The 576,716-nt window shown below is 39.2% G+C and overlaps 1 protein-coding gene and 2 pseudogenes across 5 annotated transcripts; all 3 read right to left on the bottom strand.

The window, feature by feature from the left end:
• Positions 1-102,046: 102,046 nt before the first annotated feature.
• Positions 102,047-442,783, bottom strand: RFX3 (regulatory factor X3). 5 transcript variants are annotated; one of them, XM_062208338.1, is made up of 18 exons: positions 442,538-442,694; positions 340,499-340,557; positions 305,739-305,863; positions 244,550-244,647; positions 225,004-225,262; positions 187,219-187,293; positions 178,000-178,181; positions 171,229-171,348; positions 157,514-157,635; positions 155,826-155,938; positions 150,932-151,047; positions 150,300-150,454; positions 146,360-146,457; positions 142,785-142,934; positions 135,443-135,651; positions 124,702-124,855; positions 105,411-105,453; positions 102,047-104,221 (listed from the first exon to the last, which is right to left on the bottom strand). In XM_062208338.1, the coding sequence occupies exons 3-18, from the start codon at positions 305,853-305,855 to the stop codon at positions 103,983-103,985; spliced, it is 2,250 nt and encodes a 749-aa protein (XP_062064322.1). In that variant the 5' UTR covers positions 305,856-305,863; positions 340,499-340,557; positions 442,538-442,694; the 3' UTR covers positions 102,047-103,982. The 5 variants fall into 5 exon arrangements, with proteins under 5 accessions (XP_062064322.1, XP_062064317.1, XP_062064319.1 ...); XM_062208333.1 differs by lacking the exon at positions 340,499-340,557 and adding an exon at positions 441,209-441,263 and having other exon boundaries at positions 442,538-442,614; XM_062208335.1 differs by lacking the exon at positions 340,499-340,557 and adding an exon at positions 415,197-415,344 and having other exon boundaries at positions 442,538-442,555.
• Positions 199,539-208,740, bottom strand: LOC133771880 (RNA-binding protein 7-like; annotated as a pseudogene).
• Positions 442,784-527,962: 85,179 nt separating the features above from the next.
• LOC133771309 (small ribosomal subunit protein uS17-like) lies at positions 527,963-528,437 on the bottom strand (annotated as a pseudogene).
• Between the last annotated feature and the right edge of the window lie 48,279 nt (positions 528,438-576,716).

Genomic DNA, 576,716 nt, shown 5'->3' with positions numbered 1-576,716 from the left:
ATGGATTACAATGGCTTCCCCCCTCCCATAACTTCCCTCCCACCTGCAACCCTCCCCTTTCCTGCTCCCTCTCCCCTTCCATTCACATCAAGATTCATTTTCAATTCTCTTTATATACAGAAGATCAATTTAGTATATATTAAGTAAAGATTTCAACAGTTTGCACCCACATAGCAACATAAAGTGAAAAAATACTGTTGGAGTACTAGTTATAGCATTAAATCACAATGTACAGCATATTAAGGACAGTTTGCTGATGGGTACAACTAAGTGTTTTTCAAGTACTTAAATAATCATTTTTGGAAGAACATTATAAACTTCCACAATATAAATTTTATAATATGAAATTCGTAATAGTCATTAGCCTAAATTTATTCAACTAATAAATAAATAGGAAAATGTAACCTGTTCTAAAAGCAAAGTCAGCAAACAGAACACCTAAGATGATCTTAGAAGTATGCGGAAATAGCAGGCAAAGATTTTGAAGAAAATACTTATACAAGCTAGATGACATAAGAAAAACATAAGTGGAATGGATTAAAAGATAGAAAAATTCAGAGACAGGAATTACCAAAGAAGCAAAGGAAATTTAAAAAGAGAAAGTCAAATCTGAAATAAAGAATTCAGAGAATGGACAGAAGACTAGAACAAGATGACAGAAAAAGTGAATATGTAAGTGAATCAAAATTACCCAATATGGGTAAAATACACAAGTTATAAAAAGGAGCACTGGTGACCTCTGGGGGAAATATGCAATGATACACCACATATAGAAACTGAGTCTCAAAAGAGACATCAAATATATGCAAATAAACAGTTGCTGAATGATTCCAAAAATGGCAAAAGACACAATTTTAGATGCAAGAAGCTTACCAAAACCTAAGTAACATGAACACAAAGCAAATCATCCCCAGTTAACATTGTTTTTTAAAAAAAATATTTGAGAGAGAGAGAAAAAAAATAGAGAGAATGATACGGAGCTCCCATCCAAAGGCCAACAATGGCCAGAGCTAGCCAGAGCCAAAGCAAGTGGCCAGGGACTCAACCTAGGACTCTTACATGGATTATAAGAACCCAACTGCTTCTGCCACGACTGCTGCTTCCCATGGTTTGCATTAGCAGAAAGCTTAAGTTGGAAGAAAAACTGGGTATCAGATCTAGGTACTCTGAAATGGGATGCAAGTGTCTTAACTGGCATATTAACTGCTAGGCCAAAATCCATTGACGGCTTACATTTTGAAAAGCAAGATGGCAGGAATAATTCTCTAAACTTTCCTACTGCTAATATCACATAGGAATAGGGCAAAAGTGTCAATTTATTCAAAGGAACAAAACTTTTTATTTCTAAGTATCCAAAGCATCTTAGGATATTTAAGTTTTGGTACTTTATGGCCTTTGATTTTATTCATTCAATTTAAAATACTAATTAAGTAATCTCAAAAGCATCCCAAATTTAGCTAAGTATTTGTTTTTGGGGACTCTCAGAATATGATATGGTTGGATCTCATTTCTCCATGAAATCTTTCTTTTGGGGTATAATGTTTAAATTCTTTAAATTAATATTCTTGGTTTTGGTTATGCATACTAACTTTGAAACAAATATGGGGGCCCTGCTCTGCAGTGCAGATTAAGCCACTGTCTGCAGCACTGGCATCCCATGTGGGCGCCAATGCATCCCATATGAGCACCAGTTCATGTCGTGGCTGCCTACTTCTGATCCAGCTCCATGCTAACGTGCCTGGGTACGCAGCTGAAGAGGGCCCAAGTACTCGGGGCCCTGTACCCATGTGGGAGACCTAGATGATGCTACGGGCTCCTAGCTTTGGATCAGCCCATCTCCACCTGTTGCAGCCATTTGGAGAGTGAACCAGCAGGTGGAAGACCTCACTCTTTTTCTCTGTAACTCCTCCTTTAAAAATAAATATTTTAAAATATGAATTTAAAAATGCACTTTGAAAAATGAAAAGTAGACTTGTTGTAGTTTGAGAACTACTACCTTAATTTTGTGTGGGCACAGCCCCACTGCGGAGGCCTCAGTTCTCCAGTGTATGTGCACTCTGACCTGGTGGTAAGGTGGGCAACAGAAGAATCCAAGATGGCTCAAGAGGAAAAGAGAGACTGATTCTGACCACAGGAAATTAACAGAAGGAAAGCAGAGGAGTTGGAGAGCAGGGTGGTGGACCTCAGGGTCCACATGGCCTCCAAGGAGTAAGAGCCCTCAAACCACCAACCCCAGAGAGCGCACCAGAGGGGCCCTCCGCCACTGGGAAGTCCCTGCCCCCACTCAGTCCCCAACAAACCTCTTCACGGTTTACATCCCAGACCCTCTGGAGAAGGGGAGGGGCTTAGGGAGCCCTACCTTGTCATGTTAGCATCAATAGTCTGCTGTACCTCCCCCCCAAAATACATTAGAACATCCAATTTATATCTATTCATAGAATTTAATTTCGAAAGGGTTGTTTTGAAAGCCAGTTAGGGATTTGTTTGAAATAATTATCGTCAAAATAGGTAATTATTTACTTCTACCAAACTTTTTCTATCAGTATGTGTCAAGTTCTAATCATCTGAGAAACTTACTGGCTTTCCATTTTGAGTTGTTTTGAATAAAGCAGTCCTCTTTATTCAAGTGCTTTTAAAACAGGGAAGCAAAGAAAATTGAAATAGTAACATTTGTATTAAAGTAAAATTTCCAAGTAGCAATTCAAGTTATTAATAATTCCGCCAAAAAGGATTGCAAGCTTTCTTCATATATTTTTACATATGACACATTATGAACACTTTGGAGTTATTTTATGTAGGGATGTAAGAATTGCATGTGGCTCCTTCAGATACAATCCACTGGCATTGTCGTGAACTGGGTAAAGGCAGCAAACTGTATGGGTGCCAGTTCAAGTCCCTGTTGTTCCACTTCCAATCTAGCTCCCTGCTAATTGGCCTGGGAAAGCAGCGGAAAATGGTCCAAGTGCTTGGGCCCTTGTACCCATATGGAAGACGCAGAAGAAGCTCCTGGCTTCTAGCTTCAGCCTGGCCCAGCTTTGGCTGTTGCTGCCATCTATGGAGTGAATCAATGGATAAAAGACCTCTCTCTCTCAAATTAGTAAATAAATCTTTAAAAAAAAAAAAAAAGAACTAATATCATAAGCCTGGGATGACAAACATGGCAACTCGTTTATTTAAATGCAGACAATATTAAGCCATCAGGGCATGGCTTCCCACCTTATGCAATGCAACCTCAGCCTGGTTATATATCCAAATATGCATTACTAATCGGACCTGGCCTGTGTCTGCAGGTCTCAGATGTAGTGGTCCTGTTACTGTAGACAATAAAAAACTTGATAGTCGCATAATTGAATGTTGACGCTCTCATTGGAAGGCTGGGTTCTTAAGGAATTTTTTAAATTCCGAGGCTGAAAATTTTTTGGATGCTAGAGGTAAAATAATGCTTCTAGCTTTAAGAAAACAAAACTGTACAGCACTGAAAACAAAATTCACAAAGAAAATCAAGATGTGAAGACATGGGTGTCATGTATTATTTAGCAACTTATATTTTACTTCATTCCCAAAAGGCTTTGAATCTCCTGAAATAGTCTACTGTGTATGAGTTTTGTTTTTTGGTTCACTTTATTTTGTGTGGTCTTCAATGAAGAAACTCTGAGTGAATACAGTGAAGTCAAGGTATTTACATTCAATTTACCTTCATATAAACCTACAGAATGGAGTAATTAGATGAAAGGATAGAAAGTAAACTCTGACTCCAACTAAAACAGATCAGGGCTAAGAAAATGTGAAAAGCAGTGGCATTATTTGAACCCCTGGGTCCTGCTGAGCCTTAAGAAAGTGTATTCTTAGAATTTTACTGCATTAGTCTGATTTTATTTCAATTTTTGAAGTGTTTATCTACCAACAACAAAATTAGTTGCAAGAGTATGTTGTTATTCTAATAAAAACACATACATAACTTGACCAGATAAAGGGAACTGAGAACAATGGCTGCAGAACAAAATGATGTCTAGTGTGTATGGAGATCACATGTAACGATTTTAATTTCTTTATGTAGCACCCACTGAATTCTTACAATAAACCAGTAAGAAGCTCTTTTCTACAAATAGGGGAATTGGGACAAAAGTCACTGAGAAATTAACTTACCCAGGGTCACAAAATTAGTAACTGGGGACCACTGCCAGCTGACCTCAAGATTTTCAGCTACAGGGGTCACCCTCTTAAGCAATAGGCTACTCTATGTCTCTGCTTTAAGGTGGAATAGCACAGAGACATGCATCCCATAGTTTTCTTTTTTTTTTTTTTCAGTGGGAGGTAAAATAGCAAGGTTTATTAGGGAAGGGACATCCGTAAGGACGGATGGGCACCTCTCCAGACAGAGCCTGAGAGACTGGGGAGAGAGGAGAAGGAGCGAGGTTACATGTTGAGTGGAGAGATTACACCTGACCAGGCCAGGTGCACAGCTCAGCAGAGAGACAGAGTGCTGAGCGCGCAGTCCGGTTGAGGCTGGGGGTTTTTAAGGAGATGGGTCTTGCTTCCCCACCTCTGCTCCTCTTGGAACAAAGGGCTTTTTGAACATCCCATATTTTTCTACCTTTGCTAGAAATGGGCCATCAGCGTCTGTCTCAGAGCTTCCTCTCTGGTTGGAAGCCTGGCTATACAAGCAGACAGACGGTAAGATCCCAGCACACAGAGCCTAGGAGACAAACAGGTCCTCACGGAAAGCAGAGATACATGAGAAATTTATCCGGTAGGTTTTCCTGGGAGGAACACAGGCTAACGTGATGGACAACACCCTCCACACACCCATGAGAAATACCAAAGTAAGATTCACGCAGCTGCTGATTCACAACTTTCAACTGAGACTGAGGATTTCAGAACAAATTGCGAATATATGAAGAAGCTATCTTCCTAGAGCTCAAATAATGCTCCCTAGTAATAACCTGGTATAATCCAAATTAATCCTAGAAGAAGGGATAAACTTATCATTTTGGATATTCTCCTCCTCATTATTTTGCATTATTGAGTTTACAAACTCATGCTTGTGTTACTACTTTAAGGGATTAGGATACCAAGGTTCTGCCCTGAAAATAAAAGGGAGACCTACGTGGTTTTGTTTGTTTGTTTTCTCAATATTTTAAAAAATTTTTATTTAATATAAATTTCCAAAGCACAGCTCATGGATTACATAACTTCCCTCCCACCCACAACCCTCCCAACTCCCGCTCCCTCTCCCATTCACATCAAGATTCATTTTTAATTATCTTTATATACAGAAGATCAATTTAGTATATATTAAGTAAAGATTCCAACAGTTTGCACCCATACCAAAACACAAAGTGTAAAGTACTGTTTGAGTACTAGTTATAGCGTTAATTCACATTGTACAGCACATTTAGGACAGAGATCCTACATGAGGAGTAAGTGCACAGTGACTCCTGTTGTTGACTTAACAATTTGACACTCTTGTTTATGGCATCAGTAATCACCCTAGGCTACGGAAGCCTTTTGAGTTCACCGACTCTGATCATATTTAGACAAGGTCATAGTCAAAGTGGATATTCTCTCCTCCCTTCAGAGAAAGATACCTCCTTCTTTGATGGCCCGTTCTTTCTACTGGGATCTCACTCGCAGGGATCTTTCATTTAGGTTTGTTTTTTTTTTGTTTTGTTTTTTTTTTTGCCAGAGTGTCTTGGCTTTCCATGCCTCAAATACTCTCATGGGCTCTTCAGCCAAATCCAAATGCTTTAAGGGCTGATTCTGAGGCCAGACATGTTTTGATATGGACAGTTGAGGAGCTTAAATAGAATCTCTAACCAAAGAAAAAGTCACTCCACTTTTCACAGAAGGTGGACCCATATGAGCTGATGGAAGACCAGTGGACAGAGTCAACATACTGGAGAAATAACTCTGCATTTGTTCCCAAAGAGGTATAAAGGATGAGGGCCCCTCGAAGTTTTCAAAATAGGGATTATCAATTGTGAGAAATGTAATTTCCCAGTGAGCTAAGATGAATTAGTTACAAATTAACCTCTGGGCATGTCCTTGAGTTGATCTCTTACCAAGTTATTAGATATAAAACAAATGCCATAGAACATCTGTTAAAACTAATTACTCCGGTTGAAGAGTAGTTGATTGTGGGACACAGCCAGTTTCGATAATAATTAGATATCTTGCTGGACCAGCTGTCAGTTGAATTCAATGCTGAAGTGTGGTAATAAAACTATATCACTCATATTTTTTTCTATTTAAAGTAATAAGATCCAAAAACCATTTAACATCATTAAGATCAAGCTACAAATAAAAGACAGGGAAGGCATCGTGGCACAGCGGGTTGAATCACTGCTTGGGATGCCTACATCTCAATCTGACTGTCAGTTCAAGTCCTGGCTGCTCTACATTCTGATACAGCTTCCTGTTGCAGACCCAGTATGTCAGGGGATAATGACTATATTTTCAGGCCCCTGCCACCCACATGGGAGTCCCGTATGGACTTTTGGGATCCTGGCTTCTGCCTAGCCCAGCCCCTGCTTTTAGGAGTGAACTAGTGGATGGAAGTATTCTCTGTCCAAAAAAAAAAAAAAAAAAGGAATAATAAAAGAATTGGCCAAACTCTTCTCAGCTATATAGCATAAATAATTATATAAAGAATTATTATTTTCTGTGTCAGGAAATCCTTCACTACTCACTCTGATTTTTTTTTAGGGGCATGAAGTTTGAAGCTCTGCTTAGACAGCTACAGACAAAGGTTTTCACTGAGACTAAAAAACTGAGCTAATTATTGGGTATAATCAAAAAACTGAGAAAGGAGGCTGGTGCTTTGGCATAATGTGCAAAGCTGCTGCTTGAGATAACAGCATCCCAAAACACAGTGCCATTTTGAGAACCAGCTGCTCCGCTTCTGAGCCAGCTCCCTGCTAATGCACTTGGGAAGACAGTGAAAAATGGCAGGAGACATCAGAAGACACGAATGGAGTTCCCGGATCCCGGCTTTGGTCTAGTCCAGATCTGGCTGCTGCAGCCATCGAGGGAGTGAGTCAACAGATACAAGATCTTTCTGAGTACGTCCATCTGTCTGTCTGTCTCTCTCTCTCTCTGGCACTCTGCCTTTCGAGTAAATAAATAAATCTTTAAAAAGAAGAAATGAGGAAACAGCTATTTTAAAACCTGGAAAATATTATAGAGCTGCTGGCTGGTTTCTCCATGAGGTTTTAAAGACTGTATTAATGATCTACTGTGTGTTAGCTGTAGATAAAGCTCAAATGCTTTTCTTTTCCATTTTCTTTTAATCTTTTATTCCACCATAAGTACACTTAGCATGAGATTTCCCACTTAACAAATTCTAAGAGACCAGTACATTGTTGACTACAGACATAATGTTGTTCACATCTCTAGAGCTTATTTATCTTGCTTGACAAAAGTTGATCCATGCAGTATTTATTTTTTCTCTGCTTTATTTCATTCAGCGTAATGTCTACAAGCTTCATCCACATCTTAGCATATGTCAATTTCCTGCTTTTTAAAGGCTGCTACAGGGCAAGCCATTATATTTACATGCCACGTTTTCGTTACACACCTGTTGGTGGATGTTGAGGTTGTTTTCCTACCCTGCCTATTGTGAATACCAATGCAATGAACACAGGAATGCTAGTACCTCCTTCAGATGCCAACTTCAGTTTTCTGGATATATATATAATTGACGTTACTGAATCATACGATAGCTCTGTTTCTAAATGAGGAATCCTGGTGCTGTTTTCCTTAGTCCTATACCATTTTCTCTTCCTGCCAACAGTGTGCAAGAGTTTCCTTTTATCTGTATTTCACCAACACATACCTGTCTTTTGACTTTTCTGGTAATAGGCACTCTGACAGTTGTGGGGGGATATCTCAGTGGGACTTTAACTTACAATTCCTTGATTATTAGTGCCATTGAGCATTTTTCTTATTCTAGTTGGCTATATGCATGCCTAACATTTTTTTGTGATGGCTGCTGCCTGTGCTTTAGTTCACTATCAAGATCAATGTCATGAAGACTTCCTCTTAGGCTTTTTTTCCTAGGATTTTCAAATGTTCTGGATAAGTCTTTGATCAACTAGGGGTTAGCTTTTGGTAATGGTCTAAGATAGGCGTCCAGCTGCATATTTTTGAGTGGGATATCAAATGTTCCTAATACCATTTGTTTAAAAACTATACTTTCCTCAGGGGCCGGCAGTGTTGCGCGACGAGTTAATGCCCTAGCCTGAAGCACCAGGATCCCATATGGGTACCGGTTCAAATCCCTGCTGCTCCACTTCCCATCCAGCTCTCTGCTATGGCCTGGGAAAGCAGTAGAAGATGGGCCAAGACTTTGGGCCCCTGCACCCACGTGGGGAACCGGAAGAAGCTCCTGGCTCCTGGCTTCAGATCGGCGCAGCTCCAGCTGTTGTAGCCAACTGGGGAGTAAATCAGCAAACCTCCCCCCACCCCTCTGCCTCTCCTCTATCTCTGTAACTCCGACTTTCAAATAAATAATTTTTTTTTTAAAAAACTATACTTTCCTCATATGTATTCTTGGAAATGTTGTCAAAGATTAGTTGAACATAAAGGAGTGAGTTTCTTTTTGGGATTTCTATTGTGTTCCATTGTCCAATATGGCTGCCCCTTGCCAATACTATTTTATTTTGATTACGATAACTTCATTACATATTTTGAAATTAAAACAGCTGAAGCCTCTACCTTTGTTCTTTTTCAGGATGAATTTGTCTGTTCTAGGTCTTTCTGTGGTTCTGTATAAATTTTAAACATTTTTTCTCTTTCTATGGAAAATACCTTTGGAATTTTAATAACGATCACCCTTAATCTGTAGATTACCTTGGCTAGTGTGTGCATTTCAACATTAAGCATTTGAACTCATGAACATCAAGTATATTTCCATTTGTATCATTTAATTTGAATATTTTATAACTTTTAGCATTAAAATCTTTTGCCTTCTTAGTTAAGCTTATTCCTATAGTTATGCTATTCTTTTTGGTGTTGTTGTAAACAGAATAGTCTTCCTAATTTCTTTTTCACGTAGTTCATTGTTAGGGTACAGAACACAACTGATTTGTATGCTGATTTTGTATCCTGAAACTTTACCAAATTCATTTATTAGTCTGAACAGTATTTTAATTGAGTCTTTATGGTTTTCTTTCATACAAATCCATATCATCTGCAGACAGGGACAATTTTACTTCCACTTTCCCTTTGCCTTTTCTTTCTTTTGTCTAATTGCTCTGGCTAGGATTTTTGTTACTAACTTGAATAGAAATGGCGAGAGCAGACATCCTACTTGCTTTAGAAAGCTTTCCGTTTTTCACCATTGAGTATGTTAGTTGTGATCTCTTCACATATGACCTTTATTATCTTGACACAACTTCCTTTTATTCCTAGTTTGCTGAGAGCATCTTTTTTTAAGTCGCCATCTTAACACTTTACTATTACTATACCATGTTTTATCAACTGAGAGAATAACTTTAAAAATACAGCATGCAAGGAAAATAAATTTTAAAATCCTATTGGTTTGTTAATTAGATTGCTAAGAAGAATACCTCCTTTCCTCTTAACTTTTACTTATGGTAAATACTTCATTTTTTTCAACTTTTATTTAATAAATATGAATTTCCAAAGTACAACTTTCGAATTATAGCAGCTTCCCCTCCCAAAACCTCCCTTCCATCTGCAACCATCCCATCTCCCACTCCCTCTCCCATCCCATTCTTCATCATAATTCATTTTCAGTTATCTTTATATACAGAGGGTGCAGTCTGTTGAGAGTATCTTTTTAAATCATGAAAGAGCACTGAATTTTTGCCAAGTTTTTTTTTCTGCATCTAGTGAGAACATCACGTGAATTTTATTCTTAATTCTATATTATAAGACATTAATTATATATGTTGAGTCATCCTTACAATCTAGGAATAAATCCTACTTGGTTATGGTATATGGTCCATTCAATGTCCTGGTGAATTCAGTCTGTCAGTATTTTGTCAAGGAGTTTTCCACATATGTTCATCGATGATATTGCCCTGAAATTTTATTTTCTTGTAATATCTTACCTGGCTTTCCTATGAAGATAGCACTGATCTTATAACATCAGTTTGGCAGTGTTACCTCCTCTTTAATTTTTTAAAGAGCTTAAGGAGCTTTGTTCATTTTTCAATATTTAGAAAAAACTCACCAATGTTTCTTTTCCTTTGTTAGAAGGTTTTTGATTAGTCATTCAGTCTCCATATTAATTATGGAACTGTCCAGACTCCATTTCTTCACAACTGAGTATCAGTGTTTCTACGTCATCCAGCTTGTTGGTGCATGATTGTTCGTGGCAGTCTCCAATTTTCCTTTAAATCTCTACAGCATCCATTTTAACATCTCTGTTTTCATTTCTAATTTGATTTCTTATTTTTTCAGTCAGCTGAGCTAACAGTTTTTCAATGTTATACCTTCAAAAGCCAACTTTCCATGTCATCGTTTTTTTTTTCATTTATTTTTCTATTTTCTATTTCTTTCCATCTGCTAACCTTGAACTTAGTTTTTTTTTTTTTTTTCTTGCACATTGAGGTAGAAAATTAAGCTGTTTATTTGATATCTTTCTCCTTTTTAATGTAGGTGTTTATCTCTAAATAAGAATAAATGAAGCACCTACTTAGAAATGCATGCACTGCATCCCATTCACTTTGGTATGTTGCATTTTTATTACTCTTGAGGTATTATCTAATTTTTTTTATTTCTCCTTTGGACAAAGTAGCTGCTCGGGAGAGGAACACTGTTCAATCTCCAAATATCTGTGGATATTCCAGTTGTCTCTCTTTATTAATTTCTGGTTTTCTTCCTTTGTGGTCAGAAAACATACTTTGTGACTTCAATTTTAAATTTGTTTAAGAATTATTTTGTGAATTTGGGGACCGGCGCTGTGGCGCAGCGGGTTAAAGCCCTGGTCTGAAGCGCAGGCATCCCATATGGGTGCCGGTTTGAGTCCCAGCTGTTCCTCTTCCAATCCAGCTCTCTGCTATGGCCTGGGGAAGCAGTGGAAGATGGTCCAAGTCCTTGGGCCCCTGCACCAATGCGGGAGACCTGGAGGAAGCGCCTGCCTCCTGGCTTCGGATGGGCCCGGCCATCGCGGCCATCTGGGGAGTGGACCAGCAAATGGAAGACCTCTCTCTGTCTCTTCCTCTCTCGGTAACTGTCTTTCAAATAAATAAATCTTTTTTTTTTAAGAAAAAAAAAAGAATTATTTTGTGCACTAACATGTGTTCTACCCTGGAAGACTGGTATGCAATTGAGAAGAATGTGTAATCTACCAGTGTTGGGTAAAATATTGTGTTAGTTTTATTAGGCTATTTATTAGCTCAAAAGGCCAAATGTTATTCATGTCCACTCTTTCCTTATTTGGTCTGAATGTTCTGTCGTTATGGAAAGAGTATTCTAGTTTTCTACTATTCTTTTACCACTGTTGATTTTTCCTTTTAGTTGTATCAATGTTTTCTTTATACATTTAGGTGTTCTAGTATTGGGTATGTATATATTGTATATATTTGTTATGTTTTCTTGACGGATTGGTGTTTAGTCATCATAAAATGTCCTTCTTTGTCTTTTGTGACAGTTTTGACTTAAAGTTATTCTCCATGACATAAAGTAGTCACTCTTTTTCTTTTGAGGTTCATTTACAGAGGATATCTTTCCATCTCTTCACTTTCAATCTATGTGTAACCTTAAATTGAAAGGAAGTTTTATGTAGACAGCATATAGTTGCGCCTTGTTAGGTTTTTATCTATTCATCCATTCCGTATCTTTTGACTGGGGAGTTCATTCACATTTAAAGTAATTACTGATAGTGAAAGATTTACTATTGCCATTCTGTTAGGTTTTTTTTTTCCTGTTAGTCATTCAGTTCTTCTGTTTGTATTTTCTTCTGTTGCTTTTTTAAAATTTTTTCATATTAATAAGACTTGGTTTTTTTTTTCTTCTTAAAGATTTATTTATTTACTTGAAAGAATTACAGAGAGAGGAGGAGATCTTCCATCCACTGGTGCATTCCCCAAATGGCCATAATGGCCAGGGCTGGGCCAGGCTGAAGCCAGGAGCCAGAAGCTTATTCCAGGTCTCTCACATGAGTGGCAGGAGCCCAAGTACTTGGGCCATCTGCTGCTGCTTTCCTGGGCACAGTAGCAGGCAGCTGGATCTGCAGTAGAGCAACCAGGATTTGAACTGGCACACACATGGGATGCCAGTGCTACGGCACTGCAGACAGCGGCTCTATCCTCTATGCTGCAGTGCCGGCCCCTTTTTTTCTTCTTTGTAACTCCTTAAGGTATTTGTGTGTATGATATATAGAATTGATTATCACAACTATCAAAGTACACAATCATGTAACATTTCCCACTAGTCATTTTAAATCACAGAGTGCATGGTTTAGAATCTCAAGATGGGAGAGAAAGGAAGTTAAAACATAAAAAGAGTGAAATGGCAAAAGAGAGTGAAAAGGAAATTTTCTGAACATGACTCCATGAAGACAATCTCTGGACTTGTGCTCTGAATCACCATCTTCCCAAATGAGGTCAGCTCACACCTCACATTGCTCTGTGTATACCTGCTCTCTTTGGCTCACCTGATTTGTTTCTCATGGAAAATTTGTGACTTATGTTTAGAACATTGTTATTATTGGCGACTCCTTAGAAGAGATGAATCACTAGCGACAACAAGCATGGGGATGGTAATATTTGACACAATTCATGACATGTGTGCCATATGCTGTATAGAATATCTTGTCCACAGGGGAAAGAGCTCAGAAAGCCAAATGGTTACGCTTGGATTTTTAGATACTTAATCTATATCAGACTCACTGCGTAGATGAGCTGACTGGTCAGGACACTGACTAGTGATAGGAAGAAATAAAAGACCATGTCATCCAATCACATGAACTGTGCCACTATAAATGACTAATTCTAGGCAAGGCAACTCTCTACATAGCTAGTTTCTTCCTTTAAAATGGGGATACAGCTTGTACTTTCTCCCCTTATTAGAAGAAACTTGTGAGGAGACCACACAAATACTCAATACTGTTACATGAAAATGGAAATCTTCAAATAACTTTGCCTGGTAACAGCCTTTCAAACATAAATTTAGAGATCATTTCTAATGTGGAGAAGCCAGTATAAGCTTATTAACATTGGTAAACCAGATTGAAAATTCCTTCTCATTTAACAGAATATTTACCAAAACTATTTTAGTCCCTACCGACCTGAAATTGGAATTGGAAACATGAAACATGGAAATTCACACATTCTTAAAGATTAATCAGTCAATGGCCACATTAATGAATTCTTCCTCGGTGGATATCATGACAAAAAAGTTCCATGACACATTTTCCATCTTACAATACATGAGTGGATTTATGTGTCTATTTAGCTCGTGTTTATTTAATATTTTGGGATTCTGAAATCAGATCTTTGTTAACAAATAGATTAAAACCTATTTTCTTAAAAAACAGAGTTGTCCACATTAGCAATTAGATACTGAGCATGTTTTATTCCATTATAAAAATCTTCAGTAAGAACCTAGTTCTGTAGAAATAAATACTTCTAGTCCTTTATGTCAAATATAATAACAAAATTTTCTCAGCAAGTGACTAATTAGGAAAACCTTAGTGGATATAACTCTTAACTGCCTATGGTATAATGTTGATTATATAACCATTCTCATAACATGTTAGAAACTCAGACAAACAGAAGATTAGCACATCAGTAAAAATTATCATAAGAGAACTCGAAGATGAAAAAAATACTCATCTCTCTGAGGCACGTTCTCACGATTTAAAAATAGACAAAGGCATTGCTGGCAACTGAATCTTCTCAGTAATTGGAGGAAAAGAAAAAGAAACAATGGTTTTAGTGCAAGCTTATTTTTTTAAAACAAAAAAAAGGTGCAAACACCATGTTCACACAATATAGAAGGCCTGAATTCTCAGTATACAGGACTTCATTATCAGCAATATTATCAGATCACCTATTTATTCTACCAGGTAAATTTTAGAAACATTTTAAGGTAGACTGAGCCGTCAAAAAATTTACCCATATTTTTTATGAAAATTGCATTGGAGATATTTATCAATCTTGAAACTCAAATGTAAACTTCAGTGAAAAGAATTCAGAAGAAAAAACATAAGAATATGAATGATTATCTTCATCTGATGGAATTACAGTCCATTCTAAATTTATTTTCCACACTTTTGTGCTTTTCATATTTTTATTTTACAGTGACTACTATTACAACTAAGGATCACTAACAGATAACAGTACAGTAAATCATAGACTCAACACTGCCTATAATTAAAACATAGAAGTACCCAGTTCATTTCTAGCATGCCTCCAGAACCCAGGTGAAAGTGACAGAGTTCATATGGTTAATGATAGGATGAATTATAGAGGCAGAAAAAATATTACATTAATTTCTTTATAATACTGCATAGGAGAGAAATGTTAAAATGTTTTATCTTCAGTAATAATATAAATGCAGGCTGAAAAACACATTTAAAGATCTTAAGCATAATATATTATGAAAAAAACTAGGATGCCTAATTTTCCAAACATTGAAGAGAAAATACTAATTAACCACAGCATTTATTGATTGTATGCCATGGAGCATTTACTCCTCAGCTCCACTTCCTGACATGGAAATTATTATCCCATGTTATCAGAGTGCAACAAACAAGAAACACCAGCAGGTCTGGGTTCTCAATCCCTGCCTATCTGATTCCAAAACACATTATCTTTTTTTTCTCCTACTTGAAAGGTAGAGCAATACAGACATACACAGACACACAAACACATACACAGAGTAAGAGAGAGAGAGAGACAGAGAGGGAGAAAGACAGAGATCTCTTCCATCCTCTGGTTCATTCCTCAAATACCCACAATAGCCAGGGCTGGACCAGGCTGAAGGCAGGAGCCCGGAATGCTATCTCTGTCTCTCAAATGGATGGTATGGGCCTGAAGACATGGACCATTATCTGTTGTCTCCCAAGATGCACTAGCAGGAAGCTGCATCTGAAGCAGAGCATCACAGACTCAAACACTCACCCCACCCCAGCACTCCAACATGGGATGCAGGTGTCACAAGCTAGGGCCTAACCCACTGCATCACAATGCCAAACCTGCACAAAATATGTTAACCTCCACATATACTCCCATCCACAATACCTCCCCACAATACCCCAAAATGATAATCATGCTACATGAAATTAGATTCTTAGATCTTTTGCTACTACATCAATTCTCTCTCACTGACCAATTATGGCTTGCAGTAAATTTTAATATCAACATGAATAATAATTTTTCCAATGTAAAGCATTATATAGTTCTTCATTTACCCTAATATTTCATAGTTTTTTAGTAAAGTTTTAAGATTTCTTTATGTAGACCCCCTAGACATGTTTTAAGTCTATTCCCAGGGATTTTACATTGATAGCAACAATTTGAATAGGATTTATTCCATTACAGACTTTGATATGTCTTTTCTCTTATGTGGTACTGTTACCTTATTGTATATTAACTTTGAATCTGGTCACCTAGCTACTCTCTCCTAATTCTAATTTTTCAACTGATTCACTTTTTCTAGACAGTCATACTCTTATTTTTGTACTGGTCATTGAATTGGTAAGTAGCTAAAATCAATCCTTGGAGCAAGGACAGTCTCTTCAACAAATGGTGCTGGGAAAACAGATCTCTACATGCAGAGTTATAAAGCAAGACCCTTACCTTACACCTTACACAAAAATCCACTCAAAATGGATCAAAGACCTAAATCTATGACCCGATACCATCAAATTACTAGAAAACATTGGGGAAACCCTGTAAGACACTGGCATAGGCAAAGAGTTCTTGGAAAAGACCCAAGAGGCACAGGCAATTAAAGCCAAAATTGACAAAAGGGATTAGATCAAGCTGAGAAGCTCCTACACTTCAAAAGAAAGACTCAGTGAAGTGAAGAGACAATTCATAGAATGGAAGAACTTATTAGCAAACTATGCAACTCATGAAGGATTAATAACCAGAATATATAAAGAGCTCAAGGAACTCAACAACAAAACAAACAACCCAGTTAAGAAATGGGCAAAGATTTAAACAGGCATTTTTCAAAAGAGGAAATCCAAATGGCCAACAGACACAGGAAAAAACACTCAGGATCAGTAGCCACCAAAAAATGCAAATCAAAACTACAATGAGGTTTCTCCTTACCCCTGTTAGAATGGCTTTCATACAGAAATCAATAAACAACGAACGCTGGCAAGGATTTGGGAACAAGGCACCCTAATCCATTGTTGGTAGGAATGTAAACTGGTACAGCCACTGTGGAAGACAGTATGGAGATACCTCAGAAATCTGACCCAGTTATCCTACTCCTGGGAATTTACCCAAGGGAAATGAAATCAGTGTATGAAAGAGATATCTGTACCCCCATGTTTACTGCGACTCAATTCACAATGGAATCAACCCAAAAGTTCATCAATTGAAGACTGGATAAAGAAATTATAGGATTTGTACAGCATGGAATACTACACAGTGGTACAAAAAAACAATGAAATCCTGTTATTTGTAACAAAATGAATGAGACTGGAAAACACCATACTTAGTGAACTAAGCCAGTCCCAAAGGACAAATACCATATGCTCTCCCTGGTCTATGATAACTAATAGAGCACCTAAAAGGTAATCCATAGAGGTGAAATTGACACTTTGAGATGTGATGACTTTGAACAGCCCTTGTATCAATGGTTGAGGAACAATTTTTTCATATTACTTGTTGAACTCTGTACTTAGTATAGAGTTAATCTGTGTGTATAAAGTTAATAAAAATAGATCTTAGGAAAAAAAAAAAAGAATGGGAATAGGAGAGGGAGGAGGAAGAACGGTGGGAGAGCAGGCACAGTGGGGATGATCATTAGGTTCCTAAAGTTGTTTTTATGAGATGCATGAAGTTTATATACCTTAAATAAAAGGTTTCTGGGGACAAAACAATTTTCCAGAAGAGTTAATGTCAGGGTGGGTGTCTTTATCCTGGAATTGACTCTAAAAGAAAAGCTAGGACTAATTTCCATGGGTCTATTTGTATGGTTTTCCAGGATGATATAGGGCTGCTGCTCTGACACCTCCGGGAAACCCGACCCCAACTCACACATGTTAACTCTACAAGAGCAGAGGACCCAGAGCACTCTGCTCCAGCTTCGGGCCATGCTGGTCGGTCATGCGGTCATGACTGCCCTGCACTGTCCCACAGCTATAGCTTCTCTTATCCCACCAGCAGGAAGCAGGTTCTCGGGTGAAGATAGGCAACTTTAAATATATTAACAGAGAAGCCTGCTCTTCTCAAGATTAACAATAGAGAAGTATACAGGACATCTCTCAGAACAATATCATGCAGTTACTTAGACTAACATTTAAGAAGGCTTTTTTTGTTTTGTTTTGTTTTCTTTTAACAGAAAACTGTTATTCCTTTTTGTAAACCCCTCCTATTCATCGATTTAAAAATACCCTCAGACAGAGGTAGGTGTTTAGCCTTGCAGTTAACATGCCAATGAAGACTCCTCACCCCATATCAGAGCACCAGGGTCAACGCCCAGCTCCAGCACCTGACTCCAGCTTCCTGCTAAGGCAGAGCCCGGGAGGCAGCAGTGATGCCTTAAGTAACTGGGCTCCTGCCACCCATGTGGGAGACCTGGGTGAGTTCACAGCTCCTGGCTTTACCTTGCCCAGTCCTGGCCATTGCATTCATCTGGGGAAGTGAACCAGTGGATGGAAACTTGTTCACTCTCTCACTCTGCCTATCAAATAAATTTTTTTAAAACACTCTTGTATAGGGGGCCGGCGCCGTGGCTCACTTGGTAATCCTCCGCCTTCGGTGCCAGCATCCCATATGGGCGCCGGGTTCTAGTTCTGGTTGCTCCTCTTCCAGTCCAGCTCTCTGCTGTGGCCCGGGAGGGCAGTGGAGGATGGCCCAAGTGCTTGGGCCCCTGCACCCGCATGAGAGACCAGAAGGAAGTACCTGCCTCCTGGTTTCGGATAGGCGTAGCTCTGGCCGTGGTGGCCATTTGGGAGGTGAACCAATGGAAGGAAGACCTTTCTGTCTCTCTTTCTATCTGTCAAATAAATAAATTAAATAAATTAAAAATACTCTTGTATAATTTAGTGTTCTCAAAAACTTCAGAACAACTTGCATATACAGAAAGGAAGAAAGTTACCAAGCAGCCTATTAAAGAAAAAGTGCATGAAGTCACTATACACTGAACAGACCTGCAGCAAGAGGAAGATACTGAGCAGGGCACACAGTTCTGATTTTTATGCCTACCTATAACTGATAAGGATTTAAGGTTGTTTGTAAGAGGGCAACAAGAGGGAAAACTCCCAAGAGATTTCTGTGGAGCGCGCAGGTGGCATATGGCATCAGCCACAGTGCTTTTTGGATGTGCTATTTTACCACATCCCTGGGACTATCAGGCACTCTGAAACTGCCTGGAGTTCTGAGTCAAGGTAATGGTACACACTGAAAACAGAGATTTGCCGTGAAAGCAAACCAGCATCGATACTTGACAGCACTCGAACCCACCTATTTGCTTCCCTTCCTTGCTAGAAAGGCTGACAAACAATACCTGGTGAAGCCTTTTCTCTCACTGCTGTCTGCAAGCACTCACTGAAAGGAATAAAGACATCAAGCTTCTGAGCCGCTTTCAGGCACAACAAAGGAAAGCACTGGAGCATTCTGTCTTGAAGAACCACAACACATAATGGACAGACAGCGGTGGCCACGCGTTCTGTAGTTAAGGGGCCATGGACCACACTACATTTCATCACTGCGTGTGCATGGACATGGTAACAATAAGCCATGAACATGCCAGCCCCAAATCTAAAGCTTTTGACAAATCTAAAGTTTGACAATGGTCAAACTTCACCTGGTGTTCAAGACACCGAGGTGGACCTGAGTGTGAATTAATCCAAGGAAAGCCATTCACTCATCTTATGATTTAAATTAGCACAAAAATCTGATATCAAGGTTGCACGGTGTACTGTAGATGCAGAGTATATCGGAGTATATTTTTGTATCACCTCTAAACAACCACAAAGTAGAAGTTAGCCAAGGAATGTACTACTTGTAGCGATTAGCTTGTGAGACTCCACATACACTTCATTTTCTCAACTATAACTATGGGAAAATGACGATGATGGTGTGTTCCCGGTGAGGTTGTTGTGAGGCTTTGGGAAAATGACCTAAGGGCAGCACTTAGCACCATAGCAATGTGTGAATTTGCAATCACAGCATAAGGACGTACATATAAAGACATACTAGGTTGGGTCATTCTCCTGGGGTATTTCATTACTCTATTTAATGCAGAGAACATTCTAAGCAATCCACTCAAATGTTAGCCAGTACATCTCGAAAGAAACAAAGAGCTAGTCTAAACCCAGCAATCCTGCAAAGCCATTTTTAAATTACCAGCAGCAAATGGTCAAGGGACCTACCCTGGCAAATAAAGGCGATGATAGCAGAACACAGGGCCACTGTAACGAGCACCTTGCCCATTCAGCCAGGATAACCTGCTTAAGATGAATGGAGGTCACAGGAGGAATGCAATTTTTAAAATGCTAATAGGAAAATGGGAAGTGAATGCATGACCATGTCAGAATAGATAGGTTGCATAACATTTCCAAACCCTCAAGCCACATAAAGGGTACTGCTTAGTCAAACAATTCTTAGCAAAGTAGATGTGGGGTGGGTATTTAGTGTGGTAGCGAAGATGCCACTTGGGACACTGGTATTCCACAAATGAGTGCCCAGGTTTGGGCTCCTGCTCAGCTCCTGATTCCTTCTTCCTGGCATTACACAGCCTGAGAGGCAGCAATGATGTCCCAGGTTGTCGTGAACCTGCCACCCACATAGGAGACCCAGACTGAGTTCCAGGGCTCCCAGACTTGGCCTGGCTCAGCCTTAGCTGCTACACACATTTGGGGAGTGAACCAGCACAGGAAAGATTTCTCTTGGCCTGAATCAAAATCTTCTCTTTCTCTCTCTTCCCTCCCTCGCTCCCTCTTCTTTCCTTCCTAACAAAAACAAAACTTTAAAACCTTAAAAAAGAAAAGTCATACATATGCAGTTGTGACTACTATTTTAAAAATTTCATCAAATGACTTGAAATGGCTCTCCTCTGATTATCTCATTATAACAATTTTGGTAATGTAATAAAAACTAACACATCTACCGAGGAGAGGACTGGCCCACTAATTATCCCAGAGAAAGACCAGAAACTCAGTATTGAGTAGGTTGGCGAGTTAGAAATCCTGGCTTTTGTTTGTTGAGACACTGTGCCTGGAGAAAAACACTGAGTGCTGGAAATTCAGTTTCCATAAATAACCTCATTCGCATTTTCATTTCACACTTCTTAAAGATTTATTTACTTGAAAGTCAGAGTTACAGAGAAAAAGAGGAACAGACACAAGTAGATCTTCCATCCACTGGTTCACTCCCCAGATGGCCCCAATAGCCAGGGCTGCACCAGGCTGTAACCAGGAGCTTCTTGTGGGTCTCACACATGGGTGACAGAGGTAGCACTTGGACCCATCTTCTGCTGCTTTGCCAGGCCATTAGCAGGGATCTGGATTGGAAGTGTAGCAGGTGGGACTCGAACTGGCTCCCATATGGGTTGCTGATGTTGCAGGTGGTGGGTGGTCTTACTTGCTGAGCCATGCTTCTGATAACTTTCAGATCAAATGCTTATGTTCCTAGGTCTTCCATGTGGTTCATCTGTTAGTAACCATAATCCAATCCATAGTTGCACTACCAAATCATTCCCTTTTAAAACAAAGCAGTACACTAATTAATACATATGAAGTGTCATAGAATGTAGACTCAAAAAGCTTGTCAGAAAGTCCAGTCTGAATCCCTTTTTATCCAGATGATAAAAAATAATGGCACAGAGAGGTCAAGGCATTTGACCAAAGGTTTAAGCATATTAATTACTAAATGAATCATGACACTATGTGCATCTTGATGTTTTCAATACTAATACTTTTTAAATAGTTTTAAAGCAGGACATTTTCATTATTTTTATTTACTTGAAAGACAGACACACAGAGGTTTATCCACTGGTCACTTCTCAAATGCTCACAATAGCCAGGGGTGGGCCAGGGCGAAGCAATGGTCTCGGAACTCAATCCGAGTCTTGCAATAGGTGACAGGATCCAAGTGCTGGAGCCATCACCAACTGCACCTTAGTAAGAACCTAGAATTAGAAGCAGAGCCGAAACTCAAATTCAGGTACCCCGATAGGAGACAGAGATGTCTTAACTGTTGTGCCAAACACCCACCTTTTCATTATTTTTAAATAAAATCTGCAATCCAGCTCTAACCGATGGAGCAGTCACACCTTCTCAAAGACAGAGCGGAGCTGGCTGACCCGGGTTCTTCTACTTGACCTGCTTTCTCCTTCTATCCTCCCATCAGCTTCACGTTTTATCCCCATTCCCAACTCCTGTCTGGATGACACGCTGGCAATAGAACAGAATTTGAGCAACTTTTCCCATGCAGTCATGGGACTTCCACTGTTTCTGTTGAAACATGGGGGCTCCTTGTCTTTGCCTTCAGTACCTGGCTAGATCCCCCATGATCACTGGATGCACCTTGGACCCTGTGACTCATGACCCTTGTTCCTCGTGCGTTCCTCCTACTCCTGCATGGCACGACTTGATTATATCTTCTTGTGTCTTCCTGGCTCTTTTGGTATAGTGGTGGACAACTCTAAGCAAATCTACTTGATCTTAAAATGTATCAAAGCAAGGCAAAGCAGATTTTTCTGGTTCAAAATACCAAACCTACTTTTTAGTTGGCCCCTTTTTGATTTGTTAGACTCTTGGAATAAAAACAAAAAAAGGAGCACTTTTTCCTGGGGATTCATTTTTTCTGACAGTGATCTGAGCAGACTCCTCCTCCCGAGCATCTGTTAAGCCCAGGTCTCCCGACTGGCGTCTTCCAAGCTAACGCGCATCATGATGTTAGGCTTTGCGACCGGCTTGCAACAGGCTTGCGGCAGTCATGGGACTGAACAACCAGCTCAGGGCATTCAAACAGAAAGCAGCAGGCAGAAAAAGAACATTTTCAATTTTCATTTTCATTTCTTCCTTTACTTTCCACATGTACTACAAGTTCAAAGCATATCTTTCTTTTCTTCCTCATTCTTCAGTGTTTCTCCTTGATATTTGGGAACAGTTTTTGCTGTGTAGGGATTATCCTGGACATTGAAGGGCATTTAGCATCACTGGCCTCAACTAGCTACCACCGGTCCCCATTCACTGTGACAGTCGGAAATTTCCCACATATTTCAAACCCGGCTAGGAGCACGGACCCATCTCTGAATGCCAGTCAGTCCGTCTCAGCACCTCCTCAGTGTTTCCCTTCCTGCTTTTCCCCAAGGGAGGCCAGATGCCTCTGCTCACGTTCCTATAACATCTTCGCATTTCTCTAGCACTGTCCTTACTACAGAACATAGCATTATCCAAAAGTACATCTCTTCCAGTTTCTCTCTTTCTCATCCATGAAGATCTCAATTGTAGGAGTCAGACTTAACACCTGGATCCTAATAACGGTTCAATTAATGTTTGGGGGGAAATGATTATATAAAAGATACATGAAGACTTGGTCTACACAAAGGGGAAAAACCTGAATATGTATGGATACATGCAAAATTTTACAGCTTCTATCTTCTTGAGTCCTCTAAACTATTGGAAACTTTATAATTTTGGAGAAACTTTGTGGAGTTATTTTTCCTTGGAAAAACCTGTTACTGGCTTCTGCCTGCCTTCAAACTTCTTTGCCACCACTATTAAAAGGAAAAAAAATCTAATACCATTACCAGTCACAATCCATTCAAACTGATTAAACTATCCCTATGAAATTTGCATAGTCTAAGTGGTTGCTAAAAGGGAGTTAAAAAGCTTATTTTACCTTAGGATCATTTCAGATACTGACACCAGGACTCAGTGGTAGAAGAGCGAAGCACACTGCTTCGTCAGGGTGCATGAATTTTAGGTGACGCAACTAAAATACAAAGACACAGAGATCACCCCAGGAAGACCCCTTATTCTATGAGGCTTCCGTATGTTTCAACCTTGGCCCATGGGCTATCTAAGGCCCACAGAATCATTTGGTCTGGCCCTGCCAAGGCAACCGCAGTTCTGCAGGCAGAACTCGAAAGTCAATAAATCTATATCAGGCTGGTTTTTAACTCAATAATCTTGTATGGCCTGTGATTGATAGTCTAAGTATCCAAATGCTCCTTGACAGAAAAAGGTTCCCCACCCATCAAACCCTGAGGACGGATGCCATTATTATCTCCATCTTACAAATCAGTAAAGTAAGACTCCCAGAGATTCAAAATCTCCCTAGACACAAAATTTGTAAGTAACAGAGCCAAGATCAAACTGCAGCCCTGAGGGACACACATGCAAGCTCCGGATTACCAACCCAGCCCAACACCTACCATATGTGTAGGGCTAGTTACTCTTCCCACAAGACTAAAGGCACAGAAACACGACCCTGTATATTGCATCACTGTTTCAAAGTCTTCTCCAGAGGAAAAGGTGTAGAGAGGAAAACCTTTCTTAGCCCTACAACATGCAAGTGATGTGCTATACAGTGACCCCTTATATAATGCCACAAAAAGCATGCCTGCATTTTCAAATAAGGAAGTATACATTCCCAGGTAAAGTCACCTGCCAAGTTTTACCTTTCTCTGAGGTCATACAACTATGGAAAATACAAACCAGGCAGTTCTCTCTTGAGATCCAACACTCGTGCTTGAACGTGCATTATCTTTTTGCCTTTCAATAAATCCTACTCTTGGGGGGCAGTATTGTAGTGCAGCGGGTTAAGCCATGCATTGTGCCACCACCATCCCATATCAGAGTGCTGGCTGCTCTACTTCTGATCCAGCTCCCTGCTGATGCTCCTGAGAAAGCAGAAGATGGCTCGAGTACTTAGTCCCCTGCCACCCACAAGAGAGGTCTGGATGGGGTTCCTGGGTCCTGGCTTCAGCTCAGAACAGCCCCAGCCATTATTAACATGTGGGGAATGAACCGCAGATGGAAGATCTCTGTGTCACTCTGCTTTTTAAACAACAAAAAAAAACTTTTAAAAAATAATCTTGTTATGCTGTTCACCTCTTTAAAAAAATTCAAACCACAATATCATACAAGGAAAACCCACTATCCCATACTGCAACCTCTATAATTTTTTAATATAAATAAAGTATGGGAAGAGACTGGGTTTTCCAAAATATATACATTTTGGTTCAGGCAGTATTTACACCAAAACATCAAGTAAAATCACCAATCTTGTTAGGATGCTCCCCCAGGCTGCTAACAGGAACCATATGATAAAAAATTTTCCTAAGTAAAAAAGATGTAGAGACTTTTGCTAAACTTATTTCTGTGTGATTTTTACAGAACTAAGAAAAAAAATCTGTAAGGGGAACTTGCTGACTGATGTTCTTCATCTTCAAACAAATTCAGGTCCATCAGTCAATACTCATGAAGAAACATTTCATGATTGATAATTACAATGAACTATGCAAATAGAGCTACAGTTCTCATCTGACTATGCTTTATTAAAATCTTGTCTAGGGGTTAGCATTGTGGCATAGTGGGTAAAGCCATCATTTGCAATGCTGGCATCCCATATGGGCGCCGGTTCAAGTCCCAGCTGCTCTGATTATGATCCAGCTCCCTGATAATAAGCCTGGGCAAGCAGAAGATGGCCCAAGTGCTTGGACTCCTGCACCCACAAGGGAGACTCAGAAGAAGTTCCTGGCTTTGGCCTGGCCCTGCCCAAAAATAAATCTTTTTTTAAAAATCTAATTAGTAAAGATTAGCAACAATATGTTTTGTACCAATAATTATAAAACCACAGTGGTATTTAGTAGTTAGTACATTTTATTATATTTTCAAGCATCAGACACTCAGGTTATTAAATTAGACATGCTGCCACAGGGAAATCTTAATTAACAATGACAAAAGGAGATAAAGGGAAATACTGCTTCATGACCCAAATATATTTAGAAGATAGTATCTTCTAAGGTTCACTATGCTTGGTGATACTTGTGGAAAACGTGTACACACACACACACACAGAGCAAGTCCCACTTTCACCCAATAATATAAAGCCAGCATTCAATAAAAAAGTAGTTGTAGATGAAATCTTCCCTTTTTTCCTATTTGTGCTTTGGATGCTATTTTAACACAATTGCCATAAAATAATCGTTGAAGGGATATTACAAGTTTTATGTGGTCAACAATGAAATCAATAAAGCCTCTTAAATAATAGCTCCAGTGAAACCAATTATGCATCATTGTTACCTTCACAACTCAACTATGCTTGAAATGAAATCCTTTTATGCCCTTTATATAAGGACGCCTTCGGAATCCTGACTTGGAGAATGTAGGTTTTAGCAAGATTAGCAGGATTTCTGATACTGCAGGTCCGCCTCAACTCCAGGGGCCGAGAGAGGCTGCATGAATATATCTGGGGGCTTGCAATGCATCATTTCCTAGCAGGCACAAAAGTACTATGTACTGAGTCCTTGCGCTCTTAAACAGGGGTTAAGAAACAGGGAAAACAATGCTTTGTACAGAGATTCTCAAATTGTATCAAAATCTCTTAAGTCTCAAATCAGTTTCAGAAGAGAAAATCAGAAAAACAATCCTTAATTTCCCTCTTCTCCCTCCCTTCCAATGTAGAATGTCTTTCCAGGGAACATTACCAACATAAATTTGGGCAAGAGTAAATACGCCGAAGTATTTATACTAACTCACAGAAATCACATACATGTTTGTTTTTTGAGAATAACAGTAATGGCTAATAGTTATCGTAGGGTTACGGGCTAGAAATTGTTCTAAATTCTGTTCAAATGAACTCATTTATTCCTCCTCAGGTGTTAATATGATGATCCTTTTACACATGAAAAAAATGAAAACTGACACACAAAACTATTCAAAGTCTCCTACTTCACAAGTGCTCGAGTCAGGTTTAACCCAGACAGCTTGGTCAGTGTACAACGTGTGTACTGAAGACAAGAGCTGCTCAGCATAGCCCAAAGGATTCTACCTGTGTCCAACTTCTTCAGTACGTTCACCTTGGCTCCTTATATTGCGCCACACCATTTGTATTAACCACTCCATTCTCTCTGTCATCCAGAGTCTTTGCATATACTGTGCACTCTACAAGACCACTCCTGCTTCTCCTATTCACCTTTGGCTCATGTCTCACATTCCCAGAAGTAGTATCCCCAGTCTCCCCAACTACCAATTGCCCTGGTGAGAGGTTCTGCCAACACCATACCATCCTCCTTTGGAGAACATTTGCAGTTGTCTACACAACCATGGGCTCGCCATCAGTTCCCCAGCTCTACAGTGGCAGGAGCTCTGTGTATGCCTGCTCAGGCCCAGAGAGGCTGCCAGTGCCCAGTGCACCTCCTAAGTGTACGTGTGCAGTGGAAAACAGCCTACTGTATTAGCCTCTGAGCAGAGATGGTAATCACTAAGCACTTCCCTGTTGAGGACCAAGTAAGGCAAATGAGATGATAAACAGAGTTCTGGGGGCAAATAAGTCTGTGAGGAGCAAGTAAGCAGGTGCAATACAATTTAAGGCAAAGTACAGAGGAAGGAGAAAGGAAGGCCCAATCCACTCCACACAGGTTGCATTGAAGAAAACTTTCAGAGGCAGAGACCTCAGGCTAAATCCAGAGGAGGCAAACACATCTCTCATAGAGGTTGGAAAGAAAGAGATAAGGCCTTATGTTCAAAGTGATAGACCTTTTAAGAGAAGTAAGTGTTCAAGGGACCACAAATGCCATGGAAATGCAGGCATGTACAGCAAAGCTGGGGGTGAGTGGGAGAGCAGGTGGTTAAGCAACAGTTAGATCACAATGGAAATTTTGGATCTCCCTTCCTTATTAGACAAATGAAAAAATTATTTCAGAACATTAGAGTAATCTCATTAGGAACAATTCAAGTTACAGTTAGGCAAGGACTGGGGTAGGGGCTGACGCTATGGCACTTAAGTAACTTAAGCTCATGACTTCAGTCTGGCCTAGCCATTGCAGCCACTGGGACGTGAACCAATGGATCGAAGATCTCTTTCTCTCTCTGCCTCTGTCACTCTGCTTCTCAAGTAAATAAAATAAATCTTAAAAGAATTGGGATAGACACTAGAAAGGCCACTGCAATTTTCCATCTAGCTCCCTTCACCCTTTCAAGTATCATGAGTAGCAAACTATACTTTGGGGAAGGCTCTTAGGTCATGTATATAGATAGGGCCACCATGTACATGTGTGCAGGTTGTATTCTGCACATGGGTTCCCAGCAAGGAGTTGAATAGAGGCTGATATCCAAGCCATCCCTTTCTGAATCAAATATTTCCTCTATTTGTGGAAGAAGTTATCTTTTAATAATTCATCAGCAGCCTTGAATTTAGAAACCTAAGATACAAGCAAATACAATTGAAGATAAATCTGGAACCATTCAATAGATATGGAAAGAGGAAAGACCACCTTGCTCAGCAATAAACACCATGAAGTGGTCTGTTCATTTGGCAAATGGATTAGAATTCCCTAGGCTGTTTGCCGGCTCCATATCCACATCCAAGCGAAGCCTTACAGCCAACACATGCTGTCCTCTTACACAGAGCTGACTGTCAGGCTTCTCATTGATGAGAAAGATGTGTAAGGAAACGGATTCAACTGGAACGCTTGTGGAAACATGTCCGCTTATAGGGTAGTCAATACACACTGCACAAAAAACTCCTCCCAGCCCAGTACACTCAAAAATCTAGCCTTAAAAAGCAGAGCATAAAAGTCTCACAAAGGATCCTATCTTCAAGAAAAACCAATGCAATAAAAAAGAATCATGAGAAATAATCAGACAACTGAAGCCAGAACAAAGGGCAATAATGCAGTAAACAGAAACAATCATTTTAGAAGTTTTGATATCTACAAAGAGACTAAAAATGATATTGCAACAACTGTTAAGCAAGGGTTCAGCTAGTTGGTGGAGACTGGTATCATATTCACCTTTCAAAATTTCTATGTATTCAAATTATTTTTTTCAACTAAGGCCTAAAGCTACAGTAATCAACACAGTGTGAAAAGATATATCCAGAGTTCAATGCAACATAATAAAAAGCCCAGAAAAACACACACATATGCTGAACTGATCTTTGAAAAGGAGCAAAGGCAACACAATGGGAAAAAAAGATACTTTATTCAGCAAATGGTGACAGAACAGGATATCCATATGCAAAAAAAAAATTTAAATAATATAGACATAGATAGACCTTACGTCCTTCACAAAAATTAATTTAAAACGGATCGCAGGCCTCATAAAATGCAAAGCTGTAAAACTTCTAGAAGGCAACAGAGTAAAAAGTCTAGATTGCCTTTGATTTGGTAATGCCTTTTAAGACACACACCAAAAGTGTTATAAATGAAGAAAAGAACTGATAAGCTAGACTCCATTAAAATCAAATACTTTTATCTATAAAAGACACTGTCAAGAAAATGGAAAAAACAAACTAGAAGAAAATATTTGCAAAAAAAATCTGATAAAGAACTGTTATGCAAAACATACAAAGGACTCCTGAAACTCAATAGAATAAAACTGCCTTAATTTAAAAATGGATGAAAGACCTTAACAGCCACATCACCAAAGATAACCACATGAGAAATAAGCACAGGAAAAGATGTTTAACATCCTGTCATCAGAGAAATACCAACAGAAACAATAAGATATACAAGTATATACCTTTTAGAACAGCCAAAATCCAGCCACTGACAACATCAAATGCTGGTGAGGCTGGCGAGCAGTAGGAAATCTCAAAACCCTCATTTAGAGTACTGGAGATAAAAAATGGTATAACCATGATGGAAGGTAGTTTGGCAGTTTCTTGCAAAACTAAATACATCCTTTCCCTATAATCCAGTAATCACACTCTTTGGTATTTACCTAAAGGAGCTGAGAACACATCCGCACAAAACCCACACATGGGTGTTTATAACAGCTTAATTCATAATTGCCAAAACCGCAAAGAAACCAATCAGCCCTCCAGTGCGTGAATAAACAAACTGCGGTGCAGCAGACAATAGATGATTATTCAGCACTGAGAAGGAATGAGCTATCGAGCTATGAAAAGATGCATACTACTGAACGACAGAAGCCATTCTGAAAAGGGCTCACACGGCATGATTACAACCATATGATATCCTATAACAGGCAAAACCACATAGGCAGTAAGAAATCAGTGGTTGCCATGAGTTAGTGGGGCGGGGGCAGGGGTGGGAGTGGGGAATGCAATGCCTCTGCCAAGCACAGAGGACTTTTAGGGCAGCAAGAGTGACATTACCACGGAAGACACATGTCATTATACATCTGGCCAAATCCATAGAATGTACAAGACCCAGAGCAAAACCTAATACACACACTAATACTTACTAATGTGAACTACAGACTTCGGGGCATAGTGACCCGCCAGTACAGGCTCATTAATTGTAAGAAGTAGTCCACTGTGGTGGGAGATGTTGATAATAGCTGAGGATTTGCAGGGCTGGGAGTAGGGGGTACCTGGGAAGTCTTTACCTTCCACTGAAGTTTGCAGTGAACCTCAAACTGCTCTAAAACTAAAGTCCAGTGATGCAAAAGCTGGCACACAGCAGGATATTGTATTTGTGAAATGAGGACACTATAGACCACTGTAATGGAGGAATGGACAAGGAAGAATTCTGAAACGCAACACGGGGATTATTACCATGAACAGTCCTAAGAACCAAAGGGAAAAAGGTCACCAAGTTCTGAACAAGACTTTGAAAACAATAATAGGAAATTCAGACACGTCATCAACCTTCAGAATATCAAGTATACTACTGCAGAGAACACAAAACAGATTAGCTACTTATATAAAAAAATACTGCATCTGGGAAGAGATTTTAACATAGCACTGGCTACTAGAAGACTATGGAGATATGCACGGAAATGTCTGAGACAAGTCATCCTTAAGCTAGAATTCGACGGTTATTGCAGACAGAAATTAATTTGAAGGGAAGGGGCATTTGGCACAGCAGTGAAGATGCTCCTTGTGGCACCCAAATCCCATATCTGAGGGCTTGGGGTCAAGGTCTGACTCCACTGCTAAAACACACCCTGGGAGGCAGCAGGTGAGGGTCCAAGTGATTCAGTCTCGGCCATCTGCATGGGAGGCCTGGATTGAGTTCCTGACTCCTAGCTTTGCATTTCACTGTCTGCTCTGGGCACTTGAGTGAATGGGCAATGGGGCGTTTGTTCTGTCTCCATCCTCATCTCTCTCTCTGTGCGTCTCTCTGCTTCTCAAATAAATCAAACTTTTTTTGAAAATTAAAGAAATTGGGGCCTGTGCCATGGTTCACTTGGTTAATCCTCCGCCTGCAGCACCAGCATTCCATATGGGTGCCGGTTTTAGCCCCGATTGCTCCTCTTCCAGTCCAGCTCTCTGCTGTGGCCTGGGAGGTCAGTGGAGGATGGCCCAAGTCCTTGGACCCCTGCACCCGCATGGGAGACCAGGGAGACGCACCTGGTTCCTGGCTTCAGATCGGCACAGTGCAGCCGTAGCAGCCATTTGGGAGGTGAACCAACGGAAGGAAGACCTTTCTCTCTGTCTATAACTCTACCTGTCAAATAAATTTAAAAAAAAAAGAAAATTAAAGAAATTAATGTGAATACAAAATAGAGACAGTTTGGGTCGTGCAAGACTCAAAGAATTTACCTCTCATGAATCCAACATAAGACATAGTAGCCCAAGACTGACTTCAGAAATAAAGTTCAGGACAAGTTAAAGAGACACAATGGGTCTTTGACACTGGAGCCATTCTCCTTCATCATCAAGGATCTAGATATTTGCAATCACATTCCTTTTTCTGTAAATCCTAATCAGTACTTGGTAGTGTTTTCAGTCTAATTTCCATAAGCACAATATTATGCTATTTTGTCAAAATGAGAGACAAAACAAAGGAGATTTAAAGATATAAGACAAAATATAAAACATCAACAATGCAAAAAAAAAATCAGTAGGTGAAATTAGCAAAGTTAAAGTAAAAATACTCCAGGGCTGCCACCATTGTGGTGCAGTGGGTTAAGCCTCTACCTGAGGGGCGGACATCCCATATGAGCACTGCTCTGCTTCTGATCCAGCTCCCTGCTAGTTCTCATGGTAATGGAAATGCAGGAGTGGTCCAAGTGCTTGTGCCCTGCCACCCACATGGGAGACCTGAATAGAGTTCCTGGCTCCTTGCTTCAGCCTGGGTCAGCCAGCGGTCCCAGCTATGTGGAGAGTGAACAGGCAGATGGAAGATCTCACTCTGTCTCGCCCTCTCTCTATATAACTTTGCCTTTCAAATAAATAATAAGAATTCTTTAAAAAGACTGCAATTTCTCATCTGTCATAGGAACAGGCAGAACTTTGCACACAGAGACTGAACAACAAAGAAAAGCCTGTTGTTGGAAACCACAGACCCTGAAGGTGCTGAGTGTCAGGCGGCGGCCAGGGCGAGCGTGAAGGGGCAGTTTTTCAGGTGGTGGAGCTTTGAATGCAGTCCGCCTTTTCAATTCCTACTCAAAATGGACATTTTGTAAAACGAGCTTACATAAGGTGGCAATAAATGTTCCTTTTAAAATATTTTCTTTTTTTATATTTTTCATCCCAGGAAGCCACAATACAGTAGCAGGTGTATTTTATATAAATGACCAAAATGTAACAATATATGTATGCCTCACATCTTGATCTCCATCTGTTTCCCTCTTAGAAAAGTAAACAGTCTTGCAGCAGATAATCCTTGCACAAATTATCCTTTCAGTTGGCCTCTGTGTGTGGCATAGTCACTTGAGCCCTGCCTCTCTTACAGTTAGACTGACCTCTTCAGGCGCTGTGATTGGGACACCAGTGTTTTTCCAACACAGGCTCTGCCTCTATATTCTGCCAGCTGACTATGAAATGCACTTGATAGAGGGAAATCTGGCCTTCCTGAGGAGTTCAGGAGTTAACTGTCACTGGAAAAAATAAAAAAGATCTGTGGGAGGAAAAGTCTGTCATGGTTAATGATATGATTTATTGCAATTACAGCAAACTACCCTGATTGTTCAAATTGCGGGCTGTGGGCCTCAGCCAGATTAAATGCCAGGCTTTGCCTAGCACAGGGGAGGTAATCAAATAATTGCCTCTGCTAAACAGCCTTCTTAATTCACACAGCAAACTTTTTAAAGTATGAATTGATACGACATGATTGAGGGCAACGAAATACTAGGATTTTAAATGTCAGATTATGTAACAGAACCAGATTTTTAGGACAAGTTTTTATTCAATGATATTTGATACTTAATTGTTACATAGAGCAAAAGAGTTCACATAACCCAAGATGTAGTTGATATGACCCAGAACATCTGCCATCGGCAAAGCCAAGAAAAGATTCACCCTTTGAGAAATTTGAAGGAAAGAGAAAATTTGCAAACAAAGAAAACCAAAAAGTTTGGACAGAAAAAGAAAAAGCAAAATAACTGTGTTATACATATTCTACTCAGAGTCTTCCTGAATAGAATTAAAAAAGGATGAGGCAGTATATTGAAAGCCTGTCAACAGTCAACAAGTAGCAAGTTCAAGCTAAAACAAAGAAGACAACCCCGTCTCCTGTATTCTGAGAGATGGATGTGATGATGAGAGTCCTCCGTGGCTAAGCAGTTCCGGACATGTTACTTTCAGTCCCAAAATAAAAGGTGCAGAGGATAATAACTACAAAGATAACATGCTAACTTGCTCTCTACATTATCTTGCAGAATGTCTGTTTTAAGATCCACTTTGACATAACGCATTATCATCCCTAGTACATCCAGGCTCAGGCATCTCCAAACAGTGACTGAAGGGCGTAACATGAACAGCAGCTCACAATGAGGGGGCATCAGAAGCACAGAGGCTCTACTGTGTCCTCCCAAGTAGCATGGAATGGAGCCTTGCTCTCAAGCTTAGAAGGGTCTATGTTTCCAGTGTGCCTTGCTGAATTTATTCTCTCCTAAGGAAACAGCACGGACAGAGAGAGCATAAATAACTCACTGATGACTCACCAGAGACATACACAGATGCCACTGACACAAGGAACATTTGAAAATATCTACACGTAAACACATTAACATAAATCAGCTGAGTGACTGAGGAAGTGCAAGATACAGACTAATCCAGATTCCAGAGGAAGATGTTATTAGACAACAGGAAACACTAGAAAAAAAAAACGTGACTTGTCACAGGAAAGGGCAGACATGCCAATGGCCTAGTCTATGTTGGAATCCTGGCCAGGGAACAGGGCTTGACCCTTTCAGAGGTCTTTGCCTAAAGAAGCCCATGACTTCGAAATACAAGGCGGGGTCAGCTGCAAAGCTCAGAGCAAAGATAAGGTTGGAGGGAACAACTGCTGAAATGAACCAAAATCAGAGCCAATGTTTTCCAAAAAGAGTAACAAATGTAACTAAATCACAAAAATCAAATATCAACAAACAAATCAGAGAAAGGAAGCTAGGCAAGATCAGAATCTGTCTCACTCTGGTTTTCGTTACTGTTTTAAATACTTGAGGTTGGGTACTTCACATGGAAAAAAGATTCATTTGGGCTTACAATGCCAGAGGTTAGATCAGGTGACTATATTTGGTGCCACAACTGGAGCTGACCATCACATAGCAGGAACATGTATGAGCAACCACATGGCAAGGGAGGAGGCAACAGACCAGGGAGGGGCCAGATAACAACCCACCGTTGTAAGAACTAATCCACTCCCTTGAGACACTATCCAGTATCTTGAGAAAAACATTCATCCACTCAGGCGGGCAGATCGCCCATGCCCTCAAAGCTTCTTCCAGGCCCCACAACCTCAGTACCATGAAATCGGTGATGATATACTCACCTTACTTTAACACACTGATACTGTCTGACTCTAGAAGGATTATTTCTGTTCCTCTGTGTACTAGCTTATCCGCTACAGCTTTTCTGTCATAGTTATTTTTTCATTCCTGAATTACTGCTAGATAATTTGCTAGGTAAGTACCATCAGTTGTTTAAAAAATGCTACCACTAGGAAGTAACCAGGTTAAATACTGAGATTCTTTGTACACAGGCCCAAGTAGACAGTCTTCTCATACAGAAGTAACTTCACATGTCTAACTTGTGCCTGTAATGAAGTTGCTAACAAGAGGTATGTGTGTTTACTATAGGGACACAGTCCCGAATAAACCAGAGATTCTGAGTTTATGATCCAGAAAGCCATAAGAGAACATGACTCTAAGCCTAGTATCATACATAGAGTTCAAGAGTTGAGGTTACAAGGCAACCAGATGGACTGAATCCAAAAGAGTGACAATCCCTCTAAGGAGAGAATGAAGACACCAACAGTTTCATGCTCAGGAGATTATGGAAGAAAAAGAAGGCAACTTTAAAGGCAAGAAGGAAAATAAAACAACTCAGTAATTTTAGAGACTGCAGGTGCACGAAAATGGCAGTTTGGAATCCCTGGGAGACCCAGACACACGTGGAGTCCTCACGCACCCACCAAACCCTCCCAAGGGCCTCCCCAGGGTGCTCACAAGACAGACGGAAGGGAGGGCAGGAAACCCAGAGTCTCCATCACCTCTCTAACGGCTCGGCTCGGGGAGGCAGAGCTTCCTATGGCTGGAGACGGGCAGGATTACTTGGGGAAGCCCATCTGTGAGTCAACCGCTGTCCCACCTGTACCACAACTTGTACTCCCACGTGGACCAAGTCCTCGGCCCCAAAGGGAAGAACAAGAAGTTTGGTAAACTCAGACCTTGGCCTTCATTCGACAGGTGTAACAACCTGTCTGAGGGAAGAGGAAACTTCCCAGGCCCAAGTTACCAGCTGCTAGGGGAGGAAAAGCTCCAGGCCTCACCCTGCACTAGGCGAGCAGCAGGAAGCCTACTCAACCAAAGTCCTTACATGACAGAAGCCAAGTCTGCTGAGGCTGAGGGAAACCCAGCTATGGAGGGGACTGCCCCATCACGAGGCAGAGCTAGGCTCCTGTGAGGGCAGACAGGGATGGACTAAGTAGAAAGGACCTATTGCCTGCCAATGGAGGAAGGGAAGCAGAGCTTAGAAAGTTCTGCCCTGGCACTCAGGAGGACTCAAAGATTGCCAACACTGCCCGGAACTGAGAAATCAGCTCTCTTCACACCATGCAGATTGAGTATCTCATGCAAAATCCTTGCTTCATATTTTGCAGTTTTTCAGGTTTGGAGATATTTGTGTAGATTTTATTGATGGAAAATCACTTATCTGAAAATCCAAAATCCAAAGTGTTCCTAAATTTAAAAGCTTTGGAGCATGCTGTGGGTGCTCAAAACACCACAGATTTTTATTTTAGGGATGCTCAGTCTGTACTATAAGCACTGCAATGGATAACGAGCAATAATAATACAAAAAAGACGCTCTCTGTGACACAGGCATGTAAAGCAGGATGAAAACCACAAAAAGAAAACCAGTGATCCATTTTAAGCATCAGAAAAACCAGGCCCAGACACAGCCCAGATGTTTGGAACTGTCAGCCAAATGATTTTAAATAACTGTGATTAAAATATTAAATATCCTTACAAAAGACCAGGATAGTCAAAGCAATCCTGAGCAAAAAAAGAAGTCAAGCTGGAGGCATCACAATCTTGAATTCAAAGCACATTACAAAGCTATCTTAATTAAAACAGCACTGCACTGGGAGAAAAATGGACACACAGATCAATGTAATCAAATAAAGAGCCCAGAAGTAAATCCATGTACACACAGCCCACTGATTTTGACAAAAGTGTCCAGACCATATGTTGAAGAAAGGATTATCTATTCAATAAATGGTTCTGGCAAAAGCGGATATGTATGTAGAAGGATGCATCCAGATCCTTATTTCTCACTAATACCAAAAAATCAACTCAAGATGGGTCAAGACCTAAATCAAAGACATGAGACTATGAAGTTGTGGGAAGAAAATATACAGGAAACACTTAAGACATGGGTGTAGGGGATAACTCCTTAGATAAGATTCCCAAAGCATAGGCAACAAAAGCAAAACTAGACCAATGGGATTGCATCAAATTTACAAGCCTCTGCATGGCAAAGGAAAAAATAAACACGATGAAGAGATATACAACAAAATGGGAAAAACTATTTGTAAGCTACTTATCTGGCCAAGTACTAATATCAAGAATATATAAGCAGCACCCCAAAAATTTAAAAGCCAATTCAGTTAAGAAATGGGCAAAGAATCTCTCAAGAGACAGTTTTTTTTATTTAACACCCAAATTTTGGGAACCATATATCTTTTTTCCCCCAAATAAACCTTTTATTTAAGGAATACAGACTTCATGCATTTCATAAGTACAACTTTAGGAATGCAGTGATTCTTCCCTCCATATCTGTCCTCCAGCCATTCTTCCACCCCTCCTCTTCTCCCTCTCCTATTCCCAGTCCCATTCTCCACTAAGATCCATTTTCAATTAACTTTGTACACAGAAAACCAACTCTATACTAAATAAAGAGTTCAACAATTTGCACAGTTAAAAAAAAAAAGCAAAAGCAAAACAAAAAACTGTATCTCAACAGTTGAGAAGAAGGCTGTTCAAAGTCATTGCATCTTGAAGTGGGAAAATTGGATTTCCACGTGCAGAAGCTTGAAGCAAGACCCATACCTATCACCTTACACAAAAATTCACTCAACATGGATTAAAGACTTAAATCTATTATCCGAAACCATCAAATTATTAGAGAGCATTGGAGAAACCCTGCAAGATATAGGCACAGGCAAAGACTTCTTGGAAAATACTCCAGTGGCACAGGCAGTCAAAACCAAAATTAACATTTGGGATTGCATCAAATTGAGAAGTTTCTGTACTTCAAAAGAAACAGTCAGGAAAGTGAAGAGGCAACCGACAGAATGGGAAAAAATATTTGCAAACTATACTACAGATAAAGGATTGATAACCAGAATCCACAAAGAAATCAAGAAAATCCACAACAACAAAACAAACAACCCACTTAAGAGATGGGCCAAGGACCTCAATAGACATTTTTCGAAAGAGGACATCCAAATGGCCAACAGACACATGAAAAAATGTTCAAGATCACTAGCAATCAGATAAATGCAAATCAAAACCACAATGAGGTTTCACCTCACCCCGGTGAGAATGGCTCACATTCAGAAATCTACCAACAACAGATGCTGGAGAGGATGTGGGGAAAAAGGGACACTAACCCACTGTTGGTGGGAATGCAAACTGGTTAAGCCACTATGGAAGTCAGTCTGGAGATTCCTCAGAAACCTGAACATAACCCTACCATACAACCCAGCCATCCCACTCCTTGGAATTTACCCAAAGGAAATTAATTTGGCAAATAAAAAAGCCATCTGCACATTAATGTTTATTGCAGCTCAATTCACAATAGCTAAGACCTGGAACCAACCCAAATGCCCATCAACAGTAGACTGGATAAAGAAATTATGGGACATGTACTCCATAGAATACTATACAGCAGTAAGAAACAACGAAACCCGGTCATTTGCAACAAGATGGAGCAATCTGGAAAACATCATGCTGAGTGAATTAAGCCAGTCCCAAAGAGACAAATATCATTTGTTTTCCCTGATTGGTGACAACTAACTGAGCACCAAAGGGGAAACCTGTTAAGTGAAATGGACACTATAAGAAACAATGAACTGATCAGCTCCTGTCCTGACTTTAGATGTACAATGTAATACTTTATCCTTTTTAGTATTTGTTGTTGTTGTTGTTGTTCTAGTACTAGTGGTTGAACTCTGTAATTAACACACAATTATTCTTAGGTGTTTAAATTTTAACTGAAAAGTGATCCCTGTTAAATTTAAGAGTAGAAAAAGAGAGGGAGGAGATGTACAATTTGGAAGATGCTCAATCTGACTTGCCGCAAATGGTGGAGTTAGAAATGTGCCAGGGGATTCCAACACAATCCCATCAAGGTGGCATGTACCAATGCCATCGCACTAGTCCAAGTGATCAATTTAAGCTCACAATTGATGGCTCTGATAGGTCTAAGAGTCAAAGGGATCACACAAACAAGACAAGCGTCTGCTAATACTAACTGATAGAATCAAAAAGGGAGAGAAAGATCCAACATGGGAAGCGGGATACACAGCAGACTCGTAGAATGGCAGATGTCCTAAGCAACACTCTGGCCTCAGAATCAACCCTCAAGGCATTCGGATCTGGCTGAAGAGACCATGAGAGTATAGTAGGCATGGAAAGCCAAGATATCATGGAAAAAAAAAAAGACCTAAATGAAAGATCTCTGTGAGTGAGATCCCAGTGGAAAGAACGGGGCCATCAAAGAAGGAGGTACCTTTCTCCGAAGGGAGGAGAGAACTTCCACTTTGACTATGACCCTATCGGAATAAGATTAAAGTCAGCGAACTCTAAAGGCTTCCATAGCCATGGCAACTCATGACTAGAGCCTAGGGAGATTACTGACGCCATGAACAGGAGTGTCAAATTGTTGAGTCAGCAACAGGAGTCACTGTGTACTTACACCCCATGTGGGATCTGTCCTTAATGTGTTGTCTAATGTGAAGTGATGCTATAACTAGTACTGAAACAGTATTTTTATACTTTGTGTTTCTGTTTGGGTACAAACTGACGAGGTCTTCACTAATTATATACTGAATTGATCTTCTGTATATAAAGAGAATTGGAAATGAAAAAAAAAACTGGTGTTAAATTGGAAATGGCATAGAAAATTAATTAATTTAAAAAAAAAAAACTATTATGTAGTATCTCTGTCTTTAATGTGCTGTACATTGTTATTTAATGCTATAATTAGTACTCCAATGGTAGTTTTTTCACTTTGTGTTGCTATATGGGCAAACTGTTGAAATCTTTACCTAATATGTACTAAACTGATCTTCTGCATATAAAGAGAATTGAAAATGAATCTTTATGTGAATGGAAGGGGAGAGGGAGCGGGAGGGGGGAGGGTTGCGGGTGGGAGGGAAGTTATGGGAGGGGGGAAGCCATTGTAACCCATAAGCTGTACTTTGGAAATTTATATTCATTAAATAAAAGTTAAAAAAAATAAAAATAAAAATAAAAAAGAAATTTAATTAATTTTAATGAAGCACCCAAGAATGATACATCTTTTGCCAGCACTCATAGTTATAAGCCAACTCGTTAAGGACAGAGGTCCAGCATGGGAAGTTAGTGCACAGTGACTCCTCTTGTTAATTTAACAATTAACACTCTTCTATATGACATCAGTGATCATCCGAGGTTCTTGACGTGAGCTGCCTAGGACATGGAAGCATTTTTTTTTATCTTTTATTTAATGAATATAAATTTCCAAAGTACAGCTTATGGATTACAATGGCTTCCCCTCCCCCCCATAACTTCCCTCCCACCTGCAACCCTCCCCTTTCCCACTCACTCTCCCCTTCCATTCACATCAAGATTCATTTTCAATTCTCTTTATATACAGAAAATCAGTTTAGTATATATAAAGATTTCAACAGTTTGCCCTCACATAGCAACACAAAGTGAAAAAATACTGTTGGAGTACTAGTTATAGCATTAAATAACAGTGTACAGCACATTAATGACAGAGATCCTGCATGATATTTTTTTTAAAAAAATTGATTTTCTATGTAATTTCCAATTTAACACTAAGGTTTTTTTTTTTTCATTTTCAATTATCTTTATATACAGAAGATGGATTCAGTATATACTAAGTAAAGATTTCATCAGTTTGCACCCACACAGACACACAAAGTGTAAAAATACTGTTTCAGTACTAGCTATATCATTACTTCACATTGGACAACCCATTAAGGACAGATCCCACATGGGACGTAAGTACACAGTGACTCTTGATGTTGATTTAACAATTTAACACTCTTGTTTATGGCGTCAGTAATCTCCCTAGGCTCTAGTCATGAGTTGCCGAGGCTATGGAAGCGTTTAGGGTTCGCCGACTTCGATATTATTCCGACAGGGTCATAGTCAAAGTGGAAGTTCTCTCCTCCCTTCAGAGAAAGGTACCTTCTACCTTGATGGCCCCGTTTTTTCCACTGGGATCACACTTGCTGAGATCCTTCATTTAGGTCTTCTTCTTCTTCTTTTTTTTCTTTTCCATGGTATCTTGGCTTTCCATGCCTAAAATACTCTCATAGGCTCTTCAGCCAGACATGGAAGCATTTTTAAATCCACTAACTCCATCAGTATTTAGACAAGGCCATTAACAAAGTCGAAGTTCTCTCCTCCCTTCAGAGAAAAGTATCTCCTTCTTTGAAGACCACTTCTTTCCACTGGGGTCTCACTCACCAACATTCTTCATGTAGGACATTTTTTGCCTCAGCATCTTGGCTTTCCATGCCTGAAATGCTCTCAATAGACAGTTCTTATAGAAGAAATACAAATGGCTAACAAATATATGAAAAAATGCTCAACATCAATAGCCATCAGGGAAACACAAATTGAAACAACAATGAGATAGCACCATACCCTTATCAGAAGACTAGCTATTCTCCAAAAGACAGAAACTAACAAACACTAGTGAGGACAGGGAGAAGGGGGAACTATTGTGCACTACTGGGAGGAATGCAAATTAGTGCAGCCACAGAGGAAAACAGTATGAAGATTTCTTTAAAAACTAGAAATAGACTTGCCAGATGATCCCACAATCTCACTGCTGGCTATATACCCAAAAGATACGAACACACTGCATGAAAGAGGTACCTACACCCTTACATTTATAGAAGCAGTGTTCACAAGGGTGAAAACATGGAATCAACCAAGATGTTCATCATCTGATAAACAGATACAGAAAACGTCACACACACACACACACACACACTGGAATTTTATCAATTTGCATCAAAATGGATACAATTGGAGGACATCATGTTGAGTGAAATAAGCCAGACACAGAAAGACAAATACTGCCTGTTCTTCCTCATATGTGGGAGCTAACTTTTTTAAATCTAAAACAAAAAACACCATTGTGTATCAGTATTGCTGCAAATACATTTTTGTCCAACTTGATTTTATATCACTGTCAAACAAATTATTAAGAATGATACACTAGTTTTAACGATCTGTGATTACTTACACATTTTCTGCATATGAGAAAAACTGACATGTTTTAACTTGATTATTCTCTATAGCCCTTGCACATATTCCTACTGGAGGATTGTCTTTTTACTTTTCACTGGTGGAATTCTTTATTTAGTGCAGCATTAAGCCTTTGGCTACAATGCAAATTAAAAATGAGTTATCTGTGGCACAGCAGGTAAAGCCGCTGCCTGCCATGCCAGCATCCCATATGGATGCCAGTTCGAGTCCTGGCTGCTCCACTTCCAATCCAGCTCTCTGCTATGGCCTGGGAAAGCAGTGGAAGATGGCCCAAGTTCTTGGGCTCCTGAACCCAAGCAGGAGACCTGGAAAAAGCTCCTGGCTTTGGATCAGTTGAGCTCTGGCCATGGAGGCCATTTTGGGAGTGAACCAGTGGATGGAAGTTTCTCTCTCTCTCTCTTTGCCTCTCTTAACTCTGCTTTCAAATAAATAATTTTTGAAAGTTATATCAAAAATTACAAAAACAAAAAAAACAAAAAGTTAAACGTTCTAATGAAAAAGATAGATAATATGCACAACCAGTTGAGAAATTTCAGAAGAGAGGTGGAAACCGTAAAAAGGAACCAATGGGAATGCCAGAAATGAAACATCATACAAATGAAAATAACTCTGAGGGAGTAACAGAAAAGCAAACAGCATTGAAAACAGTCACTGAGTATATAGATCAATTAACTCCAGTTATCACACTGAGTGTAAGGTGGATCTACTGACAGTATCCAAACTGAAGTATAAAGTAAAAAAAAAGTGGAGGCAAAAACAGAACAGAGCAGCTGAGAACAGAGACACAGCAGCTTAACATACACGTAACAGGAGATAAAAAGAAGAGGACATATCTGAAAAGGTAATGGATAAGAATTTTTCAAACTCAACAAGCTCAAAAATTCCATGAAAAATGAATATAGATTTAAAAAAACACTTAAAAACATCATAGAAAAATGGTTAAAAGTCAAAGACAAAATTGAGAAAGCAGGCAGAAGGAGAAAAAAAAGCATTCCACAAGGTGAAACAAAGAATACAGAAGATATATGATCAGAAATTATATGGTTCAGAAGACTTTGAGGAGACATCCTTAAAGTATTAAATATGCAGAAAATAAATATGAACATTTTTAAAAGTGAAAATATATTACGGTTGTTCAGACAATTAAAGACAGATATTTTATTGTCAGCACACCTATAACATCATAGGAATGTTAAAGAAATCTCTAAGAAGAAAGATAATAGCAAACGGAAAACTAGATTGATACAGGGAATGAGGAACACTGGACTTTCTTTTAATGTAAAAATATTTTAGGGCTGTGGCATAGTAGGTTAAGCCTCCACCTGTGGTGCTGGCATCCCATGTGGATGTTGGTTCAAATCCCAGGTGCTCCACTTTCCATCCAGGTCCCTACTAATGGCCTGGGAAAGCAGTAGAATATGGCCCAAATGCTTGGGCCCCTGATCCCACGTGGGAGACCTGGAAGAAGCTCCTGGCTTCAGATCAGCCCAGCTCCGGCCATTGCAGCCATTTGAGGAATGAACCAGTGGATCAAAGATCTCTCCTCTCCCTTTCCCTCTCTCTCTCTCCCTCTCTCTCTCTCTAACTCTGCCTCTCAAATAAATAAAAATCTTTAAATAAAAAATATTTTAAATATCTCTTTAGAAGATAATTACCTGTCTCCACAGCTAGAAAGGAAGCAACCATCCTAATCATTATAAAAAGCCAGACAATGATAAATCAGGAAACAACGGGGTAATCTGCTGCCAGCTGCTAAGCAAAGGTATCTCAACTATAAACCTATGTGATCCCATTAATACCACGATTAACCTTCTTTAGAAAAGTAACCGTTAGCCTCAATTTCTAGCCAATATGCATTTTCCAAGAATTATGCTCCCACCTACAGCAACTGAAAAAGTGAATTAACAAAACATCAATTCAAGAAACTGAACGTATGTCAACAAGGAACTGTGATATGAGACTGAGAAACAAGTGACACGTGCCCCAGGATCCTCGCTCCAGCTCACTTCCCTGAGAGTTTCCGGCGGCGGCTCAGGCAGCAGGAACGTAGGCAGACCTTTGCAAACTCCCCCATTAAGGAAGGCATAGGACAGAGTTCAGAGAGACCAAGGCAGCTGGGGTCAACCAGATTCCAGGAAGTGGAAGATAAGGGAGGAAGGGAAGGAGGAAGAAGGAAAGAACAAACCACAGGATGTGTAAAGTGTTAGCACAGTGGTAACTCAGGTTCACAATGAGGAATCTGGTGTAGGCCAGCGGAAGAAACACCCAACAGGGTTAGATTAACCAGTGGTCAGAGATCACACGTGGCAGCGAAGACCACCTAGTCTCACTGGTCAGATGTGAAAACCTCACGATTCAAGGGACACTGAGAATTCAGCAAGGTCTTGACTCAGCAGTAGGGTATAATCACCCCTCCACTGAAGCCTGTTCTGGTTGTCGCTAACAAACTTTAAAAGCAAAATCCATAAAGATAAAAACTGTTTCTAATCTAACTAAACCCGGAACTAACTCAAGAATATTTATAGGAACACAAAAATATTCAGCCCACAATCTGGAATTCAATTAAAAAAAATAGCAGACATGAAAAGAAGTATGAAAATGTGACCTATAATGAGGATACAAATCAACCAAAACCAACCCAAAACTGATGCAAATGACAGAATGAGCAAAGGCATTAAAATTATTATTACAGTTGCAATCCATATGTTCGAAAGCTCCAGGGTTCATTCAGCAGTTCAGGACTGTCATCAAGAGATTGAGACTCTCTTTATCATTCTGATCTGCCACACTCACAAATCAATTGCCACCCTCAGGCTCACCCTTTACGATGCCAAGTTGACTACTGCAGTTCTAACCCTAACAAATTACACAAGGAACATTCATGCAGGAGGAACAGAGGCAGCAAAAGTCCTTGTAATGGCCTTTCCACCATCGTCACTAAAGAAATTTCTTCCCAGAAACCTTGTCTCCTGTTCTATCTCACTGGTCAAAACTAGGTCATCTGCCAAACCTGGGATAAGTTACTGGCAAAGAAAAATGGGATTTCCGTGCCTGGCTTGCATCAGTCACCATTCATCTCTTGAGGCTGAGTTCCTGTAGCATGATAAAAATTGGGATTATGTCAACAAGAGTTAGGTGTTGGAGCACTGTAAGGAAAGGCTCCTCCATAGTAACTGTCATGCATGCGTCCACATAGGTCCTGCAGGCAAAACCTTGTTCTACAACTAATCTACATGTTGGCAGAATGCCCTCCGATCACTCCACAACACAAGAAGACAGGAGGCTTGGGAGGAGGTGTCTTAAAGCTGTCTGCCACTCAGCCTTAGCAGGCTGTTAGGAGAGTGCACATCCTCTCCAGATGCTGAGGAAGGATGAGGTTCTGTGCTCTGCCCCTCTTGAGATATAGTTGTGCACTATCAAACTGTCCTGATGACATCAAAAATTGGCTACCAAGCAACAGGGCATTTTGCCCTTCATATCGCACTCATCTAACTTCTTTTGTTTGGGTGTCATCCTCTTTTGGTGTGTAGAACGAGGACTTAGAGAGCTGGTGCCTTGAAGCACTCTTCCTTTAACTGTCTCCTAAGTAATAAACTATCTGAAACTACAAGTGCTTTATTGTAACTTACTAGCCAAATCAATCAGGTTCTGGCCTCCACCTCGGCTGTTGTGTGCCTGACAAGAAATACCAACAGTATCTGCCATACTCAGTAAACATCCAACGTAATTCAAGGGCACACACAATAAAATCAACAGACGGGATCCAGTATTCCAGGATCCTGTGAAAAACATCCAAGTGGTATAAACCAGGGGTTGGCAAACTACAGCCCATGGGCCAAAGTCGCTCACAGTCTGATTTCATATGGCCTGTGGGCTAACGTGGTATTTCCAGCTAAAAGTGACTATGAATGCACATACCCCAGAGACTGCATGGGGCCCACTAAGCCTAAAACATTTAATATCTGAAATTTTACAGAAATATTTGATGAACTCTGACCTAAGTCATTAGCTGAGGAACATAATGGGGTACTTCTTCCTTTTATAATTTCAGTTTCTTGTTGAAATTATCCTGGTGTTATGAGTAAGAGAAATGAGCCTGAAGAATTTAAATGATATGTCCAGCTACTGAGTGGTGGAGCCGTTCTGACCTGCTCCAAAGTTCAACCCTCCTTTAAATCTGCAATCAGTCAGTATTTGTTTCATCACTATCTAAATTATTTCCCACAAAATAATTATGTGGGCATTTACAAATTTCCCGGTGGGGGGGAAAATACTTTAAATTTATGATTTAACCAATAATGGTTCTACTAAAGGCAGCATTGGAATAAAAAGAAAGCTTCACAATCAGTCCAATCAAATTGCAGGTATTCGTGATGGATGGTACCACATGCATTACTGTAGGTGTTCATATATTGTGTGCTCTTGATTTCTGACCCTTTCTCCCAAATTAAGTGGTTGAAAATGAGAATCAAGTTCATTTCATATTAGCTAAAATACTTTCAAAAAGAAAAAAGGAAGAAGGTACATGGTCTGCTTGAATACATGTAATTCATTCCTGAAACAAACTAAATATTAGGCATCGACTGAGTGTCAAACATGACAGGTGAGTGTTGATAATCTCACTTTTCTTTGTGTTCATTTATTCATTTGCCTGCTGTCCTACCCTTCTTCCTCCTGCCTCTCCCATTCTTGTTTTTTACTAAGATTTTCAATTAACTGTATACACATAATTTAACTCTATACTAAGTAAAGAGCTCAACAAATAGTATAAAAAAAAAAAAACAAAACAAAACACTATCCCTCAATAGTCGAGACAAGGGCTGTTCAAAGTTATCACATCTCAAAGTGTGAATTTCACTTCTATAAGCTGGATATCGAAATGAAGAATCAAACTAGATCCCTGTTTCTCACCATTTACAAAAAATTGAGATGAGTTAAGTATCTAAATGTAAGACCTCAAGCTATGAAACTAACAGAAGAAAACATGGGGAAGAAGTTTCACGGCATTGGGATAGGCCGGGACATTTTTCAATCGGACTCCAAAAACATAGGACACAAAAGCAAAAACAGCCAAATGAGAATTTTTAATCAATAAAATTTTTGTGAGGCCAGTGCTGTGGTGCAGTGGGTTAAAGCCCTGGCCCACAGTGCCGGCATCCCATGTGGGTGCTGGTTCAAGTCCCCACTACTTCACTTCCAATCCAGCTATGGCCTGGGAAAGCTGCAGAAGATGGCCCCAGTGCTTAAGCCTCTGTACCCACATAAAAGACCTGGAAGAAGCTGTTGGCTCCCGTTTGGATCAGCCCAGCTCTGGCCATTGCAGCCATTTGGGGAGTGAACCAAAGGATGCAAGATATCTCTATCTCGCCCTCTCTCTCTGTAACTCTACCTCTCAAATAATTTTTTTTGACAGGCAGAGTGGACATTGAGAGAGAGAGACAGAGAGAAAGGTCTTCCTTTGCCGTTGGTTCACCCTCCAATGGCCGCCGCGGTAGGCGCGCTGTGGCCTGCACACCGCGCTGATCCGATGGCAGGAGCTAGGTGCTTCTCCTGGTCTCCCATGCGGGTGCAGGGCCCAAGCACTTGGGCCATCCTCCACTGCACTCCCGGGCCACAGCAGAGAGCTGGCCTGGAAGAGGGGCAACCGGGACAGAATCCGGGCCCCGAATGGGACTAGAACTCGGTGTGCCGGCACCGCAAGGTGGAGGATTAGCCTAATGAGCCGCGGCGCCAGCCACAAATAAATACATGTTTTAAAAAATTCTGCAATGGAAACAAGAAAAGAATCAAAAGACTGAAGAATCAAATGATGGCTTGGAGAAAATTTTTGCAAGTCATACATCTGAAAAGAGAGAAATAATCAGGCCGGTGCCGCGGCTCAACAGGCTAATCCTCCGCCTTGCGGCGCCAGCACACCGGGTTCTAGTCCCAGTCGGGGCGCCAGATTCTGTCCCGGTTACCCCTCTTCCAGGCCAGCTCTCTGCTGTGGCCCGGGGGGTGCAGTGGAGGATGGCCCAGGTGCTTGGGCCCTGCACCCCATGGGAGACCAGGAGAAGCACCTGGCTCCTGCCATCGGATCAGCGCAGTGCGCCAGCTGCAGCGCGCCAGCCGTGGCGGCCATTGGAGGGTGAACCAACGGCAAAGGAAGACCTTTCTCTCTGTCTCTCTCTCACTGTCCACTCTGCCTGTCAAAAAAAAAAAATTAAAAAAAAAAAGAGAAAGAAATAATCAGATATATATAAGGAACACAACTCCATAGCAAAAAAATCAAGTAATTCAATTTTAATAGATTCATAGACATTTTCTTCAAAGGAAACCATGCAAATGAACGAGTCAGTACTTGAAAAAAATGCTCAACATCACTAATATCAGCAAAACACAAATCAGTATGACAATGCAATATCACCTCAATCCAGCTAGACTGGCTTTTCTCAGAGAAGAAAAGATAACAAGTGCTGGCAGGAATGTGGGGAAAAGCAAACTCCAGTACAATGTTGGCAAAAGTATAAATAAATACACCCAGGAAAACTAGAAAATGAACTGCCAAGTGATCCAGTACTTCCAATACAAGATCTACGTCCCAGAGAAATGAGATCAGTGTGCTGAAGCAACATCTGCACTCCCAGGTCTGTTGCAGTTCTATTTACAATAAAGAAGAAATAGAAACAACTTCAGTGTCCATCCACTGACCAATGGATAAAGCAAATGTGGGACAGATACACAATGGGATACTAGCCAGACATTAAAAAAGAGAAACTCCTGCATTTGCAACAACTTGGGTGGACTTGGAGGTCACTGCATTAAGTGAAATAAGCTGAGCACAGAGAGACATGTATTACACAATCTCACTCACATGCGGAATCTAGGAAATTTGATCTCATGGAAGTTAACAGTAGGAACTGTCTGGCACCAGAAGTTGCAGAGAGTTGGGGGGGGGGGGGCTGGGAAAATGTTGATTAATAGCTACTATATTGTATTTAGAAAGGAGATAGAAGCTCTAGTGTGCCATGGTGTAGTAAGGTGACTACAGATAATATATTGTGTATTTTATTAAAAAATGAAAGCTGGAAGAAGGAAGGATTTTGAATGTTTTTAACCATAAAGAAAAGACAAATATGAAGAGATGGATATGCTTACCTTGATTTTAACACTGTTCAATATACACATGTATCAGATTATATAATATCCCATAAATACACATTTAATGCATCAGATAAAAGTAAAATAAAAGTCCAAAAATAAAAGAGAAGTAAATATTTATTCATTTACTTGTTTTGTGGGTTAAGCATACCAACCCCTGGGGGCAGCCAGCCCACTCTAAGTGTATATCCTCTGCATGACAGGTAAATTTGTATTGTACAGTCTCAAAATGATGTTTTATGTGGCATCCATTAAGTAATTTTTTGAGACAATTGTAGATTCATATGCAATTCTAGGAAATAATACAGAAAGGACTTGTATATCCTTTAACACAATATCTTTCAAAGAATATTATCTGGAAAACTTATAGTATACCATTACAATCAGAATAGCTTTTTTATTTACTATTTATTCTCCCATTACTATTTTAGTACAAGCACAAATCTAATTAATGACCAGCTCAGGAGGTAAATAAGTACAAAGATCTATTCCTGACTTTCCTAGATGAATGACAGCATACTTATTTTACAAATTTTCTCCACTTCACTTTTTTCCCTGAACAATATATCCTGGAGATAACCTCACATTAGAGTGTGCATGAGAAAGAGTAAGAGAGAATGCTATTTGTAGCGTGCAGTATTTCTCTTTATTGATGCACTATTTATTCAACCACTCATTTATTTATGACATTTATCTATGACACTGGCTCTTCCAGTCTACTATAAGTAGGGATGCAAAGAGTAACTCTGGCCCAAGTCTTCTTAAATTTTTACCACTGTCTCTTTGGGACAGATTCCTAGAAGCAACTGTCTATGTAATATCACTTCACACTCCCTCAGGAGCGTATAGGAGGGCTGCCTCTTCCCATCACTGCCGACAAAGCACACTAGTGAATTCTGAATTATTTCCAAATGTAAATGATGAGAGCAATTTCTCAGTTTAGTTTCAATCTGCATTTCTCTCATTTTGATCAAAGCTGAGCTTTTCACACACTGTATCCATGTGCATCATCTTCTTCTGTGAATTGGCTAGCCCATTTTTCCTGAATTGACAGCCTATTTCCTCTCTACTGCAGCACCTCTTCATATAATAGAAAAATTAACTCTGTCTGTAGTGTAAGGTACAGAGATTTTGTACTGTCACGTCTTACTACCTTTCATAAAGTGTTGTCATGAAAAAGTGTTTAATACAATGAAGTACACTGATATTATCCCTTATAATACCTGAGTTCTGAGTCTACTGAAAATTTTTTTATTCTCATGATATGGAGAAATTAGCCTATTTTTTCTAGTATATATATGGTTTCCATTTTGTAATTAATCTGAGTTTAAACTTGTGTACATATCAGGAATGGATCCAGTTTTTATCATTCCCATGCTAAGCCAATTATCCCAACAACACTTATCTCTTCTAAATTATTTGAACTGCCATCTTTATTGTTATTAAAGTTATATATGTAACTGGACCAATCATGGGTTTTCTACTCCTTCCCATTGGCCTGTTTGTTAATATAAACCCCTTTCAGTTATCAAACTTTGTGATTTGTTAGGCTGTGCTAGTAGGACTGGTCCCCATCTACTCATGTCTCTTGCCTTTCAAATTTTTTTCTGATCTTTGTAAAGGATTTGTCTATCTCTAGGGGAAAAAAAAAGCCTACAAAAACCAAATTGGATTTTGGATTTGTATTAAATTTTACTCATTAAATTAGGGAGAACTGACAGCTTTATGACGTCAAGCCTTCCTAACAAGAATATAGCTATTATCTTAGGGCTATCAGTGTTGTCCAGCAGATTAAGTCACCACTTGCAATGCCAGCATACCGGATGAGTGCCGGTTCACGTCCCAGCCGCTCTACTTCTGACCCTGCTCTCCGCTAATGCTCCTGGGAAAGCAGGGGAAGATGGCCACAGTGCTTGATTCTGGTTCCTCCACCCACAAAGGAAACCACAATGGAGTTTCTGGCTCCTGGCTTCAGCTTGGCCCAGCCCTGGCCGTTACAGCCATTTGGGGAGTAAACCAGTGGATTGAAGCTCACTCACTCTCGCTCACCCTCTCTCCCCCTACCTTTCAAACAAATAAATTTTTAAAAATATACCATTTTTCCTTTTGTATAAGGAGGTTATGTCATCTTTCAGAAAAGCATTCTAATATTTCACACATATGCTTTGGGCATTGCATTTCCATGTACATGTTTTATTATACTTTTTACAATCGTAAGTAGAGTCTTCTCTTCTGCTTATTTTTAAATTGGTTTTTCTCTGTATATGTACATTGGCTACTGATTTTTAAATGTTAATTTTGTAACCTGATCCCAAAAGAATTTCTGTGATTATTTGTAGTTGCCCTTCCATTGATCTTACTGTGTTTCAGATATAAAAAGGGATGATTTTATCCCTCCATTTCTAACATTCTAGTTATTATTTTTATTTGTTTCATTTATTTGAAAGAGTTACAGAGAGAAGTAGAGACAGAGAAAGGTCTTCCATCTGCTGGTTCACTCCCCAGATGGCCGCAACGGCCGTGCCCATCCGAAGCCAGGAGGCAGGAGCTTCCTCTGGGTCTCCCATGTGGGTGCAGGGGCCCAAGGACTTGGACCATCTTCCACTGCTTTCCCAGGCCATAGCAGAGATCGGAAGAGGAGCAGTCGGGACTAGAACCGGCGCCCATATGGGATGCTGGCGCTTCAGGCCATGGCATTAACCCGCTGTTCCACAGTGCCGGCCCCATGTACTAGTTATTATTAACAGCTTTCCTAATTAATTTTAATGGCAAATGCCTTCCATACATGCCACAGAGTAGTGGAAACAGTGAGAATCCTTGTCTTTTTCCTGGTTTCAACAGATCAACTTTTGTCCAAAATTTATACTTAAATAAAATACAAAGAAATTTCTATTGGAATTTTTTATTCCAATAATTGTATTTATTTACATTAATGAAATGATTTTTACAATGCTAATTTTTCAAAATATTATGAATCACTAAATAATACGATGTATGTATCAGCTATATAGCATCGTATGAAGTATACAGTAGAGAATTAAGTGATTCCTGTTACTATTAATTTTTAAGTCTTTTTTTCATTGTGGGAGAGTATGTGTGGGTTTGTGTGTGTGTATATATATATATATATATATATATAAAGAGATGAAACAGATAAAAAACATAAAATTTACCATTTTTATATATATTTTGTGGCACTAAGTATATTCGAGTGGTGTTGGACTTTGTCTAATGTCATTCCTACCATGAAGACCAATCTTTATCCCCCCTTGTTCATTTAAATAATGAATTAAATTACTGTAATTTGTAATATTCTTACAATGAAATCTTATTGGTCATGTTCCATGGGAGTCTGGTTGGTATTTTGTGTATTAAAAAAATCACACCTAAAATTGGTCTAGAAATTTTAATGAAAGTTTTATCAGTCTAGGGGATCAGTGATCAGTATTTTATATGAAATAGATCTGGAAGATGGCCTACAACCTGTTTAGAAATAGTTTAGGTGGTCTTGATATTATCTGATCTCTAATTTCATAGACTTCCCCTGCGATATCTGTTGTTACTAGGGATGTCCTTGCAATATATCCTCCATCTTCTTCTGTAACAATTGTTTCAATGTTTTGCCTCTAAAGGGTTTCATTTTCTAAATTCCATTTTTAATTTTTATTTATATAAAGATAACAGATTTCATGTATTACATAGAAATGATTCTAATTAGATAACCATACCCTTTCCTCCCTCTTTAAAAATCATTTCTGTTATCTGTATTTTTGGTTTTATTTTCTCCAACAAGTACAAAACTCTTTTTTCTTATAACTTTCTTTTGTTTAATATCCAGTTTTCATCAATTCTAATTTGTATACTTTTGCTTTCTTTGCTTTTTCTAGATTAGCTAACCGTTTCTCCTTTATTGATATTCCTCAGAAAACAAGAAGTTGAAAATACACTCAGGTTTTCAGCTTTCTAACTCACTAACTGCTTCTTTCATCTGTAATTCCTTCTTCCTGTTTTCTTTTGATTTGAGGACCATTTTTACAACTTTTGAGAGGAATATTTATACTTTTTATGCTTTTATTGATATGATAATGTGGTGCCATAAACTCCTTTTAATTATTAATTTAGTTATAACCCACAGACTATAATACATTATGTTTTCATTTTCACTATTTTTAAGATAAATTTATTTTTCATATTTCTCATTTGATCCAAGAAATGTTGTATAACTTGTTTACTTTCAAATTTCCTGGGAGCCAGATCTATTTTTAAAATTCTGCTCCTATTTCTACTTTTATGCTATGACAGAAAAGTAGATTTGAGAATAATGATAAAAAAATTTATAAAATGGAAGAATTTTGCAATCTCCAAAGAATAAAAAGGAAATGAAACCAGCAGTGGATTTGCCAAAGGGGAGGAAATAGAATCAAGAGCCCAGGTTCTTGACTAGATCAAAGAACTGTCATGAAAACTTAAAAATTAAAATTATAAATTTTACCATCTCGAATGCCTTATGTCAAAAAACAGCATGAGTGATCAAAGATAACTCATAGAAGAAAAAGGACAGATGCAGCAAGAATTGATCACAGACACTCAGTCTTAAGATCGAGGGAACAATAAGGACAGTGGGAGGAAGTAGAGGCAAGAGGGACTAGGGCAACCTTTCCCTCACTTTCCAGATACAACTGACAGCCCTTATTCCACCCAAGTCACAAAGCATTTCAGAGCCAACCTAACAAAGGCTCTAATTTTAAAAACTGAACACTCAACACTGTCTTGCCGAATCTCTCTATTTTTAAATGGTGACTATAAATTCAGCTATCATTTGAAATTTTTTGTTAAAGGAAAGGTGAAGTCCCTGGGATGAACCAGTAAGATACTGAAGCTTTAGATTTCATAGAGTGTTTCTGGTAGATAACAAATTCTGTAATAACTGATAGAATTAAAAAGGAGAGAATGATCCAACATGGGAAGCGGGAGACACAGCAGACTCATAGAATGGCAGATGTCCTAAACAGCACTCGGGCCTCAGATTCAGCCCTTAAGGCATTTGGAACTGGCTCAAAAGCCTATAAGAGTTTCTCAGGCATGGAAAGCCAAGACACTGTGGCAGAAAAGGACCTACATGAAAGATCTCTGCGAGTGAGATCCCAGTGGAAAGAATAGGCCATCAAAGAAGGAGGTACCTTTCTCTGAAAGGAGGAGAGAACTTCCACTTTGATTATGGCCCTGCCCAAATAAGGTTGGAGTTTGTGAACTCAAGAGGCTTCCATAGCCTTGGCAACTCATGACAAGAGCCTCGGGTGATTACTGACTTCATAAATAAGAGTGTCAATTGTGGCCAGCGCCATGGCTTAACAGGCTAATCCTCCACCTTGCGGCACCGGCACACCGGGTTCTAGTCCCGGTTGGGGTGCCGGATTCTATCCCGGTTGCCCCTCTTCCAGGCCAGCTCTCTGCTATGGCCCGGGAAGGCAGTGGAGGATGGCCCAAGTGCTTGGGCCCTGCACCCACAAGGGAGACCAGGAGAAGCACCTGGCTCCTGGCTTCGGATCAGCGAGATGCGCCATCCGCAGCGGCCATTGGAGGGTGAACCAACGGCAAAAAGGAAGACCTTCCTCTCTGTTTCTCTCTCGCACTATCCACTCTGCCTGTCTAAAAAAAAAAAAAAAAAGTGTCAATTGTTAAATCAACAACAGGAGTCACTGTGTACTTATGCCACATGTAGGCCCTCTGTCCTTAATGTGTTGTACTATGTGAATTAACAGTAAAACTACTACTCAAACAGTACTTTATACTTTGTGTATCTGTGTGGGTGCAAACTGTTGAAATCTTTACTTAGTATATATTAAGTTGATCTTCTGTATATAAGGATAATTGAAAATGAACCTTGATGAAGAATGGGATAGAAGAGGGATTAGGAGATGGGATGGGTATGGGTGGGAGGGAGGTTATGGGGGGAAAAGCTGCTATAATCCAAAAGTTGTACTTTGGAAATTTATATTTATTAAATAAAAGTTAAAAAAAAAAAAAAAAACCTCTTACAATCAGAAAAAAAAAAATTCTGGAGTCTGGCCAAGGTAATGCATAGCTCAGTACCTATTCAAAGTTGAGATCACAGAGGTTGCCCAAGGGCAATAAATTACCAAGGATGAGGGGATGTAAGCAGCACAGCAAAACCGAGAACAGTTACCATGTTCCTTAAAGAAAGAGGTTCAATGGCTTCACTAGGGGTGGTTGTAGAAGGTGGGGACAGTCAATTCTGATCAATTGTAACTGAACTCAGTGCTAAATATGGGGTCATAGTGTAAAGATGCATTACTGACCACACAGATTGTCGGGGAACTTGAAGTAGATCACAGAAACACTATGTACAGAACCATGAGAAATGGCATCCCAAATCCATCCAGTCTACTTGGTAGTGGCCTCAGACACATCTAAGTGTCTTCTAAATATTGAAGTAATAGTAATCGATAGTAATATTAATAGTACTTCTAGTATCCAGAACTTTTTGTACCATAAAATGTTTAGAGGTTTTCCCACACTCAGAAATTCTTCTAAATGTCTTTCTCAAGAGTAAGCATATTTACTATTTCTATATAACCTTGTGTGAACAAATATTTCTTCAATTTTTAATTCTGTGTGGTCAGCCACGGTCATCAGGTGACCTATATCCAATTTGAAAGTTCAGGGGAACACTACGCTACGTTTTTACTCAGGATCAGAGAAATATAATTGACTCCCTATATTACACTGAGACAACACAGCCCGAATTCGGTCATTTCCTATGGCCACTGGAACGAATTACCACAACCGGATGGCAGAAAACAAGGGCAACTCATCTTGTCAAGTGTCAGCAGTAGCACTCCCTCTGGAGCCTCTGACAGGAATTCATGTTTGCGTCTTCCAGCTTCTGGTGGCTCCAGGCATCGCTATACTTGTGGCTGCAGCAGTCCAACCTCATCTGCAAAGCCACCTGCTGCTGCCTCCTCTCCTCTCCTTCATCTCCCTCAGCCCAGCTTTCATAAGGTCACTTGGGATTGGAGTTAGAGTCCACCTGGATGATCTAAGACAAAGCCCTCCTACACAAATTTCTGACTTAACCACCTCTTTTCCTGTATTAGGTAATAATAGCCACTCTTTCACTATTTAAGTTTCTATTCACAGGTCCTAAAGATTAGCACAGACATATATCTTTCTGGACACCATTATCCAACCTACTACATTTTGATTTATAAACTCTATGAAATATGAATATAGAAAAGTTTTATTTCCTTAAGGGACAATCTCCTAGAAGAATGAAAATGAAAAATTATTGGTGCCTACAATATCTTAATGTCTTTTTTTAAAAAAGATTTATTTATTTTTATTTGAAAGTCAGAGTTACACAGAGAGAAGATGCAGAGAGAGAGACAGAGAGAGGTCTTCCATCCGATGATTCACTCGTCAGGTGGCTGCAATGGCCAGAGCTGCGCTGATCCGAAGCCAGGAGCCAGAAGCTTCTTCCGGGTCTCCCATGTGGGTGCAGGGGCCAAAGGACTTGGACCATCTTCTATTCCTATCCCAGGCCATAGCAGAGAGCTGGATCAGAAGAGGAGCACCTGGGACTAGAACCGGTGCCCGTATGAGATGCCGGCACTTCAGGCCAGGGCATTAACCTGCTGCGCCACAGCACCAGCCCTCTTAATATCTTTATTCAGTGATTTTTATAAGACAATAACTAAAGAAAGCACATACTCTGGCCAGCGCCTTGGCTCACTTGGCTAATCCTCCACCTGCGGTGCCAGCACCCCGGGTTCTAGTCCCGGTTGCTCCTCTTCCAGTCCATCTCTCTGCTGTGGCCCGGGAAGGCAGTGGAGGATGGCCCAGGTGTGTGGCCTTATGTAGCAGCCATTTGGGGGGTGAACCAATGGAAAAGGAAGACCTTTCTCTCTGTCTCTCTCTCACTGTCTAACTCTGCCTATATTAAAAAAAAACACATACTCATTTTAAAATAAAAATAAAAAAGTCTTCTCCTGCACAGATCTCCTTGATCATTTTTTCCTACAATCTACATTATTTACTATTAAGTCATTCAATAGTAAGTCATATACATTTTAATATTTTCCCAGATTACAGTGATGACAGTTTTTAATTTATGAAAGTCATTATTCCAAGATAAAACAAAGCACATTATATTTAGTCAATTCTGGAAATTTTTTTTTACTTAAAAAACTCTGATCTGGATTCAATAAATGATAGCTATTTCCGTAAGGCAGAGCTAAAAACCTAACCCAAAAAGTCTTACTTGCCATCTATTTATCAGTGTTGTTCTCATTATCACTTTATTTACTGCCATCTTTACATCAGACTGTAAAGCATTAATAAAGACAGTTAACCGGAGATACTGAATCTCTCCGCCAAACCACGCGAGCGGAACGTTTGGACACATTCACCAGGCCCTACACTGACTTTAGAATGTCACTTCCTCCTCCACCACCATTTCTCACTCCCCACACGCTGGCATACAGGCATCACAGCACAGTATACCAGAAGCTATGGCGCCCGACTCATTTAACACTAGCTCCTTTCTGACAAGAAGGCAACCGGAATAAGAGTCAGGGCAGGTGAAGCCTCCAGTGCCCAGACATCATAGCAATTTTATTTCCTCAAGTTGTCCCTCCTGAGGAACCGGAACATGCAATTGAAATCGAGTTCACTTCTTCCCCGTTTGTGTTCCTATGTCAGGTTTTACTCCTGATTTTATTTATTTATAATAAGAATATAAAACATTAGCATATTCCAAGAGTCAGAGCCATCCAAAAACACAGCTAACAAAATGTCAGCCTTCTCACTCTGGATAATGTCTATCCTTTCCATTCTATTCCCACCTCTCCTTGTAGGTAACCAAGGTCCTTAGTCTCTTCATCCTTCTTTTCTCTTTTTGGTAAGCAGATGGCCCAAGTCCTTCGGCCCCTGCACCGGCATGGGAGACCTGGAAGAAGCTCCTGGCTTCGGATCGGTTCAGCTCCAGTCATTGCTACAATGAGATAGCTTGATCCTTATGTCTTCATATTGTTAGAAGTAACACTTCATGGTAAATTCTTAAAACTGAAATTGACACACCAAAAAAACTACACATATGTAGTTATGGTTTTTCTTTGTATGTATTATTTTAAATTTTTTAAAATAAAGGCAGTGGGGGGGGGGCATACATCTGCTGGCTCACCACCCAAGTGCCCCCCCAACAGCTGGGGCCCTGCCAGCTGAAGTCAGGAGCCAGGTTCTTACTGCCTCCCAGATGCTTTAGCAGGAAGCTGTATGCATCTACTTCCACCCTGGTTCTTTGCATGTTTGGGTCCTACTTCAGCAAAGTGTGAAAGTCAAGTTTTCGGAAAGGAGTCTCATCAGGCAAAGCACCTGCTGCTTCTACCACAGCCGCTGTCATGCAGTTCAGATTTTTTCCTTTCATAGAAATCTTCACAACTTGGAAACAGAAATAAAAAATACTTTTAGAAATATACCCTTGGTTAAAATTGAATTTAGAATAACAAGTCTGAAATGACAAGCATATTTAAAGAGAAACCTTGAGAGGATGGGAAGAGGTTGACCCAAGCACATCTGAGAATGTGAGTAGGAAGGTTGAAGCATATTTTCTGATTCGAAACCATAAAGGCATGAAGAACAAAGAGGCAGGTCAGGTGAAAGGATTATTTAGGTTAGAGTGATGCACATTCTTAAAGTTTCATCGTGAAAATTGAGTTCTGGGTCAGTCTCTTCGCTATGTGGGTTAAAAAGTTCTCCAGAGAGCCTTGATTTTTAACTACAGAAAGTTTATGATGATGGCTGAGTTGTCCTTGATCCTGCTATGACAGCTGAAAGGCTGGTTTAACATGTTTGTTAGGAGAAATTGTGTTTACTTGCTATATGTTTGTTTTAGAAAATCGCATTTGTGAGGATAGTCATTGTAGAAGATTGGGTTCCTTCCCCTAGTTGTGTTATGCATTGCTGCGTTGTGATGAATAGCTTGTGAGCATTTTTCTGTAACTCTTCACACAGCAGTAAGAAGAATTCATTTCATTTACTGGTTCATGCAAAGAGCATTTATTGCACACCTGCTATGAAACAGGCACTGGGGAAATGGCCATGCATTAATTATCTAATGCTGTATAACAGTCACCAACATAGTGCCTTAAAGCAGCTCGTTGATGACCTCACAGTTTCTGTGATCATGAATCGACATGTGGCTTAGCTGGGTCCTCTGTTCCAGGGTCTCTCATGAGGCTGTTATTTGAGTTTCCAGCTATCTCAGATCTCATATCAAGAGTTGAATAGAAAAGGTCCTCTTCTAAGCTCACTTGCGTGGTTCTTGGCTTATTCCATGTATCCAGGCTGATCATTAAGGGCCTCAGTTTCTTGCTGGCTGTTCCATGACGACTTCCTTGGCACGTGGGATTGCCCAGTATGGCAACTTGCTTCATGAAAATCAGAGAAAGAGAACTGGGGAGTGCAGGGGACGGGTGGTGAGTAAGAAGGGCAGGGAGGCAGACAGACAGACTGATGGCAAAACCAACGTCTCAATCTTGGGTAGCCTCATCATGGAAATGATATCCATGACCTTGATGGTATTCTACTGATATAACTAGCCAGTCAACATTTGAGGCGAGGAGATTATGCATAGAGATGAATCCAGAGGGCGACATCTTGGAGACTATCTGAGGTCCCGCCTGCCATCAGTCATGAACTGAACAGAGTCTCCCTTTTAGGGAATCTGCCTTCTCCTGACATTCAGAAAGCAGGCTTTTGTCTGTGCTAGATTTCCTACAGGCCTCTTTGAGAAAAATAAGTTTTGTTCTTCTAACAGATCCTTGCTGAATACCATAGGAAGTCTTTGTTTTTAAATTGGTTATCAGATGTAGCCCTACCCTGAAACCCTCAGGATGTTTGCAGTTCAATTGTAGGACTATAGAATGTATATGAATGTCTGTACAAAAATCTCAGCAGAGCTGCAATGATCAATGAAACAGAAAAGCAGCTCAGGTGTGCTTTGGCTTCTAGTTCTTTACTATGGGGAGTTGAATGGAAGAAGCGCCTATTTCGGAAGAAGATGAACCCTGATGGGGAACTTGGATTTGTCAGTGTCATCTTATTATGACTTCATGTCTTTACGTGAAATGCTTTTATTAAGCCACTCACAGGGGAGACAGACTGAGCTGCTATTTCAAACTCTAGGAATCAGAGTGAAATTTTATAGAGTGAAACAAATTAATACAGGATGGGAGAGGAGAAAGATCGTGAAGAGGAGGGGAAGGAAAAAGAGGAGGAGGAGGATAGAATTAGAGGAAGGAGATGGAGTCCTCACTGGCTTGGTTGTACCTTAGGGGATAAGCAATTGGCATACGATAATGCTATTTTCTATACTTGCTATGTTTTGTGGTTTTAAATATTTACCTAAAATGTATGACACAAACCCTGACATTTACACAGTCATGGGTGAAGAGTTGATATTTTAAAAGGGATGGAAATAGACTCTTTAAGACTTGAGAGAATACTTGGGTCTTGGACTGTAGTTATCAGAAGGTCAAATATTTATGAAAACCCATTGGGTGTCAATAGGAAAGTAGATCTGAATTGTATACATTTCTCTTCATCCAAGTCCAGCGACTGGCACTGTAGTTCTCAAGAGGTGTAATACTGCAAGTTAGTGTGAGCGATCCTGCTGCCCTTGGAACGAGGCTGAGGTCCAGTTTGAGGACTGACCCAGCACATTAGGAGGGAAGAGCAGGGCTGCAATGCAGACCCAGCTGCTGGGGTCTAGAATCTAAGTGCTCGTAATCCTGCTCTGCACCTGCGAAACCAAACGTCCTTGGAATTGCTTCATGAACTGCATGCTGATAAGACTCATTGTTCACTTAGGACATTCAGTTCTTATTTCATATTTTTTCTTCTTCAGAGAAGGAAGTTGTATTGTCCTGTTTCCATAGATGGCAGATCCTTCAGGATCTGAATTATGATGCCTTGAATCTCTGGAATCTCAGATTGGAAGAGCAGAGCACGTGCTCACTACAATGAATATTAACTTTTGAATTTATAAGATAACATTAAGAAACAGGTGGAATACATTTAAAACTTCACCTCATGAGTGCATAAAGACCTTGGGCAGTAGCTCAGTCCTCCCAAAGGCCCAGTTCAACTCCTTCTCCAGCATCTACTCAGAGAATACTGGCAAGGCATTTTCTTGGCCAACCTATATGATATTTATCTGTTGACCCCCAAGGATAGTTATGATTTCTCTTTTTCTTTCTTAAAGATTTATTTATTTTGAAAGTCAAATTTACAGAGAGGAGGGAGGCAGAGATGGAGATCTTCTATGTGCTGGTTCACACCCCAGATAACAGCCAGTGCTGGGCTACTCTGAAGCGAGGAGCCAGGAACTGCATCTGGTATGGGTATCAGGGGCCCAAACTTTTGGATCATCTTCTGCTTTTCCCAGGCAATTAGCAGGGAGCTGTGTCAGAAGTGGGGGCTGCCAGGACACGAATCAGCACCCATATGGGATGCCAGTGTTACAGGCAGTGGTTTTACCCATTATGCCACAATCTTTCATCCACTGGGTCACTTTCCAGATGGCCACAGTGGCCAGGCCGAAGCCAGGACCTCCATCCAGGTCTCCCACATGGGTTCAAACAGTTGGGCTCTCTCCTCTTCTGCTTTTCCCAGGCCATTAGTAGGGAGCTAGAAAGTGGAGCATCTAGGACTTGAAATAGCACTCATATGGGATACCAGTGTCACAGGTGGTATCTTTACCTGCTACACCACAATGCCAGCCCCTCTCTTTAGCTTCCTGGTGTCTGGAATATGTCTTAATAGTTGCTGTATTTCTAGGAAGATAAACAGTAGGATCTAATTTTAAGGAGTACAAGTAATTGGCTCCCAGAACATTTTCCTCTGAAAGTATGAGCCTAGGCTTTATATCAAATTCACTCACCAATGTTACAGTGAGGTAATCTGCCTATAACCTTTCTTATAAGTTAAACATGTTCTTCTTGGCTTTTAGTAGTTAATTTTAGACTCCTGGAGCAAATTCCTCCTAATCAGAATGTGTGTCTGAACTTTAAAATAATATGACAAATGAAGAGAAGCAGTTGGGCTAATTTGTAATATTTATTTCAAAGCATCACTTCGTGTTTTGGAAATAATCTCCCGGTTTTTCCACTCTTCCTTATGCCCTGTTGCCCCAATTCTTTCTTAAAGATGTCACAGTGCTATTTGGTTAGCTCAGTTCTCATGGGGCCAAACATTTAGAATTTGTAGATATCACCCATCTCTTTAAAGGCCCTGAAATTTTTTAAAAATTTTTTTTTAATTTTTAAAAACTTTTTATTTAATAAATATAAATTTCCAAAGTACAGCTTTTGGTTTGCAGTGGCTTTTTTCCCCCATAACCTTCCTCCCACCCACAATCATCCCATCTCCTGCTCCCTCTCCCATCCCATTTGCATCAAGATTCATTTTCAATTCTCTTCATATACAGAAGATCAATTTAGTATATATTAAGATTTCAACTGCTTGCACCCACACAGAAACACTAAGTGTAAAGTACTGTTTGAGTACTAGTTAAACCATTAATTCACATAGTACAGCACATTAAGGACAGAGATCCTACATAAAGAGTAAGGGCACAATGACTCCTGTTGTTGATTTAACAATTGACACTCCTGTTTATGGCATCAATAATCACCCAAGGGTCTTGTCATGGGTTGCCAAGGCTATGGAAGCCTTTTGAGTTTGCCAACTCTGATCTTATTTACACAAGGTCATAGTCAAAGTGGAAGTTCTCTCCTCCTTTCAGAGAAAGGTACCTCCTTTGATGGCCCATTCTTTCTGCTGGGATCTCACAGAGATCTTTCATTTAGGTCTTTTTTTGCCACAATGTCTTGGCTTTCCATGCCTGAAATACTCTCATGGGCTTTTGAGCCAGATCCAAATGCCTTAAGGGCTGATTCTGAGGCCAGAGTGCTGTTTAGGACATCTGCCATTCTATGAGTCTGCTCTGCATCCCACTTCCCATGTTGGATTGTTCTCTCCTTTTTAATTCTGTCAGTTAGCATTAGCAGACACTAGTCTTCTTTATGTGATCCCTTTGACTCTTAATCCTTATCATTATGATCAATTGTGAACTGAAACTGATCACTTTGACTTAGTGAGATGGCATTGGTACATGCCACTTTGATGTGATTGAATTGGAATCCTCTGGCACATTTCTAACTCTACCCCAAATGGTAGAGTTAAAGATTTATTTTATTTATTTGAAAGGCAGAGAAGGCAGAGTTAGAAGGGGTGGGAGAGTTCATTGATTGGATGATTTTTCTGTTCACTGCTTCACTCCTGATGTGGCCACTATGGCTGGGGCTGGGCTGCAAGGGCAGGGGCCCAAGCACTTTGATCATCTTCCACTCCTTTCCCAGGTGCATTGGCAGGGAGTTGGATTGGAAGTGGAACAGCTGGGACTCAAACTGGCATTCATGGGTTGGTTGTACTGCTGTGCCACAATGCTGGCCTCAAGGCCCTGTGATTTCTAACAAGTCAAATTCTTTAGGAAGCCAGAGATGAAACTTAACTGCCTGGAGCTTAGATTCCAACAAACAGAGACTTCATGTTATTTGATACTGTATGGAAGCCACTGAAAAATCCTTTTCAAAAAAGTATTTGCTATTGGCAGGTGGGAAGATTATGATATGTAATAGTAATTTTTAAATTTCTGATAGTTATTCATTTACAATTATTTTTATAATAAATTAATCAATTATGTCTGCATTAGACCACCTTACCAATAATCAAAAAATCTATTATTCTATATGGTTCTTACTATTGATAATTTGACATTAGAGTCATAACAACTCTAATACTGGCTAAGTCTTTGAACACCAGAGTACCCAAGCTTATGAAAAAGTGCTTTTCGCTATTATTAAAATTGATATATTGGTCTATTATGCTATATTATATGTGTGTACATATTGTATGTCCACATGGGGAAATTTTATTAAGAGTTTTATTTTAAATGGCTTATAGATAAGATTGTCCATAAATTTAAGCTGCTAAAATCAATCAAAGATACATTTTAATTTGTGGGACCTGAATCTGTGTATCATATGTTTTAGACTTGTTGGTAGAAAGAAACTAAAAACATTTTAGATGGTTGTGCTTAAGTTTACTGGCTAAACAAACTACACCATGTTAGATATTTAAGAGGTGTTTTCAAATACATGATTCTTAAAATTTATAGAAGGCATTGGACCTTCTGGTAAATGTTTTCTTAAGTTGTTATCTAATGGTTGAAACGGTTTGCTAAGTATTCATGTGATATTGCTATTGTCAGCAAGCGATCTAGGACTTGCTCCCTCATTTCTCTATTCTAAGCCCAACTTGTTCTTTCATTTCTCTATTCTCTTCAAGGTAGGAAACTAATTCTATTATGAAGGAATCTGTAGGATGCACAATTTAATCTTTAGACCTTATAAAAGAGATGGCTAACATTTTTCTGCAATAGCATAGCCAAAATAAGAACTCAAATAATAATCTCATAGCTAGATTCACTTCGCCATCAATGAAGTATACAGTAAGTAGAAAAAACCTCCCTTTCAGACCAAAGGGAAAGAAAGTTTTAAAGTGAGAATATAATTTTCCTCATGGGCATTGTCTACCTTAGAAAAACTACTACAGAACATGCCTGTGACTATAGACTTGTAGTTCAGGCCACCGAAGATTAGAGATGGGAAACGGGCACTCCCTTGACTTGCATCCTCTGGTCTGCTTTAACACAAACCAGGAGGAAAAGAAAGCTCGGCATCAGAAGCAATGGGTGGCAGGCCTATTAATGGCTGATCTGTACAGTGATCTGCCCTCAAGGAGACCCAACAGGCCAGTCCACTGCAGTGGCTTTCAATGTGGTAAGCCTGGGCTTCAGCAGAAGTCAGCTTGTGAAGAGCCCTGGCAGCTCTGCCAAGAGTTGGATCACTGGAAATGGACCTGCCCTGGAGTCGAAGGATGCCCAGGTCAGAGCCACAGATCTTATTGGCTCTAAGCTGAAAAGCCCTTCACTCAGCCCAACTTCCAAAGTGACCACTGCAGCTGAGGGGATGGTCAAGTAGGGTCAGCAACATTGCAGGCAGAACTCTAAATTTCTTGTTAGAGATGCCCCCTGCCTTTACCTGGCCAGCTCTCCTCCCAGGCCAGCCAAGTAATGAAAGTCAACAGAGTGCCTTCCCCTAGGAGGTTCACACCTCCCTTAGGATATACACCATGTGAAGAGATAGATAGGTCTGGGCCTCTGAATTTACAAGGCCTAAAGCCCACCAGATTATTATCAAGCCCCTTCTATCAGGTTCTATTTGCCTCTCAATCAGAAAACTTAATTGTAGCTTAGACAGCACCTTTCTTAGCTCCTCTAATAATGACTCTGTCCTTTGTTCTAGGCCCTGTCTAGTGCACTTGGGCCTCATTCCTTTGTAATCATAACCTCTACTCTACCACCAATGGCTCTACTCCCAACATGTGTGTACTGATGGTCCTCTTCCCCACTTAATGCTGTATAATTGTTCAAACCTGGTAAATGCCACTCTTAGGATCATTGGTTACTATCCTCACTCTGTCTTTTATGACCTTGTCTAAATATGATCAGAGTCGGTGAACTTGGAAGGCTTCCATAGCCTTGGCAACTCATGACGACAGCCTAGGATGGTTACTGGCGCCATAAACTAGAGTGTCAATTTGTTGGGTCAACAACAGGAGCCACTGTGCACTTGCTCCTCATGTGGGATCTCTGTCCTTAATGTGCTGTACATTGTGATTTAATGCTATAACTAGTACTCAAACAGTATGTTTCACTTTGTGTTTCTATGTGGGTGCAAACTGTTGAAATCTTTATACTAAATTGATCTTCTGTATATAAAGAGAATTGAAAATGAATCTTGATGCAAATGGAAGGGGAGAGGGAGCGGGAGGGGGGAGGGTTGCGGGTGGGAGGGAAGTTATTGGGGGGGGAAGCCATTGTAATCCATAAGCTGTACACTGGAAATTTATATTCATTAAATAAAAGTTAAAAAAAAAAAAAAGACTTTCAAAGGGACAAAAAAAAAAAAAAAAAAAAAAAGAAAAAGTGCTTTTCCCCCTGCATTTCTTCATGTGATCCTTCTGGTTGTTTCTTTAAGCTGTCTCCAACATTTATAGAATGAAGCTTTGATTAGAGACACCCATAATGCAATGTTAGCAGAATGACACAAGGGGCATGTGACCGAGGCACTGAGGGCTGACAGAGTAGGGAAGGCCAGGAAGGGCTGTGAATCCCTGTCTATCTTTTTATAATGTTCAGCAAGAAGAAACCAGACCTCGCATGTTCTACCCCGCACATGTCTCCTAGTGGACATGTGTGCACCATGTAACAACTGTTCAACATTCTGCCTTTCCTTCTTGTCTTGCTTCTAAGATACCCAGGCTTCCTATGTCATTCCATGTATAATACTGCACATTAACCCTTCCAAGACAATTAAGCATGTTCGGGGTATGTATTGTGACAGTGGTGGAAAAGCAGTGCTCTCACACCGGGCAGTCACAGAAATATTTTGTGTTGTGACACAATGTTATTACACTTTTTAATTTGCTAGGTGATGGTATAAGTCTCTCAACATAATCTCCCCGAGCCCCCCCCAAAATAAGAATTAAATCTCATGTTCTTAGCATGACAATAAGATAGTATCCAAACTTCAAAAGATAAATATAAAAATAAACACCAAATCCTAAATCTCTTGTATTCTTGCTCTAGTCCTTGTGATGTACAAGGGCAATCCCTGAAAAATTGCATGGAACAGAAAGGAAAGAACTAACAACAGGCCTGAGATCTAAAGCCACTACCATGAACAGAAAGTCTACCTCAAGATTGAAAATACTGAAGGAAAAAAAACTTGATTGGCTGAGTCTGGAAACTGACACCAGGGAGGAACATACAGCTGCATGCAGGGGCAGGTGTTGTAGTTAATTCCCTCCTGGGGCTGCCTGCACCGATGTCAGAGGGCCTGGGCTCAAGTCCTGGATCCTAAGTGATTCTGGTCTCCTGCTCATGCTCCACTAGTTGGGTTCCTGACACCCACATGGGAGACCCAGATGCAGTTTCTGCCTCCTGGCTTCTGCCTTTCCCCAGCCCTGGCTGTTGTGGACATTTGAGATGTGAACCAGTAGATAGGAGATTTCTTTCCCAATAGAAAGTTTAAAAATAATGCATGATTTCAAGATGCAATCTTGGAAAGATAACATTTGAGGAGAGTTTAAAACAGATGCTCTTTTAAGTCTATGTTTTTCCATTTTACTGGAATGGCAGAGGGACAGAGAACGGGATCTGCTATCTAGTGATTCACTCCCTGAATGCGCACAACAGCCAGGGCTGGGCCAAGCTGAAGTTAGGAGCGGGGAACTCAATCTGGGTCTCCCACATTGGCAGCAGGAACCCAAGTACATTAGCTATCACCTGCTTCCTCTCAGAGTGTGCATTAGCAGGAAGCTAGATCAGAATTAGAGTAGCTGGGACTCAAACCAAGCCACTCTAATGGGAGATGCAGGTGTCTTAAGAGAGAATTGAAGTTCCCTGAAAAGACCTGCCCTGGAGAGACAGGTACCCTCTGAGACCCCCATGCTGTAGAGAAATAAAATGAGCCAGAGAGCTCATTTGGAATCCGATTGGCCAAAAGAAAAAAATAATAATAATAATAAATAAAATAATAATAATAATAATAATACCTTTCACTCCAGCCTATTTCTACTCACCTTGCTTAAAAAAAAAAGTATTAGGAAATTTACCACATTTCACCACCATGATGGAAGAACTTCTGAACTAGGAAGTCACCCCAAGCCAGCCCTGTACACAGAAACGCAGAGGTATAAGCAGTCCTGAGTGATGTATAACTGCCATACAAATGCGAAAAAGAGAATCCAACTAATGCATTTGACAAAAATCCTACCCATTAAATCAAACTAAATGAAATATTCCCAAATACGTGTTTTGGGACATGAAAAACAAAGTACTTTGACATAGAAATTTAAAAACCAAGAGCAGAAGTAGATGTAAAGCAAGAAGAACTAAAATAAGTTTATTGTATTCAGGACAAATGGGAGCTTAAATTGTATATGAAATGAAGATTAATTTTAAAATTTCCCAAGGAATCAGTTCAAATGAAATCAAGGACATTAAAGAAAAACAATCAAAATAACAAAAAGGTAAATTTGAAAACAAATAAGATTAAGACAGAAAATGAAATAAAATATACCCAAAAAAAGATCCAACTCTTTGGAGTCTTTCTCAAACACACACACACATACGCATATATATATATATATATATATATATATATATATATATATATATGAAAAATGAATCAGAATCAATATATGAAGCTATTTGAAGGGAGAGAGTGAGAGCAAATGAGAGTGAGCTGCCATTTGCTGATTCACTCCCCAAATACCTGAAATAACCTGGGCTGGGCAGGACGAAGCCAGGAGCTGGGAACTCATTCCAGATCTCACATGGATGGCAGCTACCAACTGCTTGAGGGTAACTGCCGCTTCCCAGGGTGTGCAACAGCGGGAAGCTGGAGTTGGAGTAGAGCTAGGATGTGAACCCAGGCAAAAGGAGCAAAATGCCTTACAAAGTTAAGAGTACTCTGCTGGTTTTAGAGATTCAAAAACAACAACCTGCCTATTCAAAAATTAGACATGAAGTGTTTTCACCATCAGAGCAGTATTGATGTGTCTTTAAATACGCAAGAGGTCAGCAGTTTATTTTCAGGTGCCCTTCTTGAGAATCTACTAAAATTCCATTAAAATGTGAGTGGATGATGTTCAGTAAAAGGACTGACTACTAGAATTTAATTAATTCTACATCTAACACTAAATCCAGTGGCGATGAAGAAGAAAAATGTTACATGATATGATACGTTACATTAATGATTAGAGGAAAATTCATAGCCTGAAACCTTTTTATCAATAAAAATGAAAGAATATGGGCCAGTGCTGTGTAGTAGAAGCCTCAGCCTGTGTCTCCAGCATCCCCTATGGGTGCCAGTTTGAGGCTCCGCTGCTCCACTTCTGATCCAGCTCCCTGCTGATGGCCTGGGGAAGCAGAGGAGGAAGGCCCAAGTGTTTGTGTCCCTGCATCTGCATGGGGACTCAGAAAAAGCTCTTGGATTCAGATCAGTCCAATTCCAGCCATTGCAACTGTTTGGGGAGTGAACCAGCAGATAGACGACTTTGCTCTCTTTCTCTGTCTGCCAATAACTGCCTCGCAAATAAGTAAATCTTAAAAAAAAAACAACAAAACTTGGGTAACAAATTCCTAACTCAAAAAGTGAAAAAAATGTTCAAAAGTAAACCAAAGAAAGGAAAATCATTAAAATTTGATACAATAAGTTAAAATCCTCACGAAGTTTAGATGAAATTAACAATTTTTTGTGTCTGTAAAGCACATTCGATCTATTAAAAACTAATTGAATTTTTTAAACAGAAAACCTACATAGAATGGACAATTTCCTAATTAAATGGATTCTGTTATAAACAGAATAATGAAAAGGCCCATTAACATCAAAGCTGTAGAGATGGTTCTCCGGAGACTATGGCACAAGGAAGCACCAGACCCAGAGAGTTTCACTGGGGATTTTGACCAAAGCTTCTAAGACCAAATAGATCTCACACTGTCTGACTTACTTCATAGTACTACAATTCATTTTGAGAACTAAGTACACTGATGACCACATAGTTATAAAGTTATCAACAATATTTCTTTTAAATGTTCATACAGAGCTATTGAATAAAAACATTGGCAAGCAGAATCCAATGCTACAATTTAAAAAAACCCAATTAACTATGATTAAGTGAGGTTCATTCAGGGAATGCAAGTGTGGTTCATTCTTAGGAAGTCTAGTAAAATAATAAAGCGTGTTGACCAGTTTAAGAATAAAGTCATAGGAATATTGCTAGAAATGATCAGAATTCTTTGGACAATGTTCAACTGAATAGAATATATACATAACTTAAGGCCAATGAGCTTATGGGAAAACATTAGAGACGATTCCATTAAGAGAAGAAACAAGGAGAATAGGCCTACCATCTCTAAGCCAAGGGTTTGTCTCCTATTAAAACCCTACCACACTAGGAAAACCTAATTCCTCTGTTTTATCAGCCAATCTTCAGGGTGAAAACCTAGGAAAGGTAGGAGAGGGGTGCAGGAAAAGCTCCAGGCATTGGGAATGTATCGGGGAAGACAGCCCTAGGAAGAGGAGCAGGGAGAGAGGAGAAGCCAAGTGTCTGTACAATATGTTCCTTTCTCCACTATGTTTCAGATCGCCAGGTTACGGGCAGGCATCTTCTCTGATGGAATAAAGAAGAAGGGATAAGCAGGACTTCTCATCCTCAGGATGTTTCTAATCTGCACTTCTCTAACCGTCATATTTTAAAGTATCTGTAAGTACGTCTTGGGCTCTATTGTACACAATGAGAACTGCGGTCAATAAGACTGTTTCATGTACTGAAATTTTGCTAGGAAAGTAGGTTTTAAGTGTCCTTTCACTCACATATATACACATAGGTAAGCTTAGAAGATGGCAGATAGGTTAGCTGGCCTGACGATAGTAACCATTTCACTATGTATAAACATCAGAATGCCATATTGTACACCTTCAACATACCCAACAGAAATTCATTTTTAAAAATGTTGTGTGGTCCATTAAAACACAAAAAACAATGTCAATAATGTTTTCTTTTCTCGACTTAATAAATAACCTCTGTTTCAAGAAGTAACTCTCAAATTTAGGGGACAATCAATCATAGTCAGAAAAATCTCATGCCTCTTTTCCAGGTAAAATTCCCTGTAAGTATTAATGAGTGTATTGCTCACCCTATTCATCAGTACTGAGTATCTATCTTTCAACTGGTTTATTTCTCAATACCAAAAACAACAAATACAGTAGCACAACTGAATACAACTAATAGTGGTGCAACTATTGAAAATGGGGAAAGAGGAAAATCTTAAAAGGTCTTCGTTTGGCCAGGAAAACAAGCCTTTTCATCTATTTTCACTTTCTTGTCTTTAGACTCAGCCATAAAAGGGCTTTCAATGGTTTCTTCATTTACCATCCATTCCGGTATCATTCCTGCCTGAGAGAGGAAGCAAACTCTTTCTCTTCATGGATACATATCCCACAAGGCTAGAACACAAAACCATGTCTATCTGAAGGTCTCAGCTAGTTGCATTAAATATCTATCTTGGAACGCCATAACAAAATCATCAAGTGTTGTTCTTAGTAGAAGAACAATAAGACAAAGAAGTTACTTCGCAGGATTCTGGCTGTAAAGCACATTTTTTGGCAACTCTTTGGTGCAACAATATCTACAAAGTTGCTGAGATTAAATGGCAGCAATGTCAGATTTGACTATTTGGAAGAGAGACAGCTGTGCCAAAGATGAGTGTAACATTTTTCATTCAGTTTGGGCTGGGCTGTGTTAGCAAGTATCCCCAGTTTGTAGGGCAGGGAATGACAGCTTCCACATTTTCCCTGTTCTGGGCCCCTGTGAGGGAGTTCTGCCAGCCACACATGGAGGCTTCTCTTCAGAATCACAGGATGGGAGCTGGGCATGTTGACATTTAGTGCTAAGGAGCCAGGGAGGCTAACCTTCTGCAACGACTCTCACAGGGAATCATTTCCCAATACAAATATGATACACATCCCACCAAGAATTACTGTACTCGTCACAGTTTTGGCCTCTTCCCAACTCCACTTTCTCTCCCTGTGGCTTTTTGACTCAATGAGCAAAGACAGGAACCTGCCCACCCCAGCCCCTTCCTGTTTTTATTTATTTAGTTTGCTTTTTTGTTTTGTTTTTGATTACTTGGTTTTCAAGCAGTAGGGGGACACATTCAATTCAAGAGGGAAGAATTAGGAAACCCATGGCATTACACATCAAAATCCATGCTATCAGATTTTTTAGAAACTTTGATGGAGAAGACTGCTATTACAGCACCTCCCGAAGTTCTTTGTGGTGTGTTTGAGTGTGTGTATGTGTGCGAGATGTGTTAGCTACCTGGGGGGTCCAACTGTGGCAGCTTAAAAGAAATTCTTTGACACTGCTCCCATAGTGGGGAGGGGGGTGTACATTCTCTCCCCTGGAACTTGGGCTGGCAGTGACTGCCTTGACCAATGGACTATGAGGGGTGATGATGGGTGGGGGTTCCTGATGTTAGGTCACATAAAACAACGCCTGCTGGAAAACTCTGCCTGGGAACCCTGAGTCCCCATGGAAGTCCATGGAAGGAAACAACTAAGCCATGCAGAGGAGGAACTGTAGGCTTCCCATTGACAGTCCTAGTTTCCAGTCATCCCAATTCTATTAGTGAGCTTTCTCCAGGGAAACGGGACCAACAGGATGTGTGTACACATAGGAAGAGATTTACTTCAAGGAATGGGTTCACACAAATCAGAGGCTGGCCAGTGCAAAATCTGCAGGAGACTCAAGGCAAACTCAGAGTCACACCTCAAGACCTAAGGCCATCTGACATCGGATCTCTGCTCAAGGGAGGTTTCTCTGCCCACTCAGGCCTTGAATGGCCTCCGCATTATGCAGGGCAAGTAACTGCTTTATTTAAAGTCCCCAACTCAAATGTTAATCTCATCCAAAAAATCCACTCTTCACATAAACATCAAAATCCATGTAGATCAAATGTCTGGGCATGATGGCCCAGCCACGCACACACACACAGTTAACCATCACGCCAGCTCAGGAGCCAGCCCAGGTGATTGAAGCTCTCTTGGATCCACTGGCTCAGACCAGCTGCCAGCTCAATGCCGTGGAGTGACCTCAGTCAAAACCAGAAGCACCAAGACAATGAACCAGCCAAGCCCTACCTGATTGCAAACCTGGTGAGGACACCATTTTTGGTTACTAAGTCATAAGGCAGCTTGTCATGCTGAGGTTATCAGAACACTAACTCATACAACTCCCCCTCTCTCCTCTAAAGCTTCGGCCACACTGGCCACTCAAGTACACCAAATCCTTCCTTACCTCTGAATATCCCCGAATTCTGTGCCTCCTGGATACTAACCACGTCTTTCATTTCCTGCATCGTGACTATTTTGTATTGGGACCTTACTGACCCTTGAAGGCCTGCCCTCCAAGAGTTCTTTGATTCTTAAAGATGGTAAGCTACTCAGCTGGGAGAGAGCTTTCCCGTACTCACTCACCAGCCCAGAGTCCACACCCCAACCACCTCATTTTTGGGTTCTAACATTCAGCCATTGTCCACCTGCCCTGATCACCCGAGGACCAGGTGCCAGACAATTTAGAGATGGCACCTGCACTCCAGATCCTGCTGAAATCATGTAGATTAGCCAGTCCCATGCCTGCTTAGCAGGCCAAGACTGTTCCTTCCCACGGAAGCCACAATGAAGGCTCCTGCCCAGTTTCCCTTTCACTCCATCTCCTGACCCACTCTGGTGATTCTCCACCTGCACTCCCCACCACAGCAAAGCAGCTCTGTCCTCTTTGGCACTGTAAGCAATGAACTTTACTTTCAATGGCAATTGTCTCTTGATTTGTTGACCTTACTATACTTCAAATTTTCTATTACTATACTACATTTTTTTTTCAGTTGTCTCTTTATTTTTTTATTTTTTTAAACTTTTATTTAATGAATATAAATTTCCAAAGTACAGCTTATGGATTACAATGCCCCCCCCCCATAACTTCCCTCCCACCCACAACCCTCCCCTTTCCCACTCCCTCTCCCCTTCCATTCACATCAAGATTCATTTTCAATTCTCGTTATATACAGATCAATTTAGTATATATTAAGTAAAGATTTCAACAGTTTGCCCCCACATAGTAACACAAAGTGAAAAATACTGTTGGAGTACTAGTTATAGCATTAAATAACAGTGTACAGCACATTAAGGACATTAAGAGATCCTTAATGGGTTTGATACCATCTCTGGCTCCTAATTCCAGCCTCTGGCAAATGGAGACCCTTGTGGGTAGCCATGATGCCTCTAATCATTGGGTCTTTGCCACCCACGTGGAACACTTGGAATGAGTTTTCAGCATCTAGCATCATAACAATCCAGCCCCAGCTGTTTCAGGCAAATGTTGAACAAAAAGGCTGATGGGACACTCTCTCTCTCTGCATCTTACACAGTTATAAAAATTTTAAACCTGGCTTTGCCTGCTCAGAGGTCATCATTAAAAAAATAGGCTGGCACTGTGTGTGGTGGGTTAAGCCACTGACTGCAACACTGACATCCCATAGGGGCGCTGGTTAGATTCCCAACTGCTCCACTTCTGATCCAGCTCCCTAAAAATGGCTTAGGAAAGCATAAGAAGATGACCCAAGTACTTGGGGCCCTGAATTCATGCGGGAGACCCGGATGAAGCTCCTGGATCATGGCTTGAGCCTGGTTCAGCCCTGGCCATTTGTGGAGTGAACCAGCCACTAAAAGATCTCTCACTCTCTGTCCCTCCAACTCTGCCTTTCAAATAATATAAATAAATCTTTAAAATAAATAAGTAAGTACAGATGTTTGGCACAGAGGTTAAGACACCACTTGGGAGCCCTGCATCCCATATCAGAATGCCTGGGTTTGAGTTCCAGCCCTGCCCTACATGCCAGCCTCCTGATCATGTACACCTTGGGAGGCAGTGGTCACAGCTGAGTAGATGAGTCAGAGTCACTGCCACTTATTGAAGACCCAGAGTTCCTGGCCCCTGACTTTGGCTTGGCCCAACCCTGGCTATTGCAGGCATCTGGATAGTGAACCAGTAGATGGAAGATCCCTCCCTCTTCACCCACACCCCCTTTGTGTGTGCGTCTGTGTGTGTGTCTGTGTACCATTCAAATAAATAAAAATATACTCAAATTAATAAAAAATAAAACCTCTTGATTGAAACACTGATTTACTGGGTAAACATTTATCAGTACTTTGGATACACTAGTTATTACGGAAGGCCCCAGGGATAAAAGGATGAATTAAGCATGCTCTCAGGTAGGTTCCTGCAGGACAGGCACTTAAAAATATTTCAGGTAACAGGCAAGAATGAAGATCTTTCTAGAATTCACAAGCCACAGGAAGCTACTTACTGGACCCTTGGTGTGTTCCTTTCATAAAATTGCTGACAATTTTGGAGAACCTGAAATGAGAACTAATTGATTTGTGTTGTTGTGTGCCATTCTCTACAAGTCGAGCTACTGAAATCCGGATTCTAAGAGATTATTCAAATTTTCCAAGTTATTATTTACCAGCTTTAATTGTTTCCTTTGCAACATCTTCACAAAAATAAATCCTAGTCTCAGAACAGCCTAACGTGACTGTTGCTTTGGAAACAAAAGTAGATATAATATTAATGGTAATCACTAACATTTAATGGGCTTCTGATATATGCTAGCCATGTCCAAAACATGGTATATGCGGGATTTTATTTAATCCTCCTAACACAGTATTAGCAATTGTGTTTTACAGAAGAAGAAACTAATGTTTAAATAGGGTGAATAATTCATTAAATGTAGCCAGGATCTGAATCTAGGCAGAGTTGTTCCTGGGTCTACTTATTAAACAAATGAGCTAAGAAACTGCATTATTTCTTAACAGAAATTGCTTGGACCCATTCTTAGAGTCCATTAAAGAAGTTTAGCAGTAGCAGGCATTTAACCTAGCCATTAAGTCACTGGTTAAGACGCCTGGGCCTCACAGTCCAGTACCTGGATTCAAAAAACCAGGTCCAACTCTTGATTCCAGCTTTCTACGAATGCCATCTACATGGAAGACCTCCACTGAGTTCCTGGCTCCTGGCATTAACCCAGTCCAGTCCTGACCACTTCAGGCATTTAGGGAGTAAACCAGAGGATGGAGTTCAGCATTTCTCTGTGTCTCTCAAATAAATTAATCAAATATAAATGAAGTTGGGGGTGGGGGCCAGCACTGTGGCACAGTGGTTTAAAGTCCTGGCCTGAAGTGCTGGCATCCCATATAGGTGCCAGTTTGAGTCCTGGCTGCTCCTCTTCTGATCCAGCTCTCTGCTATGGCCTGGGAAAGCAGTAGAAGATGATCCAAATCCTTGGGCCCCTGCACCCATGTGGGAGACCCTGAGGAAGCTCCTGCCTCCTAGTTTTAGATCGACCCAGCTCTAGCCATTGCGGCCATCTGGGGAGTGAACCAGCAGATGGAAGACCTCTCTCTCTGTCTCTCCCTCTTTAACTCTGTCTTTCATATAAATAAAATAAATCTTAAAAAAAAAAAAAGAAGTTGAGCTGCTCTTCATCCAAGGAGAAACCCCAGCCATTTGAGTACACCACATTTTTTATCTAACAGTTCACTAGAAGTTCTTCCAAAGCTTGCTCTACCTAGCCACTGTCCACAGGGCTCCCACTGGCACACAGTAAAATAAGCTACTTTAGAGGAAGTCTCCAGGATAGCTTGTTGAGAACGTCTGTGAGGGGTCCCACGCTGAACACCTGCATTCAGGCACAGAACACAACTCTGGACAGGAGAGGGCCCTTTCCTTCCTTACCAGTGAAGCTTTCCTGAGGAATTCGGCCAAAATCTTGAGAAAACGCCTGCCTGCCTGCGGCTTGTTTCTTCCATCCCCACTCACCTGGTCTGGACTCTGTTCGCTGCACCAAAGGCTAGCGTATTCCTCTCTGAGTAAGGGTGTCCACACAGCCCAGGAACTGGGTAAACCTTGGGGGAGCTAACAGCTCCAGCCACCTTGCACCTCAGATCATTTTTCTCTAAATATGTGTTTGTGGGAAACATCACCATGGGAATCAGGTAATATGTCAATCTCAATTCTTGTATATGATTGCAGATGTTCAAAAATAATTTACTGTAATAGGTAAACAACACTTTTCTAGCACCTTGGGTTTCAGAATCCCAAGAAAAACATTAAAACCTACTCCCTTGCTTCCGAAGGAGAAAAATCAACAAGTTACTGAGTAAGGCTTTTGGTCCCTTACCAAGCCTCAAGCTTCTAAGACAGCCAAACCACAGTCAGTTTTTTTAAGACTCCCCTAACCTGGCCTATGGTAAAGGGAGAAGACAGATTCCAAGGCATTCTCTCATTCTGCAGCCACCACTTACCAATTTCCTACAACACATCTGACACTGTTCTAATGTGCGGAAAATGAAGCAAGGAACTTGGATCCTACTTTTCGGTGAGGACAGTGCCCCTAAAATGCTCACCAGAGCCCACAGCACAGAACTTGAAACTCTGCACAGTCTTAGAAGTTAGGGTGGGGGAGAAACCACGGAAGCCTTGAGTCATAAAAATCAAAGAGACCTGCTCTGCTCACCACAGCCGCCAGAACGCCGTACCCAGTGAGCTAGAAGCAGGGCGTGAAACCCTCAGAAAACCAAAGATTTTCTGCCCAAATGCATACCACATTTTTGAAGCCAGTATCTACTCGTTCCCATATACCCGCGGAAAGTTTCGCGGTCCCACAAAGGTTTGAAGCTCTCCCTTAACTTGCCCACAGCTCACCCAGCCCGGTACTGAGCTTGACCGTTTCTGTGACGCTTACTTTCTGAACCAAAAGTAATGGCAAATGGGCGTGGCCTTGGCCATGGCAGCCACTAAGAACGCTATACACCTGCTCAGTCCTCCCTAAACTTCACCCCCACGAGACACTTTGAGCTGTGGCTGCAAAGTGGCCTTGAACAGGGAACCAGAAACAACCCGCCAGAAAGTAGAAAGACTCGTGTTCCTGACCCGCTCTGCTCCTAACTTGATTCTCCTCTGGGCCTCACTTTGGGCAGCTCCAACGGAAGACTCAAACCAGTTTCCAGGCCCCTTACCTGCAGCTCCGAAGTTCTCTGAGAGCAATAAAGATATAGCGGGACCGAGTCGGGCGTTTATAGGACCAGAAAGTTATCCCCTCCAGCAAGCTTTCGGGGGATGCACACCTGCTGGGCGGTACTGGAAGTGCGCTAGCCGCACTTTCTTGTACTCAAACGGCGGACGACCAGCAGCATACTCTGCAACGGACACCGTGGCCCCACGCAACGGCGCATGGGGCACACACTTGCTCCCTTATACACCCTCTCAGGGCCAAACACCTGCGCCTTCATCGCTCGCGCCGAGCGCACACACCTGCGCTCTTGCACTAATGCGCCCACACTCCCACATTGCTGTAGCACACCGAGCTAAACACACACGCACCGCACGCCTACACCCGCACTCGCGCGCACGTGGGCCGCAACTTCCGAGCAGGACTCGGTGCGCGTGGGTGGCGCCAGTACTTCACCGTCAGTCACCGTCGCGGTCGCCTCGTCCTGTGCCAAGAGCACCTCCAGCCGCAGAGCCTGCGACTTGGCAGGCGAGAGCTGCCCAGCGCTGAAGAGCTGCTCCTCGGTCACGAAGAGCAGCTGAACGCCGTACTGCAGGCGCGCTGGGACCTGGGCCCGGGCGCAGGGCGAGGCCAAGGTCCCAGCGCTTCGGTGCGGAGCCCCCAGCCGCGCCTCGGCCGCGCGGCTCCCGCCGTGGAACTGCGAGGGGGAGGGGGAGGGACTTGGAAGCGCACGCCGCCTTCCCCCCACTCCCGTGCTAGCTCCGTCTCCGGCCTCTGAGACGCCCGCGGGCTTCTGCACACACCTGCTGCCCGAAGCTTCACCCCGCCAGTCCCCCGGGGCAGCGCCGAGGGACAGGTGCCACCCCACACCACACGGGAGCGCGCTGTCGGGGAGCAGATGGGCCCAGCTACCCCGCGAGGCCGCAGCTCTCAACACCCAAGTTTGGAGAGTGCGCGACGCACCTGAAGGCAGTTGGGGTTTGGAAGCAAAAGGGTGACACCTGCTGTTCGCAGGGCCCGCTCGGCGGGCGTGGGTCAGATCTCTGGGCTTGGTGGACACTTGCTCTGGGGAGGGCTCCGGCGGCTCCTGGCACCCACACTGGGGCAGTGGTCCCTAGTACTGAGTTCCTTCCTCACTGGCTGGTCCCCAGGGCACGGTGGGGAGGAGCGGGGTTGGTAGGGGGTGGCCTTGTGAAAGTGGCTGAGCCCCGAGGAATAGGCTCACGCTCCTCTTCCATTACCTACCTAGAGAGGGAAAGTTTGCTTGCTGCTGTATGGTCATTCAGTTCCCTGGAAGTGGGCGGGGGGGAGCCAGGGGCTCGGGTCTTAGAGCCTGACTACCTAGCTACCTCGCCAGCCTGGCTCCAGCTCCAAAGGACAGAGCTTCCAAACCCAGGTCGGTAGCGATCTGTCTTCCCTTCAGGGGGTTAGAGAAAGGCAGCAGCGTTTGTTCCCCCCAAGAATCCCCACACTTCCCATCCTGAAGCGATTTCTGTATGCCTCTGGTGTGCGACCTCAGAATCCATTCCAGAGAGGAGGCAAGGTCTACACCCGCACTGCGGTTGTGAGAGGTCGATATTCTGACCTAAGCAGGTTGACTTTGGGAGAACACGTGCCTTTAGGGGACCCTGGGTCCACAAGGTTCCAGTTCCCACGGAAACTTTGATGCAATCCAGCATCGTGTTTACCTGCGCCCCCGCCCCCACCCCAGGCCCACATTCTGAGAGGCTCCGGAGTCAGAGGCTCTTCGGAGATGCGGAGCTGTGCAGAGGGCTTGCGGTGTGAAAGACACAGGGTCACCACCTGTCTGTCATCCGGCGTCTGCCTCCAGCCTCCGCAAAGCATTTTCCTGCTCTCCCCATTTCTTCCTACCTTTTCAAAGTCCTCACTTGCTGGCACACGGAGTGCTTTGACGCTACCCAAAGGAGCTCTTGAACTTCTTTATCCTCCCATCCGGAAAACCTGTGCAGCCTTCACGTGGTAGCAGCTGTTACTCTGGAAACTAAAAGGGTTTGGATCAGGACTGATTTATACTAAAATGTGAATGATGGAGGAAGATAACTGATAAAAAAAAAAAGAGATATTGCTTTAGAGGTGCTTTAAGATTTATTTATTTGAAAGTCAGAGTTACACAGAGAGAGGGGAGGCAGAGAGAGAGGTCTTCCATCCACTGGTTCACTCCCCAAATGGCCACAACAGTCAGAGCTGCACTGATCCAAAGCCAGGAACCAGGAGCTTCTTCTGGGTCTTCCAAGCAGATTCAGGGGCCCAAGGACTTGGGCCATCTTCTACTGCTTTCCCAGGCCATAGCAGAGAGTTTGATTGGAAGAGGAGCAGCCAGGACTCGAACTGGCACCTATATGGGATGCCAGCACTGTAGGCGGTGGCTTTACCCGCTATGCCACAGCACCAGCCCCAGCAATATCTTAATATTCCTATCATACTCTCAAGAAGACTGGAGTTATGTTACTTAAGAAAGGCCTGCCATTACTTTCTTTTTTTTTTTTTTTTTTATGTAGGAGACAGAAACCCAACTTAAGCTAATGAGTAAAAATTAAAACATTAAGATTCACCACAGAGGTGTGTGTTTGGCTCAGTAGTTAAGTCAACCACATCCCATATCTTGGTGTCTTGTTCGAGTTCCAGCTCAGCCACTTCAGATCCACCTTCCTGCTAATGTGCACCCCGGGAGGCAGCGAATTGATGGTTCAGATACCTGGCTTCCTGCCACCTTGTTAGGAGATCCAAATCAAGGTCCAGGCTCCTGGCTTCAGCCTGGCCCAACTCTGGCTGTTGCAGGCATTTGGGAATGAACCACTGGATACAAGCAGTGAACGTGGAGCAGCTGGGACTCCAACCGGTGCTCATAGGTGATGCTGGCAGCATAGGCAGAGGCTTCACTCACTGCACGACAGCACCAGCCCCCACAGCATCTTTTTTTTTTTTTTTTAAATCAATTCAGTAAAATGAGAAGAGAGAGCAGCCCCATCCCACAGTGGGATGTTAGTGGAGAGTAGTGATCAGACTCATCCAGTGAGCTCCTGTGTCTTCTCTGCCAGCCTTGGCATGTGCCAGGGGAGGCTGCGCTTTGCCAGTTATCTGCCGAGACGAAATGGAAGTCTTGAGAAAACCAAGCCAAACTCCAGATTCTATTCCCCTCAGAAGAATAAATCCTCCAAGAAGTGAGGGGGAGAACTCAATACATGATTTCCCCAAGAGACTCTCATCACTGACACCTCCAATGTGACCCTCAGTACAGGTAGAGCACCCCTAAACTGAAACCTAAAATCCAAAGTGCTCCAAAATACAAGGCCTTTGAGCATAGACACGATGTCACAAGTAGAAAATTCCGCACCTGACCTCACTTGACACGTTGTAGTCAAAATACAGTTGTACTAAAAAGGATGTATTTTTAAAAATTACCTTCCAGCTCTGTGTACACAAGAGATAAATGAATTTCACGCTCAGACTTGGTTCCCACTCCCAAGATAACTCATTGTGTACCTACAAATATTCCACAGATTCCAACAGAATCTGAAATCCCAAACACCCTGGTCTCAAGTATTTTGGATAAAGGATATACAACCTATACAGTAGAAAAAGTATTGCCTTTTTCATCTACATGATCTGTGGCCAGAGTTGTGAGAGACTGTTTCTGCCATCTACCTTCTATAACACATGAAAAGTACCTCTGATTAATGTCATTGCAAGGCCCTCTGGCAGCAAACCCAGCTCAGCCCAGCTTCACCATCGAAAGGGACAGCATCAGGGATGAAAATGTGGCAGATCCATTAAGACGCCACTTGGGATGCCCACCTTCGAGTGTGTGGGCCCAAGTCCCAGCTGCACTCCTGATTCTTCCTGCCATGGGGAAGGCAGCCAGTGCTCACACAAGTAGTTAAGTTCCTGCCACACATATGGGGGACCTGGCTTGAACTTCTGGCTCCTGATTTTACCCTCATCTGTAGGCATTTGGAGAGTGAACTAGTGCACAGGAGCACTCTCTTGCGCTCTATCTCTGCCTCCCATAGAAAAATAAATAAATATTTAAAATAAGCCAAATGGACATCCTCAGATCAGTGCTGGGTAAAGAGAGAAAGGGAAGGGCCAGATTTGGGGGTGGAGCTGGGTCAGCACCTGCGCCTTTGTCTATCTCCTGCCTTCCACCAGCAGCAGCCCAGTCTGGGAGTGGACTGCACGTCTACAGCTGCACATCCACCTCTGATGAGCCCTGCCTGTATCTGGTGGCAGACCCTGCCTCATGGGCCAGACACTGCTTCAGAGAGATTCAGACAAACCTGCCCCTGCTCGCTTCCCATAATTTCAATGTGTGTTATCTCCAACTACATGGCTGCCACATTAATTATGATGTTCTACAAAAAAATCTGGGCATCGGGCAAATGTTTACACAACATGGTGCTTCTGAGGGCACTCACAAATTAAAAAAAAAAAGACTGTTGTGGCACCGTGAGGCCAGCCTGTGACACCAACATCCCATAGGAGTACCAGTTGGAGTCCTGGCTGCTCCCACTCCCTGCTAATGTGCCTGGGAAACTGATAGAAGATGGCCCAAGTGCTTTAGCCTCTGCCACCCACATTGGAGACCCAGATGGAGTCCTAGGCTCCTGGCTTCAACCTGGTGCAGCCCCAGCCATTGTGGCCATTTGAGGAGTAAACCAGCAGATGGAGGATTCTCTCTCTCTGATTCTCTCACTCTGCCTTTGAAATAAATAAGTAAAACTTTTAACAAATAAAATGTCCCCAAGCATGATGCTACAGTATTCTCTAGTGTTACTAAGCACCAGAAGACCAATGTGTATTATGGCAAAAATACGTGTTAGATAAGCTTCATTCAGATATGAGTTATAGTATTGTTGACCATGACTTTAAAGTTACTGAATCAACAATATAAATCAAATCAAGTGTCTTTAAATAGAAACACATGTAAAACAAGGTTATATCATGACCAATTGATGAAACTGCAACCAGAGACCCCCAGGAACCTAACCTTGACTTTGTCCTAGAAGGAATGTTAGTGGAAACAAAGACCCTTTTTCCAAATAAGGTCACATCTAAACGTTTAGGGGTTAGGATGTGCACTTATTTTGGGGAGACAACCAGTGAACACATTGCAATGAGTCATTGAAAGGACCAGAACCTCCCCTGGGGAGGCACATGCGCTTACAAGATACCACTTGAAAGTTTAGGCCCAGCCTTTGTGTGTAGGACGTGGGGGTACTTCCTATTCCTGGCAGGTGAGATGGACCGCTTGAGAGGAGGGCTGGAGGTGGGATGGGGAGGGCATAGTAGCTAGGCTTCAGTGACTCGTGCCTGCCTGTGACAGAAAAGGCCTGACTACATTGTGAAAGATGGGGAACATCATGGAGAAAGGTAGAAGAATGTTCATCTTCTTTCCTAGAAAAGAAACTACAGGAGTATTTGAAATACTTTGAGAACAAACAGAATCGACGGATAGGTATTTTGGTGCAAAAAAAAAAAAGTTGAAACCCCTGCATATTTTTTGATAACATGCATTTTTATGAACTTTGTTAAGATCCCTCATAGACTATTTCTGCAAACTGCAAACTACTATTTTCCTGGAGAGGCGAGGTAGGGGAGGGTTGGGTGCAAGACTGATCTCTAATTACTGTCTACATGCCGAGATGTGCGTGGACCCAGCAGGTAACACTTTCAAGGAATGATAAATTCAGATCCTTTACCACCACACAGACTTTTTTCGAAAATTGCTCTTTCTGAGAAACATCATGGAGGGACAGACTCTCGCTCCCTACTCACCTAGACAAGGAAACATGCCCCTCTCATTCACCCTGACTTTGTGTCTGCTAAATATCTACAGTAATAAAGATACAATTCAAAATGTGGCTGCAGGTGTACAGAAGGTAAATGACTGTAGATAGTTCAAAATTCAGGTACAGCCAATACTTCGTTTATAAAATAATTGAGGGAGACCAACTGAGTTGTCAACCAAGACATCACTATAAGTAACTGTTGATGGCCCATTGCTCTGTGACCTTTGGCAACTCGAAGCAATCCGAGGAGCCATGGAATGAGAGGCCCTGAGGGTTAAGCTTCCTTCTGTTCATAAATAATCCTCATCTGTGATTACTAATAAAAACAATACTAACTACTAAAGCTAGAGTTTTTATAACAGATACAGTCACAGAAGTTTTAGCAAGGTAAATTAAAATTTGTATATATTTTGTTTGCTATAGTTAGATACGGTTAGAATAAAAAAATCTTTAAATATAAAGGGCTTTGCAACTAGGATAGAATTCTAGGGAGGAGGTACAGTAGGACTAAGATTTGAAGACAAAGAAAATACATGCAATTTCTGACTGCAAAACAAGAACTTGTTCATATACTTTATAACAGATGATAATGAATATCAAATGTATCATTTAGAATCACTGGCTCCATTTAAAATGTAATAAATTTTTATTTTTAAAATTTTACTATTACAAATGCACTGAAAGTGATATTTTTGTGAATATTTAAACTGAAAGCCTTTTAGATGTCAACTGTAAAATGTGCACTTATCAGTGAATTTACAAATCTCCTCTAGGTGTACACAGCAAAAAAAGAAAAAAAGAAAGAAAGGAAAAAGAAAAAACAAAACAGAAAGAGCCAAATAACACTGGTGTCAACAAGCGAAGAAAGAGGCAGGCCAACCCCACTGGAACCTGAGCTGTTTGCCCACCCGCGTGCTCTTCCCCCGGGAACCTGGGGGGCAGAGATGAGCTCAGACAGCACTGCGGGATCTCCTGGGACATGATTCTAGCCTGTATAAGTCAGACCTGGGAAAAGGTATTTCTGGAAGGAAGAGAATGAATCTTAAAGCAAAACCAACTCCCAAGAGAGATGTCAGGTTTTTTTTTTTCTCAAAAGGCTGCAGGTGGATGGCTCAAGTTGGAATTGAAAATGGGGTCTGAGGGTCTTGTAGGGGGTTGGTGGGACCTGCAACGAGGGATGCCAAGGCAGAACTAAACCCAGGGACCATCTCAGAGGGGATGGCCCTCGCCCCCAGCAAAGTCTCATCTGGTGTCCTGTTTCTCTCCTCCCAGGCTGGAGTTTCCAGTTACAGAAGCTCTGTCGGCACAAGGCAGCCTACAGCGTGGTGAGTGGTGAGACAGGCAAAGGGAGAGAAGTGCGGCCTCCCTCACAGCGGGGCCTCTTCTGGCCTCACATCTCCAGGGAGATGTGAATGGGAGCCCCCAGAAGGTTAGGCGTGCAGGGCAACTCAGCTGCCGAGGATTCTGGAAGAGGCAGTGCTGGCCTCCACCCCCGGCCCACTCCATCCTGCCTGGAAGCCCAGGAAGTTACCTGGATTCGTCGAATTTGTAAAAGCCTTTACAGCAACCCCCAATGACCCTATTAGCTTATTGTAATGACCCTATTAGCTTATTGTGATAATTAACAACTCTGGAGCAAGCCCTCCGTGGAGAGGATCCACCATCAGTGCTGTTATTCACTCAAGAAAATATAGAAAAGTGAAAGAGAAAAGCTAAAATAAATCATATTCACACACCTGAGGGCAATAATTACAATAATTTTAGAATAGTTATTGCTAATTGTTTTCTGTTCGCCAATTAATCTTGCCATTAAGTCAGATTTTTTAATGGGAAGAAAAGATAGAGTACTACTCACTTTAGGAGCGGTAGCTCCACAACCTGTGTCCATTTCCCCTGCCAAGAGAAAAAAGACTTGGTTACAAAGGCAAATGAGTTGCAGCTTTTCTGTATTTTTGTTTCTGTTGTTCTGTCATTTATTTATGGTGTGCAATTTATATTGTATTCATGCCCACAGGCATGCTGGCATGTTTTGTAAATCTACCACATAAATAAACAGCAGCTATACTTCCAGATATGTTTGTGTGGGGATGAACACAAACACAAGAAACAGATTGGGGAAAACAAACTGGGAAATGAAGAGGAGTATTTTGGGAAACTAACGTGATTAATATTACCCTGCGAACTCACATTCAAGTTCAGGGTGCGACTCCTGTGCAACACACTTACGGCGTATCATTTCCCTGACACTGGCCTGGAATTCTCCCCACAGAGGTGATGGACTTGCCTAGGATCTATGCATAGGACTCTGTCTTGATCTCCAAGCAGGAATGATATGACCCATCTCTTGTTCTCTCAGCAACTGACCATAAACCAGAATACAGCTGATCACTAGATTTATTAGCAAACACAATAGAAAGAATAAAATAGATAATACTGAAAAATTGCATCAGCATTTATTTTACTAAGGTAGTCATATCCTTTTCAATTTCTTCCTACAGAAAAGATAGTTGCCACACTAGCTAATATCTCCTTCCAGCTCTAACAGTCTATGTAGGATAACTGCAAATATGTATTCATTTCTGTAGCCACATTGACACATTTATAAGTATTATCCAGTAGCAGATTGACTTTTTGCCCAGTATTAACACCAGACTGCGTTCTGAAGAGCAGTTCATATGAATCACGCCTAAGAACTACGGGAGAGACTCAAAATGCAAATTGCCGGGCCTGCCCCTAGCAACGCTTGCCCAGTAGCCACAAACGTTTATTTCTAATTCTGGTTCTAACACCGTCTCAGGTGCTGCCAGCGCTGCTGCTGTGTCTACCAGGGGCCACACTTAGAGCCGCTGAGTGTTGAGCTCAGGAGATGTCAGGCTGTGTGTTGAAAGCTGTCGTAGCCGCTCCAGGCAGCTGATGAACTGCCTGCAGATAATGGGGGGTAACTGCTAAGGGCTGAATGTTCATGTCCCTTCCGAAATTCACACGCTGAAATCTGGCCCCTCCAGGGCAGGGTATTAGGAAGTGGGGCCTTGGGGGTTGTGTCTGGGTCATGAGGATGGAGACCTCCTACACAGGGCTCATGCTTTCACAAACAGGGCCACAGGAAGCTGCCTGGCTCCTTGCAACAAGTGAGAACACCAAGAGAAGAGAAATTGCCATCTCTGTGAACCAGGAAGCACAAAGGGGCTCCAAACGGTTCGTGGAAACCGTTCATTGTCTTTGAATTTCCCCTTCCTATGAGCTCACTGAAGCCACTCGCAGGTCTTCCCCTTGGGCGGAATCTGCCCGGGACTTGATCCTGACCTTCCCAGACTGCAGAGCTGTGAACAAACTTCTGTGGTGTCTGAGCTGCTCCATCCATGGCATTTTATTATAGCTTCTGGAATAAACTAAGATAATAACCCTATCCCTCAGTTAAAGCCTGTAGCGTTTGTGAGTAGTTGGTTTTGTGGCAGATATTTTGAAACTGCTTCTACATCATTTTAAAGCTACAATAATAGCTATGTTTATCTTTGTAGGGACAGGTTGACAGAATAATATTTCCAGAAAGGACGAAGAATAGCATTATCTTAAAGGGTCCTATCGCCATGCTTGTTATCCCACCCATCAGCAATTCCCTTTCACTCACAGCTGCTTGTTATAAAAGCACCCAGGTGTAGGACAAAGAACACTTCAACCACTTCCAGGTTTCCACTTTGTCATCTGCGTGGTGAAGATGGTAACACCTATATTAAAGACTAGCTGGGAAGAGTAAGTGAGCAAAATCCATGAAAACAACTATACTGGCCCAGGGAAATCATTCCCAGGCTGCCTGCAAATGCACCCCCATTCTCTCAGGGTGCTCATCAGAGACCATAACCCCAGACTGGGGAGGGAGTGACCATTGAATTAGCGTATCTTGGAGCCAGTGTTTGGTGCTGTGGTTAGGACACTACTTGGATGGCTGCATCCTGTATAAGAGTGCTTGGGTCTGGCCCCAGCTCTGCTCCTGATTCCAGCTTCCAGCTACCAGCTGGGAGGCAGAGGTGATGTATCAGGTGGTTGGGTCCCTAATACTCACGTGGGAGACCTGGATTGAGTTCCTCATTCCTGGTTCATGGCTTCAGCCTGCCCCCACCTCAGCTGTTGTGTGTATTTGGGGAGTAAACCGAGTGGGAAATTTCTCTCTCTCTTTCTCCTCTCCCCTCCTCCCCTTTCTCATCCTCCTACCCCCAGTCTGTCTTCCTCCATCTCTCAGCCTTTAAAAGAAGTGAACATCTTGTACCTCCACACTATTACAAACCTCAGCATCTGTTTTGTACCACACTGAATCCATAACCCTGGCCCTAGTTCTAGCCACCACAAAATATTTGTTAAATGAATGACAATATTGGAGCCATGGTAAAAACTTAGTAAACATCCACTTAAAAAGGGATACCTAAACAAAATATTTGATTAATGAAATCAAGTGAGACATTAAGGAAAGTTAGGCATTCTTAGTCATTAAGAACTGGACACTAGAACCGCTGCAAGGCCAAGGCCGCAGTAGCAGAGGAACCACCAAGGTCTCTCATTCCTGGCAGCCACACAGTGAAAACGCAAGCCCGGTGGTGGTTAACAGCGGGATGGTTACCTACCAGGAAAAGGCTCAGCCACGCCCTGCGGGGGCCGTCCTCTTTCGTTTAAGAACCTAGTTTGTCTCTGATTTTGTCAAACACACTACCTGTTCTTCCTTGAATTCTGCCTCTTTTTTTTTTTTCCTTCAATCTGCCTCTTAATGGAAAATGTAAATCAGTGATCAGGACAGAATCTTGGAATATACAGGCAGAATGCAAATTTGCAGCTCCATGGCTCCAACAGGTCTGCCACATCTGTCAAATTTCTAATGATGGTCTGGGGGAAAAATTGCTCAATTAGGCTGCAAGAACACTGACATGCACAGGGCACATCCATTTTTACCTTTCCAGGCTCAAAATTAATTTTTGGTATGAGGACATTATTAGCATGACAGTCTTACTGTACAGGTTAAAAATAGGAATTGCATAATAGGCATGGAGCTGAGTTGAGGCAGGCTGCAATGTGCTTTTTCTTGGAAGAAGGAGAAGCAAACAACTCGGTTCCTGAGGCAGAAGTTGCACAAGACGACAAAACAAACACACGCTAATTGCAGACCATAAAAGGAAATCCTACAATCATTTTTATACACACCTCACACACAGCTTTCCTCAGCCTTGCAATCAGAGCTAAACCTGCTGAGCTTGTGTGGTTTGTCAAATCCAGCGTTAGTTTGGGTAACTTTCAAATAAATCCAAATCTTCTGTAGTTTCGCACTAGAGGCCTACACTCCTTCTACCACTAATTTTTATACTTGGGAAAGGATATCAACACTAAGAAAAGAATTCCTAGTACATGCCAAAGAGATACAGTTTTCTGTGTTTAGATATTTCATTTTCAGGGTTTTTTTAAAAGATGTATGTGAAAGGAAGAGTTACAGAAAGAGGAGGGGGAGAGAGGGGGAGAGAGAGAGAGAGAGAGAGAGAGAGAGAGAGAGAGACTCTCCCACTGATTCATTTCCTAATGGTCACAACAGCCTGGGCTGCGCCAAGTCTAAGCCAGGAGCCTGCAGCTCCATCCAGGTCTCCCACATCGGTGCAGGGCCCCAGTACTGGGGCCATCTTCCGCTGCCTTCCCAGGTGCATTAGTAGGCATCTGGATCAGAAGTGGAGCAGCCAGGACTCAAACCAGTGCCCATGTGAAATGCCAGAATCCCAGGCAGTGGGCTAACCCGCTGTGCCACATGGCTGACCCCAGAGTTTTCAGTTTGTTATAGTGCAAAAGACAAGGGTCCGAGTGAGGCGACCTGTGCCAACATCTCAGTTTTACAGGCTGGTACTCGCAGAACCTCCGGGAGCCTCAGGGGTCTCCACTTTACAAAAGGGGGCTAATAATAACAACAATAATAATGCTCAACGCAGAGGGTAATGGCCTGGATTCTCGTCATGTTTATGCATTTAGATCATTTAAAGTTTGCTTCCATCCCCAAACGGGCATGATTCTATAGCGTAAGGTGCAGCCATAGGAATGACCCATAGGAAAGTGTTCAGTGATACTAGGAACCACGCCAAGACTTTTACTAAGGGCGTTTTGCATACCTTCCCCATTGGGAGGGAGACAGCTGCTGACCATGGATAGAAGGCGTAGCGCATGGTCACCTGGGAGCCGAGCCTCCTGCAGTTTGCTGAGCCCGGCTCTGTTAGGTCTTTCAGAACAGGTTATGCTCAGTGCTCCGCATCGACCTGCAGCGCTCCCTGCCAATTATCTTCCCCGGGTACCTGTGAAGAGGGGCTGCGCTCTCCAGCAGTGGCAATCGCTGCTCTTTAAAAATAGAAAACCACTTTGCCTTGTGGAGGCTTGCCACAAGTGGGGGCAGAGAGCCACCTGAAGCCCAGTACCATCAAAGAGTTCCTCCTCCTTCCCGTCTTAAAACAATCGAGGGGTTTTCTTCAAATAAGAAGGAATTGTTTCTCTGACAGTGTGAAATGAGTTGGCCATACATCACATTTATTGGGAGGCCAATTATAATCAAAAGTGGATTACAGCAGCTTTTCTAGTGTCTCCACGAATATTACTAGAATTGAAAGAAGTAATCATCTCTGAGGGTCATTTTCAAAAATCACTTAATCCACAGGCTATAAGACACCAGTTCACACACATACACACACACACAGAATTGTGTATGTATGTTGGAGTAGTCACGACACGGTCACTGTTCATCGGTTTACTTGTGGGGGCAGAAGGAAAGCGGGGAGAGGAGAAAAGAAGAGGAGGGGCTGTGGCGGCAGCCGCCGGCCTGCCCAGATCCCAATATCCCTTTATGCTGATATCGTCCAATCAGATGAAAGGGCGCGTATAGCCTAAGGTCGAAAGTTCATCTGTTTCACCTGGTTCTTCCTAGTTGTTTATGCAGAGTCCATTCTGTTTCATCTGTTTCACCTGGTTGTTTCCGTAGGCCTTGTGGTCGACCGATTGCTGCAAACTATGTAGATGAGGTTCTCACAGGTGGCCAGCCTGCGTTTCCCCACATATATACACTGATGTCCATTCAGTTTGGAAAATGTGAAATAAAAATTTGAAGAATATCTTATTTCATTGTATAGACTCACAAAGGATTTTTTAAATTGCTATTAAAAGGATAGATAACTATTTGTGCCATGCTCTATGATCATGGGTGAGTAAACTGGCAGATCTCTTTGGGGAGACTATCAGATTTCAAAATACCCAGTCCTACCACCCAGCAAGTCTAAAGACGAGCTACACAGCGGCTGGAATCAAATCTTCTAAGAAAGTTAGATTTTTAAGGTCAGAATCTAAGTAAAAATCACAAGTTTACCCTGAATCCTTTCAGTCCACCTCAAAATACAACATACTTTGAGATATATATAATCAACGTGTAAGAAATAGACAAATGTACAGAAATGCACATGTGAAATATAATCATGCAGTATCTGAGAATTGAAAGAGGAGACTGTTGCACAATACCAGTAATAAAGACAAAGCTGAATTTACTGAGGCAGGCATTGGGTGTAGTGGTTGAGACAACTCTTGGGACTCCCAAATCCCATATGGGATGGCCTGGGTTCAAGTCCCAGCTCTGCTCCCAAGTTCGGTTTCCTGCTAATGCAGGCACTGGGAGGCAGTACGTGATGGCTGCAGTACTTGGTCCCTGCCACCCATGTGAAAGACCTGAGTTCTGAGCTCCTTGCTTCAGCTATGGTGGGCATTTGTGGAGTGAACCAGCAGATGAGAGCTCTCTCTCTCTCTCTCTCTCTCTCTCTCTGTGTGTGTGTGTGTGTGCGCGCATTTCAAATAAAAATAAAATAAACAATTTTAAGCTGAATTGATTGTTACAGTGAAAGGGTGCTAAGGCACACTCCTCTGTGGGTTGCTTTGACAGCAGAGGGGTAGCCATCACCTGCAGAAGCCTGGCTTCTCAGCTGAGGATGCCTTGGTTGGTTGCGAGCAAGAGGCGGGACCGCTGCGCAGTTCTGGCTGGCTGACTTGCAGAAGGGCAGGACTGTGTGGCTGGTAAAAGCATGTTGACTCATTTGGTAGTTCTGGTGGCTCCTTATTTCCATGACTACAGAATAATCCATCTTTTCCTAAGTTTGGAGCATTTTTTTCCTCACTAGTTGAGCTCAAATGTCTTTCTTTTAAGATTTTATTTACTTATTTGAGAGGCAGGGCTACAGACAGCGGGAGAGACAGAGAGACCTTTCATCTGCTGGTTCACTCCCCAGATGGCCAGAACGGCTGGAGCTGCGCCCACCCAAAGCCAGGAGCCAGGAGGGTCTTCCAGGTCTCCCATGAGGGTGCAGGGGTCCAAGCACTTGGGCCATCTTCTACTGCTTTCCCAGACCATAAGCAGAGAGCTGGATCGGAAGAGGAACAGCTGGGACACAAACCAGCACCCATGTGGGATGCCAGTGCCACAGGTGGAGTCTTAGCCCACAGTGCTGGCCCCTCAAATGTTTTTTGATACAACAGTGCTTCATAATCACTCAAGTCCTAGAAATGTGTAGACTAGAATATTCACTGCCTAAAGAGTTTGCACACAACATCAGTAAGGTGATTACATAGCTTGGTACGCTCATATTACCTAATGGAATGCGGCTGTGTCGCGTTCAGAAATGGATCAAAGTGTTGACCTCTAGAGGCAGCACCTGGGAGTCCCGGGTCAGGGAGACAGAGGGGAGGAGCTTGGCTATTCCCCGCAGGCTCTTCCAGGCTGTGTGCCCATTCTCAGCTCACCACACTTGTGCTGAGTGGGGCTCATCGTGGCTGCACAGTGGAATCACCTGGGAAACTTTAAAATGGAAACCCTGTGCTGAGGCCCAACCCTAGAGTGAGACCCCGAAGGCTGCCTTCAGGACAGCTATCAGTAAGTGGGCGTAGGCGGCAAATAAGGGGGAGAGCCCTCGCCCGGGCACCACACGCACAGCGACCCGGGGCACTGACACAGTCCTAGGAGCGCAACCCCCTGAAGTAATGCCCCACGTGTAGAGACCACGGGTCCTGGCCTGTGAGAGAAGCTGGGGCTCACGGACAATGCCGAAGAGTCAGCAATCAGAAGGAAGTCAGCCTTCAGAAACAAAACCTCAGCCTGCAGGGTGCCCCTCCCCAGAAACCCCAAACAGAAGCCAAAAAATGGCTTGGAAAACTTAGCATCTCGGACCATCGGCCCAAACCCCTCTCCTCCCACCTCCACCAGCGCTGTTGAATGTTTTAGTCAGAGTTGGGCAAATCTGGATTGCGAATTAGTCAGCTATTTCCATTTCTCCTTAGTTCTTGGGCAGAACTGTGCAGCCTGTAACTCTCCATAGCACACGTTGGCTACCCCACCCCGGCCCCATCCATCCCCAGGGGGCTCTCGGGGGACTCACCCTTTAGAATAGGCTCCGTGTTTGCTTGCTTCTGAAACCGGAAACCTGTTCCCCGCACCCCTGCTCGGCGGCTGCGCAGTTGACGTATTTGCAGGTACGGCTTTCAGCCCCCTCCCAGCCAGTGCCTCGGGGCCCCTCGAGTCCTTCTGCAATCGCCTTTCTCAAATCGTGCCGGCCTGGCGATGCCACTGAGAGGCTCCGAGCTGAACACCGCCAGCCAGGTGTGCCGCGGCAATCGCTACTACAGTGAGAAGAGAACTCATTAATTCGAAATAAAGTGGAGCAGGAACAAAGTTGTGTCGGAATGACTGAAAACTCAGGGGCTCTCGAGCCGATGGTGGGTGAGGAGTGGTTGCAGGAGTGAGAAAAGACTACAGGACCGACCGGGCTACACGACCAGGGGCCCAACGGCCACACCGTTCAAGAAGCTGCAAGGCTAGATTATTCACCCAGGCTGCATGTTTTCCTCTTGGGGTGAATTAAATGGGATTTATTCATTTCTGCTTCACTTTCAACCATTGCACAACTACTCCATAGGCACTGTGAAAAACTAGGAGCTACAGAAAGTGAAATGAAGCAAAGGAAATTCGTAGTCTATGCATCCAGGGACAACCATTGTTAGCATGTTGATAGATACCCTCCAGATATTTTCCTACACACCTACAGATGTTTAAAATTATTTTTAGTCAGCTTTTAATTAAAAAAAAAATTGAGAGCAAGCGACAGACACAGAGACCACTGTCCAGAATCATACAGTATTACAGGCACAAGTTATCATCTGCCACCCATCCTAAGAATCACCGGGAATGCTGCTGTAACAAGAAAACATTGACACGTTTGTGTATTCAGCGTTTGACGTAACAAGGGGAGCCTCAGAAATAGGGACCCAAAGACACGGGCAATGCTGTGTGTTTTTATGTTGAGGTTGTATGAGGAACAGGCAGCTGGGTAGAAACGTGTGAGTTAATGGGAGTACATGGCAAGGCCTGTCTGTCCAGATTTCCTTGGCATCTTTGAGTGGTACACCTTCCTCTTGGGTATCAGGACCCCACTGGAATGCTAATGGATTTTTCAGGAGATGGGAGAGGGAAAACGTCCCAGGTTTTATGGCTTACTATGGTACTAAGCAGATCTAATTTCTATGCCCCATTTTCGGGAAGGGGAATTCAGTTTTCTCCAATTCACACTGTGGGATGAAGTGGGTGGGAGACAGGAGAGCATCAGAAGAACCCTGCTCCGAGCCCTTCTGGTCCCCGGCTCAAGGTGCTCAGTATGCCGAAGCTCCGTGCTTCGTGATACTATGTTCTGGGCCTCAACACATGCAATCCACCATTGTGAGAACAAAAAAACTTCTGTTTCTATTCCTAAAAATCCCTAAAGAGGAAAACCCATCCCCAGCCAGGAACGACTGCTGACTGAGCGGCACACCTTCTGGAACCTAGCGGCCCAGGGCCAGACCCTGGCTTCACCACTCTGAATCTTAGGCAAATTGTTTCTGACTTCCTGAAAGCAGGTATTAGTAACAGAAACTGAGAGGGTTCGTGGGGGTAATTAACATGTGTTTCTAACTACCTGTGGTAAGGACTCCCGGAATGTTGGCTATTAGCTTTACTAGTTAAACCAGAGTCTGTAAGCCCAGAAAAATGACATTCCCCCTCGCATCACCGTGGCAGTCACTGATCAAGCCCCCGCCCCTGGACCGACCAGGGCAATATGGGTTCTGATAAGCATACTCTTAGGTTTCCAAAGAGTTCACTGGTTCCTGGCCAAGCACATGGGTTACCTCATTTCATCTTAACAGCACCCTTATCTTGTGAGTTCTGTTATTATCCTGGTTTTACAGATGATGAAACAAAACTTCATTTTTACGTGTTTTTTTTTTAAAGATTCAGTTATTCTCCTGTTTCTCTTAAATGAGTTTTAAACATTTTAATTTTTATTTGTCAATTTCATCTTATTTGAAAGGCAGTGAGACAGGACAGATGTAGACAGATCTCCTATCTATTGCTTCACTCCCCAAATACCTGTAATAGCTGGCCTAGGCCAGGCTGAACCCAGAAGCAAGGGACTCATCCAGGTTGCTCATGTGTGGTTGGCAGGAACTCAAGTACTTGGCCCATCATCCGCTGCCTCCCGAGCTCATCAGCAGGAGGCTGGGTGGGAAGTGGAGGCAGGATTCCATCCTAAACATTCTGTTACGGGATGGGGGCATCCGATGCAGCAGTTTCGCCTGCTGCACTGCAAAGCCCATCCTCTAAACTGAACTTTAGGAAAATGACTCTGTGGCTACATAGTTAGCAGGTGGCATAGTCGCAGTGGAAGACAGGCAATCCAATCTGATTGGGAAATTCTGAGTCCCTCTTCCATAACTCTATTGTTGGTTTTACCAGTGAGCAGCCCAGTAGGAAGAGTCAAGAATGTGTGTTTTGCCACAACACTCTCCTTGCTTGGCACAGATACACCAGCAATGACTGTTTCAAAAAGCATGAGGCACCTAGAACCGATTAGCATTTGGGATCTCAGTTATGAAAAGGAAATTGAGTTATTGTTTTATAAGTGGGGCGAGGAGGACCATGTCTACAACCTATCCTCTCTGGAGTCCTGGCTCCATAGGCAATAGAAAAGTATGACAAACCCGTACAGACAAGACTCTGAGGAATCAGGCAGCCCCTGGCAAAGCAGGAACCTGCAGTGGGTGGAGGGAGTACTAAGTGCTTATCAGTTTAGTTCTAATGACAACCCAAGCAGCTCTGTCTTGATACTGCTTAACCGATTTTTCCCCCTGCTTTCTATGAACAGAACTGGTGCTGGCTGCCTTTCATCATTAAAGAAAGAAGGATTCCTTTATCTGTTAACATATTCCAGCAAACAGCCCGTTCAGCTCTCCTCACTTACTGTGAGTGTGTCTGCTCTTTTCTGTCATGGCACACTCAGACCAAAATAAAGAATTTCCACTGATAACTTTAAAATCAATTCTTCAGAATCTGTGACTGGATTTTGCCATCTCAACCTTGATGGTCATTTTCACTGTGGCATTGGAAACTGACTATAAAAACTGAGTGGAAATGGTTTTGAAGTTCGAAGGCCTCACCATAGCTTTTTGAGTGCAATAATCCAGGAAGATGATGAAAATACTTGCGTTTTATTGTTTACCACCGATAGAGAACTAAAGCAAAGGCACAAACTGCATAAACAGTCCAGGATTTCCAATCCAGTCTGAATGTCAATTGTAAAGCCTCCCCCACAGTCACCTCAATGCTTGTGTCCTTCAAAGAGGCTGTGACGATCCATGATGGGGCGTTCTCTGTGAACCCCACAGTGTAAACACATACCATTTTCTTTTACTTTTCAAAAAGAAGGGGAAATCTGCATTACTTTTAGACCAAAATGAAGGCAAGATATCTGCTGAACTGAATCAGCTCATGAAGATTTGGTAAATTTTTCTGGTTTCAGGCTGAGTTCAAGTTTTGAAATGTTTACGTCCCAAAGCAGAAGAAAATGATCATAAGAACTGATGGCAGGAAGAATATTATAACCAGGAAGTAAACATACTATTTATAAGCTATTTCAAGAATTTCTGGGGCTGGCACTGTGTCATAATAGGTGAAGCCTCCATCTGCATTGTTGGCATCCCCTATGGGTACCAGTTCACATCCTGGTTGCTCCACTTCCAATCCAGCTTCCTGCTAATGGGCCTGGGAAAGCAGCAGAGGATGGCCCAGGTACTTGCCCCCCTGCACTCACGTGGGAGACCCAGAAGACACTCCTGGTTCCTGGTTTAGGCCCGGCTCAGCTCTAGCCATTGCTGCCATTTGGGGAGTGAACCACAGATGGAAAATCTCTTTCTTTCCTTCTATCTCTGCCTTTCAAATAACTATGAATTCAAATAAATACAGAAGTTCCAAATATTTCACTAGTGTTGATGTCCGTGACATAAAAATGCTCAAATGATGCAGTGTTAGCTGTAATTGTCACCTTTATTTATCAAAACACATTACTTGGATACACTTCTAAGTCACTGGCTTAAATGCTGTATAAGTTTGAATGAATGCAGTGCTTCTGGGAGTAAGAATGTTGGCATTTTAGAAAGCAACTTTCCACCACAAAATCAAGGTACCGTGTTGGAGACTCCGAAAGATATTTTCTGTCTTACATCTTTTTCTTAAAGAAACCCCAAATGAATTGGCTATTCCATATTCTAGGAAAAGGTCCAAAAGATTATGATTCAGGGAGAAAAAGTTAACAATTTCAAATTTGACTGCTGTGGTGGTTACATTACTGAGCATGTTTGTCAATACTCACAGGGCTGTGACAGGGAAGTATGTATTTTCCTGTATGAATTCAAAACAAAAACTGGGCAGGGTATCTTCTTGAGTGTATTAAAACAAATTCTAATAAGCTATTTCAATCTAAGAAAGAAACTTGGTGCCAAATATCAATGAGAAGTGACACAAAACAAGCACATTATGAACATCCAAAAATCTGGCTTTACAATGGAAATGTTGACAGCTTCTGAAATTAAATAGCACTCGATCACTAATTTTCTTTGAGGGTAAGATTTGTACCCTGCTGGGCTTATAAATTTTGTTTTCTCTTTTTGGGCTGTTCATGTGTAAATATTGCCAATTTCATTTGACACAAAAAAGGAAAACAACTTAATTTTGTTTCTGTGCTAATGAGTGACATAGAATACTACCCTCTAGAAGAGGTGGAGTAAGACAAGCCTCCTGGCAGCGATGAGAGTGGGGAAGAACCACGCCATTTCAAATGTATTTGTAACAAGGAAACAAATTTATTGATTTTAAAAGACAAGACACCATTTTGTTTTGAAAAACACAAGAAAGCTAGCCTGAGTTCAAGTCTGAAATATTCAGAAAAATCCTACTAATATCTTTAGTATGTTCCAGTCATTTGTTTAAACAACACACTAAAAGTTAATATATATTTTTATCATTATAAAAGTTCCCCAGTTATTGTACAGTACACAATACAAATCGCCCACAAACTATTATTTAGCTCCTGCCAATTTTGAGAGGACATGATATACTAAAAGATTTAGCATTTCTCACAAAAATCACATCAGGAAATACGTATTTACAAAATCAAATACATTATACAAAAAACCATCACATGTTATTCGGTAAAGATGTTTTTAAATAATTAAAAAGTTTATTCAACTGTAGTCCAAAAACTGGAAAAGAACATTACATTATCTCACACATACAATCTCTACAAAAGTTGCTTACCTCATTTACATAATATATTCAGTCGATTGTAAAGTAAATGTTCAAATATCTCCTAGTGTTACTATGTTTGTGTGCTTGTGGGACTGAATAATGTAATCTGCCACTTACTAAGTGAAATTTAAATGATGGCACTTAAAAAAAAATACAGTATCTTAAAAAAACACAATGAAAGAAGTTTTACCTAGAAGGTACGAAAGCCCTGAGTGATAGTAGAATTACTGATTGGTAAGCACTACAATTAACCTAATTAAAAGTTTACCCCCTCAGGCACAAATCTCCAAGTTTTCTCAAGGCACTCACTTAAAGTTTCTGTAACCAACGCATTGGTCACCACCATAGGTCCAAATTGATGATGGAGATGAGTAGAGAAAAAAATTTGCTTTGGTACAAAAGATGCTTTTTAAACTATTAAATTCAATACCTCCTTTATTGGATCATTGAAAATTATGTTTAGCAGGTCAAAATAAGGCAATTGTTTGATCACAAATACTAATTTATTGAAGGAAAATTTTACTTAGTTATGAACAGTCAATGGGAGTCTAATTGTTTTTCCTTCCCAGAATCAAAATTCTAACACAGATTTGTTGTCTTCTTTATTGAACTACATACACAATTCTTACCAAAGATTTCATTACTCAGGGCTTCCAATCCCAACATCATAATTTATCTTAAAAGCAAAGAAAAGAGGAGGGGTAAAAAGAATCCAATACCAGAACCAAATAAGAGAAGAGACAAAACACATTGTTTAAAAAGACATATTACTAGTTACTTCAAACAAAGGGGGAAAAATCAATCCTAGGCAGTCACTTTGTAAGTGGCTTTTACTATTTAAGTAAAATTGGTAAACTAAACTCAGGTCTACTGGCACATAAAATCACTAGCAGCAATGATCAAGGCATGCAAACTGAGAAGCATTTACAGTAAATCATCATGAAAAATTCAAAAGAAGAGAGTTAAATTAAAACCCTTTGAGTATTGCATGTTACCACATGAGTAATTTGCATGGTTTGACTTCCTAAACTGCCTACAAAGCAACGTTTACGGTATACTCGCACTATGCTACGGATGTCCTTTCAGCAGACATCGGGGTAGATTTCACTCTTACCAGCCCCCAGCGAGGGCAGCGCAAGCACATCTGCAGACAACACTGCTCTCACGGTCCATCGCGCAGGGGACAAAGGCGACCGCGTGCGGGACGGCCTTCCTTTGACCCCCACCAGTGATGGTGTACGCAGACTGACACTGAGAGATAGCAGAAGCAGTAGTCACAGCGTCTTCTGACACATGAGCAGAAAACCAAGTGCTTTGCTCTCCATTCTATCTATATATAAATTTTTCTGACAAAGTATTAAAGTCTGGAGCATAGGTAAAATTATGCCCTGTATGAAATTCCCAAACAATATTTTATGAGCGATCGAACTCCAAATAGTCTAACTGCCCCCTAAGAGTTCAGCTCCCCTTTATCCACTTGAACTCATTTCTTCCTAAGGCTTCACTTACACTTGTACTTTCTAAAGCTAAATAAATGAAATATTCTGTTTTGTTTTGGGAAAAAAAAAAAGAGAAACATAACCCTTTCTTTATCATACCTTGTAAAGGCAATCTAGGTACCTTCAATGTACAGACATCAGTTAGGACACAGGTGCACACACGCCCATGTGTCTGTCCTCCTTTTCTAGAGTCACGATGGGAAAGCTAGAAAAGCTGGTTTCTTCTTTTCTGTAAACAGTACACTTACTTAGATGGCAGTGAGTATTTGGGAATAAATATATCAAGCCCTCTTGAAGAAAAATTAAGTGTTGTATATAAAATGCAAGTGTTCAGCACGGAAACACTTTCTCTTTGTACCCGCCCCCCCCCCCTTAAAAAAAACCAGCATTATTAGACATTTGGATATAGAGTATATTTTACCGGTCTAAGTCTAAATAAATGATCTGAAAGGCTTTTGTCCCCCATTGTATATCTTACAATGCTCAAAGGGTTAATACAAGGCATTACATCAAAGGGGTTTTCTAATACTAGAACTAAGCACTGAATTAATGCTTCTATTCCAGTTTTTTTTCAATCACCAAAGTTGCAGAAATACTAGGATTCCATTCAGTGACTTGTACTAACCATGGACATGGAGGTTGCTCTGATTTTGCCACAAGCCCAATTGTCAACAGCATTGCATGCCAGCACCCTGCATCCCACCCCTCCATGTTCCGGCCTGATTCATACAGATCACAAACACTCGGATTCCAATTTTTGGGAGGCTGCGATTTTCTCACCAAGATTTTGGGGCGGGGGGAGAGGTTACAACCAAGGTAAATTTGTGTATATAACCACTGCCTCAAATTGTACATAAAGGAGATTCGCCCAGTTTTTTACCTTCTACTTGTGTCCACATAGGGAGGACCAACATCACAGTGACACACCTTTTTATTTTCTTACACTAATGTTTCAAGCACAGTATCATTTTAGACATCTCAAATATATCATCTGAAGACTTTTTAAAAATCTGAAAATGCATTTAGCACTTGTAGACAGTGCATCACGTAAAAAGGTTCATGATCACGGTACCCAAACCGCATTCATTCCTGAATGACTGTGACAGCATTCTACAAGAACGTGTTCAGTTTTACTCGTCTACTACAAATCAAAGGCAGTCAATGTTGCACACTACTAATTTTAGGTATGCAGTGTTAAAATCATTTTCTAAAGTTTACATTTTAAAGTACACCACCTAAAGAGAGGTGCATGAACCGTGCTATACAGTACAAGAAAAAGCACAGAAAGAAAAGCAGATTTCTGAAAAGGCAGTAAGACTTATACAGTCAGTCCAAACCTAGTTTGGATGAAAATCCTGGAAAAAAAGTGACCAGCAACTAGCAAATTGATAGCCAAAGAAAAAATTGAAAATTGAGCCCTGTGTTCCAAGAAGATGGTTCACCCATTCCACCCTATTGTTCACTGGTTTCACAAATGCAAATATTTTGGGCATGATTCTCAAAGTATAGGTCAAGGATCAAACTATATCCATGATGCTCAATCCTATCATATGGAAAGAGTTTTCAGAAACTTAAAAATAGCTCAGATACTTTCTTTCCTTCCATTCTTCCTCACAGAAAGTGTAGCACTTGGTTTACACAGATATACTTCATGACTTGTATTTGACTATCATATCAAGAATGATCAAGAAGTCCTTAAAATATATACTTGTATCATGTGTCAATAAATCTACCCTGAGGGTATTAGTGTCTAGTACTATGTAAAAAGTAAATTTGAATAAATGAAAAAATTGGAACTAGAATGTTCAGTAAGTACAATACACAGGACTGCTCCAATTCACTTGAATGTATAAATTATTATATTTTCTAATATATTTCACAATTAAAATTCAAAATTGGTGAAAATATCTGTGTATGCTTGAATGGGTGTATGTGTGAGCATGTCTGACTGTGGACTACAAATAAGTGGAAGTAGCGTAAACCAAAGGTCTTCTTTGTGTATTGGTCAAAACCATCTAGACTTGTCACAAAGAATTAATAGTCCTAAGTATTCATCAGTATTATTGTTAAGTCAGGTTTAAACATAATAATATTTGTTAATCCCTAATCTGGCCTAATTCAGAATAAACCATGAACAACTGGAAGAAATGCTGAATCCTGGAGGGTCCCCAATCCCTAACTCTCGTGAGTCTACATTTGCCTGTCATTACCAGACTCCTAGATGACATACATCCAACATGAAATTAAAGGAGGCAATGATAACAGACACATGTACGGTCATTCAATAAACGAGATGAAACCAGTAAGTACATTTGGTCCAAGACAAATATCACTTAGTTCTGGGGACGGCAGGCAGAGATAAGAAACTGGAAACAATCAGAAAGGAGAGCCAACATGAAGACTGTGTCTAGATTTTTTTGATTTCAATTTTACCTGTAAACATTTCCTAATGCACAATTAAGTAGATGCATGGCCTTTTTCAACTTACTATGTTGTGTGTGTGTGTGTGTGTGTGTGTGATGGCGCACACTTATTAGTCGCCTTTTTGGGAGGGGAAAGGGGGATGTTAATTTAAATGACATTTAGGTACAGGTGATACTAGGATGCCAATGAAGATTGCAAATATATGAGTCAGTTGTATAATACAAAATTTGAATCCACTTAAAAGTTACATCTAAAAGATTTACATTTTACATTAAAAACTTTGTGGATCTTATTTGAGTGGTCTCAGGCAATCAAGCAACAGATAAGCCATTTGGTATTTTTCACTTCACCGATTGGCTCATCTTCTTTCTAACCCCCAGCCCCACCCCCGAACCCCACCCCATCCCACCCCACACAACTGGAAAGGTAAACATCTTGAATTTACTATAGGCCTCATCAATAATCTGTAAATAATTTTGTGCTTTCTTTCTGTCTTTTTGGCTTCATTTTTGCTGCTTTGAGTTTTACAATAATTTCAATGAAAGGATGTGCCTTTGCTGTTGTTGCTGTTAATAATGTGAGTGCTTGGAAGAACCTTGGCTTCTCATGAAAATTAAAAGGGGTGGGTGCACCCTCTCCAGGATCTGACATGACTGTGTCGCAGATTCCTGCCCGACCGGCTCCAAGGTGTGCATGTGGACACCTAAACACACAGACAAAAACGCCTAGACTGAAAAGATGCACTTCGATAAGTACCTGCTCATCTTGTTAGCTTTCTAGAACTGTACCTAGATAAGAATGGTCTAAAACATAGATGAATTTACATAACAAGTTGGTATTAAAACTAGCCTGCTATTTCACACCCTTAAGCAATGTGATCTGTAATCAAGTAATAATCAGCTCTAAGAATAAAAAATAGGCTCATGGTCACTCAAAGAGGGAAACTGATTTTTGTCTTTTTGTTTTCCCTAAATTTCCTTTGAAGAACATGTAACCCGTCCTAACTTCAGGAATCTGAAAATGACAGGCACACTTTGTCAAATGGATTGAAGAGTTACTCACATGAACAAAATAAACCTTACTAAACCTTAGCTTCAGTTCTGTTTTAAGGCACCATGTAATAGCCGAGGTACGATGATCCCTGATGTACATTCTTCAATGGCAATGGTCCATCCAGCCACCTATCCAAATCCTACAGAATTGGGAATCAGTAACAGTGAGGTGTGCCAGTTACACTGCCTTCAGGTTCTGGTTAAAATTTAAATCCATGTACTTTAGAAACCAGGAAATATTTTTGAAGGAAATAACGATATGCAGGTTGCTACATTCCTTGCATTCTATAAATTTTCTTTTATAATAGCAGCATATTGAACTACTATTAGGAAAAATGACCTGGAATAAAAGAAAGTCATCCAAATGGAATGGTTTCCTGTATGTCCAGCTCAGCATAAGTAGCATGTACACTTAAAAAAAAAAAAAAAGTCAAGTCATTTTTTCAGCTTCAGTATCTAACTAACTGCCCCACTTAACAGCAGAATGCATCTGTGCAGTGGTCCCAAATACAGAATCAGTAGTCTTTAACAGAGGAATTGGTATGCAAATAATGGTTAAAATTCAATGTTTAACGGAAGCTTGCATTGTTAACATGGTTTAATAATTATGTACACAAATTATGTACATATTAGCATAATCTCTTGCAATTCTGTCATTTACTCTGAACTGCTAAACGCACAGCTCAATTTTTCTTCAGAGAAAAATAAATGACCTTTCCAACCCTCTAGCACTATTATAAAAATGCTCTGTATTCTTTTTCCATACTCCAAAAAGTTATCAAAATAGTGTCTTACGGTTCTGTCCGACGACAAGCACCTTTCCAAAGCAAATCTGATGCATCTGCTGCCAAATGGGCATGCCTCCAGTGTCAATCAAAGAAATTCATTCTTTTGATATTTCACAGAAGTGCATCTAATTTAAAACTTACACGTAAAATCATACACCAAGACTAACAATCAACAATAAAATATTTTCAGCTACAAAAATGTAAATTACTTTTTAATTATAAGAAAACAAAAAACATTGACATTAAGTGTTGTAAAAATCCTTCTCGACACCTGAAACTAAGGAGGGGGGGGGGGGACTCTTATTATTAAGAGGCAAATAATTTGTTTACGTTAAAAAAAAAAAGACCTGGCAAAATACATACACCCATTCCATTTCACAACTCCATAGAAGGTAATGTTCAGCACAGATAGAATCTGACAACAGTCGACCTTCAGGCTTCTTGAATTTTCCACGTAAGCCCAGTATCAAGAGGGCTAGTGTAAGATGGAGAAATACGCTGGCGTCTTCCTTAGACGGCAGTGTAGGTGTTTCCTGTGGCGCTGCACTGTCTGATAGTCTGCGTACTCGTGACAATGTGCTCGCTGTGGATGGGGTTCAGGAGGCTGGGCTGCACACCGCCCTCGAGAACAGGCTGCATGCAACCCACGGGGAAGGCCTGGCTCAGCTCTGTCTTCTCTCTTTTGGCTTGAGGCTCTGAAGAATCATCCAGTTCTTCATCCATTTCACTTTCTACTTCACTGCCTTCATCTGCACAGACAAGTGACACCAAGACTATTGTTAGCAGAAGACAAACTGGAACACGGCAGTCAACATGCGCCCCAGAAACACCGGAACACACTGTGAGTCAGCTATCTCTTAGCTCTTCTCAGAGGTTACCTCGCGATTCATTGGACTGAAACATGTCTGTGCTTATAACTTTTAAACATTGCAAAGATAATTTATTTTGGCAATCTGTAGTCAACACTGTAAATAGCTCTTTAATAAAGGCCTCTGGAATTTCCTAAAGCCGTTGTGGCCAGTTGGGGAGTGAACCAGCAGATGGAAGACCTCTCTCTCTCTCTGCCTCTCTCTGTAACTCTCTTTCAAATAAAAAATATATATTTTATATTAAATAAAACATAGTTATAATAGAATGTCATTTACTTTTCTCTAGCAACACTAAGTTCATAGAAAATGTTCACACACAGCTGTCTTAGTGTGTTTGGTAGAGAACACCTCTTCAGGAGGTATAATTCTGAAACAGTGGAGAATATATTCCTTTGCTTGTGCTATGCTTTTTCAGTTGGGTAGTGTCTGTGGGCTCTATCTCGAGCTCAAATCCTCCTTGTTCTTTTTATTGTGTGGTCCTGTTGTCGGGAGGTTCTTTGGGAATACATAGCATGTATCCACACCATACTGTACATACATTAGAATAGCAATACTGGTGTCAAAACTTTAGAAGCATGCACGTTACTCTCAACTGTACCACCAGGGAGCTTGCTTATACAGTAAACTTGATTGCCATCTCTGAGGTCTTTTTCCACAGGAAAGCATGCACTGGTGAGGTAAATGGGCTGAAGAATCTTTTCTTTTGCCTGATAGGCCTTGAATAAAAATGTCTGGCCCAATTTTATCTCTTTTCTCCAGGACTCTGGCCATCATCAAAAGTAATTTCTTACTGTAATGAACTTCAGGCAAAAAGTTTTAGAAAAAAAGTTTGTAACTGCACTTAAATTCAATTTTCTGCATTTAATATATTTCACCTAAGGAAGGCACAGGGATACAGAAAAAGGGAGACACAATGCAGGAGTCTCGAAGACATGACTCTTACATTCAGCTGGCATTTGTACACTCTCACAAAATCACACTGCTGCAGATGTACACTCCATTCTTCTCTTGGAGAATATTTGAGTCAAACAGAAGTCATTAAAAATATACCTTTATTTTCCATTCTTACCTTTATCCAGATTTCCAGGAGACACAGCATTTAAATCACCAAACTGTAAAACAACAGTCATTTGTGCAACAGTTATGATCAGGCAGAATAAAATAAGATTCTATCAGTCTGTGGTTAAAAACACCACTTTATGACTTTTTTAAAACTGTAAACTAGTGGCCATTTTTATCTCTAACTACACAGGTGGTATAATTTTCCAATCAAACTTGTCAGATTTGAACAGCTTAAATAATGTCACAATTTAGCTGTCTTTGCAGAAGGCTAACAATTTTCTCTGCTCCATTTTACTTTTTATTGTTTCAACTCAGCAATGAAGCTACAAGGGCCTGGATGACCTGGATGAAGAGGGAGTTGGCAGAATAAATGTGGAAAAGCTGCAACCAAGCAGGACATATTAGCCTTGCTCCCATCCGCCAACACACACACACACACACACACACTCTCTCTCTCTCTCTCTCAATGATTCCACGTGGAGTCTCTGCATCAGAGAAACATGGGCTGGTGGTTCAGATGAACCCTATTTGGGAAGCTTTATATGAGTCAAAATGAGATCATAATAGGAATCTCAAAGTTGAGCATATTTATTTTTATAAAATTTTTATTTTGAGATATGTCTCTTATAATTTGATATTTTTATTTACTAAGCAACTAGGATCCCACTCTAAAAAAGAAAGCAATCTGATCAGCACTAATGCAAACAAAAAAGCTTAAGATAATATGTACCGGCTTAAAAGTTATCTTCCACCTCAGCCCAACAGCTTGATGATAATTTTGCAGTGAGAAAATACATTTTGAGAGTTTCACAATATGGATTACATTAAATAAAAATCTGAATAGCAGGTAACAAAGCCCGTCAGGAAAAGGTGAGGTAAAATGGCAAAACATCCACTTGTGAAATGGTAAATATCACTTTTTTATAAAAAGTGGTAATTTTTTAATAAAAAGTGCTAAGTCATTAATTGAAAATTCAGATTTCTCAACAGGCTTATAGAAAGGATGAGACAGAAATTCTTTTATGACCTTGTCTAAATATGATCAGAGTCGGCAAACTTGGAAGGCTTCCATAGCCTTGGCAACTCATGACGACAGCCTAGGGTGGTTACTGGCGCCATAAACTAGAGTGTCAATTTGTTGGGTCAACAACAGGAGTCACTGTGCACTTGCTCCTCATGTGGGATCTCTGTCCTTAATGTGCTGTACATTGTGATTTAATGCTATAACTAGTACTCAAACAGTATGTTTCACTTTGTGTTTCTATGTGGGTGCAAACTGTTGAAATCTTTATACTAAATTGATCTTCTGTATATAAAGAGAATTGAAAATGAATCTAGATGTGAATGGAAGGGGAGAGGGAGCGGGAGAGGGGAGGGTTGCGGGTGGGAGGGAAGTTATGGGAGGGGGAAGCCATTGTAATCCATAAGCTGTACACTGGAAATTTATATTCATTAAATAAAAGTTAAAAAAAAAGAAAGGATGAGACAGAAATTCTACTTATATTCAGAAGCTTGCTCATAAAGAGTTCTATGATAGGAGCATTTTTTCATCTATAAGGTAGATGAAATAAAACTGATCTTATTTTGTAAACATACACATACTTTTTCCTACCTAAACACATACTGGTCTTCATAGTAGCTACCTTGGGAGTCCATACACTTATTCCAAGGTCCAGAGGTCTGGAATTTCTCTTTGACAATCAGTTTGAAGGTTTAGTTTATGCATCATTCAAGAGAAACCATTTTGTTACTTTTACATCTCATTGTGACTCCAAACAACATTTCAAATTTTATTTACTAAACTTGGTCTTCAGATGATTTCCTCAACTCACCAAAATCAAATTGACCTTTACTACAATTGAGGATACTGAAAATAATATCTCTTTTTATTCATTTTTTCCCCACATTTCAGACACAGGTTAAAAGAGGCATTCCACAACATTTGTGAGTCATGGCAGCATTATTGGACAGATCTGTTGCCTTCCTACCTGACTGTTTTGAAGGGGACAGGGCCTCTCGAATAGGTAAGGCTTAACAAGTTTGTTTGGAAGTCTGTCCCATTACTTTATAGTTACATCTCACTTGTAAAATAATATAAAATCTAAAATATTGAACAGGTGTTTTGAAGTTGTTCCATAGCACATGGGTTAGAATCTTCTATTAGTCTAAATAAAAATCACAGAGCAAATTATGGGATTCTTTGAATTAAATAAGTAATCCAAGCAACAAAAACTCAAAAAAAATTCTTTATCAATTTTTGGTATTATTTGAATATTTTAGAACTATACCCACAGAATATTCAGAGTTGAAGGATCATTTGGAAGTTATTTCTAGTTGATATAAGATAAATACTTACTTATTTTCAATGAATATTTAATAACATTTAAGATACAGCTCTTAAGTAAGTTAGCAACAGTGATGTTAAACATACATTTATCCTTGAATACCCCTTATCTGAAAAGTTTGGGGCCAGAAGTGTATTTTTTCAGATTTTGGAAAATTTACATACTCATGGCCGGCGCCATGGCTTAACAGGCTAATCCTCCGCCTTGTGGCGCCGGCACACTGGGTTCTAGTCCCAGTTGGGGCACCCGAGTCTATCCCGGTTGCCCCTCTTCCAGGCCAGCTCTCTGCTATGGCCCGGGAAGGCAGTGGAGGATGGCCCAAGTGCTTGGGCCCTGCACCCGCATGGGAGACCAGGAGAAGCACCTGGCTCCTGGCTTCGGATCAGCACGATGCGCCGACCGCAGCGGCCATTGGAGGGTGAACCAATGGCAAAAAGGAAGACCTTTCTCTCTCTCTTTCTCACTATCTACTCTGCTTGTCAAAAAAAAAAAAAATTTAAATTTACATACTCATAATGAGATATTTTGGGGATGGGACTCAAATCTAAACATGAAATTAATTAATGTTTCATATATCTCTAACATACAAAGGTTGAAGGTAATTTTATTTAGGATTTTTAATGTGCTTGCCTTTTCACTATGACCCATCACATGTGGTCAGGTGTGGAAGTTTTTACTTATGTTGTCATGCTTATGCTCAAAATGTTTCAAATTTTGGAGAATTTTGGGTACCAGATTTTTAGATTGGAGATATAAATCTATATTCCACTTGCTGTTGAAAATCTGTTTATGACTAAGTTATTATTTCCATTAATAATAAATAATATAACAAAGTGGCTAAGTCAAGCTCTGGACATAGTTGAGAATTTCCTTCAAAAGAAACCTTATTTGGAACTTAACTCCAAAAACCTCCCTAATACAAAGAGTTTCCATAGAAAGTTTCTACTAATCTGAATGAATACACTTGATAACTGAAGATGTTAGAAACAAAAACAACCAAAGTCTCAGTGATGTTACTACCACTAACATAAACACGACTGCATTCCCAGCTCTGAGTTCTCTGCTATCCTCCTTGCTGAACAGCTTGCAAGGGACTTCAGAGACACCACCAGTGAGTGCATGTCAGAGATTCAGAATCAAGTTCTACACATACAGAATACAGAGAGTAAAGGTTTGATATCAAAATGTCCTGTCAGGAAGTAATAAGATGTCAATATCCCAACATAGCCGAAGGCAGTTTTTTTATACATATTTTACATATGAAATATATATATATATATATATATATATATATATATATATAATGTTAAGGGGAAAGCCACTTAAAATCCACAGACTGGGTGAGACTAGGAAAATCAACTCATTCACCTATTTATTCAATAAATATTTTTTATTGAAAGCTTACTACAGCTGGGTACTGTGCCAGCCAGAAGCGGTCAGATCAGCTTGGGAATACTTGCTCTACACAAAGGCGAGTATCATAAGTTGTTTATATTAGGAAGCACAGGTTGTTTAGCAGAAAAATGAGGCAGTCTAGGAAACCTTAGGGAAGGATTTTAGAAGCACAAGGTCAAAGTGTTGAAGGAGAAATCAAGAGTGTGGGTTTATGGCATAAGCAGCAGGTCAGAGCAGCAGGAAGTAGGGAAGACTCAGGTTGGGCAGTCAAAGACAGGACCATGGACAGCAGACAAACGACAAGTTGCCTACATTAGGCCAGTATACACCCGGACAGAAAAGGAAGATGAAACAAAGGATTTGTATGGAAAAAACTGAGGTTCACAAGAAAGTACAGAGTGTACAGTAAAGTTGCGGCTCCAGGAGCTGGAAAAACTTTGCTTTGTGATTCCCCCACTGCATAAAGGGCTGGAGGGGGCGACTCTTCATTGCTGTGCCATCTTCCCATTTGGAAGGCACATCTGCGGTTCAGGAAACGGTAGACTTCCTCTCCAAAGCCTCCTTCTCAATATCACCCCTTGCAGAGGCTCTTCCTGCACCCTATCTCACGTTTCTCCTCCACTACCGCTCCCCGGCACTGCTTCCTGCTCACTTTCTTCAAAGTGCCCACCACAGCCTGCAGGGCTTTGTTTCCTCATCTACTATGTCTCCCCAACCTTCACAGCAAGGGATGGGGACTGCATATATTCCCTTCGTACATGTACCCAGGGCCCCGTAAGAGGCCTGATATATTAAAGGCTGAATAAATACAAGAGTTATTCCATAAGTTTCTGGAAAAACAGATGAAAAGGCAAGATTATTTTGGCTTAAAATATTCTTTAAATCCATGCATAGTTTTTCAGTAATATGAATTTTCCTAGAGCTCTTTGAACGGCCCTCATACTTAGCAATGAATGCCTTTATTTCATCATTCTAGCTTCTTACACACACCAAAAAACAAGTTTGGCAAGGTTGAGCTTTGATCCATTGATGACCAAAAACAACAAACTGACTTATCTCATATGATACAGTAAACACAATAGTGTTAGATATGAGAGTAGATATTCTGACCCCAGTTTAGTCATTAGAGGGAGGATGTGGAGGGAAAGAGAAGGAGATGTATACATGGAGGAGGAATATAAATTAAGGGGTTTAACAGAGCTCTGGCATTAGAAAGCACACGGCCTTCATCATATGCAGGAATTAAAACTTTATCAGCGAGATAGCTAGATAGGGAATGTTCTAAAATAAAAACTAGATTGGACCATGGGCAAAGCACGTCTGCTGTTTTCACAAAGAAAGGCTTCCTATTCCAGCAACCACTTGCTCCAGGTCCTGACTAGGGGTTCTAACAATCAACAAACCGGGACAACAGCAGACTGAGAAAGTCTGTGGTCAAGGCTGTGGTGGGAGTCTGTCAGACCACAAACCCAGATGAGACTAGCAAAGGCCTTGAAATGTAAATGAGTGGTAGGCATAGCCAGGGCAATAATCAGGAGGACCCCAGGGAGACCCTGAATGTCACCTTGACTGGTGACAAAACAACCGAGGAGCAGTTCCTTATAGCGCACTGAGCCCTACTATCCGCCCCTCTGCAGTGGTGCCACGAGAGGAAACTGGCTCCACACAGGGGAATGCAGTCCTAAGGTGCAGTGAAGGGACATTTGGTCATTGGAGTTCGCAGCAGATGATGTCACAGAGAGGAAGGCACAGCTTGTACCATGATATCTGCCCGGTGAAACAATGCAATGAAAGTCAGGGAGCCCAGACGGCAAACTGGGAGGGGCCAACAGGGTGCTAAGAAACTGAGGCTGAGGACAAGCCTGGGGGTGGGGAGTGAAAGGAAAGAGACAGGGATCAGGATGAAGATGTCACCCTAGGGCACTTTCCCTGTTGGAAGAATTTACCCCACCACTGGGGGAAAGGATGAGTAAGTAATCAAAGCAATCACAACTACACTTTTTTATCCGTATCACAGTTCTTTACAAGCATAGCCATCACTTGTTAACTGGTTCAGCAAATCTATCAGAAATTCTCCCTGGGCTGGGCTTAGTAGGCTAGGCCTCCGCTTGCATCACCAGCATCCCACATGGGCACTGGTTCGTGTCCCAGCTGCTCCTCTTCCTATCCAGCTCTCTGATTATGGCCTGGGAGGGCAGTGGGAGATGGCCCAAGAGATTGACCCCCTGCATCCACATGGGAGACCTAGAAGAAGCTCCTGGTTTTGGATCAGCCCAGCTCTGGCCATTGCAACCATTTGGGTAGTGAATCAATAAATGGAAGAACTTTCTGTCTCTCCCTTTCTCTGTAACTCTGCCTTTCAAATAATTAAATAACTAAATTCTTAAAAATACAAAGAAAGAACTTCTCCAACAGCGTTAATTTGGTTGTGTATAAAGAACAAGTTAAAGCACCTCACACTGTGCCTGACACATAGGAAACATTTAACAAGTGACTACTGGTATTGCTGTGATTATTGTTCTTACTCTAATGATCATCTTTTCCCAAGAACGAGAAGGCAGACCTGCAGGAATCATTGTGACTACACTGTCCAGCCCTGGTCTCCCAAAAGGACACCAGAAAAACTGCATGTTACAGAACTGTCCTCTCGGTCAGTCAGGTCAACAGCAGGCCATCTCCCTTGCAGTCTATGCAGATTATAAATTTACAGATAGACACAATGTCGGTGGCTTTCTTTCATTATTTATTTATTGAGATATAAGTCATCAAAGTCTAACAGCTAACTAAGCTTCTACACACACACACACACAAACATATACACACATACAAAAGCTGATGGCAGCAAAATAGGAGAGAGTATGGTGTAGAGGAGGGGTTGACAGACGTCTTCTGGTAAAGAGCCAGATAGTAAATGCCTTGGGCTTTCTGGCCCATAGGTACAGTTGCAGTTATGCACCTCTGCCTCCATAGTGCAAAAGCAGCCACAGGCACTCGGTAAGTGAGTGGTGTGCCTCAGTCCTCATAAAATCAATGTACAAAAACAGGCCATGTGTTCGATTCAGCCCGGGGACTGGGGTTGCAGATCCCTGGCTAAGTGAGGGCTTGGAAGGCCATAGAGTACCTACTTCAGCCCATGAACACTGGAAGGAACAGAACGGTTTATCTCTGAGGAAGATGAAATAGAAGCTGTGGACACATGAGGGCTACAGCGTCACAGGCTTTAAGAGAGGGCATCAACTGAAGACCGTCAGAAGGAAAGAAACAAGGGTCAGCTTTGAAGTCAACTTCAAGAGTAATCTCCACCCACTTTCTCTGGGTGCTGGCATGCATGGATACAGAAATATGCCAAACTTGGTGTTTAATTGTCCAAATGAGTAGGTGAAAAGGGAAGACAGAGAGGAGGTGAGAAAATACTGCATGGAAAGTAGCAAGACAAGAGATCAGGAAAAGGGCTACGTGTGTCACCAATTCAGATGAGACAAGCTTCCTTAAGGGGAAGCCTGCTTCAGTTTGGATGGTAGAGGAAGACGTAAGGAGAGAGCCCAATAGCATAAGAAGGCAAAAGAAACCCGGAGTAGTTCCAGATGAGGATGGTTTTCAAGGAGAAATGGACATCAGTGGAGAAATTACATGAAGTTGTAAGGAAAGGAGAAGAGGTGACAATAAAAACAATATACTATAAGAAGAGTCTACAATGTACAATGAGTAACTGAGCACTCTTCATTCAGAGAAATAAAGCTTTTATACCATAATAGCTTCCTGTTGATACAGGAAATTACAATTTACAGACTAAAAACAACATAAACTTCTTATGTTATAATTCTGGAGGTCCAGAATACCAAAATGGGTCTTACTGGGCTCAAGGTGTTGGCAAAGCTGTGTTTTAAGAAAGAATTCTGGGCTAGTGCCATGGCTCACTTGGTTAATCCTCTGCCTGTGGCACCAGCACCCCATATGGGCACCGGGTTCTAGTCCCAGTTGCTCCTCTTCCAGTCCAGCTCTCTGCTGTGGTCCTGGAGGACAGTGGAGGATGGCCCAAGAGCTTGGGCCCCGCACCCGCATGGGAGACCAGGAGGAAGCAACTGGCTCCTGGCTTCAGATCAGCACAGCGCCAGCCGTAGCGGCCATTTGGGGAGTGAACCAATGGAAGGAAGACCTTTCTCTCTCTCTCTCTCTCACTGTCTGTAACTCTACCTGAAGAAAAAGAAAGAGAGAGAGAGAGAGAAAGAGAGAGAGAGAGATAATTCTATTTCTTCTCTTTTCCAGTTCCCAGCAGTTTCCCACACTCCTTGGTTTGTGGCTCCCTTCTGTGTCCAAAACTGGCAATGTCAGGTGTCTTTCCCACACTGCATCACTCTGACGGGGGCTATCTTGCCTCTCTTCCATTTCTAAGGACCCCTGAGATAGCTTGAGCCCATGTGGATAAACTAAGATAATCTCCCCATGTTAAAATGAACTAATTAAGGTGAAATAATTAGCAACCCTAATTCCATGTATAATCTAACACATTCACAGGTTCCAGGGATTCGGAGAGTACACATCTTTGGAGGCCCATTATACTGCCTACCATGTACACTTAAGTCATTTTTTAAAACACTGTCACAGGGGCCAGCGCTGTGGCATAGTGGGTAAAGCCACTGCCTGCAGTGCCGGCATCCCCTATGGATGCTGGTTCAGGTCCTGGCTGCCCTACTTCTGATCCAGCTCTCTACTACGGCCCGGGAAAGCAGAAGAAGATGGCCCAAGTCCTTGCATCCCTGCACCCATGCGGGAAGACCTGCAGGAAGCTCCTGGCTTCAGATAGGCACAACTCTGGCCATTGCAGCCAACTGGGGAGTGAACCAGAGGATGGAAGACCTTTCTCTCTCTCTCTCTCTCTCTCTCTCTCTCTCTCTATCTCTCTCTTCTCTGCCTCTCCTCTCTCTGTATAACTCTTTCAAATAACTAAGTCTTAAAAAAAAATTAAAACACTTTCACATTTGCCTGGGTGAAACTCTATGACCTTAATTTTTTCCCTACTAATGGAGGAAACACACAAGTGCCTTAAATTGTTTAGAACACAGCAGTTTTTAAATTCATTTTCGTTTCTTTTGTTTTCTTCACTGGGGTGGGATGGGGTGCAGTGGTATTTGGGAACCAACTGCTCTTTTATGTCATCTAGGACATTTGTACTTTATTTTTCAGAGACTTTGAGTTTTATGCACAATATACTTCCTACCAGTCTGCAAGTTGTTATAGCACGCATTTCAAGGTGAAACCACACATGCATTTACAAAGTCCAGGGTCACAGAGCTGAAAGCTGTCGGTGGCACATGAGGAAGTTGTTCTGGAGAAAGGTGCGGAAGTCAAAGCTGAAGAAAGCAAAGGCTGTGTGATGGCAGGGCCAGAAAAGTCCCCAACGCCACATCCAAATGCAGGTCTCTCCAGCACCTCTGAGGCGAAAAGTTCCACACTAAGGAAGGGGATGCACCCTGGGCTTCTGGAAAGTTTCCTCAGGACCAGCCTGAGCCACCAGCTGCTCCATAAACTCCCCCAGGAATTCGGAGAACCTGCATGTGTTAGCACTGCCTGGCAGCTGTGAGCAGACTGATCCTATATGGAAGGCCGAGGCCAGGTGCCAAGGTGCTGGCATACAATGAGGCGCAGGTCATGGTCACAGGCAGAGTATAACACAGAACTCACAAAGCACACGTTGCCATGTTACACTAAGCATTCCTGCTGATCTGGGACCAATAATTAGCATCTGATAAGCAAAACGCGGAAAGCTTTAACTAAAAAGACACTACTTATTTGGCAGGGAGGTGGGGAAGGGGACCTCAGCTATTCTTAGTTCATGGCGGAGACCACTTCTGCCAGCAGTGGTACTTTAGATACGTCTATGCAGGGAAGAAGATGTACGTGTACTTGCAGATGTATCCATTTTGCCCATTTCTGCCAGTGAATCACTTCCTCTGGGAAAGATCTTTGAGCTGTCATAGGGGGGAGGAACAGATGACTACGAAATTCTATAAAGTGTTTTCCATCCTTATTGTTGCGCTAAAATGTCTCTTTGGTACTTACTTCACCTTTTTATGTGTATAAATTCTATTTATAATATTTACATTTTCACAAGTACTTGTAAGACCTTCTAGTCATTTCTACTAGTTAAGAATTATTTCAAGTCTAGCTATGACTGTCTAGTTAGATCTAATTATGTTTATGCATCTTGCCTAATGTTGTCATTTTCTTTTCTAATTGACTTTATTCCCCATTCTATTTTGTTGGTTGTGTTTTTCAAAGCATTGAATTAGTTTGCCTCTGATTATCACTTTGGCTACATACCAGAGAATGCTGTTGGATTCTTTGTAATTCCATGAATCACTTGACTCAACATTCAAATAGTATTTGCATGTTATTTTTCCTGTTGCAATACAATACATATTATTAAAGGCTTCATATGCTTTTTATGTTATCTGTTTTATTAATCTCAAATTCCAAGTTTATTTTTGTATGGACCAAAAAATCATGGTCTAATTGTGCACATTGTTACTTGATTGTCAAGGCAGCATCAATTTTAAAAGTCTATTCCAGAGTAGAAGGCAATCAAAGACAATCCTTTCAGGCCGGCACCATGGCTTAACAGGCTAATCCTCCACCTTGCGGCACCGGCACACCGGGTTCTAGTCCTGGTCGGGGCGCCGGATTCTATCCCGGTTGCCCCTCTTCCAGGCCAGCTCTCTGCTATGGCCCGGGAAGGCAGTGGAGGATGGCCCAAGTCCTTGGGCCCTGCACCCGCGTGGGAGACCAGGAGAAGCACCTGGCTCCTGGCTTCAGATCAGCGAGATGCGCCGGCCGTAGCGGCCATTGGAGGGTGAACCAATGGCAAAAAGGAAGACCTTTCTCTCTGTCTCTCTCTCTCACTATCCACTCTGCCTTTCAAAAAGAAAAAAAAATTAAAAATATTAATTATTTAAAAAGACAATCCTTTGGAGTAGTTATACTTAGCTTCAGAGTTCATATATTTAAGGAAGAGGGAAGAAAATGAACTAAGATCAGGCACCTACTATACACCTGTATGCCTGCCTGGCTATCCACCCAACTGTCTAACTTAATCCTTACCATGGCCCTACAGAGAAATGGTTCTTATGCTTATTTTAAAATAGTTGTTTATTTATTTGAAAGGCAAACTGAGGCAGGAAAGACAGAAAGGGGCAGGGGAGAGCTAGGAGGATCTGCCTTCCTGAAACCTATGTTGCCCTCCCACCCCGAGACTGTACTCTTATCTGAGACTCAGAATTCTCTGCTGAAATGCCATGAGTGCCTTTCCATGCCTGCGCAGGTCTTTTCCCAAAGTTCAGTGTTCAGAGGAAAGAATGGTGAAGCAAGCAAAACTTGAACACTGGGCTGCACTGTCTACAGGCACAACCATACGGATATCTGTAGTCTAAGAAGAGGAGTGATGCAAAAGAGTCGAGACGTGATAGGGGTGGGCGGAGGCTAGGGTCATTGGTTGGCTATGTCTCTATCTCAACATTCTCTGGCATGGAACATGGAGAAATCTGAGAAGTTCTGAATCAAAACCTTGCTTTACAAGTTGTTATCAAGACATAGTTGTTGAGGTAGGTGGATAGAACAGATTTTATTTATAGTTTGATTCATAACTTTTAAAATATTTAGACATATGGTACCCTGGGCTCTGTAAATGCTAGGGTTGTGCCTGGCAACACATGCTTTATGCAAATAAAACTATTAGTGGAAGAGAAAGAACCTTGCTCCTAAACTAAGACTGCCTCCTCTTGAGGCTACTTACATTACCTAACAGGAAGTCATACACTAATTTTTTACATCAGAGGAGTATGTCTTAATTTTGATTAAACCATCTCTCCTTTTTTTGAAATCATTAACTGGAGAGACAATGCAGGTAGGGGTTTGAAAACATGTTCTCTCTGTACCAGGAAAGTCTTTACAACAAACCTGAATTGTGTTTGAAGTGCCTGCACTATCATATAAGGGCCATATTTTGTAGCAAATCGTTCAGTCCCTGAAATGTTACGGCAGTGTATTTTAGTACAATGATGGTATAAAGAAACACATAAAACAATTCTTGCAAATTTAAGAACGTGCCCATTTCAAACAAGGGCTGATTCTTTAACAGCAGGCCAGTAACCACCATGTTCGCCTGTGGCGGAGAGCAAAACTACCATAAAGATAATTACAAAGCCAACAGTGCTATCAGCTAGTCACCAGGTAATGGAGTGCAGTGGAGGCCAGCAGGTGGAGCTGTCATGCCTAATCGACCCAGGGAATGGACACCTCCCGGGCTTTCAGCCGGAGCTATCCAGGGAACAGTCACTCTTGCTAAACAATTCACCTTGTGCTGGGCCCTACTGAAGAGGACTCTGAGCTGAGATTTCTTTCCTGGATGTGGACAGTAGCCACTGAAATGTCTTATGAAATCTTAAACTTTGTTTCTTTTCCCAATTTCAAGCTCTTCAGGGAAACTTCTGTCTTCTAAACACTTAGAAAAACCCAACTTGGTACAGCGGTTTTCTGAAACAGTGACAGGCACACTCTAGGCAGAAGGTGCACTTCTTGGTCTAGGAAGCTTTGTTTTCCTAAGAAATCCATTATATTAATGATTAAATCTGGCGAGAAGTCCTACAAGTTGGCAGTCTGTCCTTCCTTCACGCTCTTGTATTTCCTTCTGTGAATGAGTACTTTTTGAGCACTTGTTGTAGATTGTGTTTACACAATTTTGATCAAAATGCACTCCATTCCCTAAAGAGGATGAACAAGAGGTTACAGTCCTTAGCCAGCAGGGAAGAGAACCAAGTATAGGAGACTAATGAGAAGAGATCCCAGAGGGAAAGGGCATATAGCCCTGGGTTGCTAAGTCAATACATTCTTTCCTCCAGAGTAAGGAAAGAAACGAACAGAACGACAAGCCAAGAAAAGAGAGGAAAAACGGGACAACTTCTACAGAATTCTTCAACTTGGATGATGAGATGTAGAAAAGCAGTCTATGTCACCCTTATTTTCACGTTGTCAGAAACTGTGCTAATACAGAGGAACAGATTTAAAGCTAAAACCAAACTACAAAGTCCAGAAAAATAATTTTGATTTCAGTCTGGTTTGTGAGTGGGTACAGGGAGCTAAAGGGTGCCATTTGTTGTCGTCTTCTGTCAGATTTAGTTTTTTTATTTTATTATTTTTTACAGGCAGAGTGGACAGTGAGAGAGAGAGAGAGAGAGAGAGAGAGAGAAAGGTCTTCCTTTTCCGTTGGTTCACCCTCCAATGGCCGCTGTGGCCGGCGCATTGTGATGATCCGAAGCCAGGAGCCAGGTGCTTCTCCTGGTCTCCCATGTGGGTGCAGGGCCCAAGCACTTGGGCCATCCTCCACTGCACTCGCGGGCCACAGCAGAGAGCTGGCCTGGAAGAGGGGCAACTGGGACAGAATCCGGTGCCCTGACCGGGACTAGAACCTGGTGTGCCAGCGCCACAAGGCGGAGGATTAGCCTAGTGAGCCGCGGCGCCGGCCCAGATTTAGCTTTCCAACTGCAATTTTCCTGGACTAACACCCCATGTAGTTTGCATATTCTCAACATTTTTAACAAAAAGTAGAAGGAGGGAGGGTGGAGGGACTATCAGGAGACCTGATGGCAGAGAAGAAATCCTGAACAAAATGATGAAAGCTTATATCCTAGGCATTGGACTTGCTTATCACAACTGAGAGACAGAACAAATCTGTGTGTGTTAAGGGGAGTTGTACAGTACAGGTAAAAATAAACCAACACAATAAATACTCCCTATTCTGAAACTCTATACAGATAAATTTTCAATAAATGAATAAAATGTGGAGTAGGCCCTTTGGCTATTTGGAGTGAGACAGTCTTGCTTTTTAAAATTACTCTGCTACTTGCTAAGTTTGGATCTGGGGTAACTTCTGACCTCTGTTTTCCTTACTGGTGAAATAAGGATAATGGCATATATTTTACAAGGTTTTAATGAATATTAAATAAGAATATAAAATACCTACTTCAGGGATTATCATAAGGTCTGTCTTCATTTAGAAAAATATTAATACATTCATAAGCTTTATTATAAACAACAATCCACAATATAACCTTGGTAAGTATTCTTTAAATCTGCCAAGCTATTACTGTTTCAACATGGCTTTTATCCTGCAAACTATCTCAACGTGTAATACAATTCATTCCTTTTAAAATGTTCTATTGTAACCAGTCTATTGTTGCACAGGTACATTTTCAGTGTAATTCTAGCATATTCCCTAGCTATACTAGAATAACACTCACTGAAATGTGTTTTTCTTTGGTTTGATTTTATTTTAAGCATGCATGCTTATTTACAATGACTGTACTTCTACAGGATATAACTCTTTCACTTAGCTTTTACCCCAAAATCTTGCCTGCTGAATTGTTACTGCCCTTTTCCAGGTTTTTGGTTTTGAAGATATTCTTTCTTCTATTTTGAGTACATCAGTTTCGATGAACCCAAGGCATTTTACTGTTGATCTTCCTCATGTGTTATTAGATTTTCTTCCCTAAAAGTATTAGTGCAATAGTATCTTTTCTACATTGATATTCACAGTTAAAAAATTCAAATATCTATCTTTTTGGTTTTTATTTTTTATTTCAAAAAATATATGATACAGATGGTTTACTATTTAATAAGTATAATTAAATTATGATAAAATCACAAATATATTTAATAGCTTAGATATCAAAATGTTTTTCAGAGAAAACAATTTTATAAAACAATCAAAATTTTATAGATTCCGTGAATATGTTAATAGGTTATGTATATTTTAATTGGAGGGAGCAAATAAACCACTGGAGATGCTTTATGGAGCTTACTAGTTGGTATTAGTGTAACACACCACTGAAATTTAGAAGCAAACTTAGTGGGGCATGGACGGTGATGTTTCAGGTTGGGGGCTCTAGTACTCGTATACAGCAGTCTTCATTTCAACAATTGAAATGATAAGAGTTACAGTGGATGCAAAAAGGATATTTTGCATGCCTGTATATTTCATTTATATGTAAAACATGTACTAGTCACTTCAGCCTGCTCAAATAATATAAGTAATATTAATTTTAAGGTTTATTTATTACATGATATTAATGAAAAGATATACGAATGGTACTTATATTACTTTAAAAGGAAAGTCCTAGCCAGTGCTGCGGCTCACTTGGCTAATCCTCTGCCTGCAGCGCTGGCACCCCAGGTTCTAGTCCCAGTTGGGGCGCCAGATTCTGTCCCGGTTGCTCCTCTTCCAGGCCAGCTCTCTGCTGTGGCCTGGGAAGGCAGTGGAGGATGGCCCAAGTGCTTGGGCCCTGTACCCGCATGGGAGACCAGGAGAAGCACCTGGCTCCTGGCTTCAGATTGGTGCAGTGGCAGCTGTAGCGGCCATTTGGGGGGTGAACCAACAGAAGGAAGACCTTTCTCTTATCTCTCTCTCTCTCTCACTGTCTAACTCCGCCTGTAAAAAAAAAAAAAAGTCCTTTTCCTTCTTCTAGACCTGTTTAGCTGTCTGACAGCACTGTCAAAGGAAACCTATAAAGGCAAAACAAATGCCTACTTGCAGGTTTGTGTTCATTGACTACTGAAGCAATCCTACTCGGGCCTGTCACAGGTAGTAAGATGGCAGAGCAACAGTTCAGATTTCAGTGCCAGGTTTCTTGGCTCCAAAGCTTGATTTCACAGCTTCTAAGCTTTATGAACTTAGAGAAGTTATTGATGGCTCTGTGTCGCATTTCAACATAGGTAAAACAGGTTTAATAATATCCATTCATATGGTTGTTGTCAGTTATTAAATGTATGTATATATATAAACGTTGAATATATAAATATATATGCATATGACTATATGTAAATATAAACTCTGAATATATATAAATATATGTATATATGTAAATTCAATATTTATCTATATGTGTATATATATATATATATATATACTCAGAACAATGCCTGGCGCACTGACTATGTGGGGTATTAGTTCTACTTGAAATATTAGATTTATTATTCTAATCTAACTCTTCTTCTTGACTGTTTACTTTGTTTACTTTGACAGTACTTATTTGGTCTCCCCAGTGCTTGAGGCTAATATATCTCAGAAAAACTTCCCCTTGGTAGTGCACCCTCCATCTCAGAGAAGACCTGTGCCTGTTTCCCTGTGCCTTGGCTGGTCTGCACCCCTTACCTCCAGGTTATCTTTGTCTGAACTCATGCTTTAGTTCTCACCTCAAACCTCATTTAATTGGTGAGGCCTCCTCTGATTTTTTCAAGTGAGATTAAGTGCTTCATGCCTTAAGCATTCCTGTATCTTCCTGACCTTTTCCTTTATGGCACCAACAGAACTTGTTGCTATGTATTAATTAATGAGTATGCAAACACCCCCCCCCCAAGTGAAAGTTCTTTGAAGGCAGGGTCAAGTCCATTTTGTTCATTTAAAATTATATTCCAAGCATTATAAGTGTTTGGCCTGGAGTAGATATCTCAGAAGCACTTGTTAAATATATAATAAATTAATTTCAGAGATGAAATTCTCCCAAGTACACATGATTTGCCCAAGATGATGCCACTGTAAATGACAGAACCAGAAGTAGAATTCAGTTTTTCTAACATAAAATTCCATATTATTTCTAGGTATTAAATCTTCAATTATACAAATCATACAAAGAATCGTGAAATTAGTGTTGGGTAGGTTCTAAAATGAAACGTGAAAACACAAATTGGAAAGAACAGGACTATCTTAAAGTTGTCTGGAGGAACTGGGTCTCCCTGAGGAGCTGACATTTAAGATATAAAGTAGAAGTTAGAATGGGCAAGGAAAGGTGGGCAGAGAGTTTCAGATACAAAGAACCATTTACACATCCAGTGGTCCAAAGATGACAAAGAGCTGGTGAATAAGAACAGCAAAAAGGTCACTGTGAATGTAACATAAGAAGTAGGAAGTTGGAGAATAAAGTTGATTGAAGAGGCAGGGCCAGAACATCCAACACCTTGTGCACCAAGGGAAGAATATTGTCCCTTAGCTAATGGAAGAAAAAAAAAAAAAAAAAAAAAAAACACTGAAAGGTTTTAAGTGGGGAATAACACAGTCAGTTTTGAACTTTCATAAGACAATATAAACTGCACTGTAAGAAATTCTGGGAAAAGATTCAGTAATTTGTTGGAAACAGGGAGTCAAAGTAGAAGGACCTACTCTGGTGACAACATGATGATCAGGTGTGTAGCATGAGCAGCAGGGAGGAACATGGAGACATCTGCTGAGAGAGATCCAATATGGGATGGATCAAGAGTTTAATTTCATTAACATAATAAACTCTCCATAATTAGTCACAATTATTACTTTTTTAGTGTTTGTTATAACTGATGATTGAAAAGCACTTGTTACAAATGAGGGTGATGGTGATTTTTATGGATTTCAATGGATTTTTGATGTGATATGTTGCTTCCAGGCACTTCTGGATTCGGTGTTTGGAAATGGAAACTGTTTAAGAGAGGGCAACCTTAGTATAACATATAAGGGGGACACGGGAAAATTTTCTTTGTCTTTCTTGGATTTCCTTCTTTTCCCAAGAATCAAGGAATTTTAGATATGATAACATAAACATTGCCAGTAGGTCTATGACAGCCAAAAGGTGTATGAGGCATGAACGCTTCATGGGGAGATCAAACTCATACAATTAGACTTAATTGGCATTCTGGGTTGAACAGTGAGTGAGCACAACTCAAAGGATTTTCCTATAAATTGGGTTAAGAATTGTGTTAGAGCTTTGATCTTACAGTTGGCATCTTAAAACTCATATTTTCATTTAGATTGTTATTCATATGTCTTCATCTCTTGGTATTCTGTCATATTCATTTACATTTTTACATGTAGTACTAAAAAAGAACACCTATTAGGATACTAAGTTGCTAGTATTGATTACATAGCCAATTTTAATTCTGAACCAGTACTGCCTACACAAGCACACAAGGTGAAACTAACCCTTTGTACTGTGTGACTGGCTCTTGTCTGCTGCCTTTGTTCCCTAGAGATGCAAGGGAAGCAAAGGCCAAGCATCTGGATTAGCTGTATGGTGTTAATGAGAATCCCTGTTAAAATTATCCTGTTCATTCTAGCACATGAACTCTGAAGCATAATCTGAAATTGATGGCAACTGTGTTAAAAATATTAAACGGCATGTCCACTTCAGAAGTTCTTAACCCTGGGTTGAGAATTTTACAGTCTCTTAATTACAGGCCAACTGGATATTTTGCAACAACAAATAAAATAGCAAGATAGTGGGACAACTAAACAACCAGGCAGCAGAAGAAATCAAATCTAGAATATCCAAATTGTTTTGGTCACAAGAGGTACTATCTATAATTAAAAAGCTACAATGATTTTTCCTTAATGTCACACATTTGGCAACATTTAAGCACCATCACCAAGGCAGAACATCAGGCAGAGACATATAGATCGGTATACAGCAAAGGAGTTTTGAAGAAAAAGAAATATTTCAACTGACATTCTGAGTAAGTTCAGTATACATTTTACTTATACTCGAAAACTTATGGAGGTTCTTGATATATTTTTTAACATATTTTATTTAAACTTTGATGTTTCCACTTATTAAACTACAGAAAGCATCTAATAATATTTACTTTTACTGTTTTTAAGTCCATATATATAGCTTAATAATGAACATGCCCTTCTTACTGTTTTGGGTCATGTGTGATATTGTCTAACCTGTTATAATCCAGCAGGGTATAAAGTGAGCCCAACACAGCAAAATGATGCAGTGTTAAATCATTTACACATTTGCATCTATTCCTCACTGTATTAGCCAGAATTTCAGCTTTTTGACACTGCTTGAAGACATGACATTTTGACTACTATCCAAGAATTCTGGAGAATTTTTTTATTACGTGGTTAAATGGGTTCAAGCATGGGTTTGAAAGTCACACTGAGTTTGAAAAAAGTCTCCATCATTTATTAGCTATGCAACAATCTCATCTCTCTACAGGGTAAAGCAGAGAATATCTCGAAGAGCTGCAATTATTAAATGCCTTATCACATATTAAGGACTTAGACCTGTGCCTGGCACATACAAACATCCAAAACATGTTACTGTCATCATCATGAGCCTTCTACAATAGAAGCAATCATTTTATTTTAGGGAACTGTGAGAAACAATCTACAAAATACATATTTAACATTTTCCTTTTCATTCCTATCCCTCAGTCTTATCAGAAGCAATACTTTGGCTTATTTCCTACTCAACAGGATTTTTGTCACCTAGTGATTCTCCAGATTTTCTTTTACATAGGGCTCCTCTATAAAATATAGAAACATTCCATGAAGTTTCACAGGAAACAATCTTCAATTTTAAAATTGTTTAAGTATTATATACTGAGGGATTTAAGGACACCTTGCAATACCTCCACAGCCCCACCTGACTCTGAGTCTCACTTGCTATTTTAATTAGTAATAGTTTCAGACTGAAGCTTGACTCAGCTTCTTTTTAAAAAGTTCCAGTAGGCCATGGTGTATCTAGCCTCTCTTACCTCACCCATGACTGCTATGGGTGTCTCTCCCGTTGCCTGAGCAACACGGTGCTCCACCAGGTAGAACATATACTCATCGTAGAGTAGACGGATCAGGTGGAAGGAGCCAAAGCTAGCAGCACTGCGTAAGGTTAAGTCCCGAATAACCATTGAGCTGTTCCAAGACAAAAGACACACAGGCAGACAATTAGTGGCAAGGGTCAGAGTTCAACCTATATTCCCTCTTAAAATATGTTTAAAATGGTGGTCTCTTTCAAAAGGTATCAGGACTACCTATGAACACTAAATTACTCATTAGATTTGCAGAAGGAAGAGACATACATTTACAAATATCTAGGTTGATACTCGGAAGACTTGTTTTGCAACACAGAATTGTAAAATATCAGGCAATTGGAAAAAAAGACTATATTTTGTTTCCTATTTCATTTTCAGCCTTGTTCAAATGCAGGCAACTAATATATGAAATTTTCTATGCTTAATTTGGCTGGTGACAGATCATCACTGCACATTTGAAATTCAGAGGCCCTCGAGTCTGACTCTGGTTCCTTGTTAATTGATTGCTAACCCCCAACAGATTATTTCCCTGAAATTACATTTCTTCTTAGGTGAAAATTAAGGCAACATTTTAGCTTTCTTTGTTATTTCAAGGATAGAATTAATTAATGGATATGAAATGAATTTATGAATGAATAGAACACTACTTAAATACAAGTAACTGTGATTTTAATATACAAAGTAGGAGAAAGTATGCTTCCACTGTTCTTTGTTTATGGCAGCAAGAATGGGGATTACTATAGGTTGATGGCAGAAAACTTCCAATTTGTTGGACCTATTTCTTTCTTTTTTTTTTTTTTTTCAGAGTTCAACTAGTGGTCTTATGTAGAACAAACAGAGCAACAACAACAACAACAAAAATACTAAAAGGAATAAAATAGTAAGTTGTTCCTCAACAGTCTAGACAAGGGCTGATCCTGTCATTGTCTCTCATAGTGTACATTTCACTTAGCAACAACCACAACAACAAACATACTAAAAGGAATAAAATAGTAAGTTGTTCCTTAACAGTCAAGACAAGGGCTGACCATGTCATGGACCTATTTCTAAAGAAAGAAAAAAAAAAAAAAAAAAAAGACAGGTTTGGAGTTACACAGACCAAGGATACCATCGTGTGTGTGTGTGTGTGTGTGTTTGACAGGCAGTGTTAGAGAGAGAGTCAGAGAAAAAGGTCTTCCTTCTGTTGGTTCACCCCCCAAATGGTTGCTACGGCCAACGCGCTGCACTGATCCGAAGCCAGGACCCAGGTGCTTCTCCTGGTCTCCCATGTGGAGGCAGGGGCCCAAGCACTTGGGCCATCCTCCACTGCCTTCCCAGGCCACAGCAGAGAGCTGGCCTGGAAGAGGAGCAACCGGGACAGAATCCGGCGCCCCAACGGGGACTAGAACCCAGGGTACCGGCGCCACAGGCAGAGGATTAGCCTAGTGAGCTGCAGCGCCAGCCCATGTGGTCTTAATAATGACCACATAAAAATGTTTAAGGCTCAAGGATTAGCACGGGGGCCAGGTAAGGTAAAGGGTAGTAGTTATAGGTTACTCAAGTTTCAGTTTCCAAGGTTTCAGTCACCTATTCTCAACTGCAGTCTAAAAATATTAAACTGAAAATTCTAGAAATACATAAATCCTAAGTTTTAAATGGAATGCTGTTCTGAGCAGCTTGATGAAGTCTCATGCTGCCCCGCTCCACCCCCCAGTGCAGCAGGCTGTGAACCATCCCTCTGTCCCGCGTCCTGCAGGCTGTATACACTACCTGACCGTTAAGACTCAGCAGCCATCTTGGTTGATCAACTCCTCCAGATCTTGTGTTCAAGCAGTCTTAATTCTACTTACTAATGGTCTTTAATTGCAAGAGTAGTGATGCTAGCAATTTAGATACCCTGAAGAGCAGCCATAAAGAACTTCAAGTGAAAAGGTGAAACTTCTTGGCTTAAGGGAAGGAAGCAAATTGTGTGCTAAGATTGCCAAGGTGTAGTAAGAACAAACCTTTTATATGTGACATTGTGAAGAAGCAAAAAGAAATTCAAGCTAGTTTTGCAGTCATACCCCAAATAGCAACAGTTATGCTCACAGTGAAAAATAAGTGCTTAAGATGGAGAAAACAGTACACTTTAGGGTTCTGTACTCTGTGGCTTCAAACACCCACTGCGGTTATTGGAGTGAATCTCCTGCAGATAAGCAAGACTACTGTGTAATCTTAAGAAAACTACTCATACCACTGCACTGCCACATAATGATATTTTCATGATCTTAAACAGCATTGCTAGTGAATTATTTCTTAAATATCTTAATATATTCTTTAAGTTTATAACTTGATGAGTCACCAAAATAGATGAATGCCTTCACTTATGTGCCAAAGATATATGACAAAATTCTGCTTATAATTTTATCCACGCCTTTCCTAAAGTTCAGTGACACATTTGTAAAAACAATTTATAAGAAAAAAACAGCTATTTGGGTCCAGCGCTGTGGTGCAGTGGGTTAACGCCCTGGCCTGAAGCACCAGCATCCCAAATGGGCACCGGTTCTAGTCCCAGCTTCTCCTCTTCCGGTTCAGCTCTCTGCTGTGGCTTGGCAAAGCAGTGGAAGATGGCCCAAGTCCTTGGGCCCTGCACCCGAGTAGGGGACTCAGAAGAAGCTCCTGGCTGCTGGGTTCGGATCAGTGCAGCTCCAGCCATTACAGCCACCTGGGGAGTGAACCACCGGACGGAAGACCTCTCTCTCTCTCTCTGCCTCTCCTCTCTCTGCGTAACTCTGACTTTCAAATAAATAAATAAATAAATCTTTAAAAAAACAGCTATTTAATATTTTTTATCTACAGAAAAATATTAAAACGTAGCCCCCGTGCAATAAAAAAACCACAAAAATACAAACATAATAAATGCTATGTGACATTTTACCCCACACTAATACAAACTTGAAGTAATTTTCCATGTATGCAGAAGAATATTTGCTCCTACCTGCATCTGCATTGCTGAAGAAAGCAAGAAAATACTTAATAAGAAGCCTGAAAAAAAAATGGCTAACAAGTATGCAAAAAATATGATTAATCATATCTGGAATTAAAAAAAGCAAAGTCAAGCAAGATACCACATGCTACCTATGGTACCATAAAAGATTAAAATACCTAGTGTGTTCTGGGAATAGAACTTTCCAACTGTCTCATCTCTGTAAGAATACCATCAAGAAACTTTGGTGGAGGGGAATTTGACAATATTTGTAAAAATGTAAAATGTCAAATCCTTTGATCCAGAAATTCCAAATCTAGAAATTTATACATATGTGCAAAGATAGTTTTGGTTGCAGCAATATTTGTATAAGTGAGAAATTAAGTAGAAAAACTAAATATCCACTAGTGAGATGCAAAACAAATTATGGGCCACTTATATATATATATGATTTTATGCAGCTGTTTGTCCTTTTAATTAAAGATTTATTTATTTGAAAAGCCAAATGACAGATAAGGAGAGACAGAGAGCGAGCTTCCCTCTCCTGGTTCACTCCCCAGGTGGTCACAACAGGTATGTCCAGGCCAGGGCAAAAGCAGGAGTCAGGAACTCCAACTGGGTCTCCCACAGGGGTGGCAGGAACCCAACTACTTGGGCCATCTGCTGCCTTTCCAGGCGCATGAGCAAGAATGCTAGATTGAAAGGGGAACAGCCCAAACTAGAACCTGCGCTCTGATACGCGATGGCAGTATTCTAAGCTATGGCTCAACCAGATGTGCCACAACACAGGCCCCTATGAAACAGTTTTTAAAAGTGAGGTAAACATACAAGTTATAACATGGAAAAGTGTACATGATATAATATTAAGCTAAAGAAACAAAATATATGAGTGCATTTATATAAAATCTCTATATAATTAAAAAAATCCCTACCCTTGAGTAAATGGAAATATTTAATAATCTATTAGTACTATTATTTATTTGAAAGGCAGGTGAAGGAGGGAGGGAGAAAGAGAGAGAAAGAGAAAGAAGGGAGAGAGAGAGAGAGAGAGAGGGCAAGAGAGAGGTATTTTCCATTTGCGGTCTCACTACTGAAATGTTTGCAACAGCCAATGCTGGCTGAGCTAAGCCACAGCCAGCTATTTATTAGAACTCCAGCTAGGTCTCCCACATGGGTGGCAGGGACTCAGTACCTGAGCCACCATTTGCTGCCTCAGAGGCCCATTGGCAGGCAGCTGGATAAGAAGCAGAGACAGAAATGGGACTTGACCAAGGATGTGCGTATTCCATGCAGTGGTTTATCACATTGTGCTACAATGCAAATCCTCATTAGTCACTTTATTTTGTTTTTAAGATTTATTTATTTTGAAATTCAGAGTTACAGAGAGGGAGAGACAGAAAGAGATCTTCTGTCTGCTGGTTCACTCCTCAAATGCCCGAAATGTCTAGTGCTGGGTCAAGCCAAATTCAGGTGCTAGGAGATCCATTTGGTTCTCCCACATGGATGGCAGGGGCTCAAACACGTGGGCCCTCTTCTGCTGATTTTCCCAGGCCATTAGCAGGGAGATGAATGGGAAGTGGAGCAGCTGGGACATGAACTGGCACTCATACAAGGATGCTGGCATAACAGAGAGTGACTTTACCTGCTCTGCCATGATGCCGGCCCCACTGTTAGTCTCTTTAAAAGATTCATATACTACTTGTCATATTTATCTGAAGATAAAACTGTATACAAAGGTAATCATTACAGTGTTTTTATAAATTTTATCAGAAAACTGAAAACCATCTAAATGGTAATGAGTAGGTAAATCCTTAAATATATATGGAATACATTTAATGGAGTATTTTGATGTCATTAAAGTTATTTCTGAGGATATTTAATGAGAGGAATCCTTAAGATGTAATATTAATAAAAACTGTTAAGGGAATCTATACATATTACATATTATATATAAAATACATGTAAGATTTCCAAATGTAAGCAAAGTATATACACAATATATAATTATATAATATTATATATACTATATAAAGGAAAGCTAATATTCTATGGTAGACAACTGGATTCCAATTAACACTAAAAGAAAACATTTTACCAGGGATTTTCTCTGGATAGTAAAATTATGAATGAACTAAGTTTATTTCTTGTATAGTTTTTGTATATCACAGGTTTTTCTTCTGTGAGTACACATTAACTTCAGTAAAAAGCACATTTGTTTTAAAAGCTGACATTCATTATAATATAGGAAACCAATCTTGGATCAGTTGCATACCAACAAACCTTTGCAAGAGTAACTATCATAGACATAGAATAAATTCTTTATATATTTACTGACTCATATATTAGGGCTTTCTACTTACCTTAAAATGTAATAATTTTGAATCACATAGATTACTAAGAAGAATGTTCCTAATGAGTAGTTTTCTGATATAATTACTGAAATGCAAAGTCAATTATCGTTTTACTCATTTAATAGATATTTATTGTGTTCCAGGGTCTTGCTCTAGAGTAAGCCATGCAAAAGTTTGTTTAAAAAAAAAAAGGGGGTCGGCGCCGTGGCTCACTAGGCTAATCCTCTGCCTGCGGTGCCGGCACCCCGGGTTCTAGTCCTGGTTGGGGCGCCAGATTCTGTCCCAGTTGCCCCTCTTCCAGTCCAGCTCTCTGCTGTGGCCCGGGAGTGCAGTGGAGGATGGGCCCTGCACCCGCATGGGAGACCAGGAGGAAGCACCTGGCTCCTGGCTTTGGATCGGCACAGTGTGCCGGCCTCAATGCACCAGCTGTAGTGGCCACTTGGGGGGATGAACCAATGGAAAAAAGGAAGACCTGTCTCTCTCTCACTGTCTAACTCTGCCTGTCAAAAAAAAAAAAAAAAAAAAAAAAAAAAGAGCTTAACTGCAGCAAGAAGAACAGTCAGTAAATGCACAAGCAGATTTGAAATACAAAGTCAGGTAGTCACAAATCCCGTGGGTTAGGGTGAGACCGGAGAGTGCCGAGGGCAGGCAGTGTACGTTAGGTATGGGGAAAATCCTGAGGGGTTCACAGCTAGGCAGCCACTGGGCTGAAGCGAGGAAATGAACCTGAGGAACACGTGGTGAAGAACTGTGGTTGCCGATGTATTCAGAGAGCAGCCAGGAGGCCCATGTGGTGGAGCAGAGAGCAGAGAGGGACACGTGACAGGGCCTGGAAGTCACTAGCAGCTGGACTGTGGAGTGCCTTGTATGCCACAAAAAGACCTGTGCAAACACCTGTAAGGTGTTTCGGAAACCTTTGGATGATTAGGCAATCACTGTATTTCAGCATAACATGAATATGCACTAGCAAATTCTATGAGAAATTTTTCTAAAAATCTGTTGGTTTTCAATTATAATAGTTATTTTTTAAAAGTACTGATAAATGTATCACAAAATTATTGTCATATGTTTGGAAAAGAAGCAGTTCAATTGCATTATCAATGCTGTGTGTACTTTATTCACACTGTATTGGACCTCTGCCCTACACACCAAGTATTAAATGACACAATTAACAGTTTAATTGGAACCCTATTGTCCGACTCAGACTTCTGTATGACTGTTGCAAAATTGACTCCACTGAATTTCATGTTGCTAGGTTACCATGAATTCAACTCCTTTTAAAATCAGAGTTGTAAACATCAATTATTTTATAATGGATGAGAAATGCATTTGTGTATTTATCTTTCTAACTTACAGTGTGGAAACTGAAACATACACTAACTCCAAACATACATACTAATGCTCAATCCACCTCTGTACACTGGGGCATGCATCAGATCCTTCCTAAGAAGACTGGTGAAAATATCACCCCTGTGACCCTCACGTGAACTCTGTCTTTGAGCAGTGTTCAGAGTTCAAGGTATTGGTTTCTGGAACATTTATATATTGTCAGGGTACAGGGAAATGTGGTTCTCTTCCCCTCCTTTCCAGGCATGGTACCAAGGCTATACATTTTGTTTTTTACAAATGGGATATTTGGATGACTGTCAGGGTGACCCTGAGGAATGCTCAATGCTCAATGCACAATGCACAACCTGAGAAATGGCCCATATACTTTGCCATTTCTATCTGGGAAAGGCAGTCACTTGCTCTGCCTACTTCCCAGGAAGTCAACATTAGCCATTCAAAAGCCAGGTTCGGCAAGGAGAGACCTGTTTGGCGCAGAGTGTATGTGTGCAGCAGTATACCAACTGCAACCTCCAAGACCCTTTGCCAGTAGATTTCTAGATTTCTGTGCATGTAAATTTATATACAGAACTTTAGAAATTAGGAGATTAACTAGAAGATGAAGGATCTATGAATGTGACTGCTGAATTTACAATGGCACTTATAAACTCATAAATTGTTGGCACTTATGATGCCAAAAACATTTTTAAAATAATGTATTTCTGCTTTTCTGATAGTCTGTGAATGCAGTTTTCAGTACTCAATATGTTCTTATGCCTCAGTGAAAAACCAGCTCATATATTAAAGGGTCTTAAGCCTCTCTGCTATTGACTTGGTCTACCAGCAGGAGGGACACATTTGTCTGAATGCGCCTTTCCTTCTGCGGCCCTGAACTGTACGCCTTTGAGTCTTTTTGAAATGAAAATAATAACCATAATGGTGTCTAATAATAACAAGCCAATTATCCCCAACTCAGGGAGGACAGAGGGCAGGCAAGTGATGATCTACTGGGTTTGTGTATCTGCAGAGAACAAGAAACACAAGTAAGTAATTTTCTCTCCTTTCAAGATACCTGCAACAGATCTCTGCAGAAAGAAGGCTCCAGGGATGTATTTCTAAAATGATACCAACCAAATATAGAAAGAGAAAAACCACAGGAAGCAGTAAGGGCAAGGTTGACATCAACAATGTAAGAAAACAGCGGAAGGGAAAAAGCAAAAGCCTTCCTTTCTCTGATGCAGAGGATGTCTGTGTCTTTGGTCAGACACGTTTTAGGACAGTGTTATTCCTGCTTCTACCCGTCACTCACGGAACACGTATGTCAGGCCATGGTCATTATTTTCTGGGGAAAAAAAACGATGAATAAAATACCAACTTTCAAGTGAATGGGAAAACATCTGAGATCTGCTCTCAAATTAAAATTTTGAACTCCACCATTATTAGCACTGTTACTACAGACACTTTGAGAACACCATGACAATGCTTTCCAAACCTTCCTGAAGTATCAAGGAGCAAATGAAATTTCTCATCAACACCTAGATCGAAACCCAGCACGGACATCACTGTAGACTACCAGCTGGGCAGAGTCAAAGATCTTAGCAGTGAACTTCTCAATTCACGTGAGCTCAAAGAATTAAATAGATGAGAAGCAGAAATATGGAATTACACCAATATAAAAACCAAAACAAAGCAACAGTCAAATAGTGGCAGGCTTTCTTTCACTGCGTGTGACTCTGGGATAAACAATGGAAAGCATTAGGACACAGGGATAATTTAACTCTTAATTAGACAGATGTGGCTTATCTATTACCTTCACTTCATCTTAAGAAATAAAAATCGGATATGTCCTGTGGTCATGACTTTCTCATATTTGCATGGCGGCATGGGTTATAAATTAGGAATTATCTATTCATTTAAATAGCATTGGCTTTTAAGCCCAAGTCAGCGGGGCTTTCTTTCACTAAAGAATCAAAATAAACTCTCACAAGAACAAATGCCAGTGTTAAAAAGTGAACTTCCAGGCTGGCACTGTGGTACAGCAGGTTAAGCTGTTGCTTTTGATGCTGGCATCCCATGTTGCAGTGCCTGCTGCTCTACTTTTGATCCAGCTCTCTGCTAATGCACCTGGGAAACTAGCAGAAGATGGCCCGTGTACCTGCCACCCACAAGAGGGACCCAGGTGGAGTTCCTGGCTGCTGGCCTCAGCTTGGGCCAGACCTGGTTGTTGTAGCCAATAGGGGACAGAATCAGAGAATGGAAGATATCTGTCTTTCAAATAAATGAATAAATAAATACATATATCATTTAAAAAACAGAACTTACATAACTTAGGAAAATAAAATTCCATCAGCCAACTCCAACATGTGTGTTTCTGTGTGCGTATTATCAATGCTGACCTCCACTGCTAATACATGCTGTTTTTAAACCTTGCAGCAGTGTTAAGGTCAATAAATAATTTTTTGACATCATCTATTATATAATCAGAAAGCCTCTCTCTCCTGGATTTCTTCTATGTCTATAAAAACATAAATTCTCTCTATACTATGTTAGTCAAATGGTGATTCACATTATTAATAAGCTATGTTACATTATTGGACGTACATTGGAATCACCAGTATAGTTCTTTGGAAAAACAAAAAAACAACCCACCCCTCTCTCTTCCCCCTCTCTCCATTCCTAGTCATTCCCTTCTGGCCTACCAAGATTCCGATTTCATATTGCTCAGGAAGCAGGAAGGCATTTTTTTTTTTTACATGTACAGTGAGGCTATAAAACAATTGTAATTAATACAATAAAGAAATTAACTAGATGGTTATGTGCACACCTTAGAATGACCTGGAGCACTTCAAAATACAGACTGCTCAGGTTGGGCTGTGGCAGACTGGATAAAACTGCAGCCTGCAATGCTGGCATCTCATATGGGCAATGGTTTGAGACCTGGCTTCTCCACTTCCAATCCAGCTCCCTGCTAATGCACCTGGGAAAGCAGTGAAGGATGGCCCAAGTCCTTGGGCCCCTGCACTCATGTAGGAGACCTTGAAGAAGTTCCTGATTCCTGACTTTTGACAGGCCCAGCTCTGGCCACTACAGCATTTAGAGAATGAACCAGCGGATGGAGGATCTCTCTTTCAGTCTCTCCCTGCCACACCCTAACCCCCCTCCACACACACACTGTAACTCTTTCAAATACATAAATAAATCTTGGCCTGGCGCCACAGCTCACTTGACTAATCCTCCACCTGTGGCGCCGGCACCCCGGGTTCTGGTCCTGGATGGGGTGCCGGGTTCTAGTCCCGGTTGCTCCTCTTCCAGTCCAGCTCTCTGCTGTGGCCCAGGAGTGCAGTGGAGGATGGCCCAGGTCCTTGGGCCCTGCACCCACATGGGAGACCAGGAGGAAGCACCTGGCTCCTGGCTTTGAATCGGCGCAGCGCGCTGGCCACAATACATCAGCCATAGCGGCCATTTGGGGGATGAACCAATGGAAAAGGAAGACCTTTCTCTCTGTCTCTCTCTCTCACTGCCTAACTCTACCTGTCAAAAATAAAATAAAATAAAATAAAATAAATCTTTAAAGAAAAATAGACTTCTATATCTTTACAGATTCTGATTCGTGCAGATTTTGTATGGGGACCCAAGACTGCATTTCCCACACACTTCCAAGTGACAGTGATGCTAGTTGGGTAGAGACCACAATTTGAAGATCAATGAACAACAGAACAAAAGAAACGTGGTCTGAAGACCCCAAGAGAGAAGTCTAAACGACGGAAGCTGCCAGGGTAAGGAGTGTGGCCTCTACAGTACTGCTGAGCATGCTATCCACGCTGGAATCCTAGTTGTTCGCCCTTGAGAACACACAGAGCTTTTAGCAAGAACATTTCCAATTCTAGCCAAGTTTATTTCTATAAATCTCTTGGTTTGTTTCCGTGCTGTCCTAGTCACTGAGCTCGGCTGAAGACAGTTCTAATAAGGAGTCCTCACAAGTTAAAGTCTTCACTTATCTCTTGTCTGAGAGGCACTCTCCTACTGACAGACTAAGAAGAAATCTCAGGAACAGCTAAGACGTTACCTGTAGAAAGACCATTTTAGCAGAAACTGCCGGGCGGCTTTTGGGAAACTGGGCCTTCCTTCGTAGGGTTTCAGGGCTTGCATCATCACATTGTCAAGCCACGCGGCCCACTGCTCCAGAGTGCTCTGCTGCTGTAGCGTCATCTTGAAGTCCGTTTCTAGTCTCTGAACCATGTTGTCATCACATTGACACACCCAGGAAGCCTGCTCCTGGACAGGACACAGACAGCAAAGCAAAGCTCAACTCCACATCTTTTCACGGAATGTCAGCACAAAGAAGAAATGCACAAGTGGGAAATTATAATAAAAGCGTCAAACAGTATAAATGCATTGAGAAAATAAACACCTACCTGTCAGTTGTTAAGGAAAAACCTCTGGTGGTTGTAGGGCTGTACTGCTTCTCTTTGTTTACTCTGGTACATGAGATGTGGTGGGATTAAAAGTATGACCTGGTTTTCTACATTAACTAGACTGTGCAAAAGACTAAAATACGTGATTACTTAACAAAACTAGAAGCCCGAACCTATAGTATGCAGCCTTTCATTTTCTTCAGTTTTCATACTGTCTCCCCCTCCCCCAATCCCCACCCCATGAGGTCAAACTTCCAAATTCACTTGAGAAGATTCCTCAGGTAAGTCAGATGGATAAATAGTCCAATCAGCCAAAAATGATCTCTTAAGATCAGAACAGAAACAAATATTCTGAATGGTACTAGGTAGAAGCATATGCTGTAGGAGTTTATGGATTGGGAACAAAAATCTCAAGGGCTTTCAAGGCAAGGCTATAAATGCAAATTAATTCACAGAACTTAAAACAACAACAACAAAAACTCTTCTGAGAAAATGTAGATTGTTACCTGCCAAGAAATTTGATTCTTGCAATTTTCCTCCTGATTCTGACTGAGGGGTTTCATGGTTAGCAGCTACAATGCAACCTGGTACTTTTTAAAGCTACTCTCCAGTGGTTACCATAAATTTTATAATGGTTCTAGTCCTACAATACATGTGAGGATTAAAAATATATTCTCTAAAGGTCAAAATGCAACTATTTGGCAATATAATATTTGACTGAGAGCCAGAAGATATGGATTATAAACTAGGTCTTGATCAACCAAACTGACCTCATGCAATTAATTCCATCTATGTGGGCCTTAGTTCCCCTAAGCATAACATTTGACAAATAAAAGTTAACAAGAATTTTTAAGATGTGTTTGGATAATTTTGTCAAGATGGGCTTCTCTGGTGATGTGATGTAAAAGTCTTAAGTCTGTCTGTAGAATATTGTGAGTATGTATGTGTTTTTCTGGAAAGAAAAGTATCGACAACTTTTATTCTATATGGCTGTCAGTTCATTCCAATTAACAATTTCAACTGAATAAATCTCAAATCTCCAATCCCGAGTTTCCACATCTCTCCTGATCCTACAGACTTTTATCTATTCAAGGGTCATTTCAACTTGGAGGCACTTCAAATGCAAAATGCCTCGCCCTCAGGTTATCTGATTTCCCCAGGGAAATCTATGGTTCTGTCTGTATCTCAGGGGCTGAGATCCACTAGTCTGGTTTCTTTTGTCTAGCGAATCATAAATTCTTTCAGCTGTTACCAACTAAACATCATTTTCACATATTGTAAGTACATGAAAATGTAATGCTAGAAAAAACTGAGAATACAAGTAAGTCAAAGGAACAAAATATTTAGAATATTTAAAATTGCAACAATAAAGAATGCTATTTGATGTATACAACCCTTCAAGCTCTCACATTCATATAAAAATACATGTATTTATTCATATAAAGTACTTTAAAAAGAACATGTAAAATAGTATAATAAAAAAGTGCATATATTTCAAAATTTTCTTATATCAAAATAAACTTACCTCTTAATTCCACTTTAACACAAACTTTTTGTTTTAACAAACATAACTTCATATGTAATACATGCAACACTATACTTGTTTATATTATTTATCCTTATCCATATGTAAATATTTAACATAAAAGAGAATTATATTATATGAGACTACATACTCTGCTTAAAGATTTTAACTGTTTTTCTATTGAGGCAAATGTGGAGTTGTATCTATTTTCAGTGAATTAATTTGTTTCATTACATTAATATATAATTATATCACCAATTTCATACGGTTAGACATTTGTTGACTCCTACATTTTATTATTATGAATAAAGCTAGAATTAGTAATCTTGTAACTTTATCTTTGCTTACATTCACACTTATTATGATAAATTTATATGAGAAGAATAGCTAAGATCTTTAAATATACACTGTCAAATGACTCCAATATTTTTCATATCAATTTAAGGGTCCCTAAGGACTCCCAGGAGACATTTCTTTTTTCTTTTTTCCTTCTTCTTCTTCTTTTTTTTTTTTTTTTTTAAACTGGCAGAGTTAGACAGTGAGAGAAAGAGACAGAGAAAAAGGTCTTCCTTCCGTTGGTTCACTCCGTCAAATGGCCACTACAGGCGACGCGCTGCGACAATCTGAAGCCAGGAGCTGGGTGCTTCCTCCTGGTCTCCCACGCTGGTGCAGGGCCCAATCATTTGAGCCATCCTCCACTGCCTTCCTGGGCACAGCAGAGAGCTGGACTGGAAGAGGAGCAACCGGGACAGAACCAGTGCCCCCACTGGGACTAGAACCCAGAATACCAGCGCCGCAGGCAGAGGATTAGCCTAGTGAGCCACTGCACCGGCCCCCAGGGGACATTTCTAAGCATCAAGAAAGCAATAGGAAGTAGTTTGTTCTTTCATTAACATCCAAGCATTCATTTTATTTGATAAAAAAACACATGATACTCACCACTTTCACCATTTATTTTTATTTATTTATTTATTTGACAGGCAGAGTGGACAGTGAGAGAGAGACAGAAAGGTCTTCCTTTTGCCGTTGGTCCCTCCAATGGCTGCTGCGGCCAGCGCACTGTGCTGATCTGAAGCCAGGAGCCAGGTGCTTCCTCCTGGTCTCCCATGTGGGTGCAGGGCCCAAGCACTTGGGCCATCCTCCACTGCCTACCTGGGCTACAGCAGAGAGCTGGACTGGAAGAGGAGCAACTGGGACAGAATCTGGCACCCCGACCGGGACTAGAACCCGGTGTGCTGGCACCATAGGCGGAGGATTAGCTTAGTGAGCCGCGGCACCGGCCACTTTCACCATTTTTAAGAACACAGCACACTCTGCTATGCAAGAGATCTCTAGAAGTTCTTCAACTAAAAAAACGGAAACTCTATACCCACAGTAGGGGAGGTTGTTCTGGGTTTGTATATTGATAGCAGGGAGGAAAACCTTACAGGCATCTGTGGAAGAATTTACTTTCATTTCTTACCATAAGTTCAAACTCATTATTTACTTGGATGTTAGATTTTGCCAAGAAACATTTTTTACTTAAAATGTAACTTAGAGAAATAAAACTATGGCACATAGGGGCGGCATTGTGGCTCAGTGGGTTAAGTCTCCGCCTGCAGTGCCGGCATCTCATTTGGGCGCCGGGTTCTAGTCCTGGCTGCCCCTCTTCCAATATATCTCTCTGTTATGGCCCGGGAAAGCAGTAGAAGATGGCCCAGCTGCTTGTGCTCCTGCACCATGTGGGAGAACTGGAAGAAACTCCAGGCTTCTGGCTTCGAATCAGCATAGCTCCAGCCATCACAGCCATCTGGGGAGTGAACCAGCAGATGGAAGACCACTCTCTGTCTCTCCCTCTTACTGTCTGTAACTCAACTTTCAAATAAATAAATACATCTTAAGAAAAAATTATGGCACATTATTTTGGCTTATCAAACTCTAATAAACCTTTTTTTAACTTATATTTGTCAGCATCACCTTTATGTATTCTTATGGAAGGTAATGTTGTAGGGGCTAAACTGAAAATAAACTAATGATAGAGTTCAATGTAAATATTTCCTCATGATAGGAATTTGGTTATTTCAATTTTATAATAAAACCTAAAAATGATCTTTAAAGATGTTCTTAACTTACAAAAAATTATATACAAAATGACAAATAGTCAGGAGCTTTCAAATATGAATGCCTTTTAAATACACAAACAAGTATATACAATAGGCCAGCGCCATGGCTCACTTGGCTAACCCTTTGCTTGCAGCGCTGGCACACTGGGTTCTAGTCTCGGTTGGGGCGCCGGGTACTAGTTCCGGTTGCTCCTCTTCCAGTCCAGCTCTCTGCTGTGGCCCGGGAGGGCAGCAGAGGATGGCCCAAGTGCTTGGGTCTCTGCACTCACATGGGAGAACGGGAGGAAGCACCTGGCTCCTGGCTTCGGATCGGCACAGTGCGGCTATAGTGGCCATTTGGGGGGTGAACCAACGGAAGGAAGACCTTTCTCTCTGTCTCTCTCACTGTCTATAACTCTCTCCCTGTCTCTCTTTCTCACTGTCTAACTCTGCCTGGCAAAAAATTTTTAAAAAATTTTTTAAAAACAAGTATATACAATAGCTAGGTTGTAAGTTCAGGTCACCCAAAGTATTTAGTCAACACTGCAGAAGAACAACAGTACATGTACATGATTGGAGAATGATGTATTTGTAATGCTATCAATTAAAGAGAGCAGAAGACCAACTACACACAAAAGAAAAATTATCTTCTATGCATGAGGAAAAGATTGATTTAGAGAATGAAGTAGTAAGGAGTTTCAAACTCTTAGAGTACTATAATACTGACATTTACATGTAATTTCACTATGTTAAGCTATACTTTCTTTATTCTAAGAACATCAGCCTTATATTTGTCAGTCTTACTAAGATTAATGTTGTAGGGGCAGGCACCATTTCCAGATTAATAGGAGAGGGTGATAAAGATGGAATGGGAAACAGAAGACATTGTGAAAACCTGACAAAACTTGGAACAGAAAAGGAAAAGAAACAAGGATGATTAACTAATGTTAGTGTATAAGGACACTTCAAAAAGTTTGTGGATAAACTGGAATCAGAAGATAAATTTATCTTGGTGCAAAAGAATTTTAAATTCATGCAGTTTGTTCATACTACGCATCCTATTGTCAACTTTTTAAAGACCCCCCCTCAGGACCAGCGGCATGGCTCACTAGGCTAATCCTCCGCCTGCGGCACCAGCACACCAGGTTCTAGTCCCGGTCGGGGTGCCAGATTCTGTCCCGGTTGCCCCTCTTCCAGGCCAGCTCTCTGCTGTGGCCAGGGAGTGCAGTGGAGGATAGCCCAAGTGCTTGGGCCCTGCACCCCATGGGAGACCAGGAGAAGCACCTGGCTCCTGCCTTCGGATCAGCGCGGTGCGCTGGCCGCAGCGACCATTGGAGGGTGAACCAACGGAAGGAAGACCTTTCTCTCTGTCTCTCTCTCTCACTGTACACTCTGCCTGTCAAAAAAAAAAAAAAAAACAACAAAAAAAAAAACCCTCATATATGAAGTGGGACTTCATTATGGTTTTTTTTTTTTTTAAAGATTTATTTATTTCTTTGAAAGGCAGAGTTACAGAGAAGCAGAAGCAGACGCAGAAGCAGAGAGACAGAGAGAGAGAGAGAGAGGTCTTCCATCCATTGGCTCACTCCCCAAATGGCTGCAATGTCCAGAGCTGGACTGATTTGAAGCCAGGAGCCAGGAGCTTCTTCCGGGTCTCCCGTGCAGTTGCAAGAATGCTGGCAATGCAGGAGGAGGAGGCTTTACTTCTATGCCACAATGCTGGCCCTTTATTGTGGTTTTAATTTAACGTGGCTAATGATGTTGAGCAACTCTTCACACGTTTATTTACCATCTGTATATTTTCTTTGGAGAAGCATCTCTTAGATTTTTGTCCATTTTTTAATCAGGTCATCTTTTTATTATTGTGGTATACATGATAGTTCTTTACATATTCTAGACAGAAGTCATTTATAAGATAGATAATTTGAGGCCGCAGCTGTGGTGTAGAAGGTTAAGCTTCCACCTATGGTGCCGACATCCCACATGGTTCAAGCCCCAGCTCCCTGCTGATGGCCTGGGAAAGCAGTGGAAGATGGTCCAACTGCTTGGCCCCTGCACTCACATGGGAGAGCCAGAAGAAGCTCCTGGCTCCTGGCTTTGGATCAGCCCAGCTCTGACTGTTGTGGCCATTTGGGAAGTGGACCAGCAGATGGATGACCTCTCTCTATCTCTCCCTCTCTCTGTCTGGAACTCTGCCTCTCGAATAAATAAATCTTTAAAAGAAATAAAAAATAGATGATTTGCAAAAAAAAAAAATCCTCATATTCTGTGAGTTGTCATTTCACTTTTTTAAATGTTTGTCTTTATTTATTTGAAACACTGAAATAGAGATAGAGAGAGAAAGATACCCCATCTCCTGATTCACTCCCCAAATCCTTGCAGTTAGGGCTGGGCTAGGCTGAAGTGAGGGGCCAGAAACTCAATCAGGATCTCCCCTGTAGGGGTTAGGGACCCAACCACTTGAGTTATTACTGCTGCCTCCCAGGGTATACAGTAGCAGGAAGCTGGAATAAGAAGTGGAGTTGGACCTTAGTTTGGGATTTCAGATATGGGATGTGGGCATGTCAAGGACTTTCTTAAATGCTGCACCAAATGCCTGCCCCCATTTTACTTTCTTAATTCTGTCTTTTGAAGACCAAAAGTTTGAATTTTGTAGTTATGCTTGCTGTATGTATTTTATTGTCGTTGTTGCCTATGCTTCTGGTGAGCAATAGCATTGTTTTATGCAGTAACAATAAGTTTCATTTCTTTAGTAACAGAAAAAAAAGTATTTGCTGGAACTGTATAACAACATCATTAGATCTTTTATTTTTAAAGGTATAAAATTGTAGTGAGTAGTTTGATTATACAGTTAATTTTTTTTCACTTTCAACTATCAAAATAGACAATCTGACTATATCTAGTTCTTTTCAGGTGAATAAATGTTTAATAGAAACCTATAGTAAACTCCGAAATAGAGCTGCTTATACTTCTTGAAAAGCTGGATATTATAAAAACAGAAATATCTCTGTGTTTGTCATGGTAAAAATGACTAAACATGCCAACAACTGTCTAAGATAGGATTCGGTAAGGTGAAGAAAGTTCAGAGTAGTTACGTAACTTGCCCAAAATCCCACTGATAGATGGAGGTATGTAATTTTTGGCCTGATTTCAATGACTGTGATCTTCATTACTCATGAATTATTCAGCAAAGCCAGATAAGATAATAGAACTATAACTCTCAGTAGACTAACTACAAACCACAGGTGCAGAAAAGTCATATTGGAGTAAAACTCCTCTCTTTCAGGACACTGTGATGACAAATGCCTGCATACAGATGAGATGATCCAAGTTAAGAAGCACAAATTGAATATCTTTACTTAGAAATATGTTTCGCAAACAGAGTACCTGGACGTTGGCGAAGTCGACACGGTTGAGGTCGTTGAGCATCTGGTTGATTTGGGACGTGTTCTGAAGCACTGCGCGAGCTGCCTGGGCCAGGTGATTGAGAGACGTGTATCTTCGCAGAGTCTGGGCAAAGGCACTTACAGCGGCAACCTGTGAAGAAACCCAATTAAGCTGGGATTTTTTTTCCTTCCAGTTTAAGAAACCACCATAATCTTCAAACTTTTTACCCTTGCCAAATTTTAAATGCTTCTCTTTGACACTTACTTAAAATTCATTTGGTTCGAGTTTACTTGTAAATTACAGCATTTAAATCTCTTAAACCAAGTATTATTTTTCTTTTGAGTAGGTTGAGGTCAAGATTAAAACAAACTCCCACATTCTTTGACATTTGAGTGCAGCATTAATTAAACCAATCTTGTAAGTAACTACTCATCCATAGCAAGAAATGACTTTGTCTAGGGAAGTAGAAAAAATACTATTTTTCATTTTTTTCACTCTGTTAGAAAGTAGGCAAATAAAAACATTTTTTTTTTAAAATCTGGAAAACAAAAATACACAAACATACCTTTTTAACTGGATTATAAAATACTTTTCAGACTAATACCATTCAGATTCACTCTTACTACCTTTATTTAATAAAAACCTGGGTAATTCTGAGAGGAAATAAGAGCTCATAACCTTTATCAGCAACTATACTGTTAATAAATGTATCAGAGACAAGCAACTCTTTATAATTAATTTGAATTTCTTGAAAGGGACTATTTAGGAAACCTCCATCTGCCCTTCAAAAGCTATTTTTCATTCTTCTCTACCCTGTGCTGTGTTCGTAAAGGCTAAACCAAATTCAGTAATATCTTTTCTTGCCCTCTGGCTTCCAGCCGGGTATGACCAACAACAGGTACTGGTAAGAGATGGTAGGGGAGGAAAGAGACTATTTGTTTCTTGCAACCTCTGCTCTCTCTTTTTGGACAGAGTCTGCTTTCCTGTCTTATGGCCACCACAGCCCTGGAGAAAAAAAGGAAGGGATTTTCTAAAGATAAGGTTTTCACCTCTTAACCTTTCAGACTTAGGGCTGGTTAAGTCTAATTTCAATTGGGGTGCATTAGCATGGGCACCTCTGGAAATCAACTCTTCTTAAAATCTCTTTAGTGTCTTTTTCCCCCACCCCAATCTACCTCTGCTTTGGATGTACCATTTCTTTCCTGCGGGACCCTCCAGGAAATAGTTTATGGTGGAAGACATCAAGGATAATGCAAAAAAGAAAAAGTCTAGATAAATACCTAATTTCATGATTTCATGGAAATCTGTTACATGCACAGTAGATCCAATGATTCCAACATTTTAAAAATGTTAAACACTTACAGGAATGTACTTTTTGCATTAAGTCATCACAGGTATTCCTGAAACAAGTAATTGGACAATGTTTTGGCTGAGTGGTAGTGGACAGCCACAGGGCACAGGGTGCTCCGTCCTGACAGTGAGACCACACCCCTGTAATGTAAAGGCAGGACCCAGAATCTCATCAGTCTCCCTAAGCCCAAGGTGTCCTTGCCTGTCCTTTATCAGAAGGAATTCACTTAACTGTGAAAGTTGTATACCTATGCCAACAAGGTTCTAATCACTGGATTCAACAAGACATATTTTTCCAAGAGATAAAACCCTGTTGGCTAGTATTGTCTGGAGGGGTTTAATAGAATTCCAAGTCCAGGCAGAAAAATTCCAGGTGTGGGGCAGAAAGTAATTAACACTTACATGGAGGACCCTCCAGACCAACTGAGGCTCAGCTGGCCATCATAAATGCCTTAGAGATCAAGCATCACCAATCAATCAGAGGAAGCTCTCTAGCACCACTGACCAACCTGGAACTTAGGGAAGAATTGAACACACACTTCTCAGATCCAAATACAATCTATTAGACCCTTCACCCCTAACTTCTGGGGAGCCCAGGAATTAAGCAATAACTGCCAGGCTGCTTGCTCTGTGCTTTGCAATAAATACCTACTTTATTCCACCACCCTGATGTCAGTGATAGTTTTCTGCATGTTTGTTTGGAGGTCCTATATCAAGACCTCCAACTAGTATGAGGGGTTGTTCTGCAATAGCAGTGAGATGTCTTGGGACTCCATGGAACTCATAGGGGAAGCTCACATAACCTTAGAAGAGTCTTGAGCGCTTTTCCGTTTTTGTGGTTTATATTAATCAAGTACATGCTATTTGCAAGGCACTGGGTTAAGTGCCTCACATATATTACCTTGTTCAGTTCTCAAAACCACCCTACTTGCCCGGAAGTGCAGTGGAGGATGGCCCAAGTCCTTGGGCCCTGCACCCCATGGGAGACCAGGAAAAGCACTTGGCTCCTGCCTTTGGATCAGCACGGTGCGCCGGCCATGGCGGCCATTGGAGGGTGAACCAACGGCAAAAAGGAAGACCTTTCTCTCTGTCTCTCTCTCTCTCACTGTCTACTCTGCCTGTCAAAAAAAACAAAAACAAAAACAAAAAACACCCTACTTTACACATACTCTGTTTTCAAGAGGTTAAGTAGCTTCTCAAGCTTGCATGGAAACTCCACTCAAAGTGTGGGATACAAACCCAGGCATTTTGAACGCTACAGCCACAGAGGCCACACTGGAATACTATTTCTTCTGTCAGGTTAAACTGTCTTAATTGATTGCGTGCTGAGCTGAAAACGGCTGGGTGTCAGAAGGAGCAGAAGAGAAGAAAACACCTGCCATAGCAAATCATCCAAATCAACTCTGGTGGTCAGTGAGATGGTCTATGTGGTTTTGGTATTACTACCTTATTCACTTTGATGACACTGGGAGGGGAAGTGTTTTTAGCTGTTGGACGTATTGTTACGACTACGACTGATTTTGCAAATTAGAAAGGATTCCTCTCACAAGCAGCACTTTTTCTTGTATGTGTATCCACCTTCATGTAATACTCTACAACAGCCCTGCCAAACAGAACTTTCTGCAGTCATGAAAATGCTCTGCATCTGTGCTGCCCAACAGAGCCATCATCAGACAACAAAAAAACTGAGTACTTCCAGCGCAGCTAGTGTGAGCAGCTTCAATTGTCATCTAACTTAATTTTAACTAAAAGTCAAATTTAAATAGTCTTAATATATTGACAGCATGGCCTAGAGCAACAATCACGGCAGGCAAATCAATGAAACACTGCCTTCCTCTGTAAGCTCTACTGAGAGAATATTTTGTAGCAGACTTTAAGGCAATGCAGGAGCTACCTGTTTCCAAAGAGACTTGTCAACTACAAGAATTTCAAACTATTAGCTTTGCCCCTAAGCTGAAATACCAAGTATATTGTTGGAGTTGCATAGTGTGGATATGTCACTGACAAAAAGCCATGAATGTAATTTTGGGTACCAAAATTGAGAATCTGTCCAGTATTGCCACAAAGCAACCTGGCTAGCAGAGGACAGCATGGCAACTAGAACTCCCATTTCTAGCTAAATACTCCACATTCCTCATCATCTCACTGAGCAAGTCTGAGATAATTCTTCATTTGAGGAATTGCTTTCCTAAACACAAAAGGAAAGCCAAAGATATAAAATGTACCTTGGTTTGTATCATTCTCTGTGGAATATTGTTCATGGCATTGGAAAGCCAACCTTCAAGGCTTTTTGCAAAATTTCGAATGGCTTGGGTCAAGGCACCTGAATGTGAAAGAATAAAAGCAGAAGAAAATGGATAACAAAGAATATTAATCTATGCTAGAATAAGGGGAAACATGCATACACAGCATTCAATATTATACTGTCCTCATCAACAAAGCTGTAACATTATTCCTAACTTTTTAAAGCATTCAGGAGTTATACTCTGAGCTTTTTAAAAATTACTTGAAAGCCATTTTGTTCCCCGATACTTATGACACTTTGTTAGGAAATGAAAACATTCAAACATTTTTGTTTACAGCAACATATACCAGTTGTGAATATTTCCTAGCATGGAAAAAATACTCTTTTCATTAACAGATTTTTTTGCTCAAAGGCTAAGTTTTTTTCTTTATAAATTCTTCATCTTGATTATTTTTCAAACTTTTAAACCCATTTTTACATCTTTGGTTAAAAATAAATACAAAGCTTTCTCTGCATCTATTTTAAGCAGAACCTATGAATTGAAGTAGTTATCACTATCTAGTTGAAAAGTGAGGTAAATATTAAAATTCTCTGACTTGAAAATTCTGGATAACTATTTTCCATTTCACTTGGCAGGTAGAGACAAAAAGATCGATGCAAGGAACTTTTCGTCACAGAGGCCAATCTTTTATAATATATTCCTAAAATATTTCATGCCAAACTCTGCACATCAGTTAAAACTTGAACTAGTGAAAGGTCCCATAGCAGAAGACTTTACAGTGGTCATACAATGACTAGAAGCATTTTCAGTTACCAGGGATGACTATGACTACTTTACAAAAAGGGTTTTTCTTACTGAGGTTGTTAAAAGCAATTCAGGCCACAGGATTTTAATTCCTCTGTGCCCAAGGCTCCACAGTGTAAGGAGTAGTTTTAGATATTTGATCAGTGTTGAAGTAACCAAAACACAAAACTAACCTCTGTAGGTTCCTTTACTGTGGTATCAAAACCAGTAAAAATTCTACAATAAGAAACAAAGAAACTGTATTTTTGACCAAGGCTCCAAAGAATATTAACGATAATGATAGTATTAAATTTTTTGGTATTTATTTTGGTGCTCAAATGTATCTGACCTGCTTCTCTATTACTTTATGAAAGCAGGTGTTAGAAATAATTTAGCCTATCAAGTAATTTGCAAAAGATAGAAAATTTACTATTCCATTAACAAAAACATTTAAAAAAAAAGCTATATCTCACTGGTAAAATGATAGAACAGATTGAAATAACCTAAATTTTGAACAGGAAAAGCATTCAAGAAACACAGACTATTAACCATGAGAATCATTTATTTGAAACACTGAATCAGAAATTTCTTGAGAACTAATCTTGAAATCTCCACAGTTTCCTATGTTAGTCAATAAAGAAAAAAAGAAAGAAAAATATCTTTCTGTTATATTATGTACTAGAACCATGAAGGGCAGGCATGAATGGAAATGAAAGAGTGAAAAAATTAATAACCCTTTTGAAACTAGGTAAAATTTTGTTCCAGGTTAAACTTAGGTAATCTGCGTACTCCATTTTTCCTGTAGCTAATATGTAACAATTACTTAATCTGAAAAAAAAAAAAAAAAAAAACCAAGAATCTGTTTATGTATGTTTCTTTTATTAAAAAAATTAATATGAAATTTGTCCTACAAGTTTGATGCAAGGGAAATTATATTAAAAAAAGGTATTTTGCACACTAAATAATCATAAGTTTTTACTTTTTTCTACTAAATGATAATCTAGGTCATCTTTAATTATACTTGTAATTGTACACGTGTTACCAGTTGAGTTCTTATACAATACTTTACACTTAATGTTTTTTCATTCTCAGATAAATGTATTTTAGAATACAGTAGCTTTAAGCTGACTTTAAATTAGTGTGATGTACAGACTTTTTTTGGCTAAAAAAAGAAATTCCATCTGGATAGAAAATGGTAGAGTGAAGTACTAGTAGCCAGGAAAATACGATTTTTAAAAATACAATTAAGTATTCTTTCTCTACAGGGATTCATGTGAGATCAACATTGTGTAGATCAGCTCTGACAACTTTTAAGGGCTCATCCATGGATAGCCTGGAATTTAAAATCTGTTCTAAAGCTGACCTATCTTAACCTGCTCAAGATTAATATTAAAGATGCATACAACCAGAAGACAGCTATCTAAATCATATTTTAAGCTTTGTTTTGTTAAGTCTCACTGTGGAATGGGAATTAAATTTCCAGATGTCCTTGGTTGGGTGGTACATTGATGCATCTGGTAATTTCACAGAAATAAAACTGTTCAGTTGTCTGCTGAAAGTAAAGGCAAATCACTTGACAGAAAAAACTGGTTTTCAAATCAAAATGTACAAAAGACAAAGGTCAAGTGTACTCTGTACTGAAAATTATGCAGTTTGAAGTGAACTAAAATTGATACATGATTTAAATTAGGGAACTGCTATGTTCCCAGGTTAACTTCTGGTGATGCTATTAGAGAAGCAAAATCAGAACTGGTTAATGAATACGGATGCTAACTTGCCTCAAAAAAGAAAGCACTCCCTGACATCCTTTCTTATGTCTCATGAGAGAAACTGCACGCTGGTGGTAAGGTGTCATAGGCTAATGAGCTACCATATGCAACTTCTTCTAACATCTCTGGAGATCATCACTCAGAATACCAGGAGCAAGAGCAAAACAAGGAAAATCAGACTAAGGAACTTAAATCAGCACAGAATTTATATAGTGAAAATTTCGATGGCAACGTCACTTTTAATCAATCCTTAGTCAGGAAACTTGGTACACACAGAGTGCAACACATTAGTAGTTTACATTGTAAGGCAAGGTCAGCTGGACTGTTTTTTACTCATTCCTACATAAATGTATGTGTGTGTGCACTGATATTGTATCTGAGCATCTAATTCATGGTCATGGGGAATATAAGAGAGGATCCATCTTTCACTGTTCTCTATCAAATTCAGAGAAACAAGGAACTATCAGCTTACAAACGGTAACACATTCCCCTTGTAAATCCTTGTTTATATATTTTTAGAAAATTTGACACAAATCATCTTGTGAACAGTGTACTGAAATACATGGTTGCCAATTTCACAGGCCAAAAGATTGCTATCATTTCATTAATATCAGCATAGAGTGATTTTTTTTCTTTAAAAGTCACTAGTGTGTGCTTATGAAAATGTTTGTGTAAAATAGTTTCAACTATTTCCAACAGTATCTGTAAGTTCCAGAAATAATTGCAGAAAACAGCTTTGCTTGCTACAAGGTAGTTAAAAAGAATCATCAGTTAAAATCTAACCTATCTAGGTAATTCCCATTTGCTTCATGGTGTACAATGCTTGTGTAGTTACCTATATTTTTCTCTTGAAATGCCATTTAACCATTATTGTTAAAGGAAACTGCATTTCTAGTCCTTAAAGTTATGTAAGGGACAAAGTAAATGCTTTTATAAAGGTACTCAACTTTCCTGGAAACCAAGATAAATCCATCTCAAATCAAAAGTGACCATGTAAGGGGAAAGCATGGCAATTAAAGATTTCAAATATTTTTGGCTTTTCACAGGGGACTGTGTCCGTGGTAGAATAATTTTTTCATGGCTGACTGGCCTGGGAGTATTCTTGCAATTGGTTTATTCAGGCTGTCAAATCTACAGCTTGACCTTTTTATCAAAAGGAAAATAGAAGACTGGAAAACAGATATTTTTTTCCCCTTTTACAGTTTTGCTCTAGGCTGCTTTCATGCACTATTCTATGTTGCATGTTTTCCTATTTGGCAAATCTAAATGAAATTAGAATCATTCTAGGTTGCAACGTCACCTCCCAAAACTTCCTAAGTGGAATGTATGAGAACAAAAGCATCCATACTTGTCTGCATTTAACTTACTAGGAATAGGTCTAAGGACGTCGGGGATGAGAATCTCCACCAAAGCCTGGTACATCCCATGGTCACAGTTACACATCCATTTCAGGATAGACTCATGTTTGCACAGAGTTATCAGCTTTGCTTTCGGAAGTCGACTTTCTATTTCACTCAGATTGCTGGTGTGAATAAATGTAGCAAATGAATAGATGGCAAATGAGGATAAAAAAGAAAATGGACTTTAAAAATAGTTTATCAAATATTACTGAGGTTATAACTACACCACCACTGCACTGGCGCCTTAGCAGCTGGATATAAATATATTATATATATATATCTACATACATAAAACACTCCCCCATAGCTGCCTATGCACATTAAGGTTTTCTGAAGGTATGAAACGCAGGTATGATAGTAATTCTATGAGGATGAAATAACTCTACCACAATCCCCCACGTCAATAAAAATGGGAGCAATATACGCACACTGAAACCTCAAGAGAGCAATTTGTGGTTTATTTCTAGAACGGCCAAAGCATCAATCAAATCACTAATGTTATCAGGTAAGGTTCACAACTGGTATACATATCTCTAATGTATTAGCTGTGGCATCTACTCAGCCATGAAAATGAATTGGAAAAGCATATTGATTCTGACCTTGGTTCAGTAATGGTAGTGCCGTCAGCTGGAGTCGTGGGAGAATAGCGCCAGAATGTTTGCCACAATTTTTCTATCAGGCTAAACTGGAGATTCACAACAACGTCCAATATTGCCTACAAGACAAAATAATATTCATACTGCCTTACAATGACTTATGGAGATAAGTGAAGAGAGCCTGCTATGACGAGACTTTACCTGGCAAAGGCCTCCTGTGGGCTCATAAGTTAACAATATGGTGAAATGCATTTGCAAATGACACAGGAGGAAATAGAGGCTCACTAAGGAAAAAAAAAAGGGGGGGGGATCACTCCCCAATGAAAGATGAAGCAGGATAACTTGTAGTCCACCCACTATGGTCTCATAGCCCATTCTCACTTTGCTTTTCTCTTCCACTTCCAATGCTTGCTTTCCTCTCTCTCCCTCTCTCTTTCTCTTTCTTCCTTAACCACTGCTTTGTTTTGTCTATGTGGATGCTGCCACTCTACCTATTCTTAGACCCAAAATGGCACAGAGCACAGATTCAATGCCTACCAGTCCTCTCTGGGTTAAATGACTGTGAGCCACCATGGAGTGTAGAAGTGAAGGGTGTGAAGGTGCTTATGTGTGGAAGATGGAGCTGCAGTTGAATTAACTCTAAGGCTTCTAACCACAGGTTGGTTGCAGGGTGTTCCCAGGTAAGCAGAGGCTAGGATAGAAACTATGGAGTTAGCAGGCTTCAGAGGACAGACACACCTCTGGGCAGAAAAAAAGGCATGGCAGGCATCAAGCATTGGTTACACAGGGGATTACATTTGAAATCACAGAATTGATCTTACCTGTGCACACTCCCTTTAGAGAACAGCTTTAAGACGATCCCCTTATCTAACCTTGGGGGCCTCATCAACTCTTACTCCTTAGTTTTATCTTCTAGAACCATATTCCAGGCATATCAAGGGCACTTTTTTTTTATGATGATACTAAAACCTGTCACTTTCCCTATTAACTTCTGATGAGCATATTTAACTTCATCCAGCCATCACAATTAATTTGTAAGTTGGCTTTCAGATAAAAGCAGGCATAAAATCAAAGGCTAACTTTCTTGCGCAAAGAACATATGACTCTGTGATTATTTTGAGTACTAAGAGATAGAAGCACTGTTTCTCTGCCTTTGAAATAAATAATTTTTTAAAAGGGGGTGCATGTTTGGCATGATGATTGGGATACCAGCTGGGACATCCACATCTAACATTTGAGTGCCTGCTCTATTCCTCATTCCAGCTTTCTGCTAATGTCATCTCCGGGAGGCAGTTGGTGATGGCTTAAGTACTGGGGCCCTGCCACCCATGTGGGAGACCTGAACTGAGGCTCCTGGCTTTGGTGTGACACAGCCCTAGATACTGTGGGCATCTGTATAAAACCAGTGGATAAGAGATCTATCTAGCTGTTTCAAATTTTAAAAAAACAAAAAGAGAGAAGTAAAGAGTATAATGTGTTTGTTGTCATTAGCATTGAGGACAGGATAGGTAAACCAGCCTCAACAAGAGCTACTGAATCCACATAAGACAGAGAAAATATAGGCTTATCTGGAGAGTGCATCTGAGTACTTCAGGCCAGAAAAATATATATATATACATATATATATATATATATAAAACTTCATAATGTCACTCTTGTAGTGAATAATGTTAAAAACACTCTAAACATTACTAATATTAAACAACAGTCTGTTTAAGGGTGTGAAATGTTACAAGTCATTGGACAAGGGCAATAGAGGGAAGGGGTCAGATTAATCACCAAAATAAAAATACAAACTGCAAGCCATAGAAGGATGGCACATACAGTTATCCCTCATCCCAGGCAAATCTGGAACCTTGTCAAGAGGCAAATTATTATGGCGTTTTCTTAATTGTGGCATAGGCCCATCCTAAGAGATCACCTCCAAAAGTGGTAAGCAGCTACTAACACCTTCCATAATACCTGCACATCTCAACCTTTGAGTCTGCCAGATGAAAATTATGCTCACCTTAAAAAAAAAAGCAGCAGCAACTTGCATGAAAAATTATGCTTGATCCTTGTATTGCAAAACTAGCACTAGTTGTAAAATAGCTTTGACAAACTTATTTTAAGAATTCCAAATAACAGGCAAAGTAAGTCTATTAATTTTCTCTAAAAACAGATAATAAGGCATGTAAGGAATTTCAATGTATCTTAAATCTGGCATCTCTTCAAATCAAATTATCTCAAATAACTGTTTTAAAAAGGACTTTTTGGAGCTGGTGCTTTGGCATAGCAGGTAAAGCTGCCACCTGCAGTGCCTGGCATCCTACGTGGGTGCCAGTTCAAGTCCCGGCTGTTCCACTTCCCATCCAGCTATCTGCAATGGCCTGGGAAAGCAGTAAAAGATGGCTCAAGTCCTTGGTACCCTGCACTCATGTGGGAGACCTAGAGGAAGTTCCTGGCTCCTGGCTTAAGATTGGCCCAGTTCCAGCCATTGCAGCTATTTGGGGAGTGAACCCACGGATGGAAGATCTCTCTTTGCCTCTGCCTCTCTGTAACTCTGCCTTTCAAATAAATAAATAAATCTGGGGAAAAAAAGGACATTTCACATAAGCCACATTTGAGGCAATTTTACAAATGAATAAAACATACTTTCCATTATTTTCAGATTAAATATATAAGCAAAAACAAATGAAAATAATCCATATTCAACCAGCTTTGGGCAAATGACTTTTTATAGGACTGGATATGTCATTCAGGCTGTATATTTCAATAGTTTGGAAGTTTGATAGAAAATATTATTAGAATTCTTTCTTGTATACGCTGACCCATACAAAGACATCATGGACAGTAGCGGCTCTAAAACAAAAGCAGGTCCTTAATATGCACTGCCATTTCCAACACAGATTACATTTCCCCAGCTCCCCATACAGAACATGTTGATAACTGAAAATTAGTACATTAGAGTATTTCCATCTTATCAATGGCATTTGTTACTTAAAATAATCCTACTGTATACATATACTTAACAATATAAATAATCATGCTCTATATTATATGTCACATACATATGAGAAACTAAAAAATCAAAATTATATTTGCATAGGCTGGTTTGCTTACAGCAATGTTCAGTTGAACACACAGAAATGATAAGCTGTTTATAGAGAATCTGTACACAAATCTTTATTTAGTATGATCATGACAATATATATTGAAATTTTTTAGCTGTACCTATAAGTATAAACCAGAAATTCTCTAATATTGGGAAAAGCACAGTAGTCAAAGGGAAAAGAACACTGAGTGGCTTTCATTTCTCCAGGAAATGTTAGGAACTAGCAGGACCTGAAGAAAAACACTTTTGACACATGCTATGTTAATAAGGAAAGAACTTGCCCTTGGTTGTTAATAATCTAGCACTCTTGACAAGCACTCAGGTTCACTAAAGCAATTCTTAGTTCTGAAGTGGGGAAAAAAATCTGTGAAGGCTATGAGCTGAGACTTCTTAGTGCAGAGCGCATTGTCAGCAGTCAGGAGGACTGCCCAGGAAATCCAACGGATTAGCTTTTACTCCTAAGTAGATCACAAATACCCCTGGAATAAAGCCACTTAAATTCTAAATAGAATCTTCTTTCAAAAGGAGAGGCACTTAAGAAACTCTTATTGTAATCCATTATCCCCTCTCCGCCAGGTGAGCTGCAGGTATATTAACATGCTGGCTTGGAGAGAGCCTACCTCCTAGAGGATGCAGACAATTTCAAAGTAGCATACCAAGAAGGTGAGTTAGAGTAGGGAGAGAAAACATCAAAAGAAACCTGAATTAACAACAAAAATGAAATAACACTAGAGCCTCACATGATTTTCCAAGGAATACCTAATGTGCTTTATTAAACATTTCTAGAAATTATCTGTGACAGAAATACAAATTCATGATGTAGAATTCAAAAGGGTAAAAGGTGCTTGATGAAAAATTAAGACTTGGAACGGCACTGTGGTGCAGCAGGTTAAGCTGCTGCCTGCAGTGTCAGCATCCCATAGAGGCGCCAGTTCCAGTCCCAGCTGCTCCATTTCCAATGCAGCTCCCTGCTACTGAGCCTGAGAAAGCAGTGGAAGATGGTCCAAGTGCTTGGGCCCCTGCATCTCCATGAGAGGACCGGAAGAGGCGCCGGGCTGATGGCATTGATCTGGCCCACCCCTAGCTATTGTGGCCATTTGGGGAGTGAACCACCTGATGGAAGATCTCTTTCTGTCTCTTCCTCCCTCTCTTTCTCTCTAACTCTTCCTTTCAAATAAAAAAATAAATAAATCTTAAAAAAAAAAAAGCATCTGTTGTTAACACTTCTGTGTTCTTCCTTCTGGAGACAGGTGCATACATGCTTTCTTTCACTCAAATGACTGACCATGTGCTACACACAGCATTTTGCATCTTGCTGGTGCTTTTATATTAAATCCTGGAGCTTGTTCTATTTCAATAAATTTAGAGTTGGCTGTTCCTTTTAATGGCTGTATAGTTATCCAATCCATAAACTATACCATATTTTATTTATCCATTTCTTTATTAGACACTGACATTATGATCTTTTGCATTACAAGAAATAATGCAACCAATTCCCCTGTATACTTCTTTCATCTCTCACATGTAAGTATTTCTGTACTAAATAGCTAGAAGAATTGCTTCATCAAAGGATTAATATTAGGATAGGCTTAATAAATGGAGATTAAAATTTATTCTCACTGTGCTGTATTTCTCACCTTGAGACAAGAAAGAAGAAAAATGAATTCATTAGGGCTCATAGAAATGCTCAAAAGAGTTAGTGCTAACTTCCTCTGTCCTGTAGGAATAAGCTTGATTGTTTTGTTTTAACAAGTTGACTGGCAAAAGTTAGCATGTGTTCATACTATGTTTGAAAAGACTTACCTCACAGTGCTCTCGATAAAGACTCTGCAGTGACTTGATATCCTCAAAGGTAGTACCATCTGGCAGGGAAGAGATTTCAACTTCTCCAAACTCTGGAAGGGCTCGAGATGCATCTGTTACCATGACAACATAACAGAAAAAAAGCTACTTCAGATACTGCCAATTACAGATTAATGAGAGAAAATTTAAGAAGACTACATAGAAAAAAAATTAGAGATAAAAGGTCCAAAGAGCAAAAGCTTTTCATATTAATATTTTACAAGCAAAAGTTAGCAACCCCAATACACAAAACAATAGAGGGAATACATTCAAGAAATGTATATAAACAAACTTTTCACTACAGTTCGACTGGAAATAGGGTACCACAGACACCTATTTATGTCTTGAGTTTGCTGATACCATTTTAGTTACTTTTATTATTATTATATCACTTAGCTACATAAAAATAAATATAGCTTGAATATGTTCATACTCCTTATATAACTATAAACCTAAAGGGCTACAGAATACATACAAAGGACACTACAAAAATAACATTAAATTTAACAACAACTAATTTGCTGTGATGTGGATGGCTCTGTTGTCCAGTGACTAAATTCTCTCTTACACCATGAACATGACATTGACTGCCGGCACACAATCTGCTGGGTCTGACAGGCCTACACATCACTTCCTGGTAGCCGCTACTCCCTTAACTCTTCTACATTCAAATGACCATGAAACTTTCCTTCACACAGAGCATAGGGATGAAGGCTTAATTTACCTAGTTAAGGCTCTGTTCTTATTAGCTCTGGATAATCAGTGGACTACACTTTGGTGCCTGCCTTATCCTAAATTCAAACATAAATGTAGAAACTGAAAGTGCACAACAGTATTTAGTTCTAGTTCTCTAGATAATCCAGAATGTTTTTTAAGATTATAAAGGAAATAAAAACAAAACAAATTAAAATTTTTGTTGAAAGCTTAAGTATCCACATGGATACACACGAGGTCTTTAGTTTGGAAAATGATGCCATAATGTTTTAAACTTCAGTAGCTAATTCAACTTGAGTTTTCTTTGACAGAAAATTCTCTCTCTCTCTCTCTCTCTCTCTTGTTGATCTAGTTACAGAAATTATGCACGCTCATCGCTCAAAGAATTTCTAGTTGAATTAAACTGCCATTTTTGCCCCTTTGGCTGTGGCAGAAATATGCACAATGTCCAAGTTATACTTCCTGTGTCCATAAGAAATGTGTGTACCATCTACAAAATCACAAAAATGGGAAATTCTGTGAATTAGGTAAAATAATTAATTACTTCTTTATAATATAATTTTTCCAATCCAAGACTGTGTGTAAGTGCTTCATACACAGGAAATGAGAATTCTTTTTGGCATTTGAAGTTAGTAATACAAGTAAACACAACACAATTTAGCTCACAAAAGCCAATTAATATAAGTCTTGGAAAACAATTTCATAGCTGAGCCTTTAATTCATATGCATTAGAAAGGCCTAAGTAACTTAAGATTTTAAAAATATGCTCCATATTAGAACTATCACATGATGTGAATAGTTTTAGCACCCCCCCCAAAAAAAAAAAAACCTTTCTATGTAATTAACATCTGTAATAACACTGCACTTGGAGAAATGACTATGATTATTTTCTTAAAAATCCTATGGCAACTAAAATGCATTACACCTTAACATACCTAAAAACTGCTGATGATGTTGACTTTGGGCAATTACAGTTTGCTCAACAGATGTGCCTGTCTGTTGACCACTTCCTGTGAAACCATCTGCAACCCCATCCACTTTCTGCATAGGCTTGTACCTAAAAACATTAGATGGGGAAAAAACAAATAAACCAAATTATTCCTTGCTATTTTGCACTACCCAAAACTCCCCAGGCATTCAAATTTTTTTTTCTGTTTTTTTTTTTTTAATGTCTCATGAGAGTTTGAGAATTTTATTTTTTTTCTTGATACTCTCATAAAGTTAGGATGCAGAATTTTCTCAATCAGGAAAAGAGAAAAAAAAAGGAGACACAGAAAAGGGACCCATTTTTGAAAATTCATAAATTTACCAAAGAATGAAAGAATTATAGTATATTTCTAGGGACAGCAGCAGCAAAGATGCCCATAATTACACTTCTAATGTACATTTTGAAAGTTAAGTTTTAATGGCCAATGGATCAGGATAGAAACAACTGAAACACATATAAATCCTATAATATAGTTTTTCACATCTCCTAACACTTCCCATGAACCTCAGTGTAATTGCCTCTCTCGATTATTATCCCCATCTGGAAATACACCAGCTCTAGGAATCACCTTGCAGTGAAATACTTGGGCATGCAAGAATCCATCCACTAATTTAGTTTACCAAAGTGAAAAAAAAAAAAAAAAGGTATCAAAATAGCTAGTTATCCTAGTTATACCAACTTATGTATATCTCATACCTCTAAATAGAGAAAATGTGTTTCAGCACATGGGCAAGAAGTAGGGAATTCTTGGGAGAGAAATAACATACGAAAAAAAGTCTGGGCAACTCTCCTAGGACAAGCAAATGCAAAATAAGTAACCAGCAACTACAACTTCTTATTTTGTTCAGATTGCACTTATTTATCATCGTTTGTGAAACTGGGAAATAACAGAGCAGCATGAAAAAGATTAAAATCTACAATAAGCTTATTACGTAGCAATTCTATCATTGATATTATGGTGTTTGTCCTATTTTCTTCCCTCTTTTCCTATTTCTCATTAGATCTATATATAAAAGATCATAAAATCCTAACCACTTATTGATTCCTACACTGACACCATAATCCAACTGTATTATTAACTGAAGCTATTATTAATTATAATGTCCCTAGTATGTAAACAAGACATTCTCAAAGATGCCTGCATTCTGACAAGAGATGAAATGAACAGGCCTGGTAAAATAACCCACAGGTCAATGCTCAGGTTGCCTTAGAAAACGATTCAATCTTGAACATTATCAATTATAACAGATAACTGAAACTCACAAGAAAATTATTAGCAAGTTCTTTATAATGACATTTACAAATATTTCTATGTAATAATACCTTACAACTACAGAAAAACAAAGATAAAGCCAGAGGATGATGAAGCAAAAAAAGTGGACAACACTCTTCATCATGCTTTTAATTTTAGTAACAGCATTTATCCCCGAAATACTGGTTGCTGTTTTGTAATGATATACAAAAATTTAAGCCTGCTCTTTATATTTAATGGAAAAAAAACTTTTCAGTTGAGGCCATACCAAGAGGCAACAGAAGAGCAAGTACTGGGATGTACTAAAAGTGCCATTTAAGAAAAGTTAAATGTATTTGATTTTGTTTTACCTTACAGAACGAAACAAAAACTTTGGGAGGCAAGTGCTTTGTCTTCTTGTGTAAGGGAGTACTCTGTTCCAGCAGAGTTGAACAATTTTATCCTTACTTCACTTTGGAAAGTTTCTTGTCCTCCTCAATATATTCCAGGTTTCATCTGATTTTAGCTTCCCTTGTTTTCAACTATGAAATTTTACATCACTAATTACATAGCATAAAATTGTTTAACCACGTTCCTTCATTTAAGTCAATGAAGTTTGGATGCATGGACTTCAAACCAAAGCAGTTAAAGGAACTGGGATTACTTACCCTGGAGAAGAGAAAAATGAAAATACTTCCCACAGATTTTTAATCATATTAAGTTTGCATATGGGATTATGAAGTAATGATGAGGCTTTGCCCAGCTACATTTTACTGTGTTTCCTTTGTTGTACACAGCATCTAGAATGCTGTGGGTGCTTACTAGGAAGGAATATGAAGGGCAGGTGGAATTTAATCCAAGAAGAAAATGATACATATTCTTAGAATTTAAACCTTCAGAGGGCAGAAGCTACCGCAGTCTCCCTGCACAAAGTGCAAACCTATACTCCATAAGCAAAATTATCTACTTCCTTAGCAAGTGGAGAAAGCTGTTAGCATCAAATATAGATATTCCTAAAGGAAGAAAATATTATATTTTCTGTAAGAAATCAAAATCAAGATGCAGACATGAACATATTATTGTGCTTACTAATAATGATTTTGAGTGGGAAGCACTAATTAGAGGTATACTATATTATATTTGAGGTAGAAAATTCACCAAGAGCAGCAGGCAGGAAAAAAAAAATGTAGAAAAAGGAAAACTCTTAGATATTGTTGGTGGGAATTTAAGTTAGTGCAGCCACTGTACAAAACAATATGGAGATTTCTTAAAACACTAGAAATGGACCTGCCAAATGATCTAGCAATCCCACTGCTGGGTATATACTCAAAAGACATGATCTCTCTTTATCAAAGAAATATCTGTTCCACCAAGTTTATAGGAGCACTGTTCACAAACAGCCGAAATATGAAACCAACCAAGGTATCCATCATGAGATGAATGGATAAAGAAAACATGGTCTATATAATTGAGTACTATCCAACTATAAAACAAGAGAATGAAATCCTGTCATGGATGGAAATGGAGGACATCATGTCAAATGCAGTAAGCCACATGTTCTTCCTTATTGTGGGAACTAAAATTAATAATTAAAGAAACTCCTCAATTTGAATATAGAATGTTGATTATTAGAGGTAGGGAGGGATAAATGGAACTTGGATTTAAAAAAATGGAGGAAGCTGGGTATGGTTCACTAATTTTGACAAATACACTACCAAGGGATGTCAATGGGGAATTGAGGGAAGGCGTCTATGGGAACTGATATTAACACCTCCCAATTTTGTCTTGTAAATTTAAAATTAGTAATAAAATATTTATATAAAGTATTGGTGAACTAGTAAATCTATAAAAAATTTCAGAAGTTCTGGAGAAATTGTACAAGTCAGTGCTATCCTACAAAGTAGAGATTTAAAAAAAAAGGAGATACTGTATAGTCAGAACTTGAAAACTGTTCTCATTCTAAGAATAAAAGTAAGGGTAGCAAGGTGAAAGACGGGTAATGATGACTCATCTGTATCACTTCTTGGTTGTCCTGGCATTAACCCCTACAAATCGGAAAGTTATCTTGTGCCCCTGACAGAAAAGCCTGAGGAAAAAGTAATGGGTTTGTGCCACAAAGAATGGCATCAGGAATACTGCTTAAGGACCAAACTGATGGTCTGAGTCTGTATATACGAGAGCTTCCACGTAGTGCTAACTTATCCTTTTCTTGCTTTAAGTAACTAGTAATTGCATATCCATAGAGTAGTAGTACCTGGCACTGGGTTGGTGCTTGGAAGGAATCCCCAGAAACCAAAAACACTGCACTGAGAAAGGATAAATGTTCATCCTCCTGATCCTCTGCCTAAAGAAAGCCTCCTATCCCTACCAGTACTGCAGAGGTATGGGTCTTTCCAGAAAAAGAAAGACAGTTTAATAGGAAGTCAAGAATATTCACATTTAAAAATAGACTAAACAAATACCTGTGTCAGCTGATTCTTTTTGGAATAAATGACTCTAGGTAACAGATCCATGGTTTAGGAACCTAACTACCACCTACAATTATCTTTGTAGGCTTCCAAAAAATGCAAATGCCAAGGCTTACCCTAGATCTATCCAATAATATTTTGAAGAATGAGACTTAACCAATTATTTTAATAAATTTCTAATCATAGGAGTACTTCACTATGATATAAATTCTATTTCCTTAAAATATACAGACTAAATTAGAGAAAATTCATTTTTAATAAGCCTTTTCCAATACACTAAATTTAGAAAGTACTATAAATAAATATCTTGAAATGGATGGATGAATGCTCAAACTAACATATTTCATTTTATCATACCAGCAATTTTTCTTAACGTCAGTAAATAAATTCACAACTTATCTATTGAGTATTTACCATGGGTCAGGTAATGTAGGTGCACAGTTTCTAAAAGGTGAGATACCAATGTAATTTTCAAAAAATGCTTTTTATATTTTACTGACTTACATGAAATTCCACATTATTTTAACTCTGCTTGAATTTCAACTGACCTTTTTGCACTGAAACGTAACTTTGAGGTTTTCTACCTCTCTACATTCTTCATTAAATAAGCATCATTAACTCTAAATCATAAAAACTAGGGAAGCTTTCCACTGGAAAAAAAAAAGCAAACAAAACCCTTCCGTGCTGAATCCTTTAAAAAACTAGACTCTTTAGTATTTAAGAGTATTACCCTTCCTTAACTTCCACTTATTTTACAAATTTTTATTTTAGATTAGGTTTTCTTATGGTAGATTCTTGGTGCTCCTGAATTGTGTGTGCTCTGGGAAAGACCTGCACAGCATCAAGCGAAGAAACAGTTCTTTTAGTTTCAAAATTAGTAAGAAGCAAATGATAATTTTAACAGCTTGCAACTCCATGGGCAATCAGAGCTAAAGTTGTTAATGATTAAGAAATGAAAGAAACTCTAATGCTTTAATAGCTGAGTGTACACATGAAACCTGTCACTAATACAGAAAACTTGGAAAATTATTAGGAATCTTACCCTGTGGTGTTAGTCATAGCTGGTATTTAGGATTTGGGCAGTTGTAACTCTCCTGTAAAAGTAATATCCTATCAATAATCCCACAGGCACAGATACTAAAACAATCCAATGGAAGGCAAAGAATGGTATATATTTACCTTCACATTCAACTGACAATACCTAGTGGAAGGAGTCAAACATTTGGATAAGGCTCTTCAAATCAGCTGAAAAATGCACATGTAAAATGCAAAATCTAAACTGCACAGCTAAATAGAATAATTATTATGTTTGTAATCCCAGAAACTACACAATCATTTAATTAGCCTGAATGAAGCAAGACGTTGAGTTCAAAATCAGGGTGAAGGCTACTAACTTAACAATCCTCTTTGGAAAAATTATCCCAGAAAGTCTTTAGATGACTTGGTGCCTGAAAAGAATCAAGTGATAGAAACACAGATGGACCCGAAGGAAATGGTGAATGTGAAGAGTTCCATTCTTAAGAACAGCAACTCACTCTTTGACTATCACACAGCATTTAATACATTCAAATGCCTTCCAAACATCAACCCCCAGGGTTAATTGATAAGTATTCTGTATTTTTCCCCTTACTGCTGGTGGCTCTCTGAATATTTATCTCTTCATTAGTGCTCACTTAAAATTGAGTAAACAAAGGACAAAAATTAAACTCAAATACTAGTTGCAGCTGAGAAAGGAGGAAGTTGAAGGTGTTGGCTAAATTGAGAGCTACAAATTGAATCACTTGATCAAAATTTACACAGTACTTACAATGTGCTCTGTGCTCTACTAAGTGCTGCAGATGCAAACATGAAAGAGGCATACATGATTCCCTGATCTCATGAATTTCTTGTCTTAGAAGTGATTTTTGCTTGAATAAATAGAACTGTTATATTTTTGCTACAAATATGCATGATATTTTATGTACAGTTGGCCCTCTGCATTAAACAGATTTAAGAGGGACATCCCTCCCTACCTTCTTTTAGTTGAAGAATGACAATCTGGTTCCACCAGATGCTAGCACACCAACAAAAATTTTTTTTAAAAAAGGCATTTGAAGCTTTTTCTAGGAAAAAATAGTGAGGTTCATGCATGCCACAATTTTAAGTGAGCCTCAGTTTCCTTATCAGTAAATAATAATTTCCAAGTGAGATCACCCATGTATGAGGATGTCTTCAAAAAGTTCATGGAAGTGCTCATTATTCTTTAATTCAATTTTTCCATTAACTTCTTAAAGTGTCCTCAGAAAGTGCTTGCTAAAGAAATCTGCAATGCTCAATAAATAATTACAAGGAGGAAAAGTGATAATTGTCATTACCATGCATTACACACATTACTAGTTTTATCATGAGTGAGCTGTGATTATTTATGATCTTCATGTCTTCAAAGGGAAATATGTTCATTACATCAGGGCATAGTGCAATGGCATAGTGAACATTAAAGATCTCAGTGCCCAGATTCCTTATTTGTCTCCAAAAGCCAAGTGCACAGGCACCTGATCACCTTTTCACTAGACTCCTGTTACTCTCAGCGGTACCTGAGGGACCCACCAGCACTAGATGTACGGCTCTGTAATGACCCCAGAGAAGGTACAGTCTAGGAAAGGAATGAAAACTATTAACAACAATCAAAGTTGGAAACCACTAGCCCAAAGAAGGCAAAAACAGCCAAACCTCCAAAACACCAGAATATTCCTAAAGATTTTTCTCTAGTGTCCACAGTCTAATAATAACAACCATAGTAATTATTATCTAACACTTCAATGTTTCTAATTATTAAAAAAAATTGGGGGGCTGCCACTGTGGCATAGCAAGTAAAGCTGCCACCTGCAGTGCCGACATCCCAAATGGGTGCCAGTTCAAGTCCTGGCTGCTCCACTTCCAATCCAGCTCTCTGTAATGGCCTAGGAAAGCAGCAGAAGATTGCCTGCAATTGCATGGGAGACCTGGAAGAAGCTCCAGGCTCTTGGCTTCAGATCAGCCCAGCTTCGGACATTGTGGCCATTTGTGGAGCAAACAAGAGGATGAGAGACCTCTCTCTCTTTCTGCCTCTGCCTCTCTGTAACTCTGCCTTTCAAATAATAAATAAATAAATATTTTAAAAATATTTTCAGGTCAGGAATTTGGCATAGTTTCTTAAGTCGCTTCTTGGGATGTCCACATTTAACATGGAAGTGCCTTGTTTAAGTTCCAGTTGCTCAACTTCTGATGTAGCTTCTTGCTAATGTGCCCCTGGGAGGCAGTGGATGACAGCTCAAGTACTTGGGTCCCTCCCAACCACAAGGGAGACACAGGTAAAGTTCTGGCCTCCTGATTTTGGCATGGCCCAGCCAGAGCTGTTGTAGAAATTTGGGGGATAAAGCAGCAGATGGAAGATCTCTGTCATTCTATGTCTCTCTGTCTTTCTAATAAACTGAGAACAAATTAAACACACACACACAGACACACACTTGTAAGGTACTTCATGAGAGACCTTGCTTGTCCTTAAAAAACAAAATCAAAGCCTTTTACACATGTTTTCCATTTAAACTTGAAAACAATTTGGGAAATAGTCAACTAATAATTTCCATTTTGCAGATGAAAAGGCTGAGGCTCAATGAGGTCAAGGCACAGACTCTGCGCAAGTACTAAAGCAGGCTGTGCTCAAATTCCTATTTTCCAATTCTGAACTCGGGATTCTTTCACTAGCTTGTGAACTCTTTATTAAGAAAGGTCTTCTAATAACAAAGGTTCTTAGAGTTCATGCCTTGCTACTTATGAACATACATATTTTCAGGTTTGCCTACCATAAAACAAAAATAGCCTTCCTATTCTGACCCTCCTTTCCCTTCCCTTGATGCCCACAAAGATTCTTTCACAGAATCTAGTTCCTGTGAGGAGATCATGCAAATAGGCAGAAAATGGAACATTCCTCCATTTAATTGAAACATACTCATTAAAATGTAATTTTTCCCTTTATTTCGTTTGCAAAAATGTTATTGTCTCTGAGGATAGAATTTTAGACTAAAGACAAAAATGGGTGATACATGATTGTGCATAAGTTAGCTTCAGTTTTCTCCTGGTAGGCAGCAAGTGATGGCTCAAGTATTTGGGTCCTGCCACTGAAGTGGGAGACCCAGGTTGAGTTCCAGGGTCCTGGTTATGGCCTGGCCCACTTCTGGTTGATGCTGGCATTTGGGTGGCACTAGTAAGTAGATTGAAGATCTGTCTGTCTCTGTCTTTCTGCATTTCAAACAAAATGAAAATGAATTTTCAAAAAGATTTTTTAAAAAGAAGATGGAAGATAAGTCCTAAGTGTCCTTCTGGCTTTCACATTCTATGATCCTGTGATATTTCTGCAAGACATGACATGACATATTCTGTACGTAATTGACAGCTGATATGTATCAGTATTTATTTCAGAAATAATAAATGCAGTTTAATATTTTCAGAATGGCTACTGGGACCAAACACAGCCAAGCACACTGTCAAAAACATCTGGCTCTATTCCATTACTTTTGCTACTGGGATTTGGAAGAACAACTAAAATATATGTGCCAACACTTTCCATGTACTTATTTTAAATATTAAAAATAAGTTGTAGCAAACATTTTTAATTAATTTGTCAAGCTGTAAACTACTGATCTCCCATTTGCTCTTTAATAACTGATTTGTGGTTTAAAATAGGGTTAAGCATATTAGTCCATATGTGAAATTTCCTTGAAAAGAGAATATTACTTCATTTAAGTACAAATATTCCTTCAATATGAAATATGTTCAAAAGTAGACACCCAAAACAAACAAACAAAAAACCAATAAAATAATTATAACTTCTCCAGCTTTCTTACCCAGGCTATTTGACCTCTTTTTGACTGACCATAATGCCATCAGCCTGTGAAACAGTTATAACACTGTGTTAGACTACAGTCCAGCCATGAGAGTGACACTCAGCACCCACAGGCTTGTAGGCACAGGTCTGGCTGTCCCTCAATGGGATAGCCATTCATTGCTGTACTGAATAACCTAGAAATAAAGAAAAGACTGTGTCTGTCTACTTATATTTCCTGTTGCCAGCTGTCATAGCCCATGATTGCCTCAGAATCAAGTGAGGGCTAATCTGCTCCTTTATTGTAGGTAAATGGCTTTGGATGGCTTCATCTTTTCAATTAAGTGAAATGACAGGTTCTCTGATAGGTGCTTTTCCATTAGAAGCCATTTCCATTTATTTCTAGACTCATAGCTATGCTCCATATGGTAATGTTACCGGGAATCTAATTTGTAGATAAGTGGAAATTTCCTTTACTGCCTTGTCATATTTTCAAATAAAAAACCTTACACAAAGGAACATAAGAAATTGCAAATCTATATAAAACAATAATCACTATAGATCCTGCAACTAATATAAGTCCAAATTTATCACACATATTTATACAATGACCACTAAAGCTTAAATTCAATTGACAAAATAATTAGTGCCTATTCTTGAATTTTTTTCACTGTGAGAAATGGTAAAACATGTAAAGTTACACTATGGAACATGCACACACAGAGGTGGCATAATACAAACTTTGAGGTATTTAAACAATCCAATAATCCTGAAATAAAATCTTTTAAGTCCTTCACAGGTTACTTGCATTTCAACAGAATAACAGTCTCTTCTTTGTGTATATTCAAGTAGAATCATTTGAGTTCTGAAATCATCTTCTAATTTTTGAAGCATAAAATAAATGACATATTGAGTTCTTTTTCCATCATTTTTAGCACCTGACCAGGATCCTTATATTTGTACTTATGGAAAGAAAGTTTCTCTCCTAATCCAAGTGGTTTGTCCTGATGTGGCAACTGGCTTCAGGTTAGGCTTATCAGTGCAGTCAGTGGAAAGACTGCCCCAGAGAAACACAACCCTCTTGCTGCTTGACTAATAGTAAGGAAGATGCTAACCACTTAACAACGCACCACTTCAAGAGCACCATCCATAAGCAAAAAGTTGTATCACTATTTAAAAATCAACAAATTGTGGCTGGCATTGTGACACAGAAGGTTAAACTGCCACCTGTGATACCATCCTATGTGAGCGGCAGTTTGAGTCCCAGCTGCTCTACTTCCAATCCAGCACCCTGCTAACAGGCTTGGGAAACGGGAAGAAGGCCCAAGTACTTGGGTCCCTGCCACCCATGTGGGGGACCCAGATGGAGTACTAGGCTCCTGGTTTCAGTTTGGCCTAGCCTCAGCTGCTGCAGCCATTGGGGTAATGAACCAGCAGGTGGAAGCTATATTTCTCTGTCTCTCCCTCTTTCTCTGTGATTCCTATTTCTTAATAAAGCAAATTTGCAAACTTGTGGCAGGCATCTGGTGCAGTAGTTAAGACAATACTTCGAACACCCACACTCCAATACAGATTCCTACTAATGAACACCCTGGTAGGCAGCAGATGTTGGCCCAAGCAGTTAGTTGGGTTTCTGCCACCCACGTAGGACACCCGGATTGAGCATTTGGGGAGTGAACCAGTGAATGGAAGATTTCTGTACCTCTCTGCCTTTCAAATAAATAAATTTAAAAAAATTTAAAAATGAAAGTAAACTCTCCAAGAAAATAATGTAAGGAGACTTTATTAATATTGCAAAGAAGTTTGTCATTTCTAAAATGTACCCATATTATATGTTTCTGTTTTTTTAAAAAATGTATTTACTTATTTGAGAGGTAGAGTTAAAGACGGAGGTAGTGACAGAGAGTGAGAGAGTCTTCCATCCACTGGTTCACTTCCCAAATGGCTGCAACAGCTGGAGCTGGGCCGACATGAAACCAGGAGGCAGGAGCTTCTTCCAGGTCTCCCACATGGGTGCAGGGGTCGAAGCACTCAGGCCATCTTCCACTGCTTTCCCAGGCCATTAATAGAGGTGGATCAGAAGAGGAGCAGCCAGGACACAAACTGGTGCCCATCTGGGATGCTGGCACCACAGGCAGAGAGTTAGCCTACTACGCTGCAGCGCTGGGCCCTTGTATCTGTTTTTTTTTTTTTTTTTTTTAGATTTATTTATTTTTTACTTAAAAGTCACAGTTACATGCAGAAAGAAGGAGAGGCAGAGAGAAAGAGAGGTCTCCCATCCATTGGTTCACTCCCCAGATGGCCGAAGTGGATCTCGAACCGGTGCCCATATGGGATGGCGGCATTACATGCAACGACTTTACCTGCTACACCACAGCGCCAGCCCTGCCTTGTATCTGTTTCTAAAGCAATTACCACTGCTATATAGAGACTGCAGAGGTTTTCATGAGTCATCAACCTTTACAGCTCCAGAATCTCATAGGAGATCACAGAAAGCAAAAGGGTGTATTTACCTAACTCAGAATTTTTTTTTCTGTTTGCTTCTTTGTTTGTTTGTTTTTTTTTTTTTTATAAAGCATAGTCCCCTGAAAGCTGACATTTCAATGAAAACTTGCTAGAGTTCCTTAGGGGTTAAATCACAGGAAGAAGTAGGCCTCAGCTGTGGTAGGTCCAATTTATCAAATTTCCCTTCATAATTAAGCCTGACTACATAGCTATTCCTAATAAAAATGTTTTCTTTTTCTTGATAGCAGCATCATCTCCCTTGTGTGGTACTGCTACAAATGAGTGCACAGTTCACACCAGAAAGTAATAGCTATTTTACTGTTGCTACAACAAATGGAAAAATAATCATAACCCAAGATACTAGCAGTTTATTACCACTCATACAAACTTTGTCTCCTACCATACAAGGTCCTAGTCTTAATATGTTTCACTGGCTATACATCAAAAAATAAGGATCAGCAATTATAAAGAAAAAACTGAGTATCTTTAAATTAAAAAAACCTAAAACCCTAGAGATACCTTTATAAAATAGCCAGTCTTGAAGTGAGTCTTCAGTCTGGAACACATACACTGGAAATTATGTCTGCATTAAAACCACTTAGCAAATTTCCTTACCTCCAGTCTCTTCCCATTAAATATGTCTTGCCCAAAATCAAAAAGTCATCTCTCTAGAAAAAATCAAAGTTTTATTGTTTTGCTTCATAGCCTTACATAGCTTCAAAGCTATGTTCTGCACAAAGAACAAATTTACAAACTTCACATACAACCAAATCCTTTAATATACAATCCAAACTACTTTTTAAAACTCATCTGTCACTAAACTACTTGATCATCTCCTCAATTCTTATGCAATACCTACCTCACCAAATCATGGACTACTTATCAAAGCCATCATGGACTGACTTTACCTCCGGGTGGGGGGCGGGGGACGCTTTCCCTCTACCTGAATCTTTTTCTAACTCCTCTAAATCCCAACACAAATCGCACTTTCCCTGTGTAGATTCACAATCCTCTCTCTCCCAAAGCTTGCTAAAAATTCCTCAGTATTTGGACAGTTCCTTGATCAAAACTTTATTTTAGCACTTCCCCAATTGCCTTCCTAGTTGTTGTTGTTGCAATTCCTCATGTGCTCCCCCACCTTCTAACAGTGTTTGCTGACTGAATCAGGAATAGGTAACCTTTTTTTCATTCAAGGGGCATATGGATATTTATAACATCATCTGTAGGCTATACAAAATTATCAACTTAAAAATTAGCCTGCTGCCGGCGCTGCGGCTCACTAGGCTAATCCTCCGCCCTGCGGCGCCGGCAAACCGGGTTCTAGACCTGGTCGGGGCACTGGATTCTGTTCCGGTTGCCCCTCTTCCAGGCCAGCTCTCTGCTGTGGCCCGGGAGTGCAGTGGAGGATGGCCCAAGTGCTTGGGCCCCTCACCCCCATGGGAGACCAGGAGAAGCACCTGGCTCCTGGCTTCGGATCAGCGTGGTGCGCTGACTGCGGCGGCCATTGGAGGGCGAACCAACGGCAAAGGAAGACCTTTCTCTATGTCTCTCTCTCTCACTGTCCACTCTGCCTGTCAAAAAAAAAAAAAAAAAAAAATTAGCCTGCTATAGATTTACTGAATTTTGAGTCCAACCTGTGGTTGCCTTGACAAGATCAGACTAAATAACTTTGTGGGCCTTATATGGCCCACAAACCAGGTATTTCCCCGCCCATGAAAGATGAAGGACTACTGTGTGATTTGTTCTTTGTCCCGTGGTGAAATAGAGCTAATGCCTCTGACTAAAGTGGTATGGATGTACAATCTGATCAGGTCAACTATCATTCCAGATCAATGGCTAGAACCTTCTTTCTCCCAATTCTGTATGTTCAGTGGAAAGGGAAAATCATAACTGCTGCCATGGCTGAGCTGTGCTGGTAAAGAAGGAGGGATTTTTCACTTTCTTTATTCTAAAATTGTAACATAAGTTACATGGCATCAGAAGGCCCAAATCATTTAACCTCTCTAAGACTTATATAGAAAACATGGTGGCTATTAATACTTTGATTGTCATTGGCTGTGAAGCCACACTAGATATGGGTATTATTTATTTCTAAGAACTATAATTCCATCCATCCATCCATCCATCCATCCATGAATGCGTGAGATATCTTACACTCTATTATCTCAATTCTATGTCTATAAAAGCTGGATTCAAAGAAAATCTAAGAAGTCCCAAACATTCTGCAAGAATTCATATTGTATCAAAAAGAATGAAATGAAAGATGTACAGAATAGCAAGTCAGAAGCTCATGAATACTGAAACAAGTTTCTCCAGTTGGTATTTGCTTGAGAATGTACCCTATGTTTTATTTCCCTGTCTGAACAGACTGAGATGTCACACTTAACTTAAAAGGGGCCAAACAGGCTGAGAGATGAAGAATTTTTTAAAATTTGGAAAACAGACAGGATCATTGAAATTCTAAATCACATTTAAGAATGATCCATAGTGAAAGCATGCCAACGACAGCAACGCAACTGTGAATTCTGGTACTTTTTTTTTTTTTCCCAGAAAAATGGAGCCCTGAACAACTAAGAAATACACAGGTTTGACACATCAGTGATAACTCCAGAGTCTACCTTTGTTTCTGTTGCATGGGTTGTTGTCTCATAGCCATATACTGCATATCTTCTTGCAGACGATTAAGGGGGGAATCTGGCTTGACACGAATCCCATAGTAATGGTACTTGGAGTTTCCTCTTCATAAAATAGCAACAAACATTGGGAACACACACAAAAAACCAGCATTAATCACACAATATGTTCACTAAATTTCTCACTTTCAAAAATTAGGTAATAGCAGCATATTAATGTTACATATTTATGATTTACTTTTTCTATATACTTATTGTGAAGACATTTGAAAAATCAAAATAAGATTCTGGATCAATCAGCTCAAGGACCTAGGAAAAACATTTCCCTATAAATTTTCCATTAAATATTGGCCAAACACGGGTAGGCATTTGGTGGGACAGTTAACATCTCTTTTTGGAGAGTATGGGTTCAAGTCCCAGCACTACTCCCTATTCCAGCTTCCTGCTAATGCACACCTTGGGAGGCAGCAGTCTCAAGAACATGGGTGCCTGCCACCCAGGGACACAGGTGGGAGATCTTGACTGAATTTCTGACTCCAAGTCTGGCCTGGTCAAGTGCTAGCTGTTTTAGGCATTTGGGGAGTAAACAACTAGATGGGCTATCTCTGTCAATCCATCTTTCTCCCTTTCTCTCTGTTTCTCTATCTTCCAAATAAAAGAAACAAATAAGTGAAATATAATCCATTTAAAAAATTTTTACAAATACTTAAATATCAGCCAAATTGTCTATTTATTCTACTTAAGTTACATTTGAGTCTCAAATCTTTATTATAAATTTAAATTAGAAGGGATAATGGTAGGAAAATGTTTGAGACCAACAGAAATTCATACAAGGATAAAATGTGGCACATTTAACATAAATTTATTAAAAAGCAACAATAGAGAAAAAGGAAAATACTAATTTTATATCTGGGATGAGATCTACATTTTTCTCTATAGGGATGACAAAATAAAATGACTTCCTTATTATAAGTTACTGTGTGAAGTTTATTATTTAATATTTTGAAAACTTAAAAGAAAGTAGGTATTTATTGACTTTGAAACACATTTTATTAGGCTCCATTTTTATGATTTATATCCACTTTGCAAGATGAGTAAGATATATCAAACAGATATGGAAAAATTTCTCTGAAAATGGCACGTTTCTAACTGGAATAAAATTGTCACAATTCCTCCCTATTCATGAGAAAGGCCACATTTGTTCTTTTTTTTTCTAATTTCTTTTAATTATTTATTTATTTTCATTTTCAATTATCTTTATATACAGAAGATCTACTTAGTATATACTAAGTAAAGATTTCAACAGTTTGTACCCACACAGATACACCAAGTATAAAGTACTGTTTGAGTAGTAGTTTTACCATTAATTCACATAGTACAACACATTAAGGATAGAGATCCTTCATGGGGCATAAGTACACAGTGACTCCCATTGTTGATTTAACAATTGACACTCTTATTTAAGACGTTAGTAATCACCTGAGGCTCTTGTCATGAGCTGCCAAGGCTATGGAAGCCTCCTGAGTTCCCAAACTCCGACCTTATTTCGACAAGGCCATAGTCAAAGTGGAAGTTCTATCCTCCCTTCAGAGAAAGGTACCTCCTTCTTTGATGGCCCGTTCTTTCTGCTGGGATCTCACTCACAGAGATCTTTCATTTAGGTCATTTTTTTTTTTTTTTTGACAGATAGAGTTAGACAGTGAGAGAGAGAGAGAGAGAGAGAGAGAGAAAGGTCTTCCTTCTGTTGGCTCACTCCCAAAATGGCCGAAATGGCCGGCGCTGCGCCGATCCAAAGCCAGGAGCCAGGTGCTTCCTCTTGGTCTCCCATGAGGGTGTAGGGGCCCAAGGTCTTGGGCCATCCTCCACTGCCTCCTGGGCCACAGCAGAGAGCTGGACTGGAAGAGAAACAATCAGGACTAGAACCTAGCGCACATATGGGATGCTGGTGCTGCAAGTGGAGGATTACCCAAGTGAGCCACAGCACTGCCCCCATTTAGGTCATTTTTTGCAACAGTGTCTTGGCTTTCCATGCCTAAAATACTCTGAGGGGCTTTTTAGCTGGATCCAAATGCCTTAAGGGCTGATTCTGAGGCAGAGTGCTGTTTAGGGCATCTGCCATTCTATGAGTTTGCTGTGTATCCCACTTCCCATGTTAGATCGTTCTCTCCTTTTTAATTCTATCAGTTATTATTAGCAGATACTAGTCTTGTTTAGATGATCCCTTTGACACTTAATCCTATCATTATGATCAATTATGAACTGAAACTGATCAGTTTGGTTAGTAAGATGGCATTAGTACGTGCCATCTTGATGGGATTGATTTGGAATCCCCTGGCACGTTTCTAGCTCTACCATTAGGGGTAAGTCTGAGTGAGTATGTGCCAAACTTTACATCTCCTCCCTCTCTTATTCCAACTCTTATATTTAACAGGGATCACTTTTCAGTTAAATTTAAACACCTAAGAATTATTGTGTGTTAAAGAGTTCAACCAATGGTATTAAGTCACATTTGTTCTTAGAAATAACAAAAGTATATTCAGAATGCAATTTGCAAATTATTGGGAAAATAATATATTGAAGATAAATTCTTTCAAGAAGGCATTTTCCATGCTTTTTTTTTCCTTTCATTTACAAAAAGAAATGCATGGGAGGGACCAGCACAGTGGCATAGTGGGTAAAGCTTCTGCCTACAGTGCCAGCATCCCATATGGGCACCAGTTCCAGACCCAGCTGCTCCACTTCCAATCCAGTCTCTGCTATGGCCTGTGAAAAGCAGTAAAAGATGACCCAACTCCTTGGGACCCTGGCACCCATGTGGAAGACCCAGAAGAAGCTTCTGGCTTCTGGCTTCAGATCGGCACAGCTCCGGTCATTGTGGTCATTTGGGGAGTGAACCAGAGGATGGAAGATACCAATCTCTCTCTCCCTCTCTGCCTCTCTGCCTCTCCTTCTCTCTGTGTAACTCTGACTTTCAAATAAATAAATAAATCTTTTAAAAAAAGTTTAAAAAAAGAAACGCATGGGAAATATAAATTTAATTGTTTTGTAAAAATAGAGAATTTTACCTCCTAGATTGAAAAACATATATTAGCTTATATATTTGAAAAGACATTAAAACATATTACATAACTAGCTTTCAAAAATAGAGAGCATCTGAATATCTACACGTTTTTAACAAAAGAAAGCAGGTGTGAAAACTTAATGCCTGTAAGGAAGGGTCTTCCACAGGTACAATTACATTTTGTATTCAAAACCCACTACAAAATACAGCCCAAAACCAAAACCAATGTATTTATATTGCTTTCCCATACAAACTGGAGGACAGTAGGGAAGAGAGGGGGTAGGAGGTAGGCAGAATTTACATAGGACAAGAGTACAAAGTAGAATGATGTCTCTTTGGTGAGATCTTAAATAGAGGGGGAGATACGTTTCTTTCTAGTTTCTCACCAACTAGCATTCTGGATGGGTTAGAAGGGCGTGATCCTTTTTATCCCACCAGTAATGGTGGGGAGAGAAGGTGGGGAGAGAAGGATGTGGTCTTCGAGCAAATAATTTGGAGATGGGATCTAAGAAAAGTATCTTTGGATTTGCCTTTGTTAAGAAATGTGATTTTATATAATTTTTGCTTACTTTAGTCTAAAACTTTACAAACATTCTGGCTCTGGTTTGAATGGTTTCACCAGATAATTTTACTGATGAATATTAATAGCTCTGCACAGAGTTCACTTTTAAAAAAAAAAAAAAACATTAGGATTTAGTTTACACCATAACTGATAACCAATTTGGCTTCTGTTCTAAAGTTGAAGTTTAGAAAGTCATTCCTAAATTGTTTTCATGGTAGAAATCTCTGGGAACTCATCTTGCCACTGCCAACATTTCTCTTCTAAAGTTCTATTTTCACAATATTTCACTTGTTTATCCCTTGACCTCTCCCATAGCACTTCTTTTTCTTCTAGGCTTTGCTTTCCCACTGTAACTTAAAGTATTATCCAAAATTTTAAAAGGAACAGGAGATATAATTGTTACCTAGTGAGAAGGGGTAGGGGGACCAGAAAGTAAAAGCTGTAATATTGCAAAATATTTGAGAGAGTAGCGATTCTACTCATTCACAAACTCAACAACCCCCATTTTGTCCCTTTCTATTTTAACTATATGTTTCAAGGTTTGAATGGAGCCTCAGAGTAGAGCCCACTGAAATCTCTTTCAGTAACAAAAGCAGCATGACAATACACCTATTAGAATGTTGAATAAAGCCCAGAGCTTCAAAATATTGGCTCCATCAGCAGACTTGGAGCCGTCAGCAAAGAAGATAGTAGGTTAGGTCCCCAAATAATGATTTTTTTTGTGGTTTTTGGGGAAAATACTAGAGAAACATAAAGAATTTTTTGAGGGAATGAAAACTAGTTTCTTTAGTCTCAATGGACAATCATATTCTTCCATTTAAAACACACTCTTTTTAAGTACAGAGAAAAGAAAAGATATTTAGGAGAGAACTAAACCTCCAGCAAATCTGAAAGCCGTACAATCATTTATAATGCAACCGAAAGGAATAATTCACACTCTGAATTCACACAGACCTTGCAAATCTCATCCATCAGATGCAGTAATGGGGTTCAGGACATGCTACACCAAAACGTGGCCCTCTGGCGTTTGACTAACAGCAGAAGCAGGCTGTGAAAACCAGAAATTTCCTATGCTTCTTCTTTCCTGAAAAGGGGCCATAAAACCTTGATTTCCCCCTGAAAATAGGTCTGGGATCCTCATTCTAAAGGCAGCCTCACTTTACCTGGAGGAAAGGAATGTCCTTACCTCTGCAGACACAGAGACACAGAGAAGTGGAATGGAACCTAAGGGCCTGGCCAGCTCCTCCCAGGTGACTGCCATCCAGCACACTCTTCTTCACAGGAATTAGCAAAAGATACATACAGTTTTCTGTTTCTTTTTTTTTTTTTTATTACAGGCAGAGTGGACAGTGAGAGAGAGAGAGAGAGAGAGAGAGAGAGAGAAAGGTCTTCCTTTACCAAGTTGGTTCACCCCACAATGCCCGCTGCAGCCAGTGCACCACGCTGATCTGAAGCCAGGAGCCAGGTGCCTCCCCTGGTCTCCCACGCAGGTGCAGGGCCCAAGCACTTGGGCCATCCTCCACTGCACTCCCAGGCCACTGCAGAGAGCTGGACTGGAAGAGGAACAACAGGGACAGAATCCGGCGCCCCGACCGGGACTAGAACCCGGGGTGCCGGTGCTGCAGGCAGAGGATTATCTTATTGAGCCGTGGCACCGGCCAGTTTTCTCTGTTTCTTTGGGTCTTTATTTCTGAAGGCTTCCACTAAATAAATTTATATGCTTTTAGCTTGCTAATTATTTTTTTAATGAGGGGAAAAGATCAGTCTCTTCCCCCCTACAACACTTTGCTTTTCACCATAAAAATATAATGAATTAATTACTAAGGCTCTGCTTACTATATGAGGAATGAAATCTCTTCACTGAAATACTTGAAAGATGTGATTTATAACTAATTAAAGGTATATCACCTAATGATCACGTAGTATAGTATTTCTATTTAATATTTTATTTTATTTCTGTAAGATTTAGGATATCAAAAAGTATTTATATACTTCTGCCCAACAATCTAAAATATTTGTTAGGATAATTTGCAAAAATCATGAAAAGACATGGGCTGGCACCGTGGCACAGTAGGTTAATCCATTGCTTGCAGTGCCAGCATCCCATATGGGCTCCTTTTCCAGTCCAGCTCTCTGCTATGGCCTGGGAAAGCAGTAAAGGATAGCCCAAGTCCCTGGGCCCCTGCAGCCACATGGGAGACCAGGAGGAGGCACCTGGCTCCTGGCTTCGGATTAGTGCAGCTTCAGCCGTTGCGGCCATTTGGGGAGTGAACCAACAGAAGGAAGACCTCTCTCTGTCTCTCCCTCTCACTGTCTGTAACTCTACCTATCAAATAAAAACAAATAAAATCTTTTAAAAAATCATAAAAAGACAAAAACGGAGCCTCATAATTCTTCATTTCTTTTCATCATATTTTGAATATTAAAATACTACTTTATTTCCAAAGGAAGAAAAACAAATAAACTAAAAGCTGTTTCTGCATATTGTTGATTTCTATGCAATGGAACTCTATATTTTTACCTTCTTACATGTATGGTTTTATAATCAAGAATAAAAAAAGGAAAATGATAATGAGAAGTAAAATGAGACCAAGTCATCACAAAGAACTTCTAGTACTTGTATTTTGCAAGTTTACCAAAGGATTTTTAATTGGTCTCCAGAAGGAAATGAGAAACTCAGCTTTGATTTCTTACTCTATTCAAATTACGACTGTTATTTATAAAGACAATTAAATATAACTTCACAAGAGTCAAGAGAAAACAGATTTCATTTTACTATGTCATTTTACTCATCATCTTTAGTATGGCTATTTTCAAACAGCAAATATGGTGATATCTAAATTTTAAAGAATCATATGTAAATTTTATTAACAGGTTGGTCTCCTAATTTCTAGGTAGTTTGAGAATGAGCTCTTCTCAAAGTTTTGCTCAGTTAATGTTTAGGACAACGCGACTGTCTTTCTCAGTAGTATGTACCAAATAGTGAACTTTCCTTTTCCTGATGGTTTTATAAATTTAGCTCATTCTCTATTTTGCCCTTCTATATTATATGTAATCAAGTATTTTTGCTTATGCAATGTATTGAGTTGCTGAAAATTTGAAAAAGAGAGAATAGTTTATTTTCAGTACCAACCTAGTGCCCAATCTTCTGGTTCGTAGCCCCATAAAAATTGATCTTATAAGTTTTCCAAAAGAGGCAGCATTGACTGGGTCCAGTTTGTGTTCCTGACAGTGTCGAAGGTAGTGGTTGTACAGAGTGCTTCTGGGAAGGCTTACTCCTTCTGCTGTCTCATAATTGTCCAGCAGCCACTGGAGCTAGTAGGAATAAGACAGTAAATATAGAAAGATCATTTAATGTGCCCAAATTTAAGCCACTGCAATACACAGAAATACCTAGAAGTTCATCAAATCCTATGATGGCTTGAATTGATGAAATCAGGAGGCCAGTGTAATGAGGCTTTGAAATTCTAAGGAACAGATGAACACCACTTATGACCTCAGACAATATCCATTTCTTCAAATATTCAAGCACATGTGGAGACACACTAATTCTCCCTGTATTGACTGCAATTCTGAAGACAAACACATCCTAAGGGAATTCAAACAATCCCATTAACTGGTCATAAATATAACAAAACAAGTTACCAAGCCTCGAGCACAGCACATGCCTTTAGTGTTGGTTTGTTAACAATATGTGAACAGCAGGCTGCCATGTATTAGTTTTTATATTAAAGTTCTATTCATTTTTACAGTTTAATTTACTTATCTCAAGTAACAATTAGATTTTGCCATAATAATATTATCTACTGAGAAAAATTCTGCAAGCAGAAAGGACAAAATTCAGTCATTTCTTCTCCAGCAGGAAAGAAACTCACTAGACATTGGCAAATAATTTATATGTAATGAAAAGGAATCATTTATTACCATCATTTGACATTTTCTACCTCAAAGCTATATTTTTTTTCACACAATTCTAGAAGGCTTACTGTAATGGTAGTGGGTAAAGCAATGTTTTCTCAGCCTATAGTCCACATTTTCTTGTTTTGTGTTGTATAAATTTTTAAGAGAATAATCCTTAAAGTATACAACATGTAAGGAATTTATAGAAAATCTAACACATGCATGGATTACTGAATTTCAACATTAGTAAAATTCACATATTATTTCCTTATTTATTTACCAAAGGAAAACTGAAATAAATAATTTGCTTAAGGTGACATATTGTCTCAACTCCTGAGTCAGGTTTTCAACTCATGTTTTCCAATTTCTTTAGACCAATAATTCCAAGCTAGCAATGAATACTTTACTTGTCTCGACAAAATTTTCGTTACATATATATATGAGGTATAATAGAGTTAATACATAATTCAAATTAAGTATAAATTATGCAAGCCAAGGAATTCATTTATTGACAACCAACTAAGAGTCAAACAAAGATTGAGGATCCTAGTATTGCAAAGATAAATAGGAGCTCACTCATGATTTCTAAGAATTTAGTCAAATGATAAAATGATGATATTCACACAAATTATAATATTTCTCCATTTTGTTTATATATTTTAAGATTTGTGGTCAAACTTAGAATCTGAACATTCAAGAAGAAAATTCAACTAAAATATTTTCAGAATTATTGCCTTTAACCATGACACTGATTTTCCAGAATCATTTTTATTTTAAATATTCTTACACAATGCTTATGTAATTAAACTTGTCATTAAATCCATAACAATTGCTGGCTTACTAAACATTGCTATTAAGCCTATAAGGCAGAACAGAGCACTTTATGTTTCTCAAAAATTCATGCTTTTTCAGAAAGACCTCAAGTCCTCTATGGAACACACATGCAAGGGAACATGTAAATTTAAATATATGAATTACTTCTGTAACATATACAACTTGCTGGGCTGGCACTGTGGTGCAGCGGGTAAGGCTGCCACCTGCAGTGCCAGCATCCCATATGGACGCCAGTTCAATTCCCAGTTGCTTCATTTCCCATCCAGCTCTCTTCTATGGCCTGGGAAAGCAGCCCAGGATGACCCAAGTCCTTGGGCCCCTGCACCCCTGTGGGCGGCTGGGAGGAGGCTCCTGGCTTCAGAATGGCACAGCTATAGCTGTTGCAGCCAACTGGAGTGAGCCAGTGGATGGAAGACCCCCCTCTTCTCTGTGCCATTGTACTTCTAAAAATTTATATATAAATTTATATATTTATATAAATTTATATATAAAGGAAGCTCTCCTTTTTACAGTGGCAGGACAATGTTACATGTTAAAAAATGATCCTTTTAATATGAATCACCTGTGAGTTTCCAGAGGCACTTAATTCTGAGTATTCTAAATTACACATAGGAAAGGTTCACTGAACATATTCATGTAGTATAAAAGAGAGGAGGTAAAATGATTGGCAAATTAAATGACTGCGGTTCAAATTAGTATTCTGCCTATAACTGAGAGCTAGCACTTCTCTCAAACCATGGAAGGCAGCCTGTGATGGTACAAGTATTTGGGTCTCTGCCACCCACCCACGTGGGAAAGCAGGATTCAGTTTCTGGCTCCCAGCTTTGCCCTGGCCCAGCCTCAGCGGTTGTGGGCATTTGAGGAGTGAAAATGGAAGATCTTTATGTTTCTGTTTCTCTCTCTCTCTGCCTCTCACATAAATGGAATTTTAAATGTGGCAACACCAATATGACTTATGTATTTCATCCACACGTGTCAGTAAGATGAGTGAAATTTGGAAGCACTTGAGCAGCCACAGGGAAACACAGTGCACAAAAGTGCTGGCCCTTAGGTGATACACACTCCAAACACAGCAAAGGCTGGATTCCACTGCTATTCTCAATACAGTGAAGAAACAACATAGGCCCTTAATAGAATATAAAACCCCTGAAAATGGAAATATATACAAAATGTACATATTTTTAAAAACTGACTAATGGATTTCCCATATCTATAAGTACAGAACACAAAATAAATGTAATTAAAAATGCCAAACATGTTTGTAAATATATACCTGTACTCTCATAGAATAATATATACTGTAAAAGGCATAATGGTATGGTTTCTTAACAAAGAGAAAAAAATGAGTGCTATATCTTTTGCTAAATGAACAAATTATATGTAGTAAATCTAAGTTTAAAAAAGTCTTTTTCAATATCATGTAGGATCTCTGTCCTTAATGTGCTGTACATTGTGATTTAATGCTATAACTAGTACTCAAACAGTATTTTTCACTTTGCGTTGCTATGTGGGTGCAAACTGTTGAAATCTTTACTTAATATATACTAAACTGATCTTCTGTATATAAAGAGAATTGAAAATGAATCTTGATGTGAATGGAAGGGGAGAGGGAGCAGGAAAGGGGAGGGTTGCAGGTGGGAGGGAAGTTATGGGGGCGGGGGAAGCCATTGTAATCCATAAGCTGTACTTTGGAAATTTATATTCATTAAATAAAAGTTAAAAAAAGTATTTTTCACAAATAAACATAATAAATTTGTAACATGAATTTAATAACTAAAAGTACATATATTGCAAAAATAGACCCAATTAAAAAATTCTAATATAAGCAAATGAAAATAATTTAATTAATAAGATGCAAATAAAACTTCTTTAAACTGCCTTAATAGTGTAGTAGTCTTTTTGAAACATTTCATTACTTAAAAGTAAAGATAAATACCTAAAACTGAGTATTCATTTCTCATGATTATCGAAATCTTCATGTACCTAAAATTTGACAATTTGAAAAATAAAACAAAATTTGAAGTACTATCATAACTGCTTTTTATAAAACTGGTACAAATATTAAAAGTTCAACATAAAACATTTTCAGTCCAATGATATAGTGATGTGTGTATGTGTATTATACATGTAAAAGTCCATCAGAGTAATCTTAAGCAAAGTTAATTCTTCATATAAATAGTAAGATAATTTATAAAAGCAAGACTTGGCATAAACTGCTTAGAAGCCTAAATCACATTCTTCATACCTCAACTGAGTATTTCAGAGAAACAGAAGCTTTTAGTGGCTTGGCTCTGCAGTACTAAGAAAGGGCTGAGCATGTTACAACATCTGGGCTGTTTTGTAAACTGGTCATTGTTCTTAAATAGCTTACATTCTTTAAAAAAAAGTTCATTTTAAAAAGTTTTTTAAAAGCTGCATTTGTTTATGTATGTGTTTGTGCATAAACAAATTATGCATATATAAAATCATGGGTTGGTTTTAAAAACTTCCACTAGAATAGGTGTTTGGTAACTGTAACTGATAGTGGCAAGGCTACATTTGCAGGAGAAATGTTCATCCTTGCCAGAAGCTTGCTAAGCATTTTGAAGGAGCAGAGGGGGAGACCAAGTAGAGGTAAAAAGCCCTGAGGAATGGAGGTGGTTTCATTGCAGCTAGACTGGTCCCAGCTAGGAAGCCTCCCAACTACTGCACCACCTAGGGTTGTATCTTCGAAAACCTCACTGTATTAATAGACACTAGTTTAACAGCTACGAGATAAGGCTTTGCAATTTAGCTGGGTATTATAATTTGCTTTCCATCTGCCAGTATTTAACCTTTGGGTTTTGATACGGTGATAAAATTTTAGCCAAAACCATTGTATCAAAAAGCATTTCTTTTACGGCAACAGAGAAACATGACAGTTAAGTCTGTGTATGAGGAAGTTTGTGAGTACTCCTTGTGCTGCCCAAGGTAAGCAAATGCCTGTTTTAAGGTTTATCATTTCCATCAGCTTTGTCTACAATAAAATGTATTTGGGTATCAGAAAACAACACTCTTAAACTTCAGTAATTTAGAACTGAACTATTACTCTTTTACTCTTTTATAAAATGTCTTGCAAACTGTTTGCTTACATTTATGATTTTAAAAGCCCATAAAATACCACAGGAATTTTTAGTCTTTATGTTTAAAACCTGAGTATTCTACTAATGAATCAGCATAAATTCATCTGAGGGTAGAAACCGAGATAATTGCATCTTTCAACCTTTTCATTTAATCTATATTAATCAGGATCCATTACTGACAATGAACAGTTCTTATTTTTCCTAAAGGAATATACTGACAAGTAAAACAATAAATATTACATTGCCCAGTTAACATTTAAATGTAACATCTGACATCTTTTCCCAGATGGATTCTTATCCATTAGGATTCATTTTAAAACTTCAGTTCACTGATGATACACATTTTGACAGGACTTACTTCTATAACAACTTACACTTACAATGCCACAAAGTCAAGGGAAAGCAAGTCAAAAACAAAGGTCTTGCTTTTAGTTGAATAGATTTTAGTAGCTAAAACTACAAAAAATTTAGTAAGTATTTACCTGATTTGGAAAAATGTATAAAATAAACACTAAGTCTTTTTATATACCTAAAACTGAATTTTTTAAGTAGAAAACCTTACAAATATTATGTGAAAGGAGAAAACAATTAATTTAACAATTTGAATTCAGATTTACAATATAAAGGATTCCAAATTGGATACAACATTACCATGAAATGTTGATTCATATTAATCACAAGTGAGAAAAAATATAAACAAGTCTGCTATGAGAATTGAATGTCCTATACATCATTTACCCAACACCTTTACATGCAAAAAAAATCAAAAATAAAAATACTAAATTAAAAAGTATTTAAATTCTATGAAGAATTCTGTAAAGTCATATCAAAAGTACTATTCTAAAACATAAGGGTACCTCAAAAAGTCAATGGAAAAGGAATAATATGGATTTCAAGATATTTTGAACAAAAATATACTTATCTTTTAATTCCATTTTCCATGAACTTTTTGAAGTGCTCATATAAAGTGAGTGATGTCATTCTTGGCTGAAGCTTTTTAAAGGATTTGATGGGAGGGGTGAAAAGTTATCTACTCTTAAACAGAAGGCTTCATGTGGGGAAATATGAGTGACCACCTATCACTCAAATGATATGCCACAGGGAGACCCTCCTCTAACAATAATATTCACACCTACATCTACTGAAGCACAAAGGCAACAACACAATGCATGCGTGAGTCTACAAAGAAACACACATGCTACTGGCAAAGGCATTCTAGAATACTAAAAGTAAGATAAAGGCTATTCCAGCATATTGTTTCTATGTTCATTCATTTAGTAAATATTTAGTGAGTATCTACCATGTATCAGTTTATGTTATTCCTTAGAGATGCATGGGTAGGCAAAATATACAAAAAATCCTTACTGTACTGGAAATGTCACTGGTCAATACACATTTGATGGCTGTCTATGAAACACCAGCACTGAAAGAATTACCATCATCTTAACAATGTTAATAAAGCACGGCCTTCAGTACAACTGTGTTTAGTCACAGATGAGACACTATATAGTGTGTGAAATAAAAAGTTATAAATGTATTTTAATCAGAACTCTACTAGCATGACAGTGATAAAAATACATCAGCAGTAACAAAACTCTTAAGAACATGCTGAAAATGGGATACAAAATGTAATATGCTACCTCATCTTCTACTGCATGGAAAGATGAAAAGCAAAGCAATCCAGCTGGATTCTACTGTGAAGGGATTATTTATTTGATTTGCTCCCAGTGAAAGTTTTCTGGATTACAGAGGATAACCAAGTTTATAAAAAGGAAATAAGAATCCTTTCTATGTCATGTCGCAAAACAGAATGAGAACTGCCTTCTCTGCTCCAAATTCATAACTAACATCCCTCTTTAAAAACTAGCAAACATGAGGTACAGGTGATTGACACTTTCTCCTAATTTTTTGCCTAATGAAATTGATCCTTTATAGAAACTTGAATTTGGCCGGCGCAGCAGCTCACTAGGCTAATCCTCCACCTGCGGCGCCGGCACCCTAGGTTCTAGTCCCGGTTGGGGCGCCAGTTCCATCCTGGTTGCTCCTCTTCCACTCCAGCTCTCTGCAGTGGCATGGGCCCTGCACCCACATGGGAGACTAGGGGGAAGCACCTGGCTCCTGGCTTTAGAACGGCGCAGCGCGGTGGCTGTAGCGGCCACTTGGGGGGGTGAACCAATGGAAAAGGAAGACCTTTCTCTCTGTGTCTCTCACTGTCTAACACTGCCTGTCAAAAAAAAAAAAAATTTAACTTTTTTTTTTTTTTAAAAGTAAAACCTCTGCATTGAAAAATTTCTAAACAATGAAAAATCAGTTAGGTTTTATCAACTAGAATACAAGCATTATTTTATTACAGTTCTTTGGATGTATCTAATAAAAATTTGGAGCTTAATTAACTTCTCAAAAACAGAAAGACAGTGGCATTTTTTTTTCTGTGTTCAGGGAGAAGTTAACCTCATGGACAGGTCAGCAGATCACTGATCCTGGCTCTACTTACAAACCATCTGGCAAATGACTCATATTCCTGAAGACATGACTATAAATGTGTTTTTGAATAAACTTCACTGTATCCTAGAGGAGTAATAAACTCAAATCAAAACAGCTAGAGAAAGATTATCCTTGCATTAGCAATATTTGCGCTCACTTTCCCTATGTACTGCAATGCCTCTGGCAATTAACAGTATGGAAGATTAGCCATACTAGGTAATAAAAAACATGAAGTCATGCCATTATAAACATTTGCGTGTTGTTTATACAGCCTAATCCATACACTTATTGTATATTACCTCATGAATTATATGAGAGGAAATATCTATGTTTTTAGAAAACATAGATATTTGAGGAGCTGCAAACAAATCAACAAGTAAAAAATACACAAAGCCATGTTCTGTATTTATATTATTGTTCATGAAGACACTCTTTAGAAGGATAACTGAAACTACAATTAAATGTATCACATACTTTGCTAAGTTACAGATTTCAACTAAGAATGAAATGTGAATTGACTATCAAAACAAAACTCAGGTCTAAAAACTGAAAAATGGTAACTGGAAACTTAAGTTCTATATTTTTCTTAAGTCTCTGCACTTTTCTGACCAAAAGTAAAGAACACTTTCAAAACACACACACCAATTATTTCTCACCCCCACTCCACATTCATGCAACCTAAAAGTATATAATAAATCAGCCTTTAGCACAACAGATTCATTCCTACACAGTAGGGATATGCTGGGGAAACATATAGAAGACAGACATACTGAATTCAAATTTTCAAAAAGGGAAAATAAGTCATATACCTTAAACTGCTTCAAAGAGACAGTACAAAATATATACTTTTATTTTTAAGTTATATCATAATTTTCACCAAAATTGCAGGCATTCTTGAAGTTGGCTACCCTGTATTTGTTTACCATGAAACTGTCCTTTGAAAAAGAAATAAAACAAAATACCCCATCAAAAAGCAAACATGTGGAACATAAGGAAATGTTTAATATTATTTTGGAACATAAGATTGAAATACTTCAAAATTCAAATATTTAAAAAGCATAGCAAAAACATGTTCCATGAGCTAAAGATTTATTGAAAAAAAAAAAAGATCCTAATTTTGGGCTTTTGGAGGAAAAACTCTTCTTACTAATATCACTAATATTACTTTAACAAAATATCTCTATCAATTAGGTTCAAGTCACAAGTCTATTTACCTGTTCCCACAAATTCAAACACTCTTACCAAGGTAATTTTTAATCAACATTTTCAATGGTTCCTCAAAATTGAACAGTGCACAATATTATTAACTTCACATAACCGCCATCACCCTTCTTACAGTTACTTACCAGTGTCAAGTGATGCTGCATCTGATTGACAGTGAGAGGCTTCCGGAGATAGTAAGGATAATTGTTTTGTCTCAATTATTAGCAATTCGTGGGTTACCTACAGCCTCACTTTTTCTCTAGGCCCACCTTCATTTCTCTGGCTTAAGGACCTGAGCTCAGCCATGCAGCTGTTTCCTGGCTATCCACCCAGACTTACTGGTAAAGAAGTCGTTTTCAGTTTACCACTGCATTTGGCTTCAGTAATCTTTTCCCACTTAAAGAATATTACTGGTCACAGAAACAGACGTGACTGTTTCTCTGTCTCAGACGTAGAGACACAGTTTACAAGTTTTCACTCTACAGTCAACAAATACCAAACTAAAAAAGCTTTAAGTATTTAAAAATCATTATTAATTACTTTGAACAAATAAAAGCAACTTGTTATTAACTTGAGAATGTTATATCTGTACCGAAACAGTACAAATAGCTAGGACAGTATACTGGGGGCTCTACTTTTTTGATTTTCCATGTAGAAAATAGCCATTAAATGAAAGAGGTCATAAGGGACTGAGAAAAGAAGGTTAAGAAATAAAAATAAATAAATAAATAAGCAAATAAGTAAGTAAATAAATAAAACAAGCATTTAGAGGCAAGCAAGACATGCAGAACAAGCAAGAGATTAGTTTACATGAAGAAGAGGCAACTTACATGGCTGTTGAGAAGAGAACTTCTGTGAGTAGACAGACCGTCAGACTTTTGCAGCGTCTCAATCGCCATTTCAATCTGATAATAGATGTCATTAAAAAAAGGGCTCAAGACAAGATAGTAACAAAAGGCTGACCAGAGAACTTCTGATAGATTCTTTAAGTTCAATTTTCTTTTCAGTGGTGACCAATGAACAACTATCATTAGATGTGTTTTTCCCTCTTCTTCCCCCACCCCCAGAAAATAAAATAAAAAATGCACACTTAATCATAAGCCCAGTAACAAAAGTAAACCTTTTGGAATAGTCTGTAATTCTAATTGGAATGGAGACCTGAGGAGCAGAAACCTCTGGTGGATTATTCTAGTTAAGAAAAAACATTCTTGACTTTCAATGTGTAGGATGTGAGAGAGTACTGTCTATTGCTAATCTCCCACCTAAGGAGGATTTCCTGTTTGTTTTTGTGTGTCATACAAGAAAAGTCTTTTGGCAGATTCTGAGTTTCAAAGGCATTAGTACTTTAATGCAAATGTACAAGATTCTTTCATTAATGCTCAAAATCTACTAAATTTATACACCCTTCTCAATCCTGCATTAAAATTTGGCAGTAGAGGGTCATTAGTATAAACAAACATTAAAATGGAACCATGGCCCCTACATTATATTTCAGGATGTGGTGGTAGGCAGAGCTATTAGAAATGACAGCAGAGATGAAATGTAGAAGAGAAAATAATTCAGAGCCAAAAAAGAAAAAGAACAACTACAGAAAACAGTTTTACTACCTGTCAACTCAGCAAACATTTAGCAATCATAAAACCTTAATTGAGTAGCAAGCGACAATGATAAATAGGATACACTCTATTTAGAAATATTTACCTTTTGGCTACTATTAATATATTCTATTACAAACAGGTACTGTTACTGGGTTATATTAATGATATTAACTAAAGGCTTTTTAAAAAACATAGGCAATTTATGAGAAAAATGATTTCATTAATTTTTAGCTATCTGACCACACCAACAATTTTAGTGTAACTAATTATAAAAATATGTAGTGTTTTAAAACGTAGTTAACTTTCTTATACTTTTCTTCAGCTATAGAAATTATGATACTTTGAAATTTTAACATAACGTGTTCTGTCCCAAAGAAAAATGATAGACAGTAATTCCCAGAGCCAACTCTATTTATTTTTATGTCATTTCCATTTTTATGGTTGAATACCATATACAAAGAACACTCAATATGAAACATATGTTAAACATAATTATATTTTAAAAACTTGTTAATTAATAGCTTTTAGTTTATATTATTTTCCTAAGTTGTTGGTTCTTCCACAGCGTTAATAAAATGTAATAATAAGAATACCTTAGTATAAGAAGTCAGAGGGAGGGGCCCGCACTTTGGCATAGTGGGTAAAGCCAAGGCTTGTGGTATCAGCATCCCATATGGGGCCCCGATTTGAGTCCTGGCTGCTCCACTTCCTATCCAGCTCCCTGCTAATGTGCCTGGGAAAGTAGTAGAGGATGGCCAAGTGTTTGGGCCCCTGCACCCATGTCAGAAACCAAGAAGCAGCTCCTGGCTCCCGGTTTTGGCCTGTCCCAGCCACAGCCCTTGCGGCCAGCTAGGAAGTGAACCAACAGATGGATGATTTCTTTTTCTCTCTCTCTCTGTCACTCTATCTCTCTCCCCCTCTCTCTAATTTTGACTTTCAAGTACATAAAGTCATTTTTTAAAAAAAAGAAGTTAGAAGGAAAAATTATTAAATTAATTCATAAGTGGATGTAATACAATTTATTCTGTTTTCTTAGAAAACACAAGTAAGTAAATTCATTTCTCAAACATTCTCACAGCCAGATGGAAATCAATGCAGTTTTTCATTTTACTTAAAAATAAACTGAAGAAAATGATGTTACATGAGTGAGAAGATTCAATATACTCCTAAATGTAAGGAATAAACAAACATCTTACTACAATGTCCAACTGTAAAACTACAAAGGATCTTGGTATTGTATCTCTAACAAGTGAATTGGTAAATGCTCTTGTTTTCAAAAGCACAGGTCAAACAACAGTTAAAAAGACTCATGTCACTATTAATTACTTCTAGGAAGAATCTGCTTATCACATTAATTTGCTAAAATACCTACATTTTCTTTAAAGTTTGAGTGCAGAAAATCTGAAGAGAGATTTCAGTCTTCTAAATAAAAATAAAATGATCCACATCTTGTGGCTTTCTAGGTTTTAATGAACAATAAAATTTGTCACTGTCCATGCTCAGGGTTTGTGAGGTCCCAACATTAGATGGATACACCAGCACTTCCTTCACTTAGCATATCTAAGCATTTCTTTTCCTTGGATACCTGCCTCTAGACCTTAAGTTTTTAACATATAGTGGTCCAGACTTCCAAATGATTTCTTAGAAAGCGCTCTCATTTCTAGCCTGATGTTGAACAGTTTAGAGGAGGAAAGGAAGAAGCAAGGAGTGGTAGAAGTCAAATTGTGCTCCCCAGGGATAGACACACTGACTTTCTACAATACTTGAACCTTTGGAAGATTTATTGATTGATTGATTGATTTAGGTAAAACAGGTAACAATGGAGCTACTTCTTTTGGTTTCAGGAATCTTCTGCTCTAACTGGCTTACAGCTGTACTGAATTTGTTGGACACATGGCACAGAAAGGAAGAAACATGGTATGATAAGGAAGCCAAGAAATCAACTTCATGCTTTTTCTATAAGGAAGACAACCATCCTCAGAGCAATCAGGTTGGAAATTGACAGCCTTCCAAATACCAGTGAACTCTTAAATATTCATTAATTAGTTCAAGGCAATAACCAGGACACTAGAAGCTTATTAATTTAATTTAATTTCTTTTTGTTTTTTGCCAGGCAGAGTTAGACAGTGAGAGAGAGAGAGAGACAGAGAGAGAGAAATGTCTTCCTTCCATTGGTTCACTCCCCTAATGGCTGCTACAGCCAGCACTACACCAATCCGAAGCCAGGAGCCAGGTACTTCCTCCCGGTCTCCCAGGTGGGTGTAGAGACTCACACACTTAGGCCATCCTCCGCTGCTTTCCCGGGCCACAGCAGAGAGCTGGACTGGAAGAGGAGCAACCGGGACTAGTACCCGGTGCCCCAACCGGGACTAGAACCTGGGGTGCCTGCGCCACAGGCAGAGGATTAGCCAAGTGAGCCACAGCGCTGGCCAAAACACTTAATATTTATCATACTCATTAAAGGATACTGAAAGGAATTCTAATTTCATAAAAGGATTTCAGCCCTGATGGACATTTTATAAAGCATGGGTTTTACTTATTATAGTGACTGTCTGTGTGTTATAATATATAAATGGAATGAGTAAACGCTTTACCAAATGTTAAACTGTAAAACTTTCTAAAGGAACTCAGCATTATAGCTCTTAAAAGGAGATCAGTAAAGTACTTCTGTTTTCAAAGAGAAAACACAGGTCAGAAAACAGCAGAAAAGTTTCATGTGACTATAAATCATTTCTAAGAAGAACATAGATTATATATGACATATATTTACATATACCATATATACACACACATATATACCATATGCACATCATACACACACACACACACCATACACATACACATACATGAGACCTTCAAAAAGTTCATGGAAAATGAATATTATGAAAAAATTAATATCATGGAAAGATTTCAAAATTTTGTACTAAAATAAATTTACAATTTCATTCTTCCATGAACTTTCTAAAGTACTCCCCTACATGAATATACAGCAGTGGTATGAGTGAGGATGAAATAATTAGAATTAGATAGTGACTGGGAGTAGGGAGTAAAGTTTTAAGTGAAGTCTATCAATATTTGAAAACTATGGGTTTTCAGATAAATCCAGTGGCCAGGTTTTGCTAGGTAAAATGGGCACTGTTAGTAATAAGGTTAAAACAAGTAAAGGTTGAAGTGTGCCCAGTGAGTGTCTGTGGGTTGAATAGACCAGGTTATGAGAAGAAAATTCTCACAGGAATACATTACGACAATGGAGGGAAAGTGATAGTGAGAGAGAGGATAAAAGAACAATGTATTATTGCAGCTCAATTCACAATAGCTAAGACCTGGAACCAACCCAAATGCCCATCAACAGTAGACTGGATAAAGAAACTATGGGACATGTACTCTACAGAATACTATACAGCAGTCAAAAACAATGAAACCCGGTCATTTGCAACAAGATGGAGCAATCTGGAAAACATCATGCTGAGCAAATTAAGCCAGTCCCAAAGAGACAAATATCATTTGTTTTCCCTGATCGGTGACAACTAACTGAGCACCAAAGGGGAAAACCCGTGGAAGTGAAATGGACACTATGAGAAACAGTGACTTGATCAGCTCTTGTGCTGACTGTTGATGTACAATGTAATACTTTATCCATTTTAGTAATTTTTTTTGTTCTAGTACTAGTGGTTGAACTCTGTAATTAACACACAATTATTCTTAGGTGTTTAAATCTTAACTGAAAAGTGATCCCAGTTAAATATAAGAATGAGAAAAAGAGAGGGAGGAGAGGTAAAATTGGGGACATGCTCAATCGGACTTGCCCCAAATGATGGAGTTAGAAACTTGCCAGGGGATTCCAATACAATCCCATCAAGGTGGCATGTACCAATGCCATCTCACTAGTCCAGGTGATCAATTTCAGTTCACAATTGATCACACTGATAGTTCTAAGAGTCAAAGGGATCACACAAACAAGACTAATGTCTGCTAATACTAACTGATAAAACCAAAAAAGGGAGAGAAGGATCCAACATGGGAAGGGGGATACACAGCAGACTCATAGAATGGCAGATGTCCTAAACAGCACTCTGGCCTCAGAATCAGCCCTTAAGGCATTCAGATCTGGCTCAAGAGCCTATGAGAGTATTTTAGGCATGGAAAGCCAAGACACTCTGGAAAAAAAAAAGAAGAAGAAGAAGAAGAAGAAGAAGAAGAAGACCTAAATTAGGATCTCAGTGAGTGTGATCCTAGTGGAAAGAACAGGGCCATCAAGGTAGGAGGTACCTTTCTCTGAAGGGAGGAGAGAACTTCCACTTTGACTATGACCCTGGTCAGAATAAGATCGAAGTCGGCGAACCCTAAAGGCTTCCATAGCCTCAGCAACTCATGACTAGAGCCTAGGAAGATTACTGACCCTATAAACAAGAGTGTCAAATTGTTAAATCAACATCAAGAGTCACTGTGTACCCACGTCCCATGTGGGATCTGTCCTTAATGGGTTGTCCAATGTGAAGTAATGATATAGCTAGTACTGAAACAGTATTTTTACACTTTATGTTCTGTGTGGGTGCAAACTGATGAAATCTTTACTTAGTATATACTGAATCGATCTCCTGTATATAAAGATAATTGAAAATGAAAAAAAAAAAAAACCTTGGTGTTAAATTGGAAATTACATAGAAAATTAATCAATTTTTTTAAAAAAAATACCATGCAGGATCTCTGTGTGCTGTACACTGTTATTTAATGCTATAACTAGTACTCCAACAGTATTTTTTCACTTTGTGTTGCTATGTGAGGGCAAACTGTTGAAATCTTCATATATACTAAACTGATTTTCTGTATATAAAGAAAATTGAAAATGAATCTTGATGTGAATGGAAGGGGAGAGTGAGTGGGAAAGGGGAGGGTTGCGGGTGGGAGGGAAGTTAAGGGGGGGAAGCCATTGTAATCCATAAGCTGTACTTTGGAAATTTATATTCATTAAATAAAAGATTAAAAAAAAAGAACAATGTAAAAATCGGGAAGAAAGATAACAATGAAACAAAATTTTAATACTATAAAGTAAGAGGATTAATCAGCTCCATTATAACAAACATATTATTAATCTCACCTCCCTCCCCAATTAACCCAGATTTGTTCTTCTCAATTTCATGTGGGTAAGGTCTATGTATATGGGAGGAGCTGATACAGAATTAGGATAAATTTCCATCATGCTCATCAGAGGATAAATTGTCACTCTTATCGTGGATCAGATACTTTAGCAAATGTTTGTTCAGCTTTAGGGAATGACCAATGTCAAGGAAACGATGGCACACTTCAGCTTTTGACACCCAAAATACTGAGACCAAAGCGACCTGGCAAGATCACATGCTTCCAGTTTACTGTAGGTCATTTGAAACATTAAACTCAGACCTTAGGAAAAATCTATAAATTATCCACGGGAAAATATACTTAATACTAAATGACAGTTCACCCATAATTGTCATATGTAAGGTAGGAAATGGCAGCCAAGTAAAACAGATGGAAAATTTGTTTAAAAGTATGTTCAATGATCCAAAAGATTACTGGCCCAAATGCTCAACATGATAGTCTCATGTATCTTCTGAGGAAATGTTTATAACCTAAACAAAGATAATATCACTGCAGCCTCACAAAATCAAAATGATTAAATAGCTAGATTATCAACCAGCTCAAATTTACAAGTGTTTCAAATCTGTAGTTTTTTTTTTTAAATTAAAATACAATTAAATAAACCCCCTACCATCCAGTATAATACAACTATGTGTTTGCTACTCAAGAGTGGGAACTTCAATATAACACCTCATTGTATGCAAGATATAGGGTTAGCTTTGTGTGTGTGTACAGATGGGGTGGTGACAAAGAGACAGAGACAGAGACAGAGACAGAGAGAGAGAGAGAGAGAGAGAGAGAAATGGTAGTAAAGATTTTCATAGCACAGCCCAGCCAACCAGAAGCTCACCATACATTACAGCTTGATGGATTGATAGAAGGGATACAATGGATCTATTTGTATACTGAAGGACTACTTTATAGATACATATAAATGGTTTAATTGATTAAAGGTAACTAGAATGGATTAAATCATTCAATATCTCTAGAACACAGAGGGAAGTCCAGAGGGGAAAATCACTTCTTTCTGGTAGGGTTAGACAGAGCATGAGTAAGGCAGATCTTTAGTAAAAAAAATAAAATAAAATAAATAACAAACAATGCCTGGCATTCTGATAGGTGCAGGTTAGTAAACCTTTTAGGCAGAGCAAACAAGATGGATATATGAGGAAGAATAAAATCGGCTGAGGGATGAGGTTCCTGTAGGGATATGTAAATGAAGTCAGATTCCAATACCTCACCTGGGATCTTCAATTAAGCAGTATGTGGGACACTGTTGAGAAGTCTTGAGAAAAGGAATTAATCTGATATGACAGCACTTTATATATTAATCTAGGATATGATACAGGTTGAAGAGAAACATTTTTGAACTACAGATATGAAGGTGGGAAGTCTGAGACAGAAAGCTTGGTAGGGGAGCTAGTGTTGTGGGGCAGCAGGTCAAGCCACTAGCTGCCACGCTGACATACCAGTTTGTGTCCCAGCTGTTCCACTCACCATCCAGATCCTTTCTAACAGGCTCAGGGATGCAGCAGAAGATGCTTCAAGTACTGGAGCCCCTGACGCCCATCTGGCATGCCTAGATGGAATTCCAAGCTCCTAGCTTTGGCCTGGCCCACCACAGGCTGTCGGATCCATTTGATGAGCGAAATAGTGATGAAAAGTCTCTCTCTCTCACTCATTCTATCCATCCCTCTTTCTGTGATGCTGCCTTTCAAATAAATAAAAATAAGTCTCTCTATAAAAGAAGCTTGATATTGGCTTATTTTTTTCACTTGAAGACAGTGGCCTTTACTTCACCACTTCAGATACACATATCAAACACACTGCCATGAAGAGATTCTAGTGTATTCTCCTGTTCATTTCTCTGCCTCATGGTGTTTACTGTAAAATATTCATCACTGTTATTGAAATTTCAGCTTTAGGCAAAGTACTGTAGTCAGATTAACAAGAGGCTTTGTGACCATCTGAACGCTAATTTGAGGCCTCAGTGATGTCTTTATTTTTGAGTGTTGACCTTCTATTTCCTTTCTCTTAGATTCCTTTTTCATTTCTTCTTTTTAAAAAAAGCACTTTTTCTTTTTTCTACTTAAATGTACATAGCCAAAAAACTTTTTAAGACTAAAAGATTCATGTATTTTTTTCAAAAAGAGCACTATGGTAAATGTTTTCTACATTTCTCTTAAATTAGCAAAACTTTAAACTATCAGGACATCTTTTATTTTTTAAAAAAAGTTTTTAAAAATTTATTTGAAAGGCAGAATGTCAGAGAAATGGAGAGAGAGAGAGAGAGAGAGAGAGAGCGAGAGCGAGCTCTTCCATCTACTGGTTCACTCCCCAACTGCCTACAAATAGCTACGGCTAGCCCAGGCCATCGGCAAGGAACTCCATCCAGGTCTCGCATATAGGTGGCAGGAACCCAAGTATTTCGATCATCACTACTGCCTCCCAGTCACATTATCAGGAAGCTGGATCAGAAGCATGGAAGAACCAGGACTTGAACCAGCACTCTGATATGGTATATAGACATCCCAAGCAGCAGCTTAACCTGCAGCGCCACAATGCCCACCTATCTTTGAGTATTCTTTTAAAAATCAACTCTATAACCACAGTGCACAGCTGTATCTATTATGAATAATCACTCTGGGACTGAGTCACCGATCATGTATGCAAACTCCCCACAATTATCTAATGCTGGGACACATGAGGCTTGGAAGTTAAGACTGGTATTATTGCCAGTTAAAACGAGACTATTGCCTCATCATCAGACAAACAGGTATGTCAACTCCTCTGAGATCCAATGGAAGGCGGCTCCATTTGAGAGGAGATACATGGCCTGCAAAGCCAGGCTTACCGAGCAGTAAGTGAGACTGTGGCATTGAGTGGGACCTAGAAACTTCACATCTGAAACAGAAGGTAAGAAACAGATATCCATTCCAGCCTTTGTGGGCACACACTTCTTAAACAAAGCTAGATTATTTTTAGGAAATTAAAGAATACCTCCGGCAATACAAGGATAGTTTGAAAAGTTTTGGGAAAATAGAATTAAAATATAAGATTATTTTGGTGCAAAAAAATAAAAACATAAAAATGCAGTCATGGTAAGAATTTCTGAACACCCCTTTTATTTGGGATAGGTTAAGAGCCACCAGAGAGAATGGCTAAAACAGAATTCCCAGGAGAATGGAGAGGTACTCTACAGCTGGTTATCAGGAAACATGATGACCCTTTGAACTGTGCTACTGGAAGCCAAAGGCATTTTTAAAAGCAGAGAGAAGTATTTTTCACTGTGTTTAGGCAGGCTGCTGAAACATCACAGGAGGGCCCTGGGACAGGTAAGAGACAAAGGCGTAGGAATTTTCCAGGCCTCGGAATTACATTGTCTGTCTCAAGCCAGAACGCCTTAGCTGCTGACCAGCCAGAACACCTGACAAAGTCTGAAGGATCAAAGCCCTAGTAATGTGGAGAACTCTCTACATCCACACACCAGATAGTGGACCACACAAAGCACGGAACCCAAAAGATCTCTTTGCAGGTGTCAGATGAAAGGGTGATATGGAGCATGAGGAGAAAAACAGAACCTGGCTAGAGCAACTTAGTTTATCACTAAGAATATTCAGAGAAGCTTAGACTTTATCAGAGAACGCACAGACCATTCTGCTTATCAAGCAAATGACTTAATTTGGCAGAAGAATGAGAGGAAGGTAAAACAAATTATGAGGACAAAATGTTTGGAGATTGAGGCACTGGGAAGAAACTGGGAATTTACATTAAATACAGATATGATTCAGCTCTCCCAATCAAATACTGAATTCTTGAATGACATGAGCTCAGGGAATGTAAAAAGTGGGTTTCCTTCATTTGGGCAAAAGAATTGCCATACTAAGCCTGGAGTACTAGTTAGAGACTAAAATCACTAATAATCCCATCACGGTTGCATGTATCAATGCCATCTCACTAGTCCAAGTAATCAATTTCAGTTCACAATTGATCATACTGATAGGTCTAAGAGTCAAAGGGATCACACAAACAAGACTAGTGTCTGCTAATACTAACTGATAGAATAAAAAAGGGAGAGAACAATCTAACATGGGAAGTGGGATACACAGCAGACTCATAGAATGGCAGATGTCCTAAACAGCACTCTGGCCTCAGAATCAGCCATTAAGGCATTTGGATCTGGCTGAAGAGCATGGAAGAGCATGGAAAGCCAAGACACTCTGGCAAAAAAAACAAACAAACAAACAAACAAAAAAAAAACAAAAAACAAAAAACAAAACAAAAAAACCTAAATGAAAGATCTCTGCAAGTGAGATCCCAGTGGAAAGAACGGGCCATCAAAGAAGGAGGTACCTTTCTCTGAAGGGAGGAGAGAACTTCCACTTTGACTATGATTTTGTCTAAATAAGATCGGAGTTTGGGAACTCAAAAGGCTTCCATAGCCTTGGCAACTCATGACTAGAGCCTAGGGAGATTACTGATGCCATAAACAAGAGTGTCAAATTGTTAAATCAACAACAGGAGTCACTGTGTACTTACTCCTCATGTAGGACCTCTGTCCTTAATGTGTTGTCCAATGTGAAGTAATGATATAGCTAGTACTGAAACAGTACTTTACACTTTATGTTCTGTGTGGGTGCAAACTGATGAAATCTTTACTTAATATATACTAAGTTGATCTTCTGTATATAAAGATAATTGAAAATGAATCTTGATGTGAATGGAATGGGAGAGGGAGCGGGAGATGGGAAGGTTGCGGGTGGGAGGGAAGTTATTGGGGGGAAAAAGCCATTGTAATCCATAACTTTACTTTGGAAATTTATATTTACTCAATAAAAGTTTAAAAAAAATAAAATCACTAATTTGCTTCTGGTATAGAAAGTAGCCTGGCCAACAAGCATGATAAAATGTGATCACATGGCCATAAGCAGATAGTATTTCTTCATGAGTAGATTCAAGAAAAGAATGCAGAAACTCTGGAAGTTGTTCTGAGCACATGAAGTTTGCACATTTTGTGGCAGACAACAGCAATGATGGGATTCTTCCATTATTTCTTAGGACTTTAACTTCTAATTAGGATTATAAATTCAGAAGAGGTAAGGGAGATACTATATTTCACATTGAGGATAAAATTAAACCCAGTGTATCTCCTACAAAGATTAGTAAACACCTAGGAAGGGCCTAGAGGAGACAAAGCACCCATCATCTGATAGACAAATGGTGTGATACAGACACAATGAAGACAGACACAAATGTGATAAACATATGGCCTTAAACTCTTTTCCAGTCTCTAATGTCTGTTGGAACCAAGGATAAGTAGGTAGTCCCCAAGCACCCACTGCCACCAATAGTCATCTGTGATAATCTGACCAAGAATGAGTACCCCAATATGGACTTTAGAGAAAAGTCCCAACTAAGAAGTCCCCCAAGAAAAAGAGGTTAGGAGTGAGGAGATGTGTCAAATGAGGTCTTGCTGGCCAATCACTATTACATGTGTGATTCTATTTTCCCATGCTCAAAAAAAAAATCCATACAGTATTTTTTTCAAAAAAATATATAATAGAAAAAGTGTTTTCCCTAATATTTATCATTCCCCATTGTTATTTACAATTCCGCACTGCCTTCTAATGAAGCAGAATCCTAACAGAATGGCTCCTTGTTCTGCAGAGTAGCTACCATGCACAAGGGCTCTGCTGAAGTACTGGAATGGGCCTACATCTAGGAAATAGAGGTGAATGTTCACTGGCAGAATCATTGGACAGACTAGAGAGAACAGGGTGGGGCCGAGAGGCTTCATGTGACCCTGCACTAGAGTGTGATGCTAAACCTTCAGTTCTTTTCCCTATAACATCTTCTGTAAAATCAATGCCATGCACAGCCGCTGTAGTACAACTAATTAAGACTGGCTGGAGCACAAGGTTCGTATAGGGGCAACTGAGAATGACAAGAAGATAAGTCTGTTTCAAAAGCAGGGAATTATGAAGAGGTGCTTAATGTTAGAAAGTTACACTTTCTAGTTTACTACCAAAATTCTGATAACCATCTAGATTATCAATTTGAATATTTTCTATCATACACACCAAAATCTGACTCACTAACCAGAAATTTCTTTCAATACAAAAAGGGTAACAGAATATTAAAATATTTGCTTTATAATGCAATCTATATAATTCACCCTTCCAAACTGCCTAAAATGATTAGGAACTGTGGCATTCTTGTCCTTAAAACCCTGAGGGGAAAGGTTACCACTGTAATAAAAGTAGAACCACATTTCCCTCAGTATTAAATTGTAGCTATTGGTTTTTTAAAAATTTATAAAGAAAGGTGGCAACTTGTAAAGCTGATCACTACAGTTTTTAAACAAATTGTTTCTAGACCATCTTAGACAACAGGACTTAAAATGACCCTATAAAACAATGTCCTTTTAACACTTATTAGTGTTGAGATGAGTGCCATTTTCCAGCTCAACTACTGTCTCTCCTGTTATCACAGTCATGGCTTCAGCTATCATGGTTCCTATCTTCATAGAACAAATCATCTTTGCTTCCTTCATAACAATGGTTAGACCCAAGATCAGAGGACCACTGTTCAAGACGATAATGTCGACCTCCTAGGTAGGGATAAGGATTCTGTCTGACTTTACACTGTGATGATGGTGTAACTTGGGTCACTGGGAGCTAGAAGACTGCATGAAAGTATGATTATCTGACTGAACTGATGGTGAAAATCCTGGCTGATCCACATGTGGAGAACCAGATTTCCCACCATATGACATCTGTCTCAAAACACTGTTCATCTGCTAGGAGACACAGCTCATCTGCTAGGAGACACAGAAGTAGGACCTGAATTTCCAACATGATGCTGAGATTTGACAAACCAACATCCTGTGAACCATGACTACTTTCTGATCTACACTGAACTCTGATGTCCCTTCCAAAAAAGTTTGATTTTATTATATAGATTCATTACATAAGGAACGGACACTTCACATTTGAGATTTACAAATGCAAACTGCTTTGGTTTACCATGCTTATCATTTTTTCCCCCCAAAGAAAGCTTTTATTTGAGGAATATAGACTTCATGCATTTCACAACTTAAGGAACACAGTGATACCCACTGTACCTGCTCTCCCACCCACACTCTCACCCTTCTTTCTCCTTCTCCCTCTCTCATTCCCAGTCCTATTCTCTACAAAGATCTATTTTCAATTAACTTTATACACAGAAAACCAACTCCATACTAAGTAAAGAGTTCAACAATTTGCACACACACACACACACACACACCTCTTCCTCAACATTTGAGATAAGGGCTGTTCAAAGTCATTGCATCTCAAAGTTAATTTCACTTTTTTTTTTTAGAAACTTAATTAACTTTAAAGAAGCACCCAAGAATGATACCTCTTTTGCAAGCACTTAGACATAACTATAACTTATAAAACTAAGTAATACCCTCTGCTTAATACATTAAAAGAAATAAAGTCCTTGAGAACAAGTTTTATCATTCATTAAAGAAGCACCTATGAAAAAAAACAATGGATTAGACACTTAGGCATAACTAAAACTTACAAGACATAAGAATATCCTCCACTTAATACACTAAAATGAAATAAATCTTTGAGAACAAGTTTTACTGTTAACTCTCATAACACAACTCTTTGAGGACAGAGGTCCTGCGTGAGAAGTTAGTACACAGTGACTCCTGTTGTTAATTTAACAATTAACACTCTTTATATGACGTCAGTGATCATCTGAGGCTCTTGACATGAGCTGCTTAGGCTATGGAAGCCTTTTGTGACCACAAACTCCATCAGTATTTAGATAAGGCCATAATCAAAGTGGAAGTTCTTTCCTCCCTTTAGAGAAAAGTACATCCTTCTTTAATGACCACTTCTTTCCACTGGGGTCTCACCCAGAGATCCTTCATGTAAGACACTTTTTGTTACAGTGTCTTGGCTTTCCACACATGAAATGTTCTCATAGGCTTTTTAGCCAGACCAGAATGCCTTAAGGGATGATTCTGAGATCAGGGTGCTACATAAAGTGATTGCCATTCTGAGTATGTTGTATAGACTGCTTTCCATGATGGAGCATTCACTTCTTTTTAATTCTATCAATTATTATCACCAAACACTTAATCCTACCTATGTGATCACTTTAACACTTAATCCTATCCATACACTTACAATATATTTTTAACACCCATACCATTCTTATCTTTTGGAATTTTCACTTTTATTATTGGACCAGCCTGGTAGAAAAGCTAGATCACCAGCTCCTCTGTCACTTTAGTTTGAAGTTTCCCCTCTAAGACAGTGCCCCAACCCTTATATCAGCATCACCTGCCCTTTAACCAAGCCAAAGGGTACTGGCTCTTTTTAAGCTTTTTTTAAAGACTAAAAAATCAAGATTAATATCTTAAACTATCATTATAATTAAAAATGGTCTCACAAAATGGTCTCACAGTAGAGACTATTTCTATCATGGAAATGTCAAAGAAAGTGAATCGAAAATAAAATGCTACAATGCTTTCATGATTTATAAAGCTGTTTTACATTAATTTTCATTTGGCCATTATGGAAACTTTCTAATATAGGAAAGGCCAGGAATATTATCTCTTTGTTACAGATTTGAAAACTCATTCTCTGTGAGAGTGAGGCTTTCTTGAAATTACATAGGTATTAACTATTAGACCAAAATCTAAGATTTATCATTCTAAATTCAACATCACTTCCAATATATACAAATTTTACAGGAATATCAATGGAGTGTAAGTATCCCTAACTGTTTTAATAAAACTCTCTTTTGAGGGGTGGTTTATAAAATTAAAATTTGCTGGGCCCAGCTTGCAGTGCCAGCATCTCATATGGGTGTTGGTCAGAGTCCCAGCTGCTCCACTTCTGATTCAGCTCCCTGCTAATGCACGTGGGAAAGTAGCAGAGGATGGCCCAAGTCCTTGGGCCCCTGAACCTACATGGGAGACTCAGAAGAAGCTCCAGGCTCCTGGCTTCAGATTGAACTAGCTCCAGCCATTGCTGCCATCTGGGGAGTGAACCAGAGTTGGAAGATTCTCTCTCCTTCTCTCTTTCCCTCCTCCCTTCCTCCCTCTCTCTGTAACTGTCATTCAAATAAAAAAATATTAAAAAAATTAAAATTTGCTAAATGATTTATAGTTAATAAACAAGGTTAACTTTCTAGTATGCAAAGTTTTAAATACAATTGATAAGTATCACTGAAAAATTATTTAGTAGAAATCAAGTTATAAGTCAATAAAAAGTTTTGACCACATAGTTAAATTTCAGCCATGAAAATAGTTATCGTGATACACAATAATCATGTTTTTTGATTGATAGTAAAATGGTGCCATCTTATCTGTGCCATCATCTCAGGCTCTGGCCCCTGTGGCCAGTCTGGCTCACTAGATGTCAGGTGACCAAATGGCCCAATTCCAAGTGTCAGCTCCACCTCCACCCTAATGGGATTCACTGCTCCTACTTTCTTACTTCCTGCAAGAGTATAACTAGACCTACTTCCCTTACAGGTGCTCTTTCTCTCTTTACTCCTCCTCCATTTTCTTCTTCACCCTCTCCCTCTGGCTTGTCGGGTTTCTCCATCAATAAACCCTTTCCTTTACTCCGGCATTTGGGTGTTTGTGGTGGCCTTAAATTGATAATACAGGTTACTGTGTTCACCTTAAGTTTGTGTTTTGTCAGAGAAACAGCTTGTGTTTCTTGGTGAAAGAACAGTAACTTCTTTAGAGAAATTCAATGAAGGGAGATACTTAGTTAGAGAAATTTCCATCTGAGTAACTTTTCTTCTTCTGAACTCAGCACTTTAAATTTAGCTTGCATTTGAGAACAGGTAAGACAGAAACAAATCTACCTGAGGACTTTTATTCAAAAAAGGGATCTGTGATGACTGGCACTGCCTGCAGCCACCTCTCTTGAAATGTTTGAAAGACAGCCTCCTGGTGTGCGTGCTGGGGGTGGGGAGTGGAAGTGTCTGCTTCCTGCACTTCAGCCAGAACAACAAAGGAGAGGACATTCCATTGCACACTTAGTCTATATAACCACTGCAACAGGTTGTTTTCAAAATGTTTTTAAAACTGCTACTAGACAAGTAGTATCAAAATCATTTGGGCAGTTGTTAGAAATATCACAAAGATAAGCAAACCAAAGCAAAATGACCCCAAATAAAGGCACCAACAAGGGAAAGCCTGTATCTGTATCTCCATGTATTTTTAAGGCTGACTTCCTTTCCAATTTGCCCAAAGTCATATTTTTCAGTTTTAAGATGGAGTCAGGTCGGTGGTATAAGGAAAAGGGGCGTAGGACAGAGAAGAGGCAAGATATGAACTTGCAGCCAAAACAAATTTATTCAAGAAAAACAAATTCACAAAGGTGAGTGAAAAACTGCCAGCATGTACACAGACCAAATATGTGACAGAGGGTCCAGTCCTCAGCATGCTGGGCCTTTTTAATCTTAGGGTAGGCTAGGGGTCCAGAGGGGAGGCAGGGGGCAAGAGGATGCAGGAGTTAGGGGTAAATTCTGATTTTACTTTTTTTTCGGGCAAGGAGCTAGAATGGCTAAGGCTTATGTCCTTGTTCGATCAGGTTGGCTATGAAATAAATTATGTAGGGTCTTGACTAACATTTTTGAAAAATTAAAGAAACTGAATAGAGGGGCTGGCACTGTGGCACAGTGGGTAAACCACTGCCTCCAATGCCAGCATCCCACAGGGGCGCTGGCTTGTACCTTGCTGCTCCACTTCTGATCTAGCTCCCTGTTAATGCACCTGGGAAAAGCAATAGAAGATAGCCCAAATAGCTGGGTCCCGGACACCCAAGTGGGAGACCCAGATGAAGCTCCTGGCTGCTGGCTTCAGTCTGGCCCAGCCCCGGCTGTTGCAGTCTTCTGGAGAGTGAACCAGCAGATGCAAGATCTCTCTCTCTCTCTCTCTCTCTGTCTTTTTCCCTGCACCCCCATGTAATTCTGATTTTCAAATAAATAAATAAAATATTTTTTAAAGAAAGAAACTGAACAGAGTAGAAAATAGAGCTCACTGCACACAGTGTAGAAAAGTATCACCTGGTGAACTTTGGTTCTAGTCATACACATATAAAAATGTGTATAAAGATAGTCACAAAAGTATGTGTGTGCTCCCAAAAACATGTGAGTGTGTCTGAATACTAGCCCACAATGCAAAGGTTTTTCTTGTTGTAACTAACATTTCAAATGCTCCGCACTAAGCAGTTAAAATAGGATCAGTTCCTTCCCTGTCAACAGATGTGTTCTTCCAAGCTTCTACAGAATGTCTCAAGAGCCAGGAATCCTAACAAAAGCACACAGAAACATACACCATCAAGCTAAGGCTCTGGCTGTGATATTGCTATTTAAATTGTATATTCAAGTGATACAGAAATCAATTTGTAAATATATTACAGCCATAGTAATGTTGAAAAGAAACTCAACTGTGAGAGATTTGGAACTGTTGTTTCCTTTCACTCCTTTAAAAATGTAAAAACATCCAGAAGACATAAAATAAAGCTGCTTTGCTTGCTTACGTACCCTCTTGGATAAGCAAGCAGCTAAAGATGAAAATTTGATCTTTTTTTTTTTTTTTGGACAGGCAGAGTGGACAGTGAGAGAGAGAGACAGAGAGAAAGGTCTTCCTTTGCCGTTGGTTCACCCTCCAATGGCCGCTGCGGCTGGCATGCTGCGGCCGGCGCACCGCGCTGATCCGAAGCCAGGAGCCAGGTGCTTCTCCTGGCCTCCCATGGGGTGCAGGACCCAAGCACTTAGGCCATCCTCCACTGCACTCCCTGGCCACAGCAGAGAGCTGGCCTGGAAGAGGAGCAACCGGGACAGAATCCGGCGCCCTGACCGGGACTAGAACCTGGTGTGCCGGCGCCGCAAGGCGGAGAATTAGCCTGAGTCACGGCGCTGGCCGAAAATTTGATCTTAAATACTTATCATATACAGCAAAGAAGCTTCAGGTCTTAGAATGTTCCACTCTATATGAAATCTTTCCCTTTTTAATCACTGATAATTGCATGATATTTAGAGAAAATTTTTATACTCTTGTGCTTTTTATCTGAAGTTCTGGCAATTTTGTGCCATCTGAAACTCTTCTGAAAATCTTTGTGGGGAAACAATGTTTGGATAAGAAACCTTAACAAATTGAGCATGCTCTGAGAACCACTGGCTTATTTACATTTGTTTTCCTTGGGTTGACCCAAGATAGTTTGTCTTTTGGGGTTCCCTTTCTGGAGAACTGGAACTGGAGAACTCACATGACTCCACTCTCACAAGGACCCCATAAGGCTTGCATTAACAATTTGTGATGATAACACTAGATTCTGAGACACAAATACAGAAGCACTTGAAGGTTGATAGAATCTAACGGCATGTGCTGGGTGAAGATTAAGTGATAGGATTTAAACTCAAATTTACACTTTCAAAAGGCTTCCAACTTCTATAGTTTATTCTGAGTGATCAGAATATTTTCACTTTGTGAAAATGTTTCTCAAAATGTGGTCCTAGAACCAGCATTATCAGAAACATTTGGGCATGTGCTAATTAGAAATTCATATTCTGAGGTCCTTCCTCACAATGACAGGATCAAAACCCATAGAGTCCAGGGATGTGTTTTAACCAATGCTAGAGGATGCACCTCAGTTCAGAGGACAATCGCACTTTAAAAAGGTTGAAAAATGTTCTCTTTGTCAGAAGCAATTACTATTTGCAGTTGTTACCTAAGTTGTGTATGGTAGGCAGGTAGTGGACATTCCTGCCATGATGCTAGCTAACTCTAGTTAAAGGGTGATTGTGTAGCCCATGTATTATTTGGATTCGTGCTTTGATTTTACTCTCTTGTTACCCAACCTTTGGCAAATTCTGATCTTATATACCAATACTACAGGAGAGAAACACAATTTTGGTAAATCTAAAATTAATCTGTTTATAACATATTAACATTGGTAATTTAGAAATACACTGATGATAGCAGTTGAATTTAACCATTTAAAAGAATTTGGGGGTTATGGATTTCCCTTTTTGCCTTGGAGGATTAGGCACCTTGCAATGCTGGCACTAGCTCCATTAGCTCACACTATATACCTTTATATTCACATTCATGAAAACACTGCGCCTGATCAATAGTAATTAGTCAATACATAGAGGAGAAAGTGAGTGACTGAAGAAAATATCCGAATACAAATACAAAGTATTCACTTTCATTCCAAAATATTGAATAATAACAATGGTTCTAAAAAAATCTTAACTAGTTAATGCTAGTGTTTTTCATCTTCTAAACTTTCAACTGTCCAGGGAAGGAAGTTTGCTTTGTGAAAGCCGGATCAAAGTTCATCTGAATCATGACACTTCACAGTCTTAACACTCAACATAAATATTAACCTTTAATAAAGAAGGGTTGTTTTAGCTACATGCTCTTGTGGAATATGACCAAGTAAATACATTTCATAATCAAAGTCTTCCTTAAAATTTTTAAAAATAAACTTTACAAAAATAGGTAACAGATTCACATGCCCACCACCCTTTTTTCTTTACTTATCCTTGTTAAGATATTTTTGTGTTTATAAAAGCATGAGTATAAGTGGCTATTTCTTTTTAAAAAGGGGATTCCAGTTCAATCCCATCAAGGTGGCATGTACCAATGCCATCTCACTAGTCAAAGTGATCAGTTTCAGTTCACAATTGATCATAATGATAGGATTAAGAGTCAAAGGGATCACATAAACAAGACTAGTGTCTGCTAATACTGATAGAATTAAAAAGGAGAGAACGGGCCGGCGTAACAGCTCACTTGGCTAATCCTCCACCTGCTGTGCCAGCACCCCGGGTTCTAGTCCCGGTTGTGGCGTCAGATTCTGTCCCGGTTGCTCCTCTTCCATTCCAGCTCTTGGCTGTGGCATGGGAAGGCAGTAGAGGATGGCCCAAGTGCTTGGGCCCTGCACCTGCATGGGAGAGCAGGAGGAAGCACTTGGCTCCTGGCTTCAGATAGGTGCAGTGCACCAGCCTTAACGGCCATTTGGGGGGGTGAACCAATGGAAGGAAGACCTTTCTCTCGTTCTCTCTCTCTCTCTCACTGTCTAACTCTGCCTGTCCAAAAAAAAAAAAAGAGAGAGAGAGAGAGAGAGAGAGAGAGAGAGAGAATGATCCAACACAGGAAGAGGGATACCTAGCAGACTCAGGGATTGGCAGATGTCCTAAACAGCACTCTGGCCTCAGAATCAGCCCTTAAGGCATTTGGATCTGGCTGAAGAGCCCCTGAGAGTATTTTAGGCATGGAAAGCCAAGACACTCTGGCAAAACAACAACAACAAAAACCCATCTAAATGAAAGATCTCTGCGAGTGAGATCCCAGCAGAAAGAACAGGCCATCAAAGAAGGAGGTACCTTTCTCTGAAGGGAGAAGAGAACTTCCACTTTGACTATGATTTTGTCTAAATAAGATCAGAGTTGGCAAACACAAAAGGCTTCCATAGCCTTGGCAACTCATGACTAGAGCCTAGGGTGATTACTGATGCCATAAACAAGAGTGTCAAATTGTTAAGTCAACATCAGGAGTCACTGTGCACTTATTCCTCATGTAGGACCTCTGTCCTTAATGTGTTGTCCAATGTGAATTAATGCTATAACTAGTAATGAAACAGTATTTTACACTTTATGTTCTGTGTGGGTGCAAACTGATGAAATCTTTACTTAATATATACTAAATTGATCTTCTGTATATAAAGATAATTGAAAATGAATCTTGATGTGAATGGAATGGGAGAGGGAGTGGAAGATGGGAGGGTTGCGGGTGGGAGGGAAGTTATGGGGAAGAAAAAGCCATTGCAATCTATAAGCTGTACTTTGGAAATTTATATTTATTAAATAAAAGTTAAAAAAATTTTAAAAAGTAAAAATAAAATTTCCTTCACTCTTCATGAATTGTTATAATGTTTATTTGTTTATTACTTCCATCTACTTGAGAGGCAGAATGAAAGAGAGAGAGAGAGAGCTATCTTCCATCCACTGGTCACTCCCAAATGCTTGCAACAGCACCGCCAACCCATGCTGGAGCCTGGAACTCAATCTGGGTCTTCCAGCTGGGGCATAGGGGTGCAAGGGCTTGAACCATATTCTGCTCCTTCCCAGGATGCATTAGCAGGAAGCTGAATCAGAAGCAGAGTAGCTGGGACTCTGATATGAGCTGTAGGCATTCTAAACAGCAGCTTAATCCACTGCCCAGCCCCAAATCTATATTTCTATTTACAAACATACACACTACCTCTTGCTTTTTCACTTGACAACATGTTTTGAAGATCTAGCCATATCAATATATATATATATATATATATACACACACACACACTGCCTTACTCTATTCAAGAGCTATATAAAATTCCATGGAAAGAAAAATGCACTACAAAGTCACTATTTCCCTGTTAATGGACAATTAGGCTTTTTTCATTTTTATTAGTAATAACTGTACAATTAATAATGGTTGTTTATGCAGTTTTTCATGTATATAAAAGTGTTATCAGTAGGATAAATTCCTAGATGTACACTCACTGGGTCAAAGGTTATGTGCATTTTCAATTTGGCAAGAATTCCAACATTGTTCTCCATTCCTGTGTCGATTTAGATTTCCACCCAATAATGATAGAGGATGCCTGTTTCCTTACCCATTTGCCAAGACTTACATAATAACTTCTTCACCTTTGCCTGTATGACAGATGAAAAACAGAATTTCTTTGTGGCTTTTCATTTCCTTTTCTATGCACTACTGTTCATGTTACTTTCTCCATTAGGGTCCCAGTTTCTGATAGCTTTGTAAAAGTGGCTTATATATTAAAGAAATCAGTCCTCTGAATATGTCCCAAAACTTCATGCCATTTTGCTATTTTACAATTGCCTTTGCTTATAGTGGGTTTTGTCAAACAGAACATTTTCACTTTTATATAATTGAGTTTATCAATATATTCTTTATAGCATCTTGATTTTATATCATGCTTCCTAAAATATCAGAATAATAAGAAACTAATGAAATTAATTTTGATCTAAGGATTAATGTATGCAACTAATACATCTTTACTTTCTAAATTGTTTTCCCCTTGTTTCAAACAACATTTATTGATAATTCATCATGTTTCCACTGACAAGTAACACTATCATTATCCTGTATTATATCTACATATGCCTTTAACATATTTATGACCTTAAGTATATTCAATTTACTGATCTATTCGTGTGCCTAGAGAATTCTTTTAATCATTATGAATTTATAATATTTTTAAATAGTGGTGTACTGTTTCCTCCCAGCTTGCTCTCCATTATCTCTGTATTTTTCAAAATGTTCCAGATTATATTTGCACACTTATTTATTTAAACATCTTATCTTTTAAAACAAAAAAGCTATTGTCATTTTGAGATTATGCTGAAATATTGAAGTCAATTTTAAGAGATTATACTGGTATTTCTTATTCAACAATATACCTTTCCAATTATTCAAATTTACTTTTGTGTATCTCTGGAACTCTAAACAGTTTTACTTACCAGATTGTGCACATAAATGATTAGTTATTGCCAGATAGTTTTTCACTTTAAATGAGATCTTTATATCCATTATAATTTTAAAAAAGGATTTATTTATTTATTTTGAAAGGGTTACAGACAGACAAGAAGAGATAGAGATCTCCATCCATTGATTCACCCCTCAAATGGCTAAAATGGCCAGCAGGCACTCTGCCAGGCCAAAGCAGGAGCTTTATCTGGGTCTCCCACATGGTGGCCAGGGCTCACAGAATAGGGCCATCTTTGCTACTTTCCCAGGCCATTAACAGGGAGCTGGGTCAGAAATGTTCATGCTCTCTCTCTCTCTCTCTCTCTCTCTCTGCCTGTCTGTAACTCTGCCTTTCAAATAAACAAATAGATATTTTAAAAAGTTATTCAAACTAGCTGGAATCTAAATAAACTGACACAAACTGATTCCCATATGGGTTGCCAGCATCGCAGGCAGCAGCTTTACCTGCTAAACCACAACACTGGTCCCTCCATCATAATTTTCAATTATTGTTGTTTATATGTAAAAAAGCTATTGATTACATTGTATATTAATGTTGAAATCAGTCACCATACTAAATTTTTACTCTTACTATTTGTTAGTTTTTCATTTTATTCTTTATTTTTATCAGGTATATAATCACACTATCTACAAATCCTGACTTAATTACTTTTGTTATTAGATTTTATTTTTCTCTCTTGCCTAATTGCATTTTCCCATAAGCTGGAAAGCACAATTAAAAATCACCTCTCTCATTCTTACGAGACAGATGAGAACATCATTAAAAGTTATGTTAAGTGAATTTAAACTGAATGTGTGAAATTATTTCTTAAAGCCTATAGTTAGATTAAAAGTCCCAAGGAAGTTCACTGTCACCAATAGCCCTAATCAATATCACAGCTGGATTTTAAAAGAAACTGGCTAATTCTCTGGCCAATAACCACAACTGTAGTTATGCACGCTGAGACAGTGCCAATCACATGTTTGGAGGCTGAATTCCTAAGTGTGGGGACACCGAGAAACTGCTCTTGTTACAGCACTGATCATTGGTCATAGACATCATGCTGTATTTCCCCTCACTTAATTAGCCCATAGAATAGGCAATATTAACTCTACGGCCTGATACTGACACATATGTTAACTCAGACTACAGTGTATTTTAATTTGCCATCAATACATTTCATATTTTATCTGGATTATTCAGCACGATGAATGAAGCAATAAATCTGTGACTTTTTCCCTCAAAATGTATAGCAGTTTCAAAATAGTAAATAAATTTGAAATTTTATTTGTAAATATGATGACCAAGCAAAAGCTATATATTTTCTGAAATATACCTTATCCTATATTTATAAGCAGAATGCACAAATATCATTAGAACCTCCCTAAACTAGAGTCTGTGTGAAGTTAAATGTAGCTATTTCTATATTTCTATATTATATTTCTATAATGTTACAATATACTTGTGTTCTGAAATGCTGCTTCACTATGAAATGCTGAATAATAAAACAATTCATTATCATTACATTTTTTGTTTCAAAAATTCAAGGGATTGGCAGGCTACCCTAAAGAGAGACTCAATGACCTGTCATTCTGTTTGTCTTAACCTTCTAGTTTATCCAGATTTCTAGGAGAGGAATGTTTTACAGCCTTAGCCATAAAATTACTCCTCTAGATCTTATCACCTTCAAGGCTGGAGCAGTGTGGAACTGACTGACAGCTGAATGGAATACAGATGAAGTGAAGATGACTACAAGTCACTCAAAGTCCCATTTTATTAAGTGCTTTGAAAATGAGATCCCAGAACCTTCAGTCAATTTATGATTTAGTGCAGGAAGCAGATGTGTGGTGCACTAAGCATTTTCATCTGAGGGCTCAAGTTAGCCTCAGGAAAACGGGACACAGGAACACAGAACATGCTACTATCATGATGGATATATGGTCTGTCAAAAGAAGTGAAGAATGCTTTTCATAAAATTATTCAAGCTTGGGGCCGGTGCTATGGCATAGTAGGTAAAGCTGCCACCTACAGCATCCCATAAGGATGTCACTTCAAGTCCTGGCTGCCCCACTTCCAATCCAGCTCTCTGCTATGGCCTGAGAAAGCAGTGGAAGATGGCCCAAGTGCTTGGGCCCCTGCACCCACGTGGGAGACCAGGAAGAAGCTCCTGGCTCCTGGCTTTCGATCAGTGCAGTGCCAGCCCTTGCGGCCACTTGGAGAGTGAACTAGCAGATAGAAGACCCCTCTCTCCCTTTCTTTCTCTCTCTCTCTGCTTCTCTGTAACTTTGCCTTTCAAATAAATAAATCCTTAAAAAATTATTCAAGCTAGTTGGAAGTCTAAGTAAACTCTTTTGAACAGAAATTGCATTTTCATGAAATATAAAATATGAATTGTTATACATGCATGATATATACACGCTCCTCACTTTAAAAAATTATTTTCCTCTAAGCATTTTAAGCACATGGTACTTAAAAATAAGCTTCCTTTTCATGTGACTATACTGCATTTTCATCTCTATGTAGCCATAACCAAAATCCCAATATTATTTTAACATTTTATTTTCCCTCCTTTGGCAAGACAGATGGGCAGATTTCAAATGGCTGAACAGGGAAAAGATGTGCTGATTCTGATCATGCGAAATATCAGAAAAACAGGGGAGGTCTGGCATTCCTGGGAGGTAGTTGGAGAGAAGTTTTCAGTGAAAAAGTCTACAGAAAGAAGAGAGATTGCATGGAGCAGCAAAGACTGTGCAGACATGCAGCAGCTCGCAGTTGCAGCACCAGCATCTCCTGTGGCCGCTGCATGCTGGAGAGGCCATCTTCACAGAGCCAGGGGAGGGCAATCTGCAGAAGTCCCCACTGACTGAGTCCAGGCGGAGGAGTAGACGGGGGGCAGACTGCCCACATAACTGTGAATGGAGGTCACATTGCTTCCTTCCCCTCCCCAAACAGGGTGCCCAATAGCAGCAGGGCAAGCACAATCATCTGGGAATAAGACCAGCGAAGGCAGCAGTAGCCCTCCTGTCTCTTAGATTTTGTCACTAGGGAAAAATACGCTGTCCTGACTGATTTTGGGTTCAGGTGGACAAGCTGGCAAGGAGCAGGATGCCCACTTAACTCTGTGAACTTCTGAGGGAAGCACACTGCTTCTACCTCTTCCCCCTGCAGGACACTGGGCTCTGGGATGGGGGCCGCTCCCTCTTTGGGCAGGGAAGCTCACATGGCAGAGAATGGATCCCCCTCAGCCTGTGACTGAGGGAATCCTGTGACGGGGCGACAGGCTGGAAAATTGATATGGGCATATGGTAGGTCTGGGTCTTCAGGCCATACTGAGCCCAACTCAGAAGCTCAGAATTCTCTAAGTCTGGGAATGGACATCGTGGAGGGTTCCATGCTCATGCTAAGGGGTGCACAGATTCTTCGTGGTGCTCAGGTGCCTGAGTTAGTTGGGAGATGGGTCCAGGCACAGAGAGGTACACCTTGGCTAAGAGAAAGGTGGAGGCAGTGATCACGCCAGCCAGGGCCATCATCCACCTCCTCTACGGACTCCAGAGGAGAGCTACCACACAGCATACATCTCTGCACCCTTGAAGGTGCAGGGACCCCAACATGCCTAGAGGCACACTCCCAAAAGCACAGACTTTAGAGGAGATACCAACAAGTGTCTCCCCAGATGTATAAAAATAAATGTGGAAATACAAGAAATACGAACAAGGAAGACAATGACTCCCTAAAAGGAACACAATAATACTGCAATATTAGACTGTGAAGATGAGGAGATCGACAAAATGTCTAACAGGGGATTCAAGAGACTGTAAGATTATTCAAAAACATAGAGAAGCAATTACATGAGTTAAAGAAGTCTGTGAATGACACAGATGAGAAATTCTGTCAGAAAACAGAAATATTAAAGAAAAATCAAACTGATATATTAGAAATTAAGGATTCAACATGTCAAATTAAAAAAAAAAATTGGAAAGCCTGAACAACATACTCATGAGGCCAAAGAAAGAATACCCAAGCTGGAAGACACAGCTTTTGAAATATCTCAGTCAGACCAAAAAAAAAAAAAAAAAAAAAGAGAGAGAGAGAGAGAAAATGAAAACAATGTCAGGATACCATTAAATGACAAAATATACATGTCTTAAACATTCCTGAAGGAGTGGAAAAGAATGACTTAGGAAACTTATTCAGTAAAATATCAGCAGAAAATTTTCCAAATTTGGAGAAAGATATGGACATTCAAGTACAGGAATCACATAGATCCCAAAGTAGATATGATCAGAGATGATATTCACAACAACAGATTATATTCAAACTTTCAATAGTAAAACACAAAGAAAAGGTCCTAAAATGTGCAACAGAGAAAAACTGGATTACCTTTAAAGAATCTACAATTAGAATGACAGTAGACTTCTCATCAAAAACTCTACTGGTAAGGAGAGAATGGAGAGGGATTCTCCACGCCCTTAAAGAAAAAAACTGTCAGCCTAGTATACCGTACCCAGTGAAGCTCACATTTATAAATAAAGGTGAAATAAAGACCTTCCCAAACAAACAAAAATAGAAAGAATCTGTCACCACCCAGGCAGCCTCACAAATGATACTTAAGCATGTACTATACACACAGAGAAAGATAAACAACATTATAAAAACTATGAAGGCAAAAAACCTCCTAATAATAGCACAAAGGAGATACAAAGCAAACAACAGGAATATTTACAGAAAAGTGGCAAGAGCAAGTTAGCACTTATTAATCATAACTGTGAATATAAATGGATAAAACTCTCCAATTAAAATATACAGACTAAATGAACTGATTAAAAACTCATCTATACGCTGCCTACAAGAAACACACCTAACCAACAAAGATACACACAAACTGAAAGTAAAAGGATGAAAAAATATTCCATGCAAATGGAAATCAAAGCAAGCTATCTTACTATCTTATAGTAGCAAAATAGACTTAAAGACAAAAGTTATTAAAACAAAGAAGTTCAGAGGCTGGTACTGTGGTACAGTAGGCTAAGCCTCCACCTGTGGTGTCAGCACCCCATATGGGCACCAGTTCATGTCCTGGCTGCTCCTCTTCTGATCTAGTACTCTGTTATGGCCTGGAAAAGTAGCAGAAGATAGTCCAAGTCTTGGGCCTCTGCACCTGTATGGGAGACTCAGAAGAATCTCCTGGCTCCTGGCTTCACGTCAGCTAAGCTCCAGCTGTTACAGCTATTTGGGGAATGAACTGTGGATGGAAGACCTTTCTGTCTCTCCCTCTCTCTGTATGTAACTCTACCTCTCAAATAAATAAATACAATCTTTAAAAAAAAGTGTTTCATTATGTAATGATTATAGGATAAACTCAACAGCAAGGTGTGAATATAGTAAACGTATATGTACCCAATGATAAAGAACCCAGTTATTTAAAACAATTATTAATGGATCTAAAGGGAGACACATGCTCCAATACAATCAAAATGGGAGACTTCAACACTCCAGTTTCATCAATGGACACATCAACTAGGCATAAAATCAACAAAGAAACAACAGAGCTAATCTACACTATTGACCAAATGGATTCAATTGATATCTAAAGAACATTTCATCCCACAGTCAGAGAACACAGATTCTTTCATCAGTACATGAAACATTCTCTAGGACTTATCATATGCTAGGCCATAAAACAACAAATTCAAAAAAACTGAAATCATACCGTGTATCTTTTCTGACCACAATGGAATGAAACTGGAAATTATAACAACATAAGAAACTCTAGAAAATATGCAAACACATGGAGACTGAAGAACATGTTCCAAATGAACACTGGGTAATAGAAGAAATCATAAACAAAATTTAAAAATTGCTTGAAACAAGTTAAGATGACAATATAACATCAAACTTATAGGACAGAACAAAAACAGGGTTGAGAGAAAAGTTTATAGCAATTACTGCCTACATGAAGAAGTTGGAAATATATCAAATAAATGATCTAGCAATCTCAAGGACCTGGAAAAACAAGAACAAACCAAACCCAAACTAGTAGGAGGAAAGAAAACAAAAATTAAAAAATGAACAAAATTTATATGAAAAAATATAAAAGATCAGTGAAATAAAGAGCTAATTTTTAGAAAAAATAATGAAAACTTGATAACTCATTGGCCCAACTAAGCAAAACAAAAAAGGGATAAGATCAAAATTAATAAAATTAGTATTGAAAAAGGGCTTGTTACAACTGATGCCACTGAAACAGAAGAATCATTAGGAATTGTTACAAACAGCCTTATGCCAACAAATTAGAAAATCCAGAAAAAATGGATACATTTATGGACACATAAAACGTATCAAAATTGAGGCATGAAGACATAGGAAGCCTAACTACATCAATAACCAAGATGGAGATTGAGTTAAAAACAGACTATGAACAAAGCAATGCCCAGGATCAGATGGTTTCACTGCTGAATTTTACCAAAATTTTAAAGAACTAATTAAAATTATTCTTAAACTATTCAAAACAATTAAAAGGGAAGTTATACTCCCAAACTTCTTTTATAAGACCAGCATCACCTTAATTCCAAAACCATAAAAGATAAAGCAAAGAATGAGAACTATATACCAATTTCCCTAACAAATATAGATACAGAAATCCTCACCAAGCCCCTAACTAACAGAATCCAAGAACACATCAGAAAGATCACCAGCTGGATCAAGTGGGATTTATCCTAGTGATGCAGGGGTGGTTCAACATAAGCAAATCAATAAACATGATACACCACACTAACAAATGGAAAAATAAAAACCGCATGATTATCTCAACAGATCCAAGAAAGATTTGATAAAATATGAGTATAGAAAGAACATATCTTAACACAATCAAAGCAATACATGACAACACACAGCCAGCATCATATGGAATGGGGAAAAGTTGGGAGCATTTCCACTAAGATCAGGAATCAGACAAGGATAACAACTTTCACCATTGCTATTCAATATATTTCTAGACATGTTAGCCAGAGCCACTAGGCGAGAAAAAGAAATCAAAGGGATACAAATTGGAAAGGGAGAAGTCAAATTATCCCTGTTCGCAGACGACATGATCCTCTCCACTAAGAGACTATTGGAACTCATCAGAAAATCTGGCAAAGTTGCAGATTATAAAAATCAACACACCAAAGCCAACAGCCTTTGTACATACAGACAATGCCATCGCTGAGAAAGAATTTGTAAGGTCAGTACCATTTATAATATCTACAAAAAATTGAGTACCTTGAAATAAATGTAACCAAGTATGTAAAAGATCTCTGCAATGAGAATTACAAAACATTAAAGAAAGAAATAGAAGACACAAATAAAAACATGGAAAAATCTTCCATGTTCACGGATTGGAAGAATTAATGGCATCAAAATGTTGATATTACCCAAAATGATTTACAGATTCAATGTGATCTCAATCAAAATACTAACAAAAATTCTCAGATCTAGAAAAAAATGATGCTAAAATTCACATGGAGACACAAGAGACCGCGAATAGCTAAAGTGACCTTAAACAACAAAAACAAAGTCGTAGACATAACAGTTTCAGATTTCAAGACAAATCACAAGGCTGTTATAATTAAAAGTCTTGTATTGGCACAAAAATAGACATGTAGACCAATGAAACAGAACAGAAACCCCAGAAATAAATTCATGCATCACAACCAACTGATCTTTGACAAACAAGCTAAAATCAATCCCTGGAGAAAGGACAGTCTTTTCAACAAATGTGTCAGATCTCCTTGTGCAGAGTACAAAAAAAAGAACCCAACTTTACACCTTATACAAAAATCAACTTGAAATCAATGGATCAAGGAGCTAAACATAAGATCTGATACCATCAATTTACTAAAGGAAACCATTGGGGAAACACAGCAAGACATCGACATAGGCAAAGACTTCTTGGATAAGACACAAGTAGCACAGGCAATAAAAGCAAAGCAGACAATTGGATTTACATTGAGCTAAGAAGTTTCTGCACAGAAAAAACATGCAACAAAGTGAAGAGGCAACTGAGAGAATGGGAGAAAAGAGTTGCAAACTAAACACCTGATAAAGTGTTAATATCCTACAGGGTAGGAAGAGAGAGGGAAGTATGGTTATCTTCTTAGAACTTTGTCTATTAAATACATGAATATGTTCTCTCTATATTGATAAAAATTATTTTATAAAAGATAAATGGGCAATTCAGCTACTTCTACTATACTGATTTCTCATAAATGTAAGGAAGTTCTTAATGCAGAGATAGGAAAATGCAAAATCAGAAGAACACAGGAGTGACAAAAACAAAATGCAGCATTTTCGTTATCATTTTGGGGGAAAAGTCAGAGAGAAAGATATAGAATATACATATATATTCTGCTTCTATATTAATTTACTATTTCTCAAATAATAGTTAAGAAAAATTGAAAACACACTAAGAAAGAGAACTAGGGAACATATGCAATATCTTATATCTTATGTACTTAAATCTTTTGGACTCATAACTTAAGAATATATGACTGACTCTTCAAAATGAGTGAACAGAAATATTAGAATAAAATGAACAGGCAGAAGCATCATCCCAGCAACAGAATAAAAAGACAAAATTATTTTCTCAAGAGCTAAACATATTCATTATCTTGGTAAAAGCATTCACTTTCACCAAACTCATGAACATGAAAACCCAAAAGTAAAGAAATAAAAGCATCTATAATTCTTAGTTTTCTACAAATTATACAGTAAGTGAAACTTATATGTTAGCATTCAAATTTTCTCCCAAATAATTAAAAGAAATTAAAACATTTTAGATTAATCAAGAGGTAGAGATATGAACAATATTAATTTTAACATATTTTCCTTGCATCTTTACACATATAATTACTAACTATACATATATAAAGATGTTAAAATTAACTTTCATTCAGTCTTACAAATGATTAATGTAATCCTATTTAGTTATCAAGAAGAAAAACAAGTACACAAATAACCAACTAATTATAAGAGTACAAATATAATTGTACATAGAATTGAGTCAATAAAGCTTCTTAAAGGTATTTGCTAATTATGGTATATTCTCATATAAGATGGACTATATTATGATGAGCATAAAAAGATCACTAGCTACATTCACAAATTTTTGATTTTTCAAATGCAAATGATGCTTGGGTTCCAAAACTCCAAAATTCCATAAATGATTATGCATAAAAATAATCAAGAAAAGTATGTATATCTGAATTTCAAGTGAATAAAGACACAGAGGAAAACACTGAAGTGCCACAGTAAGATCATTTGAAAGAAGGTGTAAAATGAGTCTTGAGTATGACTGCAGCCTACTCTTTCCCCTCAATGTGCATGTGCTACTGAAATATTTATAATAAGTAGATCTCCAATATTAACAAAATCTAAAACACTTTTGAATTGCAACTTAGCTGAAGTCAAATTCAATGATGGTCCAATAAAATATTATATAGGGGGCCGGCACCATGGCTCACTTGGTTAATCCTCTGCCTGCGGCGCTGGCATCCCATATGGGCGCCAGGTTCTAGTCCCAGTTGCTCCTCTTCCAATCCAGCCTTCTGCTGTGGCCCAGGAAGGCAGTGGAGGATGGCCCAAGTCCCTGGGCCCTGCACCCGCATGGGAGACCAGGAAGAAGCACCTGGCTCCTGGCTTCGGATCGGTGCAGTTCTGGCCATAGCAGCCATTTGGAGGGTGAACCAATGGAAAAAGGAAGACCTTTCTCTCTGTCTCTCTCTCACTAACTAACTCTGTCAAAAAAAAAAAATTAAATATTATATAATCATTCTGAAAATTCTTATTTAATGTCATCAGCAGGAAATGTCTTTTATTTTTTTTAAAGATTATTTATTTGAAAGCCAGAGTTACGCAGAGAGAGTAGAAGCAAAGAGAGAGAGAGAGAGAGAGACAGAGGTCTTCCATCTTCTGATTCACTCCCCAGATGGCCATAATGGCTGGAGCTGTGCCAATCTGAAGACAGCAACCAGGAGCTTCTTTTGGGTCCTCCACGTGAGTGCTGGGGCCCAAGGACTTGTGCCGTCTTCTACTGCTTTCCCAGGCCATAGCAAAGAGCTGGATCGAAAATGGAACAGCTAGGTCTCGAACTGATGCCCATATAGGATGCTGGCACTTCAGGCCAGGGAGTCAACCTGCTGCGCCACAGTGCCAGCCCCAGGAAATGTCTTTTAAATGTGTGTATCTATACTTATGAAAGCAAAAACACTATGCGTGTGTATACATGCAGATAGCATACATAATTTACAAGTACATGGATTCTATGCACCAAATAAAAGAATATTGGAAATTAAAGGGTAATTAGGATTTTGGTCAAATGTGAATATTGGTAATTTCCTCAAAATATATTCACCATATGAAATTTAATTTGTGGGGCTTGAGTTGTCATGCCGTGGGTTGGGCTACCATCTGCAATGCAGGCATTCCACAAGTGCTGGTGAAGTCCCAGCCACTCCACTTCCCATCTGTCTCCCTGCTAATGGGCCTAGAAAAGCAGCAGAAAATGGCCCTAATAGTTGGGCCTCTGCCACTCATTGGAAGATGCAGATGGAGTTGCAAGCCCCTGGCTTTGGAACCCAGCCAAAGCCATTGTAGCCTTCTTGGGAATGAACCAGTTGATGGACGATCTGTCTCTATACCCCTCTCTATCTGTAACTCTGCCTTTCAAATAAAATAAATAAGTGAATCTTTAATATTTAATTTGCTTCCATCATAATCTTCTGAAAAATGGTGATATTTTCCATGAGCCTTGAAAAATGAAAGAGTTTACAATGCATGAAGCCAAAATGAAATATTAAAACTTTATGCCACTTTTTTAAAATTATAAAACTAAAAGAAGTCATATGCCCAAATAAAATTCTGTTGATGGGGGCGGGGGGGTCTGGCCCTGTGGGGTAATGGGTTAAGCTTCCACCTGCAATGCCAGCATCCCATATGGGCACTGGTTTGCATCCTAGTTGCTCCACCTTCCAATCAGCTCTCTGCTAATGCACCTGGAAAAGCAGAAGAAGATGGCCCAAATGTCTGGGTTCCTGCACCCATATGGAAGACCTGGATGAAGCTCCTAGCTCCTGGCTTCAGCCTGGCCCAGCCCCAGCTATTGTAGCCATTTGGGGAGTGAACCAGTGGATGGAAGACTGATTCATTCCCTCTCTCTCTCTCTCGGTCTGTCTCTGTCTCTCCTTCTCTCTCCCTGTAACTCTGCCTTTCTAATAAATAAAATAAATCTTAAAAAATTTGGCTGATGATCCAGATCCTTCTACTATAGGAAAGATGGTTCTAGATTTTATATTCAATATAAGTCTAGGAAAAATATACTTCATGTATTAGTCATTTAATTTACTCCTTAGTGGCTTCAATTTCAAATCACTAACTTTGTTTCCATAGTATATTTGAAAGAACTTATCTGTTCAGTTGCAGTAAACTTTTCTTTGTGTTAGAAAATTATTCCAATTAATATTAAAGTATTTCTGTAAATATACAGGTCAAATATAAGAAATAACCAAGGCAATTATTCTGAGAAACATAGCAGGAAACTTTGGTGCTCACATATTGAGTAAAAATGTTCAATTTGTGCAATCTGGAATACCCAAACTTAACTAATTCCTGTAAATTTAATTAACTGATTTTTACTTAGAGGCTCTTAAGGAATGGCCCAACTCACCAGCCATCCTTGGTATCTATGGGGATTGGTTCCAGGAGCCTAACAGATAGAAATCCACCAACGCTCAAGTCATTTTTATAAATGGCACAGTATATGCATATAAACTATGCACTTCCATGAATTTTAAATCATCAATAGATTATTTATAATACACCAAAAACAATGTAAATCCTATATAAATAGTTATACTGTTTTGCTTAGGGAATTATGATGAGAAAAAAAGTCTGTACATGTTCAGTACTACAGATGCAATTTCTTTTTTTAAATATTTTTTATTTCAGGTTGGTTGAGTATTTGTATAAGGAGACGACAGATACAGAGGGCCAACTGCATTTCCCAATAAGGAATTCTGGTCACAGTACGGATATTCCTATACAGGCAGTCATACCAACCAATACCATACAGGTTACAAGTTGAACAATAAAGACAAGTAAGTCTCTGTTTAGAAAGAAATGGTTTGAGACTTGATCCAGGAAGTTGTCAAAGACTGTGTACATATCCATTCTTTAGTAAAGTTTTATAACAAACCAGAATGACACATGAAATCAGGCAAATTCTCTTTAATGACATGATACCTACTAAAAAATCATAATTTCTAGGAATCAAAACAATCAAAAATCTGCCAATTCTCTAACATGTGGTGAGAGGAAGATAGCAGAAAATTTTAAATAAGGTTTCATGGAAATTAGCCTTTGTAAAATTTACTATAGTAACAGAAGTGAAATTATAAACTGAACATCACTACCTCACTGGGACTCAAGCAGATGAAGATCTTCAGCATGACTGAGGGAGGAAATCTAAATTAAATGTGTGTTATGACAAATAAATGCAAGATAATACAATAAACACTAGCACAGATATCATTTGGGCTTTGATAAAGGCACCTTGTGATTTTTCCAGGTAAAAACTTATCCTTTTATTGTATATTCCTTTTATTTAAAAAAAAAAAAGATTTTCTTGTAGAAAACAAACCAAAAGAGAAAAAAAAAAGAAAAAGAAATAAAAAACTATGAATTTTTGCCCTAGCAGAATAACATATATGAATGTTTTAAGTAAAAATTAATCTGTACAATTTTATATATTAGTGTTTATTTAAAAGGTTTCAACTACTCCCAGTGGTTATAATTCAGGTATTTTATATGTTTACCTTACCAACTAACATAATAAAAATCACACATCAAATCTGTGTGGCAGGTAACTTGAGGAGCAATGTCACCTTTCATCCTCTATACGACATTGTCCTTTACCAACACTGCTTTTAATCATACTATGCAGTTCATTCTGTTCCTGTTTGCAACTGCACTGATATGAGCTTGAATACATAACTTAGTTAATTCAGTGACAAAACAAGGACACTTGGTCATCCCAAACCCAGTGGAGGAGGCTGTTGAACAGGCAGCTGGAAGTCCGAGTGAAGAGGAGCAGGAGTGCCTGGGTAAGCTGAGGGAGGACAGGCCTGGGGTCAGGAGGGTCATGCGTCAGCACAAGAGCGTGGGTGATGTGAGAGTGGGAGAGAGCAGAAGCACTCTGTGTTCTTCAATTTTCCTAAGGCCTTGGGAAGTGCTGGGCACTTTCCTTTTCAGTGAAAATGTCTTTCTAGGTGGCCATTATTGGGAGAGCTATAAAGTACTAACATTTTTTTTCCCCCTCCCTCTTTTCCTCCTGTGGTAAAGATAAAATTATTTCTACATCTAGGATATTTTATAATCCCTCTGTAACTATTATGCTTTGCAAGCTAGGAGGAAATGAGGACATCATTTGGTCTTAACAAACCTTTTATGTTACTGATAGGGGAACTGAGGTGCAGAGAGCTCTAATTTATGAGTGGCAATTGCTTTGGGCTTTGAATCCACATTAATATACTGGTATGGCTAAAATGCCTAGAAATACTGTATTTGCTAGTCTTAGAAGCAAAAAGACAAATACACAAAAAATGATTCAAAAACACAAAAAAAGAAACACTCCATTCAGAACTGCTAGTCATTTGTTTTGATGTTAGTGAAAGAAATAAATAAAATAAAAATAAAAAAGCAACCAACAACAACAATGGTGAATTACAAATAAAATGTTCTAATATTAGGGGAAAGGCACTAAATGATGAAGGCATGAACACATGTGATCACTATAAAAACAAAAAGTATATACAAACTACTTACCAAGTGTATATAGTATCTTGAAGAAATTCCAAAAAATGAGAAATATAAACTCTCATATTAGTCTTTTCTGACAAATTGATTCCTATCTATATTACATTCCAAGAATAAACCACATGGCAAGATGGTGGAAAAGGGACGCATCAACTTTATTCAAATCCTCAGGTCCCTTTTATATGAAGCATCAAGTAGTCAATTCCTTTGCTACTTGTGCTATGTAGCTCTAAATGATCATGTTTTCTTATATGCTAAGTTGAAGTGAAAAAAGGGAGGTTTAGGTTACAGTTTAACGATATCTAACTCTATACAACTTTCTATGACTATTTCTATGACCTAATTCCAACATATTTGAGTACACTATGTTAGAATAAATATACTTATTAAACTTTTAAAGCTAAAAACTCAATTATACAAGTGTCTCTAAAATAATATTTGCTTGGGGCTGGTGCTGTGGCATAGTAGGTAAAGCTGTCTCCTGCAGTGCCGGCATCCCATATGGGTGCTAGTTCTCCACTTCTGATTCAGCTCTCTGCTAGGACCAGGGAAAGCAGTAGAAGATGGCCCAAGTACTTGGGCCTCTGCACCCACATACAGGACCTGGAAGAAGCTTCTGGCTTCGGATCAGCCCAGCTCTACCCGTTGTGGCCATTTGGGGAGTGAATCAGTGGATGGAAGATATCTCTCTCTCTCTCTCTCTCTCTCTCTCTGCCTCTGCCTCTCTAACTCAGCCTTTCAAATAAAAAAAAAACAACTTAAAAAAAGATATTATTTGCTTATAACTATGCTAACAGTCTATCTAAATATATTTTCATCTTAAATCACCTATATTAGTGCTACCTAAAGTATATCTCCAGTAGAATGCAACAGGACTTCATACATGGTACAGAAATAAATATTTTTTATTTTTCAATTTAAGTATTGATTCCTATGTATATCAGAAAAAAATATATGTGGTTTCCTATCTTAAAATTAGTCCATTTGAAAAATATGTTAAATAAGAACAGCACAGGCAGCATGCAAATATGGCCAAACTTAAATATCTAAGGTTTGTGAAACGCTGACTTATATAATGTAACTTCTCTGATGATGAGCTAGCATAATTAACACTATATAAAGAAATGAAAATTCTAACCAAAATTATATTTTGCTGCTTGGTTTTTAGTTTTACAAAGCGAGCATAATATAAAAATAAGTTCTTGCAGCAGAAGCTTAAAGTATTACTATCACTGAAGAACATCTATTATACTCAGCTCAATGAGTAAAAATCACCTTTGTAATTAAAACCTTCCCATTTACTTAACTGGGAATGCAACATGTGTGTAACATTCTGCCTGCTAACTTCACCTACTATAGTTGCATTCCTCCCAACATTGAAGCTGCCGAACACAGTCTTGCCCCCTTCAGCCTCAGAGGAACATGGACAATGGCGGCTCCCACAAAGCTACACTGAACACAGAGACACTCAAACACTTACTGTCGCTGGGGAGGCCCGCGTCGTGTGTGTCACTGAGTGACCAGAATTCTCCATGGAATTGCCAATCAGATAGGTTCCTCCGGAGCTGCTGATGAGTTGTCCTCCTGTGACGCCCATCTGAATCCCACCAGTGCCCACCATGCTGTGGGACGAGACCACGGTAGTCACCTGTGCGGAACTCCCTTGAGTGTCAAAGTAATTCCCTCCAGTGTTCTGGCTGTACATCTGGGTTTCTGTGTAAGGGTAAGTTGTTGTTCGGCTTTAGAGGAAGAAGAAGAGAGAAGAAATTTACTAGTTTATTGAGAACTGTCTTATGGGACTTTCTTCTATCATGATTGTGGTTAAAACATACTGATGAGCACAGCCTTTGGAACATGGTGAATATTGTACTTTGTATGAAACTTCACATTCAGGAATAGCTAGTCTTATTTTCCAAATTAAAGGTGCATTCCTTTAATAAGAAACTCAACTCGTTACTGAGCTCTCGGGCTTTTGTCCTTGACTGGTACCCACCTCCAGCACACAAACAAGTTCAGGTCTCTTTGCTCCCAAGAAACCTTGCTGAATGGCTTCATCAACTCCTTATAAAACTTCCTGCTGGTCCCAGGCTCAGAGGAGCTGGCATCTGCAGTCACTGGGGCTGGCAAGGGAACTACTCACGCTCTTTCAGAGTCCTCATTGAATTGGCCTGCTGGTTTGCATGGATCTCTTTCTTAAGCTCCACACAGATGTGAGCAGTTTGCTCACCTTGGGCCCCAAATCCCTACCTAGCAGCTTTCTCTTCCTTCACTCCAGCTTCTCTGTTATCAGGTATCTATGCCGCCTTTTCATACCCTCACTTTGCATTTCCCACAACTGCGGTCAGGCTTCTGCCCTCAGCCTTTCGGTGAAGCTGCTTTTAATAAGGTCATTGGTGACCAAATCTAAATACCAAGCTAAAAGGCTCCTGTCAACCCTTATCTTTTTTGACCTATCTACAGTATGACGTTGTTGACCACTCCATGTTGCCCTTTCTCTCCTTTTTCTCTTCTGATTAAGCTTATTGGGTTGATTTATTTTGCATTTTCCATAGACTATAACTTATTTTTTAAGATGGCTTTTTTTCACTTGTTAATTTCAAACCCTCATGAGAAGTTACAACGATAACACAGATACAATAACACTTTTTCTGAAAAAATTCAAATAGCAAATGAAAATTCCATTATTTAGCTACTCTCTTGGACTCTGCTTCCCAGAGCTGGCTACTGCAGACAATTTGGTGTGCGTGTTTCCAGACGTCTCCCACGCATGTCCTAAGGTCTCTCTGTGTTACCCCTCTTGTCCCGTAGCGGCCAAGCATTTCTTCTGCACTGTGACTTTCTCACCACTACCTCTGAAGGACATACTGGAGTGTCCACTTTTCTGACACTATAAATATTGGTATTTAACAAGGTTTCCGTTTTTAGCTTTTACTTCTTTTCTTTATTTTTATTTAGACCACAGACCTCTACCACGTACTAACTATAGGACCATATTTGTGATCATGGTTAAGAATCTTTGAGGCTGGCCGGTGCCGCGGCTCACTTGGCTAATCCTTCACCTACAGCGCTGGCACACGGGGTTCTAGTCCTGGTCGGGGCGCCAGATTCTATCCCGGCTGCTCTTCTTCCAGTCCAGCTCTCTGCTGTGGCCCGGGAAGGCAGTGGAGGATGGCCTAAGAGCTTGGGTCCCTGCACCCACATGGGAGACTAGGAGGAAGCACCTGGCTCCTTGCTTCGGGTCGGTGCAGTGCACCGGCCGTAGTGGCCATTTGGGGGGTGAACCAACGGAAAAAGGAAGACCTTTCTCTCTAACTCTGCCTGTCAAAAAAAAAAAAATCTTAGAGGCTGACTTCTCAGCTGTTTACTTCCGAGTTATACTTCTAAGAATTTTAAATCTGACTTTCTAACAGTCAGCTGGTCACCTCGACTAGGAAACGCCTTGACAAGCAGGAGGCTGCACGTGTGGAAGTTAACACAGGATGAGACTGCCTCTCCTCTCCTCCGCCTCTCAGCAGAGGGCAGCACTGCCATCCTTAGCCTGGGAAGCTCCACTTCTGGGACTTGGACTGACAGAGTCGGGAAGTCCTTTCAATTTCATCTTCTAAATAATTCTCCTTTCCACTCTCTCATTCACTGCCTTCACTCACAATATGCTCCTCCACAATGGTCTTCCAAGTGCTGTCCTTCTTGAACCAGGCTCTCTCTTCCAATCTATTTCAAACTCGGGTGCCAGAATTTTCTACAACGTAAGTATAAAAATAAAACTTTGCTTGAAAGCCTTTTCATGGTTCTCAAAAGTCTTCAGCATTTTCTCCTTCCCTCAAAAAATGTTTTTCAAAACCCTTGGCAGTCTTACAAGGATCATCAGGGGCTGGTGCCTCTGTGATTTTTGGCCTCAATTTGTGCCGGGCTCTCCAGTGCTTTCTTCACTTGCACCATTATGACCATTTTGTTGGTCCCTCAAAGTGTCCTTTTCTCTTGCCTCGCAGTCTTGCTACACCTGGTTTCCTCTGCCTGGAAGGCCGTCACGTATTTTTTCAACTATGTTCCTTTGTCTCAATCTTCCTTAAACTCTCGGTTCAAGCTCCTTAACTCACAAGGACTTTCTGCCTCCTTTGCCCTCGACTGCCGCTCCTCCCATGGCTATTTTGTTTTGTGCTCTGTACTTTCCTAACACCCTTTGTATTCCTGAGACATAGCTGTTAATACACTCACTGTTTATTTCCTCTTATCTTCATACTCATATGAAATTATGTTCTATTCACATTTGTTAGCTCAGCACTTGACACAGTTGCTGGTACGTGGCATGTTAGCCAACAAAAACACAATTCAATTTGAAAATACATTGGACATAATAGCAAAGTCCATAAATTCCTTTAACACAAATATTTTTTGTTTCATTAAAATATGAAATTATGCTAAACCATTCCAAGATTTTTCTGTATAATTTTAGGCAGGTTTTTATACATTATGCAATTGTAGTACAATTTAGAATGTAAATTTTAGTAAAACAGTAATAGTATTATCAGAGTATTTCACACTGTATAAAGGAGCCACAGCAGATTCAGAAATAAATTTTAATGTTTCTGATGACAGAAACAATTTTATAGAGAACTTTTTTTTACAGACAGAAAAATGACATTTAAAATACATATTCAATTATTCTCATCATTGCTATATTTCCCAACTGGAATTTATTTTTAACCTATTTATGTAATAAATGAAAGCTATGTTGATTTGAAATTGAGATATAAAGAAAAATTAGGCCATTTTAATTTATGGCCCCATGTAACTGGTGCTTACAATGATGTTCGGATTTAAGCACAGTCAGATCAGTTATACAAATGAATACATGGTAATAAATACTTTAACAGATGCAGGACATGGTGCTCACTTTCCTTTCCACAGTCCAAGCAGCATAAGTATGTCCCTTAGTAGTAAGTAAATTTCACAAATAAAATAGTTTTCAATCATGCCCAATACTTAATGACCATTTATTATATAACAAGCACTATCTAGCATGCTGTTCAGGTAATAATTCATTTAATCTTCATCACAAATCTATGAGTAGGTACTGTTATCATTTCTAGTTCACAATCATGGGGAAGAGATGGAGTTTGGAAAGGTTAAGTAGCACTGTCCAAAGCACACAGCTGGTGAATCAGGGATCTGGAATCAGAACTTAGCCCATATGCTTAACCATTATGTTACATAAAAGGAAACAGACCATTTAAAATATTTTTATTTACTTATTTAGTTAATTAATATGTTTTTATTTGAAGGGAAGAGTGGCGGGGGTAGGAGGTTCACTCCATTGGTTCAAAGCCAAAATGATCCCAAAGGCTGAGGCTGGTCTAGGCTGAAGCCAGGAGCCTATAACTCCATTTGAGTCTCCCATTTGGGTGACAGGGGCCCAAATACCTGGGCTATCTTCTGCTGCCTTCCCAGGCACATTAGCACAGGCCTAGATCAGAAGTTGAGCAGCATGGACTTGAACCAGAACTTCCATATAGGATGCCATCAGGCACTGCAGGTGACAGTTTAGCTTGCTGTACCACAAAGCTAGCCCCAAGAATCATGTATGTGAATGACTACTAGGAAATAGCTCTGATAGGTGGTATATGAGCATATACATGTTCTGTTGCTGGTTGGGGTTTCCTCATACCTTAGCTCACTTCTACCAGTACCACACTATTGTCTGTTCTTACCTAGACTGGGACCTGCAGGTGATACACTTCAATGGCAAAACAGGACACGGGATAAAAGCAGACCCATTTCAGAGGATACTTAACCACCACACACCTGAATTTTACAAGTTCGCAGTCAAGAAAATTGTTACCTCATCATAACAGAAACATTCTTAAGTACTTAAATCATCCCTTCTATGGCAAGTACCTATTATCTAGCTAGTTCTTAGTGGACAACAGTAATGCAAACAAACACATCAGCATGAAAATATGGTTGCAAAAGGCAAATTAGTTTTAATAATTCCTTCTAGCTGGAAATGATTCATGAACTACATAATGACTAAGCTACAAGAGAAAGGAGACTGCCATTCAAGAGGATGGCTAAGCTATAAACTATCTCCACTACTCAGTCATAACCATGGGACTATAGAAAAGGCTTGGACACATCTACACAAACTTGAGTAAAGATGAGCAATTTCTAGGGGATTTAAAAAACACAATTATATTAGGAAATGAAGGAACATGAACTGTCTCTGAATTTGACTTTGGCAAATATACTCCTGCCATCAAAGTGGAGGAAACTTTAAAACACTGGCTTCAGAGTAATGGAGGCAGTCCATAATATCTTTGCCATTGATTTTTTTTTTTTTTTTTTTTTTTGACAGGCAGAGTTGACAAGAGAGAGACAGAGAGAAAGGTCTTCCTTTTTGCCATTGGTTCACCCTCCAAAGGCCGGCGCAGCCAGCGCGCTGCAGCCAGCGCACTGCGCTGATCTGAAGGCAGGAGCCAGGTGCTTCTCCTGGTCTCCCATGGGGTGCAGGACCCAAGCACTTGGGTCATCCTCCACTGCACTCCCGGGCCACAGCAGAGAGCTGGCCTGGAAGAGGGGCAACCTGGACAGAATCCGGCGCCCTGACCGGGACTAGAACCCAGTGTGCCAGCGCCGCATAGTGGAGGATTAGCCTATTGAACCGCGGCGCCGGCCTGTCATTGATCTTTAAAACAGAAAGTCAGAATCAAGTCATTTTTGGAGTCCCTGGAACCAGAGTCAGAATCATGCAAAGGTGACTCCTAAAGGTCTTTTATATGTCTAAATGCTCTAAACTCCTGAATAAATGCTGAAGAATTTATTTTTCAAAAGTACTAATAGCAAAAGCAAACAGTTTTTTCTTAGGTACCAGAAATAATGATCAGCTGTTTTTTCATATTGTATATACTGAATACATCCTTCATGTAAGTTATTGCTTGCACACTATTTCCCCCAGAAATTTCTAAAACATATGTTCAAGAAAATTACTCAATTTTTGGCATATCAGATTGAAAGCAACTATTTCTGGACTGTTCACTCCTGAAATAGCTAAATTCCCAAGCAATTCCATGCACACTTAAAAGATGCTGCTGTGCTCATTTTATTTGTTCTATATCAATTGCCACAGAGTAAGTCATGAAAATAATGTGTCATATTATTTCTAAAGCTGAAGAAAAATCTTTTCATTGTTCTGCATATGCATCTGGTAATGAAGGTGAGCACAGAGATATGTGTATACTTGCTGACAGAGCTACTTCATACCATTCTATTATAAGGTTCTGTATAAATGTCAGGATTGTGATCCATTGAATTCATTAAATTAGTGTGGTTTCCATCCCATCATGCCTTAGCACATACCTTGGCTTAGCATGACCCTGAATATTCCTTGCTTACTTGCTCCCTAGAATGATTATATCAATTTACTGTGTGTCAACTTTTCCATTTTCTTTAGTTTCTAGTGTCTTATCCACAAATCCAGAGATATAATATCTCTAAATTATGTGTTTTGTACTTGACAAAGGTTTTGATAACCTCCCTTCAATAAGGGTGTTGTTAAGCAATGATATAAGAGTGAGAAAATAAGGAAATAAAATTGCTTATATATTTCATACCCTAAATTGTATTAAAAGGATAGGATATAGTAATGGTGATCAGTATATCTTACATTGGTACAATGTTTTATTGCTTTTAGGCTACTCTGCACATATTCCTTTCAACAAAAATTCAGTAAGCATGTATTCTGGTACCTAAATAAAAGAACCCCTACCATCATAATAGCTGTGTAACACAAAGGAATAAGCGGGCAAAAATTAGAAAGGAAATAAGAAAATCTGACATTTTCTTAGGCTCCCTGAAAAAAATAAACTAGAACACCAAGTATAAAAGAGAGAATACATAAGGTAGAGTATATAAGAATTAGTATCTCTTAATAGGGTGACATGGAGGTTGATACTAAAAGATGAAAAAGAGCCCTATAAGAAACAGGAAGACAAATATATGCAGATGAGAGAACAAAAACTCCAAACAGCACAAAACATGGGGGAAAAGTCACAACACATAAAGATCCTGGTGTTAAGGAAGAGATTCTAGTATTCCAGCTATAACAAATATGAGGGCAATTACAAAGAAATGAAGTTAAATACAAAGGTAAAGACTAAACATGCAGGCAGTAAAACAAAAAATTCTTTTAAGCTGTGGACATGAACCAGCAGAGGATCATGAAATCAATTCTAACAGTGTTAGAGACAAACAGGTAAAATTTAGACTAGAAAACATCAGAACACCTGGTAAAAACAGGAATTATTTTTAGAAACTTTTTTTTCCAGCACATACATTTTGTTTGTATCATTTGTTTCAAATGGCCACAAAATCCAGGACTCCACCAGGCTGAAGCCAGGAGCCTGGATCTCTAACCTTGTCTCCCTTGAGGGTGGCAGGGGCTCAAGTAGTTACACTATCATCCACTGGTTTCCCAGGCACAAGGTGTTGGATAGGAAGCGGGGCAGCAGGGACTGAGAAGTGGGACTCCTCTCAGCACTCCAATATGGGATACAGGCATTGCACTCAGTGGTTTAACACTGTGTCACAACCCTGTCCGCTCTAACATTTATAAACATACGCACACTTCAGTTTCTATCACACACACACACACACACATGTATCATGCATATATTTAGGTATAAAGTGTAGAAAAAGATTTTTGTGGATGCAGTCTTTAAAGCCTGAATGCCATTGTCATGGACTATAGCAAGAAGTTTAGATTTTGTTTTAGGCTGGGATAGTGGTAAGGGGGAACATTCGTAGGGGAAGACAGAGGAATGTGTTAGACAGGGAAGCAACTTGAACAAAGGCCTGAAGCCAGACAGGTGATGGGATAACATGAGAAATGGAAGCAGCCAACAGGACCCATGCCTGGAGTGGGTCATAAAGAAGATCTTAGAATCTCCTTGTTAGATATATTGAGAGGAGGATATTCTTGGGCAGTGAAAGCAATGTATGGCTGATTAGACTAGACTAAGGAAAATAACCAATAAGCAACTGAATGGACAACTTTTAAAACACTTCTGAAACATTTGAAAGCATGAGGGGCATTTGGGAACTGGAGAGAATGGCTTTTTAGAGACAGGGAACATACTAATTTAATCTACACACAGTGAATCACACAGGTTAGGAACTTTTTATTCCACTTCACAAATAGAGACAGTAAGACTTGGAGAGGTAGGGTCAATGGTTCTGATGATAATATCGATGGTAAAGTGATAAAGGAAGACTGGAACTAACACTGGGTATCTCCCAGTCCAGTGCTTTTTCTGCTTTTTTAATGCTTCTACTGTTAGTCAAATAAATTAGATTTAAAGAGAAATGGCAAATTAAAGATTTTCTTAGAAAACTTTCACAAATGAGGAAAAGGGGAATATATTTTGTAATAGGGTGGAAACTGGTCCTCAACTTTTGTTTCTACTTCTAAGGAACAGAAGGAGAAAGTACTCTTTGGTTTTTGGAGAACAGTAGAAATTCCTTTTACTCAGAAAATTTCTTACTAACTTAAGATCCTTTCTAAAGGACATGTCTACCAACTATACATGAAAAATTTTTCAGCCAGGATTCCAATAGCAAAAAGAATAAAGTTGAGTATACTTTTCTCCTCATTACTCATTTTTAAAATTACTTCTTATGTCTAGTGGTGGCATAAATCTTTTCCAATTAAATTAAGTACTAATCTCAAAATATCAAATACATAAAAGGGGACTACACTCCAGATGAAACAACCCAACTTGTGTACCTTCACCCACCTTAGAACTTCAGGGCTCCAGAGGATTCGTCAGACACCCAATGAATAATTGATTCAGCCAGTCAACAGAGAACTTTGAGGTATGTTTCAGGCAACATATTGTATAAGATGTATGTATCTGTTATTGAACAAAACTGATACAGTCACTACCCACATAGGATTTAAGATTCTTTAATTAAAGGGATTGCTAATACACTCCATACTTAATAAACGACCTTAAGCTCCAAGATGTATGGCCAGAAAGACCTCTATCAATTTCTATATTCCTGTCTAGATTTCTTATTCATTTTAATCATATAAAGAATCATTAGGGGGCTGGTGCTGTGCGTAGCAGGTTAAGCATCCAAGAGCGGCAGCGCGGGCTCAAGTCCTGGTTGCTCTACTTCCAATCCAGCTCCCTGCTGATGGCCTGGGAAAGCAGTGCTTGGGCCTCGGCACCTACATGTGAGACCCGAAGAAGCTCCTGGCTCCTGGCTTCAGATTGGCCCAGCTCTGGCCATTGAAACCATTTGGGGAATGAATCTACAGATGAAAGAGCTCTATCTCTGTCTCTCCCTCTCTCTGTCTTTAACTCTGCCTCTTAAATAAATAAATCTTTTTTTTTTTTTTAAATCATTACGTCAGAAATGGCATTGTGGCACAGCAGGTTAAGCCACTGCCTGCATGCTGACATCCCATACGGGCACCAATTAGAGTCCTGGCTGCTCTGCTGGCACTCCAGCTCCCTGCGAATGTGCCTGGGAAGGTAGCAACAGATGTTTGCCCATGTGGGAGATCCGGATGGAGTTCCTAGCCCAAAAACCACATGGGGAGTGAACATCTGAGCATTTGGGAATTGAACCAGGGGATGGAATCTCTCTCTTCCTCTGTCTCTGTCTCTCTGTCTCTGTCTGTAACTTGATCTTTCAAATGAATCAATAAATCTTTTAAAAAAAATAGTCGTTAGGTCACTATAGTGGCGACACTGGTGAGGATTTCTGATTCACTGCATCTGAATTCCCTTCCTCTGTGCAATTGCTCAGCCTGGGAATGTTGGTAGGAAGCAAATCACACTTGAATTTACCCGCCCCAAAGGCCAGATACCGGCTTTCCCAACCTCCCTGTACATAGGCCTGGGGGAGTCAATTCAAGGCTCAAATAATTACATGTACTTGCCATAACCATGTGCCAGTGGCACAAAGCAATGGGAAAAGTGGTGTGTTGTGGGAGCCAAACCCAATTTCTAATGGCAGTAGGATCAGGAGCCAAGACGAATCCCTACTGTTTGGGATGGCTACAAAACAGCTTGCCATTAGGAAGTTAGCATGTGGGTCACCAAAGCCCTACACAGAAGTAACTGCAATAGTTGAAATATTCAACACATCGCATTCACATGGTATCCAATCTCTTGCTGGCCAGCATCCACTATTTGTATGAATTTTGAAACAGATCTTGTTTTCAATACTCAAAACTCAGATTGTAAGTGGAAGATATACCAGAGAGCTGACATATCCATTTGGTAGAAGATGATAAAGGAAAACAGTACTACTTGTTGTGTTCCTGATTTAGTGGAGGATTAAGCTCATGCTAATACAGTACCCTGAAGGCATGTCATTGTGGGGCGGGCATTGCGGTGCAGTGGTTAAAGATGACACCTGCAGCACTAGCACCCATATGGGCACCAATTCAATTCCCAGCTGTTCCACTTCTGAACCAGCTCTCTGCTAGTGACCTGGGAAAGCAGTGGAAAATGACCCAAGTGCTTGGGCCCCTGCACCCACATGGGAGACCAGGAAGAAGCTCCTGGCTCTTGGCTTTGGACCTGCGTATACCCAGACACTGTGGCCACTTGTGGAGTGAACCAGCAGATGTAAGATCTCTCTCTCTCTTTCTCTCTCTCGATTACTCTACCTTTCAAATAAATAAATCTTAAAAAAAAAAAGTATGTCATTGCAAAAATTTAAAAACAATAAGGAAGGAAGAAGGAAGGAGAATGGATGGGAGGGAAAAAGGGTAGGAAGTATCATTATGTTCTTAAAACTGTATATATGAAATACATGGAATCTGTTCCCTTTATATAAATAAATAATTTTTTAAAAAAGACATAAAAGTAGATTAAACATAAAGGAATAAATACTAATGAATATCACTAATAAAACATTTGCCTTCATTTAATCTATAAGACAGACTTATTTATGCTAATTTCAACATGTAACAATAAGTAAAAAATAAAAGCACTTATTAAGCTGTTGCCATGCCTACTAGGGAAGCAATACAAGAATGAATGTTAAAAGCCAGTAAGACTTCCTGAAATCACTGAATTTTCTTTTTCACATGTAGTATTTCCATTACTACACAGGTGGCTAATGTACACAGCATTGGAAATGCAACTTTAATTGTATCATCCTATGATTATTATTTAAGTATATCTGCTTGTTTACTTTGTATATTTCTATGCAATGCTCATCAAATCACTTGGAATACTTATTAAAACATAGAGAGTGGGGCCCCTCTCCAAAATTCCTCATGTAGCAGAAACAGGTTGGGCACCAAAAGCTGGCAATTTGAACAAGTTTCTGGTGCCACCGGTGTGGAGAACACATCTGGAGAACCACTGTACTACAGGATACTGAAAATGTGAAGTCCAATTTTTGTAGGAATGAAAGGAAAAAAGTGTTGCTTCAGAATTGCTAAATCCTTCACTATTTGCGCTGACGAAAGAAATTTCATATTTATTGGTAGCATCCCATGAAATTACCAAAATTTCCACTGCTATTATGGTTTTGAAGCATAACAAAAAGAACACATAATAAGTCCATAGAGGGGGCCCTTTCCCTGATAAAAGCCTGAGAAATGAATATGCATCTAAATCAACTTTGATAGAAATGGCAGTGTAAAAGATTTGATCCAGAGTCACTGACAAATTTATCCAACAGCTTTCCATTAGGAACAGCAAAACACATCAAAACAAATTTAAAAGGCATGTGAATGCCACATCTGCAAATTTTGATTCAGTTTCATTCATTCTTCCTGTGTACTTAAATTTGCCATTAACTGCTCATGTTGCACCTGTCATTACTTCATTTAACAAACACAGAATGAGTGCCTATCATGTGCCACTGTACCAGACATTACAGAACGGGGAGCAAATAAACAAAGCCTCTGCTCACATGAAGCTTATATTTTACTGGGAGAAAGATAAATGGTAGACAAGTTATAGATAGTCAACAGGAGGACAGAGAGTCATCAGCAAGGTGAAAAAAATGCTGCTTCTGTTGGAGAATGTTAGCGAAACACATACATGAATGATTCTGGACCTTCGGCCACAGAACACTTACTTGACCAATAATAAAGCTGAGGAGGAATCAATAAAGTTAGGAAGAAAACAGAATATAGATTCTGGGTGGGGGGGAGATAGTGATAGAGTAGCTGACTGCTAGAGATTAAGTCAATTTAATCTAGAAAGATGTCCAACAGATTTACAACCAAAGGCCACTAATGACCTTTGTAAGAGCAATTTCACTGTTATGTGGAGGAGAGAGCCAGCTTGGAAGAGGCTGAAGAACGTGCAATCAATCCTGAGAGGTTTTAATATGAAGAGGAAAAGAGAAAAGGCACTTGTTAGAGATGGATTTTGTCAAGTGGGATTTTTTAAAATAGATGAAAACAGGGTATATGTGTTTTTGAGGCCAACAAGGGTGCACAGTCCAGGGCACAAGCAGAACAAGGCACACTAATCTGCAGACAATTTGGAACGTTCCCTGAGAGACAAGTCTATGTACTCTGAGTTCTGCTGAGGACCATACTAAGATTTGTGGGTACTGTTCTCTCTAGAACCTTCTGTTCTTTACAAAGCTCAAACTCTGTGATCAGCCTTAGATTTTAATATAGCGAGGGTACTTTAGTCTCTTTTTGAGGCACAATCCTTGACTCTCAAACTTTCAAAATTCATACCCTCAACAAAGATTTCTCACTCTTGCTTTCAAATCTTTCTTCCAGCAGAAATGTTTATTAAGCTTTACTTTGACAATTTTATAAGCACAATTATACTAAAAGTGAATACTTTTTCAGACAATGTAAATTATTCTACTTCCCACTCATTACTTCCAGACTCTGAACTGGTTATTAAGTAATGGTTTGAACTATTAATCTCCAGTCTAAAGATAAGGAAATCCAGGTGCAAGTATGTTCTTATTTGCCTGGAATTTTGCAACTAGTCAGAGAGAGAAATGATACTTGTATATGGCTTTCTAAAGTGCATTTAAGAGAACTAATAATAGCACAACCTGGTTCTAAACCTAAACTGGGATGTATAGATTTCTTTCATTTTCTCATTTCTCAAAAAAAAGAGAAGGGGAGAAGGAAAATCAGGTGTTTAAACTCTTTTAAGTATAATTGTAAAATATATTGAACATGAAAGTGACAAATTGCCCTTCATATGGAACGATTTAGTTCTATAATGGATAATAATAAAAAGATATATGGATAGGCATTCAAATAATGACTCTCTTGAAAGTTCTTGAGCAAAGACATTGGATAGTGAAAGTATTAAATATGAACTTCTCTACATATTTTATGAATAGCTGACGAATTTCTATTTTCACATGAAAAATTTAATTATAAAAGTATAAAACGGGATTTTAAAATAACATGAAAAAAGATTCATAAAAATAAGATAAGTTTAATAACTATCAGTAATGGCATACATAATAATATGACATCATTATGTATAATATTTATTAACAATATTATTGTTCTGCTTTTTTGGTAACTGGTCATCCTTTATCCCCCAAATAACTCAGGATCAAAAGGCTGGTATCAGCAGATCGTGGAAAGGAACATGCTTTCAGAGTCAGAAAATAACTATAGAATCTAACTAGCTGGGCAAATTATTACTCCCTTCTGGGCCACAGAAGGTTCATATACAAAATAGAAGGGCTATAATAATTAATCTCCACAAACTTTCCCATATTTGACATTCTGAGAAGTTACATTTAAAAGTCTTCCACTTTTGGAGAAAGGGGGTGTCTGATGGGACTAACAGAACAGACCCCACTCTAACTTCATGCTCACTGCCAAAGACAGTTCTTTCTCCAAAAGGTCTTCCTGTGAAACCAGTAACACATCTGCTGAAACCCAAATCACAAGCGGATTCATAAACCACTTTTACCCCAGTTCGTGTGTGTAGATTAGTGAATTACAAATGAACGAAGCAAACCCTCTACTTCAATTTCTGAAATTCCATATAACCATTTCTTCTAAGCAAATAGCATTTGAATGATAGCAAAAAAGCAAAATTTACCTGCAAATATAGTAACTTAGTATTTCACTGAAAGAGAGGGGGAAAAAAAAGAGCCTGAAATGTATTCCTTTTAAGGGTCCTAATTAATCAATTAAAGGGTATGAGAAAAACAATTGGATGATTTTAGAAAAAGTGCTAAACTGTACAGATCAGCCAGTAATAGGCCTGCCACCCATTGCTTCTGATGCCTAGCTTTCTTTTCCTCCTGGTTTGTGTTAAAGCAGACCAGAGGATGCAAGTCAAGGGAGTGCCCGTGTCCCATCTCTAATCTTCGGTGGCCTGAACTACAAGTCTATAGTCACAGGCATGTTCTGTAGTAGTTTTTCTAAGGTAGACAATGCCCATGAGGAAAATTATATTCTCACTTTAAAACTTTCTGATCTGAACAGTGATCTGCCCTCAAGGAGACCCAACAGGCCAGTCCACTGCAGTGGTTTTCAATGTGGTAAGCCTGGGCTTCAGCAGAAGTCAGCTTGTGAAGAGCCCTGGCAGCTTTGCCAAGAGTTGGATCACTGGAAATGGACCTGCCCTGGAGTCGAAGGATGCCCAGGTCAGAGCCACAGATCTTACTGGCTCTAAGCTGAAAAGCCCTTCACTCAGCCCAACTTCCAAAGTGACCACTGCAGCTGAGGGGTTGGTCAAGTAGGGTCAGCAACATTGCAGGCAGAACTGTAAATTTCTTGTTAGAGATGCCCCCTGCCTTTACCTGGCCAGCTCTCCTCCCAGGCCAGCCAAGTAATGAAAGTCAACAGAGTGCCTTCCCCTAGGAGGTTCACACCTCCCTTAGGATATACCCCATGTGAAGAGATAGGTAGGTCTGGGCCTCTGAATTTACAAGGCCTAAAGCCCACCAGATTATTATCAAGCCCCTTCTCTCAGGTTCTATTTGCCTCTCAATCAGAAAACTTAATTGTAGCTTAGACAGCACCTTTCTTAGCTCCTCTAATAATGACTCTGTCCTTTGTTCTAGGCCCTGTCTAGTGCACTTGGGCCTCATTCCTTTGTAATCATAACCTCTACTCTACCACCAATGGCTCTACTCCCAACATGTGTGTACTGATGGTCCTCTTCCCCACTTAATGCTGTATAATTGTTCAAACCTGGTAAATGCCACTCTTAGGATCATTGGTTACTATCCTCACTCCGTCTTTTATGACCTTGTCTAAATATGATCAGAGTCGGCAAACTTGGAAGGCTTCCATATCCTTGGCAACTCATGACGACAGCCTAGGATGGTTCCTGGCGCCATAAACTAGAGTGTCAATTTGTTGGGTCAACAACAGGAGCCACTGTGCACTTGCTCCTCATGTGGGATCTCTGTCCTTAATGTGCTGTACATTGTGATTTAATGCTATAACTAGTACTCAAACAGTATGTTTCACTTTGTGTTTCTATGTGGGTGCAAACTGTTGAAATCTTTATACTAAATTGATCTTCTGTATATAAATAGAATTGAAAATGAATCTTGATGCAAATGGAAGGGGAGAGGGAGCGGGAGAGGGGAGGGTTGCGGGTGGGAGGGAAGTTATGGGAGGGGGAAGCCATTGTAATCCATAAGCTGTACACTGGAAATTTCTATTCATTAAATAAAAGTTAAAAAAGAAAAAAAAAGAAAAAAAAAAGAAAAAGTGCTAAACTACATGATGTTCAAGAGATGACAAAAAACGTGAGACACATCCACATACACATAGGGATTTTGAGTAACTACTTAACATTAATATATGATTGTACCACCTCCCCAAGTGTACCATGTGATGTTACTACCTATTATTCAGACAAAATAGTTCTGTGGCTCACTTTTTTAGAAATCTGGGCCTCTTTCTTATGGGACTTCTCAGTACCTTCAAAATGTTAATAGGATTGAGAGCGCTAGAGAGGACAGCAGTCAAGTAGGGTCCCTCTGTTTGTCTCACCCCAGAGCTCTTTCATGAAGACTAACACTTTCTGAAACACAGTTTAGGTCATGCTGTATATAGCTGATGGGAAATCTATAACTTAAACAGGAAGACTGGAAGAAGGCTGTCCGAATTTTTGACAACAGATATCCACACAATGAACATTTCTGCATTTGAAAACATGGATCTTCTCTAAACAGTGGGTAGGTTTCAAAGAGTGTTTTACAGAAAAAAAAATCTAAATACAGACTTCTTAATCTGGCCATAATATAGCATCACGCTTTGTTTCCACTTTGACTAGCATAGGTGCAAGGGGGAAGTGTGACTTAAAAAAGTAGGAGAGGGCAAGAAAAAATAACTTTATTTTTTAAAACTTTGGTTTCCTAGCTACAACAAGAAGTTTTAACTGAAATAGTCTCCGTCTACAATGTTTTTCACCTTGGTTAGCTACTGTCTTCTGAATGACTACAGATTATAAAATGTAAGAATCTGTTAAAATGGATATGCAATAATGTAACCTTTGGGAAAATGTCCTTGGAAAAACTAATGCAAAGAAACTCATCAATGGTATAGTTTGGGTTCCTACGGCAGCAAGGATAAAACCAAGTGAAGTAAAAATGAATTAAGTTGCCTACCCCCTGAGCGAAACTATTCTCCACCTCTCAGCATTGTAAAGCAGTCTCAGTCATTCAACTGAAATATATGCTTACTAACTCCCAGTGTTGTGACTGTTAGGCTGGCAGTAATTGTTCCTATTCACAGTGAGAACCAGGTAAACACTTTAGTATCATCAGATTACGATGATTACACACTTTCATAAGTGATGACACACATCCGTGAGGGCTGTCATCAGCCCTAGAGTGAGACCCCACGCATCATGGCTACACAACCAACATGAGGATGCCGGTGACAAGGGCACCAGTGAGTTGGTGTTCTTTGAGCATGCACAGGCTGGAATGCCAGGGGTTGAGTGCCTGAAAGACCACAATGGAGATCAGAGGCTCTGTCTTCTGGGAGTATCAATAGCAAACAGTGTTTATTATATCCCACAGAAGTGGGACTCTGACTATGATCGAGGTCAGGGATCAACCACTAGATAGCTATTAATTCAGTACAGTAGAATATAAAATATATTCTTTCCTAACACACATGGAAGAATAGCAAAAAAAGGAGCACAGAGATCCTAAAATGAATATGAGAGACAAAATTACAGTCAAATGTCAACACCACAAAATTATAAAGATCAAAATAGCCTAAGTTGAAACAAAATGTTTTTTTTTCAATCTATGTAGGAAAAATACTATAGATCTCTAGCAATCAAAATTTTGTGTATAATTCATGACAACAAAATGATAATTCCTTATTAAATATGAAAAAGTGATCCTACAGAAACTTTTTGTAAAAAACTATGATAGTAATGAGAAGTTTTAAAAGATGTGCCTGCACCTTTTCCCTTGTGACCAAGGGTGCACATATGTGAAACAATTGGCTAGAACTGAAGGATGCAATCTGGGTCCACACATCAGAACAAAACTAATTGGACTTCTGGCAAATGAACTTATGAAAGATCTCATTAGTTGTTATCTGACCAACAAAAGCAGTGAGCCACAGAAAATATATGCTGGTAACAGATATTTACTTTGAATCATTTCTGCACATAAATGGCCCCTCTTAAAGAATCAACTTGAGACGTTATCTTTCTGAGATTTTATGAGCGAATGAATTTATTTAATTACATTTACCTATTATGTGGAACACCCTAAATCAGGGATGGGGTGGTTTAAAATCGCAGACTGAGAATTAGCAGTGGGAGAGAAACATGCAAACAAATAACTAAAACACATACAATTACAGCAACAATTAAAGTCTATTAGGTGCTAAATATTCCTCAGGTGCATAAAAAGCACTTTTTGATAAGCTAATCCTCTCCATTTTACAGATAAAACAGTACAGCCCAAATTCACACATTTCTAAATAGCAGAGTCTAATCTCTCCAGCCCACCTTGGATGTGTACAAAATGAGGAATGACTGTGACAGCAACAGTACAGCTAACTCCCTCAATACCCACTCCAACTGCCCTTTTCCTTTGCCACCTTCTTCTGTCTATGCAGCCTGTATAGAAAAGACTCCTGTTCTCAGATTCCCCCTGGAGGTAACCATCACTAGGCATCACAGGCAAAGATGAAATGACAACCTGGTGACCTCCAGCAGTGTCCAGAAAACCATTTATTTTTCCTGATAGGCTACAGGTCCAAATGGCAGGCATTTTCTTTTACTTGCTATAAATGCCAACAGTATTTTGGGTTTATGATATAGATTACAAAATAAGACTCTAGGAAGTCCTGGTGCTATACAACGAACAGGTAAAAAAAAAATATTCACAGTGTGACTAAAATATGTGAAGAGTTATAGACTCACTGGAGTAACAGAAATTTACTGACTTTTTATTTTGTGTCTATAACCTAATAAAAGTAAATGAAGTAAAATGACAAGTTCCCATTCATGGAGAGTTCTTCCTAGTATGGGAAACATAAACATGCTTCTCATAGGATAAGGCTGGGAGGAAAATACATGGTATAATTCCTCTTTGACAAAGGAAGGATAAGCAGAGGAGCTGAGTGGAGTCCACATCACAAAGTAGGGAATGGTGTGTCAGTCTATCCAAACCACATAGAGTGGGGGTGGGAGGCAGGGGGAAAAGGAGATGAGGCAGGGAATGCTACTGCAGCACAGAAAACAGATCCCAAAACAGAGGGGGCATGAAGGAGGATTATCTGGGAGGAAAGACACAAAGTTGGTTATGTCTGGAACAGGTAGACAGTGAAACTACAGAAGTAGGAAAGGAAACAATGCCAACTGAAAACGTTGGATTTTATTTTGTAAGTAACGCAGGTGACACGGAAAGATTCAGTAACCAAAAGTGATAAGAAAATAGACAAGAGCTGGGTTCCACGGAAATCTTTCAGCTTTGTGCCATCTATCATGCACCAGGCCCTGTATTACATGTTTAAATATAGTCCCTCAAATCCTCACAACAGCTCAGGAACTGTGAGATTATCTTCTACCTCCCTGGAAAGAACAGTAAGGGGTTCGCATTTGAGTGCCCAGACTACAATTATAAAACTGATACAGAGGTAATACAAGATTCTAAGTTTTCACTTAAAATAATAATAGATAACAATTAAATTTGATGTATCACACATTCTTCCAATGTCAGAGCTATTGCGGTGGTGGTGGTGGAATTCTACCGAATTCCTGCCCTCATGCAGCTTAGTTTGATATCATGGGTATCAATGAAATCACTGGAGATACATTACGAATAAAAGAAAGCAGAGGTTATCACCATGGGGTACGCCAACACTGAAGGGAAGTGAACAGAAGAGGCAGAGGATGTGAATTCATTTCAGGTTAATCCAGAAAGTCAACAGGTTGCAAATAAAATCCCAAGTTGAAAACAATCCTAATGACTTGCAATGATTCCTAGTCCCTTTATGTAAGATAGGATCTTGAGTCTTATTCCAAATTGCCTGAAAATCCCAGTTTGTTTACAAATTTACATGACTACTGACGCAAAGGAAATCATTTGGTGGGGTAAGTTCAGAGACAGAAATAAGACTTTTGAATACCATGCAGTTTCATGTAGATGGATTTATTTAATAAATGTGGGGAAAAAAATCCCCAAACTCCTAATTATGATTTTTATATTAATTTCCAAAGACATACACTCACAAATTCACTTTACATAAAAAGCATAGGTTTAATAAGGTAGCATTAAAATACAGAAATCATTAATGATGTTTTTCTGAATCTTGGGAAAACTATCAAAGGGATAGCAATTTTAATATTTAATCTCCTATTAGGCTTAATTGGGAGGAAAATGAGCACATGGTCTTAATAAACATAGACAAGGCACTAAACATGAGTTTAACTTCAATAACTGTGTTCTGCTTATAAAGAATAGCGTGAAAACAAGGAAACAGGTTGGGAATACTAGGATGTGTTGAAAAGTATACTGTTTCTCTTTGATCCATGGATTAAAAAGAGCCCCACATATAAACTTACATTGCTCCATTGGTATAGACAGTATCACTTCCTTCCACATACTGCACCTGAGCTGGATAAACATGTTGTACCTGCTGCACAGTCTGTACCTGCTGTACCTGCAAAACAAATATTAGGACTTGATGAGAAGGAAATATGAGAATATACAGCACTAGATTTACCACTCATTTCTCTAGGAAGCTATCGCTGTGGTACAGTGGGTTAATTCGTCCCTTGGGATACCTGCATCATTTCACTGGTAAGTACTGCAATTTGTATTTCTAGGACTCTCAACTGTTTTTTAACATGAACACAATGCTAATATCACATACAAAACATTATATATTCTTCAATACCTAAAATTCAATCCTGTTCAAATTTCTTTGATTATACCATTGACTTCGTATTACCGGTTTATTCAAGCAGGATCCAAACAAGAGTGACACATTTTAATTTCTAACATTTCCCTCATTCTTTTTCTTTCCTGCCTATTACTTATAGAAGAAACTAGGTCATTTATCATTTAGAATCCCTGGCATTCTAGATTTGCCTAAGATCACCTCTGAGATGTCATTTAATATATTCCTCTATTTTCTTTATGCCATATACACTGGTAGTTAATTCTAGGTGCCTGAATAAGTTACAGTTTTGAAAAGTTGTGCACCTCGTACTGCATCCTATCAGTTGACATAGAATAGCTGCAATATTAAGTTGGCCCACTGGGGTCAGGTATTGTCAACTGTAGGCTTCTGCTTTAGGGCTCCCTTATCTATCTTCTACCTGAGCATATTACTAACCATCAATGACCATGTTCCATAGATATCTTAACTAATATAGAATAAAGATGATAAACTTAACGGTAGTCTAATCTTATCACTTGATTTATTAGTGGAAAAAGAATTTCCTCTCAACGATTTGGTTACTTTGAATATTCTAATAAGAAAAGTGGGATAACATTTTTATTTTAATTACCAAGCATTGAAAACAATGACTTCCTATCTTCCAAAAGTAACGAATGTGCTTTTTGTTTTGTTTCGTTTGGCCTTTTCCTTCATAATTTTCAGTTTTTCAAAATATTTGATGCTTTTCAATTCTAGCAATCTTTTGTTTGGCTAAAATTGTCTAAAATCTGACCAATGGTACTCTCTTCAAACTGGCTTCTATGACATGATCACAGTATCTGTCTTAACACCACTGCTTTCTACTGTAAGATATTCCAGGTTTATATCTCATATTTCCTGCCCCAGACCTGGAGTCAGTCATTTCTCAAACACCTTGGGCTCTTATTAGTGGAAAATAATATTTAAAGACTACAATCTGGGCCATGAGAGTGGTCATTATCAGGATGCTGTTCATACTTCTAGGCCTCTTCACTAAAGAGGGTTAAAAAATTCAAATATTTTTGAAGGCATAAAATACGTATCATAAATTCATACTAACTTTTATCAACTGATATATGCATTGAATATATCTTTGACCTAACATATGCCTGTATTTGTTCTTAACAATAAAAAATTTGGTTCCTAGACTTTAATATGATTATTAATTTGCCTTATGATGAAATGTGTGATAGTATTAAAAAATACCAATATTCTGGCTGGCGCTGCAGCTTACTAGGCTAATCCTCCGCCTTGCGGCACCGGCACACCAGGTTCTAGTCCCGGTCGGGGCACGGGATTCTGTCCCGGCTGCCCCTCTTCCAGGCCAGCTCTCTGCTATGGCCAGGGAGTGCAGTGGAGGATGGCCCAAGTGCTTGGGCCCTGCACCCACATGGGAGACCAGGAGAAGCACCTGGCTCCTGCCTTCGGATCAGCGTGGTGCGCCAACCACAGCGCGCCAGCTGCGGCGGGCATTGGAGGGCGAACCAACGGCAAAGGAAGACCTTTCTCTCTGTCTCTCTCTCTCACTGTCCACTCTGCCTGTCAAAAAAATAAAAATAAAAAAAACAATATTCTTACATTATGATCACCAAATACTGTTTTCTTCCATTTTTTGTCCCTATAATATTTGTCTCTAGAGGGCCGGCGCCGCGGCTCACTAGGCTAATCCTCCGCCTTGAGGCGCCGGCACACCGGGTTCTAGTCCCGGTCGGGGCGCCAGTTCTGTCCCGGCTGCCCCTCTTCCAGGCCAGCTCTCTGCTGTGGCCAGGGAGTGCAGTGGAGGATGGCCCAAGTGCTTGGGTCCTGCACCCCATGGGAGACCAGGAAGAAGCACCTGGCTCCTGCCATCGGATCAGCGCGGTGTGCTGGCTGCAGCGCGCTGGCCGCGGCGGCCATTGGAAGGTGAACCAACGGCAAAGGAAGACCTTTCTCTCTGTCTCTGTCTCTCTCTCTCTCTCTCTCACTGACCACTCTGCCTGTCAAAAAAAAAAAAAAATTGTCTCTGGAAATGTATAAATCAGTGGAAATAAGTCACCAACTTGATGCACAGTTAAATTCACATGTTTAATTTTATTTGAGTTTTAAAATTTGCTGTATTTACTTTTGATTTGATGTTACTTTATGGTTAGTGAAATATATATAGGATTTCAAAGTCAAAATTATAAAATAATGAATGCATTTGGATAGACAATCTCACTTCTATCTCTCTTGCCTCAGTTATTCTTAATCCTTCCCTGTAAACAAGTACTTCTAGGAAGTTGTGATTTGTCCTTTCCTTCCTTCTGTTTAATGTAAGCGAGTATTTTCGAGTGTACATTCAGGTAACTGTATGTGGACATACGCACTCATGCACACACATACATTGCTCTAAGATGTAGGGTAACACACCGGTGAGCAGAGCCAGATGCAGCTGAGTCACAAACTCTAAGGCCCCTCTTGCCGAAGAGACACAGATTTAAACAGCCATTCACACACTCACACCTCGACAAGAGCTACAGAAGCAAAGTGAGAGATAAGGTGCCTGGATTCAGGAACCGGAAGGAAAGACACAATGAAGAAACCATGAAAGAAAGACATGCCAGTGTCACCCTTCCCCTGGCTCCAAGAGGTGCAGTGGAGAAACAAACTTCATCTCCCACTTAGAAGAATGATGAAGTAAGTCCAGCCCTTAGACTTTAAACCCAGAACCAGGTATACCACAACAAAAACCATGCTGAAAAGGGCCCCATGACCCATGCTCCAGGCTCTTACCTGCAGATGAAGTCTTTGAATGCTCCTTAGCCATATGGCCAAGGACCTGCCTCCACTCTACCCTCACAAATTCCAGCAGACAGTGGAGCAAGACTCCCGCTGCTGGAAGGATGGGCAGAAATGGAAACTAAGGACTCTGATTTGGAGTTCAGAGCCAGCCCGGCCTGCTGCTGCTATGAGACAGAGCACAAGATTAAAATCCAAAGGCCTCTATCCACAGGCCACTGTTTACAGATGGACCCTGTAGAGTTGCCCCAACACCAAAATAAGATCTGCATTCTGGTTGGGGATAAACTTGTTTTAGCATTTATCACCACCTGTGTCACGTGGGCTTAGCATGTACTCCCAAGATGTTAAAGAACCTGGTGACTCTGAGAGTCAGGTATGACCCAGACAAGTGCCAGCCTTGAAGGCCATGGACTGCCTTTATCATGGCCTCCCCCTACCCCCGCAACCTTGGAAAGAAAGCAGTGAACCATAGGACTGTGTTGTGGGACTCACATGCAAGGATGGTAAAATCCACCACTAGACAGGTACCAATCGTCCCTGTCACTAGGCCAGCACCACAGATGGAGCTTCTGGACCTGTCCTAGTACCAAGTGAAATACAAGTTGATGAGATGTGTGCCATTATCTGTGGCTTGTTGCAGCGACCTTGGTCTGTGAGTCCTTGCCAGCAGTAGACGTCCCATAGTAGTGTGGGCTTTGGTCCTACCCTGTGCTGGGCTACTTACTGGCTGTGGCTCCAGGTGAAATCTACCCTTGTTGCTTTGGTGGCCACAGGACTATGAACTACACAACTGAACTAGACAACTCCCTGGTCCATCCTGAATGGCACACCAATTAAGAGACAAATCTGAGATAACAGCTTACTCTAGGACTGAAATAGCAACACAGCAACAGCAGACTTGCTGCAAACTTCAGATTAGGGTGCCATCTAGAGCTGAAATAGCAGAAGTATCCACAAGTTCAGAGAAAAAAAGCAGATTGCTTAGAATTTCTGGAAGACCAGATTACAGAGATTGGAGGCAAGAACATCTGGAAAACTCACCTCACAACCAAAGTAAGGTACTAGAAGTCAATCATGTAGGAATTAAAATTGTCAAATGCAACCTAAAAATGTACTAAATGGGGCCGGCACCATGGCTCACTTGGTTAATCCTCTGCCTGCAGCGCTGGCATCCCATATGGGTGCCAGGTTCTAGTCCTGGTTGCTCCTCTTCCAGTCCAGCTCTCTGCAGTGGCCCAGGAGGGCAGTGGAGGATGGCCCAAGTGCTTGGGCCTCTGCACCCACATGGGAGACCAGGAAGAAGCACCTGGTTCCTGGCTTTGGATCGGTGCAGTGCTGGCCGTGGAGGCCATTTGAGGAGTGAACCAACGGAAGGAAGACCTTTCTCTCTGTCTCTCTCTCACTGTCTGTAACTCTACCTGTCAAATAAATTTTTAAAAAATGTACTAAATGAAATTTTATATTACAGAAGTCACCAGTGACAACAGATCAACACAAGAAAGAAACCATGAACTTGAAGATAAACTATTTGAAAATACACTGTTGGGGGGAGAAAAAGAATCAAGACAAATAAAGAAAATTTATGAGAACTTAGGGAAAGCAAGTATCCAAGATACTGGGGATTAAGAAAAGAGAAGCGGACCGGTGTTGTGGCGCAGTGGGTAAAGCCGCCGCCTGCAGTGCCGGCATCCTATATGGGCATCAGTTCGAGTCCCTGATGCTCCACTTCCGATCCAGCTCTCTGCTGCAGCCTGGGAAAACAGTTGGAAGATGGCCCAAGTCCTTGGGCCCCTGCACCCACATGGGAGACCCGGAGGAAGCTCCCAGCTCCTGGCTTTGGATCAGTGCAGCTCCAGCCGTCGCGGCCAATTGGGGAGTGAACCAGCAGATAGAAGACCACTCTCTCTGCCTCTCTGTCTCTCTCTCACTGTCTATAACTCTACCTGTCAAATAAATTTAAAAAAAGAAAAGAAAAGAAATAAGAAAACAATCTGGGGCCGGCACTGTGGTGCCTGAGACTCCAGCAACCCATATAGGTGACAGTTTGACTCCCAGCTGCTCCACTTCCCACCAGCTCCCTGCTAATGCACATGGGAAAGCAGCAGAAGATGGTCCAAGTGCTTGAGCCTCTGCCACCCATGTGGGACACCTAGAAGAAGCTCCAGGAACCTGGCTGCAGTCTAGCCTAGCTCTGGCCACTGCAGCCATCTGGGAAGTGAACCAGTGGATGGAAGACTCTCTTTCTCTCCCCCTCTCTTTCCCTCTCTCCCTCCTTCCCTCTCCTCTTCTCTCCCTCTTTTCCTCTCTCCCTCTTTAACTCTTTCAGGTGAATAAAATCTTCTTATTAAAAAGGAACTTCCATTCTGCATTGTTATTTCTATAAAAAACAAAAACCTTATTTTCAAAAGGGCCAAGGACTTTAACTTCACCAAAGAAGATGTGCAAATGGCAAATAAGTATATGAAAAGATCTTTCACATCATATGTCAACAGAGAAAGGCAAATTAAAATAGCAATGAGATATCAAAACCCAGAATACTAGGGCCAGTGTTATGGAATAGTAAGTTAAGTGGCCACATGTGATGCTTGCCTTCCATATCTAAGTACTCATGGGAGTCTCAGCTACTCCACTTTCATCACCTGCTAATGCATCTGGGAAGGCAGCAGGTGGGTTCAAGAACCTGGGCCCCTGCCACACATGTGAGAGACACAAACGGAATTCCTGGCTCCTGTGTTCAGCCTGCTCCAACCAGGGCTGTTAGGGCCATCTGGGAAGTGAATCAGAAGATGGAAGACCTGTCGCTCTCTGTCTCTCTGTCTCTGTCTCTCTCTTTCTCTCTCTCTCTGTCTCTCTGTCTCCCTCTCTCTGTCACTGTGCATTTCAAACAAATACATAAATTAAAAAACATTTTTTTAAAAAACATTCACAGAACACTGAATATAAGGAAACACGGGCAAGGATGTAGGAAAAAACTCTCCTCCACTGCTACTGGAAATGTATACTGGGAAAACCACTTTGGAAGACAGATTATCAGTGTTCTACAAAACCAAGCCATTCGAGGCCACCATTGTGGTGTAGTGGGTAAAGCCATCGCCTGCAGTGCTGGCATCCCATATGGGCCCCAGTTTGTGTCCCAGTTGCTCCATTTCTGACCCAGCTCTCTGCATGGCCTGGGAAAGCAATAGAAGATGGACCAAGTCCTTGGGGCCCTGTACCCACATGGGAGACCCGGAAGAAGCTCCTGGCTCCTGGCTTCAGATCGGCACAGTTCCGGCTGTTACAGCCAATTGGGGAGTGAACCAGCGGATGGAACACCTCTCTGTCTGTCTGTCTGTCTCTTTCTCTCTCTTTCTCTTTCTGTATGACTCTTTCAAATTATAAATAAAACCAAAACAAAATAAAAACAAGCTATTCTAACCATGCACTAAAAAAAAAACAGGTTCCTTGCAATTCACCTCAAAAGTTGAAAACATACCCACACAAAAAGCGTGCAGCTTTATTTATAACTGCCCCCAACTTGGTGGCAACCAAGATGTCCTTCAGAAGGTAGATAGGTAAACCAAGTGCAATCCACCCAGATAATGGAATATCATTCAGCTCTAATAACAAATGAGGTATCAAGGAATGAACTCATTTGAAGGAAAGGTAAATATGTATTACTCAATTTAAAAAAAAAAAAAACAATCTGAAAAGCCTGCATAATGCATGATTCTTATTCTAGAAAAAGCAAAACTATGGAGACTAAAAAAGATCAGTATTTGCCAAGAGTTAGAAGAGACAGATGAGGGGCTGGCCTGTGGCGTAGCAGGTAAAGCTGGCGCCAGCAGTGCCAATATCCCATATGGGTGCCGGTTCTAGTCCCAGCTGTTCCTCTTCCGATCCAGTTCTCTGCTATGACCTGGGAAAGCAGTAGAAAATGGCCCAAGTGCTTAGGCCTCTGTACCCAATGTGGGAGACCCAGAAGAAGCTTCTGGCTCTTGGCTTTGGATCGGTGCAGCTTCGGCCATCTGGGGAGTGAACCAACAGATAGAAGACCTCTCTCTCCCTCTCTCTGCCTCTCCTCTCTCTGTGTAACTTGGACTTTCAAGTAAATAAATCTTTTTTTAAAAAAAAAAAGTATAGGCCAGCGCCGCGGCTCACTAGGCTAATCCTCCGCCTTGAGGCGCCGGCACACCAGGTTCTAGTCCCGGTCGGGGCACCGATCCTGTCCCGGTTGCCCCTCTTCCAGGCCAGCTCTCTGCTGTGGCCAGGGAGTGCAGTGGAGGATGGCCCAAGTCCTTGGGCCCTGCACCCCATGGGAGACCAGGAGAAGCACCTGGCTCCTGCCATCGGATCAGCACGGTGCGCCGGCCGCAGCGCGCCAGCCGCGGTGGCCATTGGAGGGTGAACCAACGGCAAAAGGAAGACCTTTCTCTCTGTCTCTCTCTCTCTCTCACTGTCCACTCTGCCTGTCAAAAATTTAAAAAAATAAAATAAAATAAAATAAAAAAGTATTCTTAGATAGAGAGATGAACACGTGGAGCACAAAGGATTTTTAGGAAGTAGAACTACACAGGTGTTCCAGCAACAGCCAGCCATAGCGATTGTCCTTACTGAAAATCTAGGGCATTTAAACCACAAGGGTGAAGCCTTAGAAGAGACTGAACTAGCTGTAGAGAAAACACTTTAGTCCCATCCTAACAAAGCTTAAAAAAAAAAAAAAAAGCTTCGAAAATATTAATTTGAATTGCAAAGGGCTTAACTGCCTACACAAAACAAAATATAACATTTTTAAAGGAAGACTCAGAATCCAGACATACAACACACTAGGAATCATAATGTCTAACAGCCAATAAAAACTATTCAACATATTTAGAATCAGGAAAATGTGATAAATACCCAGGAGAAAAGCCAGTCAATAGAAAGAGATCTCAAAATGGCCAATTTGAAGGCACAGTCAGGTACAGTGAAATAGCTACTATAAATAGACTTATTATTTAAAGGAAAACATGAACATAAAAGCTATAAAGAATAACAAAATATGATTTGCATGATACAATATCCGAAATGCAAAAGTGGGATTAAGATCAGATGACACAATGAGGAAAAGGTTGGCCGGCGCCGTGGCTTAACAGGCTAATCCTCCACCTTGCGGCACCGGCACACCGAGTTCTAGTCCCGGTTGGGGCGCCGGATTCTATCCCGGTTGCCCCTCTTCCAGGCCAGCTCTCTGCTATGGCCCGGGAAGGCAGTGGAGGATGGCCCAAGTCCTTGGGCCCTACACCCGCATGGGAGACCGGGAGAAGCACCTGGCTCCTGGCTTCGGATCAGCGCAATGCGCCGTCCTCAGCGGCCATTGGAGGGTGAACCAACGGCAAAAAGGAAGACCTTTCTCTTTCTCTCTGTCTCTCTCTCTCTCACTATCCACTCTGCCTGTCAAAAAAAAAAAAAAAAAAAAAAAAAAAAAAAAACAATGAGGAAAAGGTTAATTTGAAAGTCTAGCAGTAAAAATGATCTGCCATGAAAATAGATGCAGAAAAGAAATAATCAGGAACAGAACATCGATAAACTTTGGGACAATACTAAATAGTCTAACAGCGTAACAGGAACTCCAGCCAGAGAGGTAACAGAAAATTCAAAGAGAGGAGTGGAATATTTTTCAAGTCTTAATGAAACTATAAACACACATTACAAAGATGTCCAATATACAACAGTGGATAGACACAAAAACCACATTAAAGTGATTTACAAAGAAGTGCTAAAAACAGAAAAACGTTAAAGCAAATGAAAAATAAAAACACATTATATCCTGGGCAACAAATGTTAGCATGACGGAAAAGTTCCCAGTCAAAAATAATGTCCAAGACAACTGAAACATGTATTTAAACTAGTCAAAGAGAAAAAACTGTCAACTTAGATTTCCATAACCAGTGACATATTCTTTTAAAATAAAGGAGAAATCTCTTTTTGAAAAAACAAAAAGTTGAAAGAATAGTTCTCAAATAGATATGCCATGAAAGTAAAAGTTCCGCACGCTAAAGAAAAATAATGGAAACTGTGATAAATAAATATAAAGAAATGAAGAGCACCAGGAAGGAGAAGTTTGTAGGTAAATTATACAGGTATTTTTGTTTGTTTTCTCATCTTTTAATTTTCTAAAAAGGATAATTACTATTTAAAATTAAAATAGTATCAATACATAATGAAGTATTCAGCATACATTATAAGTTAAATGTATGTACAACAAAAACAGCACAAAAAATAAAAGTGGCAATTGAAAACATTTTGTAATATTCTTTTTAATATTAATATTACAGGAAAACAAACTGTAATAAATTAAATATATATACTTAAAAATCTTTGAACAGACACTAGAGAAAAAAATAGTACAGCCAATAGTGGGAACAGAAGGTAATACTAGAAAACACTCAATAAATCCAATAGGAGGCAGAAATAATGGCAATGAGAGAACAGATGGGAGTGCTTAAAAAAAAAAAAGACAAAATGATAGAATTAAATGCAGTCATTTTAATAATTATACTTAAGGGCAAGATTTAATTCTTGTTTGCTGAAATCGGCAATAATGTAAGATCCAATTATACACTAGCTACCAGTAAGTACTTTACATATAAAGAGACAGATATGTTAAAAATAAAAGGATACTGGTATATTGTGGAAGCAGTCGCCTACAACACTGACATCCCACATGAGCACCAGTTAAGAGTCCCAGCTGGTCCACTTCCAATGCAGCTCCCTACTAGTGCACCTGGAAAAGCAGCAGAAGTCGGCCCAAGTGCCTGTACCCCTACCAACTATGTGGGAGACCAGGATAGAGTTCCCGGCTCCTAGTGTTTACCAGGGCAGCCGTAGCCATTGCAGCCATTTGGGGAGTGAACTAGCAGATGGGAGATCTCTCTCTCTCTCTCTCTCTCTGCTCTGTGTGTGTGTGTACATGCACATGTGTGTGTGGGTGTGTCTGTTTCTCCCCCTCTTTGTGTATTTCTATTTTTCAAGTAAATAAATAAAATCTTTAAAAAATAACAATTAAATAAAAGTAACTTAAAAGATAACTCTTATAAATACCTCACCGTAAGAAAGACAGAGTAGCTGTATTACTATCAGTCAAAGTACACTTCAAAACCAAGAACCCTGCCAGAGATAAAGGGATTATTTTAGCAAGAACATTATGAAGAAGAAATAATACAAGTAAATCTTGTTTACCCAAGATGGAGTTACAAAATGCATGAAGCAAAACTGACAGAAGTACAGAAGAAAGGATGAAAATTCACAAGTATAATTTGAGTTTTCTACACTTCCTCTCTGTAGCTGATAAACCAGAAACACAGAAAATGAGTAAGGATACAGAAATCATCAACCAATGTGATGTAAATCATGATCCAGGCAACAATAGAACAGATGTGCCTTCCGATGCATACGCACACGTATTGGGAAACTTCAAAAGCAGAGGAACAGGGCCAGCGCCATGGAGTTGTAGGCTAAGCTTCAGCCTGTGATAACAGCACCCCACATTGGCACCAGTTCGTGTCCAGGCTGCTCCTTTTCTGATCCAGCTCTCTGCTGTGCCCTGGAAAAGCAGTAGAGGCTGGCCCAAGTGCATGGACCCCTGCATTCATGTGGGAAATCTTGAAGAAGCTTCTGGCTCTGGGTTTTGGATTGGCTCAGCTCCGGCTATTTTGGCCATTTGGGGAGTGAACCAGTGAAATGCAGACCTTACTTTCTTTCTTTTTTAAAAAAAAAAACATTGATTTATTTACTTGAAAGTCAGAGTTACACAGAAAGAGAAGGAGAAGCAGGGAGCGAGAGAAGTCTTCCATCTTCTGGTTCACTCCCGAATCGGTCACAATGGCTGGGGCTGCACTGATCCGAAGTCAGGAGCTTCTTCCAGGTCTCCCATGTGGGTGCAGGGGCCCAAGGACTTGGGTCATCTTCTACTGCTTTCCCAGGCCACAGCAGAGAGCTGGATCAGAAGTGGAGCATACGGGACTCAAACTGGGATGCCACCACTGCAGGTGGCGGCTGTACCCACTATACCACAGTGCCGGCCCCCAGACCTTTCTTTCTGTCTCCCTCTCTCTCTCTGTAACTCTACCTCTCAAATAAACAAATAAATTTTTAGAAAAAAAAAACCATGAAAGCTGAGGGATAAAACAAGCAGCAACAAATCTAAAATGATTAAATAACATAAGCATGCTCTCTGACTAAAACAAAAAATAAAATTCAAAGCTGCAGACAAAAAGAAATCAGAAAACCCCAGAATATTTATATAGTGAACAACACACTTTTAATATAACTCATGCTTCAAAAAAGAAATTACAAGGTAAATCAGAAAATATTTTATGTAGAATAATATTGAAAATAGACCAAAATGCATAGAGAAGAGCTAGAGATGCACATGGCTTTAAGTGTAAACTTTAGGAGGAGAAAGTCTAAAGCGATAATGTGTTTCTACATTAAAAGAAAACATCAAGAATGATTTTAACCAAAAATAAGTGAAATTGATAAAAGAGAAAAATGAAAAGCAGAAAGAATTAAAATTATTAAATCAATGTATACTTATCAAAAAATGAAAATAAGATATAAATATATCTTATAAATAACAATCTTATAAATAAAAATCTTATAAATAACAAGTTCCAGGAATGAAAGAGTAGATATTTAACTGAAAAGTGATCCCTGTTAAATATAAGAGTGGGAATAAGAGAGGGAGGAGATGTACAATTTGGGACAAGTTCAATCAGACTTGCCCCAAATGGTGGAGTTAGAAATGTGCCAGGGGATTCCAATACAATCCCATCAAGGTGGCATGTACCAATGCCATCTCACTAGTCCAAGTGATCAATTTCAGTTCACAATTGATCACTCTGATAGGTCTAAGAGTCAAAGGGATCACATAAACAAAACTAGTGTCTGCTAATACTAACTGATAGAATTAAAAAGGGAGAGAACAATCCAACATGGGAAGGGGGAGACACAGCAGACTCATAGAATGGCAGATGTCCTAAACAGCACTCTGGCCTCAGAACCAGCCCTTAAGGCACTCGGATCTGGCTGAAAAGCCAATGAGAGTATTTCAGGCATGGAAAGCAAAGACACTCTGGCAAAAAAAAAAAAAGAGGACCTAAATGAAAGATCTCTGTGAGTGAGATCCCGGTAGAAAGAATGGGTCATCAAAGAAGAAGGTACCTTTCTCTGAAGGGAGGAGAGAACTTCCACTTTGACTATGACCTTGTCTAAATAAGATCAGAGTTGGCAAACACAAAAGGCTTCCATAGCCTTGGCAACTCATGACTAGAGCCTAGGGAGATTTCTGACACCATAAACAAGAGTGTCAAATTGTTAAGTCAACAACAGGAGTCACTGTGTACTTACTCCTCATGTGGGATCTCTGTCCTTAATGTGTTGTCCAATGTGAATTAATGCTATAACTAGTACTGAAACAGTACTTTACACTTTATGTTCTGTGTGGGTGCAAACTGATGAAATCTTTACTTAATATATACTAAATTGATCTTCTGTATATAAAGATAACTGAAAATGAATCTTGATGTGAACAAAATGGGAGAGGGAGCGAGAGATGGGAGGGGTGCGGGTGGGAGGGAAATTATGGGGGGGAAAGCCATTGTAATCCATAAACTGTACTTTGGAAAATTATATTTACTAAATAAAAGATAAAAAAAATAAAAAATATTGACCGGTGCCATGGCTTAACAGGCTAATCCTCCGCCTTGCGGCGCCGGCACACCGAGTTCTAGTCCCGGTTGGGGCGCCGGATTCTATCCCGGTTGCCCCTCTTCCAGGCCAGCTCTCTGCTATGGCCCCGGGAAGGCAGTGGAGGATGGTCCAAGTCCTTGGGCCCTGCACCCCATGGGAGACCAGGAGAAGCACCTGGCTCCTGCCTTCGGATCAGCGTGCTGCACCAGCCGCAGCGTGCCGGCCGCAGCGCACCGGCTGCGGCGGCCATTGCAGGGTGAACCAATGGCAAAGGAAGATCTTTCTCTGTCTCTCTCTCTCACTATCCACTCTGCCTGTTAAATAAATAAATAAATAAATAAAAAATAGGTAAAATAAAAGAAAGAGTAGAAATATTACTATGCATTTTAAAGTCATAATGGAGTTAATAAAGCATATAAGTGAATAAATTCAATGGCTCTGATAAAATGGACAAAGTCCTTAAAAGACATTTTATCCAAACTGACAAAAGATACTTCACCCTCAGAAGTACAGAAAATTGAATTTAATCCCATAGGGGAAACTTCAGACCCAGGAGGATTCTCTGAGGAATTCTAGCAAACATTTCAAGAAGGCGAAAAGTGCCAATCTAACACAGATGTTTTAAAAATAGAGAAAAAGGGAATGTCTCCCAACCACTTTTATAAGGCTAGCTGAAACATGAGATGAAAACTAGTAGAGATGTTATAAGACTACAAACTAACTTTCCTCGTATACAGAAACACAAAATCTTCGACAAAATATAAGTAGATCGAATCAAACAATATATGTACAGTATATGATCACCTCAACAAATGCTGGAGAAGCAGTGGAGAAAATTCAACATCCATCCAAGACGGAAAACAAAGTGCCATGCTCTCTCCCCCACTACCTCTCTCTGTTCCCTCTTAAGCAAAAAGATGGCAGAAAGATTTCACAATCCTACAAAGACATTTATGAAAAACCACAAATATTATATTTAATAGTGGAAGACAGATCTTTAGCACTTAAAAATCACTTTTTTCTTAATATGATTCCTCTGTTTAAATCTTACGTACCCCTTTTCATATTTTATATTAAAAACAAAAATAACTCTGACCAGAATGCATTAAATCCTTCCATTAATAACATCTGAACCTTGATGAATATTTCCAAACACAGCCTCTCTGTTCCTTTATAGCCACCCATTAAAAACTCACACAATCTTGCTACCTTCTCATTGCTCATATTGTGTTCTCCACATAAATTCCTTTATCAACCAGTAAAAATTCACTATGTCCTTCTAGATCTGATTAAATATTTAGTTTCTCTGAAAAGTTTCTCATAACTTATTTTATTCCATGAGAACCATCTCCTTGTTTTTGCTCTCCAGACTCATTTCACAAGTAATAACTGGTTTTAGTGATAATGCATCCAAAACAGTGTAGCAAAATCAGATAATTTAGAGCTAGGGTCTCTACTTTAAATCTTTGTGCTCCTATTGGCTTTTTGTATATAAGAGTTGTCAATGTATTCCTTTATGCAATAATTTCTTTGTGTATGAAATAAAAATAGCATCTAATTATCATAAAAGATCTTTCTAAGGATTGAAAGCACTTAAATATAAAATTTAGATACAAAGCATAGTATAGGCCTACATAATACTTGCAATAAATCTTGCATAATTATGAGCCTACCAAATTAGTCGAAAACAAGAGTCTTGTCTTTTACATCTGTGTAAATTTCATTTTTATATCCAACTTGCTTCCAGCTATAAATATGCACAATAATGTTCATCTACAACCCCTTAGAATCATGAGAGTCTATAATTAAAGTAGAAGTCAAGCTCAAATGCGAAGAATTGAGGAAAAGAAATCTGGTTAGATGCTGGCTAACTCATCTAGGACAGTAATATATAAATATATCTGTTGATCACATGGAAACTTTACAGTAGGATGACAAAACAGGGCATAATTCCTCACATTACCTTACAAGTTAAGGAACTGACAGAAAGAGCAAGTTCAATAATGGAAGTACTGAACGACATGATGTCATTTGTGATGCAACTCTTATTATATACAGTATATATGGTTTTTCTATTACCGTTAAAGAAAACTGGGCTGAAGAGACCCTTGCAAGAATTTAGTGTTGGTGAGAAAATGGAATTTGAGATACTCTTTATAGCTTCACAATGTACTTCTCCAAGGGTATAATGGAGGTGGAGGAAGTAAAATAAACAAGTGAAAAAGGAGGAGAAACAAGAAAAGGAAAATTAACCATACTACATAATATGATATGTATGGGTCACTCCAGCAATTAGAAACTACAATCCTTGAAAGACTTTTTTTTCTTAGTTTTAGTTTAGTCTTTGTCATTTGAGGGTTTTGTGTTTTTGTTTTCACAGTGGAACACTACTTTATCAGTAAAGATAAATTTGAAAGTTGAAGAAAAGCCCTCCTCTACTTCAAATTAAACTCAGTCAGGTCCGGGAAGGGAGCGGTGTTCATAGGGCCAATGCAACTGGACTTCGAAACTTGACCACAGGATGGAAAATGAGAATGGCAGTGTTCCAGCCCATTTCTACCCGGGGCTCAAGCGCTCATATGGAGCAGTGACTTCTTTACACTTATTGGTATATTCCTAAAGACATCACAGTAGCATAAATACACAAATATTTAATAATTACTCAATAAGATGAAGGAAATGCCTGGCAAATATCTGTAAAATGTAGAGTAAGTATCTCCCAAATCTGGATAAATGAATTATTTTGTAAAAATAAAAATAATGAAATCACCAATAAATGTTTATTATTCCAAAGTAAAATGATAAGATTACTAATATATCATTATAAGTAGAAGGTGGGATTTTTAAAATAAAGTTGAAAACTTCTTTCTCTGAAAGAACTGTTGTTCAAATTGTTTCAATTTTGTTTGATACTGCTTGTATGTTAAATATTAAGTTCTGTCCACTGATTAAAATTATTATCTATTACACATTTACTTTCTATATTAGTTGCTATTACCTCAGTGCAAGAAAAATTTAGGTGAGCATTTCCTAAAATCATAGGGAAACCAGTCTCCTAGAGGTATTTTACTTCCATCCCCAAAACTTCAATTCTCACCTCTTTTTGTGAAATCTATAACCTGATACATTTGCTGCTTGCCCTGATACAAGCCTTTAGAGGAGAGGGAGATGATAAAAAGAACTCTATAAGAAATCCCCTTTCACACTTAATTTTCCTTAAAGATTTATTTATTTATTTGAAAAGTGATGTGACAGAGATATCTTTCATCTGCTGATTCACGTCCCCATCAGCCAAGACTGGACCAAGACGGGTTAGGACCCAGGAACCACTGTCAGGTCCCCAACATGGGCAAGCCCTTGAGCTATCATCTGCTGCCCTGCAGGATGTATTAGCAGGACGCTGCACTGGAAGCAGATTAGCCAGAATTCAAACCAAACACTCAGGTATGGATGGGATGCAGGTGTCCTAAGAAGTGGCTTACCATTTCACCAAAATGCCTGCCCCTTTCTCTCCTAATTTCATTGTTTTTCCCAAAAAGAAATCCTCAGGACCACTTTTGTATTTTAATAATCAGAGAAGTGGTGAGAATGTGAACTGAAAAGATATGGATAAAGGTAGAGTTAGCAGGGATAATTGAACAATTTGATGAATAAAAATAATTTGAAATTATCAGTTTAAAAATGATCGAGGACCAATTTTTCAAAAGTTTCCTAGTGGAACAGGTTAAACTGCAGCGTGTGAAGCCAATACTACATATCAGACACTAGATGAATTAAGAAACTTAACAATCTCATCATGATACATATTTAAATTAATGAAACCACCTCACATTACCATTCAAATATAGTATTACAAATGTTACTTGTTTATCTTATGTATATTTTTGTTAATTTGTTATTACTTATGAAATAAGTGAATACTAAAACAAACTACATACCACAGAAAATGTGCTAGCACAATGAATCAATTAGTATATTTTGAAGAAAAATGTGTACAATATGTTATTTTGGATGTGCTTCAAGAAAAATAAAATGAATCACACTTCAAAATAGAAACCCTTTCTCAATAGTAAATGAAATCATTTATAATTGTTAAGCTCATTAGTCAGCTAAGAACAACTGTAATCTCTTTGTAAAAATTTCCTTATGATGTCAAGATCTTTACTGCCTTTCTCATTCCGTACTCATCCAGTTGACATCAAACATTTCATACCTTAGTTTTAAGAACTGTCAAAAATGTTATTAATATCACTTTAAGAGACCCACAAGAGATATGAAAGAGCTCATAGAAGATTAAAAACAGGCGATATTAGAATAGTTATGTGAGGGGCTGCTGCACGATTCAGCATTCAAATAATCACTAAGGGAAGGACAGTTGGGGGAATAAACATCCGGATTGCAGCAGTGAGTTAACAAGAAAAGTTAAAAGGCACGAAGAGAGAGCTGACTCAGCATTTCTGCACAAGCAAGACTGCAGGGAAACAGCGGTACTGAGGAAAGGCAAGTGAAGCAGCCGAGAGAACACAATGCAGGGAAGGTGCAAGAAAAGGAAAACAAGGGGGATAATGGATATCTTGAATAAGGCGATACTCTGAAAACAGAAACCATGCACCTAAAAGTATCTTTCGCAGAGATGGCGATTCATGCTTGCTCCCAGTGTATACCGCAAAGATGCCTGACTGCAGTGTGTAGTGAAATGATGCCTGTTTGTAGATGTTTATTCTTTTCGTGTAGAGCACTGAGAATCAAGAGAATGAATAACTAAACTTTCATGTTGATAGCCTTGGCGCTGTAACCTACACAACAAAATTTTTAAACTACATTACTGTTACTAGGTGCTAATTTCAGCAAGAGTGATTCAATGTTATTCCACTGGATTTTCATTGGTTAAAAGTAAAATAAATTGTATGTCGCAAACTCTTAAATCTTGCCAAGAAGGACTCCTACAAGTATTATGAATTTATAACATAATTTGGAGGTAAAAGTTGTGTATACTTTATGATCACAGGATCATGGTGAATAAAAAGCATGGTTAAGTGACAGGATACGCTGGGGAAAATAAACTAATGGTACTTAAATGATCTCTTGTTCTACTTACTGAAAATGATTAAGTTTTCCCAGATCCTTAGCTAAATTAATTTACAAAGCCCTGCCTAGGATATTCAACGTTAACTATAAAGGTACTATTAATCTTTAGGAATGGTAGCCATTCTACTTTAAAGAATGTGATGAATGTGAAAGATTGGAAAACAGTATACTGTTAACTTAAATGAAAGAATCCACTGCATTTAGACAATGAAATTAATTTACTGACATTAGAAATTCACTCACCTGCCCAGTGTTAGATGAGCCTATCATCAGAAATTGTGTAGCTTCTTGTGTTTGTTTAATGTCAGATCTTTGGACACAGTTTTTTTTTTTTTTGGAGCAGATTTTAAAATAAATGATGCTTCAAGTACATTCAAATACATTAAACATCATAAATCCTGCTTCAACAGGGCTATAAGTCACACCTGAAACTTAGGCTTTAAAGGAATTACTAAAATTATGTGATTGTGATTGATAACCTGAAGCTGTTAGGAAAACGTATGTATTATTGTTTCACTTGTCCTTTAAGAAGAATCATATAAATGCTAATATACTCTCTTGTACTTCTGACATATAGAAAGGAAGAACCAAATGAATTAGCTCAATAAATCATCCCTAACCACCTACCATCCATCTCCTCCCAAAACAGACTAGCAACAAAGAGCAAAAGCAATTTGGAAGAGGTGAAGCAGGTTTCCAATGGCAAGGGGAAGACTGTTTCTGGAAGAAGAATTTAACTCAGGCAAAAGTTATTTCATAATAATTTCCCAGTGACAAAATATGATGGATTCTACATGAAACATATAAACTTATTTCCTGAATCAAAAGGACCACAGTAACAATTACTTCTTAACAAAGGAAATGGCATTTTATCATGATTATAACACACTCTTAAACATTATTTTCCTTGGGGATCAGCAGAAGTGACCCATACTAAAATGCTACTATGATGTTAATAATTTTGGGATGGTGTGGAAGTGTTGTGGCATAATGGATAAAGCTGTCATTTGCAGCACTGGCATCTCATATGGGTGCTGGTTTGAGCCCAGCTGTTTCACTTCCAATCCAGCTCCCCACTAATGTGCCTGCTAAAGCAGCAGAGGATGGCTTAAATGTTTGGGTTCCTGCGCCCATGTGGGAGACCCTAATGAAGCTCCTGGCTCCTGGCTTCAGCCCAACAGAGCCCCTTCCGTTGTGGCTATCTGGGGAGTGAACCAGCAGATGGCAGATCTTTGTACATCACCCTCTCTTTCTCTAACTCCACTTTCCAAATAAATAAAATAAAAATCTTAAAAAAATAATTTCTAGGTAAAATAACACTGAAATATTCTAGGTAAAATAACACTAAAATTTACTGAATAACACTCTGGAGAGCAGAAATAGAAAATGAACTGACTACACCAAACTTGCGACAGCATTAGAAGAGGTCTTTTGAAAGGGAGGCTCCTTTAGTCTTTCTAGTTATAAATGAAACTATAGAAACTTAAAATAGTAATAAATGTAAACAGCACAGCAGAAGGTCTAATTCTTTTATAAAACTAAGATTTGAAACCCAGACACATCATAAGAATATACACTTTAAATGTGGTTCCTGGTGAGAATACACAGATGGAGATTCATACTTGCTCCCAGTGTATACTTCAATGATGCCTGTTTGCAAGTATATTGAAACAATGCCTGTCTTTAGACATGTTGGTTTTTTAGTGTAGAGCACTGGGAATCAAGGGAATGAATAACTAAACTTTCATGTTGACAGCCTAGGCACTGTAACCTAAACAACAGGACCTTTTAATTATATACCACTGTTACTAGGTTCTGATTCTATCAAGAGTCAATCAATATTATTCCATTGGGTCTTCACAAAACTCCTAAGTTAGTAGGCATGTTTAATCCCCATTTGTAAAGTGTTACATGGTGATAACCCGAAGACTTGGTATAGACATGTGGCAGAGACTCCAGGTCATCTGACTATAATCGTAGAATTCTCTCCACAATACCAATGTTTCCCCCAAAAAATTGGTAGCACAAGTGCAAGTCACTATTAAAACAACAAATCACATATAAAGAGCCTACTTTGTTCTTAATTCTTTTAAAAAATCACTCTGATATGTCACAGAGAAGGCCGCAGGCTTTCCTACCTCTAACACATAGTAATCCCACTTTTTAAGGGAAAGTAGGTCACAGCGTCAGGAACTGTCAAGCAAGAACAGTTCACCAAATCTCATAAATATTATTTTGCATTTAACATATTCAATGTTGTGTTTATTTTATACTTATGACAAGAGATTTTAAAATAAATTTTAAAAAAATTCATTTAAGTAAATTTATTAAAAGCTATAAAAATATCAAAGATCTCAGCTAAAGCAAAAATCATGAAGCAGTGTGCAAAAAGATTGAATATGAAAAACGTATTCCATTGCATCAACTTATTATTCACCTAAAGCATTCATGAGACTACCACAAGAATGGTAAAGTTAATTTTAAAGGAGGCTATTGGTATGTCACCTACTTTTTAGCAGCATATTTTATTGATCCCAGAACTTTTATAATAAAATTTATATGTAGAACTTTATAAAAGATCCAGACAATGAAGAAATAATTTTAGTAAAATGAGACTGCCCCCTTCTTTAGGTAGCACTCACTTCCTGCTATTCTTCCTGGAGATAATTAGGACTAACCACTGGATGCTCGCACTCCTGCATTCTCAATCAGTAAATTCACTCTCATTTTGTATATATGATTCAGAGAAGCTTAACACAAACCACCACAACAGAGGACCTCTACGTGGCTTAACACCTTAGTTACAGATGTATTAAGAGGGCACAGCTGTTCTTGATCCACATGCTCACAGGGAGAACTGGGTTAAGAAAGAATCCATCATTTTGGAGTTGTAGCATCCTGCTGTGGATCTGAAGGGGCTTAAGACTGTAGAGCCACACTAGCTCCTAAATTCCTTGATCCACAAAAAAGAAACGCCATGTTTCCTCACAATCACTATGAGAATATGCTATAGACTTCAACCTAAATAAAAGGAAGAAAAACTAGGTGCATATTTTATGTCTCTGATATAGGACAGTACAACTCTGAATCAGCTGAGATACAAGGTGTGCTTTCCTGCTATTTGCTTGTCTTCATTTAATAATATATCTTAGAGCTGTTCGCAAGTACATGTGTGTGTGGCTGCATACACATACATACAAAACCATTTTTAATGGTCTCAGGGGACTGCATGGTATGGCCAAAGCTTAATCTATTTAACTATCCTATTACTTATGAGATTTTACATTATTTTTTCTGTAATAAAAAAGTGCTATAAAGAAGCAACATAATTGGTTATAAGTAAATATTCTATGTTTCTCTACATATGTTTATTGGTCACTGGTTTTAATGAATTGTGAGTAATTATTCATACCCTTAGCCCGTTTATCTATTATATCACCTACCCTTACTGATTTGCAGGGTATTGCTATACATACATAATTTTTTCTGCTCATACACTTCATTTATTTTTTAACTTCATTTATGGTGCTTATTAGCTTTTATTTGCCAAAGACATCAGTCTTTCTCCTGTAAGCTTTTTGGTGTTTTATGTTTTACATAAGATTATTTTTGCTAAGATTATGAAATAATATTCTTCTGTTTTTGTTTCTACTGGTTTACAGTTTTAAAACTAACCACTATTTATTTTGGGTATTAACATAAATGTGTAACTTCAGTGTTTTCTACACAGGTATTAATTCCCCCAGTGCTACCTACTTAACTATCATTTTTCTATTTGACATGATATACTTATTATGAGCTAAGTTTTCATTTATACATGCATCTGCTTATTAATATTCCTGGTCTGATACCACCCAGTTTTTAGTACTATTGTTTTTTAGTGACTTTTGAGGTTAGGTAAGCAAGTCTTCCTTCTAATACTCCTCTGTATTTTCTTAGCTATTCATAGGTCTTTTCTTCTCTGTAAATTTCAGAATCTGCTTTGCAACTTTCAGGAAAATGCTCTTCTAACAGACATTTAAAGAAGAACTATTCCAATTCTTCTCAAGCTATTCAAAACAACTGAAAGGGAGTTAATCCTCCCAAACTCCTTCTATGAAGCCTGCACCACCTTAATTCCTAAACCTGAAAAAGACACAACAGAGAAAGATAACTATAGACCAATATCCCTGATGAACACAGACGCAAAAATCGTCAACAAAATATTAGCTAATTGACTCCAACGAAACATCAAAATGGTCACTCACCCAGACCTGTATAATTTATCCCTGGTATACAGGGATGGTTCAACATTTGCAAATCAATCAATGTGATACATCACATTAACAAAATGAAGAACAAAAACCATATGATTATCTCAATAGATGCAGAGAAAACATCAGATAAAATACGACATCCTTTCATGATAAAAACCATAAGAAAACTGGGTATAGAAGGAATATTCCTCAACACAATCAAGGCAATTTATGACAAAACCAAGGCCAACATCTTAGTGAATGGGGAAAAGTTGGAAGCATTCCCCGCAAGATCTGGAGCCAGACAAGAATGCCCATTCTCCCCACTGCTATTCAATATATTCCTAGAAGTTTTAACCAGAGCCATTAGTCAATAAAAAGAAATCAAAGGGATACAAATTGGAAAGAAGGAAGTCTAATTGCCTCTGTTTGCAGATGACATGATTCTATATATATTGGATCCAAAAGACTTCACTGAGAGACTATTAGAACTCATGGAAGAGTTTGATAAAGTGGCAAGACACAAAATTAACACACAAAAATCAATAGTCTTTGTATACAGAGACAATGCCATGGCTGAGAAAGAGCTTCAAGAGCAATATCATTCACAATAACTACAAAAAGAACTAAATACCTTGGAATAAATATAACCAAGGATGTCAAATATCTCTATGATGAAAATTAAAATTACTGAAGAAAGAAATAGAATTAGACATTAAAAAATGGAAAATTCTTCCATGTTCATGGATTGGAAAGATCAGTATAATCAAAGTGTTCATACTACTGAAAACAATTATAGGTTCAATGTGACCCAAATCAAAATACCAAGGACATTCTTCTCAGATGTAGAAAAAAATGCTAAAATTCCTATGGAAACACAAGAGACCTTAAATAGCTAAAGTAATCTTAAACAACAAAAACAAAGCTGGAGGCATCACCATACCAGAGTTCAAGACATACTATAGGCAGTTATCATCAAAACAGCCTGGTACTGGCACAAAAATAGACATGTAGACCAATGGAACAGAATAGAAACTCCAGAAATCAACCTACACATATACAACCAACTTATTTTTGACAACAGAGCTAAAATCCATCCCTGGAGCAAGCACAGTCTCTTCAGCAAATGGTGCTAGGAAAACTGGATCTCTGTGTGCAGACCCATGAAACTAGACCACTACCTTACACCTTATACAAAAGTCAACTCACAATGGCTCAAAGACCTAAATATATGACCCAATACCATTAAATTATTAGAAAACATTGGGGAAATCCTGCATGACTTTGGCATACATAAGGGTTCTTAGAAAAGACCCCAAAGGCACAGGCAATCAAAGCCAAAAATGACAAATGGGATTACATCAAACTGAGAAGCTTGTGCACTGCAAAGAGAAAAACCCAGCAAAGGAAGAGCCAACTGACAGAATGGGAGAAAATATCTGCAAACTAAGCAACTAAAAAGGATTAACACCCAGAATCTATAAAGAGCTCAAAAAATTCAACAACAACACAAACAATCCAGTTACAAAATGGGCAAAGGACTTGAACAGGCATTTTCAAGACAGGGAATTCAAATGGCCAACATACACTTGAAAAAAATGCTCAGGATCACCAGCCATCAGGGAAATGCAAATCAAAATCACAATGAGGTTTCACCTCAGCCCCATTAAAATGGCTTTCATACAGAAATCAACAAACAACAAATGGTGGTGAGGATGTGGGGAAAAAGAGGATGTGGGAAAAAAGCTACCCTAATCCACTGTTGTTAGGAATGTACTGGTCCAGCCACTGTGGAAGACAATATGGAGATACCTCAGAAATCTGAATAAAGACCTACTATATGACCTAGCCAGCCCACCCATGGGAAGTTACCCAAAGAAAAGAAATCAGCATATGAAAGAGTTATCTGTATCTTATGTTCACTGCAGCACAATTCACAATAGCTAAGATATGGAAGCAACCCAGATGTCCATCAAGTGAAGATTGGATAAAGAAATTATGATATACAGGCCAGCGCCGTGGCTCAACAGGCTAATCCTCCGCCTTGTGGCGCCAGCATACCAGGTTCTAGTCCCGGTCAGGGCGCTGGATTCTGTCCTGGTTGCCCCTCTTCCAGGCCAGCTCTCTGCTGTGGCCAGGGAGTGCAGTGGAGGATGGCCCAAGTGCTTGGGCCCTGCACCCGCATGGGAGACCAGGAGAAGCACCTGGCTCCTGCCTTTGGATCAGCGTGCTGCGCCGGCCGCAGTGCACCGGCCACGGCAGCCATTGGAGGGTGAACCAATGACAAAGGAAGACCTTTCTCTCTGTCTCTCTCTCTCTCTCACTGTCCACTCTGCCTGTCAAAAATAAAAAAAAAAATTAAAAAAAAGAAATTATGATATACATATACTATGGAGTACTACTCAGCTGTAAAAAAAAAAAATGAAATCCTGTCTTTTACAACAAAATGGATGCAACTGAAAAACATTATACTTACAGAAATAAGCCAGTCACAAAAAGACAGATCATATGTTTTCCCTGATCTGGGATAACTAACAGAGTACCTAAAATGTAATGTATTGGAGTGAAATGGACATTTTGAGATTTGATGATTGTTTACAGCCCTTGTCTCTTCTGTTGAGAACAGTGCTTTTTTTTTCTTCATACTATTTGTTGAACTCTTTACTTAGTGTATGGTTAACTTTGTGATCACTAGGTAAACTGAAAATAGAGCTTTGTAAAAATTAAGAGTGGAAACAGGAGAAGGAGAAGGAAAAGGGGTTGGAGCATGGGTGGGACTAAGGGTAGGGTGGGAAGCATCACCATGTTCCTAAATCTATATATATGAAATACATGAAACTTGCATGATTTAAATAAAATTTTTTAAAAAGTAAAAAAAAAAAAAAAAGAAAGAAAATCCTCTTAGTCTTTTAGTTGGATTATATCAAAATTATTTATATATCTGGGGAAAAATGAATTATTTATAATATTCAGTCTTTCTATCTGGAAACATAGTAGTATCACCATTTTTATCATTTGTAGCAAAACTCTCATTTTCAAATTAAGGCCTTCTTAATGCCCTTTCCATATGTTAGTTACATGCTTTATCCTGACCCACTAGTTATCAATGAGCTATTAGGAAGACTGATGATAGATTTCAAAGTAGTGTGGTAGGCAGAATTCTAAAAATGCCCCCTCAAATATGATTACAAATCCTAATTCCTAGAACCTGTGAATATGATGAGAAATCCCTTCAGTATTATGTTATATTAAGGCTCAGTTAACTTACATACAAAATAAGCCTGATTTAACTCCATAAGTGCCTGAAAGTGGAGTGCTACTCTGGTTGGTGGCAGAAGAGGAAGTCAGAGGGTCAAATTACTAAAAAGTTTAATTGTTGTCTTAAGAATGAAGGTCCACAAGAGAGGTAATGTGGATGGCCTGAGTACTGACAGCAGATCCCAGCTAATGGTCAGCAATAAAACCGAAATCTCAGTCTTACAACTGAAAAGAAAGAAATGAATTATTCCAAAAACCCTACTGAGCTGACTGAATTCTCCCCTCAAAGAACTCTAGAAAAGCTCAGTGCACCAGACATATTAATTTCAGTCTTACATGACATGGAACAGAGACCTACAGATAATAAATAGGTGCTGTTCAAGCTACTGAATTTTTGTAAATTGTTACACAGCAAGAGAAAACTAATATGGACAGGTCCAGAGCAACTGTTATCACTGTTTTGCACTTTCAAGGGTTTTGAGGATTTCTCAAGGAAGAGGAAATTCACTCAGAAACATTTCTCCTTCTTCACCCTTACTCTTATTGGTATGCCCTTATTAAAATTGACATGTATGCCAATGCAAAGTTTTAATTTCCTGCTAAATCTTAAGGCTTCGTAAAATAAAAACATAGTTTCAGAAAGTTTGAATATTGAAGGTATAGAATAAAACAGAAAACAAACATCCAACGATGAGAACAAATCTCAAAGTCATTGAGCAAAGCATTTAATGAAATGAAAATTTAGGGTGATAACAGCTTTATGACGCATTAGAGTGTAAAATCTATTTCAAAGCATCAGTATATATAAAGTTTTCAGGGTTATTTTACTTACATGCAGTGATTACAATGTTTACAGGAGAACAGTATTTTGATAAAAGAGATATTGATTAGCAAATTCAATTTCAATAGCATAAATTGCTCCACTGTTGACCTTCTGCCTCTAAGTAAAAAATGCAATTCATTGCATAATACATTTTCAAGCTTTTCATACTCCAAGAAACTCTGAATTATTCATACTATGAAATCAGTTTAGAGGAATCTGAGCTGATATGAAACTCAATTATCTAATTAACAGATATCTTGAAAAAACTTACAGTGGTACTATGATAACAAGACTGAAAATAAGGAAAAAAAGTCACTTTTTTTGTCTGTGTGCTTCAACACTATTTGAACCATTTTTAATAAAATGTGTTGTATTTAGCACTTGTGTGAAAATATTTAAACAAAAGAGTAAATAAGATACAGCAAGAAGAAAAGTTCAGTAAGATGAAAGATAATCAGGTCAACTTCAAGAGGACTAAGAGCAATATATAAACTTTTAAAATATTGGAGTTGGTGCTGTGATGTAGCGGGTAAAGCCACCACCTGCAGTGCCGGCATCTCATATGGGCGCCAGTTCGAGTCCTGCCTGCTCCACTTCCGATCCCGCTCTCTGCTATGGCTTGGGAAAGCAGTAGAAGATGGCCCAACTCCTTGGGCCCCTGCACCCAAGTGGGAGACCTGGAAGAAGCTCCTGGCTCCTGGCTTTGAATTGGCACAGCTACGGCTGCTGTGGCCAACTGGGGAGTGAACCAGCAGATGGAAGACCTCTCTCTCTCTGCCTCTCCTTCTCTCTCTGTGTAACTCTAACTTTTAAATAAATAATCTTCAAAAAATATGAAAAAACAGGATAAAGTTTAAAAATGAAGAAACAGTATAAACAATTTAAAGAAAATAATATTATTATTAGCTACTATATGCTATTACAATTAGCTACGAACCAGAATTATTTAGAAAATATTTATGAGTTAATTAAAAGAAAACACATATACCGATCCACTGGCCAAAATAAAGTTTAGGAGTTGATTCACCTAATTAAAAATAATTTTTAGAGGTGAGCATTTGGCCTAGTAGTTAAGCTGCCAGTTAACACACCTGCCCATATTGGAATAACTGGGCTCAATACCCAGCCCTGTTTGCTGACTACCTTTTTGCCATTGCAGACCCTGGGAGGCAGTGGTTAATAGTGCAAGTAAGGGGGTCTCTGTCATCCCAGTCGGATAATCTAAATTTCCAGTTCCCTGCTTTAGCTGGCTCAAGTTGTGGCTGTGGCAGACAATTAGGGAGTGAACCACATATAGGAGCTGGTTGTCCATCTCTCAAAAAGTAAGTTGTAGAATTATTCACCTGACCAATATTATTCTTCTCAAAACTCTAATTTTTATGAAATATACCTAAAAGAATCAGAATGACAGACTTAGAAGTCAGTATCTTTCTTTAAGCTTGACATATGGTTTATCAGTAAGATAAACAAGGATCTCATTTCCAGAACTGATTTTCTTTGATGTCTCATGGTATTACTGATCTAACTACCAGTGTCCCTGCACATCGGTGAAACAAGTTGTGGTCAGGTGATAGGCACTGGGAAAGCATAGACACCTAAAATATTTCCCAACTACCTGCCAAATTGCCTAGAACCTCACAAGACACAATGATTCCTTTCAACTAAATTCTCTGCCCATTCCAAAGAACGGTGGTTTACAATCTGAACTGGATGAGGGAGTTAACGCCTATGTCTGTCATCTTAGTTACTCACCAGCTTCCCTGCAAAAACAGTGCTAGTCCTGATAAGGAAGAAAGTAAGACAATTTTTGTTTTATGAGTAAGCTCTAGGCCGGCAGTGACAATGTTTGTTTCTTCTTGATCTGCTATCATAAATCCCGGTGGATCATAAATCCTTGGGAAGAGTTGGGTGAGAGATCTAGTGAAGGAAAAGAAGCAGGCACAAACTGAAATACCACAGATAGCTCTGAGCTTCCAAGGGGAAAAAATCACACAGGCAGATGGCACATCAGGGGAGAAAGACATAAAAAGATTATGATAGTGAAGAAAGCAGGAAAAAATGCAGTTCTTACGCTATTCCTGTCTTAGTCTGTTTGGGCTGTTTTAACAAAATACCATAAACTGGGCAGCTTACAAACAACAGAAGTAGATTTCTCTAATTCTGGTGGCTGGGAAATCCAAGATCAAGGCAGATTTGGTACTCACTTTCCAGTTCCTACACCACACCCTCTTGCTATGTCTTCGCATGGTAGAAGGAAAAAAGGGTCTCTCTTGGGCCTCCTTTTTTTTTTTTTTTTCTTTAATTTGCAAAGAAGAAAAAGAGCAAGAGAGAGAATTCCAATTCACTGGCCAACTCTCTTTACTCCTACAACAGCAAAGTCAGTTCTGGGCTGAAGCTGGGAGCCCAAAATGCAATCCAAGTATCCCAAGAAGATAGTAGGAACCCAATCACTTAAAATTTCACCACTACCTCCCAGCGTCTGTATTAGCAGGAAGCAGGAGCCAGGAGCCAGATATTGAATTCAGACACTCCAATATGAGAGATGGAGGGGCTTAACCACTAGGCCAACACTTGTCCCTTAGGCCTCTTTTATAAAGGCTCTGATCCTGTTCACGATGGTTCCACTTCCAAGGCCTAGTAATGTCCCAAAGGTAGCACCCCTAAACCATCACTTTGAGGATGAGAATTTTCAACATGGATTTTGCCCCCCCCCCACATACACATTCAGACTACAGCAACTCCTAAATAAAGCAGTTTTATTTTTCTTTATTTCATGAATTTCATATTTAACAGCTCTACCCACATAATGTTTTATAAGAATAAAATGCAATGGAAAAGTAAAAAAATTAAAATTCTACCATAAATTTTTGACAGTTTCCAAAGAAATAAAAAGATGAGGCCCTGTCAACACTAGCACCAACTTAGATAAATTACTTAGGTGAAGAATAGTATTACATTGGCAAGAACAAATGTTTTAAACCTAAGGACAAATGATGAAAGAGATGGATCACAAACTGTGGATGATTAATTTGGGACTGAATTAATGATCAATTAAGTTTACAGATAGGTTTTGTTTTTTTAAGAAGGCCACTGAACGCATGTCCACCAGCTGGAAAAACTTTTAAGTGATCCTTAAGGCAAGTTATCCAATATGAGTATATGTAGGTTACATGTATAGTTCAATATGATATTAATCCAAATTACCAAACACTTATGAAGCCAACAAGTAAGTTTCAAAAATTATTCACTATATATCTTTATTGCTTTTTCAGAATCATATCAATCGGTGTTTAGTCTTACATAATTAGTGGTTAAAAACTGTCTTAAATAATCAACAGTTCTTGGGGCTAGCACTGTGCTATAGAAGGTTAAGCCTCCACCTGCAGCACCATACTGGTGCCAGTTCAAGTCTTGGCTCCTCCACTTCCAACCCAGCTCCTTGCTAATGTGCCTGGGAAAGTAGTGGAGGATGGTCCAAGTGCTTGGGCCCCGCCACCCCCGTGGGAGACCTGAAAGAAGCTCCTGGCTCCTGGCTTTGGCCTGGCCCTGCCCTTGCTGTTGTAGCTATATGGGGAATGAACCAGCAGAAAGAAGATCTCTCTCTCCCTCCTTCTCTCTTTCTATCTCTCCCTTGCAAATATATAAATAAATCTTTAAAAAAAAAATAGCAGTTCTTTCATTTCATATTCTATAAGGTACATGATTTTTAAAAATGAAACAATCTATTAATATATAATCCATGCTTGCTTATGGGACCATGGAGGCAGATGGTATAGCTTAACTAGGAGGGGGCAGAGGAACCTTTCTGAGGTGAAAAAAATGTCCTACCTCCACCAAAGTCTACATGGATACAATCATCCCAAAGTACTCTGAAACGTATCAATTAAGATCTGTGCACCTCACTGTAAACAAATTATAGCTCACTAAAAATTAAAGGCATATATTTCTTTTCACTTTTATATACAAAACAGTGATAGAAGGCAATTGCAACCTAAGATTAGATATTTTATTTTAGTTTCCAGGTAAGTCACTCTGCAGCGTGTGAATATGTGTGTGTGTGTTCATGTGTATGTAGGAGGTAAGTGCTTCCCTTCAGAAAACTGCAGCAGGGATTCATTAAGTTTCACGTGATGGCATGTGGCCTCGACAGCAAAATAAAACATTTGTGGAGTAATGACCAAAAATATAATGAAAAATAAGGATTATTCAAGTTATTGTTTTACCAGAAAACAAACTCTTTTAATGAAGCAAATAACTGCAGAATTATTTCACTCTGCTCAATTGGAAAACTGATTAGAAGCAAAATCATTCAATTTACTTGCAATTGTATAAACTACTGAAATTAGATGTAATAATTGTTAATAAAAAGTGAGTTCTCTAAACATCAGAGTTACCTGTTTACAATTTGCAGTCAACTCCACTTTTAAAAATTCAGATGTTTCTCTTTTTGTACTAGCAATAAAATCTTTTTTATTAAACCAGTGGAGTTAATAAGACAAAGGAAATGAATTTAGATACTTACAAAAATAATGTAACCAATTTCTTTAGCAGCAGCAGAGTTAATTCCTGCTATTTAATTTTAATATTTTATATTGGAGCAAAAGTACTTCGGATTAAATCAGTGTTTCTATTTAGTTGTAAAATAAATTACAATAACCATCAAATTGATACAGATTCTATGCTATGACTTTGGGGATAGTTTCAATAATTTGTATAACAAAAATCATTTAAATTGCCATTCAAATGAGGATAAATTATTAATAAACTATGAAGTTTTATATGTGGCCAGAAACTCAAATTATCTAAGAATTTTCTTTAATAAATGTATTATCTTGAAAAAGGAGTTTGAGAAAATAGACTCATCAACTTAAGTACGATGAACAGAAGCTGGAGAAAGTTCAAAAAAGAGTAATATAAATTACCAAATGATTGGAAAATGGCTCAACAAAGGAAGCCTAAAATAATTTGAGTTAGTAGTGAGCAGAAGGCTGGGGTTGGAATTAATAATAGTCTTTATTCAAATAGATAAAGTAATACTATGAGAACAGAGACTTTCAGTGCTCTCTGCCCATTGAGAAAAGGATCCAAAAAGATAAGCTCAATTAACAAGTGCAAAGACTATGTTTAGCTACCAAGAAAAAATTCTCTTTTATAATTTCAAGACTTTAAATCCTAATAACAAAGATGGCTATAAAATCTCTCTAAAACAGTAGAAACAACCATACCAAGACATTCTTCTAACACATACGTAGTGAACAATTTGTGTGCCATGTCTCTACATGCTCACCCTTAGCATTTAATGTTTAAGAGCTTCTCATTTACAGCACCTATATTGATATGCCTGAGAGGTTTCTTGCCCTCCCTCGTACCATCTTTGCCTCTCTCCATCAGCCAACTATGCCAAGAAATGGCCTACTCGCAAGGGTATCACTCTGCCCTTGACAGATGGGGGTCAAAGTATAAGTTCTCTGGCTGCCTCACTCCCCTAGTGGGATAATTCCGAGATGTTTTCTAATTCTGGCTCTCAGAGTCCTCCACTGTGATCTATCTCCAATTATTCACAGGTACATGTTTTCTAATAATAAAATCTGTACTAAATAAAGACCCTCCCTGACTCATTTTCTGAATATCTACTGCTATTTCCAGGCCCCACCGGCCAAACTACCTGTACTAAAATCTTTATTTCAGAGTAAACTTCTTTAGTGCTAAACTAAGGCAACATATATGCCACTTTCATGGAACACCTGTTATCTTATACACTTAATAGTCTCTTTAAATGGCTTCCCAATTTGCACTTAAATTTCACACACAAAAAAAAAAAGTTAAGAGAAATGGAAAATTAGTATCTTGTAACTCTCATTGTTAACAGAACACAACATTTAGGCCGGTGCCACGGCTCACTTGGCTAATCCTCCGCCTGCGGCGCCAGCATCCTGGGTTCTAGTCCCAGTTGCTCCTCTTCCAATCCAGCCTTCTGCTGTGGCCCGGGAGGGCAGTGGAGGATGGCTCAAGTGCTTGGGCCCTGCACCTGCATGGGAGACCGGGAAGAAGCACCCAGCTCCTGGCTTCGGATTGGCGCAGCGCCATTAGGGGAGTAAACCAATGGAAGGAAGACCTTTCTCTCTGTTTCTCTCTCACTGTCTAACTCTGCCTGTCAAAAAATAAAAAATAAAAAAAGAACACAACATTTAAAAGTAAACAAATATTTACTACTAGCCACTGTTGTTGCCTGATCTGCGTCTTCATCTAAATTCTGTTGTTCAAATGTGCAATGCATGTATGGGGGGGGATGATGAGAAAGTATTTATGAGATATTATAGATATATTACATCACACTGACCTAGTTGACTGCTCCAAATAGGTGAGGTAGAAAGGAAGCGTGAATAATTTCCCTTCTCTGTGAGTTAATGTGTTCTTTATTTAAAAAAAAGATTTATTTATTTATTTATTTATTTGAAAGTCAAAGCTATACACAGAGAGAAGGAGAGACAGAGAAAGAGAAAAAGAGAGGTCTTCCATCGCTGGTTCACTCCCCAACTGGCCGCAATGGCCAGAGCTGTGTCAATCAGAAGCCAGGAGCCAGGAGCTTCTTCCATGTCTCCTGCACGGGTGCAGGGGCCCAAGGACTTGGACCATCTTCTACTGCTTTCTCAGGCCATAGCAGAGAACTGGATAGGAAGTGGAGCAGCCGGGACTTGAATTGGCAGCCATATGGGATGCCAGCACTGCAGGCTGTGGCTTTACCTGCTACATCACAGTGCTGGCCCCTAATGTATTCTTTTTTTTTTTTTTTTAGAAAAGATTTATTTATTCTATCTGAAATGCAGAGTTACAAAGAAGGAGAGGCAGAGGAAAAGAGAAAGAGAGAAAGAGCTTCCATCTGCTGATTCACTCCTCCAAATGGCCACAATGGCCAGGGCTGGGCCAGGCCAAAGTCAGGTGCCAGGAGCTTCATGTCTCTCCCATATGGATGCAGGGACTCAAGCATTTGGGCCATCTTCTGCTGCTTTGCTGGCACCTTAGCAGAGAGCTGCAGGCCAGCCCAAGTTAATATATTCTTAAAGCTCTTTCTTAGTCACTTTAAGTTCATATTATCATTTTAGGCCACGAAGAGTCATTTATATCTCCAATGGAATGCACAGTCCACATTTCAGAAAATACCAAGGTACCAAATAGGTAACACTGGGAAAGTGAATTCACAATCATTAGAGATCTCTCAAGATAGTTTTGATCCCTGAATATGAGAGAATTTTGACATGTTAATGCAAACATCAAATTAAAAGATAAAATTTACAAATTTTATTCCTCAACGTAAGTTCCATCAAGGTCTAGATACTTTCATAAGCAATGATATCAGTCATGAGTCTACCTCTGAAGAACTGAGGGTCCTGGGGCTGGGACTGTTGCCCAGTGACTACTGATGCCCAGTAGACACTTGCAAGGTCAGCATGCTATTTCAGAATGCTGGGTTGAGTCCCAGCATTCCGCTTCTGATCTAGCTCACTGTTGATGCATCTGGCAAAACAGCAGAAGATGACCCCTGCCAGCCTTGTAGGAGACCCACATGGAGTTCCAGGAGAAGCACTCTCTGGTGATGCTCTCAGATGAAATTTTGCTAAAGCTCTGGCTGACTTTCTAAACATACCTTATTAAAATACATTTGCCCTGGCCGACACTACGGCTCAATAGGCTAATCCTACGCCTGCGGCACCGGCACACCAGGTTCTAGTCCCGGTCGGGGCACGGGATTCTGTCCCGGTTGCCCCTCTTCCAGGCCAGCTCTCTACTGTGGCCCGGGAAGGCAGTGGAGGATGGCCCAAGTGCTTGGGCCCTGCACCCGCATGGGAGACCAGGAGAAGCACCTGGCTCCTGCCTTCGGATCAGCATGGTGTGCCGGCTGCAACGCGCCAGCCGTGGCAGCCACTGGAGGGTGAACCAACGGCAAAAGGAAGACTTTTCTCTCTGTCTCTCTCTCTCTCTCTCACTGTCCACTCTGCCTGTCAAAAAAAAAAAATGCATTTGCCCCTCCAGAAAGTAAATAAGCAAAATGACTTGAGCATCCCAAGAAACTACTGACTTGACTTTTACTCTTTACCCTTGAGCTTTTCCTTTGACTGAACCACTTTCATCTCTTGGTGGCCATTCTTGGGATTGTGCTTTGTCTTCAGGAGTGTACTGGTAAAGCCAGGTTTCATCTTGTGCTACAGTTTCAAGGAAATGCTTCAGGATGTCAATCCCACTTGTTTAAAATTTCCATTGAACAGTCTGCTCTTGGCTGTAGCTGATCTGAACACATTTTTAATACCTACCAAGCAGAAAGTTTGATCCATTTTAATTTTTCATTCAGAATTATGAACGTTAAATCAATTGTGATGTCTATGGTGTTGGCTATTGTTGCTGCTATAAATCATCAGCCCTCTTCAATTAGGGCACCGACAAGATTAATTGATCCTCACAAATTGATGAGGATGGTCTGCCACTGCAGGCTTCATCTTCAATATCATTTTATCTCTTCCTCAAACAAGTTAGCCATTTGCAAAGTATTGATTTCTGGACATTATTCCCCCATACTTTTCACAAAGCATCAAAGATTCCACCATTCTTCCACCCAAGCTTCACCATCAATTTGATATTTGTTTTTGCTTCAATTTTAGCAGAATTTATGTTGCTCTAATAGGGGCCCTTTTCAAACTGATGTCTTATGCTCAGTGTGTCAAACCATCCTGTTTTGACATGTTATGAACAAGTCAGCACAAGTTTCTCTTGGCACACAAACATTTGAGATCCATGCCTAGTTTTTTTTTTTTTTTCCAGCATCAACATTTCCCACTAATTTTTTAAATTTTATCTTTTTATTCTTCAGAGGATAGCGTGAATACAGTCCTCCACTACACAAATTATGCAATTGATTTTTTCACATTTGGGGAAATCGCAGAGGTCAGTACATCCAAAGTACAATGGCTAAGTGGCACCCTGGGAAAACCAGGTAAGTATTCCTAATAACTTTTTAAAGACTCTTCGTGGTTTAAGAACATTCTTAGACATTTAGGAAGGCCAGTGTTGTGGTGCCAGCATCCCATATCACAGCACTGGTTTGATTCCTGGCTGCCCTGCTTCAGATCCAGCTCCCAACTAATGCACCTGGGTGCACAGTGGAAGATGAGCCAAGTGTTTGGGTTCCTCTCACTCACTAGGATGACCCAGATGGAGTTCCAAGATCCTGGCTTTGGCCTGGTTGGCCCTGATTGTTACAGTCATTTTGGGGGATGAACCACCAGATGGGATATCTCTGTCTCTCCCTCTCTGTCACTCTGCCTTCCAAATAAATAAAAATAAATCTTTTTTAAAAAGAGTTAGGAACTCTATTCCTAATTTCTTGTGTGACTGCAGCCAAGTCAATTCACTTCTCCGGGACTCAGATCCCTCAACCTTAAATTAAGTTAGTCAAAAGAGATATGTGTTTTCTCCTCTGTGCTCTTGGTCCCCTTGGAGATAAAGGGTATACAGAAAGGTGAAACTCTGGGTTTCCTAGTATCATTCTTCAAAAGACATGCTGTGAAGATCAGTTTTGCATATAGGTTTAATCACTAGAAGAAAATGGAGAAATAAGTGAGAAACAGAAGTAAGTGGGGAGGTAAAAGGAAAAGATGCTGGGAAGGAGAACAAAGAAGGGAAGGGAAGGGGTGGGGGAAGGGAAGGGAAAAGAATCACACACTAGGATAACTATCACTAGAGAAACAACAAGTACTGACAAGGATGTAGAAAAACTGTAACTCTTGTGCACTGTTACTGGGGATATAAAACCATGCAGGCATAATGGAAAACAGTATGGGGGTTCCCTCAAAAATTTAAAAACACAATTATTGTATAATTCAGCAACTCTATTATGGGTATATATCAAAATGAATTTATTTTTTATTTTTTATTATTTTTTTTTGACAGGCAGAGTGGACAGTGAGAGAGAGAGAGACAGAGAGAAAGGTCTTCCTTTTGCCGTTGGTTCACCCTCCAATGGCCGCCGCGGCCGACGCACCACGCTGATCCAAAGCCAAGAGCCAGGTGCTTCTCCTGGTCTCCAATGGGGTACAGGGCCCAAGCACTTGGGCCATCCTCCACTGCACTCCCGGGCCATAGCAGAGAGCTGGCCTGGAAGAGGGGCAACTGGGACAGAATCCCGTGCCCCGACCGGGACTAGAACCTGGTGTGCCAGCGCCGCAAGGCAGAGGATTAGCCCATTGAGCCGCAGCGCCGGCCCAAAATGAATTTAAAGCAAGGTCTCAAAGAAATAGCTGTGACACCCATGTTCATAAGCATTATTCACAATAATGTAAAGGGGGAAGAAACTCAAATGTCCATTGATGCATGAATGGATGAAAAAAACATGGCATATTTAAACAATAGAATATTATTGAGCATTTAAAAGGAAGGAGGATATAAATCACACTGTAACATGAAAGAACATTGAGGACATTAAGCTTAATGAAGTAAACCAACCACAAAAAGACAAATGCTGTATGATTTCATTTATATGAGTAACTAAAAGAGTGAAATTCATAGACACAAATAGTAGAAAAATAGTTATCGTGGAAATGGGAAATTCTAATATATATGAGTTTGATTATAAGATAAAAGAAGTTCCAGATCACAACGATTTGAATGTATTTAACATATAGAATCATAAGCTTAAAAATGATGAAAATGATAAATTTTATATTATATGTATATTACCACAATTTTTAAAAATTCAGGTTTAAAAAAAATGGGACCAGGTGGCATTTCAGAGCTCTTTCAGCACTTTAGTCTTTAAATAGCATTAACAATAATTACATAATTTATCAGTCATGACACAAGGTTCATGAACAAAATTATAACAACTTATTCTATAAATATTTGCCTTATGTGTATAATGACCACTAATCTTTATCATCCAAATAATGAGCTTTAGTTACAAACACTCATTTCTCTACATGTTCTCTAAAGTAATGCCTAAATGTTGGAAAACTTATGGCCAAAGAGAAAGATTACTATTAATATCATTCTAAACCTGTCACTTCCACTTTTGAAGGCCATTAACTAACCATATTCTGATTGCTATGGTGTTTAAATAGATACTTGGAGATTATATATATTTATATGATATATATATATATGAGTAAATTTTTTTATTCAAGGAGGGAAAATGATCAAAAATCTTTGGCAACTACCAAACTAAGATATTACTTACTATAGTATAGCTTTTCAGGAACACAATAAAATTTATGCACAATAAAGTCCCCTATTTAAGTATACAGTTTGATGAGTTTTGACTTTAATATATAAAAATATATAATATATATATCCATTATATTATATATGTTTGTATATAATAAAAAACCTTACTCATAAATTGTATATATGTTCCATCATATTAACAGAGGTATACATTTCATAGAACATACAAACCTCTTCCCTCAGAACTCACTTATACATGTGATACATAATCTTATAATTTTTAATATTTTAGTTATACTTCATATCTTAAGGTAAAAATGTATGAATAGAAATTCTGAGATTAACATTCCCATACTCCAATAAATCTTGTCCAAACCTGGAGTGCAGACTCTTCACTTTAGAGAATCAGACAGTGATCACTTACATATTCAAAAATTGGGGTATCTGAAAAACAGAGTATGTGTGTGCATGTATTTATTTAACATTAACCACCTAACTAAAGTATTTTCAACTGCAATTAATTTAGAAGGCAATTTAGTCATTAGCTACTTCACTCATTAATTCATTAATTCAACAATCATTTGCTAAGCATCTATTAGGCACCAGACATAAAAGCATGTGTTCAGTTAGACAATATGGGCATAAAAGGAGATGTGATCACTGGATCATCAATTTATGTGATAAGAGTTTTTGGGAAAAAATACTAGTGGGGGCCGGCACTGGGTGCAGCAGGTAAAGCCACCGCCTTCAGTGCCTGCAACCCATATGGGCACTGGTTTGTGTCCTGGCTGCTCCACTTCCGATCCAGCTCTCTGCTATGGCCTGGGAAAGCAGTAGAGGATGGCCCAAGTCCTTGCACCCCTGGACCCACATGAGAGACCCAGAGGAAGCTCCTGGCTCCTGGCTGAGGATCGGCACAGCTCTAGCCACTGCAGCCAATTGGGGAGTGAACCAATGGATAGAAGACCTCTCTCTCTCTCTCCCTCTGCCTCTCCTTCTTCCTGTGTGTAACTCTTTCAAATAAATAAAATAAATCTTTAAAAAAATACTAGTTACATAATTCATTTAAAATCATCATAAAGAAATAATCTTTGAAGGAAATATACACCAGGCTAGAAGATGGTGTAACAGGGTAACTTAATCTAGTTGTGGAGGCCAGGTAGGCTTCCCTAGTACTGTGAATGCTAGTCTAGTATTCGATAAAATAATATAAAACCAAACTGAGATCAATAGAAACAATGGCACTCCGCAGCCAACCAGGACTGTGAAGCTTCTTTTGCATTTAATCTGCCTTGATCATGTTCATATTAAGGCTGGTTTTGCCTTTCCTTATTAGTCTAGGAAAATTAAAGTATTTCAACCCACCAGCAAAGAGGTCATAACCATTAAGTGCAAATCCACTGAAACTGAGTGGCATTCTCAGTTACAATGTGGATATCCAGATAATGTACAATCTCTTCATGGTTTCAACACAAAGATTATCTAAACGAACACACACACACATATAGACACACACATGGGATACCTCAAAACACACCCATGGAACACACTTTGAGAATCACTAGTCTAAGCAACCATTGCCCTATCTTCAATTCCTAACAGAGCATTTGAAATATAAGTCAGTAATTTGTCCCTGTATCTGTGAAATACTTTGCCACATACAAGGCACCTTTACATAGATTTTATCATCTGCTTCTTATAACAATTCCAGACAATTATTTCTATTTCTAAAGATAAGGAAACTAACACACTGGGTGTTGCTTCTCCAAGATACCATCTCCTCTAGGAATTTTCCTCCATCATCCTCCCTGCAACCACCTGACTCATGTGAAGTTACATTATTTATTCTTCCTCTTTGTTCCCACATCCCCATATGTGTGCTTTCAGCATTGCCATTCTCAATGCCATCTTCTGTTTACCTGTCAGCCTCTTTGACCAAACTTTAAAGTTCATTACATTCTAGTACCAAGCAAATTTCATGGCACACAACAGATTCTGGACCAGAATTTGCCAAATGAGCCTTGTAATACAATTCTGGAAAGTGAAGTTCAGGGAGGCTACACTGACTTGCTAAATGGCATAATGGCATACAGGTTATAAATGAGAAACTGGAATTCCATCCAATTTAATCACATCCCCTTAGATCAATTTAAGTCTCATATTATTTCTGCTTCATAGAAATCAGCAGAACAACAATCACATTCTTCTAAAACTAACATCAGATACTATCAACCAAAACAAGGTAGAAATAGAATTAACTCAAATATTAAAAACATCTTCCACACATGAAATAATTCATATGTGAAATAATTACCTACTGAGATCTAAGACAATTATTTGAGAATCATCTAATTAGCATTGCCAGTAACCTATTTTTACACTAAGCAGTTAAAGGCTATGTTTTTTGCTTTTTACACTGGATTCTCTAGGTCTCCCTCCCCCGCCCCCCGGAATTCTTCAACTTCTCTCTTCTTTTGCTTTGCTATTTTTAATTTCCAATTGAAAAAATTAGCTAAAGAAATACTCAATTTTTGTGAAGTTTATTTATGAAATTACTGAGGAAAATTAAGAGTAATTGTTTCAAATATTGTAACTGCTAAAGAACCTATAAGCAACTAACACATCTGCATTCCTGAAAATCTTAAACATCAGCACAAAACAGAAAGATTTAAACAACCCTCAAATTATTGATTAAAAGGCTTTTCATAGAACAATTATATTAAGAATGATAAACAATGGCCGGCGCCGCGGCTCAATAGGCTAATCCTCTGCCTTTCGGCGCCGGCACACCGGGTTCTAGTCCCGGTTGGGGCGCCGGATTCTGTCCCAGTTGCCCCTCTTCCAGGCCAGCTCTCTGCTGTGGCCTGGGAGTGCAGTGGAGGATGGCCCAAGTGCTTGGGCCCTGCACCCCATGGGAGACCAGGAGAAGCACCTGGCTCTTGCCATCAGATCAGCGCAGTGCGCCAGCCGCGGCGGCCATTGGAGGGTGAACCAACGGCAAAGGAAGACCTTTCTCTCTGTCTCTCTCTCTTTCACTGTACACTCTGCCTGTCAAAAAAATAATAATAAAAAATTTTAAAAAAATGATAAACAAGATTGTAATCAGTGGTCCTTCAGTCCCATAAAAATTCCAAATATTATTACTTTGGGGGAACTAAAGCTTAGGTTTATTAAACATAGCATTATTAAACATTTCCACTTTCTGAGAACTTCAGAAATTATTTTGCTCTAACATTTCATTCTATACATAGTACAGGCTGGTCTTCAAAAAAAAGAAATTCATGTTAGTCTATTATTTAATTTTGCTAGTGATAAGATATGAAGTTATCTTGAAACTCACAAATGTTACAATACCTCTTTAAACCTAATTATATTAATGAGCATTTTGATTTAAAATTCTCCTTTCCTTCTTACATTTGAAGTGTTCTTCTCAAATACATTATATATATGTATAATTTTTCCTATTTAATTTCTCTTCTGTAATCCTATTATTAAAAAAAACCCTGAAACTAGTCATTTTAAAATGCATGCATTTAACAGGATCTAAAGCAATCAATACTTAATAACCCCAAACACCAAGTTATAAAAGGAGACAGAGATAACAATCACGGCTTTACATAAATACATGGATATCTGAGAAACAGGCTTGACTAACAAAGAGCAGAAACAAAAAGCTTTGTATATTACCATTTTCAGTTCTGAGTTTTATTTTTAAATCACTTGTTTTCTTTGTTAGCATTATACCTTACAGAAGTAAGGCATAACTTTTTAAAAAATATGACTGCAAAAAGATGAAAAATCACATATTTGCACTTAATGTAAACACCTGTATTCTACCTTCTCTGGCATCCAATAACAAATGTGTTTGTTTGGTTTTTTTTTTTTTTTTTACAGGCAGAGTGGACAGTGAGAGAGAGACAGAGAGACAGAGAGAAAGGTCTTCCTTTGCCATTGGTTCACCCTCCAATGGCTGCCGCGGCCCACGTGCTGCAGCCGGAGCATCGCGCTGATCCGAAGGCAGGAGCCAGGTGCTTCTCCTGGTCTCCCATGGGGTGCAGGGCCCAAGCACTTGGGCCATCCTCCACTGCCTTCCCAGGTCACAGCAGAGAGCTGGCCTGGAAGAGGGGCAACCGGGACAGAATCCAGCGCCCCGACCGGGACTAGAACCTGGTGTGTCGGCGCTGCAGGCGGAGGATTAGCCTATTGAGACACGGCGCCGGCCAACAAATGTGTTCTTTATGTAAGCTTAACTAAATTGATTTGATGAACCTTGTTTTCCTCAGAGGTTGTTGTAGAAATTATTGTATGGGACTGAAACTACCGGGATATGTATCGCTAGTAATTAAAACAAAAAGCCACAAATATTGGCTATCAAGTTAAGGACCTCATTTCTAACTTAATATTTTCCTCTTAATAATTTAATTTGCATTTTCTAACAGTTTTTCATAGTAGTCCTCAGTTGTACACAAATTATACACATCTTTTTTTAAAATAATCCTTATGAGTGCCAAAAAGTTTTTCTTGATTTTTTTCTCTAGACATGTTTTAACATTGATTTGTCAAGATGAGACAAAAGCAATCTGGGATGTTATTTTGAAACCTTTTTTTCTTAAAAGATTTACTTTATTTATTTGGAAGTCAGAGTTATAGAGAGAAAGAGAGAGATGGAGAGAAAGAAAGAGAGAGGTCTTCCATTCTTTGGTTTACTCCCCAAATGGCTGCAACAGCTGGGGCCAGGCCAGGCCAGGCCAAAGCCAGAAGCTTCATCCGGGTCTCCCACATGAGTGCAGGGGCCCAAGCCATCCTCTGCTGCACTCCCAGGCAAATTAGCTGGGAACTGGATTGGAAGTGAGCAGTCAGGACTCAAATCAGCGCCCATATGGAATGCCAGCACTGCAAGTGGTGATTTTATCCACTATACCACAAAGCCGGCTCCCTTGAGGAACTCTTGATGGTTAGAATATGCATAAGGCAAATTTCTAAGTTTCATGTATTAAAAGATAAAATATCAAATAAGTATTCATATTGAACAAAATATTAGTAGCTAAAATTTTCACTTAATGAAAAAGGGTAAAGTAACACCATTTTTATTTTTTTATTTGACAGGTAGAGTTACAGACAGTGAGAGAGAGAGACAGAGAGAAAGGTCTTCTTTCCATTAGTTCACTCCCCAAATGGCCGCAATGGCCAGAGCTGCGATCCGAAGCCAGGAACCAGGAGTTTCTTCCTGGTCTCCTGTGCAGGTACAGGGGTCCAAGCACTTGGGCCATCCTCCACTGCCTTCCTGGGCCACAGCAGAGAGCTGGACTGGAAGAGGAGCAACCGGGACTAGAATCCGGTGCCGATATGGGAGGCCAGCACCGCAGGCAGAGGATTAACCTAGTGCGCCACGGCGCCGGCCCCAACACCACTTATTTTAAAATGTTTTTCTTTTAATATAATTTTAGACTTTTTGAAAATTTACAAGAATTATACATAATATTTCCAGGTATTCTGTCCTCAGATTACCTGCCTGCTAACATCCCACTATATTTTGTCCCATTGTCCCTTTTTTCCTTTCTTGATGGGTCTATATTTACGATATTCAAAGTTAGAGTCTGAGTTTAAATAGTGTATAGGGAGTCTAGGATTGAGTTGTTTTGCTAGTTATCTTGCTCAAATACCCTTTATATTCTGAATGCTCTTGTTGGCTTCACTAGTTTTACTTGTGGGGCTTCTCGGTAATGCAAGGTGATTGACAGAGCTAAAATTAATCCTTCTTGACATAAAGTATATTATGTTCTTTGTCATGGGACTGCCATGGTTAGTACTGCTATAGCAGGAAGCTTAATACCACTTAACAGTTTATCTTGTTAAAATTCATCTGACTGCTTTATCTCTGGGGGTAGAGCTTAAGAGCTTGGCTTCAGAAGGCAGATAAGTTTGACTCTTGGCTTTAAAAAAAAAAAAATGGCTGAAAAAAGGTATCTGTTAAACACCAGATATAAGACTTAGCACTGAGCAATCAGGTAGAAGAACAGAGGGTGGTTCTTTTTTTTTTTTTTCCCTAAGATTTATTTAATATGAAAGTCAGAGTTACACAGAGAGAGAGAGAGAGAGAGAGAGAGAGAGAGAGGTCTTCCATTTACTGGTTCACTCCCCAGTTGACTGCAATGGTTGGAGCTGCGCCGATTCAAAATCAGGAGTCAGGAGCTTCTTCCAGGTCTCCACGTGGGTGCTTGGGCCATCTTGCACTGCTTTCCCAGGTCATAAAAGAGAGCTGGATCAGAAGTGGAAAAGCCAGGACTTGAACTGGCACACATTTGGGATGCGGGCACTGCAGGCGGCAGCTTTTACCCGCTACACCACAGTGCCATCCCTAGAGGGTGGTTCTGATTGGCTTTAACTAGTAAGTCTACCAGTTCACAAAGACTCCAGAAAAAATGAACCCTCAGAGCTTTCTTAGAAATGGTTTTTACTGATGTCCACACAAACTTTTAAAAACAATAAAACGTGGCCGGCACCTGTGGCGCCAGCCCACCGGGTTCTAGTCCTGGTCGGGGCGGCAGATTCTGTCCCGGTTGCCCCTCTTCCAGGCCAGCTCTCTGCTATGGCCCGGGAAGGCAGTGGAGGATGGCCCAAGTGCTTGGGGCCTGCACCCCATGGGAGACCAGGAGAAGCACCTGGCTCCTGCCTTCGGATCAGCGCGGTACGCCGGCCACAGCGGCCATTGGAGGGTGAACCAACGGCTAAAGGAAGACCTTTCTCTCTGTCTCTCTCTCTCACTGTCCACTCTGCCTGTCAAAAAATAAAATAAATAAAATAAAACATTAAAGCATGTATATTTCTAAAATCTGCCTTCAGTAGAAGGAATGACTAACTGATCATTTTTGTGGATAGAAAAGATATCTATTATGTGTTCCCTGAAATTCAGCTTCTGACATGCTGGTTTAATAGAAGTATTATACCTGGATTTTGGTAAACAAATCATCTGGCTACCAATGGATCCAAGAAAAGAGATGATTCTCAAACTGTGTTCCAAATATTCCTTCAAGTTTCACCAAGGCATAGCAGGAGCTATTAGCAGCAAGAAGAAGCTGAATAGGCAAGATTCAAGTCCTTTCTCCACACACACACACACAATAATTCAGTCAGAGCATCTCAGTTTTTGAATTATTTAGTACATTTCTCCAAAGCATACCAAGTACTTGCCAAGTATTTACTGGTTCTATGAAAGAAATGCAAAAACAGAATAATTTGCTAAACAGATATACAAATACACCCCACTCCTGAAAGAAATAAATATCAACTCCACAAAATCCCACACATTCATTTTGTCAGGACTGGCTCTGAGTATACTTCTCAAATACAAGAACAAGCTGTCAAGGCCAAATAACATTCTGCAAAGCAAATATTTAAGTCCTTTGAGCCCGTTCCCTTATTTGAAAAGAACAATACCACCTACTTCTTAAGCTTTAGAAATACTGAGCCATGCGTGTGTTAAGCACTGGGACTGGCAAACGGTAGGTGCTCACTAGATGGCAGCCTCTGTTATTTCATTTTAACTAGACTTTGGCCAAAAGTGACAAGTTCAAAATTATGACCATTATTGAAAATTTAAATTGTTTATTTACAGACTGAAACAGGACTTAAGGGTCAAGACACCAGGATTCCTAACCTATTCCCCCAACACTCCTGCCCTGCCCCCACAACTCTCACCACTGAATCTGAAAGAGATGAGGATGTAAGGAGTCAGGTGAGCTGATGGGCTGTTAGGCTAGTTGGAAGACAGGCCCCTTACCTGCACTTAGTTTTACCAAAGCTAGACGGGATTGTAATCCCTGCCTTCTGATTAGCTGTTATTCTGCTCCTCCCTTGATTGGTTAAATCTAGCTTTGATTTTCAGAAAGGGCCAATCAGAGAGAGCCACTTCATGTTTATAAAGGGCAGACACTGGGCAGCTTCTTTGGCAACTCCTCCCTTGGAGCCCCACTCCTAAATGCTGCAGGAGGTTTCTTGCTGTCAATAAATCTTGCTTTGCTCACTGTCCCTGTCGATGTGGAAATTCTTCTTGGATGCGAAACAAGAAATGACACTGCCCTCATCCTCATTCTGCTGCAGCAAATGCTCCAATTGGATTCTTCTGCCCTTTCAACGATGTTTCAGCTCCACAAACTACCAGCCTTTATGCCAAGTCTGTATATACTCACTTCCCTTTAAAAAAAGAAAACCAAACACTTTATTTTACCCCCTTATAGTTATAACTGTTCCTCAATCTTAGTTTAAAAGTCACTCCCTCTGGGAAAACCTCTTTGACCAACCCCTACCATAAATAACAATTTGATTTGGTCATTGAGTTTCCCTTGCAGACACAGATGGCAAAATGGCTTAGCTATGTTAGACTGCATGTATATTTTTTTTTACAAAGAATTTCCCTGACTTGCTTTGGCATGAGAGAAGGTGTTATCATTTGTCTCCACCAAAACTCATGTTGAGGCTTGGTCCCCAAAGTAACAGTGTCAATAGGTATTGGGGCATCTAAGAGGGGTCAATGTGTTTCTCACAGAGTGAGTTCTTGCTCTGGGTTACTTCGAACGTAGACTGTTACAAAGTGAGCCTGGAACTTTCTTATTGTTCCCTCTGAAACAGGTGCTCTTCCACAGATAAGCCCTAACCATCCTCCCATGTGTTCCCATCACAAGATGCCAACCACCAAGAGTCCTTACCAGAAAGAGATGTGAGTGCTATGCTCCTGGACCTACAGAACTGTGAGCTACATACATCTCTTTTCTTTATTAAGTACATAGCCCCTGGCATTTTTTAAAAAAAGATTTATTTATTTATTTGAGAGGTAGAGTTACAGACAGGGGGAGAGACAGAGAGAAAGGTCTTCCATCCTCTGGTTCACTCCCCAAATGGCCGCTGCGCTGATCTGAAGCCAAGAGTCAGATGCTTCTTCCCAGTCTCTCATGCTGGTGCAGGGGCCCAAGGACTAGGGCCATCTTCTACTGCTTTCCCAGGCCACAGCAGAGAGTTGGATCAGAAGAGGAGCAGCCGGACTAGAACTAACACCCATATGGGATACTGGTGCTGCAGGCGGAGGATTAACCTGCGCCACAGCTCCAGTCCCCTTTGGCATTTTTTAATAGCAAATAAAATGGACCAAGACAATAGGTGCTCTGTTTAAAATATGTTCCAAGGGGCCAGAGCTGCGGTAGCAGGTAAAGTCGCTGCCTGCAGTGCCGGCATTCCATATGGGCACTGGTTTGAGTCCCAGCTGCTGTACTTCCAATCCAGCTCTCCGGGATGGCCTAGGAAAGCAGTACAAGATGGCCCAAGTCCTTGGGCCCCTAGTTCCTGGAAGAAGTTCCAAGTTCCTGTCTTTGGATCAGCACAGCTCTGGCTATTGCAGCCATCTGGGGAGTGAACCAGCAGATGGAAGACCTCTCTCTCTCTCTGCCTTTCAAATAAATAAATAAATCTTTAAAAAATAAAAAAAGTTCCAAATTGTTTGAATTATATGTAAACAAAAGTTCCAGCTGCCCTAAAAGTTTCCATTTTCTACTCATGTTGAAATTTTTATAGGACAAATTAAGCTTTGCAAACCATTAAAGTCCATTGCTTGATAACCAAGTTAGATATTTAATGGAAACAAATTATAATCTCTAAAACAAAAATGTGGAATCAAGTAAAAGAAGTCTATATAAGCTTTTACAAAGTAAGTTCTTTGTAAGACATTTCCTTCAACACAATTCTGGGAAGCCTCTTGGAATAGATGAACTAAATAAATAGTTTAAACCTCTTCTAATTAGATCAAACTGCAATCAGGCCAGCTGTGTTATTAATATACAAGGATACTTCAAAAACTACATGGAAGGCCGGCACCGTGGCTCAACAGGCTAATCCTCCGCCTAGCGGCGCCGGCACACCGGGTTCTAGTCTCGGTCGTGGCACCAGATTCTGTCCCAGTTGCCCCTCTTCCAGGCCAGCTCTCTGCTATGGCCCGGGAGTGCAGTGGAGGATGGCCCAAGTGCTGGGGCCCTGCACCCACATGGGAGACCAGGAGAAGCACCTGGATCCTGCCTTCGGATCAGCGTGGTGCGTCGGCCGCGGCGGCCATTGGAGGGTGAACCAACGGCAAAAGGAAGACCTTTCTCTCTGTCTCTCCCTCACTGTCCACTCTGCCTGTCAAAAATAAAAATAATAATAAAAAAAAAACTACATGGAAAATCTGTATTATGAAAAAGCTATCCATGTGTTTCAAAAGTTCTTAGCACCAAAATTACCTTTTAAGTACATCTTAATATTACTTTTTGAAGTATCTTTATATTGCTTTCTACCTTGATTTCATACAGTCTTCAACAAGAATTCCACATTTAATCCAAAATTATTTTAAATCATGAGATGAATATATACTACTGGAGGCATTTCTGACAGCTGTGACTTGAGTGTGTTCCCCGAAATTCATGCTTTAGAAACTTAATCCCCAAAGCAATGCTGTTGACAGCGGGGATTGTTCAGTGATGTTTAGGTCAGCCACACTGCCTTCATGAATTGATTGATGTTATTATCATGGATGCGGACCTCTTATTAAAACAAGTTAGGTGGTGTTTTTGCTCTTGCCCTGCCTTGCTCTTCCACCTTCTTCCATGAGATGACATAGCAGAAAACCTTCACCACATGATCACACCTTGACATTGGGCTTCCCAACCTCCCCAACTGTGAGAAATGAATTTCAAGTTGATGGTACTTTGCTGTAGCAAAGCAGACTAAGACACCAATCTTTACTGAGAATCTTCTGGGATTTTCTCTAATCAGTATGCTGGCCACAATGTCAATCTATGATGGAAGATATCAATACAACCTCTGCAAGTCAAATCAAGTTGGTGTCAGTTCTGATCTAGAGTTTGAGCCCTCCTGACTCATAACCTAGTTCAATGAAAGGAAGGAACTCAAGTGCTTATGAAGTAAAGAAAATAAAACCTACAACGGTATTAAGACTACAATACAGGGAATAAGTGATTTGAAAGAAAGAACAAAGACAGATGGTTGGGGCCAGCGCTGTGGTATAGTAGATTAAGTCTCTGTCTGTGATACCAGAATCCCATACAGATGCCCATTTGTGTCCCGGCTACTCCACTTCCAATCCAACTCCCTGCTAATGGCCTGGGAAAGCAGCTTATGTAGGCCCAAGTCCTTGGGCAACTACACCCACGTGGGACACCCAGAAGCAGCTCCTAGATTCTGGCTTCAGATTGCGACCATCTGGAGAGTGAATCAGCAAATCAAAGACCTCTGTCTACCTATCTTCCTGCCCCTCCTCCATAACTCTGCCGCTCAAATAAATATATAAATCTTAGAAAAAAAAGGCAACAGATGATCAAATGCCCAATGTTAAAGTAGAGGGATCAATGCTCTCTCCAAAAAAGAAAAAAGAAAAAAATCACTTTCTATTAGAATATCAGAAAATACTACTACTGCTACTACTACTACTATGAATAATAATGAATATGAAAATAATACTTACCCCTCCATATATGTGGGGTTTACTTCTGTGGATTCAACCAATCTCATATTAAAAATATTAAAAAAGAAATTATATTCATACAGAACATGCACTGTTTTTTAATCATTATTCCCTAAATAATATAGCATAACAACTATTTACATAGCATCATTATCAGTTTATACTAGCTAGTAAAAATAATTTAGAGATGATTAAAATAATTTAATGTGTAAGAGAAGATGTGTACAGGCTAACTGCAAATCCCACACCATTTTCATCAAAGGACTTCAGTATCTGCAGATGTTGGTACCTGTGGGATCTTAAAATAAATGCCCCATGAACACTGAAGGATGACTGTGACAGTAAAAAAAAAATTATTAAAGGTTTATTATAATCATTTACTATCACAAATTAACTAATTAATCCATCATTTGGCTTTTTAGCTATATATGACCTATATATTGTTAGCCCAATTTTATAGATAAAGGAACTAAGCCTGAAAAAAGTTAATAATTCACCCATTTCATCAAACTAGAAAGAGTTGAGTCAGGACTTTAACTCATGCTTTTCAACTATAAAGTATATTCTCTTCATCTCACCCAAATATATTTTCTTGAAAAAATAGCACTCAAAATTCCTAAAAAGGGAAGCCCATAAACCATGGAAGAAGACAGGTATGACAGTCAATAGTATCAAGTGTCAAAGAAAAATCCAGGAAGAGTCTTAAAGAATAATGTGTTGTACAATGTGAATTAATGCTATAACTAGTACTCAAACAGTACTTTACACTTTGTGTTTCTGTGTGGGTGTAAACTGTTGAAATCTTTACTTAATATATACTGAACTGATCTTCTGTATATAAAGATAATTGGAAATGAATCTTGATGTGAATGGAATGGGAGAAGGAGCGAGAGATGGGAGGGTTGCAGGTGGGAGGGAAGTTATGGGGGGGGAGCCACTATAATCCATAAGCTGTACTTTGGAAATTTATATTTGTTAAATAAAAGTTAAAAAAAAGAATATTGTTGGATTTGGTTTCTCCAAAGTTATATGGTTTGCCAGTATTTATTGGGCAGTATCTCTTTTTATTATGAATAGGAACTAGTCAGACAAAAGAGGAAGATATGGTAGACAAATGCCTCTTCAGGAAAACTACAATGGAGGAATACCTAAAAAAAGAAGTCAATTAGAAAGAGAAGAAACGGAAACAGCAGGGGGTAGACACATGTGAAGGTATCATAAATTAGCCATCTGACTGAACTTCCCCTAAGAGGTTCCTGTGCAACACTTTTCATATCCCTAACTTCCTAAGTTGCCTCCACCAGTCAATACAAATTGTCTCATTTCCTCTGAACTCTTCCATGCTTTTCTCTTCCAGAGACACTCTAATCCACTTCATCTATTTAAAAGGGAGTCAAAAGATGGCTCCCTATAATCAGGTACCATGTCATATTTCCTTTTGAAATTCCACATTTAACTTAGTACTTGACATGTTTCTAATAAAATACGAGATACAGAACCGATCACAGTGATCTAACTCCAGATGAGAAAATATTTTTAAACATCACTATACATAAAAATCAAATACTACTACTAAACTATTCAAATATCAGAGTTCTTATTTTTACAAATATTCCCTCAGTAGAAATGGTCAACTAAAGGACCTTTATATTGAATAGCACAGAAAGATTTATTTCATTTACAAATTGTCATGGTCCTTTGAAACATTTTATGTTTTTATATTGGATACTAAAAGTTAGCAGTTCTCCTAAAAATAAATATTCTCTTCAAGAGCTACAATCATTGTTTTTACTTTTAAAGACATTCAACTGGAATTCACTTTATAATGTAACTTTATCTTTTCAAATGTCTGCCATAATCTTGATTATGAGAATACTGTCCCCTCCGGGAATCAAGCCAATGAGAATCAAGTCCCAAATAAGAGCAAACCAGAGAAAAAATGTCTTTGTTTCAGTTGATTATATGAGATAATGGTCTCAAATGAAAAGAATTCTATTCATGCCAATCAAAGCCATGGTTTGCAGAAAGCAAATCTCTTGACCCTGAACAGAAAGAAAAGATAAAGACAAGAATGATGGAGTGCACTACGTTGGGCTTAGCTCTCCAAACTAGCAAACCGACCCATTTAAGATACCATTGCTCACACTTTGACCCAATAGAATATTCTGTTTTGGATTTAACATACTCTAGACAATTTGTAAAAAATCATTATTGATTACCTTCACCAAAATAACTCCCATCATTATACTTCATATTATTTCCTGTGGTTTCTCTTTGGTTGTGATGCTCTATCAGCAGGAATATGGCAAACATGGGACAGCAGAAATGGCCCAGTATAGAAGTTGTGGCCTAAAGAATGTGAGGATCCGAGGAGTACTCATATTAAACCTGAAGTCCTAGAATCAGTTTCCCAAAGATGAAGGCATGCATCATTTTATACACTACCACAATACATAGAAATATTAGAGAGGATTCATTTACAAGTCACTCTCCTTGAAATTTACCCTTTTGACACAACCTAATTCACAACTCCGGTTGGATCCATTCCCCAAAGAAGTGTGATTTATCTACTGATCACAGAGATAGATTCGAAAGATATATCATTGTTCACGCAGAAATGCTGACTATGTGATAGACTGATACCAACTGAAAAGAAACAATATAACCATATAGCTATTCTACTCAGCTCAAATTATGAAGGGTCTCTGACTGTTTAGGTGATTGACATAAAAATAAAGGTTCTTTCCTGATTATAATCTTGAAATGAATGTTTATCACCAAAAAAAAGTTTTCAAATGTCCCAATTAAAAACTCAAACACACTAGAAACAAGCCAAATACCTGCAGAAGGTAGATTACAGTCTTCTATAATGAAAGAATTACGACAGAATTGAACTCTGCTTTGTAAATATGTTTCTTTGACCTCAAGGGAAGTCCCTGATCCCCAGGGCTTCACTGTCTCTGAGATGTAATGTTTAGAAGAAGCAAAACAGAGACAACACACTCATTTTGGTAGAAAAAGATTTATACCCTTCTTTAAGGAAAACATAAGGCAGTCAGATACAGTAAAAAGAGCCAAAACTATAGTAGCAAAAGTAAATTAAAACTGAGAAACCCGTGAAAGGGAGAAAAATATCTTGGAGTCTCGATTCAAGATGGTTTAGGAATTATCCTCCATGCTTTAGCAGTATTAGCAGTATTCCTGGGCTACCTGGAGCCCAAAAGTAAAAAAGTAAAAATTCTTATTTCCATCAAGGTACTATTCTGAAAAAAGAAACAAACAAACAAAAACAATTTCAGTTGGCTATGGAATATTAGGAAGACATTTTCCTTTTCCTTTTTATAGATTGTTAAAACTTTGTTTGTTTTATTTAAAGGAAGAGACACAAACACAAAACATAGAGAAATTGATTCTCTATGCTGGTTCAATTATCAAATACCAACAACTGCTGAGGTCAGGCTAAAGCCAGGAGCCTGGACCTCAATCCAAAGTTGCCCACATGGGTGGCAAGGACGCAACTATTTGAGACATCACCTGCTGCCTCCCAGGGTATGTGTTAGCAGACATCTGGAATAGGAAGTGAAGTTGGGACTCAAATCCAGGCATGCTGATATGGGATGTAAATATCCCAAGCATTATCTTAACAGCTGTGTAAAACACTCATCAGAATTCATTAATCTACATGAAACTCTCAATCGCTCAAGAAAGGGGAAGGGGATACTCTATTTCTAGTCATATTCTATGGAAATTCACCAGCCCAAATGTCTTTATACAAAAAAGACAGAATAAATGATATCAAATTTTCTGGTTCTTCTCAAAATATTGAACAGGAATACTTTAATAGATTTCATTGAATTGGCCAATAATATATTTAAAAGCTAACACTATGACATTTTTATAATTAAATTTTATATAAAGTAGGAAATTTGATATGGTATTATAAAACAAGACTTGATGGCTCACAATTCTCCATTCATGAACCATATTCTTGAAAGAAAGGTGGAAATTTGATATTTGAGATCATATAAAATAAGTGATTATCATATAAATTATTTGAAAATCAACAGTTCATTTGATGTGAAATTAGAACTTTCAAGGCTTTTATGAAAAAATGTATAGTAATATAATCTTTATTTCTTTTGGTTTCTCAACATTCCAATAGACATAATTTCATGTTTCTTAAAAAGAAATTAGCTACTGAGTTTTCTCTTTATGCCAAAATGAAATGGCCAAAGTAAGGTTACGAGGAAACACCGAATCAACAGAAGTAACCATCTTTGACATCAACACCATGACTGAATACCCATCATGAGTGGGTAACAAAAGCTAGATGCTTTTAAAGGCATCTGCTACAGTTTGTAGATAACATCAGCACATTAACAATTAGAGCAATATAGGCATATCAGAGCAGTAAGAAATCACTATAGCACAAATCTTATCAGTATAGGCAATTTATATCCACAGGACACCATAAGAATGCACTAGAGTGGTTCAAACTATACAGTTCTAGTAGAAACAAAATAAATAAAATGACAACAGAGAAAAAAAATCCTTCCAAAAAGCCTGGAAGGAGAACCTAACATGTGTCTCTAGGCAAATATCACACTAACCAACTATGTGATATAAAACACTGTGTTCACAAAAAGAAAATGAAAATTCTCACCTTCTTTGTTTGGTGTAAAGGAATGTAGGGTATCACCTGCCTTGAATGTCCCAGTGGAAACAGCTAATTTGAGGAAATGAAAAATATGGCTCTTGTGGAGGCTGGGGGGAGCCATATGTTTTCCAAATTGTGCTCCAAATATACTGGAGATTATTTTTCATAAGGACAAGAATGAAGTGTGTGTATGTGTATGTGTGTGTGTGTGTGTGTAATCTATTGATGGTTGCTGGACTAATTTTACGTTGCTCAGAAACATTTTTTTTGTTTTTAATATAGATATTTAATATAAAAAGTGATTTCACTTAAGAAACAATTCAGATTCTATCCATGTAGGAAGTGATTGGCCTTCCCTAACTCTTAAAAGTTTGGAAGTGTATTCTTTGTTTTAATTCCTGCACTAAAGAAGACCAAGCATAGGTCATATCATATGAAAAAGAGAAAGCTAAATGTACTATTGTAATATCCAACTTGCTTGCCTACATAGCAGCCAAGTACTGACTCACAAAGCATGAAGTTGGGAAACATATTTAAAAACATGACCAGGGCAGGCATTTAGCTTGGGGGTTAACATGTCCAAGTACTACATCAGAATACCCCAGTTAGATTACCTGCTCAGGCTCCTGACTCCAGTTTCCTACCAGTACAGACCCTGGAAAGTGGTAGTGATGATTCTAGGAACTGAGGTCCTGCCATCTACATGAGAGACCTGCATTGTGCTCCTGGCTCATAGCTTCAGCCCCAGCTCAGTCCTAGCCATCATACACATCAAGGGGATGATCCAGAAAGTAAGAGCTTGCTCTCTTTCTGTCTATGTCTCTCTCTGCCTCTCAATTTTTAAAAAATTTTTAAAATATGACCAGCTGAGGATAAAGAAACAAAATTATCGAAGAACAGAGGGTTCCTAATTAAAAAGTCCAGTCAGATGACACTATTCTGAAGCCAACAAGACCAACTCATGTACTACAAGCTAAGTTCTTTTTTAAAGACTTATGTATTTATTTGAAACAGAGTTACAGAGAGAGAGAGACACAGAGGGTGATATCCCATCTGCTGGTTCACTCTCAAAGTGGCTACAATGGCTGGGACTTGGCCAAGACAAAATCATGAGCCCGAAAATCCACCTAGCATTCCCTCATGGGTAGCAGGGACCCAAGAATTTGGGCCATCTTCTGCTGCCTCCCCAGGTGCATCAGCATCTGGCTAGATGATAAGTGGAGCAGCCAGGACTTGAACTGCTGCCCATATGGGATGCCAGTGTCACAGGCAATGGCTTAACCCACTGCACCACAATGCCAGTCCCCCAAATCAACCTCTAATACTCACATTTTGAAATACAGAAGAATAGTTTTAACACAAAGAAGAAAGAAGAGAACCTTGAAAGAAACAGACTATGTAAGGAAAACAAATCTTCAACAATTTTTTAATTAACATCTTCAGAGAGCCATGAAATAATACATTATAAACTAGAACACTGGGGTCGGCATTGTGGTATAATGGCTAAAGCTGCCACCTGCCACACCAGCATCCCAAATGGATGTCAGCTCAATTCTCGACTGTCCCACTTTCAGTCTGGCTCCCTACTTATGCACCTGGGAAAGCAACAGAAATTGGCCCAAGTGCTTGGGTCCCTGCACCCACGTGGGAGACCCAGATGAAGCCCAGTCCCAGCTATTGTGGCCATTTGAGGAGTGAACCAGTGGATGGAAGATGTCTGTCTGTCTGTCTCTCTCTTTCAAATAAATAAATAAACCTTTAAAAAAAGGGAACATCCTGGGAATTTCTCGGTTTTGAGGATACAAAATACAATAGCATAAATTAAGAATATTAACGGTCTGGAAGATGAAAATGAAAGCTGAACCAAACAAACACAGGAGAGGTGATCATAAACACAAAAACTGAGAAAGTTTCCCAGAACTAAGGAAACAAGAATTCTCAGACCAAAAAGGGCCTTCAAAGTTCCAACACAACGTATGAACATAAGCCACACCAAGCACAGAGTACTAAAATGTCAAGGAACTTGGATTTAAAACATATCAAATATACAGGTTACATACAAAGAATTAGAAATCAAAATGCTATTTGATTTGTCCACAGCAATCCTGAAAGCTAGAAGAAATATAACCATTCAGGCCAAGGAAAATGAGTTTTCCATGAAAGTAAGGCAAGCCTAGCTTACCAGATGGCTACATTTGAATTGCATTTATGTATCATGGTAGTATAAGCACTAAATATCAATCCTACATCAGTACATGTGAAACTATTTTTATACATTAAAGATTTCATATAGGGGCCAACATTATGGCACAGCAAGTTAAGCCACTGCGCAGAACGTTGGCATTCCATATAGCCGGTTGGAGTCCTGGCTGCTCTACTTCCAATCTAGCACCCTGCTACCTCATCTCTGAAAGGAGAGGAAGATGGCCCAACAGCTTGGGACCCTGCCACCCATTTAGAAGACCAGGATGGAATTTCAGGCTCCCAGCTTCAGTCTGGCCCAGTCCTGGCTACTGCAGCCATTTCAGAAGTGAACCAACAGATGGAAGATCTTTCTCTCTCTCTCTCTCTCTCTCTCCCCTTTTCTACCTCCCTCTTGCTATTTGTAACTTTGTTTTTCAAAAAATATTTTTGAAAAAAATTAATATAGTTCAAGCACAAATATTAAAACAAGGGATGGGAAGGGTAAATGTGTATGTGGGGTTACAAGAGAAGCATGCCCAAGACCATATAGCTTCACTGCTGAATCCTATTAGGCATTTAAAGAACTCCAATTTTTCTCAAGCTATTCAAAACAATTGAAAAGGAGGGAATACTCCCAAATGCCTCCTGTGATGCCAGCATCACCTTAATTCCTAAACCTGAAAATGATACAACAGAGAAAGAGAACTACAGACCAATTTACCTGGTGAACATAGACGCAAAAATCCTCAACAAAAAATTCTAGTCAATCAATTCCACCAATACATCAGATTCCACCAACCCATCAGAAAGATTATTCACCCAGACCAAGTGAGATTTATCCCTGGTATACAGGAATGGTTCAACATTCGCAAATCAATCAATGTGATACATCACATTAACAAAATGAAGACCAGAAACCATATGATTATCTCTATAGATGCAGAAATGCATTTGATAAAATACAATATCCTTTCATGATGAAAACCATAAGAAAACTGGGTATAGAAGGAACATTCCTCAACACAATCAAGGCAATTTATGATAAACCAATAGCCAGTGTCCTATATTGAAAGGGAAAAGTTGGAAGCATTCCCACTAAGTTCCAGAAACATACAAGGATGCCCACTCTCAACACTGTTTTTCAATATAGTCCTGAAAGTTTTAGCCAGAGCCATAAAGCAAGAAAAAGAAATCAAAGGGATATAAACTGGGAAGGAGGAAGTCAAAAAATCCCTATTTGCAGATGACTTGATTATATATATGTGTGTGTGTGTATATATATATATATATATATATATATTCCAAAAGAATCCTCTGAGAGGCTATTGGAACTCATAAAAGTGTTTGGTAAAGTGGCAGGATATAAAATCAATACACAGAAATCAATAGCCTCTGTATTCACAGAAAATGCCACGGCTGAGAAAGAACTCCTAAAATCAATTCCATTCACAGTAGCTGCACAAAAACTTAAATACCTTGGAACAAATTTAACCAACGACACCAAAGATCTCTACAATGAGAATTACAAAACATTAAAGAAAGAAAGATAAGAAGACACAAAAAAATGGAAAAAAAATCTTCCACATTCATGGATTGGAAGAATCAATATCATCAAAATGTCCATACAACCAAAAGTGACTTACAGATTCAATGCTATACCAATCAAAATATGAAGGACATTCCTCTCAGATATAGAAAAAATGATGCTGAAATTCATATGGAAACACGAGACCCCAAATAGCTAAAGCAAACTTATACAACAAAAACAAAGCCAGAGGCATCACAATACCAGATTTCAAGACATACTACAGGGCAATTATAACCAAAACAGCCTGGAACTGGCACAAAAACAGATGGATAGAACAATGGAACAAAACAGAAACTCCAGAAATCAACCCACGCATCTACAACCAACTTATTATCTTTAACAAAGGAGTTAAAATAAATCCTTAGAGCAAGCACAGTCTCTTCAAGAAACGGTGCTGGGAAAACTGGATGTCCACATGCAGAACTATGAAAGAAGACTCCTACCTTACACCTTACACAAAAATTCACTCAAAATGGATCAAAGACCTAAATCTATGATCCAATACCATTAAATTTCTACAAAACATTAGGGAAACCCTGAAAGACATTGACATAGGCAAAGAGTTCTTGGAAAAGCCCCAGAGGCATAGGCAATCAAAGCCAAAATTGACAAATGGGATTACATCAAATTGAGAAGCTTCCACATGGTAGAAAAAAAAAATCAGCAAAGAGGCAACCAACAGAGTGGGAGAAAATATTTGCACACTATGGAACTGATAAAGGACTAATAACAGAAATATATAAAACTCAACAACAACAAAACAAACAATCCAGTGAAGAAATTGGCAAAGTTGCGCAGACATTTTTCCAAAGAGGAAATCCAACTGGCCAATAGACACATGAAAAACTGCTCAGGATCACTAGCCATCAGGGAAATGCAAATCAAAACCACAATGAGGTTTCACCTCACCCCCATTAGAATGGATTTCATACAGAAATCAACAAACAACAAATGTTGACAAGGATGTGAATAAAAAGGTACCCTAATTCACTGTTGGTGGGAATGTAAACTGGTCAAGCCACTGTGGAAGACAGTATGAAGATACCTCAGAAATCTAAATATAGACATACCATAGGACCCAGCCATCGCACTCTTGGGAATTTACCCAAGGGAAATGAAATCAGCATACAAAATGTTATCTGCATCCCTATGTTTATTGCAGCTCAACTCAAAATAACTAAGATATGGAACCAAAGCAAAAGTCCATCAACTGAAGACTGGATAAAGAAATTATGGGATATGCATACTATGGAACACTACACAGCAGTAAAAAAAAAAAAATTAAAAATCCTATCGTTTGCAGCAAATGGATGTAACTAGAAAATATACTTAGTGAAATAAGCCAGTTCCAAAAGGACAAATACTATGTGTTCTCCCTGATCTGTGTTAACTAATAGAGCACCTAAAAGGTAATCTATACAAGTAAAATTTTGTGATGTGATGACTTTGAACAGCCCTTGTCTCGAATATTGAGGAACATTTATCACACTATTTTTTAAATTTTTTACTTATTATAATCATGTGTATAAAGTTAATTGAAAATAGATCTTAGTAAAAAATAAGAATGGGAAAAGGAAAGGAAGGAGGAAGAAGAACAGGAGTGTGGGTGAGAGGGCAAGTAGGGTGGGGAGAATTACTATGTTCCTAGAGTTGTATTTATGAAATTGGGGAAGTTCATATACCTTAAATAAAAGGTTTCTAAGAGGAATAAAAGAGAAGCATGCTAAGATAATGCTTAAAATTTTAAAAAAATTCGTAAGGTAAATATTCTATTTTTAAGTACATGGAGGTAATTACCAAAATATCAAGTTAGAAGAGGTAGTGCCTCTTTATGGGATCAGAAGTGCAGTTAAGAACTGACAAATCTTGGACAGTGCTGCAGCTCACTAGGCTAATCCTCTGCCTGCAGAGCAGGCATCCCGGGTTCTAGTCCCAGTTGCTCCTCTTCCAGTCCAGCTCTCTGCTGTGGCCCGGGAAGGCAGTGGAGGATGGCCCAAGTGCTTGGGCCCTGCACCTGCACGGGAGACCAGGAGGAAGCGCCTGGCTTCTGGCTTCGGATCGGCACAGTGCACCGGCTGTGGTGGCCATTTGGGGGGTGAACCAACGGAAGGAAGACCTTTCTCTCTGTCTCTCTGTCTCTCTCTCTCTCACTGTCTAATTCTGCCTGTCAAAAAAAAGAACTGACAAATCTTGCTGATTTATTTGACTCTTTGTACATTTTGTATGCATTATAAAAGACCTGTAGTAAATATGGAATGATATGCAAATTTAATAAAAATACAACTGTTTTTAAAAATAGAAGAGAAGGTGGAAAGGAGGGATACAGGAAGGAAGAAAAGATAGTTACGGACAGAGTAAGATGTGTACCACAGACCTTTTGAAGTCTCCAGAGGTGCTTTCTGGAGATAGGATCACTATCTCTACTTCACTTTTATACATAGGCATTTTCAAGGCAATTCTTCCACACAGAGGAAAACCAAACCAGAGTGAATTTAACTTTTCAACATTTCCTTAATATTCACAGACTGTCATATTTTTAAAAGTGGGCACATACAACAATAACCAAATCATCCTTTACTTGATTTAGGATGATAGGAAATCATGGAATTGGTGATGGTATCAATAATACCAGAGACTTTTAAAACACGTTTTTTGAGATACTCATTGTTGAACACAGAAAAAGAAAAAATAATAACAAAGATATGAAATATAACTAATAGACTGAAACATATGAAGTTATTTTGTAAATCAAAATCATGTGTGGTTCAATCTTAACAAACTTGGAGCATGAAGGAGGGGAAATTGTGTGTGTACGTAAGGTAGAGACCAGATATGAGTGTGTTAAGATTTAAGAAAAAAAAAATTAACTTCAGGAGTCTTTATTAACTCAAAAAGTCAGACTTCCCTGGGATTATAGCACTATCCTGACCAAACCAATTCTTATATACTGATTACTGCCTGAATCATTCCAACTATCACTTATGAAAAGATATTCCTCTTCCTAAAGACTTATTTACAATTGAATAAAGACTGTCCTAGATTCTGAGAAAATACAGGCAAACCTTGAGTTTCAAGAGCTATTTGACATACAATCTTTCTCACTCACGTTCTTATGACAGTCCAATGCATTCACAATCCACACACACAACCACTAACTTGCATGAACAGCATTATTTTGTCAGTATCTGTCCAGAACAAACCAACTGCCATGAGTATGAATAAGACCTCTAGTAAGCATCTGATAATGAATTCATTCCCAAGTTTCTCAATGGGATGACTCAGATCTCCAGACCTTTCAGATAACTTTATTTGCATTAAATAGTAATCATCAGCAACTTAAAGTGAGGGTATTTTCTTAAACACCACAAAGGCAAAAATTCCTACTCAAAAAAATGCATGCATCCTTTCCTCTACTGAGTACTAATTGTGAGCAGTATTATTATGAAAGTATTGATATTAATAGTTCAATGTGAAAGGAGCAGAACATTGTGATTGCTAGGGTGGGAAGGGGGGAAGAAAAGAGAAACAGAAAACCTTGTAGAGTGGTCAAGTCAGAAAAAATAACTTTCCTATACTAAAGATGATATTTCAGAATGGAGATATAGTTTGAGTATTCACCTATAACCTAACACAAAGAAACTGGCACACCCAGAAAATTCTCAACATTTGCTAAATTAACTAAGAATTGAACTATGCCAACCTTAGCACACCATAAGGCAAGAAAGTCCACATAATCTTTGTATATAGCTGTGTTAGACAATCACACAATGAAAGTAACAGCTTCTTCACCGAGAACAGCAGCTCCTTACCTGCTGTTGTACTGGTACCTGCTGCACCACCTGCGTAGGCACTGCTGCTTGACTAGCCACAGATGTTTGTAAAGTCACTGTCGAACCTGTGTCCGACCCGGTCTCTGATGTCTGCATGATGGTCTCTGAAACACATTAACACAAAAATAAAGTTCAGACTGTTTCCCTTGCGTGATCACTTTCTCTAGATTTGTTTTAATATTCTATACTTTCAATCCTTGTAATACCTCTCATTCCAAAATACTGCCCATGAATGATTATGCAGTCACTTTGACCACTTTTTAAACAGAAAATTACTAATCCACATTTTTTAAGTATCCATTTGCACTTCTTATTCTGAGACCACAAAGGTTAGATCTAATTGAAAGCTTCCATCCTTAGTATTATCTGTTATAAATGGTCTCGATCTCTTTACAGACTATGGTCCAAAATCCTATCAAGTTATTAATTCTTAGAACACAAACCCTATATGGATGCAAATATGTCATGAACTTCAATTTCTAGATATTTTTATAGGCTAGCAGGATGTTACTGGAGGACCACATTTTAGAATAAATCATCTATAAAATTTTTTTCCAGCATACTACTGAGTGATCTAAAATAAATATTAATGTATGTCCCAAACATAACTGAAGGATCAAATTTAATAATTTTCTCCACTTGTGGTAGGATACGGTATGAAAAAAATTCAATTATATTCTCACACAATGATGGCCAATTATCAATAGTGCTTAACATTTTTGAAAGATGAGGATGACTACTCAGTATCACATCACATACATGAGACTTGTAAACAAAAACATGACATTTGACTATTTCTCATTCACAATTCAACATGCCATAGTTTTCACTTCATTTCTTATGTAACAGGGTTACATTTTTGCTGCTCTTACTCTAACAAGCATACCTTTTCAGGCTTCCTGGCCTTGACACCTCCTTTTGCTATTTACACTTTCAATAAAATAAATGTGTCTCTCTGCCAATGAGTGGAGACCAGAAATCTAATTTTCTTTCCTAGAGTAAAAGCAAGTTTTATCTCAGGTAGTATAGGAAAAATACCGCACCAAGGTTTAAAGTTGTAAAGAATAATCATGAACATTAATTTTCTCTTAGGAATTTTGTTCTTTCAAAGAGAAAATTAACCTCTCTCAGCATCTTCTGTCACAGCAATACCTCTTCTGGTGTTTCTTTACCCAAACTTGATATCATCGCATTCAGTTTTAGAAACAGAGCTCTGAAAACATCAGATCTAGTCTTATTTCATTTGAGGAATCTAAGCCCAGAGAGGTTAAGAAACTGAAGTTGGACAGGAGTAGGCTCAGAACTGAGCTTGTTTCACTTTAAATCTGTGCTTCATTTTTTTGGTAGGCTTTTAGACTGGAATCTCTTTAGGTGACTGAATTTTATTTTGTGAAACCTTTCCACAATATAATACACTTTAGTAGGTAAGGTATAGCAGTAACAGATAGCTTTGATTATTTCACATATGCTCAGGTCTCTTCTAAGTGCTTTACATGTTAATTCATACATAAATTAATTTGTGTAACAAGTCAAGGTAGTTAGTATTATAATCTTCATTCACAGGTAAGGAACGTCAGGCACACAGAGGGAGGTAGCTAGGGGCTAACAAAATAAAAAGAATGGAGACTGTGTCTAATAGCCATTAATGCAGGTCAGCTCATGTTCAGCTCTGGGATATTGGAGATATGTGGAAAGCAAATCTGCAGATTCTAGTTCTTCCAATTTTCTAATGGAAGCTGAAAATTCCAACATGTTGGCTAGTTTTTAAAAGTGTGACACTGTACATGCACGCATGCACACACACACACACACCCCTCTGCACTAGCATTAATATCACAGATATGCCTAAGAATTATGAGAATGATAGTATTTCCTACACAAAAGTCTTACCTTATTAAGATTACAGGGGAACCAACATTTCTCAAAACTTTGAGAGACAATACACAAACCAGGAACCCTATCTGTGCCTCTTTCTCCTCTTTCATTGCAGAAGAAGGTAGGTGAAAACACCCAAATCCCCACCCCCTGCCCCACCAAAAACAAAACTGCGAAAGAAATGTCCTTTCACTCATTCTGTACTTAAAGGCTGTCCATGCCATGTGTGCTATAGCAGAGGAGCTTTTCTGCAAGGACTAAGGAATGAACCAAATGTTAGATGCCCTCTCCAGCAAGGTTTCTGGAGTCTCTCTTGCACCTCCAAGCTGGCTTAATGGTATTTGTCAATTTAGGATACAGATGAGAAAGACAGGCTTGCCCATTGTGGTTTACCCTTTAAAATGCAAAATCAAAAGTAGCTGACTTTCTCACAGGGAGTCTCTCACACTATAATTCCCTATTTCACCAAGAACTGGCTGGGAATTTTACCAAGGCTAGTTTGTATATCCATACACTGTATCACAGAGCAGTCTACACAGCCTCTTTGGTACATGACCCATACTTTTTGATACCCACTGTGTGAAATCAAACATTTGCAAGAAAGAAATTCCCTTTAAAAATTAAATTTACCTTTAAAGTAATTCTTACCAACTCCCAATAAACTGCCTGGGAAAGCACAACAGAGTATGAAAGGGATATATTTGGAAAATGGCCTCCTGTGAAGTACATTAGATTCCCATAGACAGGATGCGTTTGACTCAGAGAGATGACAAAACAAAATTTTTAACTGCCAATATTTTATAAGCAAATTATTCAAATAGCTATACCTATTCACTTGCCTGACCCTGACTGGTATTTGGGTTTGTGATTCCTCTGAGGGTGAGAAACTTATTCCTACAAATTGAACTGAAAGCAGAAAAAAATTCTTCTAGGGTTTGAAACAATACTGATGACATACTGATTCATTGCTTTCATACAGAAGAGTCATATCCAAGCTCTGACCATTTTACTGATAGAAACGTCAGACTAGATGACTGAAACTCTGATCTCCCCCTCCTACAGATGAGTCAATTGAGACTCCTAGAGGTTAAGTCACTTACTCAAGGCAACACAGCAAGGAACTAGAAAGGGAGTGGCTAGACATCACACTAAATAAGCCCATGCACTAAACTACTAGACCATGCTGGAAGTCCTGAGTTCCACAATAGATGTTGCACAGATGGAAGGACAGCGGAGAAAAAACCAAACTGCTGCCCTGAATGAGGAAAAGATGTTAACTATCCAACAGGAAAATCATCATAGAACAGAGCAGGGAAAATAAGACAGATAGAAAACAACGGCTTATGGCCAGCACCGCGGCTCACTTGGCTAATCCTCCGCCTGCGGTGCTGGCACCCCGGGTTCCAGTCCTGGTTGGGGCACCGGATTCTGTCCCGGTTGCTCCTCTTCCAGTCCAGCTCTCTGTTGTGGCCCAGGAGGGCAGTGGAGGATGGCCCAAGTGGTTGGGCCCTGCACTTGCGTGGGAGACCAGGAGGAAGCACCTGGCTCCTGGCTTCAGATCAGCGCAGTGCGCCGGCCGTAGCGGCCATTTGTGGGGTGAACCAATGGAAAAAGAAGACCTTTCTCTCTCTCTCATGGAGAACTTTCCATTCAGCTTTTGGCTCTACTCACATATCACATCAAAACTGGCATATAAATCCCAAATTACTGCAGTCTGACCTGACTTACTTGGTTCCTGGGTTATAAGGTGAAGCTAGGTGATAAGCACTTAGGCTCTTAGTTTTGTCTCAACTCTTCCTTCCTAGACACAATTTCATTCTCAACTGATTTCACTGATTACCTTTGAGGAAGGGGCTCTCTTTGCCTTTCTCAATTCTCATGACTGGAGATGGTTTCAACCACATCCCTTCCAGGGACTGGCTCAAAAGGTTATAACCTTTATTAGCTCTCACTTAGTCTTTCCTGGTACTCGACACTACACTAAGTGCTTTAAATACATAGAAGAATCCATGATGGAGGCATTATAATTCCCACTTAAATGAGGTAATCAAGGCACAAATGGATTAAATAATTTGTCAAGAGTCACACAGCTATTATGTGGAAGAGCTTGAATTCAGACTCTAAAACCCATGATGTCAACCACTCCATATGCAACTTTGCAACCACGTGATGATAGGGCTCCAAATGAAAAGTTAGAAACCACGGTCCTGAACAGCAGTCTTTAGGGCTCTCAATCCACAGTGTTTCATCTACACTTCTAACAACAGTGGACAGACAGGCTCGGCTCTCTCTGACACCCAAATTGGAGAGGATCTCCTGTGTTTCTCCTGAGGCCATAATGAAACTCAACCAGTAAGTACTTTTCCACAGGCATTTTAACTCTTCAATTCTGAAGACCTCATCTACCAGAAGATCAATTAGAATGTTAAAAGTAGGTTTGAGGGGTATAACCCTCCTGCCAATTTTTGCCAAACAAATCATTTAAACTCACTGATACGTTCAGAGTACGCCAACAGAATTCAGAGATTTCCAACATTCCTGTAGGTGTGGATCATCACTGGCAGGTAGTGTCCTCGTATGCACCACGTGCAGGTTTTGTTTTACTCCCAGGATAGCAGTTTGTGGGGACATTCATCCAGCACTGGTTTCTGATGCTTTGTTTATGTTTGTGAGTAATTTGGTTAGCTTAGTTTCTTCACAGTCTCCTTTCAAGTGATATTTGTTTATCAGTCACAAATGCAGTCACATTAATCCATTTTGATAAGCTAAATAAACCCCTGCAGCTTGTCAATGATGCAGCCCAAATGCAAATGAGCTGTATATTCTTGCAGGAGAGACATGCACAATTTCAGTCTAGTCATCCTTGCCTAATGTGGCTGTCAGGTGTGTCATGAGCAACAGATGCTTGTTTGACAAAGAACCTTTTTATTCTGGCTAATTAAGCAGTTGGACACACCCGCCTGTTAACCGTTCTGCTTTGTACAGCCAGCTCTGGCTGAATCATGCGAATCTACAGCTAAATAGGCCACACTTTGAAAGAAGGCTAATTAACCCCTAAGAAAAGGAAAGGAATATTGCAAAAACCCAGCTGCCCAAAGCAACAAGATTAGCATTTCTTCAACCTGATGGGCAAAACCTAGACAAATCAAATGTGTTTGGAACAAACATGCATTATTGCAAGTTTTAAGGCATTCAAATTTCTTTCTGGAACTTCCTGAAAATTATTTAATACACTCAAATTCACGGTTGGATTCTTTTTGTTGCACACAATGTACATGTCCTATTAAATGGTTTAATAGTCTGATCTAATCAATTACTTATCAAACAGAACTATATAATAGGTCTAATTTAAAAACAGGTAGTATCCATCTTGTATTTATTGGGGTCTTTCATCTGGAAATAATTTGCTCTTCCAAAAAGCAAAGTCTGCAAAGTTTGACCCTACTACACTTCACTGTATTGTTCTTAACACTGAAGAATATAACAGATTTTCATTCATATAGAAAATAAAGACCAGTAATTTAGTTTTCAAGTGCAACAGAGAATTTCCTTCCATTTTCCTTACAGAAAAACATGCTACTTCCAATTCTTATTTGAACAAAATTAACCAAATTACCAGGATACTCACTTAAGAGGTTTAGTAGAAATAAATCATATATAAAATGTGACAATACTCAAGAATAAATAATCTGCAAGAGCATTAGAAACCTGACTCAACCTAATTAGATTACAGAAATGTCATTTCATAATTGAAAATTATCATTTCTAACATACAGAGCACAGAGTTTATCCTCAGTGTACTGTTACACAAAGGATGATCCAAAAATCATTCTAAATAAAGTTCTGCAGCATAAAACTTTTATTACTAATACTGTGATTCAATATCAGAATTACTAAATGTTAGAAAATAAAAGAACACATAGTACCTATAATTATTAAAATCTACAACAATTAAAATAAGACCTCTAAAAGTGAAGAGTGTGTTTTGGTGGGAGGGGGGTCACCGATACATACCTTATGAACCAAAAATTAGTATGAAATATATATATTGTTGACTATTCTGGAGTAGATGATGAAAAAATATTATTACTCTAATTCTTTAAAACTAAGCAGGATATTAAGTAATATTCAAAGAATACATAGTGATAAACAAAATGGCATACTGAGAATTATATATGTATGTATATATGTTATATATTTGATTAAATAATGTGATAAATCTAATTGACACTTTGACAAACATATATTGTACCTACTACAAAGACAAAACACTAAAACTTGGCTTTTTTCCTCTCTAACCAACACAAATAAAAGAAACTAGTTAAACTATAAACTGTAGTCAAATACCAAGATTTTTTTATTTAAATACACCTTAATAAAGTTTATTCAGTAAAATAAGCAGCTTTAGCAAATCAAGTAAATGAAGACTGTAAAAGAATTCATGCTTTTCTATATTATAAAAGCTCTGCCTCTTTATTTAGGTTTGAAGTTGTAATTTACATGAGAATATACAACAAATCTCTTGTATTAAACTGATCTGTAGAAAAATGATAGAATGATAATAGTGTAGCCTGTTCTGCAGTCATCTTCCTGTGATAGCAGATGACAGTGATTAATGTTGGTGATGATTAATCAGCACACTGGTAACATATACAGGTTGCCTGGGTAACTTTCTTCACTTTTCAAACAAAGGTTTTCTCTTAACTAATTCTGCCCTTGACTCAGAATAGATTCAGAGAACTATTTCTTTAAGAAAGGAAAAATCAAATTAAATTACTGTAACCATTTTTATCTTAATGGGCTGGTTACTTAAAAACTAAAATGAAATGATCCATTATCTCTGAAGCCAAAATACTGAAGTAAGAGTTATTTTGTGATTTGTTTTTCTTTCCAGTTATCAAGAGAAGCTGTCTTCAAGCATTGAAGTAATTTGGGGGAAATGAGAACCAAGTGTTTGTCTAATCAACTACTCATGCTATCCCAGTATTTTGTCTCATTTTCATGAATTAATTGGCAAATCAGTCTTATCTAGATGCTAAAATATAGCAGTGTCCAGATAATGACTAAAGGGAAAAAAATTAAAGCCAACCACATTTTTAAAACCTTTAAGTATCCTAATCCTACACTCTTTCCTTCTGGAAGGAGGATCTGAGAACCAAATGACATAATACACAGCAAATTCTATGAGATGAAGCTATAAATGTTTCTGCCTATTGATCAGTCTAATTCTCGTTTTTAAAAAGATTTATTTTATATATTTGAAGGGCAGGGTTAGAGAGAGAGAGAGTGGGAAATAGAGAGAGAGAAATCTTCCATCTGTTGGTTCACTCCCCAAATGGCCACAACCAGGAGCCAGGAGCTTCATCTGGGTCTCCCAAATGGGCCTAGAGGCCCAAGCACTTGCACTATCTTCTGCTGCTTTCCCAGGTGCATTAGCGGGGACTGGAATTGGAAGTGAAACAGCCAGGACTCGAGCCGGTATATATAGATAGATAGATAGATATAGATACAGATATATAGATATAGATATAGATATAGATATAGATATAGATATAGATATAGATATATGAGATGCTGGTGTTGAAGGCAGCAGTTAAACCAGTTATGCCAAAACACTGACCCTGGTCAGTCTAATTCTGGGTATCTAGAACCCACTGATTGAATGGGTTATTTAATGATAGTAACACTTAGAATAGAAACATAATCAACACTGAGCATTATCTGTTACTACCCTTATTATAGATAAGAATACTTTCTGTGTATACAATAGCTGCTTTGCATATACTTAAATCTAATTTTGCTGATGAAATTGATACTCATTTTATAAGAGGGAAAGAAAGGATTTAGTGAGTTTGGATCATTACCCTAGGGTCACAGAGCTATTAATAGATAAAGGAGCCAGCACCGCAGCTCAACAGGCTAATCCTCGCCTTGCGGCACCGGCACACCAGGTTCTAGTCCCGATCGGGGCGCAGGATTCTGTCCTGGTTGCTCCTCTTCCAGGCCAGCTCTCTGCTATGGCCAGGGAGTGCAGTGGAGGATGGCACAAGTCCTTGGGCCCTGCACCCCATGGGAGACCAGGATAAGCACCTGGCTCCCACCTTCGCATAGTGCGGTGCGCCGGCCGCAGCGTACTGGCCGTGGCAGCCATTGGAGGGTGAACCAACGGTAAAGGAAGACCTTTCTCTCTGTCTCTCTCTCTCTCTCACTGTCCACTCTGCCTGTCAAAAAAAAAGAAAAAGAAAAAAATAGATAAAGGAAAGATGCAAGTTCAATACTGTCTCACTCCTATAACAAGACCAATCATCACCATGCTAGTCTGTTGCACGGACGTTGTAACAGCAGCAGACAATAAGAATGTTAGCAAAATCAACTTTAAAGATAAGATACACCATGGAAATTCTGAACACTAAAGGAAAAAATGATGATTTGAAGAAATAAACATAAATATATGAACTGCAAATATGTATCAAGTCTACTGGATGTTATCAATAATACATTCATTCATGAATTAAACAAACTATAATTTTTATGATTTGGAAAAGTCTGCCACAGGTTAAAATCACTTGCACCAACTCTGAGTTTATAGAATATTTTACAGATAACAGAAGATGTGAGACACAGACACTGATTTGCTTTCAAGAATTTAAATCCAGGTGGCTGCTGTAGTGGCATAGTGGGTTAAGCTACCACCCATGACACCATCATCCCATATGAGCACCAGTTCAAGTCTAAGCTGCTCCACTTCTGATCCTGCTTCCTGCTAATGTGCCTAAGAAATCAGCAGAAAATGGCCCATGTGGTTGGGCCACCACAACTCATACTGGAAAACCAGGATGCAATTCCAGGCTCTTGTCTTCAGCCTGACCCAGTTTTGGCTATTGTGGCCATTTGGGGAATAAAACAGTGGATGCAAGTTCTTTCTCTTTCTCTCATTCTCTCTCTCTCTCTCTTTCTCTCTCCCTGTGTATGTCTCCCTCTGTGTAACTCTGCCTTTCAAATAAATAAATAAATAAATATTTTAAAATGGAATTTAAATTATCCTATTAAAAAAGTCAATTAAGTGAATATCTGTGAATAGCATAAACACACAGATGTTTGCTTTAAGTACTGCTAACAGCCAAAAATAAGCAACTAAAGTATCCATAATTAGGTAACTAATAAACTATTCTATCTTATACCCTACATTTGAATTGTATATAGATTTATAAAAGTCAATATGGAATGCTACCTACAATACTATAAGCATACAAAGCAGATTGCTGGGTACAGAGTGTTAAGGCACTACTCACAACACTGGCATCCTCTACAGGAGCCATGGTTTCGAGTCCTGGCTATTCCACTTCTGATCCTGGTCCCTGCTCATGCACCTGGGAAAGCAGCAGGATGGTTCAAGAACTTGGGCCCTCTCACCCAAGTGGGAGATGCCAATGGAGTTCTGGGAACCTGGCTTCAACCTAGACCAGCCCCAGAACTCCATTTAGGGAGTGAACCAGCAAATGGAAGATATCTTCTCTATCACTCTGCCAGGCAAATAAATAACATAAATCTTAAAAAAAAAAAAAAAAAAAAAGCAGGTTGCCAACACAGAATGATGTGATTTTATTTACCGATACATAATTACATGCTTAGGAAATATTCTTAAACTGCATCACAGGAGGGTAAAATACCACTGATGGCACTCCGAAGGGCTTACCCAAACCTAAGATCAAACACTCTGAGTGCTCTCAAATTTATTCTTTACTTCCTGATCAAAAGCAATATAGGGGGCCAGCGCTGTGGCACACTAGGTTAGTCCTCCACCTGCGGTGCTGGCATCCCATTTGGGCGCTGGGTTCTAGTCCCAATTGCTCCTCTTCCAGTCCAGCTCTCTGCTGTGGCCCGGGAAGGCAGTGGAGGATGGCTTGACTGCTTGGGCCCCTGCCCTGCATGGGAGACCAGGAGGAAGCACCTGGCTCCTGGCTTTGGATTAGCGGAGTGCCAGCTGTGGTGACCATTTGGGGAGTGAACCAACGGACGAAAGACCTTTCTCTCTGTCTCTCTCTCTCACTGTCTGTAACTCTACCTATCAAATAAATAAATAAAAATCTTTAAAAATAATAATAAAAAAAGCAACATAGGCCCCAAACAGCCATCACAGCCTAGAACCATCTCAGAGTCAGCCTTAGAGTTTATATCTTAAACACCCATCACAACCCTACAGACACTTGTGAAGATAGATTTTTGTTATGTTCTGTTACTAGGTAAGAGCGCTGCCTCCCTTCTTGCAGCTAAGTGGCACAGAACTCTCAAGGGGCTCTCAAAAAAAATCTTTTCAATGATCCTAATAATGTACACTATTTTTAAAATATCTCTGAAAATAATATCTATAAAATCACTCATTGCTAGGTTCCATAATCTTTCACATTTGTGCTGAGGGAAGATTTGAAATCTATTGTAACACACATTCCCAAATATCAAATATGATCCCTTACTTACAACAATGCCTGCAACCTATCATCCAATCCAGAAACAAGATCTGAATTCAATTCTGTCCTTTGTATAGGACAACAAGAGTGCCTCTTCCAGAGATCTCCAATTATAGAGAATATAATTGGGGAATATAGATGGTCTCATCAAGCAAATATCCCCTTCATTTTTTTTTTTTTGTCACTGGTGTCCTTTGCAATCAAAACTCTTTTTCTGCTGTAAGAAGTAAGTACCTTGTAGGAAAAAAAAAATATATATATATATATATATATGATTTAATGTTTGTAAGAGCCTCCATTATTTGTGGAATTGATTTGGAATATGGGAAAACATATTTCATTTTTTTTTTTTATTAGGCAGGTAGAGTTAGACAGTGAGAGAGAGAGAGAGACAGAGAGAAAGGTCTTCCTTCCGTTGATTCACCCCCCAAATGGCTACTACGGCTGGTGCACTGCGCCGATCCAAAGCCAGGAGCCAGGTGCTTCCTCCTGGTCTCCCATGCGGGTGCAGGGGCCCAAGCACCTGGGCCATCCTCCACTGCCTTCCCGGGCCACAGCCAAGAGTTGGACTGGAAGAGGAGCAACCGGGACTAGAACCTGGTGCCCATATGGGATGCTGTTGCCACAGGTGGAGGATTAGCCTAGTGAGCCATGGCGCCAGCCCCCAAATATTCCCTTTCTAAACTAGCACTAATGTCAACTGGTCATTGTTCCTAGGTACCCTCAATACAGTTTGCTCTTCCCCCTCCCCCAACACTCACCAGTGTAATTTTATCTACATACACAAACGTACCCACCTCGCCTTCAGTTTGGTGTTGATAAACAAGAATATACTCAACAACTAGGGCTTCCAAGTGTTATTTTAGATAGGATGGGAACGAGAAAAGGAAAGGCAAAGATTAGCTTAACAGCCAGCAATAATCAAAGAGCCATATGAGAAATACACAGATAGTACTGCCCCTCAACAAGAAGACTTCCTTTGGATTTCATACAGGGAAAAACCAAGAGCAGGAACACTTAACTTTTTTCATACCAAAAAAGTCTCCAAAGATAACTTTCCTGTTAGATTCTCTAGCCCACACAGGAATTTCTTTTTTTCTCTTTTTTTTTTTTTTTTGGCAGGCAGAGTGCACAGTGAGAGAGAGAGACAGAGAGAAAGGTCTTCCTTCTGTTGGTTCACCCCCCAATGGCCCCTGCGGCTGGCGCACTGCGGCCAGCATACCGCGCTGATCTGAAGCCAGGAGCCAGGGGCCTCTCCTGGTCTCCCATGGGGTGCAGGGCCCAAGCACTTGGGCCATCCTCCACTGCACTCCCGGGCCACAGCAGACAGCTGGCCTGGAAGAGGAGCAACCGGGACAGAATCCAGAGCCCCGACTGGGACTAGAACCCAGTGTGCTGGCGCCGAAGGTGGAGGATTAGCCTATTGACCGCAGTGCTGGCATTCTTTTTTTCTTTTTATAAAAGTGAAGAATAGATTCTTTTGCAGTTTCTAACTATTATAATGACAGGCTCAAAGAGATCAAAACATCTAAAAGGGGAAACTAATTCTTTATGATAACACTGCTAATAATGGAAACAATATACCCCATTTTAAAATGAACTGTATCTTAAAAAACTGAAATTTCATCAATGCTTTTTTTTTTTTTAGCAAATATAGTGAACATGAGTGTGGGTGGACCTCAAAAAAACTTTATATATTCACACACATAAAATTCTGAAACATTTGCTGTAAAACATAATACTATTAATAAAATGAAATTTTTTACATTGCCTTTTATTATAGAAATGCATAAATACATGTTTTTGGAATAAAGACCTGGGAAAAGGATGAAAATCTAAATAGATGAAAGTACCCTGCCAACCATATGAACTCCTTTGCTTAACAGAAAAATTCTCTGTGAAGTCCTGAAAATTTTAAATAATTATACTGAATAGAAAATACAGTTCCTTTGAGGCTTATGCAATTAGTGATGCACAATATGTAAGACTTCCAATTGAGTAAATCACTTTCTCAGCTCCAGAAACAATTCCTTTAAAAACTCCCAACAACACAGTTCAATGTCCAAAATGGGTTATTATAGGCTTGCTCAAACCTTCAATAACTGCCTCTAAATGGGGTTATCAAAGCGTTTCAAATCAACTGTAAATTCTTGATGATTTCACAGAGTTGTCATTATATTTTACATAAGTGTGAAATTTTACATAATGAGATTAATTTTCTACTCTCCCTCCTGTGGTGGTCTCCTTCAGGGAGTTTATCACTGATCATTCATTAACATCTACTCTTCTTATCCCAATGTTTCCCTGTTCACCAAACTTGTCCAAAGGTTCTCTACAGTCACCATTTCCATTTCTGAAAATTCTCCTCAATTCCTGATGTCTTGATGTTGAGTTTCTGTCAGATATCAGATTGCTCTAGAGAAGACCATCTCTGCCAAAGTTGTTAAGGAGCAATCTCTCCATCTACAAATTCTATGACCATTTCTTGGCTTTTTACACTCAAAATTAGAGACAATCCCTTACTTTCTTTAAAAGCTCTTTTTCTTTGTCTTCTTAGACTCAGTTTTCCTGAATGTCTGCCTACCTTTTCTGATGAGTCTTTATTTTTCCCCTACAGGGTTAAATTCCTTTTGAACCCACAGTAAAGAGATCCATTTATGGTATTTTGTTATGCCCTCTCAAGTACCCTGTTTTGAAGAGTTCAGCCACTAAGAATTGCTATCTAAACATGAATAACTTTCCACTCAGTAATTCTAGTAAAGCAGCTCTGGATTTTTAACTACCTGTTGAATCTTCTTTTAATAGTGCATTAGCATTACAAGTCCAATCATTCAAATGAAATCATCAAGACGAAGCTTAACTTTGCATTATTCTTATAATAATGTTAAGTACTGTGAGGGACAGTACTATGAGGGACAGTCTCTGTTCCATTGGAGTCCAGAATCTACTGATGTCCTAAAGCAAAAGAGGCAATCTCACAATCCAGTCATCTGGACATACTATCTTCCCAAAGAAGCTTAAAACAAAGAGCCAGACTTATTTTCCTTCTCTTACCTCAAATATAATCAATTATTGAGACAAATGATTCTGTCCCCGAATATCTCTCAAAAATCTATTCACTTTGGCCGGCGCCACGGCACACTTGGCTAATCCTCTGCCTGCAGCACCTGCACCCAGGTTCTAGTCTCCGTTGCTTCTCTTCCAGTCCAGCTCTCTGCTGTGGCCCGGGAAGGCAGTGGAGGATGGCCCAAGTGCTTGGGCCCTGCACTCGCGTGGGAGACCAGGAGGAAGCACCTGGCTCCTGGTTTCAGATCGGCACAGTGCACCTGCCATGGCGGCCATCTGGGGGTGAACCAACGGAAAAGGAAGACCTTTCTCTCTGTCTCTCTCTCTCTCACTGTCTAACTCTGCCTCTCCAAAAAAAAAAAAAAAAAAAAAAAAATCTAATCACTTACCTCCATCCCATCACAGGGATCCTTAGAGGCCAAGCCACTCTACAACAGGTTTCCAGCACCCTCAGGATAAAGTAAAAACCCCTTAACCTGGCTTACAAGGCTTTTTAGAACATAGCTTCTGCCTACCATTTTCCCAAGAGCACATACAATCTCTCAATGTGGAACTATCCTGTTTCCCAGCCCTGGGGCATTTAAATAGGCAGCTTCTTCTACTTGAGACAATTTTCCTCCCCATCTCATCTCATATTCCTCATTCAGGTCTCCACATAAATTCTATTTTTCCCCAAATAGCTTCCCAAATAACAAGTCTTCTTCCCCATTCTTCACACTAGTCTGGGTCTGTTGTTGTGTCTCCTATTTCGATTCCTCACACAGCAATGATGACATCATAAGAATCTCTACAACCAGCACTTATCTTTCTCACCCACAAACGTGCCACAGTTCCCAATACATAAAGGATCCTCAATTTGAATAAGTAGATGAAAGTTCAAAAGAAATGAATTTAAGTCTGTGATGAAGGGAGCAGTGCTATGGCACAGTAACTTAAGCTTCCGCCTGCAGCACCAGCATCCCACATGGGTGCCAGTTGCTCCTCCTCTGATCCAGCTACCTGTTAATGACTTGGGAAAGCAGTGGAAATAGCGCAAGTGCTTGGACCCCTGCACCCATGTAGGAGACGTGAAGAAGCTCCTGGCTCCTGGCTCTGGGTCAGCACAGCTCCGGGCATTGTGGCCATTTGGAGAGTGAACCAGCAGATGGAAGACCTCCCTCTGTAACTCTCAAACAAATAAACCTTAAAAAAAAAAGACTGCTAAAATATTACTAATAGAATATGCTGTATTGGAGATACTCAGTACTTCAAAAATTCTGCATAAACTGTTTATTGCAGTTTATTACAGCCATTAAGTTGTCAGGTACCAATGCCACCTTACTAGTTAAAATGATCAGTTTAAGTTCATAACTGATCATAAAGATAGGATTAACTGTCAAAGGGATCACATAAATAAGACCAGTGTCTGCTAATAATAATTGATAGAATTAAAAAGGAGGGAACGATTCAATATGGGAAGCAGGATACACAGCAGACTCATAGAATGACAAATGCCCTAAACAGCACTCTGGCCTCAGAATCAGCCCTTAAGGCATTTGGATCTGGCTAAAAGCCCATGAGAGTATCTCAGGCATGGAAAGCCAAGACACTCTGGCAAAAAAAAAAAAAAAAAAAAAAAAAAAAAAAAAAAAAAAAAAAAAAAAAACAAACCCTAAATGAAAGATCTCTGTGAGTGAGATCCCAGCGGAAAGAAAGGGCCATCAAAGAAGGAGGTACCTTTCTCTGAAAGGAGGAGAGAACTTCCACTTTGATTATGGCCCTGTTTAAATAAGGTCGGAGGCTGTGAACTCAAGAGGCTTCCATAGGCTTGGCAGCTCATAACAAGAGCCTTGGGTGATTACTGACATCATAAATAAGAGTGTCATTTCTTAAATCAACAATAGGAGTCACTGTGCACTTGCTCCCCATGTAGGACCTCTGTCCTTAATGTATTGTACTATGAGAATTAACGGTAAAACTAATCTTCAAACAGTACTTTATACTTCGTGTATCTGTGTGAGTGTAATCTTTACTTAGTATATACTAAGTTGATCTTCTGCATATAAATGTAATTAAAAATGAATCTTAATGAAGAATGGGATGGGAGAGGGAGTGGGAGATGGGATGGTTTGCAGGTAGGAGGGTGGTTATGGGGAGAAGAACCACTAGAATCCAAAAGTTGTATTTTTGAAATTTATATTTATTAAATAAAAGTTTTCTACTAAAAAAAGAATGTTTTTCTTAATTTTCTAATGCCATTTCACTTTCAATTTCTCATTACAGCAGAAATTCATAACTCCCATATTCAAAGAACTTATAAGCATATTTTTTAAATAAAGTAACAACATAAGGATTAAATACACTCAAAGAGCAAATCAAGTCTCTAGCTATTGCTCTAAACCTCTGCATATAGTTTATTGTGTTTTAATAAGCACACCTGAATCACTGAATACTAGATTCAGATCCAGTGCTCTAATCATGTCATCTTGGAATAAGTGACCTGGTACGATTCCTTTGTTTTTATGAGACAGAAGTACTCAGAGATCTTCAATTTTCATAGTTGAAATGCTAATAAGCAATTAGTCTAATAGTAATTGTTCTCACTTCATTAAATAGCCATTTGAAATTTATTTGAACTTGGTAACATTCAATTGATATTCTTCTATTTTCTCTTAACAAACATTAAATCTTTGCACCAAAAAAAAGAAAGAAAAAAAAAAAGAAAGGAAAAAGGTATCCCAGGAAGCTTCTTGTTACTAATTAGTTACGAAATTTATGTCAGGACTTCAGTATATTTCATCTTTCCCCTAATCCTGTAAGGTAGGAACTATTATTAGCCCATTTTTAACAGATAAGACAAAAGTGAGGCATAGAACTTAGATATTTCTATCAGCATAAGATTACACAATTAGAAATGGGCAAAGTACATGAACGTAGTATACCATCTATTAAGTCCACAGGGTAACATTTTGCTTTTTTTTTTTTTTTTACTCAACAATACACAGTACTAGACAATACAAATGTTTAACAGACCAATTTTCACTTATTCCTGTCTGGAGTTAGCCCTTTTTTTTTTTTTTTTTTTTGACAGGCAGAGTGGACAGTGCAGTGAGAGAGAGAGACAGAGAGAAAGGTCTTCCTTTACCGTTGGTTCACCCTCCAATGGCTGCCACGGCCAGCGCGCTGCGGCCGGCGCATCACGCTGATCCGAAGCCAGGAGCCAGGTGCTTCTCCTGGTCTCCCTTGCGGGTGCAGGACCCAAGGACTTGGGCCATCCTCCACTGCACTCCCGGGCCATAGCAGAGAGCTAGCTTGCAAGAGGGGCAACCGGGACAGAATCTGGCGCCCCAACCAGGACTAGAACCTGGTGTGCCGGCGCTGCAGGTGGAGGATTAGCCTATTGAGCCACGGCGCCGGCCTGGAGTTAGCCTTTTCAATCTGATACACATAACAAGAACTAGACATGCTGTGATTTTTCAACCAAGGTAATAATCTTCCATGATACATTATCCCCTAAAACAAAAATCAAAACAAAAAAAAAATTTTAAAACCCTTAATTTCAATTACCACAATGCAGAATATTTGATATAACTCTTAGCTAGTGCTAATAAAAATGCCTGCATCTCTCTCATACTACTGCTGAGGCATCAACATAGATGGGATCATTGCAATCTGAAAATTAAGACAAAGGGTTATGGACATCTTGAATGCCATGGAGTTTATAAATGATAATACAAACGGTTTAATAAATAATTAAAACATAATCCCTGGGGTCGGTGCTGTAGCATAGTTAATCATCTGCCTGCGGCGCCGGCATCCCATACAGGCACCGGGTTCTAGTCCCGGTTGCTCCTCTTCCAGTCCAGCTCTCTGCTGTGGCCCAGGAAGGCAGTGGAGGATGGCCCGAGTGCTTGGGCCTCTGCACCCGCATGGGAGACCAGGAAGAAGCACCTGACTCTTGGCTTCAGATTGGCATAGCGCCGGCAGTGGCGGCCATTTGGGGGGGTGAACTACTGGAAGGAAGACGTTTCTCTCTGTCTCTCTCTCACTCTCACTGTCTAACTCTATCTGTCAAATAAATTAAAAAAAAAAAACACACACACACACACACATAATCCTTATCTACTTAAATGCATTCTGTAGTTTCTTTAATTCCAACATTTGTAAAATCAAATGGATGAATATATTGCTTCTGTTTTACCTAACTGGAAACCATTCACTATCTGAATTATTAATGATAAATTTGGCACTCATTTAAGTTGAAATGATCAACAATTAAAAAGTATTCAAGACATAACCTAGTTAGGTTCCCATTTCACAAGGAATCTGGGACCAATAAACCAAATGGTCCATCATGTGGTATCACAGTTGGCTTTAGAACTCAGGACTCTCCATTCCCAGTCAACAGCTCTTCTTAACAAACCGTGTCTTAGAAGAAAGAAAGCACTCCAAAAAATGCAGGGAGGCCTGCCAGAAGCTCCAGTGCTTATTACACATGCTGAAGGAAATACTCACATAACATGGAGAATGCAATCCTAAAATGAGGGGGTCTCTTAGACATTTCCAAGTTTCTTTCTTACAAAAATGAATCAGGCACTATATCAGGGTGTTTAACAAGGTTTCTCATGAGGCAAACTGTGTGTGTGGAGATATCAACTAAAGTGTTTCACGAAATTTTATAGTCCACAGAGATTCTGGACCATGTTGCAGAGTTGTTTTTTTCTCAGATACATGGAGCATCGTGATGCTATGGACTCAGTGTTTTATTATTATATGAAGTATCTGAACATTTTAGGCAGAGAATGTTATTATTACACCATTGCTGGATGTAACCTATAATGCACAAAATGACCATGTTTACATTGAAATAAAGAAAACAAAAAAAGCTAACTTCTAGTTTGCCAAGAAGAGGGGAAAAGCAAAATTCAACACAATGGTAATTGCAGCCAAAATAAACAGGGTGCAAATTCTGAGTTTTCACTTGTAGCAAGTAAGTGTAATTTTGGGGTGTGAGATCTTTTAAATGTAATAGTTTGTGTACCAGCTTTTACAAGGTGTACTTTTCAGTGTCAAACAGCATGAAATGCTCATAAGGGTAATCAGTTTTAGATGTCAGGTTTACAAGCTTTCCACAGCTTGTACAATTTATCCATGTTAAACTATTTTGCAATTACTCTATGTGTTTATGCCTTCTTTTAAGAAGACTTAAAACTTGTTTTGTACAAACTGACTCTGAAACCAAGCACATTGCTTGGTTTCTTTAGTCATTTGATGTACACTGTTTGATTTTATTAGTTCACAAGTTGTCCACACCTAATTTACATAGAAGTAGTACTTCTGCAGTACTGAAGGGATAGAAAAACAAGGTTGAAGCAAACACCTTCCAATATAACCAATTCAAAAATTATGTGTTCTATACAGTCCATTTTATATAGGTAATATAAATGAAGTTTTGTTTTACCACAGAGGTAAGCTAATATTTACATACCAAACTCAAAATCATATATAGTTACAGGCTGATTACTTTTCAATGTTCCATGGAGTCACTTTTCTCACATACTAGGTTTACAAGGATGATGTTTCCTAAAAGCAACTGTATGGTTATTTACATATAAAAACCCCATTACCTTTCCTTAACAAGTTTACTCAATAGTGAAAGATGTATTCTTTTTAAATCAAGACAGCAATAGATGTTTGTTAATTGTAAGATGAAAATCCAGTTTATAATCTGGTCAAAATGTTTATTTGATCTCAATAAAGAAGTTATATAAATTGCAAATAAATGAAAAGATGTTTAACATTAAAATCAACAAGATACAACATACTGTATCAACAAGATACTTGTATGCCATCTAAAATTACCAAATCAGTTTTAGTATATGTGCTCCAGAAGAGAGCACTAAAATTACCAAATCAAAAGACTGACATTACTGATAAAGCTGTAGACTAAATGGAATTCTCATACACTACTCGTGGGATCGTAAAATAGTTCCATTTCTTTGAAAAACTGGCTAAGTTTTAATAAAGTTAACCAGCAAGAAAATTTTTCAAATGTACACTAGTGAATCAGTCATTCTTCACTCCCTATCTGTGTTCCTTCTCTACCTCTATCCCCCTTATCCCTGTCACCCCTCTCCCAAATACTAGGACCTAGTAAGATCTATACTTAAACAGCCTATACAACCCCTCCCAATTGCTCTATGGACACACACTGAATCAGCAATGCAGCTTAATTACATCAATCACTTGCACATCTGGAGATCTGATTTTTACATTATCCACAGTATTTTGCAGTCACGTCATTTCTATCACCACAGACATAAAAAGTAATTTTTTCAATACTTACATAAGGCACACAGCCAAAATGCTGACTATTTCAAAACAAACCATATCATGAGATCACATCAACAGTGCTGAAGAATACTAGCATATATTTTAAGAATACAGTAGATACTTAATAAGACCACTATTATTTTATGTGCCTGTGTTTCAAGAAAGTAGGCTTACAGGCATTAGGGCTAGAAAGGCCCCTGGATGCAATGACCCTAAGTTTGGTTTATGCCACCAATTGCTTAAATCTCCATAATGAAGCTCTACTATATCAGGTTACTAGGAGTATTATGAATTACACAATTTAGCTCTTAACACAATTCCAAGGCAACTTTTTTTTTTTGTTTGAATGTATAAATGATAATTAGCAGTAAAAAAGTAAAATAATCAAATCTTTAAACAACTTAATAAATTTACTTATTTGGCAGTTTTCCTTCTTGAAAGAGCTCTAAATAAAAACATCACTTTCCTAAGTAAATATATTGAGTAAAAGGTCATAAAAAAAGGTACAAAGGGTGCAGCTGGCATTTCTGAAGTTCAACAGCTGTTGCTCCTAACCCTCATAAGCCAGTGAAAGCTTTGAGTCCCTGAGGTGGCTTCAGGAGATGCAATGGGGTTGCAGCAAAAGCTATCATCTGCCTAAAAAAAAAAAAATAGGAATCATCCATTTCTCAAGCATGCCATCCCCTTTACAAAGTTATTTTTAGAAAGAGGAGGGTATTTAGGACTATCTCTGTGCAGAAAAAAACACAAATTTATGATTTGTTATTATTAATTTTGGCAATTCTACACACAGATTCATTTTTGTACCCTACTGAATATACAAAGTCACAACCACTATCAAAAATCTGTGTTTGCTGTTTAATGTGAGTTGAATAAAAATAGAGAACAGGGTACTTTAAGGTGGTGTGTAAAACTAAGATTCTAGGGACTGGTGGTGTGGCATAGTGGGGTAAAGCTGTCACCTGTGACATCAGCATCCCAAATTGACACTAGTTCATGTCCCAGCTGTTCCACTTGTAATCCAGCTCTCTGCTAATGGCCTGGGGAAAACAGTAGAAAATGGCTCGTGTTTGGGCCCCTGCACCCAAGTGGGAGACCCAGATGAAACTCCTGGCTCCTGGCTTCAGCCTGGCCCAGTGACAGTTGTTGCAGCCATCTGGGGAAATGAACCAGCAGTTGGTAGATCTCTCTCTCTCTCTCTCTCTCTCCCCCTCCTGCCCTCCCTCCCTCCAATTCTGATTTTCAAATACATAAATGAATCTTTTTTTAAACACTTTGTTTATTTGAAAATCAGAGTTACAGAGAGGGAGAGGGAGAGAGAGGCAGAGAGAAGAGAGATATTTTCCATCCACATGTTTACTGCCCAAATGGCCACAGTGACCAGGGATGGGCCAGGCAGTAGCAAGGAACCAGGAACTCCATCTGGGTCTCCTATGTGGGTCCCGGGGCCCAAGGACTTGGGTCATTCTTCACTGCCTTCCCAGGCGCATTTGCAGGGAGCTAGATCAGAACTAGCTAGAGCAACTGGGACTCGAACTGGCACACATATGGGATGCTGGCATCACAGGTGGTGGCTTTACCTGTTATGCCATAGGGCTTGCCCCAATAAATGAATCTTTTTAAAAAAATGATTTTAATGTGCTTATATCAAGGTTCCAAAAATCATATCTCTTGATTTGGTTCTTGAAGCACAGGCCTTACACACATAAAACTTGTCTCAATTTAGCAAGAAAAGCCCAAAAAGACAAAAGAAAACAAACAAAAAACTCTTTCCTTAGGAAATACACAGAAATTTCTACAAAATTTATCATTTTGTAACAACATCCAAAATTTTTTAGTTATAACCTTTTCCTCTAAGTCTTTGCTATTAAGACAAATTTCCCAGATAGAAACACATACATATATTTCCAAGAGAATGTAATTAAAATATTTTAGGTATATCATAATGCACACCAAGGAGAATTTACTCAATTTACCTATGAAATTATTTTGTGAAATATGAATAAGGCTCAGTAACAAAAGTTCATGATTTAGGTGATTTATGTTCCTTCCCAGAAATATATAATCAAGTTACTTTTATAAGGGAATTTAATTTTTTTAATATCATATTATAGTTTGAGTTGCTCAGAAGTGAACACTTTTATTTTTAAATAGCCTATCTTCAGTATTCAGATAATGTTCTTTATCCACGCTTGGGATTAACTTAGAAAGAAAGATAAAACCTCAATACAGAAAACTATCTAAAACTACCACAGATACAATTTTTTTGAAGAATTCATTACTGTTTCCTTTTCTTCTTGCTTTGAAGACAAGGAACAAATGCTTCTTGAATGTAGAATTTAACCTAACAGTTCACTGTTTTAACATCTTCAACAGAGTCAAAATAGAGCGAATGTAAGCCGAGTTCTAGAGCGCAGCAGCTCTCTTGACAACTCTGAGTAAGGCTGCAAGTGGAAGATCTTTTATGCTATTTTTTTGTGCATATCTCAGTGTGGGAGGATGAATACTAAAGAATAAGTCAGGGGAAAATGGCACCTCTACCCAGATAATAAGAAGAAAAGTAAGGCTGGTGTTTTGCATCTAAGATTCTCCCAGTAAATCATGACTGTTTTCCTGTTTTCTTCCATTTTCTTCTCAATTGCAACTAGTCCAAAAAAGAAAAAAAAAAAAAAACCTAAAAACCTAATCATTTACTAAGCACCACTGCTAAACTTAATACTTGAAATGCAATTCTCAGAACTTTGTGAAATGTATATCATTCTCTAATTTACTGAAATGACCTAAGCTCTGGAAAGATCAAATGTTTTCCCAAAGACTCACTGCTAGTCAAAGACAACAGGACACACACACAGAACTACATCAAACTATTAAACCTATGTTCTTATCACACTGCAGCTTGCTGATTTTGTAAAAAAAAAAAAAAAAAAAAAAATGGATTTTTGTATTTCCAAGTTAATAAAACAAAGTTTGGGTTTCATATTTGAAATATTCAATATTATGAGAATGGCACTTTTAAATGGTCTTAAAGTCATTAAGAAATTTAAAAACACCTTGGACTTCTTTCATTTTCATTGTACAGTCCAGTTTCAAAGAACCAAACACATACATGTTGTCCTATCAAAAAGCACCCTGCATTAGATACGTAGAGGTATTTTAAACAGGCACAAAAAGAGTACCCAATCTAAAGGTAAAACTAACAAGCCCTACATGCACTATAAGTTCAGTAAATACCATTCACAGAATGCGTGTCATTCTTCCTAGATGCTGGAAAAGATGACCTCTATGCTCTTCTCTCTATGTATCATCTCTGCAATGATATTTTGCAGCTTCAACTTTCTCTTGTGTGTGTGTGTGTGTGTGTATAATTTTTTAAAATGTATTTGAGAGGTAGAATTACAGACAGAGATGGGGAAAGACAGAGAGAAAGGTCTTCCATCTGCTGGTTCACTCCCTAAATGGCCACAGTAGCCGGAGCTATGCCAATCCAAAGCCAGGAGACAGGAGCTGCCTCCTGGTCTCCTCTGCAGGCACAAGGGCTCAAGTACTTGGGCCATCCTCCATTGCTCTCCAAGGCCACAGCAGAGAACTGGATCAGAAGAGGAGCAGCAGGGACTAGAACTGGCACCCATATGGGATGTCAGTGTCACAGGGGGAGGCTTAGCCTACTACACCACAGTGCTGGCCCCTTCACTCGTATATTGTGGTGATTTCAAACATATCACCCCAAATCCTTCTTATTACCTAAATTCTAATCCCACAACATGAATTATCCTTTTGGAAAGGTGACACAATGAGATCTAAGATGGCACTGCCTCTCACACCACATCACTGCTGACCACTCAACCTCTCTCAGTTTGTAAAAGGGGACTGGTAATGTTCCCAAGTGTCCCAGGCCCAGTTCTTGGAGCTTTATGCAATGCCTAGATCTCCCCTCAACTCTGACTTATTTAATTGTTGTATTCATTCATAGCAACCTCGCCTATGTTAACAATTTCTTCTGCACAAAATGTTACAAGTTATAAAAAAAACTGATTAGAATTTGAAGACAGAATTTATTGTGAAAAATAAAAGCATTCACTTAAGAGTCAGACTATAACTTCCATAATTCTTACATGGCAAGAAGTTTTGAAATTCTTCAATCTGCTAAACAGTGTAAGTAGGTATTTTATAAATACCATTCCACTTAATTTAGACAGTCAAGATAGAAATCAAACGCTATCTGAGCATATAGGACAACAGCTTTATGAAGTGATTATTATTCACAACTTAGGCATGAAAACTAGAGTGGTGAAATAATTTGTCCTATATCACATATCTAGTAAGTAATAGTCCCAGGATTTGAATTCAGGTCTATCGGACTTCAAGGTAAGTATTCATTTCATCATGTTATGCTGGGCCTGTCTGCCATTTACTTAAGTCAGTTTCCCTATCCAGAAAAGAATGCTGTCCGTGTTCCCCTAAGAGGAACAGCAGGCCAGCACAATAATATCTGAGAGAGGTAAGGCATTTTTTAAAGTTCTTATAGGTACAGCCAACATGATTCTCCCCACTGCTCCAAATGCTATTGAGAATTACTGGCTTTTCTTATGACACACTTGAAGTGGGTACCATTTGAAGGTACATGGCAACAAGTTACAAAGGCATATTTTAAACCATTCTATAATCACTGAAAGAAGAAAACAAAGAAGACAGTAAGTCAATAAAAGACATAAGATGAAATCATAAAAATTACTCAATTGATTCAAAATAAGATAAGGAAAGAGAGAAAAAGAACCCAAAAGAAGGAAAAGCAAAAGCTGCCACACATTAGACTGAAACCTAACTATATCGATAACAGATTAAAAATAAACATATTAATAAAGACAAAGATTGCCAGACTATAAAAAAAGACCAAACTAAATGTTTTTGGCAAAAAAAAAAGAAAAAAAAAGCCCACATTATTGTAATGACAGACAGCTCTAAAAAAAAAATGATGAAAAATATACACCAGGCTATTTAACAGAACATGTCAATTTCAAAGAAGGAAATATCAGGAATAAATGGGCTCATTTCCTAAAGAAAAAATAATTCATCAACAGAATGTAACAATCTTAAATATTTATATACCTATTATCAGAACTCTAAAATACATGTAGCAAAAACACAATCAATTAAAAAAAAATACCAGGAACCTGCACTATTTTCCCTAAATAAAAGCCGACACAAGTTTCACAAAGCAGATCTTTGCATTCATTGGCCTGGGTCTGATTAATGTATATTTTTGTGCCTCACAGGATAAGTTTTCTATATTTACACATATAGAATAACAGCTAAGAGTGCTGGATCCTCTATCCACATTGCCTATATTCACATCCTGGTTTTATCATAAGCTGGTAGCCATGGAATTGATCAAATTATTTAACTATTAGTGCCTTGGTTTTCTCTATTGCAAAATGGGAATAACTGTAAAATGAAAATAACTAGATTCTACTTCCTAGAGTGATTATAGGGATTAAATAAGTTGCTGACTATTAGGGACTTAAAATAGCATCTGATGTGATGTAAGAGCCACTAAATCATAAGAATTGTTACATAGCACTGATTTATCATTACTTGCAGCTTATAAGTCAAGACATTGATTTGAATTTTTTAGATAACATCAATTAAAACAAAATATTATCAAAGAAAATTTGGTTGCTTCCAAGTGTTGGAGAAAAAAATGCTTAGAAGTTATTTAAGATATTTTAAAGTCAATGTCAAAACAAAGCAGTGGTAATTTTATCTCAAAGCAAGATACAATGATCCAATGAAAATTTATGTATTACATGAAGTGTGTTTGGCTCAACCAACAAATTTAATAATACCACATATGAGACGATATGAAAGGTACATGTTGGTGGTATCTTGCTGCCTTCAACTATTCCTTATTATGTGCTCCATTCAACCAGAATTTATGGATCCAAATATTATAATCTTACAAAACAGAACATTTATTTCTAAATTTGTTCTTAAATGGCTAAGAGGCAGCATTCAGCATTATAGCTCTGGAACAAATTCCATTTGGTATAAGACAACAACAAAATAAATGTGGAACACATTTCACATTTTTCATTTTATGCAACTTCAATCCTTTCAACACTGCATACATTACCAAAAGCACAAAAATAGATGCTGTACTATCGAATTGTAAAGAATACAAAATTGATATAATTATACTTTATAATTGCTTCCATGTATCAAAAGGACAATTTTTTTCTTTCTTTAATTAAAACAATTTCATGGGTCCCTTTTACGTTTGACAGAATATGGTAAAACAAGTATATTTTTACTAAGTATCTCAAAATTTTTATATTTTAATGAAAACTACTATTTGTAATACATGGTCGATCTTTTTAACAGTGAGGCCAAAGCTTTCTTATCTGGGCTGAATAAGCATGTACCTGAATCAACACAGTAATAAAACAAGTAAGTCTCACTTACTTTATTCTACTATTTTGAGGACTAGGTGGGTGAATACATTTATTACATTGTGAATGACATAGCCAAAATTTCACCCCTCACTTCCACATTTGTAAAACTACCTTTCTCTTCTTCTTTTACTCTTCTCTTAAAGCAGGACAGGACCAGGTGTTTGGCCTAGTGGTTAAGATGTCAGTGTCCCCTATCACAGTTATCTGTGTCCCATACCCAGTTCTGACTCCTGACTCCAGCTTCTTTGTAATGCAAAGCCAGGAAAATAGCAGTGATGGCTCAAAAAAGTGGGTTCCTGCTATCCTCATGGAAGATTTAGACTGATTTCCCAGTTTCTGGCTTCAGCCTGGCCTACTAACAGCCATTTCAGACTTTCTGGGAGTGAAGAAGCAGTTGGGAACACTTTACTAGTCTCTATGTGTCTCTCTGGCTCAAAAATTAACAAAAATTTACTTTTAAAAACCATGGGGGGAGGAAGACCTTTCTCTTTATCTCTCTCTCTGTTTAACTCTATCTGTAAAAAAAAAAAAAAAAAGAGGAAGTTTACTATCATGGCACATGAAGGCAATGAGAAAAACAGGCCACACAAGGCAGAAAGTACCCAGGGATCCGCAGTACCACAAGATGCCCTGGGACGCCTCCCCATCTCCTCTGAGCCTTCAGTTGGCCAGCAGCAGATTTAGGCTCTCAGTATGCATGCAGCCTTCTAGCATTTTGCAATTAAGTATACCACCATGTGAGCGAATGCTCAAGGACAGGACAGCATTCAAACTCATACTCAGTAATAATGGATGGGACAGTCTATGGGTTCATTGAGCCTAATGGCTACCGAGAGTACAACAGAAATACAAAAACAGAAACCAGAGCAAAATACGAAAGTTACAGTGTCTCTGAAGGCAGACTGAGGTCATCAATATCATCATCATCAAAACTTAGCTAGAGCTTTACCATTTACAAAGTATTTTGACATACATTATTTTATTTGGTTCTCCAGCAGTATAGATATTTTTACTAGTAACTCTACTGTTGAGGTGAGGAAACCATAAATGGTTGAGAGACTTGTCTCAGGTCACTCTAACAAGTAAACAGGAAATTAACTTCTATCCTGCACAAAGCTAAAGCACACTTCATTATGTAAGCTACAACACTTGTGTCCCATATAAAAGAAGATGAATAGCTGAGGCAGGTTTCCCGTAAGACAAAATCAGTAATTATCTCTATTAACCTCTGTATTTTCCCTAACTGCTTTTATTCATCAGTGCTATTCCTCCTCTTACTTTCTTACCTCCCTTCATTCCTGTTTCTTTTCTTCAGGTGACCCAAAATGTCAAAAACCATTTTCTCCATTTAAATCTCATAGATCCTGATCAGCAAAATCAAAGATATTCTTGGGGAGGCGGTGCTGTGGCATAGTGAGTAAAGCTGCCGCCTGCAGTGCCAGCCTCCCATATGGGCGCCAGTTCTAGTCCCGGCTGCTCCTCTTCCAATCCAGCTCTCTGCTATGGCCTGGGAAAGCAGTGGAGGATGGCCCAAGTCCTTGGGCCCCTGCACCCACGTGGGAGACTTAGAAGAAGCTACTGGCTCCTGGGTTCGGATCAGTGCAGCTCCAACCATTGCGGCCAATTGGGGAGTGAACCAGAGGATGGAAGACTTCTCTCTCTCCCTGCCTCTCCTTCTATCTCTGTGTAACTCTGACTTTCAAATGAATAAATAAATCTTTTAAAAAAAGATACTCTTGTGTCAAACCTGAAATATGGATCCTTCTCATCTTGAAGTTCTATCACTGCATCAGAAATCAGAATAATGGAAGAAGTACAAATATCAGAGATAATTATTTCTACCAGGTAGAAATAAGCAGTCAGTGAATAATCAATATAGTTTCTCCTGGCTCTGAACTAACTGTCCTCTGCAGGCTGACTACACTGCATGAGCCAGAACAGTGACAATAATGAACTGAGCCACAGTAAGTAGCAAAACATTACTGAACCTCCAATAAACTACTCAGCTACATGTTTATGCATTCTACCTGAAAGCTTTAAAGTCTAGTTCAAAAGGAAGTGCAGGAGACTACAATACAACAGAGTTAAAATCCCTATTGATTAAACACAACTGTTAGCTTTACTCTTTGAAGGGCTGAGTATCTTCCTTTGAGCTTTACTACAGAAGGAAAAAACACTGAAATTACCAGACACCTAACTCCATAGGGATAATCAGGGTTAGTATCTTCTAGTCTATTTAGAAAACATATGACAGAAGGGGTGTCCTTCTGTAAAGCACACATTTTATCTAGTACATATTAGTGTACCGAACAGCAACAGATCAAAACTCTATGCATTCCAAATATTTCACCTATATAAATTCATTTGGTCATCCCATTGATCCAGTGATAGAGGCAGTACTATTATTTCTAGTGCAGATGGAGAAATCATGGGATGGGCTTATTTATTATAGTTCCAGAGCTGCTGTGTGACACAGACCAAATATGGAAAGGTCACCCTGACAGAGTAATGCAGGCTTCTTTTCGTATCTCCTTCTAAGACATTTTCTTTTCTCTACCTGTCTGCACCTATAAAAGCTTATCATGAAGTTATTCCAGCAGGCAACTTGAGTTCATCATCAGGATGCACAGTCCTGTTGACAGGAATCACTCACTCTGAAATCAAAGACTGCACATTTTTTATTTTTCTGAGGACTAGGAGAATATTACAAGTAACTTTTCCCAAGTGAGAGGAAGGAAAAAGATAAGAAATCTTGATTTACTTTATTCTTCAGAATAGAAAAGGTAATTAAAGGAAGGCAGAAGCAGCTATGCAAAACACCAGTGGGACGGGAGGCTGGAGAACAAAACTCAATCCACAGGATCTATCCAGGGAGAAAATCTTTAGCTAAAACGTTCTGCATCCTGGCTCATGCACCAAAGCACATCATTCATCTCGCTTCAGAAGAAGGTTGGTCTTGTTTCAGCTACGAATGAACACTGGACTTTTCCTACATTGCTGAACTGGTTCTGAAACAAACTTGGATTTTGTTGCTGTTGGTGGTGGTGGTGGTGAAGGAAGTGCATATATATACATACTTTAAGAGATTACCAAAAGTCAAAAGCAGAAGGGCAATGGTTATTCTACCCATGCACGGAGTGGATTTCCCCAACCTTACAGATTCAAATTTATAATAGAAATGAATTTTGAATTATCAGCCAACAAAAAAGAAACCCTTCTAGCTTATCAGAATCATTTGTGCTCCACCTTTTGTTATCTCTGTGAATAAGAGAACTTCATAATGATTTATAGATCAAATTCAACAACTTGATTCACTCATACTAAGAAGGTTGCGTATTAAGTTGGACAAATAACTTTTCATTTCTGCCTAATTTACCTACTTGCTTTGAAGGCAAAGAATGTACACTGTAGAGTAAGAATGTGGTATTCAAGAAATAAGGAAACACTGAAAGAAACTCCACGTGTAAGATGCCTGTTACATATAAGACACAATGTGGGTCAGGAGGTTTTATAAAAAGTGAAAGGCTTCTAAAGGAGAAATGTATTTCAGGAGCCTAATTTATTCATGACTTCACAATGACACCTTACCAAACTATCACATGGAATTACACTTACACTTACACACACACACACACACTCCAATACAAAAACAATAGTTTTATATGGAAAATAAGATTATGCAAGAAAACTGACTCACGTGAGATGAGGCTTTCTTATAATAGTCTAGTCAGATTAAATGAAAATGCGTTCCTTACATCAATTTGACATTATCTAAACATATGCTAAGAATCCCACTTAGCTCCAAAACCATGAGTAGGTAAAGAAGAACTGGAACTCTCGGTATACTGAGAGTAGGAATGTCAAATGGCATAACCACTTCAAAAAGCTCTTTGGAAGTTGCTTCTGAAGTTAAACATAGTTAAACATATGACCCAGCAATTCTATTTCTAGGTATTTATCCAAGAAAAATAAAAATATTTATCTCAAAAGGTATTTAAAAATAAATGTCCACAGTAGCTTTGCTACTAACAGCTAAAAACTGAGAACAATCAAATATCATCAACAAGTAAAGAGAAAAATTATGGGATACTTATAAGGTCGTAATCAACTATAAAAAAGAAATTATTCATATATGTATAATATGGATGAAACAGCATTATTCTGAGCCAAAGATTCCAGACAGAAAAGAGCACAGGCGTTATCTCCTTTTATTGTGCTTTATTTGTTATACTTTATAGATCTTTATGTACTTCATAGGTCTTTATGCACATTTGTGAGTTGCTAGTTATTTACTTATTTTACTTATTTGAGAGAGAGACAGAGGATGAGAGAAGAACAGAAAGAGATCTCCCATACACTGGTTCATTCTCCAAATGCTCACAACAGCCAGAGTTGGGCAAGGGCAAAGCCAGAAACTAGGAACTCAATCTGTCTCCCACGTGCATGGCAGGGACCCAACTACTTGGGCCATCAGCTGCTGCCTTCCCCAGGGAACACATTAGCAAATGGAATGGAGAGCAGAGTTGAGACCCAAACCCAAGCACTTCAATATGAATTATGGCAACCTTAAAGTGTACAGCCATCCCCATTGTGGCGTTTACAAATTGAAGGTTAGTAGCAATACTGGGTTTAAAAAAAAATCCATTGGTGCCATTTTTCCAATAACTCAAATAATGAGATTTTTAGCAATATTTTAATTAAAACAAGAACTTTTTTAAAGACAGAATGCTATTGCACACTTAACTGACTACACTATGGTATGAACACTTTTTTTATATGTACTCAGAAACCAAAAAATTTATGATCACATTATCACAATATACATTTTATTTATTGTGTGGGCCAAGTCCACTATTATCTCCAAAGATGCCTGTGCATAACGCACACCTCCACTTGTACGAAATTCTAGAACACAGAAATCTCATTTACAGACGTGGAAAGTAGAACAGTGTTTGCCTTGGGCTGGGGATCAGAAATGGGCATGGCATTGATTAGCATCACAAGGGATCTTATGGGAACAGAAAAATGTTCTACATCTTGATTGTGGTTTTAGTTAATATAAATGTAAGTTTCTAAAGCTGGATCAAATATTTACCAAAAAGGCATATTTTATCTCTTGTATTTTGCATTTTATAATACACATACCTCAACTAAAGTGATTTTTAGAAAAACACAATTTTGGAAGTAACATATTTAGAACAGGAAAACTATATCCACACCCATAATTACTGTACTACTGAGATCATATTAAGGCTATAATGTTTATTTCTATGAACCTTTTAAAGAGAAATAAAAATTAAAGAAAATTAAGAGGACATAAATTTGAATGATAACTGCAACTGGCAATACAATCATCTGAGACGTGTGTGAATGGTCTGCTGACAAGAAGATAAAATTGGGAGACATAGCCGGTGCAGTGGCTCAGTAGGCTAATCCTCCGCCTTGCGGCGCCAGCACACCGGGTTCTAGTCCCGGTCGGGGTGCCGGATTCTGTCCCGGTTGCCCCTCTTCCAGGCCAGCTCTCTGCTGTGGCCAGGGAGTGCAGTGGAGGATGGCCCAAGTTCTTGGGCCCTGCACCCCATGGGAGACCAGGAGAAGCACCTGGCTCCTGCCATCGGAACAGCGCGGTGCGCCGGCCACAGCCTACCGCGGCGGCCATTGGAGGGTGAACCAAAGGCAAAAAGGAAGACCTTTCTCTCTGTCTCCTTCTACTGTCCACTCTGCCTGTCAAAAATTTAAAAAAAAAAAAAAATTGGGAGACATAATTGCCATCATGTGTGTGAAGAGCAACACCCTAAGAGGAAGAAATACACTTCTACTGGGGGGAAATTACATGCACACAGATTTTGTCCTCAACAGAAAGAAAGAAGTCTTCCAAAGTATATGGGAAACACATAGCATAAAAAAAAAAAAAAAAAAAAAAAAAACACCTGCATGCAAGGATTTCAAAACTTGGGGCACCAAAATAAATTTCAAAATAAAATTCAAAATAAATTTCATCTTTCCACAAATATTTTCAAAGACCTTTATAGAAGAAAATAATTATTTTAATTAGAGCTGAGGTTAAAAATCAAATCACACTTGTTGAATAATTGTATCTCTCAGAAACAACAGAATATGAATCCTCTAATTAACTAGTTACTGAGTTCTGATGGCTGAATTCTTCCTGCCAGGCTTACTAGATAGGATATTAGATAGGATGATTTATTAGATGCCTGCTAAAATTCCTTTCTAAAAAAAAATGTTTAATTGAAAGGCTGAGTTACAAAAAGGAAGAGAGACAGAGAGAGAAAGAGAGACACTCTTTTATCTGCTGGTTCACTAGAGTATATTTTGCTCCTGTCACAAAACTTGAAGTTGGGGCCAGTGCTGCGGCGTAGTGGGTAAAGCTGCCGCCTGCAGTGCTGGCATCCCATAAGGGGGCCGGTTCAAGTCCCAGCTGCTCCACTTCCAATCCAGCTCTCTGCTATGGCCTGGCAAAGCAGTGGAAGATGGCCCAAGTCCTTGGGCCCCTGCACCGGCATGGGAGATCCGGAAGAAGTTCCTGGCTCCTGGCTTCGGATCGGCACAGATCTGGCTGCTTCAGCCAACTGGGGAGTGAACCAGCAATGGAAGACCTCTGCTTATCTCTGTGTGTAACTCTAACTTTCAAATAAATAAATAAATCTTTAAAAAAAGAAAACTTGAAGGAAAATTTCATCATTTCAAATTATTGAACTTTACAGTGGCAGCTAGTATGTCTTTCATATTTCAGTTTAAATATTTTAATTAAATTGTGCTTTATTTTTTAAAGCATATTGCTGTCCATCACGAACACATCCAATGCAGAATTCTTATTTGATATAAGCCACCTAATGGGAAACTCTGATTTATTAGAAAATAAAATACATTTCAGCACTATTCATTTTCTGATGAAATTTAAAGTATTACCTAACAAAGCAAAAGGAAAAGAAATGACATAGAAAACCATGGTAAGCCATGTGTTGCCCATAAAGACAGATCACAATTTGGGATAATAGAGCTTTTCCTATGTTCAAGGGGAAAAACAAAAAAAAGAAAAAGCTCCCTAACAGTTGGCAGGAATGAGGAAAAGCAATGTTAAGTCTTAAGGTAGATTTTAATGAAAAGGTAAGCCATAGGTTGATTTAAAGGATAATAGCCTAATAGTAATTAATCTCTCGTCACATTTCTTCCACTCTGCTCTTCTCAGAAGACAAAATTCTCTTTTGGGGATCCAAGAGTTCCAAAGAAGTTAAATTCTCCTTTGTCTACTGGGATGGAAAATACATGCCAGATTCAACAGCTACAAGATGGAAATATCTACAGCGACTGCATTCAAATAAATATCAGGACATGTGTTAGAAATACTCAAATATGCTTTTTCCGAGTGCATGTGAATAGGGGCATCCTAAGCCTTAGGAGCTACCAAAAAGTCATACCGGGCACATCAGAATGAAATCAACTCCAGGGCCGGCACCGTGGCTTAACAGGCTAATCCTCCGCCTTGCGGCGCCAGCACACCGGGTTCTAGTCCCGGTTGGGGTGCCGGATTCTATCCTGGTTGCCCCTCTTCCAGGCCAGCTCTCTGCTATGGCCCGAGAAGGCAGTGGAGGATGGCCCAAGTCTTTGGGCCCTGCACCCACATGGGAGACCAGGAGAAGCACCTGGCTCCTGGCTTCGGATCAGCGAGATACACCGGCCGCAGCGGCCATTGGAGGGTGAACCAACGGCAAAAAGGAAGACCTTTCTCTCTCTCTCTCTCTCTCTCTCTCTCACTATCCACTCTGTAAAAAAAAAAAAAAAAGAGAGAGAGAGAAAGAAATCAACTCCAGGATGGCAGAACAAAGAAATCAAAGCCACTGAGCTGCTGGCTCATTCACAAAGTAGCCTTGTCCTCAGGCTTATGAGTTAAATGAGCAATACACTTTGTGGCTTAAATTCATCAACCTATGTTTTTTTAATTATTGTTTGTCATTACTTGCAACAAAAATTTCATGCAAAGAAAACAGACATCAGTGGACAAGATGCCAAAAATGCAAAAATTTGTTTTGGAACTTACAGTTAAATCTATAGAGTAATTTGGTGTTAGTACTGGCATGATCTAACTCTCCATTCATACAGAATCTTCAGTTTCTCATATATGGATATTAATATGAGCACTTATTTTAATGCATTCAAATGTTGCTAGACTCATTTCAACTATCTCTTTCACATCAGCCTTATACTTAGGAAGTCTGAACCATAATTTTTGAATTGGTGGAATGAAAAGAAGAAAATATAATTTCTGTTCTCAATTTACCATGGTCAATTAGAAAATGGATCTAATAGAAATCCTGAACCTTGTTCTAGATCCCAAATCAGAGCCTGGAGTATACAAATACAGAACATTTAAAAACCAGACTACAAAGGCATAAGATGGTAAAACCGCTCAAGGAAAGATGCTATTAAAAGTAAAGAACCTCAGATTTAACATGAATCATCATTTAAAATATTTCAGCTAAGAACTACAGAGAAAAAAACACAGCATAATTAAATACTGGTAAGGACAGACTTAATTGGTCTCACTTACCACTTTGGAATTCTGAGAACCATTGCAGATTCCAGTCTATATTCCTCTGATAAAAATCTCTGAATAAAGAAGAAATAGGAGGCTGTCTTTGGTGAATTTCAGATACAAAATCACTTCAATTTCATTTTTTTTCTAAGTATCACTTGAGTAAGAACAAAACTTAAACATCCATAGGTGTCTGTGGAAAACTTTTAGCAGGGCAATTCATTCCCACATATGAGGGAAGGAGAATGACAAATTACAATTCAGTCATCCTACTACATAACCAATTGTCTTATTAATTGACAAAATAAATTACGTATTCAGGAATCATTATACTGAAATCAAAAGTGTAAGTGCTTTATGCTCTTCAATTCTATTAAAAATCTCACCTATAATTAGTATACCTTAAAAGTCATATATAATGTAAGTATTACATATAGACTGAATTCATCCAGAGATATCCTCACAGAAAGTATGTTAATCCCAACCTACATTAAGGTAAAAGCTTTAGGTAAAGGTTAGAATTTAGGACTTGTCTAGAAAGTAATATGCCTTAAAATTTTTTTCTACTCTTCTTTGTTTCCCTACTGCTTATCAAAAATAAACAAAAATGAGACATTGCAGTATAAAAGGATCACAACCTGTAAGATCAAATTTTATTTCAGATCTACATGATTACATATTTTCCCCAATGAACCTGTACTTTTATAATCTGTAAATAGTTTTTTATTTTTAAATAAACCAGACAAAAAGAAGACTTTAAGAAACAATCTTTTTAAATGCACAAAAAAAGCAGTACCTTCCCTGTATCCATTGCTGCCCCATGAAGCACCAAGTTAACTGCTCCTTCCTGAACAGTGGCAGAATACTTAGAGCCACTTGGCTATGTCCTCATTCCCACAATGATGATTCCTGGATATTTCAACACTAATGCAGCCCCTTATAATCTTTTTCTTGGGTTTTGATAGGCTTCTGAGATATGAAAATTGATGTTTCCTTCATCAAAAATGAGAACTTTTTCTGGGGCCAGTGTTTGGCACAGCAGTGAAGATACCACGGGGGACTCCTGTATCCCATGTTGAAGTGCTGGGGTTTGATTGGCTCTGCTTCCAATACAGCTTCCTGCTAATGCACACCATGGGAGAACAGCAGACGATGGCTCAAGTATGTGGGTCCTTGCCACACACCTGGAAGGACCAGACTGCGGAGTTCCAGGCTTCTAGTTTTGGCATGGAATGGCTCTGGTTGTTGCAGTCATTTCTCTCCGGTGCCTACCTCTCTCTCTCTCTCTTTTTCTCTCTCTCTCTCTCTCTCTCTTTCTCACTCACTCTATATCTCTCTCAAGAAGATGAGGATGAAAAATTTTTATGAGAACTTTTTGAACATTACTTCTTAACCACATTTTATGCCCAAATTCTTATACTTTTTTTCTTCTGTAAATCCAATTACATGCACATTAGACAATCAGGGACTGTCCTTGAGGTCTTTCAAGTCTCTGCTCATCATCCTTGAATCTTTTTTCTCTAGCTTCTTCAAATTGAATAAATTTGATTGACAGCTATCAAGTTCACTGATTTTTCTTAATATTGTATTGATACAGTAAATCAAATTAATTTGTAATTAGTTATTGTTCTTTCCATTTATAGAATCTCCATTAAGCTCTTTTTTAGTCGCCATTTCTTTGTCAAGATTTCCTGTTCACTCATGATGACCATAGTTTGCTTGTTTCTGTTTGTCTTACTTCCTTATATGCATAGGCATATATAAGCTTTTGTCAACTAAAACTAACATGTAGATCATCTCAAGTTCTGTTCCCATGGACCTTATTTTCTCTTGACTATACATCACATTTTTTCCTAGATTTTGCATGTTCAGTAACTTCTTCATTGTATATTGAACACTGTGATAACAAAAGGTACAAAAACTTAAGAGCCTGCTATGTTCCTCTGAAGCCTTGTCACTTTTGTTCTCAGGGAGTACAATTATTTCTTGAATATCGTGAATTTGTTTATGCTTTGTTGGAATTAATTTGAAGAAATCTCAGGCTGTTTCTTAAGCTCCTCTACTTTGTCAGGGTCAAACTTCTGTTTCCCCTGTAAATTTTATTGATATACAGTTTTTAACCTTGTAAGGGTGGATAAGGTAAGCCCATAGGAGTGGGGAACATCCAGCTCAAGGACCACATAAGACTTGTGTAACTGTTTGATATGGCCCTGTCAAAGCAACCACAGATGGGACTTGATGGACTTAGTAAATCTTTAGCAGGCTAATTGTTAAAAATTCTGTATTGTTTGTGAATGATGTTATAGATATCCAAATTGTCCTTAGCAGGAGAAAAGGTTCCCCATCCCTGAGAAGATGTTGCTAGCTTGAATGGATTCCCTCCAAAATTCTAGTGTTGAAACTTAATACCCAACGAGGTGGGGTGTTGGGTAGACATCTGGCACATGGGTTAAAATGCCACTTGGTACACCCACATTCAATATTAGAATGGCTGTCTTGAGTCTCAACTCCTCCACGTACAATTCAGCTTCCTACCAATGAGGACCCCAGGAAGCAGATGATGGCTCAAGAACTTGGGTCCCTGCCACCCACATGGGAGACTCAAGATGAGTTCTGGGCCCCTGATTTTTGTCTGGCCCAGCTCTGGTTATTGTGGGCATTTGGTAAGTGAACTAGCAGATAGAAGATCTCTCCTCTGTCTCTAAAATAATTGAAAATAAACAAATATTTAAGAGGTTGGAGACCTTTAAGAGTGATCATATTATAAGGACTCTCCTCAAGGTTGGGATTAAGACCCCTACAGAGGAAGCCTTCACACAGAGGTCAGTTCTCTTGCTACTCTGTATTGTGCTATGTGGGGACACAGCATCCCTCCCTTCTAGAGACAAAGCATTCATAGTGCCATCTTGAAATCAGAGTGCAACCTTCAGCAGATAACTGAACCTACTGGCACCTTGATCTTGGACTTCCCAGTCTACAGAACTGTGAGAAAACAAATTTCTGTTTGTAATGGATTATCCAACCTCTGAGATATGTTATAGTCACAAAAATGAATTAAGATGGTTCCCTCTTCTTCAGTTGTAGACATTTTGGTTCTTACCCAGATGCCTAAGATATTAATAACATCAGTCTAATGGGTTTGGCACAGAGCTCCAATGTCCACCTGGAAACAGTAACATGTCTTTCCATTTTCAGACCTCTAGTAGACACGCTCTGGTAAGTTCACACAGTCCACTTGGCATATGGACAGACCATCCCTCAGACAAGGACTCAAGGGAACACACTTCTCAAGTTCTGGACCCCCACTATTCCATGGAGCAGTCTTCTTTCTGATGCGCTGCTCCAGATTTCAACTGCTTCAGCAGCACTGAACTCTGATCTCTGCCTTTTAAGCTCACAGGTGTCACTCTTTTCTCCTGGAGCCCCAGGTCCCTGTCACAGTTAGGAAACTGTCCTTAGTAGAAATCAGCAAATGCAGGGCTCTATCAACCTGCCGTTTCTCAGTGATCACAGTCCTGCATTTTCTGTTTCCAAGGCCTAACAGAGAGTTCCCTCACATATTTTGCTCACGTTGTTATTGTTCATGGATAGTCAAACCATTACCAGCTACTCCTTCAAGGATGGAAGCAGAAGCATGTGTCCACATTATTTTAAAGAGTTTGTTTGTTTGTTTGTTTTTGTCTTTTTTATTCTCTCAAATTTATATCTTTTTCTCTCCTTATTCCAAATTTGTGTAACTTATCAGCCAGTTCAGTGCACACACTGTGTTAAATAATTTTAATAAAATATCTTAGAACTATAAGATATTATAATGATAAGACCCTTTGAAATTATTAACATTATTACATAAGTTTGGGAAAAGTTTGTTAAGTTTAAGGAAAAATGTTTCAAATTTAATTTTAAAAGCTTCCCTCCCAAACTTATTTTCCTTTTTCATGAACAATAACAGGACAAGCAAAATATTATCAATAACTTACTGTACCATATTGCTTTTCACATGCTTTCCTTTGCTAAAGTATGCTTGCTTACCTCTAACAAGTCAAAACAAAAGCAGAAAATTCAGAAAACTTCAAGTTATCAAAATTTTCATTTCCCAATGTCAACACTGGTGTGATCTCAGTGCCATACAACCATTAGAATGACAAATGTCTTCTAGCTATATTTAAAGATTGCGGAACCATCTGCATGTCTCTAGACAAACCATAAGAGATTTAAATGAGAAAGCAAAGTACACATAACACAGTTTTTAAATGCTTAGAAAAATTTTACATGATGCAGAGAGCCCACAAATGAAGTAGATTTTTTCTTTGTCAATCATGGATTTCCTAATTGGGTTAGATACTAGAAATGTTCAAATATCAGTTTAGAGATAGGCAAAACCAACTATCCATCAGGCACAGGATGTAGGGCCTACAAATATGTTTTAATTTCTATTGAAATGAAAATAACTGGAAATTTAGGTGAAAGAAAAGTTTAGCACACAATTTTAATTTATAACAACACTTTCAGAAAATTTTCAAATTGGCTAGGAACCATAATTTCCCACAGAACCTGATTCTGTGTGCTTCTAGGGTATTGGGCTCCAGGTATTTTTTTTCATTAAACTAGATAAGACATCTTTCCCTTTAGGTTCTTTGAGCACTCATCTCATCCCTAATCCAGGGATCTCTTCCCTAATTCATTTTCCCTGATCTTTTTGGTTTACGTGAACTGTACGTACCCATTTGCTGACACATGGAAAATGTTGGGTAGACAGTACTTTGGGTAGATAGACACTTACAAGCCTCTCTTAAGTTACCATGTGATAGATGAAATCTTCATCGTGGTTACACACCTGTATTACATTTGTTTCCCACAATAAAGAAGTGGGTTTGTTGTCTCCTCCAACTTGAAATCAGCCTGCAATGTCCCAAGTTCCTAAGAGGATTGTTTTTAACCACAACCCATTTTCAGAAGTGCGATAATAACCACAGTGAGAAACCACGAAGTATCATCAAATTTAGTTAACTTACTTTACCAGTTTAGGTGGATTTTCCAGGTTCTCTTAATTACTTATCATTCATAGCTATTCAAGCAAGTGATATCTATATCCAAATCATGGTTTATTTATAACAATACTCTATGCATTCAGAGAGACCAAGATAATGTTCAACAAGAAAAGGAGATATGTAAAAGAATAAAATGCTTTCAATCACATGCCAAAGAAATCTTGGAGGTGAGTGTACCACTTAGGACACATAAAAGCAGAGTGCTCTGGACTTAAGTTGGGAATGAAGTATGGATAGCATGTTATGATCTAACTATGAATCTCTTCGACTCCTTTCACCTCAGTGAGGTTTTCAGTCAGGAGGCCTAGGTCCTATTCTAGCTCCAGTGTTGTGTAGTCATCAAACACATTTGACTTTATTTTAGTCTGTTTCCTAAGGAAGATATATAATCATATTCCCTGGCTTAAAGATTTATTTTATGTGTTTGAAAGGCAGAGTGACAGAGAGAGAGAGAGAGAGAGAGAGAGAGAGAGAGAGAGAGAGAGAAATTGATCTTCCATCCACTGATTCATTATCCAAATGCCTGCAACAGCCGAGACTGGGCCAGGCTGAAGCTAGGATCCTAGAAATCCATTTAGGACTCCCACATGGGAGGCAGGGATCCAAGTATTGGGCCATCATCCACTGCTTTCGCAGGTGCATCAGCAGGGAACTGAACTGGAAGCAAAGCAGCCAGGACTTGAACTGTTGCTCTAATAAGGGATGCTGGCATTGTAGGCAGCTGCCTATGCTGCTGTGCCGCAACACCGGTTCCCTACAATGACTTCTAAAAAAAATTTTTTAACTTATTTGAAAGGCAGAGTTACAGAGAGAGGAGGAGAGAAATGGAGAGAAAGGTCTTCCATATACGGTTCACTCCCCAAATGGCCACAACGGCCAAAGCTGGGCCTATCTGAAGCCAGGAGCTTCTTCTGGGTCTCCCACATGGATGAGGGGGCTGAAATATTTGGGCCCTCTTCCACTGCTTTCCTAGGCCATAAGCAGAGAGCTGGATCCCATATGGGATGCCGGCACTGCAGGCTTAGCCTACTATGCCACAGCACTGGACCCTTTATATTGACTTTTTAAAGTTCCATTTATGCTACTACAATGTGAGATCCTCAAGTTCATGGATGATATTTATCCTATTCACCAGTGAGTCCCTACCAAGTAGCACTATCTGTGACACGTATCGGCACAAATTCATGTTAAATAAAAAATTAATTTTGTTCAGAGGGAATTCTCATCTCATTTTTATCAAATGGATACCTCTTAAGGAACCTATCCAGGATGTGAGTATTACGTTTTATTTGAATGGGAGTGTACTAGTCAAGGCTGTACTTTATAAGGATGCCCTCTCAGCAACAAGTGATTAGATCAAGGCTGGGCATCTGACTGCAGCTGGTCTGCATTCTCTCTCCTGGGATTGGGACTCTGGTCTCTCTACTGGTCACTCTGACTAAGGAGAAGTGCTGGGCAAATACATTTGGTCATGTGCACATGAAGGCACTGAAAAGAAAATCTATCAAGTGTGATGAAGGAAGAAAACCATAGAGAGGAGTATAAGAGATGAGGAGCAAACTACCCAGATTCCTGGTGGCTTTACTGATGGCAAGTTCCGGTTCCTCATAAAGCCAAACACTTCTTTGAGATTTCAGGAGGTATCCCCTTTTCCTTCCATATTTCTATTTTAGATGGATTGAGATAGGTTCTAATACTAAGAACCAAAAGAATATGAAAAGATAATACTTTTTTTCTTAGCCAAACATGTCTGCTTTATAAAAACTACACAGAAGCAAAAACATGTCCAGAAAATGCATCAAAATTGCAGGAAGGGAAAATGTTGAATTGAGAAATCATCAAGTTTTCAATAATTATAGTATAGTAGTCAATAGTATGTGTATTATAAATCATTTTGTTTTTAGCAACAGATGAGAGTCATCAGATGAGAGTCAACAGATGAGAGTCATCATATGAAGACAAATGTATCCTAAAGCCACTACATACTTCTGTAATATTTCCAGGGAAAATTTGCATCAAGAACTCTTAGCTCCAAAACTGCTTAGAACATCGCATACTATCACAGGCCCTAAAAACATATTTAATTGTAAAAATGCTAACAATTCTTGGGATGAGCCATTCAAAATAACAAATGTTTTTTAATGCAAAAGAAACAGAAAAAGAGAGGGAAATATGCAGTATTTGCAGTAGAATGAAGTTCAGAAGAAAGGAATAGGGGAAATTATCACAATAACTTGGAATTCTATTGCTCAGCCATACAAAGTAAAATAGAAAGTAGTAAGTTTGAGCCAATAAACTCCAAGGAATCTCCTATAACTCAATTACCTCAAAATGTGAATCAATTTTTTGTCACCCTTACAGCCTACTACTCCTACTTAGTTTTTAAAAGGTAATTGCTAATTGAGTAACCCACATTTCTGTTAGGATGTTAAAATCGAAGTGACAAATTTCTAGCAGTTTCCTTTTACAACCCAATTCAAAGTATCTATTATTTTCGAAGCAGTAAATGAAAATGTCAAAAACATTCTTGAGTAGACATTTAGTTGTTTTCTGCCAAATTAATGAAAGGAAAATATTGCACTCTGAATTGGTTAATTACCATGAATCCTTCTGCAAAGGGCTCCTGTCTGCAGAATTAAGCCAGCTTTAGTTGGCACACTGCCCAAATATTCATGGAGACTAGAATATAGGCTCCACTGTATTCAAACGACATTTAGTGTTTGGCATCATTTATCTGCTTACAAATCATCATTCCTAACCACTATAGACATCCAATGTCTGAAGTAAACAGGGCAGAAACACCTGCATGCAATAGGGATATTCTGTTCCTTTGAATTGCTGTGAGGTAGATTTAGAATACAGAATGAACAAGAATATCCTAATTAACATATCCTCTAGAAACTACATCCACTTTAACAAAAATCCTCTACTGACATTACTTCAAGGAAATGCTCTAAGAAGAAAGTGACTTCAAACAATGGAGGACTTGGAGAAGCTCCTTTTTCCTATGTTCTAGGCTAGGGTTAATGGAGCTATTTGCTCTGGGGTACCCACACACGGATCTCACACCTCCCCAATGCCTGGGATTTAAGATAAACATGTGCTGATTTGCCTATTTCAAAATAGCAAAATAACCATCTTTTGAGCATAACTCCATCTCTCTTTTCTCCCTTCTTCATACAGAAATTACAAGACCTAGAATGACATCTCTCCATGTTGGATAACATATTGGCTAGACTTCTTAAAAACTGGAAAGGAAACTATTTCACAACTTTTTGAAAAAGCCATTCCACCAATCCTTTTGAAGAAAGAATGGGTAGGAAGATGGATATGGAAAAAATTAGGTGTTTCTCTCTCATCCTTTTTGAATCTCTCTAAAGAAGATGGAAGAAAAGATACCAAATCAAGACACAAATACTGACAAGCAAAGAAACACAAGCTCTCTTCTCCAAGCTATTTTCCGTATGGTCAGGAGCAAGTACCAAAGGCTCCACTGTGCCAATTTATTATACAGTCCTGTATCAGAGAACGGGAAAAGTACAGAAGCCAATGGGCAATCATGAAAAAGGATCATTCACACTATCATATATTTCAAATCTAAGTGCTGTGGCCCAAGCAAAATTAACAAGCAAAGTTTTTCCCAGACAAAATAATTCCTATAAAATCCCTCATCAAAAACGCTTAGAAGGCATTAGATATTAAGGCTCTGAGAATGGACATAGGAAGTCTATACCTACCTTTAAATAAATTGCAGCTGGCCCAGTAGGACAATAAGAATGTTTAAAGGGTCTAGAACTCATGAGAAAAGCAGTATAAAAATAAAAAGTGGTAGAAAAAGTGAAACAAGAAACAAACAACAGGTGGAACAAAGAAAGAACAAACACCAAGACAGCAAGATGGCAGTCTGTTTTTTCTTTTAATTGCTTTAATGTTGTCTTTCTTCTTATTCTTTCTCCTCCTCTTCCTCATCTTCTTCCTCTTTTTCCCTTTATTTTTTTGAGAGACAGAAAGAGAAAGAGAGAGAGAGAGACCACTCCCATTCACTGGTTCACTCCCCCAAAGACCAGCAATAGTTGTGGGGCCTGACACTAGGAGCCAGGAATCCAATCCAGATCTCCCAAGTGAGTGGCAGAGACCTAAATACCTGAGCCATCATGACCACCTCCCAGGATTCACACAAGCAGGAAATCAGTGTCAGGAGCCAGACCCAGGAGTCAAACCCAGGTAGTCTAATGTAGGATGTAGGCATCTTAACAACATCTGAACCTCTAAGCCAAATATTCACTCCAGGAAGACAGTATTAAATGGACCATATCAAGAATTATAATAATAAATGTAAATGTTCTCAACACTCCACGTAAAAGGCAGAAGTTAAGAGTCCCAAACAACAAAAACACAACATACCACCTTTGAAAAATGCTCATTAAAAACAGAGATATTAAAAGCAAAAGGAGGCCAGCGCCATGGCTCAATAGGCTAATCTTCCACCTGTGGCACCGGCACACCAGGTTCTAGTCCCGGTTGCCCCTCTTCCAGGCCAGCTCTCTGCTGTGGCCAGGGAGTGCAGTGGAGGATGGCCCAAGTCCGTGGGCCCTGTACCCGCATGGGAGACCAGGAGAAGCACCTGGCTCCTGGCTTTGGATCAACGCGATGTGCCGGCTGCAGCACGCCAGCCGCGGCAGCCATTGGAGGGTGAACCAATGGCAAAAAGGAAGACCTTTCTCTCTCTCTCTCTCACTGTCCACTCTGCCTGTCAAAAAAAAAAGCAAAAGGATATAAAAAGATGCATTCTACTAACACCAGTCAAAGCAAACACCAAGGGAAATTCCAGCATTTGACCTAGCAGTTAAGATGCTGGTTAAGATGCCTGCATACCATATCAGAGTACCTAGGTTCATGTCTAATTCCTGCTTCCTGATAATGTGGACCACAGGAGGCAGCAAGTGATGGCTCAAGTAGTTGGATCAGTGTCACCCACATTTCAGACTTGGACTGACATTACAGCTCCTGGTTTTGGCATGGCCCATCCCTAGCTCTTATGGGCATTTAGTAAGTGAACCAGTAAATGGACGCTTTGTCTCCATGTCTGTATGTCATTCTCTATTTCTCTTCTTCTCTGTCTCTCTGCATCTCTGTCACACACATTCTCTTTGTATCTCAAATTTAAAAAAAAAAAAACCCTAGAATTACTATACTGATATCATAACAAAAATTGATTTTCACAAAGAACAGAGATACAGAGGATAATTTTTTTATTTAATTTTTTTCTTTTTTAAACTTTTATTTAATAAATATAAATTTGCAAAGTACAACTTTTGGATTATAGCAGCTTTTTCCCCCCATAACCTCCCTCCCACCTGCAACCATCCCATCTCCCACTCCCTCTCCCATCCCATTCTTAATCAAGATTCATTTTCAATTATCTTTATATACAGAAGATCAATTTAGTATATACTAAGTAAAGATTTCAACAGTTTGCACCCACACAGACACACAAAGTATAAAGTACTGATTGAGTACTAGTTATACCATCAATTCACATAGTATAACACACTAAGGACAGAGATCCTACATAGGGAGTAAGTGCACAGTGACTCCTGTTGTTCATTTAACAACTGACACTCTTATTTATGACATCATTGATCACCTGAGGCTCTTGTCATGAGCTGTCAAGGCTATGGAAGCCTCTTGAGTTCACCAACTCCGATCTTATTTAGACAAGGCCATAGTCAAAGTGGAAGTTCTCTCCTCCCTTCAGAGAAAGGTAAGAGGATAATTTAATAAAGACAAAATTGATAATTCACCAACATGGAATACTAATTATAAATATTTATGAACCCTAAATCTGAGCTTCAAAATAAATTAAGAAAAAATGGACAGAAACTAGGGCAGGAGTTGTGGCATAGCAGGTTAAACCACCTCACACTATACCAGAATCCCGTAACAGAATATCATTTTTTTTTTTTTTTTTTTTTTACAGGCAGAGTGGACAGTGAGAGAGAGAGAGACAGAGAGAAAGGTCTTCCCTTGCCGTTGGTTCACCCTCCAATGGCCGCCGTGGCCAGTGCGCTGCAACCGGCGCACTGCGCCGATCCGAAGGCAGAAGCCAGGTGACTCTCCTGGTCTCCCATGTGGGTGCAGGGCCCAAGCACCTGGGCCATCCTCCACTGCACTCCCGGGCCACAGCAGAGAGCCGGCCTGGAAGAGGGGGCAACCGGGACAGAATCCGGCACCCCGACCAGGACTAGAACCCGGTGGTGCCAGCACCGCCAGGCAGAGGATTAGCCTGTTGAGCCACGGCGCCAGCCAGAGTATCATCTTGAGTCAAAGCTACTTAACTTCCTATTTAATTATCTGTTAATGCACCAGTGAAGGCATCAGAAGGTAGACCAAGTAGTTGGGCATCCTCAACCTGGATGGAGTTCCTAGCAATTAAATTTGCCCCAGTCCAGTTCCAACCATAGTGGACTTTTGGAGAGTGAACCAGTGGAAAGAAGTTCTCGTTCTCTGTGTCTCTATCTCTCTCTGTCACCCTGCCTTTCAAATAAAATGAATTTTTAAAAGCAAACTGGTAGAAATCAAAATATACAATATACCCTCCACAAAAAAGACTGAAGTTTAAAAAGGCAAAGTCACATAAACGATGCCATCACTTTACAACTCAACTACATTAATAAACAGTAACAGAAAGATCTCTGGAAAACTCTCAAATAGTCTATAACTAAGTAAAAGATGATCAGATAAACAAAGGACAAAGAGGAAGCAAAAAAAAAAAAAAAGATAAAAAGTATTTTGAACTTATTGAAAATGGAAACATACCATACCAAAATTTGTGAGAAGCCACTAAAACAGTACTTAGAGGAAAATTTCTAGTACTAACTGGCTACATTAGAAAAGCAGAATGATCCTGCGGGGGAAGCAGGACACACAGCAGACTCATAGAATGGCAAACGCCCAAAACAGCACTCCTGCCTCAGAATCAACCCTTGGGACATTCGGATCTGGCTAAAAGGTCCATGAGAGTCTCACAGGCATGGAAAGCCATGACACGGTGGCAAAAAACAATCTAAATAAAAGATCCTGGTGAACAAGACCCCAGCAGAAGGAACAGGCCATCAAGGAGAGAGGCGCCTTTCTCTGAAGGGAGGAAGGAACCTCCACTGTGACACGGCCTTGACTAAACAAGTTCAGAGTCGGTGAACTCAAGGGGCTTCCATAGCCTAGACAGCTCATAGCAAGAGTCTCGGGTGATTGCTGACTTCATAAATAAGAGTGCCAATTGTTAAATCAACAACGGGAGTCACTGGGTACATGCTCGTCAAGTAGGATCTCTGTCCTTAATGTGTTTTACTATGAAACTTAAAAACACTGCTAGTCGAACAATACCCTATACCTTGTGCAGTTGTGTGAGTGCAGCCCATTGAAATCCTTCCTTAGTATATACTAAGTTGATCTTCAGTATATGAAGGTAATTGAAAATGAAACTCAATGAAGGGCGGGATGGGAGAGGGAGAAAGAGAGGGGAGGGCCACGGGAGGGAGGGAGGTTGGCGGGGGGGAAGCCACAACAATACAAAAGTTGCACTTTGTAAATTCACATTTATTAAATTAAAAAAAAATAACTATTAAAAAAAAGAAAAGCAGAATGGTCTTAAGGCTAGCTTAACTACTATTCTGTGTATTAAGAAACTGAAAAAGGAAAATATAGCAATCCTCAAAACAGGCATCCAAAAAGCATCTGACAAAATTGAACATCCATTGCTGATAAAAAAAATTTTTTTTTGACAGGCAGAGTTAGACAGTGAGAGAAAGAGAGACAGAGAGAAAGGTCTTCCTTTTCCGTTGGTTCACCCTCCAAATGGCCACTACGGCCGGCGTGCTGCGTCGATCCGAATCAGGAGCCAGGTGCTTCCTCCTGGTCTCCCATGCAGGTGCAGGGCCCAAGCACTTGGGCCATCCTCCACTGCACTCCTGGGCCACAGCAGAGAGCTGGACTGGAAGAGGCGCAACCGGGACAGAAACCAGCACCCCAACCGGGACTAGAACCTGGGGTGCCAGAGCCGCAGGCAAAGGATTAGTCTAGTGAGCCATGGTGCTGGAGATAAAAATTCTCATTGAGCCAGCAGTAAAAAGGAATCTCTTCAGTTTTATAAAAGCCATCTATAAAAAACTTGCAGTTGGCTACACAGCAGACTTATAGAATGACAAATGCCCTAAACAGCACTCTGGCCTTAGAATCAGCCCTTAAGGCATTTGGATTTGGCTTAAAAGCCCATGAGAACATTTCAGGAACGGAAAGCCAAGATGCTGTGGCAAAAAAATGACCTACATGAAAATCTCTGTGAGTGAGATCCCAGTGGAAGGAAGGGGCCATCCTCTACTCCCAACCTGTGTGTACTGATGGTCCTCTTCCCCACTTAATGCTGTATAATTGTTCAGACCTGGTAAATGCCACTCTTAGGATCATTGGTTACTATCCTCACCCTGTCTTTTATGACCTTGTCTAAATATGATCAGAGTCGGCGAACTTGGAAGGCTTTCATAGCCTTGGCAACTCATGACGAGAGCCTAGGGTGGTTACTGGCGCCATAAACTAGAGTGTCAATTTGTTGGGTCAACAACAGGAATCACTGTGCACTTGCTCCTCATGTGGGATCTCTGTTCTTAATGGGCTGTACATTGTGATTTAATACTATAACTAGGACTCAAACAGTATGTTTCACTTTGTGTTTCTATGTGGATGCAAACTGTTGAAATCTTTACTTAATATATACTAAATTGATCTTCTGTATATAAAGAGAATTGAAAATGAATCTTGATGTGAATGGGAGGGGAGAGGGAGCAGGAGAGGGGAGGGCTGCAGGTGGGAGGGAAGTTATGGGAGGGGGAAGCCATTGTAATCCATAAGCTGTACATTGGAAATTTATATTCATTAAATAAAAGTTAAAAAAATTAATGATAAAAAAAAGAAAGAAGGGGCCATCAATGAATGAGGTACCTTTCTCTGAAGGGAGAAGAGAACTTCTACTTTGATTACGGCCCTGTCTAAATAGTGTTAGAGTTTGTGGACTCCAGATACTTCTATAGCCTTGACAGCTCAAAACAAGAGCCTCGGGTGATCAATGATGTCAAAAATAAGAGTGTCAATTGTTAAATCAACAACAAGAGTCACTGTGCAATTGCTCCCCATGTAGGTTCTCTGTCCTTAATGAGTTGTAATATGAGAATTAATGATAAAACTAGTCTTCAAACAGTACTTTATACTTTGTATGTCTGTGTGGGTGCAAACTTTTGAAATCTTTATTTAGTATAGAGTTGATCTTCTGCATATAAATATAATTAAAAATGAATCTAATGAAGAATGGGATGTAGAGGGAGTAGGAGGTGGGACAGTTTGGGGGTAGGAGGGTGAGCATGGGGCTTCTTACTGCTATAATCCAAAAGTTCTACCTATGAAATATATATTTATTAAATAAAAGCTTTCTATAAAAAGAACTTCCAGTTAACATCATTTTTAATGGTAAAATACTGAATGCTTCTCCTACAGGATCAGAAACATGACAGAGAATACTGTCATGATCACTTCTATTCAACATTATGCTGGAGGTTCTAGCTAATGAAATCAAGAAAGAAAACTAACTAAAAGGTATCTCTACATTTTAAAGAATCAAAATTTTATTTACAGACACATTATCTTCTCTGTAAAAAAGCAGAATAAATCTATAAAGTAGACAAAAAAAAACCATTGGTTTTAACAAGGTTTAAAAAATACAACATCAGGGTGCCTGCATTGTGGTGCAGTGTGTTAAGTTGTTGCTTGGGAGGCCAACATGCCATATAGCAACACTGGATCCAGTCCCAGTTGCTCTGGTTCTGATACAGCTTCCTGCCACTAATGCACCTCGGAAAACAATGAAGGATACCCAAATATTTGAGCACCTGCCACCCAACAGAAGATTTAGATGCAGTTCCAGGTTCCTGAATCCAACCTGGCCCATCCCATGGTACTATGGCCATCTGGGGAGCAAGCCAACATATTAAAGAGATCTCTCCTTCCCCTTCTCTACACCCCACACTGTGTCACTATGCCTTTAAAAAATAAAGCTTAAAAATTTATGAAAATGGAATTTAAACTTGGATTTATTAAAAAAAATAGTAAGTCAATACTCAAACATCAATCCCATGTCCTTTTACTAGAAAGCAAAAATTGGAGGTTACAATTAAAAGAAAATTCTACTTACAATAGCACCAGCAAACAACAATAAAATAGGAGAAAATCTGACAAAAGATGTACAAGTACTATACACTGAAGAGGCAAATGCTTCTGAGAGAAATTAAAGATCTAAATGAACAGGTAAAATGTGCTCATGGGTTACACAGCTCAATACTGTTAAAATGTCAGCTCTTGCCACATTGATCTAAAGATCAAATGCAATCCAAATCCCAATAAGCTTTATAAAAATAGAAATTGACAAGCTGATTCTAAAATTCAAATGGAAAGAAGCAGCAGCAGTCAGGCATCCCAGCTTTATAACGTGGCCCACAGGCACCCAGCACATGCCCTCCACACCACCAAGATGCCCAAGAGGAAGCCAAGAGCAGCTCCTGCAAAAGTGGAAATGAAACCCAAAAAGGGAGAAGGGAAGGATAAGCTGTTGGAACAAAAGGTACAAACAAAAGGGAAAAGAGGAGCAAAGAGAAAAGAGGCTGAGTGGCTAACCAAGAAACTAAACAAGATTGGCCTACAGAAAATGAGGAAACTAAAAATGAGAAAAAGCTAGCCTCTGATGAAGCAGAAAAGGGGCCAAAAACTACTATCCACTATGTTTTATCAGTGTTCCCTGTCTCCCTTCTTGTACATCACAGAGGAATATTAACAACTATTTTGAAAATGCAAATTTTTAGTAACCCTAGAAACATTTTAAAGAAGGAAGGAAGGCCATAAAAGTTTTCAAGATGGCAGAATAGGGAGGGGGGTTACTACTCTAGTCTAGGGGAAGATAGTTTTAATAAAAAAGTAGAGAAAGTGAAATCTCAGGGAAGAATTAGGGAGAAAACAGCAGAGAAAACTTCATGCAAATTAGAGGGACACTGTGGACCTAACATGGAGGGTGTGGATGCACAAAACTCAGGACCCCAGCAGCCAAGAGCCTCAGCACCAGCTTTGGAGTGAGGAGAGACCAGACTGCAGCAGCCCACGCCATTGGTGACAAAGCTGCAGGAAGAGCCTGGTGTGAGTCTGGCTTGGAGCCCTGTGGGGGAGTGTAACTCCAACCTAGAAGGAAAAGGGGAGGGGGGACATGTGTCTCTCTCCCCAACCACCAGGCACCAGTGTCCTATGTAACTAGCCAAGAGAAGGCAGGCGCCATTTTGGACATACGTAACAGCTATGCGGGCTCATGTCCACATAACCAGCAACCAACCGAGAGGAGATGCCTAAGACTGGCGGGGAGAATTTACAGGGGGCTGGGTGCATGTGACAGTGGGAACCTCATGTGCCAAAACTGTGAAAACACTGTGGCTGTGTGGCAGGTGCACGGTATGGTTGGGATTTTGGGCAGTCACTGTGGGGAGCTCCACATGCTCAGAGCTACCTGAATCCCTGGTGAAGGTCATTGCTACAGGATCAATGCTCAGACTGAGAACTGCATGGATTCTTGGTGTGGTTCTTCTGACAATGTGGACAAATACTGTACCCACTGGGTTTAGCATCCAGGCACTGGTCTCCTTTTAGGAGAGGAAGTGAGCATGAGAATATGCCAACAGAGCAGAACAAACCTCCACTCTGATTAAAAAAATTTTTTTTTTAAAAAAAAAGGTGATTTATCACACCCAACTTGGGTGTCACCTTGGACACTGCCCTTACCCTGGAGCACTGAACACAGCTCCCTGACCACACCCAACACACATCTCTGGGTAATCACTAAAAGAGAAGACACTCCAGTAAGCCACAAAGACTTAGTCCAAAGACAAAGGCCATCACAGGCAAAAAAAAAAAAAAAAAAAAAAAAAAAAAAAAAAAAAAAAACCAACAGTGTATCACTGCAAATACCTAATAATAAATGCAGCAATTCAAGAAAAAAGAATAAGGAATACAACATGACACCCCTAAAAGAACAGAACACTTTAACAGTAGAATGTGAAGATGAAGAGATTGAAGAAATGTCAGAAACAGAATTAACATATTAAGATGCAAATCCACAAACTAAAGAAATCCACATGGGAGATGAATGAAATATGTTCCCATGAAATTGGGATTTTAAAGAATAATCAAAAGAATATATTGGAAATGAATAATTCAATAGAACAAATAAAAATATGGTGGAAAGCCTTAAGAATAGACTCAGTGAGGCAGAAGAAAGGATATCTGAGTTAGAAGAAAAATCACTGGAAATTTTATAGTTAGAACAAAAAAAAAGGAGAGGAAGAAATTACAAAACTAAAAAACAGTGTCAGAAATTTATGGAACACTATCAAATGACCCAACAAATGAGTGTTAGGAGTTCCTGACGGCATGGAAAGAGAGAACAGATCATAAGGCCTTTTCATTGAAATAATTACGGAAAACTTCCCTAATTTGGAGAAAGAAAGGGATGCCCAACTACAGGAAGCACATAGAACTCCTAATAGACATGACCAGAAAACATTTTTCACAACACATTGTAGTCAAACTCTCCACAGTAAAATATAAAGAAGATTCTAAAATGTTCATGAGAGAAATGCCAGATTACTTTCAGAGGATCTCCAATTAGACTCACAGCTCACTTCTCATCAGAAATCCTACAGGCTAGAAGAGATTAGTGAGATATATTACAAGTCTTAAGAGAAAAAAACTGTCAACCCAGTATACTGTACCCTGCAAAGCTCTCATTTATGAATGGAGGTGAAATAAAGACATTCCATAACAAAGAAAAACTGAAAGATTTTGCCACCACTCGTCTAGTCTCACAAAAGATGCTTAAGTATGTACTACACACAGAAATACAGAAATAAGGTCATCACTATGAAAGAAGGTAAAGGCAGAAAATCTCTCAGTACAAGTACAAAGGAAATCCAAAGTCAAAAACAGGAATATTTATGGAAAAATGGCAGGGCCAAGTCTTTACTTATTAATAGTTACCTTGAATGTAAATGGCCTCAACTCTCCAGTTAAAAGATACAGACAGGCTGGATAGATTAAAAAACAAAACCGGGGCTGGTGCTGTGGCACAGCAGGTTAAAGCCCTAGCCTGAAGTGCCAGCATCCCATATGGGTGCCAGTTCTACTCCTGGCTGCTCCACTTCCGATCAGCTCTCTGCTATGGCCTGGGGAGGCTTCCTTGACTTGGGCCATCTAGAAGCCTCCCCAGGCCATAGCAGAGAGCTGGGCCCTTGCACACATGTGGGAGAGCTGGGCCCTTGCACACATGTGGGAGACCCGAAGGAAACTCCTGACTCCTGGCTTCGGATCGGCAGAGCTCTGGCCATTGCAGCCATCTGGGGAGTGAACCATCAGATGGAAGACTTCTCTCTCTGTCTCTGTCTCTCTCTGTTAACTCTCTCAAATAAATAAAATAAATATTTTTTAAAAAATCTATTTGTTGCCTACAAGAAGTACACCTCACCAACAAAGATACACGCAGACTGAAAGTGAAAGGATGGAAAAAGATAATCCATGCTAACAGAAACCAAAAAAAGAGCTGGTGTAGCCATCCTAATATCAGACAAAATAGACTTTAACATAAAAACTTTTAAGAGACAAAGGGCACTAAGTAATGATTCACAGATCAATTCAACAGAAAGATATGATTATTGAAAAACATATATGAACCTAATTACAGGTCACCTGGCTATTTAAAAGAAACGTTAATAGATCTAAAGGGAGACACACACTCCAATGCAATAGTAATGGGGGACTTCAATACTCCACTTTAAGCAATGGACAGATCAGCAAGAGAGAAAATCAGCAAAATAAACAACAGAGTTAATCAACACTATAGACCAAATGGACCTAACAATATCTACAGAACATTTCATCCTATAGATGCAAAATTTCCATTCTTCTCACTAGTGCATGGAACTTTCTCTAGGATTGACCACATGCTAGGCCATATAGCAAGTATCAGAAAATTCAAAAAAATCAAAATCATATTATGCGTATTTTCTGACCGCAATGGAGTAAAGCTGGAAATCAACAACTCAACAATCTCTAGAACATATGTAAGCACTATGAGACTGAACAACATGCTCCTGAATGAACACTGGGTCACTGAAGAAATCAAAAAAGAAACCAAAAAATTTCTGGAAACGAATGAAGGCAATACAACATATCAAAACTTACAGAATACAGCAAAACTAGTATGAAGATGAAAGTTTATAGGAATTGGTACCTACCTCAAGAAATTGGAAAGGCACCAAATGAGATATCAATGCATCTCAAGGACCTAGAAAAACAACAGTAAAGCAATCCCAAAACCAGTAGGGGAAAAGAAATAGAGAAGAAATAAACAAACTTGAAACAAAAAAAAAAAATACAAAAGATCAGCAAAATGAAGTGCTGGTTTTTTGAAAACAAAACAAAATTCACATATCATTGGCCCAACTAATCACAAAAGAAAGAGAAAACCCAAATCAATAAAATAGAGATAAAAAAAGTGGATGTAACAACAGACATCACAGAAATAAGAAGAATCATCAGAAATTACCTCAAAGAGCTGTCTGCCAACAAATCGGGACACCTACAAGAAATGGATAGACTCCTGACACATACAACCTACCTAAATGGAGCTATGGAGTCACAGAAAACCTAAACAGACCAATAACCAAGACAGAAACTGAATAAGTAATAACGACCCTCTCCGCAAAGAAAAGCCCAGGCCCGGAAGGCTTCACTGCTCAATTCTACCAGATATTTAAAGAAATACTCCAATTATGTCAAGCTATTCAAAACAATCGAAAGGAGGGAATCCTCCCAAACGCCTTCTATGAAGCCAGCATTACCTTAATTCTTAAACCTGAAAAAGATACAGCAGAGAAAGAGAACTATAGATCAATTTCCCTGATGAACATACATGCAAAATTACATACAACATACAACATACAACAAAATTCTTGCCAAGAAAATTTAATATCACATAAGAAAGATCATCCACCTGGACCAAGTGCGGGTCTGTATCCCGCACTTTTTTAATCTATTCGGCCCGTCTGTTATCCCCAGCTATGCAGGGATGGCTCAATATTCATATTTTTTATTTTATTTTATTTTATTTTATTTATTTGAGAGAGTTAACAGAGAGAGATAGAGACAGAGAGAGAAGTCTTCCATCTGATGGTTCACTCCCCAGATGGCTGCAATGGCCAGAGCTCTGCCGATCCAAAGCCAGGAGTCAGGAGTTTCCTTCGGGTCTCTCACGTGTGTGCAAGGGCCCAAGGACTTGGGCCATCTAGAAGCCTTCCCAGGCCATAGCAGAGAGCCGGATCAGAAGTGGAGCAGCCGGGAGTAGAACTGGCACCCATATGGGATGCTGGCCTCTGATGAAGGCTTCACTACCTGCTTTGAAGATTTACTCTAAGTCCACAACAATCATCACAGTCTGTTAACTGGCTAAAGACTGCCAAACCCACCAATGGAATAGTCCATAACTGATCTGCATATAAATGGACAACCGACTTTCAAAAAAGATGAAAAAGCAACCTAGTGAAAAAAGGACAGTCTCTTTTAACAAATATTGTTGAGTCAACTGGATATCTGTATTTTGAAAAAAAAAAAAAAAAGAACAAACTTTGATCAATATCACACACCAAATACAAAAATTAACCCAAACGGGTTGCTAAAAGTGTTTCACAACAATAGTGGGGTAAACAAATAAATGGCTAACAGGAGCCAGGTATCTCATTGTTGAAAAGAGATATTAAACAATAATGATGCTAAAATCAATCATGTGCAAAAGATGTATTTACCTATTTAATTTGATAGGCAAAGTGAGAGAGATCTTCCATTTGCTGTTTCACTCCCCAAATGCCCATAACAGCCAAGGCTGGGTCAGTCTGAAGTCAGAAGCCAGTAACTCCACCCAGGTCTCCCAGGGGCCAAAGTACTTGGGCCATTATCTTGCCTTCACATGCACATGAACAGGAACCTGCTTCAGAACTGGAGTAGACAGGATTCCAACTGGCTGCCAGCAACCCAAGCAGCATCTTAGCCACTGTGCCATAATTCTGGATCCCACTCAACTTATTTATTTATTTATTTATTTTGACAGGCAAAGTGGACAGTAAGTGAGAGAGACAGAGAGAAAGGTCCTCCTTTGCCGTTGGTTCACCCTCCAATGCCCCCACAGCTGGCACGCTGCGACCAGCGCACCACGCTGATCCGAAGGCAAGAGCCAGGTGCTTCTCTTGGTCTCCCATGGGGTGCAGGGCCCAAGCACTTGGGCCATCCTCCACTGCACTCCCAGGCCACAGCAGAGAGCTGGCCTGGAAGAGGGGCAACCAGGACAGAATCCGGCACCCCGACCGGGACTAGAACCCGGTGTGCAGGCGCCGCAGGCAGAGGATTAGCCTACTGAGCCGTGGCGCCGGCTTGACTAAACTTATTTTTAAAAACATAAATTTTCTCACAGTACTCATTCAGTTTCAATCTCTTTAGCATCTTGCAATCCTTTAAAGTCTAAACTCATCAACATAGTTGACAGGATACCTTCCCCCCTACTATTTGGCATCTTTTCCAATTCTACTGTATATTCTAGACATTACTAAAATATTTGAAAGTACTTAAAATGGCAATACATTTGACTTACTGTTCTCATTTTTTTTTTGCAAGCCTTTCTTCTTATATTTAGCCTGAGGAATTAACTTTTATCTTTACTGAATCAGTTTAAATATAATTTCCTCTTTTAAATTCATCTCTAGCATTCTAGTCACAAATGGATTCACATTCTTTTCTGTGTATACCACTCTATTCAAGCTGATAATTATTTATTTGTGAGTTTGTTTCCTGAAAAAATGTCTCCTCAAAGACAATTATGAATCCCTGTATCCTCAGTGCTCAAGCTCAAAGCCTAATGTATGGGAATGGCTTTATATGTACAGAATGATCAAATGGATGGAAGACAGATAGGTGAATAAATTTTTTAAAAATGGATATGATAACCAGTGCTTGAGATAAGGAGTATTTATGGAGTACAGAAAAGAAACAGTACTCTACAGGATATAGTAGTTACCAAAATTATATACCATACTTTATTAATTCTATGTAATTTTATTCTAAATTATGTCTTAATATAAGCAACTATTATTATCTAGCCTATCTGTATAGTCCTATGAAATAGTTTAGTCAAAAGTAAGTGTGATATATAATTTGATGCAAAAATTAATTCCCAACACGATAAAATGGCTGGAAACCAGGAGTTCGGTGAACTACTCTGATTACTTGTGAAGATGAAGCCAGAGGAATAACCTTTTTGTGACCTCCTCCCACAAACAAAACTATTCACAGATTTTACCATTTCAAAATGTAACCTTGGTTAGTGCTCTCCTCCTGCAGATAATGAGACTTCCAAAAAACCCCACCTCCTACCATTTAAAATTTCAGGCTCCTTTCCTCTTAAATGCCTTATGATTTTCAATGTTTTCATTTTCAATGTTTATGCCTGGTCAATATATGCTTAATTAGTTTCCTAAAATCAATCTTAATATAACTTTGGTAATTTATAGTACATGTTGGTTTGAGGGGCTTCTTTTATCATTTTATTCTCTTACCTTGATCTGATACGGAAATACCAAGGATTCTTTTCGGACACTGCTGCTTTATGTTAAAACGAGGCTTGAATTAATTTTTTTAGTGCAATGAAAGACAAAACTAAAAAAAATAAATAAATAAATAAAGGCAAGAAGCTTTGAGAATCATTCTCAGCTAATGGAAAAATTATTTTAATTACATGAGAAATGTTCCAAAGCAATCTTCTGGGTGAAAACAAAGCATTACTTATTCATTGAGGAAAGTACTTTGCTAAGAAGTGTTCACATGTCAAGCCCTTAGTCTATGAAATCAATACCTTATGTATGTAGGCTAAAAAAAAAAAAAAATTCACACCTTGATAATTTTCTTCTAAAATGCTGCCTCATTATAGCAGAAACATTTTGATTTATGCTAGCAAGGGTTCCCATCTGAAGAAACTAAAATGTCTTTTAAAAGACACGCAGAGAAAAAACACTGAAGTGCTCTATGAAGTACTCAAACAGTCTATAGCAGTGGTCTTGGCTTCAAAAGGACAGAAGAAGCAATTTTTAAACTATATTAAGTACAATCATTTTTTCATGTAATATGATAGAGAAATGGGAATAATAAGTAAATGATTTCAGAGCCCAGCAATGCAAATTTTAGAAACTACAAAATGAAAAGACAAAAAAAAAAAAAAAAGACGACGACTTTGGGCTGGTATCTATAAAACCAAAGCAGACCATTTCACAAAAGCTGGTATCATCTGCTCAGACAGGCTGAGATCACAGAAAATATAACTTGTTTTGATTTTTCAGTTACTATCTTCCACTTTGCTCCTACTTTTCCTTTAATAAATACACAGGTAAACATAAAGAGGTAACTGCTTTTTTACTTTTCACTATATTATGATCCTTCATGGGAAACAATTCAGTTCATTCAAGTTCTGGCTCCTCTAAACATTTCTCGTGTCTCCAGCATGAGAAGATAACAGTCCACAAATGGAAAGGACAACATGCATGAATTAAATAAGAAGGGTTCGTGAAAGAACCAGAATCTAATTACGTAAACACACTTCCCTACAGGTGGATATAAATTTCAAAAATCTCTGAAATCTCATCTTTAAAGGCAAGCAGTGGTTTTTTAATTATGCTAAAAGTCCCTTGTCTGCTTCATCTCTTGTGAACAATTTTAATCAGGCAAGCTTAATACACTCGGTCTCACAGACAACTTAACAGAGCTCTCAACTATGAGCTAATGGGAAGACAAGGCACCACAAGCATTTTTATTAAAAGGAAAAAATGGCCAGCCTAGAGATTTGGCTAGCAATAAAGCAAGATCAAATCATTCTTTTCCCCACTTAGCCTACTTAACTTCAAGAACTACAGACATGTAATTAATTTGTGCTTGAGATTTACTTTGTAAACATAAACACACCATTTTAAACATATTACATTCTTACAATTCACAGTTGTACTTATTCTGCTTTTCCATTCAAAAGGGGACTTTGCAAGTCTAAAGCATCCTCTGCCCCAAAAGAGAATCAAAGATCATTCTCTGAGTCTGCAGTGATCCTGACAAAGCACCGGTTCAAAGTGATTGTTAAATAGTAATTAAAAGTGCCAAATAACCCCACCTCCAACTTGAGGCTCAACCTCAAGCCCATTTACTATAGCAGCCATCACCAGCAGGCTTCTCTCCAATGTGCCCCTTCCCCAAGCTAACCTACATTTTTTTAACTGCTCTAAACAACAGTAATGTAATTGCCATTATCTTAAAAATCCTTTCTCTTAGCCAATTCAACACAGACATTCCAAAAAAGTATTCAAGATTGCCCCAGGCCTAAGAGTTTTGATGTGTATACAACACCTACTTTCTTTTGTCCCTCTACTTTGATTCTCAAACTCCTCCAAGATTAAAAAGGATGTCCTGGTCCCAGTTTACCACTGATTAGTCACTACATTATGTGGCTTGCAGCATTCCCAACCCTTCTGTGCCTCACTTTCTTCATCTGTAAAACCGTAACACCCTTCCCCAAAAAGCTGATATAAGAAGTCAAAGACATAACAGGTGGGGCAGCAGCAGCTAGCATTCCAAGGACAGTTAATAAATATAAGTTTCCTTATGCCATGTACCAGATTGCTGTTTCCAGGCTCTTCGAGCAGGGTTCAACACTGCCATGGCATCTCACACCAGAGGCTCAGTTCTCCATTCCCCCTGACAACCTTTGCCAGCCACAGAGCTCACTAGCACTCCTTACCCAGAACCTTTCTTTTATTATTCCTCCATCTCTACACTCAGCTCTGTTCCTCTTGAGGCTTTCCAGCTATTTTCATTCTAAAACTCCCTGGGCATCTCGGCCTACAGTTTTTGTATGCACTGAGCTACTTATGTTCAATCATTAGAGATCACTTCATTTACTTTCGCTTCATTTTTTTACCTGCCTGGTTCTTTTCCTCATTAATGCTGTGCTTATTACTAACTGCAACTGTACACTACCAGTTATTCTATACTTTTCTACTTACATTGATTTAAAAGACTACTTTTTACAGTTACACTGAAAGATTTCTAAAAAATACAATAGATGGACAAATCACAATGAATACAGCTCAAGAAAACGATCTAATTCTTTGAAAATGATTTTCATGCATTTCACGCATTCACCTATCAGATTGTGAGCGTCTACTGACCTATTTGCTTGATGAGTTTTTGAGCTTGCTTATTAAAATGGTAGATGCTCAAGAGTAAAAGGGAGTATCTGCAAAGCAAGGAAGGGCAAAAAGTAAAAAAGAAATAAGCTTTCAAAAATTTTCATCAATACTATTAAAGAATGCAAATATACATATACCAATCCTTTTAAAATATCTTCATGGGAGGGTGTCTGGTCTATTTGAAAATACATCAGATTAAGAAAATCTCAATTCTGATGTCAGCAAGGCAAGATCTATAAAGGGAATAGAGCAATGTAAATCAGGACTGCTTTCTAGATCTTTTTCTATGCTCAAGGATAATTTTCTTCTCTTACAGTTTTTTTGTTTTTCCCTTTCCTAAAGACACCAGTCTTCCCCAATCCTCTGCTGGGTACCAAAATTTAAACTGATTATGTTTCATGGTACAAAAGAAAGTGTCATTCTTTACATAAACATAAATTACCTTTCATAGACTCTATGCTTGTTAATTTTCCTAATGGAGGATAAAGTCTTCCCAATATCCTGGAGTTAATCCCAAAATGTTTCAAATTACCATGTTTTGAACTTCCGCCTCAAATTTTCTGTTCAGTAACACCCATAAAAATTTCAAATAAAGTGACATCAAGGATGAGGTTTTTGTTTTGTTTTGTTTTGTTTTTTTTTCCCAATTAACAGAAAGAACTTATCAGATTTCTGAGAATTTTCCCTTAAAATTCTTAGGTTAACTCCATTCATTCAAATTTTACATTCCAGCAAAATTAGACAAATTATTGCAATGACCTAATTTAGTACTACCTAGAATAATGTCTAAAAACTCTCTTTTCTATTCAGTGTAAGCTTTGTAAGAGTTGCAACTAAATATGGTACCCAGACCTTGATTTCTCAGACTAATTTCCAATAAAAGGAACCAGGGCTCCTGGGAGAAATGGGTGATTATAGGAGTAGAGCAGGAAATATACAAAGCCAATGTTAAGTATGTTATATGCCAAAGAGTAAGAAAGTGTTCAAAAGAAAAATGAAAACTATTAAAATTCACAGTGATGACAGCATGTCAAAGAAACACAGTGGACAAGTAAAAGAGCTTCCAACCACTATAGATGGGGAAAATCTGAGCAATAAAATAATGTAGTATTTTATTATAAACCATAAATAATGTAATCTATGCATCCAAACTATGCAAGTTAACAAATAAAAGAGGCGAGACAAATCTCTTGTATAGATACAGTCCAAATAATTTATGGAAATACTCCAATCTCAAGCAAGTAGAACAAAAGTTCCCACTGATCGCAAGCTATTATAGGTGACTTGTTTCCAAAGAGTGGGAGGGTTGATAAGGAATGACAGTCAGTCCAGTGGAGAAACTTGTTAATACTAGGAGAAACTGGATGTAGGACATGTGGGAACTCAGTGTATTATCTTGACAAAACTGAAACTAAATTTACTTTAAAAGGAAAAATGCATTTAAATTTTAAAAAAACTTATTTCCTTTGGCTTTCCAAAGTTTATTCCCCATCTTACTGGCAGAAGCTCTCTGTCAATGTGAAACCACTTCACTTGTACACAACATTGTCAAGTCCAGAGGGAAGACAGGCGTAGTCCTACACCTGAGTTCTGTTCTACCTGCAACTTCCCACATGACCTAAATAACCAATTTCTTCATCTATGAAACCAGGCGAGTCTGTTGGCAGGGCTTCCTGTTACCCCTGTGGGAAGGACGGCTTATGCTGCCAGCCTATTTGCCAGCCTACCTGCAGGATTAGGGGATGTCTGGTGTGTTTCTTTGGAGTTGATGCTCAAATGCTATTTTCTCAAAAACAAATTCAGGTTAACACTATCTTTGGAAGAATAATAAGAAATTAGATACAGTGGTTACTTCTGTGTAGTAGAAGAGGAGACTAGAGTACAAGGATGACATGATTTGCACTATGTAGACTCCTGGGCCATTGAATTAATTTTTATGTGTATAAATAGCTATTTTAACAGTCACAAAAACAACAACAAGAAATCCACTACTGGGGTTGGCGCTATGGCATAGCGGGTAAACCCACTGCCTGGCTTCCCTTATGGGCACCTGTTCCAGTCCCGGCTGCTCCACTTCCAATCCAGCTCCCTGCTAATGTGCCTGGCAAAGCAGGGGAAGATGGCCCAAGTCCATGGGCCCCTGCACCCATGTGGGAGACCCAGAAGAATCTCCTGGCTTGTGACTTCAGATCAGCCCAGATCTGGCTGTTGCAGTCATCTGGGGAGTGAACCAATGGATTGAAGCCATCTCTCTCTCTCTCTCCCTCTGCCTCTGCTTCTTTGTAACTCTGCCTTTCAAATAAGTTAATTAATTTTTAAAAAATCCACTATTACTCCAGGATTACTACAAGTTTCTGATTTTAACCTTTGTATTAATTATTTGCATGTTATCTCTTTTTGATATAATATCTAGCAAGAAACACGGCTTCAGGAGATAACTCTAAATGATTTCAGCCAATAATTTTTGTACTAAATCAGTTGTTTTAAAATAGCATAGCAGTTGTAGAAGTCAAAGCAATTTGGAATGGAACATAGGCCTATCAGTTATTTAACTTCACTAACTAGCTTCTTTATCTGTAAACCAGAATAACAGTACTCACAGCTCACAGGGTTGTTGAAAAGATTACATAAAAATATACTGAGAGTCCTTAGCCTAGTGGCTAAGGAAGTCTGTGGGACATCTGTCTTTTACTCACATATGGACCCAGAAGTAACTTTTTTTTTTTAATTTTATTTAAGGTATACAAATTTCATATATTTCATGTATACAGGAATGTATACAATGTATATAGGACCACAGTGATACTTCCTACCACTCTACCCTCCCTCCTGCCCATGCTCCTATACTTCCTCCTCCTTCTCCCCCAATTCCTTCTCTTAATTTTTACAATGATCCAATACTCATCAGACTAACTCAATACTAAGAGTTCAATAAAGAAAAAACAACAACAACAAAAAAAACACTGTTCCTCAACAGTAAAGACAAGGGCTATAAACAATCATCAAAGCACAAAATGTCCATTTCACTCCTATACATTACATTTTTGGTACTCTTTAGTGACCACAGGTCAAGGAAAACATATGGCATTTGTCTTTTTGGGACTGGCTTATTTTACTAAGCATAATGGTTTTCAGTTGCATCTACTTCATTGCAAAAGAGAGGATTTCATTAACTTTTATGGCTGAGTATATCCCATAGTGTGATCTACACTCTAAGTTCTTTATCCAGTCATCAGTTGATGGACATTTGGGTTGATTCCATATCTTAGCTACTGTGAACTGAGCTGCATTAAACATGGGATGCAAATGATTCCACATGCTGATTCATTTTCCTTGGGTAAATTCTCAGGATTGGGATGGCTGGATCATATAGTAGATGTATTTTCATATTTCTGAATATCTCCATACTGTCTTCCACAATGGTTGTACTAGTTTACACTCCCACCAACAGTGGTTTAGGGTATCTTTTCCCTCACATCCTATCCAGCATTTATTGTTGATTTCTGTATGAAAGTCATTCTAACTGTGGTGAAGCAAAACTTCATCAATCATTTCCCTGATGGCTAGGGATCCTGAGCATTTTATCATGTGTCTGTCGGTCATCTGCATTTCCTCTTTTGGAAATGCCAGCATCAGGGCCAGTGCTGTGGTGTAGCAGGTAAAGCCGCTACCTGCAGTGCCAGCATCCAATATGGATGCCGGTTCAAGGTCTGGCTGCTCCACTTTTGATCCAGCTCTCTGGTATATCCTGGGAAAGCAGTGGAAGATGGTCCAAGTCCTTGGGCCCCTGCACCCATGTGGGACACCCAGAAGAGGCTCCTGACTCCTGGCTTCGGATCAGCACAGCTCCAGCCATTGTGGCCATCTGGGGAGTCTACCAGCAGATGGAAGACTCTCCCTCCCTCTCTCTCTCTCTCTGCAACTCTGTCTTTCAAATAAAATAAATAAACCCTTTAAAAAAAAAAAAGAAAATGCCAGATTCTAAGCATGAATAATCCTTAAGTATAACTGGTTTTCAACAATTATTCTTAATTTCTTAAAAAATTAAACATTTATCACTAATAATAGAATGAACAGTATTTCTACCTATGCACAGAAATGTCCCAAATCATAAAATACAGAAGTTACTATCTTTAGAAATGAATAATTCTTGAGGCTGGCACCATGGCTCACTTGGTTAATCCTCTGCCTACAGAGCTGGCATCCCATATGGGCGCCGAGTTCTAGTCCCGGTTGCTCCTCTTCCAGTCCAGCTCTCTGGTGTAGCCTGGGAGGGCAGTAGAGGATGGCCCAAGTGCTTGGGCCCTGCCCCCACATGGGAGACCAGGAGGAAGCACCTGGCTCCTGGCTTCGGATCGGCGCAGTGGCAGCCGTGGCGGCCATCTGGGGGGTGAACCAGCGGAGGGAAGACCTTTGTCTCTCTCTCTCTCTCTCTCTCTCACTGTCTAACTCTGTCAAATAAATAATTTTAAAAAAAGAAATGAATAATTCTTATGCACCACAATGCAAGAAAATAGTATCAAATATGCTCAGGTGTACAAAGTGTCACAACTGAAGCTGTCTGAGATTCTTCCAGAAGGTTGTCAAAGTTTAAATATTTGCAGCTTGGTCTTTTGCCTTAGTTCAGTCAAAAAAAAGGTCTGTCACATTTTACTTGGGTATGCATTTTTGCATCTAGTGGTAACATATATAACTTTAACAAAAATAGAGGTTAGAGCAGTGCATATAAATATTTTGCGTTCAATTAATATTTTGAATGAGTTTTATGTGTACAAATACACAAAAAAAGAGTTACCTATACAAATTCCTTCCTATAAGTTATTATAAATGTTGTTCCTTTCCAATCTACCTCAGGAAAGTGACTAACAGCATATTTCATTGATTTCCATTTCATCTTGGGTTGTTAAATAAAGCATCTCATAACTAAAGGTATATTTTCATGCACCAAATATCCTCTGAATTTGCATGACTTCATACAAATAGATATATAATTATACACAGACAACACTCTAGAGCAGAAATATATGTATATCTCAATGCACCTGAATGTGACTTATGAAACTCCCACCTTACCCAAAAAATATATTTGACAATTTTTATACTTCATAAGTTTATGCTTCATAAGTTTAAGGTTTTGCTACAAGGTTCCTTAAAACTATATTTTTCTTCTGAGATCATATATAAGGAGAAGAACTCATGCATAACATTTAAAATCACTTCAAGCTACTTAATTGCTACTAGAAAGCTAAAAAGCATGGGCTCACTCTAATTTTTATATTGTTGCTCTTAGTTAACACTGCAAAATAACTTGGAAGAAACACGGAAATTGGATAAAAATCTGAAAGCATCATATATTCCAACAAGTTAGACTAGGGGCCACCAAAGGCCATTCCATTACTAGACTACGCAATCTAGTAATATTCATTATTGACTAATTTTTTTCTTCAAATTTTCTATTTCCTATATAACACTTTACAGTCTGTTAGCCATTCACATGTATATTAAATCATCTAATCCTGAGAAAACCTGTGAGAAGAATGTAGTTAAATCAGAAATAAAGAAAGAATGTTATTTGCACAAAGCTACCAAAATATTTAGTAGCAAAACTGGAATTTATATCCAAGTCTTCTGCCTCCAAATTTGTCTTCCTTCTTCCCAACCTTATCTGTAGAAGTAATTCCCCTTTCACTGACAAGTCCCATTTCTTGCACCACCACACACCCTGTCCACTTAACTGCAACCTGTCCTTGGATATTTAACCACTTCTTTTGCCTTGACTCCAGTCAATTCATCACTTTGTGGCCTGGGGTATCTTCCCAAATTTAAACCACATAGTCTTCCAGTGAGGCAAGCAAATGCTTTTCACTCTTTGTAGATAGGAAATAAAATTCTTATGGAGGCCTTAAAAAGCTGAGTGGCTTGACCCCTTGCTTTGGAGTAGATGCTCTGTGCACCACCCAGGCTTTCCAGCCCCCATGGTATTCCCATGCTCACCCATCCCACATTCCTCTTTGCCCATTTTCACCCAGTTAATGCACACTCATTGTCACCTCAAGCCAGCTTTCCCTTCCCTTGCTAACACATCAAATGTCCCTACAATATGCACTTGCTCTCACACTCTCTCTCTCTCTCTCCACTCTCTCACCCTCAGTAATTATTTGGTTAATGTCTGTCATTTCCACTCGACTGTCAGGGCCATAAAGGTAGGGAAGAAAATTTTTCTGTTTTTCAGACACTATTATATCCACAGAGCCTGGCATAATTTTCAGCCACAGAGTAGATATTCGATACATTCTGTAAAAAACCAAACATACATATAGGTGAGTTAATTACTCTTTCAGCCTTTAGATATCTTAAAATAGCTATTATTTCATTGATTCCTCTCTCTAAACATATGAAAAAAAGTTGTATTTTAATAAGAAACCATCCTGATTCTCTGAAATACTCCTTTTCTTTCTTTTTTTTTAAGATTTTATTTATTTATTTGAAAGTCAGAGTTACACAGAGAGAGGAGAGGCAGAGAAAGAGAGAGGTCTTCCATCCACTGGTTCACTCCCCAGATGGCTGCAATGGCCAGAACTGCGTTGATCTGGAGCCAAGAGCCAGGAGCTTCTTCCAGGTCTCCCACATGCGTGCAGGGGCCCAAGGACTTGGGCCATCTTCTACTGCTTTCCCAGGCCATAGCAGAGAGCTGGATGGGAAGTGGAGCAGCCGGGTCTCGAACCGGTGCCCATATGGGGTGCCAGCACTTCAGGCCAGGGTGTTAACCCACTGTGCCACTGCGCTGGCCCCCTGAAATACTCCTTTTACAATGAAATTCTCAGATACTTCTTAAAACCTGGAAGCCACAAATGAACACAATGGTATCTTCCCATAAGTACTGAAGAGCTTGCACTTCCTGTTACAAACACTTCATTTCTGTTAAAACTATCAACACATATGTCATTATCTGTAGGTGCTAATTCATCAAGAACAGAAATGTGTTTCCCTCACAGTTCTGGAAAGTGGAAGGTCCAAGATTGATCAAGGAGCCAGAGGACCCACTGTCTGGTAAGGGATGCATCTCCAGAAGGGAGGAAGTATGTGTCCTCATCAGGTGGAGGGGTGAGTTGTGAAATGCTGCACAACACTTATTTTATAACCCTATCCATGAGGGAAGTAACACTCATGACGTAACCACACTGCAAAGGCTTGGTTATTAAGTTTCCACACCTGAGTTTTAGAGGAAATACACTCAAACCATAGCAATGTAGACACAGCAGTGACAGTTATATTACAAATTCCCAGGTTTCCATAAAACTGCTCTTAAGTTATCTGTTTGATCCTTGACTAGCATAAAAATTTGACAAATCTATAAGCAAATTTTACATTAATCATTATTATAGACCATCTTAGTCTCATCCAATCATTACAGATGGTTAAGCTTTTTCTCAATCATGATTCCCTCATCCAAACTATTAGCTTTTGCTCCCACTATTATGTGATATGCAAATGTAATGGGCCTGAATCATCCAAGTCAGTAATAAAAATGATTAACATGACATAGTAAAGGAAAATTCCATGTCATGTCACTAGAAATACCACTCTCCAAGCTGACATCAATCCATTCATTAAAATCTTTCAACCATCTGTGAACCAACCTAGCCTAATAAGCCACCTCTAATCTAACCATATATTTCATGGACATATCATGAGACACTTTGTCCAAAAGCTATGATAAAATCAACTGAACTCCATCTACATTGGGAAAAAGATCACACAAGTCTGACATGGCACTTCCTAGTGGGCCCATGTGGTTTCTGTAATACCACTGCTTTTATAGGTAAGTCCTTACAAGTCATTTGTCTAATGAAAAATTGTTCCAAAGATAGATTTGAAACCCACTCATCTTATAACTGCAGAATTCTAATTTTTCCTTATTTTATGAAAATAATAACAATATCCACATGATCTTTAGTCTATTCTTTTCATATTCCATTTTGACCATAATTGTTCAAAGACCACTAAATCATCCATATCTGAACATTATTTAATCCTAGGGCATTAATGAATAGAGCACATCAAACTGCTTTTTCATCATTGCTTCAACTTCCTTAACTTCAATTCCCTTGCTACCATCCTTAATCTCCTTCATTGAAAGTGATTATTATTTTCTTTTGACAGAACAGTTGGAACTGTTTCAGATAAACCTGTATCCAAGAACCAACCATTAATGGCAAAAGGCCATGAAGCCAATGAAAGAGGACAAATTCAGGATTACAGAGTATGATTAACTGGGGAGATGTATGCACAGAGGCAAAGTGTTGGGCAACTATAAGACAGATGGATCCACGCCCCATGGTGCAGTAGGAAGGGGTTTACACATTAAGTTAATCAAAGATGGCCCTCAGCCAACTGGAATGTACCCAAACTCTCAAGAAATATTAACAGGCCCAGGCATCAGTTAAAGGACATTCCAGGCATTGGTGCCCAGCCTGAGATACTTGGTATACTGCCTTAATGACTTTCTTTATCCCATAAGATTGGGATGAGTGTCAAGGTCACCAATTGAGCAAGATGGTGGTTATGCCCAAGATGGCTAAGGTCTGTCAAGCTGCTTCCTTTCTTCCTTTCTTATTTTTCTTTTACGTTTTGCTACTTTTCTTTGAGAACAAGTTTTATCATTAATCGAAGTAGCACCTAAGAAAACAGGCAATGGAGTTGGACACTTAAGTCTTATCTAAAGCTTATGAGACATAATACCACCCTCCACTTAATATACTAAAACAAAGTAAATCTTTGAGAACAAGTTTTACTATTAACTCTGATAGTACAACTCTGAGAACAGAGGTCCTACATGAGAAGTCAGTGCACAATGACTCTTGTTAATTTAACAATTAACACTCTTATGTATGATGTCAGTGATTACCCAATGCTCTTGACATGAGCTGCCTAGGCTATGGAAGCCTTTTGAATCCACAAGCTCCTTCAATACTTAGACAAGGTCATAAGCAAAATAGAAGTTCTCTCCTCCCTTCAGAGAAAATACATCCTTCTTTGATGACCACTTCTCTCCACTGGGGTCTCACCCACAGAGGTCCTTCATGTAGAACACTTTTTGTCACAGTATCTTGGCTTTCTATGCCTGAAATTCTCTTGCGGGCTTTTCAGCCAGATCAGAATGCCTTAAAAGCTGATTCTGAGGTCAGAGTGCTACTTTAAGCAATTGTCTTTCTATGAGTCTGCTGTATGGACTGCTTCCCATGTTGGAGCGATAAATAGATCTTTAGAATACTGATGATAGCAAAATAAATAATGTCTAGAGTATAATACCAGTAATGCAAATTTAAAATACCTGCACACCTAATACATGTGTGCACAAAAAACAAAAGTACAAATATAAGAACATACATGAATAGAAGGATTGAGATCAAAAACATGAGAATAGTTCCTTATGGAGAAGGAAAGTAACAGGGTTGGGAATCAGAACAAAATGATTTCTTTAAGCAGGTATGCATTTGTTTGATACCCAAGGAAGTCTGTATGTTTCACTAAAGGTACCAGAAGTTTCAAAGTCCAAGGATGACAGCCGGCGCCACGGCTCAATAGGCTAATCATCCGCCTGCGGTGCCGGCACACCGGGTTCTAGTCCTGGTCGGGGCACCAGATTCTGTCCTGGTTGCCCCTCTTCCAGGCCAGCTCTCTGCTGTGGCCCAGGAGGGCAGTGGAGGATGGCCCAAGTGCTTGGGCCCTGCACCCCATGGGAGACCAGGAGAAGCACCTGGCTCCTGCCTTCAGATCAGCATGGTGCACTGGCCGTGGCGGCCATTGGAGGGTGAACCAATGGCAAAAGAAGACCTTTCTTTCTGTCTCTTTCTTTCTCACTGTCCACTCTGTGGTCAAAAAAAAAAAGACAAAATTTAATGTGTTTTTTAGGAATAAAGTGCAAAGAATTCTGCCTGACAGTTGTAGTTTTTTCTGGAGTCAAAGAGTACGCACTCATTACCCTTTTAATTCACATGTTGAGTAATCTTTATCATTCCATAAGAAAAGGTTACGTATCATAATAAATTTCCAATAAGTAAGGCTGGGTGTGGAAATTTTGATAATTCAAGAAAGTGAAGACAAAGATCTGAGGAGGAATAAACAGTTACATATAAAATCAGCATCCTAAAGCCCAAATGTTATAGATAATCTGCTAAGAACACTGCTGAAAACAATCCTGCACTGTGGTAGATCCCAGACTAAATAAATGTTAGGAGCTTCACTAGCTAAAGATCTGTCCTGCTTTTTAAAATATACCACCTTCTTGTTTGTTTATGTAATTCAAATATATTCCTTCCTTAAACTCTTAAAGAAATAAAAAATAAAATAAATATACCACTAAGAGAACAATGAGAAATTAAAGCAAAGCCTCAGTGAATGTCTTGGTAGCTTAGCATAGGGATCTTTAGAATAAACCCACACAAGCCCTATCACTTGAGAGATGAATTCTGCATTACACCAAGAACTGATTCATCTGTACAGACTTTCTATAGAACTGTATCTGAACACTACAGGCAATTAGCCAACACTTTTAAATTTTATCAAGCTCTAGTGCCAGGTGACAACTGTTTGCTGTGACGTGATTTATGCAACACATTTCATCTGGTTAATTTTGAATCAAAGGAATTTTACCAAAGTATTCTCATTCAGATAAACGGGAATGATTTCTACCCCAATCACATCTGTGAATAGTGGAAGGCACATGTGGTGAGTTCCAGGACAGGATCCTACTGATTAAAATCTGAGAATAAAGGACAGAAAAACAAAACTGGCAGGCTTGCTGTGCACGAAGACATTGTTCTTCACTTGAATGCTGGAAGCTAACAAAAAAGCAACTGGAACTAAAAGAAATTTTAAAAATAATAGGTAATAAGTGCAAATAACATATAACATGGTAAAACAACAGTTACTTACGTAACCTTACAATTCCATAGACACATTCATTAGGATCAGATGTTTTGTTCTGTTTTTCCCATTCTTGTCGTTTTTTTTTTCCAATGTGATGGGGGTTCATTTACTTCCCCATCTCATGAAGTATCACTTCAGCCCCTGGTTATCCATCATCTCATCCTACTATATTCTTCTCCAAATAAGTCTGATTTTGATAGAGAACAGAACTTAAAAGAAGGCACCCTCCAACACTGACCCTAATGCAGTTTTATTTTTAAGTATTATTACCTGAAGATGATACTGTTATCTATGTATGGTGAGATTATGGGTAACAGTCCCTTTCTCCTTATAAAATATGAGAAATTTTCAAAAAAATTCATGGCCAATGCACATGAAAAAACTATGCATGAACTTCAAAATTTTTTTCATCAAAAGAAAATTACCTTTTAATTCCATTTTTCCATAACTGGTTAAAGTACCCTCAAATAGAGATATGATGGAAAAAGTAAACTTTATTGTAATAAGTTCTCACTTTAAAAAAAAAATTGTTTCACATCGAAGGAACTTCACACAGAATCTTCCTCTTGACACCTAATTTTATCCTGTGTTATAAGCCAACATCAATATGAATGCACAAATCTTCCTAGTCTGTGACAAACTAGAAAATGGAAAGCATGGGCTAAAATCCATGCTTTGTAACATAAATGTTGCATAGTAAGTACTGAGAGCAAACCCTAAATCTATTCTGTGATCTAAAAATAAATTATATTGCCAAACTTTCTTACATGAAATGCAAATTCAGTTACACTAATTTAGCTGAGGACTACAGGACTTCAAAACACAAATACTCTTGCACCTCAATACACACATGAATGATACTAAGTAATCTAATATTAACAATGTCACGTAAGAGATTTAGCACTGTAAGAAAAAAAGTTCTTGCTCAATCATCATCACAGTGATAATTCTGCATGCTTCTCCTATACCTACTGTACTCATCAAATAAATAAAGCCAACACAGTTAAATACACACAGACACACACACACAGATACACACACTCTTCCAGTGTTCAGTTTGCTCATCAAATTTGAAGTGGATAAAATTTCACTTTGTCACTTCATTCTAAAACACCTTAACTGAGGCAGGGTTTCACAGACTCTCAGAGCTAGTAATTTACACTCCTATTCTCTTTCCCCCAGCTCAGGAGGAATATTAGGAATATAACACCATCAAAAAAACTTACCTCACTAATTACATTAGACATGATACCGGTTATGAACTACACATGCCCACTATCAAAGAGAAAGCTCCAAATCCTGCTTACTACCTCCTTGTCATTTCCAAGTGTACATATATCTACTTCTACAGTGAGAAAAGATTTTGCTTCCTTAAATGATCACTTAACCAAATTTTTTACAAATGTGGTTCTTACTATATATTCAAGAGAGAACTACATATACCTTTTAATACATTTTCTATACTCTCATTTTTGTTGTACTTAATGTTTCCAGAAGTGATTTTTCTTATGACATGTTACAATAATTTATAAAATCCAACATTTCTCAGTGAGTTATAACACCCACTAGATTTACTATTTTGTTATTTTCTTTCTTTTTGTTAACATTCATTTAAAATACACATTATAGTAGTAGTACCACTGCTGTCTTTAACAGAATAATTTGTAACCTGGCTTTTTATGTCATTCCATATAGTAAATAAACACAAATACCAACTCATAGGATAAGATATTTCACAAATTATAACCATGGAAAGTATCAACAATACATTTAATGATTTAGTTATAACTATTAATTCCTATATATGTTCTATCATTATGTAGGAGGTATTTACTGCAAAGTAAGCATTTAGCAAATTTACACAGGAGAAAAATTTCAAGCTCATGACTGTTGTTAGGGGAAAATGAAAAGGATCTATTTAAGCACCTTATGAAATCCTATTTCATATAATTTAAGCTTTTAGGTAGTTTTGAATTTTCATTATTCTAATAAATGCTATATAATATTTATCAAAGTGAAAACATGCTAGATTTATATAGCAGAGTTTCTCCTCAAGGGGTTTTCATTCTAAACTAGATAAATAAACTAAATGTAACAAGTGTTTATAAAGTTCTTGGTAAAGTTAAAATTCTGTATTCTTGAAAGTACATAAGAGAGCAACAAACTACTGTCATCTTATGAACACATAAATTGGATTTTGTGTTTCATTATCACACAATATAGTTTATCATTTTTATTCATTTAATCTAATTTTCCAAACCTCCAAAACCATTTTTACAGATACTATGTTAGATGGTAAATAGTATTTGTCATTCTGATCCTAATGTTTACAGAATGTGATTTGGATGAAGATAGAATACTTTTTTCTTTTTTTGACATGCAGAGTGGACAGTGAGAGAGAGAGACAGAGAGAAAGGTCTTCCTTTGCCATTGGTTCACCCTCCAATGGGCGCCGCGGCCAGCGCACCGCGCTGACCCAAAGCCAGGAGCCAGGTGCTTCTCCTGGTCTCCCATGGGGTGCAGGGCCCAAGCACTTGGGCCATCCTCCACTGCCCTCCTGGGCCACAGCAGAGAGCTGGCCTGGAAGAGGGGCAACCGGGACAGAATCTGGTGCCCCGACCGGGACCAGAACCTGGTGTGCCGGCGCCGCAGGCAGAGGATTAGCCTATTGAGCCGCGGCACTGGCCTAGATAGAACACTTTTAATAAAAATATGTAAAAAGCCATCCAATGAGGGCAAGTCACATTGGTTACTAAACAAGTAAAAAATTATCAATTCTCTCATCTAAAAAGGATATAATTTTAGAACTATTGCATTTTCAATGAATAGTTTTGTGCTAGAAGTAAATATGAATAGTTTAATATTCTGCTAAAACAAGAATTTTTAAGGTCCCTGTCACAAAACAATTACCACTGAAAAGTATATTAAGAAGTCAAGGCCGTGAGGCATTTGGCCTAATGGTTAAGACACAGGTTGGGACACCTACACCCCATTTTAGAAGGCCTAGGTTGTAGTCCTGGCCTGGCTCCTAATTCCAGCTTCTTGTTAATGAGCACATGGGTCTCAGATAATGGCTCAAGTGGTTGGGTTGCTGCCACCCACCTAGGAAACTCAACATCCTGGCTCCTGGTTTGGTCTTGGCCCATTCCTGGCTGTTACAGACATTTGTAGAATGAACCAATGGATGGGGGATCTTTCACTCACTCTCTCTTTCTCTCTGCCTTTCAAATAGATAAAATAAAAAATTTAAAGAAAACATAAGATAAACTAAAAAAATACGTAACAACTGTACACTGAAAACTATAAAACACTGGTAGAAGAAATTAAAATGACCTAAGTAAATAAAGAGATTATATCATTCTTATGGATCATGACACCCAATATTGTTTAAAAGATTAATTTTATGCTAAAACAGATGTATGGAGTTAATGTAATTCCTATAAAGCCCCATTAGGCTTTAAAAATTTATATGAAACTACAAGGAACCCAAAGCAACCAATACAATTTGGAAACACAAAACAAAGTGAGATGATACATATGCTACCTAATTTTAAAATAATAAAGCTACGATAAACAAGAAAATAGGATAGTGACATAAAGATAGTAATAAAAAAAAGAAAATAAGTAAACCTACACATAAATGATCAATTGGTTTTTAATAAAGATACCAATACAACTCAATGAAAAAATTGTAGTCTTTTGGTTGGAAAAAAATGACAACTGAATACATATATGGAAAGATATGACACGTAACCTAGTATCATACACTGTAATTCAAAATATATAATAAATTTAAGGTAAGATTATAAACTAGAAGTAAACATATTAACCTAAGTGAGCTTAAGTTATACACAAAAATTTACCCTACATAAAGCTCATAGGGAAAAAGAGCAATAAGTGGATTTCATCAAAATGAAAGATTTTTGTTCTTTCAAAAGCTGTACTTAAGAAAACAAAAGCATAAGCCCACAGATTTGGTGGGGAAAAAAACTTTGCAAAACATATATCTGAGAAGGACTTACAGTCAGATATGTAAATACATAAAAAATTCAATGAGAAGACAAAAAACATTATTTTTTTAATGGGCAAATGGGGGCTGACTTGCGGTACAGCTGGTTAAGCTGCCACTTGGATGCACAGCATCCCTGTTGGAATGCCTAGTTAAAGACTTGGCTATTCCATGCTCCAGTCTAGTTTCCTGCTCCCATACATGAGAGGCAGAAGTGATGGCCCAAGTACTTGGTGCCCTGCTACCAAGTGGGAAACCAGGTTGGATTTCCTGGCTCCAGGCTTTGGCCTGGCCTCGTCACAGCTTTTGTGGGCATCTGAGGAGTAAACCAGTGGATGGAAGATCTCTCTCTCTCTCTCTCTCTCTCTCTCTCTGTGCCTCTCCCTTTCTGACACTCTGCCTTTCAAAAAATAGATCTTAAAACTAAAATAGGTAAATGGTTTGGACACTGTACAAAAGAAAATATGCAAATGACCAATAAGCACATGAAAAGCTGCTCAAAAGATTAGTCATTTTAGGTAAACACAAATTAACAAGTTAATGGAATGACAGCTAAAACTGAAAGCACTGTTAATATCAATTTTTGACAGTGATGTAGAACAGCTGGAACTCATCTACTACCTGTGGAAATGCAAATTGGTACAGCCGCCTCTGGAAGACAGTTTGGCAGTTTCTTAGAAAGTTAAACACCCTCATCAAGTGATTCAGCAATCTCAGTCATACGTACGCCTTATCTGAGTAAAATAAAAACATATGTCCACAGAAACACTTGCACTAAATCTGCATAAACTGATTCATAATAGCTAAAAACTGGAAACATTCTAAATCCCAACAACTAGTAAACCAAATAAACAAATTGTGGTACACAGTGAACTACTACTCAGCAAGAAAAATCTACTATTGCTATATAAACCAGTAAAATCTAAAAAAAAAAAAGTCAAGTATAAAATGTATATGTTATATAATTCCAATTATATGAAATGCTAGAGAAGGCAAAACTGCAGATTTATAAAGCAGGTCTGGGGTTCCCACAGACAAAGAGATGGGATAGAGGAATGCTTACAAGAGAGCAGGAACAACTTTTTAGGGGAATGGAAATCTATCTCAATTGTGATGACTCTTTTCCTCATGATGGTCATCATGATTATACACATTCATCAAACTGTACACTAAAAATTAGTCAATTACACTGTGAGTAAATTATACCCCAATAAGGAAAATATTTTAAAAAGCAATTAAATATGTTAGACATATCTGATAACTTATCCATCCCAGAAACAGCTGCAATTTGTTTGACTCGAATAGATAAAAAATGAAAATGTAAAAAAAAAAAAGTATGCTGATAAAAGTATGTCTTTGTCTCTCTCACTCCTACTACTTCTATGCATTGTTTTCACCTAATTTATATTCACAAACAATCTATATTGGCATATAAGGCCGTCTTTCTAATTAAGGCATGTATATTTTAGAGGGTGCTGTATTTTTTTTAAGATTTATTTTATATATTTGAAAAAGTTAGAGGGAGAGACCACCCATTCATTCCCCAGATGGCCATAATGACCAGGGCTGGGCCAGGCCAAAGCCAGTAGCCAGGAGCTTCCTCTGGGTCTCCCATATGAGTGCAGCAGCCAAAACACTTCAGCCAGTCTCTGCAGCTTTCTCAGGTGCATCAGCAATGAGCTAGATCAGAAGTGGAGCAGCACGGAATCGAACCAGTGCCCATAGGGGGAATTGCAGGTGGAGGCTTTACCCAGTGGCCACAACGCCAGCCTCAAGGGGTGATACATCAATAACTGATAATGATATCCATTGGTAATTCTTTTGCAGAGGAATACCTTCTCCAAAGCCCTTACAATCTGAATTCTCCACCCCTATAAATTGGATAACCTGTGGTGTATCAGCATGCTACTATCCCACTTCTTAATAATCCCCAATCCTTGTTCTAAAATTTGTCATGTGGCAAATACTATATAAAGAATTTATAGCAATATTCTAATCTGGATATATTACAAACACAATGAAAATATCCTTGAAGAGTAACTACAAAAGGAAAGCTACTATTCTTCTTCTCCAGAAGCTTACTCTTATTCTCCAGTGCACCAAAAAGACAAAGCACACACAGAGGACAATTTTATTAATAATACAAGACAGTATATATGCTAAAATAGAGTGGCAAGTGGTAAAGATAATATTTATATGGTGGAACAGAAAGGAAAACTTGACTAGAGGAGCTATATAGGACTTGAAAAAGATGAATGAGCATATTCTTACCAGAGCAAAGAACAAGAGAACAGCATGGATGTGAAAGGTGAGAGAATAACTACTTGAATTGGAAGATTAGAGAGAAGTAGAAGAAAAGGTTGGAAAAATGATTTATTTATCCAAACAGCATTTATTATACTTATTATATGCCAGCCATAGTACAGAAATGGAGTTGTTTAGAAGGAAGATCTACACTCAGGAATTTTTTCACTCTGTAGCCGAGAAATTAATAGAGCTCTACAGATTCATGGCAGTTTCACATATCCTATCCCAACTAATCTTGACAACGCATTGTTGTATAGAATGGAAAAACAGAGGCTCAGAGAGGTATACTTGTATGCTTAAGGTCATACAGCCAGAATATGACAAACCCCACCTTCATCTTCCTACTCCTAGCCCAGGGCTCCTTCTCTTGTTCCATTAGCTATACCATTTAGCCCTTTTCACTTCCCGAAGAAAGTAATAAACCATTTATTTTTTTAAAGTGTGATGTGATAAAAGCAATTATTTAGTCAAATGCACATGATCAGGATATGTGGATTGAATTAGAAGGCAAAGAATATAGAAAGCAGAGTTATTAGAACCCTAATAATCTAGCAGTAGCAGTGGAATAAAAGCCACTGGACACAAGATCTTCTATGAAGATTCAACTGCATGTCTTACTTGAAAATGTCAAAGAGATTCACAGACAATTCAGAGATTGGTAGAATCACTGATAAAACTGAAATGTCAAGATTTAAATCTATTCTGTCAAAATCACCTATATGCAAATTATTTCCCAAACACAAAAATATTAGATCAAACACTGTAAATGTCTAGCTCTAAGACCAAAATAACTCAAAGTTTACTGTCATCCTTGGATACTTTATTTACAGATACTTGTAATTATCTGTCTAGACTTAAAAGTCTAGACACCACTCCCCCTCCAACACTCGGAGGTATCCATATTTATAAAGCCCAGTAAGAGTTTAGGCCCACTATCTGGAAACCTCTAAGATAACTGTACATCTAAAACTAAAGAATAAATACATGTTGAATTAAAACTATCATCGTGTCAGAGCTATTTCTCATAAGTAAGTACTTAACTTCTGAATCTCACAGAAAGGCTTGCAACTAAGAAAGTATTTCAAAACTTACATAAAGATGACTCTATTTTACTTCTGAGTTGCAAATTATTCCTCAAGGAAGTGTTATATTTGTAAGTTCTTCCAAAGCTCTACAGAGCTGAGCCAATCATGAGCAACTCCGGCTGGAAAGAACAGAGGTCAAGCGCTGCTCTTTGGAATGGCCAGTAGAGGCTGCCAGTGTACAAGGACATGTAGTGCTCCCTTCCCCCACTGCCCCAAGACACACACAGTTGCTACCCAAATAAGAGGCATTTCCCCAGTGTAAAATGAGGTCCAGCATTCTGGGCACATCATAAAGCATTCTTCAATGGCAATCACCAAGTGTCTTTTCAACTGTAGCTTTTGGGTATGCACAAGGAGAACAAAATAAAGGGAGAATACTTGGAGGACTTTTTGGAAAGATGATCACACTTGGCCACTGACCACAAGAAACCACCAAGCTCATGTGATTACCTATCCAGAAATGATATCTCAAGTTTTACAAACAAATGAAAATGGGTATTTTCACTGAAGATTAGCTCTATGAGTGGTCTTAAAAGTCTTATTCAAACTAATGTAATATTTGACTTCTTCAAATAAAGCAAACCAGTCACAGCGTTATTGAGTAGAAAATTGTAATTTGGATCTATAATTTGGAAGCAGAAATATTAAATTATAAATATTAAAATGCCTAATATGAAATTCCTTCATAGTCAACAGTTAGGTAGTGTCCATCTGTACCCATCACCCAGAGCCAAGAACACAGTCACTCAACTATCCCAGTGGCGATCACTTTTTAAAAATCATTTTGTGAAGCTTCTCTGTGATTTTTTAGAATTATGTATCTGGCCCTTTTGAGCTCCACAACATTGCTATTTCTTGTAGAGAAACTCAGGTGTCAATCACTGCTCCTTTTTGCCACGCAAATATGTGAGGCAGCTTTCCCTTGTCATTCCTATTCTATGTAATGTAGGCAGCTTAGCACTAAATCAATTTAAGGAACTGCAGAAGTTAAATACATACATTATTATGATGATGACAGAAAAGGCAATGAATGTCTTGAGGCTCCTTTTGCTTTCTTTGTTAAGGAAGAAAAAGCTAATTATCTGAAGCTGTCAACCATGAAGGCCTAGACCTATTTAAGTCAACATTAGCCTTGGACACTGAAAACATTTTCATATTTTTGCCTGTTTTCCTTCTGCAAAAAGGAATAAATTATTTCATTACAAAATATTAAACATTCTAAAGGACAATGCAAAACAAGTTGGAAAACATAAACTATACACTTGGACCCTTTTTCCCATAGGATCAGCTCATTTAATATTTTTAAGAAATGCTTGCAATTTTTTGTAATATCCATTCTGTACTTAGTGTAGACAAAATTTAGAGAGATGCAAAGCCTGTCTTCACAAATTCATACAAAAAAATTCATGTAAAGCCTCGACTCTGGTTACAGTGAAAATGTTACAGATGATCAAGGGAGAAAATCTGTTCCTTTATTTAACAAAAAGAAAAATGAAAATACATTCCAACGTTCAAATGAAACAAAATAACAGGAAAAAACTCCACACTGAATCATGGGTTTCCATGTTCGTATATTATTCTATTTATTCATCTTCCAGTTTCCAGTCCAGTCCTATCTGAATCCAGAAATGAGTAATTAATTGGCATTTAATTTCCTTAAACTTAAAGATCAACATATTTTGTCAGGGTATCAAATAAGAATGAAAACAATATTTTTGATAAGTCAAAGAAAAAAATAAGATGTAAACTATGAAATCTCTGAACATTATGTTCTAAGATGTAAAAAGAAGTCATTATTCTTGATGATCACCATAAATTCTCTTGACATTTTTTCTGACTTGAGTATTCAGTGATAAAACACTGTTTTCCTATTATTTTCTTTAGAAGAACTCTCATTCCCAAAGGAATATGCTTGGTACTATTTCACAGTTTCATATTAAAATCCTGTCCATGTAGTTTTCTAATAAATTTTTACACACATGTAACCCCTAAACTAAGGAAATCAGAAGAAATAAATTCAAACTTTCAAATTAAGAAAACATGACATTTTCCCTAACAGAATTATAGTTTTAAAAATCCACAGCTATGAGGTCAGCATTTAGTCTAGATGTTAAGACTCCCGCATCCCTATCAGTGTATCTGGATTAAAGTGCCAGGCTCCAGCTCCTAATTCCAGCTTCCTGCTAATGGAGACTTTGCAAGGCAATGGTGCCGGCTACCACTGGCAAGGAAGCATTGGACAGAGTTCTTGACTTCCAGCCCCAGCCCAGCCTAGACTAAGGCAGGCACTTGGGACATGAACCAGCATATAACAGCACATGAACTCTACCTGTCTGCCTCTCAAATATATAAATACTTTAAAAAATAATAAAAGTGGGGCCAGCGCTGTGGCGCAGTGGGTTAACACCCTGGCCTAAAGCTCTGGCATCCCATGTGGGTGCCGGTTCAAGACCCAGCTGCTCCACTTCCAATCCAGCTCTCTGCTGTGGCCTGGGATAGCAGAAGATGGCCCAAGTCCCTGGGCTCCTGCACCCACATGGGAGACCCAGAAGAAGCTCCTGGCTCCTGGCTTAGGATCGGCACAGCTCCAGCTGTTGTGGCCAATTGGGGAGTGAACCATCGGATGGAAGACCTCGCTCGCTCTCTCTCCTCGCCTCTCCTTTCTCTCTGTAACTCTGACTTCAGGAAATAAATAAATCCTTTTAAAAAAAAAAAAAGTGCTTTATGACATTATTAAAAAAAAAAAAAAAAAAAAACAAGGCAAGTATTTTATTCTGGCCCTATTCTACAAATGACAAAACTGAGACAGGAAGAGTTTACATTACATCACTTGCACAGGACCCTTACAAAATAATGACAAAGTTTCAAATGTAGGCCTGCTAACACCAAGTGCAGTGCTTCTTTTGTTACTGTCATTTACTGTCAATTGACTTTGGCTGCAAAACATCTTTGCAACGTTTCTGTTCCTACTCTATATAACCTGATCTCCAAACTTGAGATTTACTAAGTGCATCTGAGCTCACAGAAGCATTATGTTTATGCTTAGGCGTGGTATAGTAACTCAGGTTTCCAAAATATAATTATTTTCTAAATATAATTATCTAAACCTATCAAGAAAATCTCCACCCAGATTTTGAATGTTCATGAACTTGGTTGCTAATCATTACCAAAAAATCCTCAAATTCCAGGAAGAAAAAAAGAGCCTAATTTGCAAGTTTATTAATTATAAATTAGTCTTCTCCTAGCTTACATCCACTTAATAGGACAGAGAGAGGTACAGTCTTTTTGTCTTCCTCAGAATTTTTCCACACATGTACTGCCATTAATGAAGGCCAGAATGATCTCATTCAGTAAACCAGCTCCTGCCCTTTCATTAGGTTCTAATCTAAATTATAGTATAAAGGCTCAAGGCTCTGCACTTGTGACTGGCTTATGATAAAGGGCATTGGCTAACTATGTGGCCTAATGTGGTCCTGGGACACAGAAGGTTCTTTTTTTTTTTTTTTTTTTTGGACTTTATCAGTCTTAGTGCAGGCAATTTATTTTGAGGCAGAAAAATAAAATATAATCTTAAGCCATCTGGTTCTTTAACACTCTATATTTGTTTAGAAAGGTCACTGTTGTCAAGTTATTGAATGTTATCTCTGGAATTGACAGGAAGAGAGAAGTTTTTGAAAGCAGGCCAGGAATGTTAAAGTACCGGATATTAAGGTATAAAGTAGTGTTTAAAAGCTTGGGGTTTAGTGTTCAACAGAACACAGTTCAAATCCCAGCTCTACCACTTACTACACTTAAATGACGTTGGGCAAGTCATGAGCTTTCTTAACCCACTTTGCCATGTATACCATCTAAATTAGAGCACCACTGTGGGATATTATAATGCAAAATAATACAATAATACCTATATATTACTAGTTCATAATTATCATGCAAAATTTATTTAAATTATTCAGTATAATTTTTCTTATAATTCTTTAGTTCTGTATGACATTAAACTTTTCTCATTACCCTTATAAACACTTCTCCCAACAGCAAAATGAAACTCAAATACAGGATCACAGTTTAATATGAAAACAAAATATATATGGATTTAGGGGCTATTCTTATCAAAATCTTCAAGGTATTTTAAGCATTTGAGAATATTCTTTCATTTTGCACCTGATTTATAGTAGCTATCATTTTATCAGTGAAATAACTGAGTTGCTTTGAAGAATGAATAGTAGGTAATACCAAGTCCAAATGTGAACGACTTCAGTGGGGGCTATCACTTGACTACTGTTAAGAGTATACTAAAGTGGTTATGCAATAGGTTGTTTTCTTTACATTATGCAGTTTTCCATTAATGTTGCACAGCAATCGTATGATCCAACTATTACAGTAACAAGATGGTCCTTGGTTGATTTAGTCAGGCTATTTAGGCCAATGTCCTCTGTGAGATTAGCAACATGGTTAAAAATATATAAATACTTAAAACATACAGAAGACACAGCTCAACCCAAACTCCATCCAGAATGTTGCTAAAAAGCAACATTTTCAATTAAGAAGGCCAGAGTCCACACCAACTTAGATAACCATTTAAGGACCCAAATAGTGGACAAATACATTACATTCCCTTTAGTAGAAATTCTCTTCAGATATAACCAGTTCCCACAAAATCAAAGTAGACACTATAAGCTAGTGTAAAAGAAGCAGTCTTTGAGAAAAAAAGATTTCCATCTGTTTTCTATGTTAAGTAATACTTTCTAGAGAGTTCCTGTTTGGTATCCTAACTATGTTCCATAGAAATTACTGGATTCTGTAATTTCTCTACAATACTGATCTGAGAGTTAAGAATTATTAAAAGAAAATTTTGGATTCCAGGATCTAGCCAAGAATAATTCCAGTCTAACGTAAGTCTAAAGCACATGTACTGAATGAAGGGTTATAAAGACAAATGCATCAGATTTATTTTTAGATCTATAAAGAAAAACACTGAGAACCTCTTGACCGACCTTCATTTACCCAACTTGCTGTATGAACCTACATTCTCTATTTCTTCTCTAATCATATAGACAGATGCTTGCAGCATACCAAGAACTCAAGGCATGTGGGCTTCTCCTTGGGTCTCCCCCAACCCTTCTTCTTCCAAATGTTGAGCTGTATGTTCACAGAGAACAGTAGTACTTTCTTGAAAACTTCATAGAGCAGTTTTACTGTTACTGTGGTTAGTCAATTATATTAGATAAAATACGAAAGCAAAATATGAAAGGTTTTGTATCTTTTGAAACTAAATCAAGGGGCTGGCAGTGTGGTGTAGCAGGTAAAGCCACTGCCTACGGCACCGGCATCCTATATGAGCACCAGTTAATGTCCCGGCTGCTCAATTCCAGTCCACCTCCCAGCTAATGCACCTGGGAAAGTAGTGGAAGATGGCCCAAGTGCTTCGGTCTCTGCAACCACGTGGGAGACCTGGAAGAAGCTTCTGGCTCCTCATTTCGGATTGTCCCAGCTCCAGTTGTTGCAGACATTTGAGGAGTGAACCAGTAGATGGAAGATCTCTCCCTCTGTGTGTGTCTGTGTGTGTGTGTATAAGTGTGTCTCTTTCTGTAACTCTGCCTTTCAAATAAATAAATCTTAAAAACACTAAATTAAATGCTTTGAAAAGCAAGTCACTATAAAATATTGCCATTGAGTTAGGCAGAGCTAACATAAATAGTTTAAAATGGGAAAGACATAAAATATAGAAGTGATTTTCAAATTTTAACTTGGAGACATTGCAAAAACACAGATTACTGGCCTCACCCTCCAGAGTTTCTGATTCAACAGGTCTAGGATGAAATCTAAGAATTTGCCATGTCAAGAAATTCCCATGTAATGCTGATGCTACTGGTGTGGGAACAACAATTTGAGAACCACTGTTTTGTTATTGTCTCAATTTTTAATCTATATGAAAGAAACAAGGCATAAGTTAGGCATGTTTTGTGATGTAGATTTATGTAAGATCTGGAGTTCCAATTAGCAAAACTATACTACGAGGAAAGACTCTTAGTCCCAACCACAAGACAGTTCATTTAAGTTTTAATTTAAAATGTTAGTGGAATGTATACACCATGTTTTATTACCTTCTATTTGAGCTGACTTCTTCAATGCATGGTTAAACTCTGGGAACCAATCTCATCAGAACAGATTCCCTGTCAAACAGAAACCATAAAAGTACCACTCAACTTTCTAAGTCCCTTGATCTTCACCATTTAAAGGCATAAACTCTGTGACTGTGGCCTTAGTTATGACTCCCAAAAGCACAAGCTCCCTATATCAATGAAGTCTTTAAAATAAGTTAAAAAGTTGAATATCACCATCTCCTACTTACAGATGAGATTTCTGACTCAGAAAGGATAAGAAACATACCTAATCTTATGTCAGCCAAGAAGTAGCAAAGTCATGACCAGATGTGTCTCCAAATGCAGTGTTTGTCTTTTTTTCCAACCATACAATATTACAGCATAATATTTGCAAGAGTCAAACACAGTTTGGAAACAATATAATCTTGGGATCCCAATCAATCTGAAGGTCTACAAAACAGGAAATGACTAAACTTATATAGCTATGAGAACGAGATGATTATAAGCATTATTTGTGTCATCTTCAACACACTTGTAAACATCATCTATAAACTGAACTAATCATTCAATAGCTATACAGGACCATCATACACAGGGCACTGGAAGTTAGTCAAACAGACCTGAAGCAATGTTTTTCACAACATAATCCTACTTGAGCAAGAGGATGTAAGATTCATAAGCAGATGCAGCAGAGTTAAATGACATGAAGAGAATGCTGTTCAGAAAGAATTGAAGCACTGCATATATACAATGTAGTAATTCAAAGATGAATTTATGGAATGTTTAGAAACAGAAGAACTGAGGAAATGACACAGGAATGGAAATAACCATTGAAATGACACCATTAACAAGTTTATCATTCTAGAAACTAGAGGCAAGGACAAAACAGCACCCTTTCTCTGCCTTGTAAGACAGTAATGTCTTCATGTAGTACCTTATAAATTCCATAGGAGAAATCTATTAGATATGAAGGAATTTAAATCTGAAAATCCTCATTCCTATATGTTTACAATATTGGTCCCATGCAGGGCTTGAGTGTTCGACATCAGGGAATAATGTGATTACTCACCAGAACTGTAGGAAACCAGCAGGCATTTCTTCCAGCAGATCAGTCACCAGCAGCCCACATCACACAGCCTGGGTTCAATTGCTAGTTTTCGCTCCAGACTGCAGCCTCTCACCCAGGGGCAGCAGTGATAGCTCAAGTAATTGGGTTTCTGTGGGTGACCTGGATTGTCTTCCCTCTCTTCCCTCTAGCCCCAACCCAGACCTGCCATTATGAGCATTTGGGGAGTGAACCTGAGAATATGAATGTTCTGCCTCCCCACCTCCTCAGTCATGTGTAAACACTTACCCCTGTCTCTTTGCCTCTCAAAGACATTTTCTAAGTTTTTAAAGTCTTTCAATTTTAAGAAACCTAAAAAAACTATGAATAGTTAGGATAACTTTATGCAAAGCTCCCCCCCACCCCCGCCCCGCCAAAAAACAAACTACAGAAAATAACAATGTTAGAAGGATAAGGATAAACTGTAACTCCTGTACCCTGACATTGGGATGTAAAATGTTGTAGTTACTACAGACTTTTGAAAATTTGAGGAATACCTGGTGGTATCATAAAACTAACACTCTGTGAAGCTTCATAAAGCAATAGGTTGTATAGGTAACATTACCCTCAGAGATTACATGAATTCACTATTTAACATGGAAATTGAAAGGGGATATTTGATTTCTATAGTATTTTCCACTTCCACATCCTGCTTTATGTTAAATATTTTCTAGTGTACTTTTCCATTCTCATTTTTTCTTTCACTATAATTTTATTTTTAATTTATTAGTGGTTATCCTGGGGATTACAATTGGCATTTTTTTTTTAAGATATAGGGTTTTTTGGTTTGTTTTCTTATTTTTTTATTTGAAAGCCAGAGTTACAGAAAGAAAGGGAGAGAGAGAGAGAGAGAGAAAAGGCAGAGAGAGGCCCTCCATCTGCTGGTTTACTCCCCAAATGGCTGTAATGGCCAAGGTTGTACCAGAGTGAAGTCAGGAGCCACAGGCTTCTTCCAGGTACTCCACATGACTGCGGGCACCCAAGCACTTGGACCATCTTCCACTGCTTTCCCAGGTACATGGACAGGGAGCTGGATTGGAAGTGAAGCAGCCAGAAACAGAACCAGTACTCATATAGGATGCTAGAGCTGCACGCAGCAGCTTAACCTGCTATGCTACAATGCCAGCCCCTACGATTGGCTTTTTTTTTTTTTTTTTTTTTTGAGATTTAAAAGCAAGATTTATTAGAGTCACCTCCAGCAAGAGCAGCATGGAGGGAGGCTCCAAAGGAGGAAAACCCAAAGCGGCCAGGGGCACTGGCGTTTTTTAAGCATAATGTTGGTGAAAAAAACTTCAGCTTGACATTCAGTTACAAGGTAGAGACAAAACCCATCAAAAGACTTGATCTGCAATCTTTTATCCATGCTGGCTTGCTCAGGATAAAACAAAGAGCCATCAGGAGGTTGGGAAACATAATTTACTCAGTTTTAAAAGATTTGAGGAAAAAATTCACGAACCAAAACACATTTTATTCATACTTTTTTTTGTTAGAAATAGGTAAGTTCTTTATTTCATAATAATGTTAGTTTTATAACAATAGGTAATATTTATTATGCATCTACTAGGTCTGGGTCCTGAACTAGGTATTTGTACATACATTCACTTATTTAATTTTCTTAATTATAGTAGCCCTATATTAAGTTAGGTCCTATTTTTATACCTACTGTTTGGATTAGAAAGTTGAGGCTGGGAGAAGTTAAGAAACTTGCCCAGTATCAGTGATTAACACAGGTAGGTTTATAGCTGAAACAGGGGGGAGCCTTTGCTGAGATTTTTGCTTTAAGGATGACAATATCAAATCACATTGACTCATGCCTTTCATAATACCTTTGTACTTACCTTTAATCTTATTTTTTCACACAGAGAAGAGTTAACAATCTAGTGCCTTTCAACTTGAAGGATTCCCTTTAATATTACTTATAGAACCCATAAGTGACAAATTCTTTGTGCTGCTTTTTTTCAGAAATGTCTTAGTTTCTCTTTCATTTTTGAAGGGGAGTTTAGTAGATACAGAATTCATCATTGACCATCCTTTTCTTTCCAAACTGAAAGTACCTTCGAGGCTCCAGAGTTTCTGAGAACAAGTCAGCTATTTGTCCTTTGTGGATCTCTTGTATGCAAGGAGTAATTTTTCTCTTGCTGATCGCAAAAGTTCTCTCTTTGACATTAACTTTCATAAAGTTGACTATGATGTGCCTAGATATGTAGATCACTTTGGCTTTACCCTACTTGGATTACAATGAGCATCTTGAATGTGTTACTTTTCAGCAAGTTTGGGATGTTTTCTGCCATTATTTATTATTTCTGCCTCTTCTTCTTCTATTCCATGATGCCTATGTTGGCACAGTTAATGGTGTCCCAAATATCTGTGGAGGTTCTGTTCATTCTTATTTTCTGTTTCTTAAACTGGATAATCTTTATTAAACTATCTTCAAGTTACTGATTATTTCATCTGCTAATTCAAAGCTACTGTGTGCTTCTAATTTTTCATCTCAGTTATTACTTTAACTCCAGAATGTCAGTGTGTCCTTTGTATAATTTCTGCCTTTATATTCTCTCTTTGAAAAACCATTCTTCTATCTTCCTTCAATGTTTTAGACATGGTTTCATTTATTTCTTTGAAAATACTTATTATAGCTAAGGTCAAAATCTTGACTCCCACAATGATATTTTTCTGTTGGCTGAGTTTTTCTGTTTTTCCAGTGTATACAGTATAACTTATTCCTTTGCAAGTCTCCATTTTTTTTTTTTTTTTTTTTGACAGGCAGAGTGGATAGTGAGAGAGAGACAGAGAGAATTCACTTTGTTCTTAAAAACTGGACATTAGAACGATATATTCGAACAACTCTCATATCAGGTTCTCCCCCCACATTTTTTAATCACTAGGTTCTTGTGTTTCTTGATGCTGTCTATGTAACACATTCATGAACTAATTCTGTAGATTCTGTATTTCATACAGTATGTGGCCATTGATTCTCTGCAGATTTTTTTTAAAGTTCTTTTTAAGTCTTTTTAAGTCTACAAATCATATCTGGATCAATACAAGGTAACATTTACTGTTGAGAAGATTTCCTGAAATGCCTTGCCTATATTTCTCCTATCTTTTACCAAAGGGATCTTTGCTTAAAGTCACAAGCCTTGAAAAACAGCTCACAAGAGTCCTTGCTTTCATTTCCTACTTACATAGCACCTCAAGATCAGCCAGAGTGCACAATCTCTTTTCCTAGTCTTCTCTGGGCATGTGCACAGCCTTCCACATCATTCACCCTTTTAAATATCCAGGAACAGGTCAGAGTTTTCCAAAGTTGCCTAAGGTTGGCTAGCTCTCCAGGATTTTCTTTTAAATTCCTGTCCTCAACTGAAATCATAGCCTTAGGCAGTGGAGATCCTGCCAACAGTTTGCTATTGTTTCAGTAACACCCTGGGGGTAAGTTTTTTCTTTCCCCAACTGAGCTGAGCTCTGAGTCAAATCAATAGCCAACCATTTTCTGAGAATAGCATTTTCCCAGGGAATTGCAAGTTCAGACAAAATATTAACTATACTCGGGGGATAGTACCTTTAAAGGAGCTCCAAAAATGATTCTTTCTGTGTGTGTGTGTCTCTTCTCATCCCCTTACTCTTTCTGATGTCCAGAATGCTGCTAGTTTTGCCTATACCCTAAGCTGGGGAGAGCAGGGAGATGAAAACAGAGTGAAGTTAAAATGTCAAAGACTGCACTGTCTTCCCAAAGTTCAGTAGTTTATTCTTGAACAATCTTCAGTTCATTCTCCAACTTAGTTAATTGCTAGAATTTAAAATGGCTTACTTTTATTATCTTATCCATACTTCTGTTGACTTACAGAGTGAACAAGTTTACTGAGCTCCACCCTCTAAAATTCTGGAAGTTAATCAAGTGTTATAATATTTTTAATTAATTTTATAGCTTTTATTAAAAAAAATTTAACCAAGATAAAAATTTAATTCAATAAAATTATATTTAAGTTATACCAACAAATTTCCAATCACTGATTTTTACCTCTAGCACAAACTTACCAAAAAAAAAAAAAAATCTATATAGCAATATTTAAGAAGAAACTAATCTACGTGTTTGGGTGGGGGAGATAAACTGCATGAGAAATGCCTTACTGGATTACATCTTTCCCGCTAATTAATACATGAATAACCAAAAATAAAAGTGATTGCTGGTATTAGATCCACTCACAGCCCCATCCTGAGGTAGGCAGGCATATGAGATAAAACTGACCAAGTTTGGGAGCTGAAAGACCACGCCTTCACCACACCCCTGTGTGACTTTATGCCCTACCTGACCACACCTGAGTGCCCACCTGCCCACCAGTCCATGTAACCACTCCCCTTAGAAAAATATATAAAAGGTAAGGAGCACCCCAAAAGGCTCTCTCTGCCTCTGTTTCGCTGCTTGTGATATGCAGTGGATAGCTGTTCAAAACATTTGCTGCACGTGGCTTTTGGCCTGTTTTCTGCTTGGTATGAACTCCAACCTAATCTCCAGATTTTCCCTTCTCCTTGGATTGGACTAATGCCCTCACTCTCCTATACATGTTTTGCACTGAATAAAAGCTTAAAATGTACCATGCTGCCTTGTTCATTTATGCCAGTATTCAGAATTCTTCTCTGAATATTAGGCAAGAACCCACACAGCCTTATTAATATTGGGAATTTATTAATAAGCATATGGTGATATCGTATGGCACCCCAAATTCCACGTTTTTTTGTTGTTGTTGTTGTTGTTTTTTGTTTTGACAGGCAGAGTAGACAGTGAGAGAGAGAGAAAAAGGTCTTCCTTTTTCCGTTGGTTCACCCCCCAATGGCCGCTGCAGCCGGCGCACTGTGCTGATCTGAAGCCAGGAGCTAGGTGCTTCTCCTGGTCTCCCATGCAAGTGCAGGGCCCAAGCACTTGGGCCATCCTCCACTGCACTCCTGGGCCACAGCAGAGAGCTAGACTGGAAGAGGAGCAACCGGGACAGAATCCGGCGCCCCGACCGGGACTAGAACCTGTTGTTCTGAGGATTAGCCCATTGAGCCGTGGCGCCAGCCTCCAAATTCCAGTTTCAATCTGGCCCTCCCACAATTTTTCTGGACCAGAGGAACAAGTTCAAATGAGGAATAAGGTTATTCTATCTTCTTGTTCTTGGCTTCCCTAGGCCAAATCAAATTCAACTCGGACAGACAGGGAAGAGAACAAAGGAGAGGAATTAGAGAACTGAACATAGGTGGCAACTCTATCTCTTGAGATTTCTCTGAAGAGACTCAGTACAGAGATATTGGGTTTACCTCAGATTCATCCCAGTATAGGCCAAACCCATGGAGTTAAAGTAGAATAAAGTGAGCTTCTGGAAAAAGAAGAGAAGAGTTATTCATTACTATTATCTCTCTTCTATGTTAGCGGATATTGGCAAGCCAGGTAAAGACTGAAACTATCAGAGTAGGCCAAGAAAAGTAACACCTCTTAGTAAAGCTTTTATTTTCAAGAGCATTGTTGTGCTTCTTTGGCTTTTCCAATGTTGTATAACAAACCACCCTGAGACTGATTTGTCCAAAACAACAATCATTTTATTTGCTCATAATTCTTGGAAGGACTCAGCTAGGCAGTTCTGCTTATCTTCTCTTGCTGGTAGTCATTCGTAAGATTGCTTTCAGCTAGTGGGTGGGGATTGGGTTCAGCTAGGGTCTTAGGATGCCTGTGTTTCTCTCTCCACTTAGTTTCAGGGCCTCTGCCTCTCCATGTGGCCTCTTTTCCACAATATCCTCTTTCTAAGAGGATATTCAGATTTCTTACATGATGATTCAATTTCCCCTAAAACAAAAGCAGAAGCTACCAGGCCTTAAGGCTTATGACTAGACATAAAAATACTTTTAATTTGGTTGTGCTGAAATGTTTACTATAGTAAATTGCAGAACTAGTCCAAACTGAAAGGAAAGGAGTTACATAAAAGCTTGAATACCAATAATGTTATAGACTATTAAAACCATAAGGTCAATGTTCACATTTTTTGGAATAGAAGTAACCGTAAGAAATTATAAAATGGTTACAACTGGGTGGGCACTGTGGCACAGTGGATTAAGCCACCATTTGGGATGACCACCTCCCATATCAGAGTGCCTGGGATCAAGTCATAGATTCACATCCAACCCATTTCCCTGCCAGTCCACACCCTGAAAGACAGCAGATGATGGCTCAATCACCAGAGTTCCTGTTACCCACATAGGAGACCCAGTGGAGTTCATAGCTCATGGCCCAATCCTGGCTGTTGCAGGCATCTGGGGAGTAAACCAGCAGATGGAAGATTTCTGTAACTCTGCCTTTCAAATAAGCTAAAATAAACTTTTAAAGCTAAATGGCTAATACTGGAGGAACACTTGGTTATAGTCTGATTATATTCTATCTTCTTTCCCACAGTCAGGGTCAATCTAGGTTCAGTGAGGATCTTAATTATAGATAGAACCCTGTCCTATGACCTTGGACAAGTCAATGCCTCCAAATTTTAGTTCCCCAATTGTAAAGTAGGGAAAATTACAGGTACCTGGCCTACATTACAGAAACGCTGATAAACAAGTAAGCCAAGAAAGAGTTGTGAAAATTGTATTCTGTTATACAAATATAAGGTAGTATTTTTCCCTGTCATGATGCTAAGTATAGATAATCTAACTAGGCTCCTTTCTCTCTATTAATAAAATGATAATCGTCAATTACTCTTCATGCTAAATTACTACAATATTATATATAATAATGGGCTAAAATATATCTTGTGTTACTATGAAGAATAACAACACTAATGATAGCTACAATTTCCTGTTGTCCAATTATGAGTCTGGTGTTGCTAGACACTGTGGGTAAACTCCAGCCAACTGAAACAAACATGGCTACTTTAAGTAACTAGTCCATGGTCACACAGCTAGTAACTGAAAAATTCATCATTATCGCCTTCTGTATAACAGCAACTTGGTAAATACTCCTCTTTGTTGTCTAAAGAAAAAAAGGTAAATACTCCTATTTGTTGTCTAAATGAAAAGTCTTTGAACTATACCAAATTATTTCTCTTTCACAATCCTTATTTTCATATACAGCTATTAAAACTATAATTACAGGAACCATCTAATTAATAGAAGAAATTTGTCACCTTCTTCATCAGCAAAATGGTTTCTCATATGAAAAGTATCTTCATTTTTCTTTTAAAAAATTACTCTTTTACCCATTTAATGAGTTACTGTGAGTTATAATGGTCATGTTATAACATAGGGACTTCAGTCATGAAAAAAAAAAGATATGTGCATATGAAAAAGCACTAAAAGCAAAAAAAAAAAAAACAAGTATTTTAAGTGGCAAAATTATGTGCAGTATGAATGACAAAACTGCATATGTGTATATTATGAAGAAGAAATCCTGAGAAGAAACTAACAAAACATATACTGGGCCAGCGCTGTGGCACAGCAGGTTAATGCCCTGGCCTGAAGCGCTGGCACCCCATATGGGCGCTGGTTCTAGTCCCGGCTGCTTCTTTTCTGCTCCAGCTCTCTGCTATGGCCTGAGATAGCTGTGGAAGATGGCCCCAGTCCTTGGGCCCCTGTACCCACGTGGGAGAACCGGAAGAAGCTCCTGGCTCCAGGCTTCAGATCGGCGCAGCTCCAGCCATTGCGGCCATCTGGGGAATGAACCAACGGATGGAAGACCTCTCTCTGTCTCCACCTCTCTCTGTAAATCTTTCGAATAAATAAAAATAAATCTTTAAAAAAATATGCTAATGATATAAATGGAAAATCAACAAAAAAATATTGTCTTGGTCCATATTATGTTGTTATTAACAGTACATCACAGACTGGAACATTTATGGAGAAAAGAAATTAACTTCTTACAGGTCTAGAGGCTTGGAAGTCTAGGGTTGACTGATGAGGATCTTCTACTCTCCTCTTCCTATGGCAGAAGGCAGAGGGAAAGAGAGGGCAAGACAGAAAGCAAGCAAGCAGGCCAAACTGCTTTCCTAACAAGCCCTCTCTTGTACAACTGACCCACTTCTGTGATAAGGACAATCTATTCATAATTATGGCAGATTGCTCATGACCTAATCATATATCTTATTAGGCTTCATTTCCTGATACTGTTACATTGAGGATTAAGTTTACAATATATGAACATATTACAACAAATATGAATGGCTAATAAACACACTTTGTAAAATTTATCATTAGTTATCAAAGAAACAAACCCAAATAAGATTTTCTTTTTTAACTGTCCAAATAGCAAAAAAGATTGATCTTGCCTAGTATTGGAGAGCAAGCCAAAAAACAAAACATTAAAGCACTACTTTTCAGAATATGAAATGGAATAACAATTCTACAATGGCACAGCAATCTGACAATTGGTAAAAATAATCAATATACTCGCCGGCGCCGCGGCTCACTAGGCTAATCCTCCGCCTTGCGGCGCTGGCACACCGGGTTCTAGTCCCGGTCAGGGCGCTGGATTCTGTCCCGGTTGCCCCTCTTCCAGGCCAGCTCTCTGCTGTGGCCCAGGAGGGCAGTGGAGGATGGCCCAAGTGCTTGGGCCCTGCACCCCATGGGAGACCAGGATAAGCACCTGGCTGCTGCCATCGGATCAGCACAGGATCAGCACAGTGCACCGATCGCAGCGTGCCTGCCGTGGCGGCCATTGGAAGGTGAACCAACGGCAAAAGGAAGACCTTTCTCTCTCTCTCTCTCACTGTCCACTCTGCCTGTCAAAAAAAATAAATAGATAATCAATATACTCAACCTTCCACTCAATAATTCTATTCCTAAGAATTCACATGAAGGAAGTAATCAGCAAGTTGCACAAAGATTCACATATAATTATTAACAATTATACCAAAGTAAAGGATATTACCTGTATGTCTCCATAGACTATTAAAGAAACTGTGATACATTCATATGGTGCCAATAAAAAGACACAAAATTCAGGGCCGGCATTATGGCATATGAGTTAAGCGACGCCTGCAATGCCAGCATCCCATATTAGAGCTTGTTTGATTTGCAGTTCCTCTACTATTTATCCAGCTCCCTACTAATGCTCCTGGGAAAGCAGCACAAGACGGTCCAAGTGCTTGTGTTCTACAACCCTTGTTGGTAACCCAGAGTTCCATGCTCCTGGCTTTGGTCAGGTCCAGACCCAGCAATTGTGGCCTTTTGGGGAGTGAACAATGGATTGAAGATATCTCTCTCTCTCTCTCTCTCTCTCCCTGCATTTCAAATTAATAAAACGAATTTTTAAAAAATAAGAAATTTTATTCATTGCCATGAAAAAACATGCAAGATATGAATGTTAAAGTTAAAAAAAGTTGTATGACCCGGTTTCCCCAAGACAAGGCAGCCATTTTTGCATTGGTAAAAGGAAGGAGGGTGCACACATAAGCAGAAGCACATCCAAAAGCAACACAGTGAGCACATATGCACTCATGGAGAGAGAAACATCTCAAGAAGATAGGATAGTGAATCTGTAAACAGATGTGTAGGGTCTCTGGGCAAGAGAAAGCATTTTGTTTATTTTTTTATTTTCCTCTTTGGCCATTTCAGTATTCTCTGAATGCTTTACATTAAGCATATGTAATTTCTATAATCATAATACATTATTTTCATTTATAATATTGTGAACTGCCATAAGCATGAGGGTCTGTGAACTTTCAAATGTTATTACTTCTAAAATACTGCCTAAAAGCCACTGATAGATACTAAATGAAAAGTTGCATAGTATACCTCTTTCAATTGACAAATGCAAAATTATAAAACTTTCATCATTGCTTCAACTCACATTACAATTTGTAATTTCTTTTAAAATGTCATTTACAAATTAAAATGCAGCAGAAATGTTTAAGGGCTGTGTGGTACACTTGGTATAAATATGCCCATTAAAGAAAAACTCACATATATAAGGTCCTAGAGACTTTGATTCTGTGGCTGAAAAAAATCCCAGCATCAATTGGTATGCTAACTTGGGGGGCTGTTAACTTATACTTGTTATTTATATAACATAATTAGAATTTCAATTAAGGGTAGATTAGCCACAGCCAATGTTACTTTTGAGTTGCCACTGTAGCTACAGCATATGCAGTTATTTGCTTTTGTAGATTTTTCAGCTGTTTGTTTCATATGAAGTCATGATTCTAAAAAAAGAAATACTTCAAAGCAGTAATTCGGCACCATGGCTCACTTGGTTAATCCTCCACCTATGGTGCCGGCGTCCCATATGGTCGCTGGGTTCTAGTCCCGGTTGCTCCTATTCCAGTCCAGCTCTCTGCTGTGGCCCAGGAAGGCAGTGGAGGATGGCCCAAGTACTTGGGTGCCTGCACCCACGTGGGAGACCAGGAGGAAGCTCCTGGCTCCTGGCTTCGGATCGGTGCAGTGCTGGCCATAGCGACCATTTGGGGAGTGAACCAACAGAAGGAAGATCTTTCTCTTTCTCTCTCTCTCTCTCTCTCACTGTCTATAACTCTACCTGTCAAATAAATTTTAAAAAATAAAAAAAATAAAAAAGCAATAATTCAATTTGGACAGTAGATGGGCAGGGAAGTCGGCAGCTACTTCCCTCAGGACTGAGTCCAAGTACCATTCAGATTTAAAGGGAATTTTAGGAAATATGGTGGGGGTAGGGTGCATTACAATTGTCACAGTGATGAGAGGATGGTGGTCCTATGCCATCTGGACCCAGAGATGCTAAAAACACTGCAGAGTTTAGTACCTCACCCAGAACTGTCCTGTCAATAATAGCAATAGTGTCCCTGTTGTAACAGGGATCATGTTTTTCTTATTCAACATTATATTTCTAGCCTACTGCATAGCAGGCATTAAATAATAGTTTGTGGTGCCATGATTGTGGCACAGTGGGTTAAGACACTGCCTACAATGCCAGCATCCCAAAAGAGTGCCAGCTCAATTCATGGCTGCTCCACTTCCCATCCACTTTCCTGCTAATATGCCTGGGAAAGCAGTGGAAAGTTGCCCAAGTGCTTTGGTCCCTAACATCTACATGGGAGACACAGATGGAGTTCCAGGCTCCTGGCTTCTACCTGACCCAGCCCCTGCCACTATAGCCATTTGGGGAGTGAATGAACAGATAGGAAATTCATTTCCTCTTTCCCTCTCTCGTTCTCTCTCTCTTTCTCTCTCTCTTCCTCTCTCCCCATAACTCTGCATCGCAAATAAATAAATTTTTAAACAAATAGTTTATTGAATAAAGTCACAATAAGCAACTTATGGCTCTGATTTATAGAAAATACAATGGAATGAAAAAGAATGACAATAGAGGAGTTGTAACTGTTTTTAACCTCTCCCTGAGACAGGCCTTGGAGATTAGGGCTTCATTTATACTTCAAGGAATTATATGATGAGACACACCTATTCCCAAAACATGTGGAAAAGCATAATATTCCACACTCAAATACATATTCTAAGGGATATATCCGCCATTACAGAGATCCAGGTATATGTTTTCATCCATTCTTGACAACTCAAGACATATACTGGTGTTTAATTTTGGTTTGGAAACTAGGAGGCAAAACAACCTGTGGTATAGTAATATGAGCTCTGGAGTAAGACTGCTCTGTATGAATTTGACTTCAGCATACATCACCCAAAAATACTTAAATCTCAACATACTATTTATAAGCTTTGCAATTTACCTAACATCTTCTAGTGCCAATACCTCTTGTATAATATGGAGTAAGTAAGCAGGTTCACACGGCTTGTTCTAAACCTCTGACCTAGGCAAGTGACAGGACTCAGAACTTTTTAAATTTTACAATTTGTGTGTGTGTGTGTGCACAATATCCCACATGGACACAGGACAGCAACCTTTAATCATATAACAGCATTTCCATAGAAAAATAATGTCCCAAGTACATATTGGATAAATAAAGATCCCTAAGTAGGTTCACTGAATTATTCAAGTTTTAAAGAAAAATGTTTGCCACAAACTTTAAGAAAAATGGTGACTTTTCAGATCCGTTTGAATTTCATTAGAGAATATAAGGAATTATGCATTCACAATACCTACTTCCCTTGGAGAGTTAATGAAAGGATTAAATGAGTTTATGTAAGGTACTTACCCCACATCCTGGCACAGAGTTAACACAATTATTGTTACGAAATTGTAGCTGACTACTGTAAGATAGAAAACTATGCCAGATAATTGAAGGGTTCAGCTTTGTATTAACAAATTAACTGTGGACAGGAAAAGGTGGGATTAGGGGTAAATAGTGGTTAGCAGGGAACCTTAAACTATTATAATAATCAAAATAAAATAAAATGAGTAGACTGACTACAAAGTACTTATAAGAACATAATGCATCTGCCACACTAAACTGTTAAGTAAACATTTACTTCCTTTTGTTAGAAAGGAGTTTTTCTAGGGGTTACCATCTGAAGATAATATTTCTGCTTCATGTGTGGTTTCCTACTTATATTTCTCTATAGCATTCAAAATCAGCATGTGTTTTTGCAATTACTGGGTATAATATTCATGTCTATAGGCAGATATCCTCAACTACAAAACTGAGTGAAGAAAAGGAATGTTAAACCAATTTGTTTGATACAGACAACTCAAATGGTTTGAGGAAGGAGATAAAGTTGTAATATTTCTTAGGAAAATTATTTGAAAGAGTTAATATGAAGTCCCTAAAATATACTATCTGTGAGAAAAATTATTATGACTCTTAAGTTATAATGCCTATACATAAATAGCTATTTGTAAATTATCCAATTATGTGTCTTATAATTTTGTATCCAAAATAAAATTTTGGAAAATGTATTCTGTGGAGACTTTTACAAAACCACAGACTGAAAATAAAGTAGTCTTTTCTGTCAATCGTTGTCTCTTAACCAGCAGATCAAGCTGATGTGAATGCTGGTGGATTCATCTCCAATAATATATCTTTGGTTGAAATCATATAAACAAAGTTTCTGAAACTAAGAAATGAATTTGAAAGTATAGCTTTTAAAATAAATTACACATTTTTTTAAATTACTGAGTTATACATCCCTACACAAAATTGTAAACCACATGATTATCTTAAAATACCAACTTTAATTATATAAGTCTCCTTTCTTAAGAAATGGTAAAATAGAAATGTTTTGTCATCCTGAATGAACTGACAATTGCATTTTAATTATTTGACAAGGTAAAGAAATAATTTGGATACATAGATTATCTCAAACACCAATAAGGACATGTACTCACAATCACTGTACCTACCCCTCTGATGTCCCTCCCACCACATGTCCCATCTGCACCCCTGCTCTCTTCACCTTTCTGAATGCCAACAGAAGGCCTCGCTCTAAAGTACTGTGTGTAGTGGAAGCAGAAATTCACAACCCAAGGGCTGCATCTTTCAATTTAACTAATCCATTATGGAATAGGGGGAACTGTGACATCACCATTACACTAGCCAATTACTCTACCAAATAGTTAATGTCCACTGATGAGCATGCTATCCAGTCACTGACTGAATTTTACAGTCAAATATCATTATTTTCCTACTTTTAATACAGGTTTGATGTTTGGTAATATATGAATCCACTATGGAGATGTTATATGGTATGTACTTATTTTGCCCCTTCTAGAATGCTAAACCCAGACTTTCGATGGAATGACACATGGGTACCAAAGGAACAGGAAGACCAATGTAAGAGATTCCTATTTGGCTCTCATTAAATGACATGGAGCAGTGCTTAAATTTTTTCACACTACACAAGCTTCAATGCCCTTTTTCACCATTTCCCTATAAAGTTGGTGTGCCTGCTATTGCTTTTAAATGCAGTATGCCTTTAATCCTACTTGGGGATGTTTAGGAACCCATAGGGAAAGTAGGCGGAAAGAAATTCTGTGGTTTCTACAGCACCATGGAAAGCTAAGTGAGTTGAAGTATTTAGACCTTTTAATTGCAGGGCAATTAAACACAGTGTCACCATTCCATATCCAAGTGCTGGTTTGAGTTCTGGCTGCTCTGCTTCTGATCCAGTTTCCTGATAAAATGCCTGGGAAGACATCAGAAGATGGCCCAAGCACTTGGATTCCTGCCACCCAAGTGTCAGAACCAAATGGAATTCCTGGCTCCTGGCTTCAACCTGGCCCACAGCTGGCTGCTGCAGCAAACTAGTGAATCGAAGATCTCTCTCCATCTCTTTCTCTCTCTCTCTGTTACTCTATCTTTTAAATAAAAAATAAATCTTCTCATAATCAATAAAACTATGAATTATAACTATATAACAACTTAAAGAACAATATAATATTGTTTTTCCTGAAACATACAGTAATGAAAGAAAATAAAATTTCTTGTAGTTTTAATTACCATCAATTATCAAGAAAGAAAAAAAAAATCTCAAAATCCTTTGTACATAAGTACTACTGAAAAAACTGATATGAAAGCTCATATTTTGACATATTAAAATGCTGTTTTAAGGACATATACTTAATAATGAGTAACAGTTGAATAAATAACCTCATATTCTATGGTCCAGACTCAATGTGTTGTCTACTACAAAATGCCAGAATGATCAAGTGGCCTAAAGGGAACAACCAGGTTAACTTTAAGAATTAATTATTTGCTACCTAAAAGCTATTTTTTTTATTTTGATTTGATTTTTTTTTATTATGTTCCTAAGTTTGTGGATAAATAATCACCATATAACTGAATTATTTTAAAAAGATTTCATTGCATGACTACATTTTTTTATTGATTTTGAGAGACAAAGAGAGAACAGATAAAGAGCTCCCATCTGTAGGTTCATATCCCAAATGCTTACAGCACCATCAGCTAAGGCCAAGAACCAGGAACTCAATCCATGTCAACCTTGTTAAAGAAGGAACCCAATCACTTGAGCCATCATCACTGTTGCCTCCCAGGTTCTGCATTAACAAGAAGTTGAAATCGGGCATCAAATCTAGGAACACCAAAATGGAACATGGGCATATTAACCAGCACCTTAACTGCTAGGCCAAAAGCTGCTCAAATCTATATTTATAAATTTTTTGTATTTAGCCAAAAAACATATTGGTTCTAATTTTATAGGAGAGGAGCAAGAAAATTATTTTTCAAAGAGCAAACATAGCATTCTAATACTCTGGAAAAATATATGTGAGGGAAAATTATGAGAACAGAGATTTTCTTTGCAAAGTACACACTTAAAAATTGTAAAGATGATAGAGCAAACCATTCTGGAAATCAGTCTTCTTGTATTTAGAGGAGCAAACATGAATATGGGTTAGCAGCTGACATATATTTGCTCATTCCTTGAAATTAACTAAATTGGACCAGGATAAGAACCTGGCTCCTGGCTTCGGATCAGCGTGGTGCGCCAGCCGCAGCGTGCTGGCTGCAGCGGCCATTGGAGGGTGAACCAATGGCAAAGGAAGACCTTTCTCTCTGTCTCTCTCTCTCACTGTCCACTCTGCCTGTCAAAAGTAAAAAAAAAAGAAAAAAGAATAAACAGTTCACAAAACTGAGGAAACTGGGAAAACATACATGATAATTTAGTTTTGCAGAAAATTTTAAAAGAAAAATGTTTGATTCAGTGGAAAATAAGAATAGGAAAGGTTATTTATAAACTAATGACACTTATTGGCCAATACAGTAAGTTTAGGATAGGATGGCAACAATACACAAATATACATGTATTTATTTATATATGTTAATACCATTGTTGCCCTAAGCTCGGCCCATGACACCAGAGGTCTATGCAGTACAGTGTATCTGATCTCTGAGTCAGCTATCACCAGCATCAGAGCTGCCTGGTGTGATTTCATCTTGTTTGTTTTCTCCCCTCCCCCCTTAAAAGAAGAGGTGACATTAAGTGACAGTTGCCATAAATTTTTATGTTGGTCCATTAAACTTAGAAAAGTAACAAAGCAAACAGGCACAGCTGAGTATATATGAACAGGCAGCAGCCTAAATACACATCTTTGGGGTAACCTAAACAAGACAAGACAAAGAGCACTAAAATAATCACAGCTGTTTGCTGTGTATTTAGGTGATTAAAAATCAGATGCAGCAAAAAATGCAATAACCTATTACTAACACCTGAGTTCTCAGAAAGGCTGTGGCAAAAATTTTTTTTTTTTTTTTTGACAGGCAGAGTGGACAGAGAGAGAGAGAAAGGTCTTCCTTTGCCGTTGGTTCACCCCCCAATGGCCACCGCGGCAGGTGCACTGCGGCCGGTGCACTGCGCTGATCCGAAGCCAGGAGCCAGGTGCTTCTCTTGGTCTCCCATGCGGGTGCAAGGCCCAAGCACTTGGGCCATCCTCCACTGCACTCCCGGGCCACAGCAGACAGCTGGCCTGGAAGAGGGGCAACCAGGACAGAATCTGGAGCCCTGACCAGGACCAGAACCCGGTGTGCCGGTGCCGCAGGCGGAGGATTAGTCTATTGAGCTGTGGCGCCGGCCGGCTGTGGCAAATTTAAGCCCATTATCAGATTTTTGTGTTACTTTATTGTCACTACAAAAGTGTATTTTCTGACATGAGATATTATGACGTACATTGTCATAAACTAAATGACTAAACAATTTTGAGCAACATGACTATGAGGTATGTATACATGAAATTAAATATCTATAAAATAAATCTATCTACTACTTTAATTTTAACTCTTGTCTACATCTCCCTTTCCTACATCTACTTTGTGAATATCAAATAACAAAATTCCAATTAATCAACAGTTATCTGTGTCCTTTAGTCTTTTCTAAATAGTTACATATAAAACCTCCTCTTTGAACATATCTGTCGCTGCTCCATGCCTCATCCTGAAATCACCCTAACTGCTCAGAACCTTTTCATTATTAAAAGTATTTCAAGTTCCTCAGCACCCTGCACACCAGTCCAATGATGATACAAATGTCTTTACCATGTATTTCAACTTTAAAACCCAATTCATTTCTTAAAAGTCCCCTCTTATATAATACTATTCCCATTATCCACTGAGGAAAGACAAGCTACGTTGGATATCACAGATACAAAAATTAGTATACATCATCCCCACATACAAAGAGCTCACACATAACCAGAGCAATCATAGCAAGATGCCCCTCCTTTAATATAAAATGTTCTACGCTGTCTACAATGACTTTCATTTCACCTCCAGCATAACTACTCAAAATTCCTTTCTTGCCTTAATCATTTATTGAGCCACTGCTATGTGCCTGGCTTTGTACTGAGAGCTATCATTAGATACATTCAGTATCGTCAGACACTGAATGATAAAATAATGAATAAAATATGGTTATTGTGCATTCAAATCCCACTCCAAGCACTCTCAAATACTATCCTATTTTTCTTAGCGGCACTATCACCCCTCATGGACCCAGTGATATTTTTTCGTTTACAGTCATATTCTCATGCCTCATAACTATTAGTTAGCAACTCCTCCTTGTCATCCACATTAGATGGTCCCCACTGAAACCCAGACAGGTCCTGTGCCTTGCACTTTGGAGAACTTGGCTTTGGCCCTCTAGCCAGGTACCTTCTCATGAGCAAAGACCAGAGCCATGCTCGCCTTCTCCTTAAGACTCTACCTTAGCAGATTCCCAGAACCCCATATGCTCTCCATCTTCCAAGGGCAATGCTCTTCACAGAAGATGAGATGTGGGCACATTCATCTCCAGGGTTCGTCAAAAGATATCTCGTAAGGGGTTGGGAAAGGTTGTTCTTTTGAAGGACGTGCTAAGGCACAGAGTCTAGGACAGGGGAAAAGCATGCAGATTGCACACAAGCAACAAGGAAAGGAGGCCCAGTTCTTCTGCCACTACATTCTGAAACAGAACTCCTGACACCTCTGAGGATTCTAAGTGGTCAGTCATCTCAGTAGAAAGCTTTATGTTCAAGTAAGGAATTTGGAGCACATTTTATTTAGCAGTCTGTTAGCTGATTTGCAATAACAAAGTATGCAGAAATAAGTGAACTTCTACTTGTATTTTTCCTCCAGTTAGTGATAAGAATGAATCAGTTCCCACATCCTATTTCCACTGAAGGTTCCCTAGCCCAAATTTTCATATAATCCACAAAATAATGATTATTGTAATACTGGCAACAGTTGAAGCAGTAGTAGTTACTTTGATAATACCATTCACTTAACTAAGTACCAGCATGGTGCCAGGCACATAACCCATGCTATTTTTTCATACCTTTTATAATACAAACCCACTGGGTAGTTGTTATCTACATCTTATCTGTGAATCAAAAATGAAAAGCAGGATTCCAATCAAGGTGTTTATCAATTAAAAGCCCCAAAATTTCACTCTGATAATTACAACAGACTTACCTGACTTTCAGACCCATTCCCTGTTCATCTACACTACACAGGTCTGCCAGATTAATCTCCCTAAAGAAGCCATTTTCATAATCACATATGTTCGTTTGGAAATATATACTGAATACTTATAGTCTTTCTATCCAGTTAAGTTCCAAATTGTACAGTTCGTTTTTCTGTTTACTTTACCTGTTTTGCAAACTCTTCCTAATGAACTCCTCAAACTTTTTTAAAATTTTTACTTATTTCCTTTTTTGGGGGGGTGGGATCAGGTAGGCAGAGAGAGGAATACAAAACTCCCATTCACTAGTTAACTCCCCAAATGCCTCCAATGACCAGGAATGTGGCAGGCCAAAGCCAGGAGCTAGGAACTCAATGCAGATTTCCAATGTGGGTGGCAGGGACCCAATCACTTGAGCCAACTATCACCTACCGCATTCTTTAGAGTGCAATGGCAGGAAGCTAGAATCAGGTGTGAAGCCAGGACTCAAATCCAAGCACTCCAACATGGGAACTGAGTACTAGGTCAAATATCTGTTCTTCAAACTTCGCACACAAAAATCATACTTGCTTCCCACCTGTCATGTTCTGAACCCCTCCTCACAGCCAATACATCTCTGAGAAATTTAATATCCATCTCATCTACCTCCCTGAAGGTTCCTCTACCTATTCAAATCCAAAACCTTTTTCTCCCCGTTTTCTCTGTATCCCCTTACAACTGACAGTCTCTAAGCAGTCAACAAGTGTTAAGCTACATACTTAGAGTGGTGAGAAACACAAAAGTATCACCTATCTTTTGACTTCAAATCACTTTGTGGAATTAATCTTGCTGGAAAGCAGTACAGAAGAGACTGGTAAAATGGCTCTGGAGACAAGAGAATGAAAATCCTGTGCCATTCATGTATTTGCATACACATTGGTGTTTAGTTTGCTTTGCACAGTAATAAGCAGCAGTTCTTTTGTAATATGCAGAGCTTTAGTCCTGAAGCTTGTTCATCATTTAAATTTTTTTGCAAATTCCAAAAAGCTTCAATTCATATGTGGTATATCCAATCACGTACTGGTAACAATCAACTCTCAACACCCTTCCCAAGGGCAGATTTGTATTTTTTGTGAATTTCCATAGTATAAATGCTCCCAGCTTGGCAAGTTTCAAGCTAGTAATATGCCATTCTGAAAGCAGAGTAAAGAAAGGCAACACTGGCCCTGTGAAGTTGTCGAGAACAGGTTTCATTATCTCATTAGCTGTATCTTTCCATATTTATCACATTAGAAAATGAATTGAAGAAAAATAGTAAATATTAATTTTAAATAATAAAACTGTTCCATGGCACACACAAAAAAAGCTGTTATGAAAGCACTTTTACCAAGTGATTATTTGAACTAGTTTGACAGTTTTCTTTGTCCTAGTAATGATCTCAAAATGAAGAATTCTAACTTTAGAGTAAACTGAAAAGAAAGTCATGCTATTTCATATGTATATGTGTATGCATGTGTGCACTTACGTATACATGTATGTGTATTTACCTATATCTGTCTATATAAATATACAATATACACACGTGCACACACATTTCACCCCAACTAAACAGCTCAAAGTGGTAAACATCAAGGGATGAGAGATAGCTACAAAATATGTAAGAATTCCCAATTTTTAGGGAAAAAATTCTATGCAGTGAGAAAATCTATGAAGCTAATATATGAATATTAACTGAGCTGGAGACACAATATTCAATCAAGCATAAAAGCTACAATTTTTACAAGCGGACTCCACAACAGATACAAGATGATAAGTCAGAGGTAGGTATTTGCTAATGTCAAAAAATGGCTGCTATCAGTATAAAATTATATTTTAACTCTGAAATTTAAAATTTGCAACTTTAATATGTTGAACAATAATTCCTGAGTATGTCATCAAACAGTTGAGCAACACTAGCATATAAGCTGAACTCAATAAAAAAAAATCATTGATTGAAGATTTGCAGAACTTCTAGTAATAGCTATTGGTTTCATCTGACAGACTGTATCTATGTAATGTTAAATGTTTCCCCTAGTCCTAAAAATTTTACTTTAACCTAGTATTCCCACTCTTAAAATGTCAAAGCAAGGTTAAACATGTTCTATACCTCTTCCTTTCCTTAAACTTGGGCTAGACTGACCTTCTTCAAAAAGCTGAAACAGTATAGCTATTGCCTAAACCAGTTTTATCCCACTACCTATTGGAAATTCTTATTTTATTTCAAACTACTTCTTGTCTTTTGGAATTATTATCTTTTCATTAAATTAAATGTCTGTGGTCAATTAAAAACTATAATATATTAAAATTTAAACTTTCTTTTCTAAATGAATGAGTTTATTGAACAATTTTAAGGGGAAGGTCAAAAATTCTGAAATATAATTAGATTTTTATGTCACTTCACTGTTGACTTATTCCTCAGCAGAAACCACATTCATTTTTTGTTTTCTTATCTCAATAATGTAAGGTACTAACAAAACCTGGACATCTGAGTCAGTTCTAACAGTTTTTCACATGAAAGAACTCTGTAGAGAAGCTAAACCTCACTGTCTATATACATAACTGAATTTGTTGAATTCTTTAAATTCTACCATTTGTATATTGTTAGTATTTCATTTTTTGTGAGGCCACATTTTTCCTAACAATTACTGCTCCTGTAATCTTTAAAGATCCTGTACCAATATATAAATCTATAAATAATTGGAGTCTCTTTAAAAAGTTTACTCTATGGGAAAGCATTTAGCGTAACAGCTAAGGTGCTCACATCTTATCAAAGTACCTGGGTCTTTCTACTCAGCTCTGGCTCTTTACTTCAGGTTCCTGCTAATGCAGATCCTGGAAGCCATTGGTGATGGCTCAAGTAATTGGGTTCCTGACACCCACATGGGAGACTTGGATTGAGTTCCTGGCTCCCAGTTTCCACTTGGGAAGTGAAGCAGTGGGTGGGAAATTCCCTCTCTCCCCTTACCTCTCAAATGAGTAATTTTTAAACACAAAATTAAAAGTTTAAGCCGGCGCCGTGGCTCAACAGGCTAATCCTCCGCCTTACGGCGCCGGCACACCAGGTTCTAGTCCCGATAGGGGCACCGATCCTGTCCCGGTTGCCCCTCTTCCAGGCCAGCTCTCTGCTGTGGCCAGGGAGTGCAGTGGAGGATGGCCCAAGTGCTTGGGCTCTGCACCCCATGGGAGACCAGGAGAAGCACCTGGCTCCTGCCATCGGAACAGCGCAGTGCGCCGGCCACAGCGCGCTACCGCGGCGGCCATTGGAGGGTGAACCAACGGCAAAAGGAAGACCTTTCTGTTTCTCTCTCACTGTCCACTCTGCCTGTCAAAAATAAAATAAAATAAAATTTAAAAATTTTTAAAAAATGTTTACTCTAAAGAATTCTTAACCACAAATATTAAAAATTACTTAATAAAACATACAATACGTAAGATTTCCCTTACAGATAATTTGGTGAAGGAAGGGCTAGTGCTGTGGCAGAGCAGGTTAACTGCCGCCTTCAGAGCCAGCATTATATATCAATGCTGGTTCAATTCCTGGCTGTTCCATTTCTGATTCAGCTCCCTGGTAATGTGCCTGCGAAAACTACAGAAGATGGCCCAAGTTCTTGGGACCCTGCCCTGATGTAGAAAACCCAGATGAGGCTCCTGGCTCCTGTCTTTGGCCTGGCCCACTCCTGGCTGTTGTGGCCATTTGGGGAGTGAAGCAGTAGATGGTAGATCTCTCTTGTCTGTGGTATGTCTCCCTTTCTGTTGGTAACTATGCCTTTCAAATAAATAAATACATCTTAAAAAATAATTGACTGTTTAAGTGTAGTTTCCTGTTAATATTTTCAGCTGCTTCCTTCTCCTGCAAAATCCACCTCATATCCTGCATGAGTCAGTCAGACAGATGAAAATGACAGTACTAGATACCATGGTTCTAGATTATCCTGTTAAGCTCTCTATATACACATACTGCATTTTCACTTTATATTTCAATTAATAATCCTACTGAGTGGTTAGCAAATCTATTTTTGGGTAAAACAATCCATGATCAGGGTAGTTGAATTCATTTAAGGATAATTAGTTATCAAATAACAAAACCAGACTATGAACTCAGGTCTCTTTCACAAAATAGTAGTACATTTTCCCCTAACAATTTTGAAAACTACCACATCTCATGGAACAAGCATCAGAACTATAAAATAGATATATATTTCAGCTAACAGCATAAGAAGTCATGGATATTTGTGTAAATGGAATGAACATGTGCGTGTTTCACATAGCGTAGTTTGGGTTGTTGTCAAGATTAAACAGTTTCATGCAAGAACTACATCGAATAATATTGTGACAGTACTGACAAAAATGTATACTGAAGATTAGTTGAGGGAGGTAAGCTTCCCACAAATCCACTTCATACTGAACCTGCGTTTGTGTCTTCAAGAATAAGCTGTGATTTGACACTGGTAGACTGATCTACCTTGCATACACCATACCTCATGATGTCATAGGAGCAAAGTCATGAATTGTTACAATATGTTCCTGGCCAAGCTACTTAATGGCTAAAAAGCAATACAGGATAACTGAGACACAGGACTTCTCCATAAAGTGCTATATGGTCACTATGTAAGTCACTATGTAACAAAGTAAGCAGAAAAAATAAAAACCAAAAGGCAACAAGAGCCACCTAAAATAACTTTTCTCTAGAAAAGCAGACAATTCAATGTTGTAAAAATGATACCTAAATTTCAAGTATTAAATCCACTATGGTTCTACTAGATTACTAAGGGACAAAGTGCATTTAAAATACTTCAGAAATTAATAACAGTGATAAAACTTCTAAAAGTTCAATTTATACCTACTGAAGGTAATATTTATACTGAATATACAATAACTCATCACTCAGCAGAAATGTTTTTTTGCTGAAGTCATGCAGATCTCTGGCTATATGATGTCTCAGAACAACATCTTTCAGTATGAAGCTAGTACAAAATTAGGTGGGTATATTAGAATATTTCAATGCAAAAATGAAACTCTGAGTAAGGTTCTTCTTCCTTCAAATAGGAAGAAGACCATACCACTCAATGAATGATAAACATCTCGACCTAAAGCAAATCTATTGTTTAAGAAGCAAGAGCCTTTACTATAGCATTTTCTTGTGCTATGTCATGAGCTTGCTTAATGGGTTGATTTTACCTTTAGCTGAAGCTGTGTATTTTCTAATCTGTTTAGGGCAGCTGTCAAGTAATCAGAGTAAGCAGTGCCATTTTAATAAGGAAGTCTTTTAATGAAATATAATAGGTCACAAATACCTAATTTCTGCTCTTTACAGTAATTGCCAGTCTTTACTATAACTGCCACTTTAACAATCTTTTCCAAATGCTGACACAAAAGATGAACAAATCAAGGGTATTAGCATGTGTGTATATTTACAGCTTACTGCTGTCAAAGGCTGTGGCTCCACTTCCAGCTCCAGCAGCTCTACAAGGAAGTGTTCCTTCGGATGGAAGGAAGCATCCTGCTTCAGGTTGTGAATGTATCTGATTGTATCTTCTTTTCATAGCCAATTATCAAACACATACTAAAGGTTACAAAGGAGAAATATTGACGAAGTTATAACAAAGAATTATACCTTAAGGAGTACCACAGAAACTTTTACCAATACTGTGAAGAATTGTACATTTTACTTCTTTATTATTTTTTCTTCAATAAATCCTCTGTTCTATTGTTAGTTCATAATTTCAAAATACTATTGTTTATGTCATTCAAATAGCTTATTTTCTCAGATAAAATTTAAAAGATCATTATCACCAATTTTATATGAACATCCACTTATAAATTGACTAGAGAGTGCCAAAAAGAGAAAGCACAAGTTTATGCTTTATTTTTTAAAAGTATATTATGATTATTTTCTTACACTATATCAATTTCATGATAAACTCTTAAAAAAATACTTCCCTGAAAACCTCATTACATGATAACCTTTTAATTTGGGGGGTTTTGTTGTCTTTTTTTTTTTTTTTTAGCATACTACTTTTTTTAAGCCAGTAGCTCTTTATGCCAATATTGCTATTTAAATACCAGAAGTCCTGTGCACAAAAACTGTTTTATAAGAAGTTTGCCCATTTTTGAAAGGCTAAGCTTCCCAAATCAAACTAGCTTACTGTGAAAAGAAAACCATGACAACTGTTTGTACCTCTTGCTTTATTATTACATCCGGCCTGGTCACTCTTAGAAATTCAATCTATTATGGTTGCTAGGAGTCTGTTGCTGTGCAACCTAAAAGGGTATGCTGTGCTTTCAGGCTAAGGAGTGCTAATAAACCTGTAGGCTTCCCTCTATGGGTCAGACCAGTGTGTTTAAAGGGCTTAATACTTTTCAAGAGTGATTGGCCCACAATTCAAGACACATCCTATTAAAAACAAGTCACACTGAGAGATTTCTAACAAAGGGACAAAACTCTAAGCATACACAAATATTCAAGATGTATCCTCAGCATCCCTAACTAATTTGGTAAAACAAACAAAACACAGATTATGATCTACATTTCAATTATACCACCTAGGATCCCCAAGTCTTTAGTTCCATACAATCACCTAAAAGGCTATGATAGATATAAATGAACTGACTGAGATTTAGGAAAAAACTGACAGTACTAAGTATAAGTATCTTAAACTTTTGCCTTAAAAAAAAAAAAAGTAATGGAAAACTAAATCAAACCTAGGAACCTGGCAGTCAAGTTGTAAAGAAAAAATTACTGAAAAAAGTGAAGAAATTTTAAATTTCATTATTTAAAAGACTCTTCGTTTTTTCTTCCCACTCATTTGCTCAGTAATGACTACATTAATCCAAAAATCTCTTCTCCCATATCATATGCATTTCTATAACTTTAAAGATTAACAATAAGTTATTCACACAGATTCAGTACAATCAGATAGCATTATTTGAATGTAAATTAGCTTAGTGGAGTCTATCAATAAAACACTAATCAAATCATGTGAAATAGAATTTGAAAAGTAAGCAGAGGTTAAATGAAAAGAAGCATATTGACTTGTCGGTGATAGCCATTTTCATAATGTATTTGCAGAAAAACGCAAAGCTGCTCTACGATAAGAGGCCAAACCCATAAAAAAAAACAATAAATGACTTAATAATCATCTTCGCTATGAAAATCCAGGACTATACTACTCCTACAACTTTTGAAAGCTAAAAATAAATTTTTAAAAAATTAGACAACATATTCAGTCTCTAGCAACATCTCACCAAACTACTCTGAGCCAGAAACATTTTAAATTACCTGTCAACTGCACTCCAACTCCATTTTCTTTTTAAAGAACCATGGTTATCTACTCTTCAATGGTTGTTTTTATTTCATAACAAACAATAAGAAGCAAAGTCAAGGAAAGTATTTATCTAAAAGTAAGCAGGAACAACAAACAGAGGAATGTGAAACAGCTATGCAGAAAAGACAGACAAAGAATCCAGTAATAAAGGAGAACTAAAGCAGGCTGAGACGTGCAAAGGCAACATCTGACCAAAGAGCTGAAGTTGCAGCAAGAAGAGAATGGGCTGGCTAGAAAGGTTTACAACGGAACAGCCTATAAGTAAAGCCAAGCAGAGCACAACAGAGCAAACTGACAAATACAAGAACACATTAGAAAGAGAACTGAAAGAGGATCTGTACCAAGAAACATGAGAAATTTTACAAATAAGAAGAAAAGGAAGATAAAAATGCAAAAACATATTCAATAATTTTATATTCCTTGTTTCACCCTTACTTCCTAAGAAAGCATACAACAACTCGTCGAGGTTGGGGTGTTTCTTGAAAAGAGTCAATGATGACAACAGATACTTAGGATGTAAAAAGGAAGTGATTACTAACACACAGTTCCATTGAACTGCACAAAGAAGTAACTTGGATATTTTCCATTTCTTATATAGGATTAAAGAATTTTAATGTAATTGAAAAGCTACAGGGCCTAATAAAAACCTTTTAAAAAGTAATTAAAGTTGAAAATTTCCCCAAACAAGAAAATATTAAAACACACTATACATACACACACACACAGTAGTCAATAAAGTCTATAAAGTCAGATTCTACTTATAGACTATTCACAAGGCATGTGTTAGGGAAATGTGTTAGCTTCCAAAGTAACCATGTATGACTAGGTCAATTACTAGCCATGTATACTAGAGAATTTTAATATGATCAGGAAGAATCTGTTCTGAAAAAAAGAATCAAAGTTCTGAACTGGCTGCATTAATAGACAGGATCCTATCAGGTAGTATTAACTAAAAGGCAATGGGACAAAAATAAAACTGGTTGGAATAAATACACCATATTGGAAGAGCTGCTGGATAGTGCCTTCTGGAATTCATTGGGTCTTTATCTCCTCAAAGCCACAAAGCTGCAATATAAAGTGAATAATCCTTAAAAAAAAAAAAAAAAAGTAAGCATAAAGTATACGACTAGAGAAAATGATGTGTTCAAGCATTTTTTTCAAATTTCAGTTTTACTGAGTTTGCAACAACCTATCAAATATGATTCATCTCTACTCATCCATCTTCAAAAAAATTTTTAATCAAAGACCCTCAAAAAGTGTTGCTGAATAAAACTAATTCTGATTACTCTAACTTTGTAACAATTTTATCAAGATTTGGGTTATCTGACACATCACAAAACAGGGTTGATAATGAATGACATAGGTTAGAATAATTTTTTTAGTACTCAACATATCTTAACTATAAGGACAAAAAATCATAATAAGGGTCATAAACATATTATTTCTTTCTTCTGACAAAATACTTTATCTTGCTTCTTAAAATAATTTAAAAAATTTGTTTACTCAAAATCAAAAAAGATGTTGATGTACAAAAAGGCTTCTTTTTTAAAGATTTATTTATTTATTTCAAAGGTAGAGTGACAATGACAAAGATCTTCCATCTTGTGGTTCACTCTCGAAATGCCCCCCAGTAGTCAGGGTTGGGTGAGGGCAAAGTCAGGAGGCAGGAACTCACTCCATCTGGATCTCACACGTGGATCTCACACGTAGTGGCAGGAACCCAACTACCGAAGCCGTAATCTCTTGCTTCCAATGTACATTAGCAGGAAGTTGGGTCAGATGCAAACGTGGAACTTGATCCTAGGCACTCTAATAATGTGATATTAAGCTGCTGTGCCATAACACCTGCCCCCAAAGGGCTTTTTATTAAAATGTAGGCGAGGAATGTGAAAGAAACAAAAGATTATAAGCGCAACATCAATGTAAAGAGATAAATGTTACATTTTCACAGAGCACTAGCAAATACTTTTTGTGGAGTCTAGTAAATTCAAAAAATTCTATTTAATCCCAACTTAAAATTGAACACCAGAAATAGGAAGATAACAATTCAAAATCTTAAATGATGCCTGACTAAAAACCTTTTATTTAAATCCACCCCTTTGTCCACAGAGCAGATGACACAAGTAAAGCAGACCAATGGACAATGTGACCACTAATTGTGACTCAGTTGGGTTGGTTCTCTCCCCAAAGGGAAGCAGCCAGGGAATAATAATCAGGTAAGTGGGTAGTACAAGGGTTTGGCTGAGATAAGACTAGCCAGGAGTTGTAAACTATTAAATCAGTGTGACAGAGATGGAATTTCATTATGTAACCGTGAGTTTTTATCTTTAAAATGTTCCTTAATAAGAAGGGGCTGAGGCATGAGGATAGACCCAAAGCTTCTCATCCCCCAACATATGTTTTCAAAAACATAGTGGTGCTTCAAACAAGTGGCTATACAAATTTGGCTTCTTTCATTTTTATTTTTTTAATGTCAAATAACTAGGGACTCAGTTTCAACAGATTTTTGTTCACAGGTTGCTGAAATGTATGCACAGCTGTCTCATTTCAGACTCAGACACAAATGCCTGGGCATATTCATATGCCCAAAATAATCATTTAACCAGCCATTAAGGATGGAAATCAGGATTAAAAATATGCAATGTGTGTATACACACACACACACACATGTACACAAAATTATCAAAGTTTATTTGTTTATGGTTCCACAGAAATTCCTACTTCCTTAACTTAAATGTTTAAACAAAAAGTTAAAAAAAAAAAAAAAAACACAGTGCCTGCACTGTGGTACATCAGGTAAAGCCACAGCCTGAATTGCAGGCATCCCATATGAGTGCCAGTGAAATCAGCCACTTGGATCCAGCTCCCTGCTAGTGCGCCTGCAAAAGCAGCAGAAGATGATGGCCCAAGTGTCGGGGCCACTGTCAGCCATGTAGGAGACCAGATGGAGTTCCAGGATCTTGGCTTCAACCTGGCCCAGCTTGGAACACTGGTATCATTTGGGCAGTAAACCAGCAAATGAAAGATGTCTCTTTTACATTAACTCTACCTTTCAAAAAAATGTCTTAACACACACACACACGCACACAGGAATGGACATTTGGCCTAGTCAATAAAACACTGGTTAAGATACCAGCATTACGGGGCCAGCACCGTGGCTCACTTAGTTAATCCTCCACTTCTGAATTCTACTTCCTACGAATGCAGAATCTGGGCAACAGTGCTAATGGCTCAAGTAACTGGACTCTTGAAACCAATATGAGAGACCAAGAATAAGTTCCTGGATCATGGCTTCTACTTGGCTCAGTCTCCGCCTTTGCAGGCATTTGGGGAGTAAAACAGTAGATGACAGCAGTATCGCTTGATCCCCCTTTTTCTCTGCTTCTCAAATAATTTTTAATTTAAAAATAAATAATACATGCACATTATATTTTGTACCATTTTAGAAATTTTCTAACAGTACAATAGCCTCAAATACTTTGAAACTGCACATTTCATAATGGATGACAGACACATAATTCTGAATATCTGAAACTGAATTGAAGTAGAAAATATGATTTTGACATTAGTACACTGAAAACCCCATTCTAAAAATATCAGTATGACAATCTATTTGTCAAAATAACAGAATTCAAGACAATTTGTCTCCATTAGTAACTTTTATTGATCTAACCCTTCATTTATATCCTTTTGCATACAAAAAGTTTAATATATACATTCATAAAATGTGATTAAATATGACTAGATAATGATAGATATTTATGCTATATAAACAGTGGCATTCTAATTCTATATCTCACAAGACACTGAAGAACATTCTTAACACAGAAGCCATCGTATGCAATGATTTTTCCTCCAGTTCTTAGCCATAGGAAACTGAGGATATAACTGACTGAACTGCCATCTGGCTAATTCTATTTGCTCATTATGATTTTTATTTTTAACACTTCATGTATACATTCTGTTCAATTTTTTAGGAAACGGTTTAGTAATAGTTAACAGGTGCTTCATAAGAACTTCCCATTTGGAAGAAAGTATGGTAAACCTGAAGGATGTAATTTTGCATAGATCTCAATCTGCTTGTTTCCTTAGAGCCAATAAACACACATACACACACACACATATACACATTCATAAATAGGCAGTATATTCATGGAAAAGCATATAAAAATGATAAAGGCAAAGAAGAAGGCACAAAGTGTTATGTGAGGACAAATGTAAAAATCAGAACTCTGTAGTATAGAAAGGTGGCTAGTATCAGTCAAGGTATCAATATTATAAATAGATAAAGTCACATTAGAGGAAAAATACAAAACTTAACCTCCTTCAAATCCTTGTACAAATATTATCTTCTATGTAAAGTAATCTTAACCATCCTATTTAATATCATACCCTTCTTCACTCCCATCACCTATACTTTCTATCTTCCCACTTTCTTTTCTCCATACCACTTTTATAACCAGCTAATATAACTCATATTTTATCTCCCCCTCAGCCCCACCTACTGAATGTGAGCTCTTCAAAGGCAGAGGCCTGATCAGTTTTGTTCATTGTTGTTTTCTCCACGGCAGTTCACTTCTTGACACATAATGTATGTGCCAAAATGCACTCAATAAATCAATGAATGAATACAAAAAGTAATAAACATGCACACTTAAACTTCTTACAGAAACTAAAGGACATCCCTTGAGTTTGAATTGAACTTTGATGACTTCACAACTGGAAGTATTTTCAGCAAACTGATCATCTCAAAAAGATAGTACACAATGAAAACACATGGATTGAAACAGGACTGGATGGATTTATGAATGACAGCTTCATATGAAAGCATATGTTTTTCATGGTAGTCTCTGCAGTAGACATCTAAGCAGATAAACCTATCTTTCCACAGAGCAACTCCCTAAATGAAATACCACAATGTAACCACGGATCTGTGTATCATAGTGTTTGCATTCTGATACAATCAGTTGTCTTGGTGTCACCTTGCAACTCCAGTCCTGACCATGTTCTTTTAACACCTCAGAAGTTAGGCAGCAAAAACAGAAACCCAAGATGTTTGGGTTATTCAAAATAGTCCCTCCCCAAAAACAAAGCACAGTTCCCACAGTGCTCTCTCTGTCTCTCCCATAGTAAGCAGCATTAGAAATTATGTACCCTGTCATAACAAGAAAATAGCAGGAAGGTTCTTCATCCAAAACGGCACTCCTCAAATTCTAAAACTAAGACATTTTTAAAAATTATTTATTTATTTTTACAGGCAGAGTGGAAAGTGAGAGAGAGAGAGAAAGGTCTTCCTTTGCCATTGGTTCACCCTTCAATGGCCGCCGTGGCCAGCGCGCTGCGGCAGGTGCACTGCGCTGATCTGAAGCCAGGAGCCAGGTGCTTCTCCTGGTCTCCCCTGGGGTGCAGGGCCCAAGCACTTGGGCCATCCTCCACTGCACTCCCTGGCCACAGCAGAGAGCTGGCCTGGAAGGGGGGGCAACCGGGACAGAATCCGGCACCCCGACCGGGACTAGAACCTGGTGTGCCGGTGCCGCAAGGTGGAGGATTAGCCTATTGAGCCGCGGCACCAGCCAAAACTAAGACATTAATCTTACCAAACACTAAAGAAATCCCAGGCAAGTCTAGAACTCCATACCCATTTGTTTTTGTGTTTATCCATACATGTGTGTATGTGTGAAATCCATATATGCATACAGAGTAAGGTAAAAAATGGACATTTGAAAAGGTAAGAAGACTTTGAGGTCAGCCCAAATTTACAGCCAGCTAAATGATCTATATGAAATAACCCAAAATTCATTAATTCATGATATCAAATATTTTGAACTAAAAGAAAGAAATCCAATGGGAATTATAAAACTGCCTTGCTCTAATTGTCCTTATAAAATCAAGGTTAGACAAATTACAAAACAGTTAAATATGTTATCTACAATTTGATTACAGCTAAGATAAACAATCTGAGACTTAGTAATTGAGCATTGGTTGCTTCTACTGGGAAAGGATTCAGGGTCTTGTGCTACCATCAAAAACCAACTACAGAATCTTCTGCCCTCAGGAAGCTTACAAACAATTTGGAAAGATTAAACATTAATAAATAAATAAAAATCTATATGACTAAACCCAACCAGCAGCAGGGATAAGTGAACCCATAAAATTAGGGCCCAGCCTAAATCTAACTCTGAGAGATTTAATTTAAGTGGAAAACAGATTCTAAATAAGATAAGGAGTAAGTACCAAATTTTAAAAGGCAGAAACAGCCATTCCCATTACTGAGCACTTACATGGCAGACACAGTGCTGTTTTCTCTATATCATATGATGAAATTTTTAAAGCAATCTTTTCAGACTGATTTTTATTAATCTTGTCTCACAAAGTTTAAATAGGCTGTTCATTTGTTGCTCTTAACTAATACACAATGCTATAAGCCAAAGTGGCCAGAAAAAGGGAGCTACAGAGCACAGTGGTGAGTGTCCAGCTGTAGAATAGACAAAATACTTCTAATGGCAAAACCACATAATTGCACTTAACATGCATTTCTTAAGAGATTCTTAGAAATAGGCAATGAGGCATTCGGACAAGATTTTGGCCCAGAGAAACATAAAATTCTAGTTTCCTTTTAAAAATCCAAAGGACATTCTTCACAGAGGACTCAAGTAATCCATATGTTAAAAAAAGTGAGGTAAAATTATCCAGATTATAATTCATATTAAACCAAATACCATAAAGCCATCATCTGCAGTGCCAGCATCCCCATATGAGCACCAGTTAAGAGTCCTGGCTGATCCACCTCCAATACAGCTGTCTGCTATGGCCTGGGAAAGCAGTAGAAGATGGGCCAAGTCCTTGGGCCCCGGCACCCCCGTGGGAGACCCAGAGGAAGCTCCTGGCTCCTGGCTTCGGATCGACGCAGCTCCAGCCATTGTGGCCATCTGGAGATGTACCAGCAGATAGAAAATTTCTCTCTCTCTATCATACTTTCTCTCATATCATACTTTCTCTCATATCATACTCTCTCTCTCTGCCTCTGCCTCTCTGTAATTCTGCCATTCAAGTGAATAAATCTAAAAAAAAAAAAAAAAATTCTTCCTCTTTACATCCAGCAAATAAAGCAGTCAAGTATTTAGTTACTCTAGTAACTCAACCTCTATATCCAAGTTTAATTTTTAAAATCTGCAAGTATTTAGGATTCATTCATCTGAATTACACTTTCAATATTTGTATTTTCTATTTTGTAGCTCATCAGATTTATAGTTAAATATGGAAATAAATTATTTAGATCCCTTTTCCCTCCCAAAATTTTTCATCATTAGCAGAAAGCTGAAGCGATTTAATGTATTACATTCTGAGTCTATCCTTAGTCATATGAGACAGTAGCAACAAATTTTTAAAAATCATCAAGAACGAGCAACTTTTGGGTAAAAATGCAAGAGGTAACTATTATTTCATCATGCCTTTGTTTATCATAGCTCCTTTTTTATTGAAGGTGAGGATAAATCCAATGGGAACAGTTTTATAAGAAGGTCTGTCTGTGGGGATTTGCCTTAAGAGTAAATGACAAATGGCTTTCCCCCATAGGAAAAACACTCCTGTTTTAAATAAATCTATCTTTCAGATTTGGTACCTCAAATGAGGCTACATCAGGTTATACTGGAAAGTTTTACTGTCATTTTCTTGGTCTTAGACTGTTTCAAAAACAGTGTCAGTACTCAAATCATTCATCTTCATCTCAAAAAAACTTCAAGCCTGAGCTCACTGATTTACTGGACATCTCTCACACACACACACACACACAGTAAGACAAAAATTCTGGTAACTAATTATTCGTGCCACAGTCTCATACTATTAATGAATAAACAACATATTCTTCCAAAAGTTATATAAATAAGAACTCATTTACTAGCATAGCTACTGGTACAGGTTCTGGTTGCCATGGAATATTGGGCAGTCCGTTCATATTCATTCTGTTGGTTCACAAGTACGTAAGAGTTCTGCGACACTTAAAAGCCTAGCCGGGCAAGTTTCAGCTTGTACCACCTCTATCAGCTGCCAGCATTTCACTTTTATCCCACAAGAGACTGACCTACTGGAAAACAAATGTTTTCATTTTTTAAATTAATAATTATATGAATTTTTTAACAAGTAAAGGGCTGCCTGTCAGATTTGAGAATTCGTTACACTAACACATTGATTACGGCAGCAAAGGGAAAATACAAATGATAGGGATATGGCATTAGTCTTTTCTTAGAAAAAAAAAAAACAGTAAAAGGCAGGTGTTGTGATGCAGCAGGTTAAGTTATCACTTGCGATGCCTGTATCCCATATAAAAATACCAGTTCAAGGCTCAGCTACTCTGCTTCAGATCCTGGGAAGCACCTGGGAAGTAGCAGATGATGGGCCAAGCACTTGGGTTACTGCCACTCACATGGCAGACCTGGATGGTATCCTGGGCTCCTGGCTTTAGCCTGGTCTAATCCTGACTGTTGCAGGCATTTGGAGAGAAAAACAGCATATAGAAGATATAGCTCTATCCATCTCTATTGCTCTATCTTTCCCTCTGTCTCTCTCACTCCTCCCTTTCCTCCATCCCTGCCATCCTTACCCCATCTCCCATCACTCTACCTGTCAAAGAGATGAAAATAAATTTGGTGCCAGCATTGTGGCGTAGTGGGTAAAGCTGCCATCTGCGATACCGGCAACCCCTATAGGCACCAGTTCATGTACTGGTTGCTCCACTTACAATTCAGTTTCCTGCTAATAGCCTGGGGAAAGCAGCAGAGGATGACCCAAGTGTTTGGGCCCCTGTCACCCTGGTGGGAGACCTAGAAGAAGCCCAGTCCTGGCCTTGGCAAACATCTGGGGAGTGAACCAGCAGATGGATGATCAATCTCTCTGTCTCTCCCTCCCTAACTTTCAAATAAATAAATCTTAAAGAAAAAAAAAAAGAAATTTAAATCCAGCAAGTATTGTATTTCATTTCAACTTTCAAAATACTGCCTATTTATGACCTTGGAAAATATTTAAAAATCTTATCTCCATGTCATTATTTAAAAATTAAATAATCCATAGACTAAAAATTATACTTGAAATAATTTTTAAATTAAGGTATTTATTTAAATTTTAAATACAGAACTATAAAATTTTAATGTATCTTTAAACAAAAAAAAATATGGAGACCAAAATCATAGCTAAAATAAACCAGTATTCTAAATACTAAAGGCAGAACATTAAGGTTGTTTGCCTTTAAGAAATGGTTGCACCAGTTATAAGACAAGAACATTTGTAGAAGAGCCTATGGTTCAACAGCACTAGCACTTATAAACATATGTCACTGTGCAGATCAGTTCATCTCTGCTTTCTTAGCTGGAAAATAAGACAGAGGTATGGAAAGGATATTCAACTAGATAGAGAACCCCCAAAGTTCACTCAAACTTTATAAATCCGATTCTAATATGAAACATCATAATTATATCTCTACTAGAATCCTGTATTTGTGCCAGGATCTGCAACCATGTTAACCTTATTCAGAGATCTTTTCACTTTTCTAATCTCTATGCTGACTTTCTAGATACCTCTTTTGGTCTGGTGTGACAGGCTAGATATCAGTACGGAAGAATAGTTAAAAGGAGACAGAAAGAAAGGCTGACATTGAGTCCTTGAGGAAGGAAGATATCCATCATGAGGATCTGAGGTTCCAATCTGGATTCAAAAGCTTAGCAACTATGTGTCCACAGTCAGGTTACAGGGCAAGCATTTGGCCTAGTGGGTAAGCCTCTGGCTGAGATGCCCACATTCCTTATGGAGTGCCTGGGCTTGAGTCTCAGCTCAACTCCTGATTCTAGCTTCCAGTTACCGCGCACTGGGAGGCAGCAGGTGGCGGCTCAGGTAATTAGTTGGTTCCTTGCCACCCAGTGAGAGACCTGAAATAATTTCCTTTCCTAGCTCTCAGCTTTGGCCTGGCCCAGCCCCAGCCATTGTTGGTATTTGGAGAGTGAAATCAGCAGATGGGAGCTCTTCAGTCTTTCTCTCCACTTCTCAAAAATAATTCAATAAAATACAGATCAGTTCTTGAATAAAGGCTTTCTTCTAAATGAGAGTACTAAGCTCCTTGCTGCTGAAAAGTGACTCCAATATAGCATAAGTAGGCCAATATTATTATTCTTATAATGGAAATGGCTGGTTTATTATATAATGAAAATGCAGAGGAAATCAAATCTTAAAAAGAAACAACTTTTAAACAATCACTAGAATAAAACTGCCTTGCTTTTATTGATATTACATGGAGTAAAATAGTAAGATTCACACAAAATCATATTTTGGTTTTAAGTATAAGGCATCTAAAAGCATAGAAACATTATTGCAAATAATGTTTACATTGATACTATATTAAATTCACAACAAAATCACCTATAAATGTTACTGAAATTTACATATATATTCCATAATGTTTTGTTTTGTAGGGTTACATTTATGCTTTGCTCAAACACCATTTGGCTCATTACATTTTATATTTTAAATGGTGTTTTTGTCATATATTACATTTTATATCTACTTTCAGAAACCATAAAAATCTAATATGTAGGATCATTTAATGTAGATATTTCCTTAAGGTAGAAAGAATTAAATACAACCCTTTGAGATAAGAAGCGATAGTTCAGTTACAAGATAAGATCATTTAATTAGTACACCACTTTGATTATTTTATTTCACTTTACTATTCAGTCTTGGTTGTTTCCCTGTAATAGAAATGTTTGAAAAGACTATCACAAAATAAGTCATATACATTTCTATTAAACCCTGTGGATCAGAAAGAAGGAAGTTTAGCAACAAAAGTTGCTACATAATGGGAAAAAAGCAGGCCATATTTAATTAGACGCAAAAAGCATGGAAAATCAGTACTACATTTTGTGTTTATTAAAATGCCATTACTCACTATTTGTTGTACATATATATTAGTCTGCTCCTTACAGAGTTCTTTCCAACATATGTCTTTTTTTCTTTTTTTCTTTTTTCTTTTTTTTTTTTTTTTTTTTTTGACAGGCAGAGTGGATAGTGAGAGAGAGAATGTCTTTTTTTCTAAAGACTTCAGCATTGGAAAATAGCCTTTTTTCATACTTGTTTGGCCTCAGATACAAAATATTAAGGGAAATTCCTCATCCCTGAATATCTTAAGTCAGAAAATATTACCCTGCTTTGAATGGTATTATAAATTATTAGAAAGTCTGAGATACCTCTTCCTTTGTGTTCTAATACAAACAACTTATGACAAATCCTACCGAGTAGTTAACTCAAAAAAGGAGCAATTTTAGAACAGAGTTGATTCTCTCAACAATTTACAAAACAGCTTTCAACTGCGTGCCCAAGTCTACCCACAAACTAGTTTAAAAGAATGAGAAGGGGCCGGCGCTATAGCCTGGGAAAGCAGCAGAAGATTGCCCAAGTCCTTGGGCCCCTGCACCCGTGTTGGAGACCCGGAAGAAACTCCTGGCTCTTGGCTTCGGATCGGCTCAGCTCTGGCCATTGCAGCCATCTGGGGAGTGAATCAGCGGATGGAAGACCTCTCTCTCTCTCTCTCTGCCTCTCCTCTCTGTGTAACTCTGACTTTCAAGTAAATAAATAAATCTTAAAAAAAAGAATGAGAAGACACAGATTAACTCAGAGGCAGACCTCAAGACAGTTTTTTTCCCTGCATCCTGCAAACATAGACTACTGTAGTTTTGTTTTGTTTTGTTTTGTTTTTAACAACAGGCCAGGTTTCAAGGAGCCTGGACTAAATAAAAACCCTGACCAATGAGTGAAAATAAACTTCCCTGATACAGAAGAGCTGTGTTGAGAGGAAACAGTAAGAGCGATCACTTTTAAACATTTTGTCTGAAACTTAAGAATTACTTCAAGTCTACACTGAGTCTAATATAAGATTTAAATGTTTTTAAAGCAACATAGGATAACAAAGAAATCAGGTTTATTTTAATACACAAATATTTCAAATTTATAGCCTCTATTATTATTTTTTTTTTTTTGCAGTTTACATTTCTTTTTAATCCGGTGCATGACATCATCCATACACAACCTCAGTCTACTGGAGAATCCAGAGCAGGGAAATCAGGAGCCAACTATCCCCAAGGTCAACCCTGCTGCAGAATATTATTTTAACAATAGAAAGTTCTGTTAAACTTGTGGGATGGGTACATGGGAGTTCATGACACTATTCTCTAGACTTTAATAAAAATTTTAAATGCTCCAAAATACAAAGGTTTAAGAATACATACATTTATGGTATAAAGTTTTCCACTACATATTGACTTGCCAAATGCAGACAACTTTAAACATCACATAAGCTAACTGGACATTCCAATTGAATGTATTATGTCTACTTTGTACACTAAGTTTGGATTACTTTCCAATGAAAATATAAATAGAAGACCCAGATGCAACATCTAATTTAATGTTTTTCTATCTACAACATGTAGAAATTCTATCTCACACATTAATAGTAAAAGGTCCCAGAGTATATTGTAAATATACCCAACGAATCAAAAACAAAACAAGTGTGGTAGCATAAAAGAATTAAATACAAGCTTCTCCCATTAGTCAAAATCACTACCAGGAAAAAAAAAAAAATGATCATTCATTCAAGACATTTTTTTTTACCATTCACATTCTTATATTATCCATCTTACGGTATTTTTAAAAACCTTTATTTCCAAGTTCTACAGTGATTTCATAGAATTCAATTTTTCATTATCTCTTCTTTTTATTCTTACTTATTTCTAAATATCATCTATCATTTTCATAGCTTTTCACAATTTGAAACCTTAAAATAAAAGTCCACATGGCTGGAGCTATGCAATTTTGTATCCAAATATCTTATTTCTGTCTTTTCTTTAAAATATTCCTTAAAAACCCAACAGAAATCTAAACCTTTTCAGTATTACTAAATTAACCAAAATACTACTGGCAACAAATAAACACTGACATTAATTCCTCATTCAAAATGAAAGCTAAATGACAATGATATAAAAAACCTAAATGCTTATAGACTAATAAACACAACTATTAGGACTTTGCTAGAATATTTTTGAACCAAATGTTTATTAATGATGTCATTAGTAGCAGTAGAGATAATATTATTAAATACACTGAACCTGGCAAACTGGGATTCACACACAGCTGCCAAAATGACACTTCTTTTTATTGACATATTACTAGTCACTGTTCATATTCCCAATGATATTATACTGCTCTAATTTTACTTAGTTTTTTATCTCATTCCTTCAGATTAAGATGTTGTTCTGAACATGGAGTCACATCTCTTAGTATTCTGAGGTCTGTAATCCAAAAGATAAATTCAAATTTCTACAGCTCATATATAATGTATATTTGAGAAATTCCTGACAGCAACAGAAATTAACACAAATACAGAGAGGCTTTTATTATCCACGAAAGAAGGCTCCACTTGAAAGTTTATCAAGGGTAGCAAGACCGGAGGGACTTGGAATATCAGGATTTCCAGACTAACCTCTCACCATAAATGAAGCTGTATTCCACTCCACCGTCAACTGCATTTCTATCAGCACCTCTTTCACCCCACCTTCAGGCAATCCTAACTCAATCAAAATATGAAAACACATCTCTTTCCAAGTTCAAAGATTAAAGAATCCCACCACACTTCTTTCTAAGCCATATGGCTTCCAAACGTTTGCTGAAATATAAATCCACATATATTACACAGCTCTATTCATTCAACATTATTTAAAAGGTTTTAAATTTCAGAACTTGACAGACTTCTAAAAATAAATGAACAGATCAAATGTTGGTCCAAAAACATAATATCTTAACTTACTATAGTTTGAATGAATGGTAAATTTTTGTCTTACAATTTAATTCAACTTCAGCACTCATGGTAATTATTAACAAAAACTAACTCCAAAAGTATTTATATGATGTGAGACACTATCAAAAATTGTTCCTGGGGCTGGCCCTGTGGCATAGCAAGTAAAGCTACGGCCTTCAGTGCTGGCTGGCATCCCATAGGGGCACTGGTTCAAGTCCTGGCTGCTCCACTTCCAATCCAGCTCCCTATTAATGTGCCTGGGAAAGCAGCAGAAGATTATTCTAATTCTTGGGCTCTTGCACCCACGTGGGAGACTGGGAAGAAGCTCCTGGATCCTGGCTTCAAATCAGCCCAGCTCTAGCCATTACAGCCTTTTGGGGAGTGAACCAGAGGATGGAAGATTCTCTTTCTTTCTCTCTCTCTATCTCTATCTTTATTTCCTCTCTCTTCTCTCTCTCTGTCTCTACCTCTCTGTAACTCTGCCTTTCAAATAAATAAATAAATCTTTAAAAAAAAAAACCTGTTCCTACATAAAAGTCATTTAAAGAACTCAAACATTTCCTCTAATTTTCTTTGCCTCAAGAAAATAGCACTGAGGCAGAACCACTAATTGTGCCTAATAGCCTAATAGCCTAATACTATTCATGCAAAAGCCAGTGAGCAATAAAAAAAGTATTGATACAAGTTCTACAGCACCAAAATATACATTAAACTGAGATTCTAAAGGTCTCCACACACATACACAAAATATAATATCTCAGTTCCATTGTACCTAAGTACATTCTGAAAATATACAGTAACGTTGTTCAACAGAATGTTTTAATATACCTTCAGAAGCATGAAGACCACATTATGAAATAAAGAATTTAGGTTTACCTGGTTCTTTTGTATTAGTTTTTCATGTTCAGTTTTAACTGTGGCACATCAAAACACACATCGCACACTTAAAGTTAGAAAGGTAATTTTCAGATGGCTAATAAAATACTTTTCATATATTTTTCATTAATGACTCTTACACTGACTTCTCATCATAACTCTAAGACTGTCCTCATGTATAATCAGATGTCAATAGTGAATACCTGATGTGAAAAATTTTACTCTTTGGTTCTTTAAATGTTAGCATTAACAGGAGCACTAGAAAATCCTAGGTTTTGCTGTGAAAGTTATATTCACCAAACCATCCATCCAAAGCAAAGCATAAAGAGGTAGATTTAAGGAATCACTTTTGTCTCGTACATGAACTACTTTCTCACTATTCATTTCTTTTATTCCTTCCTTGCTAAATTTGTGCATGACTAAATCACAATGCAAGCTCCTTAAGAGAGAATATTATTTTATATCCTGTAATGTACTAATGGATATACATATCTAGATACACCCAGCCTTCAGGAAACAACGAATCACCTAGCTCAGATACATTCAGTCTCTAGGAGAAAAGAAATAAACGCAATAAACACTTTTATTGAAGTAATAAAATGCCTATCACAAAAGTATATGTACTCTGTACAATACCGCAGCATAGTAGGAAAGAGATCTGGAAGAAATACTGGATCATCTGAGACACTGTACAGCCCCCATCAGTCTCTAACCTCCCGGCAACCTCATCCCCATTGCAACCCCCAACCTCCATGCAAACTTCAGTCCAGGGAAATGAACTGGGGAGATTACATAACGCACTGGGATCTAACAATAGAGACATGACAGGATTTCTAAATGTATCTGCTTTTCCCTGCCCCTTTCCAGCAACCTCCCCCATTCCTCCACAAGTAAAGCACAGAAGAAACTTAACTGACAAGCAAAGAGTCTCTAAACTGGTTTTTCCCATCAAGGTAAACTTTGCTGACTGAAACTGCAGAAGGCCAGGTCACATTTTAAGGGTGATAGTTATACTAAAATATGTGAAAGCTATTCAGCTTATGAACCTAGAAACTTGAGTGTGTTCATATCAATGAAGAAAAAGAAATCACTATCCCAAAATAATTTTTAAAAGCAAAAACCATTACAACCTATTAATTCTGCATACACCCTGTCCCCCACGAAGCTGGTAAGAGCAGAGAAACACACAACTTTCCTCCTTTAGCGCTGTGCTCTAAAATCCTGGTGAAGCGTCCTCACCAAATTAACATGAAAATAAAATTTTGTGAAAATGTCTACCTCTTGACAAAAGACACAATAATTTCTCTGCTGCCAAACCTGAACTAAAAGAATGCTTACGTAAGTGTAAAAAACACCCCTCCAAGGAAAGAACAGCAATAATTAGTCCCAACAAAAATAAAAGAGATTATTAGTGTGGATAATGACGATGCTTTCTGGACCAGGATCCCAGGCAGTCCAAAGGCCCTCAGAACTTGTCCAGACTCTGACAGGATTTCAGCTCTTTTCAAAATCCCATGGAAAAACATGAAGTGAAAAGTCAAGGCTTCAGTAACTAGGAAAGACATGTTTAAAAACAAAATCAACAGAAACCGAATTCTCCCTCTCTCTGTCAACTGCCTGTCCCCAGGCTTGGGAGATCATGTCCTGTTTTAAATACCTCATTGGTGAGCAACAGGCAGAAGCCCCAACTGTCAGACACTTGTCTGGCACACATACATAAAGGAGCTGGCTCCAGCAGGAGCTCAAGCTGTGAGACAGCTAATTCCTATGGGGGTGAGGAAACAGGGCACTTGGCCACCATGTTCCACAAGAGCCACTAAAATGGTGGAACATTTGGAAGCTACATCACTGGTATGGCCATTAGGCTAGACGCAGGCTTTGGGTTTTCCCTGTTGTTCTTATCATAAGAAACAACAAACAAGCCACATGTCAGTCTTTGAGACCATCCTAAAAGGAAATACCAATTCCTCACTCCATGTTACTGGCAGGATTCCCTTTCCCCATGTCAATCTTGCCAGGGAATCATGCTACTACTGTCATTTTGCAGATAGAGATACTGGGAACTACAGTGTGTAAGGCCCAGCCAAAGGCTTGACAGTATCACATGGAGTACCTTGGGAATCTCTACTTCAGCCTCCTCTGCCCAGCACTTTGGAAGTCTTCACTTCTCAGCCCACGCTCTTTCTTTTCTTCCCTGTCACCTCTCAATTTATCTGTCTGCTCAAGCTGGCCACCTCACTCTCTTGGTTTCCCTGAGTCCAGCTCCTAACATCCCATATCCATTTCTGCCGAGAGAAGAAGCCACGAGAAACATGGGAATCTTGACCAGACACTGAAAAACAAGGTAAGCAGCACTGATAGGTATTATTCCTTCTAATAAAAGCAAAAAGTAAGAACTCTGGAGTTAAGGGACAACAAAAGGCAGGCATAGGTGACTGGGCAAATACAATTATTTTGGGGTTAGAATGGAATTTAATGCTAGAGTATACAGCCAGAGGCCAGTATATAACCAAGATGACGAAGAAAGCCCTCCAAATCAAAACCACAATTGGGTTACATCATTAATGAAGCAAGTTACGTACTTGTTCAAGAGAGCAGTCAGGTAGATAGACATTGTGAGAAAATAACATGAGACTGGAAATGATAATATAGCATAACCTTAGCATCAAAGTCACATTTCCTAGCTTGTTCCAAAAGGTCCTTTTAAAACATGTCAAGTTCACTGGCAGAAGGAAAGACAGAGCTGAGCTGACAGTCTAGTTTATATGCATGGGAGAGGTATCTATAAAAATATTGTAAAGCACTCATATAATTAATTAAATACTTAAGAGGAGTGGGAAAGATGGAAGCAGGTGAAATGAGAGGAAGACAAAAAATTGCAAAAGATACACTGACTAAGCATAAAAACATGATGTGTAGTATCAGATAAATTTGAAAAAAGATCGGGACTATTTCGTTTATTTTAAAATGAGAAAAATTTCATTCTTAACTATTCAGATAAAAATAGAAACATAGAAAGTTACTGAACAAAAACTTCAGATATAGCAGAAATGTTTAAAATGTTCAAAATGTTTAACACCTTTCACATCTAAAGAAACGAAGCCAAGATGACATTTTTCCTCTAAAATTTCATAGTAAACATTATACTGGATAATGTCCCAAGGCTACTTTACAACCCAAGATTGATGCTGGCAAATTATTTCAAAATTTCTTATTGCTACAGGTATACAAGTGGTGACCTCACACATTGCTCTGCTTTAGTTTAAAAACAATTTTAAGTAGTATATTATAAAATTGTAGAATAATTCCCTGATCAACTCATTTTTATACTGCTGATTAGACCATTTGTTCTGATTATTGTATATTGATGAATACATTTAGCATAACGTTTATAAACAGTGCTCAGAAGGTTCTCAAATGAATCCACATATAACTGCAAAAAAATAAACATAGGGGCCGACACTGTGTCATAGCAGATAAAGCTTCCACCTGCAGCGCCAGCATCCCATATGGATGCCGGTTCGAGTCCCAGCTGCTCTACTTCCAATTCAGCTCTCTGCTATGGCCTGGGAAAGCAGTAGAAGATGGCCCAAATCCTTGGGCCCTGTACCCACATGGGAGACCCAGAAGAAGCCCCAAGCTCCTAGCTTTGGATAGATGCAGCTCTGGCCATCGCAGCCAATTGGGGAATGAACCAGTGGATGGAAGACCTCTCTCTCTGCCTCTCCTTCTCTCTCTATGTAACTCTGACTTTCAAATAAATAAATAAATCTTTAAAAAATTAAAAAAAAAATTTTTAAATAAACATAAATGAGACAATGAAATGGACAATTCTAAGTGAAAGGAGATAATGAATGACATATTACCTCATTGGTTCTTAATCTGAAGTCTCTAGACCCAAAGAGTGATGCAAAAGTAGTAAAGCCCATTATAACAAGGCTACAGAAAAACACTAAAACATAACTTTGTGTTCTCCTTCTGTTAATTCAGTATGAGAACAAGACTGGGAATCCAAACCTATGACTGATCACTTCATGTCTTTGCTTTCTTTTTAAAAGTGGGGAAGGGATGGGCCGGTGCCGTGGCTCAATAGGCTAATCCTCCACCTTGCGGCGCTGGCACACCAGGTTCTAGTCCCGGTCGGGGCGCTGGATTCTGTCCCGGTTGCCCCTCTTCCAGGCCAGCTCTCTGCTGTGGCCAGGGAGTGCAGTGGAGGATGGTCCAAGTGCTTGGGCCCTGCACCCCAGGGGAGACCAGGAGAAGCACCTGGCTCCTGGCTTCGGATCAGCGCGGTGCGCCGGCCGCAGCGCGCTGGCCGCGGCGGCCATTGAAGGGTGAACCAATGGCAAAGGAAGACCTTTCTCTCTGTCTCTCTCTCTCTCACTGTCCACTCTGCCTGTCAAAAAATAAAATAAAATAAAAGTGGAGAAGGGAATAATTATTTAATGAATATAGACTAGTGGGCCAAGTCTTTCAAAGTTTTTCACCCACTGGAAAAGATATGGGCAGAGGGGTGTATTAAAAGGATTCTTAAGGGGCAGGTGCCGTGGTGTAGTGGGTAAAATCACCTTCAGCAATGCTAACATTCCATATAAGCACCGGTTCTACTCCCAGCTGCCCCACTTCCAATCTAGCTCTCTGCTATGGCCTAGGAAAGCAGTGGAAGAAGGCCCAAGTCCTTGGGCCCCTGCACCCCCCAGGAGACCTGAAAGAAGCTCCTGGCTTCAGATTGGTGCAGCTCCAACCACTGTGGCCAACTGGGGAGTGAGCCAGTGGATGGAGACACACGCCCCCCCCCCCTTCTCTGCCTCTGCCTCTGTAACTCTGCCTTTCAAATAAATAAATAAATCTTTAAAAAAGAAAGATTCTTAGATGACCAAAAGTTAGAATAGGTATCTTCTCTGCATTCCCTATTAGTAATAGCCAACCCATGTTGAACATGTATCTGGTATCAAATACCGAGAACAGGTATTACACGCGCTATCTCCATCAGTCCTCACAAAACCCCAAAACACAGGTAAGATTCATCCTGTTTTCTTCAAGAGGAAACTGAGGCCTAGTAAAGGTGAAAACTTGTCCAAGGCCACATGGCTAATAAGATTATCTGAAATTTGACTCCAAAACCTGCGGCTTTAACCAATATTTTATCCCATCCAACTATTTAAAAAACAAAGCAGACAAATTTGTTAACATTCTAAATGAAACTCAATTTTTAACTCACTCATCTTCATTAAGTACTTACTATATTTTAACATGAAATATAAAACTTCAAATATAAACATTTTTAGCAAAATAATTTGTCATATAATATATGTTTAATATCTTAATGGTATAAACTCACTGATAAACTATAGGACTATATTTTTAAAGGACACAAATCTACTCTAACAAGACAAGCAATTTAAAATATTGCTACTTTCTAACGATGTTTTGGGTACCTTGATGTATTCCAACTCAGGAAGTGTTATGCTTTCTAAAGTTATTTGAAAAGAAAATCACAATTAGCTGACTGTATTTAAATGTGGGCAAACAGTATAGACAAATCCATTATCAAGATAAAACAAAGCCTATATGATGTAACGATATTTTTCTGAGTTATCTGAGGAAGATACCACCATTTCAATATTTGTCTTTTAAAACCAGCTGCTGTTAAGAGTTGTCAATGATTTGAGAAGCAGTCCAAAGATTAGATTAGACAGTTCCCCTACAAATCCCTCAATGAACAAATATCCAGACATGGAAAGCAACATAAAATCCCTCCCAGTTTAGGAGAGGCACAGAATTAGACAGAAAGAAGATCTATTACTCTTTGGATAATAAACGAAATCAAACAGCTAAGCCAGATTACTCCAACACAGCCTAAAGTAGGTACTGAATTATGTTAACTTTATCATTTTACTAAAGTTTATGGATTAGCCTGATATTTACACTTTTCAGCTGTAGTTTTTTTCAGGATTATGATAAAAAGCATATCAGCAATTAAACCATAAAAAAGTATTATCAGAATGGAAAATATATTAAGTGTCAAAGATATCAAATTCATGGGGCAGAAAGCCATACTATCAAATGGTATGATTCACAAGTCAAGCTACTTTTCTTAAATAGAGGTTAAAATATATCAGATGATCAATATATCTGCCTATAGGATTAATGTTGACATTTACACTATGCCAAAGATATCAATATTGATACAGCTATGCTGTGCTAATATACATTAGTACACAGACTGTAATATAAAACTGTCAATTAATATAACATATTCAATTTTAAACTACATAAAAATGAAGATATTATATGCTTGAATGCATAGGTAATTAATTCTTTTCTTTAAATAAAAGTTCTAATCAGTTCACATTCTTAGTGATAATAACCTCATGTTACAAACAGCACAGCACCCTCTGGTGCATCTGTTTTAAGATATATAAAAATTCCCACAAGAAAGAATAGAATAATAGAGTAAAAAGGAACCTTAGAAATTAATAAGTTGACAGTCTTTTATTTAATCCAGTACATATTTTTAAACATTAATGCTTAAAAACAACGTTCATCTTAAAAGATCACTATAAACTTCACAGTAGGACTTGAAGGTCAGAAAATGTTTTAACTTGCAAATATATAAAATATTGAATCAACAAAAACAGGACCTGATTCCAATATATATCACTCAAATTAAAATAAAGCTGTCAAGAAAAATTCTTTCTATATCAGATGGCAAAAATTAACTTGTCATATTAACCAAATTTCACTTTATTCAGATTTGCCTTGACTTTTTTTCTTCAGAGAAATTTGACTCATGAAAGATGTAAAGTACTCCTATGCACCTTTTCTGGATTAAAAGGGAATTTAACATTATTTGTAAGAATTCATAAGTGTTTTATTAACAGATCCGCAAGTTGCAGCTTAAAAATACTACAGCATTCAGAAATAAAAGCTGTGTTAATATACAAATCTTGAGTAGTTTAAAATTTTGCCTTTAAAAAAAAACACACTAGGAAAATAATTAACTCTAAAAGTAGATTCTACTAACAACAAAAGCAAACGATGCCACCTGCTTTTGGACAGCCCTTTTGTGAACCACTGGAAGTCCCAACACAAAGCAATAAAAAATGAAAGTGACACCTGTTTAAAGCAGCCATCTGTCCCTAACAAGCTAGATTTAGTCAAATCCACTTACTCCTGGATTTCCAAAATATGGGAACACTATGCACCTGTGAACAGAGAGAAATTTGAAGTCTATTTTGTGATTGCCACTAGGAATATAGCAAAGAATTAAAGAAAAACGATTCCATTAGGGAACCTATTTATTTTTAAAGTAACTGAAAGTAAACAGGGGATCTTTAGCCAAATGCTTAGCAAAAAATAAAAAAATAACCAGCAGACTCTTCTTAACTTAAAAGTTTACTTCTTTGGGAGCCTCCTTTCTTGTGGCATATTCTCATTATGAATACCAAGAAAAAAGTAACATACCTATTAGACTGTTTAGGAAAGTTGTTTTTTTTTTTCTTTTTAAACTCTTCCCACACATCTGATGCTAAAGCCAACCTTCTAAACACACATAAACACACACAAACACACACATTTAAAAGATCTGAAAAGCAAAATCATCATATTCCATGTAACTGATATCTTCAGTTGGAAGTTTAAAGGAATGCTCACACAACAGAAATTTTCTCAAGAATACTTTAAAATGTTATCCAAAGTAATAAATACAATGCATGAAATTTATCTCAATTTAAAACTCACTCATTTTTAAATGCTATTTTTTAACAACTTAAAAATATTACCACAATAAATACGTTTAGGGTATAAAAATTGTTTGGGGTTCAATCATCTTCAACTCATAAACTACAAACTTCTAATAAGACTACTTGAACATTGGGAGAATAATACACTATTTTAAACACAGAGCATAACTATCCCATGTAAATGAAACAATATGAAATGCTGCAAAACATCTGAGAATGCTTTAGTTTACCATACAAATGTATGATGCCTATACTATTTAGTACAATACACAGTCAAAACAAGACAAGCATTATGACATACATTGAACCACAGGTACTGAGCTACTCAAAACAAGTTTCAAGGGACTCCTATTTAATGATTTTAGTTCCAAACCATGATCACTTTCACAATTTCTATTAGTCTAAAATCTGAAAACACAGAAACCAGTACATAACACAGTCCCTCCCTGCAAAGAAAATTATGATAGAAAAAATACACTAAATGCTAAATATTTATCCTGTGTTTAAATCTGATTATATTTCTGATTATTTAATCAGTTCACATGAATAATGTCAACTGACTTAATTTAAAGCATCTCTAACAACTGTTATACCATTTACACGCTTTAAAAGAAAGACAATTTACATAAAAGGACTCAATTTAAGTTCTGCTCTCAAATCAACGTGTAAACAAAAACTGAAATTATGGAAAACCTTAAAAACACATAATGAGTGAAATGCCTCAAAAAAGTTCTTAGACACTGCAAATAAAAATATTAAGGCAATAATATTATAGCATATAATCTACTCAATTAAAAGCCAATTATGAGAATGGCATATGGTCTGAAACTGTCCCAAGACAGCAAAACTCCTATTAACTTCAGAGAGAGTTTATAGGACCCAGGAGCTTCACCATCCAAAAGTGTTCAGGCATTTGACACTCATCTGAACAGAAAAAAAAAAAAAAAAGATACAAGTTAGTATGAGAGATTTGCACCAAATCCAGGAATCCAGGTTGGGAAGGAAAGAAATAATAATTAAAAAAAAAAAAATCACTTGTGTGCTATAAGAAAAATTTCTTTCAGAACCAAATATTTTCATTTAAAACAGCAATCAGAAGGAAACGAATTGAAATGAATTTTTTAAACCCCTAACTCTGATTTTGTAAAATATTAGCCTTAATAGCATTATAATTACCCAATCCGCTCATTGACAATCTCAAGAATAATTAATACTGTCACATTATTCACAGGCTGCTCTGTCAGTTAAATCAATATATGTTTGCTGTCAGAAAAAAGACTATTTAAATAAGCATTTTTAAAATCTAAATTGGAAACTTCAACACACGTAATTTTAATGGCACATCATTTTTTTTAAACAGGCATTCATTATCAAAACTCTTTACTGATAATCTATTAATTAAAAGTTAGGCTGAAGCATGAACAAATTAAGGGGATCTATAAAACTGGGTTAACTCTAACCAAGAACCTTATTGAGGACTGAAAAGTATTCACATCTGAAGAGAAAAACCACTTTTCCAAAGAAAGACTTGAAAAGGAAAAAGTTCTCTCTCCTGAGCAGTTTAAGTTACTGTCCAAAGAAAACCAAAAAGTAAATAAGTACCCACATGCCTAGATCTTAACAACCACAAAGAAAGTGAAATATACACACGTTTCAAGTTGAGAAGCTTCATACATTCTTTATGAACTTGACTTCAATTTCAACTCTAAAGGAAAGCAAACACAGAAGACGAAGAAGGAAAAAAAAAAAAAGAAAAAAGAAAAGGGAGCCTCTTAAAGTACCACTAACTGTCAGAAATAACGCTGTACTCCGAGTTCTCACAAAGCTGCCCGGCGTCCTCCCCCTGCTCATCACACCCGAGTCTCAGAACCACAATGAAAACTGCGAACGCTCCACGCCGGGGAGGGCGGCTCGTCCGAGTGGAAGGGACCCTCGCTGCCACCCTCCGGCTCCGCAGGGAGGATAAAGCACTGTCAATAACTAGGAACCAAGTACCACAGATGCCCTGCATCCGGTTTAAATCGCAAGCGCGCGCGCACACACACGCACACACACACGCACACACACACACACACCCCAGAAGAAGAGAGACCAGGGAGACACGGAGAGACTTAAAAAAAAAAAGAAAAGAAAAAACCTCCTTGGCAGGGCGGCCGGGGGAGCCCGGTTTCCCTCTGTGTACCGGGGGGGCGGGGGGGAGGAGGTGGGGGAGGGAAGAGTGCGGAATGGATATCAAGACTGTTTGCAGCACAAAGAAAACACAGTTTTAAAAGAAGAGCGAACACCGCGAGGCTGACGGGAGTCAAAGCAGAGCAGCCCCACGGAGCACCCGGCAAAGAGGGGCCGACACGAAAGGGAATCAGCGGTGGGAAAAGTTCACCGACGTACGAGGGCAAAAATAACAAAACCCGTCAGCAGGCCCCACAAGTGAACCGCAACCACAACAGAACGCCACCTCTCGGGACCCCCCCCCCGGCCCCCGGCCCCCGGCCCTGGCACATTGTTGTCCACGTCGGTTGGGAAAGAAGCAGGAAACAAGCAGCTTGGAAAAGGAAGAAAATTAAAGCCGGGCGGGTGGGGGGTGTGGGGGGGAGGAATCCGTCTCTGTTCACCTGAGCCGCCTCCTCAGCCCGGAGCTAGCGGAGCGCTCCGGCATCCGCCTCGGAACGCGCCGCCTCGCTCGCCCGCTCGCCTCGCAGCCCCCCGCGCTCCCGCTCCGGCCCTCCAGGGCGGCCGGCGGCCGGGCGGGCGAGCGGCGCCCACACCCCCGGCCCCGCCGCGCCGCGCGCGGTCCATTGTAAACAAGCCCGGGGGGACGGAGCCCCTGGGCAGCGGCGCCGCGGCGGCAGCCCGGGTGTCAGGAGGGAGACCCCCGCACAGCCACGCTCGGCTCGCACACACACGGACACACACACACACACGCACGGACACACGCGTTCACACGCTCCCACACACATGTAGAGACCGAAGAATATTCACCTTGGCTGTGGATTATTGTGGTGTTGTTGGTGGGTGATGGAGATGGTGGTGGTGGGGAGGAGGAGGAGGAGGAGGAGGAGGAAGAGGAGGAGGAGGAGAGGAGTAGTTGTTGTTGATGGGTAACAGTCGCCAGGACTACGGTGACTATGGCGCTTGATTCACAAGGCAACGGTTGCTATAACTCACAAAAGAGAGAGAGAGGGAGAGAGAGAGGGAGCGAGAGGGAGAGGGAGACACTCGCACGGGGAGGGGTGGGGGAGGGAAGAGGGGAGGAGGCGGGCCCAGCGGAGTCGCCGGAAGGGGCGGGCTCAGCGCCGTGACGGACGGCCGCCGAAGCCGAGCGGCGCGCAGGGCGGGGGACAGGGGGCCGCTTGGCTGGGATTCCGACGGAGAGCCCCGAAGAGGTGCGCTTAGGCTCGCTGGGGGCTGAGGTCACGGAGTCCTCTCAGAGGACTGCCACTACAGAAGCTGGCGACACCGAGGAGAGCTTAGAGGACGAGGGGAGCTTTCTGGGAAACGAAAGCTGCCTGTCCCCGCAGCCCGCTTCTATGCCGAGAAGCGCCAGAGCCACGGAAGAGGGGGTGGTGAGGGCGATCCCAAGCACTTTGTGGAGAGACGAGCTATGGCGCGGGGAAGAATCCACTTTGAAGAGCGGCCCCGCCCTCCGCCGCCGTCACTTCCGGGGCTGGGCGTGCGGAAAGCCCGGATGTGCCGCTGCTTTTTCGTGTCTGAGGCACCGGCGGTGTTCCTGGTGGCGGTAGCCTTCTGGCGTGTCTCAGGCCGAGACGCTTCAGGTCTCTTGGGCTCGCGGTGGACTCTAGGGGGTCGCTCTCGCCCCGCTGCTTCCTTCGCACTCTCCGACTGCCGCCTCCCTGAGGCCACGGCTCCGAGGGGCGCGGGCGGCGGGGCGTGAGCGGGCCGCCTCCGCCGCCATCTTAGAGAAGGCGAGCGCGGGGCGCGCGTGGGCAGCCGGCCGGCCTCCTGCAGTCCCGCCGCGGCGGCGCGCGGAGCGAGGAAGGTCCCGGCGCGTCCGGCCCTAAGTGGAGAGCGGAGAAGCGAGGTCGAGCCTCCCTCCCTGCAGGGCTGGGAGTGAGTGCTAATTAGGAGCTAGGAACTGCCCTCCCGGGGGCATGAGAAAACGTTTTAACGGTCCTCTCCCTCGAGGGTAGGCGTTGAGGGGTGGGGTGACTTACACCTGCCTGAGAGGCCATCCCGTTAGTTTCTGTGCCCCGTTACTTTGGGTACAGGGCTCGCCTTTTCTTTGAAGTTACCGGAGCGGAGATCCGAGTTCACTCCCGGACCCTGTTAGTTACCTAGCACTCGGCTCCAGCTGGGACAGCTTCCTGGGGCTCAGGCTCTGTTTGCCGGTGCCCTGGGAGTGAGAGAGGGGAATGGCTTCCGTCTGCGGGGACTTTGGTTCGCACGTAGCCCGCACTCTCGAACAGCCTAGAGTAACGCACAGCCTCTAATTCTTCACGGTTCACACAGATCCGTCCAGTTCTCTACGGAGAGTCCAGCAGGCACGTGCCCCCGGGCCCTGCCAGTACCCAGAATCTCCAACATTGGCAGCTAAGCTGCTTATCCGAGACAATAACATTTGGAAGTAGAACCTTAGGAAGTCAGTTCTCTTCTTGAGGCTTAATTTTTGCACCTGCAAATAAGGGATTTGGGTCGGCATGAGTTCACCAGTGCTAAAATAATACCAAGCTCTTATTCTGAGCCCCAGACCTCATGCTAAGTGTTTTACATACATTATCTCATTTAATCCTGACAACACCACTATTAGGTAGTTAATACTTGTATTCCCATTTTAAGACAAACAGGCCCAGAATTCTGAAAGTCGCTCGATTGATACTGCGGCTCTGTCATGAAATAGTCAGCAAAGGCATTTGAAGAACCAACTGTTTGAACAACAGATTTGAGAAAGTAATATTGTTGCCATTGGTAATGACCTAGAGGTGTTTTTAGAATAGCGTGTTACAATGTAATAGTGAACAACCAGGAGCGTGATGCCACAGTTTAAAAGTCTTGAGACCCAGTCCGTTGGCAGGGACTTCTAGTCAGGTAAATGACAGTGGTAACCAAACACCAGTTAGACCCTTCAAATTTAGAAAACCACTCTGACATAACACAAGGAGTGAGGGATACATTCTAGCTGTCTGAAAACTGATCATCGTTATGAATATTCATTTTAATACATTTACAGAGTCCCTTATTCCTCCGTGTGGAGATCTGCTTGTTCGCCGTGCATGGCTCTGAATAGCTTTGCTTTTTTAGTTCTTTTGTCTGTTGGAGTTTGCCTGTCCTTTCCCTCACTGTCAGCTGTTGCTGCTTATTGCTGTCAGTGAACGTAGTTCTATTATCCCTCAAGGGTGCTTTTAATTTACTGCTTTTAATCTGTAGGCAAGAAAACCACAGAATGAAGATTGTGCAAAACTGTGTCTCAAGAAAGTGAATAGGTGCTTTAAGGGACTGTCCTTTAGAAGTGTGTGACCTTTGTGCTAGGACATTGTGACATCAGTTTTAAGCTCCATATAGACTTTTTTTGCCTACTTCCTGTTTTGAACTTTCCTGGGTTAGGAATAAATTTTCTTAAGTGAATTCTTTACAAGTCAGGATTTAGAATATTTTCTACTGTTTTAAGAATTTGATGTTAAGATGAGATATAGTTTGCAGTGTTACCACCACACAGAATCAGATAACAAAGCTACCAGTTCAAACTATAGAATGCCAAACATGGTGGATTATATACAAGGGTACTTAAAATGTTCATGGAAGAATGGAATTTTTAAAAAAAATTTTTTGACAGGCCTGCGCCGCAGCTCAATAGGCTAATCCTCTGCCTTGCGGCACCGGCACACCGGGTTCTAGTCCTGGTTGCCCCTCTTCCAGGCCAGCTCTCTGCTATGGCCCGGGAGTGCAGTGAAGGATGGCCCAGGTGCTTGGGCCCTGCACCCCGTAGGAGAACAGGAGAAGCACCTGGCTCCTGCCTTCGGATTAGCGAGATGCGCCGGCCGCGGCGGCCATTGGAGGGTGAACCAACAACAAAAGGAAGACCTTTCTCTCTGTCTCTCTCTCTCACTGTCCACTCTGCCTGTCAAATAAATAAATAAAGTTTTAAAAAAAAAATTTTTTTGACAGGCAGAGTTAGACAGTGACAGAGAGAAAGGGTGGGTCTTCCTTTTGTCATTGGTTCACCCCCCCCCCCCAAGTGGCCGCTATGGGCAGCCGATCCGAAGCCAGGAGCCAGGTGCTTATCCTGGTCTATGGGGTGCAGGTCCCAAGCACTTGGGCCATCCTCCACTGCTTCCCGGGCCACAGCAGAGAGCTGGACTGGAAGAGGAGCAACTGGGACAGAACCCGGAGTCCCTGTGCCGCAGGCAGAGGATTAGCCTAGTGAGCCGCAGCGCTGGCCGAAGAATGGAATTTTTAAAAATGTTTATCTTGGTGTGAATTTTTACATACACATTTTCCACAAACTTTTTGGAGATAAATCATGTATGCATGTATTGTTTCATACTACAATTAGGAGAGAATCTTGAAAACTCCTGCTTATTTTAGTCATTTTAAAATTTTTTCAAAGATTTGTTTACTTGAAAGAATGACAGAGAAGTAGATCTTCCATCTGCTGATTTACTCCCCAAAATGACTCCAGTGGCCAGGACTGGGCCATCCCAAAACCAGGAGCCCAGAACTCCATCCTAGTCTCCCATGTGTTTGGCAGGGGCCCAAGTACTTGGACAATCATTGGTTGCCTTACCAGGCCTGGAGGTGATCTGATATGGGATGCTGACACCTCAATTGCTAAAACACAATGCCAAGCCCTTTAGTCATTTTTTAAAGCTGATTAATTATATCTTCACATATGTTGTAGATGTATTTCAGAAATAAAATATTTGTGAGGCCAGCGCTGTGGCATTGCGGGTAAATCCACCTCCTGCAGTGCCGGCATCCCCGATGGGCACCAGTTTGAGTCCTGGCTGCTCCACTTCCAATCCAGCTCTCTGCTATGTCCTGGGAAAGAGGTAGAAGTTGGCCCAAGTGCTTGGGCCCCTGCACCCACATGGGAGACCCGGAAGAAGCTCCTGGTTCCTGGCTTCAGATCGGCGCAGCTCCAGCCGTTGCAGCCAATTGGGGAGTGAACCAGTGAATGGATGACCTCTCGCTCTGCCTCTCCTCTCTCTGTGTAACTCTGACTTTCAAGGAAATAAATAAATCTTTAAAAAAAAAGATGAAATATTTGTTAAGAAATCATCGAAAAGAACCAGCTGTGTTAGGACCACTCTTAAGTTATCACCTGTGTTAGTGTAAGACACACTGTGGGCTCAATTAAAAATGATCCTTAGCAACAAGCTGTCTTGTATTCCTTGACAAAGTCAGTAAACTCTCAGTGCAATAATTATGAATTAGTGACTAAAATAGAGCAGATAGAGATATTGTCTAAAATACTCAATCTTTGAAATGTATCCTTGGTTTTTACCCTCAGATTGGAATAACTGGCAGATACATTAATAGGTTCGATGGCAACTGATTATTCATGCATTTATTCTATATTTTATAAATAACCACATTCTTAAGGGTAAAATCTCCTTTTCTATATTATCTGTTAGAGTATTGCCTCCTGATGATTTTCACTGCACATTTAAGAACTAATATTATTTCAGTACTAGTGCCTGAAAGGTGGAAAAGATGCATATGAAAATAAATTAATATATGGTAGACTTGCCTCTGAAAAGTTATGTTTTCCAAATTATATTGTTCTGTGGCAGTATACCTTTGAATTTGTGGTGAATCATGTTATAAATCAGAAATCATGCCTGTTTTAGATTTTTTTCATTTGATTATAATGTCCTATTTTCTTCCATTGCGAGAGGCACTTAGAGTCTTAGTTCTCATGTGAAATGGATGACTTCATTTCAACAGTGTTTATTGATCACTTAAGATTTGCAAAACACTGGAGAATTACATTACTGAATTACTAGTTAATTTCAATAGATCTGAAATTCTGTGGATGTGTGATAATACCAATAATTTAAATAGCCAAAGTAATCAAGACTTTACATAGTTTGCCACTATTCTCTAGAGAAAGAGTGGATAACCATTTTTGTACCAAGGGCCATTGAATATTTAAAACATAATTTGCTGGCTCTATGGGTTTATCAAAACTTAGCCTGCTATAGATTTATTGAATTTTGAGTGCTGCCTGTGATTACTTTGGCAGGGGCAGACCAAAGGATTTTGATGACCTTATGTGGCCCTCAGGCCAGATATTCCCCACCCCTGTTTTAGAGTATCTTCAACCCTACTCATCCCTCCTCAAAGGTATATTTTGATTTTGAAAATGAAGTAATTTTTTTTCTGGCAGATTTGTGTTTCTGATTGTATTTTCTTAAACTAACATAAGCCAACTGATTACTCAGCCTTCCTGAGGTCCGTCAGTCTATTAAATTTTTATCCCATTTCGGAAAATGTTAGGTCATAAAGTGACTATTTCTTCTCAAGACCACAATAAATTATCTTTATTTATATGTATTTATATGTAACTTTTTCCCTTCAATTACTTCAGAACATCAAATACAATATTTGCAGTATTAAAAGAAAGTGACTGTCTCTGTCTCTCTCTCTCTCACTATCCACTCTGCCTGTCAAAAAAAAAAAGAAAAAAAAAAAGAAAGTGGGAACAACCCAAATGTCTACCAAGTAAGCTAATGGAAAAACAAATTGTTATGCACTCATACAATGGAATACTATTGGGCAATTCGAGGGAAGGGACTGCTGATATGTACAACATGGATAAATCTCTAAAACATTTTGTTAAGCAAAAAAAAAAAAAAAAAAAAGGAAAAGGCGCAGTAAGTTCATAATATATGAATCCATTTATTTAAAGACCAAGAACATGGAAAACCAATCTGTGTTTATTGCCTTTCCCAATGATGGAAAGGGTGATAAAGTAGGATTTACTAGAAAGTATTACAAAAAAACTTTGTAGGATGATAGAAATTCTCACTAACTTGGTAGCCACTTGCCCAGATGTGGCTATTAAAAAGTTTTTGGGGGCCGGCACCATGGCTCACTTGGTTAATCCTCTGCCTGTGATGCCGGCATCCCTTATGGGCGCCGGGTTCTGGTCCCGGTTGCTCCTCTTCCAGTCCAGCTCTCTGCTGTGGCCTGGAAGGGCAGTGGAGGATGGCCCAGGTGCTTGGGCCCCTGCACCCGCATGGGAGACCAGGAGGAAGCACCTGGCTCCTGGCTTCAGATTGGCATAGTTCCGGCCGTAGTGGCCATTTGTGGGGGTGAACCAATGGAAGGAAGATCTTTCTCTCTCTCTTTCTCTGTCTAACTCTGCCTGTCAAAAAATAAAATAAAAAGTTTTTGTAAATTTATTTAAAGTGGATGAAATTTATATAGGGGTCAGTGCTGTGACATACTGGATTATGTTCTTCCATCCGATGGTTCACTCCCCAGTTGGCCGCAACGGCCGGAGCTGTGCCGATCCAAAAGCCAGGAGCTTTTTCCAGGTCTCCCATGTGAGTGCAGGGGCCCAAGGACTTGGGCCTATCTACTACTGCTTTCCCAGGCCATAGCACAGAGCTGGATCGGAAGTGGAGCAGCTGGGACTAGAACCGGCGCCCAAATGGGATGCCGGCGCTTTAGGCTAGGGCGTTAACCTGCTGTGCCACAGTGCCAGCCCCTTAACTGCTTATTAAGTTGTAAGAATTACACAGAATCTCTAACATAGTTCACAATCATTATCCTATAAAAATATATTTAGGTTTCAAAGTTTTTGTTTTGTTTTGTTTTGTTTGTTTTTTTGGTTTTTTTTTTTTTTTTTTTTTTGACAGGCAGAGTGGACAGTGAGAGAGAGAGACAGAGAGAAAGGTCTTCCTTTGCTGTTGGTTCACCCTCCAATGGCCGCCGCGGCTGGCGCGCTGCAACCAGCGCACTGCGCTGATCCCATGGCAGGAGCCAGGTGCTTATCCTGGTCTCCCATGGGATGCAGAGCCCAAGCACTTGTGCCATCTTCCACTGCACTCCCTGGCCACAGCAGAGAGCTGGCCTGGAAGAGGGGCAACCGGGACAGAATCGGTGCCCTGACTGGGACTAGAACCTGGGTGCCGGCGCCGCAAGGCAGAGGATTAGCCTACTGAGCCGCGGCGCCGGCCTAGTATTTTAAGAACTTCAAGTAGAAATGTTAACATTGATACAATTTTCCTAACAAAGATTCATATTTGGCATTTTGAATCAATTTATCTGGTATTCATCTCTTAAAAGTCTACTAAAATTAGAATTTTAGAATTGAATTTTTTAAATTTATTTTTATTATTTATTTGAAACAGAGTAGCCTTGAGCCTTAAGTATTTCCTGGAGTTCTTGACCTTCTTCTTATCATAGAGTTAGCAGCAAAATCTCCCACTAATTTAATTTTTTTAAACTTTTATTTAATAAATATAAATTTCCAAAGTACAGCTTTTGGATTACACTGACTTTTTCTCCCCCATAACTTCCCTCCCACCCGCAACCCTCCCATCTCCCGTTCTCTCTCCCATTCCATTCACATCGATTCATTTTCAATTATCTTTATATACAGAAGATCAATTTAGTATATATTAAATAAATATTTGAACAGTCTGCACCCACACAGAAACACAAAATGTAAAGTACTGTTTGATTACTATTTATACCATTGATTCACATAGTACAACACATTAAGGACAGAGGTCCTACATGAGGAGTAAGTGCACAGTGACTCCTGTTGTTCATTTAACAATTGACACTCTTGTTTATGGTGCCATTGATCACCTGAGGCTCTTGTCATGAGTTGCCAAGGCTATGGAAGCCTTTTGAGTTCACCAGCTCTGATCTTATTTAGACAAGGCCATAGTCAAAGTGGAAGTTCTCTCATCCCTTCAGAGAAGGGTACCTCCTTCTTTGATGGCCTATTCTTTCCACTGGGATCTCACTCGCAGAGATCTTTCATTTAGGTGTGTTTTTTTTTTTTTTCCCCCACAGTGTCAGCTTTCCATGCCTGAAATACTCTCATGGGCTTTTTATCCAGATCCAAATGCCTTAAGGGCTGATTCTGAGGCCAGAGGGAACACTATTCCTTTATAAGTATACTGAAAGTATCTTCTCACTGGACATGTCATACATCACTCCCTTCCCCCATCAGCATCACAATAACACTGTTTCTAAAGCCTTCATTTAAATCATTACAGAATATTTTTGTCAATTGTTATAGCAAAGGACAATTTTTTCCACCATTACAAATGTTTTTTTACCAATATACCATACCTACTAATAAAGATGATCAATGATTGAAATTTCCTATATTTGCCTCTTGGGTTGCCTTTTTTTTTTAAAGACAGAAATTTGTGTGTGTATAATATTTTCCCAAAAATTTTGGTTAGCTTACTAATAGTTTTCTTTTGAGGGACAGGTAACACAAAATACACATTCTGTAGTAAGATGTTTAAAACATTTGCCTGCAAGAATTGTTTGAAATTTTATCTAGTGTTTTCTTGCATAAAGAATTAGGGCCATTTAGATGTACTTTCATGCATCTGCCTGAAATGTGGAAGTACTTACTGTAACATAGTTTTGGTGACCCCCAGACCCCACAGAGTATTAAAAATATCAGAATGTACCCTTATACTACATATACTACATAAACTACCCATATAATTTAGTTTACAGGTAACATAATGGTAAGTTTTTAGACATCTAGGTGTTTACTTTTTATTTGCAGATTTCCATATTTTGAAGTCAACTCTTTTTTAGATCCCCAACATTTTCAAAAGACCTTGGAAACATTAAGTCCTAAATTAGTGTTCAATGGACCAAAAAAAACCCTGAAATAATAGTGGGGAAAATGAATTTGAAAAAACTTGCTTCAGTTTTGTTCTTTGTTTAAAAAGGGGATTAATTATCCAAAAATTAATTATCCTAAAACTGTAAAACGTAAAATTATGGTGAACTTTGGGTATAGTTTCACAAAGATTCAAAAAAAAATAAATTTTATTTTCTAAGAGGATTACTTAAGTACACTTGAACTCAGTACCCCAATTTGGCTCTACAACATTTACTTCATTATAAAAAATTACTCATTGTGAAAAAATATGGTAAAGGCAATTGGCTTTGCTTTACAGCATTACCATATTTGTAGCTTCAAATGTGTGACAAAATAATTATAGACTTCTTGTTAAATGTGATATCATTCTTCACCCAGAAGAAATAACCCTTAAAGAACACTAATTTGCATTGAATATTGATGAATGACAAGAAATCTTAATGTGAATAACCAGAAAAAGGTATATAAAACAGTATATGGTGGAATTTTTCATACTGTTAAGGATGCCTATTTGGAAAGAGCAATTTTTTAACATTAAATTCTTCCATAAATCAAAAAGATAGAAGTAAACTTGCATAAAGCTCTCATATTATTTTCTTTCAATTCATCATGGATTCAGTGATCCAGTGATAAACTAAAAAGCACTGTGTTTCTAGAAAAGCCAGAAACTATATCAGCTTCTAAGGAAAAAAATAGAGGGGCCAAACTGAATGATGCATAAATAAGTAGATTTAAATTGGAGCTTGAGCTAAGTGGAAGTTCTTACAGTTTAGAGCAAACTAAGAAAATATCCAATATAAGAGTAAATTTAATTTTTTAGATATAGTTATTTGAAAGGTAGAGTGACAGGGAGAGACAGACAAGGACATCTTCCAACTAGTTCACTCCTACTTGGCTGCAAGGTCAGGGCTGGGGCAGACCAAAGTTAGGAGCCCAGAACTCCATCTGTGTCTCCCATGTAGGTGGCACAGGCCTAAGAAGTTGGGCCATTATCTGCTGCTTTCCCAGAGACAACAGGGAGCTGGTTCAGAAGCAGAGCAACCAGGATTCAACCCAGATCAGTAAAGTGATATGGAATGCTGGCATTGCAAGCTGTGGGTTAATCTATTGCACCTCAATGCAAGCTTCCAAGAGTAACTTTTATCAGAATAGTTTGTCAGTTTAGTCATATAATAAAAAAATTACAAGTAGCTAGTATCTCTTGATAAAGCCATACATCTATATTTGGCATTCATCTTTGAGAAAGAAATACAATCATGAAAGTTTATTGCAGACTTTGAAAGATAGATTGGTTATCTGTCAGAAATAGGTAAGGTAAGGTAAGGGGCACTGTGGTGCAGTGAGTTAAAGCCCTGGTCTGCAGCACTGGCATCCCATATGAGCAATGGTTTGAGTCTCAGCTGTTCTGCTTCTGATCCAGCTCCCTGCTAATGCACCTGGGAAAGCAGTGGAGGATGGCCCAAGTCCTTGGGCCCTGTACCGACATGGGAGACCCGGAAGAAGCTCCCAGCTCCCACTTCATATCAGCTCAGCTCCTTTGCAGCCATCTGGGGAGTGAACCAATGGATTGAAGACACCTCTCTGTTTCTACCTCTCTGTATCTCTTTCAAATAAATAAAAGAAATATTTAAAAAAAAAAAAAGTAAGGTAAACTGGAAATTTTAACACTTCTAGGAAGGAAATTGACAAGAACCTCACTTAAATATCTGTAAACTACCTTAATCTGATGCCATCTGTAATTAAGCAATATAAAGGTAAGAAAAGAGAAAATTATATTCAGAAAGTAACCAAGATGGTTACTATGATTTTTAAGTATTGTGGTTTCATGTGTTTATTTGCTTGTTTTTTCATGTGTGGAGACTGAACCAAAAGAAACTGAAAAAAGCAACAGGACTTTAAACAAGTACAGTTAAAGCTTGTCTTGGGACTATAACTAGGAATGCAACAGCGAGGACATGGAGTGGAGGAAATACCAAGAGTATTTGAAAATTACTGGGCTTGGGAACAAGGGAAAAGGGGAGAAGGTACAGAAGAACTGAAAGCCAGAGATCCTCTTTGTGCCAGATTAGTTTCTCCAGGCTGAATATTCTTCACCCTTTTGCATCTAGAATGACATCCATAGACCACTTCATGGCTTTCTGGCTGCCAGCTGATTTCTATCAGTGGGCAGCACTGGCACGAGGGAAAAAAAGTGAGAAGAGTGCAGTTAAGGTAATTATTATCCTGTCTCCCACCCTGCAAAGTTGCTTCAAGATGCTGTGCCCTTTGACTGAAGATTGCGAAAGGGGCCGCTTCCCCCTTTATCTTGGGACTTCTGGGCATTAACTGTACCACTGCTCTCCAGGTTACTGCACCAGTCTCAGACTCCCCTTTACCTACACCTTGGTAAAAAGGCCTCTTTGTACTTAAATACTCATCAAATGGCCCTCCTTCTAGGGCGTCCTCTGTTTCTTGGAGGGACTTAGTTGACACCCTGTAAGCTCACAGGCTGTGCTTGCTTTGTTAGGGCTTGCATAACAAAAGCATCACAGCCTGGTTGGCTTAAACAAGAGAAATTTTTCTCACAATTCTGGAGGCTGAAAGTCTGAGAACAAGGTGTCACAGAACTGGTTTCTTCTGAGGTCTCTGTCTTCTCTCCGAGTCTTCATGAGGTCTTTCTCTCAAGTCTGTCTGTGTTCTAATCTCATCTTCATATAAGGATACCAACCATATTGAATAAGCATTCACTTTAATGACCTTATTTTAACCAAGTTACTTCTTTCAAGATCCTATCTCCAAACACACTCACATTCTGGGGCACTGGGAGTTAGGACTTCAACATGTGAATTTGGGAGGGAGAAAATTCAGTACATAACAGATTAGTTGAAGAAGCTGTAGAATAATTCAGAAAATAATATCAATATTATGCATATAGGTTATGCAAAGATGGTATTGCATCTACTCCAAGAAGAACATTAGAAAGGGGAGGATGAAAAAATTTTTAGGCCGGCGCCGTGGCTTAACAGGCTAATCCTCCGCCTTGTGGCGCCGGCACACCGGGTTCTAGTCCCGGTTGGGGCGCCGGATTCTATCCTGGTTGCCCCTCTTCCAGGCCAGCTCTCTGCTATGGCCCGGGAAGGCAGTGGAGGATGGCCCAAGTGCTTGGGCCCTGTACCCGCATGGGAGACCAGGAGAAGCACCTGGCTCCTGGCTTCGGATCAGTGAGATGCGCCGGCCACAGCGGCCATTGGAGGGTGAACCAATGGCAAAAAGGAAGACCTTTCTCTCTGTCTCTCTCTCTCTCACTACCCACTCTGCCTGTCAAAAAAAAAAAAAAAAAATGAGTACAGTTTTGTACATATGTAAATTTCAATAGCAGATTGAAGTGCAGAAACATCTACAAAAGAAATCACATGAGCTAAAAACTATCAGATCTGTAGACTGATCCATCCAGGGAACAAAGTAATAATAGTAACTAATATTTATGGAGCATTTGACAAGATTATTAGTAATCTACTCTCCTTCTTCTCTGAGAACAGATTACTCCTGTTTAGGACAGCTCTGAAGACGCCTTTTTCTGGTCATCCTGAAAGATAGAAGGAGTCTTAATGACTGAGTTCAGGTCAATGGAAAGCATTCAAAAATGTTTAATTGGACTTCTTCTATTTAAAAAAAAAAAGATTCCTTAAGGGGAATAACTTCTTCATCCTTTTGTTTTCATCCCCTTCTCCATCCTGCTGCTTAAACAAGGATATCACCGAGCCAAATCACATGGAGCAAGAGAATGGAAGGCTAAACTCCCTAATGACTATGAAGTCACTAACTGCACTGATCATGTTCATGTCAGAAATAAACATCAATCTTGTTTTTTGTCTCACAGTTGAACCTAACCCTAATTAATGCAAGTATGTTTGTGTGCTAGGTATTATTCTCAGTTCTTTTAATTCTATTTTGCATGATCCTCATAACAATTCTATATGTAGATGACTACTGTTATTCTCTGTAAATAGAGATTAAGTAATTTTCCTAGACAACATACCTTATATATGCAAAAGTTATAGCTTGAACCAACTAAGAAACTGTTGAGTTCAAACTCTGCCCCATTTTACCCACTATGTTGAGCCACCTCCTTCTAGTCCCTACTTCTACACCCAACAATCCCCTTTCTAGAAAACAGGTTTATTTTTGAAAGCTACAGCATGAGCAAGAAAATCTTACTTGGATATAGAACCGTGCTACACAGTCTATCAAGGGAGGAAAAGCAAACTAATTGAAAACTTTGTTAAAGATTTCTACATAACTCATATTATTATATTCATTGCTTATATTAGCCCAAAGTTTGCAAAAGTTTTGTCTGTCCTTTGAAGTAATCATTATGTGTCTGATAATGTTTCCCTTTCTAAAATTGGTTTTAAAAAAAGACTTTACTCTGGAAAGCCTCTTGTGAAGTTCTATAAATCTGAAATGCATTTGCTCCCTAGATGGCTGAGTTCAAGCCCCTAGGGAAAGATGTTTTCGATCTGTGCCACAAAGGGGCCTCCCCTTGGCCATATTCTGCCACAGTCATTCTCTGAACCCCAGCTGGGATAATCTTTGGTGCAATCCTGGGACAACTTCTGCACTTAATTGTGAGATTTCTCTTGAGAAAGACTCAGCTCTCAGTCAGGAGGCAATCCTTCTGGTGACAGTCTCTGTTGCACTCCCTTTAGCAGCAGGAGAGCTTTAAGAGTGTTACTGGGCTTTGTTAACCCTTCTCTTAAAGAAACTGGGGAAAAAAGGATTTTAAGGGCATCTTGATTTATTTTTTTAATGTTTAGGAAGAGGAAAAACCAGATCAGTGGAGATTGTTCTATTCCCTTCCCATCTGGCCATATAAAAGGCATCAGAAAGGCCACAGGATCTACCCAGAGAATATTAACACATTAAAATTCTGCAAAGAAATAAAGCAATAAATAAGGGATCCATTTATCCTCTTGCAATGAGAAGTTCTGTGGGCAGAACAGAAGGCAAAGGACCTATGATTCCTCTAACACAATTTGCTTTCAGGCTATAAATAGTACTGATCGTGAAGAACAGCTTTGTTAGGATGGGATTTTGAAATGAATATATCCCCCATACCTACTGTGGTTTTTAATTTCTATTCCTTCTAACCAATTTTTCCAGCTAGCAAAAATAAGTGAATAGTATATTTATAATCAGTACCATCATGCCATCTTGGGGTAGAAATAAGTTCTTATTTTTAAAAACAGCTTTATTGGGGTATACTTCACAGTTGGTAAAATCCACTCATCTTACATGTGCGATTACATAAGTATTAGCAGTGTGTGTGTTCATATAACAACCACCATAGTGAGGATACTGGACATTTCCATCACCACCAGAAGTCCCTTCATGGCCCTTTGCACTCACTTCTGTCTCCCTACCTCACCCCACCACTGGCTCCAGGAAACTTTTGATCTGTCAGCACTGTGTTTTGCCCTTTACTAGAATGTCATGTAAATGCAAACATTATTTAAAATTGTCTTGGCTTATTTGGATATGGCCTCTTTCAATTGGCAGTATATTTTTCAGGAATCAATAATTCATTTATTCATACTGCTAAACAGTATTTCATGGTATGGATATATCATGTTTTCAGATTTTTTTGTATTATAAATAATGCTTCTGTGAGTGTTTTATGTTTAAGTGTTCTTACGGAGGGAGATGTTTTTCAGTTCATTTTGGTAAGTTTTTAATCAGGTAGTATATGAAGCCTACATTTTTGTTCTTTTTAAAAGTTGTTTTGCATATTCCAGGTATCTTGCATTTCCATATGAATTTTAGAATCAACTTTTCAATTTTTTTTTATTTTTTAATTTTTGACAGGCAGAGTGGACAGTGAGAGAGAGAGACAGAGACAAAGGTCTTCCTTTGCCATTGGTTCACCCTCCAATGGCCGCCGCAGCCGGCGCATCTCGCTGATCCAAAGGCAGGAGCCAGGTGCTTCTCCTGGTCTCCCATGCGGGTGCAGGGCCCAAGCACTTGGGCCGTCCTCCACTGCCCTCCTGGGCCACAGCAGAGAGCTGGCCTGGAAGAGGGGCAACCAGGACAGAATCTGGTGCCCCAACCGGGACTAGAACCTGGTGTGCCGGCGCCGCAGGCAGAGGATTAGCCTATTGAGCTGTGGCACCGGCAGAATCAATGTTTCAATTTCTACAAAAAGACTTGCTGGGATTTGTTTTGATGCTGCATTTTAATCTATAGGTCAATTTAGTAGTAATATTCATCTTAATAGTATTTGAGTCTCTAAACCATGAAGATCTTTCTCTTTAGTTTTTAGTGTACAAGTCAGATTTACCTAAATATATCATAATGTTGACGCTATTTCATTGATAGTACATTTAGATTCCTTTTGTTCACAATAGTTTAGAGTAATGTTATTAATTTTTATGTTGATCTTATATCTTGATACTTTGTTATAGTTATTAGTTCTAATATCTTCTTTTTCAAGTCCATCAGATTTTCTACAAAGATGATAATGTCACGTATGAATAAAAACAAGTTTATTTCCATCTTTTCAACATGTAATAGGTCCTCTTCTAACATCCCTCACCTCCACTCAGAACTTGGAAATAGATACTGTTAACAATTTTTAGTTTCTATTTTTCTAGCAGCCATAGTATCATTTTACACTGTATCTGTGCATTTCTATTTCAATTTGAGATAGTATCTATTGACACCGTACAATAAAAGAGGAAAAATGATACTATTTTCCCTTCCTTCACCTTATTTTTCTCCTTCTGACTCCTATTGTCACAAATTACATTATGTTTTTATATTGTACAGATTTATAATAATTGTTTCCATTTGTGACCCTATGGTAGGCTAGGTAAACTGACTTCGCTGCTTCAGCAAACACCAAAAAATTCTGGATGGCATTTTTAAAATAGCTTACTAAAATGGTTTGCTGATCTGGCAAGAAAGTAGGGGAAAGTCTCAAAGACCTAAAAAGGAACAACAGCCCAAATCAAAAAAACTAAACTGTTGCTAAAGAGGGAAACCTACCATTCTTTAGAAAGCTAGAATTTCAATTTTACTGGCCTCTTAGAGACTGGAGACAAAGCATTGGAGCACAGGAGGTGAGAAGTTATCATCTGAAACCCCCTTCACAAATCCTCCAAGAGTGAAACGCTATACCCTCAATCAAAATATGAATTTTCCTAGAAAACAAAGCAAAGTGCTGGGAAAGAGAGGAGACAAGGAAGAAGACACAGAGGCCTGGAGGTCAGGGGAAAAGAAGGTCTCCTGCAAAATCCCTTTCAGGTCCATTAATAGCTACTTCACTTTCATTTATTTAACCATCATTTCCAACGATTATGGATGAGTAGGCTTTCTTTTTAATATCTTCTATACTTTGCTTTGCCATTCATCTTGATGTATGAATACTTTTTTCCTTGGGTTATTAAATATTGATGAATTTGTAAGCAGAAAAAGGAAGATTAGCTCTCCTCACACCTAATCCCAACCTCCACCTAACCCATATACAGTGTATGATAAATATCATTGGGTATACTGAAATTAAGGTAAAAATGAATTTTACTTTATTTTTAAAATATTTTTGTGCTTATTAAAATAATTAGTATGTGATTGCTTGATTTCAGGGGAACAGATTCTGAGATTGGGAGGCACAAAAAATATTCGAGACCCCTATATTTTGCTTTTAAATTTTATAAAGCCTTACTTTATATACTTTTCTCTATATGAAAAAAGGAGGAATAGAATAAGAACCACCTTGAGAAATACCTTAGCAAAACTGAGTTACTGTCAAGAACCGGGAAATGGGGGTACAGAAATCAATACAAAACAAAAATGTTAAAACAATTTTTTTAAAGGCGCCATTCTCAATCTTAAGTTCCTTTCAAATGTGGTTCCTTAATGTTTATATTTTCAGATTATTTTGATCATATTTGACCTGATTTATTGTTTTCATTAATTTTTCTTCACAGAAACTTTGAAAAGGAGTTTGATTTCTAATGTCTTAACTGTGGTTTTTTTCCATCATTAAGTTTGTATATTTTGTGACTTGTAAACAGATTTTAGGTAAACTGGGAGGCTGTATTATTAGGCATATTTTTTCCTTTTCTGACTCTGAAGTGTGCAAATGGAAGCTTTGGAAGCATTTTCATCTCAACAGACCTTGATCCCACACAAATATAACACCAGTGGTAAACCATCCTAAATTGGAACTCCTCACTGATGACCCCCCCAAAAAAAAACCTGACATTTTTCATACTTCCTATTAAGAACATTGCATATTGTCTGTGCACTTTTCTGCTGGTGATGTAGCATCACAAAAGTTTACTCTAGTTACACTGAATTTGGGTTTTAGGTGGAACTTTATGAATGTGCTATTTTGAAGAAATCACTTCACCTCACTGGGCTCCAATGTTTGCTTGATAAAAGGATTAGGACTTAGTTTGGGGAATAGTCTACTTTGATGTTGATCACTCTCAGAAATGTGAGCAATTCAGCTGTTCTACCATGAGCTGCAATCTAAAATTGTTATTGGATTATTGATGAAATAACCTAAAAATAATACTGTTTGAGTTCCTGAGTAGATACATACATATTTCAATGCAGTGTAAGTTTTATAATTTGAATAGATGTTTAAAATTCTATGTGCTACTTTCTATTATGATTATAGGAAGATTGTAGTCTGACATAAGGTAGAACCTGAATTTGTATAAGCTCTAGGCCCTTTTTTTAAAAATTCTAGCATGGTAAATTTTTGATGAAACAATTATTCCTTAAAGTGAATTTTCTTCACATAAATAGACTGTTAAGACCTAATTAATGTAATTGTATTTTACCATAGCAAGTTGAGTTTGCATTGCCCAGATTTCTTTTTGTGAAGTTACGCTTAATATACTGCCTTCTGAAGGTTACTTAGAAGATTTCTAATATAAATTAATTTTTTTTTAATTTTCAGAACGAAGTGTAGGCTTACATAGGGTTTTTGACTGATTTTAAAAATGTGCTAATTAAATCCAAGGTATTGTTTAAATATTCTTAGCACATTTTAATCACATTTGTGTAGCTATGTTTTTCTTATGTTTATATTTCCCAACATGCATACTGTTATTAATGTAACAATATATTAAATCCTCAACAGGAATTAAAATATTTATTTTGAAAAACTCAATACAGCATATAAGTTTGCAGTGATTTATGCCTATCTTCATGATCAGTATGATTTTACCTTAAGTGAATCTAAAATTATGCATTAATTGAGATGCTTTATAATGGAGTTTTGCTATATTATCTGAGATAATATGTATAGCTAACATCTATTGAGGGTTTCTTTTCAGTCATTACTCTATGATTTAACCCTGTTATTCCTCACAACAACCTTCTAAAGCAGATATTGTTACGATTCAAATTTTTACATGTTGAGAAAATAGAGATAGGACAATTCATATAATTTTTTCAAGATCACAAGTTAGTAGCTGATAGAGTCAAGATACACATGCAGTCAAGGGCTTGCATTTCTCCAGGATACTGCTGGTTGTATCAGTTAACCAAATGTGATTCCTTTTATTTCTAAATAAAAGAGTAAGCCAGCTGAACTAATAATGAGCCAGATTTCTAAAAAAGTGCTTTAAGAGATAGCTTATTAATATGGTAAAAAAATTAAGTGCTATACTTTTGGGGATGATTTTCAGTTAATCCAATGATAATCAGGACCTCTAGGATTCAAGCAAACATCAAAAATCACCAAACAGTGATTTCCAGAATGGAAGAATTACTTATTTATAATAAAAGATATATATCCAGTCTGAAAACAAGAATCATCCTCTTCATAAAGCATATCCCTTTCCATGTGTTCACTGGAAAAATCTCCATTTAGATGTCCTGTAATCTATTTCAATCTAAAATATCCAAAACTCAGTCTGCTTATTTTTATCCTAAAATTAAAAGGTTTTTCCTGTAATCCCTTTCTGAACTAATTACACGACTACTCTTCCAGTTGCTTGTGCTGAAAATCTGGTAGTCATCCTAAACTCCTCTCAATTTCTTAACTCCCAAATTCAATCAGATACCAAGTTTAAGACATCTATTCCCTTAATCTTTGTATTCTCAGCTTTTCCTTCCCCACTCACCCCTGTGTTTGAACAGGTTCTGTCTCACTTGGATTATTTTAGCAGACAAAGGTTTTTCCCATCTCTGATCTGGAAACTACTAGAGTGATTTTAAAATAGAAATCTGATTTTGTCTTTCTTCTATTTCAACTTTTCTAGCAGTTCAGCATACCTTTTAGGAAAATATTCTGATCCCTAAGCTGAACACACAACACTCATTATAATTTGGCACAATCTAAATCTCCAGAAAATGTTTCAATCTTCATTCCTGTCTGGCGGTGCAGGATCAGTGACAGGGCAAACTCAGGAGTGTCCAGGAGGCTGGCTGGGGTCTAATAAGAAGGCATGTCTCATCTATGTAGTGCATAGCATCAGTAGACAAACACCAGAAATTGTGAACTCTGGAAGTGCTTGGTAAGGCCTGCAGTAAATAGTGCCAATCTGAGAGAGTAAGAGCGAAAAACCAAAGTAGGAAACCAAACTGAATTCAGAAACTAGGTGAACCATCGAGTGCACAGTGTTGGAAAGTTCTGTCTGTCAGAATGCCTGACATGCTTTTATACATGTTTATAGCAAAATTAGTTATTTGCATGCAAACTATGAAGGCACATTTGATTTAATGAAACAAGTTAGAGTAAGTATAAACCACTGGTTGTGAGCAACAGATATCATCACGTGTCTCTGCCTATCACAAATCATTGTCCCTCCCTAGAATTCCCTCTTGCACTTCTCTGTTCTCTCACTCCTACTCATTCCATAAATGCAGTGGAAACATCCTTTCTTGTGTAAATAGTAATAGGCAACATAAACTGAGCGTTTACAGTCTCTAGGCACTATGCCAAATGCTTTAATACATAATCTCATCTAAACCTCATTAGGAAAGATGCCTGTATTTTGCTCATTTTATACATTATGAAATTGATGCTTACAGAGATGAATCAATTTGCACAAGGTCATACAACAGTTAAGTGATGGAGTTGAGAATTAAACCCAGAGAGTCTGACTCCAGATTTGAGCTCGGTACTACCGTTGGCTTTCCCCAGCTCCCTAGGGTGATTTGAGGTGCCTTTCCTTGTGCATCTCTGTTTATATCATAGTCCCAGCCCTCTCTAATTATAAGTTTTTTTTTCTTTATCTGTCTCTCTAAGTGGTGGCAAAGGTCCTAAAAATTAAGGGTCAGGTGTTACTACAAAAGTAGAATTTTGATAAATGTTTAGTTAATTAGTCCATCAAGTTGCTTTGGAAAGCCACATTTAAGGGCACTGAATGTTGCACCAAGGAACTTCGTGTCAATTAAATGCAGCTTGTTTTTTTTTTTCCTAGAATATTTCTTTAGTAAAATCTGGGGCCTGTCAACTAGAATCCAAATATTCATTCACCTAGATAGTATTAGATATAGATATAATATTTTTTCCTTTCTTTTTGTGTTGTTAACTACCTGTTTCATTCTGATAATCATCAGGCTACAGTGTTCAAGATAATCACTCAGAGATGGCATATTTAAAGAAAGGGTTTGTCTGATTTATTCTTATTTGACATCCATATTTGACCATCATGAAATATTATGTCTTATCTTCTTGCTAGTTTAGTTTTGGGAGATTTTATTATAATCTAAGAAAATCATTGACCCCTATGACTTTAATGCTGAGTGCCTGTGTTCGCCTCAGAATAGCCATGTATTGATCAAAGGTCAACAATTAACAATTGCTTCAAATTAGTAATATGGGCTTTATTTCAGTCCATCAATAAGTACACTTTAAGTTTCAAAGGAAAGGAAATGTTTAAGGGAAAAAACAGTGAAATACACTACTGCCAACTGTATGGATTCTCCTGTTCCAACGAGGCCCCAGAAAGTTTGCAGGTAGTCTTGCTAAGACTTGAACCTCTAGACCCTAAAGAATAAACTGAAAAGCAGATCTGCATGTGAGAATACCTTCAGGCACATTCACATCTCTAGGGATTTTACCCTGCTTACAAAAGGGTCAGAAGCAGCAGGAGGAAATTTTATCTCATTTGCTTCCTGCTGTAATCCTGCTCAATATCACCCAAGATTATTTTTAACAGAAAAATCCTTTAGGATGACAAAATAGGAATAGTCACCTAGACATTTAACAGTGTAAAAACAAAGAAAAGAAAAATGGCTTAACATTTTCATGAGCTAGTTATAGCAGTTCTCTTAGAATAGGGAGTGAAAGATATTAGAAGGTGTTCCATTAAGACCACTGATCTCATGAGGATTACTTGTTAGGTTTTAAGGTATGATGAAAATACAGCGTGAAGTAGCCCAATGTGAGGCGGGCTTTCAAGCATGGGCTTCATTCCTTCAAAACAGAGCAGGTTTGTAGTCTCTGTGCCTTTGTCTCTAGTGCTTTCTGTTCCACCAATGGCTACATGGACCATGCTTTCCCCCAAGCCTGCAACACACAGGGGAAAGAATCCAGGTCCTTTCTCCATCTGACATGTTACAACCCAACACTGAGATCTTGGAAGATACCTACATAGAAGATGGCTAAGGTGAACAGTGGAAAGAGCCAGGGGACAGCAAGAAAGAGTTATTTATTATGTCCAACTTCTGAGATGTTAGGGTTCATTTGATACAGCAGCTACATTTACCCTACCTAATTAGGTTTCCACAGAGTTGCAATGTGTCTGCAAACTTAGAAGAAAAACTGTATTTTCTGAATCAAACCATTTAGTTTTCCCTAGTTCTTTTTCAGTTATTAATTAAAAAACTCTTTACAATATCTGAGCCCTAGCTCTGTTCCCTAATGTTAAAGGAAAGGTCACAGGTTAGCATTCGACCAGACTGTCTGAAGCTAGACTTTTAGTGTTGGGAGCATTAGTGACAAATATCAGTGAAAAGACACACCTTGAGGACTGAAGGACTGTGTAGTCCAGTTCTCTTTCCCAAATGATATTTTTATTTGATTTTCAACCCTGAAAATACTTATTTTGTATACTTTTATTTTGGAGTTGTTGCCTTCAGCTTTTATTTTTATTAAGGAAAATGGAATGTTTTTCTAATATTTTAGCAAGCATACCTTTATGCATATCTTAAAATATAAATAACTACCATTGAAGGAGTTTTACAGTGGCAAAAATATGTTTCTTGAGTATCTTATATTTCCCTTGGAATACCATTTACAGTTTTATATAGTTCAAAGGTAAAATCCATTACAGTCTTTGGTTAGATGGTCTTGCACTACAAGCCTTGTAGAATATAAATTAATTTTACTGCTATCAATTAACCAACTACTATCAAAATTTACCAACATAAAATTAGCAAAGTAGATAAGTGGATATGAAATATTAGTGAACTTTTACAGTAAATAATATGAAAGTTGGTAAAAAAATGTGTAGACAAAAAGTTAACTTTAACAATCAAGGTTATGATAGAAACTTAAAGAAAACCCCAGGAGGAAATACTTCCACAAATAAATGTGCATCATCATTTCCTACACAAGAAGGCAAAAACAAGCCAATGAATAACTACTGGAAAGAAAATCTACCTTTAAATTAATAAGTTTCAAGTTGATAGAATGGATTCCAAATGAAGGAACATCAAACCCCATGGTTATAGAAGGAGAAAGTTTGTTCAGGCAAAGTCAGAAAACAGTTACCACCTGACGTATCACAACAGGGGTTCCTTGAAAACCCCAGATTCCTTAAGAATAAGAATATGCTCCTTACTTTCTGAAGAATTTTTGGACTTTCGTTACTGAAAGCTCCCAGTAGCGTTAAACAATGTCTAAAATCATTTCACAGAAGTAATGTAAACTCTTTCATGTCATCTGAAAGAAGTTTCCTTTACAACACTGCTGACAACAATGAAAACATAAACAAGTGGAAAATAAAAAATTGATAATCTCTGATGCACTTGGGTAGTAGGAGAGGAAGTCTTTTCTAGTGGATTATGCACTGACCTGAATGGAATTAGCTGATAATTTTAAAAGCTTAAACCATATCCATATGGCTTTTCAAGACACTAGTAGCAGAAACAACATAGACAACAAGAGACACTCATCTCTACACAGATTTCTAGTTAAACAGTAATTGTTCCTTTGTCTTTTATAAATCACTAAAAAGAATAATACTGTTAATTAATGGTGAATCATGCTCCAGTGATCTATTCATATTCTCTGGCATGTTGCTCTGGAGGTGGTAGGCAGCAAAGTGTTGATAACGATGTTGACTCAGCTTGGAAAGAGATTAAGAATCTCAGTATGACAACAAATATATATTTTCTTGTTACAGAAACATTTCACTTTTCTGTTCAAAATCTACAGTGGTTTCCTCAGTCTTTTTCTATAATTGCTGAACTCCTCTGCCTAAAATTTCGAGCCCATTGTCAATTCATACTTATCCCACTAATTTTACTTGCTCAGGATCACTAAAGTTGTTTTAATCTCTCCCTCCTTCCATAGCCACTGTAGTTATTGTATAGGAGGAAGATGCTAGCCAGAAGTACTGGAAAGACCTTTATGTCTCACCAGATAACATTTTATGATGTTTGTGGAGGATAATACTTGCTACCTACCCCAAATCTCTTCCTCCTTTATCCTTAATAGCAGGATTCCAATTTTGTTAGAACCCAGAGTGCTTTTCTGAAAAAACTTCTCCAAGTACCCTTGCTGCTAAGGATGGACAACAAGATGTAACATGGGGATTTCTTGGAAAGCTGTAATTTTCCTCACAAGGAACCCCTTCTGTTTCTGCCTCCCTTGCTCTCCACATGTGCTGATGCAATCCCTGGAAGTATACTGACTTTTTGTGAGCTTGACATGACAATCCTGAGAATAAAGACTTACATCCTGAGGATGACTGAGTTGAGAAAGAAAAAATGGTCCTACCATGAATGGTCCTGTTCTGCCTACCATCCCCCTGCCCCCGACACCTCCTCTTCTTCTCAGTGTGAGTAAAACTTTCATCTCTCTACACTATTCATAGTGTTTTCCTGTGACTATGACGAACACATTCCCAACTGATGTGAAGTTTAGACGTTTTTAAACCATGAGAATGCATTGCTTATTTTTACAGTAATAAAACATACTTAAATACACTAAATGAAAAGAAAGCATACAAAGCCCCAACTTTAATGCCAGATAGGACTAAATTGGAATACAGATTTTCACACACATGCCAATTATCTGAATTTTGGTCACTTAATATCTCCCAGTCTCAATTTCCTCATTGGTAAAGTACAAATACTAGCAACAAAGATGCTGATGATATCTAACATACAATACACAGAGCCATTACATAGCACTTAATGAGCCCTCAATGAAGGGTAGCTGTTTTTACTAACAACTGTCCCAAAACACACATGCACACACATACACACACAAGAGTTCTGTGTGTATCTGAAGTGCTTGTGGAGAGAGCAGCACATATATCAAAAAGCTCTGGAGGTTAGAATAGTTGGTTTATGATCTCTTATCACCAATTTCTGTGATTTTGGGAATGATATTATTTCTCTTGGTGTGAAAGTCCTTATCTGAAGTGCATGTGAGACAAGAGTCTCAATAGATCATGTCCTGCTTTAAAATTCCATGATTATTTTAAAAAAAACAAGGAAGTAAATATCCAAATCTAGGTGTTTCCTCTAGGGAATAAGAAGATCATAATGATTAGCAAGAGGCACATCAGAGTAGGGATAGCAACTTTTAGGATGATGGAAATGTGCTATTATTTACCTTCTCGGTAGTTGTATAGTTGTTTGCTTTGTAATTATTCATTAAACTGTACATATATTTTGTGCACTTCCTATATGTGGATCTTGTAGTCATAGTTTTACAAACTCCTTTAACATTCATGTTTGTTTATAGCCAAACTAATTTCCTTCTGTCCTAGGTTATAAGTGTTTTTCATTTTTTCCTACTATTTCAGAGACAGAGACAGAGAGAGCTCTTCCTATCTGCTGGTTCACTCCCAAGATGCACACAATAGCCAGGGCTGTGCTGGTATCAGGGCCAAGAGTCCCAGGAACTCAATTCCAGTCTCCCAAGTGCTTGGCAGTAACCCAGTGTCTTGAGTACCACTGCTGCCTCCTAGGGTCAGCATTAGTAGGAAGCTGAAGTCTGGAGCCAGAGTCAAGAATCAAACCTAGTCACTCCAAAGTGGGATGTGGGTGTTTAAATCACTAGGCTAAATACTTGCTCTCTACATATTTTTCCAACTTTTGTAAATTTGGGATAATATTTGTGATATAATTTCCTGTATAACCTCCATATTTGGTAACTTCTGTTGTGGAAGGGATGAGGGGGCAAATATCTCCTCAGGAAGGAGGAAGATGTGACACATGGTAAGTTCCTGAGGGTCAGGACAGGGAAGTTTTTGTAGAGTTTTGAGAAAAGTAGATTTCAAGCCTAACACCCTAGAAAAGAACAGTGTGGAGAAGAAATACACACGAGATCCCAATGGAAGTTTGCTCCATGCTTTAAAAAAAATTAATGGTATCTTTTTTAAAACCCAGTTTACTACAAAAATAATTGAGTGAAAGTACACAGAGTTCCCACATACTCTATCACTGCACCCTCCAGTTTTGCTTATTATTATGAACATCTTGCATTAGTGTCCTATATTTGTTTGGAGGTTCCAGCAGGGGAGCACAGCTACTCTTATACCCCGACTGAAGACCAGTCCTCCTCTAGCAGGGATGGTTATCCTCTTCAACCAAGTACACACCTTCAGGAGGGACGCATGTAGAGTGATGAGGGAGGAAGAGGACACCCAGCTAGCCAGCCAGATCAGCCAAATCAACCCTGGTGATCAATGGGGTGACAGATGTCGCAGCCAGATCACCCTCACATCCAGGGTCCTCACATTTGTTATATTCAATCAGCTAATATTGAAACATTACTCACTGAAGCCCAGAGTTTACATTAAAGCTCATTCTTTGCTCCATTCTACTACATTCTATGGATTTTAAGAAATGTTTTGTGACTTGTATCCATGATTACCTTATCATACAGACTAGTTTCACTTCCTAAAACTCTTTCTTTCTACTTATTCATTCCCTTCTCCCCCTTAACCTTTGGCAACCATGAATCTTTTCACTGTCTCCATATTTTTTGCCTTTTACAGAATTTATATAGTTGTGATCATATTGTTTGTAACCTTTACAGATTGGATTCACTTAATTAGCAATATGTACTTAAGGGTGCTTTGTGTCATGTCATAGATCAAAGGCTCATTTCTTCTTATTGCTGAGTACTATTCCATTGTATGGATATACCACAATTTATTTATCTGTTTATGGACTAAAGTATATCTTGATTGCTTCTAAGTTTTACTAAATATAAACAAGACTGCTATAATATTTGTGTTTAGAATTTTGTGTAGACATGAGTTTTCCACTCACTGAGGTAAATATGTTACATGCCTTTTCAAGAGACACGGCATCTGACACGATATCCTCCCTCCTCCCACCCACCGCCCCAGAGGGCAAATTAGAAATGACAGAATGGTATAGTAAGCTTGTTCCAAGTTTATACTGCTACTACAGGGGTTTTTAAATGTCCAAGAGTTTTAAGGTCACATAAATAACAGGTACAAAGTTTAGTCAGTGGTGCATACAATTCCTGTTACATCTCATTCACGATGTTTCCAACAAGGAAAGAGGACTTCATGAAGAAGCTTTAGAGCTTGTCATCCATCATGGATAAGGGGATGCAAAGGTAGTACCTCTAAAGGTCCTTAATGCCAAGACACTGTGGTGTTGTATGCTCAGCAGGTGTCTGATGACCAACACATGTCCTCAAAATGCAGCCATTTGCTGAGCGCCAGAGATAGGAATCAGATGAGGTGAAGACAAATGCAGTTAGAGCCCACGAAGAAGAAATCATTCCTTCTAACAGGAGAGGCCTGATACCTTGTTGTCAGGTCAGACAAATCTCACAGTAATCAACCAAAAGCCCTAAAAGAGAAGTCCAGCAAAACATCCACATGGGTTCTTGCTGCACTGCTCACCACCACAAGGATAACTTTCTTCTTTCTTGGAGAAAGACTTTATCTCTGGAAGTAGGCAATGAGGGAAACAGGCCTAATAGGGTTTAAACTTGTTCTTAAATGAAAATTCACCTGAAATAGTCTATCATACTTTTTTTTTTAAACTAAAATCTATACTTAATTTGGATTTTCTTACTTTTTACCTTATGTCCTTCTTCTAATCTTGAGTAAAAGTAAAATCAGCTTGTTGCAAGTCTAAGGAGACAAGATAATCAAAAGTAATTCCAGAATCTTGTCTAGAATACCAAAATCCACTTAGTCATCCACTTTCCTTAGGCTTGTAATATGCCTGTTACTTTTATTAATACATTCTGAATGATTAGCCAAATAATTAGCATTTAACAGCAGAGTATGTAATGAAAGCAGTTCACTGAATAATTATTTCAAAGAGCATTTGATCAATAAATCACCTCTTATTTGGAATTTAAGTTGTTTAAAAGTTTTTGCCATTATAAATATTCCAAGATATACCCCTAAATTTATACATTTATGATTATTACTTTGGGTAAGTTCTTAGAATTGGATAGGTAGATCAAAGAATATGCAGGTATTGGCCGGCACCGTGGCTCAACAGGCTAATCCTCCCCCTAGCGGCACCAGCACACCAGGTTCTAGTCCCGGTCGGGGCGCCGGATTCTGTCCGGGTTGCCCCTCTTCCAGGCCAGCTCTCTGCTATGGCCCGGGAGTGCAGAGGAGGATGGCCCAAGTGCTTGGGCCCTGCACCCCATAGGAGACCAGGAGAAGCATCTGGCTCCTGCCTTCGGATCAGTGCTGTGTGCCGGCCGCAGCGCGCGGGCCACGGCGGCCATTGGAGGGTGAACCAACGGCAAAATGGAAGACCTTTCTCTCTGTCTCTCTCTCTCTCACTGTCCATTCTGCCTGTCAAAAAATAATAATAATAAAATAAAATAAATGTTAAGCTACACTAAAAAAAAAAGAATATGCAGGTATTTAAGACTTTGGGGACACATTAGGAGATAGTAAACAGAAAAGATGGAGTGTGAGGATGCTGGTATGAATTCAAGCACCTGCTGGATGTAGTGTGTAGCTTTGGGCAAGCGGCTTAACCAGATTAAGTACACATATACATCCTATATTTTATACATATACACCCTATATATGTATCAGGATAGTCTAAGATACTTTTAATCAGTATGCTTATATAACCTACCATTCTTCCCCATTATTCCTGCTCAAACATAATTGGAAAATGAGGGCCCATACTCTTAAGGAATTTTACATCAATTAAGGGGGAGGGGCACGTAGAAGGAGGAGAAAAGAAAGGGGAGAGGAGGAAAAGAAATAGGAGAATTTTTTTTTTTTTTTGCCACTTAAGGGAGTTCATTACATTTTAAGTCCATATCATGAATTAAATGACATATCTTATGTAGAACGCAGGCTGGCAACACTGCTTGAAGGACAGAAGTGAGAGACTCTGAGTCCTAAAGGCAATGTAGTCCTGAATTTTCGGGTTTGTGCCATCAGTGTTTGTCTCAATCCCAGCATCTGACCTTACTTACTTTGAGCAAATTAATTAACCTGCCTGCCTATAAAATAAAGAGAGTAGTATTATCTACTCATCGGGCACACTGATGTTAAATAAAAGATACGCACAAATCTTGAACATAGTACTTGACATTTATTATTACTAAACTCTAAGTTTTGTGCCGAGTGACTTAATCTAAGTCACAAGAAGTGACCCTAAACTTTCCTATCTGTAACATGAGGGAACTACTGCATCTTTTACAGGGTAGTTGCAAGGGTTAAATGAGGTAACTAAAGGGTGAGTGCATATGTTCAGAACATGTTGGTTTTTTTTCCTCCTCATCTCTGAAAATACCCTGAAGTGTGCGATGTTTTGAGAATAATAGGTATTTATAGCTCGTATGGATGTATTAAGAAACTCCCTTGTTTCCATTTTTGAAGTTTCTAGGTTTTTTTTGGTGAATTATGTACCTGAACACACTCAACTACAATGCATGGCACTGAGGGCATTGGAGTTGGGTCTGGCAGCTTTATAAAGTATACATGTGTATGCCCTTTTTTCTCTCAGTACATTTTTCCTTCATTCTTCACTCATACCTCCCTTTACTTCCCAGCGTATCCGTGTCAGCCCTGCCCAAACTTACTGCCCCTATTTGAGAGAGAGAGAGAGAGAGAGAGAGAGAGAGAGAGAGAGAGAGAGAGAGAATGAGAATGAATGAGTTTCCATCTCCTGGTTTACCCCCTAAATATCCAGCAGCCAGGAATTCAATCCAGTTCCCCGACAAGGGTGGCAAGGAACCAACCACTTTAGCTATCTCCTGGTACCTCCTAGGATGCACATTAGCAGGAGTCTGGAATAGGGAATGGAGCCAGGGCTTGAAGCTAGACAGTATGATATGGGATGTAGGCATCTTAGCCCCTAGGCCAGATGCCTTCCCCTCTTCTCTCTCTCTCTCTCTCTCTCTCTCTGAATTATTTATTTGAAAGACAGGGTTACAGAGAGAGGTGGGGACAGAGAGAGAGGTCTTGCATCTACTGGTTCACTCCCCAGATGGCCGCAACAGCTGGAGCTGCACCGATCTGAAGCCAGGAGCAGGAGTTTCTTCTTGGATTAGAAGAGGAACAGCCAGGACTAGAACCAGTGCCCATATGCAATGCCGGTGCTTTGGATCAGGGCTTTAATCTGCCATGTCACAGCACTGGCCCCTCCCTTCAACTCTCAAATCTTGTGTGTTGAAGGCTCCCCCCCCCCCCTCAGTTTACCAATGGAAGATTAGTAGACTAAAAAAATGAGTCCCTCTGGGGTTCTTAATAGCTGATAATGGCTTAATTAGCATGTCATTTCTTCCTCCAAGGTATTATATTTTAACAGCAAATTCTGCTAACTACTTGCTTTAACCCAAAGGAAAAGTATCTTTCATAGTCCTACTATCAGTTGAGTGCTAATTAAATATTTTGAGGTTAAACACTCTTTTGGGGCCCCTCATATTACACTCAGTGTGTCCTCTGCCAACATATGGTAAACTCCAATCTGGACAGTATAAACACTGGTATCCTAGAGACCTGGGCATGTTAATTTGCCTCCATTACATACTGCCCAGGGAATGGTGTGGGGTATGGCAAGCATAAAGCAAATAAAGGAAATTTATAAAGTGGAAATAATTTCACCAATCCAGAGATAAACTTCTGCCCTCAAATCTTTACTAGAGTTCTACATTTTATATTGGAAATCCAAAAACACTATAAAATTCCCCTTTAATATATATATTCCACAAAGGAGGACAGAAAATAATGTGCTCGTTAAGGCTATACTATATTTGTTCTTGGAAAAGTCAGTTTTGACCTATGGCTATACCCTAAATTAGGGATATTAAAAATAAAGTCTCAAGTTTGGGTGGGTAATTACAAGGCTTTAATGCTTATCATCTTTGTTCTTTCTGTGAAATATAGGCGCATGACCATTCCTTCTCACTTATTCTTTACAGAACCACTCTGACATCTCTATACATAGGAAAAAGAAAAGAGCCCATGCTCCCTTGTGCCTCTCATCCAGAAAGTCGTGTTTTCTATTTACTGATCCTGTCAAGCCACATGTGGTAAGTCAGGCAACCTCTTTCTGATGAGTTATTACTGATGCTATAAGTTTAGAGAAGAATGCAAGAAACTTGTATACTAGAACTGATTCAGAACAGTTCCACATTGCTTAAGATATTTGAAAATTCTGTTCTTAATTGAGAGTTCATTTACTTACCAATGTTTGTTGAGCCTGCCTATTTAGAAGATACTCTACCAGAAACTATGCTAGATGCAAGGAATCACTTCTTTCCAGAATGGCTGTTAAAAGTGTATTTGAAAAACCAAATGCACACAATGGAACTGGAATGTTCCTCTACACTAGAGGTTGGCAAGTGATAGCCCCACTGCCTGTTTTGATATATGGCCCACAAACCAAGGAAGATGCTTACATTTTTAAACAGTTACAAAAAAAAAAAACCCACAACAAGATGTGACAGAGACTATAAATGATCCACAGAGCCTAAGATATTTATCAGCTGGCCCTTTACACAAAAAGTTTGCCCACCCCTATTTGGTAACAGAACATACTCCATCCCCAACAGCGAATACTGGAATGAATCCCATAAATGTATATATATGCACAGCTCAGCTTTCTTAATATGTGTCCAAGGGTCACACATGTTTCTCTGTCAGTAGGGATGATTTTGACTCTGCTGTGACTGTTTCCCAGTCAGTGCTGACTTTTACAGAGGAGAAATTGCTGAAGAATAGTAACATGCATGGCACTGTTGACCAGTAGTAGTGTCTAAAGTGTAGAAACTGGAGGAAGTCATGCTCCCAGACATTTTAGATAAAAAGATGTCCCCAGCATGACTCCTGTGTACTTTGCCAACCAGAAGCCCAAAGTATCAGAGCCCTTAGCAATCAGGTCTCATTAACCACATTAGTCATCACCCAAATGCTGGTTTTCAGTAATCATTCCATCAGGAATGCAGAATTTCTGCTATCTTGCTCACCACTGTGATTCTCACCTCCACAATTGGAAGGTTTCCATTTATATATGAAGTTGTATGTTAGAATCATTTCTTGCAAATCAAGTTACCTAAAGAATGTTGGATTACAGTGGATTCTAAATTCAAATCCATTAGTCAATGTTTTAAAAGCCTAAAATTTCATGTCCTGTATGAGACCAGCTCAGTTGGAGAGAGATAACAACTGTCCCAGTAGAGAAGTCATGGGATTTTCAAGTCACAATTGTATCACCTGCTTCCTACCTCCTTAGACCCTAAGTTGAGTGTCCAGTGTTACTGATCATCTCATTAGGGAGTGCCTCACTTGTTTATATTTGCCTCCTTGGTCCCTGTGGACATTTGGATTTTTGACTCTTAAATATTCAACAAGAAAAGATCCATTTCATACTCACTGTGATGGCTGTTATCAAACAAACACGAAAAAGAAAAGAACAAGTATTGGTTAGGATTAGAACATGTGGAAACTATGGTGGGAATGTAAAGTGGTGTGGCCACAATAAAACAGTGTGGAAGTTTCTTAAAAAATTGAAAATAGAAGGCCGGCGCCGCGGCTCAATAGGCTAATCCTCCGCCTTGCGGCGCCGGCCCACCGGGTTCTAGTCCCGGTCAGAGCGCCGGATTCTGTCCCGGTTTCCCCTCTTCCAGGCCAGCTCTCTGCTGTGGCCCGGGAGTGCAGTGGAGGATGGCCCAAGTGCTTGGGCCCTGCACCCCATGGGAGACCAGGAGAAGCACCTGGCTCCTGCCTTCGGATCAGCGCGGTGCGCCGGCCGCAGCAGCCATTGGAGGGTGAACCAACGGCAAAAAGGAAGACCTTTCTCTCTATCTCTCTCTCTCACTGTCCACTCTGCCTGTCAAGAAAAAAATTAAAAATAGAATTCCCATATGATCTCAATTCCACTTCCAGCTATATACCAGAAATAATTGCAACAGGGACTGGAGCCGATATCTGTGCACCTATGTTCCTAGCAACATTATTCACAATACTCAACAGTTGGGAGCAACCCAAGTGTCCACTGATAGATGATTGCATAAGCAAAATGTGGTGTAGACATACAATTGGATATTACTTGGCCTTAGAATAGAAGGAAACTTTGACACATGCTCCATTATGTATGAACCTTGATGACATTACAGTGTTAAATAAGCCAGACATGAAAGGGGAAATTCTATATGATTCCTATTGTATGAAGTACCCAAGTACTCAAGTTCATAGGGACAGAAAGTAAAGTAGAATGGTGGTTACCAGGGGCTAGAGGAAGAGGAAATGGGGAGTTATTATTTGATGGGTCTATAGCTTCTTTGTAAGGTGACAAATGTGGAAATGAAGGGTGGTGAGGGTCGCACAACACTATTAATGTATTTAAGGTTGGTGCACACTTAAAAATGGTTAAGATGTTAAATTTTATATTATGTCTATTTTACCAGCTTTTAGAAATGCAAAAGATATCCTTTTTAGGATTTGCATTCCTTACTTGAAAAGTAATGGATTTCCATCTGGACTGTTCTACCTACAAGGTATATGATCTCAGGTCATACATTCTCAGTTTCCAAAAATTTATTAACTACCTCTAGTGTAATTTTCTGTGTGGGGATGAGTGAGTGTCTATGTGAAGTGATGTGTAAATGATAAACTACGTTCCAGGTAGGGGGAAAATGTCATGTAAGTGCTACACTTGAGTGAGAAATTTGCATGAAGTTGTGATCGCTTTCACTGGTCTTAATTGCGAAGCATTAAGGAAGCTCCTACTATTTGAGCTGAACTTCAAAGAATGGGCGACATTTGCAAAGGTTCATCCACATAGGGGTGTTTGAAGCAGAGGGAGAAGCTGATGTAAAGGGCCTGACGTGGTTACAAATAAATGGTGTATTTGAGCAAATAATTGTGTTTGACAGGAAGGTGGGATAAAAATGTTAGATGAAAGGGGAAAGGACAGATTTTGGAAAGTCTTGACTGCATGTTTAAGCAATCTGAACTTCCATTCAGCAAAGGCATTATTTTCTTAAGCAGAAAGTTTAGTGGAGGTTCCATGCACAATTGCAGAAGTGTACAAAATAGATGGAAATATAGACTGAAGGCCAAATATAGACTACAGACTAAAAGATAAATCATTAAAAAGTTACAGAAATTTTCAAGTCATGAGTTATTTAAGATTAATCTAAGATGGTAGTAGAGACAAATGGAAGAAAAAGATACGAATCCATCGTCAACTTGGTATAAATGTTGTAGAACTCTTCTGCCTTAAAATTAATGAGATACCTAAAACCCTCTCTCTCGGGCTTCAGCATCATGTATGGCTATCTCATGAGGGTGTCCTCTTGGTCCCTCAAATTAAAGATATTTATTTTGAACTTAGAAATGTATTCATTGTCCAACTTTCAGATTTTTAATGAAATAACACTTGTGTTTTTTTTTTCTCTTTTTTAAAAAGCAATCCATATGCTTTGCTGAACATTTGGAAACATCATCAGAGTGCAAAAAACAAAGCAAAAATTTACTCTTAATCCTTTTCGCAAATGATTTTTGAAAATTTATTTGTTAAATACAGTTAGAGCCTTTTTATACACTTAATTAACTTTTTAAAAAGATTAGCATTAGCTTTACATGCTGTTTTATAACTATTTTTGGTGACCAAGTATTATAAAATAATACATTAAGACCATTTTCACCATGTCAGTCACAAACCATGTTATCTTGAGTAAATCAATCCCCTGATTTTATTTTTTTAAACCCTAAAATGGGTATACTAATATTTAGCTCACTATATTGTGGAAACACAGTGTTTCCTAAACTTTGCTGCATGTTAAAATCACCTGGAAAGCTTTTAAAACTTCCCAAGTGCAGGTCACACCTCAGAATTTGGGAATGGAAGCTATGCGTCAGTAATTTTTAAGTCTCTGTAGGTGATTCAATTCACTGGGAAGTCAGGGAAACACATCTGTGAGATAACATAACAAACCACCTGGGAAGCAGAAGACACTCAAATAACTGGAATCTCTCAATTACTGAATGGCCACTTTGTATCCCACATTGAACTAGTATTCTGTATTCACCATTGCATTTAGCTCTAATCATGTCCATATGAGCTTTCATTATCCTTGTTTTACAAGGTAGGAACCCGAAGCTTAGATTAAGAAGCCTGGCAATGTCACACAGCTCATAATTAAGTAATCATGATTCAAACCCAGGTCTGCTAGACTAAAGCCATACCATTTCCTCACAGTGTATTAGGCTGCAGAACTATTCATTTTTCCTTCCTCGCTTGTCCAATCCTCTGTGAACCATTTTGTCATAATACTTTTCTAACTGATTAACTTGCGTATAGAGGAAAAATTACAGTTGGTTTACTTGGGTTTCAATCTTCTGTAATTTTACTAATTCTCATTTTAAGCCAAAGAAAAAGAGTTAATTCATGTGGCAGCAGAAAATTGTGAGTGCCTATTTGATAGATTGTGTTAACTTATTCCTTCACCTAAAAGCCAGCTAATGATGAGTAAATTAGAACCAGTTATATTCATGGATTACACCTGGAGCCCAACTCAGCCGTTGTTTAAGTGCATGTATAACATTTAGTATAAGAAAATCTGCATTGGCCTAAAGCAAACTAATCATCACCATCAGAAAATTAACCACACATGTATACACATTCTATATACATACATAATTGTTTTGAAACAGACAAAATTCCTGGCTACACCATGATTACAATAAGGCCTCTAATCATGTCTGTGCTGTAACCAGTTGTTAGTGTAGTTCTTCCATCTGTGGGTACTTAGGAATCCTGTCAATTTTTATCATGTAGTGAGACATAGTCAAATTATTTCCATAACTTTGGAAGTTACTCATTCCACATTTTCTTTATTATTTTTTGGCATTTGAGTCTATTTTATTGCTCTGACCAAATGTCTATGCCTTGATAGCAAAAACATTTGCTTTCTTCTCATCTTACTTATATTTTTGGAAGAACAAATTGACAACTCCCATGAATGACTCTGAGTTAGCAGGAGAGCATCTGCCACAGAAGAGCTCTTTTTCTTTTGAAGTTCATGGAGAAGCAAATTTTATCACTTTAAAAGCAAACTATTGCCTGACATGAGAGAATGGGAAAAGGAATTGAGAGTCAAAGTCTTGACCACTGACACTTAGAAAAGCTGAAATCATTAGTGTTTTTTTTTTAAATACTAACAAATGCTATCTGCACTAATAGTGCATATCCGTAATCATAACTCCTGAAATGGCCTACCTTGTGTGTACTTACTTACTCAGTTTGACATTTGCTTTTGACAGTTTGACATCTAGGAGTTAAGTTCTATTTTCAAAAATTTGAAACAGTGGGGAGAGAGAGTCATACATTCACTGCATTTGATAATACTTTCATGTTAAAATTGGTAAGTGAAATATTCTTCAAAGGAATTGCCATTTCTTGGTAATGACACATGAATTTATTTCTCCATTGTTCATTAGGTGAATCATCTTCATCAAATTTGTAACATTCTTTTAGTGGCCCATTTTTTGTTACATGTGCACTTTATTGACTGATTTTTTTAAAGATGCATCTATCACTAAAGATCCTTGGGAATGTGTTCAAAAAGTGTTAAAATGCTGGGCTTGGTAAAATTACAACAGGCAACATAAGCCAGATTGAGAAACATCTTGCCAAATAGTATTTCTCAGCAAGCCGTTTGGAGAGACTACATTTTTTTGAAGTAGTTAATACCTTGATAAAAAAAATATATAACTTTTCCCTTATTCCTCTTCTTAACATTAGTGTTCTTCTATACATATTAATTTCTACATGGCTGCAATTCCAAAATATTCCTGGCATTTGTATGCAATTGCATATAAATGTTTGTCTTCAGAGAATCAAATGCAATTGAGAAGTTTTCAGTTGCATAAATTATCTTCAAGAAATTAATTTAGGTTCTGTTATACCCTTTGGGCTCTGAAGCCAGGAACTTTTACCAAAGCAAGGGGGAGGATGTGGGAAAATCTTTTCAGTAACTGACCCAGTATCGCTGTGTTTTCTCTTGAGAAGGCAACATGAGTGGTTCTTGATGAGTACATTTGGACTTCATGACTTCCAGGACACAGAACATCTCAGCCTGCTCTGGGCAACAGAGGTTTTGGGGACCAGGGAGGGGATCTATTTAGACAGGGAGTTAGGGAATGCTTACAAGGTGACAAACTTTAAAACTGAGTTTTTATTTTTTTTTAAGATTTATCTATTTAATTGAAAGGCAGAGTTACAGAGAAGCAGAGGCAGAGAGAGAGAGAGAGAGAGAGAGAGAGAGAGTCTTCCATCTGCTGGTTCACTCTTCAAGTAGCTGCAATGACCAGAGCTGAGCTGATCCAAAGCCAGTAGCCAGGAGCTTCTTCTGGGTCTCCCACGTGGGTACAGGGGCCCAAGGACTTGGACCATCTTCTACTGCTTTCCCAGGCCATAGCAGAGAGCTGAATTGGAAGTAGAGCAGCCAGGACTCAAACCAGTGCCCACATGGGATGCTGCACCGCAGGTGGCAGCATTACCCACTATGCCACAGCACCAGACCCTAAAACTGAATTCTGAAGCAAGAAAAGGTGAAAGGGAAAGCTTGAAGAAAGAGAGTCCTGTATCTAAGGAATTATTGTGATATCTGTGTGTCTACCACAAAATGGTAAAGAAAGAGTGGTACAAGCAAGAGTTATATAATGATTACAATGGGCAAAACAGATCACTGGGCCCTTATACGTGTACTAAAGAGGTAACATTTGATATCTTGGGGCCAGCCTTGTGGCACAGTGGGTTAAGCTACTGTATGTGACACTTATACCCCATGTGTGAGCACCAGTTCCAGTCCCAGATACACCATTCTCCATTCAGTTCACTGCTAATGTGCCTGGAAAAGCAGCAGAAGATGGCTGAAGTACGTGGGCCCTTGTCACCCATATGGGAGACCAGAACAGAGTTCCTGGCTCCTGCTCACTTGCTCTCTCTCTCTCTCCCTCTCTCTCTCTCACTGTGTGTGTCTCTTTACCTTTCAAATAAATAAGATCATTTTTTTTTAAAGAATTGTTCCTTGAGTTTTAAGAGGAGTAGTGACATGATTTAACTTCAGTTTTAAAAAGATTGATTTGGGGGCTGGCATTGTGGCATGAAAAATTAAACTGCTGCCTGTGTTATCAGCATCCTATCTGGGTGTCAGTTTGATTCCCAGCTGCTCCACTTCTGATCCAGCTCCCTGAAAATGCACCTGGGAAAGCAAAGGAAGATGGTCCAAGTGTATGGTCCCCTGCCACCCATGTAGGAGACCTGGATGGAGCTTCAGACTCCTGTCTTGTACCTGGCTCAGCCCTAACCATTGCAACCATTAAGGAGTGAACCAATGGATGGAAGATTCTCTCTCTCTCTCTCTCTCTCTCTCTCTCTCTCCCTTCCTCCCTGACTCCCTCCCTACCCCCTCCCCCTGTAAATCTGCCTTTCAAATAAATAAAAAAATTACTCTGACCACTGGATTATATGCTGGCAGATGCAAGATCAAATTTTTTTTAACGATTTATTTATTTGAAAGGCAGAGTTACAGAGAGGCAGAGAGAGAGAGAGAGAGAGAGAGAGAGAGAGAGAGAGAGGTCTTCCATCTGCTGGTTCACTCCCCAAATGGCCTCAATGGCTCAAACTGGGTCTATCCTAAACCAGGAGCCAGGAGCTTCTTCTGGGTCTCCCATGTGGGTGCAGGGGCCCAAGCATTTGGGCCATCCTCTATTGCTTTCCCAGGCCGCAGCAGAGAGCTGTATCGGAAGTGGAGCAGCTGGGACTCAAACTGTCACCCATATGGGATTCTAACACTGCAGGCACCAGCTTAACCCACTAAAACACATCACCAGTCTCAAGATCAATTTTTTTAAAAGCTATTAAAGACCACAAGTGTCCAAAACTAGCTCAAGAGATAATTATGGAACAACAAATCACAAAAGGCAAAGAATGGTCATGGTAAAGATGCACCAGGCAGATAGTATTACAGATTAATTTTTCTAACCATTAAATAACATAAGGTTATTTGAAGCCCACCAATTATAGTCCATAGAAAAACATAAAGTCTTCTGAATAAAGTTAGAATATCCTTAATATAAAACCCAACTAAGGCAACAAAAAATTTTGTATGTTTTGAAAGGATAGTATCAAACACTATAGGAGAAAAACCATGTGTCTGTTGATGATTACCATAGAGGCATTTGACAAAATTCATTAACTGTCCCAGAAAAAAACTGAAAAGAAAGAAAACAGAAAGTCAAAATAAAACAGGAATGAAAGAAATCCCTCCAGGCCACCATTGTGGTGTAGTGAGTACAGCTGATACTTGTAATGCTGGCAGCCATTCGTGTCCCAGCTGCTCCACTTCCAATCCAGCTCCCTGCTCATGGTTTTAGAAAAGCAGAAGATGGCCAAATTCTTGGGACCCTGCACACACATGGGAAACCTGGAAGAAGCTTCTAGATCCCAGCTTTAGCTTGGCCTGGCTGTGGCCAATGCAGCTATCTGGGGAGTGAACCAGCAGGTGGAAGATCTCTGTCTCTCCCTGTCTGTAACTCTCATTTTCAAATAAATAAATCTTTAATAATAATAAACAGAAATCTCCCAACGGTCTCAGGAGCCAAGGAAATTGTGATGCAGGCAATTTCACTTGCTGTTATGAAAGGACTGGTTTCTTCATCTGCTCACACGGTGCTCTACCTGAGGTTACTCCTCCCAGTGATGGAAACCTTTGTCACCACTGTGGGGTGGCCCAGACTAGGGCCTACTATTTACCTCTACCTCAAGAGCCAGCTGAGCTGGCAGTTCCACTCACCAACTTCTCATGCTCTGAAGTTCACGGTTTCACTCTTCTTCACTCATCCAGACACACCTCGACCCAGGGTCTAGGGAAATATGCAGATAGTTTTGGAGCACCCTCTTCCTTTTTCCTCTCTCTAGAAGGGTTTGTCAGGATCTTACCTGGACAGCTTCTCAGCCTTGACATTTTGGGCTAATTTGTTGTGAGGAGTTATCCATCCATTGTGGGATATTTAGCAGCATCCTTGGCCTTGATCCACTAGATGCCATCAATATACACGTCCACCCTCTCACCACCCAATTTGACAAATTCACCCTAGGTGAGAACCACTGGGCTGTAAGAGAATATTATAACTCTGTTTTCCATGATACATGGTTTTCTATGATTGCATTTAGCAATAAATTCTCAGCTGAGGCCTGCGAGGAACTACTTACAGTAGTCATTAGGCTGTCATAATTATATATCATAGTTTGGTAGACCACATATTAGGCCACAAATCAAGTCTCATCAAATTTTAAAAGATTGAAACATGCTAGTTATTTTCTCAGACCATAAAGGAATAAAACTAGAAATCAACCACAAGAACAATAGAACACTCATAAATACTTGGAAATTAAACAGCATGTTACAATGATTCATGGATTATTGAAGAAATTAAAATATAAATAAAAAACTTTCCTAAAATAAATGAAAATGAAAACACAATATATTAAAACCTGTGGGATACAGCAAAAGCAGTATTAAGAGGGAAGTTTATAGCACTAAGTGCTTACATTCAAAAAGAGAAACGTTTCAAATTAAAGATCTAATGATGCATCTTGAACATTTAGGAAAACAAGAGCAAACCAAACCCAAAACCAAAAGGAGATGAGAAACAATAAGAATAAGAGAAGAAATAAATGAAATTGAAACTAAAAATATAAAAATCAACAAAACAGAAAGTTGTTTATAAGAAGATAAACAAAATAGATAAACCTCTAGCCAAACTAACAAAAAGAAAATAAATATATAAAATTAGAGATGAGAAAGGAGACATTACAACCAGCTCCACTGAAATACAAATGATTCTAAAAAACTAAATAACTATATGCTAATAAACTGGAAAACCTCAAAGAAATGGGTAAATTCCTGGATTCATATAACCTACCAAGATTAAACCAAGAAAATATAGACAACCTAAACAGACTCATTACAAGCAATGAGTCTGAAACAGTAATCAAAAGTTTTCCATGAAGGAAAAATCCAGGACCTGATGGCTTTACTCCTGAATTCTACAAAACATTCAAAGAGGAATTAACTCCAATACTCTGTAGTCTATTCCAAAATATGAACAGGATGACACTGTGCCAAACTCTTTTTAAGAGATCAGCATTCCTTTGATGCCAAAACCAGAGATGTGACACATAATGAACATAGGTGGAAAGATTCTCAGTAAGATACTAGCAAACTGAATCCAAAACCAGATCAGAAAGATCATACAGCATATCAAGTGGGATTTATTCCAGAAATGCAAGGGTGATTCAACATTCACAAATCAATAAACATCATAAGTCAGATCAATAGAATGAATGAAAATCATATGATCATCTCAATAGACACAGATAAGACATTTGATAAGATTCAACACCCATTCATGATAAAAGCCCTCCACAAATTAGGTGTAGAAGGAAAATCCCTCAAAATAATAAAGGATATATGTGACAGACCAATAGACAGTAATCATACTGACAGCATTTCCCCTCAGATCTGGAACAAGGGAAGGATGTCCACTTTTCACCAGTCTTATCAATATAGTACTGGAAGTTTTAGCAAGAGCAGTTAGAGAGAAGAAAGAAATGAAGGGCATCAGATTCAGAAAAGAGGAAATCAAATTATCCCTGTTTGTAGATGGCTCGATGTTGTGCATGGAAAAAACTAAACACTGCACCAAAATGCTGTTAGAATTGATAAACCAATTCTGTAAAGTTGCAGGTCACAAAATAGACATACAAAAAACAATAGTTTTTTTGTATGCTGATGAACTCAGAGAAATCAAGAAAGAAAGCCCATTCACAATAGCCACAAAAAAAAAAAATCAAATATTTAGGAATAAATTTAACCAAAGAAGTGAAAGTTCTTTACAATGAAAATTATCAAATATTGATGAAAGAAATCATCAAGGACACAAAAAATGAATATTCCTTGCTCATAGTTGGAAGAATCAATAACATTAAAATGTCTATACCACCTAAAGCAATCTACAGATTCAATACAGTCCCTATCAAAATACCAATGGCATTCTTAACATAATTAGAAAAAAATCCTAAAATTCACATGGAATCACAAATGACCTAGAATAGTAAAAACAATCCTGGTCAAGAAAAATAAAGCTGGAGGCATCACAATACCTGACTTCAAAGCATACTATAAAGCTGTAGTAATTAAAGCAGCATGGTACTGGCACTAAAAACTGATACATAGATCAATAGAACAGAACAGAGAGCCCAGAAATTAATCCACATACATACAGCTTTTTGACAGAAGTGCTCAGACCATACAGTGGAGTTAGGATAATCTCTTTAACAAATGGTACTGGCAAAGCTGACAGTATCTTTGTAGAAGAATGAAATTAGATCTATACTTCTCACCATATACAAAAATCAACTCAAGATGAATCAGATTTAAATTTATGACCAGAGACTGTGAAGTTGTTGGAAGAAAACATAGAGTAAATACTCCAGACATTGGTGTAGAGGATGATTTCTTGGATAAGACCCCAAATAAAAACAAAACTGAACAAATGGAACTACAGCAAACTCAGAAAATTTTGCACAGCAAATGAAACAATCAACAGAATGAAGAGACAGCCAACGGAATGGGGAAAAAATATTTGCAAACCACATAAATGACAAAGTATTAATATTCTGAATATATCAGCAACATAAAAAACTCAACAACAGAAAAACAACCAATTCAGTTGAGGAATGCATAAAGGACTTCAGTAGACAGTTCTCAAAAGAAAAAATACAAATGGCTAACAAATATATAAAAAAATACTCAACATCACTATCCATCAGGGAAATGTAACTCACAACCAAAATGAGTTATCACGTCACCCCTGTTGGAATGGCTAAAATCCAAACACAGAGAGTAATAAATGCTGATGAGGGTGTGGACAAAGAGAACACTTATACACTGTTGGTGGGAATGTAAATTATTGCAGCTACTGTAAAACAGTGTGGAGATTTCCTAAAAAACTAGAACTAGGCTTGCCATGTGATCCAGCAATCTTAATACTAGGTATATCCCAAAAGACTTCAACACGATGCATCAAAGAGATACCTGCACCACCATGTTATAGCAGCACTGTTAACAATAGCCAAAATTTGGAATCAACCAAAGTGTCCATCATTAGATGAATGGATAAATAAAATGTGATATATATATACACACAATGGAGTATTATTCAGCTATAAAAAACAATGAAATTCTATCATGTGCAGCAAAATGGATGCAACTGGAAGACATTGTGTTTAATGAAATAGGGTGAATATAGAAAGACAAATACTACATATTCTCCCTTATATGTGGGAACTAAAATATAAAAAACATAAAGAGAAAAAAAAAGAAATGTCTGTGGGTACCAGTACTGCTGTAAATATAGTTTTGTAAAACTTTGTTTTATATATTTGTGAAACCAATTGTTAAGAATGCTATACTACTGTAGTTTTAATGATCTGTGATTACTTTAAAATTTATTGTATGGGATTAAATGGTCATTTTTCCATTCAATTATTGTTTATAGCTGTTGTCTGTATTCACACTAAACTAGGGTCTTTTTTTAAAAGATTTACTTATTTACTTGAAAGTCAGAGTTACACAGGGAAAGGAGAGGCAAAGAGAGAGAGAGAGAGAGAGAGAGAGAGAGAGAGGTCTTCCAGTCAATGGTTCACTCACCAGATAACCACAACTGCCAGAGCTGCACTGATCTGAAGCCAGGAACCAGGAGCTTCTTCCTGGTCTCCCATGTGGGTACAAGGGCCCAAGTACTTGGGCCATCTTCTACTGCTTTCTTAGGCCATAACAGAGAGCTGGAACGGCAGTGGAGCAGCTGGGACTCGAACCGGCTCTCATATGGGACGCCAGCACTGCAGGCGGCAGCTTTACCCTTTAAGCTACAGCGCTGGCCCCTAAACGAGGGTCTTTTTGCTTTTTACTTGTTAAACTTATTCGGTGAAGTACTAAGTATTTTACTGTAATGTAAATTTAAGATATGTTATATCAAACACTAAAAAAAAAAAGACAGAAGGGGAGAAGGAAGGAGGGTGGAGAGAAGTATCATTGTGTTCTTAGAATGGTGTCTACAAATCACGTAGAATTTGTTAAAAGCTAACTAAAAATTAAAATTAAAAAAATTAAAAAGTGAAAAAAAGAAGACAAAAAATATATCATAGATTGGGTCCTTAAGTAACAGAAATCTGTTTTGGGTCCAGCACTGTGGCATAGTAGTTTAAGCTGCTGCCTGTGGCACCAGCGTCCCATTTGGGCACTGGTTCAAGACCTGGCTACTCCACTTCCAGTCCAGCTCCCTGCTACAGGTCTGGGATTATGGAAGCAGTGGAATATAGCCCAAGTGCTTGGGCCCCTGCACCCACATGGGAGACCCTCAAGAAGCTTCTGGCTCCTGGCTTCAGATCAGCCCAGCCCAGCTGTTGTGGCCATTTGGGTAGTGAACTGGCAGATGGAAGATCTCTCTCTCTCTCTCTCTCTCTCTCTCTCTGACTCTGACTCTGACTCTCAAATAAATAAATCAATCTTTTCTTTTTTTTAAAAAAAGTAATCTATTTTCTGAAATTCTAGAGGTTAGGAGTCTTAGAACAGGATGCAAACAGGATTAGATTCTGGTGCAAGCTCTCTTCCTAGCTTCTACATGGCCATCTTCTCCTAGAGTCTCTTTCTCTTTTAAGGGGATCAAGTCTATCACACAGGGCTGTCCACCCTTATGACATCCTTTAACCCTAATCAGCTCCCTAAAGGCCTTATTTCCAATGCAGACAACATAGGATCAGGAGGACACAGCTCACTCCAATGCACTATCTAAAGAATTCATAATATCCAGTAGGTATTTTTATTTATTATACTACTAATGAGACAGAGATTTCTGCTACTACCACTATTCTTCAACACATTTTGGAAACTGATAAGGCTAGAGAAAAAAAACAGTTTAAATATGGGAAATTAAAAGATAATAGTATTTATACTTACAGTTAGTTTGATTACATACTTAGAAAATACAGGAGAGCTTATTAAAAATCTATTAGAGCTAATAGAATTTGGTAATGTGGCTGGCCAGATACAAAGTTAACAGTTTTTATTTCTGTTAATATTATGCAATTAGAACTTAGAATGGGAAATTATACTATCATAAGTAAAATAAAAAGAGTAAATTACCCAAAACAAATGGGTGCAATGGCAGGGCTAGGCCAGGCCAAAGTCAGGAGCCAGGAGCTAGGAGCTTCAACCAGATCTCCCACATGGGTGGCTGGGGCCCAAGCCCTTGGGCCATCTTTTGCTGCTTTATCAAGTGTATTAGCAAGGAGAGGTAGAGCAGCTGATACTTGAACTGGTGCTCATAGGAGATGCAGGCATTGCAGGTGGCTGCTATGCAACCACACTAGCCCTCAATTAGTTATCTAAAAGGAATACAAAGTGTACTATATTGACTAAAAATATGAAAGCATAAAAAATTATAAAACAAAAATGTATCATGAAAAATTAAGAATCTTTGAAATAAAACAAGAAATCTTGGAATTTTAAAGGAAGACAGTAAAGTTTTGAAAACATATAGAAAATAAAAACTGTATGATTTGGTTACCCTAAGTCAAGACATTTTTTTTCAGGAAAGAAGCTACTGTCATTGTTTGGTCAAGAGGTGAGATTCATGACCAAAAAAGTGGTGACAATTGAGATGGAGAGAAGTAGATAGATCTGATACATGTTTTAAGGAAACAATACCAGGATTTTCAAATCCATTTTATGTGGGTTTAAAATGGTGAGAAAAGCAGGTGTTTAGCCTAGTGGTTAAGATGCTGCTTAACATGCCAGGGTGCCACATCACAGTTCCTAGACTCAATTCCTATCTCTGGCGCTTGAATCTAGCTTCCTGCCAATGCAAACTCTGGGGTGCAGCAGTAATGGTTCAAGTACTTGGATCCCTGTACCCTACATGGGAGACCTGGCTAGCATCCTGAGATCCCAGCATTGGCCCTGAGCCATTCCCAGCTGTTGAAGACATTTGGGGAGTGAAGCAGTGTATGGGAACTCTTTCTCTGTCCTCTGCATTAAAAACAAATTGATCTTTAATTAAAAAAATGTTTAAATGGAAAGGAAGTATGATTGAATCCAAGTTTTCTGAGTTAATTTTTAAGACAAAAATATAAATTACACCAAATTAGATAAAAAGAATTTCTTTAGAATAGAAAGGAAGCCACAAAAAATTACAAATTTTAAAGTGCTGCCAAATACCATACACATTATCAAATAAAGAAAAATGACATACTATTTTTAATGAATCAACTGCTTTCAACATTTGGCAGTAAGCTCTTTGATATTGCCCTTTAAATGACAATAACTTTATTAAATTCTTTTCTAAATAAAAAATAGAAACTTAATTCAGTCTTGTTCCACCATGTTGATCAATGTTGAGAACTGGGTTACATAAAGCATCTGATGTCACACATATATATAATTGCTACAAGGGTACTTCCAAAGGGTCACAGAAAATGTAATTCCCTTTTCCATGAACTTTATGAAGTACCCTTGTATATGTAGTATATCTTTAAGCTTTTTGTCTACATATAAAAATTCTGATAAATTCTATTTCACATAATCTTCATCCAAAAAAGTGTGGATTATTTATAATTGTAAATGCATATGCTGCATTATTGAGTATATTCATGGCAAGAGAACTTCTATTTTGACTAGGCACCATTATGTCTCAAATGCTCCAATATTTAGCTAAATAAATGTTCTACTATTTACCTGGATAAATGCTAAATATTGCATGTCTGATGATTGGAAGACTTTTCTACAGACTAACTTCTGGCTCCCTAAATTTCAAGTATTATTTCTTCTCTCATAGTGTACTGAGAGATACTGGTCATGCTCATATTGAAGGGCCACCACAGGCCCTGAACCTTTGTGTCACAGTTGCATGCATCAGCACAATGGGTAGTTAGAAGCCATCCTATGCAAGAGTCACTAGCAGGGCACAGTGGTTAGGACCCCATTTTGGGGGCTGGTGCTGTGACATGGGTAAGAGCTACTGCCTGCAGTGCTGGCATCCCATGTAGGCTCTGGTTTGAGTCCCAGCTGCTCCACTTCTGATTCAGCTCTCTGCTTATGGTGTGGGATAGCAGTGGAAGATGGCTCAAGAACTTGGGTCTCTGCACCCATGGGGGAGACCCGGACGAAGCTCCTGGCTCCTGGCTTCGGAGCAGCCTAGCTCTGAATGTTTCGGCCATTTGGGGAGTGAACCAGCAGATAGAAGACCTCTCTCTCTCTCTCTCTCACTCTGTCTTTGTAACTCTGCCATTCAAATAAATAAAAATTTTTAAAAGGAAAACCTATTTACTTTAAGTGAATAAGGAGCAAAAGTTGAATATTATGAAAATTATCTAAAAAAAAAGAAAGACCTCATCTGGGACAATCACATCCCATATTGGAATGCCTGGGTTTGGGTCACTGCTCTGCTTCTGGTTCCAGTTTCCCACTAATGATGTGCCCCTTGGGAAGCAGGAGATAATGGCTTAAGTTCTTGTGACCCTACCATTCATGTAGAAGACCCAGATTGAATTCTGGTTTTCTGGCTTTGCCCTGGCCCACTCCTGGCTATTGTAGGCATTAGAGGAGTAAACCAATGGACAGAAAATCTCTCTCTATATCCTCTCTGTCTTCCTCTCCCCCCCCCCACTCTCTCTCCCTTTTAGATAAATAAAAATTTAAAATAAAAAATTTAATAAAGAAGAATCACTTGCAGTAACTTACTGGCATATAAAAGTGTCAGTGAATAACATGTTTATCCCACTAAATCAAAAGTGAAATGATCTCCAGGACAATTTCCTCTTAGCCAGATCTTAAAACTGCCTGGGGCAATGCCCAAAGGGCATTTGATAAAGAGGAAGCTGAGGAAAAAAGAGGCATGCTCTTAACTAAGTACAGTTAAAATATGCTGCTTTAGTAAATTTTATAAAAATTTGTAATCACATAAGCACATTTAGGTCCCAGGGTCCAAAGAGTGATGGACACTGAAACTTAAGTTTTGTTGTTAATTCTTAGTATATTCATTTCTGCTTGATAGTATGAAGAATCATATCCCTAGTTATCTGGCTTGTTTAGCTTAAGCCAGACTTCTGTGTAAAACACTAAAACACCTCATTTACAGTTTGTGCTGTTTACCTAGGAAACTGGGTGGCTGAGTGGTTCTTCCTTAGGAAAGAGAACCTTGTTGTAACAAGCTGCCTTGCTCAGGGATCTTTTTCTCTGTGAGCCAGCCTCCCTTTCTCTGTGCATAAGCACCACACAGCCTGACCTGGAGACACTTTTTCTATCATTTTGGCAGCACCAGCACTGGCATGAGATAAACCAAGCAGGTAAAAATAGCATCATTAAAGCTCTGAAAATGAAATTGTCACTGGAGCCACAGCCCACAAAATAGGCTAGGATCAGTGCTCTAAGCCCACACAGAGTCATTTTACATAACCAACATCTCTCACTCCTTGATCTAAGCCAACATCTTCCCCTAGTTTTCACATATTCCATCCAACCAGACAGTTCGTCAACCTACTTGTATCCCCACACTCATATTTGCCTCCTTCTAGTGACAATAAAAGGGTCATTAATCCTACCTTATTGCAAACTCTCCACTTAATTTCTTTTCTTTAAAGGACTTTATGCTGCCATGTTTTGTTTCTCTACCATAATATTTATGTAGTATTTTGTTTAAAAAACAGAGGGGCTGGCATGGAGAGGGGGAGAACTTATACAGAGCACTATCATTCATTGGTTCCCTCCCTAAATGCCCACAATGGCTGGAGCTGGGCTGGGGCCGGGCTTGGGCTGGGCTGGGGCCAAAGCCAGGAGATAGGAACTCCATTCAGGTTTCCCATGTGGGTGGCAAGAACCCAATAATGTGAGGTACCACTGCCTCCCAGGCTCTGTATTACTGGAAGTGGGAGTCTTAAGCAAGAAGCAGTAATCAAACATAGGCACTCTGATGTTGCACATGGATGTCTTAACTGCTAGGCTAAACACCCACTTCCTCTCTACTGGATCCTTCTCATCCAAATTCATACATGCTATAAGATTACCCAGAAAAACAACCAATCAAAGTGGCAAATAAATAAACAAAGACCTTCCTCTGACATCCCTGTTTCAGCTACTGCACAATTTCTCTGCCCTCCTTCACAAAAAAATGGGATGTTATCTATACTCATTGTCTCTACTTCTTCACTTCCAACTTTCTCTTCAGAATAACTCTGGATGGACTTTCTTGCTGACTCCTCTAATGAAATGGGCCTTATCTCAATAATGACCAGTCCTGCCAGGGCTAACAGTCATTTCGCTGATATAATTTTACTTGAGCTCCTAACATTTGACAGCATGCACTCTTTCCTACTTCTTCTTTTTTTTTTTTCTTAGATTTTATTTATTTGAAAGGCAGATTGAGAGAGAAGGGAGGGGGAAGAGAAAGAAAGGAAAAAAGAAAGAGAGAGAGCGTGTGCACACACGCGCATGAGAAAAAAATCTTCCATCCTTGGTTCACTCATCAAGTGGCTGCAACAGCCAGGACTGGAACAGGCAGAAGCTAAGAGCCAGGAATACCATCTATGTCTCCTGTGAGTGGCAGGGGCCCAAGGCTTGGGCCATCTTCCACTTCCTTGCTTGGCCCATTAGCTGGAAGCTAGATCAGAAGCAAATAGCCAGAACTTGAACCAGCATTCAGATCTGGATGACAGTATCACAAGTGGTGGCTTAATTCACTGCACCTCACCACCAGCCTGTCTTTCTTCCTTCTTGACACATGTTTTTCACTTGGTTCCCAGGATATCGTACTTCCTTGGCTTTTCTCCCATCTCTTTGGCTGCTTCACATCTAATTCCCTCAGCTCTTCCTTCTGGCCTTTTTATGTCTTGGTAATCCACAACTCTCTCCTTGGATTTATTTTCTTCTCTATGATCTCATGTGGGTCAAACCATCTTTAGCAGATAATTCAAATTTATTACTCCAGCTGCCCTTCTCATTTGAGCTTCAAACTTTTGTATTCTACTTGACATTTCAATTTGGTTGTCTACTAGAGAATTAAACATGGCCAAACAATTATTAATATCCCATTCCAATTTGCTGATCCAAAGTCTTCCACTTCTCACTAAACAGACTTACCATCTACTTAGTTACTTCAAAAAATTACAGGTTTGAAAACTTTTTTATTTACATTAAAAAAAATTTATATAAAGAGAAGGTTTTGGAATCTTGCTTCTTCTTTCTTATGCAACCTATGCCCAATCCATGAGTAAATATCCTTAGTGCTACTTTCAGTACATCTTAAATGTGTCCATTTGCCACTATCTTCATAGCTATAACCTTAACCCATATCACCTACCTATCTCATATTTAACAACTGCCCTCTGAATTCACTTACAACAGACAGGGCTGGTAGGTAATTTAAAATGGTAATACCTTAAACTTCTCCAGGGTCACATATTATATACTAATTCTTGATTTTAATTTGGGTCATAATGGATAGTTTATGGGGAAATTACTTCACATGTTTTATACTGGAAATATATATGCTTCGTATTTCACAACTACCAACAAAAAGCAGATAGAGGAATAAACAATCAGTAGTAAATATAAAATACTTATATGGGTCTTTAAGAATGATTTGAGCCATAAACTCTCATGGAGCTAAAGTGTGTTATAAAATAATAAGGCTAAAAGAGGGGCATTTAAAAGTTCTACTAATGAGCAAGAATAAACAGGAAGGGGTAAGCCCTCTGCTTGAGACAGATGGTGATAACAGACGACAAAAACAAGGCAGGACCATTCCGTTCCTGTGCTGCCTGTCTTCTGCGTCAAAGAGAATGATCTTCAGACTGGAGGGGGCAGAATAAATACGTTTCACAGAGAACTGAAGTCAACGATAGGTGGGAAGATAGAGAACACCAAGTGCCGGCCAAGATGAATTTATCCCAGGTTTGGAGAGACTGGGGGATGGGACTTCAGAATTGACAACTGTTATCTCTGAGAAATAGTGACAGAAAGGAGAGGTGCCACAGGGCTGGAGAAAAGCAAATTTTCAATAAGGGAAAAAGGTGAGTTTCGCAGGTATAGATCAGTGAGCCTGACATTAATCCCAATGCAAAATTATAGAATGGATGATTAAAATGGGTGGTTTCTTAATAGGATAAAAGGAAAACCTGTTACATTCTTACAAAGTAAATGGTACCCTCCAAGAGCCAGCATAGGCTCCTTAAGATTAAGCTGTATCATTTTCTTTTCAGGTAGATTATCTAGCATAGTTAAGAGAGTATTTCATAAGCACTTTTTCAGTGTTATATTCTAGGTTAAGAGTTTTATACGCATTTTCTCATTTGATCTTAAGTATTGTTTTCTCTCAATTTATAGATGAGGTATTGTTTAGGTCAGTGGATTGCCCAAGATCACACAGCTAAAAATTGAGGCACATGTATTTAAGCACAGGTAGTGACATTTCAGAATCCACGGTCTTTATCTCTATGCTGTAATGACATTAAAGAGTACAGGATGGACACAGCTGAAGAATGCTATTAAAGTCACACCTGAATTGTGTCTAGGAGGAACTAGATGATGGAATACCAGGGAGGTTCACAGATGATGAAATGGGCATTTTCAAAGTTGCAATGCATTTGATTAACGTGTGGTCTACTGAGGAAGAGATGCCTGGTGATCTTATCTCAAAAACTCATTCTTGACATATTGTTAATGTCTTCATAAACTTGGCTAACTACATAAATGGTATGTTATTAAATTTGCGAGTGACCTGAGATCTGTTTGGGCAGTATCTGATAACAACATAAGATTCCCAAAAGATCTTAGCACAGATGCAATATAAGAAGGTGCATTTTACTAGGAGTCAATGTAAAAACCATCATGTTGGGCTTTCAAAGTCCATCCAATATCACATGGAGGAAAAAAAAGAATAGTAGTAGCAGTTCATTAATAACCCCTTCTCATGTGGTCAAAGCAAACTTAGTAGAATCGTGGGTCTGTAGTGAAACATTTTACCAAGGCAAAAAATATCAAAGAAAGAAGCTGAATCCTGGATCCTTCAACTGATTTTTTCATTAAATGGCTGTAAAGTAAAACAGAGGAAAATACCAGAGAACAAGCAGCCAGGAAGCTTAGTCCTGGTGAGAATTTCAAAGGAGAGGGAGAGAACAATTTGGCAAAATCTAACTCTTGTTCTCTCTTTTCTCACATATGCACTATCTTTTCCCTTTCTCATATGTAATGGATAGCTTCCAGTTACTGAGGGCTTTCATTATTTTCCTTACCTGTACTATAAGCAGGCTTTTTAAGTGGCTTTATATCATATAGTATTTCTTCATTAATTTTGTCATTTTTATGTTTCTAAAAATATTTTCAACACTAAAAAATTCCTATGTGTACTATCTTAAAGGATGTTAGTCTTGAATATATGTATTTTCATAGAGTGACTGAAGGGCAGCCCACTTTTAGTTGATAGTAACCATGGCTGAACTGAAGGTGTGGGTTTGTTTGGCCAGTCCATTATCTGCTACTATAACAAAATACCTGAGGCTCGATGGTTTATGAAGAGAAGCGGTTTATTTAGCTCACTCTTTTGGAGGCTAAAAGTTAAAAAAATGGGCAGCCCACGATTCAGCCTCTGGTAAGAATATCATGGCAGATGGCATTACAATGGTAGGACTGCCTAAGAGTGGTTATGTGATGACAGTAGAAGCCAGAGCTTGAGAAGAGCTAGATTTCTTCCTCTATAACAACTTATTTTTTTTTAATTTTTAATTTTTTTTTGACAGACAGAGTTAGACAGTGAGAGAGTGAGAGAGAGAGAGAGAGAGAGAGAGAGAGAGAAAGGTCTTCCTTCCATTGCTTCACCCCCCAAATGGCCACCACGGCCGGTGTGCTGCACCAATCCGAAGCCAGGAGCCAGGTGCTTCCTCCTGGTCTCCCATGCGGGTACAGGGCCCGAGGACTTGGGCCATCCTCCACTGCCTTCCCGGGCCACAGCAGAGAGCTAGACTGGAAGATGAGCAACTGGGACAGAATCCGACTCCCCAACCAGGACTAGAACCCAGGGTGCTGGCACCGCAGGTGGAGGATTAGCCTAGTGAGCCACGGCACCGGCCAAACAACTTATTTTTATGAAAACTACCTAACCCTGTGGGACCAGCACCAATTCCTTCTAATGGTGATGCCACTTGACCCAATTATTTCCCACTACACTCCATCTCTTAAAAGTCTTACCACTGCCCAGCACCACCATGTAGAGGACCAAGCTTTCAACCCATGAACCCTTGAGGGACATACTCAAACAATATCCAAGCAGGAGATCTGTATAGCAGCTCAAAGGAACTCTGAATCGTGCAGATTATATTTGAGTATTTCAAAATGTTTATGCAAAATAAAATAAAAAGATAAGTTTATGTTGTTGCCATTTTTTGGAAATCTGTGCAAATGAAGAGTCTTCAAAAAACCTCATGGGAAATAAGTATTTTGAAAAAGCTGTAAGAATTTCACATTTATTTCTGTACCCCTAAAATCTTTTAAATCCATTTTTCTACAAACTTTTTGAGGCACCCTGAAATTGGTAAAGAGTATTGTATAGCTCATCAAATAAACTAAGGTGACTCGATACTACAATAACAAAATTATAATAGAAAAAAGAACAGAACGTCTCTCTTTTTATATACACTTGAGCTCACACATGGATTCATGTTTGGTTCTGTCACTTTAAAGGACGAATAGACACACCTGTACTTTCAGAAGTGATATGAGTGATGAAGGGATTTGAAATCCTGTAATATGAGAAACTATTAAAGAAATTGGGGTACATTTTCCTGCAGAAAATATTAGTCACTATTTATCAAACTATAAAAGTGACTACAGTAATAATAGCTTATATAATCAAATGGAAATATAAATTTTACCAATGGAGAAGGGACAGAATGACTAAAAGCACAGGTTCTGGAGTTAGATTACCTGGGGTATGGCCCAGACTCACTAATTCCTTGCCATTTAGACTTCTACAAGTTCCTGAGCTGCTCTGCACTGCAATTTCTCTCCTGTAAGATAGATACCCCTAAGATTAAATGGGTTCAGATATATAAAACAAAGAGAACACTAATTGCTACAACTTTATTATCTAACACATTTTAGCTATTAATAAACCATAATACAAATTTCCTCTTTTGGGGTCATAGTAAATTAATCATTATACTTTTAGAAGATTTTTTTAAAGATCTATTTTATTTGTTTGAAAGGCATAGTAACCGAAAGAGATGGTGAGACAGAGAGAGAAATCTTTTTTCCATTGGTTCATTCTCCAAATGTATGCAAGAGTCGGGGCTGGGCCAGAACAAAACTAGGAATCTAGAACTTTATCCAGATCTCCCACATGGGTGGCAGGGGCCAAGTATTTGGGTCATCATCCATTGCCTTCCCAGGCATATTAGCAGGGAGCTGGATTGAAAGCATAGCAGCTGGTACTGAAACTGTCACTCTAACACAGGAAGCCAGTGTTGCAGGCAGCACCACAATGCTAGCTCCCATGACTGGACTTTTGATGGTGGTTTAATTAGGAAAGAAAGTGATAGGGAAGGAATGGTATTGGTCAACTTGAGAATTTCAGTTAGTTTGTTCTTATGGAATAAGTCTAGCCAAAGAAAACTGCCTGATAATTCCTAAAGTTTAGGTTACCTTAAAGTATCTGGTGGGGCTTCATAACTCAACAAAATCAAATGGAAACATTGCTAATTAATATTAAGAAACCAGACTGCCAAGAAGATTGGTTATCTAGCAGGCCTGGGCCAAGTTTTTGAACTCTGCAGTTAAACCAAGATAATGAAACCTTTTGAGAACATATTATCAAAGTCACCTCTCACATTACTACGAGCAGAGGATGCCCTTTAGAATAAATTATGGCTCTATGGATTATTTGTGTGTATACAAGTGAAAATGTTTCTGTTATAGAGTAAATTTCATTATATCTCTTGGCAATTGACATTTCATGTTCACTAGGCTCTTTGTTCTAAATCTTCCAGGTGCTACATTTTAGAAATAGGAGTTTTTTACGTGTCAAAGTTAAGAGTAGGATAGCAGTTAATCATTGTCTGCAAATATGTGAGGATTTTGATATAGAAAGCAATTAGACTTTTAATAAGGTTTCAGCAGTCAAAACAAGGAGATCAATTTGAATGACAAAGGATTTAAATTGTGTACTGGACATTTTGACCCAAATCTCCAATTCATTCATTCATTTAGAAAACTTTTATTGAGTACCTACTATGTGCAACCTCTTTTTTAATATAAATATTTATTTATTTATTTTAAAGTCAGAGTTACAGAGAGCGAGAGAGAGAGAGAGATCTTCCATTTGCCTGTTCACTCTCTAGTTGGCTGCAATGGCCAGGGCTAGGTCCGGCTGAAGCCAGGAGCCAGGAGCTTCATCCAGTTATCTTACAATGGGTGGCAGGACCCAAATACTTGGTCCATCTTCCACTGCTTTTCCCAGGCCATTAGAAAGGAGTTGGATCAGCAGTGGAGCAGCCAGGACACAAAGCAGCACCCATATGGGATGCTGGCCTTGCAAATAGATTTACCCTCTACGCCACAGCACAAGCTCCACAAACTCCTTTCTAAGCCCCAAGAAAAAAAGAAGCAGATAGCCAGACACTGTTCCTTTCTCACAGAGCTTATATTCTAGTGAGGAGACACAATAAACAAACAAGAAAAATGCCAGGGTATATTGATAACAGAGAATTAAACAGGGCAATACAGATGAAAAAAAGATTAGATGGCTACTTTGTATTGAATGGCCTTGGAAGTTTCTTTATTTACTTTTTTTTCCAAAGATTTATTTATTTATTTGAAAGGCAGAGTTACAGAGAGGCAAGGCAGAGAGAGAGAGAGAGAGAGAGAGAGAGAGAGAGAGAGAGAGAGAAAGAGAGGTCTTTCATCCACTGGTTCACTCCCTAGATGGCTGCAACAGCCAGAGATGGGCCGATCTGAAGCCAGGAGCCAGGAGCTTCTTCTGGGTTTCCCACATGAGTGCAGGGGCCCAAGGACTTTCCCAGGCCACAGTTGAGAGCTGGATCAGAAGTGGAGCATCCAGGACTTGAACAGACATTCACATGGGATGCCGGTACTACAGACAGTGGCACAGTGGCATTACCTGCTGTGCCATAGCGTCAGCCCCCAAGGTCCCTTTAAAGAGGTAACTTTTTAACTGAGACATGAACATGAACCAAATTGTGAGGATCAAGAGGGAAAAAAAATCATTCCAAGAAAGAGAAGAGGTGAGAGAGAAGGCAAGTTCGGATGAAAGATTGTAGGCAAAAGAGATAATATTTACAAGAAGTTCCAAAATGCAGAGTCCAGATCATTTATGGTGTTGTAAGACTAGTGAGAAATTTAGATTACAACTATCACTTCTTGGCCTTTTGGCTATGGTCAAGTGTAGAAATTTAGATTACAACTATGATCAGCAGGCAATTAGTGGCTTTTAATCAGAGGAGGGACATGATGTGATTTAGATTAAAAAAAAATTCTTGCTATTACATGTAAACTAGATTATAGAAAGCAACAGTGAAACCTGGGAAACCAATTAGAAGGTTATGACAATAGTCCTGGCAAGAAATACAAGTGACTTAGTGGCAGACAATAGAAATGGAGATAAAGAGAAACAAATCTTGGGTAGCTTTTAGAGTTAGAGGTGATAGGAGATCAGGGTAGATTGGAAAGAGAAAGGGCTAATTTATGGAAGTATGCTAAGTTTTTAATGTAATCAACCTAGTACAAATGGTACCAACTTCTGATATATGTGAGCTTGGGTAAGGAATGGTTTGGTGTGGAAAAATGAAGAATTTTCTTATGGTTGGGGCTGGTGTTGTGGCATTAGGAGGGTTAAATTGCCGCCTGTGATACTACTATTTCATCTGGGCACAATTCAAGTCCCAGGTACTCCACTTCCCATCCAGCTTTCTGCTTATGTGCCTGGGAAAGAAGCAGCAGATGGCTCAAGTGCTTGAGCCCCCGCACTTATGAGGGAGGCCTTGGTGAGGCTTCTGGCTTCTGGCTTCAGCTTGGCCCAGTCCTGGCCATTGCTGCCATTTGGGAAATGAACCAGCAGATGGAAGATATTCTCTCTCTCTCTCTCTCTTTCTCTCTCTCTCTCTCTCTTCACCTTCTCTCTGCAACTCTACTTTTCAAATAAATAAATCTTATAAAAAGAATAGTTGCATGGGAAAATTCAGTTTTGTGTGCTTACTAGCCATCCAAGAATGTTACATATAAAGTTGGATATTTGAATATAAATTTCTTAAAAGAGGTGACAAATAGAAAATATTGATTCAAAAGCCTAGGCTATCTGAAGTCATGAAAATGGATGAGGTCATGTAGAACAGGGACAATTTACTGAACCTACGAATATTCCCATATTTAGAGACTTGGTAAAGGAAGGGAGACAGAATAAGAGATCAAGAAAGATCAGCCAGGAAATTGGCAGGAAAAGGAGGTGACAAGGCTAACCAGGAGGCCAAAGAGAAGGAACTATTTCAAGAAGAAAGGGGCAAATGTTGCTGAGAAATGGAAGATAAGAACAAAGTAGACACTGCTGGATTTGGCAGTCTCAGTTGAATGATGGGTACTGAAGTTCAGTTGGAGGAAGTGGAGAAGAGAAGGTGCACTGGGGAAAGAAAGACAGCAGCTACTGACAGGAGCAAGGACCTGTAGACGATGTCAGAGAATGAATGGACCGACTCACGATATTGCAGGAACTCGGTGAGAAGTTGACAATGACTTATAATGAAGAGAATTGTGCATCTGTTTATCAGTTGGACTAAATGACCTTGGAATAACCTATCATATGATAATGCTCTTTGAATCTTTTATTCTGCAGTATTTATCTACTATTGCTCTCTTGCTTGCCTAAATTGTCAGTAGTGTGCCCCTCACCTGATCCCTCTGCAACCTTATCAAGGGTGGATAAATTATTTTCATTAGACTTTATAAAATACTGCAAATGGCTCTTGAATTTTTATTACTTTCTCAGTAGACTGTAGATTGGGAAAAATTGATCTTATTCTGCTGTCTCATAATGTAGATAAGACAATTAAGTTTCCAAGAAATGAAATGATTAGTCAAATATAAAATTCACAGATAATAGCAAGACTAGGACTGGAAACCCAGTCTCCTAGTCTCATTTCTTTTCATATTATTATTTCTCTATTTTTGCTTTATAACTTCCTCTTTTTTTAAATAGCTATCTTCCAAAAACTTTCAAAGTTATATTGTTTAAAGTAGCAAAATAAAACCAACCAAACAAAAAAACTAGAAACACCTGAAATTCTCACTATCAAAGAATTGGTGGAGGTCCCTTTTCAAGAAGGAGCTGAGGCTTTCCTTCCATCAGTGGCTAGAACATTGGCAGTTGATGGTTTTCATCTGGGTCCTTCTCTGGGCATTGAAAAGTCACGTCAACTGGACTCAGCATTCATCTGTTGTAAGGCAGGAAGGGTAAGTCCAGAATCAAGCATAAAGCAGGGCTTGAGGGTACAATTAAGCTGCCTTGGCACCCTCAGCACAAACCTATGGGTACATGAGCAATCTCTACAGCTAGCACACCAAGAAGGAAGAAGACCAACCTAGATTCACAAAAGGGTTATCCTCATATGAAACACAAGCTGCAAACAGACTGCCTTGCACTACAGTCCCACTCAAGATGTCTCTGAAAGAAAGGGATGAAGGGAAATTCTTAGAACAGGCAGAGCTTCAGGCTCATCTACCTCGTGTGGAAAGAATGTGGGACCAAAGGCATAATCTACACCAAACTATGAGTAGAGGACAATGATTTACATCACCATTCAATGGTCAATAAAAACAAAAACTGGAAAATTGGTGACAAAGATGGGGGGCAGATGAATGTGTGTAACATTTGGGAATAAGTGTGAAGATCTTTTTACCACGTTAATATCCCTCCCCCCAAGCATCCTCAAGGAAGAGTCACTAAACAACTACAAGTACAAAATGACTTGGCCAGTTGGTCTGGTGAGTCTCTGTCATCAGTCACCCCAGTTCTGGCACAATAGTCACAAAACCAGTAGTCACAGTGGCAGAGATGAGGCTATCATGGGCCCTACAGCATGGCTCCTACTCACCAGGGCTAACCTATTTCCACTGCCAAATACTCACCTCACATCAATAGAATTCATTGTTAAGCTTTGATATGGCATAACCCTAAAGGACACCAAAAAATTACTTGATGGATAATTAAATTCCCTAAATTTCTTCCATGCTGCAAGGGGCAGAAATTCATCTTGGCTGGAACCAACACGTATTTCAGGAATGGGCTTACCTTTTCCACTTACAATCTCACCAGAACACTATTTAAGGCCTTAAAGAGTGTTTGATCCACTGAGGTTGGAGCTTTCATCAGACTAAGAAAACCAACTGATGACAAAGGTAGTGTGGCAGTGAACACGTAACCATGAAATCCATCGATATATCACAAACCACAACATACAGAAGTTATGTGTCATGCTGCAGGAAGGAGGTGCTATCTTGCAGAATACATCCAAATGACCATTGTATGCTACTTCGTCCCCATTAGGTAGGATTTATGAGCCTGGGAACCAAGAGAAGAAAATAGTATTCCAAATGATTCACTTGTAAAAGTTGTGCTTCCCTTCCCTATAACTCTAGACAAAGATGTTCAGCTCTCAGAGTGTCCTTTAAAGAACACCAGGATTACATTAAGCTTTACATGAAAACTACTGCTGTCACCTTGGAATTCTCATCATAAGAAGGCAAAGAAACTAGTACACAAGGAAAGAAACCATAATCCTAGTGAAGGTGTTTAACTGTGGTCCTCAGGTGGATGTAGGACTGCCGATTCACTATGAGAACAAGAACAATTTTGGCACCCATGCACCCGTGTGATCCATGGGAACATTTCTTAGCATGCCACCCTGTCCAATTTTGATGATCATTGGTTTTATTGCAATAGTCACGGCCCAAGAAAATCATGGTAGCTGACTCAGATCATAAAGATGAGGGACACTCCACCATGTAAGCCACCCAGATCAGTAGAAATATTAGTTAGCTTTTCATCATTATGAAGAAATACCCAAGAGAGGCCAACTTTATACAGAGAGAAGGCTAAGCTCATAGTTTTTGAGGTTCAAGCCCATATTTGGGCAGCCCCAGTGGTGGATGGTGGATGGCAATGATAAAGCGCATGAAGCGCATGCAGAAGAAACATCATGTGGTGGTAAGCAAGGACTCAGAGAGATACTTCATGGGGCCAAATTCAGGCTTTTATAGCAATCTTCTCGTGATCACTGCCACCAAGTCCATTTCCTCAGTGACCCAAGGACTCCCCATGAGACCCACCTCCTAAGCACTATCACTGGATTCGGCTTTCACCCTCTTACTACTATTAACTTAGGACTTCAGGGTTTAAATGACTGCATACATTTGGGAACCACATGCTGTTCAGACTGCAGCACCAGGGGCGAGTGAAATCAAGAATAACTAGAAGAGGATGGATGCAAAGAGAACTTCAGGGAATCAAAGCAACCCAGGAGACGGACTACAGCAAGCGCTATTTTATGTTGCCCAGATTACTCCTTTCAGGATTGATTCATTGGTTCTCAGCGGAATTCCTATCTGGAAATCGTCCTTAGCTCAGAGAAGCTGTCTTGCCCCCTTCTGATGCCTATTCCTTGTGTGCAGTCCCTATTCAAAGACCTACCCCCTTTTCTTTAAGGAGGTACAACTCGGAAAGGCCATCCCAGGGCCAGAGCTCCCCAGGAGGTCTTTGTCCCAACTTCACTGCAGTTCCAATCTTTTCTCTACTCTGCCCTCCTTCCTTCACTCACCCATAAACATGGATGCTGAGTCACTCACCAGAAAAATTACGACGTACAATACAAATCTCTTTCTTAGACTGTTTCTCAGAGCCAGTGAGCTCAAAAATTGTGTGACCCATCCAAGTGAGATCATATCTGTAGTCGTGAGAATGCTAATATAATAGAAAAGTTCATGAAATTGGGAAAACTAGGTTACGAACACTGTGAAATGTTTGCTCCCAAGGCTGGCCCTGTGTCGTAGCATATAAAACCACTGCCTCTGATGCCAGCATCCCATACGGGCTCTGGTTCAAGTATGGGCTGCCTCAATTCCCATCCTGCTCCTTGCTAATATGCCTGGGAAAGCAGCAGAAGCTGGCCCAAGAACTTGTGCCCCTGCACCCATGTGGGAGAACCAGAAGGAGCTCCTGGCTCCTGGTTTTGGACCAGCCCAGCTCCGGCCATTACAGCCACTTGGGGAGTGAACCAGCAGTTGTAAGATCTCTCTGTCTCTCTCTTTCTCTGTGACTCTGCCTTTCAAACAAAATAAACAAATCTGTAAAAAAATCAGAAAAATTTGGTCCCACTTTTTAAAAAGAAATGTGTATAGACATATATAATTATGACCCATAAAAAGCCTAAAGAAGGAAAACTTCATCTTAGGGTACTAGGGTCATCATGTTTTCCTATATTTTTTAAAAATTGACTGGATATATTATTTTAATGTGTTTCTTTTAGTAAAAATATTAATTAATAGTATACCTATAAAAATACAATTATAACTATGAAATGGCAGGAGAGATAAAAACATAGATATCAATGTAATGGGTCTATTCCTGAGATTTAAGAATGGGAAATAATTTATCTTTTCTAATGCATTCACTGGACCAACTAAAGTAACTGGTGAGGCAGACAAAAACAAAATGAACACCTAGGAGTTGAATTTCTAGGTGGCACAGTAGCTATATGTTTAACTGTTTGAGGAACTGCCAGATTGTTTTGTAAAATAGTGTATAATTTTATATTCAGCAGTTACTATAATCTACATGATTTTCCACTTTAGTTCAAGAAGTTCTCTTTCAGTCTAAATGTCTTGCCAGATACAGATTTTGTCATTTGTCTTAGATGGCTCTGCACAGGTTCCTAACAAGCAGAAGACTATAAAAGTTGACAAGAACTTGGCTGGTTTTAAAGACTACATCCAAAAGGTAAATATTAGTTCTTCTCCGAGACTGGCACACAGCTCTTACAGCATTTCTCTCACTGTTCCTGTCCATCCACCTCAGGCATGTGTGCATTGGCCCAACAGACTCAGGAATTGCTCCTGCAGAGGTGGGCAGCTTTGTGGTTGGCTTTGTTACCTATCAGACCCTCTCAAGGAAAGGGAGCCTAGGAGGCAGGTATCTGGTGCAGAAGTTAAGAACCCAGATTGGGGCACGTGCATTCTGTAACAGAGGCCTGGGTTTGAGCCCCAGCTCTGATCCCAATTCCAGTTTCAGGAATTTGGGGAGTGAACCATGGAATAGGATCTCTGTTTCTCTCTCTGCCTCCCAAATTAACATTTTTTTGAATTAAACAATGAAAGGGGAGCCAGCACTGTGGTGTAGTGGGTTGAGCATACCCCTGTGGCACCAGCATCCCATGTGGGCGTCAGTTCTTCCAACCCATCTCCTTGCTGATGGCCTGGGAAGACAATGGGGGATGGCCTAAGTGCTTGGGCTCCTGCACTCTTGTGGGGGACCCAGAGGAAGCTCCTGGCTCCTGGCTTCAGTCCAACATAACCCCAGCCATTGTGGCCATTTGGGGAGTAAACTTGTGGATGGAAGACCCCTCTCTCTCTCCTTAACTCTGCCTCTCAAGTAAATAAATAAATCTTACCAAAAAAAGGGGGGGTCTCATTATCATCTCAATTACCTGTATAGAGAGCAAATTTTAATTTGCAATCAGAAATTGTACAAATTGCTATCTAGTACACGATTGGATTTTTTTTTAAATTCTACTTACATTTTATAAACAGATGATACTTTGTTTTCTCTTTCATCATGCTAGATTCCCTCAAAATTTGTAAGAAAAATTTCCATGTACTATAGCTGAACACCATATTCAATCCCAAATAGCTTGGCAATAATTCTTACATGATACAGAATAACCCTACATTTTTAATAAAATATTTTCTGGAACAATAACTTTAGTGTGGAAACAATGCTTATACAAGTGCCACCAAAGAGCCACTTGTATAAATCAATGACCACAATGTCTTTAACAGTTTCACCAAAAATGTAGAAAAATTCTTTGAGTGTTCTTTGATCAACTCTAAATAAAGTCAAATGAATTATATCAAATTATATTTTCTGTGAGGATTTTTTCTCTAGCAGGTTAATCAAATGCAATTGAAGAGTAGTGTGGCTTTTTTTTTTTAAAGGTTTATTTATTTATTTGAAAGTCAGAGTTACACAGAAAGAGGAGAGAAAAGAGAAGGGAAGGGAAGGGAAGGGAAGGGAAGGGAAGGGAAGGGAAGGGAAGGGAAAAGAGAAAGAGGTCTTCCATCTGAGGTTCACTTCCAAGTTGGCCACATCGGCTAGCTGGAGCTGTGCCAATCCGAAACCAGGAGCCAGGAGCCAGGAGCTTCTTCAGGGTCTCCCACGTGGGTACAGGAGCCCAGGGACTTGGACCATCTTCTACTGCTTTCCCAGGCCATAGCAGAGAGCTGGATTGGAAGTGGAGCAGCCGGGTCTCAAACCAGCGCCCATATGGGATGCCGGTGCTTCAGCCCAGGGCGTTCACCCGCTGTGCCACAGCACTGGCCTCTAGTGTGGCTGTTTTTAATGTGATTTTGAACTTCATAAATTTGAAGTGGTATGGTATAAAACTTTATAAATAAAATCCCTGTCTATATACTTTGAAATAATTTGTATCCCCTCCAATTACCAAAAAAATCAAAAGTTATATAATTCAAAGCTGTTTGAATAAATTGCAAGCTGTGTTTTTGCTATTTCCTTTAGGAGGTGGTAAATTAGCTTTAAAACAGACACATCTTTTGTCAAATCTATTGAAACTTAGTCTCGAACCACACAGTGAGAAATAAGTGATTCAACCTGTTGAATTCTTTATTTAGTGGAAGAGTAAGCATGTGATTATAAAGTAAATTGAAAGTATGTTATCACAAAAATTGAAAAATAAGAAAGGAAGAGAAGGAACGGTGGGAGGGAGGGAGGGTGGGTGAGAAGTATCATTATGTTCTTAAAACTGTATGTATAAAGTATGTGAAATTTGTTCTCTGTATAAGTAGATAAGTAAATTTATTTAAAAATGATTATTGTGAAAAGAAGAAATAAGTGGCACTTTTCAGCATGTATCATTCCCATTAATGCACAGCCCTGCATCTGGTTTTCTGGTACTTTATCTACAAAGGAGAAATTGTTACTCTTTCACACATGGATGTACTACATACAACATATTTATATATGAGTCTATTAATGTTGCCTATTACATATATTTTGGCCAACAGTTAAAAATCTGGGCTGAGGAGCCAGCGTTGTGGCACAGTGGGTTAAGCTGCTGCTGGCAGCGCCCAGCATTCCACGTGGGAGCATCGGTTCAAGTACCAGCAGCTTTGTTTCTGATCCAACTCCCTGCTAATGTGCCTGGGAAGGCAACGGATGATGGCCCAAGTCCCTTGCCATCCATGTAGATGACCAAGATGAAGTTTCTGGCTCCTGGCTTCAGCTCGGCCCAGCCCCAGACAATGTGGCTATTTGGGGAGTGAACTAGCAGATCAAAGATAATTCTCTCTCTCTCTCTCTCTCTCTCTCTCTCTCTCTCTCTCTCTCTCTCGATTTGTGGTGTGTGTCTGTATGTCTGTGTGTATTTCTCTTTCTGCCTTTCAAATAAATAAAATATCTTAAAAAAATATATCTAGGCTGAACAACAAGGTCACCTGGAAAGTAATCTAAAAGTCATTATTTCATCATGAAGGTTGTATAAATATTTTTACTTAGCTCAAATCCAAGAGATACAAAGGGATATGCTGTGGGGAAAAAAAAACAGTTTTCTATCTATCAATATCTAGTTCTTCCCTCCAGAGCCAAAACCAGTATCACCAGCTATTTGTGTAATCTTCCCAGAGATATTTCATACATATGTAAGCAAATATGTATAAATATGTATGCTCCTCTTGTTTTTTAATAGCACTAATAAAATACAATACAAACTTCCACTTTCACTTGAAAGTATCTTAAAGATTGGACCCCATCCATACATATAGAAGTTCCTAATTTCTTTGCATATCCATTGAATATTATTGCATGATGCATCTTAAATTGTTTTGCTATTTGGAAAGTTTTTTAAAATATGTGTTCCTGAAATCTCTCGTAGACCTAAAAAATTAGTCTATGGACCAGAGTCTGGTAATGCATATTTGCTTATTTTAAACTTTTTTTTAAAAATTTAATTCTTATTTATTTGTAAGAGAAAAAGACAGAGATCTCCCATCTGCTGGTTCACTCCCATCTGCTGGTTCATTGGCTGCCTGCACCAGCCAGGACTGAGCCAGGTCTGTGCCAGAAATCAGGAACTGAATCCAACTCTCCCTCTTAGGTGCCAGGAATCCAAGTATTTGAGCCGTCACCTGCTGCCTCCCAGTGTCACATTAGCAGCTAGCTGCAATCAGGGGCAGAGCTAGGACTCCAACCCAGATGCTCAGATACAGCATGCAGGAGTCCCAAGCAACATCTTAACCACTACAGCAAACACTTACCCTGAAACATGCATTTCAAATAAATTCCAGGTGACTTACACAGCCAGCAGCATCTTTGGCTTGGGGGAATCACACTATCTTCCTTAAAGTATCTAACCATAGAATTCTGGAAGGACTTTCTTCGTCAATGCTTTCAGTAGATGTGGGTTTGGAACCATACAACTTATCTAAGAAAATTTGGAAGTAGTGAAAACAAAGATATATACAGAGATAGGGCAGGCGCCGTGGCTCACTTGGTTAATCCTCCGCCTGTGGCACCGGTATCCCATATGGGCGCTGGTTCCAGACAGCTCTTCCAATCCAGCTCTCTGCTATGGCCTGGGAAAGCAGAAGATGGCCCAAGTGCTTGGGCCCCTGCACCCACATGGGAGACCAGGAAGATGCACCTGGCTCCTGGCTTCGGGCCGTTGCGGCCATTTGGGGAGTGAACCAATGGAAGGAAGACCTTTCTCTCTGTCTCTCCCTCTCACTATAACTCTGCCTCTCAAATAAATAAATAAAATCTTTTATTTATATAAATATATATTTTTATATATATATACACACACACAGAGGATCTTTTTGAATTGGGACAAGTTTAACATTTTTGTGGTCCATTCACATAATCTATCTTCCCCTCCATCTTTCAGTGAAACCTCTCATTCTCTAATAGTTGCTTCCCTCCCAGTTTTATCAGGCTCCTCATCCGTGGGAAAGCAAAGTAAAATGGTTCAAGAGCAGAATTTACTTGGAGGCTTTGCAAGATTTAGAGCACTGCTGTAATAGATGTGTTGTTTTTGTTTGAGAAATTTTAAAAAATAAATAAATAGTTTGAAACAACTAAAACAGAAAGTGTGGAATGCTGGTGACCCATGATTTCTGAGCATTTTAATCGACTATAATGGCTTTGAGATGGATTTTATGGAAGCAGAAGGGAAGGAACCAGCACTGATTACATTCTACATAGGTTATTTAAATGCATTTAATAAAGTGTATTCACATGTCCCCATTTTGTAGATAGAGAAGTTGAGGCTCAAAGAGGTGCAATACCTTACACAAACACACATCTGGTAAATGGCATATGACTGGAAACTAGTTCTGATTCCAGATACTATGCTTCTATGAAATCATGTTCACTGACTAGGCAAATTATAGAATTTAGAGACACATGAACAAGAGGAAATAGTCAATATATTTACATAAAAACCTATTCAATATTTCACTGTGAATCCCCAAATGAGGTAATTGAGGTAATTCAATTTCCTAGGCAAGTATTTCTGTGGCTGAATGGGTAATTATTGAACCAATTGCTCTATCAGATCACGCAGATCATGTGCTATGGAGGAGAGGGACTATTCTAGATATAGCACCACATATAAATTGCGCATCAGAGAGTTGCTTTGGAATAGTTTTAGCCCTAAGTGAGGATGACAGCCTCTTGAGAGAATTTCAAATTGAAAAATTGTTTTTACGCTTGTGTTGTTGTTCTGTGCGGTTAGTCCTATACCAAATTTAATAAAACATTTATAAGCGTATATATTTAAATCTTGGCTTAAAGTAAAGATCACAGACATACTATACAGTGCTTCAGGAACAACATCACATAGAAAAAATTGGCTTCAATTTATGTCATAAGGCCACATTTTAAAAAGCAGGTTGCTTGTCCTTTTTGGACTTCTTAAGTTCTTAAGTTCTGGAGGCTAACCTATCTCTCCCTTTAATCAGTAATGCAAAGTGTCTCCCAGATGTTCCCAGACTACTGGTGCTTTTGCACCATTGAAATCCAGTCACAAGACCACAACAGTCCATCACAGCAAATGTGGTGAGAGACAGGAATTGTGTCCATGTGTTGATTAGCCAAAAAACTGAGTTTGTCATAGGGCTCAAGAATCCTGTTTGGAAAGGAAAAGGGATTGGAAGTATCACTTGGGTTCTGGAAGAGCGTTATTAAGGTAAATCCCATGAAATGCAATATTTTTCCTTTGCTTATTAACGTTTTCTTTAGCATGTTTCTCATCCAAGTGTTCTTGCAATGAAGATTTATTGGTACGAATAGAAAGATGATATATTGGTATCATGCTGTGGTCAAATAAGCTTGAAAAGCAATAATTAACTTACTACATTGTTAAAGTATACTTATACAATATTAAGCTGTATGTAAATCGTCTCTGCCTCAAACTTCTAGTTTCCAATGTATTCCTTGGCAGAGAGTTACAGCTCCTTACTGGTTTTTTCCATTTTTCTCAGTTCATGAATGTTAAACTAAATTTTAAATGAAATTATAGATTCTAAGGACTCTTAACTCCAATTTTTGTCCTTTCATTCCAATTTCCTCAAGTAATACAAATCCAAAACATGATTTTATTATCATTTGAGATTAAAATCATAGGACTGTTTCATCTTCTTTCCTTCCAACATTTCTGACATTTACATTTTATTTTTAATTTCAAAATAAAACATGCACATAGTTTATAAAATCAAATGTCCTAACATGCTTTTAGCAAAAATAGCCACTTCATGGCTCACCCCCTCCTTCTCAGCAATATTGTTCTCATGTTTACCCATCTCACTACTTATTGATGATAGGCATTTGTATATCATTATATTTTTCTCTCCTTCAATATTTACTTTTATCTTATATTGTGACAAGTTTCAAACATTTGTAACAATAATAGGAATCATAACGTTAACCCTCATGTACCCATCACCCAAATTTAGCAATTATCAACTCATGACCAACCTTCTTGCCTCAAACTCTGCATCCATTTTTCTCTTCTCCAGGCTAATTTTTTTTCCACTTAAAAAATTTTAATGGAAATGGAACCTACATGTGGAAATGTACAAGTATCAAAGCATACTTCTCCCTGAATTTCCACCCAGAGAACACCCGGTGATCTCAGTACTCAGGCCAAGAAACAAGACATTAGCAAGCCCTGAGGGCCTCACTTTGGCTTCTTCTCCATTAACACTCCTCTAAGAGTACTCCCTCTTCTGACTTGCAACGGCAGAGATTTGTGTCCTCTGTTCTTGTATAGTTCACAAATGGAATCACACAGTGCATGCTTTTTTGCTCTTCCACCCAATATTATATTTCTGATGTTCATTCCTATGGCTTTCTCTCATACTTTCTCAGTATTCTTTAGTAGTACATTATGTAAATACTGCATTATGTGACTATTTCACAGTTTATTTAGACTGTCTACTGTTGGGCATTTCAGTAAGGTCCATTTTGTAGCTATTTCAAATAGCATGGCTATGAATGTTTTTGGTGATCATATGTTTGGATTATTTTTCATGAGTATATACTTCTTAGTATATATTGAGTATTATATATTACTGGGTCATAGAGTATGTATATATTCAGATACAGTGCATACTTTAATATATGCTTCCAAAAAGTTTTCCAAATTTGTATAAATACATATTCCCAATAGCAGTGTATGGGAGTCCCAGTTATTCCACAACCATTGCCAACATGTGTTACTTCCTGTCTTCATTTTAGTATTCTAGTGGTTTGCAGTGGGATCTTATTATGGTTGGAACTCTGTGGACTAATGAAGTTGGACACCTTTTCATATGTGAGCTGGTCATTTGGCTATCTTCTTTTGTGAACTGCCTGGTCAAATCTTTCATTAATATTCCTGATTGATCTGTAGAACTTATTCACTTGTTTTGCATATGAGCCTCCTTTTAATTTTTAAACTTGTTCATTTTCATTCACTTGAAAAGCAGAGTAACAGAAAGAAAGAGAGGGAGAGTCAGAGATAGAGCGAGAGCGAGCAAGCAAGAGAGAGAGTGAGAGACAGAGAGATTTATCATCTGCTATTTCTCTCCCCAAATTCCCCCAATAGCCAGAGCTGGGCCAAGCACAGGTAAAAGCCAGGAATTTCATCCAGGTCTCTCACATGGGTTGCAGGGGCCCAAACACATGAACCATTATCTATTCCCTTTCAGGATGCATCCACAGGAAGCCAGATGGGAAGCAGAAGAGCTGGGACTCAAACTAGGCACTCTGATACAGGATGTAAGTGAAATGGTGGCTTAGCCCACTGTGCCACAGGGCCTACCCCAGGTACCTTTTAAGATACATGTGTTGCAAATATCTTTTTCCACTTTGTGGACTGCCTTTTGCGGCTATAACGATATCTTGATTTAGTTTTTAAAATAGTACCATTATTCATTTAAAAATTTGCCTACTTCAGTGCCATACATGTACTTTTTTTTCTAATTCTTTGTTGCTTTACGTTTCACATTTAGGATCACAATCTATTCAGAATTGAATGTTGTTTATGGAGTGAGGTAGGTAAGCGTCAATATTCACTTCTTTCATATGTACTAAATTGATCCAGCATTATTTTTTGAAAAAAAAATTTGTTCACTATATTAAAGTGTCACTTTCATAATAAATAAGCTACCAGTATGTAGCTCTTTTTGGAATCACCTCTTTCCTGTTGGCTTGTTCTTACTCAAATAGGACAATTTTAGTCACTGAGGTTTTATAATAGTTATAGGCATCTGGAAGTACCAGTCTACCAGTTTTCTCCTTTTTAAAGGTCACCTTAGCCTTTTCTCATTCATTTTCATATTGACTTTATGTACTCTTTCATCTAAAAGTAGTAATAATCCACTGGATTACTAGGATTGAATTGAATATATAATTTGGGGATAATAGACCTCTGTATAAGATTGAGTCTTATGCTCCATGGATATGTTATGTATCTCCATTTGTCTCTTTATTTTATAAAAAATTAGTCAAATTTAACAGTATTCTTCCCTTTATTGGGGGGGATTTTTTGAACACTATTTTATAATTCTTTCAGGACTACTGAATTATGAAGATATTACCTTCTTAAATCCTAATGGTTTGTGTGTTATATTTAGATGTAAAATAGAGAACACAAACTCCACACATCTACAACCAACTTATCTTTGACAAAGAAGCTAAAATCAATCCCTGTAGCAAGGACACTCTCTTCAACAAACGGTGCTGGGAAGAAAACTGGATATCCACAGGCAGAAGTATGAAACTAGATCCCTACATTACACCTTACACAGAAATACATTAAATCTATGACCTATTATCACCAAATTACTGGAGAAGAACATTAGAGAAACTCTGCAAGACATTGGCATAGGCAAAGACTTCTTGGAAAAGATCCCAGAAGCACAGGCAATCAAAACCAAAATTGAGAAATGGATTACATCAAGCTGAGAAGCTTCTGCACTGCAAAAGTAACACTCAGCATAGTGAAGAGGCAACAGCAGTGTAGGAGAAAATATTTGCAAACTATGAAACTGATAAGAGGTTAATATCCACAATCTATTAAGAGCTTAAGAAACTCAACAACAACAACAACAAAAACAGTCCAGTTAAGAAATAGGCAAAGGACTTGAACAGGCATTTTTCAAAACAGGAAATTCAAATAGCCAACAGACACTTGAAAAAATGCTCAGGATCACTAGCCATCAGGGAAATACAAATTAAAACCACAATGAGGTTTCACTTCACCCAGTTCGAACGGCTCTCATACAGAAATCAACTTGCAACAAATACTGGCAAGAATTTGGGAGAGAAGTACCCTAATTCACCGTTGGTGGAAATGTAAACTGGTACAGCCACTGTGGACGACAATATGTTGATACCTCAGAGAATATAGACCGACTACATGATGCAGCCATCCCACTCCTGAGAATTCACTCAAACAAAAAGTAATCAGCGTATGGAAGAGTTATCTGTACCTGCATGTTCATCGCAGCTCAATTCACAATAGCTGAGATATGGAATCAACCCAGATGTCCATCAGCTGAAGGCTGGATAAAGAAAGCACAATATTTGCACTATGGAGTACTTCTCAGCTGTTAAATAAAAAAATGAAATCCTGTCTTTTGTAACAAAATGGATGCAACTGGAAACCATTATACTTTGGGAAATAAGCCAGTCCTAAAAAGACAGATATCATATGTTTTCCCTGATCTGGGAAACTAATAGAGTACCTAAACTGTAGTGTATTGGAGTGAAATGGACATTTTGATGATTGTTTACATCGCTTGTCTCTACTATTAAGGAACAGTGATTTTTTTTTCTTCATAATATTTGTTGAACTCTTTACTTAGTGTGGAGTCAACCTTATGAATGTAAAGTAAACTGAAAATAGATTTTTATAAAAATTAAGAATGGGATTGGGAGATGGAGGAGGAAGAGGGTTGGAGCATGGATGGGAGGGAGAATAGGTTGGGAAGTATCACTATCTTCCTAAATCTGTATATATGAAATACATGAGGGGCCGGCGCTGTGGTACAGTGGGTTAACGCCCTGGCCTGAAGCGCCAGCATCCCATATGGGTGCCAGTTCGAGACCTGGCTGCTCCAGTTCCAATCCAGCTCTCTGCTATGGCTTGGGAAAGCATTAGAAGATGGCCCAAGTCCTTGGGCCCCTGCACCCATGTGGGAGACCTGGAGGAGGCTCCTGGCTCCTAGCTTCGGATCGGTGCAGCTCCAGCCATTGCAGCCAATTGAGGAGTGAACTAGTGGATGGAGGACCTCTCTCTCTTTCTCTCTGCCTCTCCTCTCTCTGTGTAACTCTGCCTTTCAAATAAATAAATAAATCTTTTTAAAAAATGAAATACATGCAACTTGTATACCTTAAATAAAATTTAAAAAAATAAAATATTGGGGCCGGCGCCATGGCTCATTTGGTTAATCCTCTGCCTGTGGTGCTGGCATCCCAAATGGGCACCAGGTTCTAGTCCCAGTTGCTCCTCTTCCAGTCCAGCTCTCTGCTGTGGCCCGGGAAGGCAGTGGAGGATGGCCCAGGTGCTTGGGTGCCTGCACCCGTGTTGGAGACCAGGAGAAGCACCTGGCTCCTGGCTTTGGATTGACACAGCTCCAGCCGTGGCAGCCATTTGGCGGGTGAACCAACGGAAGGAAGACCTTTTTCTCTGTCTCTCTCTCACTGTCTCACTCTGTCACATAAAAAATAAAACATTAAAAAACATTTTATTGGAATACAGTGTACCTGCCAAGAGATGCACATAAGTGTATACAGATAAATGAGGTTTATTTTGTCATTTGATCGCACTCATAACAAACACCCAATTTAAGAACAGAGCATTACTAGTACCCCAAAGTCCCATTCTCCCTTCGTGTCTTTTTTTTGAACATATGGAATAAGAGTATATTGTGATGTACATGGTATGATTCAGTGAAGCACAATTTACAACTATATATCAAATGATACGATATCCACACCATTTTTATGCTCTTTCTCTATATTAACTACCACAAATAAGATAGAACATCTGCTATTTTTCTTTTTGGGTTTAAGTTTACTTCACTTCTCAAAATGGTCTCCAATTTCATCCATTTTGTTACAGACGTCAGGATTTCATTCTTTTATTTGGTTGAGTAATATTCCATCTTGTATGTCTACCACAGTTCCTCCATAGAGTCATTAGCTGATGGACATTTAGGTTAACTCCATATCTTAATTATTATGAATTGAGCTGCTATAAAGACAGGCATGCAGGTAATGCTTTCATATGCTGATTTCATTTCCTTTGGCTATATTCTCAGGAATGGGGTAGCTGGATCATATGGAAGACTTATTTTTAGTTTTCTGAGGAATCTTTACTTTCTTCCATAACTCTTATAACAGTTTGCTTTCCCACCAATAGTGCATTAGTATATCTTTTTCTCTCCCAGCATTTATTGATTTTTTGGATGATAGAAATTCTAACTGTGGTGAGGTGATACCTCGTTACAGTTTTTACTTGCATTTTCCTGATGGCTACTAAACCTGAGCATTTTTTCATGTGTCTTTTATCATCTATATTGCATTCTTCAACAAATGGTTGTTCATATCCTTTACTCATTTCCTTTTTTATTATTTTTTTTTGACAGGCAGAGTTAGACAGTGAGAAAGACAGAGAGAAAGGTCTTCCTTCCGTTGGTTCACTCCCCAAATGGCCACCACAGCCAACGCGCTGCGCCAATCCAAAGCCAGGAACCGTCTAGGTGCTTCCTCCTTGTCTCCCATGCAGGTACAGGGCCCAAGCACTTGGGCCATCTCCCACTGCACTCCCGGGCCACAGCAGAGAGCTGGCCTGGAAGAGGAGCAACCGGGACAGAATCCAGCGCCCCAACTGGGACTAGAACCCAGGGTGCTGGTGCCGCAGGTGGAGGATTAACCTATTGAGCCGCGGCGCCGGCCCTTTTTTTATTATTTTTTAATTAATTTTTCTCCCAAAGAAACCTTTTATTTAAGGAATACAAATTTCATGCATTTCATAAGTATAACTTTAGGAATATAGTGATTCTTTCCACCATACCCACCCCCCAACCCACTCTCTCACCCCCTCCTCCTCCTCCTTCTCCTATCCCCAGTCTCATTCTCCAGTAAGATCCATTTTCAATTAACTTTATACACAGAAGACCAACTCTATGCTAAGTAAAGAGTTCAACAATTTGCACAAAAACAACAACAACAATAAACTGTTCCTCAACAGTAGAGACAAGTGCAATTCAAAGTCATTGCAACTTAAAGTTAATTTCATTTCTATTTTTTTAGAAAATTCACTTTAAAGAAGCACCCAAGAATGATACATCTTTTGCAAGCACTCGGACATAATTATGGTACAACTCTGTGAGGACAGAGGTCCTACATGGGAAGTTAGTGCACAGTGACTCTGTTGTTAATTTAACAGTTAACACTCTTATGTATGACATCAGTGATCACCTGAGGCTCTTGACATGAGCTGCCTAGGCTATGGAAGCCTTCTGAATCCACAAACTCCATCAGTATTTAGACTCCTGGGAATTTACCCAAGGGAAATGAAATCAGCATATGAAAGAGTTATCTGCACTCCCATGTTTATTGTAGCTCAATTCACAATAGCTAAGACCTAGAATCAACCCAAATGCCCATTAACTGAAGACTAGATAAAGAAATTATGGGATATGTACCCTATGGAATACTACATAGCAGTAAAAGAAAATGAAATCTGGTCATTTACAACAAAATGGATAAATCTGGAAAACATCATACTTAGTGAAATAAGCCAGTCCCAAAGGGACAAATACCATATGTTCTTCCTGACCTAAGATAACTAATAGAGCATCTAAAAGGTAATCTTTAGCAGTGAAATTGACATGTTGAGAAGCAGTGACTTGAACAGCCCTTGTCTTGACTGTTGCCCATTTCTTAACTGGATTTTTTGTTTTGTTGTTGAGTTTCTTAAGTTCCTTATTTATTTGGAGTATCAACCCTTTATCAGATGTATAATTTGCAAATATTTTCTCTTGTTATGTCAATTGTCTCTTCATTTTGTTAATTGTTTCTTTTGCTGTGGAGAAACTTCTTAGCTTGATGTAATCCCATTTGTTTACTTTTGCTTTTATTGCCTGTGCTTCTGGAGTCTTATCCAAAAAGTTTTTGCCTAGGCCACTGTCTTGCAGTGTTTGTCCTATGTCTTTTCTAGTAATTTTATGGTTTCAGGTCTTAGGTTTAGAGCCTTGATCCACTGAGAGTTGATTTTTGTATAGGGTGTAAGGTAGGGATCTTGGTTCATGCAACACCATTTTTCTTTAAGGACTGTCTTCTCAAGGAAGTGATTTTAGTTTGTTTGTCAAAGATTAATAGGTTGTAGATGAGTGGATTAATGTCTGGAGTTTCTATTCTGTTTGTTATTCTGCCAGTATCAGGATGCTTTGATTATAACAGCCCTGTATTGAAATATGGTTATGTGATGCTACTGAGTTTGTTAAGATTGCTTAGCTATTCAGGGTATTTTATGTTCCATATGAATTTTAGGATTTTTTTTCTAGGTCTTTGAGAATGTCCTTGGAATTTTGATTGGGACCACATTGAATCTAAATTTCTTTGGGTAGTACGGAAACCATGAAACTAATTCTTTCAATCCATGAACATGGAAGACATTTCTATTCTTTTGTGTTTTTCATTTTATTCATTAATGTTTTGTAATTTTCATTGTAGAGATCTTTCACATCCTTTGCTTAATTTATCTGAAGGTATTTTAATTTATTTTGTAGTTATTGTGAATTGGGGCTGATATTATAAGTTCTTTCCTAGCCAGAGCATTGCTAGTATATAGAATGCTATTGAATTTTGTGGTTTTGATTTTAACCCTGCAACTCCGCCAAATTTTCTGACGAGTTGTAGTAATATCTTAGTGGAGTCTTTTGGTTCCCCTATTTAAAGGATCATGTCATCAGCAAACAGGTGTGATTTTACTTTCTCCTTTCTAATTTGTATCCTTTTGATTTCTTTCCTTATCTACAGGCTCTGGCTAAAAATTTTAGAACTATATCAAATAGTAATAGTGACAGTGGGCATCTTTGTCTAATTTCGGATCTTAGTGGAAATGCTGCCATCTTTTCCCCATTCAATAAGGTGCTGTCTGTGGGTTTGTCATCTGCTGTCTTATTTGTGTTGAGATATGTTCCTTCTATATCCATTTAAAAAAATTTTTTTTGAAGATCCGAAGCCAGGAGCAAGGTGCTTCTTCCTGGTCTCCCAAGCACTTGCGCTATCTTCTACTGCTTTCCCAGGCCACAGAAGAGAGCTGGACTGGAAGAGGAGCAACTGGGACTAGAACCAGCACCCATATGGGATACTGGCACCACAGGCAGAGGATTAACTTAGTGTGCTATGGCGCTGGCCCCCTGGTGCTCATCTTTTGATTTCTATTTGCATGGTATATCTTTTTCTGTCCTTTCACTTTCAGCCTTTGTATATCTTTACTAGTGAAGTGTGTTTCTAGCAGGCAGCATATAGAAGGGTCTTTTTACAAAAAAATCCATTCATCCAGTTTGTGTCTTTTAATTGGTGAATTTAGTCCATTTACCAAAGTTGTTATTGATAAGTAATGACTTGGTACTGATATTTTCCCACGAATATTCTTATAAGTTTTTTTGAATCTCCTTTGTTCTTTTACTAGGTTGCTTTCTATGTCCACATTCTTTCTTGATGTTGAATGTCTTTCTGTTTCTTTATATTGTACATCCTTAAACATCATTTATAAGGCTGGTTGGTGGTGACAAAGTCTTTCAATTTTGGCTTGTTTTTGGAAGGTCGTTATTTAACCTTTATTTATGAATGACAGTTTTGCTGGGTAAAATCTTCCTGGTTCCATTCTCACAGGATTTCTATTGACAAATATGCTATCTATCTGATAGGAGTTCCTTTAAAGGTGATCTGTGTCTCCCTTGAAAATTTTAGGATATTATCTTTATGTTTTAATTTTTAACATTTGACTATGATGTGTCATGCTGAGGATCTTTTCTGGTCTTGCCTATTTGGGTTTCTATGTGGTTCCTGTATTTAATGTCCATATCTTTCTGAAAATTAGGGGAAATTTCTGCTATTATTTCAATGAATAGTCTTCTAAACTGTTCCTTTTTTACCTCCATGCCTTCAGGATCTCCTAAGATTCATATATTTGGTTGGTTGATGGTATCTCATAGATCCTGAACACTATTTTGGTCTTTTTTTTTTTTTTGTCTAAGATATTTCAAAAGAACTGTCTTCTAGATCAGATATTCTTTCTTCTGCCTCAACAAGTCTGCTGTTAAGGCTTTCCACTGAATTTTTTATTTGACTCATTGAACACTTCATTTCTAATATTACTGTTTGTTATTTTCTTCAGTACCTCTCTTTGCTGAATTTTTTTTGTCCATGTCATGCACTGAATTCCTACTTTCATTCCTTAAAATTCCTTTTCAGACATTTTGTCAATCTCCCTTTCTTCACAGTCCAACATTAATAAATTATTATATTCCTTTTACAGAGGAATATTGCCTTGCTTGTTTGTGTGTGTGTGTGTGTGTGTATTTCTAAGCTGATTTTGCACATCTGGGAGAATCCCTTGTTACTATCTCCTTTGGAGGATCTCTCTCTCTCTCTCTCTCTCTCTCTCTCTCTCTCTCTTTCTTTCTCTGAGGGAAGGCTTTATTTCCTGGAAATGTACCTCCTGGTCCTGGTGGAGTGTCTAAGGCTTACATTTTCATTCCCGGGTGTGTGCTGGGTGGGGCTGGGGAGCTCCAGGAAGGTTCACTGTACAGAGCTCCGCTCTGCTAGTTCTGTCCCCGCTGTGCAGGAAGCTCAGAGTCTCCACACCCCAGCCTCAGCCAGTGACCCTCTCACCTCCGTGGCCTATGCCCAGAACTCCTGCAGTAACAGGGTACAGAGGACCTGCTCTTTACCCTGCAAATTGCCTTCCTGACCCTGGTGGGTTCCCACAGCAGGAGAATTGTCCACTGTTTCCCAGCTCAGGTTGGAGTTCAGCTGGAGTTCTACCTCAACAGATTGTGCCTAGAACTTTGGTTGGGGGGAGAGAGAGGAGGTATTGGGGCCTCACTTCACAGAGAAAAGTAATCGCCCAAACCCCTACCAACTCCCCAGGCCAGACATGAAACCAGTGGGGACAATGTAATTCTCCCTCAGTCAAAGCTGTTGGTTGTAGGGGCCACAGCACCTCACCCAGGGAAGATGGCACTTCGGAGCCCACAGCCAGTCACGTCGATGCAGGAGTGGCAGATACAGTTGCCTATCCCATGTTTGAAATCATCTCCTCCTTTTTTCCCAGGTGTTGTATAATTTACATTTCAGTCTATTATCCATTTTGACCTGTTTCCTGAATAGTGTGAGCGATGAGTCAAGGTTGTTTTAAAAATAGATATCCAATTGGATTGCTTAGACATCTTTGAAGAAAATCAATTGACAAAGCGTTTATACATGAACTCTACTCTTACATATTAGACTGCTTCCAGTTGCTCTACAAGTCCCTGAGGCACCATTCATTTTCTAATAATTGTCCTTCTGTCTGGTCTTCAGATTGGATTTTTTTATTAATCTGTTTTTGTATTCTGTGATAGTTTCTTCTTTGTTGTCTAACTTGGATATATTTTAGTATATCCACCAATTTTAAAATTTCATATGTATTTTTCAGCTCCAAAATTTTTTTGAGTAATTGAGATTTCCTATTGATTCTTTTTAATTATTTGCATGTTTTTCTTTGTATCCTTAGATGCCTAACACTTTAGTATGCTAGTACCTAATTTCTATAATTTTTAAGTGTCTTTCTTAATAATTAATTTATTTCTCTCTTAATTGTAGGTCACTTTCTCTGCTTCTCTACATATCTGGTAATATTTTATTGAGTGTTGGATAATTTTGTTCTGTTTTTGTAAAAAGCATTGAACTTTGTTATAGCAGGTGGTTAATTTCCCTGTGGATCAGTTTAATTATTTATAAGATGGTTTATAAGCAATTCTATAAACATGGTAGGTCTAATCTGGTGCTAGTCTGGCCTACTCATTAGAGTTTTGTCCTTTTTCTTAATTGCTAGTATTCTATTTTTTAAAATTTTATTTATTTAATAAATAAATTGCCAAGGCTTGGCCACACTGAAGCCAGGATCTGGGAACTCAATCTAGGTCTCCCTTGTGGATGGCAGGGACACAACCGCTTGAGTCATCACCTATCATCTCTTCAGGGTGCTGGAATCAGGAGTGGAGGTGGTGCTGAAAGCCAAGGACTCTGAAGTAGGATATGAATATCCCCAATGGCATTTCATCTCTATATCAAATCCTGTTTCTACATTTTGTCTTTAAAATTTTTTTAATGTGTTTATTTTTATTTATTTCTTTGAAAGGCAGAGTTTACAGAGAGAGGGAAAGAGAGATAGAGAGAAAGAGATCTTCCACCTGCTGGTTAACTCCCCAACTGGCCACTATAACTAGAGCTGGGCCAGTCCAAAGCTGGGCCTGGAGCTTCTTCTAGTTCTCCCATGTGAATGGCAGGGGCCAAAGTACTCGGGCCATCTTCTGCTGCTTTCCCAAGCACATTAGCAGGGAACTGGATCAGAAGTGGAGAAGCTGGGGCTTGAACTGGTGCCTGTAGGGATGTCAGCTTCACAGGCAGCAGGTTTAACCACTACACCACAACACCAGTCCCCAAATTTTGTCTTTTGCAGGTATCAGTTGAGTTCCTGAGTCTCTACTGAGGCCTGTTACTTACACTAGGTAGAACCCCAACATCTCCCAGCCCTGTGCAAGCTGTGCATCTCCATTCAACCCATTGCTTTCTGTGGCATTAGGGACTGTTAACCTTTGCTTGCACAGCTTAGTCTGGCCAAAGACTTAAAGGCTCCACGTTCAGATTTCTGGAGCTTCTTCTCTTTGTAGCTCTTTTCTCTTCTTTGCTTCATATTTCAGCTACCTTTGCAGCTGTTACCCTCTTGTTTTCTTTTGTCTTATAATAAAATCATAGTAGATTCAATTATGTTCCTTTTCTACTACCTATTTTAAGTGAAGACGGTTTCCTTTTATGTTCAGAAGGTAGGAATGGATCAGGCTCACAATGTCTGCGGTGTGACTCCCTTTTCTATTTTTTTCTAGAAGTGCTAAAACATAAAAATTAAACCATACCCTTCTCTTTCTAAAGTCTGCTGCCCCTCATCCTTCCCACCTACATCTGGCCCTCCCTTTCCTTTTTCCCACTCCAGGTCTTGTTTGGCTTGGATTCTATGATAAAACTATCTTTTAAATATGACCTTATCCTAATATGGAGCTTAGGTCTTTGATTTTTTGAGAGTCCTTTAGGCTATATAATTCTAACACTTTTGAACTTGTGGCTATTCATTTATTCCATTCCTGTGGTTAGATTCTCGAAATTTCTGTTTTGGAGTCTGTCTGCCGATGGTCTCCTGGCACTTTCCAGTGGCACCTGTTAGGGATTTTGAGGTTCTTCTACCCTCAGGTTGCTCCTGCACAAATGCTGACAGATGTTATATATGTGGGTTATTTGTCACTATCTTTATATTTTAGGTTCCTGAGGATTTTTTATTACCTCGTTTAGTTGCAGATGTTGTACTTGGGTTTTTCCTTTCATTATCTTACTTGGTCTTTCTGTTTTATTAATGATTCATAGAGATTCACTGCCAATACCACCATCCTAGAATCTTCCTTTATATATTTCTTGGGAAAATAACACATATTACTTGTCATGCAGGAATGAAAGACATAGTTTAATTCACGTACTGTTTAAACTTTAAAGTCATTATTGTAGTATTGAGTAATTTTAAAACTCTATACAAGATTATGTTTTTGGTTAGGATGCTGACAAAAATTATAAATGCAGACTCTATATCAGGATTGAGGTGTGTGCCATGAAGAATTAACTTTACCCAAGCAGAGCTCTGGACTTCACCCATGGCTTTTGAGAGGAGGTTTTTAGGCCCTAGGAATGTCCTGCCAGAAATGAGTGTCTGTTTGCCTGGGGGCTTTCACCACAGAACAGACGAGCAATATGATTTATGACGGGAGTTTTGGAATATTCCACATGAGTTCCAAATTCCTGAGGAACTAGAGGACTACAGGGATTAGTCTAAACCTCTATGAAGGGTTAGAGCTAAAAGGTCAGCCACATGAGCAATATATATAATCAAGCCCTGTTTAAAACTCCGGACATCAAAGGCTTGGATGAGATTCTCAGCCATGCTCTGTGTTCTCCGCATATCAATGTGCTGGGAGAGTAGTACTCCCCTGAGTGTGGTGGAAGCTCCGCGTTTGGAACTCTCTCAGGCTTTGCCCATGTGTCTCTCCCTCTGGCTGGTTTTGTTTTATAACCTTTCGCTATAGGAAGAAAAAAAAAACTACAATCCTAGGAATGTTGCTTCCCCAGCCTTTGGAAACCCCAGAATTTGTAGCCAGCTGGTCAGAAGTGAAGCTTCCTTGGCTTGAATGTCTCTTCTTCAAAATTCAGGTGTTGCAAATAGTTTTGGGATAGTGGAACCATTCACAGATGACTAAACCAGGAGAGCTCTTTCCTCCTGTGTAGAATTAAGGTCCTTACAAAATAGGCTCCTCATCATGGTTAGGCCTTCTTGCTCTTTTGTCCTTGGGGCATGGGGACTCAGCATTTCTCCTTGCTGAAAGATGCAGCACAAAAGCACTATCCTGGATGTAGACAGTGGCCCTCACTAGACAACTGAATGCTCCAGCAACTTGGTCTTGACCTTCCTGCCTCCAGGACTGTGAGAAAATAGATTTCTACTCTTTAGAAATTATGCAGTCTCTGGTACTTTGTTATAGTGGCACAAAATGGAATAAGACACTTGGGGACCCTCAGAGTTATGGCTGATGTCTGAAGTGAGGGCATTCCTACTGAGGACCTATGCTGTGTTGTCTGGCTCCCAAGTAGTAGCTTTTGGTGAACATGTTAAACATTAAAATTATACAAATACACACAGGTTTTGTTATGTAGTAATACACACCAAGAAAGTGTACATTAAAATGGCATATTATGATTGACTGGGAATAGAAATTTGCAACAATGAGAGAATTAAAATCACATATAGAAACCAAAGTAGGACTTGTTGCTGGCTTGATGGCATTATTGGTACTGTTTCAGAACATTCAGAGTCTTCCCTGCCACTTAACCACTCACAGTGATCATGACATATGAGGGCACTTCAAAGGTTTGTGGAAAAATGATATTAAAAGAGAAATCTATTTTGATACAAAAAATTTTGAAATCCATGCATTTTGGGGGTAATATCATAATCATGGATTTTTAAATTTTATGCATCAAAATAAACATCTTTTAATTTCATTGGCCATGTACTTTTCTGAAGCATCCTTATCTTTAACAATGAGGAGAAATAGAAAAATGGGAATTAAGAAACAACCAACTGATTTCCTGATAAAGACTGAAGCAAAGGCTAGGGTCCCTAGGTTGCAAACTACATAGCTGCCTGGGAATATGACAAGAGAGGAGAGAATAAGCAGTAGGCAGGTCTTGTTTAGCTCTGTGCTGCAAAAAGGAGGCAGAAAATATAAAAGTAAAAAGTTAAGATTAGATTCAAGGGTAATCATTTAAAACCTTGATAATATGGTTGAGCTGATGAATCTACCCATTCTAAAGACTATTCCATTTCTGGGCTCCTTGTTATGTTGGTAAATGCTCTTATTACTTGAAAAAAATAAAAAGTGAAGGTATCTGTTACTTTTTTTTTTTTTTTTGGACAGGCAGAGTGGATAGTGAGAGAGAGAGACAGAGAGAAAGGTCTTCCTTTTTGCTGTTGGTTCACTCTCCAATGGCCGCTGTGGCCGGCGCATCACGCTGATCCGAAGCCAGGAGCCAGGTGCTTCTCCTGGTCTCCCATGCGGGTGCAGGGCCCAAGGACTTGGGCCATCCTCCACTGCCTTCCCGGGCCATAGCAGAGAGCTGGCCTGGAAGAGGGGCAAGCGGGATAGAATCCGGCGCCCCAACTGGGACTAGAACCCGGTGTGCCGGCGCCACAAGGCGGAGGATTAGCCTGTTAAGCCACGGCGCCGGCCGGTATCTGTTACCTTTTAAGTTACAGTCAACACACTCAGTAATAATCATAGTCAATCTTTTTCTTGGTCCACTGAGTTACATTTTCTTCTAGAGTTCTCTTTCCTCTCTGTGGCATGTGCGGCAGATCATGGCCAGATCCACTATATTCAGGTAGGATCAATAAGAAAAGAAGAGCTCAAGTATGGAAACATACCTTCCAACACAACACAGATTTTATTACATGAAAATAATGTCCCTTCTAACCAGCTTAAATAGCCTAAAAGACATGAACCAATGGGTAGGTACAGTCAGGCCCTATTTTTATTGTACTTTCCATTGTATTAAGGATCTTTGTGTTTCCTTATAATTCTAATATTCCAGCTGATAAGGATAGACTTGAGGACTAATGCTCATGATAGATCCACTCTCTGATATGTTCAGACAAATATTTCCTTTGGCTTTTCAAGGAAAATCTTTTTGTTAATGGATATCTTCAATTACAAGAAACCTATTCCCTGTGTTAATATTTGTCTAAAACTTTCCTCCAAAGAATTCATAAGATTTTACTTTTCCAAAAGACCAGATTTGAACATATGAACACAGCTGTGTATTCTTCTATCCATGCATTATAAACACATCCTATAACTCCCTATGTTCCTTTGTATACCTCTAGGATTAAAATGTTCACAGTCATAATCTAGACAATTTCATAATCATACAGGAAAGTAACTGTGGCTCAGACAGCTGATGAAGGAAATCTACTTAAATGCCAGTTTAAAATATATAAGAGAAATGATAGAATTTGGACTGTAGCATTTCACAAATTCTAGTTGCCTTATTTATTCAGACAAGATTTATCAACATCAAAATCCCTGTGTAAATGGTTAATGGGAAACTGGACATTCATTTGGTATCAAACTGACACTACACAGAATAATTTCTAATCATAAGAGGTAAGATAAAATTGTACAATAGTGAGCTCAGATTGCCATCACTTTACAGAACATCAACCTTAACAAACTGATGGTGAAAACTGGAAGTTCTGTGTCTTCTAAGGTGGTACAACATGAAATATACAATACCACCTACGATATTCTATTCATTGCATTTCATTTTTATCTGTCAAACCTTTAAAATCACTTCAACAAAGCACAAATTCAGAGAGAATACAACCAAATTAAACAAAGGGAAAAAAAACTGGGATAAATGTTTTTTCCAAATCTATATAAGAAGTTTTCCAAATTCTACTATACTTATGTTGCCCTGCTTGATCTCTTGCTATTGTTCTTGAATTGTGAAGTCCATTCTGTGTCAACATGCTTCAGCTGTAATGTTATTGGCACAAGGTAGAATCCCTGATCTGATCAGTGTAAGGCAATTAATTAGATGGGTGCCTTTTGGAAACTCAATTGCATTGTTGATTTTTTTGAATATACAGATGCTCCTCAATTTAGAATGGGGTTACATCCTGATAAACTCATTGTAAGTTGTTTACCCTCATGGTTGCCTGGCCAACTGGAGTATTGTGCCCTGTATCACTAGCCTAAAAATAATCAAAATTCAAATTTTGAAATGCAACTGCTACTGAATGCATATCGCTTTTTCAGAATCATAAAGTTAAAAAATCATAACTGCAGCCATTGTAAATTGGGGACTGTCTATGGTCCATTGACTTTAGAATAGAGGTTAAGAATACTTGCTCTGAAGATCTTGGGAAAGCTACTTAATCTCAATAATCTCAATTTTCTCATTTGTCAGGTGAAGAAAATATTAGACTCTTTATCAAAGGGTTGTTAAAAGGGTTAAATGAGATAATGTAGCAATAGTTGAGTATAGTGTTTGGTTTACAGCATATAAAATACATTTCAACTATTATTAGAATTATGACTGTGGTCACCTAAAATATCAGAATGAAAATTGCATCATCTAGACTCCCTCTAATACTTAAAAGTTACTTCAGACCGCAAGTGGTATACTTGGTTCCAGTGTTGTGGTTTAGCAGGTTAAGCCCCCGCCTGTGATACTGGCATCCCATATGGGTGCCAGTTCAAACCCTGGCTGCTCCATTTCCAAGTCAGCTCCCTGCTAATGTACTTGGGAAAGCAGTGCAAGAAGGTCCAAGTGCTTGGGCCCCTGCACCCATGTGGGAGACCTGGAAGAAGATCCAGGCTCCTGGGTTCTGCCCTGGTTATTATGGCCATTGGGGAGAAGATTCTCTCATTCATTTTCTCCCCCACCCTTCTCTCTTTCTCTCTCTTTGTGTGTGTGTGTGTAACTCTACCTTTAATATAAATCTTTTGTAAAATTTTTATTTTTTTGACAGGCAGATTGGACAGTGAGAGAGAGAAAGGTCTTCCTTTTGCCATTAGTTCACCCCCCAGTGGCCGCTGTGGCAGCGTGCTGCGGCCAGCGCACCGCACTGATCTGAAGCCAGGAGCCAGGTGCTTCTCCTGGTCTCCCATGCGGGTGCAGCGCCCAAGGACCTGGGCCATCCTCCACTGCACTTCCGGGACATAGCAGAGAGCTGGCCTGGAAGAGGGGCAACCAGGACAGAATCCGGCACCCCAACCGGGACTAGAACCCGGTGTGCTGGCGCTGCAGGTGGAGGATTTAGCCTATTGAGCCGCGGTGCCAGCCCTAATATAAATCTTTAAAAAAAGAAAGTGGTATATTTTTCTGCTTACTGGTGAAAATATCTTTTTGATGAAATAATTTTCTTCACCCCATAGGCATACTACTTTATTTCTATTTTTCTTACATTGTAAATTCTTTAACTAACATTGTATTTTTTTCATCTTTAAGAACTTTGGGGGCCCCAAAATCACCCACAGAAGTAGGGTAATCCAAGATTTTGGGTTAAGTTTTGGCAATTCTTTTTTTTTTTTTTTTGAGTGTGAAAATAGCTTTATTTCTCTGGGGAGTGGGTGGACGTGGGTCTCAGAACTTCTGGAACTGCTTCTTGGTGCCGGTGGCTTTGGTGACCTTGAACAGGTTGAAGCGCACGGTCTTGCTTAGGGGCCGGCACCCGCCCACTGTGACGATATCCCTGATCTGGACGTCCCTGAAGCAGGGGCACAGGTGCACGGACATGTTCTTGCAGCGCTTCTCGAAGCGGTTGTTCTTGAGGATGTAGTACAGGTAGTCGCAGCGGATGACCATGGTTCTCTGCATCTTCATCTTGGTCACCACACAGACAGGATTCTGCCTCCGACGGAAATGTTTCTGGTGAATGGGCATTTCTTATCGATGTAGGTGCCCTCAATAGCCTCCTTGGGCGTCTTAAAGCCCAGCCTATGTTCCTGTAGTAGCGTGGGAGCTTGTCCTTGCCCGTCTGCCCCAGCAGGACCCTCTTCTTGTTCTGGAAGATGGTCGGCTGCTCCCCGGAGGCACGCTCGGTCTGGCTATCTGCCATCTTGCTTGCCGCCTGAGATAAAAGAGCTTGGCAACTTTACAGTACACTGACATCCCAGGAGAAGATGTAACATGTAGTCATGTTCCTGAGTGATTGAAGGGTCTGAGGATCTACACAGGGTCACACAGTGTGCTCCATGTGGGGTTAATATACTCATCATTAGGGGCCGGCGCCGTGGCTCACTTGGTTAATCCTCTGCCTGCGTTGCCAGCATCCCATGTGGGCGCCGGATTCTGTCCTGGTTGTTCCTCTTCTAGGCCAGCTCTTTGCTGTGGCCCGGGAAGGCAGTAGAGGATGGCCCAAGTGCTTGGGCCCTGCATCCACACGGGAGACCAGAAGGAAGCACCTGGCTCTGGATCGGCGCAGTGCATCGGCTGTAGCAGCCATTTGGGGGGTGAACCAATGAAAGGAAGACCTTTCTCTCTGTCTCTCTCTCTCTAACTCTGTCAAATTAAATAAATAAATAAATACTCATCATTAGTTAGTGAAAACATGGTCCTGAAGACAAAGGAAGAAAAATCACAGAATTGTAAGAGTATAGCTGGGCATTGATGAGAGAAGTCAAGTGACTGAGAATTAAAAAAAAAAAAATTCCTTCAAACCCAAGACAACTAGCTAAAGAATAGAAAAATACAAAGAAGTTGAATTACGTCAAATCAAAATATTTCTTAGACTTTCACATTATAAATAACTGTTTTTAAATGTAATCACTAATTTTGCTGTATATTAATTAAGATTCCACTGCAGTTTACAAAAACCCAGATGATTGAAATCATAATGAAATGTATTGACTCACATAACTGGAAGTCCAGAAGTCAGGCACACTTCAGGGTTGGTACAATCTGGCAACATCTGCTCTCTTTCCCTGTGGTGATTCTCTGTCCCTGCCTTCCTCTGTGTGTTGGCTTCGAAAAATGACAGTTCCAGCTTCCCCTGTGCAGGCTCTTCTGCAGCTCTCACTAAAAGGGAAAGGAACATTTATATATCCAAGAGGAATGAAATCAGTTTGTCAAAGAGACAGCTGCACTTCCATGTTCATAATAGCTCCATTTGCAATAGCTAAGAAGTGAAGCAACCTGAGTGTCCATCCACTCATGAAGGGAAATTGGTACATATACACAATTTAGTACTATTCAGCCATAAAAATGGATGAAATCTTGTCACTCTCAACAACGTGGATGGAACTGGAGGTCATTATGTTAAGTGGGGTAAGTCAAGTACAGAGAAGTATCACTTGATCTCATTTTTATGTGGACTCTAAAAATGGATGATCTCATAGAAGTTCAATATATGATGGTAGCTAACAGGCGGGAGAGGAAGGGAAGAGGGATGGAGAAAAGCTGATTGATGGGTACTAGGTTACAGCTAGATTAGAATAAAGTTCTGGAGTTCTGTTGCACAGTCAGATAACTATACCTACTGTTAATGGGCTGTATATTTCTCTACGTAAAAAAACCCTAGAATATAGGATATTGGATATTTTCATATAAAGAAGTGTTAAGTGTTTGAGGAAATAGATACACTTACCCTCAATGGACACTATACCATGAATACATGCTTTAAAACCAGAGGGCAGGTGCTGTGGCAAAGTGGACAAACCTCCACCTACAGTGCTGGCATCCTATATGGGCAGTGGTTCTAGTTCTGGCTGTTCCTCTCCCCATCCAGCTCTCTGCTATGACCTACAAAAGCAATAGAGGATGGCACAAGTGCCTGGGCTCATGCACCTGCCTGGGAGACCCGGAAGAAGCTCCTGGCTCCTGGCTTCAGATCAGCCCAGCTGTTGCAGCCATTTGGGAAGTGAACCAGCAGATGGAAGATCTCTTTCTCTATCTCTCCCTCTCTCTGTCTATAACTCTACCTCTCAGATAAATAAGTAAAATCTTAAAAAAAAAAAAACCTCATGAAATATCCTATAAACATGAATCATTTTATATGTCTGTTAAAAGATTTCTTTAATTAAAAAATAACTAGGAATAAATATCTTTCAGAAGCCTGCAGCAAGTGCCTTCTCCCCCGTTCCTGAATCACTCATTTGCAAGGGGATGAGATTAGTTCTGAAAAACTTGGCTTCAGGTAAGCAAGTTGTGAACAGACAAATGAAAATTGGGTTGCTCCTGGTAAGAGGGAAATCAACATTGGGCAGGTCATCAATTAGGAGCTAACAAAAAACTTTGTAGGAGCAGAGGATTATTTTTTCCCCTGGAAAATTAGTTTTTCATGTAACTCTTGGCTTTTTAACAATTATAGAGGAAAAGGGTTTAAATCTTTTCCCATCTGATTTTCCCCTTTGCTGAGATAACAATAACAACTTTGAGTCAATATTATTATATACATTATATAGTTTCTCCAAGCAGGTTTTAGAAATCTTAAATGAATCTGAATACTTCAGAATGTTTGGAGTTTGGAAAAAAACCTAAGTGGTAATTTTCCCTTAATTTTTAGGACATGAGTTGTTTTTTTTTTTTAAACATAAAAATGCAATCTGTATATAATAACCTAACTTCAAAATGTTGTTGTGTAACAGCTATTTGATGTTTGACAAGTTTTTGACACTTTTTAATGAGCTTGTTTATATCTTTAATCTTAGAAATAAATTTACCACGTACAAATCTGAGCACCACGTATGTTAAGTTCAGCATTTTATCCTTGTAGGAGTAGAGCAGTGTCTAAATTCAGCAAAACACTTTTTAAATTTGTTCAAGTGAAAACAGATATATATGTCCAATGGTTTTAGTCTCATTACTTTTTCTTCGGCTTTTTTTCTTAAGCCAAATTAACAACTATTTCCCTCTTATTAGGGAATTCTAAGCTATTATTTGTGTAGAAAGGCTAATGCCTTGACCTCAGAAGAGCTGGGTGCAAGTCTCATGCCAGTTAAGAGGTCTTTGGAATTGTACTGTTCCTTGCCAAGCCACAGTTTTCTCCTCAAGTCATTAGATTCAATGAATCATTTATTCATATTCATTCACTCGTTTGTTAAATAAATATTTAATTTATTTGTCTTTTGTGACTTGAAGGTTAAAAAAAAAACCCTAAAGCTTGTCCATTGGTTTCAAGACATTCACAGTAAATTGATTCAAATGACAAATAGCACAAAAGAATTTTTATAATGAGCTATAATGAATGGAGTATTTTGGAATTATTTAGAAGAAAAGCTTAAGTCATTGTAAGGCTGGAGATGGTTGAAAGAAAAGTTTCCTTGGAGGTGATGCTATTGAAGCCAAATATTGAAGTATGAGTAGGCATTAGCCAGGGAAGAGTAGGTTGGTGAGGAGTTGAAGACATTCAGAAAGAGGAGTCAGTGGGATGAAAGGTATGAAGCAAAGACAGAGCCTCATGTAGGGAGAAATTATAAGCAATTCACGGGGAGAGAAAGTGAAGCAGAGAGTGGGAAATGAGATGGTGAGTAGGTGGGCAGGGACCAGAAGACTTTCAGTGACTTTTTCACTGTGGGTGATGATGAGTCATTAAAAGATATTACTTAATGGCCAAACTGAAACACATTTGAGTTTTCTAACATTTCATTCTGGCCTTCTATAATTCTGCTGATTTTAATATTTAAAACAATCTGAAAGAAATGGTCTATAGAGTTTATCATGCAATAGTCTACCTTCCTGACCTCACAGTCACTCAATTATGGTTAGTGATTCTATCATATTTATAGAATTCAATTTTGTTTCCCTTACATTTAAAGGCAACTTCTGAGCCAGAAGAATTGCAAAACATTTTTGTTTTAAGGAAACACCATTGTGAATTTGTAAAGTTGCTGTCACAGAAGTTTAGCAAAGCCCTCACAGAAACCCTGGAGTGTGCAGCTCTCAGCCCAGCTTCCCCTCCGTTTTCCCCAGGTTAACTGCTCCCTCACACAACACTAACTAGCGGAGTCATCTGATGCCTTTGCATCCTCTGGCTCATGTACATCAAACTCTGGGTATTAGAAATGATTTTCTCCACTGCCCCATCTCCCCCACCTCCACCTCCTTCTCCTTTCACTTAGAAAAGTCTTCTATTAAGATGCAAATTCTAGAAGTGGGATTCATTATGCTATTATCAGATAATGGTAGCATGAATTATCTATTAGGTGCCCAGTGAAAAGGGAAATGTGCAGGGTCAAGAGACCAGAGGTGGAGAGGGCCTGGGTGTGTGAGAAGCAAGGTCCAGGCGTGAGTGAGCTCTGCCTTTTCACTGCAACGGGTTATTTTCAACTACTGTGGTTTTTTTTTGGAAAGCAAGCCAGGGTCAAGAAGGCCATAACGCTTCTTAACAAAATAATAGAAGGGTCTATTATTCAAAAGAGGCAAAGTCTAAAGCTGCTAAATAGAAGAGCATTTCCTCAGTGTGACTGCAGACAATATTACCTTAGAAAATCGGGGCTGCTCGCCTAGCTGCTGAGCTCACCTTCCTGTGTGATCCAATAGGAGATGTACTTTGCAGCTGTCTTTTATGGGGAAACTGACCTAAAATTAGACAACCCTTGGTCATCTTCATCCTGCCCTACAGGAAGAGCAGCTACCTCCCAATTCTCACCTCTTTCGCGTGAACGGATGGATAAGAGATTCCATGAGTCCTGGCAAAGAGGAGAATGCATTTCTCTTAGAATTCTCCAGAAGGGGAGGTAGAGGCCCAAGGAACTTGAAGAGGGTGCTACATGGAGGTTTAAAGACAGTGAAGGATGGAGGGGGCTTTTTATAAAGCACATGTGAGAAGCATCACTCTCCTTAGGCTCAGGTCTGGAAGGACTTTCCTGTAGGCTGAGGGAGAGAATTCCAATGACCTGTACTCTTCCTCATTGCCCTCCAAGTCTATTTTCGTGGGTGTGCAACTTAGGTAGTAGCAGGAACATAGGTTAAAAGGGCCCTCAACTTTCTACAAATTTTTATTTAGTGACTTGAAAAGGGGGAGATATAGGGAGAGAGGAAGAGAAAGGAAGACAGGGGGAGAGGGAGACAGAAAGAGAACACCCACTATCATCTGCTCGGCCACATCCCCAGATGACAGGGACTGGTCTGAGGCCAAAGCCAGGGACCCATTCCAGGACTCCCACGTGGGTCCAGGACTCCAATTACTTGAGCGAATACCACTACAAACAAGGGCCTGCATTAGCAGGAAGCTGGAGTAGTCAGGAACCAAAACCAAACAGCAAATCCAGGTATTCCTATGTGGGACCCAGGTGACTCAATAGCTAGGCTGAACACCAGCTCCACTAGTGTTTGATTTAATGTGTTTTCCTCTTGCTGTCTGGACATTCTTAATTTTTTCTTTGAACTTGTATTTCATAAGTGAAGGACAACAGGACAATGGGACACAAGCATAGGATATGGTAATGTGTGCATGTGTTGCCATTCTTTGCTGCCTCTTTCATATCTGGTATTCAGGATGCTCCATTGGCACACAATTCCCTGGGACCCACGATGAGTTGGAATTCAGTGAGACTCAAAGTAAGTACAAGGTGAGTTTGCTACCTTGATGTCTGAATAAGCAGAGGCTCTGACAGCTACAAGAGCCCAGTCCTTCAGTTTGAACTGGAACATGCTTTGTACAAAGAAGGCAATGGTGCGGAGATAATCTGCAAAATGGTACAGAATATTTGCAAACCATATATCTGGTAAGGGGTTACTATTCAAAATGCCAAAAGAAATGTGAACACATTTTAATAGTCTTGCATTTTGAATAGTGCTTGCATTTTGAACTAGGGGCTTCAAATTTTTTTTATTGGACCCCACAAATTATGTAGCTGGCCCCTTTGCTCTATCTTTTGAGACCTATCTGAGCATTCAAAAATATTTTGTGTCTTTCCATCCTAACAGAACATATTGGTATAGTGAGTTCTTTCTTCCCTTCATGGCCCAATCTTCAATAGTCAGAAATAGAGCAGGGAAAACTGAACTCCAACCCATATTCATTGGTATTATGAAGTGGAACCACCTCTCATGTTAATTGAGTGATAGGATGACCCACTTGGTTTGAGATACAATAGATTTAATTCCTGATGGCCCCCATAAGCAAGGCACAAACCTAGAAGACAAAAAGGAAGGCCCAACTCACTATTCTTAATACTTGTAACTGTCACACACTATTATGTAGGGACCAAAATACATATATATATCTAGACTTTACCAAAAACAATCAAAGATATGCTATAATAAAATCTGTACTCCCAGTGTTTTGCTTCTGAGTTCAAGAAATACTGTCTTAATTAATTAAGCTCTGGTTCCGCTGCAAGTGAGAGAATCCCCACTTCATCCCTGAACAGTGGCTTCAGCAGGTTAGACTGTTTTCTTTCTGATTCATAAGACTGGAAGTAGGAGACCTAGTCTCTTCTGTTTTGTTGTTCTGTGATGCCCAATGTATTTCCACAAAGCTGCCTTGGAGTCCATGATGCCTTTAGCCATGAAACTCATATGCAGAAAAGCAGTAATAAGGAAAGCAGAAGAAAAACCATGTCTATTTCCTCAAAAAAAAGTTCAGAAATTACACACACCAATTCTACTTTTACTCCATAAGCCAGGACTAGGCACAGAGTTATACTAGGTACAAAAGAGACTGGGAAATACAATCCTGTATTTTCCGCTAAAAATATAGGCTTCTGTTACCAGAGAAAACCAGGGGAATATAAGTTATGGGAAACCATCTCTGTATTACATTTTCAAGTCACACATAACCCTACTTATTTGAAAAGTCTCATCTCAGTAAATTCCACGAACGTAGTACCTGATACAAAATATTGTATTGTCGTGTGGCTGGCACTGTGGCATAGTGGATAAGGCTGCCGCCTGCAGTGCCGGCATCCCACATGGACACCTGTTCTTGTTCCAGCTGCTCCACTTCCAATCCAGCTCTCTGCTATGGCCAAGTCCCTGGGCCCCTGCACCTACTTGGGAGACCTGGAAGAAGCTCCTGGCTCCTGGCTTCGGATCAGCCCAGATCTAGCTGTTGTGGCCATTTGGGGAGTGAACCAGCAGATGAAAGACTTCTCTCTGCCTCTGTCTCACTGTAACTTTGCCTTTCAAATAAATAAATAAATCTTTTTTAAAAAAAGTAAGTAATTTGAATTTTGTTTTAAGTGGTTCATATATTTTGAGAATTTATTTATACAATTTCCCAATTTATTTTTTTTTAATTTATTTATTTGAAAGTCAGAGAGAAAGTTACGAGAGAGAGAGAGAGAGAGAGATTGAGAGAGAGATGTCTTCCATCCACTGGTTCATTCCCCAGTTGGCCACAACGGCCAGAGCTGTGCTGATCCAGGAGCCAGGAGCTTCTTCTGGGTCTCCCATGTGGGTGCAGGGGCCCAAGTGCTTGGGCCATCTTCTGCTGCTTTTGTAGGCCATAGCAGAGAGCTGGATCAGAAGTAGAGCAGCCAGGACTTGAACCAGCGCCCATATAGGATGTCGGCACTGCAGGCAGCAGCTTTACACACTACACCACAGCACCGGCCCACAGTTTATTATCTATCCTTTTGATTTGTAACTAGGAAGCAGATAATATATAACTCAATAATGAAAGATTTTTAGAAATAATCAAGTCTGTCTTTGGTTTGAAATGCTACATTTATTTTCTAATATTAGATGATGTGCTTAAAAAGTGGATTTTACCTGAAAGTGACAAACTTGAGTGTGCCCAGATAGACTTTTAGGCAGCTTTATAAGATTGATTACTGGATTAAATTCATGAAGATTCTGGTTTTCTCACTGGGGTTGGGTTCAGGAGTCTGGATTTTTAGTGGGTACCAAGAACAATTTCATCAGGAAATTCTATCACAGGACATAGTATGTTGGGTTGTCCTTTCCTGCAGCTTGCCTCCCACAAAGCCCAGCAAGCGGCCAGCTCTTGGAAAGCATGGATGAAACTGCACTCAGGTCATCTTGTACCTTCCATAAATTACCACTAACCCAGGCATTTGTTTTGAGAGTTGCTACAATATTATATTTTCCTTCCTATGTCTGCTTTCCTCCTGATTTGTTCCCACACAGCATACTCTGAAATTCTCCCCAGGACAAGAAGAGAAGCCTGAAAAGCCTTGTTAACCCACAAGGGAAGTGCCAGACTGGTGAACCAAAGACAAAAATTGAAATGGATGCATGTGATTTGCCATTATATTCATTCATTTGGCCTCGAAAATGGTAAAATACACATTTCTTTACTCAGTATTTTAATAGTACAACTAATAAGGACAGATCCCAATTTAATAACTGTGTAATATTCAGTTTCACATAGAATAGGCTAAGAAAAAATTATAGAGTTTTGATGCTGATTTTATCCCAGAATTCAGTGTTTCCCACAGGGCACTATACCTTATATATATATATGAGGTAATTTTAAGGGGCACCTATGCCAATTTTAAACTTGAATAGTTTAAATTTAAAAAAAATAGTTCCTATTTTACTTTAACCTTGGGTTTACGGCAAGTAGCTCTGAATTTCTATTAGTTGTAGTGACAAAGTTTTCTTTTAGAATAAGTTTTTTAAGTAAAAAAGTGCATTAGTTTAATGAAATATAAATTAAGGGTTTGTAAGCAAAATGAGAATCAAATTTTAGCTAAGAGTTGGTAGTTGGGTGATCTTGAATATATCACTTATTTTTCCTAAGACTGTTTCATGTGTAAAATGAGAATAACAACCAATTGAGAACTTTTAGATTGAGGGAATGATTCATGTACACATAACAGTCAATACTGCTAGCAACTGCTATTGTAATTAATGCTATTAATCTGGATTGGATGTTATAAGCATTATGATATTTAATGTGAAATGGACACTGAAACATCACCTGAACTTACAAAGAAAAATGCTGGCATGTCAAAATAAGGCTTCAGAATAAAGCTGGGATACCACATGTCCATCAATAGGGTGCTTGATAAATTATGATCCATCTGTTCAGTGGAATACTATGCAGCCATTAAAATAAATGAGAGTTGGCTGGAATGCAGGTATGATGAGAGCGTGCAACCTGGGGTTGGGAGACCATAAGGGTCATGTAAGGCTTTGTAGGAGAAGTGAAGGTGGACAACATCTTTAAAAGATGAAGGCAGCCATCTGACCAGATGAGGATCAAGTATGAGGGATAAAGGAGACAACTAAAACAGAGACACAGAGCAGGTACAGATGCAGAAGGCTGACTTTGTGAACATGACTCCTTGGTAGAAAGGCAAGCAGCTCAGGGCCAGCTGGCACTGTGGTGTAGTGGGTTAAGCCATCGTCTGCAGTGCTGGCACCCCACACACAGCAACAGAAGATGGCCCACGTCCTTGAACTCCTGCACCCATGTCGGGGAGTGAACCAGAGGATGGAACATCTCTCTTTGTTTCTCTGTAACTCATTCAAATCAATAAATATGTCTTTAAAATAAAACATGAAAGGCAAGGTCTATGAGGGGAACACTGGGGCATGTCCATAAATAAGCCTGGATAGGTTGGTGGCGGATGCTGGAGCGTGTTTTTATGCTAAGGGGCGAGGTTCTGGTATGTATGGTACAACCCAGCCTCTAGCAAGAAAGCACAGGATCAGGACTGTGGTCTGGGAGATCGCCTGAGGGCAGTGTCGTGTGAAACAAGAGACTGTTCCTACAGTCTAGACAAAACTTCCTAAGCAAAGGCAATCCTGCTAGGGGTGAAGAGAGGGTCCAGTGTAACGGGCAGCAGGGACCACTGGAGGCTGAGGGAAGCTGAGACGTCAAGACGGACTGCCAAGTCCTTGAGCCGTTTCAGAACTCAGAAGAGACTTTCACAGAACGTCTTGCTGGGAGGCTCAGGGATGGGGAACAGAATTTGGAACTTACTCCATGGGAGAGGCCTGAGTAGCATTAGCTCCTGTGGGCCTGTGAGGCTGGTACTGAAGGGACAGATGGCGGTGTGGGTCCCTGCTACCCGCTGACAGTAAGAGCACCTCACATCAGCACGTTCCAGCGACGCTGAAGAAACGTCCTTAACAATAGTCCATCAATGCACATCTCAATGTGACCTTTTATCTTGGTCTTGTGATTTCTTTACAAATAATTTGCTTCATGCTCCATCTTCACAATGAGGGTAACCGACTAGAGGATCATTCATAAACTCTCTAATTTGGGGTCCATCTGTTTGGCCTTAATTGCCCGTCCAGTCTCTTCCATCTGACCAAGACATCGCAGCCTACTGGGAAAGTTACATCACGGAAGGTTCTGAGACTCAGATTCTATTCAGAGAGAGAGGGGCCTGTGTGAATGGGGTGCTAACACGGAATCGATCCTAACATGTTCAAAGTGGTCTTTGCTGTTCCCCCATGACTGAATTCACAGAAACTCTCAGCTTTGGAGCTCTTGAAGGGTGGGAACGTGTTTAAAGCAACAGTAAAATCTAGAAGTCCCTTTACGGGAAGGCCAGATCCGCTGAAGTGGGAACGAGTGTGCCAGGCCTGGGAAGCTTACAGTTACACTTGGCTTTGCCTAGTGTTGAAAGTGACCAAAACTAATCAGGTCCAGAAGAGCATTCAGCAAAGCTGCTTCTCTGACTGTCTGCTCTGCCCTTCCCGATTCCGCTGCCGAGCAGATTGCAAGCGACTGGTGCCAACTCTGCATTGCTTAATAATAATTCTCATTAGCATGCTGCCTTGGATGTGTAGCGCGGAGCAAAATTTAGCTTCTCCTTGGTGTGAATCAAGAGAAGAGCATGGAATACTCAGACTGTGCAGAGGGCGTGGAGACCTGAGAACAGAGGACGCCTTCAGATGTAGACAGTCACCTCTCTGGTCCTCCCCCCAGCAAGGGGTGGGGAAGACAAAGAGGAATTCTAATACCCAGTAGGGAATTCGGTGTCCTTTCTGCTTCTCTACTTGGGGGCCCTGAGAATGCAATTGTTTGTGGCTGCCTGTGGAACAGTTTGAGGCATTCCAAACGTGTGGGGCCTGTCGGAAGCCCCTGGCCCCCCGTCACGCAATGCGGTTGGGTTGGTCTGTGCGATGGACCACATGGCAACAGGCTGTGAGTACCTGCAGCTCCATGACTTTCGTGAGGGCGTTCGCATTAGCTTTGGTGGTGAAAGCTGTTTGTTCTTCTGCAGATGCCACGGTGACGGCATGGCAGTTTGAGGAAACACACACAACCTTGCACGTTCACAGCCTATTTAATGGGGCCGTATTTCCCACAACGGCTTTCACATGCCATCTGCTGTCACATGATACCACGTGCCAGGCCCTTAGAAGAAATGTATTTGATCACGCAGTGTCTCACTCCTCCTTTAGAAATGGCAAGTTGAACAAGACATTAAGTAGGTTTCACACTAAAGGAAGTATGTGCATATCAAACGTGTTGAATTAAAAAGGGATTTTTGTCGTCATCACTGGCAGCAAAATGGCAGTGACAAACCCTGATGAAAACTTGATAGAAGTTATCAGACCCTGCGGTTAGCAGAGGAAGTACCATTAAAACCTACTTTTTTTGTGTGAACTTACTTGCCAACAGAGTAACTAATGTAAAAAATTGGAGGACAAGTCCAAGGCATGTAATGGTCTCGCGCTTTTCACATGCTCATGTTGGGTGGACCATTTCTCCTGTCTGATCCAATGCTGAACTCAGAGGTCATGAAGTGCCACACTGTCAAAGAGTGAGAGGACTGGTACAAAGCGGACCGGGGAACAAATGGATTAGCACATTCTGCCATGTCTCATCTGCAAAGATGGAACCTCCTTTGTTAATTGAAAAGAAAATGTAAAATGGGAGAAATAGGAAAAAATTAGAATAAGAGGTTTGGGGCCCTTCTTTCTTTCTCCTCCTCCATGACCTATGACAGTACATGGCAAGGTCTTCCAGTCTTGCATTTTCATGTATTATTCTGATACTGTCTGTAGGGAGCCTCAACTGGGCTGCGGGAGAGCCGTCTGTAATTGAAAGATCTTTCAAGGGAAGGACTTCTAACAGGTCTGCCGAGGGAATAGGAGCTCCACCTGCTGACTTTTTTATGTTTGCCGACTCTGAAAGAATGCAAAGCATAAAGGCACTGAATGGTGGTACCTCTTTTATAATTTCTCAGTGGAAATATAGTTTTCAAAATTATTGATAAGAAGTACTGGTCTAATTCAGGGCTCTCACAGCAAAATTGCAATCTATTGCTTGTTTGAAGACTGGGGATTATGTTTGGCTTCCCTGAGCCAGTCTAAATAATTGCTTTAATCTGTAACAACATATAAATTCATAAGTTGTTGCTGCTATGGCTCTTAGGGAGTACTCGACTTTTCAAATGCTGCCTCTCTCAGCTATAAATTTATACCAGGCTACTGGTCCATGTGTGTTGTTTTAAGAAACTGCAGTCTCTTGTTACCGACAGTTTGGGAAGAAATGCTAGGTGTTTTTGATCTAAGTAATAAAGATCAAATGCTAGTGAAAACATTAGTGTTTTAAATAGAATAGACATTGTTTGTTTGTTGTCTACCTTTCAGAGGGAAGCTGTGCCGATCAATCCAATACCCACATAAGACGCTGAGCTGCTCATTTGTCTTTGCCTTGATGAAAATCACCGTGGGGAAGCATGGAATGCATTATGCACACTTGGCTGCTGAACTCCCTGGACCATGAGATCCTGGAGGGCAGGCACATCTCTGAGCTTCTTCAGCCTCAGTACTGTGGATTTCACTTCTTATGGAGATGTTGTTCACTGACAAATGCTAAACTACAATACTTGCTGGATTCGACTGGGGGAAAAAAAACCACAGGGATCCTTGATGGCTTGACTTCTGTGCTAAGAAAGTCATCTCTGTACTATTTTTCTGGGAGTACTGTAAATCCTTTGCTGTACTCAGTGGCAAATATTGTCACATATGCAAGTATTCTCTAAGGTCCAGTCGAGCTGCACTGCACTGCGCCCAGGTGACTCCTATGGCCAGCTGGCTAGCGCTCTGATCCTCCTAAGAAACTTGCACATGACCTTTCTTCTGGTGCTGCACTATGTGCCCAGAAAGCTGCCACCTACACAGCTCAGAGCAGTCACATGACCCAGCCTCATCCGCCTGGCCCAACCAGAGTTCTTCCCCAGGACTCATTTATCCTAGGACAAGGATGCTATCTCCTTCCTCAGGTGTTGCTAGATGGACGCTGCTCGTGCTGTGTGCAGACAGCCTGGCTTGAGCAGGACAAACAAGCCTGTCCTCAAAGCAAGGTCGTGCTTGACAGATGAGAGCCACAGCAGGAGGAAAAAGGCCAAGCAGTGTCCGCTCTCTTCTTCCTGTCCCCAAGACCCTGCTTCCTATAGTTCCTCATTGGTGTCAGCGGGTCACCCTCATCATCACTCCGTGATTCCTGCATCTGGATTACACGAACCTATGATGAGTTCTGTTATTCACAACCAGAAGAGGCATGACTGCCATTGCCCCACGCAACAGAAATGAGAGCCATGCGGCTGAGAAATACTTGCAGAGAAGCAAAGAGGCCTCCTTTTCTCTATTGAGACCAGAATTACAAAGGATGGAGAGAGACAGAAATATTTCTCAAGATTATTAGATAACAACAAAAACAAGCATTTGTGGAGTGCTCTACAGTTTTCAAAGTAATTTCATAACCATTTTCTCACTGGTCCCTCACAGTCACTCTGTGAAATGGACAGAGGGCAGTACACATTTGCCCCCGTGGTACAAACATTGTGGAGTGGCAAGTGGAAGTGTTCCCTGTGGTTCTGAATTTCAGTGAAGGCTCATAGCTGAGGACAAAGGACCCTGAAGTATTTTACATTCTGAGCCAAGGGGATCCTCAGGTTTGGGGCCCAGCCCTCTCTTTGTAGTTTTACTTAGAAGAACCAGTTCAGAGAATCCCCACAATAATCTTCCAATCCAAGGGATCATCTACAAGGAGGCTTCCAAAAGTTCAAGGAAAATGCATATTATGAAAATGTATGCATAGATTCCAGATTTTTACATCACAATGGACAGATTTTAATTCCATTTCTCCATAGACTTTTGAAGTATCCTAATAAAAGAAGTAGATGCTGGCATGTCATTCCCCAGTAGAGTGTCGGTTTCACCAGCAAACCTGCCTTGTTTCCTCTAAATAGAGTACAGGGAAGGAAAACAGAGGGAAAATACAAAGACTCAAACCAAGTTAGTAGCTGAGTTTGGATTTGAAAATAACCATTGATGTTCACACTTTAGCATGCATCGGAAGCACAAGGTGTGGCAGGGGGAGGGTTGGCAAAACATGGATTGTTGGATTCCACCCCTGTCCTCGCAGATTCAGTAAGTCTGGGGAAGAGCTTAACACTGAGTTTCCAGCAAATCTCTAGGTGATGCTGATATTCCTGGTCAAGGGACTTGCTGTGGGGCAACCACTCATGTGGACCATCTCACTTCAAATTCTGGACTTCTTTTTTTTTTAAAAAACAAAAAAAAACTTCTTTTATTTGAAAGGCAGAGTTGCAGAGAGAGAGAGAGAGAGAGAGAAAGAGATCCATCTTCCATCTGTTGGTCCACTCTCCAAATGGCTGCAATGGCCAGAGCTGGCCCAGACTGAAGCCAGGAGCTTCTTCCGGGTCTGCCACATGGTGTAGGGGCCCAAGCCCTTGGGCCATGTTCCACTGTTTTCCCAGGCACGTTAGCAAGGAAATGGGTCAGAAGTGGAGCAGCTGGGAATTGAACTGGCACCCATATGGGATGCCAGCGTTGCAGGTGGCAATTTTACCTGCTACACCATAGCACCAGCGCCTAATTCTGGACTTCTTGTACACTGCCATCTGCATCCTTTTAACAATGCCTCAGGCAGTGTTCATTCCATTTCCTGTCACAACACTGACATCTTATCAATATTTTGAAATGTGAATGTTCAAGAAGTAATATTTCATATCAGATATTCACCTTTAGTAGACTTCTGTTATTTTATGTAAGGATCTGAAATCTAACAAATGTTGCTCTGGATATGGGCTATGAAAGCCAAAGCTGAAAGTAAAAATTCTAAATCCTAATGATGTCCATGTTACTTTTAAGTGTATTTTAATTAATAAGAGGATGGTGTAGGAGCAGGGCTAAATAGCAGCAGTATCCATGGGCAATGGTAACTTCAGTTTTGAACATAAAATGTACATCAGGGGAAAAATAAAATAGAAAATAAACAAGATGAACTCAAAATACTGTAGCAAATGTTGGGCTGAAATCCTGCCAGGTGTGGAGGTGTAGAAAAATGAACACACATTTTGGTGGCAAGGCAGAAAACTGTTTAAATCCTTTTGCTGAAGTTTCTGAAAACTGTAATTTTGGCATAGATCTGTAAGCAGAGTTTTAGGGTTTATCATGCAGGCAGATCAACACTATCTGCAAGAACTGCTTTGTCCAGCAGCCTCACTGGTTGCATAACTTTTCTAAAACATAACCTCCACATAAGGAACAGAACAAGGAGAAAGAAATTCAGAATTTTTTCTATATAATAAAAATATACCAGAACGTGTGAAATTCTCAATAAATGGCAGCTGGCTTATGTTCTGTTAACAAAGTACTATCCATACAAAGGACTCAAATTGATGTATTTGGGTATATGAGAATTTGTATATTTTTTCTTTAAATTATTTGATTTAGTTTACTTTAAAATCTATAGTTGGGGGGGGGCAGCATCATGGCTCTCTTGACTAATCCTCTGCCTGTGGCGCCGACATCTCATGTGGGCACCAGTTCTTGTCCTGTTGCTCTTCTTCCAGCCCAGCTCCCTGCTGTGGCCCAGTGGGGCAGTGGAGGATGGCCCAAGCGCTTGGGCCCCTGCACCCGCATAGGAGACCAGGAGGAAGCACCTGGCTCCTGGCTTTGGATCGGTGCAGCACACCGGCTGTTGCAGCCATTTGGGGAGTGAACCAACAGAACGAAGACCTTTCTCTCTGTCTCTCTCTCACTGTCTGTAAGTCTCTTTCTGTCTCTCTCTCTCTCTATCTAACTCTGCCTATCTAATAAAAAAAAATCTATAGTTGGTAACTTTTGGTGTGATGACAGAATAATAGTTTGAGATGTGAGAAGCCAGGATATACACATACAAGGATACTTCAAAAAGTCCATGGAAAAATGAAATTAAAAGATAACTTGGAGTGGGCACTTGATGTAGTGATGGAGAAGCTACTGGGTATGCTTGCATCTCCTATCACAGTGCCTGGGTTGGTGTCCCAGCTCCACTTCTGCTTTCAGCTTCCCACCACTGTGCATCAGGAGAAGCAGCAAGTGATGGCTCAAGTAGTTGGTTCCCTGCCACCCACGTGGGAGACCCTGACTCAGTTCCAGGCTCCTGGCTTTGTCCTGGCCCAGCCCCAGATATTGTAGGCATTCAGGGAGTGAACCTGCAGGTGGAAGATCTCTGTGTATTTCTCTCTCTCTCTGTATCTCTTTCAAAAAACATTTTAAAAATGATGCTTATTTTGGTGCAAAATATTTTGAAATCCCTTTAGAATGTTTTCAAGACACGAATTTTCCATGAATTTTTTGAAGTACCCCCATAAGGTGTGACCAGTAACTGTTAAATAATGACATCTAAATTCCTAAGTGTGTTAACTGGAAAATGGTTGGTATCACATGGTTGGTACCATCTCCACAGGGGTGGAGGCACATGGCTCCAAACACATCTGTCCTGCAAAGAAGTTCATACAGCGCTCTTGCCACGCCCAGCAGATATTCCTGTCAGCCTCAAGCTTCTGATTACACATCAAGGATGACTGGGGTGTGGGAGGGCCGAGAACTGTGATCTCCCCAACAAGTGCTTCATGCCCCTCCCTGCCTTTCTAACCTTGGACCAACATCAGCCCCTGACCCAATGACTCATCTTTGTATCTTTAAGTCCTATCTGTGGAATAGATCTCAATACACAGGTTTTCTAAACATTGAGTTTATTTGGAAGAAAAATAGGAAAGAACAGAAAAAGAAATAAGCATGGGCAAGCTGAGGGAGTTTCAGAAAGGCATTTGGGTCCCCACAAAGTTTGCTTTAGCCATGGCCATCACACTAGGTTGATAGGCAATCCTGATAGTTTTGTACTCTTGCAAGCATACTAACACCAAACACACACACACACAGAGTATTCCAAAAACCTCATGGAAAATGAATATTACCCAAAAACTTTGCAAGGATTTCAAAATATTTTTGTATCAAAATAAACTAATCCTTTAATTCTACTTTCTACCAACTTTTAATTGGTTTCTATGCATGCCAGACCCTTACTAATTTCTAAATATCACTGTAGTGTTCAGAGGGCTCTTATCACAATCTAAGATGTGAAAATGTATAGCTAGGGGCTTGTACACAAGTAGTAATAAAGGAGTGAGCTGGGATTTAAAACCAGCTCTCTCAGACTCCAGAGCACCTGCTGTTCCCATTATAACCATATTATTTCTATGCACTTGGGAAATTTTAATGGGATCTTGGAAGTGAAGGTAATGTCTTGGTAGCTAACATCTTTTGCTGACTTTAGTGATACCTATGGGAGAGCTGGGGTCAGGGAAGGAGAGGAAGTTGAGACAGAGCTTACGAATGATGATGGACATGGCCCTTTTGTGAAGAAGGAACTAGGAAAATGTTCTTGTATTTCAAGACCAGGACTGGTCTAGGACTGTTTAGGACTGTCCCCAGCTACACAATCTACAGTCTATAATGATTCATCAATTTAGTACATATTTACTGAGTACCTGTTATGTATTTTTTTTTTTTTTGACAGGCAGAGTAACAGTGAGAAAGAGAGACAGAGAGAAAGGTCTTCCTTTTGCCATTGGTTCACCCTCCAATGGCCGGCGCAGCCAGCACGCTGTGGCCAGCACACCACGCTGATCCAAAGGCAGGAGCCAGGTTCTTCTCCTGGTCTCCCATGGGGTGCAGGGCCCAAGGACTTGGGCCATCCTTCACTGCACTCCCGGGCCACAGCAGAGAGCTGGCCTGGAAGAGGGGCAACTGGGACAGAATCCGGCGCCCCAACCGGGACTAGAATGGCACCGGCCACCTGTTATGTATTAAGCACTATATTTGAATCCTAAGGTATATCCCCTGCTTTTATGATGCATATGCAAGTACTCTCAAACTAGCACATATAAGAATATTCTGAGAACTTAAGTTCTTATCAGAACTTAAAAGTTCTTCTTTTTTAAAAAAGGATTTACTTATTGATTTATCTAAAAGGCAGAGTTAAAGAGATGCAATGCAGAGCGAGAGCGAGTCTTCTATCCACTGGTTCACTCCCCAAATGGCTGCAATGGTTGGAGCTGAGGTGATCAGGAGCCAGGAGCCAGAAGCCTCCTCTGGGTCTCCCACATGGGTGCAGGGGCCCAAGGACTTAGGCATCCTCCACTGCTTTTCCCAGGCCATAACAGAGAGCTGGATCGGAAGGGAAGCAGCTGGGACTTGAGCCGGTGCCCATATGGAATTCGAGCACTGCAGGCAGAGGTTTAGCCCACTATGCCACAGTGCCAGCCCCTAAATGTTCTGATCCAGGGACCCACCCTCAAGCTATTTGGATGCACTTGATCTGGGGAAAAATCTGGGTATATTTATTTCTTTAAAGCTCCCCTGAGTGATTCTAACCTATGGCATGAAATGTGGGCCTATCAAATGGGTGGGATAAGTTCCCAACAACAGAGTGGAAGGAGTTGTAAAGATACTCTGAGACATTGTGTCCCTTAGTCCTTACATCAGCATGTTCCATCTACTGTGACAGGTAAAAGGTCAGGATACACTGATAAATAATTAGAAAATGGACCATTTGGGCATATGTCATATCTTTCATGGGTTTGTAGATACTTGTGTGTATGTGTGTGTGTGCGTATGTGGTGTGAATGTGCATATGTCTCTATAGAGGAGTGATGGTAAAAAATATGACACTATCTGTGATTCGTTTCAAGATCTCTCTTAGTAGGACAAAATACATGACTAAATAAAATCAGAAAACTGGGAGAACCTCTAATCTCTAATCATCTTCTAATCCAATTCTTCTTTGAGATAACGAATGTACTTCAGATCACAGGACACAAAAGGCTGAGTTTGGCTATGGACCCCATTCTTTCAAACCCTCTCCAAAGAGCTGGACAGCAAACCATATCCCTGCATGCAATGTGGCATTTAATTGCATAAAGCGGGACATTAAGTGCCATGCTCAAGTCATATTTACAATGAAGCATTACACTCCAAGGACCTTCTATTTTTCCTTTGCTCCATACACTGTGTACTAAGTAAGGTGACAGCCCATGAGACAATCAAGTAAAAGGATACTGAGTACAACAAAAGTAATACATATGAGCAAAATTGACATTTTGAGGTTTGATTATTGTTTATAGCCCTTGTCTATACTCTTGAGGAACAGTGGCTTTTCTACTTATTACCTGCTGAATTTTTTATTTAGTGAAGGGTTAAGTTTGTGATTGTAAAGAAAAATGAAAGTATGCCATTGTAAAAATTAAAACAAAAAAAGGAGGAGGGAGGGTGGGGGGGGGAAGGATGGGGAGTATTATGTTCTTAAAACTGTATCTATAAAATACATGACATTGGTTCCTTTTGTATAAATAAAAAAATTTTTAAAAGGATCTCTAGAGAGGCTGATTATTTTCTTACACCCCAAAATAAAAAAGAGAAAAAAGCCCTGGCACACAAAGCTTTCTCCAGGTAGGTGGAATGCCGAGATCCCGCCACGCCGGCTTCCCCTCTCTGCATTGCCTCTACAGTCCCTCTGCCTGCTGCTGTTTCCATTGCTGTCATCATCTCTGTTTCTCTGAGGATACAGGATGCTGCCAACCTACTTCTGTCCTCCACAAGCACTGTTTTCTGTTGTCTCTTCCATCCTGCCTCTGGCCCGTTTGTTTATCTGGCTTTCCCATTATTCCTTACCATCCCTCAGATCTCCACCATCACATCACTCGCTGTCTGCTATTGTCTACAGCTCATGATCTTAGCTGACTTTGTGGCTTTAAGTCCCACCATTTCCACTGGAAATTCTAGCTGCCCTGCTGTTGAGAACCTGAACAACCAGTCCTACATCTGGTGGATCTCGGCTAAGCTGGATTCAGAACACAACCTGAGTGGAAACCCCCTCACCCTGTGCTGTGGGTGCACAGATCCAGCGCTTCTGTTCCTAAGACCATACTTCAACACTCCACCCTATCCCATCTCTTTAATACCCTTCCTCTTGGTGGCTTCTTCCATATATGATATTCTCAGCTTTTTAAGGCTTCCCCAAACTATTTGATTACTACTCTACCGGGTAGTCTAAAGATTTCTGACATCAAGCACCTTATGTTTGAATGCCAGCTGTGTCATATACTAGGTATTTAACCTTGGACAGCTCACTGATCCTTCTGAGCATTTGTAAACGGAGATGTTGAAGGTGCCTACACCATAGTGTTGTGAGTGTTAACTGAGATGTCTCACGTGAAGAGCATAGCCCAGTATGCGGTCAACAGTAACTGCTCAATGCCATCAGATGTAATTGTTATCAGAGCAGACCTCATAAATGACCTGTCTACAGAGCATGTGGTCACTACCCACCTAGTCATAAGTTTACAGGAGACTGAAAAACGTAGTCTGTAGCTGTGTGACTTTCTAATACCAAAAGGAAGAAGGAGAAACAGATATTATGGACATTGAGTGACCTCTGTACAACAGAATTAAAAGTTCAACTAGAATAGAAGTATATGGAAATAATAAATCCTCAGCTCTACCCTTCCTCACCCTCAATATTATTCCCCAGAGGAAATCACTCCAGTTTTTTGCTTGTTAGTTATTTTGTGATTACTTGTTTACCTCTAAATAAGATCTTATAGACTCTAAAGTCTATCTAAATACTTCAATCTGTATATAATGCCTTATTGATTTACACTTTTAAATGAGAAGGAAGAGAATGGAGCAAGGATACTAAGACACAATAACTCTGAATTTATCAAAACTAAGAAAGGCATCAATCTCCAATTTCAAGAATCCCATGTGGGAGCCGGCACCGTGGGGCACTAGGTTAATTCTCTGCCAGGGGCGCTGGCATCCCATATGGGTGCAGGTTCTAGTCCCGGTTGCTCCTCTTCCTGTCCAGCTCTCTGCTGTGGCCTGGGAAAACAGTGGAGGATGGTCCAAGTGCTTGGGCCCCTGTACCCGCATAGGAGTCCAGGAGAAAGCACCTGGCTCCTGGCTTCAGATCGGTGTAGCTCTGGCCGTTGCGGCTGTTTGGGGAGTGAACCAATGGAAGGAAGACCGTTCTCTCTGTCTCGCTCACTGTCTGTAACTCTACCTCTCAAATAAATAAATAAAATAAAATCTTTAAAAAAAACTTAAAAAAATAAAAAAAGAGAATCCTCCCATGTGTGTTTACAAGAAATTTACACCTTGACATTGTAGTAGAACTGCAGGCAATCATAGAAAAAGAGAATGAGCAAAAAGCAAATTCATTATTGAAAGAAGAACAATTAGACTCAGAACTGACTTCTCAATAGTAACAAAGGAAGCCAGAAAGCCACAGAGTAAGATTTTTAATTAACATCAGCTTGACATGGTGAGAGAACATGTTGTTATTTGTAGTTAGCCCAGTTTTAAAAATGGGAAAAGATTACAACTCAGACGCTAGTAGAGACAAAAATCGCAGTATTAAAAAAGAAAAGCCAAATATAGAGGTTGGGATAAATAGCATAAAATAAGATAACACGTTTTATTCAAATATATCAGTAAATACGTTGAGTATGAAATGAACAAAAACTCAGTCTGAAAAACAAACGTGCATATTGGATTGAAAATAAAAGATAACCCAATTACACAAGAGTCTGTTTATAAGGACTTATTTTATTTTACCTGTCTCAAATATAAACCATTCATTTCACCTATCTCAAATATTAAGGATCTAACTGGTTTGAGAGTAATAGGAAAAAGAAATGTAAACATTAACCTAAAGAAATCAGCTGCATCTCTACTAATAACAGTAAACTTTAAGGTAAAAAGCCATAATATATACCCTATAAAGAAATGGCCTCTTTGCACTTATTCTCCATGTAGGAGCTCTGTCCTTAATGTGTTGTACTATGCAAATTAACGGTAAAACTAGTCTTCAAACAGTACTTTATACTTTGTGTGTCTGTGTGGGTACAAACTGTTGAAATATTTACTTAGTATATACTAAGTTGATCTTCGGTATATAAAGAGAATTGAAAATGAATCTTGATGAAGAATGGGATGGGAGAGGGAGGAGATAGGATGGTTTGCGGGTGGGAGGGTGGTTATGGGGGGAAGAACCGCTATAATCCAAAAGCTATACTTTCAAATTTTTTATTTATTAAATAAAAATTTTCTAAAAAAAGATTAGGGAGAACTGACCTCTTAACAGTACTGATTCAGTTGGTATTTTGTTAGATTCAGACTTAATTATATACGTTTCTGGTGTTCATGTAAGTGGAATTGCATTTTTAACTACAAATTTTTACTGATTATACGTAGGAAAATACAATGTATTTTTTATTTTAGAGTGTATATTTTAAAATATATACTGAAATGGAAGTTTTGATACCATAAAGAAAATAAATCTCAATTTAAGCTTTAAAAAAAAAAAAAAGAAATGGCCTCATGCCAGTGCCAGGGCTCACTAGGCTAATCTTCCACCTGTGGCGCTGCCACCACGGGTTCTAGTCCCAGCTGGGGCACTGGATTCTGTCCCGGTTGCTCCTCTTTCAGTCCAGCTCTCTGCTGTGGCCCGGGAAGGCAGTGGAGGATGGCCCAGGTCCTTGGGCCCTGCACCCACTTGGGAGACCAGGAGGAATCACCATGCGCCTGCTGTGGTGGCCACTTGCGGGGTGAACCAATGGAAAAAGGAAGACCTTTTTGTCTGTCTGTCTCTCTTTCTCACTGTCTAACTCTGCCTGTAAAAAAATAAATAAATAAAAGAAAAGAAAAAAGAAATGGCCTCTTTGCATAGCTAAAAAAATAGTCACATTTTCAATAAAAAATTATTTAAAATTTACCTGCACATACTAACATGGCCTCAAAACATGTGAAACAAGCATTGATTTAACTAAAATGTGAAATAGACAAGCCTAAAATCACACTGAAAAAAATTTTAATATATCTCTCTCATTAACCTATAGAATTATAAGACAAGGTCAGTTTAAAGCCCTGGCCTGCAGTGCAGGCATCCCATATGGGCACTGATTCAAGTCCTGGTTGCTCCACTTCCAATCCAGCTCCCTGCTAATGGCCTGGGAAAGCAGTAGGGGATAGTCCGAGTCCTAGGTCTATTGCATCCACATGGGCTACCCTCTCTCCCTCTCTCTGTAACTCTTTCAAATAAATATAATAAATCTTTTAAAAATACTTATAAAAAGATTTATAAGACAAAATAAAGAATATAACAACCTACAGACATAGTTGAAGAACATACCTTCTTTCTCAAGTATGCACACCGTAAAAGCTTGCAATAGAGTATGTTTCTAATACAATGGATTTATCCTAGATATTCATAAGTAGAAAATCCCCGTAAAATTTGGAAATCAAAAAATATACACCTAAATAACATGATAAAAGAAGTCTCAGTGAAGCTTGGAAATAATTTGAACTGAACAGTGGGGAAAACAGAAGTAAAAGTTTGTGGACAGTAGCTAATGCAGTACTGAAAGGGAAATACATAGCCTTAAGTGATACATTAGAGGGACCAGTATTTGGACTAGTGGTTGAGATGCTGTTAGGGATGCCTACATCCCATATCACAGTACCTAGCTTCATGTCCTGGCCCTGCTTCTGATTTCAGCTTCCTGTAAGGCATTCTCTGGGAGTCAGCAGGTGATGAATCAGGTGGTTGGGCCCCTGCCATTCACATGGGAGATTCCAGGGTCCCGGCTTTTACCTGGTCAAGCACGTGGGGAGTGAAGAACTAGATGGAAAATTCTGTCTTCCCTGCTTTCCCAAAAAATAGGCCAAAAATCAGTGAACTAAAAATCCTTATAAAGAAATTATTAAAGATCAGCAAATTAAACCAAGGGAAATTAGAAAAAACATAATAAAGATGAGAGTGGAAGTGAATGCTAAAGAAAACAAATATACAATAGAAAGCAACAACAAAGTCATAGTTGGCTTTTTGAATTTGTTAATAGAAGAGAAAAAGCCTGGCAGGATTGCTCTAGAAAAGAAAGAAGGAATATTAACCAGTTCAGGAATGAAAGGAGGATATAACTACAAATTCTATATATATTTAGAAGATATACAGCGAATGGATATTATGAGCAACTTTATGTCAACAAAATCAAAACCTTAGACTAAATAGACACATGCCTAGGCAAATTTAACTTATCATTCAAGAAATAGAGACTGTGAATAAGCCCAAATAATTGACTTGGTAACTAAAATCCTCCCCCCAAATATTCTTGGCCCACCCAACGTAGTTTCAACTGTGAATTCTACCAAATATTTAATAAGGAAGCATTTTCTTTTATTTGAGATACAGAGAGAGGCAGAGCGAGAGACATGCCGACAGAGAGAGCTACCATCTGCTAGCTTACTCCTCAAATGACCACGATAGCAAGGGCTGAGCCAGGTTGAAGCCAGGAGCCAAAAACTGAATCCAAGTGCTGCCTCCCAGAGTCTGCATTAGCAGGAAGCTGGAGTCAGGAGCCGGAGCTGGAATTGAATCGAGGTATTTTGTCTGGGATGTGGTCAGCTTAGCCAGCATCTTAACTACTAGCCAAATGCCTGCCCCAGGCAGAAATTATTAAAGGCATTAAAACTTCCAGAGAATTTTTATGCAGTCCCCAAATCACTTTACATAAGTGGCATAATCTTGATATAGAACCTGAGAAGTACAAGTGAAGGGAAAGCTACCAACCACTGTCACTACTCATGAATATAGATGCAGAAGTCCCAAATAAAATATAACCAAGCATTATGACCAAGTTATGTTTTCCTAGGAATATAAGGTAGCATGTCATCAAATTCAGCATCCATTCGTAAGAAAAGCATAAGAGATAAAAAAAGGGAACTTTCTTATGCTGACAAAAGTTATCTGCAGGAAAAACAAATCCTTGTCACATTCTTAGAGTTACTGTCTTTTCAACACTATCCTATTTACTATTATTTTCTGGTGTAGCAAGGAATGAAGGATTGGAAATAAATGTAGCAAGCAAACAGTACTTATAGATGACAACACACAAGAACACCTCAAGGCTTTGCTTTGTTGGAAACATTATGCGTCTGGACTCAGACCCTGCAGATGTTGACACAGGACTTACTTGAGTGTGCACTTGAATACCTGTCTCAAGCCACCAGTCTTCAGGCCTTTACCACTCAGCTGCTCCATGAGGACTTCTCCCTGTCATACCCAGTGAGGACCACTACGGCCAAAGGCTCTCTGCCTTGCCCCCAACAACACACACACACACACACACACGGCCCTTTGTTTGTGGCTACCCTTGAGCTTCTTAAAGTACTCTGGTCTAAGAATTGGAAGATTGAAAACCAGCTTGATAATAAACTGAGCACTGGTAGACGGGAGGTAATGTTTTCTTCCCGTATATTCTTCATTTTATCTACCTGAAGGTTTTGTGTTTTTCATTCGTTGCAGGTGTAAAAAGTTTAATTAAAGAAGCAAAAGGAAAAATGAAGTCTCAGCTAAACTGATATTTACAAAATAAGTTTCTGATGGCATCATTAACTAATTTGTCTTCGTTTTTTTAAAAAAATATTTATTTGAAAGGTGGAGTTACATAGGCAGAGGCAGAGAGAGGTCTTCTATCCACTAGTTCATTGCCCAGATGGCCACAATGGCCAGAGATGGGCCAATCCAAAGACAGGACCCTGGAGCTTCTTTGGGTCTCCCATATGGATACAGGGCCCAAGCATAGGTCATCTTCTACTGCTTTCCCAGGCAAATTAGCAGAGAGCTGGATCAGAAGTAGAGCAGCTGGGACTCGAACCATCACTCATATGGGATGCTGGCACTGCAGGCAGTCTTTACCTGCTATGCTACAGTGCCAGTCCCTGTTTTGTCTTTAAACAAAGCAGACTGGACTTAAGCAGACAAAGAATGCAAAGCATGTGGAAAAATCAGGTTGATCCTGAAGGGGATTAGATATTGGGTGACTACCTCATCTAGAAAGAACTAACTAGTAAACACTGGCAGAATGGAACAATGTCTTCTTGGTAACATATCAGTGCATTGTAAAGTATTTCTTTCCCTTTTGTCTTCCCCTATCTGTAAAATTTCCCTGTCCTTCTCCTTGATGTTTGAATACCCACCTTGGAAGAATTTCTTTAGTTGAAGGTTAGATCCAGATTACAAATGCAAGGAAAATCAACACTGTCACTAATATTTGAGTATAAATAATTTAATCTCAAGTGTACACCCTGTTGAGAAGAAAACATGAACTGCTAAGAAGAGCAGACAAATGGTCTCCACTGGGCAGGGGCAGAAGTGGAAGAAGCACACGTTGGAGGATAGGTGCCCCAAGTAAGGGTGGGGTGGGTACAGCTCAGCGGGCAGGCCAATGTTAGCTGAATAGATATATTGACCTAGTAACTTAGATAATCACAGGCTCATTTTTCTCAGCTCTAAAATGGGAATACATACTACCTGGCTTTGTCTAAGGACTACATGAGATAATTATGTTAGTTTCCCATAGTGTTTGCTCTGGAGTAGGAGTTATGCTTTAGTTACTATACTGCCGGCTTTGGTTTTCTTTGATGCACCAAGACCCAGTTAACTCTTTCCGAGTTAACTGTCTTGTAACATTTATACAGGATTTGAATCCTTTCATTGATGTATGGCTATTGGATGACTTATGAAAATATTCTTCAGAGAAAAAAGAGTTGAGTCCTCTTAGGATGCCTGGTTTCAGTATTTTGTGGCACTGTGTTTTAGAGCTGATGACATGAATCTGAAGAAAATGAAAATATCACTTACATTGTTTCCTACCACAACATGACAAGGTTCCGTGTATTCTCCTCCTAGTGGAATGCATGCCAGTATTGGTAAAGGCATGTCGCATCTGAAATATCATGCGAAGAGTGGAGCACTGAGCCAAGGCCAAGGAGAGAAGTCAACATTCCCCAGCAGCCATGGCACTTTGTCTGCATACAAGACCAAGAGTGACTCTACTTTATTAAAAGGGACACAGCTATCTTTTTCCCTTTTCAGCATTGCCTTTTAAAGCTTTTTAAACCACAATTCACAGTAAGAACTAACATTTTACATTGTGACCCAATATACACTTACAGATTGTATATGTATGTGCATTTATCTAGCTTAAATAAGTTTCATGGAATAAAGCTTACTCTTATAATATGTGATGCACTGTGAAATGTTTCATTATACTCTATTTAATGTTTTAAATGAATTTATTTGGAGGGCAGAGGTGGGGAGAAGAGAAAGGCACACGCGCACACACACACACACACCGACCAATATCACATCTGGTTCACTCCTCAATGCCTGCAACAACTGGGGCTGGGTATCTTGCATGAGGGTCACAGACCCAAATACTTGAGTCATCATCTGTTGCCTCTCAAGGTAGCATTAGTAGGAAGCTGCTATGGGGAGTGGAAGTGGGACTCAAACACAGGCACTGTGATTTAGGATGTGGGCATCCTGAGTAGCATTGTAATGCCTATGACAAATGCCCACTCCTCTAATTTTTAAATTATCTAGGGTCCGGTGCTGTGGCACAGTGGGTTAAAGCCCTGGCCTGAAGTGCCAGCATCCCATATGGGTGCCAGTTCTAGTCTCGGCTGCTCCTCTTCCAATCCAGCTCTCTGCTATGGCCTGGGAAAGCAGTGGAAGATGGCCCAAGTACTTGGGCCCCTGCGTCCACATAGGAGACCTGGAAGAAGCTCCTGGCTCCTGGCTTCAGACCAGCACAGCTCCAGCCGTTGACGCCATTTAGGGAGTGAACCAGCAGAAGGAAGACCTTTCTCTCTGTCTCTCTCTCTCATCGTCTGTAACTCTACCTCTCAAATAAATAAATATTCTGTGTGAGATTTCTATACTTTTATTATGCTTCACACTTCAAAACCTCCATTCCAGGGTTTTGCTTATTTTTCTTTTCTGAATGACAAGCCTCCTCAAGTTGGTTTTAAATGTGTATTTACCTGGATTTTATTCTCCTTTCTGCAATCTGTCTCCAAATACAAATACGAACAAGAGCATATTAACTAAGACAGGATAATATTGAGAAAAATCAGTGTATGATTGGCTTGATTCCTTTGCCTGCCCTATCTCGCATATTTCCTCCCCATTCAATTTTTTTCATTGTTCTCTCATCCTTTGCTTATTTCCTCTGAAGACAAGTTATCAGTTGTTATTGGGCTCATTGAAAAGAAGCACCAGCATTTCATGAGCATCAATTATATACAAAGTACTTTCATAGATTATTTCCTCTCAGTAACTACTCAGGTATTTTTTAGGTCATCCTTTTTTGCTCATAAGGAAACCAGGATTTAGAGAGGTAAAGTCACTTCCCAAAACCAATAAGCCTCTGCGGTTGAACTGACTCACAAATTAAGGTCTAGGTAACTCCCAAATCACTGCAAAGTATTTCCTTGATGTCAACATAAAGTTAAAACTATGAAAAAAAGAGAAAAATTAGGCCTTATGTTTTTAATTTACTTATTCTAGTAAAACATGTTTTCATGCTCCTCTTTGAATTGTTTTTCTGTTGTTAGACTTTTATCTTTAGCAACCATCATATAGAACATATGTTGAACTTTCCAACATGTATGTGTGTGCGTTCTCCCCAGTCCACCATTGACTCATTGAGAGTATTCCAGAGCTTACAACTTTCTGAAGTAACTTTTCTCAAGAGGATTCCATGCTTTTTACTTGCTTCAAAAAGAAACAAAGAATTTCTAATTTATTATTACATCACAATGTTTGCTTCTATTTAGCTCCTCAATATTGAAGATAAAATAAGATAAAATGCTTTCCTTTATAGCCTTTAGTTCTAAGCAGAACTCATTAGAGACTTTAATCACTTTTAGAGCCAATTCTTGCATTGGTAAACACTTTGCACAATGTTTAATAAGCTTTGCCTGTTGCAGGAGAGAGAGAGAGTGGATTAAGCAGGACTCCCTATCACTTGGATGAAGTGACAGGAATAAAGACAAGAATGTACCCACTCCCACTCTCATTAAGCTGTCTCTTTCCCTTGAAATTGGGATAAGACTCCAGGACACCTGTCAACCACCAGGAAACATAGGGCCTCAAGCCAAGGTAGGTACCCAGTGCTTTTTGAAAATGATCAGCTCCTCTGAGAGATCACTGGCATGCCACAATCCAGCACTGCTTCGCCCACAACAAAATCGCCGACTTTGGAAGTGGAAAGAAAGGAATGACAGCCATAAATCCCGTGCTTCCATCAGGTTGCCTCCAACCCACCTCCCTTACACTTGCACTCTCTCTCTGCCTCATTTCCCCCATGCCGCTAACCCACCATGCATGCTCCTCACACAGTACACTGGCACCCAGGTATTTTTACACACAGGCTTTCAATAATTTGCTGATTGTTTTATTCCAAGGCCAGGGAAACCATAAAGTAGCATCATACTTTAAAGCACTACCAGAGTCACAGGTACACCTCGACGCCTTCCCTCCAGAGAAAAACAGCGTGCCTAGATGAATACAATGAGGGGTTTAAAATTTTCACACTACCTTGAACTCACAGGGCTAGAGGGTAGATGTGGTCAGGGCTGGAAGAACCTGTTTCCTTGCCTCATCAGGCTGCTAAGGGGTCCCACCTATCTTGGCTGAGAACCCCCTTCTTCCAGCAACAACACAGAAGTCTCGCACATCACCTCCTCTTCACTTCATTTTTCTGTGTCTCTTTCTTCCAATCCCAAGGACACTTGTGATTACACTGGGTTTGCTTGGATATTTCCCCTATTTTTAGCTGCTTGGCAACCTTAATTCCATTTGCAACATGAATTTTCCTTGCCATGTAGTATAACATTCATAGACACCAGGGATTAGAACATAGACCTGTGTGTGTGTGTGCGCACATTATTCAGTCCACCACATGGAGGAACTCCAACAGTCAGACACTGAGATCCTGGTGTTACGGTGAGCAGGTAAAGAGCACTAATAGGCTAAGGGATGGCCTCTCCTTCAGTTCTCAATGTGAATTACATATATAATCACGTGAAAGCTTTCAAACACACTAATGTCCACGTTATACTCTCAGAAATTCTGATTTATTGGTTCATAAGGCAGAGAAGCAGAGAGATAGAGATTTCCTATTCTGCTGGCTTACTCCCCAATGCCTGACTGAAATTGCTCTAAATCCTGATTTCCTTATGAGCAAAAAAGGATGACCCAGGGAACTCAATGCAGGCCTCCTGCATGGGTGGCTGGAGTCTACTCAGCCATCACTGGCTGCAGAGTGGGAACTCCAACCAGGTACTCTGGCATCGGACGCCGTCATGCCAAGTGGCCTGAGCCATGGCACCACACACCTGCTCCACCTCCCAGTTAGTCTAACTTGATAGGCATCAGTTGGATTCTAGACATAGTCAAGTTGAGATCCATAGATCTGGATATCCCAGATGATTTTGACATTCGGGCAGGGCTGAAAAACACTGACCTTGGCGGGCGCCGCGACTCACTTGGCTAATCCTCTGCCTTGTGGCGCTGGCACACTAGGTTCTGGTCGGGGCACCGGATTCTGTCCCGGTTGCCCCTCTTTCAGGCCAGCTCTCAGCTGTGGCCCGGGAAGGCAGTGGAGGATGGTCCTTGGACCCCTGCACCCCATGGGAGACCGGGAGAAGCACCTTGCTCCTAGCTTCGGATCAGCGCGGTGCATTGGCCGCGGTGTCCATTGGAGGGTGAACCAACAGCAAAGGAAGACCTTTCTCTCTCTCTCTCTTTCTCTCTCTCTCTCTCTCTCTCACTGTCCACTCTGCCTGTCAAAAAAAAAAAAAAAGAAAGAAAAAGAAAAAGAAAAAGAAAAAGAAAAAGAAAAAGAAAGAAAGAAAGAAAGAAAGAGAAAGAAAAACACTGACCTAGGGTGTGGGAGTTGATATCTTAACTCAAAAAGGTCAGGGCCGGTGCCGCGGCTCACTAGGCTAATCCTCCGCCTTGCGGCGCCGGCACACCGGGTTCTAGTCCCAGTCGGGGCGCCGGTTCTGTCCCGGCTGCCCCTCTTCCAGGCCAGCTCTCTGCTGTGGCCAGGGACTGCAGTGGAGGATGGCCCAAGTGCTTGGGCCCTGCACCCCATGGGAGACCAGGAGAAGCACCTGGCTCCTGCCATCGGATCAGCGTGGTGCGCCGGCCACAGCACGCCAACCGCGGTGGCCATTGGAGGGTGAACCAACGGCAAAGGAAGACCTTTCTCTCTGTCTCTCTCTCTCACTGTCCACTCTGCCTGTCAAAAAATAAAAAAAAATTTAAAAAAATAAATAAATAAATAAAGGTCAGAACTGAAACCCCAATGTCACATGTCCTGGAACTGATGTTCCTTTCTAATCTCCACCATTTACTTTTGCTTTTATATCTTGTCATGCTTTACTGTGCCTCTAATTATGAAATTACACATCATGTGTTTTAATTGTTCACCTGATCTATCTAACCTTGGTTTCCAAAAACTGTTTTAACTGAAAAATCAGTATTATAAGTACATCAATAACATTTCATTTCACAGTATATACCTAGCTAATTTCAATAAAGAGTTAAACTAAATTTCATTTACCGAAATGAAATCAATTTTCATGAGGTTTCACTCTACAGTGTTTACTTCACAAACACTCGATGATATTTGTATCAGTCCCTGTGTTTTCTATTTTGTTTCTTTTCTTTCTTTATTTCATTCTTGCATATAAAATTGTTGGTAGTTGCCATGGAAATTCTAATTGATTTTTTCTGCTGTTTTTGTAGGCTTTTAAAAAGATTTGCACAATACATCCTTCGTATTGTTAGTTTTATCTCTGTAAGTGTGTAATGGCCTCTCAAAAAAAAAAAAAAAAAGAAGCTGTGTAACAAGAGCATCAGATGTCACTGTGCGCAGTGTTGAAGATGTGGAGGACAAGAAGAAACTGAGGCAGAAAAGCCAACCTGGGGAGGACGATGAAGCAGAGGCTGAGAGTTCGGAAGTAAAAGTGCACACACACAAAAGAAGGAGTTCGGGTACTTCAGTCAGAGGCAACGCAAGGACGAGAGATGTGCTTCTAGAGAACTCGTCGTCAACATGGCAGCTCTGCAAGAGGGAGAGGCAGGAGCGGAAAACCAGGTGCAATGTCACCACTGTCTTTGTTCATCACTGGGTGGTTCTCAAGATATCCTGTTATATACAATATCATGCACACAATTATGTGTTGTTACATCTGTTGTTAAGATCAACTCATAGCCTCACTTAGTAAGTCACAGGTGTGTTTTCTGATGAGGTGCTCTGCTGTTGATTAATTGTCTTCTTTTTAATGGTGAGCTACTGTTCCCTATTCAGTCCGGAGATCAAGAGAAAAAGGAAAGGATAATGCTGTGGTCTGGAAGGAATTAGGTTTGATGTCAGGTTCAGTGTAGAACTTCAAAAAATTCACAGCACTATTTTTACTTAGGTCCACCTATTTTTCTAGAAGGTAATTGCTATGATTGCAAACAAATTGATGACATCAAGTTATGAAACAACTTTTCTACAGAACTTTTCTAGAGTATATTTAGGACATGTGCACTGTAAAGTCAACAAATGGTTAAAAACTAGAAATATGGGGCCAGGGCTGTGGCTCAGCGGGTTAACCCCCTGGCCTGGAGTGCTGGCATCTCATATGGGCGCCGGTTCGAGACCCAGCTGCTCCACTTCCAATCCAGCTCTCTACTGTGGCCTGGGAAACCAGTGGAAGATGGCCCAAGTGCTTGGGCCCCTGTATCCGCACAGGAGACTGGAAGAAGCTCCTGGCTTCGGTTTGATGCAGCTCCGGCCATTGCGTCCAATTAGGGAGTGAACCATCAGATGGAAGACTTTCTTTCTCTCTCTCTCTCTCTCTCTCCCTCCCTCCCTCCCTCCCTCCCTGCCTCTCCTCTCTCTGTGTAACTGTGACTTTCAAATAAGTAAATAAATCTAAAAAAAAAAAAAACAAACTAGAAGTAAATTTGCCTTTGAGCTTCCTAGTGGCCAAAGCAAACAGGAAAGCATGATCAGAATAATGAAGACTCAAAGTACCTGTGAAGGAAACATTATCAGGTGCGTTAGAAAATACAGTATTTCTGGCCGGCGCTGTGGCTTACTTGGCTAATCCTCCGCCTACTGTGCCAGCACCCCAGGTTCTAGTCCTGGTTGGGGTGCCGGGTACTAGTCCCAGTTGCTCTTCTTCCAGTCCAGCTCTCTGCTGTGGCCCGAAAGGGCAGTGGAGGATGGCCCAAGTGCTTGGGTCCCTGCACCTGCATGGGAGACCAGGAGGAAGCACCCAGCTCCTGGCTTCAGATTGGTGCAGCGCTGGCCGTGGCGGCCATTTGGGGAGTGAACCAACGGAAGGAAGGCCTTTCTCTCTGTCTCTCTCAGTCTATAACTCTTTCACTGGCTAACTCTGCCTGACAAAAAATTTTTTAAAAAATACAGTATTTCCAAGAATTGAGACAGGTAAGGAATTTCTCCAAAGTGTGATACTTTAATATAATAGACAATAGCCTCAACAATAGCCCTGCAATATTAATCAGCAAGTTACACACAGTTATTTCTTAAAGATTTATTTTATTTATTTGAAAGGTAGACTAAGAGAGAGAGGGAGCGACGAAGAGAGGAATCTTCCATCTGCCGGTTCACTCCCTAAATACCCAACAACAGTGAGAGTTGGGCTGAACTGAAGCCCAGATCCATGAACTCCATCTGGGTCTCTCATGTGGGTGGCAGGAACTCAAGTGCTTGGACCATCATCTGCTACTGTCCTAGCCATATTAGCATGAAGCTGGATCAGAAGCACAGGTGGGATTTGAACCCAGGCACTCCATATGAATATGGGTATCTCACACGGGGGTTTTTGTGGCTAAATCTGTTTATTTCAAGATAAAAAGAGTAACAGGAGCCACATCACCAGGGTGCCACAACCCTGTCTCCGCCTCTTTCCTGTGCCATACATAGACTGTCAATAAATAAGTTTCCCAGCCCCAAAGAAGCATTAAGTCCTCCTCCTCATTTGTGAGCTCCAGCCTCAGCTATGATACAGGGGGCGGCCCTACCCCCAGAATATACAAAATGTACACAAGTACAATATGTACATGGGGGCGGGGTGGGGAGGCCCCCTGGAGGCAGCCTCGTCCCCTCATCAGGCCTCCAGTTAGCCCCAGCTGTCACAACACAACACCTGCCCCTACACAGATCCCTTTTTAAAATTTTCACCAACTCAAGTCAAGGGTGAAATGCTAGAGCACAAAACTAAGGAAAGGCTATTTAGTGAGGGAGACTTCTGAAAACCAAATATCCTGCCCTTGGGTGACCTTGGTGATCAGAGAGTTACTGTATGTAGAGCGCACTTCCTACCTAGAATATCCACTTTAGAGAACTTTTGTGCCCCACCCCACTGCATGATAAAATCAGAAGATGTGATGAGGCTGTACCCCATAAGCCATTTCAGATTTAAGCTTTACAACAAAGAACACCACCGTATCCTCACATACTTGGATGAAAAAAGATCTCAGTGATAGTAAATATGATTTATCCGAGGAGCCCATTGTAAAAATTACATTACACAGGCTTATGTGAAATATGCAAAAGCTTTGAGAAATAAATGCCTAGCATAATCCACCATAAAACTTCTAGATAAATTATTACGACCCTGTCCTTCTGGTACAAACATAAATGTGTTTCCGATAAATGCATTTTATTATGTTTTGCTTCATAAGACCACCCTATTATAAATTCAGGATGGTTAAAAGAAAAATTTAAGATCCTTTCTTCCTTTGGCAGTCAGAACAAGGTTTCTTAAACCAAAAACATATGTTTAAATTTAGCTCCACATGTGCCAGCTAGCTATTGACTGAATACTGACATGTGTTGGAGCCCTAGGGATCTCAAATCTCTCCCTGCTTCTCTCCCCAGTTCCTCAACACCACACATTTCTCACTCCCTCTCCCCGGCCCTCTTACCTCTCTCTCTCTCCCTCTCTCCCTCTCTCTCCCTCTCTCCCTCTCTCTCTCTCTCTCTCTCCCTCTCTCCATCTCTCTCTCTCTCTCTCTCTCTCTCTCTCTCTCTCTCTCTCTCTCACACACACACACACACACACACACACACTCCCACATACTGGGGAGTCACATATTTAGCAGGTAACAGGGCACTAAGTATTCAGAGTACACAGTTTCTGTGCTGAAAGAACACTGTGGAGTACCGTGCACAGCATCTCACCCTAGAGGTCACAAAAGATTGATTCTTGGTCAATTCCAAAGGTCCCTTGAGCTTCGTCGTTCCTCTGACTCTCAGTTATGATAGCATACTCCAAACAGTGAATTTCTTAATCAGTTCTTTTCTAGGTAAGTGGAAATAATATTCCACTGGCAGGGTAGTGTTTGCGAACTACAATGGGAATACAGCTTTGAAATCCATTTTTGTTTTGGTCTTTTTGTTTGCTAAATCCTGAATCTAGTGACCATGGTGAGAAGCCTTGTAAATCCCTGCCTGGGAGGAGTAGTTTCATCCAGGGCATTACAGTGTGTGGCATTCTGAAGTTCACCATCACATCTGTGACTCTCACCCAGGTCACACTTCCCCCAGTACTCTCCATCAGTGGTTGAGCAGGGCAGGGATACATGCATAGACCCATTCCTAGGGACATACTTGCTGTCTAGGATGCTTCTATTCAACTTTGTGTTTTTTAACAAAAAAGATTTATTTTAATTATTTGAATGGCAGAATTAGAGAGAGAGAGAGAGAGAGAGAGAGAGAGGGAGAGGGAGAGACAGAGAGGAAGATCTTCCATCTGTTCATATACTCCCCTAATGGCTGCAATTGCCTGGGCTGGGCCATGCCTAAGACAGAAGCCTCATCTGTGTCTCCCATGTGGGTGCAGGGGCCCAAGTATTTGAGCCCTCTTCCCCTGCTTTCCCAGGAACATTAGCAGGGAGCAGGATTGGAAGTGGAGCAGCTGGGACTCGAACTGAAGCACACATGGGATGATGGTGTCAGAGGCTATGCCTCAAAGCAATCCCCAGTCTTTGCCTTTTCTCTCCCTCACTCGGCACCAGAACTTCATCCCATGTGCAACTCTCATCTTTTTCCAGTTCCCTTCCCATTTTCATTCACAAGTATTTCTCCTTATAAAACCTTTATTTTTTTTTATTATTTGACAGAGTTAGACAGTGAGAGAGAGAGACAGAGAGAAGGGTCTTCCTTCCATTAGTTCACCCCCCAAATGGCGGCCATGGCCAGAGCTGTGCCGATCCAAAGCCAGGAGCCAGGTGCTTCCTCCTGGTCTCCCATGCGGGTGCGGGCACCCAAGCACTTGGGCCATCCTCCACTGCCCTCCCGGGCCACAGCAGAGAGCTGGCCTGGAAGAGGAGCATCCAGGACAGAATCTGCCACCCCAACCAGGACTAGAACCCGGTGCCCACATGGGATGCCAGCCCTGCAGGTGGAGGATTAGCCAAGTGAGCCACAGCGCCAGCCCCCTTTGTTTAATTCTGTCTTGGCATCTATGTCTTAGAGGATCGAGACTCAGGTACCATATCATTTGCTTTTAAAAGTAGGCTGTGTTATCCATATGTAAGGACAAACATCACCTTCCAGTCAAGGGGATGGTAGATTTCGAGCATACTGCTGCCACTCATATATGGATCCTCACTAAGTGATATTAAAATGCTTTATCAATGAGTTTCCAAAATAAATTTTAATTCATTCTTTTTTTCCAAGAAGCCACAATGCTTTCTCTAATCCTAAAGTCACCCTTCATCAATCCATTCTGCCCAAGCATGTTGAGATTGTTTTCTAGAATCTCACTTTCACATAAATCATACCTGCACATATCATCAGTTAGAATATATGTCCATTGGAGTACATTCTGTGGCCCGAACCACAACCTTTTGCATGATTAGCAAGAACAGCAAGGCTAAAAATATTTAGCCTTGAATTGTGTTTAGAGATCCATCCCAAAATAATATGGTCAAGTTAGTGTAAATTAAGACCACTCAAGAAATACGTAATTTGGGATTCTCTGAAATTAGTTGTGGCCAAACCTTACTCCCTCTCCAAATTCAGAACCGCTTGAAAAAATAGACACTATAGACAGGTAGAGGCTAAGAGATCAGCTTTTAAGCATTTAGGAGGCCTTAAGTGGAGACCATGGGTAGTTATTTGCCATCCAATTTTATAGGGAAAATATAGAAACCACAGACTCGTAGCTGTAGGCCAGAGCATGGCAGTGCAGAGAACGATGGATTTGACTGAGAGGCTGATTCCAGAGCCAAGGGTCAAGTTCTATTCTAGAAAACAAAAGCATAGGAAAAGGGTCAATGTGTTCTCCGCCTTACAGCTAAGTGACTTTCCTCTCTTGGGGAGTAAGTGAAAGAGGTGCAGAAAGAAGTTTTCTAGTTCTCCTGAAATAACAGCAATTTTACTGTTTAGGTCACACAGTAAAATCAGAGCGAGAGAGAGAGAGAGAGAGAGAAGGGGGGAGTAACTTGTCCTACAGCAACACAAGTCCCCATTTACCCATGGGGAGATCAGTGGCATTAACTCTGCATGTGCACAGAATACCCCTGGGCCACCTTAGCTATGGGGCCAGCTGGGATAAAACACTGCTTTCCTTCATTTCATTACTATTCACATGTTTCAGAACAATCCATTCAGGATTCACATAAAGTTAGCTATGGGCTTTTCTAAATAGAGCTCTTACATCTTAAAAATAAATCCAAGGCTTTTAAAACTCAGTAATTATCTTGTCTATTATCTCATCTGCTGCTTCATCTTTCATTCCCTCCCTTAATCTTTTATCTGTATTGGGGAGTGGGGGATGTTGCCATTTTTGCACAGCTTTTAAAGCAAATTCTGGATATTTTCAGAGATGGGGGGAAGGTATAGTGGAAGAGATATGTCACAATTCATGTTACTTAATAATTTTTTTTCTGGAAGTTAACTCCTCATGGACCTGATGAGTTATAGGCACTAGGGCATCTGGATTGTGAACAAGAACTGTAATTGTATCATTCCATCACTGTGATCTCTTTTAAGGGTGAACAAATTCTTACAATTTCCTGTACTGTGGTGTTTATACCTTAATTCAAATTATGTTTTTAGACTGCATATTCTTAGAGATTCCATCCTGAACAATTTACATGAGTAATTTAGAGGTTGGTGACCTCTGTAAAGCACACTCACTTTCATATGGGTGAAATGTGTAAGAAAAATGTAGCATGTTTCAGAAAAACCATCATGTTTTACTAAAATGCTACATAAATAGATGCAAATTGATACAGTTTTCTTATTTAAGAGTATTGCATACTCATTAAAAATTTACAAATTACAAGATATCTTTTTTTGAAAGATTTTTTATTTATCTATTTGAGAGGTAGAGTTACAGACAATGAGAGGGAGAGACAGAGAGACAGGTCTTCCTTCCGTTGGTTCACTCCTCAAATGGCCGCAATGGCCGGAGCTGCACCGATCTGAAGCCAGGAGCCTGGTGCTTCCTCCTGGTCTCCCCTGTGGGTGCAGGGGCCCAAACACTTGGGCCATCTTCCACTGCTCTCCCAGGCCATAGCAGAGAGCTGGATGGGAAGTGGAGCAGTCGGGACTAGAACTGGTGCCCATATGGGATGCTGGCACCACAGGCAGAGGATTAACCTACTGCACATGGTGCTGGCCCCACAAGATATCTATGATAGAAAATAAAGTAGAATAAAAGTGATCTTTTAGAATTATCATTTGATGCAACTTTTGTGACATCTTGGTGTCTTTCTTTCCAGACACACAGACACATGCAAGGTGTTTATAATCCTTGAATCATAATAAGAAGATCATTTTCCTTTATCATTGTGTAGGCATTAGAATATGTTTTCAATGACTGCACATGAGAATTTATCAGCAACTATTTTAACAAACTATATTCAGATTTGAAACATGTTATCACTGGGGCTGGTGTTGTGACTCAGAAGGTGAAGTCGAAGGATGCAATGCCAGCATCTCATGTCTGAGAGCTGGTTTGAGTCCCTGCTATTCCACTTTTGAGCCAGTTCTCTGCTAACAAAACTGGGAAGGCAGTGGAAGATGGTCCAAGTGCTTGGGCCCCTGACACCCACGTTGGAGACCTGGATGGAGTTCCTATCTCCTACCTTTGGCCTGGTCCAGCCTTGGTCATTGCAGCCAGTTAGGGAGTGAACCAGCAGATAGAAGATTCTCTTTCTCTATCTCTCCCTCTCTGTCACTCTGCCTTTCAAAAAAATAAATCTTTTTAAAATTTCATCTTTATAAATTATACTGTCATTTATTAAATTTTGATTGAAAATTTGTAACACAAAAATGTACATGTTTATGGAATACCATGTGATATTTTGATACACAAACACACACATACTCACACGCACACATATATGTATATATACCTACTGTATAATGTCTGATAAGAGTACATATACCTATTTCCTCATTTAACATTTCTTTATGGTGAAAACATTAAAAATCCTATGCTTTATCTCCAGTGCTCCTACTATGTAGTAGAATGCCAGGACTTTTTACTCTTCTTTACCTGTAAGTTGGTATCTGCTAATGAAACTTTCCTGTCCCCACTCCCCAGTCTCTGGTAGCCACCTCTAATTTTAACTTCTATGGGATCACCTCTTTTTTCAGACTACACATAGGAGTGAGGTCTTTGGTCTTTCTGTGTTTGGCTTCTCTCACTTATCATAATGCCCTCCAGCACACTGTGTTGTTGTAGAAGACAAGATGTCATCTTCTACGGCTGAGTTGTGTTCCATTCTGTGTATGTAGCATGTTTTCTTTTTCCATTCATCAGTGGATGGAGACTTTGGTTCTTTCCATTTCTTGGCTACTGTGAAAAGTATGGCAGCAAACATGGGAGTACAGATGTTTCCACAACAGATTTCATACAGATTTCATTTCCTTCAGATATATACCCAGTTGTGGAGTTGCCTGATCACATAGTAGTTGTACTTTTAGTTTTCTGAGGAATCTCCATACAGCTTTCCACAATAGCTGTACTGATTTATATTCCTACCAACAATATGCAAAATTTATCATTTCTGCAAATCTCTGACAGCATCTATTTTTTGCCTTTTTGATAATAAGGTGAGGTGATACCTCATTGTGATTTTGATTTGCATTTCCTTGATGATTAGTGATATTGAGCATTTTTTATGTACCCACTAGCAATTTGTATAGCTTCCTTTGAGAAATGTCTCTTTAGATCTACTGCCCATTTATAATCTGATTATTTTTTCTTTTGCTGGTGGGTTATTTGTATATTCAGGTTATTATCCCCCTGTCAGATATGTAAGATAAGTATTTTCTCCCATTCTGAAGGTAATCTCTTTCTTCTGTTGATTTTCTCGTTTCTTAGCAGAGGCTCTTTAGTCTGATGAAATACCATTTGTCTGTCTATCTTACACCTTACACAAAAATCCACTCAAAATGGATTAAAGGCCTAAATCTATGATCTGACCATCAAATCATTAGAGAACACTGGGGTAATCCTGCAAGATATTGGCACAGGCAAAGACTTCTTGGAAAAGACCTCAGAAGCACAGGCAGGCAATGCCAAAATTAACAAATGGGATTACATCAAATTGAGAAGCTTCTGCACTGCAAAAAAAAATTGAGCAAAGTGAAGAGGCAACTGACAGAATGGGAGAAATCATTTGCAAACTATGCAACTGATAAAGGATTAATGATCAGAATATATAGAGATCAAGAAACTCCACAACAACACAGCAAACAAACCAGTTAAGAAATGGGAAAAGGACTCAGGCATTTTTCAAAAGAGGAAATCCAAATTGCCAATAGACACTTGAAAAAATGTTAAGGATCACTAGCCATCAGGGGAATGCAAATCAAAACCACAATGAGGTTTTATCTCACTCCAATTAGGACGGCTTTCACACAGAAATCAACAAACAACAAATGTTGGCAAGGATGTGGGGAAAAAGGTACCCTAATCCATTGTTGGTGGGAATGTAAACTGGTACAGTCACTGTGGAAAACAATATGGAGATACCTCAGAAATCTCAGTATAGACCTACCATATGACCCAGCCATCCCACTCCTGGGAAATTACCCAAGGGAAATGAAATCAGTAAATAAAAGAGTTATCTGCACCCCCATGTTTATCACAGCTCAATTCACAATAGCTAAGATATAGCATTAACCCAAATCTCCATCAACTGAAGACTGGGTAAAAATTATTGGGTACATACACCATAGAATACAGTGGTTAAAAAAATGAAATACTGTCATTTGCAACAAAATGGATGAAACTGGAAAACATCATACTTAGTGAAATAAGCCAATTCCAAGAGGACAAATACAATATGTTCTACCAGATCTATGATAACTAATTGAGCACCTAAAAGGTAATCTATAGAAGTGATGGGGCTGGTGTTATAGCATAGCAGATAAAGCTGCCGCCCACAGTGCTGGCATCCCACATGGGCACTGGTTCGAGCCTCTGCCACTCCTCTTTTGATCCAACTCTCTGCTCTGGCCTGGGAAAGCAGTAGAAGATGGCCCAGGTCCCTGGGCCCCTGCACCCATGTGGGAGACCCAGAAGAAGCTCCTAGCTCTTGGCTTCAGATTGGCACAGCTCTGGCCAATGTGGCCAACTGGGGAGTGAACCAGCAGATGGAAGACACCCCTCTCTCTCTCTCTCTCTCTCTCTCTCTCTCTCTGCAACTTTGACTTTCAAGTAAATAAATAAATTAAAAAAAAAAGAAGTGAAATTGACACTTCAAGATACAATGGCTTTGGACAGCCCTTGTCTCAACTGTTGAGGAACAGCCTTTTTGTTCTTTTTTTCATATTATTTGTTGAACTCCTTACTTAGTATAGAGTTAATCATATCTGTATAAATTTAATTGAAAAAAGATCTTAGTAAAAAATAAGATGGGAATAGGAGACAGAGGAGGAAGAAGGGTGGGAGTATGGCTGGGAGGGTGGTTATGGTGGGAAGAATCACTATGTTCCTTAAGTTGTATTTATGGAATGCATGAAGTTTATATTTCTTAAATAAAATATTTCTGGGGGAAAAAAAAGAAAGACAATTTGTCTATTTTTGTTTTCATTTCTGTGTGTTTAACATCTGATCCAAAAAACTCTTGCCCATTCCAACATCCTAAAGCACCTCCCGTATGTATTATCCTAGAACTTTCAAAATTTCAGCTCTTACATTTATTTATTTAATCTATTTTGAATGTTTCCTTTAAAATATGGTGATGGATAATGTTCTAATTTCATTCTTCTTCATGTGGGTATCCAGTTTTACAAGGATCATTTACTGAGAAGACTGTCCTTTTACAAGTGCATGATCTTAGCACCTTTTTCAAAGATCGACTGGTTATAGGTACTTGGGTTTACTGCTCTGGTCTCTATTCTCTTCCATTGGTCTATGTATTTGACTTGAACCAATAACATGTTATTTTAATTACTCCATCTTTGTAATATATTTAAATTTTTTAAAGATTTATTTATTTATTTGAAAGTCAGAGTTACACAGAGAGAGGAGAGGCAGAGAGAGAGAGAGAGAGAGGTCTTCCACCCATTGGTTCACTCACCAATAGGCTTTAATGGCTGGAGCTGAGCCACTCCAAAGCCAGGAGCCAGGAGCTTCTTCCAGGTCTCCCATGCAGGGTGGGTCTCCATGCCCAAGGACTTGGGCCATCTTCTACTTCTTTCCCAGGCCATAGCAGAGAGCTGGATCAGAAGTGGAGCAGTTGGGTCTCGAAGCAGCACCCATAGGGGATGCCAGCACTGCAGGTTGCGGCTTTACCTGGTACACCACAGCCCCGGCCTAAGTAACATACTTTTTTTTTTTTTGACAGGCAGAGTGGACAGTGAGAGAGAGAGACAGAGAGAAAGGTCTTCCTTTGCCGTTGGTTCACCCTCCAATGGCCGGCGCGGCTGGCGCACTGCGGCTGGTGCACCGCGCTGATCCGAAGCCAGGAGCCAGGTGCTTCTCCTGGTCTCCCATGGGGTGCAGGGCCCAAGCACTTGGGCCATCCTCCACTGCAGTCCCTGGCCACAGCAGAGAGCTGGCCTGGAAGAGGGGCAACCGGGACAGAATCCGGCGCCCCAACAGGAACTAGAACCCAGTGTGCCGGTGCTGCAAGGCGGAGGATTAGCCTATTGAGCCTCAGCACCGGCCCTCAGTAACATACTTTAAAATCACACATTGTAATACCTCCTGCTTTGTTATTTTTACTCAAAATTGCTTTGGCCTTTTTGGGTCTTTAGTGGTTGCATCCAAATTTTAGTATTGTTTTTCTAGTTATGTGAAAAATGTAATTTGTATTTTGATACACATTACACTGAATCTATATATCACTTTGGGTAATATGGACATTTTAACAATATTGAGTCTTCAGATCTATGAACATGGATGTCTTTCCATTTCTTCATGTCCTCTTCAACTTCTTTCGTCAATAATTTACAGTTTTGGTTGTAGAAATGTTTCAGTGCTTTAGCTAAACTTATTCCTGGTTTTTTTTTTTTTTTTTTTTTTTTGAGCTCTTGGAAATAGGATTGCTTTCTTAAATTGTTTTTCAGATAATTCCCTATTGATATATGAAATAAATATTCTAACTCAAAGTTTTTTTTTTTTTTACTGTGATAAAAGTAAAAACATAAACTGTTTCTCATCACAAACTCCACCAAATTCACGACACTTTTGTAAGCAAGACACCAGCCATGTAGTCCATCCCAAAATAACTGAGGAGCCTGGAATCTGATCATGTGGTAAGATTAGGAAATCAAAAGGAGTCAGGAGTGAAATCAGGACTGCAGGAGGGACACCCAGGACTTCCCACTGGAACTTTCACAAAAGCACCCTTGTTTGAGGAGAGAAACGCACAGGAACACTGCTGTGGTGAGACGCCCTGGTGAACTCTCCTAGGGACTTTTCTGCTACTGATGGGTATTGTGTTGCTCCGGGTTAAGTCACCACCTGGGATGTCCACAACCCATAGTGGAGTGCCTGGTTCGAATTCTAGTCACTCTGCTTCTGACCCAGTTTCCTGCTAATGGGCCCAGGAAGGCAGATGATAGTCCAAATATTTGGGTTCCTACCACCCATGTGGGAGACCCAGATGGAGTCCCTGGCTCTTGACTTTGGACTGACCCAGCCCTGGCTATTGTGAGCATTTGGAGAGTGACCCAGAAGATAGAAGCTCTCTGTGGTCTCCCTGTCTTTCTCTTACTCTGCCTTTCAAATAAATAAATAAAATTTAGAAAAACTCTCCTAATAATAGCAGATAATACTGCTCTCCAGAATGTCAATAAGCAAAAATCTATTATCACAACCTTTGTCTTGACCAATTCACTTTTGCTTTGACTGGAGCACTTCTACCTGTTGGTTGCCAATGGTTTGTTTACCCTTATCTTCAGGATTGTAGTAGAAGGCTGTGTTTTATCTCAAGATACATTTCTTTCAGGGAATGCTTCAGGATCTTGATCCCACTAGTCGAACATTTCCATTCAAAGCACTATTCTTATCTGCAGCTGGTATAAATGTAGTTTTGATACCCACTGAGCAGAAAATGTGCTGCATTTGAATTTTTTCATATTTGTGTAAACGGGACCATGGAGATACCTATGATTTTGACTCTTGTTTCTGCTGCTGGTCGTAAGGGTCATCATTCCTTCTTCCATCTGGGCATGATCAACATTGATTTTTTTTTTTTCACAAATTAATGTGACTGGCCTACTGCTGCAGCCTACATCTTCAACATCATCTTGTCTCTTAGAATGAGTTGTCCATTTGTAAACTTCTGACTCCGGAGGCGGCACTGTACTCAAAACCCTTCCTTTTAAAGCATCAATGATTGTGCCATTCTTCCACCGAAGCTTCATCATCAATTTGATATTTGCTCTTGTTTCAGTTTTAGCAGAACTCATGCTGCTCTGAAACAGACTCTTTCCATACTAACGTCTTCTCCCTCTGTGCTTCCAGCCAGATCCTGCTCATGCACGTTCTACCAAGTTAATATGAGTTTATTTTGGTGCATAGAGTTTGAGCCCATACATACCTTCTTCATAAAAAACATTTCCATGAATTTGTTGAAGGCCACTTTTATGTGTTTTCCTCACTCTATTTCCCACTCCAATCTTCAACCTAAGGATAGGCATACAGTGCCACGAGAAACCAAATCCGGATATATGTGGAGATTAGGAAAGCAACCAGCAAGGAAGAGATCTGGGAAATCCACTGTTTTCTTTACCATTACCATGCGTATATTTGCCTGGCTAAAACGGACATAAGAAAGTCAGTCACCCTGCTGGGCAGCTTTTTGGCTAAATTAGATTAATTAGCTCCTTCAATCATTGCTTCCTGGGAGGTTACAGGATACAGAGAATCACTCAATTAGATAAAAGAAGAATTGCAAATAATGGAACAAATAGTCCACAAATACCCGAGAGCAGAAGATACCTGATGAAATGCAAAGCACTCAGATTTCTGAATTCACTAAAGTGAAAATGGTGATTCAGTCATTCACTCAACAAATATTTACTGAGCATCTAATTTTTGTGATGCTAAAATAGAAACTATGAATACAGGGGTGAACAATACAGACAATATCTTGTTCTATTTTTTTTTTATAATTTGAGAAGCAGACAGAGTGAGCGAGTTCCCATCTACTGGTTCTCTCATCAAATGCCCACAATAGCTGGGGCTGGGCTAGGCCAAAGGTGGGAGCCAGGAGCTCAAGCCAGGATTCTCACTGCGTCCAGGGACCCAAGTACCTGAGATATTGCCTGCTGCCTCAGGGTACACAGTACCAGGGAAACTGGACCAGAAGCCAAGGATGTGGGACCTGAACTAAGGCAGCTGGGATGCAGGCATCCCAAGCTGGTTCTTAAGCACTGGATCAAACTACCACCTCCCTTCTACAGAGGGTAGAAAATAAGCCTATCCAAGTAAAATATTTTTTGGGGGAATGATAAGTGCTAGAAAGAAAAATTAATGTCTACAAGGGGATAGAGAGTGATGATAGTACTATATTACCTATATGGGTTAGGTTTGAATGAAGTAAGAGCGAATTCATTAGGAAACACAGCAGAACCCTTTCTTTTTTTTCTAAGGTTTATTTGAAAGGCAGAGCTAGAGAGAGATCTTCCATCCACTGGTTCACTCTCCAAATGGCTACAAGGGCCAGGGCTGGGCCAGACTGAAGCCAGGAGCCAAAAGCTTCTTCCAGGTCTCCCACACAGGTGCAGGGGCCCAAGCACTTAGGCCATCCTCCACTGCTTGTCCAGGGTGTTAACAGGAAGCTGGATTGAAATGGAGCAGCCAGGACTGGAACCAGCATCCATATGGGATGAGGGCACTTCAGGCAGAGGCTTTACCCGCCATACTACAACGCCAGCCCTCAGAATTATTTCTAGGGTGGAGGAAAACTGCAAGTTCAAAGGCGGAAGAAGTCTGGTATGTTTGAGTTGCAGCTTAAAGGCCATTGTGGAGGAACAGACAAGAGAGAGCAAGGCAAAGACTGATTAGAGAAGAGTTCAAAGAAATGGAGGAAACCAGGGCTTTCTAGGCAATGGGCTGAAGTCTATATTCTCACTGTTACATGAGAAACCATTATAGGCTTTTATCTAAAGAGTAACTACCCGCCACCCTATTGGCAATTATCACTGTGGTTGCTCTGCAGAGGGGCAGGAGTAGAAGCAGGAGGACTACTGAGAGTCCTGGTGAGGGCAGAGGGTGACTCGTTCTATGGAGAGAAGTCACGAGGGCGATGACAGGTTAGGATATGGGTTGTGACGAACAGAGGAAAATACCAGGATGAAGCAAGGTGTTTGACCTCAGCCGCTGAGAGGATGGTGATGCCAATTCAAGAGAGTGGGAGCCCTGGGGACCAATAGGGAAAGCATGGAGAGGAACTCACTGTGTATCTAACTGGCGCGTGTCAAAGTTGAGATGCCTGTTAGACACACAAGTGGAACATAGACCGGAAAGGTGAGTTTAGAGTTCAGGGACCAGGTCGGAGATGGAGGCATAAATTTGTGAATTATCATAATATTTACAGTATTGACAGCCATGAGACTAGCCTAGTCCAAGTCCAGAGAGAATGTGGGGAGAGAAGAGAGGAGAGAGCTGAGGCAGAAGCTGGCAGTGCACCTCCTGTTCAAGGTCATGGAGAAGCCCTGGAAGGAAACTGAGAAAGCTAATGGAGAAGTGACCACTAAAATTCGCAAGATGGCAGTCACTGGCTGGATGATTTATTGTCCATGTAATTTATAGTTCCATCCACAATTTTTTAAAAGTGAAAAAGTTATTTATATTTTTCCAAGACAATGTAAACTGGAACAGTCCTGGGCAAACGAGAACATATGGTCACTGTAGCCATCGGAGACCTTAATAAAACAGGTTTCAGTGGAGTTATGCTGACAGCAATCTGATTTGTGTGGACTGAGGCTAGAACACAAGGTGAAGAAAACAGGAAGTATACAGAATGTTTTTAAGAGATTTCACAATAAAAGGAAAACAAAAAAATCGTACATGATTACAGGGGATATAAAATCAAGGTTTGTTTTTAACTCAGAGACATTACAGATTCCCCGTATTCTAACGTGAAGGATTCAGGAAAGGGGGAAAATTCGATGGAGAAGAAAGGACTGTGGACACAGTCTGCAAGCAGAAGAGCAAGGAGTGGACTCTGTGTCCAAGTGGTGCGGATGGATTGGGTTTGCCCATTCTAATGAGGGGAGGCAGACTATGTGGACACAGGTGTATATGGCTGCTAGATTCAACAGTGGGGAAAGAATTAGCTCATTAGCTAGAGCAAGAGAAATCCCAATCTGTGAAAGGCTCTTTTCCCTCCCACAAGAAGTCACAGTTTACCACTTGAGGGCAATTTACTCATAGGCGTTAAGAAGAGCTATGTGAGCTGTTTCTTCTCTCAGGAAAATGCCCCAGTATGGAGCCTTTAATAGTTTACCAGCAAATGTGGAAATTCTCCCAGGTCCAATTTAGATCTGGCAGGGAAGATGAACATTACCAGTCAGTCAGCAACTGCCTGTAACAGATGTTTTTGTTGAATATGAGCGTTAACAGTTCTACTTGGCCTTTTCAGAACTGGAATTAAGAAATAGATGAAATGGCCAAGAGTACATTGGAAACCAGATGGGGAAAAAAGAATCCTTTGACCAGAGCCACAAAATATTAACCTCTAGTGAAAGTTTCAGCACCTCAAAACCATCTCACCCTTGGGAAATAACTGGTCTGTACGAGGGAGAAA

This window comes from Lepus europaeus, chromosome 12, assembly GCF_033115175.1.
Source record: "Lepus europaeus isolate LE1 chromosome 12, mLepTim1.pri, whole genome shotgun sequence".
Classification (NCBI taxonomy): Eukaryota; Metazoa; Chordata; class Mammalia; order Lagomorpha; family Leporidae; genus Lepus; species Lepus europaeus.
This window is presented reverse-complemented; position numbering and strand designations above follow the sequence as displayed.

What these genes read in the sequence shown, in the direction of transcription:
- RFX3 (XM_062208333.1), bottom strand. Translation starts at nt 441,230, where the DNA reads ATGAAGCTTCTCAACTTGAAAC. An exon ending in ACTACCATTACTGAACCAAG is followed by an intron (nt 150,455 to 150,931) that starts GTCAGAATCAAT and finishes TATTCACACCAG; the next exon opens with CAATCTGAGTGAAATAGAAA. An exon ending in CGTCCTTAGACCTATTCCTA is followed by an intron (nt 146,458 to 150,299) that starts GTAAGTTAAATG and finishes TTTCACATTCAG; the next exon opens with GTGCCTTGACCCAAGCCATT.